This window comes from Oryzias latipes, chromosome 9 (assembly GCF_002234675.1).
Source record: "Oryzias latipes chromosome 9, ASM223467v1".
Lineage (NCBI taxonomy): Eukaryota > Metazoa > Chordata > Actinopteri > Beloniformes > Adrianichthyidae > Oryzias > Oryzias latipes.
Window position 1 is genome coordinate 1,148,035 of NC_019867.2, and position 565,565 is coordinate 1,713,599.

General features: G+C 44.8%; 22 protein-coding genes and 7 long non-coding RNA genes across 77 annotated transcripts; 17 read left to right on the forward strand and 12 right to left on the reverse strand.

The window, feature by feature from the left end:
• Nucleotides 1-7,179: 7,179 nt before the first annotated feature.
• LOC101163154 (doublesex- and mab-3-related transcription factor 2) lies at nt 7,180-15,627 on the reverse strand. The gene is given in 7 exon segments (XM_023958130.1): nt 7,180-7,428; nt 7,431-8,468; nt 8,544-8,643; nt 9,334-9,684; nt 9,977-10,157; nt 11,173-11,321; nt 15,288-15,627. Coding segments are annotated over 5 exon segments (1,572 nt in total). The 5' UTR covers nt 10,031-10,157; nt 11,173-11,321; nt 15,288-15,627; the 3' UTR covers nt 7,180-7,399.
• Nucleotides 15,628-25,280: 9,653 nt separating this feature from the next.
• Nucleotides 25,281-28,417, reverse strand: dmrt3 (doublesex and mab-3 related transcription factor 3). The gene is made up of 2 exons (XM_023958132.1): nt 27,659-28,417; nt 25,281-26,354 (listed from the first exon to the last, which is right to left on the reverse strand). Exons 1-2 carry the CDS (start codon nt 28,047-28,049, stop codon nt 25,417-25,419), a joined length of 1,329 nt encoding a protein of 442 aa, XP_023813900.1. The 5' UTR covers nt 28,050-28,417; the 3' UTR covers nt 25,281-25,416.
• Nucleotides 28,418-29,771: 1,354 nt separating this feature from the next.
• LOC101161472 (doublesex- and mab-3-related transcription factor 1) lies at nt 29,772-67,500 on the reverse strand. 3 transcript variants are annotated; one of them, XM_023958133.1, is made up of 6 exons: nt 67,327-67,500; nt 64,955-65,261; nt 63,825-63,996; nt 62,037-62,188; nt 51,656-51,812; nt 29,772-32,334 (listed from the first exon to the last, which is right to left on the reverse strand). In XM_023958133.1, exons 2-6 carry the CDS (start codon nt 65,159-65,161, stop codon nt 32,180-32,182), a joined length of 843 nt encoding a protein of 280 aa, XP_023813901.1. In that variant the 5' UTR covers nt 65,162-65,261; nt 67,327-67,500; the 3' UTR covers nt 29,772-32,179. The 3 variants fall into 3 exon arrangements, with proteins under 3 accessions (XP_023813901.1, XP_004086499.1, XP_020557353.1); XM_004086451.4 differs by having other exon boundaries at nt 51,656-51,809; nt 67,287-67,500; XM_020701694.2 differs by having other exon boundaries at nt 67,287-67,500.
• LOC110014729 lies at nt 45,662-51,255 on the forward strand. 2 transcript variants are annotated; one of them, XR_002289727.2, is made up of 3 exons: nt 45,662-47,358; nt 47,460-47,716; nt 49,806-51,255. It is a non-coding gene; the product is annotated as an uncharacterized LOC110014729 (long non-coding RNA). The 2 variants fall into 2 exon arrangements; XR_002289726.2 differs by having other exon boundaries at nt 45,662-47,716.
• LOC111947863 lies at nt 54,076-55,388 on the forward strand. Its single transcript, XR_002873811.1, has 3 exons — nt 54,076-54,115; nt 55,096-55,183; nt 55,345-55,388. It is a non-coding gene; the product is annotated as an uncharacterized LOC111947863 (long non-coding RNA).
• LOC110014618 lies at nt 55,743-58,224 on the forward strand. The gene is made up of 3 exons (XR_002873810.1): nt 55,743-56,027; nt 57,670-57,795; nt 58,089-58,224. It is a non-coding gene; the product is annotated as an uncharacterized LOC110014618 (long non-coding RNA).
• Nucleotides 65,804-69,383, forward strand: LOC110014730. The gene is made up of 2 exons (XR_002873812.1): nt 65,804-66,070; nt 68,575-69,383. It is a non-coding gene; the product is annotated as an uncharacterized LOC110014730 (long non-coding RNA).
• A 2,082-nt stretch (nt 69,384-71,465) lies between these two features.
• kank1 (KN motif and ankyrin repeat domains 1) lies at nt 71,466-111,739 on the reverse strand. 5 transcript variants are annotated; one of them, XR_908407.3, is made up of 13 exons: nt 111,480-111,739; nt 90,606-90,732; nt 80,129-82,588; nt 78,963-79,100; nt 78,539-78,647; nt 78,276-78,455; nt 76,964-77,051; nt 76,666-76,885; nt 74,771-74,913; nt 73,768-73,968; nt 73,584-73,682; nt 71,678-71,940; nt 71,466-71,597 (listed from the first exon to the last, which is right to left on the reverse strand). XR_908407.3 is itself a non-coding variant. In XM_011473092.3 (12 exons), the coding sequence occupies exons 2-12, from the start codon at nt 90,640-90,642 to the stop codon at nt 71,878-71,880; spliced, it is 3,738 nt and encodes a 1,245-aa protein (XP_011471394.1). In that variant the 5' UTR covers nt 90,643-90,732; nt 111,480-111,739; the 3' UTR covers nt 71,466-71,877. The 5 variants fall into 5 exon arrangements, 4 of the variants coding, with proteins under 4 accessions (XP_011471394.1, XP_011471397.1, XP_020557354.1 ...); XM_011473092.3 differs by having other exon boundaries at nt 71,466-71,940; XM_011473095.3 differs by lacking the exon at nt 111,480-111,739 and adding an exon at nt 105,790-105,869 and having other exon boundaries at nt 71,514-71,940.
• A 1,809-nt stretch (nt 111,740-113,548) lies between these two features.
• Nucleotides 113,549-120,550, forward strand: LOC101161040 (fructose-1,6-bisphosphatase 1). Its single transcript, XM_004086449.4, has 7 exons — nt 113,549-114,476; nt 115,597-115,759; nt 116,851-116,943; nt 117,097-117,237; nt 117,306-117,443; nt 117,514-117,633; nt 119,872-120,550. Exons 1-7 carry the CDS (start codon nt 114,307-114,309, stop codon nt 120,061-120,063), a joined length of 1,017 nt encoding a protein of 338 aa, XP_004086497.1. The 5' UTR covers nt 113,549-114,306; the 3' UTR covers nt 120,064-120,550.
• Nucleotides 120,551-120,795: 245 nt separating this feature from the next.
• On the forward strand, nt 120,796-128,254 carry LOC101160795 (fructose-1,6-bisphosphatase isozyme 2). The gene is made up of 8 exons (XM_004086448.3): nt 120,796-120,908; nt 121,025-121,281; nt 122,612-122,774; nt 123,335-123,427; nt 124,180-124,320; nt 125,112-125,249; nt 127,398-127,517; nt 127,742-128,254. The coding sequence occupies exons 2-8, from the start codon at nt 121,109-121,111 to the stop codon at nt 127,925-127,927; spliced, it is 1,014 nt and encodes a 337-aa protein (XP_004086496.1). The 5' UTR covers nt 120,796-120,908; nt 121,025-121,108; the 3' UTR covers nt 127,928-128,254.
• A 1,185-nt stretch (nt 128,255-129,439) lies between these two features.
• ctsl (cathepsin L) lies at nt 129,440-132,576 on the reverse strand. The gene is made up of 8 exons (NM_001104686.1): nt 132,566-132,576; nt 131,619-131,749; nt 131,425-131,547; nt 131,198-131,350; nt 130,374-130,598; nt 130,131-130,299; nt 129,943-130,060; nt 129,440-129,867 (listed from the first exon to the last, which is right to left on the reverse strand). Exons 2-8 carry the CDS (start codon nt 131,739-131,741, stop codon nt 129,768-129,770), a joined length of 1,011 nt encoding a protein of 336 aa, NP_001098156.1. The 5' UTR covers nt 131,742-131,749; nt 132,566-132,576; the 3' UTR covers nt 129,440-129,767.
• A 4,229-nt stretch (nt 132,577-136,805) lies between these two features.
• Nucleotides 136,806-190,783, reverse strand: dapk1 (death associated protein kinase 1). Of its 2 annotated transcripts, none has more exons than XM_023958134.1 (26): nt 190,573-190,783; nt 190,034-190,199; nt 162,657-162,878; nt 161,372-161,510; nt 160,039-160,168; nt 159,654-159,702; nt 159,546-159,572; nt 157,700-157,852; nt 156,117-156,162; nt 155,923-156,012; nt 155,346-155,438; nt 153,856-153,975; nt 152,700-152,798; nt 152,189-152,287; nt 151,507-151,605; nt 151,243-151,440; nt 147,946-148,143; nt 146,310-146,408; nt 145,081-145,158; nt 144,280-144,496; nt 143,265-143,450; nt 142,997-143,194; nt 142,779-142,917; nt 142,392-142,512; nt 139,731-139,919; nt 136,806-139,631 (listed from the first exon to the last, which is right to left on the reverse strand). In XM_023958134.1, exons 2-26 carry the CDS (start codon nt 190,093-190,095, stop codon nt 138,354-138,356), a joined length of 4,329 nt encoding a protein of 1,442 aa, XP_023813902.1. In that variant the 5' UTR covers nt 190,096-190,199; nt 190,573-190,783; the 3' UTR covers nt 136,806-138,353. The 2 variants fall into 2 exon arrangements, with proteins under 2 accessions (XP_023813902.1, XP_023813903.1); XM_023958135.1 differs by having other exon boundaries at nt 190,034-190,356.
• A 3,329-nt stretch (nt 190,784-194,112) lies between these two features.
• LOC101162197 (phospholipid-transporting ATPase ID) lies at nt 194,113-227,385 on the reverse strand. Of its 3 annotated transcripts, XM_023958139.1 has the most exons (30): nt 227,164-227,385; nt 224,606-225,465; nt 224,386-224,503; nt 219,589-219,676; nt 216,866-216,924; nt 215,073-215,186; nt 212,883-212,981; nt 210,729-210,790; nt 208,482-208,554; nt 208,254-208,324; nt 208,058-208,140; nt 207,014-207,172; nt 206,844-206,932; nt 205,807-206,000; nt 205,516-205,724; nt 205,399-205,436; nt 204,086-204,251; nt 203,790-203,978; nt 203,476-203,591; nt 202,601-202,765; nt 202,406-202,517; nt 201,041-201,146; nt 200,828-200,969; nt 200,569-200,752; nt 199,252-199,475; nt 197,881-197,964; nt 197,557-197,802; nt 197,349-197,487; nt 196,318-196,448; nt 194,113-196,240 (listed from the first exon to the last, which is right to left on the reverse strand). In XM_023958139.1, the coding sequence occupies exons 4-30, from the start codon at nt 219,629-219,631 to the stop codon at nt 195,911-195,913; spliced, it is 3,627 nt and encodes a 1,208-aa protein (XP_023813907.1). In that variant the 5' UTR covers nt 219,632-219,676; nt 224,386-224,503; nt 224,606-225,465; nt 227,164-227,385; the 3' UTR covers nt 194,113-195,910. The 3 variants fall into 3 exon arrangements, with proteins under 3 accessions (XP_023813907.1, XP_023813905.1, XP_023813906.1); XM_023958137.1 differs by having other exon boundaries at nt 224,386-225,465; XM_023958138.1 differs by lacking the exons at nt 224,386-224,503; nt 224,606-225,465.
• A 2,795-nt stretch (nt 227,386-230,180) lies between these two features.
• On the forward strand, nt 230,181-260,591 carry LOC105354685 (metal transporter CNNM4). Of its 3 annotated transcripts, XM_023958140.1 has the most exons (9): nt 230,181-231,624; nt 242,821-242,964; nt 243,767-243,901; nt 246,107-246,276; nt 254,965-255,061; nt 256,980-257,042; nt 258,060-258,116; nt 259,033-259,211; nt 259,555-260,591. In XM_023958140.1, exons 1-9 carry the CDS (start codon nt 230,226-230,228, stop codon nt 259,801-259,803), a joined length of 2,493 nt encoding a protein of 830 aa, XP_023813908.1. In that variant the 5' UTR covers nt 230,181-230,225; the 3' UTR covers nt 259,804-260,591. The 3 variants fall into 3 exon arrangements, with proteins under 3 accessions (XP_023813908.1, XP_023813910.1, XP_023813911.1); XM_023958142.1 differs by lacking the exon at nt 258,060-258,116 and having other exon boundaries at nt 230,187-231,624; nt 259,555-260,590; XM_023958143.1 differs by lacking the exons at nt 256,980-257,042; nt 258,060-258,116 and having other exon boundaries at nt 230,187-231,624; nt 259,555-260,590.
• Nucleotides 234,168-242,808, reverse strand: LOC111947864. The gene is made up of 3 exons (XR_002873813.1): nt 240,809-242,808; nt 234,470-234,539; nt 234,168-234,400 (listed from the first exon to the last, which is right to left on the reverse strand). It is a non-coding gene; the product is annotated as an uncharacterized LOC111947864 (long non-coding RNA).
• A 37-nt stretch (nt 260,592-260,628) lies between the features above and the next one.
• LOC105354668 lies at nt 260,629-268,129 on the forward strand. Of its 2 annotated transcripts, XR_909239.3 has the most exons (3): nt 260,629-263,804; nt 266,712-266,802; nt 266,978-268,129. It is a non-coding gene; the product is annotated as an uncharacterized LOC105354668 (long non-coding RNA). The 2 variants fall into 2 exon arrangements; XR_002290801.2 differs by having other exon boundaries at nt 266,712-268,129.
• A 2,061-nt stretch (nt 268,130-270,190) lies between these two features.
• LOC101169209 (interleukin-1 beta) lies at nt 270,191-271,749 on the forward strand. Its single transcript, XM_011478737.2, has 5 exons — nt 270,191-270,309; nt 270,398-270,639; nt 270,757-270,918; nt 271,006-271,139; nt 271,215-271,749. Exons 2-5 carry the CDS (start codon nt 270,432-270,434, stop codon nt 271,431-271,433), a joined length of 723 nt encoding a protein of 240 aa, XP_011477039.1. The 5' UTR covers nt 270,191-270,309; nt 270,398-270,431; the 3' UTR covers nt 271,434-271,749.
• Nucleotides 271,750-275,009: 3,260 nt separating this feature from the next.
• On the forward strand, nt 275,010-283,454 carry LOC101169460 (cytoskeleton-associated protein 2-like). 2 transcript variants are annotated; one of them, XM_020705638.2, is made up of 10 exons: nt 275,010-275,228; nt 277,064-277,123; nt 277,210-277,276; nt 277,353-277,398; nt 278,361-279,346; nt 280,359-280,554; nt 280,624-280,782; nt 281,088-281,148; nt 282,004-282,169; nt 282,547-283,454. In XM_020705638.2, exons 3-10 carry the CDS (start codon nt 277,230-277,232, stop codon nt 282,839-282,841), a joined length of 1,956 nt encoding a protein of 651 aa, XP_020561297.1. In that variant the 5' UTR covers nt 275,010-275,228; nt 277,064-277,123; nt 277,210-277,229; the 3' UTR covers nt 282,842-283,454. The 2 variants fall into 2 exon arrangements, with proteins under 2 accessions (XP_020561297.1, XP_004072134.1); XM_004072086.4 differs by lacking the exon at nt 277,064-277,123.
• A 67,669-nt stretch (nt 283,455-351,123) lies between these two features.
• On the reverse strand, nt 351,124-353,996 carry LOC101169999 (transcriptional activator protein Pur-beta). The gene has a single exon (XM_020700305.2). The coding sequence runs from the start codon at nt 353,956-353,958 to the stop codon at nt 352,867-352,869; it is 1,092 nt and encodes a 363-aa protein (XP_020555964.1). The 5' UTR covers nt 353,959-353,996; the 3' UTR covers nt 351,124-352,866.
• Nucleotides 353,997-354,413: 417 nt separating this feature from the next.
• LOC101170644 (histone H2A.V) lies at nt 354,414-357,007 on the forward strand. Its single transcript, XM_011493200.3, has 5 exons — nt 354,414-354,618; nt 355,576-355,653; nt 355,774-355,887; nt 355,956-356,085; nt 356,161-357,007. The coding sequence occupies exons 1-5, from the start codon at nt 354,616-354,618 to the stop codon at nt 356,220-356,222; spliced, it is 387 nt and encodes a 128-aa protein (XP_011491502.1). The 5' UTR covers nt 354,414-354,615; the 3' UTR covers nt 356,223-357,007.
• A 3,742-nt stretch (nt 357,008-360,749) lies between these two features.
• LOC101169760 (heparan sulfate glucosamine 3-O-sulfotransferase 1-like) lies at nt 360,750-384,855 on the reverse strand. Its single transcript, XM_023958144.1, has 3 exons — nt 384,278-384,855; nt 364,935-365,258; nt 360,750-363,538 (listed from the first exon to the last, which is right to left on the reverse strand). Exons 2-3 carry the CDS (start codon nt 365,175-365,177, stop codon nt 362,873-362,875), a joined length of 909 nt encoding a protein of 302 aa, XP_023813912.1. The 5' UTR covers nt 365,178-365,258; nt 384,278-384,855; the 3' UTR covers nt 360,750-362,872.
• LOC105358315 lies at nt 372,318-373,710 on the forward strand. The gene is made up of 3 exons (XR_002873814.1): nt 372,318-372,658; nt 372,737-372,800; nt 373,202-373,710. It is a non-coding gene; the product is annotated as an uncharacterized LOC105358315 (long non-coding RNA).
• A 7,241-nt stretch (nt 384,856-392,096) lies between the features above and the next one.
• Nucleotides 392,097-393,530, forward strand: LOC101170395 (nuclear factor 7, brain). Its single transcript, XM_004084874.3, has one exon. It carries the CDS (start codon nt 392,097-392,099, stop codon nt 393,528-393,530), a length of 1,434 nt encoding a protein of 477 aa, XP_004084922.1.
• A 4,336-nt stretch (nt 393,531-397,866) lies between these two features.
• On the forward strand, nt 397,867-409,467 carry LOC101169704. Of its 2 annotated transcripts, none has more exons than XM_011478740.2 (12): nt 397,867-397,952; nt 398,556-399,259; nt 399,337-399,416; nt 399,533-399,613; nt 399,694-399,741; nt 399,816-399,884; nt 399,970-400,044; nt 403,657-405,550; nt 407,008-407,130; nt 407,289-407,519; nt 407,592-407,705; nt 408,866-409,467. In XM_011478740.2, exons 2-12 carry the CDS (start codon nt 398,599-398,601, stop codon nt 409,150-409,152), a joined length of 3,663 nt encoding a protein of 1,220 aa, XP_011477042.1. In that variant the 5' UTR covers nt 397,867-397,952; nt 398,556-398,598; the 3' UTR covers nt 409,153-409,467. The 2 variants fall into 2 exon arrangements, with proteins under 2 accessions (XP_011477042.1, XP_020561298.1); XM_020705639.2 differs by having other exon boundaries at nt 397,887-398,003.
• A 5,661-nt stretch (nt 409,468-415,128) lies between these two features.
• Nucleotides 415,129-444,326, forward strand: LOC105358650 (protein transport protein Sec24C-like). Of its 4 annotated transcripts, XM_023958146.1 has the most exons (22): nt 415,149-415,345; nt 418,425-418,901; nt 419,079-419,134; nt 419,655-419,708; nt 426,049-426,160; nt 426,239-426,366; nt 426,578-426,713; nt 426,842-426,951; nt 427,043-427,152; nt 427,240-427,410; nt 428,395-428,491; nt 428,561-428,665; nt 440,518-440,685; nt 440,742-440,838; nt 440,906-441,054; nt 441,130-441,268; nt 441,700-441,821; nt 441,949-442,128; nt 442,373-442,564; nt 442,782-442,871; nt 443,177-443,324; nt 444,047-444,326. In XM_023958146.1, the coding sequence occupies exons 2-21, from the start codon at nt 418,451-418,453 to the stop codon at nt 443,315-443,317; spliced, it is 2,808 nt and encodes a 935-aa protein (XP_023813914.1). In that variant the 5' UTR covers nt 415,149-415,345; nt 418,425-418,450; the 3' UTR covers nt 443,318-443,324; nt 444,047-444,326. The 4 variants fall into 4 exon arrangements, with proteins under 4 accessions (XP_023813913.1, XP_023813914.1, XP_023813916.1 ...); XM_023958145.1 differs by having other exon boundaries at nt 415,129-415,339; nt 443,177-444,097; XM_023958148.1 differs by lacking the exon at nt 440,518-440,685 and having other exon boundaries at nt 443,177-444,097.
• A 2,889-nt stretch (nt 444,327-447,215) lies between these two features.
• Nucleotides 447,216-513,491, forward strand: LOC101170191 (calcium/calmodulin-dependent protein kinase type II subunit beta). 31 transcript variants are annotated; one of them, XM_023958149.1, is made up of 25 exons: nt 447,216-447,525; nt 451,543-451,637; nt 458,624-458,683; nt 458,882-458,936; nt 459,222-459,287; nt 472,820-472,892; nt 475,226-475,328; nt 475,821-475,904; nt 476,004-476,098; nt 478,314-478,436; nt 478,512-478,595; nt 479,940-479,982; nt 483,805-483,900; nt 487,886-487,920; nt 489,397-489,429; nt 491,855-491,923; nt 495,317-495,361; nt 498,240-498,288; nt 501,254-501,334; nt 502,204-502,338; nt 507,134-507,313; nt 507,615-507,690; nt 507,762-507,856; nt 510,177-510,410; nt 512,648-513,491. In XM_023958149.1, exons 1-24 carry the CDS (start codon nt 447,464-447,466, stop codon nt 510,407-510,409), a joined length of 2,070 nt encoding a protein of 689 aa, XP_023813917.1. In that variant the 5' UTR covers nt 447,216-447,463; the 3' UTR covers nt 510,410; nt 512,648-513,491. The 31 variants fall into 31 exon arrangements, with proteins under 31 accessions (XP_023813917.1, XP_023813921.1, XP_023813918.1 ...); XM_023958153.1 differs by lacking the exons at nt 472,820-472,892; nt 483,805-483,900 and adding an exon at nt 468,807-468,879 and having other exon boundaries at nt 487,883-487,920; XM_023958150.1 differs by lacking the exon at nt 489,397-489,429.
• Nucleotides 513,492-519,155: 5,664 nt separating this feature from the next.
• LOC101170436 (zinc-binding protein A33-like) lies at nt 519,156-521,157 on the reverse strand. Its single transcript, XM_004072090.3, has one exon. The coding sequence runs from the start codon at nt 520,757-520,759 to the stop codon at nt 519,335-519,337; it is 1,425 nt and encodes a 474-aa protein (XP_004072138.1). The 5' UTR covers nt 520,760-521,157; the 3' UTR covers nt 519,156-519,334.
• A 97-nt stretch (nt 521,158-521,254) lies between these two features.
• Nucleotides 521,255-522,945, reverse strand: LOC101157946 (retinol dehydrogenase 14). The gene is made up of 4 exons (XM_004072041.4): nt 522,730-522,945; nt 522,411-522,653; nt 521,885-522,187; nt 521,255-521,809 (listed from the first exon to the last, which is right to left on the reverse strand). The coding sequence occupies exons 1-4, from the start codon at nt 522,848-522,850 to the stop codon at nt 521,550-521,552; spliced, it is 927 nt and encodes a 308-aa protein (XP_004072089.1). The 5' UTR covers nt 522,851-522,945; the 3' UTR covers nt 521,255-521,549.
• On the forward strand, nt 522,196-544,625 carry LOC101170683 (sushi domain-containing protein 2). The gene is made up of 15 exons (XM_023958183.1): nt 522,196-522,392; nt 524,018-524,142; nt 524,218-524,416; nt 526,497-526,645; nt 527,271-527,619; nt 527,691-527,892; nt 528,787-528,872; nt 528,948-529,216; nt 529,296-529,433; nt 529,610-529,762; nt 529,958-530,191; nt 531,407-531,685; nt 533,321-533,497; nt 537,698-537,794; nt 542,977-544,625. The coding sequence occupies exons 2-15, from the start codon at nt 524,085-524,087 to the stop codon at nt 543,026-543,028; spliced, it is 2,442 nt and encodes an 813-aa protein (XP_023813951.1). The 5' UTR covers nt 522,196-522,392; nt 524,018-524,084; the 3' UTR covers nt 543,029-544,625.
• Nucleotides 544,626-565,565: the final 20,940 nt, after the last annotated feature.

Consider the following 565,565-nt stretch of genomic DNA (forward strand, 5'->3'; position numbering starts at 1 on the left):
TATCGCTCAAAGAAAAGTTCAGGGATTTTTTCCTTGCCTGACTTTCATCACTGATTTACATACATTTAAGTATTGTTTGAAACTGTGAAATTACGAAAGGTTACTACGGTAATCACTTGTTACTAAAAACTTTTTTTTATTCTAAATGTATGGTATTTTTTTACTATTTTTACTTAGTTGTACTGTCGTGACAGCGATGGTGCTGTCAGTTTACCTTCATGTTGCATCTTCAAAAGTGCAGAATAAAATATGACACTGAATTAGAAACAGCACATTGTAATTTCTGCATCTATTATTAAAGTATTTATTTGTAATACAGTGGAAATTAGTAGATTTGGTTAGAATGTTGATTTACGGTATGCGCCCCTAAATTTTCTGGTTGTGCCCCTAAAATTTTCAGTTAGGGGCCACTATGCTCCTAGTGAAAAAAGTTAGTCTGGAGCCCTGATACATAAAAGTGAATGATGTATTAAAAATAAATCTGACAATATAATATTTCTTTTTGCTTTTTTCCAAATACAGGATTGAGCTCCTCTGGTGTGATGTCTTCGTGAGTGTTACTGGTTTATATTACAACATCCTGCACTCTCCTGAGGACCAAGACTTTCTCAATATCAGTCACATCACGTATTCTGCTGCCATTACATTTTTCTACCACGCATTCAGGCCAGTTTGGATGTCTTTAGTGATGCGTGGGACAGCCATCCAATCAGGACGGAGCAAAGCATGACACCAAATCAGCTGTGGCAGTTGGGCTTGACCCAGAACCCTGTTTCTGATCCCCGGGTAAATGCTTTATTTAATCTCACTGTACTGGACAACTGATTTGTGTGCAGTTTGACTAAAGTGGAAAGTATCAAGAAGAGTATCATGAAATCATAATGACTACAGTGAATTTTCATCGAAAATGAATGAAAAGGATTATTGTTGTGTGGTGCAAACAATTTCCCTAAATTGTTTGTTTGTAGGAAGAATAGCACATCTGCAAGTTCAAAATGCATCACAATGCATGTCATTATGAGCCATCAGATGTACTAATGTCACTACTTTGTTAAGGTTCACTTATTTGCAAATTATAATCAGTTATGGAGATATGAGGTCTGCCTGCCAGCAACAATATAAGTTATTATTAGTCGGTCACTGTTCCTACATAATCTAAAACACAAAAAAAACAGTGCTGTTCATAAACAGTATCTTTTTTTTTTTTTTTTTTGTCAGGGTATGCTGGTTCCAGAGATTGAATGGGAGGAGAGTGGATCCATGACTGAACCTCATCCTGGGATCAATGTCCCGGTATTGGACAGTCCTCTTTTGGGTCCACAAATGTTGGAACTGCAAGACGACATCAATCCATTGTGGAATTCAGACCGTTTGGGAGTGGACCTACATCTTTACTGTCCAGTGTGTTTAGAACTTAATTTAGGCGACATAATTACACACAGAAGAAGAGAGACTGAGGGGAGTAAGACAAAGTTCAAATCAATACTGCTGTATTGTTCAAGGGACTTCATTGTATGTAAGGAAGTTATGAAAATTAGTTCCAGTTTAAATAAAATTCAAATCAGTAGAGATTCCACATTTGCTTAAATTTTGATGTTTTAATCTGTCCATGTTTTCTCTGAATTTTACTCTGCAATAAAGGGTGAATGTTTGCACTTTGTTGTTCTATGACCATCTTTTGTTGTTTAGTATTTAACCAGTTATAAAACCCAGAGAGATGAGGATCTTTTTTGCAAGGGTGACCTGGCCAAGAGGTGTATATGTATATGGTTACAATATAAAATCAATGACATTTGAGTTATTAAAAAAATAAAATTAAGGTCAAGCAAAGTGACTTCGGGCTGAGCAGGGGATGTGTATTGGGTATCTGTGATTGACAGTGAGATGAACTTGAGGTAATGTAGTCCCACTGCGTGGTACGGAGCAAAGTGATGCCAGTTTCTCCACAGAACCTACTGTGGAAGTTGCAGGTTTTTCTCCTCCACCTTCATATGATCAAAACCGTGTCTGAGTGTTGAAATGACGCTAGCATGAAAGCTAAGAGAATAACGTACAAACAATCCCGAGTGAAACATTCATTTTAAATCTCATGACCAGTACAGAGTTCGATGGATTCAATGTCAACTGCATTCAACCAATGTTGCCTTGCTTCCAGGTCCACTGAAAAGTTGCACAAGCCAGTAATTTTTGACAACCGAAGGCAAATAAACCGACAAGCCATGCTAAGGCTAACACGCTAACGACCGACTGGTACAGAATCAAATATGGGCGGGGCTTTTGCCACCTGCAGAAAGCGTAGAGAAAGTGTAAGGGGCCATACGATTGGCTAAAAGCGAACCCGCCTGCTTTCCCGATGAGTTTGATTGACAGATTCACTAGCCAATGGTGACATTAGTTGACCCGCTCCGTCAGATGAGTCTCAATATTCACCGTAGAAAAATCTCTCACACACACGGGGAGATTCACAAACGAGAACGGGATTTTGAATGCACAGTCTGCATTTCGAATGATCTGTGAGTTCACATCACATGTTTACCTAAAAATCATGTTTGTGAAGCACCTACTGTGTATTTCTGATACATTTATTGTGAATTTCTAAAATGTTTTTTGTGAAACACAGTGTGCACATTTGTGAGAAACACTTATTGTGCATTTGTAAAACATTTAGTGTGCATTTGTGAAACACAATCTGTGTGTTTGTGAAACACAGGGTGTGTATTTCCGAATTTATTTTTCACGTTTGCATAAAATGACATTTGTGAATCGGAGCGTGTGCATTTGTAAAACTGGTTGTGTGCATTTCTGATTATTGAGACTGAATTAACTCCATACACATACACCCTCAGACAAATATACAAACTCTACATGGTTACCCCGTCTCGCAATGCGAACCCCTCCCTCAAATAATGATGGACGGAGATTTCCTAAACGTTGACGGTGTTGAAAGAGAACAATAATGTTCCAATTAGCTGATTTTAACTCTGAAGACATTGTTCACAAACCTGAGGACAGACGAGAAAACCTGAAGGAAGTTATGATGAGAACTGTGGGGAAAAACAAATTCTTTTAAATAAAAAAAGGAAGAACAAAGTGAATTTAGAAATGAATTGTGATGAAATACATGAGTGAGATGTGCAGTTCTGTCGCTCAAACAGATGGACTTTAGAAACCTTTCTGTTTATGCAGATCAGCTGGTGACACTGGAGAAGCTCAGCACGCTGTTGATGAGATAAACCCATCATGATCGCTTCAGGTTCTTGATTGGTTGAGTAGAAGACGTGAACCCCGTCTGAGTAACATACAGCGAGTGACCCCCCCCGCTCTGAGGACACTTTCCCAGCCTTCTGGCTGTGTTTTCTTTTCCCATCGCCGCAGCGTGAAGGAAAGTCTCTGAGTGGCAAACGACACCTGTGCACCCCCAGCAGAATGCTACTGTTCAGACAGCAACTGTTGATAAGACGGGGCTGGGGGGTGAGTCAACAATGAAGTTCCCTCTGCGGTCATGTTGGGTTTCCCGCTTTGGGAAAGGAGGACTTCAGCTGATGCTTATCAGTGGCGGTTGGAGCGGACAAACACTGCTGCTCAGCAGAGAGAGCAGGAGCGCACGCACACATCCACGGCGCCGCCTCTGATGGCTTTCAACCACCTCCAATCCCAGCCTTTAACCCTTTAACGCCGGGCCTTTAGATCCAGTCTTCACATTCTTTAGGCTACCATATTACTCGCACTACAGGGCGCACCGGATTATGAGACGCACCGTGACAAACGGTCTATTTCTTATGACAAATAGAAGGCACACCGGACTAAAAGGTGCGTTTTAGTCAGAGAAAATTTCATCGGACTTATTAACTGCAGTCACAAAAACTTGTTTGCTACACGCTAGCCACGTTAGCAGCGTTAGCCACGTTAGCAGTGTTAGCCACGTTAGCAGCGTTAGCCACGTTAGCAGTGTTAGCCACGTTAGCAGTGTTAGCCACGTTACCAGCGTTAGCCACGTTAGCAGTGTTAGCCACGTTACCAGCGTTAGCCACGTTAGCAGTGTTAGCCACGTTACCAGCGTTAGCCACATTAGCAGTGTTAGTCATGTTAGCCATGTTAGCAGTATTAGCACGTTAGCAGCATTCACCACGTTAGCAGTTTTAGCGATTTTAGCAGTGTTAGCCACATTAGAAGTGTTAGCCCCGTTAAGTTATTCACAATACCTGCAACTCCCAACCTTGTTTGCAACATTTTTTTTAAACAGGCTGATAACGTAGTCCCAGTAAAGTCTGTTTCAGCGGTAACTCCCAACCTTCTTAGTATAACGTAAAAAAAACAGGAGCTCTCAGGAGAAGCAATGAAACGGACCGAACCACATGCAAGAGTCGGACAAGTCTAACAGGTTCATTTAGGGATGTCATTGTTTAAAAAAGTTCAGAACAGCAAAAAGAATAACAAGAAGGCAGCTGTAGAAAGCCACTTTGCATTCACACTGAAGTGAACTGCACCAGAGTTCGTCTGCAAGAGAACAGGGACCCTCATTCTGAAGGGGACCAGAGTTCTCGTGGTGAGTTTACACATCTACCAAACCAAGAGGACCACAGGAGAAAACCAAGACCAGGACCAGACCAAAACCAAGACCAGGACCAGACCAGGATAACAACTGGATCAGGTAAGGCCAGGGTGGTTGCGCTCTAACAAGTGGAATTGTTTGTCCCCCAGTGATGATGGAGATGATGTGCTTGGACGAGTCTGAATCTGGTGCAAATAAAATATTTAGTTTATTAAGCTAGCATAAGTGCAACTGGAAATGAAACGCAGCAGCGCAGAAGATCGAGGAACAGAATGGAAATACAGATAGAATAAAAATAGAACTGAAATACAGAGACTCCACTCAATAATTATAAGAAAATTAACACTGAGGGGGCTGGTTTGGATCTTTGACAGTATATGAGAACTAGATTGAGTAGCCCCTCCCCCTGGCGTTCCAAACAGGAAGTGGCCCCAAGAATCCAAAATCCCATAGAAGTCTATAGAGAAATAAACAGTCATTCTATTGGTCAGAAGAACCGTTCTGGATCTGATACCTTTCTGTAGTTCATGTTATTCAAGTCATAAACTGACCAATCAGATGCCTCAATAAAAGTAGGTGGAGCCTGCTGGCCTCCACATCCAGGGTTCAAAATGTTTGATTGACAGATTTATAGTATTCTGATTTCAAGTGGTAGGGGTGTGGCCTGCCAATAAGCTTACTCCTGATTGGCCAGAGTGGTGGTCATAGAAACATTGACTCAGACCGACTTGGATCAATCACTGCTCCCTGACAACGCCTCCAACATGGCGGCGTATTGTGTAAGAAAGAAAAAAAGAGACTGAATTGACTTAATTGAATAATTAATTGAATAATTCAAATCCATGTGTGAACTTGATTGTGGTGAAATAATCAAAGCTCTTTTAATTACAACCAATGAGTATTAATGTGTAATGTGCATTAATGATTACTGAAAGGTTTGAATTACAATCAATAACTATTGATTCTCTTTACTTGATCTGCAATGTGTAGCAATAATTACTGGTTTATTGTGATCATGTGTTCTAATGATAATCAATGATTATTACATAATGGATACCGTTTACTGAAATCATGAATGAATGTTTTCTGAAGATCATCAATCATTAATAGCCACCGGATTTTGTTACTTGAAGAGAATCTTATCGGATCAGAACCGGATTACAAACACTGTAAAACTATCAAATGAATGAACTCAGTAGGGGGGGGGATTATATGATCTCACTTCTTCCCGCTCCTTTTCAAGCAATAAATCAAACTCTACTTTACTTTAGTTAATGATGGCTGTATTTAATTAAGCAAAGTGATTTAAGTGATGTTTTTGTTTTGTTTTTTCTGTCTTTTTAATCTATGCATTTCATAATTTCTGTAATGAGTTTGATAAATATGTGTAAATTTTTTATTGCTTTGACTACAATGCTTGAAATAAATCAATAAATAAAAAAAAAATTGGGTTGAAGCTGGAATAAACGTGTGACATCACACTAAAGCAGCAGCTGGACGTGATTCTGTTAACGTTCTGTTATCATAAAAAAAGACTAAAACAGAGCAACAGTGGCAGAAATGTAAGACTACTAAACTAAATAAACTACTAAGAGTAATCACTAATAATCAGCTGAAACTATGCAAACGTAAAGCTGAGAAGCTGTCAGATCCCTCCATCCTCCTGTCACCATGCGTCTCCAGAGGGAAGCATGAGCTGCTCGTGCCTCTAACAGGCAGCATTCAGTGGTATCATGCCTTTCTGATGACATTAAATGTTATCGGGAGGCCAAATCCACTGAAAAAAAACTAAAAACACGAGGAGAAAGGATCCCATTTACAGAGGGAAGACATTTGGCTGCAGAGCTGTGAGATGAAACCTGAACGTCTGCAGCAGGAACCAGAGATCGGACGGTTCTTCTGACCTCCCGTCTCCCTCGTTCCTCTGCTGATCGGAGACGAAAAACCCGAGTTTGGAGCCGTCATTCAACAGCAGATTGCCCAAGTATGACATGTCAAATGAGATGAGCGGAGAGCTCTGCAAATGAGATGATTTATGGACGGATGCGGCATTTCAGGCGTCCAGCTTTTCATCCTGTTTTTATTTATGACTCTGAAAACCATCCATATGTTGCTGTGATCCCAGCATACCCTCCACGCCACAGCTTTAGGACTGACCACACTCTGGGAAATTCCTTTACCACTGTGATACGACGGTACGATAATCCTCCATATAACCCTTGTGCTATCTTAGATGACCCCCCCTTCTATTGAGGTGTTCTCCCTACCATGACAAAGGTGGATGAAGGTGGAAAGATTTCATGTAATCCATGGACACCAGTGAAAATCACAAATCATTGAAGAAAAAAGGTTCAGAGCACTGTCTAGTGGGTCTAGATGACCCAACTCCCAATGTTAAAGTGCCTAGGATAGAACAAGGGTTAAAGAAACGGAAGCTTCTCTAGAAATGTGTTATTCTGTGCTTTAGACGAGGAGGTGCTTCTCATTTTTTAAATCACAACCAAAAAAACAAAACCTTCAACATATTTAGGCGGGAAATATTTCCGTATTAAAAAGCGGATTTTTCTTAAGCCGTAAAATCAAAGGTGTTGATGTTGCAGCCGTCAATCAAAAGTGAGATGTGCTTCTAAAGTTCTGTTCTTTTAAAGTTTATTGACAGGTTGGAATAATGTTTAAATACTCTAAACAATAACATTAATAAACATGCACACGGAAACATGAGCCACTGTACATTCATTTTACACGAGGAGACATTTTCGGACGGATTTGTTCTGACCCAGTGCCTGTGTTTTTATGAGCCAGAACCGGATGAGAACCTGACGCTTTAGTGCAAGAAGGGGGGGGGGGTCAGTAGAAAGTTCGGCTCATAGAGGGGGGGGCCGCTTTAGAATGGCTTCTACGGAAAACGAGAGCCCCTCGCCGGGCGCCGCCTTGATCCCAACAGGCTTGCTGAGGAAGTCTTTGCCGTAGCGCTCGGAGGATTTGGCGTCCTTGCCGGCGCCCTCCCTGAACTTGCGGGCCGCCTCCTCCAGCAGCTCCTTGCAGAAGGGTGTTCGGCGCCCCGGCCCGGCCCCCCCGTCGCTCTTCTCGCTCAGCGAGTTCTGGATGAGGGAGTGAAAGGAGTTGAGTTTGACAGAAAGCCTCGGCCCGTCTTTGCTGGCCTTGTTTCGGACGGCGCCGGCGTTCTGGGAATGGAGGCTGCTGAGGAATGACTGTCCGACGCTCCTCTTCAGAGGAGAGAACGCCGACTCCTTTTGCCCCACCGGGGGTACACCGGGCGGTTTGGGGTCAGCCTGCTGAGGATCGACTGAGTCCTGTAGGGCAGCGACTCTGGACCCTTCCAGCTTGGCGGTAAGCTCCTGCTCCGGCGCCTGGCTCTCAGCCGGCATCTGTTTAGGTTCCCACACGGCGCCGGGCTTCATGTTCTGCACCGCCGTGGCGTTGAACAGACACTGCTGGTACAGCAGAGCGTCGCCCAGGTTGGCCGCCCCGCGGGGCCACATCATGAAGCTGCCGCGTGGCGGCTGCAGCGGGTAGTGGCGGTACGTGGTGACGTTGACGTTGGAGGAGATGAGCTCCACGTTGGCTGAGCCGGCAGGGTACTGCATGGAGAAATCCAGGCAGTTTGGACCCAGGAAACCGCACAGCTCTTTGGGCTGCGGCTCCACCGGAGCTGCCGGGGAGTACGCCGACTTGTAGGAGTTGTACTCAGCGGCGTGGTGGACCATGCCGCTGGGAAACAGCAGCGGGCCCGGCGGCGCCGCGTTGTTCTCCAGCAGCTCCCGCTCTTTGTACTCGCGCTCCAGCATAATGTTCTCCAGCTCCTTATCGGCGAAGGCCCGCCGCTTCCTCATGCGGTCGCTCAGGGGAGGGGGCAGGGACGGGCTGGCGGCCAAAAACGGGTCGGGACGATATCCTGCCACAAAAACGAGCGTTTGAACCAAAGGTACAGAGCAAAGGAGCACATTTAGCCTTCAGCTCCACCCTTTACCTTCCAGGATGCTTTTGGCCAGCATGGAGGACGGGCGAACGTGCCGCTGATAGATCCTCCTCTCCGCTGGAATCTCTTTCCCAGAAATCCCCTTCTTATCCTGACACAGAGATAAAAGAGGAGAACGTTCAGGAAAACACTCCATGCCGGGACGATAAACACATTTGTTTCAGTCTGTTTGGAACAAAGCGAGTCAGAGTTTTAAAGTTGGTCCTCTAAAGGTTTACGGTGTTACAGCTGGACGGTTTAAAGCCATAACGGAAACATTAAGAGAACATTCCCCTCACTTTTTAATGCGGTTTGACCACTAATAATAATAAAATGTCATTTTGACAAAAACTTGTGAAAAACTTAAAACATTTTACAGCCTTTATAAATAAATATAACACTCAATTACTTCTTTATATTTGTTTAAATTTACATTTATTATTAATCATTTTACTAATTCTACTTTTAAATACTTAATTTAAGTAGTCTGTTATTTGGAAAAAGATTTTTTAAATAATCTTAACATACGAGGAAACTTCTGCCATTTCTTTTAGTAAATTAGTGATTTAGTAAATTACATTTCAAATGTGTTTTAACAAAAAATACATTTTCTATGAGATCATCTAGTCTAAAGAAATATGTTTCATGAAAAAAAACCTGCTTTCTTTTAAAGATTAAATTTGACCAAAGCCGCTCTAAGGGGCCAATAAATGACGCCATTAGGTTTCGCTCTGACCGCCTCTTTTAAGGGTCATCCTGACCCTGACTGGATGAAGTGTGCGCGTGTCCTCCGGGCCTCTACCTCCGTGGCCTGCTGCCTCCTCAGCGCCACCTGCGCCGCCATCACCCGCTGCCGCTCCACCACCAGCAGGCAGTTGGCGCACTGGCAGTCCCGCCAGCGGCAGAAGCGCTTGTGGCCCTTCAGGCAGGACACCACGCCGTGGTTGCGGCAGCGGGCGCACTTGGGCGTGCGGCTCAGCTTCCGCTGGTCGCCGCCGGGGCCGGGCTTGCCGTCGTCCGCGGGCCCCCCGGGGCCCTCGGGCCGGCCGCAGGGCTCCGCCGGCTCGTCGCTCTCCGTCTCCAGACTCTCCACGTCGATCTCCAGCTCGCTGCCGCCGTTTTCGGGCATGACGGCTTCAGGCGCCGCTTCTGCCTGCAGGAAGCAGCGGCGGGTTAACGGCGTGAAGAACAGCAGCTGAAACTTACGTTTATTGAAATGTCAGCTTTCTGCTGCACTAAATATTATTACTATTACATATTAATTTCACTAAAAAGGATCTTGAATTATTTTAAATCCGTTAGAGCGATCCTAAAAACTAACACTTTATCACGTAAACAGTCCTAACTAGAACCTAGAAAAGACACAGAAATGAATAAACTAGAGTGTACACATTCATATAAAGGCATACATCAGGTGTCTATCCAGTCTAGGTTGTGATATTTACCTGTAGAGGTGCAGCAGAGCGGGGAGCGGGTCTGTCGGTTGGGGTGAAGGACATCCGCGCGCGCACGGTTCCGCGCGAGGTTTAATCGGCCCTCAGGACCTCAGCTGATCCCATCCGGACTTTGGGGGCCAGCCTCCGCGCGGGGCTCTATGAACCGGCGCTGCCGCTCTCTGATTGGCTGCTTCCGGAAGCCCGACAGCCAATGAGATCGCGAGGAATTATTCAGCGGGCGGAGTCAGCCGGGTAACTTCCCGGAGGAGTAATGGGATTACTCATCGTGTTTTAAATAAAAACGCAAAGAAAACCAATATTTTTAAGAATTTAATCACAGTTTTGTGTCACTCAAAAATAATGATTATAAATAAAGCTTATTTTATCTCTAAGCAAACTTATTTTTATGTTTAGGATTTTATTTGGAGAAAAGTATTTCTCTAAAATCTACTATTATTGAAATGTTTGGATGTTTTCAGGACAAACAGACATGTTGTTATTTCAATAAAAGGTTTTCGTTCCTGATCAGATTTTCTTTACATCAGTTTAATAAAATTTAGAAACTAAACGGAGACGTTCTCATTCGTCATGTGATGAAGATGAGCAGCTACACTTTTCAAAGAAGATTTGAAGACAAAGCTTTGAATGGTTCAGCCCCACATCCACCTTTGACCTCCTGACCCGGTACGAACAGCCGGACCCGTCTGCTCATCTGGATCCAGTTTCTATCGGTTCCTAAACATGGAGAAGCTGAAAATCTCCGTTTATTCAAATCCAGCAGCTGTTTTTATTCAAAAGTTTAGTTTAAACTAAATTCATTTGAATTTCTTTCAGTATTTATATTTCTATTAAATGTTTCTTTTCATATTTATGTACTTTTTTGTTTTTTTTTACAGGAAATGTGTTTTCTCTTTGTTTTAATGTGACATGAATTGATTTGGTTTTAGGGTAAAGCTCCTTTCTGGGGTCCTGACAAAGAGAACATGTTTAACGAGAACGTCTCTGATTACATGAAACACGGCGTTCAGGTAAACAGGTGACAAAGGTGCTGCAGGTGCAGATCTCAGTGTTTTCACAACAATCACACGTTTTTATGGAATCCAATGTGTCAGAATACACAGAAGAGCGACCAGATGAAGCCAAAAACAGAAACTAAATTCACATTTTCACTGAGGACAACAGCAGTCTGTGTTTTTAACCTTTACCTGTCGTCTTTGGAGTTCTTGCAGTGATGGAGCCGCTCGTGTTTGCTGCACATTGGACAGTCCGTCAGTCGGACGACGTCCTGCTGGGAGGCTGCAGGGGGGTCTGCGACCAGCCGGCTGCTTCTGGGATTCAAACCGTCTTCTCACGTCTGTATGATGGCATGACAAAAAATAACATTTGGGGTGTAAATACTGAAAATCCAGCAGAAAAGATCCAGAAGGATTTTTTTTTGTTTTTTTTTTTGCAGAAATCTTCATGAAGATGTGTCGTTTTTTCTGAAAGTGACTTTTTCAGGACCTCCAGCTTTGACCTCGTCCTCCAGATGAGGACCCGGACTCGGTGGTAAAGACCTGCAGGTGCAGCTTTATTCACCGCTTCTTCCTAATTTATCGCCAAGGTTACGAGCTGCCTCCCCCAGACTCGCACCCCAGGAATGCTTTGAAGTGAGAGCGGGCTGGATGAGAGGATCCAGGTGAAATGCCCTGTCGGTGTCCAGAAGCTCTCTTCGAGGTATTCCAAACATCCGTTATATGGGTCCATCTTTCAAAGAGTTAATGGAAGAAGTTCCAGTCGGGTCCGGGGGTCCCAAAGCTCATCCGTGCTGCTCTGTGGTCGGGGGTCCAACGAGGAGTTTCAGGATTGTTGCGAGCCGAGGTTTGAAAAGTCACGTTGGGAATTCTACAGATGATCAGAAATCTACAAAGATCTCATTTTTCTGGTCATTCCAACAAAAACATATCCGATGAGTTTGAAGGCCGTCCTTAGAGAGGAATCCAGGAATGTTTTTAGGAATGTTGGACCACCATTAATTCAAACTAGACACAGGAAAACCACGTTCCAAATGATCCCATCATAAAACCAGGTTTTCTGAGAGAATTCCTGGATTCAGAGACAGGATTCTGGATCTTAAATGGATTCCAGACTCCAGGGACGTGTTTCCAAAGGACCTTGAGCAGGGTCCATGGCTTCCACAGGGGTCCTGGAATCTCTGTTCAGAGTAGATTTGGAATCGATTGAAGGTGTTCCTTCCAGGTGGTTTTTGGCCATTCAATGCGCTGGAATAGCTTCGGTTTTTTAGAGCAAAAACTGTTTGCTGGGAACAAAGAGAGATTTGAACGACATCGGTCCAACGTTTGTTTGAAGACGTAAACCTTCATTATGAAAAGAGTGTTTTTGCCTGAAACCTGAAGCCTCCGGAGCACAGCGGTGTCTCCGTGTGAAGGAAGGTCTTCTTTGGCCGCTGTCATGTGGAACAAAGTGGACACAGACCCGCTGCAGCCTTTGTTTCTGCGCTCACACCTGGCTGCAGGCCGCTCTGGCACGCCGTCCACTCGGCCTTCGGGGCCTGATTGAAACAACAGCATGTGGCTGGAAGCGCCCCGCCGTGCGGGCCGTAAAGAGTAACAGGAGCGCCGCAGGGCCGGCAGCGGGATCACCGGGGATCCTGCTATGTCAATCAGCCTCTGATGGAGCCGCGACACATGCGGCTGAATGCAAAAGCAGGCGGGCGCACATTTGTCTCTGTCTGACACCCCGGCCTCGCCACTCCAACGTGCAACACGCAGGGGGGGCGGTGTGTCCTGCAGCTCAGGGAGAGCATCCACATTCAGATTCTGCAGAACTACCCCCGAGCAGCACACTGTGGGGGTTCTGAGGGGCTCTTCAGCAACAGGGACTTGGACCCACAATGCAGGAAGGGAGGAACCGGTCGATGACGTCCCACAGAGAAAAAGCTTTTTAGAATCGGACTGACCTTAACCAATAATTTCAGGAATTACTTTCTATTATTTTTTAAAATAAAACACTTTTTGTGCTGTCATTTGAAAATCAGAGCCTCTTGACATGCAGTCACTTTCTGTTGCTGACGTTCCACTGTTGTCCACTAGATGGCAGAAGATGAGCAGATCTGACAGACATTGTTGTTTTGTTTTTTTTTTTCTCCACTTTCTAGACATCTTTAAAATTTGAGAAAAACCTGAAAAACTTCATTTCTATATCGGGATTTTATCATCAAACAGAAATTACTCTAATGTTTGTTGGTTCTCAGGTTTGACCCCTCCTTCACAGCATCTCCAGTTTCACAGTGTTCCCTCTCTTTATCTCCTACATGGCCAGCAGGGGGCGCTCTTCTGATGGTCGTCCCAGAGAAATCACGTGAGGAGATTTCTGAACTGGATGAAAAACTGTCCATCCAGCAGCATCTTTCTGTGGAACAGGAAGACCCTGATGTCCTTCTAAACCCATCTTTCAGACATTTGTAGCTCAAACTCTGAACCAAACCCCAAATAAGCAACAGCAGACCTCCAACCACATGGCCAAAAACCCTTCTGTAAACGATGGCCGCTGTTTTCGGCTGCCACGGCTCCCTATAAATAAAATATACAGTAAACCCTTGTTTTTCGCAGGGGTTACGTTCCAAAAAGAACCCGTGATAGTCAAAATCCGTGAAGTAGAAACCTTTATTTTTTTTACAATTATTATACAATTAAATCCTCTATTCTACATTGAAAAGAAAGAACAAACCATTTTACAGTCTCAAGCATTTGTTTCACAAATAAAAGTACTTTAGAAACGTTTTTTTTTTCAACAAATAACTTCTGTACTGTACTGACAAAGAATAATTTTAATCATCAATGTGAACAGAAGGCTTCAAATTGCGGAGATTAGCCCCGCCCACCGCGACCCGAGTAATTGGATTAAACGGGAGAAAATTTAAAATGATTATTAAAAAAAATACACAGTACAGTGGGACAAATAGTGACTCAGGTGTATTTCACTGCTCTACAGACTGAGCCGCTGCATCCTGACTCCGCTCTGCAGTGTTTTCTTCTTTTGAAGCCCGGGTGCAGCTGTGTTTGTTCAGGAGAAGAACATAGTGATAGGCAGTTGTTGCTCTTTTTCTATGGGTTTTAGAGAAACTCGAAATTGCAAGAGAATTTGCACGAACGTAATGTAAATTTGGAAAGCTGATTTACGTACGTGTACATATTAAACTGCAACGTTACTGACACACAGGTAGAGAAAAAGCAGTGACTTTTTAGCCAATCAGAATGCAGAACACAATGCACGATGCAAATCCATGAAGTAGCGAAACCGTGAAAAGTAAACCGTGTTATAGCCATTTATTAAAATGATCCACTCTAAAAGATCCACGCCCACCACAGAAGAGCAGGAGTCCGCTGCTCCCGTCACTGTAGTCTGAGTTGAACTAAAATAAACGTCTGACCTTAAAAAAATGAGAACATTTGACAGAACACTTTTCCAAGTTCCACTCTGATCATCTTCTGATCTGGTTTTAAAGCGTTCCCGATGCTCTTTTGCAGTTTTTAGTCAAACTCTGAAAACCCGTGTTGTTTTCTAGGACAACGCTTCTGCAGAGCGGCAGGAGTACCTCCGAAATTCACTTCTGAGTTGTGGGCGGGACTGTTGGCGCAGAGCAACCCCGCCCCTCCATTCCCATCACCCATAACTAGAAGCTCTCTGTTTAAAAAATCGTGGATCTGTTTGTCGGCAGGTGGATGATCAGAAAGGGGCGGAGCTTGGAGACTGCAGCCCCGCCCAGAGGAATTTATACATCAAAAAATTGCATTTTTTTTTCAATATATTTTTTACAACAGTATAAATTTTAAGAAAAATACTCAAAAATACAATTCTTTGAGTAATTTTCCTAATAAATGTCTCCATCGTCAGAACATGTTAAAAAAAACCAAAAACATCATTTTCAGTGGAGTCTGTCTCAAGATCAGGATTTTAAAATACGAAATAAATTCATGAAAGTCAGAGAAAAGAGTGGGTTCATACAGAAACCAGGATCAGGTTGTCAACCTTTCTTTTCTCCATGATACACTATAACCTGCACTGTCACTGAGCTCATAAACTTCCTCATTTATTAACGGCTGTGGTTCAGCGTCTGCTCAGAGACTTAATTTATGTGAACTTTCATATCCAGTAAAAATGACTGAAACCGTTTCTGCTTTATGTGATTTCTGTTTTACTCATTAATTATCAGAATAATTAGTTGTTGAACTGGTTTTCATTTCTGATTTTGTGACTTCATTCATCACATTGTGACTTGTTTTTTATAAAACTCTGCTAAATCAATGTTAAAGCTTACCTGTATTTGTTAATAAAGCTCCTCCTCCTCCACGAAAATCCCTGTACTTTAGAAAAACAACTACTTTTCTTTACATTGTTCTGCTGCGACGCGTTTCTCAATCAATTGTAGCATTTAAGCTAACCTGAAGCTAACCGTTTGGCGCCGAGCAGCGCAGCCACCAGCACGTCTCAGCTCGCGAGCGCCCCCTGGCGGCGTGGCTGTCTGCCTTTCCTGCAGACATCTTTGTCCAAGTGACAAATGAAGACAATATTACAAAAAATGTCATTATATTTTTCCCCCCTAATGCTTAGAGTTGGGGATATATATATGCATTTATTTATATAGATTGTTGATCTTTTTTTAAATTATCAACAATCTGCATAAATAAATACATAAGAATATCCCTAACTCTAAAAATATAACATCTAATCATATCATTTAAGGGTATGTGGAAATTATATTAGTCCAGTTCAATTTAAAAGTTTCACAGCATTCTTATTTTTAATCATTTTAAGAGATTTACAAAAAAAGATTAAACTCGTTTTTATAAACATAAAAACTGGGACTCACTTTCAAAAATTGACATATGTGAATAAAACATTTACAAAAAATAACTAAGTTGTTGAACCAAAACTGAATCTTCTTTTCTATGTTAATACAACCGAACTGAATATTAGAGTACAGAAATGTCAGAAATGTATTTGTGGTTGAGAGCCGTCTGTGCAAGTCTCCCCAGAAATGGTTTACCAAATTACAATCATCTTGGTTCTTCTTGAGGTGGAGGAAATAGTTCAGAAGACAGGGATGCTCTTAAAGATGTATTCTTCCTGGGGAAATCTCACTGGATGGAGGTGATGTTCCACATTCTGACGGCTCCAACAGCATCCTGGGAAAACGCCACACATGCTCCTCCCCCAGAAGTATAGCTGCGTCTGATTCCTGAGAACTGAAATATAAAATGTAACAGAGTTGATGAACATTATTATTTACAGAATCCATCAGGCATCTGATTGGTCAGTTTATAACTTGAACTACAGAAAAACTGTCATGAAAAAATGAGGATTATCAAGAATATGATTTTAAAAAAAGTATCAGAGCAATAGAATGACTGAGAAACAGCTGTTTGTTTCTCTGTAGAAGTCGATAGGATTTTGGCTTCTTGGAGCCACTTCCTGTTTAGAACGGCAGGGGGAGGAGTCACTCTGTCCAGTTGTCATTTACAGTCAATGGACATACCGGAAGCAGCTTTCTCTGTACTCCATTTGATTATTTAATTAAAGTTGTATCAACCTCTAATGAAAATCACAACTATGACAGATTCAGAAGCGTATATGCTATAATATGTATTTATAGATATTTACCTTGATATTTCCTCCACTCTCTGCCATAACAGACTGGTATCCGTGCGCGTGCGCCTCCTGACTGTTGTTGTTCTCCATGTTTGTCTGTAAACATCCACCGTTTACATGTCTAACCGAGCTGAGGGGTATTCCAGAAGGCCCGTTTAAACTCCCCTGACTTTAAGCCTGAACTCTGGCTGAAATCCTCCTGAACTTGCTTACTCTGGGTATGTCGGTTTCAATAGACCGGATATGAGTTAACGTAATTACGCTCCACTTGGTAACCCTGGGTTAATGCACGTGCACAGCAGGTACATAAAGACATTCTCAATGGATCGCTGATTTCTGGAGTCACCATGGAAACACGTGGAGAACAAAAGAGAGTGCTATACTTCAGTGAGACGGAGTCTGAGATTTTAATGACGGCTATGAAGATAATACGACCATGAAAAAATTAACACGTGAGAGGGTGGCGTCAGGAAAGGCATCCGGCGTAAAACATTGCCAAGTTTACCATGAGACTCGTTCGCTGTGGCGACCCCTGATGGGAAAAGCCGAAAGGGAAACAACAACATATATAAATATATATATTAAAAAAAAAACTTGCCCCTTTCACCCTTTCGTGGGTGGTTTCTCACTCAAGCTCGGGTCCTCTACCAGAGGCCTGGGAACTTGAGGGTTCTGCGCAGTATCTTAGCTGTTCCTAGCACTGCGCTTTTCTGGATTGAGATGTCTGAGATATATATATATATATATATACATGTCATGCCGGCTCAGACGTCGCCCGGCCAAACAAGGTCTGCGTCAGGTGCTGGGGGACCAGAGCACTCTGATGGAAAGTGGGCTACTGGAACAAGATGGAAATGGACTAGGTGCGAAAACAAGGTTCTGTTAGAATGCTACTACTCAAGTAATCCCAACCAGCGTGGTTACATGCAGAGAATGTGGAATGAATGGATGCTTCGAAACTCACAATCAAGGCTAACTGCCAAACAACTGGTAGCCCAATGCTCGAACATCCACAAGCGGCAACTCCTATCACAACTAGAGATTGAAGCGATACAATACAATGGCAATACCCCGGGAGAGCCAGAACAACAGGTCAGAGAGCAGGCTATACTACACTCCCACCCTGAGATTGGGTACACAGCCCCAACAACCACAGTTACGCTGAGCGAGGCAGCAACTGACCTGAAAGACAAGATCATGTCTAGAATGAACACTTGGCAACCTCGACACCAGCTACAACGGTTAAGTGATGTACCGCCTGAAAGTCTACTGGAAACTGTGAATGAAGCATTGAGGGCAATTCCTACCACAACCATCACAGAAACCAATGAACTGGTTTACATCCTTGAGATGCTTGGCTATAAGAGTAACCATGGGAGAAAACAATACCCACCATGGAAGCAACGGTTAGAGGCCAAAATCAAGGCAACTCGGAAGGATGTGAGTAAGCTGACAGAGGCTCAAAGAGGTACAATGAGAAAGCAAGTACCTAAGAGATACAGCCAGATGCCCATACCTGAAGCACTGGAAACTGCCAAACAAAGGCTCCTAGCCTTGAGCAGCCGCCTAAAGAGGTACACAAGAGACAATGAAGCCAGACGGATAAACAGGCTGTTCGCAACTCAACCTGCGAAAGTGTACGCTCAGAAGCAGGGTCAAAACAGCCGAACAGACCCACCAAGGCTAGAAACTGAACAGTACTGGAAAAGTATATGGGAGAAAGAGACAGCACATAACAGCAATGCCCAGTGGCTGGTCTCTCTGAGAGAAGAACATAGCAACCTCCCTGAACAGAATCCAGTAACCATCACAGTGGCAGACATCCAAGAAAGAGTCTCAGGTATGAAGAACTGGACAGCACCGGGCCCTGACATGATACATGCCTACTGGCTAAAGAAGCTCACAGCACTCCACGAGCGCCTGGCAGCACAAATGAACCAGCTGCTAAGAGATGGGACTCATCCCGAATGGCTAACAGAAGGGCGAACGATCCTGATCCAGAAGGATCCCTCAAAGGGTGCAGTCCCATCCAACTACCGGCCAATAACCTGTCTCTCCACAACATGGAAGCTCATGTCAGGCATCATTGCAACCAAGATAAATAGGCACATGGATCAATTCATGAGTAACACACAGAAAGGCATTGGTAGAGACTCCAGAGGAGCCAAACACCAACTCCTGGTTGACAGAACAGTCGCTCAAGACTGCAAGTCACGACACACCAACCTGTGCACAGCCTGGATTGATTACAAGAAAGCCTATGACTCAATGCCACACACGTGGATCACTGAATGCTTGGAGCTGTACAACATAAACAGGACTCTAAGAGCCTTCATAGGAAACTCAATGAAGCTGTGGAAAACCACCCTTGAAGCCAATGGGAAGCCACTTGCACAAGTGTCCATCAAATGTGGGATATACCAAGGTGATGCTCTGTCCCCACTGCTGTTCTGCATAGGTCTGAACCCCCTCAGCCAAATAATCAACAAGACTGGCTATGGATACCGACTCAGAAATGGGGCCAACATCAGTCACCTCCTCTACATGGATGACATCAAGCTATATGCTAAGAGCCAACGTGACATTGACTCCCTGATCCACACCACCAGGATCTACAGTACTGACATTGGGATGTCATTCGGGCTCGAGAAATGCAGCCGGATGGTGACAAAGACAGGCAAGGTGGTCCACACAGAAGGGGTCTCACTCCCAGAAGGAACAATAGCAGACATCGAGGACAGTTACAAGTACCTCGGAATTCCACAGGCAAATGGCAACCTGGAGCAGGCAACAAGGAAAGCTGCAACAGCTAAATACCTCCAACGGGTAAGGCAAGTCCTGAGAAGCCAGCTCAATGGCAAGAATAAGACCCGGGCAATAAACAGCTACGCACTGCCAGTTATCAGATACCCTGCAGGAATAATAAGATGGCCAAAGGAAGAGATACAGACCACGGATGTTAAGACACGAAAGCTCCTCACCATGCATGGAGGGTTCCATCCCAAATCCAGCACCCTGAGACTGTATGCTAGCCGCAAGGAAGGAGGCCGAGGACTAGTGAGCGTAGAAGCCACTATCCAGGATGAAACATCCAAGATGCATGAGTACATCAAGCTCAAGGCCCCAACTGACAGTGTGCTCAGTGAATGTCTCAGGCAATGGAGAGCAGAGGATACAGTGCTGGAGGACAGATCCTCATGGGAGGACAAACCCCTGCATGGGATGTACCACCGGACCATAACTGAAGTGGCTGATATCAAGAAGTCCTACCAATGGCTAGAGAGGGCTGGCCTACAGGACAGCACTGAGGCACTCATCCTGGCAGCTCAGGAACAAGCCCTGAGCACCAGAGCCATAGAGGCTCAGATCTACCACACCAGACAAGACCCAAGGTGTAGGCTGTGCAAAGAGGCGCCTGAAACAATCCAGCACATAACTGCAGGGTGTAAGATGCTGGCAGGTAAAGCATACATGGAGCGCCACAATCAAGTGGCTGGAATAATATACAGGAACATGTGTGCAGAATATGGACTGGAAACCCCAAGGTCAAAATGGGAAACACCCCCGAAGGTGGTAGAGAATGAGAGGGCAAAAATCCTGTGGGACTTCCAGATCCAGACTGATAGGATGGTAATGGCGAACCAACCAGACATTGTAGTGGTGGATAAAGAACAGAGGAAAGCCGTTGTGGTGGATGTGGCAGTGCCAAGCGACGGGAACATCAGGAAGAAGGAACATGAGAAACTGGAGAAATACCAGGGACTCAGAGAAGAACTGGAGAAAGCATGGAAAATGAAGGTGACAGTGGTGCCTGTGGTAATTGGAGCACTCGGGGCAGTAACCCCCAAGCTGGAGGAATGGCTACAACAGATACCTGGAAAGACCTCAGACATCTCAATCCAGAAAAGCGCAGTGCTAGGAACAGCTAAGATACTGCGCAGAACCCTCAAGCTCCCAGGCCTCTGGTAGAGGACCCGAGCTTGAGTGAGAAACCACCCACGAAAGGGTGAAAGGGGCAAGTTTTTTTTTTTTATATATACATATATATAAAAACTGAGGTCATTATACTTGGTCCTAAAAACCTCAGAGATACTCTGTCTGCTCAGATAGTCTCCCTGGATGGTGTAAGTATAGCCCCCAATTCCACAGTTAGAAACCTTGGGGTTTTACTTTACCAGGATTTATCATTTAAGGCTCACATATCTCAGGCGTGTAGAACTGCCTTTTTTCACCTGCGGAATATTGCTAAGATCAGAAATCTACTTTCTAAGAGTGATGCTGAAAAACTCATCCATGCATTTGTTACGTCGAGGCTGGATTACTGTAACTCCTTGTTAGCAGCGTGTCCTAAGAGTTCCTTAAGAAGTCTCCAGCTTGTTCAGAACGCAGCAGCTAGATTGTTAGCAGGAACTAGCAGAAGAGATCACATCACTCCTGTGTTAGTTTCACTTCACTGGATCCCAGTTGATTCTAGAATCAAGTTCAAGATCCTCCTGTTAACCTATAAGGCCTTACATGGAATGGCCCCGTCCTATATTAAGGACCTCATAGTCCCTTACCATCCAATCAGAACACTTCGCTCGCAAAATGCAGGACTGCTTGTGGTTCCTAGAATTAGTAAAAGTACGGTTGGAGGTAGAGCGTCCAGCCACCAAGCCCCTGTTTTATGGAATAAACTCCCAGCTCATATAAGAGAGGCCGACTCAGTTTCTACATTCAAAGCTAGACTGAAAACATTCCTCTGTGGACAGGCTTATTGTCAGACTAGTTAGTATTCAGAGATTATTTAACTTAATGTTAATGTGTTTAAATTAAACTTAATAATAACTATTTCTTTTAAAAGGCTGCTAGAAGTTGAAGCTGGGGTAACTATGGTGCTCTGGGGTTCTGTCCTCTTTTCTCTTCTACTTCTACCCTTCCTCTCCTCTATTCTTGATCATTATTCATCATTTAGTTCTCCATGCCTCTGTTTGGTGCAGTGATTCATGTATTGTATCTCTTTCCCTCTTTCCCCTCCTGGGGAGTGGGAGTGCTTCCAGACCCCAGTTGGCTCATCCGTGCTCCAGTTCCTGACCGTTTACCTCGCCTTTGCTCCTGCTCCTACACCTGGCTGTGGTTCCTGTCTCCGGCTCGACTCGCACCGTTGACTGTCCCCCCAACTCCATCTGGATGAAGCTCGTCTGCTGGACTTTTATATATGTAGTTGTAGATTTAGATAAGTTAATTCTTCTCTAAGAGTTCTGGTAAATGGCCTGTCCGTCCTGGGGGAGGATCCCTCCTTCATGTGGACACCCCTGAGGTTTCTTCGTTTTTTCCGGAATCCAGTATTTTAGGAGTTTTTCCTCACCGCGAAAGGGGGGTCTAAGGGCAGGGATGCCAGTATAGCTTAGTCAGTTTTTTAGTTCATTTTAGTATTTTCCTATTGACCTCTATGTATTCATGATCCTTTTGAGTTTATGTTTCACTTTTTCAAATACAGATATGAAGCCCATTGAGACGACTGTTGTTATGAATTTGGGTTAAACAAATAAAATAGAATTAAATTGAATTGAATATATATATAAAAAATTAAAATATATATAAAATTAATCCAACTTAAATGAATTACTTCTATTGGTAACAAGTGATTGAGTAAAATGTATTCAACCTAATTTCTTACATCTATCCAACTAAATATTTTTTTTACAACTCAATTTTACATATTTATCTAACTAAATGTCATATTACTCCAATTCAATTAAATGTTCTTCCATCTTAATTTATTGTACTTCATGAACTCTCATATTTCTAAGTTTGAGCCTGCAGATATACTCATTTTTATAACAATGAAATGAATGAAACAAAATGGATTTGCACAGTGTGATGTCATAATTTATCATTCTTGAGACTTACATTTCACCCTCTTGCAGCAGCGGTGCTATATATCCTCATCATCCTCTCCCTCCCTCTCACTGATGGTGCAGAAAGAATTAACCCTTGGTCTATCCTAGGCACGTTACCATTGGGAGTTGGGTCATCTAGACCCACTAGACAGTGCTCTGAACCTTTCTTCTTCAATGATTTGTGATCTTCACTGGTGTCCATGGATTACATGAAATCTTTCCACCTTTATCCACCTTTGTCATGGTAGGGAGAACACCTCAATGGAAGGGGGGGGGGGTCATCTAAGATAGCACAAGGGTTACACATAACAGGACAAATAACTCGGCAAAACAAGTAAAACAGCTAAACAACAAAACACATTTGGTCAAAAACCCACACTTAAACCCAAATCCGTCCAGACAGGCAAAGGGAATGATATCCCACAATTTTTTGCGCTGCCGATCTAACAGCAGCACCAAAGTTACACCTACTTAATTGAATTAATTTGAATGAAAGTTAAATAATTGTCTGAAAACTACGTGTTATTTTTAAGCTGACTGAACTAAAAAAAATGATTTATCTTAACTGAAGCAAATAATGAAGTTAGATCAAAGTAAAATGTTTCTCTTTCCAACATCCATATGTGGTCTTATCACCCTCTCATGGTGGAAAAAGTATTATCTGAGCTTCTTCATCCACTAAATCATCTTCAAATGGACACGCCATGCTGCTTCACCTCTCTGAAAACAAACTATCCTTCAATTAAACCTGCTCCGGACCAGGTTATGTTCAGAGCATGAGTTGCTATGGCAACTTGACATACCCTGAAACATACTTCTGTTTTGGAACAGAAAGATGAGGTTATCAACTTCCTGGTAACTAGTATAACCTGCTTTCTGGAATATCCCTCAGATGTGGAGTCAGAAAGGTTCCCGGATTCTCCACTAGATGGCAGCAGATCACTGACATCAATCCGGCCGCTGACACGGATCCAGGCCCAAGTTGGATCAGAACTGGATTATAAAAAACTGTAAAACTATCAAATGAATGAATTGTGTGGGGGTGGGATTATATAAACCCGCTTCTTCCCGCTCCTTTTCAAGCAATAAATTAAGCTCTACTTATACTTTAGTTAGTGATCACTGTATTTAATTAAGCAAATGTTCTGTCTTTTTAATCTATGCATTTCAACATTTCTGTAATGAGTTTGATAAGTATGTGTACCCCACATTCTTTTTTGCTTTGACTACAGCGTGTGAAATCAATCAATAAATCAAACCAGAGTTTGTTTGTCGGTTTGATGAAACAAACAACAAAACAAAGAAAAGGCGGCAAAATATCTGAAGGTGTTGAAGGAATTTTAAACTGAACATTCATCAAGAAAGTCGCAGTAAACAGGAGTTCATGTGTCTATGTGTCTATGTAGTCTTGTTCCACTGACCCCCAGTGAATTGTGGGTAATCTCTGCATTCCTACTGCAAACATTTGCATCCGTTTCCTGTCCAACATGTGTTGTTGAGTTTAAACATCATTTATTTTTGTAGTATTTTGTTGTTGGCTAATACTGTTCATGGATCTTTTCTCAAACTGAACCAGAACTTGAGATTTGAACCGAGATTCATCTGTTAATGTCAGCTGTGTGTCCGCGGAGGACGGGGGGGGGGGGTTCGATACGGACTCTGGGATGGGGGGGGGGGACATCTGATTCTCACAGAAAGACAGAGATTGACCCCATATAGTCAGAACCCTCCAGCACCCCCACCTGTGCGCCTCTGAGGCTCTGCTTGGGATTTTGGATCCTTTCAAACACCTGGGGGCTCACCTGACCAGGAAACGCCCCCACCTCCGTCCGCTGAGGGTCATGGGGTTTCCAGGATGGTTCTGTTGGGCCTCGGCGGTTCTGTTAGCTGTGCGGGTCAGGCGGCAGGACGGACAGAAACCGGAAGAGACTCGGCCCTAACAGACCCGGTTCTGTCCTGAGCAGCACACTGGACCGCATGGAGGAGATGATTGACGGGAGGATGAACCTGACCTTCATCATGAGGTGGTCAGAGCTCCCGCCTCACTAAGAACTCCTCCGCGCATGCGCGGGTTGTCTGTAGGAACTCCGGCTTCCTTCAGTCCAACATCACGCTAAGGTTCGCTGGTGTCTCCTACTGCCCCCATGGGTGCGCGTGAGGCGGGACAACCCCCCCCCCAAAAAAGAAAAGGGATAAGCGGTCGAAGACATGAAGGCTTCCTTTCATTTTCTTTTAGCAAACCCTTTGATTATTGATTATTTGTGTTTTTAATTCCACATTTTGTTTTGTGTTTATTTATGTGCAGCTGCTGTAAACAATCTAAATTACGCTCGTGGGATAAACAAATGATCTCATCTATAAATAAATCATAAATGTACAGAATCAACATCACATGTTAATTTAAAAAAAAGAGAAAAATCCGATATGACTTTTTCTCACCTTGTTTTATAGAATTTAATAGTTGACCAGAAAACGCAGATTTTTATTAACTTTTTTCAATCAGCGATTTAAAACTATAATAATAATAAAATAATAATTATTATTATTATTCATCACAATTCGTTTTTATTTTTTTATGGTTCTGCAAATCAAACTTCCTGATTTTCTTTTTGTTTCTCATCGGTTAAAGACCATAAAATAATAAAGTGACTTGAATTTAAATCCTGATTTCTTTTTCTAACCTTCGATGAGATTTCCTGAATTTCTCAAAAATGGAAAACCGGATTTTCCATCATTTTCCGGGATGTCTGTGATGCGCAGTCAAGACAGAGGCGCGCGCGTTCGGACAAACACTCGGGTTTATTTAGCACATGAACATGCAGGTGATCCGAACCGAAGCCGAACCGGAACCGTCACAGCAGCGGCTCGGTTCTCACTGTTCCAACGGGACGAAGTTTTGCGCGCAGGCGCAGTTCTTCACGCGGAGTCGGAGCGCTCCTCGTACTCCTCCTCTGGGGAGAACAGGCCGGCTTTGGGCAGGGAGCAGCCCTCCTCCGGGCCGCCGATGCGGGGCTCCTCCGCGGGTCTGGGCGGGAGCAGCGGGGAGCCGCGGAACACCGGGGCTGCAGGGCCGAACGGGGCCCCGTAGTGCGCGGCGGGGCGCAGCTGGTACTGCTGCTGCAGGGCCACGGGGCCCCACAGGGCCACGTCGCTGTGCACGAACGGGCTCTGGCCGCGCGTGAGCGAGCTGCGCAGCATCAGCGGGTAGCGCGTGGGCTGCGGGAACGAGGAGTGCTGCAGCGGGAGCGCGCCGGAACCGGACTCGGAAGTGAAGCGGAGGGAGTCCGGGACCCGGAACGCGGAGCCCACTGACCATTTGGCGGGGGAAGGGTGGTACGAGCCCAGCGCGTGCTCGAACAGGTGTCCGTTCGACGGCAGCACCAGCGCGTCTGCGTGCGTGTCTGCGTGCGTGTGTGCGCCCCCGTCAGAGCTCCGGCTGGACAGCAGGACCTCGATGGCCCCTACCAGGTCCCCCCCGCAGCCCCGCAGGATCAGCTCCAGAACCGGCGGCTTGTGGGCGGGAAAGATCTTCTTCAGGACCTCCAGGGGGGGGCGGTTCGCGCGGAGGCTGAAGGGCAGACTGATGGAGCCCCCCAGGCCCTCGATCAGTACGCTCGGTTCCGGGCTGGGGGGGCGCTTCTGCGGGCTGCCGGCTTTGGCCTCCTTCTCGCCGGTCCTGGGGAGGCTGCAGCGGCCGTCCTCCGGGAGCGAGGGGGGGTCTGACGGCTCCGGTGTGTAGCAGGAGTTCGGTTTGGAGCCTTCGGGGGAGCTGGCGGGGTCCTGCTCCTTCTCACTGCACGAGCTGCCCCCGGTCTCCGCTCCTGACAGCTCCTCCGTGCCGTCCTCTGCCGGGTCTGCATGGGGGGAGAACCGGTATCAGACACCAGAACTCAGAACCACTGATCCAGAACCGCATGCAGACATCATCTTCTTCAAACGGCAAATAAATCTGCAGAAATATTTTATTTTCTTCAATACAGATTTTAAAGAGAAAAAGATTTTTTAAAGGTTCCTGCAGAGAAATTTAGTTTTTCTTTTATGCAGAAAAGAAAAAGAAAATAAAGTTTTTTTCTCAATTTTGTATCCAGATGATTAAATATATATATACTAATTTTAAATATTGCTGATGCACGTTAAAAAAAACAAATAAAGCAAAATATCAGGTTTTCGTTTGAACATTAGAATTTAAGAAACAGGAATATACGAGGAAAAAAAAGAATGAAAGTCTTTTTTAAGCCTCAAACTCCATTCATTTTTGTCCCTTTCTGGGGTCACGGGGCTGCTGGAGCCTATCCCGGCCCTTCGTGGGTAAAGGCATGGGACACCCTGGACAGGTCGCCAGTCTGTCGCTGGGCCACGGTCACACACACACACACACACACACACACACACACACACACACACACACACACACACACACACACACCTCGGGGCAATGCAGAGTAACCAATGGACCTATGAAGCATGTTGAGAACACACATGCACGGGGAGAACATGCAAACTCCACACAGAAAGGTCCCCCCACCGTTCAGGTCCCCCAGCCGGGACTTGAACCAGGGGCCTTCTGGCTGTGAGGCAAGAGGCTAACCACTGCCACCCTGAGCCTCAAACTCTGGTTTTTAATTTAAAGTATTGAAAATACTTTCTCAAAAACATTTGGGTATTAAAGTCTAATCGTGTTAATAAAAGTTATCTTAAATAATAAAGTCAGTTTATTTTGTTCAAATGGATCTTAAAGCACAAATTGCGTTAATTACTTATTGTTTGTGCCAGTTAAAAAAATTAAAAATCTTCAAATATGAAAATTCACGCGCTGCAGTTTTTCTGAAAAAACCCTGAAATTAAAGAAGTTTATCTTTTAATTTGTCTTCAAATCTATATAGTTTTGGTCAATAAATGAAGTTTTCCATGAAACACGTCACTAAAATGTTCTATTATCCAGTTGGGTTCCACTTTAAGTGACGTTTTAGAGCCAAGGCAACGTTTTGGGGCCCCATTTGGTCTCATTTAACCTGAGTTAAAATAACCCGGGAAAAAAGTCGGTCCCTATGAACTTGGGTTATTTTTAACTGTAGAGTTTATTTTTTTATTCAGATGATTTTATGATTGACGCGGACAAACAAACAGGTGAGTTTTTCTCAAAGAAGCAGAGCCTCACCTGAGCACGCCTGCGCTCCCGCGCGCGGCTCCGCGCCGCTCCACCGGAGCTCCTCGGTCCTCGGCGGCGCCCCGGGGCTCTCCTCCGCGGCCGCGCTCAGGCCGATGGCGGGCAGGGCCCTGAGGGCCTCCGGGATGAGGCTCTCCAGACTCTCGTTGGCCTGCTGGCGCCGCAGCGCCACCTGCGCCGCCATCACGCGCTGCCGCTCGATGATCAGGATGCACTTCTCGCACGTGCAGTCTTTGAAGCGGCAGTACCGTTTGTGTCCCTTCAGCCACGAGAGCACGCCGTGGTTCCGGCACCGCGCGCACTTGGGGGTCCGCTGCAGCGGGGCGCGCGGCTGCGACACCGGGGCCCCCATGTAGAGGTACGGAGAGCCGTAGCCGTTCATGGCGGGGCGCAGAGTTGGAGGCGCGCGGCGCGGTGGAGGTGTTAATCTGCGCGGGGGGAGTGTCCGCCTGTCCCGCGTTTCACGGCGCAGATAAGCATCACGCAGACACGCTCCTGTGGGCGCGAGTAACCAACTGCTGTCACGCGCGTCAGAAAACACTAGAGACGAAACGCGCGCAAAGGTCCCCCGTGGTCACGTGACGCTCATATTCAAGGGGTGGTTGGGGGTGGGGTGTAATAGTGGGCGATGAAACATAACCCGGGACGAGGTGGGTTATTTCTGACCGTAAAAACGGTTTATCCAAGCAAATAATAGACCCACGGAGGAAAAGCGAGCGCGCGCTACCCGGAGAGTCCGTCTGCGGGGCGATTAAGCTTTTAATTGGGGGGGGGGGGGGGGTGTTCAAGGTGAGCACCGGCTCTGCAGTCTGAACCCGTCCGACACCGATGTGGGAGTGAAAGTCTGAGCGGCCCATAAACTTATCCATCAGCGCAGCCGCACGCGCATTGGCGCGCGAGCGCATCGCCAAAGCAACTTCAAGGTTTTAGATATTTTATATTCATTTTTTTCATATCAAAATATCTATTTTTTATTTTGACATTTCTTCTTTTAAATTTCCACACAGAAAAAGAAAAGAACTGAGATTCAAAGCTTCTTTTTCTATGAATGAAGCAGAAACGACACTGAAAACCCAAACGTGATGGTCTCCTCCGTTCATTTGCTCTTATTGCAGCCACATTAATGCCTCCTTTTTAAAAAAAAAATCATTTACAGCATTTGGAAAAACGCACGAAGCCAAATTAGTGTTTGATGCTGCAGAAAACAGAAAGACGGTTTTCATAAATCTGTCATTTAAAAAATTCTTTTGAAATGTTTTGCAAAATTACAGAATTCAAATATTTGTGTTCTTGACGTTTATTTTAGTTTGTGTTCTATAAATTGTTGATTTCTGTGTGAAATAAATGTTCATTTCATTTGCTCATTTTTGGATTTAAAGCTCAGCTTGAATCTTGAACGGGTTCAGGAGCCGAAGCCGCCCGGCACCGCGGTCCTTCCGCGCTCTGGGCCCATCGTCCCTCATCCCTCCTTCAGAAAGACGTTCCTGCTGCTCCAGAGAACCGCAGAGATCCAAGATCAGGGAGGAAACCGAGCAGCAGAGGCCTCAGTGGAGCCAGCTCAGGTCAGAGGTCAAGGCCCAACGGTCAAAGAGGAACAAGAGGAACATCTGGACTGATGTTCTAATGAGACACAAGAGGAACGTCATGGAAGGAGAGCTTCCCAGAACATTTCTAATACTGTCATGGTGAGGCACGGAGGGGGGAGTGTGATGGTGAGGGGGGGGGGGGGGGGGGGTAGCTGGAGCCGTCAATGAGGTCCGACTTTCTCACTGTTTGACATTTTCACTTCCTGCACGGCGCCACCGTCAGTCACAGTGAGGCATCAACGCTTCATGTGTTTTAAATGAAAATGGTCACATGCTTAGAAGCCCCGCCCCCTTTGCTACTGACTCATTTCCTGCCATCGGGGGGGGGGGGGGGGGGGGGGTCTGACCTCCGCCAGAGCACACTATTAGCTGCTGATTGGGGGCTGAGCTCCTGTCAGAAATTGATTTAGCCCTCCCTGGGGAGGCGGCACGCTGAGCAAAAACATTTTATTTTGGAAAATTTAGGAAATTTATCTTGAAGTTTATTTAAGATCAAGAATTGTTGTTTGACACAAACATAATTTGAATATTACGTCATTTTTTTTTTAGATTTTGGCAGACAATTGGTGTCAAAACGGCCCAAGAGACACATTTATGCAAATCACCATCATTCATTTCATAAACATGTTTTTATTTTCTCTCTAATATAATTACATTTCATTAAGCTTTTCCCACCAATAAACTGTTAACATGAGTGTTGTTTAAATTTAATGTTAAAGTTTAGTTTGAAAAATTGACTTTAATGAGGAGCAAAAACTGATCTGGGGGGTTTTTGCGTCCCCCCCCCCCCCCCTGCGACCCTAAAGTGAGGGAGGAGGGGGGGCTGCAAACAGAGTGAAAACATTTTTCAGCAGGTAAAGGTACATTTCAGCACAAAACGCCACATTTCCATCAGCCTTCTGCGGCCTTCACAGGTGTGACACACCTGAGGGGAGTTTTCACCGACTTCCTGTCTGCGATGAGCCGCCGCCGCGCTGATTCATGGAGGCCGCCGAGGCTCAAGGAAAACAGGCCGGGGACGCTTTCTCCCCTGCAGCCGGTCGCCCCCGACAACCGTGATAAAACGGCCTTCCTTAACTAAACTCGTAAAGCACGGGGCGATAAAAGTCAATCTTCTGTAAAATCCAATTAAGTCATTATCTGACTGATTGTATCTTTAATTGAAAACAGAAGTGACAGTAAATTTCTGTGATATATCAGGATCAATCGATACGGCCGCAGCATCTCGTCTCAGGAGGTGATTTATAACGCCGGCGCTTATAGGTAACTCCACATTCTTCTCTCTAAAACCACTGGTGGATGAAATTAAGAGTAAGTGCGTTTCATAAAAAAACAAGATGGTCACGTTATTGATTACAACAGAAGGGGCAGAATCCAATGAATGATTCAGCCGAGCAGAGAAAAGAAAACAAGTAATTTTTCCCGGGAAGAGAGCGCCCGCCCTCCGTCACTGCCAACCTTTATTTCCCTAAAACTTGTAGCGACATAAACCTCGCCGCCACTTCTGCTGCCGTCTTCTGCAAACACAGCAGTTAAAGCGCACTTTCACACGCGCCGCACAGACTCACAATCTGAGTCGGGCTGGTTGGACACAAAAACGTTGAGGGGGAAATGATCTGTGCATCGACTTCTCCAGGAAACGTAGAGACCTTAGTTTAAAGGAACCGCAAAGAAGAGACTCCGCCTCTTCTCCAGAAAGTTGTAAAGAATAACCTCCAGCGCTGTCCTGCAGGGGTTAAATATACAATCCACATGCAAATGCGGTGGAACCAAGGACGCCATAAAGACGCGGCGCAGGAAAGCGTGATTCATGTGGGCGCGGCGCTAACCTCCACCTGCATGTGTGCGTCCATGTAGAGAACGCCCTGACCATGTGGAAACGCAGGTCTGCTAAGGAGCAGGAAGGTGTGTGTGTGGGGGGGGGGGGGGGTGTCCGGATCCCCGTGGAGATCCTCAGGAGTTTCTGATGCTTGAAGAACTGAAAACAGAGATGTTCAGAAAGCTGGAGACGGCTGAGGTCAGAGGTGACCGTCTCAGAGCAGCAGCGTGGCTGCACGGCAAAAACGGCCATCGGACATTTCCGAAGCGCTTCAGATCCACGCTGTGGCGGTTTGGTTTTTGTTCAGACTGAACTGAACCGTACCAGGGTTCATCTGCAGGAGAACAGAGACCCTCGCTCTCCTGTTTAGTTCAGGTGAACTTTCCCACCGGCAGAACCGGGAGGAGATGACCTCCTGCAAACAGTTCTGCCTCCCTGTGGGTTTCATGTGCAGCATCCAGATCAAAGACCAGAAAAACCGAAGACTGCGATGAAGACGGTCAGTTCAGCCCGCCTCCTTCTGAAGCACAGCTGGAGGCAGCAGATGAAGATGCTGAGGTTCTCTGAGGGACCAGGATGGATCAGGACTGGATCCATCAGAGGACCAGATCATGGGTGTTCTGGAGATCAAAGCAGAGAAGCAGATGGAGACGCAGCGATGATGATGATGATGATGGTGAAAAGATGAAGAGGCTACCAGGAATAAGGAAGAGGAGGTTGATGGATGCAGAGATGGAGGCAGATGATTCACTGACTCCAAAAGGAAAAGAAGGCCCACTTAGAACTTTAAGAATGTTTTTGAGATGATAAAACACTAATAAGACAAAGACCATCTCATTTTTTTATTCTTGGTTTTCACTTTCATCTCTAGAAAAAGAACTTTGTTTGTAACAGTTAAAAAAAGAGTTTTAAATTCAGCTTTTTGATCGTTGTGACCAACATTTACTGATTCTAAAGAAGTTTTTATTTGTCTGAATTTTCTGTCTACTTGTTCCAAAATAGGCTTTAATTTTAGTTTAACTACAAATAGACATAAAATGCGGTTCCAGAGTCAGAGACCTGCAGCAGACGTGAACCATCCAACGCCTGGCAGGCTCCAGCTTCTCCTCATTTGCTCTCGCTGCTCATGGAGTCGGCCGGGAAGACGGACGGCTGGCCGCCACTCTCAAACTCCGCCTTGACGCCAACGTTCACCAGTGAGCTGATGGAGCGGCAGGTCAGGGTGGAGTCATGGGTGGAGGTGAGGCTGCTGGGGGAGAACGCTGCAGACACAAAGTCCAGATCAGAGGAGTTTCTACCAAAGTGTGAAGAGATAACTGCGACCACGGATTCACCGAACATCTTCATTTGTTGTGGAAAAAGTACAAAAAGTTGTTGTGTTAGTGACACATTTCCATCTGCATATCCACACAACAATAAGTAAATGGTCGTTGGTCTTCAACCGAACCACCAGCGGTGACCATGAACGCATCACAGCATCTGAACGTAGAACTTCCTAAAAGCTGATGCTGATTGGAAACATCAGCAAACGGAGCAAACGAATGCTTTAGCTCAAAACCTGAACAGATTTCCTTTCACTCTATTTGACAGTCATTTCATGTAATAGCTTCAGTGTGATGTGTGTGTAATGTATGCATAAATGTACACATGTCCAGTTATGATTAGAAGGAATTAGGATGCACAGAAGAAAGCATCTGTTTCTTTTATGTTCTTCATCTTTTGAATCAACTTGTGAATTTATATTTTAAATTCACAAATTAATATTTAAAGTAATATATAAAAGAAATATTGTAATAATTCCTCACTTATGAAAGTTGCATATTTTCTGTAAAGTACTGCGAGACCACTCATGACGATAAAGTCCCACTCCCATGAAATGCTGGTTTTAACATGGCCATGTGGACATAAAAAAGATGAAAACTGAATTTCTGAGTACTTCTTTTTCAAATTGTTGTGAATCAGGAGCAGACAAAAAAAATTCCTTTAAAAAAGCTTCTGGGTGTGATGTAGAAGCTACAATCAACGGGCCGCAGTCTCCAAGCTCCGCCCCTTTCTGATCCTCCGCGATATTAGTGATCAATATTGCGATGAGGATAACAAAACCACCAAAAACATAATTTCTATTTCACTGCAACAATTTAATTTAAATACGAGTCAACCCTCTACATCTAACATAAAAGGCTCCACCCGATTGCGAAGGCATCCATCTGATTGGTCAAATAAAAAAGCGGTTTATTTGATTCGTTAAATACTTCAAGCTACCGTTAGTTACATTTAACGTAACTATTTGTTGCTATTTTTGCGATATGCGTTTTGCACAGCTTGATATCCCAATAACAATAAATTTGCGATCTATTGTGACGGCCTACAGTAGAGGATGTTCAGAGTGGGACTTGAACCTTTTTACCTCAAATCCAAAGTTGCACATTTATGACCATAAACTGATATTTGTTCTCACAGGACCATAACTCAATATTTGAACATTATTGTGAGGCAAAAGGCTGAAAAAATGGATTTCGCTTTGCAAAGTCATCCATTGGTAAGAAGCGTCAGGGACACTCTACCACTTCTTTCTCAGATACTCTTCAAAGTCATCAATATGATGAATTCCTGTGGTGTACTCATAAATTAACGCGCCTCCTTCCTGCTGGGGGGGTAAACAGAAAGAACACAGCAGAGTCCAATCATGTGATCCACAAAATACATCTTCTTCTCTGTCACCACCCGCATAAAGATGACTGCACCGCCACAACATTCACCTTTGGATTTACAGCTAATTAAATCTCTCAGCAGGAGGAGACGGGAGCTTCCATCAGCATCGTGTCTTCCTGGGTCAACACCAGCGGTAACGGCACTTCAACACAGCTGTTTGGTTACGGTCATCCAACCGGGTTTATCTGATGGTTGGGGGAATATTTGGATGGTTGAATGGTAAAATGGATGGATGAAAACATACCTGGTTAAATGGGTGGAAAAACTCAATGAATGATGGGATGGATGGATAAACAGATGAATGGTTGGATGAATGAATGGATGGAAACAGATACATAGTTGGATGTATAGTTGAACGGATACATTCCTGTTTTGATGGATGGATACATGATTAAAAAAATATTGTATTAGTTTTTGGATGGTTGAACGTATGATTGGATGGATGAATGGTTAAATGGATACATAGATCCATTTACATAGATCGTTGGATGAATAGGTTGGTAGTTGTTTGAATGAATGGATACATGGTTGGATGAATATACGTTGGATAGTCATATCAACTGTGTGACTGGAGGTATGATGGATATTAAATTGGTTGATGGTTGGATAAATGATTGGATGGACGGTTTGTTGGATGGATGTATAATCAAAACAAACCTTTTCTAAGAAGTTTTTTTTGGTGTTTGAATAACAGATTTTTTAAATATTCACAAAAAGAATCCAGATTAGAAGACCCATTTGAGGTAAATCTGAATAAAAACGATGTGTTTGTTCGTCAACACGAGGACGTCTCTCCTCTGAAACGAGTTCTTCAGGCGCATCGTCCTACAGATGACACGGGTCCACCGCAGTCATGTGACAAACCTTCCCATGTATCTGCACCTTAAAGGCCTTCCTCCCCGCCTCCTCTGATGGGATGGGGGGGGGCAGTCATTTCTCTCCTCATTAACTTCCTGATTGGTTTCGGACTCGGGTTTTAACCCGTCTGCAGTTTGTCACCGGTTCTGGACTGACAGCTCAATCGTTAATACTAATGTTAGCTAAGAGCTCGTCTGTCCAGCAGTAACAGCCAGTGGGGGGGGGCTGTGAATTAGCACGCTCACTGTTAATTCACCGCCTGTTCATCAGCAGGAAATCTACGATGTAATTAAAGGCTGAGCGGCCACGTTCAATCAGAACCTCTGTCCAACACGTGTTCTGCTCCTGACGGATCTGCTGCTCCTATCAGCGCCTCGTGTTCTCGTTAGCGGCGCGGCACCTGTGGACGTTTATGCCAGATGATCAGCAGGGATTCCCTCCAAAATTTTCAAGCCACCGGGATCTCCTGCTGATCCGAGTATCTGATGATGACTTCATTATCAAAGCAGAGTTCTTCAGAACCTGTGAGCCGGTCTCCATGACCCAAACCCTGCAGATCCAAAGCCCGCCTTGGATTCAACCTTTCTGGATTTCTGCACGGAAAAAAAGCAAAATGCAGAAGCAAAAACCCAGCAGTGAAATCTGACAATCCCCTCTCAGCAGTAAACGTCTTTAGGATTCTTCGCAGTGACAATAAAATAAAAACGTGTCTGTATCCATGGGCGACGGTGGCTTCTCTCCCCTCATCTGAGCTGGAACTTCCATTTTCTAAACATCCGTCTGAGCAGCTAAATGACAAAGTTCTTCTGTTGTGGTTCCAAAAACATGTCAAGAAAAGGAAGAAAGCGTTCCCTGATGTTTTTTCTTTTACGTTGATTATAAAGTGAGACACTTGTGGGTGAACCTCCTGAGACGCAAATGTTTGTGTTTCCGTTTGAAACCAGGTGAGCGGCGTCTAGAGCCGTTTTTTCCCGCCTCGGTGACCACGGACTCGTGGAAGCAGCACCTCGTTGAATCAAAGACAGAATGCAGAAAAACAAAGCGATCTGGTTTCTGATTGGCTGATTGATCAGCTGATTGAAAAGCAGTCACATGACAGCAGCAGAGTGGCGTGCTTTGAATTCTTTTTTTACAGAGTCTCTTCATTACGAGCTCTGTTCTCAGGCCTCATCCATCCATCAGCAGAAATAATGAAGGCTGAATCCTCCGTGCAGGCTGTGGGGGGGGGTCATGCATCACCGTGTTGTTAACAGGCTGCAGAAGAAAACAACAATGTATGTTCTGTTTGACCTCATGAATCACATTCACGCCACTTTAGCCTTCAGCGGAGTCCCACTCTAGACTGTAAATAATTATTTTTGAAGGCTTCATGAAGCTCCCAGCCGTCGCCCTGGATTTCATTTACTGAATGATGAGACTTGTTTAGTGGGGGGCACCTCGAAACCAGGAGCAGATCCGCCTAACCCCACCGTCATTACCAGAGATTAAAAGATCCGCTCTTGGCGGGCCTCTTGGCGATGGCGGCCGTGTCCCTTGGGTGCCGGCTCCCTGGGCCCGGCGGTGCTCTCTCCGCGCGGTGGGGGGGTTCATATTACACCTGAGCCGGGGGTGTTCGTGTCCCTGGGGGGTGGGTCCTGGTCCTTGCCCCTGGGCGCTGGGCCCCGCCAAACTTCCAACATGGCCGAGCCTGGTCGGGCCATATTTATAACATCCCTTATGGGCCGCCCTTTTTTCCCCGGGGTTCCCCCCTCCTGGGCGGGGGCGGCGGGCCCCTGCCTTGCTCCTACCTGGACCAACCGTGGGCCGGGTGGGTGGCTGCCTGGAGTGCGGAGCGGGTCTCCCTTGGGGGGTCCTGGCTCGTACCTGGGGTCGGGGCGGGGGGATGCCCGGAACTCCTGGGTGGTGGTGGGGTGCTCGTCTGGGGCTGTGGGCGTCCCTCTCCGGTGGGGCCCTGCGTTGGGCTCTTCCGGCGCGGCGGGGGGCTGCTTTCCTGGCTGGGCTGGGGCGGCGCTCTCTTTCCCTCTGCGCCTCCCTGCTCTCTGGCTCTGGGGGCCTCGCGGCGGTCCTGCTGGCCCTGGCCTGGGTGGCGGTCTTGGTCGCCCGGGGGGCGGTTGTTCCCTGCCTGTTCCCGTGTGGCGCTGGGGGAATTCCGGCTGCCGCTGCTGCTGCGGCGGGGGTATGGGTGTGGGGGTGGCTGGGCGCTCCTCCTCCTTCTTTTCACATTCCACCATCCATTTTAGAAGAACATAAACACTCACCTGAGCACAGGTGTTAGCTCACCTTTGCACTAATAGTTTGCATGATTGAATGAATGAAAGATTTCACACTAGTTGGTTTAAAGGCATAGGTATGCGTTCGTGAACACTATCTGTTTTGTGTGCATGTTGACATGTGGACATTTCTGCGGCTAGCAGGTGTGTTGATAATATTTGAGTGTGTGTGAACAGGCCCCGCCCTTTTTGTACTACATTTGAACCGTACCGTAACGATAAACAACCAGTAAACCTGTCTGCTCTATGCTGCTTCATGGTCTTACCCCCCTTCCCCTCCTATTATCACCCTCCTACCCCCCCCTCTCTCTAACGTCCCTCTCTCTTGTTCCCCTCTTTCCTTTTCCGTCCGGTCCAACACCAAAGATTTTCAAACATGATTGAAATTAATAAAGTTTGGCCTCAATTACAAAAGGGGTTTATTCAGACATACCTTTGGTTTGTCTGAAGATGAATAACCCCTCTTGTTAGAATAAAATATGTCCAACACAAGAGGCCCTCAGCTCTCATCTGTTTGCCTAGCTGTTGGACAGGACAAGTTAAAAAAGAAAAAAAAAAAAAAAAAAAAAAAAAAAAAAAAAAAAAGATCCGCTCTGATGGACAAAACTCACGCAGAGATATTTTTATAAAAAATCCTAAAAATGACCCCCCCCCCCCGCCTCTGGTTTAGACTGCTGTCACACACGCACACTGTTGCAGACACAGTACCAACAGCTTGTCATTTGGGGGCGCTATTATGTGACACGACCTCTGACCGGGACAGAAGAAGGAAAATTTATGCAGCTGCAGATATTTTACAGAGGATGAAGACAAACTTCACCTAAAAAAGTTAAGAGGTTCAAAAAATCGGACGCCCACTTCAGCCGTGAACAGACTGATGTGTGAAAATATTATCTGATATGAAACCGGTCGGTGGTCTGAAAAGGGTTGAACAAACGGACCTGAGAAGAAGCTCCTGCAGACCATCTCATGGAGTTATGAAGAGATTTCTGCTCCCGGTGGTCATCCTTGGTACTGCACAGAAACGAGCTGCCCTTCCATCACGCAGGAAGGGTTTTCTTTGTTAAGGCTCCAACACGCCGCCGGCGTCCGACATGTCGGAGCCAGACTTCAGCAGTGAGCAGTGGTTGCTCTGAGTTTCTATGCCAACCACTCTGGCCAATCAAGATTGAACTTGTTGGAAGACCACGTGGGGGCCAGCAGGCTCCACCTACTTTTATTGAGACGTGTGATTGGTCAGTTTATAACTTGAAAAACTGTTTAAAAAAAAGAACATCTTAAAAAAAGATCCAGAACGGTTCTTGTGTTGAACACAATAACCGAGGAACAGCGGTTTGTTTCTCTATAGACGTCTTTGGGATTTTGGCTTCCTGGAGCCACTTCCTGTTTGAAACACCAGGTGGGCGGGGCCACTCAGTCCATTTCTCTGACACACTCAATGAGGCCAACATTTCGATCTGCATTTAATGGAATTACACATAATTAATTAGCTTCAGTAAACCTACATGATCATAAAACGATCAAAAATATCAAGAGAGTGAAGATAAGATTAAACGTTATTCATCCCACAACGGGGAAATTCTTTTATCTCCAGCAGCAAAAAAAAGACATTCAGAAGTACAAACAGCAAACAACTAAGTAATTATGTGAAATCAGCATCGTGTTTCCTAAAAGGAGACCAACAACATCAACAGTATTAAGGCCTGTTCACACCGGGACGAATTTCGCCGGCGATTTTCGCCGACGTTTAACGCCTCGTGACTAAACAAAGGGCACCAACGAGAGTGTGCACACCGACGCGAAAAAACGCCAAGTGCCAAAGCGTCAAAAAAAAAAAAACGCCTCGGGTTCGTTTTTTTTTTCGACGCGTCGCGTCGAAATCTATTCGACCAATGAGAATGGCGCTTTTGCTCACGTGTCTGGAGCTTCTGAAGTTACAGTAAAACACAACTTGGGGGCGCTCAAACACAAAACTGCCTTGCTGAGCACACATACCAGCGAAGAAGATAGACGCCAAGTAGCGTCTACACAGCAGCGAAGAAATAATGACGGACATTCTAAAACATCCCCGAACCAAGCACCAGTTGGAGCTACTGATGCTTGAAATATTCATGTTTTCTTTGTATGATTCTGACAAGCGCGTAAATACTTGCTCTCTTCTTCTGAGTGAAAAGCGACTTTAAGAAGCGTAAAGTTGCGCAGCGCCACCTTGTGTACAGGAGTATTTCTGTTTACATTAAGCGCCATCTAATGTCAGGGAATGAAATTGCATGTTCGCTCGGCTCATCGTCAGCGAAAATCGCCTGGGTGTGAACACAAAAAACGTGGCGAAAAACGCTGGCGAATATTCGTCCCGGTGTGTACGGGCCTTTAGGAGGAAAAAAGAGTTCAAAAACATCAATTTTAGACTTTTGACCCAATAATTTCTTAATATTTATTTTCTAAAGCGTCATTTTCAGCAGCAGTGATGTTGGAACCATCGTCAGCTGGAGGAACGTTCTAAATATTCAAGTTCTGTCTGCCGTTTGGAAGCAGACAGACTTATCTGCTGCAGGAAAAGTTCACTCTCACCAGGAAACTCTGCCTTTTTCCGTCTCACTTGCTGCTCCATAAATGTCCAAACTATGAAACAGTCTTTGTGTGAAACGACAAAAGCCAAAGGTCTGAACCTCCCACTGCGTCTGCTGACAATGAGGAGCAGTGGATGAAGGTGCAATCACTTCTGCTGCAGCCAAACAGGGAAACAAAAGCCCAGATGTTAGAGGAGATGGTAATTCACTCTGATCCAGAGGATAAGCTCTCTGTGTGGGGGGGTCATGCTGGCAGATAATGCTTAAGTAAACACCCGCCGCTCAGTTATCCTGCTGACGGTGAACCTACTCTGTTTTTATCTTTTCATGTCATTCCCACAAAAACATTACAAAAACAAATCAGTTCGTCTTGTTTTTGTACAATGAAAGGGAAACAAAATAAAACTTTTTGCCCCTTTTACTTCTGCAAAATCTATTTTCTGAGCTTATAAGTGTTTTATAATTTTCATTCCTAATTAATCATGATTTTAATGTTAAAACAGTATTTTAATGCTTTTCTGAGTATCCCACTAAAAATCTGCTCTCTGAGCACCAGCCCCTCCCAATCCACCACAACCAGTGGGTTCTGACGAGCTGCCGTAGACCAGTGAGGACACGCCCCTTCCAGGAAGAATCTGAGCAACCAGCCCCGCCCCCAGACCAACACCCACTTTCTCCGATCAGCTAAAAGCTTTTCTTTTCTATGAACAATATGAACGTCCATCTTTGCAAAAGTTCAAATGTTTGTTTTCATGGGAGAAAGGCAGACACGCTGCCACGCCCACTCCAGGATGATGTCATGAAATGGGCGGCATCCACAAAGGGTGAAAGGCGGAGCCTCAGAGATCCAGTTGTCTTACTTCCGGGTTGGAAAATCCCCTCAGGAAAATAACTCATTAAAAAAAATCGTTACTTTGTGTGCCAAAGGTAATATATCTTCATATACATGTTTTTACTCTCTATAGCAGGGGTGTCAAACACACGGCCCGCGGGCCGTATCCGGCTCGCCAGGTAGTTTAGTCCAGCCCACACGTGAAGAGTAAAAATCATAAGGATGTTTTAAAAAGAAAGCAAGTTTCTAGTCCATTCCTGTGGCGAGTTATGATTTTTTAAAGAAATAACTGAAATGTGCAAATCCACTACTAGGGGGAGCAAAGGAAAAGCTTAACAGGTGAAACAACATAACTCTGCATGTGCCAAAAACGAAACCTAACAGCTCTGTGTCTGGGTAGGCAGTAGTTTGGTTCCCTGTGAGCCTCACCACTGAAGGATGATCAGTAGTGACTCCCTAATGACCAAAATGTTGTCAGAAAGAAAATAAAGGTTGAAGTGAAGTCCTGAGCTTTCCAGGAAAATGGAAAGCGTTTCATTTGTTCACGGAGCTAAATGCAAACCTGCAAGCTTGGTATGTCATCAACAGGTTCTCCAAGAACATAACATTCAGCACCACTATGAGACTCTGCACAAAGAAAAGTTTCACCATTTGCAGTTAAGAAAAAAAAGATTTAGCAACTATTAGCTGGACCGATAAACAACCATCTGGATTTACTGCAGCCGTGGCGTCAGTGATGGAGCAGTGAAAGCTAGCTACCTTATTGCAGACAAGTTGGAGCAAACATCCAAACCATTTTCTGATGGTGAACTTATTGAAAAATGCTGAAGGCTGCAGAAGTCTTGTTCCCAAAAAGCAGTCGACCTTAAACATGAGTCTGTCAAGAATTACGATCAGATCCAACATCTCTGAGGAAACATGGGCAGCCATATGAAGGAATCCAGCCATTTATTGTATTTTCAGGCACTATTGATGAAAGCACCAACATCACAGATATGTACAGCTGTGCATGTTTATTAAAGGTGATGAAGAGACGTCACAGTGGAGTTTCTGGAGTGGATGGACACAACAACAACTGATGACATAGTCAGCTCTCTAGTTACTGTGCTGGACGAGGTTGAAGTGAACTGGTCACATGAAGTAATTTTGGTCACTGATGGCGCTCCATCAAAGGTCAGGAAGAAGGCAGGTGTTGCCACAAAATTCAGGCAGAAACCAGGAAAAGATTCTTATAATAATGAATGATAATAATAATGGACATTTCATTGTGTTTTGCACACTTGAATGACGGTAAATGTGTTTCTGCACAGGATTTGAATCCTGATATTAACAATCTGGTGAAGTTTCAGGAGAGAAAAGAAGTTAACTCCAAACTCTTATGTTCACAAATGTTTGCAAGTTTAATTTAGTGTAATTTTGTCATCGTTTGGACGTTTACATTTTAGGAAGATGTTTCATATTTTTCTGTAGCCCCTCTTGAATTTATTATCAGGATTGCTTCAGTCTGTATAAAATTGAATAAACCAATATATTTAAAGTGAAATTAATTTCATTTAAGATCCATTGACCTCTGTGAATGAATGTGTAATAAGAAATGATTAGGCTACCATGTTGGTTGAGGCATGGTTTCCAATAAGGTAAAAAAACAAGAATAAAGTTGTTATTTTTCCTTTACATTACTGGTCCGGCCCACTTGAGATCAGACGGGTTGAATGTGGCCCCCGAACCAAAATGAGTTTGACACCCCTGATCTATAGTTATTCTGTTTTACAATATTTTACTGAATCTAAGAATTTTCATCTTTAATAAAACAATTATGGGTTTCTAGAGTTACTTTCCTGGGATTATTCTAATTACTTTTTCTTGTCAAATGAAAATTTAACTTAAATATAGTTTCTTTGTTTTTCCCATTGAATAATCAATGAGGGATATAATACAAACTGTGCATTACTATCTAAATAAAAAATACTTTATTTACAGATATCTATCAAAAATAGCTTTCAAAAGCTAACTAACCTACTTCATTAACCTTTAAAAGGTATAAAAAGCTATTTGTAAAATGAATGAGACCTATTACCCATGATTCCATAAAACCTTGAGTTAAGAGCCGCGTCTTCTAAACGGATCGTTTTGTTTAATGATAATATTACAGAAATCTTGTCTTTACTGTTAATATTGTTTTATTTTGAGAACAGAAAAAGTTGAATTCCTGAGATAATTCCATGAAAAGGTCTAAAAGCTCTGATCTCTAATAAAACTGTTGTCTTTACAAGATTAGGCTTTGACATTTTGGTTTCATGAATAGTCCTGAATAAAATACAACATTTTTAGATGTTTTAGGCCACTTGGCGGGGATTTAAAGAGTGTTTAAACCGCTATGTTACTATATTCCTGAAACCTTATTTAAACTGGGTTTTTGGCCTTTGATAGCAACAGCTTCAAAGTCTTGATTGCTTTCAGCAATCAGACGCAAATCTAGTTCTCAGTTCAGATCAAGAACGTGAGAAAAACTGTTGCACAACCTTAAATAACGGTGGAACCACTGATTTCTTCTCAACTGTTTTCTGGCAAAGTCCTCTGAAGTTTGTGCAGCAGAACCAGAACTCAGATCAGATGAGGTTCAGAAAAATAAAAGAAAACATCCCACTCATCATAGAAATAGATTTTAGTCCTTTTTCCCAAAACAAGTGGAGTCAGATCAGACTTAGAAAAGCTGCAGGACATGTGGAACAGTCCTCCATGTGACCAGGGTCACCAGAACTGACGAATGACGGGTTGCCTGTCACATGACAAGGCTGCCCTGGGATTAAACCCCTCCCATTAAAAGGATACGAGGTGTGTCTAAAAGAAATTGGCCCTGGACAGCTTGAGAGCGTCCCATGTCTGTCCAGCTGAGGACCAGCGTTGGAAGAAATAGAGGCGTCAACTGCCTCCCCCCCCCAGGAATGAGGTGGATGCTCATCATCCAAGCGGAGCAGCAGCAGGACTTAATGGTCCAGAAAACGCATTCAAAGAGGAGACAGGCAGGCGTGAAAGAGCCCAGAGAAGAAGAGGAGGAAGCTCAGCTGATCTTCACCCGGAAACATCTCAGCTCCGACGGCGAACCACGGACGGAAACACAACCGCTACAACAACCACAGCCAGAAAAACCGCAGGATTCCTGCAGAACAACAATCACCATGACTGCTTTAGGTGTCAATCAATGAGAAATGATACTTAGAATGTGAACAAAAAAAGCACAAAAGTCTTAGGTTGAAATTCACACTGCACCCTCAGGTCCAGGTCAGGCTGGTTTTTCAGTAGAACCAGATGTGGAAGCTCATCAGAACTCTGCTTTGGACCCAACAAGAGAATTCTGGTCCTTCTGAGATCAAGAACCTTCTGGTTCCATCAGGGACCACAAGGATCCAGACAAACTGTAGAGCAGAATAGAGAGGAGCTCACAGACAGAGGAGGAGCAGTGAGGAGGTGAAGGTCCTCCATGATTCCAACCATTAGATCACGAGCACGAGACTTTTCTTTCAGCTTTTGACTTGGTGGTCAGAGTCAGAAACAAGCAGCTGCTGAAGCAAAAAATGCCGCAGTTCCACAAATGACCACTGGAGGCAGGCTGCAAGGTGGAGCAATTATCCAGAGACTCCTTTGTTAAAAAGTCCCATTTTACATCCAAAAATGAATGTATTTCTGGATTCAAACGTCAAATAAATCGAAATCTGTTCATTAGAAATGTTTTTTGTTCCATTTTTTCTGCAGTTTTTTTGTCAACGGTCCATTTCAGAGTTCCCTGTTGCTCTGCAGCATCACCTCAGAGGTTTGATTCTGGTTGTAACTGAAGATGGTTTAAGCTCAAAACACCACGTGAAAGCAGAGGAAACGCGTCTGAAACCCGTTTCGGATTTAAAGACTTGACTTAAAGCGGCCTTTTATGTGAAATCCAAGCCAGAAAAAAATATACTTTGAAATAATGAACAACTAATGAAGGGTGGATAATTCTGACCAAACATGTCATCTAAACTGAATAACTATCACATTAAAGCTAAATTAGCCTCAGTCGCTGCACAGTTTTGTGCTTCTTAAACCGTTTTACTTTATGTTGGTTCAGTTTGGATGAATATTTTGTAAAACAACAGAAAATAAACTCATTTAAGCCTAAAGGACCTTTTATAAATAAAACATTTAAACAGAAACCAAAATAGCTCAAACATGTTGCAAACATGTACTAAAGTATATCAACATTTCTCAGGTTTATGTAGGAGGATAAAAAAATACAAATATTTCTAAATTCAGAAAGTTGTTTCTATTCATTTCCAAAGGTAAAAATGAAAAAAGGCCGAATCAGAGCAGAAAACGGCTTCAGTCCTCTTCAACCTTAATTTGGATCCCTGACAGGTTTGAACCAGCAGCATCTTTTCAATGACGGAGTGAAAAGCTCCTTTGGCTGAGCTCTGACGGTAAACCGGTGGCTCCGCCTGAGCTGCAACTAATTTAAAGCTACATCAAACACCAACATCAGCAAACGGCGGTCAATAAAAGCTCCTGCATCATCATGAATAAAAGCTGTTCTGGTTTGTTTGCTCAGTTAATTCCTCCGTTCAAACCAAGAGCCTCTCTGGAAGCTGTTAAACGCTCATTATTGGTTTGCAATAGAGCTGCTTTGAGCGCAGGCCCGACACGAGCTGACAGACGGCGCCAAGCCTAGAGGTCAAAGGCTAATTAAGCAGAGAGGAACCTCTGCTCCCGTATTGTTAACCGATCTGTCCTCAGCGGGGAGGCGGGATGCTAAATCTCCATTTCTGCTACTGTGCCCCATCAGCTCCCCAAATGGGCTGTCAGTCCATCTTCCTGACGTGATCCATGGAAGAGTTATAGATATGCAATACTGAGGCGGGGGGGCCGATCAATACCTGCTATCATTACATTTAAACTACACATTCATGGCACGCTGACGGGGTAAGAAGAATGCCAAAGGAAAGGACACAGAAAGGGGAAATAGATTGCTTTAGAAAGCAGGAAGCCTGGCTGTCTGCTGCGCTGAAGCTGCAAACAGCCGTTCAGAGACAGAACCGCCAGAGCCACGTCTGTCCACGCCACGTCTGTCCACGCCACGCCACGTCTGTCCACGCCACGTCTGTCCACGCCACGTCTGTCCACGCCACGTCTGTCCACGCCACGCCACGTCTGTCCACGCCACGTCTGTCCACGCCACGTCTGTCCACGCCACGTCTGTCCACGCCACGTCTGTCCACGCCACGCCTGTCCACGCCACGCCTGTCCACGCCACGTCTGTCCACGCCACGTCTGTCCACGCCACGCCTGTCCACGCCACGTCTGTCCACGCCACGTCTGTCCACGCCACGTCTGTCCACGCCACGTCTGTCCACGCCACGCCTGTCCACGCCACGTCTGTCCACGCCACGTCTGGAGACGCAGACGCTGAACTTATCCACAAAAATGTTTCATCTTCTACTTTATGAACATTCAATTATGGAGTTTAGGCCGAAGAAAGAAAAAGGAATCATTTATAATAGAAATAAAATGATCTGTTTATAGACGTTATCCATCTGTATCACTTTAAAATGTGAACTCAAATATCTAAAAACATATTGATATTTTTAGATCAAAAATAAATATACATAACTTGGATTGTTTGAATAATTCAAAAATGTTTTTTGTGATTGTTATTTCTATTTTAAATGAACTTTTGTGCTGGAATCTTTATTTTAGACAAACGGTCGTTTCAGAAGCACAGACTTCTTAGACTCCCATCTTCTTTAAAAGTGTTCAAACTCAAAGCTCCATCCCGTTTTTTTCTTCTTCACCTTCCTGTCTTGAAAGCGGAGGTTCGATTCCCACAGCGGCGGCCTCAGAGCGGCCAGACGCTGCAGAGCGGGAGCGGGAAGAGGAATCGCCGGAGAGCCTGAGAGGCCATAAAGCACGCAGCCCGGCCGGCCGTTTAATGTCTCCACAGCCCCGGGCCCGTCTTAATGGCGGTGTCGTACAGCACATTACCGCCGCGCTCGCGCCCGAGCAGACCATTACGCCGGTATTTAGTCTACAAACGCCGGGGGCCACGGAGCACTTAGCAGCCCGACGAGAGCGACCTGACAGGAAACGGTGTAATCACAGAGCAGACGGAGGGTTCTCATCCGAGGACGGCCTTAGTCCCACTTCACCACGGCCAGCGGAGCAGGTGTGGCATTCAGGTGGGATCAGGACCTGCACCTGAGGGACGGGAGACACCTGCTTGCTCAGAGAGGGGGGGTCCGCCTTGTCCGACCTGTCAGTGGACTGCAGCCCTTTTTAGAGCTCCTGTTTGAGGATGAGGGTAAAGTTCATCTTCATCCTCTTCATCTGCAGCTGCTTTAAACTTTGTTTACTGAATGTGGTGCAGGAACCATTAGAAAAAGATCAGAACCAGATTAAGAAAACGATGCAAAACTATATTTCATGAATCAAATGTGAATAAAGTGCGTCTTTGCTTTTGTTAGTTTTATTTTAAATTGAAGCATTTCATTGTTTCTGTGATGAGTTTGATAAATCGGTCATTTTTTCTGGTATCGTCTACAAATAATGCTTAAAATAAACCAATTGAATCAATCAATATAGATTTTCCCCAAACCCATAACCGTCAGGGTCGAAGATAAAAAATCCAAAGCCAACTTCAGTTTCCTCTGATGTTTCAGGATAAACAGCAGATAGAAACAGACCAAAAAAAGATGGTTCTAATTCTGGTATTTATAAATATAGTCAGAAATGTGAATCCACAACTTTATTAACAGCATCCTTGTAACATCAGACAAAAAGGTGTTGAATATTGTATTCTGGTCTGTCACAATAAATCCACATTTTGTTTATAAAATGCAGCCGTCTTTTATTTTGAAGGGGAAGGCTCTTTCTGCCAAAAGAAACTTTTCAAATGTGTTTGTTTGTTGGTAACTTGGAGGTTTCCGTTCAGCGGTTGGAGCAGCCGTTTTTAGAAAATAGCAGATGGATTTTCCAAACAGAGTCACTTCTTTCATTTCTGTTGGGATTCTGACTAAATAGGTCTGCTTTTCTTAGAAGCAACTTTTCCATGGACCGGTACCGGTCTGCAATGTGTAGTAAAATATTAGCGTTTCCAACATTAACTGCACTTTCTCCTCCAGAACTGAAATGTTATCAGAGTTTTTAGATCCTTCCTTCAACATCTGCAACTGAATCAACTGGAAATGCAAAAGACAAAAAACCTTCAACCCCGAAATCGAACCATCAGCTTGAGGTACGTGTGGCCCCCTGAAACGTCTCATTGAGGAACCGACCCAGAATCCAGAAGCTTCTGCTGTCCTCCTGAGATCTCCACGCCTCACGCTGGAGCAGGAGGACCTGCAGCCCGTCCTCATCCAGGTGATGGATCGGCACTCAGGTGAGGGACGTCCTGACGTGTCCCAGAATGAGGTCTGACCGCTACATGACACAAACAGCCGGGGGGGGGGGGGGGTCACCTCCCAGCTCCTTTCAGGTTTCATAAATCCAAAAGAGTTTTGGCATCTTGGAGATGGAAGAGGAAAAGTGATGAGGGAGCAGGAGAAAGTATTTCACGCGCGAAACAAAGAAGCTCAGTGAGGCCGACCCCCCCCAGGCCTATTTTTCAGAGGCGGGCAGCCTGAAACGACAGACTTTATACGCAGTAACTCACTGGACTGTACAGTAGAGTACAAGGCGAAGTGGGGAAATCAATAGAATATCATCTAGAAAGATAGTAATGGATTTCTAACATAATGGGCTCACGCGGGTCCATCGATTAGCAGGATTAACATCTGCAATCCCTCAACCTTCACATTTGCATTTAAATGACTCCACACTCTGCGCTGACACCGGGAGAACCAACCGGCGGCGGCCGCTCCACCACATCCATCTGCTCCTCAGACACAAAAGTTCAGAAACTTTCCTCCGTTATGAATTTAAAGTCCAGACAAGGACAAACGCCAACAGGACATAAACACAGTCAGACTGCAGCGGCGGCCCCCGCGGGCCCAAAGCTGCCATAAGTCTTCCATTGGAGCCCCCCCCAGGTCAGACCCTGGCGAGGTGTTTGTGGAGAAACGGGGCGAGTGTCTCTCTGTGTGTGGGGGGGGTTGATGGACTGCACTGTCACCTCCCGCGCAGCGATTTACAGCGGCGGGCTGCTGACGAGCGCGCGGCCGTAAAGCGGCCTGCCGCGGCGGGGGCGTATTTCACAGCGAGCTGGCTTTTATGAAGAACACCGGGACGGCGCTGCCCACAGCTCCGCCCGCCCCGCCGTGACGGATGGACAAAGACGCATGACAAGCTTCATCATTGTTTGTAAATCTTAACTGTTCCCGCTCACTAACTCCAGAAGGCAATTTTGCGGAGACAGCGGCCCTACGCTGGGGGGTGGGGGTGGGGGGGAGAGGAGGAGGAGGAGGGAAAGGGGAAAGGACAACATGGCTCTCCTGAAGGTTATTTGGATCTCTATATTTGGCCAAATGATTAGCCTTTTGCTGGGAGGGAGATAAATCTGACAGCGCCGTGTTTGGCGGGAAGGGGGGGGGGGGGGGGGGCGCTCACTGCCACTTCCTGTTCCCGGGCTGGAACAGCATCGCAGCTCTACTAATAATTCTGAAGGAACCTCTGGATGAACGGATGGTTAGAACATCCGATGTTCCGTTTGAAGAGCCGCTCTGAGGAAAACGGCGTTTTTGGCGTTTTTCTGATGATGGAGGACATTCATAAAGAAAATGAGTATTTCTTTATTTGCATCACTGTGAATCAGGAGCAGACACAAAAAAAGCAACGTTTGTGCACGGGGAGTAAGAGCTCTAAGAAAAAGGGAGGGGAATAGGGGATGGGGTTGCTCCTAGCCAGCAGTCCCGCCTACAACTTTAGAGGAGGATTTCTGCTAAACTCCTGCCGCTCTGCAGGAACTAGAAAACGACACAGGTTTTTAGGATGTGGGCTAAAAACGGCAGCATGATCATGAAAAGACCACATCTGACAGTAGATCAGGTCGGGGTGGGTTGTTAAGGAGCCCCCACCATGAGGATTCAGTCAGGGAGAAACAGCTCTGGAATCATCTCAAACACAAAAACTGGAGTGAAAGACGTTCAGTCAAACACTGTCTACGGTTGTCATGGAAACCACACAAATCCCTCCACTCATTCCTGATGAAGAATGAACTCTTTCAGGTAAAAAGACCCCAAGGTGCGTCTTTTTCCATGATATTTATACAAGTTATAAACTGACCAGTCAGATGCCTCCATTAAAAGTAGGCGGAGCCTGCTGGCCCCCACGTCCAACATTCAAAACTTTTGACAGATTTGGTGTACTCTGCTTTTAAGTGGTAGGGGCGTGGCTTCCAACAAGCTCATCCCTGATTGGCTGCCATAGAAAGGTCGACTCAGACCAATCACTGCTTAGGAATGACAGCACTCAGACACAGCAGGCTTGTGTTGGTGCTCATGGTGACCTTCAACCTTTCATATTTCCTCCAGCACATCCACTCATCTGCCCGCACTGATGACATCATGCTGACATCATCACGCACTCTGACAGAAACGGCCGATGTGTCCATCTGGGACTTTTAAAGCTGAAAAAAGAAATGGATGAGCAGCTTCTGCCTTTTTGGCTGCTGGAACGCCCCCCGGAGAACGGCCCCCAGAGAACGGCCCCCAGAGAACGGACCCCAGAGAACGGCCCCCAGAGAACGGCCCCCAGAGAACGGCCCCCAGAGAACGTCTCCCAGAGAACGGACCCCAGAGAACGGACCCCAGAGAACGGCCCCCAGAGAACGGCCCCCAGAGAACGTCTCCCAGAGAACATCCCCCGGAGAACGGTCCCCAGAGAACGTCCCCTGGAGAACGGCCCCCAGAGAACGTCCCCCGGAGAACGGCCCCCAGAGAACAGACCCCCGGAGAACGGCCCCCAGAGAACAGACCCCCGGAGAACGGCCCCCAGAGAACAGACCCCCGGAGAACGGCCCCCAGAGAACAGACCCCCAGAGAACGTCTCCAAACACTGAAAAATTCAAATTCTGTGTGATTGAAGGAAAAAAGCGGGAAACACAGAAGCCACGGGTGGAGTTTGTTTCTCAGGTGTGGGGGCCTGAGAGGAAACCTGACATGGGACCACCCGCCGACAGCATTGTCATCATGTAATGGAGCGTGTCAACTCACAGCAGGGGCGTGGGGGGGTCTGACGAGGGACCCTCACAGGGAAGGAACAGGTGAAAGTCATAAACAAACAGATGGGGGGGGGTGTTTCTGATGCAGGCGGTGTCAGAGGGAACCAAGAGTTTGATCATATTTCTAACATTGAGAGGAAAAACATCTGTTTGGGGCTTTTAGCATCAATACACGGATTTCTGTTGACCAATCAGTTGTGTTGTTGTCGTGACAACCGGACTTAACCCTGAAGAACCAATGGAGTCAATATTGGGCAATATTGCTTTTTCTAAAAAAAGTCTTATTTTCGTCATTTTTTTTAAAAGTTTGATTGTTTCTTTTTTTCACTGTGACTTTGTGTGTGTGTGTGTGTGTGCTTTTCCTGTGAATTGTTGGAACCCAAACTGAACGACCAAAACAGAAATGTCAAGATGACTGGGAAGGAAATGGTTCTTGGGTTCTGCAGGGTTTAGAGCTGGCAGAGGAGCGTCCGTGAGGTGGGGGGGGCTGTTCCACGCCTGCTTCCTACAGAGGATGAGTCAGCATTTCCTCCACCGTCAGGGACGTGTGCCGTCGCTTTCACTCTTTAGGGTGACGGACGCCACGCCGGCTGGGATTTGGTTCAGTGACAGCTCAGCACCGACCGACACAGAACTGCTGTCCGTCTGACTGCACTACCGCCTCGTGCTTCACATGTTTCTGCTACATAAAAACACACCTTTGGATGAAAACCTGTGTTTTCATACATTTTACATCTGTGGAATAAAAGCATCTAATGAGGCGCAGGTCATATTTATGACGCTGCGCACTGCCTCAGAGTTGGGAGGATCGTGTTTCCAGGAGGATTTGATCAGTTTCCCACATTATTAGGGAAGAATTTTTAGAGTAATCCTCCTAAAGTTTTTTCTTGTTTTCTTATTTTTAAAGCTTGAAACCTGAAACTGCATTTACAGTTTTGGCTGTTTTATATAAAGCACAGCTCAGCAGAAGAAGATCCCAGTCAGAGCTACATTCAAAGCACCGCATGTGCAATAAAGTTTGAATAAAAATGTATAATTAAAGTTTAAATGAAATTTTACGACACCCCAGCCTTAAGTGCCGTCCTCCCCTGGAGGCGGCGTGGAGAAAGTTGGGCTAAAACTTTATGGAGCCTGAGCAGAGTGAGTTTGAGTGCCGCTTACAGGCGGCGGCGCCGTCGTTGTCCTCCAGGCTGAAGTACGGCGGCACCGGCGAGCCCAGGCCCTGGGGCAGGTAGGCGGTCCCGGGGTAGAAGGAGTGCATGCGGTACTGAGAGGGCATGCTGTGGCCGGACAGGCGGCCGTCGGAGGGGGGCATCTGCTTCAGACAGAGAACACAAACACTTAGTATGCAAGGAGATTCAAAACGCATCCAGGATGTTTCTTAGGGATGACAGATTTATCCTGAGAGGAGAAACCAAAGCCCACACCTGTAGACAAAAGGTGGCAGCATCCGCCAGAACCGCAGAATGGAACGTGGGGGCCAGCAGGCCCCACCTACTTTGATTGAGGCGTCTGATTGGTCAGTTTAAAACTCAAACTACAGAAAAAATATCATGAAGAAATAAGGATTATCATCCGACCAATAGAACGACTGAGGAACAGCCGTTTGTTTCTCTATAGAAGTTGATGAGATTTTGGCTTCTTGGAGCCACTTCCTGTTTGGAAGGCCAGGGGGGAGGAGTCACTCCGTCCAGTTCCCATGTACAGTCAATGATTGAAACGGTAATGTTTCATTTTCAGGAAAGTTATCCAAACATGTTCATTGCTGCTTGACTTGGTGGTTGGTTCAAATCCTCGACCTGTTCTGCCAAACGTTTCTAACACGTTGGTTTCTGTGCACGTTTCTGTTCTGCAGCGTAGCATCGACGCCTGTCCGTCACATGTTAACACATGAACAGCTTAAACCAACAGGAGATCAGCTGTTTCTAACCACGCACCCATGATTTCCTCCAAACTGAGCCCGAGTCTGTCTCTGCAGCCCCCCTCCCTCAGTGAAACTCAAAGACAAGCCGTCTGCTCGGCAGCAAGGCCGCCTCGGCGAAGGTTTTCAATTTCATTTTTATGGAATTTGATTTCTGTCAGGCAGTAATCCGTCACCTGCACTGTCCACCCCATCGGCTCTGCGACAGCTTTATAAACTGTTATTTAAGCGACACTCGGCTGCAGCGTTAGGCTGTGAAAAATACCACAGAGATGGAGCCGCAGGTCTGACGCTACCAGAACCGTTCCAGCCCAAAGCACAGTCATGAAAACTGATAACACAGAAAACACCATTTTCCTGCAAACACAAGCGGCCAGAGAAGCTGCTGATGAGTCAGAGACGCCTTTATCTCCAGTTAGAAATGGTCAAAAGGTTCAAATAAGCTGCTTTACTTCAAGTCCTCGGTGAGAAACATCTGTCTGTCAGACACTGAAGGTTTGCATCCACAAAGAGTAGAGCACAAATGTGTTTTTGTCACAAAGATGAAGCTGAAGTGAGGAAAAAAGTGGCAGCAAACACGGAGACACTAAGGATGCTGAAGCATCAGACCTGAACCCCGGCTGCGGCTGCGCAGGAACTGGAGTCTGCGCTCCGCTTTCAACAGAATCAAAGGCGATGAATACATAAATACACGCATTAGGACCAATCACAGAGGAAGAGTTTCTTCTCACAGGCCCATGACAGGAACACCCAGGACCTGGTCTGTCTGGACTTCCTGTTCTCCATCCAGGCTCCTTAACATCTTCTAGACCTTACGGGTGGATACACTGTCAGAAAAAAGGGTACGGTTGGGGTACGTTTGTGAACACTTAGGGTACAAATTCCCCATTTGTACCCTAAGTGAGTCATAATTACACCTTAGGGTACTCATATGTACCATTTAAGGATAAAAAAGGTACAAATATGTTTCCAACCATCAGAGGGCCCATATTTGGACCCTTTATTCCACAAACAAAGGTACAATCACTTGTGTGACAAAAGTAATAATTCAAAGTGTATGAAACGTCACCCAAAATCATTTAATACGCTGTTGGTTATTTGGAAAAGATGCACAAAATAACCAAATATATTTAAGATACCACACATCTTTTATGACTAGTTCTGAACAGTACACAAGCACATTATATTTTATTGATTGTGCAGAGCATCAAGATAATAACTTTTAAACATGTATTAGTGTGAGCCTGTTTTTGTTTTACTTATATAAGAGCTGTTTTAAGTTTTGCCTTTAATTTAGAGCAAAAGCACAATGTAGACAAAATTATTTGATATTTTTAACCTTATATGGTGTACTTTAACTTGGCCTAAGTTCAATTTAAATTTCTAGTCTTTGAGCTGTAAATTTAAGTTATTTTTTTTCTAATCATACATTCTCATAAAAAAGTAAATTTATCTGTTACTACGTTACATTATGTGTACATATTAGTACCTTTTAGCTTTTGTACCTACACAGGAAAAATGAGAGAGTACTTTTTTCGGAGTTACCATCAGTAATTTTTATTTAAGTAGGTGTAAAAACGTAGAGGAAATATGTTGGAGTAAACCAGCGAGACCACGCCCACTCTACTTTCTTAAGTTTCGTTTCTTCCGCCATTTTGTTATCCCGCAGCGGCCGGAGGAAGATAGAGGCTGTGACTGAGGTAAGTCTGCTAATTGCTCAAAAATAAGTTGGAAACTTGTTTTAAGCGGGTTCGGTTATTTTATCTGTAAGGAATAACTTTTGTGTAGTGGAATGCTGCTATTCCACCGTGTATGTGCCTGTGAGGAGATTGAAAACTACGAGCAGGAGTTTACTAACGGTTAGCCTCAGCCGTTTGAAGTTCAGCTAAATGCAGCCATTAAATAAATTAAGCTGTTGTTTTTATTGGTGTTGTACCGCGTTCCGTTAAATACATTGAAATATATACATTTTTTTCACTAGATAATTCTGTGGCCGTTTTACCGATGTACGCTGGCGTTGATGCACCGGTTGTTTTTGCCTACCCCCCCCCCCCCTTTTTTTTCTTTCTTTCTGTGTTTCTTAGTAAGGAAGCCAGCTACTTTTGAAACGACCAGCTCCATAATTCCTACTGATATTTATTAGGTCCGTCGAATTCAATGCGTTAATCGTTTTAATCTGTAATGTGTAGGAGTCCAATAAGGTGTTTTTTTTTTTTACACCGCAGTGAGTATGGCAGTCCTTCCCATTTATATGTCAGCCTGCCGTAGCTGCTGTGCGCGCGCAGCCACCATTTCCCGAATGCAAGACAGTGACAGAGACTGTTTAGGTTGTCATGATCGCTCATTGTTGGTCAAGCGAAGTTAACACTGTGTATTGTTGATTTTGATCATTCTCCTGAAGAGATTATTTTTTTTAAATGGAGGTCCGTGATTCCAGATACTCCTCACGATTTCCCAAACCAAAAACTCATCTATAAACCAGGAAAAAACATTTTTTTTAAATGAACTTCCAAGAAATAAATCTGTAGGCCCTTAGAAGCCAGTATATTTCCCATTACTATTTTAAAATGTATTAATTTATTTGGAACAGGGCTTAGATCTGAAGAAATGCTGTGTTGGTACCTTTTGGTGTTGTAATGTTTTTTCTTTTTTGTAATATATTATTTTTTTTTCCCACCAGGAATGATGCAAGCTGTGCGTGAACATGTTGAACGCTAACAAAAAAAGTTTTGAATATCAGCTGACCTTCAAATCCTTTTGGGAATGTGGTGAGTGGAAACATCACAATTTCCAGCATTTTTCTTTACAGGAATCAGTCAACTTTGTGGATAAACTGTCAGCTGTGATGCAAACAGATTTTTTTAATTGCTTTTTAATTTAAAGATAATTTCTGTGCTGTATTCTAAACATAATTTTGCTGTGTTCACAGCTGCCAAAAAGTTCAACATCCCAACCTTGGACTTGAAAGTGTTTGATGACTCAAAGACAGAAGTTGATGAGCAGGTTTTTGATCTCGTGTTGAAAAACCCAAACTTTGGTGTGTTGGAAATTTGTCTGGCCGAAGATACAAATCCAGAAGGTGAAGTTTTTCTTTTAAATTGTAATTTATCTATTTTGTTTTGAATGGTTTTGGGTAAATTCCCCTTTGATGCCTTAATTTATTTCCAAGGGAAATAATCTGTGTTTTTGCTTTCAAGTACATGCTAAATTAAGAACATTTTTGAGCTGAAGAGTTTTGATTGTATATTTGCATCAATAGGAGTCTAATGGTCAATGATTTATTTGACAGGATAGTGTGGGGAACAAAACACGAGCAAATAAGTGAGTTTTATATCCTATTGCTGTCTTAGACAAGATAATAAATCTGCTAAACTGTTAATTCGGTCAGTATTTAAAAATCTTTGTTTTTACTTTTTTTGTTTTTGCTATCATACTTATTTAAATATTACAGTAACTGAAAGCTTTAATACTTTGACAGATCAGCCGAGTTGTCCTGCAAAGAGCTGCAATACCAGTTCAAGTGGAGATACTGAAGTGGACTCAGATGACACCATAATATTACAACACAGTCCTACAACAAGACGAAGAGTTGAAGACGCCTCTCTTGCCAAAGTAAGTAAATGATTTTTTCACAAAGTCATTTCAAGCATTCAAAGTCAGGCTGTCTTTCCAATTCAGTTAAGTTGTCAAATAGTGCAGTAAGGCAGATCATCCAAACTAGTTTAAAGTTTTCTAGGGAAACAGCAGATTGCACCGAGTAAGTCACAACACATTGAATACATTCTGGAATACTGTCCTTATCATACAAACATATAATTCTTCTGTATTTCCTTCAACAAAGCTCTGCATAATTAACAAGATATTGACTATACGGGCGACAGTGGCTCAGGTGGTTGAGCGGGTCGTCCAATGACCGAAGGGTTGGCGGTTCGATCCCCGCTCCCGCCAGCCAAAATGTCATTGTGTCCTTGGGCAAGACACTTCACCCTCCTTGCCTCCAGTGTTGCTCCACTGGTGTGTGAATGTGCATGAATGCTCCCGGTGATGGTCAGAGGGGCCGTAGGCACGAAATGGCAGCCACGCCTCTGTCCCAGGGCAGCTGTGGCTACAACCGTAGCTTACCATCACCAAGTATGAATGAGGAGTGAATGAATAATGGACACAATGTAAGCGCTTTGAGTGTCTTGAAAAGCGCAGATAAATCCAATCCATTATTATTATTATACAAAGACAGACATTGATTATGCAGTTTTTGAGGGGGAAAATGTTTTCTGGGACATGGTTTCTGCAGTTCAATTGGAATTCACCTTCAAGTTCTTGACAGGACTGTTTTGCAGAGTTAACCGGCCTTAATTTCCCATCATGCCATTGTTTACGCTCCCGTTACCTTACAGTCCCTCACAACCCCCAAGCAACAGAATTGGCGTGCAATATTGGAGCTATCCAGCCTTATAGATGTGAGCCAGATGCCAACTCAGACGAGGAGAATGAAGACAAGCGGAGCAGGGAGCTTGTGGCCTGCCAAATATAGCTTGTACGTAACCACAAGCTTTCTCAAATGACATCTTTTCATCTGCTCCTGATTCATCCCAATTTGAGAAAATAAATATTCAGAAACACAGTTTTATTCTTAAATCTTATAACAATATGTCATCATAAAAATGCTACATTTTAAAAAATAACTTTCATTGGAGTGGGTCCCCCATTTTTAACATGTCGCAGTATTTTTCTCATGATGGGCACGTTTAAAACTGCACATCTGAGTATTCACTCAAATTGGGATGAATCAGGAACAGACAAAATAAATGCAGTTTGAGGAAGGTCTCTATTGTGACGCACCACATGAAATGAAGTTGGTCCGAGTCCCTCTGCTCTGCCGTATTCTGATGCGTCCACTTGCAGACAAACGGATCCATTAACATCTTCATCATACTTGTCTGAGCTTGATCTAAACTATGGCCAGAAAGCTTCAATATTGCTCACCATTTTGGTTTTACCACTAATGTTAGTTTTAGGTTGGAAGGACTGTAAGCTAGAGGGAGAGGGCGTAAACAAAGGGATGATCGGACATCAGCGGAGGGTAACTACTGTGTCAATAGCCCCGCCTACAACTCAGAAGTTAATTTCTGATCAACTCCAAACCACTCTGCACAAACGGTCTTTAAACATCATCTCAAAGTGCTTTAACCCCAGTATCAGTGCTTGCAGTTGTATTTTTTATTATTAATATGGACTTTTAAATTTGATCCAATAGGTGGTTGCTGTCATTGGTGAGGATGCATCATCCGTTGAAGGTCACGTGAATGTCCTGCATATCCAGTACAGCAAGGTGCGAGAGGATATACTAAAGAAGTACCCTTTCTTGAAGACAACCTCACGGGTCAGTGACATTTTAAATCAGTTCTCAGCTTAAAATACATTTTGAATGTCAATATAAGCTGAGACATCTGCTAAAATGACCATTAACAGCTTTAACTCAATTGTAAAAACATTGTAATATTCCAAACCCATATATAAATATATAGTCATTCAAGCCAAGTAATATTTATACAATGAGATCACTAAAGGGAAATGGCAATGAAAGAGGCAACAAAGAATATTAGAATGTTTTATGTCTTTTGTTTGTTTTAGTTTAAGTGAATGATTAATTTTCTAATTTTTTTCAATTTTCAGTTGTTTGACGATGTTGACCGAATGCATCCATCACCTGTCAGTTTAAGCCAGCGCTTCAAGGACGGCGTTTACCAGTATTGTGCCAAAGGTGCTTGAGCTTGTTCAAAGAAAAGCTCCATTAGCCAAAGTCTCCAAAGAAGCAAGAGAAGAGATGCTTGCAGAGGATCTACTAGGTATTGACATAAACGTAATCCTTGGTTATCTTTAGTGTGTTTTATAGTTCTTCTTTTTAGAATTCGTATCAATATTATCTTATCACATTTATGCATTTTATTATTTAAATTATGCATTTAAACTTGGTTATAAGTTTACTTTTTTATTTATTTTTAGAAAATGTAGAATGCAGTAGAAAGATGTACTTAAAATGAGGTCTAGTGCTTCTTTTGTTAATGTCAAAAGCTTTATTTCATGGTTTAAAAATGGTAACTGAAGTGCTATGTGCTGTTTACAATTGATCAAATGTTAAGGTTATAGTTACAATGAATGCAATGTGAACTGAAGGAGAAATATAGATTTTTCATTATTGTAAAATTGCTAATAATTGTAAATATATGCATCCTGTTGTGACACTGTGAAGCTTAAAACATTCATACTGTAAAATGTCTGAATTGTAATTGTTTTGAATGTTTAATAAATGTGATAAACAGTATACTGGTCTTTTAATGTGCTGTATCTGGTACAAATTTGCCATCAAAGGGTACAAAAGGCTTGTCACTGGGGCAGTACCCTTAAAAGAACAAATTGGTACCTTTTTTAAAGGTACATTATGGTACCATAGCACTATAAGGTACAATTTAGTCCACAGAGGTACATATTTGCCTTTGAAAGGTACATACTGAAAGGGTACAGATACGTACCAATATGAAAGGGTACAACATTTGTACTCTTGAGGGTACTGCCCCAGTGACAAGCCATTGTACCTCTAAAGGTACAAATTTTGCACATTTTTTCTGACAGTGTACGGGCCGTCTGCAGGGGAAAAATGCTCAAACCTGGGCGGGGCACGCAGGTACACCTCAGGAAATATCAAGCTGGTAGACCGCTCAGTGAACGGTGAAAGGTTCAGGCTCGTGGTGAACACTTCTACAACACTTCAGGGGGAAGTATGTGAGACGCAGGCGTGTTGTTTCTTTTTTTTTCACCCCCCCAATCCTGCGGGCTGCACAAGGAGCCCATTGGTGCCGTTCACGTGATGCGTGCACGCTCCTTGCTGCAGCTGACTGTTAGAAATGACTCATGTAACTCATTAAAGTGTCGATTGATAGGACGACCTATGGGAGTCCTACTGGCACACCTGTACGTGCACACCTGTACGTGCACACCTGTACGTGCACACCTGTAAGTGCACACCTGTACGTGCACACCTGTACGTGCAGCATGTGTGCGGTCAGTGAGGAGCCCGGACTCATACCTTAATAACTAGTAGAGTGTGGTGTAAGGACGCCGTACGACAGCATCACCTGCACGCCAAAAGAGCGTGGACCTTCCATCATGTACTTCACCATACACTTCCCACACGCACAACCATTGAGGTGAACGTACGGGCCTGAAGGGAACAGAGACACACCTGAGCTCCTCTGAAGAGGCAGCCGCTGCTCTCTACGACCCCCAGGGACCGGACAACCCAGAACCCGTACGGGTCGACCCCCCTGTACAGGCGCGTGTCACTAAGGTTGTTCCTCACTGACAGGTACGTCTGATGCTTTCACTGAGACTTATTTAGGCGGTTGTCAGAGCTGAGCCTGCAGAGAAACCCTCAAAGACGCTGTCAGCTGTTAGAGAACCCCAATGTATCACTTATGCTCCTCTAGTGTCGCTAACGCTGGAAAAGAGGCGATTCCTCCCCCAACACAAAGCAAAAGGGGCATTCTGATGATCAACAAACCCCCCAAATCAGGTTTACCCCCAACTGGATCTGTAAGTCAGAAGGAAACACTGTACGCCGGCGTTTCCTTAGGAGGAAATCTAACACGCTCCAGCGGCACCAAGTCCCTGGAGGGGGGGGCTCCCGACTCCTTATCTGGCACCATCTCCTGTCTGGAAGCTTCAGCGCCATCATGCAATCATCCTCCACCTGCATGACAGCCAAGCAGCGCTGAGTGCAGAGCGCAGCAGGAAGATGGCGTTCCAGCGATAAGCAGCACATTGTTATGGAGGGATTCAGATCCCAGGCCAATAACAACTGCTGACGCTGGATTTCATCACAGATCATCTCCAGGAAACCTCCGCTCTCTGGAGAAAGCCGGTTTCTCAGCCGAAAAGCTGCTTTAGGAAGCAAAACAAGAGCAGCTTCCTCCCTGAGGCTGCAGGAGACGACAGCATGGCAGCGTTTAACGGCGTTACGCTTTGAGCTAACGCTCTAATGTATTCCCTTTTTCAAAGATACTTTGTTTGTGGAGCTCATCTTCAAATAATCACCTCCAAATATTCACAAATGTGCAGAAGTCAATTTCAGGAGGCGTGTTTCAGCCTGACACCTCCACGCAGAAAATCATAAATCACCACGGCGATGGCTAAATTATGCTAAAGAGAGCTAACTGATTAACATTAATGTGCTCACTTTCCTCCTGCAGCGCTCAGGCGTGGCGGCGCGCTCTTCTGTCAGACAGACAATACCATTAACCTTTGCAGTTGAGGCTCGGCGGCGTGCTGCAGCTCTGAGGCGCTGACCCCAAAACGAGATGTTACCAACCGGGGGGGTAGGGGGCAACAATCAAAAAGAGGCTGAGAGCTGCAGAGAGAGCAGGAATCTACAGCGGCGGGTTTCAGACCCGTCACTTCAACAACCGCAGACGGAGAGCGCCGAGGACGCATCGGCAAGTGGGACAAGCTGGGGGGGGGCTGCTGCATCTGCAGGTAGAACTGTCAGAGTTTACATGGGGGGGGGGGGTTCAACCTCTGTTCAATCTGCAGAAAGACACAAGAAACCCAAAGGTGAAATGCAGATTCTACGTGAGGCGCTTTATTCTGAAACTCCTTTCTCTTCCATGACTTCCTGTTCTGAAGTGTTTCACCACCAGAACCAAAATATAACATAACCCAAAAATGTATGAATGACCCAAGAACCGGGTTGAAGAAATAACCCGTGTGTGAGGAAAACCAAAAGTCTGAAGATAGAGAGACGGGGTTTGTTCAATGAAGCATCAGAGCAGGATTTTAGGTCAAATCTGACTTTATTTTTAAAAGATTCATTTATTTGATGCTGTTTTAGAACCAGTTTGCTAAAATCCTTTAAATGTATGAGAATCACAGATCTCACAGTAGATTCCTTATGATTTGAAAACTGCAGATCTATGGACTGATGTTCAAAAATACAAAGAATTAAATCGTCTACATTATGCAAAGATGAGAAGAATCTTTCAAATCTGAGATGAATTCAGACTGAAACTGGAATCATTTACGAATCAATGCAAGTTCAGAATGTTAACAGAAATGATCAAACAAAATGATCAATTCATTACAAGCACAGGAATTTGTTTGCAGAGTTTTAATCCGTGACGTTTCCTCCAAACACAGAGCCTCCGCTCATACAAAACCCTCTTTTATTTTTTAGTTAAACTTCTTTTTTAAAATAAAGACAACGTTTAAAAAAATATGCACTAAGTATTTTTAAAAGGTATCTTATTAAAACTAAAGAGCAAACACAAAAAAATGGTCTGGCCTGTTCTGAAAAGATGTTCAAAATGTTCAACATTTGGTGTAAAACAAAAACAGACTTAAAACGTGAATAACTCCTCTTTTCCTTCCTTTCTGTCAAACCAGGCGGTGGCCGTTCTAAACAGGAATGTTCTGGTTGAACTAACTGTGTGTTTATTTTTACAGGCCCAGAATTCCTTTTGCATCACTGAGAACATGTCTGAAACGATGAAGCTCATTTAATGTCGTTTAAAAAGCAGAAAGCAGAGACGCAAACCCCCCCCGAGGCACAAACACACCGGCAGACGTTACCTGGTACTGCTGGTACAGGTTTCCATAGTAGGAGGAGTATCTGGAAGGCTGGTAGAAGTTGTAGTAGGAGGTTTCCAGCAGCAGGTCAGACGCTTCCTCGCCGTAAACACGGGCCGCAGCCGATGGGCTGGACGATGACGCCGAGCAGCTCCCTGAAAACCAAACAGCTGATGAACGCGGCTGTTTGAGGAGCCAATTGGAATTTTTAGATTCATCAAAACATGAGAAGAATATTTTCCATGTTTTTTATTTTAGCTTAAAAACAAAATCTGACTTTATTAATAACTGACCAAGGTTCAGGTCAGCATCCAAGTCAAACCTGAGATTTGGTTTAAGGCCCAGCATCAGAAACCTGCAGATCTTTGCCCAACAGCGCCATCTGCAGGCCACAGACACACATAGCAGAAGGCAAACCGAGAGACTGTTCCATCCGGACGAACAAAGCAGAGAAACTATAATTACTCGCTATCTGCTGTTCTTTTCTTATCTGCAAGGCCACATTCTTCTCAGGCAGACACCGATCTCTTGGCTTCACATAATGAAGACATTGTGCACAAGCGCAGCCACAGATAATATCCTTTGCTGTATCTGCAGATGAGGCCTGTCATCAGTGTCAGACTCCTCGTTTCCCCCACAGTCTGCAGCCAGGCAAAAACCCAGAGTTCACACCTTTACACCAGTCGGAGCGGCACGACGGCGGCCTTGACCTTTGCTAAACGCTCGCTCCAACACGGGCTCTCATGCGGGGAAGGAACACCTTATCAGCGTCTGCCTGCAGCCTCCTCCAAAGAGACCGGCGTCTCCAACATCTCAGTTTGATCCGTCCCTAAAGGGAAGCTGGCGTCATCGCCGGCTCTCCTCATGAGGTCTGAAATGAAGAGCCTCTGGCTCTCTGAATAAATGCATCTGTGAATGACTGAATGGTCGTGTGTGGGAAAGATCAAAGCAGAAAACTCTTCAGAACTTTACAGAAATCCAAAGAAAAACAACAAATGTCTTCAAACAGAAGCCTAGTAAAATCAATAACAAGTGAGAGAGAGATTCCCATTTACTGGAGTCCTTGTGTTGTGTATTGTATGTATAAGTACACACATATCTATCATCATAACTTCTCATGGCATCATTTTATGCATGTGGATATATCTGCATGTATCTCATTTATTTCTGTTCTTTTCCAATCAAACAGACTTCAGTTTGACATCTCAATGTTTACCCCTTTTGTCTTTTGTCTCTAGTGCTTAAAACTAATTCATTCCCATTCCAAGCAGGTCAAATATGTTTTTGAAATCTTGGAAAAGTAGTTCAGATCACATTTTTGTTCCTCATCATTTCTCATCGTTTCTTCTGAACAAACGTTGGTTTTTCTTCACATCATGAAGCATTAAAGTCGGTGGTTCTCCAGCAGCTTTCATGTCGGTTTTCAACCTGCAGCAGCTTTCCCGCTTTTAGAAGAAGCGTTCACAGGAAAGGCTGCGTTACCATGGTGATTTCTTTAGTTAAACAGCTGTAATGCAGCTGTTCTTCAGAGAAACAGCCCAGAAAAAGGAATGCTTTTAGAAATCACTATTCAGTTATGATCAAAAGTGTTTTCATTTACTGAAAACCAAACACAAAGCTTCTCCAATGTTAGAATCAAGGTTTTTTTTAGTGTTAAAAGGAGATTTTACCATTAAAAAAAAATCTTTTTTATCTGAGCACAAAGTCTTTGGCTTTTGATGTTTCTGAGTGAATCTAAAGGTAAAGTTTGGGAAAAGTCCGATCAGAATGAACCCCAGTGAAAAGCTGTACCTGCGGCAGACAGAGGGTTGGGGGGGACGCCTGGCGTGCCGGATCGCCCCTCCATGGAGAAGAGACAGTCGGCTCCAGCTTCATTCTTCACCGTCACTTCAGGGCCGGACGAGGCCTCTGGACTACAAATCCCAAGCTCCTCCTCTTGAGCCTGCTGCCTCCTCAAGGCGACCTGAGCAGAGACACATCTGTACAAATGAGGTTTGGTTTGATGATTGATGATGGTTTGATTTTGACAGATATAGAGAAACACCTTCAAGGACAGTGGGACAAAATAGTTCTATCACAAAATTAATATAATTGTTTTTTCTATGTAATTTTTCCGGTTTACCTGTACCCTGACATAAATCCACCTCTCGGTTGCAATAACATATTACTAATATTTATTCTCTAGCAAAATTTAAATCCAATTTTACTTTGAGGGTTAACAAATGTGTAACTTTCATTTTCATGATGCTCAAACTGAAGAAGGCAGCGGGGAGCGATGGAAGAACGCTCTTTAAGAAAACAGAAACTAATTTTTGCTTTAAGTTTGTGCACGACGTCTAAACGAACTACGTTAGTTTAATTTCAAATTCTATGATAAAAGAATCTAACCAGAATAAGAGACTTTTACTTTGAAAACCCCTTTATCATTGAAATAAAATGGTATAAAACTGTTTCCTGTTTGATTTTAAACAATAAATTGGCCAAAATTCTGGCATCTTTGCAGTCAGCAGATGTTTAAAAAATTTAAACAATTACTTTATTCAAACAGAAAAAAATTCTATCAAAAACTTACAACTGTTATAACATTAATATTTTATCATTTCAGTTTTGACTTTTGCTCCTTTTCGGGTCGTTTTGTCACAAATATAAAGAAATAGCTTTTCTTTTAAAAATGATTTACTTTGAAAACGCGTCTAGGGGTTAAATATTTATGAGCTGTCGAAGAACTAAAGCGAACAGATCCGGAACCCAGTTCTGATCCAGAACCAGAACCATGCTAGCTCACGGTTTAATTGAGGCTAAAAGGTTAGCTTCGCTTAAATATTTTAGAAAAACGCAAACAAGTGGATAAAAGTTTGTGAATTTGAGTTCCGCATCGGCGGTGTTTTGTTTCGGTGAGAAATGGCGGGAAGGCGGCTGACCTGCGCCGCCATGACTCTCTGGCGCTCCGCGATCAGCTTGCATTTGGCGCAGCGGCAGTCCTTCCAGCGGCAGAAGCGCTTGTGGCCTTTCAGCGGAGACACGAAGCCGTGGTTCCGGCAGCGGGAGCACTTGGGCATCCGGGGGGACCGCTGTGGAGCCGGAGCCGGGCCCTCCGGAACCGGCCTGCCCTGCTTCTCCTTGCTCATGTCAGACCGGAGAGCTCAGCGGGTTTGGCCGCGGAGGGGGTCGGGTCAGGCGGGGTCACTTGTACAGGATCTGGTGGGCGGGATGGAGTCTTCCTCCCCCCTCACAGACATTAAAAAAAAAGTAAAATATGAGACAAAAAACTTCAAATCCAGATGTCTGAAGGTAAAAATGCTCTGCAGAAACTGTCACTGTTTTGCTGTTGTTTTAAAGTAACTGAGAAGTAATCCAGATGTAACTTATACCGAGACAGTAATCAAATAAAGTGATTACTCTTTAGGCGGACAGTTTGGATGCACGTTGCTGTTTTTTCTTTATCATGTCAATTCAAATGAAGACCGTCCGTTAAAGCTGCTGCTGCTGGTTAAAAGCGTAACCAGGATCAAATGAAACAGGCTACGTGATTTGACGAAAGTGCTCCTGTGGACCAAAGGTTTATGCACCTGCTGCGCTCTACAACCTCACAAAAACTCCTTAGGTTTTGTTGGGCTTCTCTATTTCAAAAGAACCAAATATCCTTTTGTGATGGATTTAACTTCAGTTATTTATTGGCAATTATGTTATTAAAAAACGTTTAAAATTCAAAATAAATATATGTATTAAGTTGATTATCTGTCCGCTTGTTTCTTGAAAAAAAAAACTCCTCTTTCCAAGGAGCCGCTGAAGGCGCCGTTGCCTAGCAACGCAAAGTTCTCCTAGTCCTCGTCGTCCGTTGAGAACTTTCGGTGACTTTTTTTAATCAATTAAAATGTCCAAAAAGAAGACAAATAAAATCGGCGAAATACATACAGAAAGCAATAAAACACCCAAGAAAGAGGGTCACGTGACTCCCGCCGTTCAAACCAAGCCTGCGGACAAAGAAAGGATTTATTTTTGCCTCAAATCACATTTCTGACCGATACCTTGGAGAGGTGAGGCGTTCGATGTCTGAGACACAAAATGAGGTTTAAAAAAGGTGAATCTAAAAACATGTTGAACTCGCTGTAAAGAGCTTACAGTCTGCTTATTAAAAGCTATCTTTTTAATTATTATTATTTTGTGTTCATTTTCGGACATTTTCTCGCATAATTCGTTAGACGATGCATGTTTAGCCTGTTTTAAACATTGTAACATCGATTCTTACACTGAATTCTAATGCAACATTCTTTTGGTGGATGAGATGAGATTTTTTTTCCATCACTATTGGAGCTTCAGCCTTTTTTTTCTTATATTTGATTTTTTAGAAGCATGATGTCCCGATTACAGATTCATCTATTAATGGGTAGAGGGGATTATAATGCGGACTTCTGTCAGCAATAAAGACTATTGACATTAATTTCTTGTTGGGAACAGAACTTTGAAGGTCAAAGGACATAGATTTTTTAGATTTAAGACTTTAATGACAAAGATACTACAGTAATCACGCTTTACAACCAAGTCCTAATGTTTTCCACGCCCCCAATATTAACACAACATTAAATGAAAGGACTTCCAAAATTAAATAATCAGGGATCTCCTTCTTTCTTTACTTTTTACTCTTTTATTTTTTGTGATTATTACCGCAATAGGTGTCACTGCGCATGCCATTTGCGCATGTTCGCTTCACCATTGAAGACATTGGTTTCCTCGTTGGAAAATCTTAAGTGTTCAAATGTGCGTCACGGGTTCAAACCCGAAATACAGCTTGATAAACTGCAGCCGGAGGACGTGAAGCATGTAATAACATTAAATGAACAAACTTCTAAAAATTATGAAAACCTTCAGAATCACTTTAACAATTGATGGTGTTTAAACCATCAGATAGAGAAGATGAGGAGAACAGGACCAGAAATCCTTCATGCATCTGCCTCTGATTCCCAAGTTTGCCCATATTTCTAGCTGCAAAACAAAGGCGACCAGCGAGACGTAAAATATTAATAACCTGTCAAAAAAGATGGGAGAAATGAACCAACAACATAACATAATAAGGACTTGGATAATGTCATAGAAAACCTATAGAGCCAATGCATATCTTATTCTTTTTTTTGCTTTGTAAATCTATTTTAACTGTTCCTGCTGCCTTTTCTGGTATGTTTCAACTATGTGTTTGAAAGGTAATAAAACTAAAGCAAAGTAAGAAAATAAAAAAGACATTTGTGGCTTATTTACCGGTTCAGAATTCGTATGACTTTCCGGTCAAAGCGAATACCTTCTGATAAGTTGCAGAAAGTTCCGGTAAATCCTCCAACGATGAGGCCAGACAGCCATCCGCTGAGCATCATCTACCGGAGAAGCGAGTCGCTCGGAAAGTTTGTTTATCCCCGCTGGGCTCAGGCTCCTCCCCTTTTGTGTCGTCATTAGCTGGAATCAGCCACACGCCTGAGAGACCGGAAGTCACCGGCAGGAAGTCTCTTGGCCGCCATATTTGTAGTCCACCTAATACATTATTATTTATTATTTACCATCATTTACATAAACGTAGTCTAAACACAAATACATACAAATCAAACTATTATAATGTGCTCATATGGTGACAAAAAATGAAATACTGGACCGTTACTGTCTATTATCCCAACAGCATCCTATTGGTTATGTGACAATGATTACATGACATGATAGGTTTGATCGGTAAAAGCTTTAATTAAGCAGACCGAGTCTGTCTGAGTTAATGTTTCTATAGCAACAATTCTCACCAATTAGGAGTGAGCTTGTTAAGCCACACCCCTACCACTTGAAAGCAGGCTAAACCAACTCTGTCAATTGTTTTAAACGTTGGTTGTGGGGGGCCACCAGGCTGCGCCTACTTATATTGAGGCCTCTGATTGGTCAGTTTATAACTTTAACTTGAACTACAGAGAAAACATCCTGAAAAAACAGAATTATCAGGACGATGGTATCAGATCCAGAACGGTTCTCCTGAACGACTGAGGAACAGCTGTAGTTTCTCTATAGAAGATGAGACGTCTGTGGGATTTTGGCGTTTTGGAACCACTTCCTGTTTGGAGCGCCGGGGGGAGGAGTCACTCAGTCCAGTTCTCACATACAGTCAATGGTTGGCCCCCACTTCCAACCTTCAAAGTGTTTGACAGATTTGGTATAGCCCACTTTCAAGAGGTAGGGGTGTGGGCTTCCAATAAGCTCACCCCTGATTGGCCAAAGTGGTTGCCATAGAAACGTCAACTCCAACTAACTCATAGCTAATTCAAGAGGTCTGGCCCCAACATGGCAACGTCTGTATCTGAAAGCAATTTCAACTGAATTGACTTCATTTGGTTGAAGGCAGAAGAAACCATTGGAGGACGTCACTCAGTCCAGTTCTTAGATACAGTCAATGGAACAGACTGTGACTTTTTAATGAGTTATTCTTTTCCCTTTTTTTTAGTTTAACATATCAATGTAAAGAAACCTAAATGTTACGTATATATTCAGACATGTTTTTTTTAACATCCTCCTACAGATTTCAGCTGAAATATGATCGACTGGAGAAGGACAAGAACTACATCATTGAGCATCTGAAGCGCTCCCTGCTGGAGGAGAAGGAGCAGGTGAAGGCGCTGTCGGAGCGGGTGGAGCTTCAGCAGGAGGCTGCAGGTCGCGACAGACGCTCAGCAGCAGCAGCTGCTGCTGCTGAGAAACTCTGCTGAGAAACTCCTCCTGTGCGTCAGAGGAAGCTGATGGGACTGAAAGGAGAAGCAAACCGTCTACTGAATCTGCCATGAGAACAGCTGGGCTTCTGTTAAGAGCCATCACCTCCTGAGGAACCCTGAGGGCCTCACAACAGTCTCCTGTTAGAGGAGGTTCTGGTCCAAATCTGTCAGAAGAGGCAGGGCAGAGTATCCAGACTAAAGTACCACAGCAGAGATCAGGTGTGATCTTTGAGCCCTCTACTACTTTCTAAAAATCAACTCCATCCATCCATCCATCCATCCCCAGACCCCACGAACCCCCGTCGGGGTCACAGGGTTGCTGGAGCCTATCCCAGCTACTGTGTTGGGTGAAGGCAGGGTCCGGCCTGAGCAGATGTCCAGACTGTTGCAGGGACACACACTCACATGCACACCTGGAGACAATGGAGAGCCATCAGTGAACCTCTGAAGAACGTTTTGGGACTGTGGGAGGAAACTCACGCATGCACAAACCCAGCTGGGATTCAAACCAGGTCCTTCCAGCTGTGAGGCTGGGGTTGCAACCACTATACCACCATGCACAACTAAAAGTCTACTATTTTGATGTTTTACTGCTTCACAATAAAATAATTGTAATTTCGTTCACTCTCGGTTTGATCCAGCAGTTGGACGTAAACGGCGGCCCAGAACCCGGGTTCTGTCCAGAACCCAGGTTCTGTCCAGAACCCAGGGTCAGCCCAGAACCCAGGGTCGGTCCAGGTGAGACGCTGAAGGTCAGAGCCCGGTTTGCAGATTTGGTTCCTGGTCTGGGTTTCAAACCTCTTCAGGTTTTAGGGCCTCACTCCCTTAGAGATGTTCCACTACTCGCCTTGCTCGAGGGCTCCTGGCAGTGTTTATTGAACCTCCATCCTCCAGGTGCAGTTTGGCCTCCATGTCAAGTGAAGCAGAAAGGTTCTGGTCTCTTTCTGCCTGACCTTGAGGAAACGTTTCTGGGACGTCCTCTTCTGGGAAAATCTCAGTTTTTCTCTGATAATTCGTGTGAAAAATGTCCACGAAATTGTTACAAATATTTTATTGTCTTATCAAGACGAAGAGCAACATTTGCTATCAGAGAAAACGCTCCTGCCTTTAATGAGCCCGAACTCGTGTTGGAACTGCGAGCTGCGGCTGCGCGTCAGCTCAGCGTGGACGTCCAGCTGCATCCAAAAGAAGGTGAGAACACCTGCAGGAGATATTTGGGAATTCTGCTCGTCTCGGTTCTGTTCAGCTGGGTCTCCTTCAGGCGGCTGATCAGCTAGCGGAGAAGTGTCAGCAGCGGGGGGCGGAGCCGAAAGACCACAAGCAGCGAATCAAAGAGCTTCAGTCTGAGCGCAAACGGGTCTTAACGGACCTGCAGGTTCAGAGGTCAGAGTCTGTCTGCTCCTGCCGAAACAACCGGACCGGTACCAAAAAGTTTTTACACCCCCCTCCGGGTTATATCCCTGTCAGGGTTGCTGGAGCCTATCCCAATGGCTGTTGGCATAGAGAGAAAACATACAAATAAACGATTGAAACCGCTTTGTGTTCACAGCGTCATGAACAGGTGGATCCACCCCCGACCGTCCCGGAGGCGGCGCCGGAACGCCGGGCGCAGAGCTGATCAATAGGTCATTCATTTCAGACAGGAGCGGGTCTGCCTGTCAGACCAGAACCAGAAACTCCGAGCCCAGATGGGCCACCTGGAGGCGGAGCTGAGGGAGGAAAGGAGGCGGCGGCAGAGGAGGAGCGGCGTGGAGCAGGCAGCCACCGGTCTCAAACCCACTCTGAAGGTTGAAGGCTGACTCAGCAGAAAACTGCTGCTGGTTCTGTCCCTGCAGGATCTGGACTCTGAACGGGACTCAGAGGTCCAACAGAAGCTGCTCTCACAGACCCACGTTCCTCTTTTACAGGATGGGAACCAAACCTCCAGATTCCAGATGTCCGGTCTCAGGGTGAAGAACCAGACTAAACTGCAGGTTCTGATCCAGTTTCTTCTCACCAAGTTCCTGCAGAAGAGCAGTAATGCAGCCAGCGTGCGGCGCTCGCTCCGTCGTGCGGCGCTCGCTCCGTCGTGCGGCGCTCGCTCCGTCGTGCGGCGCTCGCTCCGTCGTGCGGCGCTCGCTCCGTCGTGCGGCGCTCGCTCCGTCGTGCGGCGCTCGCTCCGTCGTGCGGCGCTCGCTCCGTCGTGCGGAGGAGCAGCGAAGGTTCAGAGGAGGTGAACTCCTGAGGAGAACGTATCCAGAACCCTCAGAAAAGGCTGAGGAGATCCTCTACCAAGAGGAGAAGAGAGTCTGAGCGTCTCGCATTAAAGTGAATGGCGTTTCCATAGCAACCTCAAACAGACCTTGGGAGGGACTCCAGTGGGAGTTTGGCTGTTCGGGTACACCTGCAGGGCGTTCTGATGATGTTCAGACAGGATTTGGACTCGCGGCACCGTGAGCTTCAGCAGGAACCGGGTTCCTGTAACTGCCATCAGTTCAGAGCTTCTGTGTTCACTGAACATCTGGTTTTTCTGCTCAGAATTTCAGCTTGAAGCTGACTTCAGCTGATATTCTGAGGTGAATGACCTGATTTTTAGTTTCTAACCGAAGCTGAACAAAGACGGGACGCGTTTGCACTGTTCTAAATGTTGACCTTCAAAGATCTTACGCTGCTCTAAAGTTTTCCTTTGCTCCTTACTGACGGATCGGAACCACCACCAGCGCACGGGTTTACACTTTAATAGAAGTTTATTGTCACAATACAAAGTGAAGGCACTTCAGACGAACAGCAGAACCTTCTAGAACCTCAGAGGACAGACGCCGTATATTACAGAGCAGCAGACCGAGAGCAGCATCTGTACAAAGAAAGGATCTCTGCATTAAAACTAGACTCTGATAAATATTCAAAATACTGAGATTCTCTTTAAATACGAACGGAGGACTTCTGTGGAGACGGTCTGAGGGCCGATCCAACACTGGGTCAGAAAACTCCTGATTGGTCAACAGAGAACAGCAGAAAACAGTACAAAAGGAGGATCTGAAGGACACTTTGGGCTCCTCATGGAGGCAAACATTTGTAGAAATCTCATTGGTGGTTTGAGGCCAAAGCAGCACCTCAAGGTGGAATGGGGGGGGCTAATCAAAGACGCTTCTGCGGGTGGGGCTGGGCGACGCCTTCCTGCTGAGCCGAGGCGTTCCCTGCAAAACACACACATGAGGATGAAGATCTGGTTATTTAGAATCCTTTTCCTATTCTGTGTCTTCCTGCTGCCTCCTCTAGGGGGCGCCACATCCTCCTCCCCCATCCATGAACCTCCTCTGTGGTCTCTCCTCAGAATCCTGACCGCATCCTCATCCCTGTTCCTCCATCTGCTTCCCTGCTCTGATCTCCAACACATCCACCATGATCTGATCCTCTGATGGACTCCTTCCTGATCCCAACCAGAACCTCATCATCTCCATCATCTTAATCATCTTCATCATCTCAGGATCTTCATCATCTCCATCATCTTCATCATCTCAGGATCTTCATCATCTCATCATCTCCATCATCTCAGCATCTTCATCATCTCAGCATCTTCATCATCTCAGCATCTTCATCATCTCATCATCATCATCTTCATCTTCATCATCTCCATCATCATCATCTTCATCATCTCATCATCTTCATCATCATCATCATCTCATCATCTCCATCATCATCATCATCTTCATCATCATCTTCATCATCTCAGGATCTTCATCATCTCCATCATCTTCATCATCTCAGGATCTTCATCATCTCATCATCTCCATCATCTCAGCATCTTCATCATCATCATCATCTCAGCATCTTCATCATCTCATCATCTCCATCATCATCATCTCATCATCTTCATCATCATCATCTCATCATCTCATCATCTTCATCATCTCATCATCTTCATCTTCATCATCTTAGCATCTTCATCATCTCAGCATCTTCATCATCTCATCATCTTAATCATCTTCATCTCAGCATCTTCATCATCATCATCATCTCATCATCTTCATCTCATCTTCATCATCTTCATCATCATCTTCATCATCTCTGCCTCTTCATCATCATCATCATCTCATCTTCATCATCTCAGCATCTTCATCATCTTCATCATCTCAGCATCTTCATCATCTTCATCATCTCCATCATCTTCATCATCTCAGCATCTTCATCATCTCAGCATCTTCATCATCATCTCAGCATCTTCATCATCTCATCATCTCCATCATCTCATCATCTTCATCATCTCAGCATCTTCATCATCATCATCATCTCAGCATCTTCATCATCTCATCATCTCCATCATCATCATCTCATCATCTTCATCATCATCATCTCATCATCTCATCATCTTCATCATCTCATCATCTTCATCTTCATCATCTTAGCATCTTCATCATCTCAGCATCTTCATCATCTCATCATCTTAATCATCTTCATCTCAGCATCTTCATCATCATCATCATCTCATCATCTTCATCTCATCTTCATCATCTTCATCATCATCTTCATCATCTCTGCCTCTTCATCATCATCATCATCTCATCTTCATCATCTCAGCATCTTCATCATCTTCATCATCTCCATCATGTCCATCATCTTCATCATCTCCATCATCTTCATCATCTCAGCATCTTCATCATCTCAGCATCTTCATCATCATCTCAGCATCTTCATCATCTCATCATCTCCATCATCTCATCATCTTCATCATCTCAGCATCTTCATCATCTTCATCATCTTCATCTCTGCCTCTTCATCATCATCATCATCATCTCTGCCTCTGAACCACCATCTCTGATTCGTCTACAGTGAATCTTACCGGGGACTGAGCTTTGGAGAAGTTGACGTGTGCATAAAGCAGCACGGCGATGTCCTTATGCCCCGCCTCCAGAGCGATGGACAGAGCGCTGCTGCCGTCCTGAAACCACAGAACCGGAGATCAACATCTGCTGGACTCGGAGGATCAAACCTTCGGCGGGGGAGCCACGCCCCCTTAGACTCACGCCGTCGCTGAGCGTGGCGTCGCAGCCGGGCTGAGCCAGCAGCAGCTTCACGATCTCCACGTGTCCGTGCTCGCTGGCGCACATCAGCGCCGTGGAACCCTCGTCGTCCTGGACGTTGACGTCGGCGCCGTGGGCCAGCAGCGCACGGACCATGTCCATCCTGCCGTGACTGACCGCCAGCATGAGCCCCGTCTGACCCGCCTGCGCAGAGAGGAGGGGCGTTCAAACAGGAAGTGACTCAGAGGATTCAAACCCGCGAGTGTTGAGGTGAAAGTGGAGGTTTGGTCAGGAACTAAAGGAACCGGAGGAGCAAAGCTTCTCCTTCCAGGAGGTTTTGGTGACATTAACAGCTTTGATGTGACGTCCAGCTGCAGCATGAAAGGTTAGAAACCCGCCTGTCTGATCTGGGAAAGTCCAGTCCAATCAGCAGTTTTTAGGAATAATCTAAAAAAATATTTCAATTTTTGACGAGACTAATTGATCCTGAATGAGGCCCAGTACCAGAACCCGGCAAACTGGTACCAGTACAGATGCATTCAGTACCACCAGTACCGTATAAAACAACGATCACTGAGCTTCATTCATCCTCGTTTGTTTCCTGTTCAGTTTTGCTTCAGTTATTGATTGTGGGCGACTCATAAGAATGGGTGGGGCCTTGATGGTGGGCGGAGCTTTAGTGACAACACTGAAGCGAAAGTTCTGCAGAACTTCACAGCAGAAGGTTCTGATGGATCCGAGCACCGCATAGATGAAAAAAGGCTCTCCTTCACGCTGCTTCAGCACACTTTCATGTTTACAGGAAAAAGTGAAGCGTTTCACCGATGCGGGCGCCGTTCAGGCGCCAAAACCATTTCCAAAGGACCGGTTCAGCACCGGCACCGGCTGAAATCCAAACGGTACCCGTCCCAAACCTCACCTACAGTGGTTCACATGGATTACCTGACCACCAGGTGGTGCTAAAATGTCAACGTGCTTTGTGTTCTGCTGAGCTTCGGCGTCTCACCTGGCTGGCTCGGGCGTTCACGTCTCCCTTTCCGAAAAGCTCCTCCACCACGCTCATGTCTTTGGGCGTCTCCACGGCTGCCAGCGCGGCGAGCATGATGGGCGTGTAGCCCGCCTTGTTCTGCTGGTTGACGTTACACACGTCTGAAAGACAAACACACACATGTATGCATGCATGTGTGTTTGCACAGCAGCCAGGCTGACACACACGCAGCTGCAGATATTCCGCAGAACCGGACGTTTCTGTGGACACCAGGAGAATTTCATGTTTTTCACATTAAAAGACTTTTCTACTGAAATATTTGAGACTTTGAATTCCATTTAATCTTTGAATTTAAAAATGTAATATTTAGCACCAAAAAGTTGAACTGCATCCAGTATTAATCAGTTATGATGGCAAAATGGCGCCCCCGTGTGGATAATTCAGGTTAAAACCGTCTTAAGGCGCGTACACACCGGGACGAATATTCGCCAGCCGTTATTCACCAGCGTTTTTCGCCATGTTTTTTGTGTTCACACCCAGGCGATTTTTGCTGACGATGAGCCGAGTGAACATGCAATTTCATTCCCTGACATTAGATGGCGCTTAATGTAAACAGAATACTCCTGTACACAAGGTGGCGCTGCGCAACTTTACGCTTCTTAAAGTCGCTTTTCACTCAGAAGAAGAGAGCAAGTATTTACGCGCTTGTCAGAATCAAACAAAGAAAACATGAATATTTCAAGCACCAGTAGCTCCAGTTCCAGAGATGAAGAAATTATTGTTCTGTTGATGATGAAAGACGCCGGAAAAGACGCCGATTTTGGGTACATCCCATAGTTACGAGAAGAGAAGAACATGGGGAGTTTTATCGACTGGTACAAGAGCTGAAAATGGATCATGAGCGTTTTCGGGATATTTTAGAATGTCCGTCAGTGAGTGCTTCTTCTTCGTCTTATTTCTTCGCGGCAGTGTTGACGCTACTTGGCGTCTATCTTCTTCGCTGGTATGTGTGCTCAGCAAGGCAGTTTTGTGTTTGAGCGCCCCCAAGTTGTGTTTTACTGTAACTTCAGAAGCTCCAGACACGTGTGCAAAAGCGCCATTCTCATTGGTCGAATGACTTTTGACGCGGTGCGGCAAACCAAAAAAACGAACCCGAGGCAACTAGAAGGAGCAGCACTTCCAGAAGAAAATACAGGGTTGATGCTGTACTGCTGAATGAAGATGAAACTTAAAGGAGAATAATTGGAAAAAATTATCAAAGTTGACCATAAATAAAATGAAAACAGCACAATAACAAAAAAGATGTTTGTAGATATGTTCATTTTAGTATTTTTCTATTGAACTCTTTGTATTCGTGATCCTTTTGATTTCATGTTTTACTTCGAAGCCCATCGAGACGACTGTTGTTGTGATTTTGGGCTATACAAATAAAATTGAATTGAATTGAATTTGTGTAAAATGCCAGCGAGCTTCTGCAACAAGGATTCCCCATGGATTTAAATGGAGGCAGAAATCCTGGAATATCTGGAAAAGTTCAAGGATTTGAAGAACCAAAAGTCAAAGTTGGAAAAAGCTGAAAGAGCTGAACATTTGAATAGTTGAATGGTTGAAATAGGTGAAAAACTGTAGGAGGAGTTCAGCGGCAAAAAATGGTGGAAGATTCTAGAATAAAGAAAGAGAAACAGGAAAACGATGGGATGAATGATTTATAGCATCAACCATAAAAACAAAGACAACAAAAAGATTCACCAAAGCAGGAAAGGAGACAAAACCATCGCGTCAGAGAGAAAAAGACTGAAACGTTTTGTTTTCTGGATTCAGACACGTCTGCTCTGTGATGCATTCAGGCGTCCAGCGTTCTGTTGGACACTACAACGCTCAGCAGAAACTAACCAGAAACATCCGCTCCTCACCTGCGTCCAGCAGCGTCTTCACCACCTGGAAGTTGGAGTGAGACACGCTGTAGTGCAGCGCCGTGTTGCCGTTGCCGTCCGCCATGTTGACGATGTACCGCAGCACGGCCGGCGAGACGGCCTCAAACCGCCTCAGGTAGTCGTCCACCATGGCGGCCAGCGCCGCCTTCTGGCTGGAGACGCGGAACCACTCGTGCTGCAGCGTGTTGATGCAGGCTCTCTGATGGGGGAGGGGAGGGGAGGGGTCAGGCGTGAAACCAGGAGACCAAAAACCTTCAGGGGGGGGGGCGCTCCTCACCAGGTCTTTACCGCTCACGGCGTTGGGGTCGTCCAGGTGGGCCTTGAGCACGCCGCACGCCACCGCCATCTTCTCACTGAGCTCATAGCTGAAACACAAACGGGAACGCCGCAGTTAAAAGAAAGAACGTCCCGCCAGCAGGAACGCCACGGAGACGGAAAAAGAGGCTGGAAGATTCATAAATGAATGATTTGAGGGGAAAGCCTCCGTCTCTGGATGTTTATTCAGAAAAACATGTCAATCATCGTGAACAGCAAGATACTCAGGTCAATGTTCGGTCAGAGATCGCAGATTCACGATCTTTATCGATATAGGAGAGCATAGAAGACAAAAAACACTTCAGGAACTTCAATCATCGCTCTGAACTTCAGAATGATAATAAAGCAAAAACTAAACAAACGGAACGCACTGCTGACACAGGAAGGTAATAAACCTTCAAAGTAAAGTATCAGTGAAGGTCGTCGTTTTCAAAGTAAAAGTGTTTGTTGTGGATGAAAAAAAATAAAGGTCAGTTTACTGAAAAAATATATATATTCAACAACTGAAATAGAAAAGTACTGATATAAAATCTGGTAATTCACTAGCTGTGTTTCCATCACACACACATGCGCAAAACTTGATCCAAATTCTAGAAATTTTGAGAAAAAAAAACACAATTTCACTGTTTCTATTAAATCCTAATGATGCAAATAACCACAAACCAACAAAGTCATTCAGAAACAACCAACACTTTGATTGACAGCAGGTCCAGTCAAGTTTCTGCCCCGCCTCTCACGTCATCATCATCTATCAAAGGAGACGTCGGCGTCTTCTTCAAGCCGTGGAGCGGCGAGCTACTTCCACGTGGGTGGGGCTACGGATGAAACCATTCTGGGAAATGGTGGTTGGTGATTTTCCAGACGAGCTGTGGATCCAACAATTCCACACGACACGCTCAACTTCTGATGAGCCGTGTGACGCTGTGGGACCTCTGGTGGCGCCGCCGTGCAGCGCCCAAGGCCGCCAGTTCCTACCAAGATGCTCATCGCCGTCCGGTTGTTGGTCATGTGACTCATTTTAACAGAAATAATGTTTCGCTGCAGTTTTGGGAAATCTGTCTTTTGGGAAACCACCTCCTCCAAGCGCCAACACCTTTTTTGGGATAAATGCACATTTTTTCCCTAAAATCGTCGTGTTTCCATTAACAGAATTCATCACAAATCCAATTTGCACAATTTCATAGTCTATGGAAACGCAGCTACTGACGTGATGTCATGTGACTGCAGACAAATCATACCAGAACACGCCTGTCTCAGCTCTGAAGATGACCCACCTCTCCCTTTTCTTCTCACAGCTTTCCTCTTCCTCCTCCTTATCCTCATCCTCTCCTCCCTCGGTGTGGAATTCCTCCCCCTTTCCTCCAGCTTTCTCCTCCTCCTCCTCCTCTTCGTCGTCAGAACCGGAGGAGCTGCTGTCCTCCGAGCTGGACTCGTCACTCGACGTAGTTTCATACCTGAACCAGAAGAGGGCAGCAGATTCAGGAAACTCAGGAGAGGCTGCAGCAGGTCAAAACACCCAGCATGTTCTGGACCTCACCCTCCGTTCACGCCCACAAACTGCAGGTTCTTCTTGGTTCCGTTGGACTCGGGTCGGCCGTCTTTCTTCTTCATAATAGATTTGAGCGTGCTCTGATCAGACGGCTGTCCTGCAAACACAGAGAGCATCATGAAGCAGACAAACGGACCTCAGCCGTGACAGAGAGGTCCACTCAGAACCGGCGCTGGGCGGGGCTCAGTTCTGCAGTCTGACTGGAAAACGGGTTTCATTTTTATACAAATTTTGGTAGGTTTTAAATGTGTGAAATTTTTTACATTTTCTTCCCGTCATCTTCAATAAATTGAGGTTTAATGTTGTCCCCCAAGACAGGGGGGGCGGGGTCAACAAACGGGCCACTCAGTCCAGTTCCATAAAAATGAGCAGAACAGTGGAATCAAACCCGCAGCAACTTTGCTTTCTGTACCGTGCAGCGCCGTGGACATCTGCAGGTCCATGCACCTCTTCTGCTCAGCAGCACTAATCTGCTGCTGTGGTGAAGCGTCCGCCGCCGTTTGGACCGCCGATGGATCCGTCTGAAGGGCGGACAGGAGCAGAGCGCCCTCTAGAGGAGGAAAGGCAGAGGACAGACGGTTGAACCTCATTTTGGGTCGTTTGCTTTGATGTTTGAGTCTAAAAACGCCTGAAAAACAGATTCTGATCTTTTGATTTCATCAAGTTAATGCTAACCTGCTTTAGGAAACCCCCAGCCCCCCCTCCCCCAGCCCTAAAGGACATTTTCACGATTCGTCTTACTGCACCTCTGAGGGGAAATTTGACCCCTGACACGAACTCAAAAACCCACCAAAAGGTACAAACACCCATCAGCCGGGGCAAAGGCCTGTTGGTTCTAACAGCGTTAGCGTGATGACCTCACAAAGTGGCGTTAACCTGTTGCTAGCACATGTTTTACTGAAATGATGTCAGGATCTGGACCTCCCAGAACCGTCAGGAACTCTTAACGTCACGTTTAGAAGCAGGAGGCCCGTTGTTCTGCTCAGTCGTCTCCGTCTCTCTGCGGTTTTCTGCTGGAAGCTTCGCTCTCAGACTCTGGCTTAGAGGAACGCCAGCAGATTTAGGAGGAGCCGTTTTTTACTCTCACGCCGTCCCGAGCGTTCCCTCCAACCCCCTCATGCCAGACGTCCCACTGTGTCCACAACAGGACAGTGTTGTGACAGACAACAGGCGCGGTTTCAAACCAGCACTGATCCCACAAAGGAGAGGAGGGCTGGACGCTCCACATTCATTCCCCTGAAGGCCTCTTATGCAGCAGCAGCAGGTAGATGTTCATGCAGACCAGAGGCTGCTGGTGCAACGCCTCCAAACACAAATGAGCTTAGTGCTGGTTCCTGCGCAGACGGGGTCAGAGATTATCCATGAAGCTCCGCCCTCAACCACGAAGAGCATCACAGCAGGACGTTGCACACATGAGCGGAGGGACTCAAACACGACGCACGCCCATTTTTTCATGCTAAAAGATGAAGTAACCACCAGTTTTTAGTACTTTTCTTCTACAACTATCATCATTTTTTTCAGTTTTCACGTTGGGTCTCGGTTCTCATGAGGTTCCTGGAGAACAGGACGTTGCCTCACCTGGTGTGGGATCCGCCTGCAGCTTCCGGATGTCCTCGGCGCTGCCGTACTTCATGACAGAGTTGATGGAGGACAGCGTGCTGACCAGCTGGCTGTTCAGAGACCCGAGCTGCGACTGCGGCTGCCCGAAGGCGTCCGCCAGCTCGCTGTAGTTCTCCGCCAGCAGCATCTGCTGCTCCTGCAGCAGCTTCTGCACCCTTTCTATGTAATGGTCCAGCCCCACGGCGGCAGCGAGCGGCGCCGCGGCCTCGCTCTGCGACAGCTCCACGGAGGAGGCGGGGCCACACGCGATGCTCCTGGTCTTCAAACCGATCAGGAAGTTGTCCCTGACGCTCAGCGGCCCCACCCCACACTCTTTGGTTTTAGCAGAGGCGGGTTTTGCCGGAGCGTCTGTGATGGTTCCCACGGCGACTGAGCGCATTTTGGCGCCGCTGAGAGCGTCTTTGACGAGTCCCTCCCCCACAGCTACAGTCCTGGTCTCGGTCGGGGGGGTGTTGGTGTGTCTGTTGCAGGTGGACAGGTGCATGTGCGTGGAGGAGTCCGTCAGAGCCGGCGTGTTGGTGTTGGTGGACTTGGCGGCCACCTGGGTCTCTGTGTTGGTCTGCTGAGTCGCTGACAGCGGGGCGGCCATGACGGCGGAGTCCGTCCTCCTGACGGCATCGGCCTCAGTTCCTCGCGACACAAACGTCTTCGCAGGAACCTCCACTGAACCGTCCCCACAGCCCACGGAGCGGGACTCCGCCCAAGTTCTGCCCCCTGGGTCCGCCTCTGTGTTCACTCCCACCTCACAGACACTTTGCTCCGCCCCCACCAGCTGGTGGCAGGTCTCCACCTCCCTCCCTACGCACTTGTCATGGACCGGTGGCCGTCGACGCACCACCCACTGGTCCATGGGGGTCTCCGGACCTGCAGAAACCGTCTGCATGCTGGGCAGACAGGCCCCGCCCACAGCTCGGGGATCTGGATCTCTGGCGGGCTCCAGGTCGCCTCCCACTCCTCGGCTGTGCAGCTGGACTTTGGCCTCCACGCTGACGCTGTACACCTCCGGCCGGACCATCAAGCCTTTGTCGGCTCTCTTCTTGGTGGAGCCTCCGGCGGCTTGGAGCTCCAGCTTCAGCTTGGCCATCTCCGTCTGGTGGGTGGTCTCCTTCAGCTGCACCTCCAGACGGTAGATCTTGTCTTTCAGCGCGTCGATGGTTTGCTGCTGGAGCTCGATCTCCTTCTCCGCCTCGCTGGTCACGCCCAGCATGGCCTCGGTCACCCCGACGGACAGACTCTGCGTCTGCAGCCGCTCTGTCGACACCCCCACATCCCGAAAAGTCGACTGAGGTGTGTCAGGCAGGTCTTTGGCGCTTTTATCTGTAGCCACTCCCACAGCCCCCTGCTGGCTGCGAGGGGGCGTGCCGTCAGTCCAGCGGTTGTTCTTGGTGGTCTTCTCCAGAGCTTGGACCTCAGCGGTCAGACGCCTCAGCTCCTCCAGCTGCTGAGCACTCTGCTCCTGGGCTTCGGGCTCCATGATGTGCAGCTCCGCCTCCTTGTAGGCGGCGGGGTTCTCCATCTGAGCGGCACTGCCCACGCTGAAGGAGCGCTTGCGGAAGCCAGCGGGACCGGGACTTTTGGACTGAGCCGCCAGCTGGCGCTTCTCCTCCTGCAGAACGGCGATCTTCACCTGCAGGACGGGGATGGTCTTCACCTGCTCCTCCAGCTCCTTCAGCCTCCTCAGGGCCACGACCATCTGCTCCCGGATCTGCTGCAGGTGTAACGGGCTGACGTTGGTGATGGGCGTGGCCACACCAGAGCTCAGGGGGCTGTGGCGGATGGAGCTGCCCACAGACGGCGGGAAGTAGGTGCCGTAGTCCCCGTTGGGCAGGTGTCCGTTGGTGGGCAGAGGGTGGTGGGCGCTGGGGGAAACCTGACTGGGACCGACCGAGCCCGAATACGACGACAGCGAGCTGCTGGAGCCCACGCCGCCAAAGCTGGCGAGGCGGCGGCGGGGCATCAGAACCTCCGTGTGCGGCTGCAGGAGCAGACGCTCCTGCTCCAAACGACGGCGAGTTTCCATGAGGGTCTTCTCCACCTGGGGGTTGTGGCGAGGAGCAAACCTGGGCGAAGGGGGTGGGAGGAGCCTCTGCTCTGTGGCACCTGATGGGAGCTGCTGGACAGGAGCTTCACAGGTCAGAGGGGCGGCGTCCTGCGGCCTGGGAGGGAAGGGAATCGGGGACTGCTTGTCATCGCTGTTGGAGGAGGACAGGGAGTCAGTGGAGGTCCATTCCGCCTGGGCGCTGGCCCGGGGGGCTGGGGGCGTTCTGGCCACTTTGGGCTTCCTCTGGATACTCAGCTTCTTGATGGTGTTGCCCCTTTCGATGTCCTCCACATATTTGAGGAAGTCAAGGTCCAGCTGATAACCATAAGGAGTTTCCACATAGTAGGAGTCCTTTTCCTCGCCGCCGCCGACCGTTCCTGGAAGAGAAAACAGCAAAAGTCAACGTTCAAATACAGAAGATTGATGAAGAAGAGAAGAGGAATTCTGTCCCTGAAGACCCTGACAGGTATGTGGTGCAGCTCTGAGCGCAAGAACCATAATTTACCGGCGAGTTCAAACACGCCTCAGAACCTCTGAAGAACCTCGCTGGCGCCCCGACTGAACCAAAACCAGTCAGGAGTCTGAGCTGCAGAGCAGCTGCTGTCTGACGTTCAAACAGCGTCCAGGTCCAAAATCCAACCTTTTGCTTCTGCCGACTGAGCCGCCAGAAACAACCCCCCCCCCCCAGACGGGTCCGGACCGCCCAAAGTCCAAACTCTAAGCAGTGCCGCGGCCTCTGGAGCCGGCCGCTGGCTAAATACAGCGCTGTGTTCTGGTACGGTCGGACCTCTCAGCACCTAAAGCAAACGCAGCCCTGAAATAAACAGCAGCCCCCCCCCTCCCAGAGTGCCTCCCGTCAACATGGAGGAGGAGGAGCCAAAGAAAGCTGTGAAAGCCTCCCTCCCCAACAGCCCAGCTCGCTGCTCTGCTGCCCCCAAACCCCCCCGGTCCCGTCTGCCTGCGACCCCCCCCTCAGCAGCAGTTCTGTTCAGGCGCCCCATTGGACAGCTGCTGCTCGCCCCGTGGGCCGGCCCCTCCCCTGTTGCTCGCCACAATAACAGTCTTGTGTCAAACGTTATGTTCTGAACGGAAACCAGACCCGCCTGCGGGGGCGTGGCCAGAGACCCGCCTCCGCTCGAAGAGTTTTCCTTCTCTGAAACTTTTCCAACAAGAGACAGTTTCAAACTATTGACCCCCTCCACCAATCATTAAATAATCAATAATCACAATCTTATGGGACAGCTGTGTTGATTCTAAAAAGGGTTGTGTTTTTCTGACAGTAAACAGAAATGATTTACTTGTTTTTAGTGAAACAAAGCTGGTTGATTTCCCAGCAGCCCCGTTTGTTTGCAGAAACAGACTTCTGCTCACTTCACAGAGTTCATGGAACAAAGATCATCTGTCGGTGAGAGGACTGCTCACTCCTCCCCGATAAACATGATCAGGGAGCGTGTGGAGCGTCTCTATCAACACACAATCTTTGTTCTGGTAGTGACAACAGCTTAGTTGTGTTCAGATTCCCTCACTACTTCCTCTGTAGTTCTCTATTTAGGGCCTTCCAATCTACAATTCCAAAACCTGAAAAATTTCCCAGAAGTCACTGGGAAAATCTAGTGTGCACCGATGCTCGCTGGATATAGACCACAATGCATTGTGGTCTAAATTTACCCATGAAGGCTTCATCTGAATATGACATCGCCGATTTCACGAAGCGAAAATCTAACCGATAACTGAGGAGAGCACCAAGAACTGAAGGAATTCAGACAAACTAGCAGGAAAGGGCGACTCAGATGTTCCCCAAACGATGGAAAACACACTAAAGGTCCATCACGCCACATTCTTCACCATCTAAAGACATTTTTAAAAGTTATTATCTAGATCTGCGTAAATAAGACAGGAACCAGGATGAAACAAAAGTGATAAAAACTTATCGTTTCTGCCTTTAAGATCAAATACGCCGCAGAATAACCTTAAAAAAGGTCACTTCCTTCAGCTTTTTAGCTTTTGGGGCAGTTCAAACAGCCCACATCATCAGCTCTCCACTGCCGTGCAGCAGAGTGGGCATGAGATCTGAGGCCTGTGGAGTCTGAGACGACTTTCTCTGGGTTTAGTTTAATGAAACTGAAGTGAACTACGTGACGCCGCCGCTGCTGGTCGTGTTTTCCTCTTTGAGGTTATCAGACGGACTTTAAGGTCAAAGACCAGAAAATCTGCTTTAGTGAACTTTTTCTGATCAATAAATTGTTTTGTTCTCTTCACAGAAGCATTTTGCTGATGCTTCATCCTTTACATTTGCTAAACATTTAGACTTTGGTTTGTTAGGTGGGTAAACTTTGATGAATTAGCAGCTTAATAAATAAATATTTAAAAAATCTGGTCAGTATAATCAAAACTTTTCAGAATAAAAGCAGTGGGAACTTTGTTTCTCCTCAATTTCATTTTAAGACAAAGAGTTTCTGTCTTTTCTGTTTTAAATGAAGAAATAAATAGGCGTCATGTTTTCCTGACCCCCCACCCCCCCGGCACGAGCAGTGACAGGCGGTCTGAGGAACCGGAGGATCCCGAGCAGCTGATGGAGACGGCAGCCAGAGAGTCTGCAGAGACTGACGGAGAATAAACACAGGAGCTGGAAAACAACCCCCCCCATTATTTTAACGAGCTGATCCTGTGGACCCCCTCCCCCCTCCACACCCCCACTCGAAAAATGAACCATTTGCACAACGAGGGGCTTTTATTGTTGAAGGCTGTATTTCTTAGTCTGCGCTGCCTCCCCATGACTCAGCCCTCTGAGCATTTCAGGAACTCAAACAGCATACCCCCCCCCCATTACAAAGAGAATGTTTACATTTGGAAACTGTTCACCGCGTTCTCTACCAAACCCTGTTCGTGGTTCCTGCAGAAAACAGGAAGTTGTGTTTCTGCTTCCACGACTTTCTAAACTTTAATCGCAGCAGAAACTAGAAGGAGCTGCATGTCCAGAAACTGATGCTATATTGCTGAATGAAAATGAAACTTGAAGCATAATACCATAAATAAAGTGAAAACAGCACAATAACAAAAAAGATATGTTTGTGAAGAATGACCAGAGCCGGGTATCGAACCAGCGAGCTTCTGCACCAAGGATTCCCCATGGATTTCAATGGAGGCAGAAATCCTGGAATATCTGGAAAAGTTCAAGGACCAAAAGTCACAGCTGGAAAAATCTGAAAGAGCTGAACATTTGAATAGTTGAATGGTTGAAGTAGATGAAAAATTGGAGGAGTTAAGCGGAAAAACATGGTGGAAGACACTAGAATAAAGAAAGAGAAACAGGAAAACAATGAAGGATTTTTCAGAATAAAAGCAGAGAATCATTCCAACAAAAGCCTGCTGCTCTGCTCAGATCTTCCAGCATCAAACCTCCCGCTGAAGCGCTCAAGTGATCGGCACGATGGACGTTCTGTCAAAAACCGCCAGCGCCATGACGCACAAAAACGTGACCGACCTTCACTTTTACGGGAACACCCACGTCTTCCTCACATCCTCCGAGCAGACAGACACTCTGAAAGCTCCACGGCGCCCTCAGAGGCCGATCAAATCAGAGCGCTCGCCGTTTGTCTTCGGGTTTTAAACTGCTCCTCCAATCTGTTGGTCCCAAACACTTCCTCTGAGGGCGGGGCTTAATATGGAAAAGGTTTTATGGAGGACAAATAAACACAAAAGTAAAGCCGCAGGTTCATTACTGCGGTGACTTTTAAAGAAAACAGTTGAATTTAAAGCTCTGAAGGTAGATGGAAGTTTGCCTTTAATGAGATGAGAGCAGAACGTCTTCAGAGCCTCAAACCTCATTTAAAGCATAAAAATCACTGTTAAAGTATTTAAAATCCTAATAATTTCAGGTATATTTTTTTAGCTAAAAATCAGAGAGAGCCAACTGTTTTGCCTCCATGCGATAGACTGAGCCGGCTCCACCAGGCTCTTCTGTTTGAACAAGCCAGGACAGACAGAGGTCACAGGCCTGGATCCAGCAGGTCGGCAAAGTCTGCATGTTTGGAAAAAAAAGGAGCGTTCCTTCATGCAGGTCATCCCAGCTGCACTCAGAGCTTCATCCACAACGTCTGATCAGAGGAACCTTTAGCGTGCAAACCACAGCCCGCTCCAAAAGACCCTACATGCCCCCCCACCGCCCTGACATGAGCACACGAGGGGCGGAGCTTCAGAACCAGAGCTGCTCCGCTGGGTTTCCTCTTTCAGAGAGAAGCTGCTTCATGCTCTGAGGTGTCACACCTCCCAGATCTTTCCCTCCAGAAACCTGCTGAGGCCAGGAGGAGGAGCCATGGTCAAACTGAGCATGCTCAGTGCTGCTGTGCAGCAGGCGCTGGTCTCAGAACCAGAATAAGATGCTACGAGCAGAACTTTGGCGCCATTTCCCGTCAGCCAGTTAATGGAACCAAAGGTGCAGACATGAAAGTCCAAAGAGGTGCACGCCAGCCCAGAGTGTCCTGCTTGGCACCGCCACGCCCACTGGTCCGTCACCTACCACATGACCCCCCTACGAGAGCCCGTCTAACCTGGAGACGACCTCAAGGCAAACCTCGCACCCGATGGCGAGATACCACGGCTTTCCAAACAACTGTGGAGCTGACGGCGAAGGAGAAAGCTGCTCCACCTGGTGGGCTCGCCACATGGGGGCCGAGATGACGATGATGAAGATGACAGAAACACATTACACCCGACTGTCAGGCGTTCATGGTTCTGTAGCAGACCGTCTGGTGTGAGTCGCCACCTTCAACCGTCATGTGACCCAGAGATACCGATCGTTTGGGCTAAAAGTCCGCCTGCAACGTCACAGAGTCTCAGAACTTTCCGTCAGCATGAAGTGGATTTGTCCACATCGGTGCTGAAGCAGAGAAATGAACAAATCTGAACAAATCTCTGCTTTCAAACCAAAGTCCAAACCGTCATGAGAACAGGACTCTGTTCTAAGCCGTAAATGTAGTCGGTCCTCACCGACGGTTAAGTGTTCAGAGCTTCGAGACATTTTTTAAGCCTCTCAGAGGACTGACCTGCTGAAATCCCGTCAGGAAGCGGAGTCAAAGTCGCTCCTCAGAAACCAAACGTTCCTGAAAACTCAAAGGCTGGTTCTGCGGCTCCTGCAAGCATCTGCTCTGCATGCTGCGCATTCCTGAGGGGATTTGGGAAGAGGCTTCACGCCCTGCTGTTGGGAGTCTTAGGAATGCGATCCAGCTGCAGGTGTGAGTGAAGAGGAGCGCCTTGACGGACGGCGACTTGGAGGATCGAGCACACCAGCTCACATCAGAACAGGAGGAGGACTCGGACGGATGTGATGACATTTGAGTTTAAAGCTGCAGCAATTACCTCAGCTGTTCTACATGAGAAGCTGCACTCATCCCACAACGTTTCTTCATCAGAAATCTGACGTTTGGTTCTGAAGTGGAGCGTCCCGGATCAAGTAGGGTTCAAAAAGGTCAAATTAAAGTTTTCATTGAAAATGTTCCTTCATTGAGAGCAGATTAGAAGCTACAGAGAGATTTATTTTCACATTTTAAGCTAAATAAAGTTGAAAACAATGTTTGGATGAAAAGAAAAAAAAATTAACTTTAAATTATTTGATTTAAACTCAACCGGTTAGTTAATTTAAGATTCTTTTACATTTCCACAAAAGGTTACAAACAACATAAACAAACATGAACATAACTAAATATAAAATGTTTACATTTAATTCATGAATGAAGTCTCTGATGCTAATCTACATTTTTATGCTGATGACACAGTCATTTACTGTTATGGATCATCTCTTGCTCAGGCCATTGAAACCCTGCAGAAAGCTTTTGTTGTTGTACAGCATTTACTTATTCAGTTAAAATTGGTTTTCAATGCTGACAAGACAAAACTAATGTTGTTTTCAGACTCAAAGAAGGTCGTCGATACAATTCCAATGGTGTCCACCTTAGACGTTAACGTCATAGAGTTGGTTCACGAGTACAAGTACCTTGGAGTCTGGATTGATGACTCTCACCTTTAAACCTCACATAGAAAAACTTGTAAAAAACTCAAACTTAAACTTGGCTTTTTCTTCAGTAATAAGTTGTTTTTCTTTAGAAGTAAGAAGCGTCTCGTCGCAGCAACATTTCTATCTGTGCTGGATTATGGTGAAATTCTGTATATGAATGCCTTATCTTCATGTCTCCAAAAGGTTGACACCATGAATCATGCTTCCCTGAGGATCACTACCAACTGTAGATTCATGACGCATCATTGGCTACGTTCACACTGCAGGGCTTAATGCTCAATTCAGATTTTTTGAAAGAATCCCATTTTTCTGCAAGGCCGTTCACATTTCCAATTAAATGTGAACTTTTATGATCTCCTGTGTGACCGTGGAATGACCCAGAAGTGACCCGCATGCGCAAAACTCAACGGTGAACGACGTCACTGTTGTTTATGAACATAGCTAACGTTAGCATGGATGTCAACAACAGTGTTGTCAACAGCTGAGCTCTTTTTAATACATTTATTTTCACAAAGGAGCAGCAAAGTTACAATCTTCTCATTTTAAGAAGGCATTGGAGCCAGGGTCATCTGGACCCACTGTAGTGGAATGGGGATCTGTGTGTGTGTGTGTGTGTGTGTGTGTGTGTGTGTGTGTGTGTGTGTAAGAGACAGGAGAAGAGCGCTGGAGGGAGTGAGGGGGGCAGCGGGGGCGCACATTCATGTTGTGTGTTAGGACGAAGGAGAACGGTGATAAAAGAAGGTTTCCCCCAGAATAAATGCGATGGACTCTTTATTAACCCGTTCTGGAGAATCTGAGGGTCCGAACGGGGAAGTGAGCCCGGAGGAGGATCCGCCTTCTGTCCCCCGTCCTTCTGACCACGATCGGAAAGGGGGAAAAGTCATGGCGGGGAAGGTTCAAACCAAGCTCGGCCATTTAGCTGGAAATGTTCGGTCTGAAGTTTGGCCTGAATACAGCTGTCACTCCAAATATGAATCAATGGGTGACCTCACTTCCCTTCCACTGACTGGTCTCAGCAGCATCGTCCACCATGGTTGATGTTTATGTTCTCGTCTTCGTCTACTTCAACGCAGAATGATGACGTTTGTAGCGTATCGATGACGTACGGGTCGGATTCATGTGGCCTGGCCGTTCAGACGGAGGTCGCATTTTAAAGGATCGGATACGCAACGGATTCAGGACCACATACCCAAGTGGCCTGGGGCGCATTTGAATAGATCGGATCTGTGTTGTTCAGACTGAAGAGATCAGATGCAGGTCGCATAGGGGCAAAAAAATCTGAATTGGGTCGTTTAGGCCTGCAGTGTGAACGTAGCTAAAGTGACTTGTATTCCAGAGTGCAATGGTCATCTCTGGCCACTAGGAGGCAGGACATTGGTACACTTAGATTATCAAGGCCTTGCTTGGATTAATTCCTCCCTACATTTGTTCTTTAATCACAAGGAGAAGTGTGGAATCTCACTCCTTAAGATCTAAAGAGCAGATGTTGCTTTCTGTTCCATTTGCTGCTGGAAAAAAGCCTTTGTCCACTCGGCTCCTTTTGCTTGGAATATGCTGCAGAAAGACTGGAAACTAACTGAACGGGTAACTTTAACTGTTTTTAAGAACAAGCTGAAAGCATCAGAGACTGAAACAATGATGTGCAACTGCTTTTTATGATGTATGTGCTTTTAATTCTCTTTGTTTTTATGTATTGAAATGTGCTGCCTCTGGGCCAGGACTCCCTTGGAAAAGAGGTTTTTTTTATCTCAATGGGACTTTCCTGGTTAAATAAAAGTTAAATTTAAAAAAAAAAAAAGGTATTTTGAGTCGCAGAAACTTTATGAATCCATAGAAATCCTTAAAAAGCTTAAACCTGCTTTAGTCAGACTACATATTCTGTTTTTATTTCATTAACTCTCCGGTGTGTGTGCATCATTAGGGAGGAGTTTCTCCCACCTCAATGTCCATTTTTGGAGGCAAAAATATAAAAAAACTGAAAACAATTTCAACCAGATGACTAATGTAAAATGGCGCCGCTTTGGTCACATTTAAAAAAACAAACCAGCTGCATGAGTTTCTCCTCATATGTTCTCCAATGAATCTTTTTTTCATTGGTTTGAATCACCTGCAGTGATTCTGGTGAAGACTCGACTCTTCAGGAGACGGAAACGATCATCAGCTCAGACGCTCGGATGATCGTAAACGTTCCTCGTACGTCTGGTCTGTCCAGAAAAATCCAGAGCGACACTTTCTGAAAATGAGCCTTCATTAAATAGAACTGAAACTGGACTCCTGATGTGGCTTCACTCCATTGTATTTCTGTCCAAGTCAGTTTTATTTAGCTGGGGGGAGGCAGGGAGGGGGTGCTGAAATGTTCAACCCGGAAAGGCGAGTCTCACCTGGGCTGCTGCCTTTCACCTGCGCGGCCTGAGCCATGGCTGCGGCTGCGCGTGCTCGCTCCCTGCAGACTCTGCGCAGTCATGCAGCTGCCATGCGTCAAGTCCGGATCCGCATGCGACCTGCAAACTGAGACAGCAACAGTCAGAACCGTCCCTGAAAAGAGAAACGCCGTCCTCGGAAAGAGGCGGGGCATTTTTGATGTCATAAAGGAATAAATCGTTTGTTTTCGGGTTAAAAGAGAAGGTGGAGCAGGTCTGCATCACGAACCCTTTAAAGGTCTTCATCAGAATAAAAAAAATTACAGAAATTACAAATCCAATCACAGAGCAGAGTCTTCGGGCAAACACAAACAGTCTGGGTTTGGTTTTCCAGCTCGTAATCCTGGATTGACGTCACGCGTTTCAGCAAACACCTTCTGATCTTCTGATCGATTTCTAAAGCATTCTCAGTCGTCGTTTAATGACCATGATGCCGTTTTCAGCCAAAATAAAACAACCCGTGTCGTTTTCTAGGAGTTCATTAGAAATTCACCTCTGAGTTGTGGGCGCGACTGTTGATGCAGAGAAACCCCGCCCCTCTTCCCGCAATCCATCTGCTTACACTCTCTCCCACTAGCTTACAGCCCCTCACACCCCCATCCTAACATTAGCGCTGGAACAAAAATGTTAGCAACATCAGATCCAGCCGTACAGTTTAGATCCAGATTCCAGGAAAACAAAGACGTTCTTGGATCCATTTGTCTGCAGGTGGATGATCAGAAAGGGGCGGAGCTGGAAAACTGCGGCGTATGTAGCTTCTATGTCACAAATATGACCTTTTTTCTTCATCTGCTCCCAATTTACAACAATTTGAATCAAAAAACGCTCAGAAATGCCGTTTTAATCTTAACATTCTCCATAAATGTCCTCCAACATCAGAAAAAGGCTACGAGGAGAACGCGTTACAAACACATCGGAGTGGGTCTTTAACGACAGACGCAGCATTCAAGGCTGAAGCTAAACGTCCAACTGTTGGCAAAACCCAACGAGCCGCCGACCCAAAGAGACCGGTTCCTTAGGAAAACCTGCAGGACGTCTACACTGCTGCACGCACTCATGCCCTCCTCTGAGCCAATCAGCCGCGCTCTTACCTGCCGCTCTCATTCTAAGTGCAGAATAAAAGGTGGCAAAGCCAACGGCGTCCTCCCAGAGCCGGCCTGCTCCCGCCGGAGACGCGGATCCCTTTCACCGCTAAGATTAGACGACTTCCTCAGATGACAGCCAAACGATCCCAGTCCTATAAGAGGAAACTGGACTTCAGGGCTGTTTGGGTCCCACCTGCCCCCTCCCCGGGCCTCCAGGTGACGCGCCGGCAGCTCTGCAGCCGTGGGGGCGTGACGGACCTGCCGAACGTGCTGGACGCTCACACATCTACCTGCACAGCCGCGCTGAAGCTGAACGAGCGGCGAGGAAAATTCTCCGCACAGGAAATCTGGGCAACGGCTCAGAAACACGGACTAAAACAGTCTTTAACTTCAAAATGCTGTTCCGGTGTTCTCAACCACCAAATAGTATTATGGGATGTTGAATAAGTAAGGGACAATTCCCTACAAGGTGTCCATTATCAGCGACATGGAGGTGCCGTCCGTTCATTCCTGATAACCGTCAGTCATTTTCCGCTCATTCCACCCATAAAAGAAATATTCCATCAATTATTAGTACTTTAGTTACTTATAACCTTCAAAGAGTCTTTCACGAGAAGCAGACTTCTTGATAGGCAGTGAGGCGTTGTCATGGTAACTGCTACTACTGACCTCACTCTGCAGCCGTAGAGGAAAGTGGTCTATTTGCTAAACGTCACGGTCGGTGACCCAAAGAGTCAGTTCACCGTCATTTCTGTCCACATGTCCGCTTTTTAAAAGAGATCCTGCAGCCAATCAGAATCCAGGATTCACCCAGACTGTGGTACAATACGAGATTAAACTCCGCCTGCTTTCCCATTTAAAATGCAGCAGTGACCAAAAAATCCAACATTTGACGAGGACGCTCAAACTCAACGGGTTTTCCTCCAGAACAAACGTCCGGACAGAACTCCAGTGATTAGAACTCCAGGCAGAAACTGGAGGAACCCGTTTGGGTTCAGCTGACAAACATGAAGCACATCTAAAGGCCTCAGCTGAAGCAGAACCACTCCTGAATCACAGTTTGGACCAATTCAAAAGCCCACGATTACTACAGAGGAAGAGGAAGAGCAGAGGAAGACGCAGCAGAGATACAGCGCCGCACCAGAACCGACAAGAACCAAAACGAGTCTGAAGAGAACCGGGTCAGTGAGCAGAAGGTTCTGGTTCTGACAGTGAAGTTTTGATGGTATAACAGCAGCTACTGCAGCCTGGGGGGGGGGGGGGTAACTGGAAAACCTTAAATAACAGAAGAACTCAGAAAGTTGCTGCAGCACTGGAAGCTGGTGGCGTCAGATCTGCATCTGGCCTTCATCAGGACCCGCCTTTGAAGCTGCTGGGCCGACCATGGCAGCAGATGGGTGGGTGAGGGGTGGGGGTGGGGGGGGGGAGCCCGATCCTGACCTGCAGGTTCTGACCTCCAAAGCTTCCTTAAGCCTTGAAGCTCCAGCTTGAGGAGGAGACTCTATCTTCCCCGCATGAGGCCAGAAATGCACCAAAAAAATTAAAGGACAGCTGTTGTTCTGCGGCTTTTCCCAGAATGCAACGAGTCAGAGGAAAAACACCCCCCCATAAAAATTAAAACCTTTCCTGACGCAGAATGCAAACACAGGATCTATGGAGGGATATTTACGCCAACACAAAACATTCTAAGTTACAAATGTAAATATTTACTTTCAAAAAATAGTTTTGTGTTTACAACACAAATGTTTTCGCATGCGTTGTGTCTCATGTCTGTCACTTTTTTCCTATCTTTGATTTTGCCCTCCTAAGTTTCAGTTCAGTGTGACATTTCTGCCATCAAACAGCTGCTGATTGGTCTGCTCTAAATCTCTCTCTCTCTCTTTTGTTTTTTCAAACAGATCTTAAAGAAAATCAAACTTTTTTCTAATATTTTGCTCCAGAAGTTTTACAGATCACACACAGGCCTGCTGATTTAATGTCAGCAGAGAAACTTTACAGTTTATTTCACAGTTTCAGGAGATCCTCTGCCTTAAATTCACAAATCTGACTAAATAAATATTAATCAATGCTAAAAAAATATATAAAAAAAGTATGAATTATTGTTAAATGATTAAAAATTAAATTTTCTTCAGCCAAAGAGAAACTTGAGGGTACAAAGATCCTGCTTCTGTTAGATAAGGGGCGGCAGTGGCTCAGGCGGTTGAGCAGGTCTTCCAAAGATCGAAGGGTCGGCGGTTCGATCCCCACTCCCCCCAGCCAAATGTCGTTGTGTCCTTGGGCAAGACACTTCACCCTCCTTGCCTCCAGTGTGGCTCCACTGGTGTGTGAATGTGTGTGAATGCTCCCGGTGATGGTCAGAGGGGCCGTAGGCGCAAACTGGCAGCCACGCCTCTGTCAGTCTGCCCCAGGGCAGCTGTGGCTACAACCGTAGCTACCATCACCAAGTATGAATGAGGAGTGAATGAATAATGGACACAATGTAAGCGCTTTGGGTGTCTTGAAAAGCGCAGAGAAATCTAATCCTTTATTATATTATTATTTAGATAATTACAGCGATTTGATTGGTTAGAATCTGGACCAATTACCAGCTGTTTGATGGTGTCGGTACCACAACCATTCGGCCTGCAACAACTGTTCGGGGTCTTTTGGGGTCCTGGGACTACTGCTGATGTCACATGATGTGATTGTCTGTCCGTTGGTCTGATGACGTGTCAGACAGTGATTGGTCTGTAAATGACCATAGAAGAAGATATTAGGCGGTTCGTTGTAAACAAGCAGAGCTCTGACATGGAGCGAGATGATCTTCTAAACGTGCTTTTATTATTGTAAATGGTAAATGGCGTATACTTATAGAGCGCCTTTCTTCCTACAAGGACAAAGTGCTTTACAGTCACAGACCCATTCACCCAGTCACACACTGGTGGCCGCTCCGCTGCCAAACACAGGCGCCTACCTACCACCAGAGGCAAGGTGGGGGTCAGTGTCTTGCCCAAGGACACTTCGACTCATGGGCGTGCAAGGCGGGAATCGAACCTGCAATCTTACGATCATGGGTCGACCGCCCTACCGCTGCACCACGGCCGCCCCTTGCAATTGTAATTATTAAGTGCATTGCAGCTGAACGGACTGCAGTCAGAACCCTCCTCTGGACCGCACACTGTAACAAAGCAGCGTCCCCGCCTGCAAACACGAAGCTACGAGACTCCAGCTGCTCAGAGACACGGTTCTCTGTGGAGCAGCAGGTTCATTCTAACAGCCACAGATCTTTACTGAGTGGGTTGTGGATAAATCTCTATAAACACACAGACACAACTTATGAGGGAAAAGAACTTTAGGTTACAAAAGAAAACGTGAAATGAAAATATGTAGAGCCCGAGCAGATGCGGACGCTATGTAGTTTGTCCAAGTGGGGCCACCGTAGTGTGACGTTATCCTCAGTGGAAAGGACCCTGAACGGTTATTGCAGGTCGAATGGTTACGGTACCTACAATGGCAGCTACGTCACGCTAAACTGAAACTTATGAACACAAAATCAAAGATAGGAAAAAACCAAGATGAGACACAGATGAAAACATTTGTAATGTAAACGCAAAAATATTTTTTGCAAGCAAAACAAAACCAAAAATTAAAGCCAAAAAAAGTTATAATAAAAAAGATTTTAGGCCAAAAAAATTTAATGCAAAGAAAAAAATATATAAATGGAAATATTTAATATTTTTATTTGCAACTTAGAATGTTTTGTGTGCAACATGGTGGCATAAATATCACTCCATACGTAACTGAAGTTTAAGGAGAAATGTCCTAAATCTAGACAGCCACTCATGCAGGAGGGGGGGGGGGGGGGGGGTAGAAAAACCAACAATGATTCAGCCTAAGGCCTAATTTACAAAGCGGCAGTAAACATGCAACAGTAAGTCATACTAATCAGAAGGTCAACTGCAAAAATAAACAAAAAAACTGGCCGTAAAAATAAAACACTTTCCTTCCCTTTTCTATATTTCTTCATCATGCTATACTAAAATGAAGGAGACCTTCAGAAAGATACAAATGCATTATTTCACATCTATATCTGACGGTGGAACTCTTTCCAGCCCATAATAAGCAATCGACTCTTATTTTGAAGGTCGGTTTCCTCCTCATCGTCTGAAGAACGTTGCAGCGACGTGCTAAACAGGAACTTCTGTTTCCTTCAACAAAACAAACAAATCTCTGAGAAATTCCTGAGTGAAACTCCGACAAAGTCGCCCACTGCAGATTTTACAGAGGCCTTCCCGCCTGGAGCAGCCACAGCTCCTCCCAGACGCCAGACGCAACAAATCTGCCTGCCTGTACCGCCCCCTGGAGGAGAAGGGAGGTATGACCAGACCAAAGCTGAGGGGTCCTCAACAATTAACCCTTGTGCTATCTTAGGCACTTTGGGAGTTGGGTCATCTAGACCCACTAGACAGTGCTCTGAACCTTTCTTCTTCAATGATTTGTGATCTTCACTGGTGTCCATGGATTACATGAAATCTTTCCACCTTTATCCACCTTTGTCATGGTAGGGAGAACACGTCAATGGAAGGGGGGGGGGGTCATCTAAGATAGCACAAGGGTTAGATGTGCTGAAAAACAGTCAGTCAGACGTTTGAGAGGGAAAACAGGGTTATAAAGCTATTTTTAATCTTATTTAATCTACTTCCTCCTTGGTGTTTCACTGCTCTCAGGTACACCCCCCCCCCTCGGCACACTCTTGACCACAGACAGGATGGAGCCTTCAGACCCCCCCCCCCAGACGGCCATGAACCATTAATGGAGATAGTCTCCTCAGCCTTGTTACTTGTTGCGTAAGTCCTACTTTTGAATAAATGTTTGACTTTTATTATCCAGACCCGTAAACACAAATGGCAGCAGCCTGGAAGCTTCAGTCCTGATGATGCGTTTCTCGTTTCCCTCCCCAGGAAGTCGCCGTCACCCCCAAACCAAGCTGTCAGCCCCCCTCAAAGAGGCATTGTGGGACACATTCCCCGTCTTAAGTGCTTCCATGTTTGCTTTTGTGCCCACCGAGTCCGCTCGGCGACCTTTAGACGGCGGACCGATGGGAGCCCCCACCGCCCTCCGGTCTGACAGCGAACACACAAAGAGGGCCCGGCTAATTAAAGGGATGGCAACGTGGAGGACAGGAAACGGCCCGGCGATGCTGAAGTGAGTCTGAGGGGAATGGCGTCCGACGGCGGTCACCACGACCTCCAGCTGGTAGAGCAGAAAACCTCAGGAATGTTTTCAGGGACTCTGCAATCACTTCAGTTTCAGGGTTCATGAGCTGTGGGGCGCTGGACCTCGGCCAGGGGAAGACCTGGACATTGGGGGGGCTCCTTTAAGGTCGCAGAGGCAGAAGTTCCTGAAGGGTTTTCAACAAACTGTAAGCTCCACTCACAAACCTCTTCAATCAAAGTCATTTCCAAATCTTTGGATTAAATAAGTCCGTGTTTGTCCTCCAAACACTAAAGTGAAAGAACTTGAAAGAGACAAAAGTGGCATCAGGTCAGATAAAACAAGAACCAGCACAGCTGCAGGTCCGAACGTCTTCCCTCCTGGTTCTTCTGCCTGTGGAGAACCATCGAACCCAAACAACCACCTCAAACCTGCGTCTGGGACAACGCCGTCTTTCACCACAAACCTGCAGCTTTAATGAGGCCTGCCCCCACAAATCAGTCGCTGCTTGTTGAAGAGGCACTTCCCATCTGCAGCTCTGCTCCAGGTCCTGGGAACAAAGGCCTGGGGGGTGGGGGGTGTCCTCAGCTGCAGGAACAGCCTTCAGACCAAATCCAGGTTCTGTGTCTGACAGCAGCCGGGCCTTTGCTCTGATAGAATCTCATCAATAAGCCCCAACATGAATGAAACCCAAAGGTTGGCTAACTAAATGTCACAACAAAAACTTTATCCAATGGTTCTGTTTTTACTGGAGGTCAGGGATGGAGGCATCCGCCATGTTCCTCGCCTCAGACAAAAGCAAAGGGATGCCTTTTCTCTGCCACGGCAGAGAAGAGGCGCTGAGAACGCCGGTGTTTGCTGGTCAGACGCCACAGAAGCTGCGGCTCACCGCACAGCCGTCTAGTGAGATGCTAATGCGACGGACGCCCAGGACTGCAGCCAACCTGGATCCAGACATGCCGCCATGTTGGCGGTAAACACTTGTAAACATTGCCTTCACGGGACGCTAGCCATGTGCAAAAGACCAGAAACGCACAAGAAGCCAAGGGGGGAACGACGACAAAACTGAACAGAAACAGGACGAATTATAGAGAGCGACTTCCTTTTTATATTTTATTTATCTTATATTGTCTTATTTCGCAGTTTTCATTTTTTATTTTAATTTGACTTTTTTATTATTCCACGGAAAAATTGCACTGTAATTTTGTTGTACATGTACAATGACAATAAAGATATTTCTATTTCAAAAGAAAAAGGAAGTTACTTGAGTACAATTACATTAACGGATGGAGAAGAACCATTTCAAATAAACCTACGCTGTTGTCTGACGGGGGGGGTCCATCAGTTTGTTAATCAACTTCTTTGTTGAGTCAGAAGTTCTATAGACCTGTAGATATTAATACAGAATCCAGTCAAACAATAATGACTGAGATCGTTATTATCAATCAAAAGTGATGGTTTTACTGCGTCAGCACTGATTACCAGGCGACGCTCGCCATCAGGCCTGATCTGAGGAGCGTCCTCTCTGGGCGAGATGATAAGGCAGCGACCCACCAGAACGAAGACGAGGGAAGCAGAAACCAACAAAAGACGCCAAATCCTCCATTTAGCTCTCATGAATTCTGTTTGCCCTCCTCAAGCCGTTTTCATTGAAACCAATCGCTCGTGTTTTTGCAGAAACTCAAGAATGAAGTCGAGAAAGAAAGGAGACGAGCGAGGAGGTCGGGGGGTTTAGGGAGGATTAATCCCATTAGCTGAAGGATTCGTTCCCCTGAGAGGAGGAGATAAAAGGTGAAGCCAGGAGAAAAGAGGAGCACAACCCCCCCAAAGGAAACCCCTTTCCCTTGTAGGGACTTAAAGCCCTCCAGTTGTTTCCAGACTCAGAACCTCAGTTCTTGTTAAAGTATTTCCTGATGATTCTCTGAAAACAAACAGAGGCTGTTCCAGATCAGCTGAAGATTCACTCTGATGAAGAATAAACATTTAAAAAGTGCCAACAAACCAAAACACTCGGGTCACGTATGTTTTAAAAGGCCGGAATTAGGACAAGATGCAGAAATCTAAAGTGGAAGTGTGTCCCAATGAACACCGCCGCCATGGTGGAGCAGAGTCCGACAACGTTTCTATGGCAACCACTCTCACCAATCAGGAGTTGGCTTGTTGGAAGGCCACACCCCTTCCAGTTGAAAAATTTCAAAAAAATCTAAACAGCTATGAAAAGCACTGAGATTCACTCTGAAGCACATGGGGAGCCAAACCAGCCTTAATTAAAAAAACTGTTCAATATGAGGGAATCGGACAAGATAATTGAACTCACCCATGCCTACACAATTCCCAGCATGCAGTGGGGTTCAATTCCTGGAATTCCGTGCTTTTGCTGGTTGAAAGCAGAACATAACTGGGAGTAAGGAGTAACTTCTGTGCTCCTGGTTATCTGGGCCTGCAGTCAGGGGGTCACAGGCTGTGGAAACAGTGGCATGCCTTCACAGATATAACAACACGCTGTGATGACAGGCTGGGGGGGGGGGGGGGGGTCCTTGCTTCTGGGAGTCATCCCAGTTAACAATAGCGGCAACATTCCAGTGGAAACACTGCAGCATTATGGCTGCCTTGTTTTCCAGGAGCATCTCCATTTCCCACCAAAACTCCCACAGTGTCCCTGGTATTTTTAATGGCAAACTTGGGGGGGGGGGGATTCACACAGCTGGAACGCCGTCCATTGGAAGTCATGTTTCAAACTAGGTCCCAAATGGAGATCCAGAACGGACAGCAGAGCGGATTATTCTGGGTTTTTCTAGTTTTCTGAAAACGGTTTAAACTCAAATTCTGAGTTCCGTGCACAGCGCCCGGAGCTCGGCCCGCTCCGTGCACAGCGCCCCGAGCTCGGCCCGCTCCGTGCACAGCGCCCGGAGCTCGGCCCGCTCCGTGCACAGCGCCCGGAGCTCGGCCCGCTCCGTGCCCAGCGCCCGGAGCTCGGCCCGCTCCGTGCCCAGCGCCCGGAGCTCGGCCCGCTCCGTGCACAGCGCCCGGAGCTCGGCCCGCTCCGTGCACAGCGCCCGGAGCTCGGCCCGCTCCGTGCACAGCGCCCCGAGCTCGGCCCGCTCGGCCCGCTCCGTGCACAGCCCGCTGTGTTTGTCCTGTGCCAAGCAGGACGGCCCGTCCATGAACAAATATTGACTGGAGCGCATCGTTTCATCTCCAATGGAGGCAGATGTCAGTGAATATGCTTATCGGGCAGGAAAGAAGGGCCGCTAAATCAACTGAAAACAAAAAGGCTTTGTGTGCCGATGGAGTAAAACTACCATCACAACGTGATCATTATGACAGGAACCCATTAAACTCCTCCCATTCAGTTTGGAATAAAGTGAAAAACTCAGTGGATGTTGAGGCTGTTTTATTCCACTTCAGATTTTGGGGATCGGCAGGTGATAGTATTGTGGTGACAGAAACACATCATGTTGTGTTTTTTTCCCTTATGATCGTCTCTCTGTGTTCAGCGTTTCTGACTTATTGGAAACGAAACCAAAAAGTTCTAACAGAAAAACTTTTTCTCTTCAGTTTCAACATTCTGTGGGTCTAAAAAGCTGATTCAGTCATCAAGTCAACAGCCATGAACACGGCGCCGCTGGACGGACGAGCAGCTCCACCTGGCCATGGCGCCTTCAGGCTGGTCGGAGTGGAGCCAAAACCATGACTACTGTCCATCTGCTGGACCATAAGAATCAGTGAGGAAACAGATTTATTCAACTCAAGAATGAAAATCAGTCCAAACTGCAATTAAAACTAGATATTTGGAGAGGAAAATTCTGAAAAAGTAGCTGTAGTGCAAGCGGGTCTTCAGAACCTCCCTCTGAAGAGGTCCAGTTTCCTTTCAATGTCCTCATGCTTACAATAAAACCATGTTGACTCACAGAAAGACTTATTTATAAACCAGTGCTGATGAAGGACGATGTGCTCCACGTCTCACTCAAACACCTCTTTAGTGCTTTTTCTGTTTATATTTCCTCACTGAAAATACTATTGCTGCATAAATGTAAGACTTTAATCTCATAAATTCTCAATAATGCATTAGATTAAAACCATTATTGTTAAATATTGACTCTTACTATTCTACAAGCTTCATGTAAAATTATGACTTTATTCTCATGAATTTGACTTTTTCCTCCTAAATTTACATAATTCTTGTTTTCCTTATTTTCTCTTACAACTCTTTTCTATTATTTTATGACTTAATTTTCTTAATTTTTTATGGTGGCCCTTATACCCCAAGTTAAAATCACGTTTTGTAAAAAAAAGTTTTTCCTTGAAATCAGAAAAAAATGTTTTGACGGACACTTAGTTTACCGTACATCTCATATGAAGCTCTATATTCTAGATGCCTCTCTAATTATTGTTATAAATAAAAAGGAAGGTTTAAGGAGGTCATGAATCACAGCTCTTCTCTACAACACTAAAGAAAACCATCCTTGTGTTTTGAACTGGAATCGTTGCAGGAACGTCCCGCTTTGCATGCTGGGAACCTCCACGCAACAGCAATGAGATTACACCATCAAGGCAGCTTAAACATTCACCTTTGTGATGACTAAAGTAAATGTAAGCAGACCGTAACGATGGCCTGGAAAAAGGCTGAACTGATGCAACGACAGAAAAACTCAAGCATCAGACTGAACTGCCTTCTCAGAAACTCTGAACTCCACTTGTCTTTATAAACACAAACTCATTTACTGGAACTAGTTAATGATAATCACAGTGAACCCTCCTCCTCCGACGACGACGACGACAAACCGTACCAGAGTTCATCTGCAGGACAGCAGAGACCTGCGTCCACACCAGCGTTGCAGTCAGCTTTCACACCTCCAGAACCAGGAAGGCCATTACAGGAAACCTGGATCAGACCAGAACCAAGCAGTGTCCAGCGCTGCAGCCCTGGCAGTAGAAACATCCAAGTCATGCTTCCATAGCCTAAGGCAGTGTTTTAAAGGAGGCACACTTTCTTCTTGACAAAAACCCAGCGGCTCACCAGCATCCAAAAATTAAAAGAGGAGAAACTCATAGTCCGTATTGATGTACAGTCCCTCTGCAATGTTTGTTCTAAAAGATGTAATAAAAGTTAAAATAGTTTTCAGTAATAATTTTTATCTAAATTATTTGACATTTTACCCTAGCAGTTGTTTTTCCCCTCCAGTTTATTAACATGCAATTTTATGTAACCTCACAAAAAAACAAATATATTCTAAATATTAATTATTTTTTTTATATTTTTTCAATGTTGGTGCAAAGGCAACTGTAATTTTTAAACAACTATATGACCACAATATGTTTGATAAAAAAGCAAAAAAAAAACTAACATTTGTTTTCTGTAGTTACACAAAAAGTGAACATGTTGAAGTTTTTAGTTTTTCTGTTGTCTTAATCAAAAATAAAGTCTTTAAAAACTTTAACAAAAATGTTTATTTGATGATTAACTTGTTTCAATTTAGTTTAATTGTGTCTGTTTCACCTTCATCCTGTTTTCTTAAATGTTGTTATTAATTTTTCTTAAGTTTAACATCTAAAATAATCCAGACGTTATAGAAAAGTATTTAAGTTAGAAAGACGACTTGGACCAAACTCTGGGATGTTTGGCTGTTAAGAAACTCAAACCTGGAAGGAGAACTAAACTGTTGACCTCTGACCTCTGATTTCATCAAGAAGATTTATAAACTGGTTGATGTGTGTTCGTTGTGGTTTTATGACGTTTAACAGGGAAGACTCATTGTAGCGCAGAGATGCTGTCACTTTATCACAATGCATCCTGGGAGATGTAGTGATGTCAGACAGACTCTCTTCTCTGAGCTTCATGGTTTTGTTCACTTGTTCCACGGTCTGACACCGGATTCTGTGGAAAGCTCCACCGCTAAAGACGAGCTTTAGCTGGTGTTTTTGTTGGAACTGAGAGACTTTATGAGCAGAATCAGAACAAGGAAGTGAAGACTTTAACCACTTCTGATTGGTCAGACTGATGACGTGTGATTAGGCCTCCAAGAATCGTTGGTGAAGGCAGTTAAAGGGGCGGGACTTTCCAAAAACAGCTGAAGCTGCAGCTAAATCGCGGTACCGTCATTCTTATCAAAATGTCTTTAATAGAATCAAAAAACACAAATAAAAAAGTATTTTCTGATCTTTCATATTCCTAACTACTCAGTGTTTTATCAGGGCCTGTTTGGATGAACACAGAGCTGAAATCCTGGAGATGGGAAATGTTTTTAGATCAGTAAAAATGGGTCGTTTCCCACGGCACACCGTTCGAAAAACACTGGCCTAAGTGGATAGAAACCTATGAAAACTGCGTCGGCGTTTCATGCCGACATTCATCCCACTGAAACCAGTCTGAAGGTCCTGGACCGTGTCCTCCCCGCTCTCCGGGTCGTTCCAGCAGTGACCCGCATTTCACCTCTGGCAACCGCAGAGGAAATGAGAGAGGTCAAGAAAATTATCCCCTCAAAAGGCCTTTCTTCTTGGAAAACATTCCTGATGTCAAAACCCGCTTCCTGCTGCGCTTCGGTTTAATTATCACAAACGTTCATTGTAGGCGATTAAACATCAGAATCATTTTCTTTCCGTGGTGTGGTCAGGGAGTCCATCTGTAAACCAAACACTGGAATGCAGAACAAGAGTTCCAAAGAAGACCAACCAGAGCTCACACAGAACAAGACTTTCCTAAACCTGAGCGAACTCATCATTTAACCCTCTGTGATCAACGCCTGTGAAGGTTTCAGCCGCTGCCTGGAGCGTGGGATGGGTCAGGGACCTGTGGACAGCGTTACCATGGTGACGCTTCCCTCTGTTTGTGAAACTGAAACCTGAGAGGATGGCAGATCGTCAGCCGTTCACAGAAGACCTTCAAACTTACTCAGAGAAATCAATGTAAAGCCTCCTGGTTCTGCTGCCAGAGCACATAAGATCCGTGGCGTGGTTGGGGAGTCCGTCTGTAAACCAAACTCCACAGGAGCAAATCGTTTCCTGCTGCTCTGTACAGTTCCTGAGGAACGCCCCCTCCTGCAGCCGCAGGCCGCCTTCATCAAAGCGGCTTCCAACCTGCAGACCTCTTCAGAGGCCGCCTGCGCTCACCTGAGCCCAACAACCCCCCATGAGTCACGTCAGCAGGGGTCCCTGAAAGAGGGGACCGCGCTCTGGCCCCCCCCCGTCAACGAGAGGGAAACCACCAGAGGCTCTCAGCGCGATAAGATGGTGATCTGTGGATGTGACCTGCTGCAGCAGAACTGATGTTAATCTGGAACGATTACAGAGCCAGTCTGCGGTTATTTCAGCTGTGATCTGTGGAAACTCCACAAGCATTCAGCTAATTACTGCCATCAGCTTGAAAACCTTTGTGGCAGCCAACAGTTGAGCTAAAGCAGCAGAGGAAAAACTTTAATACACTTAGAAATATTCAAGAAAAATGTAATTAAAAAATGTGAGCATTGAAGCTTTCAATTTCTAACATTTACTAAAATCCTAATCAATCTGAAAACAAGAGAACGTTTGGTTCTAAAACAAACTTTGTGTGAAGCAGTTCAAGCTCCAGATAAAGGGAAAAACATATCAGCAAAATTTAACTTTTAGCTTCTCGGGTCCAAACACCTGAATCCAGTCCGGATTTTAGCGCCACGGTGATCCGATGTGGGTCGACTTTAAAAGGTTGGCTGGGATTTCCCTTCAGATGCAGAATGTGGACATGACGCCAGGATCTATTAGAACAGAACCACACCGACAGGTGGGTCAAAACCAAAAAAACAGAACCTTTTTTGTTGTAGGCGCGCTGATGCGCTCATGGGCATCGTAGCTGTTTAGTAACAGCAGAACCACATGATGGAAATGGTGTTTTTAACAAGTTCTTGTTCTGCTGACGGAGGACAAAAGAAAAGTCCAATCAAAATGACATTTCTGAGTATTTCTGTATTCAAATCGTGAATCAGGATTCCGATGCGTCCACCTGCAGACAAATAGATCAATGAACGTCTTTGTACGGCTGGATGGATCTGACATTGCTGCTTTTTTGTTGCACCGCTAATGCTAGGTTGGGGGTGTGAGGGGCTGTAAGCTAGCACAGGGATGAGGAGGGGTTGCTCCACGCCAACAGGCCCGCCCACAACTCGGATGACTTTCTACTGAACTCCTGCTGCTCTGCAGAAACTATGTCCTAGAAAACTGCGTCGTTTGTTGGAGAAACATAATGAAGAGACCCCTGGGAACGCTTTGGAAACAGATCAGAGGACGAGCAGAGTGGGACTTTAAAGAAAAAGCTGAAAGTGTCTGGAATAAAACTGGGTTTAAAGATTTAAAGATTACGTTTGGAGCACTAAACCCTCCTGATCACGTCTGATGCTCCAATTCTGAACCTTTCAAAACCGTAACTAAAGAGGAGTCCTGCCTTTTTCAAGCTTCTTTCACAAATGAAGGTCCAAAAGGTTTCATTGCTTCAGAGTTTGAGCAGACAGCCATAGAAAAGGTCCGACTCCCTGTGAGGAAGACCTCGGAGCAGAAGGAAGCCACAGCACCAACCTGAACTTTCAAAGAACCACAGAATGATCCAGATCAACAAGGAAGGACTACATGAACACAATCGGATTCAAAAACCATAGGATGGCGCCACAACCAACAGGTTTTCAACCAGCATGACCCTTTACTGACTATTATTCTGCATTTCTGTGCTAAACCAACGTTTAGACTTCAACTCTTTCCAATATTCTGCATCAGAAATGCTTCTGGGATTCTAGCCCGTGACTAAAGACGCACCCGGCGTATTTCTCTGCACCTGCGGCCTAAAGTGCACCTTGAACAAACACCAACATAAAAGCCTGAAGCTGAGAAGGTGTTGCACTCACCTCCCCCCTCAAAGGCACGTTGGGCCCAGCTGAAGCCCAGACAGCGAGAACTTCAAACAGCGTCCCACGGCGAAATGAGGGATTATTATGGAGTCACTCAGCGCCGTGTGACACGCCAGAGCTGCGCCCAATCACAACACGGCGCGCGCACACACAGTAACCCGACAATGGCAGAGAGGGAGGCTGTAACATGAGCAGCGCGGTGACCGGCGGCGCTCAGCTCCTCTCCGCCGTGCACGTCTCTGAAAAGACAAAACGGGCAGGAGATTCTCTGCAGCAAAACGTTCAAAAACGCTGCAAAACGCTGGACAAACATTTTCAGAGCATCGGGTCATTTGAACAGGAAACAGGAAGTGTTTGCTGAAATGAGCGCATAAAAAAAAACACAAAAACTCTACATGAGAATGATTAACTTTCAGAAGTTAAAAGATTTTTGTTTTGAGTTTTCTAAAAACGACTGAAGACTTTCATCATCCTTGAAGGGAAAAAAAAAGTATGTTTGCAAATCATGTCCTTTTTGTTGAACAGCTGAGTAAACAGATCAGAGCTGAAAGCGTCTATAGCGTTGGACAGATGTTAGTGTCACAGTAGAGGGTTATACAACTTCAGACACATGAGGTATACATTTGTATAAACCCCTTTTGTACGTGAGGCTAAATTCTATGGAACTTTTTGAAAATGAGATGTCAAATCCCATTTCCTTCATCGTTTTAATTAATTGACCGAATGAACGGAGTGGAAGAAGAAAAGGAAAAAGCAGTTTGAAGGAATACTTTTCCATTTTAATTATGAGTCAACAAATGCAGCTTTATTTTGAAAATGAAAAAGCATTTTGGTAGTGATTTTATTCTTAATTGTGCTACACAAATGCTTCCATATTCATCAGTTCTTAATCATGTCAAGCATTCATACCATCGAGATTCTCGTGTCACTTTCCAGATGTTTTTCACCGATCTGACTCATCAAAAATGTTCTACTCTTTTCAGAGATTTGTGCTCGAACGTTTCAACTTCATTACTCAACTTCCTAAATTATCCAACCAAAACTGTATTTTTTCAACTCCATTGAAAATGAACAGCTGGACCTTCAAATTGCTCTAGTTCAATGTTTCTCAATCGGTGTGCCGGGAGAAATGACCCATTCACTGATCTAAAAACATTTCCATCTCCAGGATATCAGCTCTGTGTTCATCCAAACAGACGCTGATAAAACACTGAGTAGTTAGGAATATGAAAAATATATTAAATACTTTTTTCTTTGTGTTTATTTGATTCTATTAAAGACACTTTGATAAGAATGACGGTACCATGATTTAGCCGCAGCTACAGCTCTGTTTTCTGAAAAGTCCCGCCCCTTTAACTGTCTCCACCAATCATTCTTGAAGGCTTAATCACACGTCATCAGTCTGACCAATCAGAAGTGGTTCAAGTCTTCACTTCCTTGTTCTGATTCTGCTCATAAAGTCTCTCAGTTCCAACAAAAATACCAGCTAAAGCTCGTCTTTAGCGGTGTAGCTTTCCACAGAATCCGGTGTCAGACCGTGGAACAAGTGAACAAAACAATGAAGCTCAGAGAAGAGAGTCTGTCTGACATCACTACATCTCCCATGATGCAGTGATGGCAACTAAAACCAGCAGTCTGGACCCCAATTATGGATTCCTTGTGACAGACCATAATAATAAAGTTTTTCAAAAGGTGGATTCATGTTTGATTACATTTTGAAAATACCAGTTTTATTAAGGTTTAAGGTTTCAAGTCAGATGAGGCGGAAGTTGGCGTCTGATTGTGAAGCTTCCACTTGACAGTTATGGGTTAAAATCCAGATCACCTTTTTCTGGTTGCTAAAGGAAACCAGCTGCAGATATTTTACAGAGGATGAAGATGAACTTTATTCTCAGAAGTTAAAGGGAAACTGGAAGCTTAAAAAAATAAATAAATAATAGTAAAAATATTAGACCGCCACTTCAGCCTCGGAGAGGTCGGTCTACGAAAAAATAATGTGTGACATTAAACGGGTCTGCGGTTGGAGACCACTGCTGCAGCAAACATGGGGGGGCTCCATCCTACAGCAGCCCCGATAACACAGAGGAAGCTGATGCTTTGGTAGATAATCAGCTGGCAGGAGCTCCCCTCCACACAAACGTCCACCTCTTCGGCTCAACAGCAGACGGAAGAGCTTTGGTTTGAAATGAAAACGGATTTCTGCCTGCGAGCGGCTCTGCAGACAGAACTGTGACAAAAATGTAACTGTCAAAACTGCCTGGATGTGGCCTGTTTCAGCCTGACAGGAGGAGTCCGAGCACGCCTGCATAGCTGGAGGATTATCGGAGTTTCTCTTTGCAGCCGCCCTGCGCCGCCCTGCGCCTCCCTGCGCCTCCCTGCGCGCCCTGCGCCTCCCTGCGCCTCCCTGCGCCGCCCTGCGCCTCCCTGCACCGCCCTGCACCGCCCTGCGCCTCCCTGCACCGCCCTGCGCCTCCCTGCGCCTCCCTGCACCTCCCTGCACCTCCCTGCACCTCCCTGCACCTCCCTGCGCGCCCTGCGCCTCCCTGCGCCTCCCTGCGCGCCCTGCACCTCCCTGCGCCTCCCTTCGCCGCCCTGCGCCTCCCTGCGCCTCCCTGCACCTCCCTGCACCTCCCTGCACCTCCAGGAGCAAAGGGAGGACTTTCCCCATCCGTGCTTTCAGCAGCAGGTCTGAAAAACGGTCATCATGCAAACTGGGAAGGTCAAATGTTGGGATTCTACCCCGTGGAGAAAATTTTCCCGCCATGAATGTCCACCTTAACATTGTGTGTGTGTGTGGGGGGGGGGGGGGGGGGGGGTTGAGAGTGATGCAGGGGCTCTGCTGTTTGAAGCAACTGCTCCTGTGAAGTCGGTCCAAGGGGACCCGAGACCGCTCCAAACGCTGGGGTCCGACGTCCCCGTGGCCCCACCCTGAATCCAGGCATTGCAGTGGGGGGGTGGGGGCTGTCCCAGGCCTCCTCTTGGCCCACCAGCAGCAGCAACAGGTCCGTGATCTGGGTAGATGCCCTGGCAGCCAAATCCAGTTGGAGGAAAATGTCATAATTCCTTTTTTGGCCTCAGTGTCAAAGTGGAGGGTGAAAAACTCTCCTTCACAGCAGACAGCAAACGCCTCGTTCTGCCTCGTTCCAAAATGTCTGTTTTTGTTGGATCACACTGAGCGGGTCTTTGGATTTTCTTTCTGGGTCAGAATCATCCAAAAACAGGAGAAGGATTTGTGTGATTCAAAGGCGTGGAGTCCAAATACAGAAACGAGTTTGGACCCAGAGAGCAGACGCAGGACCGACTCTTCAATGTTATCTGGACGACGGAAATGCTGCCCCCATACCATCACACTGCCACCACCACCAGACGCTATTCAGCACCCTTTGAGCCTGTGACCCCTAAACTTAAAGACGCTAGCGTCTGTTAAAACCAAGCCAAGTCCAGAACCAGAGAATGAACCAGAGGAGGAGAACTCTGGACCCCAACAGACAGAGAGGAGAAAAAAAATGGAGTTTTAAATCTTCCCCTGAACCTTTCGTGAGGTTTAATCAGTGCAGCGCTGAGCCCCCAGACCCACAAAGACCAGATTTGAAGGGATTTCTGCTTTGATCCTCAGTAATGCCCCGCCCCTGCAAACGGGGGGGGCAGCGTGGAATCGGTTCCTGAGATTCAGGCTCTGAAGGGAACACAGATGTGATGTAATAACAGGACAGTGCAGCGCCGGCTGGTGCTCTTATTCTCACTCCAACACCCCCACCCCAAAAAAAACTGGTTACAGGACAAAAAATGGAGGAATACGGACAAATCTTAAACCCACATTAAAATGCCCCCCAGAACAAAACACAAACAAAAGACTAGACAGAAGGTCCACTGCAGCCATCTGCTTTGGGTGGGGGGGCCAGGCATGAGGTCACAGGGAGGTGCCGGCGGGGGTGTCGCATCAGCACTTTGATGTGGTGAACAGGAGGTGGGAGGGGCTGTCTCACCGAGGTGAGACCCCTGTCTGGCTGGGGGAGCGTCTGCCGTTTATGACGTGGGGTTTGGACTTTTCCCCTGCAGAACATCCCTTCACAACCAGAACATCCAAGAACCTCCAGCCATCTTTAAACCAGCCGTTCAGACGGGTTCGGACCTTTGTTCTGCTGCGGGTCCTTAAGTTCTGCAGCTGTTTCAGTTTGCGCTCAAGAACAAATGTTTCTGATGGGGTCACATGGGTTGCTGGAGCCTATCCCTGGTGCTGTCAGGGAAGGCGGAGCTTTCACCGGCGAGGTCGACAGCTGATCACACCAAACACACATATTCAGACCTGAAGGACAATTTAAAGTCCTGCTCTGCAAGGCACCAACATGGAGGCTGGAGAAAACCTGAACATGAACCAGGAGAACATGCAGACTCCAAACACAAAGAACCCAGCTGGGATTTGAACCAGGACCTTCTCTCTGTGAGATCAGAGTGCCGACCACTACACCACTGTGCAGCCTTATGATGCAATTGCGATTTATAAAAAAAAAAAATCCATTCATATAAATGCGGAAACTGAACAAACAGGCTTCGGGACAGACAATGGTACAACTTAAATTGTTATACAAATATTTAAGAATTAAACACAAAATATTGAATTTGAAGGGAGACCTTCAGGATAAGACCTCATGGTCACGGAAAAAAACGGTTTCCAGATTCTGGGAGAAATTCTTTAAAAGAAAGAAAAACAAAAACATATTTAATACTTTGAATCCATCGTTGGATTCTGTTACCGGGTCACGTGGAGACCAGAAGATGTCCTGCATTTGCTGCTCACCTGCAGCTGAAATCTTCAACCTTTACATAGAACGCCATCTCCTCAGAATCTAATATTTCAGATTAAATCTGTTCTTCAGGAGAATAAGGCTCTAAACGTTGAGCTTCATTCTGAAAGACATCTTTGTTCCTCCTCCACACCTGCTCTCACGTGGGGAAAACTGGACTCAGGTAAACGAATTTCTCCCACAAAGCTCACATTCTTCTCTTTGTCAGATCGATTTTCTGCTTCATCTCTGAAGAGGAGCAGAGCAGCCTGGAATCAGGAGGTGGAGGAGCCCTCGGTTTGACCCGGGCTCTTCCCCGCCACAAAGGCTGCGCGCGCCGGAGTGAGGGAGGAGACAGCCTTGTTTAGCAGGAAACACCTGAGACAGCAGGACATCAAAGAGGCCGCCTCCAGCGAGCAGGCCGAGCGCGGGAACATGAACGCATCCCGAGGAACATCCATGCACGCGTGATTTCAAAAGTCTGTGGAGGTCCTCGCGCCCCCACAGCCACAGGACTGTCCTCGCGCCCCTAAACCACACAGGTCAGGACTGTCCTCGCGCCCCTAGTACAACCACACAGGACAGGACTGTCCTCGCGCCCCTAAACCACACAGGTCAGGACTGTCCTCGCGCCCCTACAACCACACAGGTCAGGACTGTCCTCGCGCCCCTACAACCACACAGGTCAGGACTGTCCTCGCGCCTGCAGCTCAAAGATCCGAAGAGCTCCCGTGAAGCGCAGTTGCAGCGGCCGCCATATGACTTTACACATAATCCAGATTAGGCAGCAGCGCTTCATGGGATTGTACAGTCTGGACCCCCCCACCTTGAGCATACCGAGGAGAACTCAATCGAGGCGCGCGCGTGCGCGCTCCACGCGACAAGAACTTGGCGTGAACTCACCCGGACGCCGACTGTCCCGGCCTCTCCGCGGACTTCCGTTCCGCTCCGGTGGACGTTTCCCTCCGGGACCGAAACTCCTCTTAAAACCGGGAGGGTGATGCGTTCACGGCCCGCCAACGTCGACGAGCACCAACTTTTGTGGGATTCCGGCAACGAGCCGCATGCGGCGTCTGTCCTGAACGCAGGCGCTTTAACACCGCCGCAGGGACACCAAGCAGCCGTCCTGCTCATGCGCAGTGCAGCCCGCCCCGCGCGGATTCTTTTAGGAAGGTCCAATCCACAGGTGTAGTTTACCTGCGCGGCCTACTTTCATTAAACCGTCTGTAAACAGCCGCACTATATTATTTATTCACTCTGTCAGTTAAATCATTCCGCGAAGACTTAACGAGTGCGAGTTACAAAAAACTGTTAAACTGTCTTCAAATACTTTATTATTTGGAGAAATGTGACAAATATCAACAATCCCTTAGAAAAACCCAAACAATGACGCAGAAAAGCGGACTTCTGCAACACTTATGAAGTATTGTTTGACACAACACGCAAAGGGCATATGTCCATCCGCGGGACAAAGTAGTTCCTTGCATATAGATAATATAGGTCTTTTTGATCTTTTTCTTACCAGCGGCGCATTGATATCAAGAAAGTTGTCCGGCTGGCTAAAGAACTTATTGTCTTTAATTTGATGGATTTTTAAAACATTTTAAACCAATATCTTAGTTATTCTCGTGTTAACTTCAGCGTAAATTCACATGGTAAATATTTTAAAACGGACTTTATATAATAAATTAAAAAGGTAAATCAGATTTTAATGGTAATGGTGGTTTGGAACGAGCAGAAAAATGCTAAAGCCAGCGCGACATCTAGTGGCAGCTTGTAGTTACTGCCAATCAAGGTTTGGAAACTGCGAACGAAGAAAAGTTAAATTAACGATGTTTAATTGAAATAAAAGCAATTGATATCTTTGTTTTTATTCTCAGACGGTGACGTTTTTCATTTTTACACTTTGAGTAAAACTCAAAACCTCTACTTACAAAACTAAATGTGCAGGGAAGTTTCACAAAGTTATTAAAATTCCAAAACCGAAATATTTAATCCAAACATTTTCTTGTCCACATGTTTCATTTTCGTGGGACTTTCTTCTTAGCACGTCTTTGACAATCTGACTAAATCTTGCCAGCTGATGGACTAAAATCACTTCTGAAAACATTTTTAAGTAGACAGAGAAACTGAACTGTGGAGTTTCAAATGTGTTCCCAAGAGTGGAGTTAGTTGGTTGAACACCAACTCTTCAGGATAGTAAGTTAAACGACGAGGTATGGTGGTGGTAGGATCATAGTGGGTGGGGGATTCGTAGCAGTGAGATCAGATTTTTATTTTAAAGGCAAAACAACAGAAATCTCTGGAAAAGTTCTCAAGCAAGACTGCAGGAAAAAGTGATGATGGTGTGAAACCATGTTTAGATTTTTCTTCCCAGCATATTTACCTCACTCCAATGATCAAATACCCTTAATGAAAGTCTAAAAAGTAATTGTCTATAATGTCAAACTTCTCATGGAAGCATATTTATTTGATAAAAAAAGATGTGTTTGTTCTCATTTTTGTGTTTTTCTTTTAGAACTGAGAAAGCAAAGACCTGCAAACAGGCTGGGCTCTAACTTCATGTGCTCATGAAAACAGACAAATGTCCATGTTTTGTTTATGTGCTGATCATGAGATCCTCAGTCTGTTTTGTTCTTCCTGCTAACTTTAGCCTCAAGCATTACAGAGCAGTGGTGTAGTGGTTAGCACTCTCAATCTGGGCTCTGGTTCAAATCCCAGCTTGGACCTTTCTATGTTCTCCTCATGCATGTTCTCCGTTTCCATCCACAGACTTGGTTAACTGGCGGTTCTTAAATTGCCGCGGCGTGACTGCAGCCCTGCAACAACCTGTTCAAGGTCTTCTTCACCTTCACCCAACAGGTCGGCTCCAGCAGACCCCCAAAGGTATTCAGGTGGTTCCGAATGTGGGTGGATGAATGTTTTTTTGATGTAGCAACCGTTGTCATGGTCGTCATGGAAACGGTTTGGGGTTTTGTAGGAATCTGCACAGTCTGTGGACCGGTGCTGCAGGTGGACATCAGAACCAGTTTTAGTCAGCCTTCTGGACCAATAAGAAATGGGAAAGAATTGATGAAAAGCCAGAAGAGAGGAATAAGTCCACGACTATCCAGAAAGTCTGGGGTTGGATCTAAACAAACTAAAGACTTTGAGTGGCCTGATAAAGTCTGAAGATCTTCGGTTAGAACCTCAAATGGAGGAAAAACGGACTTTTGTTTGGGTTTTTTGCCGATAATGACAACGTTTTGTGGGGATCAGAGTCGTTTTTGTGAAACAACCTCTTCTCTCTTCAGGACCGCAGTGACCCGCAGCAGCCCCCAGACTAGAGCCGAGGGTTTGATTCCCGCTGAAGGACAAAAAGGAAAGCCAGGCGTGAAAGCTCCGAGTGCGCGTGTTTGAACTGTGCGTGACAGCTCGTGTGGAGCACAATAGCGGCTGCCTCTCTCCTCCTACCGCAGTCAAAGCCGCTGGAAAGTGCGCGACCTTTTCTTGCGCAAAGCCAGACCGAGTCCAGCTTCCATTGTTCGGGTCACATTCCCGCTTTGGAGACTTTATCACTTCATCGCCGCGCGGTCCTGTTTGAGCGGGCGCGCGGGGGGGCCTCACGGCCACGCCTCCCCCGCTCCCCTGGATTGGCCCCTCCGTCTTCTGTCACTGCCACGAGTTTCCGCGTTTCTGCGCATTTAAGTCCCGCAGCGCGTCCCGCAGCCTCCACTCCCAGACAGCAAGCATGTCCGACCGCGGGACGTTCGACACCAACGTGGTCACCGTGACCCGCTTCGTGATGGAGGAGGGACGGAGGGCCAAGGGCACCGGGGAGCTGACCACGCTGCTCAACGCGCTGTGCACGGCGGTGAAGGCCATCTCCAGCGCCGTGCGCAAAGCTGGGATCGCGCACCTGTGAGAGACACGCGCACACTCTCGAACATGCATACCTTTAAAAAACATCCGTGACATGGGTGGATGTCACCTGCGCGGCGTAAACTGGAGGTTCAGGTTGACTCAGAATACCTGACAGACCACGCCCACTGGCAGGTTTAACCTGGGAGCCGAGATCCCGTTTCCTTTCACCTGTGATGACGTAGGGCCTTCTTCAGGTTCGGCGACCAGGTTAGGTTTTGGAGGCGAGCCGTGTGTGACCACAAACGGTTCCGTTTGAGGGTCAAAGCCACGCGCTAGTTTCGTTTCTGGACAAAAATCTGCGTCCAGATTGAGACACGTGAACACAACTGGTTAGTGGCAGGAAAGGGAATCAAACCAACAACTAGCAGAAAAGTTTAGGTTAACTACAAGTAAACCTAAAAGTGAGGCAATACTCGAAGTTTACTTTTAATACACTATTGTAAACTTAAAATGTTCCAATTTAGTGTGAAGAAGTGTTCAGTTAGTATACTTCCTATGGTACAAGTACATGGCCTGTAGCATACTTGCTATACTTGTACTCAAATACAAAGTACACTTCAAGTGTAGTACTGTTTGCTGAGGGAAACTTTAATTTAGTCACTTTTTAGAAGTAAAACATTTCAGTTGATTTTTTTTGAGTTAAAGTAAAAATAAAGTAGCTGGGTGAGTCTGGCAGCGCCGTGACCCCGAAAGGCTTCAAGAGGTTTAAGAAGATGGATGGATGGAATAAATAAATACAAAGTGTTTGTATTGTAACTGTACTATGCTGTTATATTCGTGATGATGTCACTGAATGGCATTTTGATTCAGATCTCATTTTTGTGTAGAATATACTGAACAAAAGCACATTTATTAATAACATTGTAACTCTGAAGTTTAACCGTTTTTCTTTTTTTTTTTTTCAAATTAGCTCAGGTAAAGTAAAATGTCAAAGTAGTTTTCAAAAAGTTTTTGAGCTAATTGTAACCTAAATAACTCAACGTTCATCTCCAAACCAAGTTATTTATTTTGTGCATCTGTTTAAAAAATGACTGGTTTTGGTTAAACAAAGAAAAATAAAAACATGTTGCTGTTTGTTGGATGTTTGTTTTAAAGACATTTTCCATTTTCCTGTCAGTTACGGCATCGCCGGCAGCACCAACGTGACGGGCGACCAGGTGAAGAAGCTGGACATTCTGTCCAATGACATGGTCATCAACGTCATCAAGTCCTCCTTTACTTCCTGCGTTCTGGTGTCTGAGGAAAACGAGAAGGCCATCATCGTGGAGCCGGATAAACGGGTACGTGTCAGAGCGGCGGCGCAGACGGGGGTCAAACCGACGAGCCGCGACGCTCAGGTTTCACCAAGAAAAGACTTATTGCAAAAACTGTTTGGCAATTTGAAGCAGAAAGTTCCTGTTTTTCTGAAGGAACCCGTTTTATTTATTTTTTTGTCTGTGGCTCAATCTTGACACCCCCCCCCCCCACCCACCCACCCACACACACACACACAGCCTTTGATCAAAGTCAGTCTGAAAACTCCAGGCCTTCAGAGCCGCTGGCACCACTTTCAGACATTCCTGCCTCCGCTCCACCGTTCTGTCAGGCGTGTTCATCATCATAGTGGGACGCTATGAGGGCAGTTGGAGAAACCCATGCCGCCCTCCCCCACCCCTGACTTGACACCCAAAGTTAATTTCTACAACTTCCTGCTTGAAACTGCTTTTTATTGTGAAAGGAGCCAGATCAGTTCATCGGGTAACCACTAGAGGGGGCGTTTCCACAAGATGGAGCGTCCACGTTAATGTCAAAGTGGTGCAGATGCCTGTAACAAATGAGCATTTGATGCCCCTGGGACCTGGATGGATGGATGGATGATGGATGGATGGATGGATGGATGGATGAAAGCCTTGGCCTTTAGACGGACTGTAGAGACATTTAAACCACTTTTATCTGCTAGAAATGTGAAGAGCTCTGGCCAAATAGAAACTTTTTTACCAAGAAGAACAAAAGACTAAATAACTAAAATAAAAGTTAAAATACAAAGGAACAAGTTATTAATTATTGAACAAAGTTAGAATAAGGTTTATGCTGCTGTTTAAGGACTTGGAGTTATGAAGTAATGTTCCTACAGGTCCTATTTTCTGAAGTTCAAAGTTTACAGAAGGAAAAATATCCGAACTGGATGAATCAACATGTCATGATGTCACTCCGGTTTTTACTGGATGTACATTTCACTCATATTTTGATAGTTTTAATAGTCTTTCATTGTGACAGGAGTCTCCCCTTAAACATGAAGAACAATTATGTTCTTTATGAAGCAGCAGAACTGAGCTAAACCTGGACGTTGAAGTCAAATCCTCTGAATTTCAGCTGGAACTTTATTTTTCAGGGTAAATACATCGTCTGCTTCGATCCTCTGGATGGCTCCTCCAACATCGACTGTCTGGTGTCGATTGGAACGATCTTCAGCATTTACAGGAAGGTAGGACTCTGGATGGAAAGGTCTGGTCTCTGTGGAGGAAGCTTCACTTCAACCGTACCAGACGGCAGACTCATCATTTGGAGTTGACTGGGACACCAAACGTCCTTCCAGGAGGATCTTCGGTAATCAGACGTTTCCCGCTCTGTTCTGCAGACCACAGACGACGAGCCGTGTGAGAAAGACGCTCTGCAGCCGGGCAGGAACCTGGTGGCGGCGGGTTACGCCCTGTACGGCAGCGCCACCATGATCGTTCTCTCCACCGGCCAGGGAGTCAACTGCTTCATGCTGGACCCGGTCAGTGCGCTCCGTCCCGGTCTGCTGCAGGGTTTCCATCTTCTCATTTTGTTTGATCTCAACGTCAGGCGATCGGCGAGTTCATCCTGGTGGAGCGCGACGTGAGGATCAAAAAGCGGGGCAACATTTACAGCCTGAATGAAGGCTACGCCAGGGACTTTGAGCCGGCCGTCACCGAGTACCTACAGAGGAAGAAGTTCCCTGAGGTGACCGGCATTCACACCACCCAGCACCTCCAAAAACCTCCCTCACGTTGTCGTTCTTGAACCTCTGCAGGACGGCAGCGAGCCGTACGGATCGCGCTACATCGGCTCCATGGTGGCGGACGTCCACCGGACGCTCATGTACGGAGGAATCTTTCTGTACCCAGGAAATGCCAAGAACCCAAAGGGGAAGGTGAGCTCCCACTGCAAACCCCTCACCTCGCCTTCATCCCTCACAGATTTGAACCTGTGACACGGTGTCAAACCACATTCAGGAGGGCTTTATTTTGAACATGATAAGCCAGCTGTGCGGATGCCGCAGTCTGAGCTTTTATTGTGAAAGTTTATTCAGTGAAACCTTCAACAGCAGGTTTACCTCAAATGAGCTTTGAACTCTGTTTTCCTGTTTCCTAAAATGTTTGACCATGATCTATTATGTTTATTGGGCTGAATATATGAGGTGAAACTGGAGAATCCCGTATAATCATAGCCCCACCTCTTTGCTTAACAGTTTAGCTTCATCTGGTCTTCAGATGTTGAAGCAGCAGTCCCGTGGTTTGTTCACATGCCGTTTTGTGAGCCTCATTCATGCTTTTTTTTTTTTTTTTCTTTCGGTGCTCATCAAACAAACACTGTTTTTCATGAACTTCAACTTTAAAAGGCTCCGTTCAGCCTCGGGGTCCAACCATCGGAGTCCGACCATGGGGGTCCTTCGTGGTCTGACTTTGGAGTAAATGTGTTAGGATGTGAACCGAAGAAGATTCTGATCTGATCCAAACGTCTTTGAGTCGTGAAAATGGCTTCTTTGTGTGGTGTGGTGTTTTTATGGAGCTCCACATCACTTCACATTGGCTATTTTCCACAACAGTTCTGTTTTCCTTCTACAGTCGGAGTCTGATTTAGTTTTACTCCCATGGGTCACCAGCTTTTGTGGCACTTTATTCTCCGTGAAGGTTAATGTTTTTTTTCTTGATCAAATCAACTTACACCAAACTTTATTTGCCAGCTTTTTCATCCACAGGATTCAGTTATGGTTGAACTGGTATTTATAGATATGTAGTTATACATAAACAAATACAAAGTATAATATAACTAAAAAGTTAGACAGAAAAGAGAAAAAAGGTTCCCTCCGTCCCACCCGAGGCTCTTAAATGAGATGAAGGAACACTAAATAGAAAGAATGATTGATAACAGTCTCAATTTCTCACATCAAACTCCAAAGGTAAATACTTTCACATATGCAATAAGGGGTTCCATGTCACCGAACATTTTTGTTGGGTTGATCGGTGCCTGAGCTTTTTCCAAAGGCAGGAAGGAAAGTAACTCTTTGAACCATTGGGAGACGGAAGGAGATCAGATCAGATGGAATAAGATCCGTCTACGTGTGAGTAGCAGGCAAATGCGATGGCATTTTCTTGGGTTTTGTTTGCTTCATGTTGAGGTGTCATAATTCCAGAAATACCGAACTGGAAGTCAAATCTTTACCATAGATGCGGGATAGGACCTGAAAGAGATTCCCCCAGTAATTATGGGGGTTGGGGCAGGACCAAACCATGTGGCCCTCAGTCCAAACCTGATTTTTAAAGTAGTTTTTCTACAGACGTGACTCTGTGGTGAAGCTCAGAGTTTCCAAACGTTCTTTCCTCACATCCGTGAGTCTCAGCTGATGGAGACAAAACCTCCTGTTACCCAAACGACAGGATTGAATCACCGTGTTCTGTTTTGGCGGGGGGCGGGGGGTTAGGCAAGAGTCTTTTTTGATTGAAACATCTGTATATGTCAGTGCAGCAGAGGACGAGGAAGGAGAACCTCCACCCACTGTTTTAGTCTAAGTCTGATGACGCCGTTTTTAGCCAAACCCTAAAAATGTGTCGTTTTCTAGAACATAGTTTCTGCAGAGCGGCAGAAGTTCATTAGAAATTCCCCTCTGAGTTGGTGCAAAGGGTCTGTCTGTCTCACTGTTGCTGAGAGCTCTCTGTTTACACTCTCTCTAGCTAGCTTACGGCCCCTCACCCCCTCCCACCAACCAAACGTTAGCGGTTCAACAGAAACAGCAGCAACATCAGATCCATCCATCCGTCCAGTTCTGATCCAGATTCCAGCTCAGACCAGGAAAACAAAGACGTTCATGGATCTGTTGGTCTACAGGTGGAGGATCAGAAAGGGGCGGAGCTTGGAGACTGTGGCCCCGCCCAGAGTATTTTCTATGTCATTCTCAACTCCAATTCATCTGCTACTGATTCACAATTTCAATAAAAATACTTAGAAATACAGTTTTATTTTAAGCCTAATTTTCTTTATAAATGACTTCCATCAGAAAAATGCTACAAATACCCCCCCCCCCCCTCACTGGAGTGAGGCTTCAATTTAGGTATTTTTTGATGAGGTGCAATGTGGAGGAATTGACCTCTGACCTTCTTCTTCTTTGAAGCTGCGACTCCTGTACGAGGGCAAGCCTATGGCGTTCATCATGGAGCAGGCGGGGGGCATGGCCTCCACCGGCTTCGAGAACATCCTGGACATCCAGCCGGAGAGCATCCACCAGCGCGCCCCGGTGGCGATGGGCTCCCCCGAGGACGTCCTGGAGTACATCGCCATCTGCCAGAAGCACGCCAAGAAGTGAAGCCAGACGGTTTCCTCCACGTTGTTTTATTCTGAAAAAGATTTTTGTTATGAATGAAAGAAAGCTCAAATGTGTGAAAAGCTCCAAAGGTTAAAGGACGAGCTGCAGCCGTGTCTTCAGGAAACGACCAGATAAAGTGTCTGAATGAACCTCCATGGTTCCTGAACCTGCTGTTTCAGAGGAAAAGTCACAATAAACTGCAGGACAACCTTTCTGCACCCATGACCCTCTTTTAACATGAAGACATTTGGATTAAACACCTATTTTATTTGTTTCAAACATCCTAAAAGCAGGTTTCATTTGACAGAAAAACAATGGGTTTAAAAAGAAAGTCAAATATATTTTAAAAGAAGCAGGATATTTTCATCAGTCCGGTCCCCATTTCTCATTGTTTTATCCATTTGAACACTTTGTTTACCGTAATCAGTGGAAAAACAGAAACTTTCACTACAATTTAAGGAACGAATAAACGATTTTCCACCATAAATCTGCTGAATGCTGCTTTTTTTGTTTTATGACAATATTTCCGAACTTGACTTTTCGTTGTGTTTTTGTCTTCATTCCTGCCTGTTTGTCACAAACACGTCATTTAAATGAAATCTAATAAGATTTTGCTTCTATTCCCCTTTTGACACCCAAACTAAATAAAGACTCCGCTTCTTTCCCACAATCCTCCTGTTTTTGTTTGAGATGGAAGTGACAGAGGGGGGGGGGGGTTGACCCTCAGAGTGAAGGTCAGGTGACATTTAAAGCTCCGGCTCGTGTCGATCTGCTTCCACTCAAGATTTTACTCATCTTGATTTTAATGTGGCTCAAATCTGCAGTAATCAGATTACTTTGGTTCAGTGAGTATTCAATCGTTTTCGCGTCGCCTTTGTTGTGAACCCCTCTTTCTTGTGCAGCCGACCGGGTAGACACCCGACACCCCCGTCTCTAAATACCCCCTCACTCTCACAAATAGCCCCCCAGCTCTGAGGAGGAAACCCGCGTGCTTCACTTGAAGACTCCACACGCAACAGGAAGCCCAGGGGAGTCGAACCGCAGCATGTCGGACCAGTCCCAGTTTGACCCAGACGTGTGGACCCTGACCCGGTTCATCATCGAGACGGGCCGGCAGGCCAAGGGGGCCACGGGGGAGCTGACCCAGCTGATCAACGCCATGCTGACGGCCATCAAAGCCATCTCCTCTGCCGTACGCAAAGCCGGCCTGGCCCACCTGTGAGTGGAAATGACGGTTCAGCGTCCGTGAAGAGTGAAGGTCAAGACATTTACTGCTGCAAGGCGATCTGTCTGTGACCCCCCACGCATGCACACGGGGAGAGGTCAGCCTGCAGGACGGCCTGAGTTCGGACTCCTGCAGGACGGCCTGAGTTCAGACTCCTGCAGGACGGCCTGAGTTTAGACTCCTGCAGGACGGCCTGAGTTCAGACTCCTGCAGGACGGCCTGAGTTCAGACTCCTGCAGGACGGCCTGAGTTTAGACTCCTGCAGGACGGCCTGAGTTTAGACTCCTGCAGGACCGCCTGAGTTCAGACTCCTGCAGGACGGCCTGAGTTCAGACTCCTGCAGGACGGCCTGAGTTTAGACTCCTGCAGGACGGCCTGAGTTTAGACTCCTGCAGGACGGCCTGAGTTCAGACTCCAGCAGGACGGCCTGAGTTCAAACTCCTGCAGGACGGCCTGAGTTTAGACTCCTGCAGGACCGCCTGAGTTCAGACTCCAGCAGGACGGCCTGAGTTCAAACTCCTGCAGGACGGCCTGAGTTCAGACTCCTGCAGGACGGCCTGAGTTCAGACTCCTGCAGGACGGCCTGAGTTCAGACTCCTGCAGGACGGCTTGAGTTCAGACTCCTGCAGGACGGCCTGAGTTTAGACTCCTGCAGGACGGCCTGAGTTTAGACTCCTGCAGGACGGCCTGAGTTCAGACTCCTGCAGGACGGCCTGAGTTCAGACTCCTGCAGGACCGCCTGAGTTCAGACTCCTGCAGGACGGCCTGAGTTCAGACTCCTGCAGGACGGCCTGAGTTTAGACTCCTGCAGGACGGCCTGAGTTTAGACTCCTGCAGGACCGCCTGAGTTCAGACTCCAGCAGGACGGCCTGAGTTCAAACTCCTGCAGGACGGCCTGAGTTCAGACTCCTGCAGGACGGCCTGAGTTCAGACTCCTGCAGGACGGCCTGAGTTCAGACTCCTGCAGGACGGCTTGAGTTCAGACTCCTGCAGGACGGCCTGAGTTCAGACTCCTGCAGGACGGCCTGAGTTTAGACTCCTGCTGGTTACTGCTGGATTCTCTGAACACAGAATCAGCATCACAGTCTTTCTTTCACTGAACATGTTCCAGATCTTCTTTTCCAGAATTTTTGAGCTACTTTTGTCACAAATGAAACTGAGTTTGAGCAACTTGTTGACACGCAGCTTTATGTTTGCGGAGCAGAACCTGCAGAAAAGAGGATTTTTTAAAACAAACTCCATTAGCGGAGGTCAGCTGAGCTTTCTGCACTCAGCTCACCAAACAGAACGAAGATAAAGCTTTTCTGCTGCTGTTGCTTGCAGGCAGGGCTTGGCGGGGGCAGTGAACGTGACGGGGGACGACGTGAAGAAGCTGGACGTGCTGTCCAACGACCTGGTCATCAACATGCTGCGGGCGTCCTACAGCACCTGCTGCTTGGTGTCCGAGGAGAACAAGGAGATCATCATCACTCCTAAAGACAAGCGGGTGAAAATCTGTTCCCCCTCTATGACTTCAAGCTTCTCTGTCCTGGGGAGATGGTGGGGGTCAGTTACCAGCAAACTGGAGTCTGACAAAATATTTGTGAGATGGAGAAGGAAGACCAAACCAATGTTTCCCCCTTTGTTCTTTTCAAAATAAGACTTTAAATTTTCTCATGTAAATGTGAGGACTTTATGACTTCCGTTGTAAAAACCTCTTCAGGGCAGTTTATCTCCTCAGATACAGGTGAGTGCAGGTGAGCAGGGGGGTTATCAAACCTTTCCTTCAGGCGTCACTAATAAACAAATTAAAAAACATGCAAAACTGTAAAACTACTGCGAAGCACGGGGGTGGCAGCAGCATGGTGTGGGACTTTTCTGTAACTGCAATTGTGTAGCAGTTTTGACAAAAAAAAAAATTGACACAAAAGTGGTGCAGAAATATTAAATCGGTTCAGTCTGAAAGTGGAACCGGAGGCTGTGTTTGTGTAAATAAAGAAGCGTCATGTTTGTTGCCATGACGCTCATGATGTGTCGTCACTCCACGTGGTTTGGTGTTGTTTTCAGGGGAAGTACGTGGTCTGCTTCGACCCTCTGGACGGCTCAAGTAACATCGACTGTTTGGCCTCAATCGGCACCATATTTGCCATCTACAAGCGGGTGAGTCTGAAGGCTGCAAACCAGCAGCAAAAGCCACCGAAAGTTAGATTTGTCATTCACTGAATCATTTCTAACACCAATATTCATTTTGCTCTAAACATGTGGGAAAATCAGCAAAAATGTTGGTTTCTTTTCTTTCAAATGCATCTCATGACAAACTAGCAGAGGGGACAGGATTTCTAATCCACTTCCAGCCATGAACCACTGCAGCCACTAGAGGGCGCTGCTGTCCGGTTATTTATCTTCAGTTTGTTTCCAGCTGACAGACTCGAAGCTGCTTCACTTCAGGGTTCACTCCGTTTCTGATTGACATGTAATAAAGTAAATGGTTGTGTCGTTCATGCTGAGAACACAGATGAGTTGGGGGGGGGGGGGGGGGGGGGGGACTTTGTTGCCACAACGTCCAGCTCATGGCCTCTGAGATGAGGGAGTTGGTGATTGGTTTTTTAAACTTGTCCTGTCCAACAGCTGAGAGCTGAAAGCCTCTTGTGTTGGACAGATTTTAATGTTACAACATGGGCTATGAATCTTCGGACACACCAGAGGTATATTTGAATAAACCCCTTTTATAATTTAGGCTAAACGTTATTCATCTTAATTATATTTGTAACAGTTTTTTGTTACAGAGGAACAGGCTCCTCTGTGCGTCCAGGACCAACAGACTCCTCCCTGAGAGGAATGCGGTCTCAGGAGCTGCTGGATCCTGAAGGATTTCCGCATTTAGCCTAAATTTCTGATCTTCCTGACCTCAGGTTTCCGACGGGGAGCCAACGGAGCAGGACGCTCTGCAGCCGGGACGCAGCATGGTGTGTGCGGGTTACGCCCTGTATGGCAGCGCCACGCTGGTGGCCCTCAGCACCGGAGCCGGCCTCAACTTCTTCATGCTGGACCCTGTGAGTCCCTAGACCCCCCCATGTGGTTCCAGGTCGTGGGTTTTGTCTCTTCTTTCCCCCACAGCTGTCCTGGACTGAAGGTCCAGGTTGTTGGCACAATTCTTCTTTCTGCACCTTTGAGCAAAAACCTGACTCACAAATGAAAACATTTGCACACGCCTGGTTCCTGGTGAAAACGAATTTTAGTCATAACAACCCCCCCCCCCCCACACCCATTTTATACATGTGCCACCAGGTTAAGTCTACAGTCAAGTTTCTTTGACCTTTGACCCTGGAAAGAGCCCGCCATCTTGAATTGTACCTAAAAAAATCCTCTTTAGCAGCAGATTCAAATTTAAACTCTTTCCAGGGACTTTAATTGATCGCGTTCTAAACTCTGCGAGCATCGCTGGGAAGCTTCTTGGGTAAAAACTTGAAGTAGGAATTCTAGATTATAAACGGCGTTTTAACGGCGTTAAAAGCTGAGAGTTTGATCCAAACGTGACGTTTCCCGGTTGTTTGCACATTTTTCACCAGAATGTTTTGAAAATTTAACACAGGAATCGTTGGCTTAAGCTGAACGAAACAACATGGAAAAACTACACGACCATGTTAGGAATGTGGGCGTGGTCAACAAAAAACCTCCACTGCCAAGGAAATCCAAAAGTTCCCTTTTTCCGATTCTTCTAAAAATTGCGTAGATCTGTTCGTCATCCCCAGGAGATAGAAAAATAAAATGGTTGCTATGGAGATAAAACCAACAGAAATGAATTTGTCACATGCAGCTGAAACTTCCTGTTGTTTTCTGTCAGGCGATCGGCGAGTTCATCCTCATCGAGAGGAACGTGAGGATCAAGCAGAAGGGAAAGATCTACAGCCTGAACGAGGGCTACGCCAAGTTCTTCCATCCTTCCGTCAACGAGTATCTCAGACACAAGAAGGACCCAGAGGTTAGCGCCCCCCCACCACCTTCCTGTCTGTCCCGGCAGAACCGGCCCCCGGACCGGGACGGGCACTGATGTTCTGCTGGAAGCGTTTGGGTCAAACCAACGTTGATCCTCCAGAGAGGAGCTTAGTTTCCACAGACGGACGTCAGGAAACGTTGTCCTTTGTCGTCGCTGTGAGGTTAAAGTTGAAAGAGAACCTCCTTCTTCATCTGAAAATGAGAGTGAAGCTGGGGGGCGTCACGGGACCGCTGGTTCCTGGAGACGACAGGAAGCTGCTGAGCTGCAGAAAATGCTGCAGGACGCTCAGCGGCTTTTCAGCCTGGTCACACGCCGGACGCCGCTCATCGTAGCCACGCCTCCCCTCCTTCAGCACTGAGTCACCTGATCCTGAGTCTCAGACACAGAGGTCAAATGGCTTGACGGCCCCCCCAACATGCATTTCATCACCAACAAAGGGTTAAAAGTCACTGGTTACCTGTTCAGTTCGGCAGTCCTGCAGACGGACTCGGGCAGCAAAATGGAACCAGGGAGGTTAGAAAAAAACGCCAAAAAGGCCAGGGCACGTGGGGGGGGGGGGGGGGGCGCTGTTTGTTTTACTTAGAGTCTGAATATTTAAGGTAAAAATGTCCACAAATTCTGTCTGTGGACAAAAACAATCTGAACTAGTTTTGCTTCAGTGGGTCAGGCTCAGGAAATCCTTCTATTTGCCCCCCCAGCGAGCGCATGGCCCCCGTCACACTGAACCTGTAGCCTCACAGCGCATGACTCCTGTTCTTAACCACCGCTGCAGGTTTGAATCCGGAGCTCAAAGGTTGAGTTCAGGTTCAGCTTGTGAGCTCCGTCACTGTTTGTTTGTTCCAGCTGCTGCGGTGGACTCTGCCCCCCCCGACACACATGTGCTGGGTCAGCAAAACCAGGTCACGTCTCGGATCCTTTAGGACAGGGGTGTCAGACTTCAGCCTTGGAGGGCCGACCTCCTGCTGGTTTTCCAGAAAAGCTGCCTCACCTGCTGCAGATTACCTGGATCAGGTGTGTTCAGCCAATGAGGAGCTTCAACGGCTTCAATGGTTGGAAACCATGTTGGGTCCCTCGAGGCCTGGACCCCCTACCTTTAGGACCAGCAGGTCTTTACATCAGATCCTTGCCAGGCTCTCCCAGGAAAACTGAAATGATCAAAAAAACAGATTTAACGTCCTATTCAGCGACTGAAGGTCAAAACTTTCAGTCAAGCTGGAAACCGAAGGACGTTCTGTCCCGATTCACTAATTTCCTGTCGTGAACCAGGAAATCCCTTTGGCCTTTCAGGATGTGAACCTAAACACGTCAGTCTGGACTTCTGCAAAAACAGAAACTCTGCTTTTACTGCTGACTGAAAAAGTACTGGGCTTTCATCCATCCTAATCCAGGGGTTCGAGTCCCAGGGCAGCAGCCTTGACTGGAGGCATGACGCTCTTCCTGTTAAAGTTGTGAACAGAATCATGAAGAAATTCCAACCTGGAGGTGTCCCCACTTCTCCCTGGAGTCGTTTCTCCTTCGTTCGGTTGTTACCTTCAGCTGCGCCTCCTGCTGAGGGTTCTGGAAGTGTCCCTCCTGCTGAGGGTTCTGGAAGTGTCCCTCCTGCTGACGGTTCTGGAAGTGTTCGTCCTGCTGACGGTTCTGGAAGTGTCCCTCCTGCTGACGGTTCTGGAAGTGTCCCTCCTGCTGAGGGTTCTGCAGAACTGCAGCTCAGACTAAACCTAACAAACTGAAAAAGAGACCCTGGAACCTCAGCCCCGCCCCCTTTTTCACAGCCAGGAGCCGCCAGGTCCTGGTGAAACCAGGGTGGACCTGCTCCATCCAGAACGTCTAGTCAGAACCGCACTGTCTGATGAGGTCTTTGTGTTCAGAGAAACTGGGTTTGGATCAGAACCTTGACTTAGTTCTGGTGTGGGTCACATCAGTCACGTGGACTGAAGGTTTACCTCCAGTTTTCTGAAGAACAACCAGAACCACAGAAGTTCTGAGTCTGAATGTTCTGCAGATTCTGACCCAGGTCAACTCTGTAAAACGTTTCATCTTCAGTCTGTGTTTTTTTTTAACCTTTCTTCAGCTTCAGAAATGATGAAGCAAACTGGCGTCCGTTCACTTTGAACCCCCCTCCCTCCCCTACAGGATGGCAGCGCCCCCTACGGCGCTCGGTATGTGGGCTCCATGGTGTCCGACGTGCACCGCACCATCGCCTACGGGGGCATCTTCATGTATCCAGCCAACGAGAAGAGTCCCAAAGGAAAGGTGAGCGGAACAACCAGAACCAACATGGAGGAGCTTCTCCTCGGAACCAGAACCCACCTGCAGAAACATTTCGTGTCCATGAGTGAGGGGGCTGCTGGGAAAGGCCTTTTTGTTTAAAAATACTCCATAACAGCCGAGAGTTTGATCCAAACCTCAACAGTGTCTGGACAGAAGAGTTTGTCCCTGCAGAAGTCCTTCATTGGGTTTGTGATGTTCTTCTGCAGCTGCGACTCCTGTACGAGTGCAACCCCATCGCCTTCCTGGTCGAGCAGGCGGGGGGCCTCGCCACCACCGGGACCCAGAGGGTCCTGGACGTCCAGCCGGAGACCATCCACCAGCGTGTGCCCTTCGTGGTCGGCTCACCTGACGACGTAAACGAGTACCTGTCCTTCGTCCAGAGGTTCTCCTAAAACGCCTCCAGTCCAGGAAACGTCGATGTTTCCTCTAAAAACACTTCAGATTCTGTAGTTTTGGTTCTGAAAATGCTGGATGGTTTCAGCTTGAATCCCAAACGTTTTAGAGATTTGTAAAGTTTTTGTTTTGTTAGTTTGTTCACAATAGGATGTGTCGACAATAAAAAACACAAAAAACTAGAAGGAGCTGCTTGTCCAGAAGAAAATAGAGGGTTGATGCTTTACTGCTGAATGAAACTTCAAGGGGAATATTTGGCAAAAAGAAAAGAAAGAAATGATCAAAGTTGACCATTAATAAAGTGAAAACAGCACAATAACAAAAAAGTAAGAGACTTTTTTGTAGAACAAAAAAGGAGTATCGAACCAGCGAGCTTCTGCACCAAGGATTCCCCGTTTATTTCAATGGAGGCAGAAATCCTGGAAAATCTGGAAAAGTTCAAGATTTGAAGGACCAAAAGATGAAAGAGATGAACATTTGAATAGTTGAATGGTTGAAATAGATGAAAAATTGCAGGAGGAGTTTAAGCAGCAAAAAATGGAGGAAGATACTAGAATAAAGAAACAGAAGCAGGAAAACGATGGGATGAATGATTTATAGTATTTAACCAAATATAAGATCAGTATTTCCTTACATACAAGGCAAGCAGACCCTTCAACTATCTAACATAACATCTGAAAGTCTCACCCCTTTTCTCCCAAACTCACTTCTCCAGCAACACAAGATGCTAACCATCCATCCATCCTCTGCCCCTCCATGACCGGGTCCCGGGGGCAGCAGTCTAAGCAAAGATGCCCAGACTTCCCTCTCCCCAGCCACTTCCTCCTGCTCCTGTGGGGGGACCCCAGGCCAGCAGAGAGACAGTCTCTCCAGCGTGTCCTGGCTCATTACCAGGGCCTCCACCCAGTGGCACATGCCCGGAACACCTCCCCAGGGAGGCATCAGGAGTAGATGCCCGGGTCACCTGAACTGGATGGGGAGGAGAAGCGGTTCTACTCAGAGCTCCTCACTCTCTCCAGCCACTTCAGGCTGATCGGCTCCATCTGGAGAGACGGCAGGAAGGACTCTGCTCAGAAAACAAATCAGCCAGGATTTCAGAGTTTATGGTTTCCCTAAAGGTCAGATAACCCCCAGAATCCTGTGAGGATCTGGACTTTTATGTTCAAACAGATGATGAATCACTGGTGAACATTTTTCCTGCTCCAGTCCGATTCCTCCACATCGTCTCATGAAGCTCAAACCAAACCAAACCTCCAGAGCTGAGCTCTGACCGACTCATCTAGCATCTTTCAGACGGTCCGTCGTTCCAACGGGAGGCTTTGGCCGCGGCCCGCTGAGCTTCCCGCCTCACCATCTTCAGGTTCCTTTGGACCGTCTGACCAGGACGGCTTCTGTCTCCTGCTTCCATTCAGGACCGTCTCCCTCAGTAAACTCTCCGTTTCTGCCTCCATCTCTCAGTTTCCGTCACAGAAACATTTGGATGTGAATGTTTGTAAAAAAAGCCACATTTCTTTGTTAAAGTGATTTTATTTGCTGGGTCCACATTGTAAACTTTGTCCAGTCTTTGTGCGACTCTGAACGCCCAACTAGTGTTTTCACAACTTTAATTGATCACAGTAAAAGTAGAAAAAAAAGAAAAAAAGTCATTTACAATGACCAGAGCGAGTGTGACGGACACACTCACCGAGCAGCACACACACATATTTACAGAGAATAAAACGCACAACTAAAATCTGAAACTTTAGGTTTGTCAAACCGGCCAGAACAACGTGGCGTCATTTCCCTAAAAATCGAGCGTTTCTCTGCGTGAAGAAACTCTTCCCGCGGTCCTCCTGAGCTTCAGACCAGAGGGTAGCTGGCCGCCGTGGCGATCCCGCAGTGGTTGTGTCGGTCTTTGGCCATGTAGATGAAACCTTTGTCGCCCCACTTCTCACTCCAGCTGCACAGAAACAAGCAGCCGTTTAGGGAGGATTTGACATTTTCAGCCGCTGACGTCGTTCGACACCCGACCGACCTGTTCTTGACGATCCAGTATTTCTTCCCGTCGACGTCTTCGCCCTCAAAGCCGTAACCCACCACCAGCACGCCGTGGTCCAGCTCGTCGCTGCTGCACTCCTTCTCAAAGTAGATTCCTGGAAAAAAAGCAGGACATTTCACATGACGTCCAGAGGAGGCGCCGCTGGGACGAGGCGATCTCCTGACCTGACTGGTAGAACTGGAAGGACTCGTGGCCGGCGTCGATGGCCACGGAGACCGGCCCCACAGAGGCCACCGCCTTCATCAGAGCCCGCTCTTTGCCGCTGGGGATGTCCACAAAGCCGGTGTCGTTGACGGCGCTGTACTGGGCGTTGTACTGACACGGCTGGTCGTCCTGGAAACCATTGACAGATGAGAACCCCCCCGACCTTAAGGATGTCTGAAGGTTGAGCCCCCAGCAATGCGTACCGTCCCCTTGTAGGGGTAGAAGTCCTCAGAGTCCAGACCCTGGTTGTCCTTGACGTACTGGAAGGCCTGGTCCATCAGGCCGCCGTTGCAGCCCTCGTTGCCCTCGGGACGGGAACAGTCCACCAGGTTCTGCTCGCTGAGCGACACCAGTTTACCCGTCTTCCTGAACTGTTGACCCTCCAGAGCGCCGGTGGTGCTGAAGGCCCAGCAGGAGCCGCACTGACCCTGAGGAGGAGGAGGAGGTCAAACCAGGAAGTTCTAAAAACTCTACTCATCTATCGTCACAGCGTTCCCAGTGATCTCATCATTATGATTATGTTGGTTTTAACCAAAATCTGAAACCCGTGTCGTTTTTTTAGAACAGCTTCTGCCGTGGAGCTGGTGGCCCCGCCCATTGTGTTTTCTATGAAAACTTATACGACCTTCTTCCAAAGCATTTAGTCTTCTGCTCCTGAAATACTCAGAAACGTGCAGAGAGAAACACCAACAACACCGTTTATCAGATTTGGTCTTTAAAGTTTTCCTCGTCTCCACGGAAACGTGGAGTTCGGCTCCAGGAGATTCCTGCTCCGTTTCCCTTCATATCTAAATGTCCTCATTCTGTAGCACCTTGCCTGCGAGGGGGGGGTGGCAGTGTTAATGTATGTGCGTGGGAGGGGGTGGGGGTGTGCAGCACAGAGATAAAGGCCTTCAGTGCGGCGGCGGCCTTATCGGTGTTTGGGAAGAACGCGTGCTGGAGTTCATGTTCAGAGATGAGGATTACAACAGCTGACTCCACGTCAGTCCTGCTGGGGGTTCTGAGGTTCTGGAAGGCCCGGACTCACCTGGTCCTTGACGGGGGTGACGTAGCCCTTGTCCCTCCAGTCCACGGCGCGAGGGGCCTCCAGGAAGTTGGGCTCCATGAACAGGGAGCCGCTGTACTTCCTCTGCTCTCTGCGCTTGTAGCCGTTCATGATCTGCCTGAACTCCTCGTGGGTCTGTGGAGACAATCGGTTCTTCTGTCCGTTCTCGCCAGAAACAAAACGGCTGCGGGCGGCGCCGGCGTCCTTACCATGTCCCCGAAGTGGTTCATGCCCAGGCGGTACGAGTGTTTGCCCATGGAGTGCTCCAGGTTGTGCAGCTCGATCTTCCGCAGGTTCTTCTCCCACACCAGCCGCCTCCAGCCCTCCTCCTTCTGTGAACGACAGGCGGTCAGGTCTCTGCAGGAGGCGCCGCTCCGGCAGGAGGCGGCGGGACGGCGCTCACCTCGTGGTAGTTCTTGCTGTGCCAGCCTTTCCACAGCTGCCAGTGCTGGTCCAGCTGCGGGTCCAGGGTGGGGGCGGAGAGGGCCGCGCACGCGCACACAGCCAGCAGAGCTAAAGGCAGCATGGTGGCTCCTGGAGAGGATCATCATCATCATCATCATCATCATCATCATCATCATCATCAGTTCAGCTCCCAAACAACAAACATGCCCCCCCCCCCCCTTTTCTGCAGTTCTTTACTGACAGCACTGAGTGAGTCTCGGGCCGCAGGACTCGTTCCTCACACGCAGATTCCTCCGCCCGGAACACCGTCGTTGGTTAGGCCCAACCAGCAACGCGAACCGGGAGGATTTCCGCTGCGGTTCGGCGGTCAGTGGCCGTTAAGGAAAGCCCTGACGGGCGGCTTATTTTTAAATTTCTTCCAGGAAGTTAACCGTATTTGCTGAGAGTTGGGAACCGGAAACCTGGCGCCGTTCCAACCGTCCCTGTTTTTCTGCTCGGTCACGGGACTCGCTGCTTGGCTCGGAGCCAAAGAACACCGAAACTAAAACGGGAAAAACCAAAAGAAAACCAAAACTTTTCCCGGTAAAACGCCAAACGGGGCGGACGCTACCACTGGGCCCGCCGCCGGGGACGTCACCGGCTTTTTGCACCGAATGGTTTCAAACCGGAGCAGATTGAACAACAATGGATCATTGGCTGCTGCCGGAGCAAAAACGGTGGAAAATAGAATCTACGGAATCTTTGAAGATCTTTGGGGATAAAAGAGTAAAGAGGAATGAAATAATATATTTAAACCAACACATCTAAAAAATAATGGTAAACAATAAAACGAAGCTCCACGTCTATTTAGTAACTGCTATAATCTCCTGAAGGAATAATTTGTGTTTAACATAAAATTTACCTCAATTTAAAAACAAACAAAAAATATAATAGTTGAAAACTCACCGAACAATCCTGTCTGAGGGTGAAAATATAAACCTTCAGCGGAGAAACACAAAGTTTATAAAGGCCGAAAGGATCCCTGGGTTACGTCCCACCGCGCTCTCTGATTGGCTCCCATCTTGTTTGTTACAGCAAAGTCCCGCCCCGTACATGACGTCATTGAGAAGCACGTGATGTTCCCTTATGGAATGATCAAAACAAGTTAGAATTGTTTTTTTTTACCTAACTTTAAAAACAGAAATAATTAATGAAATAAATAATTCCAATCTCTGGAAAAAAACAGTTTAATTCACACATTTATTTGTCCAAAAAATATTTAAAAATCTGTCTACATTCCTACATTGTCTGACATAAAGCCCCTTTGCAACATCAGTAAAGATAAAAACTTTAACTTTTACGTTTGGAGTTTTTTTTAAATTGCTATTTCATTTGAATAACAGAAAGAAAAACGTGCTAAACATTGTCCCCAAATTGAAATGTGTTTCAGTTTAAACATGCAAACAACACAAACGGTGCAGTCAGCAATAATCTATGTTGATCAGCCCTGAAGACGCATCAGAGCAAAACTTCCCAGAACTGCTGGTAAATCAGAGCCAGAGTTAATCAATGCTGACGCTCATGTGACCGATTGAGAAACAGCCGAGGCCGTTTCAGTCCAGATTAGGCGTCATGTTTTATGATAATCTGTGCTGCTGACTCTGTGTGAGTTTTGTCTTTTGGAGAAATCCAGGTTCTGCCTCACAAATACAGAAAACACTGTAAGTAATAAAATGAAACAAACATGTTACACATCAGAAAGCATTTATATGACAATTAAGAAGATTTATTTCTGCACTTAAAAATAATTTGGAATTATTTCAGGATCATTTACAGGAAAAATTGCTTTTCATGTCATAACGGTCATCAGAGCAATATATGGCTCTTCAGTTAAAAAAATAACCTAAAAAAATTATATGAATATATAATTACTTTTAACAAAAAACAAGTGAATCTAATTAGGAAGTTTTCCTTGAGTCTGTAATTTGATTGTAATTGTGTTTGCTGCTAAATACTTGTGCCTTACTATTATCTTTATAGTGGTTTTCTTACTGCTTACTTATAATGAAATAGTTGGAAATAAAAAGGAAAATATTTAGAAATGTTGCTTTGGATTTGTTCAGCGTTTGTTCGGGGTCAGAAACCCTCCAAACACCCCTGGATATGCGGCACAAAGGTGGACGGGACCTTTTTCTTTGGGTGGCTTTTTTAATTTCAAGCAAAGCTGAAAACATTTTCCTTTTTTAGTGAAACACGAGTTCCCTGCCGGCTCGTCTTACCTACACAGCCGTTTTTGTCACTTAAGTGCATTTTGCAGCGCTCAGATGTTCAGCCGGATGATGGGACATGACTCAGCACCCCGGTCATCCACAAAGTCACGCACAAAACACAACGTTTCCAGAATCACGCCAGCGTGCTGAAGTTGGCATGATTTCTTACTTTCCAGCCGACTTAAAAATACTGCAGGAAGAGCTGATGTGCAACATGACAGAGTTGCTCAAGCAGTGTGACTGCATTGATTCAGGAGTATTTTCTGACCAGCTGGTCACCGAATCGTCCTTTGGAAGAGTCTGAAAACAAGATAAACCTGAAGAGAACGTTATCAGAGGAGCTCCAAAAAAATGTTATCAGGAAAAGTCAATCATGCACGCTGATGCTGCAGAATAGTCCTGAAGAATGTTACGTCAGTCTTTTTACATTTCAGCCAGAGTTTAAAAAAAGAATCTTTTTAACAGAGGCTAAATTTAACAGCAGGAACTTTTTCTCTTTTCTGAGACACGTTATGTGATCTGTTCTAGTAACAGAACAGATTTAAGGTAAAATGACCGACGGCGCTCCTGCCGAACACTGGCGCCGACTTATGACCACTTACAACCACCCTGAAGGCAGGGCGGGAACCGAACCCGAGACCCTCCCATCAGAGGTTGACCGCTCTACCTATGCGCCACGGCCGCCCCTGTGTGTGTGTCAGGGCAGAGTCATGAAGTTATTTTAATTAGTGAATTAAAATGAACAAATAATCCAAACTTTTCTTACAATTTAATGTTAACAATTTTAACACTTTAATGTCTTATATATCCATGTTTTTAATGACTTATGCTTTAGTCGTAAATTTTACTGCATCAAACTGTTTTAATGTGTAATAAGCAAAGAGCGTTTTAAAAATCCGTCCGTCCGTCGAAAAATGTTGTGATCAAAAAAGAAGTTTGACTTTTTTATTCTTTACAAGAAAATAAGAAAAGAACGGAAACAAGTCAAAGTTTTCTGGAGAACTGGACCGTTAATGGCAGAAACAGGAAGAAAGGAATCAAAGTTACAGAAAAACCTCAGATTATCTGAAAACATCAAGAATATTTTTATTATTTTTATCTTTTTGCCGGTTCATAAGCGCTGATATAAATAGAGATTCTTGTTGGTTTTCAGGAAACCAAAGTTAATTTTAGACTGAGGACAAAGATCCTCAAAACCTGCAGACTAAAAAAACCAAAAACCACGTCAGACCAGCAACCGTCTCGTGGCTGCTGTGTCACGCTCAGGTGCGTGACACAGCAGCTCAGGCAGGCTGAGACAAACCTGCAGCCGCAGGCGCAGACGCAGTCATGTGAGCCGGGGGCGGCTGCAGGCTGACGTCTGCAGCCCAGGAGAAGCATCAGGATCCTTCAGAGGAAACCTGCAGCCGCCACCTTTTCTCCTAAAGCCACATTCACGTAAGACACAACGCATGCTGACGGCTCAGGTTTGTAAGGGAAAAGTCAGCAAAAGCACAGAACTCTGAGGTAAAGGTCAAAGGTCAAAACCTCCAGACGTTCCACCTCAGTACCTTCTGTGCAGCACCTCTGCAGAAGAGACATTAGTCTTATGGATCATTTCTGGCCTGGCAGAGCTCCATCAGGGACGTCTTGTGTGTTTTTTTGAATCCATTCTACCTTCATTCCATAAAAGCGATGTACACGTTTTCTGTTTTGGAGCAGGAAGTCTCTGCTTTTGGAAGATCAGCTGATTTCTTAACCACAAATGTATTTAATGAATTTACCACATTTAGCTCTGACTTGCTTTAATTGTGGCTTCCAGCTTATAATTACTCCTGACCTGTTGATTATCGGTGGCATTTATTTCAGTTTATTTCTAAATCTGCAGGAATTTGGCGATTTCCAAAAATCCTGAATGGATGAGTGAGATGCTAGAAGCCAGTGAAATCTATTTCCTGGCGTGATCTATGAGTGTAAGTCATGTCATGGTCACACGCTAAATTGAACCCCCCCCCCAGCATATTTCTGTGGTGTGCAGGTGATGCATCTCCGTCTGTTTGAGTGACACACAGCTGCTGGATAAATGACACAAAGGGAGGCAGGAAAGTTCCTGAAATCTGATTGAGATGAGATTATTATGGTTCTTTAGGGGGCAACCATTAACTGTACACGAGAACTGGACTGAGTGGCCCCTCCCCCCTGGCGTTCCAAACAGGAAGTACCTGCCGGTTGACAGAGTTGGTGTAGCTGCTTTCAAGTGGTAGGGGTGTAGTCTTCCAACAAGCTGATTGGCGGTTGCCATAGAAACGACTCAGAAACTCAAACCAGTCACTGCCAACTGTCGTCTGGCTCCAACATGGCGGCGTCCGTATTATGAAAAAATGGTGACTTATAAAAACAACTAATAAACATGAACATTTTATGAAGAATGACTGTTCTTATGATGAAAACCTGGAAAATTATGAAAAATAAATGTAGATGCAGTTTTTCTTTTGGACAAAGAAATCGTTCAAATGCAATGCATTGTGGTCTATACTCGCCAATCTAGTGAGCAGTGATGCACACTGTGACCCATACCCACTGGGCACGAACCAGAACCGGGCTGAAGAATCTGAGCAAACAGAACCAGTAGCCCGGATTGGGTGGGGTGAACCCGCTCGTCTGTGATTGGCTGATTAGGAGGCTCATCTCTAAAAGAACTAACAATTTCAAATAAAAAAGATTTATAATAGGATCCAAATTAAAAATATATTTTGTAGCTAAAGCAAAGTAAGAACAACAAAACACATTTAGCATCTAAGATGTTAATACTTTAAACATCAAATATTTCTGATGCAGTTCAGGACATTTTAGGTTTGACTTTTTTTCTTTGGCTCTCATTCTAGTGACACAAATATTAGTTTGTCTAAACATTGTTTTCATTCTGGAACAAGAATAAAGTCGAGGAGAAACAGACGGCAGCAACGAGTCAAGAATTTATTATAAAACGTATTCCACTATAAAGTGTCATATGTACTAAGAACATGGCATTCGCACACATGCTGAAGGAATGTAACATAAATAGCCACAGAAAGATTTGTGCAATTAGCTTCAAGACTGTGAAGCAGAAAGGGTTCGATTCTCCTCATCCAACAGAAAAAACTGCAGCTGGATGAGGAGCGTCCAGCCGAGACACGGAGCCGTGGAGCGGCGTGTTCCCGCCACAACGCCAACACAACGTCGACACGAGACTCAGAAAAGCACAGGAGCAAAAAGCCTCGTTTAGAGTTCGTGACACGCCGTCAACTGGGATTTTCTCTTTTCCATATATTACATTCTTTCTGCCAAACAAATTTGGGGCACGGAGGAGGAGGAGGAAGAGGAGGAAGAGGAGGAGGAGGAAGAGGCCGTATGTACATCACAGCTACATGGTTGCTGTGCAGATTGGCCGAGTCAGGCTGGGAAAAGCAGCCGTTCACGCCCCCCTGAACAGGCGCTAACACTGGAGGAGCCGGTGGGAATACTGCGCTCGGGCGCGGGAAAAGCTGGAAAACACTTTTGTTTCTTGATCCTCGTGTGGCGCAGACGTAGCGTGAAACACGCAGCTTTGGCCTCTGAGCTCAGCAGAATGAAACGGATCTGCGTCTGCGGCTTCATAATGAAAGGGACGCCACGCCGCGCTGACGGGAGGAGCTCAGGTTTAGCTTAACAGAAGCGGCGCCGATGCCAAATGTGCAAAGAGCCGACCGTGAAGGCGGGGCTCGAACCAGCGTCACGCCGTTTCCCGGCGACTAGCTGCTCACAGCAGCTGCAGAAAGAAGCAGAGAAAAACCTTCAACCCCCCACCCCCCCATCCTCAGGGCTGCAGCGACACCTGAAGGCACAAACGTAAAACCGCAGCCCGGCCCCCCACCCTACAAGGAGAACCGCCACTGTGCTGGCTGGTGGTTACCATGGAAACCAGGTGACTCTGCGGTCAGATGATCCTGCAGTGATTAAAGAAGGATTTGTGTAAACATCACGTATGAAACTTCAGGAAAGCCCAAAGGTCCGACAGACGGCACGACGTCACCGACACACCGGATTCTTCAGGGTTGAGTTCTGACGGTAAACGGACCGGAAACCCGCTTCACTTTGCTTTAAAACCTTAAAGAGAGAAATGGAAAATTCTGAAAAAAACGTTTTCTTTTGCTCCGCCTCGACAGAAACTTTGGGGTTTGTCAAGAATCTGAATTCGCCGTTTTGATGTTGGCGTCTAAAAGGCACGGATCCTCGCGGTTCTGGACCGAACTGCCACCGGCGCCAGGAGCTGTTGTGCTTTTAGGGAGGTAGAAGGCCACAGAGGGGCGGGGCCATCTCAACCACAAACACTCTGATGTTCAGATTGGGGTTGGAAATATTGTGGCGAGGAACACCTGGTTCAGGTGCGCTCTGCTACCACATCACACAGGGGGGCGGAGCTTCGTTCACGAGGCAATATACTGTAATTAACTACTGAAAGCAGGGGGCGGGGTTACGTCACTCCCTCAGCGGGAAATGACGGAGCTTATCGAGTTGTAGGATGTCCCTCCGTTGCAGGTGGGCAGGTAGCCGTTCTGGGCCCCGCCCACCGCCTCCACGTTGACCTTAAAAACGGGGGAGGCCTTCAGGAGGAAGTCGGCGGCATCCCTGCGGCCCAGCTCCCTCAGTTTGGTCATGAGCACCCCCACCGTGCTCTCCCTGTGCCGGCTCCACTCCTGCAGCAGCGCCGCCGTGGGGCTGGGCTGCAGTTCCGGGGCCTCCGGGTGGGGGGCGCCGTTCGGAGTCGCACTGCTGTATTTGGCAACTAATTCGGTGAGGCCGAGGTTCATAGCCAGAAGGCACCAGTCCTTCCCCAGGGCGTCGGGGGGGTCCAGCATGCGGCACAGTTTCCGGCGAGCCAGCAGCGGCAGCTCTGAGACGGGGACTCCGGTTCCCAGAATCCCCTGCTGGTAGATTTCGGCGCAGCCAAAGGCCAGGATGCTGCTGAAGCTCTCGCGGTAGCCCCCCATGGTGTTGGTGAGGGAGCTCTCGCGCTGCACCTGAGCGCGGATGAAGTCTTTTGGTTGGTAGATCATGATGGGGGCGTGGTGCTCGCGCAGCTGCTGGGGGCTCAGGTAGTACCTGGCGGTGAGCAGGCCGGGGAGGGTGGAGGCCAGCAGGCTCTCTGTGATGCTGCAGATGGTGTCCAGCAGCGTGTAGCTCTTGGCGCGGTCAGAGTCGTGTCCGCGTACCCGGATCTCCACGCCCTGCCCGTGGTTGACCAGCAGCACCATGGCCTCCACCCCCGACTGGCTGACTTTGGCTCCGTTGGTCCACAGGTGGATGTCTCCATCCGAATCCTCGCCGCCGGCCTCCTCGGGCCTCTGCTGGTGGCTCCAGCGGCACAGGTTGACCTGCAGCTTGTGGAAAAGGCCGCAGGGGAAGGCAGTGAGGTGCTCGACAGGAACCAGCCGGACCCCCCCGTAGATCAGGGAGTCCTCGTCCTCGTCTTCGGTCCAGGAGCGGTGAAGCCCGTTGGTCTTGATGAGGGCGGGGACGTCCACCATGGTCGGGTTGGTGGCGTCGCGGGAGCAGATGTCCATGGCGTCCAGGATCTGCAGCAGCTCCTCCACGTCGCTCTCAGGAGCCAGAGCCTGCACCTCCTCCAGACGGTAGCGCCCCCGGTAGTGGTGGATGGCTTTGGGGGCCTCCACAGAGAGCAGCTTCCCCAGGACGCTGGTGCACAGCCAGCGCGGCTCCAGCAGGAGGATGTCCTGCACCGTTTCGCTCTGCATGATGCTGATCTGTGGAAGCAGGAAGGAGACGCTGAGAATGTCGCGGTCTGCTGCCGGTGCAGCGGCGCCCCCTGCTGGGGGGTCTGCTGAACTGGGGATCGGACCCACCTCCCCCATGCTGTGCAGCTGCTGGGCCACCGAGCGGAGGTGGTCCTGGCTGACCAGTGGGTTGATGTTGTCCTGGACGTCGCTGACGAACTGCTGCAGCGACATGAGCTGGTTGGGTCCGTTCAGCTTCCTCCAGGCCGGCAGGGCGGCGAGCAGACGCTCCGAGAGCGGCGTCACCGGACTGCACCTCTGTAGCAACAGAAGACGTCGCAGAGGCAGAGAAATCTCACTTTCATGTATTTAAACTTTTATGATTTGATCCATCTCATTTGCATTTTGCTGCAAAAACATTTCTGCTCAAACATCTTCAACGTTAAAGTGAATCTGAAAGAAAAATACATTAAATTTTTAAGGACTGCAGGAAATCTGAGCTGTTACAGGGCTCCAGACTAACTTTTTTCACTAGGAGCACAGTGGCCCCTAACTGAAAATTTTAGGGGCACAACCAGAAAATTTAGGGCAGCATACTGTTAATCAACATGCTAACCAGATCTACTAATTTCCACTGTATTACTAATAAATACTTTAATAATAGATGCAGAAATTACAATGTGCTGTTTCTAATTCAGTGTCACATTTTATTCTGCACTTTTGAAGATGCAACAACAGGTAAACTGACAAAAGCATCGCTGTCAGGACAGTACAAATAAGTAAAGAAAACGGATGGGAATTTATCTTTGTGACACCAAATAAGTGCAGCCAAGATGCACAATAAGCATGTTTGAGATCCCCCAGGTGAACTCAACGCTGCGCAGATCACCTGGTGTGAGATGTATATTTTTGTTTTTGCTCCAACATCAACTGTCAATCATCACAAAAATATCGCGAGAAAGGGGTGGGAGCAAGGGGCAAACCTACCCGGACACAGCTGGAAACTGAACTGACTGAAAGCTGCCCTACAGACTACAAAACAATGCATTATGGGACATGTTACCTGATGGTTTTTGTAGTGGAGTGATTAATTAAAATAATTTAGAATACCAAAAAAAGGCTACATACATCACAAAACATTAAAATAATCATAAAATATATAATAACACAGATCACACTAAGGGGGAGAAGAATATTAAAACTAAATTGAATGTTAAGGACAACTCCAACTTCCTGTTCTCTTTCAGTCTTGCTGCAGATTCGCCTTCATCTCAAAGCCCCCCCCCCCCGCCTCGTCTCCCCAATGATCCAGGCGAGGTGCCGGTTCATCTCAAACACGTCTATCGTTGCATTTTCCCCACGTATTTTCAGTGTGTCTAAAACTAATGTTGTTTTTGCCCGCACGTGTTTAAAGTTCAAGCCCCGTTAGCTGTCACGCATGTAGGTGTGGGACATTTATTCTCCTCAGCTGACCCGACTCCCGTGGGAGCGGTGTGCTGCCGTAACGGCATAAACGCTTTGATGCGCCGCTGTAACCGTAACCAAAACCTAAACCTTCCTCCGGTTCTGTGCGGCCCAGAGAAAAGTTCAGCACGGGCTGCATGTATTTAGAAAATTACGAGCGAATAAATACGTTCTAAAGGAAAGTAAGGAACTCCTTAATGTGGTCCGGGGAGGGAGGGGGCTGTCAGGTTTCCTGCTTTCAAACCCTGTCATTGTCACGCCCCCAAGAGTCATTTACCCCACTGTGATTGGTTGGTCTGCTCCGCGCACGACAATGAGAAAGTGTCATTCATACAAACTGGCGGGCTGCAGTAACATTAAACCTTCATATTAAGGCGGGAACCGCAAAATATCATCTTGGGGGCCGCAAATAGCCTGCGGGCCGCGAGTTTGAGACCCCTGCTGTACACTCTGGCACTGGTACACTAGCCGCAGGTGGGAAGAACGAATCAATAGTTCACTTGCCCATAGCTCAGACGCACATATCAGTTTGTGATGATATTTGTCTCTCCGTTTCCTTCCCACAGATGTTTACGCGCACTCGATTATCTCTAGGCCCCTCCCCCTCCACGCATTTTAGCCACTCACAGTGGCTTTCCCTATTCTTCTCTCACGCAGTGGCCGCCTCACAGACAGGTATCACGCGAGTGTGTACGTGCTCGCGTTTCATGAGTATGTGCGCGAGTGTGTATGTGTCTGCCTGCGTCCGTGTGGGCTTGCGTCTCATTGATTATTTCATTGATCATTGACGTGCCCCTTCCACGTTTAATGTATAAAAAATACGTAGGGTGGGGGAAGCAAATTTACTGGTAGTACATGTGCGACTGGATGTAAAATTCAGTCGCACACTCTCAAATTTTGGTCGCAAAATGCGACCAATTGCTCGCAGTCTGGAGCCCTGTGTTAGTGGTATGTATGTGTGGCAGGATGGATGAAGGATGGATGAAGGATGGATGGATGGATGGATGGATGGATGGATAGATGGATGGATGGATAGATGGATGGATGAATGGATGCTGCATTTTACTCAAAAGAAATTCACTTTTTTAACTTTTGTCAAAAGTTGAATTCTAATGTTAAAATAAGATTAACAGAATGAGGATCAAAAGAACAGAAATAAAATAATGACTACTTTGTGATCAAAGTCTTTTTTAGCCTTTTGTTCGTTTGTTTGATATCTTTCAGTTTTTATAGCTTTTAGACAAACAAAGATCCGTTTTCTACTTCAGTCGGTTTTTCACACGTTTCAGATGAAACAGCGTTCCCGAGCGGCGTGCGTGAGCTCACAGAGATGACGGCGGCGCGGAGCTCCTGCAGGTGACTCCTCAGCAGCTTCACGTCTCTGGAGTTGGAGGCGCCGGCGTCCATCACAAACAGCCTGTCACTGATCTGCAGGTCGTTCCCGAACCTGCAGGAGCAGAAGATGAAGATGAGGGTGAAGATGAAGAGATTTGGTGCAACTATTTCTGAGGAAGGAAGTTTCTTAAAAAAAAAATAAATAAAGAAAATGAAGAAATCCTGAGATTGACTTTATTTATTTATTTATTGATGGATGAAGCTTTAGAATGAATCTGAACAGAAACTGAGGAAGACTTCTTTGTGATCAATCAGCTGATCAGATCCACTAATAGTTCAGAAATAGATGGGACAGGTGAACCTGGCTTTGGATCCCACCTGTTCCTGACTTCCTTCAGCAGCGCCCGCTCCTTGTCGTAGCTGAACTCTCCGGAGAAAGCCCTGGGAACGCCGGCGAGGTCCGCATGCGTCGCCACCAGGACGGCGGCCAGCGGCTGCGGGATCCGTCCTCCGAAGACTGAAAGACAACAGAGACGTCACCCTCACCGCCGGGAAGAGCGGTCCGACACTTTACGAGCGGCTTCTCTGGGACGCACCGATGCTGTCCTGTGGCGGCGTCAGCGCCTTCAGCTGGTTCAGCCAGTACGTGATGTGGCCCAGCTGCGTCTCGTACGGCTCCTCCAGGCTGAACAGGACCAGGTGGATCGCCGTGATGTCATCAGCGGCGAAGTAGTCGTAGGAGCAGTGGTACACGGGGTTTCCCGAAAACTCCCAAACGCTGAAATCCCCCACGCCTGCAGAGGTCAGGCCGCAGTTTAACACGCGTGGAGGCAGATGGACGGGAGCGGCCCGTCGGCGCCTCACCGTGAATGTTGGCGTGCTGGATGTCGATGGCTTTGGTGGCCTGTTCGTCGGCCGTGGACAGGCCGCTGTGGACGGGAGAGAAGACCTCCAGGACGCCTTTGGTCAGGCTGGGCTCAAACATCATGCTGCGACTGCGGACGCTCACGTTCTCGCAGCCCGGATACAAGTTGGAGATGCTCACCGACACTTCAGACAGGGGAGGAAGGCAGGCCGGTCAGAGCGGGTTCTAGAAACCAAACAATCCTGAAAAAAAGCTCCATCTGCTGCTGTTTCAAACTAAAACCAAGAAAAGCTGAGAACTGGAATTAAAACACCAAAGTGTGTGTGCACATGCAGTACATGCATGTCCACTCTGCACATGCGTGCTAATGCAGTGTCTGTATGAGTGTGCATGCATGTGCACAGTGTGCATGCACGTGTGCATAAATCTCCCTGTGTGTTCAAGCAGGTGCACACACATGGAGTGGATTCCTGCTAGTATGCGTGTGTGTTTGTGCGTACTTGTGGGTATGTGTGCAAGCGTGTGCACATGCATAGAATGCATGAGTGTGCGTATGCTTGTATGTGCACTAATGCTTGCATATCCACGGTGTTTGGGTGTGCACGTGTTTGAACAGAGACTGAAGGTTCTATTAGAACTTTCTTCATTTCATTGCAGAATCAGGAAGTTAAAGGTCATTGGTGGGAGGAGTCTGTCTTCTAATGAAGCTGCTTAACATAACATAAATAAAAGTCCCCCGTGCGACTGAAACACAGAGGACTTTTAAAGTCAAGTTGATGATTTTTCAGCTTTTCTGAATGAACCTTCATGTTCGCTGTGGTGCTTTTCCTCATACTTCCACTAGGGGGAACCAGAGTGTTAGCCTTTAAAAAATGTGACAGATGCCATGTTTGTGAGCAGAAAGAGGCATTTCTCTGCACATTTGTCATAAAAGAGGATTTCGGTTCAGATCCAAGTTTCTGTGAAGTTCCTGCTGTACCTCCAGAGGAGGGGCATCAGAGGAGCGTCTGGTACCTGCAGGCTTGGAGCTGACGGGGGAGTTGGGGTGGCGGGTTGTGCTGTTCCCGCGCGGTCGCCTCCTCCTGAAGAAGCTGCGCAGGATGCCGCATTTCAGAGACTCCAGCAGCGTGCTCTTCCCGGCCCCCGAGTGCCCGAACAGCTTCAGTTTGATTCTGGGCTGGACGCTCTGGGTGGGCCGCAGCTGCTGGATGAAGCTCAGCTTGAGGTTGTCCTGGCCCAGAAGGAGAGGAAACATCAGAAAGCAAAAAGAGACGTCTTTCTGCTGTGGACTCTCCATCGTTTCTACTTCTCCCGTCTGCCAAATGAGTCATCGCCACCTCTGACACGGAGCGTTTGAGTGGGAGGAAAAGCTCCTCAAACCAAAGCTGCTCTCAAAAAATGCATCTTCTAATCATTCTGGAACTGAGGTGAAGCAGAATTCTCTGTTTCTGTTTGAAAGTAGAAGATTCTGGTTCCTACAATAGCTGACCGTATTGAACGTATGCAGAAGACGACAGTTTTCGCTGCTCCTGCTCGCGGCTTTTCACGCTCGCCTTTATGTCTCGGCGGGTTTCCTGATCAAACCGCGGCGACGTCGGCTCCTGTACCGTCTGAGCTCGAGGCGGCTGAAGCCTGGAAGCCCCAAAGCTTCATGGAAGACGCTCCAAAACATAACATTTGAAGCTAAAAGCTTCACGTGTGATCGAGTGTGGCTGTAGAAAGGCGACCAAAGAGCAGCCGTGTGGCGTCATCATCTGCAGTGAAGCCCTCAGAAATGCAACAGAAAAGACTTTTGGGACGTTTCTGCTTCTTTACCTTCTTAAGCTTTGACAGCAGGGAAACGATGGGCTCGTGTCGATCAGCTGAGGCCAAATCCTCGGCCGTCTTTCCGTCCTGAAAGGAAGAAAAGAGGAAATCTCTACAGGCAGAAGTGACTCTGACAGCCAGATGGTGCAGCAGCGGAGCAACGTTTGGCTTTGGAAGCTGCTGTGACTCTGTTCATGACTCCTAAAAACCTGAGGAACATCAGTGGCGTTCGTGCAGATTTTGGCTGCAGTGTTTTCCTGTGACGTGTTGGTCATTTGTCCAACAGAATCCAAACCCCAGCTCCTGAAAATCTGCCTTTTATTTCATGTAAATGGAGGAAACGGCTGCCTGAAGAACTGCTGAGGCTCATCGCTGTCCTCAGCAGGTGAGCCTGAAGACGCCTGGACGTGAATCATAGATCAGCTGTCATTCAATATTAGCCTCTGGAGAAAAAGGGGCGAGGAGTGACGCTCGTTCGTCTGAAGACTCAGAACCACAGCTAAACCAGTTCCCCATCACTTTAAAGCCAACAGACCACCGTCCAGGCAAACTGCAGCTGTTCTCCTCCAAAAAGGATCAATTCAGACTTTTTTTACCATCGTCATCCGTGCACGCCGTCTAAGACGCAGCGCCGAGCCAGAGGATGTTCCAGTGACCCCAACGAAACAGAAAGACAAAAAGCTGCTCGAATACAGGTCGGTGATGCAAACGCAAAATTATTTGGAAGCATGAAAACTCTTTCAAAACGCCGCCCCATGTGAGGTATTTAACCACAAAACCAGGAAGAAGACGTTTCAGTTTCAGCAGGAAGAACAATGAAGGTTAAATGAGGTTAAGGTTTGTTTTTTACCTGTAAAAACATGACATTGAAGCATTTTAGAGCCTTTTCAGCAGAAAACTGTGATCTTTCATTTCAGAGCCTGAAGGCTTCAGCAGCAGAGATTTGCCTAAACGTTCTGGAGGAACCGTTCTCACAGCGCAGAACCTGAAGGGACGGGTCTGCGAGCTGAACCGAGCTGAACCAAAGCTATCAAGCAGTGCAACCAAACACCACAACCATCCAGAAAAGATGAAGACAAACAAAGATGTCAAAGAAAACCAGCATTGTCTCTGATGAAAGGCTCGGTTTGGATCAGAACCGGGTTGTTCCGTCAGGACTAGAAGCTCAAACTAACAACCTTGAGGTGGTTTTTCATAGACGGTTTGGAACCACGGACCGTTTCTGCAGAACCGCTTACGTTGGTGACGGCGTCGATGTTGGCGCCGGCCAGGCAGAGATGCCGGACCACCTCCAGGCTCCCGTTTTTAGCCGCCAGGTGGAGAGGAGTCCTGCCGTGCTGCACAGGACACACAACACAACAACAACACAACCGTTCAGACTAGGGGTGTGTATCTGCAAGAGTCTGGCGATACGACACGCATCCCGATATAGTACCAGAACACATTTTCTTTCTTTCTTTTTTATATATGACTTAGAACATTCCAACTTTAATAAAATGGTTAAAATCAGTTTAATTAATGATCACAATGTTAAGCTGCATCTGTATTTCATACACAAGTTGCTTTTACCCAAAAAATTCATAGTGCTTTTATTTTGGTGACTTCAAATATAGAAAGGTAAGAGTCAACGTTTGATTTGACACCAAAATATATTTCAGTACAAGAAAAAACATTGAATGAATGTGGTTCTAAAGTATGATTGATGAAATAAGTGCCGTTTATTTTCAATGTTGCTAACTGTAGCTTCTCCAGTACTTTCATACGGAGCGTGAAACAGGAGCCTGAAAGGTACTTCAGAGAAAAAAACACAATAAACACTAAAGTACAATAAAGTGTGATGATGATGCAGCAGCCTGACAGGATGAAGGATATGCTTTAACGTGGCAAAGATGCTTTGTTTACGTATCAGTCTGCTCTGCAGCTGCAGCCTCGCCTTCTCTCACGCGGAAGTAAACTAGTAACGCTGATCGCTACGATGTCGGCCTGTTTCCAGAGCGTTGTACACATCCATCTGGTCGACCAGGCCGCTAAACTAAAATCTATTGCTGGGAGGTTCTGCAGAACTTTGACCCGCTTTGCCGATAGCATTTTGGTTGATGCTCCGTGCATTAGCCGCTGTGCTTCACTCATTCTTATCTGAGCCGCTAAAAAACACAACAATCTGCGTTTTTATACGTTACTGACAGCAACATGACAGAGTTTCTGTTCAGTAAAATCTAAGAAGTTCATGTCTCTTAACAACGAAACAAGCTGCCTCTGGCTGAGGTCTTCCTGCAGTTTTGAGCAGAGCTGCTCAAAGACCGCTGCTCTGCTGCCAACTAGTGGTCGGAGGGTGAAGTGGAAAACAAGAGTCAGACACTGAAGGACGCTCAGAAATAATTCAATAGAAATCGTCCTGAGAGCATTTTGAACCCATGCATGTATCGCCAAATGAACTATCGCGATATTTTACTAAATCGATTTTTTCTGCTCCAGGAAGGGACCGGTTGTTTTTCTAAAAGGTTCTGAAGATCCGGGTCTGGAAAAGCGGCTGAACTGATTCCAACAGAATGGACAGAGAAAGTGGAACCATGAAGGCTGCAGGAGAAGATCAACCACAGCCAGCCTCCATCAGGCTCAAATCCTTTCATATAACGTTTCTTCAGTAGAAACACGCTGAGGGGTTTTCCTAAGCAGAGATCTCTGTCCTGTTTGCAGAACTGTTCTGTCCCGGCTTTAGGAGCCGGAGCAGAGATTCTGATTATCGCAGGATTCTGCTGGAACTACAACTGGATCTAGAGGATGTTTCCTTCAAAGCCCTTCTGCCTTACAAAATCTTTTTTCTTTAAATTTGACATTTCAGTTGCTAGAGAAGGTGGGAGTGGTCAAACTCACCTTGTTGGGCAGGTCGAGGTTGGCCTTGGCGCCGCATATCGCTATGACGATGGGCAGATTGCCATCTTTGCAGGCGATGTGTAGCGCAGTGTTTCCATGGCGATCCTGCTGGTCCTGCTGGCAGTTGTGTTTGAGGAGGCATCGGACGACATCCACCTGACATCTGCGGACAGCCAGGTGCAGAGCGGTGTGGCCATCCTGAAGAGAAGGGCCTGAAGGTGAAGCTATGGAGGGCAGCGAATGCAGGTGTACAGCTGTCAAACTCCGCCTACGGGGAGAATAGCGGTCAGACTCCGCTTATGGGGCGTACAGCGGTCAGACTCCGCCTACGGGGCGTACAGCGGTCAGACTCCGCCCACGGGGCGTAAAGGGATCAGACTCCGCCTACGGGGCGTACAGCAGTCAGACTCCGCCCACGGGGCGTACAGAGATCAGACTCCGCCTACGGGGCGTACAGCGGTCAGACTCCGCCCACGGGGCGTAAAGGGATCAGACTCCGCCTACGGGGCGTACAGCAGTCAGACTCCGCCCACGGGGCGTACAGAGATCAGACTCCGCCTACGGGGCGTACAGCGGTCAGACTCCGCCCACGGGGCGTAAAGGGATCAGACTCCGCCTACGGGGCGTACAGCGGTCAGACTCCGCCTACGGGGCGTACAGCGGTCAGACTCCGCCTACGGGGCGTACAGCGGTCAGACTCCGCCTACGGGGCGTACAGCAGTCAGACTCCGCCTACGGGGCGTACAGCAGTCAGACTCCGCCTACGGGGCGTACAGCAGTCAGACTCCGCCCACGGGGCGTACAGAGATCAGACTCCGCCTAAGGGGCGTACAGCAGTCAGACTCCGCCCACGGGGCGTACAGAGATCAGACTCCGCCTAAGGGGCGTACAGCAGTCAGACTCCGCCCAAAGGGCGTATTCCCTGGAAAAGGCACTGATGGAACGTTTGCTCCTCCTGTGCTGAACATTACATTCCAGTCTGTTCTCTAGAACTCATCAAACTGGTTTGATTTTTCTTTCATCTTCCTCTTCACTGCCGGGAAGTCTGACATTTGGAAAGAAAGCAGTTGGGAACGCCGCAGACACAGACGACGATCTCTGGAGACCACAAACAGCTGAAGGTTTCTGACAACGATGAAGAAACCGTCCTAAATGTTCTGTTTCCAACTGTAGGACTGAAAGTTTTACATCCTTCCAGGTGGATCCGGCCTGTCTGCAGGTGAAAATGGTCACGGGACGTACGCAGGTGTTCGACAGCTCAGTCAACCCATCAAAAGGAAATGTTCATGTACGCTTTCTCTTTGTGATAAGTGCGTTTCTATTCATGCGGTCAGAAAGGAGTCAGTACTCCCACCTCACTAACGACTAGGGCGTGGCGTAAGGACGCCGTACGACGGCATAGCAAGGACGCCATAAGTGCGTGGAACATCCGTTATCATCTGCACCTGCATCTCTAACTTTTTGCATTTGCTTAGCAACCAAGGCTTTAATGTTCTCAGCGTTGCTATGGCAACACAGGATGGAACACCGCAGGGTAGCTTGGTGACTGTGGGTGAACGCACCGGTAGTCATGTTTTTAACTCAGGGGTCGGGAACCTATGGCTCGCGAGCCATATATGGCTCTTTTGATGGTCACATGTGGCTCGCAGACAAATCTTTAATTCAAATTTTTTTTCTTCATTAGACCAGTCCTTCTCGTGCGCGATGCGATGGCAGAGGCGCGCAGTAGTAGCGGTGCTTAGAGAGACAAATCTGCGCCAGCACTAGTATAAGTTTAAAATTGTCTATTAATTCACAGAGTTTGTACCAGCCGGAAACCTGTGAATTGCCGTGCCTAAAACTGCGCGCTCCCGTCTCTGAGAAAGAGCGCGCAGTTGCGGGGACGGGATGTGTGAGGGAGAAAGCAGAGGGTGGGGCTGAGGTGTTGTGGGGACCGGCAGCAGGTGAATCGCGCAGGGATTGTAAATAGGTAAAACCCACTGCCTGTCACTCACTGCAGCGTGTGAATGTGTGTTTGGCTCCAGGTCTGCATGTGAGCAGTCTGTCTCACATCTACAAAACATTCATACCAACCTAAGATCACGTTTAAAGTCTCAACGTCTGCATGAAGCAGAAACTCACCACGTAAACCAGACTAGACCATCAGCAAAACTACCACGAGAAATACTCATCATTTATTAGAAACAGCATAACAATGTTATTAAAAAGAATCCACAGACTTATTGTACTTTAAAAATGTTGAAATTACATCAAATGCACACATTCACTTGTATTTTAGTTTTAAACATATTGTCGCGGACTGAGTTGGGTGGCTGTTGGGCCGCTTTAAAAGTTCTGGAGTTCATGGAACGCATCGATCATGCAGAGATCTGATTGGCTCTCAGTTCTGTCGCTCAGCCTGTTGTTAGGTAGTTTGGACCAATGGGGTTCAGCTATGGGCCAAATAAGGGAAAGGGGAGGGCTGCAGCGGGAGCAGGGGAATATAAAGTTGGGAGACGCGCTCTCGTCTCGTCTCGGCGGGAGAGATTCAGGAGCTGCTGAATTAATTGTTCGGCGTTTGTTGTGGTCTACAGTCACCAGAATTAAGAACCTTAAAAGAGGTTAAGTCTCCGTGCCTCAGTGTGGGAAAGGGACACTACATTAATGTATGGCTCTTTCGAAATTACATTTCAAAATATGTGGCGTTTATGGCTCTCTTGGCCAAAAAGGTTCCCGACCCCTGTTTTAACTGCTTTCTGATTTGACAGTGATGACATCATGCAATGGGCGGAGTCTTGTGTTGGGTTTTACTGGCAGGTGGTGTGATGCTAACCAGGCCCCCCACCTTCTAATTTGATGCAGTTCCTTCAAAGTCCACTGGGGGGCAGGAGAGAGCAGATCTCCACTGACTCCCATAGAACGGTCAGGGTGCACAAACATTCGGGTTCGGAACGCTTTTTCATGTTAGTCATCACACAGGTGTGTGTGGGTCTTGATTTTTATTAAAGTCCATTATTAACGTGTTTTTTGAATAGGTGGGCAGATAAGGTTGTTGTAGTGGGCGGGGCAAACCCCAGCCCACCACAGGCTTTATGCACAGGTCAGAGTCTGATGCTACAGATCCGTCCAGAGTCGATTCATCTCAAGAGTTTGGTTTTATTCTGTTGTTCTGCAGAAGAACGTAGGAAAAATCTGCCACAAACATTTAGCAGCCGAGGATTAGCATCTAAAACAGCTGATAGAGGCTCCAGACACGGATGAAAGCGCCGCTTCGGTACATCTGTTAGGAAAACACTGCAGCATTGACAGAGTGAAGACCTTGTCGGTTGCCTGTAGGTCGGCTCGGTGCTCCACCAAACACTCCACGATGTCCACGAAGCCCCGAGCAGATGCAGTCAGCAGCGGGCTCTCTCCTTCGCGGTTGGTGGCGTTCACGTCGCAGCCTGCCTGGCAGAGGGCCCTGGCCACGGCGGAGTAACCGTGCCAGGCGGCGCAGTGCAGAGGAATCTCCTGCTCCTGCAGACAGGAAGGTTCTGGTAAAAGAGACTTCACGCTCGTGTCGGCACCGACGGGGACACTCACTCTGTCGGCCAGGTTTGGGTCTGCCTGGATGGTGCACAGGTAGCTAACCACGTCCACGTTTCCATAGCGAGCGGCCACGTGGAGCGCGGTCTCCCCCGACTGCAAGGAAGCAGACGAGGAGTTACAGAAACCCAGTCAAGGTGAAGAAAACTCAAACATCTAACATCTCTCCATCCGCTCAGACCTGGAGATCCTGAATCTCCTCCCACCTCCAGGAGCTGCAGGTTTCGGTTGTTGAAACCAAAGGCATGTAATGATCAGAGACTCCCGGAGCCAAACTCCGCCTTCATTTGTCTGCTCCCAGAATGAATTTATTCCACTTCTTTCACACGAACCTCCCGCTGCGCGATAACCAATAACAACGGTGAGCTCCGTCTGCATGGATGGTCATCATCACGGAGCAGTAGATCCCTGAAGGTTTGCTTCACAGCCAGAGGCCAAAGGCGGAAGATTTGGGGGGGATTTGCTGTGTCTGCTCCGTGATGAGGACCACAAACGCCACTCATCCTTCCTAGAGCGAGCCGTTGCTATAGCAACAGGAAATAAGCCGATGAAGCGGCTCGGCACCTGCTCTGCTCCTCAGGTGTGAGGTGTGAATGTGTTTCTGCTCGTCGCCAAAGCTCCCGTGGAGGCGCCTGCAGACGGATGTGTGTTTCTGCGAGGGAGGGGGACCCGCATTCACCTTGTCTTGGACGTTCAGGGGGCATTTCTTCTCGTGCAGGAATCTCAGGGTCTCCACGTGGCCGTGCCTCGCCGCATAGTAGACGGCGTTGGCTCCGCTCTGAAGGTCCCAGAGAGAAGAACATTCCAGGTTCAGCCCCGATTCTCACATGTTTCTGCAGCTACATGACAACCCCCCCTCCAAAAAAACCCAACTCCAGAACACGCACTGACCTGCAGGGGGCGACGCCATCAACTGGACCTTAGAAATCTGAACTATTTGGTTGGTTTGTGCAAAATGTCATAGAAGTCCAAAAAATCAAACAGAAAAATGTTGCTGAAAAAACATAAATCTGATCAAAGATCAATAAATATCTAAAGAAAGCTGCTACCAATCAGAAAACAGCGATAAAAAGATCAATATTTTGGATTTAACAAACTAAATCTGGTTGGTTGGTTGTTTTCTGCAGCTGAAACTCGTTAACCAGCGGCTGGATGTGAGGCCCGTTTCCATGACGACAGGCGGTCCTTACCTTGTCGTTAGCCTGGATTTCCGCGCCTTTCCTCATCAGCACCTCGATGATCTGGATGTTGCCGCATCCGGCGGCGATCAGAAGGGGCGGGGTCCCGTGCTGCACAGACACACGTGTTAGCGGCTGCGTGTTTGTGTCCAACGTGGCGGGAGGGAACGGCAACGTTGTCGCCGACAGCAGCGCCGGCCCCCCCTCTTCCACGAGTGCCACAAACATTCACCGGGAAAATTTTCGCCCTATCTCACTGTGGCTTAAAAAAAAAAAAAGCAGACATTTTCCACCGAGAGTTCCTCCGGGACGCCGCGGCTGCTGGTCCGCCCTGACCAGAACGCACGATTTGGCGTTTACCAAATGTTTAAAAAACATTTAAGAACATTTAATCCTCCTGGTTTTTAGGATTCTCATGTTTCCTCAAAGTTCATGACTCTGCTTCCTTTAACTGTAAAGAACATTAATAAAAGGTAAAGAAGATGAAGCTTTAAAGGTTTAGGTCTTTTTATTTGATAAACATTTATTTCCTAACACGGATTTTCCTCTTTCAGTCTCTAGTTTGCTGCGTTTTTGATGCTAAGCGGCGTTTCCGTTCAGCTCATCGTGAACCGTGAGGACCGACCCTGAACGGTGACCTTCGTGGAGGTTCACGTCCTCCATGCGGCGGAAAACAGAGCTGTTGACATTTTTGTCTCGCTGAAGGTCCGGGTTCTGTTTCAGAGCGCCGCTCTCAGTCCTCCGTGTTCTCCTGATGTAACGCCACACATTCTGATGTTCAGGCTCCTCAAACGTTCCCGCTTCAAACTAAAGCTGACTGTGAACGAGGGATTTTTACGGCTGAGGCTTCTCCCAGAACTTCCAGACGGCCTCAGACTCTGTCTCACATTTAAAGACTCAAATGTGGAACCAAGTCTCCTACAGAACCAGGTCGGAAATCAGGAACACCCGATGAGCTTCACAGGAAATGAGATCCAAAACTCAAAGGCGGAACCGGTTCTGATCTCACTGTTAATGTGGACCTGGTCCAATCCAAACTAATCTAAACTGTTCCGATCGGAAATTTAAGGCGGACTGTTCGGATCAGAAAGTTAAGGCGGACTGTTCGGATCAGAAAGTTAAGGCGGACTGTTTGGATCATGACGTGAAGGCGTGTGGCATCAGAAACCTTGTTGGGTTGGTTGATGTCGTAGCTGTTTAATGAGCCGAGCAGATGCTGCAGGCCGGGCACGTTGTCATCGTTGATGGCATGGATGATGGCCTTCATCACAAAGGAGTCCTCCTCATCCTGGTTTTGTGGACACAGAAAAATGTCAGTTTTTTGTTGAACAAAGGTTTTGTGTTTCCATCACGGTTCTCAGACGGAACCACGTTAAAGGTGTTCAGTCCATGCAGCTCGATGCGATGCACAAAGAGACGAAGAGGAGCCGACGGAGGAAGACCCAGCTGACAGGTGATGCTCCGGCTCCAAATCCAGCCCAGAACTTCTCACAAACGACCCAAAACAGCAACAAACGTTCTGCCGGCGTTCACTGCACTAAAACTCAGAAGTGACCGAAGAGCCGCATCTTTGTGCCGAAGCTGACGGACGGATCTTTGTAGGAAATAGAAATACTTGGATTGAAAACTTTCAGGTTTTTTAAAATGTATGATGCAGATATTTACTTATAGTATGACATCAAAGCAAAGACATCAAACGTCAACATTTCATCAAACAAAAAATGTTTAACAAACTAAAAGGATTAGTAAGAACTTTTCATTTTTTTATGTACATTTACTTTAAATTCTTATAAAAATATTTTTCATTATATTTATTTTATTAGAAATTAGTTTATAAAATCCAGTTTTCCCTTCCTTTATTAAAATAAAGGCATTGATCCACAAATCAAGTCAATCAAGGAAACCATTGATTAGCTGCGTTTCTTCACGGAAAATCTTTACATTTTTAACGCATCAGACAAGCTAAACACTGTAAACAAGACGAACTTTAAAAACGATTAACTTCTACAAAAACAGAAGTATTTGACGTTTTTTCTGCAGACGGGAGCTTCAATAAAAAAATCAAAACTCAGCTGGTTTCATGAGTGAAGCCTTTTTTTTCCTCTCTAACCCAGACCTGCGGGGGTCGAGGCCGCAGACCCGCGGGGGTCGAGGCCGCAGACCCGCGGGGGTCGAGGCCGCAGACCCGCGGGGGTCGAGGCCGCAGACCCGCGGGGGTCGAGGCCGCAGACCCGCGGGGGTCGAGGCCGCAGACCCGCGGGGGTCGAGGCCGCAGACCCGCGGGGGTCGAGGCCGCAGACCCGCGGGGGTCGAGGTCGCAGACCCGCGGGGGTCGAGGCCGCAGGAGGCCAGTTTGTTCCGCCTGCATCCTCGGCAGAGACAGCAGGAAGTTGCTCTGCTTCAGCCTTGTTTTGTTAACGATTAGGCAACATTCAAAGGCTGCGGCGTTTGTTTCTGCAACAGTTCCTGCTTCACAAACAGTCGCGGTTTACACGTCCTGACAGCTGAATCTGCTTCTGAGGAAGCCGTGGAGGAAAACTCCTACAGTCGGATCAGAACCCAGTCAAACTCCAGAAACAATGACTCCACCCTTCATCTGCTGCAGATCGGGCAGGAAGTGAGGTCGTGTGATGCAGACGGAAGATGCAGAGGTCTTACCAGCGTGTCGTCGCTGCGCGCCACGCTCATGTTGCTTCTGGACAGGAAGGAGCGGGACAGGCGGTTACATAAGGAGATGAGTCGGACGGATTGCTGGAAAAGGAAGGATGCAGAGTCACAGTTAGACAAAACGGAGAGCCACTTCACGCCAAGTCGTGTTAGGGTTCTGTCAGTCTGCAGCCGCGTGAGGGCCACAGCAATTTTCTGCTCTATTTGAGTCGCCGTCTTCAGCCGACTGTCCTTCCTCGCCGCAGAACGGCTCTGAACTCAGGAAACACAACCGTTCTGCTTCACCTGCCAGCGTTTGCTGCTACGGTTCCTCATGGGAACCTGCATCAGCGCTTAGCTGTGGTGGAGCGGTTCCCCCTTGTGATGCTGCATTTGGCTGTCTATGATGTTTTTTCTATGCTACAAATACGATATTTTTCAAACTGCATTGTTTTGTCTTCCCAATCCAAACACTTTCTTGAAATAATCTGAATGATATGAATATAACTGCTGTTTTTTCTGTTCTGATCTTTAGGTTCTTTGTGAATAAACTGAACTGGAAGTTGATTGAAATCTGTAAAGATCTTACCTTCCACTTTCTTCGTGCTGCAAACTTCTTGAACTTCTCCATGTTGACGGCCGACTCCTTCCTGCTCAGCGCCTGCTGCGTGTCTTTTGGCTGATTTTTTTTTTAACAGAGCAGTTAAGAAAACATGTATTCATCCATTTTTGCCAGAGGAGCAGCTGAAACTGGACAGAAGGTGAAGCGTTTTCCAGCCCGACCTTGATCCAGGGGTGCTGGAGGCTGTCCTGGATCGTCATCCTCTTCCTGCGGACCAAAAGAAAGAAAGATGAAGAAAGAGACGGAACAGATCATCGCTTCAGAAACCTTCAACACAGATTGGTTTAAATGCAAACCAATTTTCAGTAAAATAGTTTTATTTCGGGGGGGTTAACTTTGATTCTCTCGCTCTTTTCCCACTAAACAACAAAGCAGATTCTGCTTCGGTCCAGAGAATCTCTTCCTGCCGCTAAATTCTTTAAGTTCCTCTTCATTAAACTTCCTGGTTCTGTCTGAGTGGATCCGCTCCAGACGTGGATCAATAACTTGGCGTTCCATGAAGACGCTCTCTCTCAGTCTGGATTTCTAAAAGCCTCATCAGAGTCTTTTATCCTTTGTCCTTCACTCAAAACCTTTTCGGAGCCCAAAAACAATCTCCATCGTTACAGTCAACAAAACCAGGGAGTAATCAGATTACTGCATTATTCAGAGGCACTTTAAAACATCTGATCATAAAAAACACCCAGCTTACCGGCTGGATCCCATAATCATTTTTTTCATCATTTTGTGAGAAAATATCTGAGCGGTGATGGTCGGGAAAAGCAAACACCAGAAGTTCTGCCTCTTCCTCATCCCCGGTTCTGGGATGGAGGAGGACTAAAAATAATAAAATCGTAAAACCAGACTACCTGCAGGAAAAATGGGATTATTGAAGGCGTCTAAACGAACAGAAAACGGTCATTTCTGAAGAAGGACATGGAGTTTTCCTGTCAGCAGGAGAACTCAGGTTTGAATGGCAGCGAGGAGCGTCGCTCGTGTTTCTGAAGTCAAACATGAGCTGAGATGAGTTTTATCCTGTCCAACTCTCAGGTATCCGGGAGTGAATCAGTTAAGATGTGGCGGGTTAAAGTTCAAACCCATTGTGGCGTATCTGAAGGACGTCTTTTAAACCTTTTAGTCATAAATCAGCCATTAAACTAGAAGGAGCTGCGTCTCCAGAAGAGACTGCAGGTTGATGCTGTATTGCTGAATGAAAATGAAACTTGAAGGAGAATAATTGGCATAAAATAGAAAGAGAAATGATCAAAGTTGACCATAAATAAAGTGAAAACAGCACAATAACAAAAAAGATATGTTTGTGAAAAATGCCAGAGCCGGGTATCGAACCAGCGAGCTTCTGCACCAAGGATTCCCCATTTATTTCAATGGAGGCAGAAATCCTGGAAAATCTGGAAAAGTTCAAGGATTTGAAGAAGCAAAAGTCATTGCTGGAAAAAGATGAAAGAGCTGAACATTTGAATAGTTGAACGGATAAAATAGCTGAGAAATTGGAGAAGGAGTTAAGCGGCAAAAATGGTGGAAGATCCTAGAATAAAGAAACAGGAAAACAATGGTGGAAGGATTTATAGCATTAAACCCATTAAATAAAAAAAAGTTTACATCAGAAAGATTTTTTAAAGAGTTTTTGGAGTATTTTATGTTCAAATATTTCTCTTCCAGCCAAAGGAAAAAAAAAAAAAAAGATTTTCAGTCTCAGCGTCTTTGCAGCAGAAATAAAAAACACAGACATGAGACTGAGGCTCACTTTGGATCTTTGACCAGAAGTCTGGAGATGAAGTCTTTGGCCAGCGCGCTGGTGCTGCTGAAGAACTCCTCGTCGAAGGTGAAGTCCACCGCCGACACGTTGCCCAGCGTCTCCTGCTTGTTGTCGCCCAGAAACGGAGAAGCGCCACTGAGCCTGAGGGCGGGAGAGAGGGCTTTTGTCATGCAGGAGAAGCTGCAGAGAGGTGCAGGAGGGCAGCTGCTGCAGGGCAGGGGCAGGATTTGAACCTATGCACCTGCTTTTGGAACACTACAAAGGTGGGGAGCTCGCAGGCAAACCAAGGGAGGCCTCAGACGCTGCTCGACTCTTCATCAGAGCTTCTCCACTCGACAACGTCTAATTACCGACCAGCTGGGAGACGCATGGAGGGGGGCTATGGTAATTAGAGCCAGTTTTCACAGGGCTGGGGGGTGAAGTCAGCTGTTTCTGCTCAGGTACAAAACACACAACAGATGTGGGAAAATATGAACTGGGCATATTCTGGGATGTTTGCGGTTCCAGCTGGAGGCTAGCGAGTGACTGTCAGCCCAAAACAAATCTGACCCTGAATTCTGCTCCCGTTTCCAGAAACCTCTTCAGACTCTGAACACCTGATTCTTCAGAAACGGAGCAGATTTCAAAAAACAAACATCCTGATAACTTCAGATTCTGGAACTTTATTTAAATTGATCCTAACTTACAACATTGGGATATAAATGGATCAAACTGAAAGAATGAATTTATTTTTCTTCTTTGTTGTCATTCAAAGCTGTGTACCACAGGTTTGAACTTTAGCTCCGCCTTTTATGTTTGCTGATGACACGTGCGCTTCATTAAGTCTTATTCTGTTCAGAGAAAACTCTGATTTTCTGATCACATGAAAGAACATTTCAGTTGATTTCATGTCAGAATAATTCTGCCTTTTGCTGCCGCATCTAATCTAGAAAAGCGGAATTTTCTCTGGATCTGTTGTTTTTCTATTTATTCAAGATGCTCCAGAATCAACGGTTAACCTGCGTATTATATACTCTTGAAGATCAGGCCAGCTGTCAGAGAGACTAATGTCGGAAATCGAGAAACGGGAAAAGTCGTTTCACTAAACTACTTTTCTGTTTTATTCTGTTCTCGTTTCTCTGCAGGATCGGTTTCTATGTTTTTCCTTCAAAGTCTCAGACAGAGCTGAGCTCCACAAAAACCCGTCATCCTCATGAAGCTCCTGAAAACGTTAAAGAGAAAAGAAATGGTTTCAATGAAATTAACTTCCTGAAAATCATTGTCAAACCAGTTCTCTTCACAAACCCCCCCCCCCCCCCCACCCCAGTCCAAGCTTTCTGCAGGGTCTAAAGCGCTTACAGATAAAGAAAGAATCCCCAAAAACAAAACAAAACAAAAAAAATAAAATAAATAAATAAATAAAATAAAAATCGAGGTTTCTGCATTCATCTGGGTTATTATGGTCTGTCCTGTGTGAAGCTGCAGTCTGAGCTTCACGGATTTTTCCGGACTATAAATTAACTTTGTGGTCAGAGAAACTCAAATCTGAGCTTTCATTGATGTTTCATGAAGAGTAAGAAACCATCGACTGTACATGAGAACTGGACTGAGTGGCCCCGCCCACTTTACATTCCAAACAGGAAAAAAAGAAGCCAAAATCCCATAGGCTTCTCTAGAGAACCAAACAGCTGTTCCTCAGTCGTTCTATTGGTCAGAAGAACCATTTTAACATCTTCCTGAAAATCCTAATTTTTTTCAGGATATTATTTTCTGTAGTTTAGGTTATAAACTATAGGATGCCTCCATAAAAGTAGGTGGAGCCTGCTGGCCCCCAGGGACCCCTGCAGATACTTACAGGATGTATGTTATCACGCCGACACTCCTGAGGAGCAGAAAGGAGAAAGGAGGTCAGCATGCAGACGTGCAGCAGCTGCAGGTTTGAAACCAGCGCTCATGCTCTCACCACATGTCTGCCTCCAGGCCCAAAGGCTCGTAGTTCACCACTTCTGGAGCTGCAAAGACAAACAAAAGTGTCAGAACTCAGCTAAATATGACAGTTTCCCATTTGAAATTACAATCCTCATTTACAGAAACCTGGGATTTATGATCATTAGGATTAACTAAACCATGGCTGTTAAAGCATCAAACCAACAGTAAAGTCTGCAGTCAGTGGTGGGCGTTTGCTCAGGTGACGTCAGATCGTCCAATCAGCAGTAAAGACTGAATTCATTTCATCGTTTCCCGGGCCTGAGCGCTGGTGGAGAGCACCGCGGCGGGCCGGGGCGGTTCTGACCGTCTCCACTCTGTGTGTGTGCACGTGCAACCACACGTGCACACGGGATACTGACCGACAAACTCCGGAGTTCCAAAGATGTTTTTAAAATCGTTGCCAAAGTCGATTTTGTGGGCCAATCCGAAGTCGATGATCTTGATGCGCGGGTGAGGCGCCGAGCGGTTCAGCAGCATGATGTTCTCCGGCTGCAGCACAACAACAACAACACAAACATCAACAACGCTCCACAGCACCAAGAAAGGAAGGTTCAGAGAACGAAACATCTGAGAATCACCTGAAACACCGATCATGTTCTCATCAGATGACATTATTCGTTTTTAACTATTTATCTTAAATCAACTTCCTTTAATAACCCAAAAAATGTGACAGGAATGAAACAAGTAAATATACTTTATAAGGATTAAACTAAAGAGGAATCGACTCAAACCCAGCTTTTCAGGACAAAAGCATCAATGTGATGCACAGAGGTGGTAGTGTGATGATGTGGGACCGCTGTGGTAGAAGCAGTGGGAGCTGAATAGTTTCATGGCAGCAAAGGGGACAAAATGGATTTAGACATAAAGATAGAAGAGATAAAACTGTCGATCACTAAAAATAAACAGCAGCAACATCTGAACTGATCAATAAAAGCTCATTGATGAGGAACGACGGGACTCCTGCAGGTCTGAATGCTCTGATCGTTTTCTCTGTAAACACTGATCAATAACCATGTTTATGATTGGATGTGAAGCTTTTACAACAAAAAGAATCCAAACTAAACCAAACCTTCAGCTTTCAGGCCAACAACCCACTTTTTATGTCAGGAACATTTCAGGAATTTCTCCCGGCAAAATGAAATCTGGCAAAATTATTGATCCATTTTCCTCCTTTCATTCAAAAAGAAGCTAATGAAACGAAAAAAAAGACTTTCAAAACAATCTTTTTTTAAATGATTGTTTTTTTGTAAACAAATTTATAAACTTATATTTATATTTCTCATTTTTGCTTCATCAAGCTCCAAAGATTCATTTATATTTTCCCATTTTAGTCAAAACTGACCTAAAACAAAAGATAACGAAGAAAGATGCTGTAAACTAAAGTTCTTGTTGGAGTACAGGAAGCTGCCGCAGAGAAACAAAGTGACCAAACAAAAATAGAATAAAGAAAGTCAATTAAAGCTTCAAAAATGCTCATTTTGATTCTTTTTTCTATTTTTTATAGCAAAAATTTATGAGGTTTTAGTTGCATAAATTCATATTTTTCGTATTGAAAGTTTTTTGTTTGTTCTGTCTACTTCACTATTTCTCTAAAACTGTTGTTTATAACTTAAAGTTGAATTTTTTAAAGGGAAACTTGATGACTGCATTGACATCCCATCATGAAGCCATGGATCACATGCGTGTCGGTACCTTCAGGTCGAAGTGAGCGATCTGTTTGGAGTGGAGGTACAGGACTCCATCCAGGATCTGCTTCAGGAACTGAGTGGCCTCCTCCTCGCTCAGCGACTCCTTCTCTGCCAGGAAGTCAAAGAGCTCCCCGCCGGCGACGCTGGAGGAGGACAGACAAGGAGACGGCGTGAGCCGGAGCAAAGTCCACATTCACGGAGCTGAACATCCTCAGCCGAAGAGGAGCAGAGACACGTTACCGCAGTCATAAAAAAATCTCTAAAGGTCCTTTTCTGACCACGATGACACAATTCTGAAAGGAATGAATGAAGAAAAGACTAGAAATGTGAAAATTCACCTCACGGTTTCTGATGAGAACAACACTGACATCATCTGATCGGAAAGTTCTGATGTGATTTTTGATTTGAAATGGTTTATTCCAAGCAATCAAAGCAAGAATAAAGAACAAAACAATACAATCAGCAGTTATCCAGACGTATCACACTAAGGATAATTAGACATTCAATCAAAGATTGCTTGAAATGGAGTGGAGTGTTCTACCGTAACCATTTTATAACATGATTTATCATTTCCGGTTCCTAACTTTTATCAGATCTCTATGCTTTACCAACACAGTTTCATTAGGAATATTTAAGTATCAATAAATCACATGACAAAGATGAATGAAGTCTGTCTAGATCTGAGTTTAGCATCACATAAAGCAACAACATCCGTGGGTGGAGGAGCTGCAGGAGCCTCGACGGGCCTCCTACCACCGGTGGCTGTTTGAGGCTCTGAGCCAACCCCCCCCTCTCTAATCAGCCTAAACCAGGACTCCACAAAGTCTCTGAAGTTTGACGCGGGCTGGTTTTACTGGTCTGACTGGTCGCTGCTGTTTACAGACAACACCTGCAGCAGCTGAAGCAGGTTCGCCTGCTCTGATCTAGAGCAGGAAAACAACCAACTGGTAGCTTCTGCTTCCAAGTTCTTCTCACGTCATCCTGAACGTCTCCTTGAACAAATGAAAAACAGTCGAGGCATTTCCCGTGAGAGGCGATGCTGCAGCCTCATCTGAGCAGGAAGAGGCATTTCTGAGTCCAGACAGAGGTCACTTTGAGCCTCCAGACAAAAACTTGTTTTTCACTTCTGCTCCTCAGCAACAGCAGAACAAACGTCCAGCCGGAGTCAGACTGCCCGTCAGAAGATCCGAGGAATCCTCTGCCTCCTTCCTCATGCAGTCAGAGGTCTGACCTTTCAGTGAGAAGAAGCAGGTTTCACGGAGAACAGCTGAAGATGAAGGCGGACTCACAGCTCCAGGATCAAGATGACCTCCGCCTTGTTCTCGAAGACCTCCTGCAGGGTGATGATGTTGGGGTGCTGGATCTCTTTCAGGATGTTCACCTCCCGCTCGATGTCCTCCCGGCTCACCCCGCGCCGACTCGACTTGCTGCGCCGCTTCTTGATGAACTTGGCGGCGTAATCGGCCCCGGAGCTCCTGTGTCGGCATCGTCTGACCACGGCGAACTGACCACTGCGGGCGGGAAACGAGGCAGGAGTGAGTGAATGTTACAAACATAGAAAACCGCTCAGACAATTGGAGCAGGTGGACAAACTGATGAAGGAAAAACCAGCAGCAGATCTCATGAACCGTCTGCTGCAGGCCAGACGCTGGCCTCAGAGGAACCGGGTCCCGTCAGCCGAACGGCGCTGGAGGGGATCAGAAACGGCTACAGCGCCGGACGCCTGAAGATGCTGCCGAGGCGACAAACGCCTCCATCAAGAGGATTCAGACATCTAAGCGCTTCTAGTTCACAGCGACATCAGGAATCTAAGGTTTCACAGAGGAAGCATCAGGGTTCTCCAATGACCACGCTCGTCTGCAGCGTGCAGACGGCTGAAACTGCATCTGCAGAGGCATAAAGGTGGATTCTATGGAGTTCAGTCAGGCTCAATAATCAGAAATGCACACAACCTGTTTCACAAACACACACCGAGTGTTTCTCACAAATGTGCACGCTGTGTTTCACAAATTCACAATAAATGTATCAGAAATGCACAATAGATGCTTCACAAACATCATTTGAGGTACACCTGTAATATGAACTCACAGATCGTTGAAATGTTAGAATGTGCATTCACAAACCCGCTCTCATTCGTGAATTTCCCCACATTTGTGAGAGATTTCTCTGCGGTGAATATTGAGACTCCCTTCATGCTGCAGGTCAACCATGTCACCATTGGCTAATTAATCTGTCAATCAAACTCATCAGCAAAGCAGGCGTGCTCGCCCACACTGTCACAGCTCTACTCCAGAGCGGTTTAATGAAGAATCAATCTTCTGGGGAAACCTTTTATTACTGTTCTCCTTCACTCCTAACAACAAACATGAACACGCACCGCCAACACACGCAGCGCGCTGACACACACACACACACACTCATTCTACAACACCTATATAGATAGTCAGTAGTTAGTCGTTAATGTTATCTGTTAATTGAGAATACTGCGTTGTAATTATTTTTTTGCTCTTTTCCCGCCGTGTTTCCATGGGGTCAAATCCGGATCAGCTTCAAGACCCGCTCGGATGAAAACAGTGTTTTTAACGTGTTCTGGTGGCATTTTTCTGGTGATGGATGACATAGATAAAGAAAATGTAACTGTTACCAAATAAAAAAAGGTTTTAGGATCAGCTGCTGTTTTGAATTTTTTACTTTTATTTGTTATTTCTCTGGCTCTTTGCTTTCAGTTTACATCCTCAGTTCAGGCTTCTCATTTTTGTGGGGGTGGGGCTTTGAGCCCATTGGCTGCTGGAACATGATTGACATCAGGAGTTGGTGCCGCCTGTGTCGTCCCTCCTCTGATGTGGGTTACAGTCGTAGATGTACTCTCCCAAAGTTTTGTACGTCAGACGTCCCCGATGTCAATCATGTCATAATAGCCAATGGGCTCAAAGGCCCGCCTCCTTGTAAATAAAAAATATGGGTTAAATGAGAACCAGAAGTCTGAAGAGAAACTGTAAATGGAGACCAGAAGTAAAATGGGAAACAAAATGACTAAAAGCGGCTGTTACCAACAAACCGTTTTACGTTTAAAGTTTTCAGAATTTCTTTAAATTCTATTTTTTTCCAGAATGATTGTAGTGTTTTTCAGTTGAAAACTTCAATCTGACCCCGATTTGACCCTGTCTGCTTTTCCTAATATCGGATCAATAAAGATTTTGTTGTTCAAAAGCGTCCCAGCCTGCGGGGTAACAGATGTTTTGGTGGTTTCAGGTGTCTTTAGCGTCCTTCACAGCAGGCGTCTGTCTGCGGCGCATTCACTCAGCTGTCTCCACCTGCTCAGGTGTCCGCCGCGCTGCCCGGATGCAGAGCTGCTCATGCGGAAAAGCAAACGGCCCGCGGACGCGGAGCACATGGCTGATGTAAAAACCGATCGCTGCGACGGAGAACAACAGGTGATCCACCGCCGCCGCTCCCAGAAAACCAACTGTGGAGGTGAAAACACTCGGCTGAGGGCAGCTGATGCCTCCTCATGCCCCCCCCCCAGCAATCATGAAGCACTGAGGGTGCCAGACGACCACAGATGGAGGCAGAGGAGTGTGATGGCGTGACCGGAGCCTCGCCGTTCTCATCCAGAACATCTCGCTCAATTTCTGCAGGGTTCCTTCTGCGCCACAACAAGGGCTGGTTTCAAAACATACGTGACTGGAGCCGGGTCAGTTACACAGGTTACAGGGTGGCTCTTTGAGCTTTAAGGTCAGAACCGTTTAATCTGATTCAAAAACAAAAAGAAGAAGCAGACAATCAGAGGAACACGGGACAATTAAAGGAACACGGGACAATCAGAGAAACACGGGACTATCAGAGGAACACGGGACAATTAAAGGAACACGGGACAATTAAAGGAACACGGGACAATCAGAGGAACACGGGACAATTAAAGGAACACGGAACAATTAAAGGAACACGGGACTATCAGAGAAACACGGGACTATCAGAGGATCCCGGGACTATCAAGAGGAACCCGGGACAATCAGAGGAACACTGGACAATTAGAGGAACACGGGACAATTAAAAGAACACGAGACAATAAGAGGAAAACGGGACAATCAGAGGAACACGGGACAATCAGAGGAACACGGGACAATTAGAGGAAAACGGGACAATCAGAGGAACACGGGACAATCAGAGGAACACGGGACAATTAAAGGAACACGGGACAATCAGAGGAACACGGGACAATTAAAGGAACACGGGACAATTAAAGGAACACAGAACAATTAAAGGAACACGGGACAATTAAAGGAACACGGGACAATTAAAGGAACACGGGACAATTAAAGGAACACGGGACAATTAAAGGAACACGGAACAATTAAAGGAACACGGGACTATCAGAGGAACCCGGGACTATCAGCGGAACCCGGGACAATTAAAGGAACACGGGACAATCAGAGAAACACGGGACTATCAGAGGAACCCGGGACTATCAAGAGGAACCCGGGACAATCAGAGGAACACGGGACAATTAAAGGAACATGGGACTATCAGAGGAACCCGGGACAATCAGAGGAACACGGGACAATTAAAAGAACACGAGACAATAAGAGGAACACGGGACAATCAGAGGAACCCGGGACTATCAGAGGAACATGGGACAATTAAAGGAACACGGGAATATCAGAGGAACACGGGAATATTAGAGGAACACGGGACAATCAGAGGAACATGGGACAATCACAGGAACACAGGACTATCAGAGGAACCCGGGACAATCAGAGGAACACGGGACAATCAGAGGAACATGGTTCAATTAAAGGAACACGGGACAATCAGAGGAACACGGGACAATTAAAGGAACACGGGACAATCAGAGCAACACGGGACAATTAAAGGAACACGGGACAATCAGAGGAACACGGGACTATCAGAGGAACACGGGACAATTAAAGGAACACGGTACTATCAGAGGAACCCGGGACAATCAGAGGAACCCCAGACAATCAGAGGAACACGGGACAATCAGAGGAACCCCAGACAATCAGAGGAACACGGGACAATCAGAGGAACTCTGTTCGCCAAAATTCCAGAATGTTCCACAGCAAAAGCCAAACTCGCGTCATCTTATTCAACTTTAAAAAAGAAAATTCCAAACGTTCCTCTCCCTGTTCTCTGAACATCACGGTGATTTTTCAAACAGAAGATTATCTGATTATAGGAAACCATAAATCAATAAATTTAAACCATTAGCCTGAAAGTTGATCAAGATCCACCAGTGAACATGAGATCTGAAGATCTGTTTAGAAAAAAACCACATGAATCTGCTGTGAGCTGCCCCCCCCCCTCCCCTCCGCTGATCATTTGGATTAAAGGTGACCCGAAAGGACGACTGGCCGTTTGAGGAAGTGACTGAACCACAGACGCTGAAGAGGCTGCAGAAGCCTTTCTCATGCTAATCACACCTCCACCCACGCTCAGTCTGCCTCCAACCATTGTTGGTCCAGAACTTCATCCACTGCTTCAGGAGAACCCGAGCAGGAAGCAAAGCTGCTCACATGTGAACACACACACACATGCACATATACATTCATACACACACACTTACACAGAGTTCAAAGTGCATGAACAGGAACTACAGACGTTTGTGTCAAAATGCTCTTTAAAATCCTTTTATGAATCTGGTGGATTGCCATCATCCTCATCCTCATCATCATCAGACGTCTCCTCTTTTTCTCTGGTCATTCAGAGGTCGAACGCTTGATCTGCTCGATCACAGAAAACATCTTTATTCAGAGATGTACATGGATTCAGGAGATCTGACAGAAATGTTACCAACTAAACCGACCGTCTGCGTTTTCAAAGGCGTCTTGATGCTAATTAACAACCAATCCACAAATGTCGCTTCGTCTTCGAACTGGAACTAATTCCCATCATCATTGACCTCATGAACAGTAGAATTATGTGGCACATTGATAATGTAAATGATAGAAACATGATGTTAGCATCATTTCTATTAAATGGGCCTCTTACTTCATTTATTCATCACCTCCTCTACCTGCAGACTTTCATTGGGCTCCTCCAACAGCTATGTGTGTGTGTGTGTGTGTGTGTGTGTGGGGGGGGGGGGGGTTCTCGTCTCACTTCTGGTAAACACGTTCAAAATCTAACTAGAAAGCTGAATCCATACCTGTATTTTTATAGAAAGATCTGACACATTTGACATGTCTCCTCTGTCATACTGTCTGCTGGGGCTCCACGATATGCAGAAAACCCGATTTGCGATATTAGTGATCAAAATAGCAACGACAATATAACTTGCGATGCATGAACAAATAGCAAAACAACTAAATACTTCAAGCTGCCATTAGATTGTTTTAGCCCATTTGAGGTAACCATTGACCGCAATTTTCGCCATCTTTTGCGATATGCGTATTGCACAGCTAGATATGGTGATAACGACAAATTTGCTCTTTATTGTGCAGGCCTACTGTCTGCCTGTCTGGTCATTCCCATCACAACCCTTGACCCTATAGCCCACATGTGTCAAACGCAAGGCCCGCGGGCCAAATGTGGCCCCCATGTCATGTTATGTGGCCCGCGAAAGCAAGTTTTTCATTTCTTTAAACAAAAAATAAAAATGTGTGTGTATTTATTCATATCTAGGGGAAATCTGATTTGAAATATCGGACTGGACATCTTTACATTAGGACTTAAACACAGTCCATATAACCTAACCTGACAGAATCAAATGTAAAAGGATTTATGCTAAAGTAACAAGCAAACAAATGTTTCTATGCATCTGTAATTGTCACTTTAAAAAGTTATAATAAATAAATGATGACTTATTTATCATTAAGGAGTAGTTACATTTATTTTTCATTACATTTAGTTACATGTATAAGTTACATTTATAAGTTACATTTGGCCCTTTGAGGACAGACACTATGCTGATGTGGCCCTCAGAGAAAATGGGTCTGACCCTCCTACTACAGCCTATAGGATCCATACCAGGCTGCCAGGCTTGACTCACTATGGCTCCGTATCGTCATGGTCTCATGCTCTGCCATCCAGAACAAGGCCTCGGAATTTAACTATTTCACTACTTCAACAACACTTTCTGTGCTAAAAAGCAGTTTAAGTTCTGAACTAGCTACCAGACCTGCCACTAAAGGACTTTTGCCATCAGGAAATCCTACGGACACACATCCTTCCTTCATGTAAGGAAAAACAGATTACGGAAAAAAAGAAGACCCCTCGGGGTTTTTCCTCACAAGACATCAGGGCTGTAACCTCATTAGGTCTATTCATCCTTCACCTAACGGACGGTTAAAGTGCAAACACTGATCTGACTTCCCAGGTTCCCCTCATGCTGCTTCTCTTTGAACCCTAACAATTGTAGAATCGCTCGGTTTGTCTGGTCATGTGTGTTGGACGTCTGAGTTACATGTTCTGCAGACCAGGACTAGTTTTAAAATGAATCGGCTTAGATTGTTTTTTAATCTTTTCCAGTTTGAAACATTAAATAAATAAATACATGTAAATGTAAGGGAACCATCTTATTGTCACCAACACAGACGGAAAACCTCAGCTCCATTGACCCCATGACCTCTGATCCTTTCAGGAACCTAATGTCAATGTGGAGATGTTTTTACAAAATAGGAAGGTTTTTCTGATCTTCAGGCTTGTCGCTGTTGCTCTAGTTCAGTGTTTCTTAACCGGTGTGCCGTGGGAAATTGCCCATTCAGCTCTGTTTTAGGAAAAGTCCCGCCCCTTTAACTGTCTCCACCAATCATTCTAGGAGGCTTAATCACACATCATCAGTCTGACCAATCAGAAGTGGTTAAAGTCTTCACTTCCTTGTTCTGATTCTGCTCATAAAGTCTCTCAGTTCCAACAGAAATAGCAGCTAAAGCTCGTCTTTAGCGGTGCAGCTTTCCACAGAATCCGGTGTCAGACCGTGGAACAAGTGATTAAAACAATGAAGCTCAGAGAAGAGAGACTGTCTGACATCACTATATCTCCCAGGATGCATTGTGGTAGAGTGACAGCATCTCTGCGCTACAATGAGTCTTCCCTGTTAAACGTCTGAAACCACAACAAACACACATCAACCAGTTTATAAATCTTCTTGATGAAATCAGAGGTCAGAGGTCAACAGTTTAGTTCTCCTTCCAGGTTTGAGTTTCTTAACAGCCAAACAAAAGAAAAGCTAATAAAACTTCAACATGTTCACTTTTTCTGTAACTACAGAAAACAAATATGTTAGTTTTGTTGTTTAAATTTTATCAAACATATTGTTATCATATAATTGTTTAAAAATTACAGTTGCCTTTGCACCAACATTGAAAAATATATAAAATAAATAAATCACTATTTAGAATGAATATTTGTTTTTTTTTTAGGTTACGTAAAATTACATGTTAATAAACTGGAGGATAAAACAACCACCAGGGTAAAATGTCAAATAATTTAGTTGAAAATTATTACTGAAAACTAACTCAACTTTAATTACAACTTTTAGAAAAAATAGCTGCAGCTTCCAGCTTTTCTGCCACAATTATCACAAAAATGCACGTGAGATCATGGAGGGACTGTAGATCAATACAGACCATCGAGTTTCTGCTTTTTCAATTTTTGGATGCTGGTGTGGATTTTTGTCAAGGATAAAGTCTGCCTTGGCTCAGAAAAGGTTGAAAAACACTGATCTAGAAGAACTGAGTTCTTCCTTAAATTCAGCTCAGATCATCTTCTGATCCATTTTCAAAGTGTTCCCGGTGATCTTTTCATTCTGATGATGCTGTTTTAGCCAAAATCCTGTGCCGTCTAGGACATAATTTCTGCAGGGGGGCAGGAGTCATCAGAAATTCACCTCTGAGAAAAAGTCACTCCTCACATAATTGACTTTGATCAAACTGGATTCATCAAAGGCAGACACTCGGATGACAATGTCCGCAGACTCGTTAACATAATAGACTTTGCCACCATCAAAAACCAGGAAATGACTATACTATCACTGGATGCTGAAAAAGCCTTTGATAGAGTAAATTGGAAGTTCCTCATTGCTGCCCTCCATAAGTTTGGGTTTGGAGAATCATTCATCAATTGGATCAAAATATTCTATCACAACCCCAATGCATCAGTTAGAACTAATAAACAGACTTCAAACAGGTTTTTTCTTGGAAGAGGAACTAGACAGGGTTGCCCACTCTCCCCCTCTCTTTTTGCAATATTTATCGAGCCTCTAGCTGCAGCAATAAGACAGAATGAGAGTATTAAAGGAATTAAAACCAAACACAGCCATCATAAAATTAGTCTCTATGCAGATGACATATTACTGTTTTTAAGTAATATACATTCTGTAAATGAAACGGCAACAATCATTAATGAATTCTCTTCTATATCAGACTATTCCATTAATTGGAATAAATCTGTTTTATTACCACTGAACAGTAATGCGGAGCAAGGACTCACAATACCAGTTAAATCAGGCAATATAAAATATCTAGGTATTTATTTTTCCCCCAAAATATCAGAACTGGTGCAGCTAAACTACACCCCATTACTGAAAAACATACAGGACGATCTAACACGCTGGACCAACCTGCCTCTGTCCCTTATGGGCAAGGTAGCCACGGTTAAAATGAAAATCTTACCCAAAGTTAATTATCTCTTCTCAATGATTCCCACACAACCGCCATTAAAATGGTTCAAAACATTAGACTCATCCATATCAAGCCTTCTATGGAACAATAAACCTGCAAAAATTAGTCTAAAAACTTTAAAATCTGCAAAAAGCTGTGGAGGATTAGAATTACCTAACTTCCACAATTACTTTCTTTCAAATAGATTACAATACATCTTAAAATGGTTAAAAAATAATCCAGAAACCAACTCATGGTTAGACTTGGAACAGGCGTTATGTGGAAAGATCAACCTGTCAGATCTTCCATTTATTAGTCAAATAGTTAAAAAACAGGATTGTTTCAAAAGTATTAATATAAATGCCGCTTTAACAGCCTGGTGGGAATTTCTCAAAATATCAAAATCATCAATTCAACCGTGCAAAATGACACCCATCTGGAACAACCCAGACATCCTCATAAACAAAAAAATTATCCACTTCCCAGCTTGGCAAGCAGGGGGCATAAAACAACTAGAGCACATAATTATTGATAGAAGATTCATAACTCCCCAGGAACTTCAAGACAAACATGGAATATATAACTTCTTGGAATATCAGCAACTTAAATCAATTATTACTAAAAAGTTTAAATACAGAGACAACGATTTAAAGCTACCAGATGTAGTTACCACTCTGATCAATTTCTCAATGAATAAAACTCTCTCCAAAATATACAAACTTTTATGTAATTTAGATAACAATATTTCACTTCCGACAACAAAATGGGATGCGGATTTGAGCATCAGCACAGATGAAAGTTTTTGGTCAGAACTTTGTCTAAACACCTTTAAAATGACAAAAAATCCAAATCTGCAGCTAATCCATCTCAAAACTCTTCACAGAATTTACTACACTGGACAGAGGATGTTCAAGATGGGTCTCAGTAACTCAGACATTTGTCAGCACTGTGACAGTAATCTACCCGACAATTACATGCATGCACTATGGTTCTGCACGCCTGTCCAGGCTCTCTGGCAGCAGGTATGTGCCGATCTATCAGTCTGGCTTAAGGTTTCTATCACAGCTTCACCGTCACTTTGTGTGCTTGGTGACATGAGTGCCATCAATGTAGAAGGAGGATTAGGCTCTATCATTTTCATAACTCTTTGCATTGCTAAAAAAACTATTTTAATAAATTGGAAAAGCAAAAAAAATATAAATATAAGTCAACACAGAAATCTGCTGCTTGATCATATCAGCTTGGAAAAAATGTCAGCCCAAAGTTCAAGTAACTTTGAAAGAATTCGGTCTCTCTGGTCTCCCATAGCCTCCGGTGCCTGGCCGGGGGTGGTGGGGGCTCCGTTGGTCGGGGGGTCGGGTCCGGCGCCTGGGTGGGGCGGCCTGGGGCGCTGCGTGGTCCTCTGGGCTTGGGTGTGGGGGGGCGTGGTGGGGGGTGAGGTGGTGGTCTGGCTTGGCTTGGGGGGGTGGTCCCTTTGCCTGTGCTGGGGGGGTTGGCGGGGGGCGCTGCTCGGGGGGGGGCCCAGCGGCGCTGGATGGGCTTCCCGTCTACACCTGGGGCTGGGATCGGCCCTTCCCTGGCCCTGGGGCGGGACGGGACAACCCTCTTGGGGCCCCCGGTCGCTCTGGGTGTCATCCGCTTCGGCTGCGGGGTCTGGGGGTGGGGTGGAGTGGGGGTCTTGTCGGCCCTGTCCTGTGGGGGGGCATTCTGGGGGAGGGGGGGGGGGCACTATTGGTACGGGGCAGGGGGGGTTGACGGGTCGGGGTCTCCGCTGAGGCCATCGGCGGTTTCCCCGGCCGGTTGGCTGCCTCGGTCCCGTCGAGGCCTGACCAGAGCTCTTCTAGGGCCGGCGTTTGGGGGTGGGGGCCTGGGCTTGCTCCGGGGGGGCCGGCGCTTTCTGGCTCCCCTCTCTCTGTGTGGGGGTGGTGGTGCTGGGCCTGGGGTGTCTGCGTCTCCGGGGGTGGGGCCCCGGGGCTGGGTGGGCCTGGCCCCCTTGCTGGGGGGGGGCGGGGGACGGCTGTTTGACCACCGGGGGACAGTCTATCATCTGTCCCCAACTTACCCCTTTCCTCATATAACCTCATAATAGGGTGAGGGGGTGGGGGGCTTAGCCTGCGATGAGCCTTGGGGGGGGTTTACTAGGCAGTGGCCCCCCTCCTGTGGTTGCCGTATGGAGTGGGCCCCCCCTCTTTCGGTTTTATTTGCACCTTAGACATGTAGGGCCCTTGGTAGGGGGGTGCTTGGACATCACTGCCAGCAAGCAGCGGATGTCCTCCTAGCACCCTACCCACCAATTTTAACCGCACCTTAGACATTTAGGGCCCCTTGTGGGGAGGGTGAGGGGACGTCACTGTGAGTAATCAGGAGATGTCCCCTTAGTGCCCTACCCGCCAATTTTAACCGCACCCCCCTTAGTACACACACCCCTCCCCCCTCAATATATACATCCCAACATAAACACACACACATGCACACACACACTCTCTCAAACACACATACACGCACACACATTTTGCAAGGAAGGTGGGACCTAGGACCATCTGTCCCCTGCCTCTTCCCTGGTGGGGGGTACGGGCTCCTTTGCAACGGTGGCTGTGTCCCCGGGGTGCCGGCTTCCTGGGCCCGGCGGTGCTCTCTCCGCGCGGTGGGGGGGTTCACATTACATCTGAGCCGGGGGTGTTCGTGTCCCTGGGGGGTGGGTTCTGGTCCTTGCTCCTGAGTGCTGGGCCCCGCCAAATTTCCAACTGTGGCCGAGCCTGGTCGGGCCATATTTACAACACCCCTTGTGGGCCCTCTTTTTTCCCCGGGGTTCCCCCCTCCTGGGCGGGGGCGGCGGGCCCCTGCCTCGCTCCTCCCTGGACCAACCGTGGGCCGGGCGGATGGCTGCCTGGAGTGCGGAGTGGGTCTCCCTTGGGGGGTCCTGGCTCGTACCTGGGGTTGGGGCGGGGGGATGCCCGGAACTCCTGGGTGGTGGTGGGGTGCTCGTCTGGGGCTGTGGGCGTCCTTCTCCGGTGGGGCCCTGCGCTGGGTTCTCCCGGCGCGGCGGGGGGGCTGCTCTCCTGGTTGGGCTGGGGCGGCGCCCTCTTTCCCTCCGTGCCTCCCTGCTCTCTGGCTCTGGGGGCCTTGCGGCGGCCCTGCTGGCCCTGGCCTGGGTGGCGGGCTTGGTCGCCCGGGCGGCGGTTGTTCCCTGCCGGTTCCCGTGTGGCGTTGGGGGGATTCCGGCTGCCGCTGCTGGTGCGGTGGGGGTCTTGGGGTGGGGATGGCTGGGCACTCTCCCTCCTTCTTTTCACGTTCCACCATCCATTTTAGAAGAACATTAACACTCACCTGAGCACAGGTGTTAGCTCAACAGACTGAATGACTGAAATATTTCACACTAGTTGGTTTTAAGGCATAAGTATGCGTGTGAACATTATCTGTTTTGTGTACATGTCGACAGGTGGACATTTTTGCAACTAACAGGTGTGTTTATAACATTTGAGTGTGTGTGTGGACAGGCTCCGCACTTTTTTTTGTTTTTTTTTTACATTTAAACCTTACCATAATGATTAACAACCAGTAAACTTGTTGCTTTATGCTGCTTCATGGTCTTACCCCCCTTCCCCTCCTATTATCACCTCCTACCCCCCCCTCTCTCTATCGTCCCTCTCTCTTCTTCCCTTCTTTCCTTTTCCGTCCGGTCCAACACCAAAGATTTTCAGACATGTTTGAAATTAATAAAGTTTGGCCCCAATTACAAAAGGGGTTTATTCAGACATACCTTTGGCTTGTCTGAAGATTAATAACCCCTCTTGTTAAAGTAAAATATGTCCAACCCAAGAGGCCCTCAGCTCTCATCTGTCTGCCTAGCTGTTGGACAGGACAAGTTAAAAAAAAAAAAGAAATTCACCTCTGAGTTTTGGACGGTGCAGAAGTAAGCCTCCACTTACTTCCCATCATCCCTTTGTTTACACTTTACTGTTATGAACCTGAACGTAGAGAAGGCCTCAAAGCTGTTCTAGAAACCCTTTTAGAGCCGATTTAATAGACAAAAACATCAAACCGAATGGATGGAAACCGAAGCAGCAGTTTGGAACACATTCCTGATGCTTTTCATCACGGCGGCGATTGCTTCATGATGGGCGGCTGCTCAGCGGTTGCCACACATTTTGCCTGCGTTGCCCCGCAGAGGAGCCGCATTGCAACAGTTTCAGGCAGCTTAAGAGCTACAGGTAAACATCCACAAAAACAAGAGGCTGTTCAGGAGCCGAGCACCCCCCCCCCGCCCCCTCAAAAAATAGTTTAAGCTAGGAGCAATTATTCCTGAGTCACCTTTAGACCGCAGCACGCCAACAGGAAACAAAAACCGCCCGACTCAGAATGCTGTTTACCCCCCCGTTAGCGCAGAGGGAGGGGAAGGCGAGCCCCCCCTTTATTTACAACACCAGCTGAACACACAAACATGCAAAATGGCAGCAGTTCAAGCAGGGAGGGGGGAAGAGCGTCCTGCACAGGAAAACTGGAGTTTTCCCAGCGTGGAGATTCCTGTCCTCCTCCTGAGGGGGGGGGCTGAATGAGACAGAAATAATGAGAGGCTGTTTTTCACGGCGGAGCTCCCATGGTCCCAAGGATCAGGTTGCTCCGCTCTTTTTGTTGTGCTGGAAGCACAGAGCAGGCCTCCAACTTTCTGCCTCCTCGTCCTCCTGAAGCCCAGAGGAGCTGGGAGGCGAGGGGCAGTTTGTTTGCGTCTGCGCGCTCTGCGGGCGGCGCTCCGAATGACTTCATCCTGTGAAGAGGGGATGTGTGGAAAGCTGGCGTGGTTGCAAACAGACGTGGCCACACATCTGTCCTGAAGGCAGCAGATCCACAGAGCAGCGCAGGAGCTGACGTCAGGAGCGGCGTGGGTCCGTGGACACAGATAGAAGATAACCGCTGCTGCTGCTTCGCCAACAGATGCGCCCAGTCGCACGGCCAGAGTCCAGGCCGGGACGGCAGCTCTGCAGAAACCTGATTTCAGCGCTCTTCATCCACTGCAGCTTGTCTGACAGGTCCAGAAAAAGGGAGATTTTATGAAGGAAACCATGAAGTTTAGAAAACTGTGAAGTTAGAGTCTAAACGTTAAATAATCAGCTCCTCCTCCATGGTTATGATGGATGAGAAACTGAACAAGTGTGACAGCTTTTAACTGGCTGATGTTTCAGAAAGAGCTCCCCTCTGAAGGTCTGCTGTGGACGGCGGTGATGGGCAGCAGAAGCTCAAGAAGAGCACAAACATTAGAAGATAAGCAAAGAACCGGACAAGAGGGGTGGGAAACGGTTATTTCAATAGTCCAGAAAGTCCATGAAGACCTTCCATCACCTCACACTGACTAAACAGGGACTGCAGTTAAAGCTGAAGGTTGTTGTGCATCCTAATGCACATTTGTTCAGAATATCAGCCATTTTCCTCAATCAAAACGGGTTCCTGACACCTTCCTTCAGCGTGGAGCATGAGGAGGACATGAATGACAGAAACCTGAGTTTAGTGTAGTGATGTCACACTGGCGAGGAGACTTAAGGCTCTTATAGAGCTAAGGAGAAGGTCTTCACACGCAAGAAGGTTCTGGAAAATCTCCTGCTTCGTTTCTATGACTTTCTGACATGAACTTTTTCTGGCTTTGGTGACTTAAGGGCTTTATTTAATACACAAGGTCATTCAGGACAAGATCTGAATATCGGCGTGCACGTTTTAAGATAATTGGTTTCATAAGAGATAACGCCTGGCGAATATTCGTCCTGGTGTGTACGGGCCTTTACTAGCCTCAATGAGCTGCCATAACTACAGACGAGCCGTATTCAAAAAGAGCAAAAAGTCCAGTGAAGTCATCATCATCATCATCATCATCCAATCACCAGTAGATACTTCTATACCTAAACCCTTAATATTCGTCTAAAACAGGATATACAGTCCTCACACCTGAAGCTCCAATGTTTTGGGGTAGGCAGAGGCCGGGTGACCACAAAAACCTAAAGGCTGCGTATAAATAAATGTAAACCATCATCAGAACTCCACAGCAGGCAGTGAAGTGGTCCATCCGACACCAGGTATCACCTCGCTCACGCTGCTCTGACTCAGCTATCGATCAGCTCTCCGTTCCACTACAGTGAAACCGGAGAGCCGCTGCCCCACAGCAGGGAGGCATGCAGTGCTGCAGGAACACTAAGCTGCTCTGAAACATTCGATCTTTTATGAAACCTTATTCAATATGATATTTTTCACAAAAGGAAAAACAGAAAGTCATCAGAGCTCATTTGACTCCAATGTGTGAATGATTTGGTTGCTGTTGTTGCTCTGGTTTGGTTCTGAGAGACGCTCCACGGCAGCATTTCCTGCACCAGAACACAGTTTGGTTCAGCTGCAGTGCAAAATGTGCCAGAGGGTCACTGTGCCAATGACTGGTTCTGTAAATAGACTGAACAGAGAAAGAGACCAATCAGGTTGAGACAAATACCTTCCAAAGTAACAACAGCCCTGAGAGTCTGTCGCCATGACAACGCAGAAGCTGCTCATAAAATTGTTCAACAATGAATCCAAAACACGGCAACGTGGTGGAGTAAGGGTCAGGACTGTCACCTCACAGTAAGAAGGTCATGGTTCGAATCCAAGCTGGGTTCTTTCTGTGTGGAGTTTGCATGTTCTCCTGGTACATGTCTGAGTTTTCTCCCTTCAGACCAAAAACATGCTTCATAGCTTCATTTGTGTGCGTGTGAAAGTCTCTGGTTGTGTTCTGCAATGAACTGCAGCCTTCTTGAACTTTGGATAGGCTCCAGCATCCCTGTGACCATGCCAGGACCTCAGCAGGTTCAGAGAGTGGATGGAGGGAGGGAGGGAGGGAGGGAGGGGTGGATGGATGGATGGATGATGGATGCAAGGATGATGGTGGGATGGATGGAAGATGGAGGGAGGGATGGATGGAAATCAATTCAGGCATTAAGGGGTTAAAGTGACACCCTGCCATTTTTGTAACAAACTAAAAATGAAAAACTGAGGAGTGTCTTTGTTGCAACACGACTTGGAGAAGGTACCAGAACAATCTCAGGCTTCATTCTAACTAGATTTGCCCAAATATCGAACCATTTTAACAGATGGACAAGTCTCAAAGCTCTGATCCGTCTAACCCTAACCCTAACCCCCATCTGACGGCACATGTCTGAATCCCACCTACGACATTCTGCCCTCCAGAGGGGGCTACTTCTAGACAGAGTCATGTTTAAGGCAGGAAAGTTAGTCCAAACGTCACCAGTGGTTCAGGAGAAATTCCTCCAATAAAAACTTTGTAGATGTTGGTCACCTGTCTGCATATCACCAAAAAGGTCGCTGCACAGGTGGTTTGGCAGAGACTTTTACACCAGATGCCCTTGGTGAAACAACCCTACGTTTGGCTTGGCTACAAGGACCCACACTGGATTAATTATTCAGTGCGCCCCTTGGGAATCAAACCGGATTTCCCATGTGCCAGTCCTGCACTTCACCAGCTAAGCTATCAAGTCAATAAAGCACAGTAGAATGCCAATCAAAACCAACACTCATTCACATAATGTTCTTGTGTTTTTGTGTCCAACAACATACTTCTGTGTGGAAAAACAGATGACAGTAAGTAAATGCACCATAACAAAATGAGACAAACCCTTTTAAACATGTCTTCAAACCCATTTTTACAGCCAAGCATTCGACCCTGCATGACATCCGGATCTTTTTTTCCTCATTTTGTGTAATTGCTTTCATTTCTAAAGGTTTTCATGTTTTTAATCTATATATTAATCTATATATCTTTTGAACTGTTTTTTCTTTTACTCTACGGCACCTTTGTTAAATGATGTCAACTGTTTTGCTTCAGTCGGCACAGAAGGTTTATGTCACTGAACGCATTGATTGACAAAGTCAGCAGCCAATCAGGACACAGAATGAACAAAAAGACAAAGAAATAGAAATTTGATTCCAGGAACGTTTCAAAATTTTAAAAAATCTTAAAATTTTGAAATTTGTCCTTTTTGTGGTGACAGCAGGGGGTGAAATGAACCGGTACAGGTTTCACGGTGTTTAAGGGCACGTCTTCTTCACTGACCGTTGGACAGAGCCATGGAGGAACTCAGGACTTTGGACTTTACTTTGTCCCGCCCAACTGTCATATTTGAAGAGATGGTCATCAAGCCCCTCCCACTTTAGGACTGACTTTTGCAAAGCAGAATCTACTGGGTGACATCACATGTCCTCCGCCCAGTTGTGTAGTTCTATGGTTAGCATCAATGACAACATTCTAAAACTTCCATTTGTCCAACCATTAAGTCCCACACTGGATGTTCCTCACAGAGCAGAGACTGAAGGGACAATAAGAAGCAAAAGCAACAAGGTAAAAGCTAGACCCACCTCAGAACTCATTTTTCCTTCAAAGGTTTATCACTTTACATAGACACAACCATCCTTTCCCAGACATGACACCATAATGAACATTTTGGCCGTCTCTGTTAGCACAGGGACGTGTTTGGTCTTTGTTTGGCGTGTGACGGGTCTCTGGAAGCGGCCGGTCACTTCGGTTCCACTCCTCTGAGCGCAGCGCCGTGGTTTCTATCACATTCTCCACATCGCTCTTTTGCTGCGCTGTAGTTGAGGCAGCTGCAAGCGGTTCCTCCACATTGTTTGTGCTGAAGGAAGCGACTGGTTTAGATGACAGAGCCGATAAAAACAGAACAGAAACTACTTACTGCTGACGAACCAAAAACATCCTCACTGAGCCTCAAAACCGGCTTCATGCTTTTTGCCTCAACTGCAGTTTACAACCAATCGACAAACGCCATTATTGCACATCAACGTGAGCGCAGCCAAAATAAAGGAGGGCTGTGGCCCTCATTACAGATCAATGGAATATTAAGCTGTGCATTTATTATTTATAATGTTTCTCAAACTCTGCACCAGTCAGTTCTTGGAGATGTTAAACTGAAGGCAGAAAAGAACAGAATCAACCTTTTGTTTCTCTGTACACAGCAATGTTCCAAATGGTCTTTACGTCACATGACGTCACACTCGACCACCAAAGCCAAAGTCGATAGCAAGACATCCGGCTAAGACGGTGTAGCCGACATCCTCATGAACTGCAGCTAAATTCATCCATGTATGTTTGCTGTTCTTGGTTGTGTTGGGATTTCTTCTCACCGAAACAGTCCCACCCACTCAGGACTTACAGTCCCCCTCTGATCATTGTTGTAAAAGTGTTCCCAGCGGTCTTTGAATTACGATTTGGATGTTTTTAGCAAAATTCTAAAAACCTGTGTCATTTACCAGGACATAGTTTCTGTAGAGCAGCAGGAGTTAGCCTCCACTTATTTCCCATCATCCCTGTGTTTACACTCTTTCCTGCTAGCCTACACACCTCCAAGCTAACATTCCCACAAATATGGCAGCAATATTGGAGCTATCCAGCCGTACTGTTTTGAGTCAGACGCCGGGACCAAACCTAGTTCAGGCCAGGACCAGAACCTGCCAGAGTACATGATATGTTCGTAGCCTAATGTTCTCCAAAAAGCCACATCACCTTGTTGATGTTATAATAAAATGTGGAACCACTTATTTTGTGTTTAGCCTTAAAACTGTGAGGTTCTGTTTTTCCATACAACCTGTTTTCTTTTGATCCTGGAACCTGAAAGTCTGTTTAGGAGCCCAGACCTGTGGGTTTCTGGAGGCCTGAGTGTTTGAAGCAGAAGAACCAGATGATCTCTCAGAATCCCCGCTGAGCCCAGCTTTTCATTAGCGTGGAGCGGAGTGTGGGAGGCCGGTTTGGAGTACTCTCTGCCCACTCAGCGGTAGCGTGGGCCACAAGCTGCACTGGCAGAAAAGCATTACGCAACCGCCACTGCCATTGTGTACAGTCAAACAGTTTCCATGGCAACGAGAGCCGCAGACAGAAACGGAGGCACCGGAGCTCGTCGGAGGAAGTGAGAGTGTGGTAAACGCTCCTGAGTGGGCGTACGCCGCACGGTGAGGGTTTATGTACATACGTCGATTTAATTAGGATGTCCTGCATTAATGACACGACACCTACGTACCTGCCAGACACGGAACGGCCTACTGATGGACGGCCGCAGACCAGAGATGGAGCTGGAACTGCGTTTCATCATATGAAGACACGCCCACTTCTTTATGACATGTCCCCTAATGAACTATTGGCTCTGAAAAACAAATCAAATCCATAAACGTGCATTCAGAGGTTTTCTAGTCCAAATGAAAGCAAACTGCTTTTATTTAATAAAACGAGGTGTTGTGCTGTAGATGTGTAGGGTTCACACCATAATGCACTTCAGCGCTGTAGACTTTTTTACATCAGATCAGAAGTGAGTCAGCGTTACACAAGCAATCAGCTGTGACTCAGGAGGAAAGCTTCATAAAGAGAAGCAATAAGCAGCACTGATGAGCAGATTAACGACAGGAACTGACGGGGGGGGGCAGCAAAGGTGAGCCTCGCGGGTTAGCGGCTGTAAAACCTGCTGCAGGAATGTCACCCCCCCACCAACACCTGTGCATCCAGGTGTGACAAACTGTGAGTGTTTTGTGCAGAAGGGCACGGCTTCGTTTACGACCTCTGCAGATAAAGTGAAGCAGCCAACAGACCCAGCGGTGATGGCCGGCGAGGGTTTTCCATGTGACCCGTCCGGACTGCGCTATCATTTCTATGATTTAAATTCATATTTTCCTTTGTTTTCGTGTCTGCTGTCAATCACTCTCCAACATTCAACTCTTGGTAAATTGTCCGTCGTCAGTTTAAATAAAGTTTTAATTCAGACGCAGCTACACAAACGACAAACAAAAGCTCACAGATGAAGACGAAAAAGGACGACTTCCTGTCGTCTCCTGCGCGTTTGACGTGAACCGGTGCCACGCGGCGCGTGGTGCTGATGGATGCAGGTGGCTGGATTTTCAGCGAAGGGGAAGCCCCCCATGGGGGGGTTAGAGAGGCAGGGGGGTAACTAATCAATGAGGGGTGGGGGAGTGAAGCTGTGGATCGGGATGGGGGGATGAGATGATTGATGCTGAGCAGATGGAAATATGCTGACTGGGGGAAATTATTGATGTGAAAGTGGAAAGATAAAGAGCCGAGCAGGTCGACACCCACACTCCTTATCTGGGGGAGGGGGGCTGGAAAACAGAGGACTTTGCGCTAACCATAAAGATTTGCATTTTGCCGTTTTATTTGAAGGAATCCGAGGTAAACTGCCTCAGACTTCAGGAAGACAAATAACATGAGGGGGGGTCACATTGGTGGGGCTGGGGGGTTATCCATGATTTAAAGGAAATTCCTGTCCGTTTCTATATTGTGATACAGGAAAATGCCAAAAGAAGGGGGGGTAGATAATACAGACAAAAGGCCCCGGGACAGAGCCCCGGGGCAAACTAAAGGTAACAGCCCCACTCTGATGAAAACGGTGTTTTCTGTGTTTTTAACATGTGGACAAAGATAAAGAAAATTAAACTTAAAATTGCATTTCTGAATATCTTTCAATCGTCGTGAATCAGGAGCAGACAAAACAATGCAGTGCTGGGCGGGGCCAAAAGCTTCCGGCTCCGCCCCTTTCTAATGCATCCAAACAGATCCAAGAACGTCTTTGTTTTCCTGGTCTGAGCTGGAACTGGACGCCTGGATGGCTCTGATACTGCTGCCATCTTTGTTGGGTTGGGGGTGTGAGGGGCTGTTAGCTAGTGGGAGGGTTCAACCGGAGAGCTAAAGGGGGGTGTGGTGGTGGAGGGCAGGAGGCCTGTACTGGAATGCTTTAATGTAAATATTGGGAGCTATAGGAGGATGAGATGCGTAGTTAATGTTACTTTATCGTTTGAAAATTAAAGGAAGGTTTAGGGAAAATTGATTTAGCTATGAGCTAAAGCAGATTTGTTTTCAGTGCCAAGTGGAAGAACAATTCAATAATCAGTAGAAATGAATATGACTGCGAACATATTTAAATATTATTATCGCTAGTTTAAACATTTTCTCTGCATTTGTAAATGTAATCTTCTTCTTTCTCTTTCAGCTTTTCCCATCAGGGGGGCCACAGCGAAACAACCTCTCCTTCGAGGATGAGTCACATGGGTAACTTGGCAATGTTTTACGCCGGATGCCCTTCCTGACGCAACCCTCTCAATTTATCTGGGCTTGGGACCGGCATAGAATTTGCATTTGTAAATGTAATAATACTACAAAAAGATGTACATTTTTGAATAGCTTTTCATGTTTACATTTTATTTGACAGCCTTGAAAACAATCCTTGTTTGTTTTCAGGCCGGTCGTCTGGTTATTGACCGGTGTTGGGTTTCGGCGGTACACACGAGCTCCGCCATGACGTGTAAAGATAAGATGGATGTGTGAAGTTAGTCATGTGGTTCCTGGTGTCACAACAGCTTCTACTCTGCATCGGTTTCATCAGAACTGAATCAACATGATGGATCTGCCATGAAGAGCTGGCACCTCTGATGGCGTGTTCCACGCCCAAACAGACGATGCGGACAGATGATCCATGACGCCGCGCAGACACTGAATGGTCAATCGGACATGAAACTTCCGCCCTCCAAGAAAAACGTTTGGAAGAAGAAAAAAAACAACCAAATCCACAAAAGTGACCTTCAAGTAGAAACCACAGATCACAGCTGAGTCTTAAGCAGACGTTTATTAGCTCCCGAGTCCTAACTTTATTGTTCCGTTTCTCTGGACGATGACGTGCTCGGTGTGTTAAAAAAGCAGGGGGAACAAAAGGCGAAGGAATACGCCCGACGTGTCGCCGGCGGTGAATACAAATGGAGGGGAGTGCATGGGGTGGGACGGGGGTCGCTGAAGCTCCTCCATCCATCGTCTCCGCTCCCTTTTCTGCTTGTATTTCCACCCGCCGCCGCATGACCAGGGAAACTGACATTCAGCAAGTTTCCAGTGGGTAATTGTCATGACTCAGGAAAAGTGGGCACGAGTGCAGCCCTGGTTGATGCGTGCTGATGCGAACCGCTGGCATGAGACGACTTCTCTAATGTCGCAGAAGGCTGCAGACGGCATTGAAGTGATCAAACTGCAGTTTTCCAGCCTCCACACTCAAAGACAAGGAAACCAAAGATGGTTGACTGCAGGGACAGCTTCCCCGGCAAAGGTCCACCTGGAGGCAAGAAGCTGACGGAGACCCGATAGGAGGCGCCACTGAGTTCCCCTGATATCTGCATATTATGTTTGCATGTTTAGTTTCATAAAGTGTAAATAGTCTGTTTCTACAGCAGACAGGAGATCAACAGCTTTAGAAAACACATGCAAATAGAGAAAAAACACCTGACTACTTGACCCGCAAAATGAGCTCCAGAAAGCACTGAAGCAGGGGGTCCACATATCCAGGCCTTGAGGGACGGTGTCCTACATGTTTTCCAACTGATTGACCATTCAAGCTCCTTATTGGCTAAACACACCAGCAAATAAGGCAGGCTTTCTGGAAAACCAGGCCCCTGTTTTTAAGCGTTTGTCTCCGTATCCTCCATCCTTCAAATCTGACGGAGTACGGAGATGCTTCACACCGTCTTCACTCCACCACAATGGTGACTCTACTCCAGGAAAGTCCAGCAGAGTCCTGTGGAAGCCCGACATTCTCAGCACTAAGGTTGTTTTCTTTATCCGTTTGCTGAGAACCTTCACAGCCAAATTTAGTCTGATCTGTTTCTAAAGCAGTTCTGACCCCTAAAGTCCTCCAACTCTCTAATCACAGCAATAGCTTTGATTGATTCAAACTAAATGGATTCCAATGGGAGCTCTTCTCCCTCCAAACCCTCTTTGCTCCATAGTCTGTTTAGTTTGAAACGTATGCTACGAACACGCTAAACCGAAATTCTTAAACACGCTTTTAGCATGCAGAGTTCACACTGCACTGTTGCGACATGACACTAGCGCATGTACCGACATGCGTGTAAATCTGGTGAATGTAGCTCCAGAGTTTTTCTTTCACAGCTCTATTCTGATACATGAAAGACTTGGTGTCGTAGAATTCCAGCTCCACAAAAACAGAAATGAATTATTCTCCTTCATGGTCAATTATCATGATAAAACGTTTGGTACTTGTATGATTAAAAAGGATGCTACTCATACATCAGAACCAAATCCAGGTCTCTGATTGGTCAGAGTTTCACTGGCTTAGGTATCGGCACGTTCAATCGCGGCCCACGTAGAACCTGAAAACCCCCTTAAAAAATGCATAGCGACACGTGAACGCAAGAGTTTTGAACACGGAAGCCCGAAACGCCCATGTACACGTGTTTAGATAAACTTTTGATTGAAAATGCACGTTTACGAGCGTGAACGTAGCAGTACGTGCTGTACCAGTGTTCACCTGTATAAGGTGCATGAACACTTTCACTGAGGTCTCTACCACCTTGATGTTTTGTGCGGGACACCCAGGTGACCCGCACAGGTTTGACCATTTTTGGCCTGTAAGGACAGCTGGGACTGTGGCTCTCTGGTCTGTTTGATCGCCTGTGCATTCACACTTTAGTGAACTGTACCAGAGTTCACTTGCAGGCAGACCGGATCCTTATTTACCAGGTAGACTAGAAAAGATCAGATCGGGTTTAAACCTTTAACCCCGGAGCTTCAGCTGCAGTGTTGACGTTCTTTGAACTACTAAGACTCGCGTTCAGTCGAGTCCTTCCCCTCCAGTCAGACCGATTTATGACTTTGTGTCAAATTTAAACAAAATATTTCAATAAATTATCCAATAAACCTTCTTTTAAAATAAATAATAGAAATGTTTATGTAATAAAATAAACATTAAAGCCTTAAAGACAAAAGACTAAATATAAAGTTAATCCTAGAAACTCGTAAAGGGAAGTGAGAACTTCAGGGCGTGCACACGAACGTGCACTTTGACTCCAGAGTACAGAAGGTTACAGGAGTACACAAACAAAACTACAAAACTTTAAAAAGAATCTTTTTAAATAAAAGTCAGACGTTTTGAACTGCATGTATGGTTATTACGGTGAAAGTCTTTCTATGGTTTGTGACACCAGATCTTCACGTCTTTTGTGTTTTTGTGTTTAGTTGTGAGTCTGAAGTCGTTGTGTTAAGTCTGGCTTGACTGAACCAGAATGGAGGCAGATTACCCAGCAGTGTTTGCAGTGGAAACACTTTAGATCCGGAGGATGCTCTCTTACTGACACCCCAGGCCTGTGTGTGTGCGCGCTCCCGTGCATGACGGAGAACGCATGCGCGGCGGCGGCGTGCTGTTGTTTTAGCAGCGCGCCGTCCTGCGTGGGTTTCCTGCTGTTGAAAAACTCACATCGATTCTGTGATGACACGACACAGAGCTGCACGACAACCCCACACCTTTCAGAGAGCCATGGACCCCCACAGCGGTGGGAGGGCACAGGTTTGAACCCCGTCAGACTGCTCTGTGATAGCGGCTGGCTCCAGTCCAGAGGGCTTCTCTAATGACCCTCATTTGGCTTGGCGTTAAACTTTATGACAGACATGACAGTTACGACTGATCCTGCTCCAAAGAACATTCATCCGGCCGACAAGCCGTTACTTTACCGAGTTTATCAGACGTTTTCCACCGTTAGAGCCAACGTTTAGTACAGAACAGCCCCAGAGAGCAGGCGTCCCAAACCGTACCACACAGATGTTACGTAACCATCCTATCTTATCCGGTAACGGCAGACGGAGAATCCCAGCATTCCTTTGGGCCATAAACCGCTCAGGTGTGAGCGGTAATCAGGCTGATTACAAGATGTTCAGCCTCTGCAGGAGAGCTGAGGGTTTCCAGCAGGAGGACGGACGCCGGCAGCAGAAGCACATGACCGACCGCGGCCTCTGCTTCAACGGCAGCGCACGCCAGCTAGTTTGCAGAAATTCAAATGAGCTCCTTTAGCTGCAAATAGCAGCCCAGACATCCGTCTGAGCTGCTCGTTGGTGGAGTAAGACTGCAGCATCGCCCCAAAAACCCCACGGACCGCTGAGGAGGTCAGCCGAACCTCACGACCACGACGACTCTGAAAGCGTCGGCGCCTGAAACTAACGTGGCAGCTGCTGCAGAAGGCTTCAGAAAGAAGCTTCAGGCGAGACGGCCTTCATCTGCAGGTCTGATCGTCTGAATATAATCTGTGATGCAAACGACTCATTCTTCACAGATAGTTTGAGGAACTTCAGCTCCGCTGGTTTTTGCTTCATTCTGCCAAAAAAGGTTAATGTTAAATGATTGTTTTCATTGTTGAATAATCCATCCATCCTTCTATGACCAAGGACTTCTTGTATCTGTTTTTCTCCAACCAGACGCAGCAGAAAGGGTCTTAAATCAAACTGAATTCAAACAAACAGTTTCAGAGCAGTTTCTCCTCCTGGAACGGTGTTTCCATGGAGACAACATCTGGATCTCAGTCAAAACTCCACATCTTTTCTTGGTTTCTTTTGCTTTTAATCCATAGTTGCTGAAACACGGTCTTCCTCTCCAGACTGATCCTCTTAATCTGCTCTTCCTCACCTGCCGACTGTTTTCATTTCAGTGTCGCACCTTCCTCCATCCAGCGACTGACCGCCTGTAGCGTCAATAGTCCAGGTGAATCTGCTGCCCATTAACCTGAAACTGAATCTGCAGTTTGACTTTTCCACGAGATTCCAACATTTTGGTTTCTTCTAAAAGGTTTTTTGGCAGCGGGGGGGTGGGGGGTCTGCATATTTAGGTTTGTTTTTAATCACTGTCTCCTTGAATAAAGACTCTTCTTCTTTTTCGTCTGATTGTCTTCTTGGGGGATCAAACCAATCAAATGTCAGGAAAAACCTCTGACTTTACACTGGACTTTGTTAGGATCTAAAATAAAAGCTAAAAAGGAGAAGATTTTATCAAAGATTCAGAAAATAAAGGACTTTCACACATTAGAGTCAAGCTGTATCATTTTAAATCAATGAATCGTTGACTGTTTTTGACCACGGACTGCTCGAAATGTGTCAAATGTTCTTAACATCGGATGTGGAGGCCAGCAGGCTCCACCTACTTTTATGGAGGCATTTGATTGGTCAGTTTATAACTTGAACTTTGAGCAATAGAAAGAATGAAACCAGAGAACAAAGCAGAAGAAAAATGAACTTATGTTGTTAGTTTTTGTATAAAACAATGTATTTCGATGCATCGATAATGAAACTGTGTCACATTTTCGTGTCCAGATTGTCGACGGTGACGAGGAATCGCTCCAAGATCTGCTGATGTTTCTGTCTGGTTGTTAATCGACGGAAGACTTTCGCGGTTCCTTCCACTCTGGACTGGAACCATCCGAACCAGGAGGTCACCAGGACCAGGATCAGAGAAGGCTGAAGTCCAGGAGGCCTCGATGGAGGAGACGCGCGGCGGCTGTGCGGCACAGCAGCTGCTCCCACTGGTCCGGGGGTGGAGCGGGCTGTGTGGAGCGACAGCCCTCAAAGGGGGGCTTCTCCCGACACCCAGACTTCCTACAACTAATGAGGGAGAGGGCAAATGTAGGTCAGGGGCGGGGCACTGTCTGCCTGCCGGACCCTCCATGGTGGTCCCGCTCTGCTGAGACTCCAGAAGCTGCAGATGTTTGTTTCTTCAGGAGAACTTCTCCTGCTGTGGTATCCCGCAAGGAATTGTGGGATACCATTCCCTTTGCCTGTCTGGACGGATTTGGATTTAAGTGTGGGTTTTTGACAAAATGTGTTTAGTTGTTTAGCTGTTTTACTGTGTTTTGCTGAGTTATTTGAACTGAGTTATGTTTAATTATTCTGCACCATGAGTGAGAGGGAGGGATAGGATGATGAAGTAATTTAGCACCATTAGTGATGCTGAATGTGGCAAGAACTGCAGTTACAGTCAGACTCGTGGGATCTGGATGCATTAAATATATAAATATTGTAAATGCACTGCATTTACAATGAGAATATCTGCAAGCTCAAACTTAGACATTCAATAGTTCAAGAATTACAATAAATTAAAATGGAAAAACATTTAATTGAATTGGAGGAATATGACATTTAGTTAGATAAATATGTACATTTGAGTTGTAAAAACAATTATTGAGTTGGATAGATGTACGAAATTAGGTTGAATAAATTTAACTTAAGTTGGATATTATATATATATATATATATATATATATATATATATATATATATATATATATGTGTCACAATGAAAATAGAAATGAAATAGAAACTCGTATATAGAAACTTTGTCCGTTCTTTTTCTCCAAGCAGAAACTCTTTCTTTTGCTGATGATGCAGCCGTGTTACTTTTTTGATGGACTTATAATCTTCATAGCCGTCATTAAAATCTCAGACTCCGTCTCACTGAAGTATAGCTATGGAGAGAAATTAGACTCAGTCGGATTTGTGCGTGCGTAATTCTTGATTTGTGCGTAAATTAGGATTTGTGTTTGCATATATAGCGCTCTCTTTTTTTCTCCACACGTTTCCATGGTGACTCCAGAAATCGGCGATCCATTGAGAATGTCTTTATGTATTTGCTGTGCACGTGCATTAACCCAGGGTTACCAAGTGGAGCGTAATTACGTTAACTCATATCCGGTCTTTTGGAACCGACATACCCAGAGTAAGCAAGTTCAGGAGGATTTCAGCCAGAGTTCAGGCTTAAAGTCAGGGGAGTTTAAACGGGCCTTCTGGAATACCCCCCTGCCCTGACAGCAGTTCAGAGGAGAACTTCCTCCACCAAACATCTTCTGACAAACAGCAGCCAAAGTAATCCCACCTTCTGTCCACTTTTCTGGACAGTCACCAAACCAAAAACCACAGGCTCACCTGCACAGGTAAGTCAGGTTCTCAAACTAAGAGCTCACCTCTCTGCCTCCAACCTCCTACCTTCCTCTCAAGGAGAAACCTTCCAAACAAATCATGGTAGCTCAGGTGTTGTCCACACACGCGCACGCGCACACACACACTTCTGATGGAGCCGCAGAAACATCAGATGCATTCTTCAACCATAAAAACATCAACCCCCCCTCCATAAAAAGTCTGTAAACCCCCCCCCCTCCCCCGGGAAGCAGAAGTTGTCTCGGGAACTCACCTCCCGAGCTCCTCTCCGATTTCATAGAATTCCTCCACATTCTCCGGGTTGAAGACGGTCATGTTGTCCGGGCGCGTGCTCCTCCGGACCCCGCGCGGCGCCTCCTGCTCCTCCCTACCAGCAGCAGCCTCGGCTCTGGGGAGGGTCCCGGTGCGTCCTCATGCTCCTGCCCCACGGGGGGGTGGGAATCAAGGAGGAGAGGTTCAGCAACAAAGAATCCCGGGCGGCCGCTCCCCCCGCCGTAACCGGGCTCCACGACGCCCCCCGCCCCCGATCTCACGCTGAAGCTTGGCGTTTCCCTGGGAGACACGGCGCCCCCCCTCCTGCAGGGAAAGTCATCGTTAGCTCGACTTCATGACCCGCACGGCGCGGCACGACCCGCCTTCCACCTGACAACGGAGCGCGCGTGAGCTGCGAGGAAGCGCGAGCGGCCGCTGTCAGCTTTTCCGCCAACACTCACGTTCTCTCGTTTGCTTTGAGGACCGACTCCTTACGGACAGAAAACTGACTAAAAGGGGAAAAACGTTAAAGCGTCTTACGGTAAGCCGCTGGGTGTCTCGGTGCTGAGCGGAGTCCCGGTTTGGAGCGCAGTGAGGGACGCTGGGGCTCCGGTTCGCCTCTCCGAGGACAAAATGCTGGCTTGAACGGGAGAAATCAACGTTAACAATGTAAGGCAGTCTGGCAACGGTGGTGCCTTCAAGGGCTGTTGTAATTTTAGAAATAGATGGTCAACCGAAGTTAAAAACATTTCCAGTTATCTTAAGAAAAAAATAAAACATATAAAACATTCATTCCGTGTATGTATTTTTCACAGAAAACTTCAATGCTCAATAATTTTACAAAAAACCGAGTTCCCTAAAAGAGATTGAAACAAACGATTTTCTGTATTTGCTCTTGAACGCAACGGGGGTGTACTGGTTGCAGGAGCTGCTGTGTCCACAAGAGGGCGTCAAAACTTTTAACGGTAATTTCGTTACGGTCATTTTTATTGAAAATGTGTTTTTTTTTACTGATTGTTTTATTTTAAGCAATATAATTTTCATAGATTTATCTAATCTGTTTAAGGCATCAATTCGTGTATATATTAGAACATAAACACAAGGAAATTACGCTCTCTTCTTGACATAATTGCTTCTAATCATAGACACATTTGCATGTATACATACAGCACACACACATCATCAAATATAACGATTGTTAAGTAGTTTGATTAATCATATAAAGTTATTTGCTTGAAAGATGAATTGCAAAATCAAATTTACATAATCCCACCCCTATTGTTAAAACCAAAAACAGATGAAAGGGTATGTCAGTAATAAACCATCTCTGCAAAATTCAATATTCTCATTTCTACACATTTTTAAAATATATATAATTCCTATCAGTTTGCCTGTCGGGCCCATTGAAAGCTGATGGAGGATCTTCATGCTGAAGCTTCTGACATTTTGAGGTGAACCTGCACGTTTGTGGATGAATTTGTTTGTCAGTGCAGTGAACGATCCATCAGAGGTTCATATCTCCTCGCTCGCTCATGCATGTGGAGAGATGGTGTCCCTTTGGTCCATCCATCAACCTCTTTAGAATCCCTACCAGTGTTTCAATCTATTTTAAATACTTACCTTTATAGGGGCGCTTTTAATGACTTTATTGATTCTTAAATTCAAACTTATGATATTACTAATTTGTGTCGATTGATTTTAAGCGCCATCACTGTTTTGTGTGGGAGTTGTTTTATTTTGTCGTACCGTCAGACACCTCAATACTGTTTTTTTGTCTTATTGTACAGCACTTTGTAATATTGATTTTGAAAATGCTGTTTAAATAAAGTTTCTTATAATTATTATTAAATGTAAGCAGAACGTTCCTTAAAGACCTCAGAAAACACAGAAATGAAGACGCTGATTTAAATGATGAACCTCGTTTCTAACTTTTCTCTTTGCAATCAAGCAAGAACTGAAAAAAATTCATTTCTTCTAAACAGATTACAGTCCAGTTCCATCATTTAAAGTCCAAAATGTTGATAACAGAATAAACAGAGTAGGATCACGGTTAGAAGTCTTAACATTTTTTTATTGCAGTAAAAACATCTTAAAGTATAAAAGGATATGAAACAGTGATAAAAGTTGTGCTAAATATGGATGAAGTGATTAAAATTCCCTCCTATTCTGATGGAAACATTCAAATCAGATCCATACATAGTTTCTGCAGAACAGCCACACATGAAGATCCTTCCTTCAACGCGTTTTATCCGGATCACAGCAAACGTCTCATCTATTAAAAAGACGTTTTCATCTTCAGCATCTGGGACGTCCAGCATAGAGAAACACCTTCTAAGAAGACACACTTCAGAGGTCAACACTCCTCTTCCTCCTCAGAGGTGGAGGGAATGCTCCTCTTCCTCCTCAGAGGTGGAAGGAACGCTCCTCTTCCTCCTCAGAGGTGGAAGGAACGCTCCTCTTCCTCCTCAGAGGTGGAAGGAACGCTCCTCTTCCTCCTCAGAGGTGGAAGGAACGCTCCTCTTCCTCCTCAGAGGTGGAGGGAATGCTCCTCTTCCTCCTCAGAGGTGGAAGGAACGCTCCTCTTCCTCCTCAGAGGTGGAAGGAACGCTCCTCTTCCTCCTCAGAGGTGGAGGGAACGCTCCTCTTCCTCCTCAGAGGTGGAAGGAACGCTCCTCTTCCTCCTCAGAGGTGGAAGGAACGCTCCTCTTCCTCCTCAGAGGTGGAGGGAACGCTCCTCTTCCTCCTCAGAGGTGGAGGGAACGCTCCTCTTCCTCCTCAGAGGTGGAAGGAACGCTCCTCTTCCTCCTCAGAGGTGGAGGGAACGCTCCTCTTCCTCCTCAGAGGTGGAAGGAACGCTCCTCTTCCTCCTCAGAGGTGGAAGGAACGCTCCTCTTCCTCCTCAGAGGTGGAGGGAACGCTCCTCTTCCTCCTCAGAGGTGGAGGGAATGCTCCTCTTCCTCCTCAGAGGTGGAAGGAACGCTCCTCTTCCTCCTCAGAAGTGGAGGGAACGCTCCTCTTCCTCCTCAGAAGTGGAGGGAACGCTCCTCTTCCTCCTCAGAGGTGGAAGGAATGCTCCTCTTCCTCCTCAGAGGTGGAAGGAATGCTCCTCTTCCTCCTCAGAGGTGGAAGGAACGCTCCTCTTCCTCCTCAGAGGTGGAAGGAACGCTCCTCTTCCTCCTCAGAGGTGGAGGGAACGCTCCTCTTCCTCCTCAGAGGTGGAAGGAACGCTCCTCTTCCTCCTCAGAGGTGGAAGGAATGCTCCTCTTCCTCCTCAGAGGTGGAGGGAACGCTCCTCTTCCTCCTCAGAGGTGGAAGGAACGCTCCTCTTCCTCCTCAGAAGTGGAGGGAACGCTCCTCTTCCTCCTCAGAGGTGGAAGGAATGCTCCTCTTCCTCCTCAGAGGTGGAGGGAACGCTCCTCTTCCTCCTCAGAGGTGGAAGGAATGCTCCTCTTCCTCCTCAGAGGTGGAGGGAACGCTCCTCTTCCTCCTCAGAGGTGGAAGGAATGCTCCTCTTCCTCCTCAGAGGTGGAGGGAACGCTCCTCTTCCTCCTCAGAGGTGGAGGGAACTCGACATTCAATCTTTCAGAAGCAAACAAAGACAAAAACAAGAAACTATTGATGAAACACCATTAAAGGATCAATAATCAAATATGAAATATTATATCTGAAATTTCTGGGATCCTCCTCACTTTTCTGGGGCACAAAAAATGATTTTTTGTCAAACGAAGAACAAAAGAGGAAAGCTTTTTCCTATGAATCCGATAAAGTGTATTTTACTGACCGTCATCCTTAGAAAACAAACTGCTGGCTGAAAGCAGAAGGATCGTTTCCATGGTAACCCAGCTGCTGCACATCTATGGTCCGTGTAGAACCTGGACCGATGCGGTTCTGCTGCTCAGAACTTTGGCTCTGAAGCCACAACTGGACTTTAACGCAAAAGTAAACCTTTGGTCCACCAGGACTTTTCCTTTGGGTCAAAGGTCATTTTAAAACGACCACTTCTTATATTAAATTCTTCTTTTCATTCTCCTAACGAAGCAAAGATGGATAAATCATTCTAGAATATATTAAAATATTTTCTTTTTTGGATTTGTTTTACAAATTTAGACATAAAAGCTGAAGTTTAATTAAAGGAAATACAGAAGCGTTCTTTTAATGGCTTTTTCCCTTTCTGTAAAGTAAAAAACAATAAAAACAAGAACAAAGAGGATCTGGAAAATGTTATAAATTAAACGACTTATCCTTGAAAAAATATGATCTAAACTAAATTCACTTACAATCAATGGATCATTTGTACTGAGAAAAAAGGACTGAAAATAAAGGAAAGTCTGATGAAAACATCAAATTCAAAGTGAAAACAGCAGCAGCAGGAAATTTTAGTTTTTAGTTCCACCTTCTCCTCTAAAGAAGCCCAGAGATCAGAAACGGAACCGGTTCTGTTCTAAAGCGTCCGTCTCGGTTCCTTTGGCTGATCAAAATATTGATCTTAGATACATTCACCACTCTGCTAAACAGAGACTTCAGTTCAGTGATGAAGACTCCGGATGATGAAGAGGTTCAACCTTCCCTTTGATTCTCTGTAAAACCAACGGTTTCCTCTGAAAGGTTCCTTTGGTGTCAATAAAGTTTGATTTGAATGTTCTTCCCTCTGAGTGACTAAAACTGAAGTGTCAGGAAAAAAAACTAAAGCCACACATGGAAAAATGGGCGGAGCTACAAAAGAGGGGAAACATGTGGATGCAAAAAGTGGGCGTGGTTTCCTTTCCACAGGTAAAAACATCTTTTGCCATGTTGAGAGTGACAGATATGATTGTTCTGAAATGACAATAGTGGGCGTGGCTTCCTTTCTATTGGTCAGAAGAACCATTTCTTCTTGATAATCCTCTTTTTGCAGTTCAAGTTATAAACTGACCAATCAGAGGCCTTAACAAAGGTAGGTGGAGCCTGCTGGCCCCCATGTTGACAGACGTGGTGCAGCCCGCTTTCAAGTATTAGGGGTGTGGCCTTCCAACAAGCCCACTCCTGAGTGGTGAGAGTGGTTGCCATAGAAACTCAGACCGACTTACTGCTGACGTCTTTCTCCAACATGGCGGTCTTTGTGTCGTAAAGAATTGGGACAGAATCAACGTTTGGTTGGAGCCGGAATAAACCATTTTCTGTGGATGACATCACACACAGTCAGTCCAGTTCTGTGATCCGGTTAACGGTTCCGACACAAACAGATCTTTAGCTTCTCGTCACCATTTGGTCTGCTCGTGATTCAACATCTTTCTTTTCTCCTGCTACCTTTGCAGATTTTTCCTTAATTGTCCAGAGCACCTGATTGGTCGAGGATCTGCATTCCCCCCCCCCCCCTCCCCCGTGGGCAGCCTCAGAGTGGACATTTCCTCTGTTTTCTGGTAACTTTTGGTAATTTTGGTAAATAATTAACGGATGACTTTCATGGGGTCATGGTCATGGGGGGGGGGGGGGGGGGGGGGGGATGGTGTTCATCTTTTAGACGAAGCTGCTTTTGAAGATGACGATGTTTTCTCTCCTTCCTCCTGTCGTCGCGTGACGGCCGCTCGCGTCTGCGGTCCGCTTAAACTCAACCCCAGAAGAGAATTTTATTAGAAGCCTCATAGGTTGGTTTGTAAGGGGGGGCAGGTTGTCCCCCCCGTCACTGTAGGGGGGCTTTAGGATAGGCAGCTGGAGGCACAAAAGGTAGAAAATGAGAATCTCTGTAGCAAAACTGTGTAAACATGATGACCCGGGTCCGCCCTCTGTCACGGAGGCCCCCCTCCACTGGTTCCATACTGGGCGGGGCTTTACCTCTGACCTGCCCTCCTCCTGGAAAATCAAAGTCTGTTGCTGCAGCAGCAGAAAAAAATGGCGCCGTTCAGAGGGCGGGTTCTTGGATCGTCCTGTACATCTGCAGCGACGTCACCTCCACGTTCTGCGCCTTAGCGTTCTGGGGCCGCCCCGTGGGGCTGTACCCGGCAGACCGTCCCATTGGGCTGAAGCCCGTGGTGGCGCGACCCATGTTGGCGAAGCCTGAGGGGCGTGGCACAGCCGGGCGCCGCAGGTATCGACCCGACGTCACCAAGTCGCCGTAGCCCTGCGCGTGCGAGAAGGCGTATCCGGAGCGGCGGGAGCTGGTACGGCGGATGCGAGTGCGCTGCGAAGGAGGTGGGGGCGTGGCTTTGGCCTGCCTCGCCTTGAACATCACCTGAGAGAGACATTCTTTCAATGACTTCATTTGATCGGCCAGAAAACCCTGGAAGCTTCCTTCAGAGGTTCCTCTACCTTATCGTTGATGGAGGGGCAGAGCTGAGTCAGCAGGAAGCGGTAGGTGACCACCGGCAGGACGCACAGGATGGAGGTGAGAAGAACGGTCAGCCAGACGCTGGGCTGGCTCAGAGAGTTCCGGCCCGTTCCTGGATGGACCGGACGTTGGATCAGCAGCAGAACTTTGACACAAACGCCACGTCGCTCAGTCTGACGGATGTAGCGTGTCGCTCTAATCTATCTATCCATCCATCCCTCCCTCCCTCCCTCCCTCCCTCCATCCATCTATCCATCCATCCATCAACTTATCCACCCATCCATCCATCCATCCATCTTTCCGTCCGTCCATCCCTCCCTCCCTCCCTCCATCCTTCCATCCATCTATCCATCCATCCATCAACTTATCCATCCATCCATCCATCCATCTATCATCCCTCCCTCCCTCCATCCGTCATCCATCTATCCATCCATCCATCAACTTATCCATCCATCCCTCCCTCCATCCCTCCCTCCATCCATCAACTTATCCACCCATCCATCCATCCATCATCCCTCCCTCACTCCCTCCCTCCCTCCCTCCCTCCCTCCATCCATTTATCCATCCATCTATCAACTTATCCATCCATCCATCAACTTATCCATCCATCCATCATCCATCCATCCATCCATCCATCCATCAACTTATCCATCCATCATCCATCCATCCCTCCCTCCCTCCCTCCCTCCCTCGCTCCCTCCCTCCATCCATCCATCCATCCATCAACTTATCCATCCATCCCTCCATCCATCCATCAACTTATCCATCCATCCATCCCTCCCTCCCTCCCTCCATCCATCTATCCATCCATCCATCAACTTATCCACCCATCCATCCATCATCCCTCCCTCCCTCCCTCCCTCCCTCCCTCCCTCCCTCCCTCCATCCATCCATCAACTTATTCATCCATCCATCCAACCATCTTTCCGTCCGTCCATCCATCCATTAGTGTCTCCTTCAGAACATGGAACCGTCTCAGAACCACGGATCTTCTGGAACGATCTTCACTCACCTAAGAAGGGAAAAGCCGCCGGCAGGATGAGGAACATGCCGTTGCTGTACAGCGTGAACGTGACGGCAAAGTACATGGCCAGACTGCCCAAAACGAAGAAGGTGTTCACCGCCGTCCAGTAGGACATCTCCAGCCCCAGCTGTGTGCGAGCAGAAACAGCGTGACCCCCCAGCAGCTTTGGCTCCGTGTGACGGACGTTCCCTCATACCTGGATGCTCACTGCAAACATCAGACACGTCTGCGTGAGCAGCGCGAAGGACTGGTAGTCGGCCACGTCTTTGCCATCGTCCCTCACGGTGTCCTGCAGGGCGGCGTAGGGGATGAAGAAGAGCAGCAGCGAGCTGTAGCAGCTGTGGAGAGCACACTTGAAGAAGGCCCTCTTGCTGAAGTACAGGTTCCTCTGACCCGGAACGTAGAGCTGCGGGTACTGGAAGCTCCAGCTGCTGCTCACATCCTAACAGCACAGGAGGAGCAAGACGGGTTTTAGGTTCTGACCCGGCTCCCTGGACAGCAGAGACAACGTGACGGTCACCTGATCGAACAGACCCATCCCCAGAACAGGAAGTGCCGTGTACATCAGGTTGTAGAGCGTGATGAACCACTCGTCGTACACCGTCTGAGGAAGAGGAGGAGGAAGACGCCATCTATGTGTGTTTATGTGAAATGATACAGGAGTACACAACAGTCTGTGCAGAATACACACATGCAAACAACAAAAACAGGTTCAGTGAAGAAAGTTAAAAAGTCTAAAGACTACAAAATACAGACACACAAACAAACACACACCAACACACAAACACACTAAAAAAACACAAACAAACACTAAACACAAATACACAAACACACAAACACACAAAAACACACTAAAAACACACAAACACAATAAAACACACAAACAAACACACTAAAAACACACAAACAAACACCTAAACACACAAACAAATACACTAAAAACACAAAAAACAAACACTAAACACAAATACACAAACACACAAATACACTAAAAACACACAAACAAACACTAAACACAAATACACAAACACACAAATACACTAAAAACACACAAACAAACACACAAACACACCTAAACACACAAACAAACACACAAAAACACACTAAAAACACACAAACACAATAAAACACACAAACAAACACACTAAAAACACACAAACAAACACCTAAACACACAAACAAATACACTAAAAACACACAAAAAACACTAAACACAAATACACAAACACACTAAAAACACACAAACAAACACACAAACACACCTAAACCCACAAACAAATACACTAAAAACACACTAAAAACACACAAACACACTAAAGACCAACAAAACACACTAAAAACACACAAACAAACACACAAACACACCTAAACGCACAAACAAATACACTAAAAACACACTAAAAACACAAACACTAAAAACACACAAACACACTCACTAAAATCACAAACACACACACTAAAAACACAAAAAAAACACGCAAAAAACTAAAGCCACATACAGACAAAATCACACAGAAACATAAGAACACACAAATAGAAATGACAAAAACAGCTTCAGTGTTCAGAGTTATAAGTTATTACGTCTAACTACACAAACTAAAACTACAAACTGTTAAACTACACAAACATGCACACTCGCAAACATACAGTATAGATGTAGATTTATGTTTATCTTCTAAATGTGGATCGTGGGTAAACTGTTTTAAAGCTTTCAATGGATAAAAAAATGTTAATAAAAACTTTTAAGAGAAGAGATTAAAAGTAAGAAGTTGAATAAAATGATGGAGAAGCTTCAGATTGATAAGGTCAGAGGGGTCAAAAGTCTAAAAAGATTAATTTGAACTGCTTCACTTTAAATGTTTGTGTTTATAAAATGAAGTTTCTGACTCACCTGGGCAGAAAAGCCGCAGAAGAAGGCGAACCAGAAGTGGACGAAGGTGAAGGTGAAGTTCTTGTAGAAGAAGTAGCGCAGGAACTTGCACATCCGCAGGTAGGACCAGCGGCCGTGCACCAGCAGGAGGCGCTGCAGGAAGCGGAACTGGGCGAAGGAGTAATCGCTGGACAGCACGGCCTGCATGCCCTCCTGGCCCGAGATCCCCACGCCGATGTGAGCCGCTGGGCGACACAGAGGACGGTTTGGTCATGTGACATGATGCTATGATGCTAACCCTTCAGCAGCCGAGCTGACGGCCCCTGAATCACCGTCAACCTCGTTTAGTCCAGTGGAGAAGAAAAGCTTTTCTCTGCTCCAGAAAGTGGAAACATCTCCACAAACTCCAGACTGTGAACTCGTAGATTCTGCATGATGACCTCTACTGTGGAGGTTCAGTGGAAGTCAGGGTGAAGTCGGTGAAATGCAGGAGACTTTCTCAAAGCTGACCACACGCACAACAGTGGTACGTTCCATTGGCATAACGTGGCCGTAGGAGCTTCAAGCGAACTAAAAGACACACCTGAGCTCACCTTCAGATGCAGACCCTCCACGGACATGGACAGCCCCAAAAGCTGTTGGACCCATACGGGTCCATGTGACCAAGGCTTAACAGTAGAACTGTACCGAAAACCTTGAACAGGTTTGATGGGGTTTTTGAAATACGGGGGCTTCCTTAACCTTTTGTTTTTAACCTGTCAACAAACTGGAATAGAGGCGTTTCTGTTCAGCTGCTGTCATCCACTCCACCACAGACACGCTGCAGCTGTTGGCCAGTAGGTGGCAGCAAAGCATCAAAAAAATGAAAAATCCTCTTTTTTGTTTCTTCAGAATAAAGAGATTGACAGTAAAAGAATGAAAATGAAGCCGTTTCCTCGCTTTTTAAAAGTTAAGAAGCATTTCAGAGGTTCTCCTCTCATTAAAGCTGATTTTTTTGAGTCTATGGTTGTGTCAAAATTCCCGCCCTAACCCCTAACTACTAAAAAAACTATATAGTGCGGCACTATGTAGAGCACTGAAATGTGATGATTATTTATGAGTCCACTGTGTTCTGAAGACAACGTTGATGGTTTAGTAAAAAAATACATTTAAATACATTTTTTGGGCAAAAATTGTTCAAACGCAATGCATTGTGGTCTATATTCGCCAATCTAGTGAGCATCGATGCACACAGATTTTTCCCAGACAGCACTAGAAAATGGTGAACGCACTAAATAGTGAGCAGGGAAGGAATTCAGACACAACCTTAGACGTGTCAGTCACGGTCTCTGCCGGTACCTTTAATCATGCTAACGTCGTTGGCTCCATCTCCGATGGCCAGGGTGACCGCCCGCTTGTACTTCTTGACCAGCTCCACCACCTGCGCCTTCTGCAGAGGAGTCACCCTGCAGCAGATCACCGCCTTGCACAAACACGCCGTCCTCAGGAAGTCCAGCTCCATGCTGTGCTCCAGGGCGTACGCCTGACACACGACGCCACGTTAGGGCTTCCCAAAAACCCCTCCTGCAGTGACGGAGGCAGAGGTGCCGCCACGTACCAGACTGTGTCCGTTGATGACTAAGCCGTAGTCCCCGCTAACCGCCTCGTCTTCGGCCGCCTCCGCTCCTTTGCCCGTAGCGGCCTCTGACAGAAACACGGAGTCCTCTGCCGTTTCTGGTTTCATGGCGTTCAGAGCGGTTCTGTTAAAGAAGACGGGTCAAACAAATGCAAACCTCTTGACCTGTAGGAAAACAGGGTTTTTGAAAGCAACCTCAGCTCCTGGTGGACTTCATCCACCGAGTGTCCAGAGATGACGAAGACCTCGGTCATCTCCTCACGCAGCAAGTTGCAGGAGTAGCCGATGTTTTCTGCAGTTTCTGCAGGGCAAACCACCAAAGGCAGTGAGAACGAACAAGTCACAAACAAGCTTCACTTTAGGAGTCTGTTCGTTCCATTTACTAAAACGTCTTTTCAGCTTTTTTGAACACTTGTGTCATTTCAGGTGTTTCAGGTCTGGAGCTTTAAGCCTCTATAGTCTGTTACAAGAAGCGTGTTCGAACAGGATGGAGCGGGTGGAGGAAGGTTTCAGGTGTGACCACAGGAAAGATGGAGCAGACGGGGGTGAGAGCAGCCAGAGGCGGGAAGCTGAGATGAAGATGCTGAGGTTCTGGATCGGATCAGGACTGAACCCATCAGAGGATCAGATGATAGATGTTCTGGAGATCAGAGCGGGAAAGCAGGGAGGAGGATGAGGAACAGGGAGGAGGATGCTGAGGGTGGAGCTACAGGAAAGGAGGAGGATGCAGCGGAGAGATGGAGGCAGATGCTGTGGCGCCCCCTAAAGGGAGCAGCAGGAAGACATGAAGTTGGATTTACAGGTTTCAGCATCTCTGAATAGGACTAAGAGGTTATAGGAAACGGTTGAGAAACGGTTGAAAAGTTGATGGTTTGAAGAGTTTTGTCTTCAAAATGAGAAAAAAAAAGTGTTTTTCTAGAACAACAAAAGAAACTGGAATCGACTCATCAACTTGTGCTTTTTCCAAACAGGCAAATATTGCAGTTTTGAAACTCATCTGAGATCCGTTTGATCTTCCAAACAAATCTGAAGTCGTGTCAGCAGCTTTCTCTTCAGATGTGTGTTCAGGAAAAAGAAACCAAAAGAGAAAATATCAAGACAGGAAGTAGCAACGTAAAGCAAAAATGCCCACAGCCTTCTTCCTGATGAAGTCTGCATCTCAGTCTCATTAAAAGCTGTTTCTTTGATTTCTTTATTCAGCAGAGAGTCGAATGTTTCCTGCTACATAGCAAAACAAAGATCTCTCACATCCCACTCTTTGAGGCAACATGTTATCCGGCTTATATCGACATTAAGGCCTGGAGAAAATGAAACGATGGGAAAACAAATGTAAACATGTCTGCATTTTGGTATTTTCTGAGCTCAGAAATGTCAAACTGCACTTAGATGACGGCTGCTAACACATTCATAAATATTTTTAAGGCCTTTGACTTGGCTATGTTTAAATAAAGGTGTTTTGGTATCAAAGTTCTGCAAACACCACGAAAAGCTGAAATAAAAGAGTCTGTATGTCCAGTTTAGCCTCAGCCTCTCAGACGGAGGTGGACTTTTTCACCGTACCCTGTTTGTCTCCCGTCAAAACCCAAACTTTGATGTCGGCTTTGGCCAACTGCTCAATGGTCTGAGGAACGCCGTCCTGTAGTTTGTCTTCTATGGCGGTGGCTCCAAGCAGCTGCAGACACCACAAGAACTTCAACGTCTACACAAACACACAGACACACAACCATACTTGACGTCAGACTAAATCTCTTTTACCAGCAGGTCCTTCTCGATCTCCTCGTACAGCAGGTCCAGCTGGCCCTCTCTGTCGTCCAGGGAGGTGCTGGCCTCATGGTGGCGCCGTTTCCACTGATCGAAATACTCCTCGTCCAAGTCCTTGTAGGCGAGCGCCAGAGTCCGCAAACCCTCCCCGGCGAACTCCTGCAGATCAGGGTGAACATGCTCTTCTGTCTGAAGACTGAACATTCATGGAGGTGAAGATGGAGGAAATAAAAACACAGACGAGGAAGAAGAGAACGATACAGGAAAGGAAAAGAGACGAGACGTTCCAACTCCACTTCACTCCATCTATTTAAAGCTACCTGCTGGATGTGCTCAGCCTGTGTGTCTGTGTATGTACGTGCACGCGTCTGCGGATGAGTGCATACGTTTGAGCTTACTTGTGTGTGTTTTTGCATGTGTGGGTATGCATGTGTGTGTGTGTGTGTGTGTCCACATATGCATGGGTGTTTGTGTGTGGGTGCATATCTGTGTGTGTGCGTGTGTGTGTGAGCGCTTGTGTTTGCATGTGTGTCTGTGTGCATGTGTCCACATATGCATATCTGTGTGTGTGTCCACATATGCATGGGTCTGTGTTTGCATGTGTAAGTGTGTGCATACGTGTGTGTGTGCATGCAGGTTTGCGTGCGTGTGTGTAGACACATGTAGTGATTGTCTAAAGTGGCTCTTCAGTGTTCGATGACAGAAAACTCAGTTCCTGCTATAGAAGTTTTGGAACGCAATTAGGGTGATTTCAGGAAACACAAAAAAATTGGCAACACCTTTGTTATGTCACCAACAAAATTAGCGAAAGAAACACACACACACAAAATACAGACACACACACACACACACACAGGTTGATGACTGACGTTCAGGTGCTCTGTAGTGAGGTCCATCAGTTTGCTGCAGGACGGATGCAGCTTCTCATAGATGAGTGTGTCTGCTCCTTTACAGTAGAGGGACAGCTTCCCCTCTGGACTCCGCACTGTAAGAAACACAGGCATGAGTGCACACACACACACACACACACACACACACACACATGCAAACACAAGCACGCACGCACACACAGACCAGAATGCATCTGTGTTTCATTTCCAGAGTGGAAAATGACCCGGGGGTGTTCATGAGAACCCCTAAAACAGAAACATGTGTGTGTTCTGTCAGCGGCGGGGTTTCGTACCGATGACCGACATTCTCTTCCGCACGTTGTTGAAATCCAGGATTGCCAGGAGTTCATAGCTGAGCTGATTTCCCATTTCCACGATGGAGATGCTGCCCGGTGTGCGCGAGCGGAAGACGAAGCCGAAGTTTCTGGCCGCGGTCACCAACGCTCCCTCATCTGGAGACTGGGCCTGATAGGAGAGCTCACCTGGGGGAGCAGAGAGACGCCTTTTCACCACAGGAAGACATTCACTTCATCAGAATGTTTTCTGCGTCAGCAGGACAAGTGAAAGAACTTTGCTCCATTTGATTCACCTTCTGTCTTCTCCTCAGCCATGACGGTGTGGCAGAGCGCCAGCAGCCGGAAGAAGGTGTGAACCTCTGGGCTCTCCAGCTTGACCGCCTCCACCAGGGAATGGTCGTGGAAAACAAAGCGGGGATCGGCGAGCGGATTGAAGGAAAAATCCACCGCGTTTTTGGACTGTGGAGGAAGGAGAGGAAATAAAAGACACAGCGGAGAAATACGCAGGTCTCAGACTCTTCTACACTTTGACATTAAAAGTATTCTGGAAATACTGAAAGTCCCACATGGGGGGGTTTTGGGTTGTCCGTGGAGGTCGTAGAGAGGAGCGGATGTATCGTCAGGGTGGTGCAGATGTCTCCTGTACCTTCTTTGAGGCTTGTCGACAATGGAACGTACTGTTGTCGTGCGTGTGGTAAGTGCGTCGTGAAGTATTTTGTGAGTTCCACACGCTTATTACATACAGATGAAGCCGTCGTACGGTGTCCTCACGCCACACTCTAGTCCTTAGTAAGGCATTGGTCACGTCTGCCCTTATGGCTACATAGGAGGTGTCTGGGGTCAAAAAGTGGGCAAACGCCACGAGCGCGCACTTATCACGTGAGCAGCAGTTACAGGACCCTGGTTCGAAACCCTTACCGCCTGTCGCCCGCAGCATGAACATTTTCTCTCCACAGGTTCACTGAGCGATCATGACATAAGCTTTATTCTAAATATACATTGGACTGCGATTGCTGGTAAATGTCTGTTTTGTTTTGTTTCACTCCGACACAACTTTGGTAGGAAAATGAAGGTTAGCTTAAAAAAACCAACACCAGCTGCCTGAGCTGCGTTTACCTGGAACCGCAAGTGGTGAACAAACCCAAACCAACCAAGTGGGAGTTAGAGGCCAAAAGGTCGAACCCGTCCACATGTGACCACTCTGCTCTGATTGGTCGGCTCCATTGGCCTCACACGACCTCGTGCAACGTTTATAAACTTCAAACCGACGATTGCAGAAAGAATTATTGATCATTTTAGGCATCAATAGGTTTGCTATAATGTAAAGTAACCTAAGGATTTTTTTATGAATCTGCTTTCTTACAGCATATTTACAATTTTATATTCAATTGTGTTAATTTCAATTTTCCAAACAAACTCGATTCGTTTATTTACAAATTCTAGAAAAGAAGTTAAAAAGTTATGCCATGAAAAATGAACTTATTTAATAAAGTTGGTTTGAAGCAGCTGCTGAAAGTAGATTTGGATTTTTTGGTGCAAAGAAAAAATGCTGCTCCTGTTGACGTAAAGTGATGAATGTTGTATTTACAGATTTGAATCTACTCACCTTAAAAATCTCTGGTCTCTGGTCGTCGCCAACATAACCTGCAAAACATTTGAGGAGAAAACCGTCGTTGATGGTACGATCCAAACAGTGGTGGAGGGAGTTCAGTCGTCGACGTACCGTAGGATTTGCCGTTGATGGAGCACTTGTTGAAGACCATGATGTTCTGGGTTAGTGTTCCTGTTTTGTCGCTGAAGACGTACTTGATCTGACCGAGCTCCTCGTTCAGGGTGGTGGTGCGGGCCTCGGCGGGGGTGTCGCTGTTGGCGTGGTACATCTTCCTGTCCCAGTCGATGTAGAAGCTGTTCCCCAGACGGATGATCTCCACGCTGAGGAAGGATCGGCACCGTTCAGAGAACTCATCTTTGCGTGAGCTCCACCCCCAGGTCTGAAGGTGAAAACCCGACAAACCTGACGTAAAGGGAGATGGGCACCACGGTGTTGAGGATGATGATGTACGACCAGAAGGTGAGGAAGGTGGAGAAACCAGCGCTGACGCCGTCTTCCCTCGGCAGGAAGACGGTGAACCCGGACCCTTCGTTGGTTTCCCAGATGTAGTTTCCAATGGCCAGAACGAAGCACATGAAGGCCAGGAAGCCAAAGATCTGCAGGGGGAGAACACGGGAGCTGTCTGAGCTTCGTCATGCTCCTGAACTCAGGCAGCAGCTCCAGCAGGAGGCCTGTTACTTCAAAGTGCTCCAGTCCAGGTAAAAAGCAGTTCCCAAGTTAGTTACTCAGAGAAAAACTCCTCAAGGTCTGAACCTAAACCTACTGTTTACATCCAGAACAGCTAATGAAAAGCAGGGAAGTTTTTGGCATTTTTCTGAAAACTGTCACTAATAAAGCAGATACACAAACAGTGAAAAATGTCAAAGTTCAAAGAATTTATTCCAAATAAATGTCACCAATTAGCAGCGACATTCATTCCTAAACTCAATAGTTTTTTATTGTAGTTTATTTAAACCCATCAGTGTATTCTAAGTGAAAAACTGTCTTTTCTGTTACTTTTTAAAGCAATAATTATGGGTTAAAGCCTTCCATTTCTGAATTTATTTGAAATTAAATTTAAAAATCATTCCTCAGTCAGAGGCGACATGAAGGGAGGTCCTGGATTTGAAGCTAAAGTTGTGAGCTACTGGCATGAAGGGGTTAACAAAAAAAGTTGAATTAAGTCCGTTTTTCATAAACAGTTATGACTTTTGGATGGAAATCTGAAGCAAAAGAACAATTGAATGTGTTCTGTACAGGAGATACGACATTGATTGACAAGGTCTACAGCCAATCAGTCATCAGAACAGTGAGACCACCAAAGGTGAACCATGAGTGAGGGAACGCTGGAAAGGCTTTGTTGCATTTTGCCTCGTCCCTTCTGGTCAATGATGCATTTATTAAAGGAGTAAAGAGTTTCATAGCATCTGGACCGAACCCGAATACCATCCATCACTCACACAGAGAACCAGGATGTTCATGAGGCGGTCTATGCTGGTCCGCTTGAACATGCTCTTCCCACAGTTTTGCATCAGCTTGGTCTCTGGACCTGACCAGGAGGAACACAAGCATGAAGGAGCTGGGAGGATCTGCTGACGGGACGAAAGCCGATCCTCTCCGAGTCTCTGACCTGCGAACAGCACCAGTCCAAAGCACCACTCGGTGTTCCTCAGGGTGCAGCCGCGCAGCAGGATCTTCTCATTGTCCAGAGAATACTTCTGCCCGGCGAAGGTCAGCGTCCCCGTGAAGCGGTCAAGGCGGTTGTTGGGGGGTTCGCATCGCACCTCACCTGAGGAGGAGACCAGAGAAGCTTCAGGATCTAAGACTTTCTGAGATAACTTTTGAAACCAGCCTGGTCCCGGACCAGAATCCGCTCGGGTGTGTTCAGACTGAATACTTGTTCTGACTTAAAGTGAACAACCAAATGTGTCCAGTCGGAATTGGTAGAAGTAGCCAAAGGGGACTTTTTTTGTTTTGTTTTGGTAAAATCAAGATGGCAGTTAGTCCCTGAGGTCAAAGGTCAACGAAACTTTGGTTTCGTTTTTCCCTTATTTTGTACAATAAGTTTTCCCTTATTGTACGAAAATGTTAAGATTCCCAAATTTCACACTTTGCGACACAACAGCTGTGAAGCTGTAGGACGCGTGGCCATCCCATAATAATCTCAAAACCTCCTTTTGACATCCCCACCAGGGGCGTTTTGGTTTTGGTTTTTTTGAGCCCCATAAGAGATTTTGGCCCCATTCATGTTTTTGCTGTTGTGATGTCATCATTTCTTGGACGGGGGAGGGGGGGGGGGTCACTATATGCAAAATTCATTTTCAGCGGGTCCTGGGTGTGTGCACATTTTGTTGAGTTTTTGGGTATGTGGCATGGGTCTATTTTTTGCTCAAAGGCACAGGAAGGCAGAAGAATGACGTCCAGCTGCAGCGGCAGACGGCAAATGAGTTTCAATGAGGCGGTCTGGTTTCTATGAAGGTTCTGTTTAAAGATCTACTAGTAGGAATGAAAACTATTTTCCTGTTTGCTGGCAGAAAGCTCCCCTTCCTGCCTGACGGTACAGTTTGTTCTTGACGACACGGTTGAGTTCTTCTTTCGTGACTCGCTGAGCGTCCTGTATGTTTGTGTGTGTGTGTGTGTTTGTGTTCCAGTTCCTGCTCTGCTCCGGTCCTACCGTTAAAGTCCGCCAGCTTTCCGATGTCCTCTCCCAGCTCCCCGGTCACCGGCAGGGCCTGTCGCACCTTCAAGTTGGTCTCCCTGAGGAGGAGACGGGGAGGAACACAGCAGATGTGGGATGAGCGGGGTGTGTCGGCTCCTTTTTAAGGCTTCCAAACACAAAGTAGCTGTTTTTGAGCTAAAGTTCCACAAACCCGTCCAGTTCTGCCGTTTCCACGTAAACGAGGTTGAGCGGCTCACTGCTGGAGAGCAGCAGGAGGTCCGCCTGAAAGCCCAAAGAGAAAGTATGGAAGAGATGGATGGTCAAACATGATAGCGTCTGTCTGCAGAATGATGGTAGAACTGAGGACTCGGTCCAACACCATGTTTAAACATAGAACAGGGGAAAAAAGCGAGTGTTTGTAGAATCTGTGGTTACTCACGGTGACAAACTGGTTGTTTTCCAGCTTGATGATGTCTCCCACCTGGACGTTCATCCATGTCTCGCTGCAGAGCCTGGGAACAGGAATCCAGACAGTTAGCATGAGAAAGCTGATGCCGTCAGAGCTCGGCTGGTCTGGAGGAGAGGCCGGCGGTGACAGAGCGGCAGGTTTATCTCACTGTTTAACTTCATTAGTTGCTGCTGCTGCTGCTGCTTTAATCCTTCTGGCCTTCCTGCTGCTAAAGACACGGTTTGGCATCATAACAACAAGAATGGAATAATGCTAGAAATAGGATCTGTTTTCATTTCAGGAAGCACCTTCTGCGATGGCAGGAGTCCATGTGCCGCTTTTTGACCCGATTTTTGTCTCAAATCAGCTTTTGGAACGTTCCTCAGCGTGGAAGTGGGTCCCCTTCATCTCTAGATGGGTTCAGTTTTACACGTTCCCTTCATAAATGTTGACATCATCTGGTTTCAGTTATTCACATTGACTGTATAAGAGAACTGGACTGAGTGACTCCTCCCCCCTGGCATTCCAAACAGGAATTGTCTCCAAGAAGCCAAAATCCCACAGACCTCATTCTTGATCTCATACCTTTTTTTAAAAACATTTTTTACTTTTTTCTGTAGTCCAAGTTTTAAAATGACCAATCAGATGTCTCAATAAAAAAGTAGGTGGAGCCTACTGGCCCCCCATGGCCAACGTTCAAAAGGTTTGACAGATTTTGTGTAGCCCACTTTCAAGTGGTAGGGGTGTGGCCTTCCAACAAGCTCACTCGTGATTGGTGAGAGTGCTAGCTGTAGAAACTCGGACCGACTCGGACCAATCACTGCTTACAAACCTCGTGAGTCGCAAAAAAATGGCAACTGAATTGACTTGATTTGGTTGGAGCTGGAATAAACCATTTTTATGGATGACGTCACACTGATCCGGCCCAGCTCTCTGATGCAGTCAACGGTTAGTTCTCCGGGAATCTTTTTTTCAGAAGAATGACCGCCATCAAACTTCTTTAAGACTTTTAATGGCTGCTGTGACTTTTTCTTGGTCCTCTGTCGTTGCATTTAGTCTGGCGTAGTTGGTGTGAAGATAATAAGAAAACATTCCAGGTTTCCTGAATACATAGTTCCCTCTGTTTTTCCCTTGTGCTATCTGGTGGGGTCCAGATGACCCAACTCCCAATGATAAAGTGCCTCTGAGGCACTTTATCATTGGGAGTTGGGTCATCTAGACCCAACTTTGGGAGTTGGGTCATCTAGACCCACTAGACAGTGCTCTGAACCTTTGTTCTTCAATGATTTGTGATCTTCACTGGTGTCCATGGATTACATGAAATCTTTCCACCTTTATCCACCTTTGTCATGGTAGGGAGAACACCTCAATGGAAGGGGGGGTCATCTGGACCCCACAAGATAGCACAATGGATGTCAGGGTCCACCACTCACGGTCTCCCTGTTTTGCAGAAGTTTGTGCAATTTTAAATGCTTTTTTAAAAAAATGTTTAAACAACGCACTATGTTCTGTGTCCTGATTGGCTGTAGACGTCGCCAATTAATCTCCTCCATGTCACGTCTCCTGTACAGAATGCAATCATATCTTCATTTAGTAATCCTGGACGTATTTTCCCATGAATGCTTCAAAGTTTGAGAGTTTAAAGAAGAGAGAAAAGTTTGAAAAGTTTCATGTCTGACTAAGAAAAGTGTAGAAAGTGTGTAGTGAAGAGTTGTGCAGCCTTAAAACTCCTGAATTATAGCATAAATTGTATGAATTGTAGCATAAAAATGACTACTTTTCGGATTTCGACCATGGCGGGTCGACTATGGAAGAGTTTACATTCCACCCAAACAGGCTCAGTGTTCATGAGAGGCTTTCAGAGCGAATGGAGGCAGAATCTTGTAGAAAAAGTCGACTTTCTGAATGGATCACAAGATGAGAAGAAATGTTGGTTCCCAAACTAACAGGCAGAATCTCTTCTATTTATGAGTTTGTCTTAGAACGTTGGAGACGCTCTGAGGTTTCATAGGATCTTTATGTCCGTCCAGAGCTGCAGATGTTATGGATCATCTTGACATGATGGGGGGCATCAACAGTCTTTGGGGGTCACAAACGATTTAAACAGATACAAATGAACCCTATTTGGTTTTTGTGGAAAATTCCTGAGGGGGCTTCCCTGAGGAACGCCTATCGGTGAGGAAAGCCACCTAAAGACAGTAACAACAAACTTAGAAAGCATAAAAAAACCAAACGTACTTTCGGTCAATAAGGACTTGAACTTTTCGGTTGTTGACTCGGTTGTCGCTCCTGTGGCGATTCTGGAAAAGAGATGAACAAGAAAACAAGGACAGCTCTGAGTCAGAGGAAGAACAGAGTCAAGGTTCTTCACCTGTACTTTATCTTCTCTGGAATAAAAACCTTCATTTTATCTGAAACAGTAAACATAACACATTCTAAAGATGGTGTCTCTTCTCAGGCCCTTTTTGTCAAACACAGCTTAAAAAGATGGAGGAGATTTCCTTTCACCAGAAAAGAAAACATCCCCAGTTATATCTAAAGCAGAGTTAATGTTCTACTTTATCTGCTTGTTTTAAAACAGAGATGTGGGAGTTCTGTTTGATGCAAAATTACTGATTAACGGGTCAAACTAACCAGCAGAAGGTTTCTGGTGAAACCTGGGAAGGAAAGAAACCGGATGGAGAATCCCTGAAGCCCAGGAGGTCAAAGAGTCTTTGTTAAAAAACTCCTTCTGGGCTCTTTGCCGAATTCAAACCAAACATTTTCCGCCAGTAATTCACTTCTCTCCATAATTGATGCTCACTGTCTAATCTAAGGGATTATCCTTGTCATGCCTATAAACTGTGACCGTCGTCATGACACAGAAACACATGCAGCTTTGTTGAATCATGCTGCAGGTCCATCAAAGTCAAACAGTTTTGTAAAACTCCACAGGAAACATTTGAAGCTGTAGAAACGCGTTTAACTCTCTGGTTAACTGTAATATTCTGATCTAAAATACTCAGCAACAATAAGATGGTCTGTTCCAGGAGTTTGGTTCTATAATGCTATGTTCACACCAAACATGCGATGCGTGTTCTTGAATGCGCCAAACGCAGATTCTTTCATACTGGACAAACAGGGAGGGGCTTCTCCTTCTTCTCTGTTTGCTACTGTTGACTAGGGCGTGTCCACCACCTACAGTTGGAAGTGGAGCAAATCTGGCTTTTTCCAAAATGATTCTGAGGTCGTGTCAGAATTCCCTCATTACTGCAGGAATACCCAGGATCTTATTGCAATTCAAAAGAATCCTCACTACTTTTCCTTTTTTATAAACACCAAATAATGACATCACCGGCAATTTTTTCATGACATCACAATTCCTGGGGGCTCCATCACAGGGTGGTAGGGTGTGGTTGCGCCGGTAGGTGGTGGTCTTCTCTGGGACCAATGACAGGTCAACATGGTATCCAGGAGACAAACTGGGTCTGAGGCCCCTCCCCTTTGTAGATGTATTTGCTTCTCTGAACCCCCCCCTTTTCCAACCGTCTGTCTTCTCTTTCAAGTATCTATACATTATTGTCTTTAGATGAGCGTGAAGTGACGTTGAACCAACACGGAGGGGCATCGCCTCAGGAGGAGCTTCCATCACAACCAGACCCGCAGAACGACTCGTTTCTGTTCTCTGACCCGAGGTTCTACTCCAGACAGTTTGACCGGAAATCCATTCAGCGGTAGCAGAAGTAAAAAGTCACTTCCTCCTCTTGGTCTGAAGGGAATTCCGTTCTCTTTCAGCTTCCCAAAAGCGACGGATGGACAGAAATCCCTGAACTTCTGCTCGGGTCATCATGAGTTTAGTGAGAAAAGAAAAGGCGACTTTGTGATTTCTTAGTTTTAACCCCAAAGAACAGGGTCTGAAAAAAAAGAGGGACTAAGATAATCCAATAAAGACCATAGATGAGACTGAGGTAAAAGATATTTACAGAAATGCACCAAAAGTCATTCTTTCATGGTAAAAAGCCACAGTAAGATCCGCGATCACACGCTGTGACGGCAGACGGTTCTGCTAAATGAGGATTGAAGAGACCAGAATAAATAATGATTACAGCAAAGGCCAGATAAGACGAGAAACATTCCGTCTGTGCGGCGGCCAGATGAATAAACAGCAGATTATGCATAAAAATCATCCGTCCCTCATGAGTGGAAACCTAACTAAAAGCTACGAGACTGTGTTAACACTTATTTGTATTTTTTGACTCACAAAGAATACATTTAACTGGATGGATAAACTAAAATGTTAGAAAACTGGACAAACATCATTTATTCTTTGTCACATTATTTCAATTATCTAGTGTTAGTTTTCTATGCAAACCGCATGTGCGTGGGAGGTGGTGACAGAGTGAATGTGCTTACGATGTCATCGATGGCGTCTTTGGCGGCGGTGACCGACAGCACCAGGATCAGAGGAACCACCGTGGTGAACCAGGACAGGGAGGAGATCTGTGGAATCACCTGAGCGACACAAAGACAACCTTCAGATGTGACTGACGGATGAGAGACAACAAAAGAATAAAACTTTTTCTATCAAAGAAGTTAAATCAAGTGCAAAAAAAGGATTTCACTTTAGAGAAAGTAATATTCCCTTTGTGTTGTCAAACTGTGGGTAATTTATGTGCGGAAACCATTGACTGTATATGAGAACTGGACTGAGCCAGTGTGATGTCATCCATGGAAATCGGGTTAGGGTCAGTTCAGTCGCCATTTTTTTTGTGATACGAAGGCCGCGCTGTCAAAGCCAGATGTCAGTAAGCAGTGATTGATCAGAGTCGGTCTGGGTCACTGTTTCTATGGCAACCACTCTCACCAATCAGGAGTGAGCTTGACGGAAGGCCACACCCCTGCCACTTGAAAGCGGGCTACATGAAATCAGTCAGACGTTTTGAATATTGGATGTGGGGGGCAACAGGCTCCACCTACTTTTTTCATTGAGGCATCTGATTGGTCAGTTGGTAAAGAAAAAATATTCCGAAAAAACTATCAAATGAAATTGTCAAAAAGAAGTTATAAAAAAAAAGGAATCAGACCCAGAATGAACTAATAGAACGATAGAATAACAGCTGTTTGTTTCTCTACAGACGTCTATGGGATTTTGTTTCTTGGAACCACTTCCTGTTTGAAACGCCAGGTGGGCGGGGCCACTTAGTATCTTTGTCAGCTTAAACCATTGACTGTATCAAACAGTGAACTATATTTCCTTCTTTTTTGACGTGTGTCTGTCGCCGTGGCAACAACTGTTGGCTACGGTGCAACGTGCTGGTTTCACACTCAGTGAGGTAATTTCCGGCACTGGATAAGAAACGTCCTTATTCCTGCGCACACATCACTCAACGGTTTCCTGTTTGGCTGCAAACGGTGTCATCGTGACAGGGGTGGACGTGATGCTGTGGTCGTTGAAATGTCGGACAGCAGACGATCAACAGATGACTCAGAAAACGCTCTTCATGTGCTGAGAGGAGTAATGTTTTCATCAGCAAAGCAAAGGAATTGAACCAGCAAAGCCTGATGGGACGGCACCAGCCTCCATCAAGCAAACGGACGCATCCGTCCAGCGAACCTGTTTTTAGGGGGAACTCTACGTCCACAAAGGAACAAAACAAAAGATGAAGTCATTTTAGGTATTTTCCTTTGACAAACCAAACACAAAAAACTGTTTCTGGAAAAACTCTGGAAAGAAAATTCATTTATTTAAAGGCAAAACGTTGTTTTTCTCCCTCCTTAAACTGTGTTTTGTAATTTGTGTAATTAGTATTTTGATGAGCCCCTTAAAGCCGGAGAACTCACAGAGTCACATTTGGCAGCTTTTTTTGTTTTAAAATTTTCAAATTGTGTTTATTTTAATAAATAAATAAATGAAGTTGTTCTCCACCCGTTCGTCTGTGAAGACTTCATCTGTCTGTCATCTCTATCTTGGAGAAAAAAACGTATTTTGAATTATTAGAGAAACCACAAAGAAATGATCTCACAAGTTTTGACTAAATTTATCCCTTTAGTTGTTTTGTCACCTTTTTTTTCTTTCTTTAAGTTATTTTTAATAAACAAAGACGTCAAATGTTTTTTAAGAGTCCTGAGGGAAATAGTTTCTAGTTCTTCAGGCTTAAATCTGAAAACAAAAGAACAAAAATAAACTAATTCCTGCTGGTTTGAATTGAAAAATCTGTGATCCTGTTAGGATTTAGATTTCTGGAATAAACTCAATACTTAAAGTTCCTGTGTAAGCAGAATTCCTCAAGTAAAATTCATTTTTCCAGTGGAAAAATAGCCAAAAACAGGTAAAGTTACAAGATACTAATGTTACCAGAAATAAAAACTATCATCTGCCAAATTCAACGTTGTAGAAACAGTGACGCTGTCAACAAATTCACATTTTCTGAAATGAACGACAATTAAAACCCTTCAACAACTGTTAAAAATAACCTGATTATTTTAGGTGAAAGGCTCCAAAAATTATGTCTTTAGGGCTACCTTTACTTTCCCAGATGTTTTACTGAAATCTTTTTGATCGTGGAGTTTTTGAAAACGTCCGGCCTTTTCCTCCGAACTCACCTGAAGCACCAGCAGAACCAGGAAGTAGGCGTTAGCGATCCTCTGGAACTGTTCAAACAGGTTCAGGGGTAGGAAGGTGAAGACGTTGTACTTGGAGGTCTTGATGGCATTTGTCTAGAAAAAAGGGAACAAGAACAACAATATTATGTTTTTGACCATTTAAAGATGGTTTCTTTCACATCCAAATAACATTTGCAAAGACAGAAAGATGCCCCAATAAACTGCATTTGCCCCAGTAAACTTCTGAATGAAAAATTCCCATAAGCCCCTCCTGACTGCTGTTTTAGTCTCTTCTCCTCAGACGTGACGGGTATCTCTAACATCTTCATAGACGGCGTTACTGTAAATCTAAAATGTTACTGGCGGTCCTCAGGGCTCCTTCCTGACACCGCTTCTTTTCTTTCATGCTAGCATGTCTTCATCCTCCCTCATTCCTCACTTAACATGAATAAAAAACACATTTCTTTTCAAAAATTCTAAAGCAGTTTCCCTATCGTTCATTAAATCATTAAAATTATTTTACTCATCGCATAAGTCTTTGTCCTTTAAGTGCCTAAACACTTAAAGGGGTAAATTTCACACCGACAACAAACCAGTCGGAGCCACAAAGTCTGACTTCACCCATTAGAAATCGAAGACTTCCTTTCAAAATAAAAGACACCCTGTGTCACAAAGGATCACGTCAGTGCAGTAAATGTAGTAGTAGCAGGAATTCTGATGTCAGAAGTAAAGTTCTTTTTACCATTTGTGGTGCATCTCAAACAGAAATTCATAAATCTAACAAAGTCAAAGTAAATCTGAGCTAATTAAGAGATCCCACCATATTGTTGAAGCATAACAAATCTCTGAATTTGTTCAAAAATAAAAATCTGGTCCAACTTCTGGTGAAATCAATTCTTTTGTTGATTTTTGGTGGTAAAAGTCAGTCAAAACGTTTTAGTTCGACTTTGATAAACCACGAAAGTTGTTTGTTGTTGTTAGATTGTTGGAGGATTATGGGTAGTGTAGTCAGGAGCCTGGTGGAGTGATCATGTTCTTCAACTCAACGACTTGAATAAAGTTAGGATTTACCTTACTTCTTGAGTTACAGTCCCTTTTTTAAAGTAAACACCTTTTTCTTAACCACAGACACACGGTGGAGGAGGAGCTTGTGGAAATAAAAGCTCTCAGCTTTTTGCCTTTCCTGCACGCTGAGATCATGGCGGGTCTGGTATCAGGGGGATCTCGCAGTGAAGCCAAAAGCTCTGCTGGTCCCCCAGACTGGAACTGAACGCCATGTTATCACTGATCTGTTCGTTAACAACACCGCCCACACCGGCATTTTTGTTCTCCCTGCAAAAGCCTGAATAGGGACAGGAAAGTGAGTGTTTACACCACGACGGCGGCGCTGGACCTTTGTTTCCACTGCATGACGAAAAGCATCTTTTTTTCCCCCACAGGTTCATTTGAATGTTTCTAGAATCATTTTCTTCTTGCTGTGACACCTTTGGTGACCATGTTCTTGCTTTCTACGGTCTTTGTTTTCTGTTTGACGTGTTTCTAAGAGCTCCTAAATCAGAGTAAAAACTATTTTTAGCAGAAGTTTGAGTTTGTGGAGCAGCAGCTCCTTCAGTTCGGCTGACTTCCTGTCTCCTGATTACAGCCACATTCACCAGACGAGGCCCGGCCCAGGAGAGCTTCTCTTCTGTAAATAAGAGCTCAGAAAGGCCCGGGTGTTTCGTCCCAACAGCCTGTGTGCTCGACGTTAAATGATGTGCAGAAAGCAGTGGAAGCCGAGGGCGACGAGCGCTTACCGCGTATCTGAAGGACAGGTTGAACTCGCGGTCGTTGGCTTGCAGTTTCCTCTCCAGCTCTGATTCAAAGAGACATTAAAGTCAGAGGTGAAAGTCTTCAGGGTTAGGAGGCAGCTCAGTGGCTGCAGCCAGACATCCCAGGACTCTTTATTAGGTTCACTTTACACAGTAGCACATTTTAAAACAATAAAAGCACACATTTCTTAGATGCCTTATTTTGAAAAACGGCTATTTTTCTTCAGGCAAAGCAAAATCATGGCAAGAAAAGCTGAAGTGAAGGAACAGAAGAGGAAGTCTGAGGGAGGACGATCAGAGCCAGTGAAAGGTCACGTCAGGGGTTAACCGGGGTCACGTCAGGGTCTCAAACCTGTGAGATCAACGTTTAGACTTTCACACGCACATGGAGAACCCCCACACAGAAAAGACAGCCCGGTTTGAACCAGTACCTCCCTGCTGTAGGGCTGTAGAGCAAGCCAGAGACACCCCCCATCAGCCCACAAGACTCAGTATCGCTGAACTCAATCTGCTGCCTGCAGCTTTTCTGACTTGCCACATACTTTGTGTTGTTGTGATTTTTTTGGGGGGTTTTATTCCGTAAAACTTAGTTTGAGTTGAAGCATTATCATTAATTTATACATTTTTGGTTTTCACTTTTGAGTCTCTGCCTGTCAGAGCCGAATGACACACCAGCTACAGCTACAACAAACCTGGGCCCCAAAACGCTAGCGCTGCCGTTGGGTTTGTGGTGTGGGGGGTTTCTGAGAACATCTCCGTTTTCCTCACAGTTTGACTTTCTTTTGTGATACCAGTGAACCACGTGACCAGAACCACATCAGAGCAACGCCAAACCATTTGCAGGGCCAATGAGGGCTCAGTACTCGCACCTTAAAGACTAGAATGTGGCGTAAGGACGCCGTATGACATCATACGAACGTTGAACTTCCATTATCCTTACCAATACTTCACGATACACTTGCCGAACGCACGACAATGGTACTCTCCATTTTCAGGAATTCCCTTGAGGTGGTCATATGAGCCTGAAGGAAACTGTGAGGCACACCTGTGCTCCACCTAAGGTCCTCTATGACCCTCCAAGGACACAGATGACCCGAAAACCTCAGTGGGTGGAGTTTGCATGTTTTACTCATTCATGTGTGGGTTTTCTCCGGCTTCCTTCCACGACCCTAAAAGGGATTCAGTGGGTTCTGAATATGATGGATGGATGGATGAATAGACTTTATACAGTGTTGGTCCTTGTCCTGTCAGAAATATGAGTCTTTCTTTTCTAGTTTTTATTCTAATAAGCTGCATAAACAGGCGTCTAAGAAATAAAATGTTTACCTCATTAGCAGATTTTCTTGAAATAAACCAAAAAAATCTGCTAATGGGGAAAGAAAATTGGTCTCATCATGATTTCTTACTTTTGGAGAAAGATTCTCGTCACAAAGACGTGTTTTCTCAAACTAAAATGGTTTTTCCCGCTAACCCTTCTCTTTCCAAACCGAAGGCTTTATTTACTTTCTAAAGGCTCAGTTTTTGCTTAGTAAAGGCGCGTACACACCGGGACGAATTTTGGCGTACGTTATTCACCAGCGTTTTTCGCTACGTTTTTTGTGTTCACACCCAGGCGATTTTTGCTGACGATGAGCCGAGCGAACATGCAATTTCATTCCCTGACATTAGATGGCGCTTAATGTAAACAGAAATACTCCTGTACACAAGGTGGCGCTGCGCAACTTTACGCTTCTTAAAGTCGCTTTTCACTCAGAAGAAGAGAGCAAGTATTTACGCGCTTGTCAGAATCAAACAAAGAAAACATGAATATTTCAAGCACCAGTAGCTCCAGTTCCAGAGATGAAGAAATTATTGTTCTGTTGATGATGAAAGACGCCGGAAAAGACGCCGATTTTGGGTACATCCCATAGTTACGATAAGAGAAGAACATGGGGAGTTTTATCGACTGGTACAAGAGCTGAAAATGGATCATGAGCGTTTTCGGGATATTTTAGAATGTCCGTCAGTGAGTGCATCTTCTTCGTCTTATTTATTCACGGCAGTGTAGACGCTACTTGGCGTCTATCTTCTTCGCTGTGACGTATGTGTGCTCAGCAAGACAGTTTTGTGTTTGAGCGCCCCCAAGTTGTGTTTTACTGTATTTTCAGAAGCTCCAGACACGTGTGCAAAAGCGTCATTCTCATTGGTCGAATGACTTTTGACGCGGTGCGGCAAACCAAAAGAACGAACCCGAGGCATTTTTAAAAAAATGACGCTTTTACGCGTGACGCGTCGGTGTGCACACTCACATTGGTGCCCTTTGTTTAGTCACGAGGCGTTAAACGTCGGCGAATATCGCGCGCGAAATTCGTCCCGGTGTGAACAGGCCTTAAAGGTGAGAAGCTGGAGCGCGGCGCTCCGGTTCCAGCCTGGAGCGTCTCTTCTGGGACGCTCCACACTGGGATCAGTGGGACGGCTCTGACCGGTTTCATTTGGAACGACTGGATTCAGCGCTCAGCCGGAAGTTAGTGAAAGTTTGCAGCTGAATTGTTGGACTAACCAGACAATCGTTTCATCTTCACCCTCTTCTCGAGTGAAATCCTGTTAAATGACTGGAATTTTTGGAAAACTTTCACGTAAAAACTTTTCTTCAGCATTCCAGCTTTTCCAGAACTTTACGCAGATCTGACAATAACAGGGACGTTTGGAAGCGGGCGCCGCACGCCTACCTGGTTCTCTCTTCCTCACACAGTCCAGGCCGAAGAACGACATCTTGTCCTCCTCTGCGTCCCTCTGCTATCTGTCCATCACACTCATCTGTGGAGAGGAGGCAGTGGTTGTGAGGGGAAAACCCGTCAGACTGCAGGAAGCAGCAGATGACGAGAGGACCACCGAAAAAAAATTCTAGTTAGAATGACCTCATGTTTGTGAGAAAGCAAACCCCCCCCCCACCACCACCTGGGTGCAGGGCTCCTTACTGCACCTTATGTTCTCCCATGGGAGGGGGGTGACTCAGAGGGAGGCTCCCTCCTTCTCCTCCCAGAGAGGAACAAGTTCTGAGTCTGATCCTCCTATACAGACTGACGGTGATACACTAAGGGGAGTGTGTGTGTGTGTGTGGGGGGGGGTCTTCTGACACCTCCAGGAAGAGGCTGTGTAATCACCTGTTCAGTTTCAAAATCTGCATTTAGATCTACAGGAAGTGATGAAAGCTGGTGAGAAGCAGCCGCCTTGGATGAAGCAAAAAGCAGAAGAGCAGAAACAGGAAGGGTTCGTTCAACGAAAGGCTTCCAAACAGAAATCTGGAATAAAACCTGAAGTGAAGGGCAACAAAAGGAGAAGTTCACCCCCAACAACAACAGGAGACCAGGAACCTCCATGAACACACCAGCAGGCGTCAGAAGACCTGCTTGAAGCTAAAGCCTCATGTGACCAGAAGCAGAAAACAAAACACATGATGATGAGGATGAGTTTCTGCTAATAAAGCGGTTGGATCAGCTCAGTCCATCCTCGGTTCTGGTCCGTTCCTCCCTTCAGGATCAACCATCGCACGAGCTGAAGGCAGTTTCTCCACCAGGAGCGTCGAGTCATGATGAGGCGGTGAAAACGGAGGACCTGCCCCTCCAACAGGAAGCTGAAGTCATGTCGACTCTAAAAATATCTGCACACGGGTCGTTTTCACAGGAATGCCAGAGAGCGGGAAAACCCTCCCAGAGTGACGAGTGTGGAGCACATGTGCAGAACGCCACCACGGACGGAAAACTCTCTTTCCTCCCCTAAACCTTTTACTGAAGCCCCACTCTGATGAAAGTGGCGTTTTTGGCGTTTTGAGCGTGTCCTTGTGGCGTTTTTCTGATGATGGAGGACATCAATTAGAAAAGTGAGCCTGAAAATTGCATTTCTGAGTATTTATTCATTCAAATCTTTGTAAATCAAAAGCAAATGAAAAAGTGCTGTCGCAAAAAGATCGCATTTGTAATGTAGAAAATACTCTGGGCGGGGCCGAAGTCTTCATGCTCCGCCTCTTTCTGATCATCCACCTGCAGACAAACAGATCCATGAACGTCTTTGTTTTCCTCCTTGCTCGCCCTTTTTGTTGCACCCCTAATATTAGGTTGGGGTCGTTCAGAGTGTGTGCAAACATTGTTTACACCAATGTTTCCCATCATGCATTTGCACGTACACGAGGAAATGAGCGCCGTCTTACGCCAGTGGTCACAATCATAATGGAAAGATTCCTGGGATCGGAGTGGGACTTTAAGGACTAACGTTTTAACGGAAGGAGCAGAACCAAACACCAACAGAACCCAAAGTCCTGGAAGAGTCCGGACCCACCGAGGGATGCTTTGGTTTCACTTCAGAGTCAGATTTTCTACAGAAGCTTCAGATCAGCCTCCACAGTCAGCCGCGTCCGCACAGTAACCCAGCTTTACCCCCCCCTCCCGACTGTTTGATCCCTACAGTTCAGTTAACTATTACAAGCGTGACTGTTATTTCATGGAAACAAAGTAGGTAAGAGTATCTGGGAGTCAGATCACCTTCGGCGGGTCAGGGGTCGCACACATGAATTGCTTTCTTGTCCCACCAGTGGTTTCTGGTTTCAGACCAGAACACTGGTCCATTATCAGAGCTCAAAGAAAGCTTCTCCTCCCCGCCGCTGGGAGCGTCCTGAAACCACTGAGGAGGCTTTATGTGTGTACAGTCAGGAGAAAAAGTAAGTGAACCCCCTCTCTATAATGATCTCTCACTGTTCTCCACTGACCATCCAAGGCAAACACGCCCAACCGCCCTCACAGGTGAATACGGGCTGTCTGCAGGTAAAAATGGTCAGACCTGTACGGGGCACGCCGGACGCGTCAAGGTCAGTGAACCCGTAGAGAGAACATTTTCATTTTTTCCACGTTCATGCTGCGGCGACAGGCCGTATGAACACTGATACAACACGTAAGGGTGGGGTAGGTGTCTACCTGTGACCTGGGCCTAAAGGACCTGATCTCATTATCACCCTGGACCCTAAGGGTCTCGCTGATTACAGAGTACAGATGACAATGAGATGATGGGTTAGGCCCTAACCCAACACTACTTAGAACCAATAAGAGGCTTCTGTTGTCCTTTTGGCTTCATTGGTGGTTCCAGTTGGTTCAAATGTTGGTTTTTAACCAGAAAAAAACCTGCTTCCTGCTGATTTGCTGCTTCAAATGAAATTATCTTGATGATGATGAAGCACCAACGGATGATTTTCACAGCAAAAGCCGCGACAACTGTGAGGATGTAGGGCTTAGTTAGTTTCTTTGGTGATGTTTTGGGTCGTGTTCTGTCTCCAGGTCCTACTTCATGATCGTCCACATCTCTTTTCTTTTCTCTGCATTGTCCTCAGACTATTTAAGCGTCCGGTTTTCAGTTGGTCTTTGTCAGGTCATCTGCTCTGCTTCGCCACCGTTTGGGTCTTGTTTAAGTTCATTATACGTTTACGTTTTTGCCACTGAGCTGCATTTTTGGGGTTCTGCACCACCAGTTCCAAACAACGACCGTGAAAACACGCAGGAGGAGGAGCTGCTAAATGATGGATTAGCGTCTTCAATGAGAATACAGATCTTAAAAATAAACAACGTTGAATAAAAACACAATAAAAGAAGCAACGTTTGTGATTAATGCTCAGAAAAGAGAAGAATCAAGAAGACCGTAAAGGATGAAGTTACAAATCCCTTTACACGTGTCATGTAGTTTCCAGAACCACGTGTGACTTGAACAGTTTGTCCAAAAAGCCACACGGCACATCAGCTACACCTTTGAAGCCAAACGGCCCAGTGCAGTAGCTACGTTTGTCCACATGGACTAAAGTGCTGATTACCTGGACCAGGTCACGTTTTGTCATTCTGATGAATAAAGTTCAAGTCTCAATAGCGGTCGCACACCTGGATGCATACACTTGTTCTCCACTTTTCACGCCTCCCCCGGGCGAGCGGTGAGCCGTGCTCAGGAACCATTTGGTGGCTTAACCCCCAAACCAACCCTTCACGCTGAGCGTCAAACAGGAAGGCTTTGGTCTCAGGGCAGACACTCTACCACAGGGCCACTGAGTCGATGTAAATCTGCAGGAGTCAACGCTTAGGAATTGTGAAAACGAGTCCTGATTTAAATAATTTCGAACAACATACCGGTACTCCTCCCACTGCCAGGCATGGTGGTGGAAGGGGAGTGATGTGGGCTTGTTCTGCAGATTGACCAAAGGAACAAATCCCAAACGCTGCCTGTTAAAACCATCCCTTTACAATCATTCAGAGTCATTACAGTGACGTGAAACCGAGGTGGGGGGGGGGGGTAAGGAAAAACTTCTGTTTGAGGAAAAACCAAAGAAGACAGAAGGATTCTGTCTCTCTGGGTTGCTGGAGCCTATCCCAGCTATACTGGCAGGGTTCACAGGTCATCGAGATCATTTAGAAAATCATCAATCAACCTATGAAGCCTGTTTTTGACTGTGGGGGGGACCTGGATGAGGAGGACACGGCCGGGATTTGAACCAGGCCCTCCTCACTGCTAACCACTCCACCCCCATGCAATCCTGTCTGCAAAGCTTTCCCTCTCTCTCTTATGATCCCAGTGGAGCTTTACATTTTCTAAGCAACATTTGCTCTTTCTCTCCTGTAAAACACGAGTTCTTTTTCCAAAACGTCAAGTTTCTTTTAGGTTTAAATGAAATAAAAATGAAGCTCTTTGCTTTTCATGTCTCCAGCGGTCTGGAAACCATTTTCTGGTTTGTTTCTATCAACAGGCTCGCGTCTTATCAGCGGCGCTGCTGCTAATAATAAACCGCATCCTTGCTCCGGAGCATCAGTCATCCCAAAACCTCACCGATGATTCCTTCTGTTGATTACGGAGACGGGAATCTGCTCTGACCGTCATGTGACGTCATGTGCTCTTCTGACCAATGGGAACTGAGCAAACAAACCGCCCCGTCAGTGACAACTGCCCCTGCAACACCTGCAAACGCAAACAGCCAGAGGTGGCGGTCACCTTGTTTGAACAAACCCGCCGGCGGTGGTGGTGGTGGCGGCGGCGGCGGTTCGTGAAGAGCAACAATTGGGAACAGACTTTACTGTTTAAACCGCCTGTTCTCTGAAAACTCAATCCACTTTTCTCTGAACTGTTTTTACATTCTTAAATTAAAGAGTAACTAAATATTTTTGGCTCATGAAGGTCGAATGTTATGTGTTTTTATGGAAAAAGGATCAAAATCAAGCTTTATTTTGACATTTTTTAATCAAATTTTGTTCTTTGTCTGCTACATGAAGATCAACTTCTGCATCTTTTAGCAGAACGGCATTTCAGGAGGAACAACGTTTGACGGCAATAAAGTCAAATCCAAACAGGGGAAGGTGAAAGTGTTTCAGTTCAGATGAACGGAGGCTTTTCTGTGGCGTAAGAACGACAGGATGCTGGTTTGGCCTCCTGAAGTCTCTGCAGGAAGCAGACGTTCTTTTTAGCTAACCGTCACACAGGCGATGCAGAAATGAGTAAACCTTTACCTGCAGGTCGCTCCGGATTTCACTGAACCGCAATTCAGCCGCAGAAAGAATCAGTGTTGCTCGTCTGAATCCCCGGGGCAAATCACAGGGGGTGGGACGTGACAGACACAGATGTCAACTCCAGAAGACGCAGAAGTTCAGCCAAAAGAGAAAAGATCGATGAAATGTAACCGACGAGGCTGAACAAACAGAAAGCAGGCGGGCGGCTTTGTTTGCTTACGCCTTGACTCTTTTTTGAGGTTTCTGGGGTTTTTGAAGGAAACTCCCGTTTGACCTAACTGTCCAGAAATGAATCAGAAGTCGGTGGGAAACCAGCAGTGACAGAACCCGGACTCAGAGTTCTGGGGTCAGGACCCATCCGGATCCAGACCCAGACCCGCTGAAGAAGAGCGCCAAGCGTCAGGATGAAGCTCTGATAGGACGCGGTGAAGTCCATCCAAACGACCAGTCAGATCCGGCTCCGGCGTTTTGGGCGGCGAGCTGTTATCTTTGGCCTTGGGGGGAGCGTGCCGCCGGTGTGTGGTGGGGGTGGGGGGCTCTCATGACATAAACACATAATACTGCATCTGCACTTTGAATTCTGAGCGCTTCAGCACACAATCAAGCTCTGAATTATTCACCTGACCCCTCAGGCCACAAAGCCACGCCTCCTCTCATCTTACCTGACATTTTGACAAACCTTTCCAGCCTCACAACCCTCCGATAGCTCTGAACTCTCAGGTTCATGATGCTTTCAGGCGAGGGGAGAGTAGAGGACATCAACTCCTGTCCGGACTCCTCCTACCAACCAGAGCTGGACCCAAAACGACGAGACCCCGTTAGCTCCAGAGTCCTGACCTCTAACGGGCACCGTTGGTTGAAGACAGCCCCTGGTCCCATCCAGTGGGGGCTCGGACACACAATTTAGCTTTTTAATAGACGAATAGTCTCTGATATGGAGCTTAAAGAACTGGAAGATGAAAAGAGGAGGTGAAGACGGAGGAGATTCATGGCTGCAGTCAGAGTTCTGATGAAAACCCCTGAAATTAGTGACGTTTCTCCATTTCAACCCTTTGAAAGTGTTGACTTGACTTCTTCTCCCTAAAATCACAAAACATCGAAAATGAAAGAGCTCCAAAAAAACCAGCACACGGTGGAGCCTGCTGCAGTTTTAGACCAAAACCTTTTCTTTTTAACACAAATGGAAGGTGAGAGGAGCTTATATAAACCCCCAGCCATCTGTACCCAACCATGCTAGGTCTCAGTTGTTCTCCTTGTCTGACCCAACCTCCAAAGGGCCACAAAGATCCGGAGCACAGTTGTTCTTTGGTTATACAGCAGGACACACTCTTCTCCTCGTTTTACCATCCAACGAGAAATGAAAAGAACGTTCGCAAGTGTGTGGAAGAAAAGAAGTCTGACAGAACTCAGCTTTTACATTTGGGAACCGACCAAGCCTCCAAACGGGGCCTGAGCTAAGAATGGAACGGTCCCAGACCAACCAACCAGACAACAAATGTACTCAAGTACGGTACAGATGACCTGTGTACTAGAACGGTCGTTTGGTCCAGGTGAAGGTCAAATTCTTTGTCTGCCTGATGCTCGCCTAACACGCCACAAATGTTCAAGGCATTTACATGCGTGACTTATGCGTCACGCTCTCTGGACAGACCAAACGAGTCATCACCACTGACTGAGGACTGGACCGAGTGTGATGTCATCCATAGAAAATGGTTTATTCCGGCTCCAACCAAATGCTCAATTCCGTCACCTTTATTTTTATTTTTTTTGTGATGGGGATGCTGCCATGTTGGAGGCAGACGTTGACAGATTTTGACTTCTTTGAGCCACTTCCTGTTTGGAACACCAAGGGGGCGGGGCCACTCAGTCCAGTTCTCTCATACAGTCAGTGATCACCACCCTGTGCAGCGTCTCTGGACTTGAAGTTTCCTCCTCATCCTCTTAAATTCCAACCGAAGACAGTCGTTCTTCCTGGTTTTTCCTGGAAGTGGAGTCTTTTCTCCCCGCTGTCACCCACAGCGTGAACGCGTGCAGCAAAGAACTTCAACTGGATTTAACTTAATAAAAATAATGAGGGATTGGCTTTTTCTGTGAGTGAATCCATTATTCATTCATGCTGTGCGCCTACGGCCCCTCGGCGGTGGAGGCTGAGGTGTCTTGCCCCGTGGTCGAACCGCCAACCCTTTGATCATTGGCCGACCTGCTCAGCCTCTGCCGCCCTGACTTGTTGGGATGCACTCTTTGGAACCATCTCCATGTGTCTCCAGCCGTCTCCTACATCACTGAAAAGGGGGACGTTCCAAAGAAAACGGCCCAGAAAGCATCCAGATGTTGCGTCAGACCTGCAGTGTGTTTGGTGACTGTTCATCTGAAGAATTTTGGCTCTTTTCCTAAACAGGAGAGCAGGACAGGTTTGAACGTGTTCTCTGTGGAAGAGACAGGCGGCTTATGGGATGTTTGGTTCTCAAACTACTTCCTGCTGCTCCACACACTTCTCTCCAGCATTCAGGAGATGCTGCTCCATAGAGGACTCATCTCCGCTCGGCAGCAGATCATTTCTGCGTCTATCTTCATCACAGATTTAACTCGCGTGATGGTTTCTCCTCCAGATCTTCTCTGAAGCTGCAGATCAACTTTTTTCCTTCCAGCTGATTCTTTTCTCCCTGTAGGGCGGAGAAAGGGAGGTACCCCCCCCCCCCCCCCTGTTCTTTCTAATCCATCCCAGACCCGGGACCCCCTCCCTGCCTCACCTTGACCGTGTGACGCGCGTTCTCTTACCGTGGGTCGGGTGGAGCCGCGCGTGGCCTGCGTCTCTTTCCACGTCTGTGGGAGAACAAAGTTTCCCCGCCGCCAGACTAAAGTTCGTCCTCCTGCTGCCCCGCTCCGTCTGACGCGCTTCTCCTCCTCTTCCTCCTCTTCTCCTCCTCCCTCCTCCTCCTCCGCATCGCTTTCTTCTGTCGGACGGCGGAACTGTCGTGAAAGCTGAAGGTGAAAACAAGAAAAGTTCTCGTGGAGGAGAAGTAACGGGGCGGGACCGTTACGCGGGTTTCTGGACCAACGCTGCCCTCTAGCGGCTGAGGAAGAAACCACGCTTCAAACATTCAAGCAGAATTTAATGTTGTACAATTTAGATTCATTTACGATCATTGATGCTATAGAATGAATACAAACATTTAAATTTTAAAAATAATCATTATATATATTAGAATCACTTTCTAAAAAAATAATCTGCACATATTCTAGATATTTTAGAATTTTATTTTTAAAATAGTGTCTATTTTTACATAATAATTAACTAATTCATCTTTGTCATGTGATTATTGATACTTAAAGATTCTTAATTCTGTCTGAGAAACAGTTATGAACCGGATAAAGATAGTTAATGTAATCAAATGGTTACGGTAGAACAGGGTGGGATTATATAAATTCACTTCCTTCCACTCCTTTTAAAGCAATCTTAGATTTAATGTTTAATGATCCTAAGGTTACTACGTCTTTGTACAAATGTATAACTGCTGATTGTATTGTTTTGTGCATTATTCTTGCTTTAATTGCTTGAAATAAACCATTTCGAATCAAAAATCTAATTTAAAAAAATCATAAATTCAAATATTTTATCCATCTAAATTAAAAAAGAGAGAATTTTCATTTAACGGAAAACGAAATTTGATGCTTTTGTTCTGCAAAAATAGACACTTAGCTTGTAGATTATAATGATTTACCATATTTTATACTACTAAAGTACACAAAAAAAACAATAACTTCTTAAATAAAACATAACTGATCATCTTTCATGGTCCTGCTTCCTGACTCTGATCTCTTGCATATTACAACGTCTGCAGAAGGTGTCATCAACCTCCGTTCCCTTCCCCGTGTTCCTCTCTTTTCTAGAAAATGTTGTCTCCACTGATGTTTCTATCCTTTTAGCAAAGTCCACCACCGTCTGTTCTTCTGCACTCCTGTCCAGAACACCAAAGTTCTCCATCACTTCCTCATTTCCTCTGTTTCCTTCACCCCCCCAGGCCTGTGTTATAGTCAATCACCAGTCTCTCCTCTCTGGAGGTAACCTGGACCTCCTCATCCATCTACCTCCAGTATAAACCCGTTTCCTCCAGCTCACATCCTGCCTGGAGGGCAAAACTTCCAACAACATTTACTACTACATTTCCAACTTTCAGAATCAGACTGCGATTGATGAGCGATCCGGTTTTGTTTTCTGATTCTCGTGATCGACTTCCCTTCGGTTTCATGTTGGATGGCCTTCCTGTCTGCCGCAACTGACACATTTATCAGGATTTAAGGCATGAAAGTGCAGGACTGTGGTCTTTTTGAGAAGCTAATGCAAAGAAAAACATGTTTAGCCTCAACACAGACGGCTCATTCAGAAGTTATTTTGTGTTCTTTGTGTTTAAGTGAAATTGTCTTTAAACATTTAACTGAACTTTTTCAGTTTGTTTGACGGGATAACTGTCAACATTAAACCATTTTTCACTTTTTTACAACAGCCATAACTATTTAAATGCTACAGAACAGTGAAGGCTTGGAAGACCCCGTTGGAGTGACCTTTGTCATTTTTATTTCATACCTATTGCCTAAAGAAACATATTAAAAAATAATTTTCTAAAAAGCATTTTAGCTTTAAGTGAATGAAAATGTCAAGTTCGAAGTAACACAGAATGTAGCTCTTGAGCTTTTTGGGTTTCCATGAAAAATCATCTGACACTGCAGTTCATCGCTTTTCCACAGGACGGCGCTGTCTCCATTCAACAATTTTGGTCTGCTGTAAATATAAAAAAGAAGCTTTTTTAAACAGTATTGTTGCAGAATGAGCGTTACAATATCAGTTGATAATTTGGTATAAATATAAAAGTTTTTTGATGTTTTTTTGTTTTATCTTTTAATTCTAATTTACTTTCTGTATATGTCCATCAATTATTTTTCTAAAATTGAGTTTTTATTGTTGGAAGTCATTATTTTTTAAGAGAAAATCTTTTCTTTTCCTTAGAAAAACTCCACTTCCAGTTTTCCATCAACAGGTTCTGATCCGCAGACCTCAGTGCACGAGATGAGTTTGCTACTAAACATTAATAGTGATTTAAGCTTTAAAGAACGAAAAAGTTCCTTTTGAGAAAGTAAATTTAAAAATGGAGGTTTTAGGAGGACAAACTCTGATCATAATGCACTGATTCATGAGAACAGTAAGAGGAAGAATGAATGCGTGTGTGTGTGTGTGATTGTGTTTGTGTGTTTGTGTGTGATTGTGTTTGTGTGTGATTGTGTGTGTGTGATTGTGTGTGATTGTGTGTGTGTGTGATTGTGTTTGTGTGTTTGTGTGTGATTGTGTGTGTGTGTGATTGTGTGTGTGTGATTGTGTGTGATTGTGTGTGTGTGTGATTGTGTGTGTGTGATTGTGTGTGTGATTGTGTGTGATTGTGTGTGTGTGTGGGGGGGGTGCAAATGAATGACTTCAAGAACGTTTGAATGTTGATTCAATGGACTAAGACAGAAGGAACACAAACTGAACAAAGAGGCTTTTTCTACTAACATTTTTCTACCAACAGAGGAAAATTGTTGATTAACAATTTAAGTTTTTTAAGGAAAAAACGCTAAAATAAGAAGCGATGGTAAATGTCTTTTATCTTCTGATTCTAGGTCCACCTTAAGGAGGACACAAACAAAAAGACCACCTTAAAAACTTGAGGGCAAAGGGGGCTCGGTCCGAGAATCCCTGTGACGTTCTCCTTTCTGATTGGTTGAGTTCCGTTTCAGCGCTGAGTGGGCGGGGCTTCAGAAATGAGTACTTCACGTCAGTTCCCCTATTGGCAGAGGAGGAAACAAACATGGCGACAGAGTGCTGCACACCGGGACGGACTCTGGCTTTATTCGTGTTTCTGTGGATCTGTTCGGGCCGGGAGGCCGAAGCCGCCGCGTCACAACCGGCGGACGAAACCCGGATACTCGGCATGAGGCTGGAGAGGAGCGACAGGCCCGCCGAGACCACCGACACGGGGGACATTCAGGTGACCGAGGGCAGCCAGATCTCCCTCCGCTTCTACGGGCTCCACTTGTTGCCGAACAGCTCCGAGCTCATTAAGTTCGGCGAACTGGACGAAGAGGACGAAAGTCCCGACACGGCCTCGGCGCCGTTCAATAGGACTTGTCCCGAACACACGAAGGATATCAAGGTGAGCGGGCCCATGCAGGTAAGCAGCCTGAACACGTCCGGGGTTCTGGCCGTCACAATCAAGCAGCTCCGGAAGAGCGAGGCGGTGAAGATGTTCGGCCTGTGCGTCCTGGACGCGCGGCAGCAGAGGTGGCTCCTGCTGGACCGGCAGGACGGGCGCCTGCGCGTGGTGGAGGAGGCCAAGTCCCTGCTGCCCATCTGGCTGCAGGTCATCCTCATCTCCCTGCTGCTGGTGCTGTCCGGCATGTTCAGCGGGCTGAACCTGGGCCTGATGGCGCTGGACCCCATGGAGCTGCGCATCGTCCAGAGCTGCGGCACCGACAAGGAGAAGCGGTACGCGCGCAAGATCGAGCCCATCCGCAGCAAAGGCAACTACCTGCTGTGCTCGCTGCTGCTGGGGAACGTGCTGGTCAACACCACCCTCACCATCCTCCTGGACGACCTGATCGGCTCCGGCCTGGGCGCCGTGGTCGCCTCCACCGTCGGCATCGTCATCTTTGGGGAGATCGTCCCCCAGGCGCTGTGCTCCCGCCACGGGCTGGCCGTGGGGGCCAACACCATCATGCTCACCAAGCTGTTCATGCTGCTCACCTTCCCGCTGTCCTGGCCCATCAGCAAGCTGCTGGACTGCGTCCTGGGCCAGGAGATCGGAACCGTCTACAACCGGGAGAAGCTGGTGGGGATGCTGAAGGTGACGGAGCCCTACAACGACCTGGTCAAGGAGGAGCTCAACATGATCCAGGGGGCGCTGGAGCTCCGGACCAAGACCGTGGAGGACGTCATGACCCCGCTCAACGACTGCTTCATGATCCACAGCGACGCCGTGCTGGACTTCAACACCATGTCCGAGATCATGGAGAGCGGCTACACCAGGATCCCGGTGTACGAGGGCGAGCGCTCCAACATCATGGACATCCTCTACGTCAAAGACCTGGCCTTTGTGGACCCGGACGACTGCACCACCCTGAAGACCATCACCAAGTTCTACAACCACCCGGTGCACTTTGTCTTCCACGACACCAAGCTGGACTCCATGCTGGAGGAGTTCAAGAAAGGTCAGTTGCAGCATTTTCCCCTCGTTTGTCTCCTCAAGTGAAAACCGGTTGTTAATTGTAGAAGAAAGCGTTTTTCATTTGCTTCAAGCGTCTTGTTTTTCTTGTCTCTCCTGAGCGACGCTGCTTAGGTCTGAGCTCTGCTGTCACGGTTAGGTGAACACAGCAAAGACCTTTCCCGTTCCTTTAGTTGGATTTAGGATGTCTTCTTACGGAGAGTTGAAGTCAGCTCTTGGAGCTCAGGATTTGGAATACATTGATTAGAGGGAGGGCTTTATGTCAGGATGACAACAGAGCAATAGTCAAGCATGGTGGTGGTAGTATGATGTGTGGCTGTGTCAGAGCTGCAGGATTTTGGTATAAAAAAGTCCTACTCAGTGAAAAATAAATGTATTCACCTTCTATTTACAGTTAACTGTAAAGGTAGAAAAAAGGCTAATGAGTCAATTGGTAAAGCCATAGTCTCATGCTCTGGTACAGACCTGTGCGGGTTTTTGGGTCGTCCGGGCCCACGGAGGGTCGTAGAGAGGAGCAGCTGCATCTCCAGGTGGATCTCACAGTTCTCTTCAGCCTCGTACGGCCAACTCAAGGGTTGTCATGGTAATGGAGCGTGCCATTGTCCTGCGTGTGCTAAGCGTGTCGTGATATATTTGACAGGATAATGGAGGTTTCACACACCTATGGCGTGCGGGTGACGCTGGCGTACGGCGTCTTTACGCCACACTCTAGTCCTTAGTAAGGTGGGAGTACCGGCTCCATTCTGAGCGCACAAATGCTGCACGTCCAAGTGTGCACGTGACACGCAAGCGCATGTAGGACGCCTGTAGGATGTCCACACAAACTACACTCTCTTTAGTAAAAGACATACTTTTTAAAACTTTTTGTTTGAAAGGAGCAGAATATGTTCTGAGTCAATGAGGATTTTTAAGGTAAAGTTTTTTTTTTTTAATGAGTAATAAAAAACTAAAAATGCTTTTCGTGTCTGTTGACCTGCAGGAACTTCTCCTGGCTGTCGTTGAATCCAATCAGATAAACGACATGGAGTGAAATTGGTCTCTTTTTTGTGTTTTATGAAAACTAGCTTGATGGCCCGACTAAATGTGACAAACGTCTGGAGTCGTTTCTGAAGGGCTTTTGGGGCTCGGCTGGCGAGACGGGAGTCTCATGGACTAAACATGGTTAACGTGTGCATGAAAAGAACATGGAAGTATAGAGTAATGCTGCAGATCTTTCACTGTAAGTGGGGGTCAGAAGAAAATCGTATTTTATCAGAAGACAAGTTTAATGTCTTTCTATACAGTTGCGCCGTTGCATTAATGACAACTTTTGTTAAACGATTTCAAATCAACATTTTGCAGTCATTTTCAATTCTTTTTCATTTATTTTAGCATCGTTTTAGGTTTATTTTTGCCTTATTTAGGCATTATATCCAGCGTAACTTTTTTTTAGTTAATTTTTTTAGTATAGTTTAATTTTTAAAAATGTACCAATATATTTTTAGAGAAATTAGCCTTTACTGTAGCAGCTATCTGCTCAAAGAATTATTCTGAATAAATTAATGTTTGAAGCTGATTAAACAGCTTCAGTTTGGTTATTAATATGGTTTAAGGAAATAATTATCTTTTATTCCACTATAGTATTTTCATATTTGTTTTCAATTATATTTTCAGATACAAACAGAATAAATACTCAATGTTTTCTTTTTGGAAAACTTTAATAATCCCTTTATTCAAAGCTACATTTGTTATGCAAAACTGCCTCCACGCCCTGTAATTTTTAAACTAAATACACAATGATTGTGCGTGTTGGTAGTCATAGACACACAACTGTGATAATCTCACTTGAGGCTGCAGAGCAGAAGCAGAGTGAAGGAACGTCCTGTGAGGTCAGATTTTTTCACTTTCAGTCATCCGATGATTGCTTTAGAGAGCTCTGAAATCTTTGTTTCTACGCCGATGACACCGTCATGAACAGCAGCTGGCGCACTGATCAGGTCTTTCAGGATTTCCTGTTTCAGTGTTTTAGAAGAACAGCTTTTAAATGGTCAAAGTGCGCAGAAACCCTAATCTGCTCCATCTGAGGCTATCTTGACAAGGAATGACTAAACTGAGCATGCTCAGTCTGTCACAAAACAGCAACTGGAAGTGGCTCTTATTCTGAAGGAGTTCAAATTAGTCATGTATGACTTATTTGTAAATGTTATTCCACAATAATACAAGGATGGTATAACAGAATAAAACAAAACACAAAAACAGATCAAAACCAATCATTACCAAATATTAGGAAAAATATACAGTTTTTGTGTCTACTTTGAATATTGTTTATTTAATCTACAGTTTATATTTCATGTAACTTTGCTGCTTTGGTCCTGACCAGGTCTCTCTTGGGAACCAAACTGGCTAAATGGAGGCTAAATGAAAACCATCTGAAAAGGTCGTCCCTCTTCTGTCTCATGCCGTCCTAAAGCTTCTGCTTTCCCACATCGGCTGAGACGGTCGGGTTTCAGCGAGTCGCCTCCAAGCGACCCCCCCCCCCCCCCCCCCCCCCCCCCCCGCCTCAGCCCTGACCCGACTCCCCGCCTGGATCCAGAGTTCCTCTGGCTGGCTGCTTGGCATCGGTTGCCACGGCGACGGCATCCAGCAGCATCGCTGTCGGTGCTCTGAGGAAATCTGCAGTTAGTTTCGGCGTTGCTGCCTCTGCAGATGTCCCCCCCCCCACATCTGACCTTTCAGTCAGACACTGAGGAGGATCCTCCCAGATGGATAAATAATGAATGATGCTGGAAATAACAAGGATAAGATTAGCTGTGAAAGATTAGCCATTCAGCAGTTTAAAGTTCTGGACCAACCGTGGGCTGGGTGGGAAGGTGGCTGTCTGGAGCGTGGGGCTGGTCTCCCTTGGGGGGCCCTGGCTCATGCCTGGGGTTGGGGTGGGGGGGATGGTTATTTTGGTTTGTAGTGTACAAAGTTACAACGTTTGTAGTTCAAAAAAATACTTTAAAAATTTGCAGAAAAGTTTTCTTCTAGGAAACGCTTTCCAGGAAAGCCGAATGACGATCTTCAACTTTTAATTTTTAGTGGGGGGGGGGGGCGTCAGGTCTAGACGCCTCCTACAGACGGTCCCTGAGAACCACATTCAAAGCGTTCCCAGTGTTTTTAATGAGAATGCTGCTGTTTTTAGCAACAAAACCAAAAACCTGTGTTGCTCTCTAGGAAATCGTTTCTGCAGAGCGGCAGGAGTTCTTTAGAAATTCACCTCCTAGTTGTGGGCGGGACCGAGCAGGGGGCTTGGGGCCCCGCCCAACATACTACCTATGTCACAGATACGATATTTTTCAAACAGCTTTTTTTTTTCTGCTTCTGATTCACAACGATTAAAAAAAAAGAAGACTCAGAAATGCAGTTTTAAGCTGAATTTTCTTTATTTATGTCCTCCATCATCAGAAAAATGCCACAAGAACATGTTAGAAACACCAAAAACAGCATTTTGTCAGGGGGGGTCGTTGGTTTGTAGTGTACAAACCAACGCCTTGTTCCTCAAGGCGTTGCTTGAGGAACATCTCTGTGGAAGATCACCGAAGACGAGTTTCAGGGGGAATTTTATCTCCAAATGCAAATATTTATCAGGAGAAAAGAAATGAATTCAAAGCTTCGGGGAGGAAACAGATTAATCTGATTATACTTCCAGGATAACCTTCTGGTAATCTCTTTAGTTTTGACTATTTGTAGAGTTAAAAGGCAAGCTTTGAGCATCTGCAGATGTGTGAACGCTCTGCTCTACATGGCGCTGGCGTCGGTTGCTGCACGCCTCCTCTCACGTTCTGCAGATCCACGGCTGAAACCTGAAAATCCTCCCTGGTCGTCTGTGGACAAAGCGTGTCGTCATGAGGCACAGCGCCGTTTGTCTGCAGGCTCTTTTCTGTCAGCCATGACTGTTCAGATGTGTTCAGAGCGCTGGGCGCGCTCCACATACCGAGCTTTTGTCTGCCTACCGGCAGCAGCGTGGTTTTGTTCCGACTGCCCTTCATGTTTGGACGACAGTGACGGGTTGGGTTTAGAATGTGTTTGGCATTCCTCCCCCATGAAAACCCTCCGTGGTTTTGCCACCGATGTTTTGTGTCAACAGAGCCAGAGAACGCAGAACCAACAGGCACTTAAAATACAACTTTATTAAGAAGTTTAAATTCATGTCTAAAAGGCTCGACGGTTTGCTTTAAATGTTGTGGAAGTGGCTCACAGATTGAAAAAAGATGCTATTTTCTGAAAAGCTTTGCTGTCGTGACAACGGTCAATCTGTTCTTGGTTCCTGTTTTTCTGATGGTTCCTCTTCTGCTTTTTTTTCTTTTTCTTTTGGAGGATCCAGGATTTTCTACACACAGGCCATCATCAGTGTTGCAACCAAGCTTTATACTCGTCCTTAATAGAAACATGAGCAGGAAAACAAGTGCGGGCCCAAACAGCGCCCTGTGGAACTCCATACGTGATCGTAGTGTGGCGGTGTGAGATTTGATCCCATGATGCCGTGAGGCAAACCGTCATGTGTCCTGAACGTCTGCGCAGATGCTGCAGACACGGGCGAATGAGCGGCCTGTGTTGGACGATGCTCCTCTGGAGTCTGAAAAGATCTATGGACCTCTTAGTGACTGGGGGGGGGGCATTGACTCTGCACAGCAGGAAAAGGTCTCACTCACTTTTCCATAAACCTCTTCCTGTTTCTGGGAATGTCTTCCCTCCTTAAGAGCACAGCTGACAGAATCCCATCCATCCCTTATGGATCTTCAGGACCCTCTCAGTTCAGAATCAGTTTTTAAAGACGTCTTAATCATCATTGTAATTAAAAACCCTAAATTGACTTTAAAAAAAAAATTACCGGTAAGATGTTATTTTGATGAAATCCACAAAAATGTTTGCAATATAATATTTTTTTCATGAGATAGAGATCATATCAGTTATGATCCGTTGGGCTGTTTGGTCCACTTTTGTTCACGATAATGTTAGTTGAAGATGCAGAAATATTGACATGAGCTTTCAGGAAAAAAGCACCTTATTTACCCACCGTCTCAAATTTGATCACCATATTAAAATGTGTGGATTTGGTTGTTTTGCTAATTGTTTATATACCGCAAATTATATCGTTATCGCAATATTAATCACTGATATCGCATATCGCGAGTTTTCTTCATATCGTGCAGCCCTACACTGGATATAACATGTTTTCTGCTCTGTAGTTCATCATCCTTCCACTAGGGGCAGTAGTAAATTTGCAATATTTGTACCTTTGAGATTTCATGGAAGCAGGAAAGGTTCTTCTACTGCCCCTAGTGGAAGGATGATGAACTACAGAGCAGAAAACATGTTATATCCAGTGTAGGGCTGCACGATATGAAGAAAACTCGCGATATGCGATATCAGTGATTAATATTGCGATAACGATATAATTTGCGGTATATAAACAATTAGCAAAACAACCAAAAATATTATTCCCATTCCATTACAACAGCTTAAAAATTATACTACAAATGATCCTTGTTGACGTAGGAGGCGAACATACAACATAATAGGGCGCCATCCGATTAGTTAACAACGTGGGGTCCATCTGATTGGTCAAATGCAGAAAGGGATTCTTTCAATCCATTAAACACTTCAAGCTGCCATAAGATTGTTTGGCCACATCTACGGTAACCATTTATTGCAAATTTGCTGTCTTTTGCGATATGCATATTGCACAGCTTGATATTGCGATAACGATAAATTTGCGGTATATTGTGCAGGCCTAATCCAGTGGAAAGTTTGGATCATGCTACTGAGATTTAGAAATATGTGTATGTAATCTGATACAAATGGTTAGAAAGGGGTAATCTGTCTCGCCTGGATGAATGCCTAAGTAAAAATTAATTTTATTCATAATTCAACTAACTAATAACTCAAACAGGAAAGTTTCAAAAACTGGTTCAAATCTTCTCTGGTAAGAAGCGTCCCGTTTCTCCATTTGACCATCGCTGAAACAGCTTTAGTTTTATCGTCCTCGTTTGTTCCACCTGTTTACCTGTTTTTGATCAGATGGCTTCAAATCAAACCAAAGCACTTTAGAAATCGTTTGAAATTGTTATACTGTAAAAATATGAAGCTAAGCTCAAAGGAGCAGCAAAAACCAACCATCCTTTTTGTACTTGTGAAGTTCTGAGTTTATCTCCACCTCATGGTGTAATTCTATGCATCTGAGTAAAATCTTGCTGATTCAGGTACAAACACCGGCTTTACATCAGGTAGAGAAAGGGAGAAATGGGGATTTATGTCTGTTTTCAGAACTGATTAGTTCCTGACTTTGTTCTTGTAAGAAAAACTTTTGTTGGTTGTGGTTCCTGGCAAATGCTGTTAACTGAAAATCACCTTTTGGTGGTTTTTCACTGAGTTTGTGCCTCATTATAAACCTAATTGGAAAATATTTCTGGTTTTATACCAGATTTTGAAAGACTTTAGTGTTTAAACCATTCCCTTCTAGTTTTCCCTTTGTTTCTGTTTAAATGGACTTTGGTGGAAAACTGAAGCCTTTAAGGTATTTTACTGATGTGTATTGGATTACAGAGAATCCTCTGTGTCTACGACGTGGATAAAAAACTCTCACAATACTTGCCGTGGCGCGGCCACCTCCCCACGCCGCCACTTCAGGCTGGAAAGCCGTCCTGGCGGGAACAGGGTTCCTCAAAGTTTCTAAAGTCTATTTTTGGGATGAAACCCGGCGGAGGTCAAGGCTGGAAATGTGTTGAGTGTGTTTCAGCCCCCCCCCACACACACACACACACAGTTGGTTTCACTTAGCCAGGACACAAATCCAGACATCAAGGACAAGCAGACATCCTTTGGTCCTCACAGAACTGCTGGTCATATGAGCTCTTTGTAAATCCCGTTGATCTGCAGCTTTTATTTTGGAAACAGAGACAGGTGCTGAACCTTTTGTGGTCCCGGCCGTCTCTTTGTGTCTCGTCTGTTTGTCCTGCCTTCCGTCTCAACTCCATATCTGGATTTGAAAGCCTTTTTGGGACATCTTGTTTTAGTTGTATTCCTAATTTGCGGGGCAGATGTTTGCTGTAACCACGAGTGTTTTCAGGTTCAGTAAATGATCCACCGGGGGGCCGCCCCCTCCCACAGGCTCCGGCGCGTCTCTCAACTGTTGTCTTTAATAATTCAGAGAGCTGCCGGGCTGGAGCGCCACGGCGTCCGTCTGGAGTGGAAAAGGTTGGAGCGCGGGGTGAGCATCTCTGCTCTGGGGCGGGTCTTCCTGCACCGCTCAGACGCCGAAGACCAAAGGTCCAACCCGTCAACCATAACCGGCGATCATTAACAGGACGTTTGTAGAGCCAGACGAGGGGGGGGGGGGCACATGTTGGAACCAAATAGCATCAATTATTTCAGCTTCATTCATGAATACTGCTGTCAGTTTGAATATTTCTGGATCTGCTCTGATAGGTGACCAATCATCACCTGTCACTCCAAAAATCTACCAAAAAAGCCTCAGGATTCCCATAGTTATGCATTCCAAAAGCAATTTTCTCCTGGGCTTTTTTTCATGTCATCAAGATTCTTTGGTCACAATCGTGATGTGAGAACAGGAGACGACCTGCAGCATCAAGCAACAAGCGTTGACCGAAGTCTGTTTAGCGTTTTACTTAAAGATTGCCAATGCCGGCGTTGTGCTGGTTCTGCTCTGTGCCGTGGAGATCACGCTGCCAAACCGTGCCATTCCTGCCAAAGCGAATTCCTTAAAGACTCCTGGAAAAACGTTCTCGCTCCCATGAGGTTGTAGAGCTGGGTTTTCCTGTTGCTGGAGATTGCAACAAATCCACAGAGTTTTTGGAACAGATATTTTCTCACACAGACATTCCAGTTGTGTCAAAGCTGTCTCGCACACATTTGGCTCTCATTTTAGATTAGTTTCTGTTCCAGGGGCCTGTCAAATTCAGAACTGGAGACAAAACCCAAAGAACAACCACAGGCTCACTAATTTATAAAGGAGAGTTACTGAGAAAGTAACCAGGTCAGTTCAACAGCTAACCAGTAGAGGGCTTGTTGCACAAACACAATCCTCTTTCACACCCGACTTTAACACTTAAAGCAAACATGTCGGGGCGGCTGTTGTGCAGAAGTAGGGTGGTCAACCTCTGACCTTTATAGATTCTGTTTTGTTAGATTAATTTTAAAGGGAAACCACAGGCTACGTTTTAACAAACCTCACGCATGACAATGGTATGTTCCATTTATATGACGTCCCATGAGATAACCACTTCCCTTAAAGGGCCTTTGTCATGCAATATGAACTTTTTTGAGCTTTTAAGTGTTTTCTAATGTTCCTTCCTCACTAAAAACAACCCTAAAGTGGTATTTTGATTCGTTCACGCATTTCTGAGCATTCCTCTAAAACCCTGCTCTCTGAGCACAAGCTCCTCCCAATCCATGAAAACGAGTGGATTTCCACATTGTGACATCACACAGTAAGGAACAGCCCCTTCCAGGAAGAGTCTGCTACAAGTCCCGCCCCCAGGCTAACGCACACACCCACTTTTTTTCCGTGGAGCTAGCGGTGATAGGCTAAACATTTTCATTTTCTACACAAAATGAACGTCCATCTTTCCGTTCCATCTTTTCCGTTCCGATGTTGTTTTGTTTTGGTGGGGGAAACGCAGACACGCTGCCAAGGCCGAGTCCAGGATGACGTCATGAAATGGGCGGTACCCACAAGGAGCGAAAGGCGGAGCCTCAGAGATGGAGTCGTCTTACTTCCGGGTTGGAAAATGAGCTCAGGGAAAATGACTATTTAAAAAAAAAAAAGCTTTCTGTAAAGTGTTAAAAGTAATATACGATCATGATCACATATGTGGATATAGTTCACTCTGACAGGCTGAGAAAAGCAGGATATACTGTTGGTTTGAGATGCAGCCGCTCCTCTCTACGAAGCTCCACGGACAGCCCAAAAGCCCGCAGAACCCGTACGGGTCAATGTCAACAAAGATCACAGCTCCAAAAACCTGAATATGACCAAACGTTATTGTCCGTCTTTCATTAAAATCCCCTTTTTTTTAGATGCTCTGAACCCCTTCAGTGCTACCATCACCTGATCTCACGGTGAGAAACGGTTCATGTCTGTTCCTGTGCTTCGGTTGGGTCATGCCGGCTGTAGTCTGAATACCAACCTCGACGTTGACGGACTGGACCTGCTTTGACCTTCGCTGCCTTTCACAGTGGATTCTTTCTCCATGATGATCCTCACTCCGTGGTGTTTATTGTTTTACAGCGTACATTAGCCTGCTGTTTCATGTGCTCACACGGCCCTGGGAGCGCAAAGTTCGTGTTTATTCTTTGCTTTACTTGCACACGTGACCTGAGGACGACATAAAGCCTAAAATAAACCTGCTGACATGACTAACTAGCATCACTGGGAGGGAGAACTCAGCTCTTCTCTCTCCGCTGCATGGTTCATTTCTAATCGGCTTCTGTAATGTTTTATTTTGAAACAGGAGGCAGAAAAAAGCAGATGAGTCTCCCAGAACAGGCGGTTGAGACCACAGCATGCTGTATCTCATCCTTCCTGGTTTCTCACTTTGTACTTTCCTCTCCAAGCTTAGGTTCAGACTCTTCTGCTTTGATTCGTGAACAAAGTCCAGCCACCCTTCTGGATCTTTATCTGTAGACCGAAGAAACAAACGCCAAAGAGTGGCGCTAAGTCACAGAGGCGCCAGCAAACTGTTAAACTTTGACTGTGAGCCAGAACTAACAGACGCACTTCCTCAGGCTGTAACTCTGTCAGTATGTGTAACCAGATCACTAAACCAGGATTACTAAGACCACTGTGAACAACCCATCTGACTGTGCTGACTCATGTTTTGTATCTGGACTGGAATAGATCTGATTTGATGAGTCAACATTTTTTTTTCTAAGTAAAGATATTCAGTTTTATCAAGTTATTTTAAACTCAACCATAGCCATGACTTTTCAATTCCTACTTAACCAAACAGTAGATCTGCAGGGTAGGTTAATAACATTGAGATCTTTTCAGTAAGAAGAGCCATTAGGAGCAAGATTTCTGTACAGAAAATGAGAAGGAAATGGATCCATAATCTTTGCTGGGTAGGCCTTGGACCAAGGGGTCTTGTGTGCCTGGGAGGATGACCCCAGAGCCTAGACCCTGCAGTTAAGGACCAGACCAACCCATTCTCCAGCTGGAGAACGATGTGTAGGAAAACCAGCAAACCATTTACAATGCAGGAATACAAGCCAAGATATTAATAATATGATTTGTGATTGACTGAGTAGAAGAGTGGCTATTTAGCTATTGGTTCAAAGGCAGGCCCGACTGGTGATGGCGTGGAGGTGATGTAACAACTCTGCATACCTGGAAGTGAAGTAGATCTTATTAAAAGTCCGCCAAAGCTTCACAAACAACTGCACATGTACACTCTACTGTTGCTGTAACCATGGTTACAGACTGCTGATGGATTCCAGAAGAGCCCAGATTTAGAACTAACTACAATACGCAGACATTTGCATTCCAACTAATGGATCATTCCAATGGTTCCAATGGTTTTAATGTTTCTAGTGGTCCAATGGTTTTAATGGTTCCAATGGTTCTAATGTTTCTAGTGGTCCAATGGTTTTAATGGTTCTAGTGGTCCAATGGTTTTAATGGTTCCAATGGTTCTAATGTTTCTAGTGGTCCAATGGTTTTAATGGTTCTAGTGGTCCAATGGTTTTAATGGTTCTAGTGGTCCAATGGTTTTAATGGTTCCAATGGTTCTAATGTTTCTAGTGGTCCAATGGTTTTAATGGTTCTAGTGGTCCAATATTCCTTATGGTTCTATTGGCTTTTCATGGCTTCAGTTCAGTTTATTCATCAAGGCTGAGGCTGTCTCAAGGTGCAGCACTATTAAATTAAGCAAAAATGCAAATGACCCCAAATGTTGGAATCTCGTTAAGTTCAGATCCCTCAGACGTGGACAAAATGGTTTCTTTATTTTATAACTGGTCTACAGATGTGACCAACGCGTTATTCTGAAGAATTTTAGTGATTCATTAACCCCTTTAGTGCCTATAAGAGCTCTTGTTTGTCTGTCACAGTTCTCCTTGGCTGTATTTGTGCTGTTTTTGTTCGTTTGATTGAAATTTCAGGTCAATATGTTGAAAACTGACGGGTGTCTTTGTCTCTCAGGAAAGTCTCACCTGGCCATTGTCCAGAAGGTGAACAACGAGGGGGAAGGAGATCCGTTCTACGAAGTGCTGGGGTTGGTTACCCTTGAAGACGTCATTGAGGAGATCATTAAATCTGAGATTCTGGATGAATCTGACCTCTACAGTAAGTTTTGGTTGCAGATGGTCTCATGAAGCTTCGAGTCCTGAAACTGTCTTTCTCCTTAAATAGTTTGACTGCATTCTGTTGCTTTTCATTTTTTCTCTCTCTGTAATCTTGTCATTTAGTCAAAGTTTGAACCATTTTCTGAATCCTGTAAATGGTCCCAAATAGCTTTATTACTGTTCGCTTTAGACTTTGAAGACTACAGAAACAAAAGTCCGGATTTCTGAGCAGAAGCGCTTGGTTGAGTGAAGAGGCTCAAACTGGAGTCCGAACCATTTTGGTTCGGTTTGAGACTTTTTACAGACCTTTAGAACATCTGGCATCACTTTTAGACGGGACAATTTAAAGATGTATTACAGAGACGAACTCACTGCCTTAAAAATGTTTTTATGATAGAACCTGATGCTAAAATAATTCCACCCGTTCTAGGTATATGGAACGGTCCAAAGTTTTCAGGATAATCTAAACAATCTCGGTCTGAACAGATTTTAGGCAAATATTTCCACGTTTTTGAAAAATGTTAGGAACCTCTTGACAAAGTTTAGTATCATCAGCTTCAAATGGGATTCAATCTGGATCAATAATGTTATGTAATAAAAGCTTAAATAGATAATAAAAAAATGGGTCCAAGTACGGAACCCTGTGGTTCTCCACAAAGGGGTTTTTTCATGTTAGGAATTTCCCTCCTCCACACAAACTACCCATTTCTGACCTGCAACAGAATGCAGTTTCATCTTGCAGGGTGTTCCAGAGATCCCATCGTCTTTGTGGTTTTGAAGAAACGTTTGTCTTCTCTTTCTAGCCGATAACCGCAGCAGGAAAAAAGTGGCGCCCAATAAAAACAAGAGAGACTTTTCTGCCTTCAAACACGAGAGCGAGTCCAAGGTGAAGATCTCCCCTCAGCTGCTGCTGGCTGCTCATCGCTTCCTGGCTACAGGTGAGGCGGGACGCTGTTTCCCAGGCAGCTGATCAGGAAGGACAGGTGTTGTCTTGCACCTGTCTTCAGACTGAAACCTGGAGTCTGTGGCTACAGGGAGGATCTGTGTCCACGGCATTCATCTGGTTCAGTTGTTAAGTCAGTCTGGTTAGCATGTTTGTTAGCTGATACTGCATGAAGAAGCTCCTCCTCTACTGTTTCAGCCTGTAGAAGCAGGAACCTCCTGACCCGGTTCCAGGTTGTTTTCCGTAAGGAAGCAGCTTTTATATTTAGTTTTTATGATAAGTTGCTAAAGTTAAGTAACTTTACTTTTTGTTTTTTGATGCCACATTGGTGCAACACTTTGGTTAAACACAGGTACTCGTGTAAACGCAGAGAAACGCACAGAAGCCAGGATCTTTTTTAAATTAGTTTGAATGTTTTTCTGCAGGTTGGTGATATAAAAACGTTAACTGTTTTTTAGATGTTGAAGTCCCACCCCCTATCATCTGCTGATCTATTCAATCGTTTCAATTATGAGGATGAAGACTTTCCCCAAAAATCCAAAAACTGTCGTTTACTTGGATAAAGTTTCTGCAGAGCGGCAGGAGTTCATTAGAAATTAAAAAAATAAAAAAATTAATTCACTTCTGAGTTGTAGAGCAACCCCTCCCCCTTCCCCTCCCCGTTGCGGAGCAGGGAGCTTGTGGCCCCGCCCACCGTATTTTCTATGTCACAAATACAATTTTTTTCTAACAACATTTTTCCGTCTGCTCCTGATTCACTGTGATTTGAATAATGATATGTCAGAAATGTAATGTTAAGCTTAACTTTCTTTAGAAATGACCTCCATCCTCAGAAAAATGGCACAGAATGTGTTGGAAACACCATTTTCCAAAGAGTGGGTCTTGAAACGGTTTGTGCTCATGGAAAATAACCGGATAGACTTTCTGCTCTTTTAGAGTTCAGAACCTCAGAGAATCCAGCAGACTTCTGACATTCAGCAGCTCTTTTTGTGAATTACAGTCAGCTACTCAGACACCTAACCCAGGATGATGTCAAAATAGTCTATTTATCTTCTTTTTCATATCATTTTTAATCATAAATGATATTTTAAATGACTTTAACTGCATGTCTGTTGTTTATTTCCAACAGTTTCAGACTTGTTTTTGTACATTTCCATGTTTTCATTTAAAGTAGTTACTTTTTCATTTAACATCAGGTTTTTGGGTTATTTATCAAAGTCAAAGTAAACTTTATTGTCAATATCTATAATGTTTTCACATACATAGAAATTGAAATTCCATTTCTCTCAAGCTCCAGTCTAAACAGGGAATCTAACTTCAAATTACAACAAAAAATAAAGTGACTTTAAAAAGAAGAATGATGTTTCTGTTCTGTAATTCAGTTGAAGTTAGTGGTTTTTTGGAGCCTCAGCAGTTTGAATCTCCGTCTCCTCAGTCGTCTGCGGGCCTTTTTTTTTTCTAGTTTTCTGTTGGTTTTTTGTTTCGGGATGGGTGGGGGAAGCATCATATCACCCTCGCCGTGTAACGGGGGCGGAGCTTCCCTGGGGGCTCACCTGTGTTACCTGCTGTGACGTCAACAGCGCAGCAGTTTCCAACAGCAGAAGGTCTCTGATGGGTGTTGGGAGGGAAAAGGTGTTTTTCTGTTTTTTGGTGGTGGTGGTGGGAGGGGGGGGGGGGGGGGCATTGATTGCAACAGTCCGTCTGTTGAATCTAAAGCAGAAGCAGTTACACAGTTTCTGCTTTTGCATCAGGATAAGTCACGTATGAACTCACATCTGTCCTGGGGGGTTCCTGACTGGAGTGGATACCAGTCCTATAGTTTTATTTATTTCTTTATCTGTTTATTTGTTTTTTGGAAAACACTGATCGTTCTTCATCTTGTCCTTTATTTAAATGTTGGATACGCTCATTTTTTTTTCCAATAAAATGAAAATAAAATAAATGCAAATAAGAAAAGGAAAAGATTTCTGCTTGAGCCGCACAGATTTTTCATGATAACGTTTTTATTTAGTGTTGAAGCTGTGAGTTCAGTTTCTTCCTCCAGAGTTTGTGATCACTAAAGTCATCCGTGTTTTTATGAGGAGATGATGAAGAGAGAAAGCGTATTTAATAATCTCATAAAAGTTGGATGTCAGACATTATTTTATTTTGAAGGTACGGCTTTGTAACGAACAGAGATTTGGTTTTTGTCGTCCTGCAGAGGTCAGCGTGTTCCTCCAGAATCAGATCTCTGACAAAGTGCTGCTGCGAATCCTGCGCCACCCCGATGTGGTCCAGGAGATCAAGTTCAACGAAAACGACAAGCGGTCGCTCCATCACTACATCTACCAGAAGGGCAAACCCGTCGACTACTTCATCCTCATCCTGCAGGTAACACCCCAACCCCCCCCCCCCCCCCCCCCCCCCCCGTGTTCTCCCTGCTGGATTCAGATTTGGAGAAATGGGATCTTTAGATTTCCATTTGTCGTCTTAAATCCTCCCAGATGAATAAATGAGAAGGAAACTCTGAGCTGCTGTGCAGAGATGCAGATGAGGATTGGTGTTACAGGTTTAAGAGGAGCAGAGGAGGTTACAGTTAAATGTTTCATGAAGGCCTAAAAAGGCCGAGGAGGAATGCCTCCTTCAGAATGCCGACGTTCTTCTCTGCAGACCTCCTCATGCAAAAGCACAGATCTACAGGGATGCTGGGAATCCAACACTGTTTGGTATTAAAAGATCCTGTCTGCAGTAGTTTAAACACTTTCTGGTGAAGTCAACGCACACATTCCTTCACCCAGCGTAAACAGAAATCATCAGAAGAGCTTTCCTTTCTGCTCTCGTATCCCACACGGTGGGAAAACAATCCCTGTAATCCGGCGCCGTCACAAACAGTCATTATCCCGGTCTGAGACGCTCCTCTCCTCTGTGGGATCTTCTCGCTGGGAGGCCGGGTGCAGCCGAGGACCCCACATGTGGACAGATCCACTGAAACGGAACAGCAGAGGATGAATTCAGAGTCAGCCGGTGGGGTCTTACTTCGTTTTTTAGTGTTCATGGAAGATGAGTCTGTAGACTCCAGGCTGCTCTGAAATCTTCCTCCTGGAAGACCTGCATCCCCCCCACACCACAGGAACGTCCTGGTGAATCCTGTTTGGAGACTACATTTGTTTGACAAGCTCCTCAGCTGCAGAGTTGCACTGTGGGAAATGTAGTTTTTACGGAATCCTCAATTTAAGTCAGTTTTAAAATTTAAACCCAACTACGTTTTTATATCAGTTCCACTAATAAATAATAATAATCTTACTGATAATTTAAGTTTCATTAAAAATATATGGAAATCCCTCAACATTTGATGATCAGGCGATTTAAGGAGTATTTTCTGGTCACACTGGATAAAATCGTTGCGGTATTATTGACGGTACAGACGGTTCACTGACATTATGGTGAAGTATTTGTGATGATCCCCTTCAGAAACCCGATCACATGAGATCAATCCTGATCCCAGGTCATAAGACGTCCTGTTCTTGCTCTGCGGGAACATGTGGGTTCATACACGTGTGATGCCACCCGGTCAAATCACAAGAACTAAAGCCAGCGTCCTGGTTTCCCTCCTTTTTTAGACCCTTTGTGTTTGTGATCATCAGACCAGAGTTCATCATGTTTGAATGGTTCTTCATAACAGTTGTTCTTTCTTAGACAGTCACATTTCTGCGTCATGGTATTTCGTTCCTCTTGAACTTCATTTATGAGACGACAGAAGAAAATCAGCAGGAAATGCAACGGCGTTCATATCATGGTCCAAAACCAGGATTCAATGGTCCAGGTCATCATTGTTAATGGGATTTGGTTCGCAATTTACTCACCTGTTTTTGTGTTTTTGCATCTGGTGTTATGTTCAACATTTTAAAAAAAGCCAGGTTCGTTTTACACTTAGAGCTATTATCATTTATCGATGATGATAAAGTAAAACCTCCAATTTGTCCATGTTGAGCTGTAAGACATTCTCTGCCGTCCCTTTATGTCTAAAATGGGTAAAGCGCCGTTCACTGAGACAGTGATGTAAAGTTGTGTGTCATCAGCATAGCTATAAACGCAGTGCCCCCTGATGACTCCTCCTTGTCGCAACATATATAAATTAAAAAGTAGGGGGCCTGAAATTGATCCTTGAGGAACCCCGCAATTGATTTCATTGACTTTTTAGCAGCATGCGCCCGTATAATCTCTGGAATAGAACCAGTTCAGAACAGAACCAGAGAGCCCCAAATAATAAGAGTCAAATAAAATATTGTGATCTACTGTTTCAAGGTTCCATGATCGCCAGGACTGTTTTTGTTGTTTCCATTTAGCCAATCCAGCACTAGTTGTGTAATATCATATTTATAACTTTTATTTTGGAAGAGCTTCTTTTCATTTATCAGCTTTTATTCTGAAATTCTTAGCTTTTCTAAGCTTCTTAAAGGCTCTTTTAAATATTTTTTATTAAATGTAGCATTTAGCATGTTAGCATTGAGTAGTATTATTGAGTTTTCTTGTTAATTCAGATCATTTTAGCTAAAGATGACGTAATCTACATTCAGCAGTTTTTTGGGCTTTTTCAGCCAAGTCATCATTATATTTCTTCATTCAATTTTTTCTGCAGTTTTTGTTTCTCCCTTTACTTTTAGCTACTTACATGACCGTTTCGCTGCGCATTTTTGCCTTTTTGCCATCAGGCTTTTTCTCTGAGCGTGGCTTTCTGCATTTCCGTGTTTACATTATTATTACTCAGAATTTCTAAATTTAATTTGTACTTTCTTCATGTGTTTATTTATTCATTTGCCACAAAACATTGACAAAAACAAAGCAGTCTTTCATAAAAACTTGTTTTTTTTTGTCAAAATGAAAGAGGAACACAAACAAAAAGAAGAAAACTTCATATTTCTGCGCCTTTTACTACATTAATGAAGCCATAGTTTCATTATCAGCTTCTGTTTGTTAAAATCTCTAGTCAGTTTTATTTTTTTTTTGCGTTGAGCTTATTATAAACACTTGCATTCCTGCTCAGTGACATCAGCGCATCACTCCAGAGGAGCTCTTCCTGTTGTGAACCAGAGCTGAGAAAATGGGATCCTGTGAGGAGAGCAGAGACTCCTTAAAAGGAGGCAGCTTCAGTTTGTGCGCTTGTGACCCGACACCAAAATCTCTTCACAGTCTTGTTTGCTGATTCACCCTCGCAGTGAAAACCGCGGGTTTGAGTTCAGCGTCACGTGTTTGTTTTTGTGACTCACGCTGACACAATGCTGAACACTGGAGGCTGACGCACACAGCCGGGCGAACGCCAGGCCACAGCTTCCCTCAGATGCTCGCGGTGTGGCGGCGGCGGCGGCTTCCTCAATCCGCTCGCAGCTCCGTGCGACTGCCAGGACTCACCTTGACCTTTACGTCTCCCTCGGGACGGCCTCCCAGCGGTTCTCATACGACGGCTCCTTGTTTGCTGCTACGTCTGTCGCTTCTCGTTTCTCCTGAATTCAGCCAACTAGAACCTCATCCCAGTCAAAGTCCCAGTCCGACCGTCTTCCGATCGATTTTCAAAGCGTTCCCAGTAGGTCTGCACAATATACCGCAAATTTACCGTTATCGCAATATCCAGCTCTGCAATATGCATATCGCAAAAGACGGCAAAAATCGCAATAAATCGTAACCTTAAATGTGCTAAAACAATCTTATGGCAGCTTGAAGTATTTAACGAATCAAATAAATGCCTTTTATGCATTTGACCAATCGGATGGACGCCTATTATGTTAGATGTTTGTCACCTATGTCGACGAGGGTCATTTGGAGTATAATTATAACTGTTGCAATGAAATGTGAATGATGTTTTTGTTTATTTTGCTATTTGTTTAGATACCGCAAATGATTTTGTTATCGCAATATTAATCTCTAATATCGCATATGGCGAGTTTTCTTCATATCGTGCAGCCCTAGTTCCCAGTGATCTTCTCATTACGATGATGGCGTTTTTATCAAAAGTCCAAAAACCGGTGTCATTTTTAGGACATAGTTTCTTCAGAGCGGCAAATTCACCTCTGATGTGTGGGCGGCACAACCGAAAGCATTTTCGAACCCAACCCCCCCATTGCCGAGAGCTCTCTATTTACACTCCCACTACCTTACAGCCCCTCACAACCCCAAACCTAACAACCGGTGCAGCAAAAACAGCAGCAACATCAGATCCATCCGTCCGGTTCTGATCCAGATCCCAGCTCAGACCAGGAAAACACAGACGTTCATGGATCTGTGGGTCTGCAGGTGGATGATAAGAAAGGGGCGGAGCTGGAAGACCGTGGCCCCGCCCAGAGTATTTTCTACGTCACAAACACGATCTTTTTCCAACTGCATTTTTTCGTCTGCTCCTGATTCACAACGATTTTTAAGAAATACTAAAAAAATGCAGTTTTAAGCTTAATTTTCTTTATATATATTATCAGAAAATTCTCTACAGACCATCTTGAAAAAACCATTTTCATCAGGGGGGATTTCTAAAGTATCATTGTTTATCCTTCCGTTTCCTTTGGAAAGTTATTCTCCAAAGCTTCTGTGTTTCTCACATACTTGTATCCAGTAATCAGGTTTGTGAATCACGTGGTTTAGTTTGACTCACTGAGAACATTTGACCTATATTTGGCTGAAATGACACATTTGAATTTATAACGTAAGAAAAGACAAAAACCTCTTCACTCTCACAGCTGAAATCCAAACTATTTTCACTCTTTCTGATTCTCCAATACAGCATTATGTACTTGATTTGTACAACTTTTATTTTGAAAAGTAAATTCTATGGCTGCTTGGACGGCTCATCTCATGAATGTGAGTTATTTTGGTCATTCTGATGCCCCGAATGCCTTTGGAAAACGTAATGGAAAAAAAAATCATTAAAATAGAATTAACTTCCCACGATCGCCGCACTGCTCTCCCGCTGCTGTACTTTCCTAGGCTCCTCCCCTTTCCCGCTCTTTCATCTGTCCACCTTTCTGACTTCAGTGTTGCTGCTGGAGTGAAAACCTCCCCAGAGGGGGGGGGGGCAAAAGCTGCAGGGCACCAGCGGCTTCTGCTGGTCCTCGGGAACAGAGTTTTCACTCCTGTTGTTTGAGTCTTAACGACCAAATCTGGACTTTGGCCAAGCCCCGCCCACTCCCCCGCTGAACTCCCAGCTGATAAAGATAACATTGTCCCGTACAGAGGACAGAGTGGTTTATCGTGTGGTCACCAGATAAGGAGCAGAGGTGTACATTAAATTAGCGTGTGTCAGACAGGAAGGTCTCCTGACGTCCAGCTCAGGAGCGGTTCCTCCCACAAGGCCGAGTGTTGCAGGTACGAAGACTTCTTAAGGCTGGTGTGTTCAGGAGCAAACTGCAGGACTGACCTTTAACCCCTCGTGGTTCTGAAAATGACAGAGGGGAAATCTTTGGTTCATAACCAGATTTTTCAGCTGCTCATCGTTTACGATCGGCCCACCGATCAGACCACAATGCATTGCGTCGGAACAATTTTTGCCAAAAACTTATTTAATTGTATTTAATTGTATTTCTTTAATAAACCATCAACGCTTTTATCTTCAGAAGACAGTGGCCAAATGTGAAATGTTGCTGTTCCTGAAATGACCACTGGAGGCAGTGCTTTCCTGTTCACTCGTGTTCAAAAGCTCCAAAACATAAAATGTGTCGTTCGGATTTGGTCAAAAGATGAATTCATTCGTTAACCTTGTTAAGGTGGGCGGAGCAAACTCCAACCGCTGTGGCCGACCCACTTCAGGCCTCAGAGAACCCCTGAGGACAAACGAACCCCTGAGGGAGACGGGAAGTCAAAGTGTGAAGGTCCTGCTTGTTAGCTGGGTTACAGAGACGGAGATCCTGCATAGAGGGGTAAAAACTGCTTTGGAGTTCAGCTCTGTCAGAACCCGGTTCTTGGGTTTTTCTGGTTCTCCGGCTTTCTGCAGGTGAAGGGTCTGAGTGTTAGCGGCCTGAACTTTGAGCACAGATCAGGGAGAACCGGTCTGACTGGACCAACTACAGCTGTATCCTTATTTTCTATTGTTTTCCTTTAGAGCAAATGAACATACAGCTTAGCTTAGCATGAAATATTGACATGTCATTCACATCTGTGTGATGACATGGAAAAGACAAATAGTCTATACAGTAAATAACCTCTTTTTTGAAGAGTAATTATCATTTGCTTTGCAAGGAGAAATGGAGAGAAATACAGGAAGAAATAAAATGAATTTGGTTAATCAGAGAATAAATAAAAGCAAATATTAAAAAAAGTAAGTAAAAAAGTGTAATAAAAAAAGCAGACTGGACCACCTTTGGTGTCCCCCCCCCCCCCGTCCCCTCCCTCCTCATTGACTCCCTGGAATGAAAACATTCAGACTCCTGCAGAAATGGGAGTCACCTTGAGGCATGTTGGGAGGCGAGCTGAGCTGCAGCGTGCACGTGCTCGTGCACATGCAGTAAATCTGCAGCCGCTTTGGTTCCCCGGAGGAACCGGTGGACGGACGCAGGTTTGACATGAAGGCACGGCGCCGGGAACGTCAGCATTTTCATCCAGACGGCGGAGCTCCGCCCACATCCAGGTCTGCTGCCAGCCTGCAGAGGCCAAAGGCATGACGGCGCACATTTTTACCTGAGCGCACGCAGACAGCCCTCAACCTCCCAGACATCCCAGCAGTCACGGCTCAGTAGCTGCTCTGGACTCGCATTTCTCTCCGTTTATCAGTTAGTTTGGGTTTTTTCACTGTCTGGATGTGTGTGAAGAAAAAAAAAGTCTGAAAACTTAGAAAGACATTCCTGAAACACCACAGAGGAATAATAGATGCAGGTTTAAAGACACATTTAACCAAAAAGGCGGATTTTTAAACATTTAAAACGGTTTTTGCCTTTGGAAATCAGAAAATGTCAAGAAAACTGATGTGGAGGCAAAAAAAAAGAAGACTTTCTTACTTTCTATTTAAGTTTGAAGGGTTTTAATGATTAAGGGAACATTTTTACATCCTAAATAACCCTAAAGCACTACAGCTGACATGTCTCACTGCCATGGAGAAAATCTGTCAGGAATCATCACAAATAGGTGAAAGACTGAAAGATTCGATGTTTTAAAATGATGTTTTTGTGTTTTTATCATGTTCTTCTGGCCTTTTTCTGAAGATGGAGGACATAGATATAAAGAGAATTCAGATCAAATCTGCATTTCTGAGTATTTCTTTAGTCAAATCGCTGAGAAGAAAAAGATCGTATTTATGACGTAGAAAATACTCTGGGCGGGGCTACAGTCTCCATGCTCCGCCCCCTTCTGATGCAGACCAACAGATCCATGAACGTCTTTGTTTTCCTGGTCTGAGCCGGAATCTGGATCAGAACTGGACGGCTAACGTTTGCATGGGGCTGTAAGCTAGCAGGAGAGGATGCATGATGATGGGAAGTGGGGCTGGGGTTTCTCCACGCCCACAGTCCCAACCACAGCTCAGAGGTGAACTCGTGATGAACTCCTGCCGCTCTAAAGACACTATGTCAGAGAAAATGAGACAGGATTTGGGTCTTCCTGTTGCTCGCGTTTGTGTTCTAGGAGCTTCGAAGAATCTGTTTCTGGTTCCATCTCATCGTTCACAGAAAGACTCACTTTTCATCTGCAGCGTTTAGGATTTCATCCCAAAGTTTCCAGGATTTGATTTGGTTTGATTTAGGACAAAATAATGTAAAGAAGTATCTGATTTTTCCAGCAAGCTGCCAGTGAAACCCAATAAAAATACCATCGATCCTTTAAAGAGTCAACGCCATTTGTTTTTTTTTTTGTTTTTTTTTGAGTTTTGGGGGAGAAGTTCTGTTTCCTGTGTGTGAAAAAGCGATCAGAACCGTAGAACTTTCTGTTGGACCTCTGTGTGTTTGTGTCTCCATGTTGGCACGCCGCCTGTGTGGAGGAGAGGCGGCGTGGATTAACTGTGCCGTTGTTGATGCAGTTCACACATTCCTGCAGGCCGAGCGGGGGGGGGGGGGGGGGGGGGGGGCAGACACGGGGGGGGGCTCCTTACTGCCCCTCTACCCCGACTTTGCCCTCATATTGGTTTAATGAAGAAGCTCCTGTAGGTTTTTATTCCTTTTTCAAACCCGGTTCCTCACAGAAATGATGCTTCTCTGCAGGGTGTCCGAGTATTTCTGCTTCCTCTGAGGTTGTAGCTCCCTCTAGAGGCCGACACGTGTAAGTTCAGGCATTGTTTTAAAAAAAGACTTGGAATTAAAGATTTTTATTTCTAAAGTTTGAGGACATTTTAGAAGATCAATAAAATATGTCATTAAAATAACCCTAAAGATAATAATCTAGTAATAATATACATTATCTGTTTGAACAAATATGCATTTTACTAATTGAAATAAGTTTCATTTGAATAAATATTTGCTTTGTTTTAAGGTTTTCTTTTAAAACGTATTCTTTGTGTTGAAATAAAAATGTATTTCTCCAGAGTTTAAATAAAGTTCTAAAATGTCTTAAAACGGGTCAAAAAATAATTTGTTTGCTTGAATTTAAGATATTGAAAGGAAAAATTCATTTATATCATCAAGGTGTGGATCTAAAATTTTAATGTAACTATTGTTATGTTCAGAAATTACTAGAGAGAAAGCGTGTCAGATTTTATGTTTATTAAGATATTTAATCTACACGTAACAGGAAAACATCAGAAGATATTTAGGTTTTTTCTAACTATAAATTCATTTTTACATCAAGACTTTGACTAAAAAACTTAAAAACTGAAAATCTGTGAACATTTTTAAATAAAGACAGATGAGGAAAAGACAAAGCTTTATGTGGCAGCCGTGGTGCAGAGGTAGAGCGGTCGACTTGTGATGGGAAGATGACAGGTTCGGTTCCCGCCCATGTGTTGAAGTGTCCTTGAGCAAATATGTGGCATTTACCCTTTTTTCCTTCAAGGTCTCCGTTGAGGTTTCAGAGAAAACCTGTGCTGTGTTCAGGTGTTTGTTGTAGTTTTTGTCACATCTGTAGTGAAAATCTGTGTGTGTGTGTTTGTGTGTGTGTGCACGTGAAATCCATCAGGGTCGGGTGGAGGTGGAGGCCGGAAACGAGAACATGAAGTTTGAGACGGGACCGTTTTCTTATTATGGCGTGATGGCGCTCAGCGCTCCCACACTGGGTGAGTCTAAGCCCCGCCCCCATCCATCCATCCATCCATCCATCCATGTGGCTCCACCCACACTCCACCCATCACCCAGTCAGCTTCCTCCAGCTTCATTCTCACATCTATACGTTTACGTTTCTGCCATCTGGTGGCTTTTAGTTCAACAAAAAAAAAGGATTTTTTTAAACTGTTTCCTTTATTTCACATAGATTTCTTGTTATTTATTAATAATGTTATTGATCTATTTGTTATAACCATCAAATCAAAAAAAAAGTTCCAGAACATTCACTTATTTCTTAAATTAAAGTTTGGTGAGCTTCCTTCATTGTTTCAATGTTTCAGAATTTTAACTTCCTGTTGTTAACATTTCTACAGATTTGTTGCTGTTTTAAACCAAAGAAATCGTATTCAAGTCGTCAGAAAGAAACTTTGAAACCAGAAACATTTCGTTAAAAAAGGAATGAATGAGAACATCTAGAGGTGTAACATCTGAACATGTGGAAGCATCTCTGCAGCCAAACGGCGTCTGATGCCTTTGAGGCGTCACCACACACACATGCACAACCACCCACACACACACACGCACACACACACACGCACACACACACACACGCACAACCACCCACACACGCACACACACACACACACACACGCACACACACACACGCACAACCACCCACACACGCACACACACACACGCACACACACACACGCACAACCACCCACACACGCACACACACACACACGCACACACACACACGCACACACACACACGCACAACCACCCACACACACACACACACACACACCCAACAGGAACATCCACGACGTCTTCCTTTCTTCACCAGTTTGAAGGAAAACTCCATTTTTGTCGGACAGAAAGGTGACGGTGGAATGGAAACGTTGTCTCCCTGTTAAAAACAGAAGAACTTCAAAATAAAATGCTAAGAATTTCCAGTTCCAGACATTGAAGAAAAAAAACCCAAAATAAAAAACAGGATACTGGATAGCAGTTAGTGACTGGATGGCAGTGAGCATCCGGCCGTTTGTGCAGTTACCAGGCAGTTACCTGGAAGTAGCATCACGTGAGCCAATTAAGTTGTACTTTGCTTTTGGACTCGTCTACACAGAGACTGCAGCTTCGCTTTCTCACCGTCACAATGTCATCGTCTCTGAACGGCGTCTTTAGCGAGCTCTAAAGTCATGTGGGTTGTTTCGGCGCGGGGGTTCCACCAGTTTAGATCAGGTTACCACTTTAATTCAGGAAGAATTAGGACCATGCGGTGAACTTCACGGATGTTGGATGATGCGTGTTGAAAAGGGGCTGCAGGTGAGGACAGAACATGTCCGTCTCCTTCTACCAGAACGTGTAGAAGACAAAAACTCTGAACAGACAGACGTCTGCATCGCCGCAGTTACTTTGCAGAGTGTCCGAATGAAATTTGGGATATGGATTCTTATGACAAACTGAAGTATTAATGGATGTTAGTAACTGATGCACCAGTTAGTTAGTGTTTCCTTCTTCAGTTTCACTTTAGGGACTCTGTAAATTAAAATGCTACAAGAAATGTAAAAATCTCAAAATATGAGCCGATTCTTATTCTTTTTATATTTTACAGATGACAAAGATTCAATGAAACAAAGCTGTTGATTTGTAAATAATTCCATAAAAGCGGCATTGCAGTTTTTTTCCTAGATTACTATTTTAATGCTGAGAAAAACCAACCACACGTCTCTGATCGTCGTTCAGGACAAACAGATTTTCTGCGTTTCTCAGGACCTTCGTAAAAACGTTTGGTGACTTTGTGTTTGGCATCATTGATCAAACCGGTGCAGAGGTCAAAGGTTGCGTCCAGTGAAGCGGTTTGAGGCGTGGTCGTCCTTCCTCCTGTCCCCCTTCACCTCCTCCTCCTCCTTTTCTCCTGTCCTCTCAGTGGCTGCTCCTCGCCCTCGCCTCCTCTCCTTTAAGAGGTTTTCTCTGTTCTCTCGGCTGCCAGGTAAACGCCGGCATGTCTGGGTCTCCTAACACGTGGGATGGGCGGGGCTAATGTTGGGTGGGTGGAGCTAAAGATGGAAAATGGCTTAGATTAGGGTTCTGTAGCAGCACTTCTACATTTTCCGCTCATCTGGTTAACTCTTTCACGCCGTCTGCCTTCTTCATGTCATTGTGAGGAAGACGTCTGGAGCTGATGCAGCCAGACGTTCAGGCGTCACGCGACGAACACGCCTGAACCAGGTCACCTGACCCAGTTGACCTGGTTCAGGTGATCTGGTTGAGATGTAACGAGATCCATTTCTGCCGATTCTTGAAAGGATCTTTGGTGACGTCAAATTTGCAGAAACTCAAAGAAATCTAGGAGTTTGTTGCTGATCTACCACAGATGAGAGGGCGTGAGGAGGCGGAGCTCCTGCGTCCCCAGCGGCGTCTCCTGAAACACTCACGCCCTGCAGATGTTCCCTGAAAAACCTCCACCGCAGACGTCCAGTCGGTGACTTCTCCCTGAGACAAAGAATCTGCCGCCGCAGGGCGCCGGCCGCGTTTCATCACATATTTGTTTTTAGTCCGAACTCGTGTCCGGACACTAAAAGGGAATCATGGGAAAGTCTGCGATTCAGCTGCTTGATCATAATCTCAGTTTAACCTCATCTTTAGTTCTAACAGCAGCATTAAGCTTTGGTTTCAGTCCGTTTGTTAATAGTTCACTTTTAATGGCTGCAATTATATCAATTATTCCACACAAATAAATTGAATAAGAATTTAGGGTAGATTTCCTCTTTGTGTTATCTTTGTAATCTTAAAGGGAGAAGAATCAAATTTCCGTTTTCCAAGTGATGCTGTAAAAACATCAAACGTTTCTTTAAATCCTTTGAACTTCCTTTTGACAGAATAGTGGTTCTCTGGACGTAGAAGCTCTAACATCCCTCTAGTGGTTTCTAACTCTCTGCTCGCTGTAGTTTAGCTGGAATGAGCTGTTCACTGATTACCTGACCGCTAACAGTTACCTGCCGTGCAGGTAAAACTATTTCCTATGACTCACTGAGGCCCCCTGCTGGACGACTCACACCAACCGGTAATAATGAAGCATGTGGCGTGTGATTCAGGACACGAGGTTGTGCGTCTGTGTGTGTGACTCATGATTAAAGAAGGTTGCGTGTGTGTGATCCGTTATTACAAAAGGTTGCGTATTTGTGTGTGACTTATTAAACAAGGTTGTGGGTTTGTGTGTGTGTGAGGAACCTGTGTGGGTCTGCCGTTTCACGGTTGATGGAAAAAAAAAAACAAAAGATATTTTTAGGACGAATGACGGAAACAAAGTTTAGAAACTTAGGAAAGTCAAAACTTTAGTAAATTAATGTGAAATACATTAAAATCATTAAAGGATTTGTTTAATTTATGGTTTTATAAATAAAAATGAACTTTTGAAAGACCTTGTTTATGTGTGTGTTTGTTTTGTGTCTTGCTTGTTGATGGTTTCCTTCTCTGTGAGTGTGTGTGTTTGTACTGGTGTGTGCTTGTTGTTTTTTGTATGTGCCTGTGTTATTGTGTGTTTGTTTTTATGTGTTCCTGTGTGTTTGTCAGTTTGTGTGTGCTTGTGTTAAGTTGTGTGTGTGGGAAAAAATTTTTTTTGTATTTTGGTAGGTCTGTGAGTTTTTAAAATAAGTGGTTTTGTCTGTGTGTGTGTTTGTTGTGTGTGTGTTTTCTGTCTGTGTGTGTTTTCTGTCTGTGGGTGTGTGTTGTGCGTGTGTTTGTTGTGTGTGTTTGTTGTGTGTGTGTTTTCCATGTGTGTGTGTTTTCTGTCTGTGGGTGTGTGTTTTGTGTGTGTTTGTTGTGTGTGTGTTTGTTGTGTCCGTAAATGTTGTGTGTGTGTTTTCAGTCTGTGTGTCTGTTTTCCGTCTGTGTTTGTTGTGTTTGTGTTTGTGTGACATCATCTCCTTCCTGACCTCCTCCTGACCTCCTCCTGACCTTTCTCTGGTTCCCCCACGCAGAGTTCCGGTCTCCGTCTCACCTCAGCGGGCTGAACCGGACCTCCTCTCTGAGCGGCGCCGATCGGTCCGAGTGTCTGTCCGTCAGCGGCAGCAACAGTCAGCTGAACAACAGCCTGCCGCTGCAGCAGTACACCCCCGACTTCAACGTCCGGGCGCTCTCAGACCTGCAGTTTGTTAAGGTGTGTAGACCGGACCGGACCGGACCAGACCGGGTCGCCTCTTTGAAGCTCCTGCAGGTCCGTTCAGGTCCTCACAGGTCAGGGTTGGCACGTCTACGCGTCGTCACGCTTCTCAGACTGTAGAAGAACACACACCTGGAAAGAACCAAACAGAACCAAGAACCGGGTTTCTGGTTCTGTGACTGATGCTCACTGGATTGGGGAATATAGACCACAATGCATTGCGCTTGAACGATTTTTCATTAGAAGAAAAAGTATGTAAATGTAATCAGGCTTTTATTTTGAAAAATGGGTCATATTTAGCGCACTGAGCAGAACCTCATTGTTCTGTCTGGTTCCTCAGATCACGCGGGCTCAGTACCAGAACGGCCTGATGGCGTCTCTTTTGGACAGCTCGCCTCAGTCCCCGGAGAACGACCACAACGCCACTCGGCTGGAGCAGACCACTCCCCCCGGCACCCCCGCCATCACAGACCTGGTGGGAGACTCGGGCCCAGTGGAGAACGGGCCGGACGAGACCACGCTGCTCCTCCTGAACGAGCAGAAGCCGCCGCACGCGGCGAATCACCACAACCAGCTGGAAAGTATCTGACCCGGGGGCCGCCACGGCCCTCGCTGCTCCCGCACGTGTGCCCTACGGCGCCCCCATGTGCGCTAAGGAGGAGGGCGGTGCGTAACGCCCGCCACGGATGAGCCAAAACATGGCAAAGATCAGCTGATCCGCCGAGCTTTATTTTGAAAGGGAGCTCAGATGCAGCAAAGATCCTCTATGGTTTTCAGAAAACATTAACATCACTCTGAACATTTCTGTTTCCTGCTTCTGTCGTTAAAACCACAGATCTGCTGTTTGTTCAGACACAGTTCTATCTGTCATTACTCTACGCTACAAAATGGTTCTATCCTTCAAAGTTCTGTTTTATTAATTCTATCAGTCAGAATTCTATCGTTTATAATTCTATCATTGACAGTTGAATATTTTATAATTCTATCCGTCCTAGTTCTATCCTTAATAGTTCTATCCTTCATGATTCTATCCTTCATAGTTCTGTCGTTCCAAATTCTATATAAATAATTCTATTATTCAGAATTCTATCCTTCGTGATTCCATCCCTCAGAGTTCTATATATTTTGTAGTTCTATCCCTCCTAGTTCTGTCCTTCATCAGCTGACATCATTTCATGTTTTGGCTCATCTCTATACCCCCCATGAAGAATTCTGCACCCCTCACTGTTAACCCCCCCATAGACCCTCCCTCCATGTTGCTTCCATCTCAGAGACTCAGGGACGACCCCCACCCCCCCACCCCTTATGGTGCACTCCCACCCCGTAAACCAAACCCACGGCACGTGTGTAGCAACCCCCCCCCCCCCCCCTCCTCCAGAGCTGAGCGGTGCGGGAGCTGTCAGCTGATGGGAACGGTGCCCCCCCCCCCCCCCCCCCCCCCACATTTCACAGAGGAGGATGACGATGATGAAGAGTTTGTTTGCATTCGTGACCAAAAGCTGCCGCCGCTCCACGGCGGGGAAACCAAAGCCGAGCAGGGGGGGGGGGAGAAACAATCGTGACTTTATTTATTCATTTTAATATTTGTAAATATTTTTATAGATGGGAAGGGGGGCAGGAGGCGTGATTTCCCTCCTTTGTAATTCTCTTTTTTTTGTGCAATGCCGTCGCCAAAAACGCCACGCTTCGTCACTTTTGTGGGAAAAATCGGGAGTCTGTTGACGCTCACTCCTGGGGAGGGAATTTTTAATGAATTCTGGCCTGTCAGACGTTCACTTTCACCGTAGACTGCGAATAAGAACGACCACACTACGTTTCCCAGAATGCAAAGCTCCATCCGTCATGTGTTTTCACAGTTCAGATCAATCAAGTCGTCTGAACGATCAGCTGAAAGCGAAACTGAAGGCAGATCTTTGAGTCAGCTGCTCCGACCAAAGCGGGACGCCACCCGCCCCGAAAAGAGGAACCGCCGAGCTCATCCAGCCTGATCAGAGGACGCCGCCGCCGCGTTTCCATTTTCAGAGCGGTGGAAATGTCAGCGCAGGAGAGCAGGGATTTTCTCTGGTTGTTGGTTTGAGTCTGATGACATCATCCGCAGATGAAAACACTGAGCCGCCCGCCTTCAGGCTCCTCCCTCTTTCCTTTGCTTTTGTTGGACAAACCTTTTCTGAGTGTGGATCTTCAGGGCGGGAACCTGGCCGTCTCTGCTCATCAGCAGCAGCATCTGCTCTGCACTTTGGCCTCTGAATCATAAAGTGGCTTTTATTTCCTACTTTTTTGTTCTGCAGCTGCTCGCCAAAGAAAAACGCCGTCAATCGTGTCTTCCTGTTGCCTCCAAGCTTCTTCATTTCACTGTTGCATCAAACTCCACGTGGTTTTATTTTACACTGAGAACGCATCAAAGTGAGCTCTCTTGCAGTTTCTCCTATCTGTGGTGTTTCGTCTGCACTGTGGACGGTTCTGGAGCCTTTGCATCGGGAGCTGCAGGACGGTTCTCCGCAGGTTCCTGCAGGTTTTGGTGGAACTTTGGGTTTATTTTCTGGGAATCTCAGACTTGACCTTGAGTGAACCCTGGTGGAACGTTCCGGTGAACAGGAGCTCTCACTCCTCTTCATACTTCAGAGGCACTTCAGCGAAGGAGCGCCGTTTTTTCCCCCCAGAAGCAGAAGTTGGTCAAAGTTGGCGGCTCGGAGTCCGACCAGGATTTCCAAACGCTCCTTAACGTGACGCTGCAGCTTTCTGCGGCTCACACCCGTGGTGCCTTCACTGCCTGTAAATCCCAGTTCTGCTTTCTTCACGGTTCATTCCTGCATTTTTTAATCGGCGTTTGTGACGAGGCCTCCGTTTTCGCTCCTCTTTGGCGTGAATTTGGGAACGTTGGGAGAAACTTATGTCCTCCTTTGATGCTTTATTTAAGAGAAGACAGACAAAGGCTGTAAATATTGTTTTATAATTTCTGTCTGAATGAATTTTGAAATGAAGAAAGTTGTTAATAAAGTTGAGATATTTTCTCTACGATGCTTTTGTTCAATCTTTGTGGTTGAAATCTGAAGTCTGTCAGGGATCCAGGATTTAAACTTTAATTAAAAATAGAAATCAATAAATCTGTAAATAAAATGAGATCACATGATTTCAAACCCTCATAGCCTTAAGGTTAGCAACTCCCTCAGTAACAAATCCTCTTGAATATGTAAAAATGATTGAACAATGTCACTTGATACACTTTAGGCTCATAGCCCTGACTTCCTTGTCGCCATGGCAACCAAAACTGCAAAAAGTCGACTTTCTCCTCCGCACACTGTAAAAAAACATAAAAATAATGGTAAATTATTGGTACCAAAAATTATTCAAGGGGTTTTCTGTTTCCTTAAAACAATTTCACCAATTTTGTAGATCTGAACATTTCTGCTAGGTGTTGTCCGATTGGCTCACTGCTTGGAGGCGGGACCCAGAAAACACAGATGTGACACGGGACGGACTATTCCAGGTGTTTGAGGTCCTAACTCTCCTACCTGGGGGGGAGAATTTTGTTCCCCACATTTAACCCAACCCCCCCAACCTTTTAATACTGAGTTAAGCAGGGAAGCGGCACCGGATCCTATTTTTAGAGTCTGTGGGATGACCCAACCCACAACCTCCAAGTTTCAGGGCAGACGCTCTACCACGAGGCCACCAATGCGGTTTAGTACAAAACATGAGGATTTTTTCGTCAAACCTCCGAAGCTTAGAAAACTAAAAACCACCAATCGTATCAGAGAGCTGTAGTGGTGTCCCCCATAGAAAATGGTTTCTTCCGGCTCCAAGCAAATCGAGTCAATCCGGACGCCATTTCTTTGACACGGGCACCGCCATGTTTGAGCCGGACAGACCATGTCAGTAAGCAGTGATTGATCCGAGTCTGTGTTTCTATGGCAACCGCTCTCTCCAATCACCACTTCGTACGTTAGATTTGGGGGCCAGTAAGCCCCACCTACTTTTATGAGGCATCTGGTCAGTTTATAGCTTGAGCTACAGAAAAAATATAAAATAAAAGATGTTTAAAAAAATTATCAGATCCAGAACGGTCCTCTGACCAATAGAGAGACGGAGTATCAGCTGTTTGTTTCTCTACAGACGTCTGTGGGATTATGGCTTCCTGGAGTCTGCCGGAACGCCAGGGGGCGGGGCCACTCACTCCGATTCTCACACACAGTCGATAAGAAAAGCCCAAAAAAGGAAGGCGAGGAGGAGGAGTGGAAGTTCCAGAGCGGAGGAAGCAGAAATCATTTATGATCTGTAGTCAGCTGACTAATGTGTGTGTGGGGGAGGGGGGTCTTCTTTTACTACTTTAAACTCTGTCAGCAGTTTTTTCTTCTAGATTTGCTTTTCTATCTGCTTGTAGTTTTTCCTCATTTCTGAATGTGTTCTCCATCTTTGAATCTTCCTTTGTCCTAACAAAATTCTCTGAGGGCCTGAAAATAAAACCCAGTTGGAACTAAAAGCCACCATGATGACACTCCCACCGCCTGCACCGGAACAGGGAGCGACACGCTGAAAGGCCGGGAGCAGAGCCGGAAGTGAGCCGCTTTTGTCTCGGGTTCAATTCCAAAGGTGAGAAATTCCACAGCAGCCCCTCCCAGACGCACCGGGGACTTTTCTGGCTGAAACGGATCGGGGAGGGAATCAGGGCGTGTGCTGCTCAGAGGCCGATGCTCACCTGCACAGCTTTTCCTGACGGCTCCGTTCCAGGAATTCTGGCTGAGGGGGAAACTCTGCTCCGAGTCGGAGTTTCACCGGAAGAGTTACGCTGTGACGTGACCCTGAGGTCAAACCGCTGTGGGGGCCTCCATGATCCTGCTGAGACCAGATCTGGAAGAAGTGTGAACAGCCGGGCGTTAAATAAAGTTTATGAACCAAACTGCAAAAACTGGACTGAACAATAGATTTTTGTTGTTTATATAAGTCAAACAATTTTGTCTGCTGTTGTCTTATTTTGGTTTTCTACATTTGTTTTCACTTTTCCAAAATAGATTTCGACAAAAAGGACAACGCTGCAGACTTTTGTTTTCTTCTGAAATGTTCTTGATTATAAAGTTTTTTTCCTGGAAAATGATCCTTATTTCAGACTCCACCCGCCTTCATTACACTGCAAGGTTCATTTATTCAGTTCCAAACAGGAACGTTTCAAAGGTTCTGGTCACATCCTGGCTCCTTAGACATTTCTGAACAGATTCAAGGATCTTTAATTGTTGGGGTGAAACTAAACGAGTCCCTCTGGTTCTGGGCCGGCCAATCACAGAGCAAATAAAAATATGATTAAAAAAACGGAGCTAGATGCCATAAAAGAGTAGAAAAGCAACACTATAAATATAAACGGGTGTGTTGGTCCGTGGTTGTGGGTAAAGGGGGGTGAGGGGGTCAGCAGTCTTACAGCTTCCGGGTTGAAGCTGCTCCTTTAAGGTGGTGGTCCTGCTCTCTCTGGAGCATCGCTCTGATTGGTTAAAGTATTTGATCATTTTCACTGAGTCAGACGCGTCATTGCGCTTTTGCTGAGTCATGGAAATGGAAAAGTTTCTCATTTCTCTTCCTGTTTTGTGGCTTTACTAGGTTTGGATTTTTAGATGACCTCTTTGGGTTTTTTCTGAGATCAGATCCATTTTGCTGCCGTTACAATGAAGATTTATTTTGATTTCTACATTAAACTGATGAGGACCTGGACTTTGGTTCTGACTCGGTCTTTGGCCACTTTCACACTGGAATATTTGGTCCAGTTTGAAAGGGAATGCTGAGCTTTTGCCTCTTCCTGGTTGAAGAAAGTGTCTTTCTTCTCATGTTCTCGTCTTTGTAGAAGACTGTCTTTGTCTTTTTCCGGGACAGGAGTGTCTATTTGATCCTTTGTTCTTAGGCCTCTGCATGTTGGAGTCTAGAGCCGTGGCTTCAGAGGTTTTTATTTTCCTCCTCCAGGAGAATAGAGGAAGCTTTTGTCTCCTCGGCGTGGGCCTGCACGGACCTGCCTCGTCCAACCTGAATGTCCTGCAGCTGATCTCAACAGGATCATTTTGTCTTAGAAAAACTGGGGCGGAGATTTAGCGACGGATGTTTTTCATTCAGCTGTTGAAACCGTTTGTTCCTTTAAACACAGTTTACGAGGTTTCATCCTGGAAGCGTCCTTACAAAAAAAACAGGGACTTCTACAAGAAAAAGTCCAAGAGCAAAATCCAGATGACTTGTCCATTCGTGCAGGAAGTGAAGTACTGAACCATTAATGAATGTTTTCTGAAGATAATCATTTTGTTATTAAAAAGAATCTATCGGATCAGAACCGGATACAAAAACTTTAAAACTGTAATATGAATTAGGGGGTGAGATTATATAAATTCACTTCTTCCCGCTCCTTTTCAAGCAATAAATCAAACTTTACTAGATTTTAGTTACTGATCACTGTTTTTAATTAAGCAAAATGTGATTTAAGTGACTTTTGTTTGTTAAACTATGCATTTCAACATTTCTGTAATGAGTTTGATAAATATGTGTAAATTCTTTATTGCTTTGACTACAATGCTTGAGATAAATCAATAAATCAAATCAATCAATCAATCACTGCGCAGCACAGACAGAGTGGCGTGTAAATTCAGTCGCGTCTCTTCGTCACAGGACTTCCTCCTCCGCCCTGAAGCACGATGCAGATGCGAAAGTGTCCCTCCGGCGCTCAAATCAGCTGCAGATTGAAGCCGACAGGAAGTGCGGTATTAGTCAGGAGCAATTAAAACCTCAGGAATTCATGCAAACGCCATGAGGCTCAAACACGCCCTGGTCATGGAGGTCAAACACGATCAGACGGTGGAAGTCTGGGTGTGAAACACGTTTATGAGAGAAAACAGGGCAGCTGTGACAAAGAAGAAGAAAAAACAGAAAATAAGCAGGACTGCTGTCCAGCAGGCCTTTGAGGATGCACAGGTACAAACTCGCACAGGTGTGGTGGGAAATTCCTGAGTGGCAGTTCTGTGTTTGACCCAGATTAAAGGAAACAGTTTTCTAAAATCCTCTCATCAAACGTCTGACTGAAGCTGTGAAAGGAAAGAAAAGCTTTAAAACCTCAGGAACACCCCCCCCCCCCCCCCCTCACAAAAACCAGAAGTTTATTTAGTAAAGTACACTTGAGTATAAGTATGGCAAGTATATACAGACCAAGTAAACAAACTGAATACTTCTTCAGACTGGAACGTTTCAGTTTGACTGCTTTCTGCTGCCTTCATATCGTGACTTTATTGTTGTTTCCATCATTCTGAACCTCACGGAGGAACAAGCTGAAACCAGAAAAACATGACAAAAGTGACACTTTTACTTCTTTTTTTTGGTTTTTCTCTCTTTCAAAATACAAATGTGCAGTTTTTGTCTTCCTGTTTCCCACAATTCAGAAGAATAAATCTGAAACCAAATGAACCTGAGACTTGTTTGTCCTTTTTTTTGGATGAAAACGTTTAACTTTTGCGTCTTTTGTTGTGTTTCTGTTTGCAGTCATGAAGCCAGTCGCCCCGATGTGTGAATGTTTGTTTTATGGTCCTATCAGTGCTTCATTTGGATCTTCTGAGGATCAACAAGTGAAAAGGTTGTTGATCTGAATCTTTCTAAAATGTCGACTTCTCCAGCTTGTGGTCGACTGGAGCAGCTGAAGATCCGGTTCATGGAACTGAAAGTTAAAGTTGGACATTTTGAACTCAAAATAAATCAAAGGGTTAACTCTGTATTTTCCGTGTTGTTCCCCCTCCCTGTTGTTGACTCAGATGAGCATCTCTTGTGTGATCATCGCTCTGAGGACTTTCATCAGTGACGTGCTTTGACTTCCTGAACAGATCCAGCCGTTTGGACCAGACCGGGTCTCTGCTGCTGACGCAGTTCTCCTTCGTCGCACACTAACGAGGATGTGAGGAAATCTGAGATTCAGCCGCTGTTGTGCAACAAACAAGCTTTTGAAGACTTGTGAAAACTTTTCTCACAACAAAAGAACCACAAAACTCCATAGGGTTAACCAAAGAGATGAGAAAAGTTTGGAAATAACAGAAGAAAAAGTCTCATTTCTTTAGGTGAGCATTTCCAAATTCACTGCAAGACGTGTTTTCAGATGATCTGGAGTGTTTTTTTTTTTACACGCAATAGTAATGGAAAGGGTTTCTTTCAATCGATCAGAACAAAAAACATCTTTTTGATCAACACAGAAACTAATTTAAAGAATCCTTCGGCTTTTCATCAGTAAAATAACTGCAATGACAGATTTACTCAAAGTCTTGATGCTGAGCTTTAGTTCTACAGCTGGATCAACAAATATCCCTAAAAAAACATTTGACAAACTTTTATTTCCTTTAGACCAAATGGATCATCTCACTAAATGTGAATATATGTTAAAAAAAAAATTTTTTATTGACGACAAGAGATGGAAAAAAAAGTTGTCCACTACAATTCCCAGAATCCCGTACTTTAACATTTGGAGTCTTGAAAAGCCCCAAATGTCCTCTGCAGAAACCAAAAGGAGTCCATTCAATAATCTGCGGTGGTTGGAGATGTTCAGGTGTGGAAATGTCCTCTACAGGGGACACATTTGTGGTAGGCAGGAGGTAAAAGAACTTTAAGACGTGCCCCAGGATACCAATCAAATCCAGAATGCTCTTTTTTTATCTTTAGAAAGAGTTTGCTATTAGCTCCATACATTTTTCTGCACTGGAAACCCTCCATCCCGTTGTTCCATTTGTGTCTCTCAAATATTCTGGAATAAGTGCTGCTGGAGGCACCCACGAACGATTGCATCGATCAGGTCATATGGCGTGCAAACACCTGCACCACAGACCATGCAGAAAGGTTTTCATTAGCATGAGCTGCAAAAGGCAAGAAAGTGTTCATGCAAATGTCAAATGTGATCCAAAATAAAGGCTGTTGCAGAATCCTGTTTTTGACTTTCCTTTTTCTAGATTCAAACCTTTTTCTCCCTTTACTGTTAAAGTTCCAATAATGGGATGACATCCCCAATCAAACTCTGAAATACCACTAAATAAAGTCTTGAAAGATTGAACAGTTTAAATTCTCCTGATCACCAGAGAAATAGCGCGGTGGTGGCAGCATCATGCTGTGTGTGTAGTTTGTTCATATTTAAACGAGTTTATGCATGTTGACAGTCTCCTGAAGTTTTGGGTCCCCCTTCACCGATACCTGACGACGCCTTGGTGTCGTTTAGGCAACATTTCCACCAGAAGATTGGTTTCTTCCTTAAAGTCCCACTCCGATCATCTTCTGATCTCTTCCCAAACCGGTCCCAGTCGTCTTTTCACGATGATGATGCCGCTGTTTTTAGCCAAAATTAAAGAAAAAAGGTGTTTTTTAGGACATAGTTTCTGCAGAGCGGCAGGAGTTTATCAGAAATTCACCTCTGAGTTGTGAACAGGACTGTTCCGCCCCTCTTTCCATCACCTATCTGCATAAACTTTCACCCACTAGCTTACAGCCCCTCAGAACCCCAAGCTAGCATTAGCGGTGCAGCAAAAATGGCTGCAATATCAGATCCATCCATCCGTCCGTCCGTCCAGTTCTGATCCAGATTCCAGCTCAGACGAGGAAAACAAAGACGATCATGGATCTGTTGGTCTGCAGGTGGAGGATCAGAAAGGGCGGAGCAGGGAGACTTTAGCCCCGCCCAGAGTATTTCCTACGATCTTTTTCAAACTGCATTATTTTCGTCTGCTCCTGGTTCACAGCGATTTGATTTGATTTGATTGATCTTTTTCAAGCATTGTAGTCAAAGCAATAAAGAATATACACATATTTATCAAACTCATTACAGAAATGATGAAATGCATAGATTAAAAAGAAAGAAAGAAAAAAACAAAACAAAAACATCACTTAAATCACTTTGCTTAATTAAATACAGCCATAATTAACTAAAGTAAAGTAGAGTTTGATTTATTGCTTGAAAAGGAGCGGGAAGAAGTGAGATTATATAATCCCCCCCCCCGACTGCATTCATTCATTTGATAGTTTTACAGTGTTTTAAATCCGGTTCTGATCCGATTCTCTTCAAGTAACAAAATCCGGTGGCTATTAATGATTGATGATCTTCAGAAAACATTCTTTCATGATTTCAGTAAACGGTAACCATTATGTAATGATCATTGATTATCATTAGAACACATGATCACAATAAACCAGTAATTATTGCTACACATTGCAGATCAAGAAAAGAGAATCAATAGTTATTGGTTGTAATTCAAACCTTTCAGTAATCATTAATGCACATTACACATTAATACTCATTGGTTGTAATTACAACAGCTTTGATTATTTCACCACAATCAAGTTCACACATGGATTTGAATTATTCAAACACCTGTTGATCCTTAAATCTTCTTATCTTCATATCCTGAAATCAGAGTTTCTTTCTACATTTTCTTGAATATTTGAATATTGTTTGAGCTCATTACTTAGACCGTTTAAAGAAGAAATACTCAGACATGCAGATTTTAAGCTGAATTTTCTTCATACATGTCCTCCGTCATCAGAAAAATGCTACAAGAATGTGTTAGAAACCCCAAAAACACTGTTTCCAACAGAGTGGAGCTTTAGGGAGGACTGGAGGACGTATCCAGGACATAATTCCAGGAAGGTCTTTTTTAGTTCAAACATCGTAAAAGATTGTTTTTCCAGGTTAAAGGAGAAATGTGACCAACGGTAAATTATAATCAACCATAAAAGAGTCATAACAGAGTTCACTGCTCTTTTAAAGGGTCTGAATTTTCAGTTTCTCTGCTTTGTTGACAGTGAAACCTTCCTCTCCTGACAGTTTATTGGGAATCATTTGTGATGATTCTCTGTTAACGTCTGTCCCAAAGAACTGACTGAAAGTGGTTCAAAGCCGGATCTTCTAATCCATGAAACCTGTCTGCAGTAAAAAAGCGTGAGTGTGAAGCTGCCTGCAGTGAAGCAACATGTGCAATTACAGCATTTCATCATCGCAGCGAGAGCGGCTGGTAGCCCGTCCCCGTCTGCGGATATAAAAGGCTGCAGGTCAGCACAGGCAGGCAGAACCGCAGCACAGCTCACAGCAAGCACACAGCAACACAGGATCTGACAGGTAACGGGACCTCTCTGCCTTCATCTGCAGGTTTGAGTCCGCAAAGAAGGTTGCTGTTGAAACTAAGAATGTCTCTGTTTGCCGGCAGGTCTTTCTTTTCTCTGAACACCACGGAATCTGAGATGGCGTGCCACAAGAGCGACACGTACAGAATGAAGATGTCCCACGGCCTGCATTTGGAGATCTCGCATCATCCTCACTCGATGAGGAGCGTTGTCAATCTCATCATTGCCATTGACCGCCTGAAGGCCGGCAGGATGGAGGAGGTGATGGGTACTGACTTCAGGGACGAGCACCTTCTCAGCGTCATGCTGGAGAGCATTTTGGAAGGTACTCACGGCTTCTGAGGACGTTTTTTTGTCGACCCAAATCAAAAGTAGATGTGAGCCGGGAGAAACGGCAGCGACGACGACGACGACTAATCAGTTTGGTTTCTTCTCCTTTCAGAGCGACATGTTGCTGAGAGGTCTTCTGCTCCCAGCCAGTTCAGCAGAACCGGGGAGTATCAGTGCAGCGTGACGGACAAGCAGAAGAGGAGCTTGGTTCTGGTCAAGAACAGCATGAAGCTGCTCGCCGTGATGCTGCAGGGAGGCAGCGACAGCCGCAAAGGTAAAAACCAACCTTCCTGCCTGAGATCTTTGGTTTCTCTGACCGCCGATGCTGGTCACGAACATTAACCCTCAAATCTCTCCTCAGTCCAGCTGAACATGTCTACTTACCTTCACCGGGACCGCACGCCTGAGGCCAGGCCGGTGGCTCTGGGCATCAAGGACACCAAACTCTACCTGTCCTGCCACCAAGAAGGAGACAAACCAACTCTGTTTCTGGAGGTAAAGTTGTGGCTTCATATACGTCAACTCTGCGGTTTCCTTTACGACTCTAACGCTGACGTTTTCGCTCCTCAGGAGGTGGAGGACAACAGCACCCTTTCCACAATTGGCCAGGAGAGCGAGAATGTGCGCTTCCTCTTCTACAAACAGGACACGGGTGGAAACCTCAGCACCCTGGCGTCCGCCCGCTTCCCCGGCTGGTACATCAGCACGGCGGCGATCGACAGTGAACCCGTGGAGATGTGCCAGGAGAGCGACAGCCGCTTCAGGACCTTCCACATCCGCCAGAGCTAAAGCCGCGGACGTCCTTCTGAGGCCGACGTTCGGCCATCTTCAGAATAAAAGTTTCTACTCCAGAACAAGCACAACCACTGTCTGTTGAAAAGACACGTGCACGTGCTTCCTGTATGTACCAAGTACAGAGAGAGGAAGGGTCCACGTGTTGACGTGGGCACATTTCACCACAAGGTGGTGTCAATGTACTGTCTTTGTCACTGACATGTTTTTGCTTTAAATTATTTATTTATGTATTTATGAGAAATGTCTGTACTTTGTACTTGAATCTTGATCTTTCATTTTAATTTAAATAAAATATTATTATTGTTCCCAATTTTCCAAGTCCTTATTTTGGAATCAGGACGCCTGAACAGAAACGAAGAAACTGCTCCGTTCAGTCCCACGTTCATCATTTCTGGCTTTGCCAAACAACCAGAGGATTTCTGTTTGGAAATCTTGATGGAAGACTTTTGCATTTTCTCCCTGAACCTGTGTGAGCACGGCTCTCCCGAAACCAAGTGAATTATGGGAAAGCACGAAATGGTTTTGCTGTCCTTGTTGCAGCTGTCCGGTCAAGGAAAACCCAGGTGCAGGAAGGAGTCGGCGACTCCAGAGGGTCAAAAGATTTACTTAAAAAAACACTCTAAGTGTGGCAAAAGGTCAAATAACATAAACTCAGCATGATACCAGAAGGAAATCACAAAAACCCAAGATGCATTGGTGCAGTGGGCGGAGCAGACACCTCCTTATGTCGAAGTCTTAATGAAAATATTCCAGGAAGCTGTGACCATCTCCAGGAGAACCCAGGAGAAGGCGGGGCATCCAGGAGAGGTCACAGCTTACCTGAACGAAACAACGACAATAACAAAATAACTCTGAAACTAAAACCTCCAGACCGGATCCATAAATGGTGTCTACAGCACTTTACTACCTGCTTTGAAGGCCCAAAGCGCTTCACAGTCACCCATGAACACACTGATGGCAAACACTGGCGCCAACCTGTAACCACCAGGAGCAATGTGGGGTTCAGTGTTTTGCCCAAGGACACGTCAACACATGGGCACACCAGGGCAGGAACCAAACCGGACATCATCCGACCAGCCACTCTACCCCTGCACCACGGCCGCCACAGCTTTGCTTTCTGCCAAGACCAGTTATACAGTTATTAAACTCACTAAACTTTTAGACACTAATAAATAACACACCTGTAACAGTCCCACAGGGCTTGATGTTGGGTCTCCTCTTATTGAGCGGCAGTAGCTCAGGTGGTTGAGCAGGCCGGCATCCGACCTTTCCAGCAACTGCCATTGTGTCCTTGGGCAAGACTCCAGCGTGGCCCCACTGGTGTGTGAATGTGTATGAATGTCCGGGTGGCGGGCAGCCACACCTCAGTCCGTCTGCCACAGCTGCCCTGGGGCAGACGGACTGAGCAGAGCAGCTGTGGCTAAGAGGAGCGACTGAACCATGAACATGACAGAGACTGTCAGATTCTGCTGCTGCTACTGGCTGTCTTAACACCTACAGATGTTAATTCAATGTTATTTATCAAATCTCACTTTTACCATTTATCTGGAGATTAAAGGGTTTTGTCGTCACGAAATATTTAGACTTTGAAAAATTCATTAAAAAAATAATATAAAATACTTCTTCATCACAGAAAACCTTTTTCCTTTTTGTACATTTTAGAATCTAAAGAACATTAATGTGTTACTGTTTTGCTTTTTAATTATTATTAATGTTTAATGTGAGTATTATACAATAGTTTTGGAGCTGCTTTCTTTCCCCTGAAACTTGCAATAATTAAATATACAAGTAGATATGAACATTCTCGGTGATGAACAGTTGCAAATATCCAAATTCACATCCAGATTCAATACAACAGCAGGGGGGTATTCCAGAAGGCGTTTAAACTCCCCTGACTTTAACCCTGAACTCTGGCTGAAATCCGCCTGAACTTGCTTACTCTGGGTATGTCGGTTCCAAAAGACCGGATATGAGTTAACGTAATTACGCTCCACTTGGTAACCCTGGGTTAATGCACGTGCACAGCAGATACATAAAGACATTCTCAATGGATCGCAGATTTCTGGAGTCACCATGGAAACACGTGGAGAAAAAAAGAGAGGCTATACTTCAGTGAGACGGAGTCTGAGATTTTAATGATGGCGTATGAAGATTATACGACCATCAAAAAAGTGACACGGCTGCATCATCAGCAAAAGAAAGAGTTTCTGCTTGGAGAAAAATAACGGACAAAGTAAACGCACGAGTTTCTGATCTTATTTCCAATTATATTATGATTCCAACTTAAATAAATTACTTCAATTGGTAACATGTAATTGAGTTGAATGTATTAATTTCTTTCGTCTATCCAACTCAATATTTCTTTACAACTCAAATTTACATATTTATCTAACTAAATGTAATATTACTCCAATTCAATTAAATGTTTTTCCATCTTAATTTATTGTACTTCATGAACTCTCATATGTCTAAGTTTGAGGCTCAGATATTCTAATTTTTATAACATTAAAATAAATCATACAGTATGAAGTTACAACACACATCATGCACTCAGGTATTGTTACTCTGACTTGAGTTCTAGCAACAGTGTGCAGCACTAGTGGTGTTATATAAACTCATCATCTTCTCCCTCCCTCTCACTCATGGTGCAGAAAAAAATTAAACATAACAGGACAAAATAACTACAAAACACAGTAAAACAGCTAAACAACTAAATTGGTCAAAAAGCCACATTTAAACCCAAATCCGTCCAAACAGGCAAAGGGAATGGTATCCCACAATTCCTTGCGCTGCCGATCCAACAGCAGCACCGAAGTTAAATCTACTTAATTTAATTAATTTGAATGAAAGTAAAATAACTGTCTGATAACTACGTGTTATTTTTAAGTTGACTGAACTAAAAAATTGATTTATCTTAACTGAAGCAAATAATTAAGTTAGATCAAAGTAAAAAGTTTTTCTTTCCAACATCCATATGTGGTCTTATCACCCTCTCATGGTGGAAAAAGTATTATCTGAGCTTCTTCATCCACTAAATCATCTTCAAATGGACACGCCATGCTGCTTCACCTCTCTGAAAACAAACTAACCTTCAACTAAACCTGCTCCAGACCAGGTTATGTTCAGAGCATGAGTTGCTATGGCAACTTGACATACCCTGAAACATACCTCCATCTCTGGAACAGAAATCTGAGGTTATCAACTTCCTTAGCCTCAAATTTACCGTGGGAGCTAGCATAACCTGCTGTCTGGAATACCCCCCATGCCTACACAATTCACAGAGGAAAACAACCAAAATAAATAAAAGTTTCAATGTTTTTTCTCCGTTTTACCCGCCACATTACTGATCGCGTGATCAGGAGGCGGTGCCAGTTAATCTTTAGAACGTCAATCTCTTTCTTTTAAAAATGTGGTCGTTTTTCATTGAATTTGTGGATTTATTCCGACTATTTTGTAAAAATGTTTTCTAAATGAAGCCATGTTTTCTCTTTTTCAGCCCCTCCCATGGCTCCTCCTCCTCCTCGTCCCAAAGATTGTTTATTTTTTTCAAACTTTGAAATCGTCCAATCAGAGAGGGCCGTCGGTTTCCTCCCGGCACTTTCAAACCCCAAACCCGGATGTTCGTATGTTGGATCGGTTGTGAAAGGAGTTGATCGTTAACGTTAAACAGCGCCGCCGCCTCTGGCCGCCTTTACCGTGAGATACTTTTCTGTGGATGATCGTTGAGGAGAAGGCTGAATTTAACCAAGATGGAGGCGGAAGAACCCGTCGCCGAACTTTCTAGAAAAGGTTAGCGAGTCTTCGGCTAAAGCTAGCTAGGTGCTAACAACAGCAAAAACGCTGGGGCTAATTCACGTTAAACGGAAATGTGCGTTATTATAACGATGATATCTGCCGATGTTAACCGCCTTGATTGTTAAGTTTTTAAAGTTAATAAACAGAAAAATAAACATGAATAAATGGATTCAATGATTCGTAACGGCGCTCTAGAGGCGTCTTACTTAGGCAAGATAAATAAGTGGAGTAGAGTTATTAAGCTCAAACTACTTTTAGATCATTAATCAGTCTTAGTAAAATAAGTAAAATAAAATAAAACTTATTCATTTTCTAGTTTGAAATAAATTGATTTATAATCATATAGTATTTCTTTTTTGGATCATCCTGAGGACGGAAAAATCATAAATTATCTTCAGGATATATTGAGGATATATTCAGGATAAATTATCTTCAGGACATATTGAGCGAGTAATGTCGTTTTTTTCATGTCATATTTATCAGCATGAAGCTTCTGTGGCTGAAACTCTGTCCTACAGATTACAGCAAAGGAAATGAACTGTAACTGTTCTAAGTTGGGAATTCTAAAGTAAAAGCATCAATGAAATGTGTCATTGATGCATCAGCTTCTGCCTGCAGGCTCCTCTGCTCTGCTGCAGCTTTGTTCTAATCTGATGAAATGTTCTCATCTTCAGAGCAAAACTAGGTTGAAGTGATGCCTTCAGCTTCATTGGCCTGTTGCCACGGTGATGTTTAAATCTCTGCTGATGATGTGTCTGTGTGTGATAAAGTCCGACTCGTCCCAGTCAGAGTAGATCAAACATGGATGTTGTTGGTGTTTTCCAGCCACAGTTTGTCAGCAAGATGCGGTTAAAAAATAAACTCCTGGTTGCTTAAAGACCCACTGATGAACATTTCTTTTGCATGTTTTTGAGACATTTGACTCATGATGGAGGACATTTATCAGGAAAACTATGAAAACAACTGTTTCTCAGTATTTCTTTATTTAAATCATTGTGAATCAGGAGTAGATGAAAGCGCAGTTAGTAAACAATCGTATTTGTGACTAAAGCAAGCCACAAACTCCCGGCTCCGCCCCTTTTCTGATCACCCACCTGCAGACCAACAGATCCATGAACGTCTCTGTTTTCCTCTTCTGAGCTGGAATCTGGATCAGAACTGGACGGATGGATCACCAGGACATTACTCTGCATTTCTGTTACAACAGCGACTAGTTAGTGCGAGAAAGTGTAAACAAAGGAATGATGGGAAATCAGTGCAGGCGTACTCCGTGCCAACGGTCCCAACCATAACTCTGAGGTGCATGAACTCCTGCCGCTCTGCAGAAACTATGTCTTAGAAAACAACACTGGATTTTGGCTAAAAGACCACTGGGAACAGTCTGAATATAGATCAGAAGATGATCAGAGTGGGGCTTTAAACCTGATTACTCTCAATCTGAGTCAATATTCCAAACTTTTATTCTGAAAAACAACTTCCAAACCAAACGGTGTTCATTTATTTTACCAGTCCTTTACCAGACCACCTCATTATCACAGCATGTGCACAGTCGTCCAACATCAGTGGACCTCTAGAGCCTCTGTCCTGCTGTGTCAGTGCTGTTCCACTAGGGGGCAGCAGTTCCCCTGCCTCATCACACACAGCTGAATCAGCTGACAGACTCAGTTTCCCGGCAGAAGGAAAAGTTTCCAGATCCGGCCTTCCTTTGGATTAAATAATTAATAATCAAAACTCCAGAAGATTGTTGTTGGATCTATAGACCTTCTGTGACTTTCCTGTGAATTTTAGAATCAGAAAAAGATGTTAACGGTCGATATCTTCCCTTTCAGGTTTCTGAAGCAGGGCATTTTTCCCTAAACAACAACAACTCTGCATGGAATAAAAGCTTTGTAATATTTCTGAAAACAAACACTGAATTTGAGTTTCTGTTGTGATGAAGCAACATTTTATCAGCAGATTTACTTTTGTGTTTCAGAGTTGCGTAAACTAAAGCTGATGGAATATTTGGCTGCGAAGGGAAAGCGGAGACCCCCCGAGGCCAAGTATGCATGCGTTTGGGAAGTGATGTTGGAGGTGAACTGGTTTTGTGACTGATTTAGCCGGCGTTTGTTTTCCCAGGGCACACCTCCAGCAGCAGAAGCCGGCTTCAACGCATCCACCCAAGGTAGGGTGTGAGTGGGACTGAGGACCGTTACTGAGGTGGTGACCCGGCTTCATTCACGGACTCAGAACAACAATTCACACATTTAACTGTGATATTATATTTGAATGGTGGCTATATGTTTGTTTTTTACTGAATATATTAAATAAGGATAAAATTTTTTTAATCAACATCGCTTATATCTTTATTTAAAACAGGAGAATCAACAAAACAAATAAAAACACAAAGATTTACAAAGAAAGAAATTATTTTTATCACTCTAAAGTTTTTCCATCAACTTCCTGGTTAACTCCAGTGGGAAACAAAACATATTATCTCTGTTATTTTGGATAATTTAACATCAAATCCTGAAAATATTCTCCACAGTTTCCCATCCTCAAAGTTTAGCCGACTACAGTTCCAGCAGATCGATTTGTTATATTTTTTCGTTCAAATTGTCGACTATATTTCAAACCAAATGTTTTTTCAGAACTTATTTTGGCAAACTGATCTTTCCGTCTCTTTTCTTTTTTTTTATCTATGAAAAACACACTCGAGACTTTTACTTTGAAAATCCGCGTCTTCATCGACAATTTAATTTTGAAGGTTTCTACTATTCTCTACCATATTTCTAAAGAAATATTTGTACTCTGTTTTTCTGGAACAGAATATCTGAGTACTGTATTCAGATACCTGTTACATATACTGATCTGAGCTTCACACGCGATCAGTTTGACGTCTGGAGGTGGATGTTTGCTTCAGCAGGACTTTCCTTCCACTTGTTGTTAGGATGACTGTGGAGTTCATCAAAGTCCTGAATCTTTAACTAAATATGGATTTCCTAAAATCCATCAAGACATCTCGAAGTCGGAATGCTTTATTGTTTAGGTTGAAGAGATTTGGGCGACTTTATTCTTGTGTTTCTACTGTTTATGATCAGTTTGGAGGAACTTCTGTGGTTTGGATCACTGCTTTTGTTTCCTCAGGTTGTTGTGGGAAAAGAAAACAAAGTTCCAGCTGCCGGAATCAAGCCTGTGGCGCCGAAAACATGGACCACTCAGTCCAGTCAAAACCCCCCCAGAAAGAGCACGCTGATCGACCTGCAGCCTGCCGGCCGCGCTGCCGCTCCCCCCAACAAACGGACCTCTGTTCTCACCCGGACGTACACGGTGGTGTCGTCCAAGGTCGGCGCCGCTGCAGGCGGGTCGATCAGAACGCAGACAGGCGGGAAAAAAGCCACAAATCTGGCGCCATCCTCCTCCAAATCCAGCCTGTGTTCAGTGGCTGCAGCCCCATCGTGTCCCAGCGCGAGGATGAGCGTGGGCCCATGTGTCAAAACCAGAACCGGACTCATTCCTGCTGTGCTGCAACCAAAGAGCACCAACCCGAACCCAACGCCCGTCTACGCAAAAGCGCCTAAAACGGCGATGCGATCCACCGCTGTGCTGCCCCGTTCCGTTTCCCATAAATCTGCTGCCTCTTTCCCTCCAACTGTGCAGAACGGCATCAAGTCCAGCGTTAAAGCAGTCCTGCTCAAAAGCACTCCGGCAGCCTGTAAAAGCAGACTGACGGGAACGTCCTCATCCTCCACCAACAAACCTGAACTGTTGAAGCCCAAAGGCGTACCTGCCACCAAAAGACCCCCAAACCCACCCACAAAGGCGAGACCTGCAGCCAAAGAAGAGAGAAGGAACCCACCAGACAAGGTCGCTCCCCAAACATCCTCAAAGAGCAGCAGGTTCTCGTCCAGACCTGAACCAGTAAGAACCAGTAAAGACAGGAATCCAACCAAAACTCCCACACAAGCTCGCAGCAAACACGCCGGGGCTTCTGGGATTTCACAGACCGCTCCACAGCCCTCCAGGAACATCACCTTCACAGGCCGAGCAGACGGCAAGATGCCAAAGGTCACGGTCAAGGCCGGCCCCCAGACTGAGGGAAAGAAGCCCAGCACTGCTCAGGAGGAACGACTGTAAGTACAGCTCCTGTCAGGAGTGAAGTCATCACGTATGCAGATGACTCTCTGCTTGGTTCATCAGAGATGTGTTGAGGGAAAAGCGTGTCAAAGCACCGGTACCGAGCCGCAAAGAGATATTATTTTTACTTATCTGATGCTGAACGAAGTTTTTCTCCTTAAAAGCTCCAGATTCTCGCCGCCACGCCAACTATCGTGGCGCCTGTGAGGTCGCTCGCCACGCTCACGTGTCCTAAATAGCTTTGATGTGTTCTTAAAGCTGCCGCTTGATCGAATTCCCCAAACAACTGCAACCAGCTCTACAATGTCAGAAGATGTTGCTAATAAAGTCGCATACTCTGGATTTATGTTATTTATTATAATTTTCATCATTAGTTTGTATTTTTATTCAGCTTTAAGTGACGGATGAAGCTGAACTTTGCATCCACTTTCAGCCGTTTAGGGAAAATCTACGTCGATTTGAAATCTAGAGACCAAAGAAAGTTTGAACGGATGTTTAACCATGAATGAAGATTCAATGAAAGGAATTTTCTTACAGCAAAGTTTAAAAACAGATCAAAGAAAAAAAATGACTGATGAATTTTTCCCAAATGCAAATTGACTTTTACAAATCAACTTTGTTTTATTGAACCTTCATCTTCTATAAAACAGATAGACTTTTTAAAACGATCTTTTTGGACTAGACTTCGTTGGAATGTGTTTTCCAGAACCAGAACCGTAGAGGATCGGATGGTAAAGGCCGGTCCGGGAAAATATCACCGATATGAAAGCGGTCAGGGGCGGGGGCGGGGCCTCTGCTGTAGACATACATCGATCTATTCCTTTGGATGTGTACGTTAAACCATCACAACATTTTTGACCCCACGCCGCTGACGGAGAGCTGGACTGGCGTTTCAGACAGGAAGTACCTGCTGGCTCCAAGAAACCAAAGTCCCGTAGATTCTGTCCATCCATTGGCGTGAAGCCGTCTGCCGCTCTGGTCCAGAAATGACCTTTTTTCCGTCTGCAGGCGGAAGCTGCAGGAATGGCGGGAGGCGAAGGGGATTTCCTACAAGCGTCCCCCGATGCAGGTGAAGACTCCGGCGAGGCGGCCGCCGCCCACGCCGCCGCTGTTCTGGCCGTCCATGCAGGCTGAAGACGAGGCGCACTCCCTGATCTGCGCCGTGGACCAGTCCCTGGCGGACTGCATCAAGCTGCTGGCGGAGGTGAGAACCGCTCAGAGGCGTCTGTTGAGTGAAGTCACCTGCCCCCGCCTGACTGTGCCGCCTCCTCAGGGCTGCCCCGCTGACCAGGTGAGGGGCGTGCTCTCCCGCCTGCCTCCCGTCTCTCAGAAATTTGCCAAGTACTGGATCTGCCGGGCCCGGCTGATGGAACAGGAGGGGAACCCGGACGTCCTGCCGCTGTTCCAGGAGGCGGTGCGCGTCGTTCTGGAGGTGAGGAGCTTCGTGGGGGCGGGGCTTTGAACCAGCAACCCTAAAAAGAAAAATGTTCTTCTGGGATTAACGGATCTGGATTCTGTTCATCCGGCTTGACAAAAACCAAAGGAGAGACGATCAGTTTGAGTTTGATCCCTATTTTAATCATAGGGTCATTTCAGGATCGTCACGGAAAGACGGGCCGTGCTCGCCTAGAATCACTAACAAACACGCCATCCCATAATTCAAGGCAATTTTTCCAAACTAATCAGAGCTGTGATCCGTGCAGCATAGAAGGTCCCATCTTCCCGCTCTTTCTGCAGCCCGTGGACGAGCTGAGGACCGTGGTGTTCGACATCCTGAAGAAGAAGGACGAGCTGCGAGGTAAGAGCAGACCGGCTCAGGGGAACCCAGATGGTTTCTGGGAAAAGGGTTGATCAGAGGTTCTGCAGGTTTAAAGCTGGTTCCCTTTAACAGAACCGGAACCAGCAGCATTCCTCCTTCATGTTGGGACCTTCAGCTCATCTGTTCTGATGGTTTTAGATTTTCTGTTGTTTCTGCGTCTGAAACCCACGAAGAACAATCGTTTCTGCCCCAAATGGAAGAACCGCTTTCCTGGAATCCATCAGTTCTTTGGGATGATTCTGGAGAGAGGCGGCGTTCGAATCGACCTGTTCATCTCATCTTTTCTTCCATTCCATTCCAGGCTTTTAGCAGAACCTGAATGACTGTTAGTACTGCAGAACACAGAGTTCCTCCATCTGTTTACTTTTCTTCTCTTCTTTCTTAAATGATTTGCACTTTGGGACTTTGGAGGATTGTAGGCTCCAAAGGTCAGGGTCAGCCACCTCCAGGTCACTGACAGGTTTGAGACTCGTTGCCGTTTCTGTGTCTCGGCTGTGCCGGCGACTCCAGACGGAGAGCTTTGATCTAAATCCTCCTCCAGGGTCCTGTACCATCACACTCCCACCACCATGCCCAGCTCAGATTTCAGCAGGCCTGTAGTTCAGCCTGGATAATCAGTTTCCCAAATTTACCTGATAGAAGGCGAAACCAAATCCTTTAGAACAATAGAAGTAATGATGATATTTGGCTCAAATACGTATTCATTCATGAGTTTAAATGAACCAAAACAACAATTTATTCCATTTCTGAAAGCCAGCGTCTGAATTCAGTTCACTGCACATTTGGTCACATGACCTGTGGATCTGAGGCTGTCTAACATGCTGTCTTAACCAGTGCTGGAGGAAGAGGAGGAAGAGGAGGCGGAGTCTGGTCCCACAGCAGCGGAGCCTCTGGAGAACCACCACAACCCCACGGTGACGCCAAAACCCGTCCGGGCGCTCATCAACGAGGAGCAGGGGGGCTCGTCCGTGGTCAAGTACAAGATCACCGCCACTCCGGGGTACGTATGGATTCATCCACGCCGGCCCCGCCTCCAACGGTCCAAACCTCTGATTGACAGATTTGGTGTAGCCCGCTTTTCAAGGTGTAGGGGTGTGGCCTTTCAACAAGCTCACTCCTGATTAGTGAGAGTGGTTGCCATAGAAACGGTAACTCGAACCAAACGCTGCTTACCGACGTCATGTGGCTTCACCATAACGGCGTCTGTATCACCAGAAATGGCGACCAAATCTACTCCGCCCCCTTCCGCAGCGATGTTCAGATTTTTACCCCTTTTTTAAGAAATCCTGAAGGTTTTGTGTGAAATCCTGTTTTTTCTCTCTGGGAGGAAATTCAACCGCAGCCGAATTATGATCTCTTTGTCGTCTCCGCCCCCAGGGGCCCCCCCAGCCAGCGCCGGGAGTCGGTGAAGGTCAACGGGCAGGAGGTCCGCTTCTTCACGCCGGTGCGGCGGTCGGTGAGAATCGAGCGCGCATCGCTGCAGCATCCGGCCGCCCTCCACGACCACGACCTCTGCGTCACCTCCTACCGCCATCTGATGTCCGAGGAGGACGCCGCCGAGGGAGAGAGCCCCCCCGCCACCCCCGTGTACATCTACAGAGAGAACGAGGCGCTGAAGGACAAAGTCTTCATCCAGCTGATCTGTGACGAAGACCCCGAGCCGCGTCTGTAGACGCAAACGGTCCGACCTCTGGATCTGCAGAAGGAAACAGGAAGTTCTGCTTCTGTGACTTCCTGTAGTCAGGACATACGTTTCTGTTTTTAGTTTAGATTCGTCGCTGAAGTGAGTTTTCAAGACCAGAAGGTTCCAAACCGCCGGAACCATTCTGTCATGACGGAGCGCCAGGATCTCCAGACCCGGACCTCTCTGATGAGCCGGCGGCTTTCATTCACGCCTGACCGCGACTCGGTCATGTGACCCAACCGTCCCCCGAAGAGGATCCGGTGATTCGTGAAGGAAGGATTCTCCGGGAGCTTTGCCTCTTCGCCAACAGAAGGTTCTGACCAGAAGGTCGGACCAGAACCACGACGTTCCCCGCCAGCCCTCAGAGGAAAGGGGACGACCACACCCCCGTCAGCAGGAGGGCCTGAAAACCCAACAGAACCAAAGCAGCAGAATTATTCAGCCCTTTGTTCCTCACCTGGGAACGTTGGGCAGATGGCTCCTCCCCCTTCACCTGGCTGCTGCACACGGATCGCCTCTTTGGGCCCCCCAGCTCCAGGAGCAGAACCTGCAGCGACACAAAAATGTTCAGAAAAAACACGAAATTCATGTTTATTAAACCTCAAACTTTATTGATTTGCTCCTTTCATTCTGGTTAAAAAGACAAAACACTGAACATAAAAGCAGATAAAATATGAAAATGATTTAAAACTGAAAACACAGGACAATCACACACAGATGGGACCCCTCCCTCACCAGATTCCTCCCTCCACCCACCCTCATTCCCCCAGTAGAGCCCTGAACAAAAACAAAGAACTGCAGCATAAAGAAGTTCTGGCTCGGTTCTGCTGTGAGGAAACGGTACCGTGGGGATCCATTCATTCCAAGGCCCAGCCGGACCACAGGGCGCATTACCACAGAGCAACAACAATATTCAAAATAATCTAGGATATATCAATGTTAGGAATTCCAAAAATAAATAAAATGATATAATAATAAAGAGGTAAAAATCATAATAATAGTCCTTATACAATAAAAAAAATGAATTGAGTAGAGAAAATAGATAAATCAATAACTAGATAATGAGTGAAATAATGAAGCATTTACCAAAGTCGTGTAAAAGCCAGACTATGAAGCTTCTTCCTCAAACCTCTACAGTCTCTGCAGCCCTGAGGTTCTCCAGCAGACCGTTCCACAGGCGAGAACCGTGATGAACCGTGTGTTTTGGTCCTCACCCTAGGAACCACCAAGAGGCCCGTGTCAGAGGACCTCAGGGTCCACGGGGGCTCATACTTCAAAAGAATATCATTTAAATACGAAGGCCCAACACCATAAAAACACTTATAAACCACTAAAAGAATTTTAAAGTCAATCCTGAAACGCACAGGGAGCCAATGCAGCCATTTTCAACCCGGTGTCATGTTCCTCTGGTCCTCGTCAGAACTGGTGCCGCTGAGTTCTACAATGGTTGCAGATTTGAAATAGACTTTTTGGTAAACCAGAGAGCAGAGCATTACAATAATCTAAACCACTAAAAATAAAAGCATCAAGCTGCAAGAGAGAGGAACGGCGGACTCTGGAAATGTATTTAGATGATAAAATCCTGATTCACGACGATTCTGATGTGAGGAATAAAACAAAATGAACAACCAGGTTTCTCACACACTGAGGTTTAATATTGAGAGTCTGAATGGGGGGGGGGGGGGGGGGGGGAGCACACCCGCCAACAGGAAGCAGAGCGCCACAAAAACCAACAACTCAGAGGAGAAGCCGAACCACTTTGATGAGAAACGGTTCTGGTTCTGACTAAAAACTGGATCTTTTTGGAAGAGAAATGACATTTGGATTCATTTTAAATACATTTCTACAGTTTAGAAAAATGTGGACATAATTTGTCCTTTAAGCCAAAAAACACCAAATATTTATGTTACAAAAACCGAATTTACAGGAACATCTGAGTCAACTTTAAGGTTTGATTTGATTCATTATTTCCAGTTCATTTTTATTTAAGAGCCAAACGTTTAGATTTCAACAAACTTTCATCATAAAATGTTACATTAAAATAAAAACCGTTTTGGTTTGAAAAATATCATTTAAACCTGTTTTAAGGAAAAATCCCTTCATGAATTTAACAAATCTGCTCCTATAGAGAAAAGATCAACTTTTTATTTAACTACTTTAATGGTGAAAGAAGAAAACGTCACTAATGCAAAGCTGTTTGGTGTGAAATCCAGAATAATAAACTTGAGATCATTTCAGCTTTAAAGGTTTTTTTTCAGTCATTGAAGAAGAAAATGTCTTTTACTGTTAAACTTCATAAACACTTTTGTGTTCAGCTTCTGCTAACAAGTTAGAGAAACGGGAAAAAGTCCAAAAGAGATGAAAAGAAAAAGACGAGGGAAATAATGAATGTTGAATGTTTGCATCTTTACCTCCTAATTTGACTTAAAAAGCTCAACTTGTCATCTGATTGGAGTTTTGTGTTAAATTGTCGTTTACTTTTATTTTTTTTGCTGTCTTGGTTTGGAAAGAGTCCTCTGCTTCCAGAAGTTTGCTCCTTTTACGTTTTATGGTTTCTGTAGAAGTTGGTGTCAGACGTTCTGATGAATTCTGTGAACTTGGGAGTTCCTGAAATCCTGTCGTTTCTTGACTTCCCGTTTTCTGGATTCCGTTTTCTGGGATCGTTTTCCTGCTTTCTGGCTCCTTCACCCGATCCGACCTGCTCACACACCTTCATCACACTTTCTGGAAGATCGTCTGAACGCCATGACCTTTCCGGTCCTCCTCCCACACCTGCCACTCCCACCTGTCCTGCTGAAACTGGAGGAGACGCAGCTAAGTTTGGAAAACCGACCTGCCAATCACCTCATCCCATCATTTCCTCACCTTTAATCTTTTAGGAAATCAAAGCGATTGATGAGAGAAGCAATCCGCTGCAGGTTTCATAAATGAATCAAGAAAATCAAAGATTCCTGAAACCGGATGAATCCTCCTTTTTTTTCTGCTTCATCTGACTTTTTAATGGGGAGGGGTCCATTTTAACTTGAACCTGTGCTTTTTGGTGGAATTGCAACCGAGGGTGGATCCAGTGAATTCTTAAGGCCTTATTGAATAAATTACTGTCTTAGGCAACAAAAATAAAACTTTCCATCCCTACAAAAACTTTTCTAAAGGATGAAAATATGTTTGCATTTCTGACATCCGGATAAAACCCAGAAGATGTTCCATCGTCTTCCTGCACTTCTCAGAATGGCCGCTAGGGGGAGATCTTGAAGTGTGGCGCGGACAGGTCAATGATTGACCCCAAAGTCCGCTTGATTTGTTCCCTACGGTGGCCCTGAAGTCCAAATCAAAAATCTTCAAGATCACAAAAATAACTAAAAAAAACAAAGCATTTAATAAAAAAAAAACCGACATCATATTTTAGAAATTAAAACAAAATCCACAAGCAAAAACATAATCTCACAATAAATGAAAACGAATACAAATGAAAAGTTTCAAAAAACAGTAAATTCCGGAAATGAAGCCCAATGAAAAGGTGGAACATTTCTGATTGGATGATGATGATGTTTGTCCATTATTTCAACCGAAAGTTATTTTTGATCTTCATCCAATCATTATTCATGGCATATATGTGACGTGCCTTTATGTAAAGGATTGAAATCCTAACTAATAGGGGTACAAATATTAAGCTTGCTCTGGTCGACTAACAGTATTGCAGGTCCCTGCCCACACCTGTCAGTCCCTTTAACTCCTGTGCCTTCGTTTGGAAGGTGTGTGTTCTGTCACCCTGGCCTAACTCTAAAACCTTTTGGTAGTGAATGGGTGTAGTAAGACAGGCTTCAGAACTTGATCCTTGTCAGTCAGCTGAAGCGTCGTTCTGCAATGCACTTGAAGCTCACTTGCACAGATCCTGCCTTTACAACAACCAGCCAGAGTGATGGAGTGCCCCTAACCCAGAACAATCTTCAAAAATTAAAACCTAGACCTCTGTAACTGGCTCAATGAAAACAGCAAACATTTATTTGAACAAGGATTAATCTGTGTTACCTCTCTAAAGTAGTAAAAGAAATATTACTTTCTACTTTGTATGTTCAAAAGAAAACAGATTTGGATGTAAAACACCAGGTGAATTATTTGACAGTCCGGAAACAAAAAAAAACTTGAAAGTCAATAAACCACACAATAAATAAATAAATAGATCCAATATAAAATGGTGATCAAACAAATGAACAAATAGAAATGAATAAATCAAGACAGTAGAGCTCTCGACTTCCTCCGATTAACTAACTCCAGACGTTGATAACAGTTTTCTTCCAGAATGGGCGCGAGATGCCCGAACGGCGTAACAGTCAGTTAACGGTTTTGACAGTTAGCTTCAGACGGTTCTTTTCCGCGGGGAAATCGGACTGGTCGCTAATCCCGAATGGTCTTCAAAAACGTAAATGTTCAAAGACAGTGGTGCCCGCCTCCTTGGCCTCAGATGTTTTCCCGGCTTGAACTGAATTCTCAGCTTCAAAAGATAAAATAAAACAGTACCTTCTCTCCAGACCAGTAGAATGGTGTACAGTTGGTGAATTACCACAGTGAATCACTGGGATGTTAGCTGTATGGCAGGGGAATACTCTTTCAGAAACTGCTCAGCAATACGGCCGCTCTGCGGGAACTCCTCTTCTCCGCTGACGGAGCTGTCACAGACACCGCGCTCCGCCTCCGTGCCCTGCCTCCGGGCCCCGCCTCCGAAATCCCGATGCTTGCGGCCTGGGGAACTCCTCCTTACGTGCTGGCTGTCTTCCTGCACTGCTCACGTAACGAGCGAGATACTGCCGTCTCAAAATCACTGTCGAACCTGCTCCAGGTTATTTTCTTCAAAACAATTTTTTAAGAAGCCGAGACATCCCATCCGACCAGTCTCTCTCCCCGTCCAACCGTTCTTTTTTGTTTTGTTTTCCAACGTCTGTCCCCTCGCGCCTTCGTCTGCCTCTGACGTCATGTCAGGCCCGCTCATCACTTTCTGTCACCGTTACACTCCCCCCTGCTAAACCCTGCCATAGCAGCTACAGCTCCAGTGAAGCACCATTTACAAGTTAATCACAACACATTTAATACAACATTTTGACATGGCATAAACATAACATGTGTGCATTTCACATTAATCCATGACATAGTCACTTCTGTACCTCATAGGCAGTAAACCCCTGTTTTGTCTGTGCGGGTTTCTATGTTGGAGAAATCCCTCACTGCCCCGTCGTGTATCCCTACTTTCTTCCCCTGAGTATTCTACACCATCTGACAGTGCATCTGAGTCTCTACTAACATGGACCTGTTCTTGCATCTTTGTCAGTGCTTCTGTAGTCATGGGGTCATCTACAGCCATAACACGGTCCTCCTCCCGAGCGTCAGAGTGTTGACTAACCAATAAAGGGAAGCTAACTGTGGTGACGTCACTGTCTGACTCTGTTTCTTCTTGAAGTGAGGGAATATTTATTTGCTTCCTGCTTGGTACCTGAAAAGTGCACAATTTAAGATGATCTCTATGAACCACCTTGTGAGGGCCCCCCTTCTCTGATTGAATAGTGAACACTGGGATATCAGGGTGGTTCTGTCTGAGTATGATATATGGCTGAGACTCCCACTTGTCCTGAATCTTGTTCCGACCCCTAGGCTTGTGATTACGGATCAGCACTCTGTCACCTGACCTAAGCAAGGCACTGCATGAACTACGATCGTATATTCGTTTCTGTCTCCGGGAAGCTCCTTGTGCTGACAACCCTGCGACCTCTACTGCTAACTTCAGTGGCTCATGGTGTGCCTTCACCCAGTCATCCAAGTTGTCAATGTCAACTTCAGCCAAGTCTTTCCCCCCAAGAAGGTCAAGAGGCATCCTTGCGTCTCTCCCAAACATAAGGTAAAAGGGTGAGTATCCAGTTGAGGAATGCACCCGATTGTTGTAAGCCATGGCTAATTCGGGGAGGTATGCCTTCCAGTCCCTTTTCTTTTCAGGGGGCAAAGTTCTTAGCATGTCGTGCATTGTCCTATTGAACCGTTCGCATTGAGCATTCCCCTGAGGGTGATAAGGACTAGTACGACTTTTAGCTATTCCATAAATCTTGCACAGCTCTTTTATTACGCTAGCTTCAAAACTTCGCCCTTGATCTGAGTGAAGTCGAGCTGGGCACCCATAATAGGCAAACCAGTGCTTCACCAGGGCTTTCGCTGTGGTGTCTGCTGTCTGATTTTTTGTAGGAACAGCCACTGTGAATCTGGTGAACATGTCTGTAAGAACGAGAACATTTTCATAACCCCCAACAGACCGCTCAAGCAATGTATAATCCATTGCCACAACCTCCAAGGGCGCAGTAACATTGCTGCAGGTCATAGGGGCCCTAGTCTTTGGGAAAACGTCTTTGGCTAGAGCACATCGTTTGCACTGCTGAACCCAACTTTGAACATCTTGCCCCATAGTAGGCCAATAATAGCTCCTTCTCAGGAGACTTAGAGTGCTTTGTCCCCCAAAGTGCCCACCATGTTCATGTACACTTAAAAACACTTTGAACTGCAAAGACTCTGGAACAACGAGTTGCTTGATCTCCACACCATCACGTGGATCTTGAACATGTCGGTAGAGAACACCTCTACAAAACTTGAGTCGAGGGAGCTGTCTATAGAGCTTTTTAACAATAGGCGATCCTGTCCGTAGATCAGCATAGCTCACTTTAGCCTTCCCCTGTACCATTTGATAAATTAGCCCAACAGCCAAGTCCGTCTTTTGTGCCTGTTCAATCTCATCCCAAGTCTGGCCACTAATCACTTTTCCTGTAACAGAATGTACACTGACTGGACAGGTCATCGGATCTGACTTGTCCTGTCCAGTTGACCACAAACATGCACGAACTTCATCAGAATTAATTCTGATAAAATCTTTGCCCCCATCTTCTCTCTCAGGCTCCTCCTCCTTAGGGATTCTAGACAAAACATCTGCATTAATATTCTGTCGTCCCGGCTTGTAGCAGACCTCAAAGTTATATTCAGCCAATTGGGCCACCCATCGCTGTTCTACCGCCCCTAAGTTTGCTGTCCCTAAGTAGCGCAGGGGGTTGTGATCCGTAACTACAGTGAACTTGGAAAACATCAGGTAGTCCCTGAACTTCTCCGTGATAGCCCATTTAAGGGCCAATAGTTCCAACTTAAAAGCACTGTAGTATTTGTCATTCTTTTCTGAACCACGAAGCCCGCGGGATGCATAAGCTACCACCCTTTCAACCCCGTCTTGCTTTTGGCTAAGTACTGCCCCAAGTCCGTGTGAACTCCCATCTGTAGTCAAAATGAAAGGGGTTTGGAAATCAGGATATGCCAGGACTGGTGGGGAGGTGAGACATTGTTTGAGCTCATCCAGCGCAGTTTGGCAGTCAGCTGTCCAAACAAATGGCTGATTCTCATTAACTTTGCCCCTTTTTCCCAGTAAACCATGTAGGGGTTTTGCCATGTGAGCAAAGTTAGGCACAAATCGCCTGTAGTAACTCATAAATCCTACTACCTGCCTAACTTCTTTGACACTCCTAGGAGTTGGCCAGGAAGTCAGGGCGCTGACCTTTTCCATGTCAACTTTGATGCCCTGGGCAGAGATTAAATGACCTAGAAACTTGACCTCAGGGCGTAAAAGAAAGCATTTGGATGGCTTCAATTTCAACCCATGCTGTCGGAGTCGTTGAAACACCAGCCCCAGCCTTTCACAATGGCTCTCAAAATCTCGCGAGTAGACAAGGATATCATCCAAGTAAACCAACAGGATGTCAAAGCTCAGGTCACCTAAGACAAGCCCCATTAACCGCTGGAATGTGGCTGGAGCATTGCATAAACCAAATGGCATTCTTGTCCACTCAAAAAGACCAAAGGGTGTGGTAACTGCAGTCTTCCCCTGGTCTTCTTCATTCATTGCTACTTGAAAGTAGCCAGCTGTCAGGTCTAGAGTCGAAAATAAATGTGCATCACCGAGTGCATCCAGAGCTTCCTCGACCCTTGGGAGTGGGTAAGCATCTTTACATGTCACTTGGTTCAGTCGCCTGTAGTCGCAGCAAAATCGAACACTCCCATCTTTCTTTATGACTATAACTGCTGGTGATGCCCAGGGACTGGTGCTCTCTTTAAGAATGCCCTGGCTAACAAGCTCATGCACATGTTTTTTGAATTCCTGGAAGACCTGCGGGGGAACTCTACGGTGCCTCTGCTTGATGGGAGGGGCATCCCCGGTAGAGATACAATGGGTTACAGATGTAGTGTACCCATAGTCATTCTCATTTTGGGAGAAAACGTCTTGGTGGGTGGCTAGTAGACTTACAAGTTGTTGGTACTGAGATTCAGTCAGACCCTCCGTATTTGCTTGGACTGGAACGGGTAGCCGTTCAGCCTCATTTTCCAACTGCGTAACCTCTATACCATCTAGGTGTTTGACAACTAGACCTCCCTCCTTCTCCACCACCTGCACCACTTCTTTCAAAAGTATCTCCTGTGGTTTGCTCACGGTTGCTACTCTAGCCCGTGGCATAAGTTTTATGACTTTCTCGCTGGTGTTCATGACCCTTACGGGGACCCTTCCACTGGTAGCTTTAGCCAAGATATTTGCCACTACAAGCCCCTTTGGAAGGCCTGACCTTTGTGCCGTTTCAACAAGCACTGGGCAGTCTACTTTGGATGTAACTTCACAATGGCCCTCTACCACCATCTCACTCATCGGGGGTATCATGACCGGTTCTCGGCCTGCCACTTTCACAAACCCCATCTTTCCATCTGGAGTTATGCGCTGAGATTCCTTCCTCACTTTAGCAACCAACCTACGAATGTTGGCCTCACCCTCTTTGAGATTATCCATCCCCATGTAACCACCGTTATCTGCAAAAATGGCCTCAAGTTCTTCTATTACATTCATGCCCACAATTCCAGGGAGCCCATTTGACTTTTCTACATGGGGATGGGTGTCAGTTAGTACAAAAATGCACTTTCTGCCCACTGTCCTGCCAACACACTCCACCTCAACTTCTAGGCACCCTAATACTGGGATATCCAGCCCATTTGCGGCAGTAAGTTCGATCCAGTTGGCAGACAACATTCCCTGTTTCCCAAAATGTTTGCGGAAGTGGGACTCTGTGATAGCAGTGACGTTAGAGCCTGTATCCCACAGGCAGGTTGTCTCTATTCCTCCAATCTTTAGACTGACAGTCCTACACTTCCCAAAAGCACTCCTCCGGAGATCATTATCTACCTCCGCGAGGATACACTCAGCCATCTGGGTCCCTATGACGGAAGTACTGGGGTTCTCCTTAGACCCATTTCGATTACTTGATCTGACATCTGGATTTGGGACCTCGAGTGGGGCTTGACTTGTCTCTTTGCCTACTTTCCTCAAACAGTGCTTGCTAACATGGCCAGGCTCTCCACAGTTATAGCAGATATACCTCCCTTCACTATCTCGTAGGGCTACCCTCCTGGGGGCTGCAGCTCGCTGTCCTCCCTCCTCCCCTTTTCTCTGCAGAGCATGGTACAACTCTTCTTGACGAGCAGATATTCGTTTTATTTCCTCATGCAGCATCTCCATTGTCAGAGATGATGGTTTCTCCTCCATTGCCACAGCAGCATTTACACCCCCCCTTATTTTGGGTCTACTCGAGGTAACTGGGTCAGATGGCATCTCTTCTTCTTCTGACCAATCAATTGCAGCCTGTAACAGCTCGACAAAAGTGAGGCTCCTCATTTCGTGAACCTTCCTCTTCAATTCCCTCCTCAAAAAGTCCTCTTTCAGTCCTAAGACCAACTGTTCCTTTAATACAACATCGGGGTCTGGGACACGCTTTGGTTCTCTTCTTAAAACATGTTCTAGCCTGTCCTGTAAATCATAGGCATAAGACCGAATGGTCTCCCCGGGCATCTGTTTTCTTTCATAGAATTCTTTTAACCTTGTGCCAATTGGGATCTTATCTCCATAGGTCTGAATAAGAATGTCAAATATTTCTTCGACACTGTCTATCGGCTCCGTCAGCATAAATTTAACTGTTGCCTTTGCTTCACCCTTCAGGTGTTGCTTAACCAGCTCAACTTTATCGTCATGGGGTGTTTTCATCACTCGAAAAGCTGACTTCATTTCGGCAATCCATTCCTCAACAGATTCATCGCCGCCTCTTACTGATCCACCCCCAAAGTCTGGCAGTTTACGGTCCCTATGGATGACGACCGCAGCTGGTGCTCTCAATGCTGTAGCCTGCTGATCAATAACTGCCTTGGCAAGGGAGAGAGCTTCTCTTTGTTCATTCCTAGCCTGTTCCAAGGCACCTGCCTGCTCTACGAGCCTCCTTTGTAAATCAGCAAAATCCTTCTTTAAACCCTCCAACTCCGACATGTTGAAGCTATGACTACGAATCAATATTCCTGCACTTAATCTGGGTTTCCAATGTAATGTAGATCCTGTTCGTGACGCCAAATGTAAAGGATTGAAATCCTAACTAATAGGGGTACAAATATTAAGCTTGCTCTGGTCGACTAACAGTATTGCAGGTCCCTGCCCACACCTGTCAGTCCCTTTAACTCCTGTGCCTTCGTTTGGAAGGTGTGTGTTCTGTCACCCTGGCCTAACTCTAAAACCTTTTGGTAGTGAATGGGTGTAGTAAGACAGGCTTCAGAACTTGATCCTTGTCAGTCAGCTGAAGCGTCGTTCTGCAATGCACTTGAAGCTCACTTGCACAGATCCTGCCTTTACAACAACCAGCCAGAGTGATGGAGTGCCCCTAACCCAGAACAATCTTCAAAAATTAAAACCTAGACCTCTGTAACTGGCTCAATGAAAACAGCAAACATTTATTTGAACAAGGATTAATCTGTGTTACCTCTCTAAAGTAGTAAAAGAAATATTACTTTCTACTTTGTATGTTCAAAAGAAAACAGATTTGGATGTAAAACACCAGGTGAATTATTTGACAGTCCGGAAACAAAAAAAAACTTGAAAGTCAATAAACCACACAATAAATAAATAAATAGATCCAATATAAAATGGTGATCAAACAAATGAACAAATAGAAATGAATAAATCAAGACAGTAGAGCTCTCGACTTCCTCCGATTAACTAACTCCAGACGTTGATAACAGTTTTCTTCCAGAATGGGCGCGAGATGCCCGAACGGCGTAACAGTCAGTTAACGGTTTTGACAGTTAGCTTCAGACGGTTCTTTTCCGCGGGGAAATCGGACTGGTCGCTAATCCCGAATGGTCTTCAAAAACGTAAATGTTCAAAGACAGTGGTGCCCGCCTCCTTGGCCTCAGATGTTTTCCCGGCTTGAACTGAATTCTCAGCTTCAAAAGATAAAATAAAACAGTACCTTCTCTCCAGACCAGTAGAATGGTGTACAGCTGGTGAATTACCACAGTGAATCACTGGGATGTTAGCTGTATGGCAGGGGAATACTCTTTCAGAAACTGCTCAGCAATACGGCCGCTCTGCGGGAACTCCTCTTCTCCGCTGACGGAGCTGTCACAGACACCGCGCTCCGCCTCCGTGCCCTGCCTCCGGGCCCCGCCTCCGAAATCCCGATGCTTGCGGCCTGGGGAACTCCTCCTTACGTGCTGGCTGTCTTCCTGCACTGCTCACGTAACGAGCGAGATACTGCCGTCTCAAAATCACTGTCGAACCTGCTCCAGGTTATTTTCTTCAAAACAATTTTTTAAGAAGCCGAGACATCCCATCCGACCAGTCTCTCTCCCCGTCCAACCGTTCTTTTTTGTTTTGTTTTCCAACGTCTGTCCCCTCGCGCCTTCGTCTGCCTCTGACGTCATGTCAGGCCCGCTCATCACTTTCTGTCACCGTTACATTTACTTTATGCAATCAAGTTGTAAAAAAAAAAAAATGCCTTTACCTGTTTGCTTTTCACATTTATTTCATTCTGCTTTACTGAAACCGGAAACATTCAGCCTTGGTTCTGATCAAGTCACACCTGCTGAGATAATGCGACACATTCCCCGCGTGGCCGTCTGTTTCTCAACTGAGCACCCCGTCCATTCGGCGCGTGTTGCGCATGCGTCAGCTCGGGCCGCTCCGCTCTTTAAATGAGCCCTGCAGCCGCAAACCTGCAGCCTTCCGCAGAGTCCAAGTGTCGGTGCGACTGTTGTTGTGAATTTGGGCTATAAAAATAAACTTGAATTGAATTGAATTTTTTCAAACGTCTCTGCACTGAAACTCAAAGCTGTGAGAGTCTAAAGCTTTCCAGGAGAAGAGGAGAACCTCAGGAGAACCTCAGGAGAACCCGTCTGGTTCCAGCGGATCCTCCATCTCTACAGGTCCACCTATTCCCTCCAAACTTCCCGCCTGACACCAGAGGATCCAGCAGAAATCGGAGGTTCTGTAGGAAGCTGCAGGTCAGACTCCGTCTCTAAGCTCTGAGGGTTCGTCGGTTCTGTCCAGCCTGAGGAACCTTCAGAGAACCTTAGTGTGGGGGGTTCAGGGTAAAGGGAGGATGTGGAGGTCAGATACGGATTCTGGATGCTTCATCAGAAGATCTGCTGCTCCACAGACGCTGCTGTTCTGTAGAGTTCAGACCGGATTATTGTGTTGGTTCTGAAGGGTTCTTCGTTGACTCTTCTTGGATGTGGGCTGAAAGAAGCTGGGAAGATCTGCAGATACTGCTTCCTGTCAGGAGCTTCTTCTGCTTCCTGTTCATGTTTTTTTCTCTCTTTGACAGCAGTGCCGTTCGGTCCGTTGGGTTCCTCCAGCTGAAGGTCTTTCCCCCCGTCTGCCGTTAAAAAAACGACATGGACCGCAGGAAGTGGGTCCTGACCATAGAGGAGGGGCAGAACGTCCAGGTGAAGAAGGTCAACCAATCCCTGGAGCTGTACCTGGACGACACGCATCAGCCGAGTAAGAAGCTGACCTCCAAAGAGGTCTCAGACGTGAAGAGAACGTCCTGTTTGTACCTGTGAGGGTGTGGCGTTGCTTCATTCTTCGTTCCCTCCCTCCTCCCCCACAGCACACTGGATCATCCGAAAGCAGAAGAAGCGTCTGGTGCTTTTCTACGAGTATGAAGGCAGTCTTTACGTCCTGACGTTCGTCAAAGACTCCAGGAAGGTAAACCAAACTTCTGCTGATGTTTCTGGGGTTCTGTTTTTTTTGCCTGATCTTTACATTCTGCAGCGCTGAACCAATGTTTATTTCATATTCAAGATTCAAGATATATCAAGTCAGATTGACTTTGTTGAAAAAGTTGCAGCGGCTGCAGGTTCAATGCCCAAGGAAATGCCGAAAACCCCCATGTGGCCTCCAAGAGCTGAACCTCCAACACATGTCCGTTATCTGAGTCTCTTCAGGTCACGGATGTTAAAAAGTGTGCAGATGAATCACCTGCAAAGGCATCAGATCCTGATCTAATCCTAATTTAATCCGGTGTCACAAACCAAAAATCCAGAGTTGTGTCATTGAAATAGCAACGAGAAAACACGGTGGTGGGAGTGTGATGGTGTGGAGGAAAAGAACCCACATGATCCAGCAAGTCTGACTGAGTGACCGCAACGACCGGATGAAGGTTCTGGGAAAGTCTTGACCAGGTTCTGCTGATGCCATGAAGTCTGTCTCACAGCCGTCGAGCCAAAGATCCGCCTCAGCCCTCCGGATGCCCCGCCCACACACCTCTGTTCACACCAGGGGGGGTGGGACCAAGCGCCCACCTGCTGCAGAAGACAGAACCACGGCTGCTTTCCGCGGATGCTCCGTAGCCTCATGTTAAAATAGAAGAATGTTGACAAAATAAACCGTGTAAAGTTTGTTTTTAGGGGTCTGTGTGAGATTTGCACACATTTAAACTGTCAACAATAGTTGTTTGTTAGTTTCGTCTCTGAAGCTTAAAGCATTTTATTTTGAAAGTTATTTTATGAAGACGTGATCTAATATCCTTTTTTTATCTCCAAACATTCACATTTTGGTTTTAAACTTGTCTCCTATGGACTCACACAAAGCTAATTTAGCAGAAAGTCAAAGACGTCCGCAAGCTCCGCCGAGGTGGGCGGAGCTTCTCTTGAGTCCATCCACCTGTCAATCAATAAGACCCACAAATGTAACAAATCTGAACTTTATTGGTTGAATGCTGTAAAGCATTCAACCCTTTGTTTTCCTGTTTCTTTTTATATATTATTATTATTATTGGTTGAATGCTGTAAAGCATTCAACCCTTTGTTTTCCTGTTTCTCTTTATATATTATTATTATTATTGGTTGAATGCTGTAAAGCATTCAACCCTTTGTTTTCCTGTTTCTCTTTATTTATTATTGGTTGAATGCTGTAAAGCATTCAACCCTTTGTTTTCCTGTTTCTCTTTATTTATTATTGGTTGAATGCTGTAAAGCATTCAACCCTTTGTTTTCCTGTTTCTCTTTATTTATTATTATTTATACTATCTTCCGCCGTTTTTTGACACTTAACTCCTTCTACAGTTTTTAACCGATTTTTACCATTCAACTTTTAAAATGTTCAGCTCTTTCAGCTCATTATTGCTATGACTTTTGGTACTTCTAATCGTTGTACTTTTTAAGATATTCCAGTTTTTCCGGGAATTTTTGCCCTATTAAAATGCATTGGGAAGTTATGGTACATGGGGTTCCGGGTTCGACACTCGGTTCGGACCCTTAAAATTTTCTTCTAACCAACTTTTAAAATGTTCAACTCTTTCAACTTATTACAGTTATTACTTTTGGTCATTCAAATCATAGAACTTTTTAAGATATTCCAGGATTTTCCAGGATTTTATGCTCCATTAAAATACATAGAGAATCCTTGTGCTTAGCCCCTTTTACAGGTTTTTACTTACTTTAACCATTGTATGAAACAGTTCAGTTCATTCCTTTCCTTCAAATCTTCAAATTTTCATTAATTCAGCCATTTTTTCAACTATTTCGGTCCTTGTTTAACTCCTTCTACAATTTTTTTACCTCCACAATTTTTTTACCATCAATTTTGGTCATTCAAATCCTTCGACTTTTGAAAAGGGAAAACTTTCGTTCGTTTTTCGACGTAAAATACGAACTGTGGCATGAAATCGTTTCAACTCGGCTTCGCCCACTAGACCGGTACACGACAAGCCTTATTTATTTATACCGGCTGCATTGTATTGTAACTAGAGTGTTAGCTCAGTGGCTAAGGTGGATGGTTTATCATACTGAGGTTCTGAGTTCAATTCCAGCATTCAACTTTTTCTTTATGGTTTTTTACCTTGCCTTTCTTGATAAAATTCAGTTCCACTCACTTAAATATATTTCGTTTCATGGAAGAATTTTCTTTCAGGTGGTGTTACTCATAAGTTTTGACTTTTTATCCTTTAACTTTTAGGGATTTTCCAGGATTTTCCAGGACAGTTCAGCCATTTCATCAGCAAGTTCAGCTTTCATTAAGCAGTACAGCATTCAATCTTTGACAACCTTTGATTCTTCCAACCCTTACAACTTCCACACAATTTTAGCTAGAGACACCATTCAAACGTTAAAATGATCAGAGCAGCTTAAAGCACACACACAAACACAACAAACGTCAGGACCCTGGCCTTAGCCCCGCCCACGGCCGCTAAGGCTCATGGGAAGTGTTAATTCCCACACCATGAGTTAGGCGGCTGTTACGAGAAGTGACTATCATGTTGTTACTCCACATATGTTACTGGTAAAATGGCAATATAATGCTGTGTCATTCAGCTAGCTAGCTGATGATCAATATATCTTTCCACTATACATGGATGACTGTGCTGTGATTGATGATACATGCACAGTTGGGAAATTTAATCATGTGACACAGTATTGTACATGGTGCCCCCTACTGGATGAGATTACTGTATGTCTACTGTAGTTTTAAATGATCAATGCATTAGACTGTACCATCAAGGTTTGAAATCATTAAGAGATAGGGAGGGTTTGGCAGCCATTTTGTGTTTTCAAATTTGATACCTTTGTTGCTTTTAACTCTCCTACCTTTGACATGCCTTTAGCTAGAAACACCGTTCAAACATTAAACTGCTCATAAGACTTTGTATTTCAATATAAGTTTTGAAATTATTATGGGATGGCAACACCAACTACGGTTTTGCGGCCATTTTGTGCCTAAATGTGAGGCGATTTTAAACTGTTTTTTTAAACCTATTTTAACCATTTTACTGTTGCTATGTTAAGATCTTTCAGCCTAATCCTTTCAGCTATTAATTTTGGTCTTTCAAACCCTTGAACCTTTCAAGATATTCCAGGATTTTCCAAGATTTTTCCTCCATTTAAATACATTGAGAATCCTTGAAAACCTTTGGTTCTTTCAACCATCATAACTTCAACATGCCTTTAGCTACAGACACTGTTCAAACATTAAATTGATCACAAGGCTTTGGACAATAAAATACGTTTATAAATCATTATGGGATGTCGACACAACCTACTGTTTGGTGGCCATTTTATTACAAAATCTGAAGCAAATATTGCAATAAACTTCATCCATGGCTAGAACTGAACATATTGAAATTCACTGGATCTGAAACTCCTCGTAGCTGGAAGCTGCAGTTCAAACATTTTTGAACTGCAAAAATGTTTGAACTTTTAGCCATTTTAGCAACATCTTCAAATTTTCAACAGTTCAGCTATTTTTTGAACAATTTCAGCTTTCATGCTTAAGTCCTACAAATTTTGACCTATTTCAGGCATTCTACTATTACAATGTTCAACTTTGTCAGCTTATTCCCCCTATGACTTTTTTCCCCCAAATCTTTGAACTTTTAAAGATATTCGAGGATTTTTGCTTCATTAAAATACATGGGAAATCTTATAGCTTAACTTCTTATACAGTTTTTTACCCACTTTGACCATTCTACGTTTAAAATGTTGAGCTCTTCCAGCTCTGTTCAGCCATTTCTGTAGCAAATTCAGCTTTCATTCAGCAATACAGCATTCAACCCTGCATTTTCTTCTGGAAATGCAGCCCCTTCTAGTTGGTTGAATGCTGTATAGCATTCAACCCTTTGTTTTCCTCTTACGCTATCTTCCGCCGTTTTTCGGCACTTAACTCCTTCTACAATTTTCAACCTATTTTAACCATTCAACTATTAAACTGTTCAGCTCTTTCAGCTTATTACTGCTATGACTTTTGGTTTTTCAAATCCTTGAACTTTTTAAGATATTCCAGGATTTTCCATGATTTTTTCTCCATTGAAATACATGGAGAAATTTTCGTGCAGAAGTTCACAGTTAAACTTCTTCTACAATTTTTCACCTATTTTAACCATTCAACTATTAAAATGTTCAGCTCTTTCATCTTATTCTAGCTATGACATTTTGTCCTTCAAATCCTTGAACTTTTCCAGATAGTCCCGGTTATTCCCGGATTTTCCAATATTTTTGCTCCATTGGCCACACCTTTGCTTCTTTAAACAATTGTAACTTTAACATTCTTTTGGCTAGAGACACCGTTCAAACATTGAAATGTTCACAAGGTTTTGGACTTCAATATAAGGCTCAAAATTATTATGGGATGGCAACACCACCTACAGTTTGGCGGCCATTTTGTGCCAAAATGTGAGGCAATTTTAAACTTCTTCAAACTTTCACCTATTTCAATCATTCTACTATTTCAATGTTCAACTCCTTCAGCTTATTCCTTTCAGCTATTACTTTTGGTCCTTCAAATCTTTGAACTTTTCAAGATATTCCAGGATTTTCCAGGATTTTCCAAGATTTTCGCTCCATTTAAATACATTGAGAATCCTTGAAAACCTTTGGTTCTTTCAACCATTGTAACTTCAACATGCCTTTAGCTAGAGATACCGTTCAAACGTTAAATTGATCACAAAGCTTTGGACTATAAAATAGGTTTAGAAATCATTATGGGATGTCGACACAACCTACTGTTGGTGGCCATTTTTTGACCAAATCTGAAGCAAATATTGCATTTAACTTCATCCATGGCTGGAACTGAACATATTGAAATTCACTGGATCTGGACATATAAGGAATGTGGGCGTGGTTAGCAAACAAACTTCGTTGCTATGGACGTCCAAAGGTTTACTTTTTCTGATTTTTCTGAAACTGACGTCAATTGGTTCGTCATCCCCAGGCGACCCAAACATAAAATGGTTGCTATGGAGATAGAATTAATAGAAAAGCCGCCATTTTGAAAAAAGTGGATTTTCTATCAACTTAGACATGTAGCTTTTACCAATATGATACTCTCAAACAATGTGTTTTTTTGAGTCGGGTGATGATGCTGATTCCAATGCTAGCACTTTTAGCCATTTTAGCAACATCTTCAAATTTTCAACAGTTCAGCCATTTTTTCAACAATTTCAGCTTTAATGCTTAACTCCTTCTACAAATTATGACCTATTTTAGACATTCTACTATTACAATGTTCACCTTTTTCAGCTTATTCCTACTAGGACTTTTGATCATTTAACTTTTCAAGGTTTTTCCAGTACAGTTCAGACATTTCTTCAGCAAATTTAGCTTTCATTCAGCAGTACAGCATTCAACCCTGCATTTTCTTCTGGAAATGCAGCTCCTTCTAGTTATTATAGTATCTTCCGCCGTTTTTTGGCGTTTAACTACTTCTACAATTTTTAACCTATTTTAACCATTCTACTTTTAAAATGTTCATCTCTTTCATCTTATTTCTGCTATGACTTTTGGTTTTTCAAATCCTTTTACTTTTTAAGATATTCCAGGTTTTCCGGGAATTTTTGCTCCATTGAAATACATGGAGAATTTTTCGTTCAGAAGTTCACAGTTAAACTCCTTCTACAATTTTTCACCTATTTTAACCGTTCAACTATGAAAATGTTCAGCTCTTTCATCTTATTCTAGCTATGACATTTTGGTCCTTCAAATCTTTGAACTTTTCCAGATATTCCCGGATATTCCCAGATTTTCCAATCTTTTTGCTCCATTGGCCACACCTTTGCTTCTTTAAACAATTGTAACTTTAACATTCTTTTGGCTAGAGACACCGTTCTAATATTGAAATGTTCACAAGGTTTTGGACTTCAACATAAGGTTCAAAATTATTATGGGATGGCAACACCACCTACAGTTTGGCGGCCATTTTGTGCCAAAATGTGAGGCAATTTTAAACTTCTTCAAACTTTCACCTATTTTTACCATTCTACTATTACAATGTTCAACCCTTTCAGCTTATTCCTTTCAGCTATGACATTTGGTCCTTCAAATCTTTGAACTTTTCCAGATATTCCCGGATATTCCCAGATTTTCCAATGTTTTTGCTCCATTGGCCACACCTTTGCTTTTTTAAACAATTGTAACTTTAACATTCTTTTGGCTAGAGACACCGTTCAAATATTGAAATGTTCACAAGGTTTTGGACTTCAACATAAGGTTCAAAATTATTATGGGATGGCAACACCACCTACAGTTTGGCGGCCATTTTGTGCCAAAATGTGAGGCAATTTTAAACTTCTTCAAACTTTCACCTATTTTAATCCTTCTACTATTACAATGTTCAACCCTTTCAGCTTATTCCTTTCAGCTACGACTTTTAGTCTTTCAAATCTTTGAACTTTTCAAGATATTCCAAGATTTTCCAGGATTTTCCAAGATTTTTGCTTCATTTAAATACATGGAGAATCCTTGAAAACCTTTGTTGCTTTCAAGCATTATAACTTTAACAATCTTTCAGCTAGAGGCACCGTTCAAACATTGAAATGCTCACAAGGCTTTGGACTTCAACATACGTTTTGAAATTATTATGGGATTGCAACACAACCTACTGTTTGGTGGGCATTTTTTGACAAAATCTGAAGCAAATGTTGCAATAATCTTCATCCATGGCTGGAACTGAATATATTGAAATTCACTGGATCTGGACATATAAGGAATGTGGGCGTGGTTAGCAAACAAAGCTCGTTGCTAAGGACGTCCAAAAATTTACTTTTTCCGATTCATCTGAAACCGACGTTGATTTGTTCCTCATCTCCAGGCGACCCAAACATAAAATGGTTGCTATGGAGATAAAATCAATAGAAAAGCCGCCATTTTGAAAAGAGTGGATTTTCTATCAACTTAGAACATGTAGCTTTTACCAATATAATACTCTCAAACAACGTGTTTTTTGGAGTCAGTTGATGATGCTGATTCCAATGCTAGTACTTTTAGCCATTTTAGCAACAACTTCAAATTTTCAACAATTCAGCCATTTCTTCAACAATTTCAGCTTTCATGCTGAAGTCCTACAAATTTTGACCTATTTCAGCCATTCTACTATTACAATGTTCAACTTTTTCAGCTTATTCCTGCTAGGACTTTTGCACCTTTAACTTTTCATGGTTCTTCCAGTACAGTTCAGCCATTTCTTCAGCTAATTCAGCTTTCATTCAGCAGTACAGCATTCAACCCTGCATTTTCTTCTGGAAATGCAGCTCCTTCTAGTTATTATTATTATAGTATCTTCCGCCGTTTTTTGGCGTTTAACTACTTCTACAATTTTTAACCTATTTTAACCATTCTACTTTTAAAATGTTCATCTCTTTCATCTTATTTCTGCTATGACTTTTGGTTTTTCAAATCCTTTTACTTTTTAAGATATTCCAGGTTTTCCGGGAATTTTTGCTCCATTGAAATACATGGAGAATTTTTTGTTCAGAAGTTCACAGTTAAACTCCTTCTACAATTTTTCACCTTTTTTTAACCGTTCGACTATGAAAATGTTCAGCTCTTTCATCTTATTCTAGCTATGACATTTTGGTCCTTCAAATCTTTGAACTTTTCCAGATATTCCCGGATATTCCCAGATTTTCCAATGTTTTTGCTCCATTGGCCACACCTTTGCTTCTTTAAACAATTGTAACTTTAACATTCTTTTGGCTAGAGACACCGTTCAAATATTGAAATGTTCACAAGGTTTTGGACTTCAACATAAAGTTCAAAATTATTATGGGATGGCAACACCACCTACAGTTTGGCGGCCATTTTGTGCCAAAATGTGAGGCAGTTTTAAACTTCTTCAAACTTTCACATATTTTAATCCTTCTACTATTACAATGTTCAACCCTTTCAGCTTATTCCTTTCAGCTACGACTTTTAGTCTTTCAAATCTTTGAACTTTTCAAGATATTCCAAGATTTTCCAGGATTTTCCAAGATTTTTGCTTCATTTAAATACATGGAGAATCCTTGAAAACCTTTGTTGCTTTCAAGCATCATAACTTTAACAAGCTTTCAGCTAGAGACACCGTTCAAACATTGAAATGCTCACAAGGCTTTGGACTTCAACATACGTTTTGAAATTATTATGGGATGGCAACACAACCTACTGTTTGGTGGGCATTTTTTGACAAAATCTGAAGCAAATGTTGCAATAAACTTCATCCATGGCTGGAACTGAACATATTGAAATTCACTGGATCTGGACATATAAGGAATGTGGGCGTGGTTAGCAAACAAAGCTCGTTGCTAAGGACGTCCAAAAGTTTACTTTTTCCGATACATCTGAAACCGACGTTGATTTGTTCCTCATCTCCAGGCGAACCAAACATAAAATGGTTGCTATGGAGATAAAATCAATAGAAAAGCCGCCATTTTGAAAAAAGTGGATTTTCTGTCAACTTAGAACATGTAGCTTTTACCAACATGACACTCTTAAACAATGTGATTTTTTGAGTCAGTTGATGATGCTGATGCTAGCACTTTTAGCCATTTTAGCATCATCTTTAAATTTTCAACCGTACATCCATTTTTTCAACAATTTCAACTTTCATGCTTAACTCTGTCTACAAATTTTGACCTGTTTTGGTCATTCTACTTTTACAATGACCTTTGAATTTTGGTGCTTTAATTTTTCAAAATATTCCAGGAAATTTCAGCCATTTTTTCAACAATTACAGCTTTCATGCTTAACTCCTTCTACAATGTTTGACCTATTTTAGACATTCTACTTTTACAATGTTCAGCTTTTTCATCATATTTCTGCTTTCATTCAGCAATACAGCATTCAACCCTGCATTTTCTTCTGGAAATGCAGCTCCTTCTAGTTATTATAGTATCTTCCGCCGTTTTTTGGCGTTTAACTACTTCTACAATTTTTAACCTATTTTAACCATTCTACTTTTAAAATGTTCATCTCTTTCATCTTATTTCTGCTATGACTTTTGGTTTTTCAAATCCTTTTACTTTTTAAGATATTCCAGGTTTTCCGGGAATTTTTGCTCCATTGAAATACATGGAGAATTTTTCGTTCAGAAGTTCACAGTTAAACTCCTTCTACAATTTTTCACCTATTTTAACCGTTCGACTATGAAAATGTTCAGCTCTTTCATCTTATTCTAGCTATGATATTTTGGTCCTTCAAATCTTTGAACTTTTCCATTTATTCCCGGATATTCCCAGATTTTCCAATGTTTTTGTTCCATTGGCCACACCTTTGCTTCTTTAAACAATTGTAACTTTAACATTCTTTTGGCTAGAGACACCGTTCAAATATTGAAATGTTCACAAGGTTTTGGACTTCAACATAAGGTTCAAAATTATTATGGGATGGCAACACCACCTACAGTTTGGCGGCCATTTTGTGCCAAAATTAAGCAATTTTAAACTTCTTCAAACTTTCACCTATTTTTACCATTCTACTATTACAATGTTCAACCCTTTCAGCTTATTCCTTTCAGCTATGACTTTTGGTCCTTCAAATCCTTGATTTTTTCCAGATATTCCCGGATATTCCCAGATTTTCCAATGTTTTTGCTCCATTGGCCACACCTTTGCTTCTTTAAACAATTGTAACTTTAACATTCTTTTGGCTAGAGACACCGTTCAAATATTGAAATGTTCACAAGGTTTTGGACTTCAACATAAAGTTCAAAATTATTATGGGATGGCAACACCACCTACAGTTTGGCGGCCATTTTGTGCCAAAATTAAGCAATTTTAAACTTCTTCAAACTTTCACCTATTTTTACCATTCTACTATTACAATGTTCAACCCTTTCATCTTATTCCTTTCAGCTATGACTTTTGGTCCTTCAAATCCTTGAACTTTTCCAGATATTCCCGGATATTCCCAGATTTTCCAATGTTTTTGCTCCATTGGCCACACCTTTGCTTCTTTAAACAATTGTAACTTTAACATTCTTTTGGCTAGAGACACCGTTCAAATATTGAAATGTTCACAAGGTTTTGGACTTCAACATAAGGTTCAAAATTATTATGGGATGGTAACACCACCTACAGTTTGGCGGCCATTTTGTGCCAAAATGTGAGGCAATTTTAAACTTCTTCAAACTTTCACCTATTTTTACCATTCTACTATTACAATGTTCAACCCTTTCATCTTATTCCTTTCAGCTATGACTTTTGGTCCTTCAAATCTTAGAACTTTTCCAGATATTCCCGGATATTCCCAGATTTTCCAATCTTTTTGCTCCATTGGCCACACCTTTGCTTTTTTAAACAATTGTAACTTTAACATTCTTTTGGCTAGAGACACCGTTCAAATATTGAAATGTTCACAAGGTTTTGGACTTCAACATAAGGTTCAAAATTATTATGGGATGGTAACACCACCTACAGTTTGGCGGCCATTTTGTGCCAAAATGTGAGGCAATTTTAAACTTCTTCAAACTTTCACCTATTTTTACCATTCTACTATTACAATGTTCAACCCTTTCAGCTTATTCCTTTCAGCTATGACTTTTGGTCCTTCAAATCCTTGAACTTTTCCAGATATTCCCGGATATTCCCAGATTTTCCAATCTTTTTGCTCCATTGGCCACACCTTTGCTTCTTTAAACAATTGTAACTTTAACATTCTTTTGGCTAGAGACACCGTTCAAATATGCAAATGTTCACAAGGTTTTGGACTTCAACATAAGGTTCAAAATTATTATGGGATGGCAACACCACCTACAGTTTGGCGGCCATTTTGTGCCAAAATTAAGCAATTTTAAACTTCTTCAAACTTTCACCTATTTTTACCATTCTACTATTACAATGTTCAACCCTTTCAGCTTATTCCTTTCAGCTATGACTTTTGGTCCTTCAAATCCTTGAACTTTTCCAGATATTCCCGGATATTCCCAGATTTTCCAATGTTTTTGCTCCATTGGCCACACCTTTGCTTCTTTAAACAATTGTAACTTTAACATTCTTTTGGCTAGAGACACCGTTCAAATATTGAAATGTTCACAAGGTTTTGGACTTCAACATAAGGTTTAAAAATTATTATGGGATGGTAACACCACCTACAGTTTGGCGGCCATTTTGTGCCAAAATGTGAGGCAATTTTAAACTTCTTCAAACTTTCACCTATTTTTACCATTCTACTATTACAATGTTCAACCCTTTCATCTTATTCCTTTCAGCTATGACTTTTGGTCCTTCAAATCTTAGAACTTTTCCAGATATTCCCGGATATTCCCAGATTTTCCAATCTTTTTGCTCCATTGGCCACACCTTTGCTTTTTTAAACAATTGTAACTTTAACATTCTTTTGGCTAGAGACACCGTTCAAATATTGAAATGTTCACAAGGTTTTGGACTTCAACATAAGGTTCAAAATTATTATGGGATGGCAACACCACCTACAGTTTGGCGGCCATTTTGTGCCAAAATGTGAGGCAATTTTAAACTTCTTCAAACTTTCACCTATTTTTACCATTCTACTATTACAATGTTCAACCCTTTCATCTTATTCCTTTCAGCTATGACTTTTGGTCCTTCAAATCTTAGAACTTTTCCAGATATTCCCGGATATTCCCAGATTTTCCAATCTTTTTGCTCCATTGGCCACACCTTTGCTTTTTTAAACAATTGTAACTTTAACATTCTTTTGGCTAGAGACACCGTTCAAATATGCAAATGTTCACAAGGTTTTGGACTTCAACATAAGGCTCAAAATTATTATGGGATGGCAACACCACCTACAGTTTGGCGGCCATTTTGTGCCAAAATGTGAGGCAATTTTAAACTTCTTCAAAATTTCACCTATTTTAATCCTTCTACTATTACAATCTTCAACTCTTTCAGCTTATTCCTTTCAGCTACGACTTTTAGTCTTTCAAATCTTTGAACTTTTCAAGATATTCCAAGATTTTCCAAGATTTTTGCTTCATTTAAATACATGGAGAATCCTTGAAAACCTTTGTTGCTTTCAAGCATTATAACTTTAAAATGCTTTCAACTAGAGGCACCGTTCAAACATTGAAATGCTCACAAGGCTTTGGACTTCAACATACGTTTTAAAATTATTATGGGATGGCAACACAACCTACTGTTTGCTGGGCATTTTTTGACAAAATCTGAAGCAAATGTTGCAATAAACTTCATCCATGGCTGGAACGGAACATATTGAAATTCACTGGATCTGGACATATAAGGAATGTGGGCGTGGTTAGCAAACAAAGCTCGTTGCTAAGGACGTCCAAAAGTTTACTTTTTCCGATTCATCTGAAACCGACGTTGATTTGTTCCTCATCTCCAGGCGACCCAAACATAAAATGGTTGCTATGGAGATAAAATCAATAGAAAAACCGCCATTTTGGAAAGAGTGGATTTTCTCTCAACTTAGAACATGTAGCTTTTACCAATATAATACTCTCAAACAACGTGTTTTTTGGAGTCAGTTGATGATGCTGATTCCAATGCTAGTACTTTTAGCCATTTTAGCAACATTTTCAAATTTTCAACAATTCAGCCATTTTTTCAACAATTTCAGCTTTCATGCTTAAGTCCTACAAATTTTGACCTATTTCAGCCATTCTACTATTACAATGTTCAACTTTTTCAGCTTATTCCTGCTAGGACTTTTGCACCTTTAACTTTTCATGGTTCTTCCAGTACAGTTCAGCCATTTCTTCAGCTAATTCAGCTTTCATTCAGCAGTACAGCATTCAACCCTGCATTTTCTTCTGGAAATGCAGCTCCTTCTAGTTACAACTAAAATCTGTTAACATAAATGAAAAAAATCAACAACAAAAATCCTTAAACTTCAATCTGAACAAACTGCAAAACAAAACGTTTTTATTTCTGGATTTCTTTGTTTCTGCGTTTGACCGCTTGGCAAATCTTTACCTGATGTTATGTAATCTGGATAAATATTGTGGGTCTGTCACAAGAACAGGCAGACGGCTGGATCCAGATCAGCAGGTTTATCAGCTCAGCTAAAAGTCCACAAAGCTGAATCAGGGTCAGGCAGGCGGGAGGCGATAACAGGCACAAGAGCATCAGAGGAGAGACGGGGTAGTCAGAGTTCAGCCGAGGGCGGGGCAGGCGGCGGGCAAACGGACTCAGAAACAGAAGATCAGGTCTAGATGTGACTCTCAGTACTGAAGGCAGAGTGGCACAAGCAATACTTCACACTGAGTGAGGCTCAGTGCAGAGCTTAAGTAGACTGTGGTTGATGGAGTGAATGAGAGTCAGGAAGTGTGTGCTGGGGTTGCTGGGAGATGTAGTGTGCTAATACTCTGGGGACGGCTCCTGTCCCTAGAAGTTCTGACTTCTGGCAGAGTCTGAATGAATTATTTCTGTATCATTACATATTTTTATGATGAATTCTCCGTTCTTTTCCAGGAGGATGTCTCCTCCAGCGGATCCAGATCTCTTAAACGTGAAGAAAAAACGGTCCAGAGGAAAAAAAAGATGCAGTTTGGGGAGAAGTTGTGTTTTTTTCGGGTTCTGCCAGAGTCTCTCTGACGGTTTTGCTCCAAATGTGAATCTAAACTGTTTCCTCCAGATTTTGGATTTAGAGAAGAACTTTCCCTTCAACTGAATGAAGTGTGATGTACTTCTCTACTGATATGCTGTAACTCTCTGTCTTTGCTCCGCCGCTTCCAGCCGGTTCCAAATTCAGATTTTACGCTCTCTTTGTAAGATTTTACTTCTGCCTTTTAAATGTTTTAATAATGATAAATAAATAAATAAACAAATAAACAAATGAATACAGGGGAGTCGCACATTAAAGTTGAGCTTCAGGCGGACAGGTAAAAAACCGCGTGGAGGTTTGGATTCACTACCGGATGTAGTTGTATCCACTGACTGGGTGACCAAAGTTCAGTGTGTGTGTTTGGGGGGGGGGGGGGGGGGGGGGGGGGGGGGGGTGTCAAAAAGAGCAGCTCGAACAAGAATTCCAACATCTGCACAAATGAAATGAAGTGAAATGTTTGTTCTGGAGGTTCAGCATCCAGATCCAAAGCAGAAGCTCCAGAAATGCTTTTTCACTGTAAAATAATCTGCTGCACGTTCAAGCGTGTGATCCGGTTCAGGATGATGTCAGAGTGAAGATATTTCTCTCAGTGGTTGCTTGAAGGTTTTCCAGATGGGAAGACAAGCTTGATGAACAAAATCCAATTTCTGCCCTGAAGGCTCAGAGGTTCTCCTCTGCTCCTCCACAGTCTGCCCGGTTTCTAGTTGAATGGATAAAATAGATAATATTAATAGTAATATTAATAATAATAATAGGAAGAACTGGAGTTGAGTGGCAAAAAATTGTGGAAGATGCTAGAATAAAAAAAGAGAAACAGGAAAAAAATGGTTGGTTGAATACTTTATAGCTTGTAAATAAAAACATGAAAAAGTGTTGCTGCAGAAACCGCAAAAAAAGTGATGAGGTCCTCCTGTGGAGAACCAGACTTGTGTATGGTTGTTCCGGCGTGATAGACAGCTTGAAGACAGACATTTGTGGAGGTTTTTAGGAAGCAAAGAAACTTTTTGCTCCAAAGTTTGGCTCGTGTTGGTGATGAAATGTGTTCGTCTGCCCTGCAGTTCACCGTCATTCCACCGGAGGCAGTAGAGGAGCTTTTCCTGCTCGTCTCAAAAAAGTCCCGGCAGGAAAATTGAGCTCATTTAGAAAGCTTTACTATCGACACATGTTTCTTAATGACTAGCTGTTGTAATGAAATCATTCATTCTTCACGATACAGTTACTCCATGTTCAAATGTGTGGTTAGACTTAGAGACAATTATTTGTCACATTACTGAAATTTGATTCACTTCCCAACAAAACTGTATTGATTATGGAAATGATCTAAACGTAGATGGAAATGTGATCTTAAAAACGTTTTGGGTATTCTCATAACAGTTTGTCTCTTTTAGATCTAAAAAAACTAAAGAAGAAGAGAAAAAGAAAGTTCTTTCAAACTATCAGTCTGAGACAGGATGGTGATTGAAGCGACACAGGTTGGGAGTCAGACGAAGATGAGGATGAGGAAGGGACTCATCAGGCCGGCCATGGTAGGAGTGATGACAAAGGTCACGGTGTAGCCTGGACATGGACCAGTCTGACCTTTTACAGAGGTCATGACTGAAGGACGACGCAGGAAGAAAGTGATGCTTTGGTGCAGTTTCCGTGAGGAAGATCTACCTCACTTCCAGGCACATCACTTTCCATGTCTCCACGCCATCATCATTCCGGCCCGCACACACCGTGAATTCGGTTTTAAGCCGTTCAGAATTTTTGGTCGGCAGAGAATTAAGCAGTTCGTGCGTATTTTACGTAGTTTATACATAAATATTACGTAAATCTTAATATGCATGTGCAAGTTTGTGTCTTTCCACGTATGTCTAACAGAATTTTCACGCATGAACCACCGATGTAGAACGTTTCTGTCACGTCTACGGCGCACAGATCAAGTTAAAATTACGTCATTGACGCACGAATCACACCAACACGATTCACACCAACACGTATCACACCAACACGATTCACACCAACATGTATCACACCAACACGATTCACACCAAAACGTATCACACCAACACGATTCACACCAACACATATCACACCAACACGATTTACACCAACACGTATCACACCAACACGTATCACACCAACACGATTCACACCAACATGTATCACACCAACACGTATCACACCAACACGATTCACACCAAAACGTATCAAACCAACACGTATCACACCAACACGATTCACACCAACACGTATCACACCAACCCGATTCACACCAACACGTATCACACCAACACGTATCATACCAACGTGTATCACACCAACACGATTCACACCAACACGTATCATACCAACATGTATCACACCAACACATATCACACAAACACGATTCACACCAAAACGTATCAAACCAACACGTATCACACCAACACGATTCACACCAACACGTATCACACCAACACGTATCATACCAACGTGTATCACACCAACACGTATCACACCAACACGTATCACACCAACACGATTCACACCAACACGTATCATACCAACATGTATCACACCAACACGTATCACACCAACACATATCACACCAACACGATTCACACCAACATGTATCACACCAACACGTATCACACCAACACGATTCACACCAACACGTATCATACCAACATGTATCACACCAACACGTATCACACCAACACATATCACACCAACACGATTCACACCAACATGTATCACACCAACACGTATCACACCAACACGATTCACACCAACACGTATCACACCAACACGATTCACACCAACACGTATCACACCAACAGGTATCACACCAACATGTATCACACCAACACGATTCACACCAACATGTATCACACCAACACGTATCACACCAACACGTATCACACCAACACGATTCACACCAACACGTATCATACCAACATGTATCACACCAACACGTATCACACCAACACATATCACACCAACACGATTCACACCAACACGTATCACACCAACACGATTAACACCAACACGATTCACACCAACATGTATCACACCAACACTTAACACACCAACACGATTCACACCAACATGTATCACACCAACACGTATCACACCAACACGATTCACACCAAAACGTATCAAACCAACACGTATCACACCAACACGATTCACACCAACACGTATCACACCAACCCGATTCACACCAACACGTATCACACCAACACGTATCATACCAACGTGTATCACACCAACACGATTCACACCAACACGTATCATACCAACATGTATCACACCAACACATATCACACAAACACGATTCACACCAAAACGTATCAAACCAACACGTATCACACCAACACGATTCACACCAACACGTATCACACCAACACGTATCATACCAACGTGTATCACACCAACACGTATCACACCAACACGTATCACACCAACACGATTCACACCAACACGTATCATACCAACATGTATCACACCAACACGTATCACACCAACACATATCACACCAACACGATTCACACCAACATGTATCACACCAACACGTATCACACCAACACGATTCACACCAACACGTATCATACCAACATGTATCACACCAACACGTATCACACCAACACATATCACACCAACACGATTCACACCAACATGTATCACACCAACACGTATCACACCAACACGATTCACACCAACACGTATCACACCAACACGATTCACACCAACACGTATCACACCAACAGGTATCACACCAACATGTATCACACCAACACGATTCACACCAACATGTATCACACCAACACGTATCACACCAACACGTATCACACCAACACGATTCACACCAACACGTATCATACCAACATGTATCACACCAACACGTATCACACCAACACATATCACACCAACACGATTCACACCAACACGTATCACACCAACACGATTAACACCAACACGATTCACACCAACATGTATCACACCAACACTTAACACACCAATAGGTATTACACCAACACGTATCACACCAACACGATTCACACCAACACGTATCACACCAACATGATTCACACCAACACTTATCACACCAACACGATTCACACAAACACGTATCACACCAATAGGTATCACACCAACACGATTCACACCAATAGGTATCACACCAAAACGTATCAAACCAACATGTATCACACCAACATGATTCACACCAACACATATCTCACCAACACGTGTCACACCAACACGTATCAAACCAACACGTATCACACCAACACGTATCACACCAAAACGTATCAAACCAACACGTATCACACCAACACGATTCACACCAACACGATTCACACCAACATGTATCACACCAACACTTAACACACCAATAGGTATTACACCAACACGTATCACACCAACACGATTCACACCAACACGTATCACACCAACATGATTCACACCAACACTTATCACACCAACACGATTCACACGAACACGTATCACACCAATAGGTATCACACCAACACGATTCACACCAATAGGTATCACACCAAAACGTATCAAACCAACATGTATCACACCAACATGATTCACACCAACACATATCTCACCAACACGTATCACACCAACAAGTATCACACCAACACGTATTACACCATCACGATTCACACCAACACGATTCACACCAACACTTATCATATTTTTAAATGGTTTTTAACGTGGTTCATTCCTGACACATCTGTGAAAATTTCACTTAAAGACTACAACTTTTCTCCCTTTTTCCGCGTAGATTCACGTCTGGCCAATTTTCATCTGTGCTATGTGGGTAAAATGTAAATAGTGGCTGTGGGACACGCCCTTAAATAGCCCACCTTTCCTCTCAGCCAATCACATTTTAAAGAGGTGAATGGTGGTCTCATTGTATTGTAGATGCTTTGCTTGGCGCTCCTCCACCCTGCTCTCCTGTGTCTTATCCGGCCTCCAACCACCAAGACGTCATCGACCCAGAGCCGAACCACCGCAGAGTATGGACTTGAGTCGTGGCGGTTTTTCTTTTTCCTGAACAAATCTTTCCTCACATTCCTAACATCTCTCTTTATGTCAAACTCCATCTGTCAGTTTCAGTCGTGTGGTCTGTGTATTTCAGATGGTTGGTCTCTGAAATAATGAAATTGATGTGGAAAAAAACAACAAAAAAAGAAGCAGCAAACCTGTTCAGAGGTCAAAAAGAGGTCAAAGAGTCGGAGCTGTTTAGTGCCAAACACCAATCAGACGTAGAGGTTCAAATGAGTTTCCTCCGTATTATCCTTCTGCCTCAATTCATAAAGGAGTGTCTGTGTAAAAGTATGATAGAATGTGTAAATAAATATGGTAGTATCTATGTTGGAGTATAGTAGTACTTTATCAAATGTGTACTATAGCAGTACTTGTGTCAAACTAAAGCTGAAGCCTCTCATAGAGTCGTCTTTGCTTTGCTTAATTTTATTTGAGTTTAGAAATCTGATTCAAATGTGGTAAACTGTTTAAAAACAGGTGAGATTCCGGTTTGCTTAAAGTATCTGAGCTTTAACTTTTAAACGAATCTGAAAAAACCTTTTGATGGAAACTAAATGAAGAAGATATTTGGAGCACAAAGGAGACTGCAGGACGTCTGCGGATGGTTTCAGACTGCAATAAGATTCTGTTTTGTAGAGCAGATTCATGTCGATGGGGAGAACCCGCTACTCCACCGGACCGGGCCGAGGATCTCTGCTGCAGTCGTGTGGCATCAGGGCGGTACTGCCGTCACCGTCCTGAGATAAAATGTGAAGCTTTGGAGGTGTTTCAGGAAAAAAAAGATCTACCTCATCCTCAGGGCCGCCGGGGCTGCTGAGTCATCACTTCAAACTCTGAGCCAATAGCTGAAGAGCTAGCTTTCCTCACAGCCAATCAGAATCTGATTCCTGCCTTGAAACTCATTAGGGCCCATGATGCTCTAAAGATTTCATGAAAACAGCCACAGTGGAGCAGCGCAAGCAGTTAGTTTGTTGGTGCCAGAGTTAAACCTCTCCAAGCTTTGATAAGACTACAGTTTTATGATCGTCTTAACATTTCAATTAAAAGTACTTTTAACTCTCACCAATGTAAGGTGCAGCACTTTTAGATACCACCCCCCCTATTTGAATGCTTTGGTACGGTCGCCTTTTTAAACTTTTACGTTTTTTAAGAGTATGATACTTGGTTATTTTATTGTTTTTATACATTATATATTATTGTTTCTATACTTGTATGAGTGTTTTATTTTTATCCTTAAGTCTTTTATTTATTTAAAAGACCGTTGATTATTTGTTTAGTGTTTATTGTGGCCAATAAGCCTTGATTCTGTAATAAAGCTTCTTGGATAAAATCCGTTTGTCTGCATTCCAGACATTTTGCCGGCCGCCTCCGCCCCGTTCTCCTCCTGGCTCTCTGATTGGGCCTAAACCACCATCGACGTAGTTATTGTGTTGTTTTTTGAGTTATTGTGTCGTGTTGTGAGTTATTGTTTGTTGATGTATTGTGTTGTCAGTTGTTGTGTTGTTTTGTGAGTTATTGTTATGTGGGTCATTGTGTTGTGTTGTGATTTATTGTGTTGTGAGTTATTGTGTTATGTTGTGAGTTATTGTGTTGTGTTGTGAGTTATTGTGTTATGTTGTGAGTTATTGTATTGTCTTGTGAGTTATTGGTTGAATGCTGTAAAGCATTCAACCCTTTGTTTTCCTGTTTCTCTTTATTTATTGGTTGAATGCTGTAAAGCATTCAACCCTTTGTTTTCCTGTTTCTCTTTATTTATTGGTTGAATGCTGTAAAGCATTCAACCCTTTGTTTTCCTGTTTCTCTTTATTGGTTGAATGCTGTAAAGCATTCAACCCTTTGTTTTTCTGTTTCTCTTTATTGGTTGAATGCTGTAAAGCATTCAACCCTTTGTTTTCCTCTTATGCTATCTTCCGCTGTTTTTCGGCACTTAACTCCTTCTACAATTTTCAACCTATTTTAACCATTCAACTATTAAACTGTTCAGCTCTTTCAGCTTATTACTGCTATGACTTTTGGTTTTTCAAATCCTTGAACTTTTTAAGATATTCCAGGATTTTCCAGGATTTTTTCTCCATTGAAATACATGGAGAATTTTTCGTGCAGAAGTTCACAGTTAAACTCCTTCTACAATTTTTCACCTATTTTAACCGTTCGACTATTAAAATGTTCAGCTCTTTCATCTTATTCCAGCTATTACATTTTGTCCTTCAAATCCTTGAACTTTTCCAGATATTCCCGGATATTCCCAGATTTTCCAAAATTTTTGCTCCATTGGCCACACCTTTGCTTCTTTAAACAATTGTAACTTTAACATTCTTTTGGCTACAGACACTATTCAAACATTGAAATGTTCACAAGGCTTTGGACTTTAATATAAGGCTCAAAATTATTATGGGATGGCAACACCACCTACAGTTTGGCGGCCATTTTGTGCCAAAATGTGAGGCAATTTTAAACTTCTTCAAACTTTCACCTATTTTAACCATTCTACTATTACAATGTTCAACCCTTTCAGCTTATTCCTTTCAACTACGACTTTTGGTCTTTCAAATCTTTGAACTTTTCAAGATATTCCAAGATTTTCCAGGATTTTCCAAGATTTTTGCTTCATTTAAATACAAGGATAATCCTTGAAAACCTTTGTTTCTTTTAACCATTGTAACTTCAACATGCTTTCAGCTAGAGGCACCGTTCAAACATTGAAATGCTCACAAGGCTTTGGACTTCAACATACGTTTTGAAATTATTATGGGATGGCAACACAACCTACTGTTTGGTGGCCATTTTATGACAAAATCTGAAGCAAATATTGCAATAAACTTCATCCATGGCTGGAACTGAACATATTGAAATTTACTGGATCTGGACATATAAGGAATGTGGGCGTGGTTAGCAAACAAACTTCGTTGCTAAGGACGTCCAAAGGTTTACTTTTTCCGATTTGTCTGCAACTGACGTCGATTTGTTCGTCATGCCCAGGCAACCCACACGTAAAATGGTTGCTATGGAGATAAAATTAATAGAAAGCCGCCATTTTGAAAAAAATGGATTTTCTATCAAATTAGAACATGTAGGTTTTACCAATATGATACTCTCAAACAATGTGTTTTTTGGATTCAGTTGATGATGCTGATTCCAATGCTAGCACTTTTAGCCATTTTAGCAACTTCTTCAAATTTTCAACACTTCAGCCATTTTTTCAACAATTTCAGCTTTAATGCTTAACTCCTTCTACAAACTTTGACCTATTTCAGCCATTCTACTATTACAATGTTCAACTTTTTCATCTTATTCCTGCTAAGACTTTTGCACATTTAACTTTTCAAGGTTTTCCCATTACAGTTCAGCCATTTCTTCAGCTAATTCAGCTTTCATTCAGCAGTACAGCATTCAACCCTGCATTTTCTTTTGGAAATGCAGCTCCTTCTACTTGGTTGAATGCTGTAAAGCATTCAACCCTTTGTTTTCCTGTTTCTCTTTATTTCTTTATTATTATTTATACTATCTTCCGCCGTTTTTTGACACTTAACTACTTCTACAATTTTTAACCTATTTTTACCATTCAACTTTTAAAATGTTCAGCTCTTTCAGCTTATTATTGCTATGACTTTTGGTACTTCTAATCCTTGTACTTTTTAAGATATTCCAGTTTTTCCGGGAATTTTTGCCCTATTAAAATGCATTGGAAAGTTATGGTGCAAGAGGTTCCCGGATCGACACCCGGTTCGGACACTTGAAATTTTTCTACCATTCACCTTTTTAAATGTTCAACTCTTTCAACTTATTACAGATATTACTTTTGGTCATTCAAATCATTAAAATTTTTAAGATATTCCAAGATTTTGCAGGATTTTTGCTCCTTTAAATACATAGGGAATTCTTGTGCTTAACCTTTTTTACAGGTTTTCACCTTTTTTAACCATTTTACTTTTAAAATGTTGAGCTCTTTCAGCTCAGTTCAGCCATTTCTTTTACAAATTAAGCTTTCTTTCAGCAATACAGCATTCAACCCTGCATTTTCTTCTGGAAATGCAGCTCCTTCTAGTTGGTTGAATGCTGTATAGCATTCAACCCTTTGTTTTCCTCTCACGCTATCTTCCGCCGTTTTTCGGCACTTAACTCCTTCAACAATTTTCAACCTATTTTAACCATTCAGCTATTAAACTGTTCAGCTCTTTCAGCTTATTACTGCTATGACTTTTGGTTTTTCAAATCCTTGAACTTTTTAAGATATTCCAGGATTTTCCAGGATTTTTTCTCCATTGAAATACATGGAGAATTTTTCGTGCAGAAGTTCACAGTTAAACTTCTTCTACAATTTTTAACCTATTTTAACCATTCAACTATTAAAATGTTCAGCTCTTTCATCTTATTCCAGCTATGACATTTTGTCTTTCAAATCCTTGAACTTTTCCAGATATTCCCGGATATTCCCGGATTTTCCAAGATTTTTGCTCCATTGGCCAAACCTTTGCTTCTTTAAACAATTGTAACTTTAACATTCTTTTGGCTAGAGACACCGTTCAAACATTGAAATGTTCACAAGGCTTTTGACTTCAATATAAGGCTCAAAATTATTATGGTATGGCAACACCACCTACAGTTTGGTGGCCATTTTGTCCCAAAATGTGAGGCAATTTTAAACTTCTCCAACTTTCACCTATTTTAAACATTCCACTATTAAAATGTTCAACCCTTTCAGCTTATTCCTTTCAGCTACGACTTTTAGTCTTTCAAATCTTTGAACTTTTCAAGATATTCCAGGATTTTCCAGGATTTTCCAAGATTTTCGCTCCATTTAAATACATTGAGAATCCTTGAAAACCTTTGGTTCTTTCAACCATTGTAACTTCAACATGCCTTTAGCTAGAGACACCGTTCAAACGTTTAATTGATCACAAGGCTTTGGACTATAAAATAGGTTTAGAAATCATTATGGGATGTCGACACAACCTACTGTTTGGTAGCCATTTTTTGACCAAATCTGAAGCAAATATTGCAATAAACTTCATCCATGGCTGGAACTGAACATATTGAAATTCAATGGATCTGGACATATAAGGAATGTGGGCGTGGTTAGCAAACAAACTTTGTTGCTAAGGACGTCCAAAGGTTTACTTTTTCCGATTTGTCTGAAACTGACGTCGATTTGTTCGTCATCCCCAGGCGACCCAAACATAAAATGGTTGCTATGGAGATAAAATTAATAGAAAAGCCGCCATTTTGAAAAAAAGTGGATTTTCTATCAACTTAGAACATGTAGCTTTTACCAATATGATACTCTCAAACAATGTGTTTTTTTGAGTCATTTGATGATGCTGATTCCAATGCTAGCACTTTTAGCCAATTTAGCAGCATCTTCAAATTTTCAACAGTTCAGGCATTTTTTCAACAATTTCAGCTTTAATGCTTAACTCCTTCTACAAATTTTGACCTATTTTAGCTATTCTACTATTACAATTTTCCACCTTTTCAGCTTATTCCTACTAGGACTTTTGATCATTTAACTTTTCAAGGTTTTTCCAGTACAGTTCAGCCATTTCTTCAGCAAATTTAGCTTTCATTCAGCAGTACAGCATTCAACCCTGCATTTTCTTCTGGAAATGCAGCTCTTTCTAGTTATTATTATAGTATCTTCCGCCGTTTTTTGGCGTTTAACTACTTCTACAATTTTTAACCTATTTTAACCATTCTACTATTAAAATGTTCATCTCTTTCATCTTATTTCTGCTATGACTTTTGGTTTTTCAAATCCTTTTACTTTTTAAGATATTCCAGGTTTTCCGGGAATTTTTGCTCCATTGAAATACATGGAGAATTTTTCGTTCAGAAGTTCACAGTTAAACTCCTTCTACAATTTTTCACCTATTTTAACCGTTCGACTATGAAAATGTTCAGCTCTTTCATCTTATTCTAGCTATGACATTTTGGTCCTTCAAATCTTTGAACTTTTCCAGATATTCCCGGATATTCCCAGATTTTCCAATGTTTTTGCTCCATTGGCCACACCTTTGCTTCTTTAAACAATTGTAACTTTAACATTCTTTTGGCTAGAGACACCGTTCTAATATTGAAATGTTCACAAGGTTTTGGACTTCAACATAAGGTTCAAAATTATTATGGGATGGCAACACCACCTACAGTTTGGCGGCAATTTTGTGCCAAAATGTGAGGCAATTTTAAACTTCTTCAAACTTTCACGTATTTTAATCCTTCTACTATTACAATGTTCAACCCTTTCATCTTATTCCTTTCAGCTATGACTTTTGTCCTTCAAATCTTTGAACTTTTCAAGATATTCCAAGATTTTCCAGGATTTTTGCTCCATTAAAATGCAAAGGGAATTCTTGTGCTTAACCTCTTTTACAGGTTTTTACTTTTTTTAACCATTTTACTTTTAAAATGTTGATCTCTTTCAGCTCAGTTCAGCCATTTATTTTACACATTAAGCTTTCTTTCAGCAATACAGCATTCAACCCTGCATTTTCTTCTGGAAATGCAGCTCCTTCTAGTTGGTTGAATGCTGTAAAGCATTCAACCCTTTGTTTTCCTGTTTCTCTTTATTTATTATTATCGTATCTTATAGTATCTTCCGCCGTTTTTTGGCGCTTAACTCCTTCTACAATTTTTAACCCATTTTAACCATTCAACTTTTAAAATGTTCAGCTCTTTCAGCTTATTCCTGCTATGACTTTTGGTTTTTCAAATCCTTTTACTTTTTAAGATATTCCAGTTTTTCCGGGAATTTTTGCCCTATTAAAATACATTGGGAAGTTACGGTGCATGAGGTTCCAGGTTCGACACCCGGTTCGGACGCTTCAAAATTTTCTTCCAACCAACTTTTAAAATGTTCAACTCTTTCAACTTATTACAGTTATTACTTTTGGTCATTCAAATCATTGAACTTTTTAAGATATTCCAGGATTTACCAGGAATTTTGCTCCATTAAATTACATAGGGAATTCTTGTGCTTAACCTCTTTTACAGGTTTTCACCTATATTAACCATTTTACTTTTAAAATGTTGAGCTCTTTCAGCTCAATTCAGCCATTTCTTTTACAAATTAAGCTTTCTTTCAGCAATACAGCATTCAACCCTGCATTTTCTTCTGGAAATGCAGCTCCTTCTAGTTTATTATAGTATCTTCCGCCGTTTTTTGGCGTTTAACTACTTCTACAATTTTTAACTTATCTTAACCATTCTACTATTAAAATGTTCATCTCTTTCATCTTATTTCTGCTATGACTTTTGGTTTTTCAAATCCTTTTACTTTTTAAGATATTCCAGGTTTTCCGGGAATTTTTGCTCCATTGAAATACATGGAGAATTTTTCGTTTAGAAGTTCACAGTTAAACTCCTTCTACAATTTTTCACCTATTTTAACCGTTCGACTATGAAAATGTTCAGCTCTTTCATTTTATTCTAGCTATGACATTTTGGTCCTTCAAATCTTTGAACTTTTCCAGATATTCCCGGATATTCCCAGATTTTCCAATCTTTTTGCTCCATTGGCCACACCTTTGCTTCTTTAAACAATTGTAACTTTAAGATTCTTTTGGCTAGAGACACCGTTCAAATATTGAAATGTTCACAAGGTTTTGGACTTCAACATAAGGTTTAAAAATTATTATGGGATGGCAACACCACCTACAGTTTGGCGGCCATTTTGTGCCAAAATGTGAGGCAATTTTAAACTTCTTCAAACTTTCACCTATTTTTACCATTCTACTATTACAATGTTCAACCCTTTCAGCTTATTCCTTTCAGCTATGACTTTTGGTCCTTCAAATCTTTGAACTTTTCCAGATATTCCCGGATATTCCCAGATTTTCCAATGTTTTTGCTCCATTGGCCACACCTTTGCTTCTTTAAACAATTGTAACTTTAACATTCTTTTGGCTAGAGACACCGTTCAAATATTGAAATGTTCACAAGGTTTTGGACTTCAACATAAGGTTCAAAATTATTATGGGATGGCAACACCACCTACAGTTTGGCGGCCATTTTGTGCCAAAATGTGAGGCAATTTTAAACTTCTTCAAACTTTCACGTATTTTAATCCTTCTACTATTACAATGTTCAACCCTTTCAGCTTATTCCTTTCAGCTACGACTTTTAGTCTTTCAAATCTTTGAACTTTTCAAGATATTCCAAGATTTTCCAGGATTTTCCAAGATTTTTGCTTCATTTAAATACATGATGAATCCTTGAAAACCTTTGTTGCTTTCAAGCATTATAACTTTAACAAGCTTTCAGCTAGAGGCACCGTTCAAACATTGAAATGCTCACAAGGCTTTGGACTTCAACATACGTTTTGAAATTATTATGGGATGGCAACACAACCTACTGTTTGGTGGGCATTTTTTGACAAAATCTGAAGCAAATGTTGCAATAAACTTCATCCATGGCTGGAACTGAACATATTGAAATTCACTGGAACTGGACATATAAGGAATGTGGGCGTGGTTAGCAAACAAAGCTCGTTGCTAAGGACGTCCAAAAATTTACTTTTTCCGATTCATCTGAAACCGACATTGATTTGTTCCTCATCTCCAGGCGACCCAAACATAAAATGGTTGCTATGGAGATAAAATCAATAGAAAAGCCGCCATTTTGAAAAGAGTGGATTTTCTATCAACTTAGAACATGTAGCTTTTACTAATATGATACTCTCAAACAATGTGTTTTTTGGAGTCAGTTGATGATGCTGATTCCAGTGCTAGTACTTTTAGCCATTTTAGCAACATCTTCAAATTTTCAACAATTCAGCCATTTTTTCAACAATTTCAGCTTTAATGCTTAAGTCCTACAAATTTTGACCTATTTCAGCCATTCTACTATTACAATGTTCAACTTTTTCAGCTTATTCCTGCTAGGACTTTTGCACCTTTAACTTTTCATGGTTCTTCCAGTACAGTTGAGCCATTTCTTCAGCTAATTCAGCTTTCATTCAGCAGTACAGCATTCAACCCTGCATTTTCTTCTGGAAATGCAGCTCCTTCTAGTTGGTTGAATGCTGTAAAGCATTCAACCCTTTGTTTTCCTGTTTCTCTTTATTTATTGGTTGAATGCTGTAAAGCATTCAACCCTTTGTTTTCCTGTTTCTCTTTATTGGTTGAATGCTGTAAAGCATTCAACCCTTTGTTTTCCTGTTTCTCTTTATTTATTATTCTTTACGCCTATCTTCCGCCGTTTTTCGCCGCTTAACTCCTTCTACAATTTTTAACCGATTGTAACCATTCAACTTTTAAAATGTTCAGCTCTTTCTGCTTATTTGTGCTATGACTTTTGGTTTTTCAAATCCTTTTACTTTTTAAGATATTCCCGGTTTTCCGGGAATTTTTGCTCCATTGAAATACATGGAGAATTTTTCGTGCAGAAGTTCACAGTTAAACTCCTTCTACAATTTTTCACCTATTTTAACCGTTCGACTATGGAAATGTTCAGCTCTTTCATCTTATTCTAGCTATGACATTTTGTTCTTCAAATCCTTGGACTTTTCCAGATATTCCCGGATATTCCCGGATTTTCCAATTATTTTGCTCCATTGACCACACCTTTGCTTTTTTAAACAATTGTAACTTTAACATTCTTTTGGCTAGAGACACCGTTCAAATATTGAAATATTCACAAGGCTTTGGACTTCAACATAAGGCTCAAAATTATTATGGGATGGCAACACCACCTACAGTTTGGCGGCCATTTTGTGCCAAAATGTGAGGCAATTTTAAACTTCTTCAAACTTTCACCTATTTTAACCATTCTACTATTACAATGTTCAACCCTTTCAGCTTATTCCATTCAGCTACGACTTTTAGTCTTTCAAATCTTTGAACTTTTCAAGATATTCCAAGATTTTCCAGGATTTTCCAAGATTTTTGCTTCATTTAAATACATGGAGAATCCTTGAAAACCTTTGTTGCTTTCAAGCATTATAACTTTAACATGCTTTCAGCTAGAGGCACCGTTCAATCATTGAAATGCTCACAAGGCTTTGGACTTCAACATACGTTTTGAAATTATTATGGGATGGCAACACTACCTACTGTTTGGTGGGCATTTTTTGACAAAATCTGAAGAAAATATTGCAATAAACTTCATCCATGGCTGGAACTGAACATATTGAAATTCACTGGATCTGGACATATAAGGAATGTGGGCGTGGTTAGCAAACAAAGTTCGTTGCTAAGGACGTCCAAAAGTTTACTTTTTCCGATTCATCTGAAACCGACGTTGATTTGTTCCTCATCTCCAGGCGACCCAAACATAAAATGGTTGCTATGGAGATAAAATCAATAGAAAAGCTGCCATTTTGAAAAGACTGGATTTTCTATCAACTTAGAACATGTAGCTTTGACCAATATGATACTCTCAAACAATGTGTTTTTTGGGGTCAGTTGATGATGCTGATTCCAATGCTAGCACTTTTGGCCATTTTAGCAACATCTTCAAATTTTCAAAAGTTCAGCCATTTTTTCAACAATTTCAGCTTTCATGCTTAACTCCTTCTACAAACTTTGACCTATTTTAGCCATTCTACTATTACAATGTTCAACTTTTTTAGCTTATTCCTGCTATGACTTTTTTTCTCAAATCTTTGAACTTTTAAATATATTCGAGGATTTTTGCTTCATTAAAATACATGGGAAATCTTATAGCTTAACTTCTTATACAGTTTTTTACCCACTTTGACCATTTTACGTTTAAAATGTTGAGCTCTTCCAGCTCTGTTCAGCTGTTTCTTTAGCAAATTCAGCTTTCATTCAGCAATACAGCATTCAACCCTGCATTTTCTTCTGGAAATGCAGCCCCTTCTAGTTTATTATTCTTTACGCCTATCTTCCGCCGTTTTTCGCCGCTTAACTCGTTCTACAATTTTTGACCGATTGTAACCATTCAAATTTTAAAATGTTCAGCTCTTTCTGCTTATTTGTGCTATGACTTTTGGTTTTTCAAATCCTTTTACTTTTTAAGATATTCCAGGTTTTCCGGGAATTTTTGCTCCATTGAAATACATGGAGAATTTTTCGTGCAGAAGTTCACAGCTAAACTCCTTCTACAATTTTTCACCTATTTTAACCGTTTGACTATGAAAATGTTCAGCTCTTTCATCTTATTCTAGCTATGACATTTTGTCCTTCAAATCCTTGAACTTTTCCAGATATTCCCAGATATTCCCGGATTTTCCAATTATTTTGCTCCATTTGCCACACCTTTGCTTCATTAAACAATTGTAACTTTAACATTCTTTTGGCTAGAGACACCGTTCAAATATTGAAATGTTCACAAGGTTTTGGACTTCAACATAAGGTTCAAAATTATTATGGGATGGCAACACCACCTTCAGTTTGGCGGCCATTTTGTGCCAAAATGTGAGGCAATTTTAAACTTCTTCAAACTTTCACCTATTTTTACCATTCTACTATTACAATGTTCAACCCTTTCATCTTATTCCTTTCAGCTATGACTTTTGGTCCTTGAAATCTTTGAACTTTTCCAGATATTCCCGGATATTCCCAGATTTTCCAATGTTTTTGCTCCATTGGCCACACCTTTGCTTCTTTAAACAATTGTAACTTTGACATTATTTTGGCTAGAGACACCGTTCAAATATTGAAATGTTCACAAGGTTTTGGACTTCAACATAAGGTTCAAGATTATTATGGGATGGCAACACCACCTACAGTTTGGCGGCCATTTTGTGCCAAAATGTGAGGCAATTTTAAACTTCTTCAAACTTTCACGTAGTTTAATCCTTCTACTATTACAATGTTCAACCCTTTCAGCTTATTCCTTTCAGCTACGACTTTTAGTCTTTCAAATCTTTGAACTTTTCAAGATATTCCAAGATTTTCCAGGATTTTCCAAGATTTTTGCTTCATTTAAATACATGGAGAATCCTTGAAAACCTTTGTTGCTTTCAAGCATTATAACTTTAACATGCTTTCAGCTAGAGGCACCGTTCAATCATTGAAATGCTCACAAGGCTTTGGACTTCAACATACGTTTTGAAATTATTATGGGATGGCAACACTACCTACTGTTTGGTGGGCATTTTTTGACAAAATCTGAAGAAAATATTGCAATAAACTTCATCCATGGCTGGAACTGAACATATTGAAATTCACTGGATCTGGACATATAAGGAATGTGGGCGTGGTTAGCAAACAAAGTTCGTTGCTAAGGACGTCCAAAAGTTTACTTTTTCCGATTCATCTGAAACCGACGTTGATTTGTTCCTCATCTCCAGGCGACCCAAACATAAAATGGTTGCTATGGAGATAAAATCAATAGAAAAGCTGCCATTTTGAAAAGACTGGATTTTCTATCAACTTAGAACATGTAGCTTTGACCAATATGATACTCTCAAACAATGTGTTTTTTGGGGTCAGTTGATGATGCTGATTCCAATGCTAGCACTTTTGGCCATTTTAGCAACATCTTCAAATTTTCAAAAGTTCAGCCATTTTTTCAACAATTACAGCTTTCATGCTTAACTCCTTCTACAATGTTTGACCTATTTTAGACATTCTACTTTTACAATGTTCAGCTTTTTCATCATATTTCTGCTTTCATTCAGCAATACAGCATTCAACCCTGCATTTTCTTCTGGAAATGCAGCCCCTTCTAGTTATTCTTTACGCCTATCTTCCGCCGTTTTTCGCCGCTTAACTCGTTCTACAATTTTTAACCGATTTTAACCATTCAACTTTTAAAATGTTCAGCTCTTTCTGCTTATTTGTGCTATGACTTTTGGTTTTTCAAATCCTTTTACTTTTTAAGATATTCCAGGTTTTCCGGGAATTTTTGCTCCATTGAAATACATGGAGAATTTTTCGTGCAGAAGTTCACAGCTAAACTCCTTCTACAATTTTTCACCTATTTTAACCGTTTGACTATGACAATGTTCAGCTCTTTCATCTTATTCTAGCTATGACTTTTGGTCCTTCAAATCCTTGAACTTTTCCAGATATTCCCGGATATTCCCGGATTTTCCAATTATTTTGCTCCATTTGCCACACCTTTGCTTCATTAAACAATTGTAACTTTAACATTCTTTCGGCTAGAGACACCGTTCAAATATTGAAATGTTCACAAGGATTTGGACTTCAACATAAGGTTCAAAATTATTATGGGATGGCAACACCACCTACAGTTTGGCGGCCATTTTGTGCCAAAATGTGAGGCAATTTTAAACTTCTTCAAACTTTCACCTATTTTTACCATTCTACTATTACAATGTTCAACCCTTTCTTCTTATTCCTTTCAGCTATGACTTTTGGTCCTTCACATCTTTGAACTTTTCCAGATATTCCCGGATATTCCCAGATTTTCCAATGTTTTTGCTCCATTGGCCACACCTTTGCTTCTTTAAACAATTGTAACTTTAACATTCTTTTGGCTAGAGACACCGTTCAAATATTGAAATGTTCACAAGGTTTTGGACTTCAACATAAGGCTCAAAATTATTATGGGATGGCAACACCACCTACAGTTTGGCAGCCATTTTGTGCCAAAATGTGAGGCAATTTTAAACTTCTTCAAACTTTCACCTATTTTTACCATTCTACTATTACAATGTTCAACCCTTTCAGCTTATTCCTTTCAGCTATGACTTTTGGTCCTTCAAATCCTTGAACTTTTCCAGATATTCCCGGATATTGCCAGATTTTCCAATCTTTTTGCTCCATTGGCCACACCTTTGCTTCTTTAAACAATTGTAACTTTAACATTCTTTTGGCTAGAGAAACCGTTCAAATATTGAAATGTTCACAAGGTTTTGGACTTCAACATAAGGTTCAAGATTATTATGGGATGGCAACACCACCTACAGTTTGGCGGCCATTTTGTGCCAAAATGTGAGGCAATTTTAAACTTCTTCAAACTTTCACGTAGTTTAATCCTTCTACTATTACAATGTTCAACCCTTTCAGCTTATTCCTTTCAGCTACGACTTTTAGTCTTTCAAATCTTTGAACTTTTCAAGATATTCCAAGATTTTCCAGGATTTTTGCTCCATTAAAATGCATAGGGAATTCTTGTGCTTAACCTCTTTTACAGGTTTTTACTTTTTTTAACCATTTTACTTTTAAAATGTTGATCTCTTTCAGCTCAGTTCAGCCATTTATTTTACACATTAAGCTTTCTTTCAGCAATACAGCATTCAACCCTGCATTTTCTTCTGGAAATGCAGCTCCTTCTAGTGTTACATTTGTTTTCCTCTTATGCTGTCTTCCGCCGTTTTTCGGCACTTAACTCCTTCTACATTTTTTAACCGATTTTAACCATTCAACTTTTAAAATGTTCAGGTCTTTCTGCTTATTCGTGCTATGACTTTTGGTTTTTCAAATCCTTCAACTTTTTAAGATATTCCAGGTTTTCCGGAAATTTTTGCCCTATTAAAATACATTGGAAAGTTATGGTACAAAAGGTTGCCGGTTCGACACCCGGTTCGGACACTTTTTCATCCATTCAACTTTTTAAATTTTTTACCCTTTCAACTTATTCCAGCTATGACTTTTGGCCCTTCAAATCCTTCAACTGTTCAAGATATTCCCGGATTTTCCAGGATTTTCCAAGATTTTTGCTCCATTAAAATACATGGAGAATCCTTGAAACATTTGTTTCTTTCAACCAATGTAACTTCAACATGCGTTTGGCTAGAAACACTGTTCAAACATTAAACTGCTCATAAGACTTTTTATTTCAATATAAATTTTGAAATTATTATGGGATGGCAACACCAACTACGGTTTTGCGGCCATTTTGTGCCTAAATGTGAGGCGATTTTAAACTTCAGTTTTTACCTATTTTAACCATTTTACTGTTGCAATGTTAAGATCTTTCAGCTTAATCCTTTCAGCTATTACTTTTGGTCTTTCAAATCCTTGAACCTTTCAAGATATTCCAGGATTTTCCAAGATTTTTGCTCCATTTAAATACATTGAGAATCCTTGAAAACCTTTGGTTCTTTCAACCATTGTAACTTCAACATGCCTTTAGCTACAGACACCGTTCAAACATTAAATTGATCACAAGGCTTTGCACTATAAAATACGTTTATAAATCATTATGGGATGTCAACACAACCTACTGTTTGGTGGCCATTTTATGACAAAATCTGAAACAAATATTGCAATAAACTTCATCCATGCCTGGAACTAAACAAATTGAAATTTACTGGATCTGGACATATAAGGAATGTGGGCGTGGTTAACAAACAAACTTCGTTGCTAAAGACGTCCAAATGTTTACTTTTTCCGATCCGTCTGAAACTGACGTCGTTTTGTTCGTCATCCCATGCCGACCCAAACGTAAAATAGTTGCTATGGAGATAAAATTAATAGAACAGCCACGATTTTGAAAAAAGTGGATTTTCTATCAACTTAGAACATGTAGCTTTGACCTATATGATACTCTTAAACACTGTGTTTTTTTGAGTCAGTTGATGATGCTGATGCTAGCACTTTTAGCCATTTTAGCAACATCTTCAAATTTTCAACAGTACATCCATTTTTTCCACAATTTCAGCTTCCATGTTTAACTCCGTCTACAAATTTTGACCTATTTTAGCCATTCTACTATTACAATGTTCAACTTTTTCGGATTATTCCTGCTATGATTTTTTTTTCAAATCTTTTAACTTTTAAAGATATTCCAGGATTTTTGCTGCATTAAAATACATAGGAAATCTTATCGCTTAACTTCTTTTACATTTTTTACCCACTTTGACCATTCTACTTTTAAAATGTTGAGCTCTTTCAGCTCTGTTCAGCCATTTCTTTAGCAAATTCAGCTTTCATTCAGCAATACAGCATTCAACCCTGCATTTTCTTCTGGAAATGCAGCTCCTTCTAGTGTTACATTTGTTTTCTTCTTATGCTATCTTCCGCCGTTTTTCGGCACTTAACTCCTCCTTCAATTTTTAACCTATTTGAACCGTTCAACTTTTAAAATGTTCAGCTCTTTCATCTTATTACTGCTATGACTTTTGGTTTTTCAAATCCTTGTACTTTTTAAGATATTTTAGGATATTTCAGGATTTTTTGCTTCATTGAAATACATTGAAAAAAAAATCCTTGCAAACCTTTGTTTCTTTCAACCATTATAACTTCAACATACTTGTAGCTAGAGACACCGTTCAAACATTAAAATGATCACAAGGCTTTGGACTATGAAATACGTTTAGAAATCATTATGGGATGTCGACACAAACTACTGTTTGGTGGCCATTTTATGACAAAATCTGAAGCAAATATTGCAATAAACTTCATCCATGGCTGGAACTGAACATATTGAAATTCACTGGATCTGGACATATATGGAATGTGGGCGTGGTTAGCAAACAAACTTTGTTGCTAAGGACGTCCAAAGGTTTACTTTTTCCGATTTGTCTGAAACTGACGTCAATCTGTTCGTCATCCCCAGGCGACCCAAACATAAAATGGTTGCTATGGAGATAAAATCAATAGAAAAGCCGCCATTTTGAAAAAAGTGGATTTTCTGTCAACTTAGAACATGTAGCTTTTACCAACATGACACTCTTAAACAATGTGGTTTTTTGAGTCAGTTGATGATGCTGATGCTAGCACTTTTAGCCATTTTAGCATCATCTTCAAATTTTCAACAGTACATCCATTTTTTCAACAATTTCAACTTTCATGCTTAACTCTGTCTACAAATTTTGACCTGTTTTGGTCATTCTACTTTTACAATGTTCAGCTTTTTCATCATATTTCTGCTTTCATTCAGCAATACAGCATTCAACCCTGCATTTTCTTCTGGAAATGCAGCTCCTTCTAGTTGGTTGAATGCTGTAAAGCATTCAACCCTTTGTTTTCCTGTTTCTCTTTATTTATTGGTTGAATGCTGTAAAGCATTCAACCCTTTGTTTTCCTGTTTCTCTTTATTTATTATTCTTTACGCCTATCTTCCGCCGTTTTTCGCCGCTTAACTCCTTCTACAATTTTTAACCGATTGTAACCATTCAACTTTTAAAATGTTCAGCTCTTTCTGCTTATTTGTGCTATGACTTTTGGTTTTTCAAATCCTTTTACTTTTTAAGATATTCCCGGTTTTCCGGGAATTTTTGCTCCATTGAAATACATGGAGAATTTTTCGTGCAGAAGTTCACAGTTAAACTCCTTCTACAATTTTTCACCTATTTTAACCGTTCGACTATGGAAATGTTCAGCTCTTTCAACTTATTTTAGCTATGACATTTTGTTCTTCACATCCTTGGACTTTTCCAGATATTCCCGGATATTCCCGGATTTTCCAATTATTTTGCTCCATTGACCACACCTTTGCTTTTTTAAACAATTGTAACTTTAACATTCTTTTGGCTAGAGACACCGTTCAAATATTGAAATGTTCACAAGGTTTTGGACTTCAACATAAGGCTCAAAATTATTATGGGATGGCAACACCACCTACAGTTTGGCGGCCATTTTGTGCCAAAATGTGAGGCAATTTTAAACTTCTTCAAACTTTCACCTATTTTTACCATTCTACTATTACAATGTTCAACCCTTTCAGCTTATTCCATTCAGCTACGACTTTTAGTCTTTCAAATCTTTGAACTTTTCAAGATATTCCAAGATTTTCCAGGATTTTCCAAGATTTTTGCTTCATTTAAATACATGGAGAATCCTTGAAAACCTTTGTTGCTTTCAAGCATTATAACTTTAACATGCTTTCAGCTAGAGGCACCGTTCAAACATTGAAATGCTCACAAGGCTTTGGACTTCAACATACGTTTTGAAATTATTATGGGATGGCAACACTACCTACTGTTTGGTGGGCATTTTTTGACAAAATCTGAAGAAAATATTGCAATAAACTTCATCCATGGCTGGAACTGAACATATTGAAATTCACTGGATCTGGACATATAAGGAATGTGGGCGTGGTTAGCAAACAAAGTTCGTTGCTAAGGACGTCCAAAAGTTTACTTTTTCCGATTCATCTGAAACCGACGTTGATTTGTTCCTCATCTCCAGGCGACCCAAACATAAAATGGTTGCTATGGAGATAAAATCAATAGAAAAGCTGCCATTTTGAAAAGACTGGATTTTCTTTCAACTTAGAACATGTAGCTTTGACCAATATGATACTCTCAAACAATGTGTTTTTTGGAGTCAGTTGATGATGCTGATTCCAATGCTAGCACTTTTGGCCATTTTAGCAACATCTTCAAATTTTCAAAAGTTCAGCCATTTTTTCAACAATTTCAGCTTTCATGCTTAACTCCTTCTACAAACTTTGACCTATTTTAGCCATTCTACTATTACAATGTTCAACTTTTTTAGCTTATTCCTGCTATGACTTTTTTTCTCAAATCTTTGAACTTTTAAATATATTCGAGGATTTTTGCTTCATTAAAATACATGGGAAATCTTATAGCTTAACTTCTTATACAGTTTTTTACCCACTTTGACCATTCTACGTTTAAAATGTTGAGCTCTTCCAGCTCTGTTCAGCCATTTCTGTAGCAAATTCAGCTTTCATTCAGCAATACAGCATTCAACCCTGCATTTTCTTCTGGAAATGCAGCCCCTTCTAGTTATTCTTTACGCCTATCTTCCGCCGTTTTTCGCCGCTTAACTCCTTCTACAATTTTTAACTTATTTTAATCGTTCAACTTTTAAAATGTTCAACTCTTTCATCTTATTACTGCTATGACTTTTGGCTTTTCAAATCCTTGTACTTTTTAAGATATTTTAGGATATTTCAGGATTTTTTGCTTCATTGAAACACATTGAAAATCCTAGCCCCGCCCACGGCCTATACGGCTCATGGGAAGTGTTGATTCCCACACCATGAGTTAGGTGGCTGTTACGAGAAGTGACTATCATGTTGTTACACCATACGTGTTGGTGGTTATAAGACAAAAATAATGCTGTGTCATTCATCTAGCTATGCATATGATCCATATATCACATTCATTATATGTGGATGACTGTGCTTACAATGATGGCACATGCATTGTTGAGAGAACTAATGTTGAGGCTCAGCATTTGCCAGAATGTCCCCTGCTGCTGGATGTGACTCCACTTTTACTGTCAAATGATCAGTGCTTTGGATTACAACATCAAAGTTTGAAGTCATTATGGGATGGAGACTGTTTGGCAGCCATTTTGTGTTTTTCAAATCAGAAGCATTTGTTTCTTTAAACGAATATAACTTCAACATACTTGTAGCTAGAGACACCGTTCAAACATTAAAATGATCACAAGGCTTTGGACTATAAAATACGTTTAGAAATCATTATGGGATGTCGACACAACCTATTGTTGGTGGCCTTGTTATGACAAAATCTGAAGCAAATATTGCAGTAAACTTCATCCATGGCTGGAACTGAACATATTGAAATTCACTGGATCTGGACATATAAGGAATGTGGGCGTGGTTAGCAAACAAACTTCATTGCTAAGGACGTCCAAAGGTTTACTTTTTCTGATTTGTCTGAAACTGACGTCGATTTGTTCGTCATCCCCAGGCGACCCAAACATAAAATGGTTGCTATGGAGATAAAATTTATAGAAAAGCCGCCATTTTGAAAAAAGTGGATTTTCTGTCAACTAAGATCATGTTGCTTTTACCAATATGATACTCTTAAACAATGTGGTTTTTTGAGTCAGTTGATGATGCTGATGCTAGCACTTTTAGCCATTTTAGCATCATCTTCAAATTTTCAACAGTACATCCATTTTTTCCACAATTTCAACTTTCATGCTTAACTCCGTCTACAAATTTTGACCTGTTTTGGTCATTCTACTTTTACAATGTTCACCTTTGACTTTTGGTACTTTAATTTTTCAAAATATTCCAGGATTTTCCAGGACATTTCAGCCATTTTTTCAACATTTTTTTAGCTTTCATGCTTAACTCCTTCTACAATGTTTGACCTATTTTAGACATTCTACTTTTACAATGTTCAGCTTTTTCATCATATTTCTGCTTTCATTCAGCAATACAGCATTCAACCCTGCATTTTCTTCTGGAAATGCAGCTCCTTTCTAGTTGGTTGAATGCTGTAAAGCATTCAACCCTTTGTTTTCCTGTTTCTCTTTATTTATTATTCTTTACGCCTATCTTCCGCCGTTTTTCGCCGCTTAACTCCTTCTACAATTTTTAACCGATTGTAACCATTCAACTTTTAAAATGTTCAGCTCTTTCTGCTTATTTGTGCTATGACTTTTGGTTTTTCAAATCCTTTTACTTTTTAAGATATTCCCGGTTTTCCGGGAATTTTTGCTCCATTGAAATACATGGAGAATTTTTCGTGCAGAAGTTCACAGTTAAACTCCTTCTACAATTTTTCACCTATTTTAACCGTTCGACTATGAAAATGTTCAGCTCTTTCATCTTATTCTAGCTATGACATTTTGGTCCTTCAAATCTTTGAACTTTTCCAGATATTCCCGGATATTCCCAGATTTTCCAATCTTTTTGCTCCATTGGCCACACCTTTGCATCTTTAAACAATTGTAACTTTAACATTCTTTTGGCTATAGACACCGTTCAAATATTGAAATGTTCACAAGGTTTTGGACTTCAACATAAGGTTCAAAATTATTATGGGATGGCAACACCACCTACAGTTTGGCGGCCATTTTGTGCCAAAATGTGAGGCAATTTTAAACTTCTTCAAACTTTGACCTATTTTTACCATTCTACTATTACAATGTTCAACCCTTTTCAGCTTATTCCTTTCAGCTATGACTTTTGGTCCTTCAAATCCTTGAACTTTTCCAGATATTCCCGGATATTCCCAGATTTTCCAATGTTTTTGCTCCATTGGCCACACCTTTGCTTTTTTAAACAATTGTAACTTTAACATTCTTTTGGCTAAAGACACCGTTCAAATATTGAAATGTTCACAAGGTTTTGGACTTCAACATAAGGTTCAAAATTATTATGGGATGGCAACACCACCTACAGTTTGGCGGCCATTTTGTGCCAAAATGTGAGGCAATTTTAAACTTCTTCAAACTTTCACGTATTTTAATCCTTCTACTATTACAATGTTCAACCCTTTCAGCTTATTCCTTTCAGCTACGACTTTTAGTCTTTCAAATCTTTGAACTTTTCAAGATATTCCAAGATTTTCCAGGATTTTCCAAGATTTTTGCTTCATTTAAATACATGGAGAATCCTTGAAAACCTTTGTTGCTTTCAAGCATTATAACTTTAACATGCTTTCAGCTAGAGGCACCGTTCAAACATTGAAATGCTCACAAGGCTTTGGACTTCAACATACGTTTTGAAATTATTATGGGATGGCGACACAACCTACTGTTTGCTGGGCATTTTTTGACAAAATCTGAAGCAAATATTGCAATAAACTTCATCCATGGCTGGAACTGAACATATTGAAATTCACTGGATCTGGACATATAAGGAATGTGGGCGTGGTTAGCAAACAAAGCTCGTTGCTAAGGACGTCCAAAAGTTTACTTTTTCCGATTCATCTGAAACCGACGTTGATTTGTTCCTCATCTCCAGGCGACCCAAACATAAAATGGTTGCTATGGAGATAAAATCAATAGAAAAGCCGCCATTTTGAAAAGAGTGGATTTTCTATCAACTTAGAACATGTAGCTTTTACCAATATAATACTCTCAAACAACGTGTTTTTTGGAGTCAGTTGATGATGCTGATTCCAATGCTAGTACTTTTAGCCATTTTAGCAACATCTTCAAATTTTCAACAGTTCAGCCATTTTTTCAACAATTTCAGCTTGCATGCTTAAGTCCTACAAATTTTGACCTATTTCAGCCATTCTACTATTACAATGGTCAACTTTTTCAGCTTATTCCCGCTACGACTTTTGCACCTTTAACTTTTCATGGTTCTTCCAGTACAGTTCAGCCATTTTTTCAGCTAATTCAGCTTTCATTCAGCAGTACAGCATTCAACCCTGCATTTTCTTCTGGAAATGCAGCTCCTTCTAGTTATTCTTTACGCCTATCTTCCGCCGTTTTTCGCCGCTTAACTCCTTCTACAATTTTTAACCGATTGTAACCATTCAACTTTTAAAATGTTCAGCTCTTTCTGCTTATTTGTGCTATGACTTTTGGTTTTTCAAATCCTTTTACTTTTTAAGATATTCCCGGTTTTCCGGGAATTTTTGCTCCATTGAAATACATGGAGAATTTTTCGTGCAGAAGTTCACAGTTAAACTCCTTCTACAATTTTTCACCTATTTTAACCGTTCGACTATGGAAATGTTCAGCTCTTTCATCTTATTCTAGCTATGACATTTTGTTCTTCAAATCCTTGGACTTTTCCAGATATTCCCGGATATTCCCGGATTTTCCAATTATTTTGCTCCATTGACCACACCTTTGCTTTTTTAAACAATTGTAACTTTAACATTCTTTTGGCTAGAGACACCGTTCAAATATTGAAATATTCACAAGGCTTTGGACTTCAACATAAGGCTCAAAATTATTATGGGATGGCAACACCACCTACAGTTTGGCGGCCATTTTGTGCCAAAATGTGAGGCAATTTTAAACTTCTTCAAACTTTCACCTATTTTTACCATTCTACTATTACAATGTTCAACCCTTTCAGCTTATTCCATTCAGCTACGACTTTTAGTCTTTCAAATCTTTGAACTTTTCAAGATATTCCAAGATTTTCCAGGATTTTCCAAGATTTTTGCTTCATTTAAATACATGGAGAATCCTTGAAAACCTTTGTTGCTTTCAAGCATTATAACTTTAACATGCTTTCAGCTAGAGGCACCGTTCAAACATTGAAATGCTCACAAGGCTTTGGACTTCAACATACGTTTTGAAATTATTATGGGATGGCAACACTACCTACTGTTTGGTGGGCATTTTTTGACAAAATCTGAAGAAAATATTGCAATAAACTTCATCCATGGCTGGAACTGAACATATTGAAATTCACTGGATCTGGACATATAAGGAATGTGGGCGTGGTTAGCAAACAAAGTTCGTTGCTAAGGACGTCCAAAAGTTTACTTTTTCCGATTCATCTGAAACCGACGTTGATTTGTTCCTCATCTCCAGGCGACCCAAACATAAAATGGTTGCTATGGAGATAAAATCAATAGAAAAGCTGCCATTTTGAAAAGACTGGATTTTCTATCAACTTAGAACATGTAGCTTTGACCAATATGATACTCTCAAACAATGTGTTTTTTGGAGTCAGTTGATGATGCTGATTCCAATGCTAGCACTTTTGGCCATTTTAGCAACATCTTCAAATTTTCAAAAGTTCAGCCATTTTTTCAACAATTTCAGCTTTCATGCTTAACTCCTTCTACAAACTTTGACATATTTTAGCCATTCTATTACAATGTTCAACTTTTTTAGCTTATTCCTGCTATGACTTTTTTTCTCAAATCTTTGAACTTTTAAATATATTCGAGGATTTTTGCTTCATTAAAATACATGGGAAATCTTATAGCTTAACTTCTTATACAGTTTTTTACCCACTTTGACCATTCTACGTTTAAAATGTTGAGCTCTTCCAGCTCTGTTCAGCCATTTCTTTAGCAAATTCAGCTTTCATTCAGCAATACAGCATTCAACCCTGCATTTTCTTCTGGAAATGCAGCCCCTTCTAGTTATTCTTTACGCCTATCTTCCGCCGTTTTTCGCCGCTTAACTCCTTCTACAATTTTTAACCGATTGTAACCATTCAACTTTTAAAATGTTCAGCTCTTTTTGCTTACTTGTGCTATGACTTTTGGTTTTTCAAATCCTTTTACTTTTTAAGATATTCCAGGTTTTCCGGGAATTTTTGCTCCATTGAAATACATGGAGAATTTTTCGTTCAGAAGTTCACAGTTAAACTCCTTCTACAATTTTTCACCTATTTTAACTGTTCGACTATGAAAATGTTCAGCTCTTTCATCTTATTCTAGCTATGACATTTTGGTCCTTCAAATCTTTGAACTTTTCCAGATATTCCCGGATATTCCCAGGTTTTCCAATGTTTTTGCTCCATTGGCCACACCTTTGCTTCTTTAAACAATTGTAACTTTAACATTCTTTTGGCTAGAGACACCGTTCAAATATTGAAATTTTCACAAGGTTTTGGACTTCAACATAAGGTTTAAAAATTATTATGGGATGGCAACACCACCTACAGTTTGGCGGCCATTTTGTGCCAAAATGTGAGGCAATTTTAAACTTCTTCAAACTTTCACCTATTTTTACCATTCTACTATTACAATGTTCAACCCTTTCATCTTATTCCTTTCAGCTATGACTTTTGGTCCTTCAAATCTTAGAACTTTTCCAGATATTCCCGGATATTCCCAGATTTTCCAATGTTTTTGCTCCATTGGCCACACCTTTGCTTTTTTAAACAATTGTAACTTTAACATTCTTTTGGCTAAAGACACCGTTCAAATATTGAAATGTTCACAAGGTTTTGGACTTCAACATAAGGTTCAAAATTATTATGGGATGGCAACACCACCTACAGTTTGGCGGCCATTTTGTGCCAAAATGTGAGGCAATTTTAAACTTCTTCAAACTTTCACGTATTTTAATCCTTCTACTATTACAATGTTCAACCCTTTCAGCTTATTCCTTTCAGCTACGACTTTTAGTCTTTCAAATCTTTGAACTTTTCAAGATATTCCAAGATTTTCCAGGATTTTCCAAGATTTTTGCTTCATTTAAATACATGGAGAATCCTTGAAAACCTTTGTTGCTTTCAAGCATTATAACTTTAACATGCTTTCAGCTAGAGGCACCGTTCAAACATTGAAATGCTCACAAGGCTTTGGACTTCAACATACGTTTTGAAATTATTATGGGATGGCAACACAACCTACTGTTTGGTGGGCATTTTTTGACAAAATCTGAAGCAAATGTTGCAATAAACTTCATCCATGGCTGGAACTGAACATATTGAAATTCACTGGATCTGGACATATAAGGAATGTGGGCGTGGTTAGCAAACAAAGCTCGTTGCTAAGGACGTCCAAAAATTTACTTTTTCCGATTCATCTGAAACCGACGTTGATTTGTTCCTCATCTCCAGGCGACCCAAACATAAAATGGTTGCTATGGAGATAAAATCAATAGAAAAGCCGCCATTTTGAAAAGAGTGGATTTTCTATCAACTTAGAACATGTAGCTTTTACCAATATAATACTCTCAAACAACGTGTTTTTTGGAGTCAGTTGATGATGCTGATTCCAATGCTAGTACTTTTAGCCATTTTAGCAACATCTTCAAATTTTCAACAATTCAGCCATTTCTTCAACAATTTCAGCTTTCATGCTTAAGTCCTACAAATTTTGACCTATTTCAGCCATTCTACTATTACAATGTTCAACTTTTTCAGCTTATTCCTGCTAGGACTTTTGCACCTTTAACTTTTCATGGTTCTTCCAGTACAGTTCAGCCATTTCTTCAGCTAATTCAGCTTTCATTCAGCAGTACAGCATTCAACCCTGCATTTTCTTCTGGAAATGCAGCTCCTTCTAGTGTTACATTTGTTTTCCTCTTATGCTATCTTCCGCCGTTTTTCGGCACTTAACTCCTCCTACAATTTTTAACCTATTTGAACCGTTCAACTTTTAAAATGTTCAGCTCTTTCATCTTATTACTGCTATGACTTTTGGTTTTTCAAATCCTTGTACTTTTTAAGATATTTTAGGATATTTCAGGATTTTTTGCTTCATTGAAATACATTGAAAAAAAATCCTTGCAGACCTTTGTTTCTTTCAACCATTATAACTTCAACATACTTGTAGCTAGAGACACCGTTCAAACATTAAAATGATCACAAGGCTTTGGACTATAAAATAAGTTTAGAAATCATTATGGGATGTCGACACAAACTACTGTTTGGTGGCCATTTTATGACAAAATCTGAAGCAAATATTGCAATAAACTTCATCCATGGCTGGAACTGAACATATTGAAATTCACTGGATCTGGACATATATGGAATGTGGGCGTGGTTAGCAAACAAACTTCGTTGCTAAGGACGTCCAAAGGTTTACTTTTTCCGATTTGTCTGAAACTGACGTCAATCTGTTCGTCATCCCCAGGCGACCCAAACATAAAATGGTTGCTATGGAGATAAAATTAATAGAAAAGCCGCCATTTTGAAAAAAGTGGATTTTTCCGTCAACTTAGAACATGTAGCTTTTACCAACATAACACTGTTAAACAATGTGGTTTTTTGAGTCAGTTGATGATGCTGATGCTAGCACTTTTAGCCATTTTAGCATCATCTTCAAATTTTCAACAGTACATCCATTTTTTCAACAATTTCAGCTTTCACGCTTAACTCCTTCTACAATGTTTGACCTATTTTAGACATTATACTTTTACAATGTTCAGCTTTTTCATCATATTTCTGCTTTCATTCAGCAATACAGCATTCAACCCTGCATTTTCTTCTGGAAATGCAGCTCCTTCTAGTGTTACATTTGTTTTCCTCTTATGCTATCTTCCGCCGTTTTTCGGCACTTAACTCCTCCTACAATTTTTAACCTATTTGAACCGTTCAACTTTTAAAATGTTCAGCTCTTTCATCTTATTACTGCTATGACTTTTGGTTTTTCAAATCCTTGTACTTTTTAAGATATTTTAGGATATTTCAGGATTTTTTGCTTCATTGAAATACATTGAAAAAAAATCCTTGCAGACCTTTGTTTCTTTCAACCATTATAACTTCAACATACTTGTAGCTAGAGACACCGTTCAAACATTAAAATGATCACAAGGCTTTGGACTATAAAATAAGTTTAGAAATCATTATGGGATGTCGACACAAACTACTGTTTGGTGGCCATTTTATGACAAAATCTGAAGCAAATATTGCAATAAACTTCATCCATGGCTGGAACTGAACATATTGAAATTCACTGGATCTGGACATATATGGAATGTGGGCGTGGTTAGCAAACAAACTTCGTTGCTAAGGACGTCCAAAGGTTTACTTTTTCCGATTTGTCTGAAACTGACGTCAATCTCTTCGTCATCCCCAGGCGACCCAAACATAAAATGGTTGCTATGGAGATAAAATTAATAGAAAAGCCGCCATTTTGAAAAAAGTGAATTTTTCCGTCAACTTAGAACATGTAGCTTTTACCAACATAACACTGTTAAACAATGTGGTTTTTTGAGTCAGTTGATGATGCTGATGCTAGCACTTTTAGCCAATTTAGCATCATCTTTAAATTTTCAACAGTACATCCATTTTTTCAACAATTTCAGCTTTCACGCTTAACTCCTTCTACAATGTTTGACCTATTTTAGACATTATACTTTTACAATGTTCAGCTTTTTCATCATATTTCTGCTTTCATTCAGCAATACAGCATTCAACCCTGCATTTTCTTCTGGAAATGCAGCTCCTTCTAGTTGGTTGAATGCTGTAAAGCATTCAACCCTTTGTTTTCCTGTTTCTCTTTATTTATTATTCTTTACGCCTATCTTCCGCCGTTTTTCGCCGCTTAACTCCTTCTACAATTTTTAACCGATTGTAACCATTCAACTTTTAAAATGTTCAGCTCTTTCTGCTTATTTGTGCTATGACTTTTGTTTTTTCAAATCCTTTTACTTTTTAAGATATTCCCGGTTTTCCGGGAATTTTTGCTCCATTGAAATACATGGAGAATTTTTCGTGCAGAAGTTCACAGTTAAACTCCTTCTACAATTTTTCACCTATTTTAACCGTTCGACTATGGAAATGTTCAGCTCTTTCATCTTATTCTAGCTATGACATTTTGTTTTTCAAATCCTTGGACTTTTCCAGATATTCCCGGATATTCCCGGATTTTCCAATTATTTTGCTCCATTGACCACACCTTTGCTTTTTTAAACAATTGTAACTTTAACATTCTTTTGGCTAGAGACACCGTTCAAATATTGAAATATTCACAAGGCTTTGGACTTCAACATAAGGCTCAAAATTATTATGGGATGGCAACACCACCTACAGTTTGGCGGCCATTTTGTGCCAAAATGTGAGGCAATTTTAAACTTCTTCAAACTTTCACCTATTTTTACCATTCTACTATTACAATGTTCAACCCTTTCAGCTTATTCCATTCAGCTACGACTTTTAGTCTTTCAAATCTTTGAACTTTTCAAGATATTCCAAGATTTTCCAGGATTTTCCAAGATTTTTGCTTCATTTAAATACATGGAGAATCCTTGAAAACCTTTGTTGCTTTCAAGCATTATAACTTTAACATGCTTTCAGCTAGAGGCACCGTTCAAACATTGAAATGCTCACAAGGCTTTGGACTTCAACATACGTTTTGAAATTATTATGGGATGGCAACACTACCTACTGTTTGGTGGGCATTTTTTGACAAAATCTGAAGAAAATATTGCAATAAACTTCATCCATGGCTGGAACTGAACATATTGAAATTCACTGGATCTGGACATATAAGGAATGTGGGCGTGGTTAGCAAACAAAGTTCGTTGCTAAGGACGTCCAAAAGTTTACTTTTTCCGATTCATCTGAAACCGACGTTGATTTGTTCCTCATCTCCAGGCGACCCAAACATAAAATGGTTGCTATGGAGATAAAATCAATAGAAAAGCTGCCATTTTGAAAAGAGTGGATTTTCTATCAACTTAGAACATGTAGCTTTGACCAATATGATACTCTCAAACAATGTGTTTTTTGGAGTCAGTTGATGATGCTGATTCCAATGCTAGTACTTTTAGCCATTTTAGCAACATCTTCAAATTTTCAAAAGTTCAGCCATTTTTTCAACAATTTCAGCTTTCATGCTTAACTCCTTCTACAAACTTTGACCTATTTTAGCCATTCTACTATTACAATGTTCAACTTTTTTAGCTTATTCCTGCTATGACTTTTTTTCTCAAATCTTTGAACTTTTAAATATATTCGAGGATTTTTGCTTCATTAAAATACATGGGAAATCTTATAGCTTAACTTCTTATACAGTTTTTTACCCACTTTGACCATTCTACGTTTAAAATGTTGAGCTCTTCCAGCTCTGTTCAGCCATTTCTTTAGCAAATTCAGCTTTCATTCAGCAATACAGCATTCAACCCTGCATTTTCTTCTGGAAATGCAGCCCCTTCTAGTTGGTTGAATGCTGTAAAGCATTCAACCCTTTGTTTTCCTGTTTCTCTTTATTTATTATTATTATTATAGTATCTTCCGCCGTTTTTTGGCGTTTAACTACTTTTACAATTTTTAACCTATTTTAACCATTCTACTATTAAAATGTTCATCTCTTTCATCTTATTTCTGCTATGACTTTTGGTTTTTCAAATCCTTTTACTTTTTAAGATATTCCAGGTTTTCCGGGAATTTTTGCTCCATTGAAATACATGGAGAATTTTTCGTTCAGAAGTTCACAGTTAAACTCCTTCTACAATTTTTCACCTATTTTAACCGTTCGACTATGAAAATGTTCAGCTCTTTCATCTTATTCTAGCTATGACATTTTGGTCCTTCAAATCCCTGAACTTTTCCATTTATTCCCGGATATTCCTGAATTTTCCAATCTTTTTGCTCCATTGGCCACACCTTTGCTTCTTTAAACAATTGTAACTTTAACATTCTTTTGGCTAGAGACACCGTTCAAATATTGAAATGTTCACAAGGTTTTGGACTTCAACATAAGGTTTAAAAATTATTATGGGATGGCAACACCACCTACAGTTTGGCGGCCATTTTGTGCCAAAATGTGAGGCAATTTTAAACTTCTTCAAACTTTCACCTATTTTTACCATTCTACTATTACAATGTTCAACTTTTTCATCTTATTCCTGCTAGGACTTTTGCACCTTTAACCTTTCAAAAGGTTTTTCCAGTACAGTTCAGCCATTTCTTCAGCTAATTCAGCTTTCATTCAGCACTACAGCATTCAACCCTGCATTTTCTTCTGGAAATGCAGCTCCTTCTAGTTATTCTTTACGCCTATCTTCCGCCGTTTTTCGCCGCTTAACTCCTTCTACAATTTTTAACCGATTGTAACCATTCAACTTTTAAAATGTTCAGCTCTTTCTGCTTATTTCTGCTATGACTTTTGGTTTTTCAAATCCTTTTACTTTTTAAGATATTCCAGGTTTTCCGGGAATTTTTGCTCCATTGAAATACATGGAGAATTTTTCGTGCAGAAGTTCACAGCTAAACTCCTTCTACAATTTTTCACCTATTTTAACCGTTTGACTATGAAAATGTTCAGCTCTTTCATCTTATTCTAGCTATGACATTTTGTCCTTCAAATCCTTGAACTTTTCCAGATATTCCCGGATATTCCCGGATTTTCCAATTATTTTGCTCCATTGGCCACACCTTTGCTTCATTAAACAACTGTAACTTTAACATTCTTTTGGCTAGAGACACCGTTCAAATATTGAAATGTTCACAAGGTTTTGGAATTCAACATAAGGTTCAAAATTATTATGGGATGGCAACACCACCTACAGTTTGGCGGCCATTTTGTGCCAAAATGTGAGGCAATTTTAAACTTCTTCAAACTTTCACGTATTTTAATCCTTCTACTATTACAATGTTCAACCCTTTCATCTTATTCCTTTCAGCTACGACTTTTAGTCTTTCAAATCTTTGAACTTTTCAAGATATTCCAAGATTTTCCAGGATTTTTGCCCCATTAAAATGCATAGGGAATTCTTGTGCTTAACCTCTTTTACAGGTTTTTACTTTTTTTAACCATTTTACTTTTAAAATGTTGAGCTCTTTCAGCTCAGTTCAGCCATTTATTTTACACATTAAGCTTTCTTTCAGCAATACAGCATTCAACCCTGCATTTTCTTCTGGAAATGCAGCTCCTTCTAGTTGGTTGAATGCTGTAAAGCATTCAACCCTTTGTTTTCCTGTTTCTCTTTATTTATTATTCTTTACGCCTATCTTCCGCCGTTTTTCGCCGCTTAACTCCTTCTACAATTTTTAACCGATTGTAACCATTCAACTTTTAAAATGTTCAGCTCTTTCTGCTTATTTGTGCTATGACTTTTGGTTTTTCAAATCCTTTTACTTTTTAAGATATTCCCGGTTTTCCGGGAATTTTTGCTCCATTGAAATACATGGAGAATTTTTCGTGCAGAAGTTCACAGTTAAACTCCTTCTACAATTTTTCACCTATTTTAACCGTTCGACTATGAAAATGTTCAGCTCTTTCATCTTATTCTAGCTATGACATTTTGGTCCTTCAAATCTTTGAACTTTTCCAGATATTCCCGGATATTCCCAGATTTTCCAATCTTTTTGCTCCATTGGCCACACCTTTGCATCTTTAAACAATTGTAACTTTAACATTCTTTTGGCTATAGACACCGTTCAAATATTGAAATGTTCACAAGGTTTTGGACTTCAACATAAGGTTCAAAATTATTATGGGATGGCAACACCACCTACAGTTTGGCGGCCATTTTGTGCCAAAATGTGAGGCAATTTTAAACTTCTTCAAACTTTGACCTATTTTTACCATTCTACTATTACAATGTTCAACCCTTTTCAGCTTATTCCTTTCAGCTATGACTTTTGGTCCTTCAAATCCTTGAACTTTTCCAGATATTCCCGGATATTCCCAGATTTTCCAATGTTTTTGCTCCATTGGCCACACCTTTGCTTTTTTAAACAATTGTAACTTTAACATTCTTTTGGCTAAAGACACCGTTCAAATATTGAAATGTTCACAAGGTTTTGGACTTCAACATAAGGTTCAAAATTATTATGGGATGGCAACACCACCTACAGTTTGGCGGCCATTTTGTGCCAAAATGTGAGGCAATTTTAAACTTCTTCAAACTTTCACGTATTTTAATCCTTCTACTATTACAATGTTCAACCCTTTCAGCTTATTCCTTTCAGCTACGACTTTTAGTCTTTCAAATCTTTGAACTTTTCAAGATATTCCAAGATTTTCCAGGATTTTCCAAGATTTTTGCTTCATTTAAATACATGGAGAATCCTTGAAAACCTTTGTTGCTTTCAAGCATTATAACTTTAACATGCTTTCAGCTAGAGGCACCGTTCAAACATTGAAATGCTCACAAGGCTTTGGACTTCAACATACGTTTTGAAATTATTATGGGATGGCAACACTACCTACTGTTTGGTGGGCATTTTTTGACAAAATCTGAAGAAAATATTGCAATAAACTTCATCCATGGCTGGAACTGAACATATTGAAATTCACTGGATCTGGACATATAAGGAATGTGGGCGTGGTTAGCAAACAAAGTTCGTTGCTAAGGACGTCCAAAAGTTTACTTTTTCCGATTCATCTGAAACCGACGTTGATTTGTTCCTCATCTCCAGGCGACCCAAACATAAAATGGTTGCTATGGAGATAAAATCAATAGAAAAGCTGCCATTTTGAAAAGACTGGATTTTCTATCAACTTAGAACATGTAGCTTTGACCAATATGATACTCTCAAACAATGTGTTTTTTGGAGTCAGTTGATGATGCTGATTCCAATGCTAGCACTTTTGGCCATTTTAGCAACATCTTCAAATTTTCAAAAGTTCAGCCATTTTTTCAACAATTTCAGCTTTCATGCTTAACTCCTTCTACAAACTTTGACCTATTTTAGCCATTCTATTACAATGTTCAACTTTTTTAGCTTATTCCTGCTATGACTTTTTTTCTCAAATCTTTGAACTTTTAAATATATTCGAGGATTTTTGCTTCATTAAAATACATGGGAAATCTTATAGCTTAACTTCTTATACAGTTTTTTACCCACTTTGACCATTCTACGTTTAAAATGTTGAGCTCTTCCAGCTCTGTTCAGCCATTTCTTTAGCAAATTCAGCTTTCATTCAGCAATACAGCATTCAACCCTGCATTTTCTTCTGGAAATGCAGCCCCTTCTAGTTGTGTTATGTTGTGAGGTATTGCGTTGTTTTGTCAGTTATTGTTATGTGGGTCATTGTGTTGTGTTGTAATTTATTGTGTTGTGTTGTGAGTTATTGTTTTTTGAGTTATTTTTATGTAGGTCATTGTGTTTTGTTGTGATTTATTGTTTTGTGATTTATTGTGTTGTGAATTATTGTGTTGTTTTGTGAGTTATTGTTTTGTGAATTATTGTGTTGTATTATGAGTTATTCTGTTATGTTGTGAGTTATTGTATTGTGTTGTGAGTTATTGTGTTATGTTGTGAGTTATTGTATTGTGTTGTGAGTTATTGTGTTATGTTGTGAGTTATTGTATTGTGTTGTGAGTTATTGTGTTATGTTGTGAGTTATTGTGTTGTTTTGTGAGTTATTGTTATGTGGGTCATTGTGTTGTGTTGTAATTTATTGTGTTGTGTTGTGAGTTATTGTTTTTTGAGTTATTTTTATGTAGGTCATTGTGTTTTGTTGTGATTTATTGTTTTGTGATTTTTTGTGTTGTGAATTATTGTGTTGTTTTGTGAGTTATTGTTTTGTGAATTATTGTGTTGTATTATGAGTTATTCTGTTATGTTGTGAGTTATTGTATTGTGTTGTGAGTTATTGTGTTATGTTGTGAGTTATTGTTTTGTTTTGTGAGTTATTGTTATGTGGGTCATTGTGTTGTGTTGTAATTTATTGTGTTGTGTTGTGAGTTATTGTTTTTTGAGTTATTTTTATGTAGGTCATTGTGTTTTGTTGTGATTTATTGTTTTGTGATTTATTGTTTTGTGAGTTATTGTGTTGTTTTGTGAGTTATTATGTAATGAGTTATTTTTTGTGAGTTATTGTGTTATGTTGTGAGTTATTCTGTTATGTTGTGAGTTATTGTGTTGTGAGTTATTGTTTTGTGAGTTATTGTGTTGTGAGTTATTGTGTTATGTTGTGAGTTAATTGTTTCGAGTTGTGACAAATTGTAGTGTGTTATTTTGTGTTGCGATATCTAAAGTATTGTGTTGTGACCCTTCTGGGCCACCATAAAGTACACCCCTGAATGCCTCAGGGGCAACTGAGGATCCCTGACAGCAGCGGATTTAATGCACCAAAAGGCAGTGAAGTTGTGACTCTGCAGCGTAAATGTTCGTGCACAAAGCCATCGTTTCCTCGTCTGCAGATGAAGTCATCAGGTAACAGAATGATCCCCTTTCATGAATGTCCATCTGAAAAACAGAAGCTCCTGTGACTAAAAGCTGAAGTGAAGGCTCAGATTACACTGAGCTGGAGTCCCAGGATGACCTGGTGATCAGGTTCTTGCACTGCAGCCAGTTTATGTGGTGAAAGTGTAACAATAGAAGCTGCAAATGTCTCACATCATTTGTCAAATCTGCACGTGCATGGATGTAGTCAGCTGAGACAGCAGGGGGGCGGGGCCACGGGCAGCAGGTGTGGTGCAGCCGCCGCCCTCGTGGGCCCCGCCCCCTGCTTGATGGATGGACAGCTTAGCTTGTATTTTTGGAGCCCTGTGACATAATCCCCTCTGGCAGAGCGTGGCGTGCCCTTGAGCCGCTCTGCCTTGGATGCGTCGGTGCTCCTGCCAGGGACGTCGGGGAGCGGGTTTCAGGGAGAAGCGGCGAGTTTTGCTTCAGCCTGAAGGTCAACTGGAGGTCATGCAGATGTGTCCTCGTTTTCCCTGATGATGCTACATGTTCAGTCCGTCAGAATTCCAGCTGCTCTTTCCTCGCCGTTCCAGGAGGTGATGGTGAATCTTTGAAACGCAGGGATTCTGCCGACAGCAGCTTCTAAAGAGCGCCGCGTTGCAAAACAGCCTCAGTTCTTTGCATTTCTCCACAAGGTCAGCCGTCCTCTGCCCCCCTGCTGCTGCATGAGCGTCTGGCGGCCTCCTCCCAGACCGCCAGCTCTGCTGGAAACCCAGGAAACGCCGTCTTCACAGCCTGGCGTCCATATTTAGATCTCCTAAAGCCGTCTTAGCTTTTTGCAAAGACGTAAAACGGTCGTTCCGGTGACCCAGACGTCTGTGTCAGCGGTGAGGAGTCCGGTCGGGTTCAGGAACTTGTGGGAACAGGTTGTGATCTGAGACTCACATGAAAGCCAAACGTCAGCATCTTCTGAGGGAGGAGGGGTCCCGCTGAGGAGCTCATGGGCCCATGAAGGGACTGGCAACTCCTGAGAGATCAACAGAAAACTCTGGAAACGTCATGGGCGGGGCTAATGTGGTCAAACTTTGAATAAAACACACAACGTTCCATCTTCATGGCGTTGTTGGGGTGGCCGTACGAGCCTGGAGGGAACTGCAAGACGCACCTGCCCCCCTCCACGGACCCAGACAACCCACAAACCCGCAGAACCCGAACGGGTCGACCCCGTGCATCATGTGACGATGGCGTAACCCTTGTGCTATCCTAGGCACTTTAACATTGGGAGTGGGGTCATCTAGACCCACTAGACAGTGCTCTGAACCTTTTTTCTTCAATGATTTGTGATCTTCACTGGTGTCCATGGATTACATGAAATCTTTCCACCTTTATCCACCTTTGTCATGGTAGGGAGAACACCTCAATGGAAGGGGGGGGGGGGGGGGGTCACAGGATGGCACAAGGGTTACAGGTGTTTGGAGGATTTACAGCAGAAACAAAACCTCTTCAGTCCAGACACCCAGAACCTTCATTCAGTTCCTTTCATGCGGTCAGAACTGGACTTGCTGACCTTTGGACCTCTGCTCTCTGGAGCTCGTCCGCTGCTTATTTGACGGAATCATACTTCCATCAGAAATGATCCTGAGCTCTGACCTGAACCTCCGGTGTTGTCGGTCTTTCTTCCCGTCCTCTTTCAGGTCCTCCTCGACTCTTTTTGGTGGCTGGTTCCTGTGGAGGTTCTCTCTGTGGTTCTCTGGAGTCCAGGAGCTGCAGGGACGTCGGTGAGTCTTCCAGACGGAACCAAGACAGAGAATTTGATCATTTTCATCTGTTAGAAATGTTTTAGTGACCTTCATGGATGATGATGGTCCATGGGAGTGTTCAGGTCTGTCATCTACATTCCTTAGATGTGTCATTTGTCATCTGCTTCTCTTAAAAAAAGCAGATTTTTTCAAATTAAAATGTATTTGATTTTATAATAAAGACATTTATACTGTATATATTTAGACAACTTCTAATTAGTGGTCAATAATTCAAACAATAATGGAAGTTTCTTTAATAAAGCTGATAAAAATCTGTTTCCTGCAGCATCGTTAGCATCATGAGGAAAATATAATAAAAAACAAGTTTATATAGAAACTTTTTATTTTCCAATACCTTTCTGTGAATTTCTAACTATTATCCATGCAATCAAACTTTGACAATTTACAGAAACTATTTTTACAATTTAAAAACTCAAATTTATATATCTATAGAAATGTGCAACCAAAGAAATTAGAAATCCAGATTCTTGTTGGGATTAGTTGTTCTTGAGTAAAAAGACATTTTCATTGACTGCATATTTTTATTTACTGAAGCGCTTTTCGAAAATAGCTCTGAATGTTTTCACTTTATTGAATTTTATCTCTTAAATAAACAATCATTATCAGCGGGAAGAGCATAGATTTATCATTTTTAAATCACATTTTCAGAATAAAAGCATCGATGTCCTGCTTGTCGAAGCGCTTGGGGGGGGGGGGGGGGGGGGGGGGGGGGGGGGGGGGGCTCCAGGGAAATAAGAAGTTCCACACGTGTCCTGAGCAAAAACCTTTTTGTTTTATTTCTCGTTGAAAGTAGAATATTACAGCAGAACACACACGACTGAAACAGCTGCCATTTCACGTAACACAGTACAGGAAGGAGGATGTCGTTCCATCGCATGTGGAATATGATAGAAAACTTCTGAAAAACTATTGCTCCCGGTTGGAGTTTTTCCTCCACATGGCGTTTCGTCTGCTGTGTCAAAGCGAGTTTCAACGAGAGGGACGATGACAGCGACGTTTCCCCCAGAGCGCCGGAACGTTGTGGCTCTTTTTTTCTGAGAAGTAAACTTTATGTCTATTGCAGAAAGAAAACTTGAAACCGCTATTAAAAAGAAAAACTGGATAAATATCAGCGTACAGCAACCAGAAAAGAACACAAAGGCAGCTCCGCATGCAAAAAAACCAAAAAGAGAATCTTATGGTTGAGGAGCGCAGGACGCCGTGATGTCATCACAAACCATGGAGCCAAATGAAAGAAGGTGAAGGTGGGGAGCCGGACGCCGGACCAGAGGATGCTCTAACGACAAGCGCAGTCGTCTTTCCAAACTGCTCAACCAGATTCGTTTAACTCTTTCCTCTAAAGGATAAAAGAACGGTTAAGGAAAAGAAACAAAGCGGTTCTGAAATACCAGCTGCATCCGAGTTTAGTGTTTTAAATAAACCACTTCAGGCAGCGCTCTCTAATAAATGTCTCATATTTCCAAGACATATATATCTCTTTTGAAAAATAATTCTATCTATACGTATGATTTTAGTTAGTAAATCTCTTTCAGTATACATGGATATTTATATATATTTAGTTACAACCCCCCCATTGTGGGGGTTCTTTTCCAAAAGCACCTAATTTTCGGTTACAATCAGACTGAACGTTGCTTCAGTCATTCCTGGTCTGAGTTCAAGGTTAGAGGATCCAAATGATGCACCCTAAGAACGGGGAGACCCCCAAAGAGCAAAGGCCCAGCGCGGCCATGCCGGGCTTTCCTCCGAGAGGAATGGGATTTCTCAGCCCTGAGACAAGCCACGAGCGGGCGAGGCCTCACCGAACCTCAGCTCTCAGAGCACCTGAGGGGTGGGGGTGGGGGGTGGACTTATTCAGACTGTGCGGTGAATCCAAATGAGTCGTCTGCTAGCGACAGATCACCGGCAAGCGAAGCCCGGACGGCGACTCTGGAGCACTCGGGGGGCTTGTCCGGGACAAGCCGTCCCACATCAAGACGAGACAAAAACACGCGCGCGGCCCAGGTGAGCGGTGCTCGAGTTCGGCACCTGCTGGTTTCAGTAACGTTCCTCACATCGGACTACAGGTCAGCGCTGGACGAGCTCTTACCATTGGATAGAAACCAGGAAGTGGTCGGGTACTGTTAGGTCTCTGACAAACTCATTGGGCTACAGGTGAGGTTAAACAAATGACAATCAATATATATATATATCTATCTATCTGAATAGATATACATGTGTAAATATATATATATATATATATGCTTTTAAAATCAATGGGGAATCTCATAGAAGAGCTGACTAATGCAGTCTGCATCATTTATCTAGAACATCCACCTAAACTTTATAATTCTCTTACATAGACAGACATTTCTCAGTCAAATATAGGTTTATTCGTCTCCGTGGTATCATAGTTGGGTTGGTCATCATGCAGGTTCCTCGCTCGGCGTCCATCTCCAGCGTTGACAGCTCGGTCAGTCGGTCGGTCAGAAGAAGAAGCCTCCGGTCGCCTGGCCATCAGTCGTCGTCCACGTCGTCCCCCTCCGACTCGTCCGCGGTTCTCCGCTCGTACATCTTGTCCCGGTGCCGCTCCTGGATCTCTTTCATTTCCTCGGCGTAGCGGCTGAACGCGCCCCCGAACTTGCTCCACGCCTTGAACGGGATCGTGATCGAGTTTCTGTAGCTGGGCTTCACCTCACTCACCCGCAGGAAAACGCCGTACTTGTTGGAGCCCACGTCGAAGAAGAAGCGCTTGGAGTCCACCATGATCGAGGTCCCCTCCGGGAGCTCGCTGTACGCCCCGGCCCCGCCGCCGCCGCCGGCCAGGTCCTCGTCGTCTCCGCCGTAGTCGTCGATCAGTTTGGCCAGGGCGTCGCGGAACTCTATCAAGCCCTGAGCCGGGAGGGCGATGGTCTGTCCGGCCTGCAGGCCGGCGCCGGGGATGCCGCCCACCCCGACGCCGAAACCGGGGCCTCGGTTGACGGTCTGCCGGATCCGGAGAAAGCGGCCCCGCTGGTTCTCCTTCAGGTCGAGGTAGTATTTACGGTTCTCCCGCACCAGAAACTCGCTCTTCAAGGCCCGCCTAGGCCCGGTGTCATCGCCGCCGGATGACTGAGCAATCTGCTCCGGGGTGCTAGGCCCGAGCTGGGCGTAGTGCTCTATGAAGTCTCCCAGGTAGTCGCGGAACTCCGCCGCGACTGACATGGAGAGGGTCAGCCGACTTTTGGAGCCTCCGGCTCCGACCTCGGCGATTTTGATGAACCGGCCTTTGGCGTTCTGCTTCACGTCCAGGTAGAAGCGTTTGTTCTGAATGTCCAGCCGCTTAGAGGCCAACTCCTGAGTCTCCGGCTCCCGCTGGTAGTGCTGGAACCCACTGCCTCCCCCGCCGCCGCCGCCGCTGCTGCCTCCGCGCTCACTGCCACTGTCCCCATCCGCCATCTTCGCCACCAGCAGCCCGTTTCTCTGCGTATCTTTGACCCCCAGCCCCTCCCCTCCTCGCCTTTCCTCTCCCCTTGATTGCCGCGGTAGCAGAAGAACGACCGCTTGACGTCGAGCTCTGATTGGCCATTGGAGCTGTCGATCAAAAAACCAGGCAGCAAACTCGAACATTCATTGGTCCTTTCTCTTGTCTGTCAACAGAACGCGACCACCTTCTAGTAGACGTTCCTGAGGATTTTATTTACACTCAATATCATCCACCCTCGATCATTTAAAACACATTTTAAAGATGAAATTTAAAATTTTGCTTTGTCTGTCTGTTAATTCTCCGCACAGTTTTCACGGTGAACTTTGTGTAAAACGACGCACATGCGCAAGTTTTGTTGTCATTTTTACGATAAAAAGTTTGATCCGCAAAATTGTGATCATTTTTTTGACGGATGTCCCTGAAAGGACATTCCACACACACACACACACACACACACACACACACACACACACACACACACACACACACACACACACACACACACACACACACACACACACACACACACACACACACTGGTCCCGCCTACTTGTTGGTTTCGTGCGCAAAGACAGGCACGATGGTCTAAATGTGGGGGATGGGTACATTCTCTACAAGCTGTTTGATGATTGGCTGACGCCGGGATTCGAAGCAACAATAAACAGCCTGATTGGCTGTCCAGCCTCCCATGAGGGGTTGCTTCCGAAAGATTTGCAAAAGGGTTTATTGTTTCTTTGCTTTCGGGAGCTGAAATTGTTTGCCTTTCACTCAGTTCTACAATCAAATAACGAGGCGAAAAAATGGTACGTGAGCCCAAGTTACCGTTAAATGTAACGTTCGCGGTGTCGGTACGTCTGTGCTGCCTCGAAGGTGCACTAAGGAGAGTGCTCTTTTTGAATGTGAGCTGAGAAAAATCGACCGGAGGAGTGTTTGTCGAAAGGCTAACTGACAGCTAGTGCGTTAATAGCACGACGCCCAACTTCACCGGGAGGATTCGGGACGTGTGCGGCCGTTGGTTCGCTGTTGCGTCTCGTTTCGGTTGCTCCGGTGATTCGTCGCAGGCTGCTCTCTGGTCGGAGTCGATAGCGTTGAAAGTGGCCCGTTGTTAAAGTAACCGAAGTCTGCGTTAGCATGCTAACGCTAGCCAGCGGTTAACGGTTGCTTTGCTGTGTTCATTACTAAAGCTGCTTATTCCTTGTTTCTCAGACCGAAAAAATAAAGGAAAACCGAATTTATATCCGTTTCTGGATTCTCGGTGTCGTAGATTTCCATGAGAAACTTTTATTTGAGCAACTTGGCGAAGAGTTGAGCGCTGTTTTTGTCTGTCTGCTTGACGCGGGAGCGTTTCGCTAAAAATCACAATCTTTGTCATTTTATCCCTTGTTTTGGGTGTAGATGATTCCTAAGATTTTAAATGTGGTTTAAGTCATATTGTTTCCGGTGGCGGCTCATATTGCCGCGTCTGATTTGTTTTTAATTTTTGATTGGCGGGAAACCAACATGAGTCTGAGTCTCCCGGCTTCTGTAACGTTACACCCCACCGGGTTGGCCTTTTATTTTGAAGTCCATCTTCACATTTAATAAATGCCTGACTAGCATTTTACTTTGTAAATTAGTTTTTCTTTCATATCAGGTGATTGCAAAATGTCAACAAAAATGTTTTTAACTTTCTTTGCTTTGAAGTTGAGAATTGGCGCCTCCCATGTCCCTATTTTAAGCCCCACATGTTGTTTTGTTTTATTTTTTTCTGATTCCTGCAGGCTGGAGGAAAGGCAGGAAAAGACAGCGGGAAGGCCAAGGCAAAGGCGGTTTCTCGCTCGCAGAGGGCTGGGCTGCAGGTAAACCTCAGCGAATGTGTCGGTTTGTGGCTTTGCAGCAGGTGTTGATCGCATCTCTGCCTAATCAGTGAGACTCTGCTGCTTGGCTTTGCTCTGTAACACTCTGTCTGGTTCTGGCAGTTCCCGGTGGGTCGTATCCACAGGCACTTGAAGACCCGCACAACCAGCCACGGTCGCGTTGGAGCCACAGCAGCCGTGTACAGCGCTGCCATCCTGGAGTACCTCACCGCCGAGGTAATCCTTCAGAATGATGCCTTTAATTACTGCTCTGGGCTCATTTATAGACTATTTACTTTAAACAGGTACTAGAGTTGGCAGGAAACGCCTCCAAAGACTTGAAGGTGAAGCGTATCACTCCCCGGCATTTGCAGCTGGCAATTCGTGGTGATGAAGAGTTGGACTCTCTTATCAAGGCAACAATTGCCGGTGGAGGTGAGGTTTTTCTTCTTCTTCTGAAAAGCTTTATTTGTGAAACGTGTAATGGAACGTGGTCTGGTCTGCCTGCAGGTGTCATTCCCCACATCCACAAATCCCTCATCGGGAAGAAGGGCCAGCAGAAGACTGCATAGACGCCACGTTGACCAGAAATTTTTGGACTTGGGTTTTCTTTTTCGGACCAGGAGTTCACATTTGTTTTGTTTTTTATTATTAATATTATAGCAAACAAAGAGTGATTGTTAGGCTTTGTGTTCTATTTTTCCCATCGTTAGAAAAAGTTCAAACATCCCTAACAGAACCCTTTGTATTTTATTGTAGAACGTTTGACTGGGAATTCACAATTTAAACTGTTGATGATGAATTTGTTTGATTGGCTCCACAATCTGTAATGTTTTATACTGAAAAATGTTAAAAACCGTTTTTTATATAAAGAGGTCTTGTTTTGTGGTTATTTTTCCTGAAGTGAAAACATTTGCTAAAAGAGCTTTTTATGGAGTCGCTTGTTTCAGACGGTGAAGTGGGTATGAGCAGCTAAATGTTCCCAGGTGCTTTTTTGTTCTTAAACTGCACAAGAACGTTGATGTGTGAGACGTTTTGCTTTTACTTCCATCAGAACTTCACCCAACTGTGACCGTTTTCTGCAGTGTTTCTGTCTGAATGTTTACAGCATTTTGTTAAACTTGAATCCGCTGACGGTGCGGTCAGACTCAACGTGCCGCGCGGTCACTGTGGAAAAACGCCATTCACTTTCCATCAGAACCTGGTACCGCTGGGACCAGATGCTGGGGGGGCGGAGCTTCAAACATTTACCTGCAATACCCAACTGAACTGTCGTGTTTTTTGAAGAGCAGACGTCAAAGCCTTTTTTAAAATCGCTGCGTCTTTTATCTTTGAATAAAAACCATTGGCATGTTGACCTGGCGTGGTTTGACACTTCTGAATCAGGGTTTTACTCATTACTTTTGCAAAATACTCTACTTACACATGAAACAAACTGGCTTCACTTTTTAGATCTTTAAGTTTTTATTCCCACAGCAGAAACATGAAGCTGAGATCTCTGTTGGAGTAACACTCCAGGCCCAGCAGGGGGCGCCAAAGAACCAGATTCCTGTTTTAAACCACACCTAATAAATATATTTATATTAATGAATCACAAGACCAGTTTTGACAAAGTCTGAAAGTATATGTAGTGCACTTAAGATTTCTCAGATGTGGCTTTTGTTTCAAAAAAGCTTCACTTAAATGGAAGAAATGTGCAAAACTACCGTTTGCTAAAAATTTTAGATCTTCAGGAACCAGACAGTAAAAATACAATTAATTTCTTTGACCTAAAACTACACAAAGAAGCATTGAACAAATAGATCATAAACATTTTTAAATTAACACACCCCTTAACTGTGGGTTTTATGCTCAGAAGAGTTAAAAAAAAATTGAAAAGTTATTTTGTAGTGTGACCCTGCATTATTTAAGTGAGCTGGTCCAGATGAAAAGAAAAAGTTTTTTAAAGTTTTCTGTCAACTATAACTGACATGTAGAGATTATTTATTCCTGTAAATGTCACTCATGACTGTAAATCAGTGGGAAGATGCTTGGTGACCTAAAAGGTGTTTTTCTGATGCTGAAGGGTGACTGATGTCAGCAGCGAACCGTCAGCTCCCAGCTTCCTGTCAGGTTTTCTTCAGCTCAAACGGAGATGATGCGTCTTCCTCTCGCCGCCCAATCCTAACAATGAGCTCATCAGTGCTTCGCTGACAGGGCTGACCTTTCACGAGGCCCTGAGGCTCAGCGGCTCCTTTTTTCAACCTCAAACACCTGAAGCATCAGGTGCGACTCCAACCGACGGCAAACAGCAGTTCAGTCCAATTAGGAGAGGAGAGGGGGTCCTCCCCCCACAGGCAGACTGGGACTTTAACCATCAACCTCAATGCTCAAAAGGCAGAATCCCTTTAAAATAATAATAATAAAAGCACCAAAATCCCTTCTGGAGCTCCTTCTGTTATCTTGAATCCTCAAATATTGTTGGAACACTGTGAACCTGGGGAGGTGGTGACGATTTGACTGTCACCTGTCATTCCAGAGACCACGCCCCCATTTCCACAACGCATTAAAGTCCCACTCAGATCATCTTCTGATCCATTTTCAAAGTGTTCCCAGTGGTCTTTTAACTATGATTATGACATCTTTAGCCAAAATCCATGAACCTGATGTCGTTTTCTAGTGTCTGCAGAGCGGCAGGACTTCATTAGAAATTCACCTCTAAGTTGTGGGCGGAACCTTTGGCGTGGAGTAAACCTTTGCTGATTCCCCATCATCCCCCTCTATGGCCCCTCACCACCCCATTCTAACATTAGCGGGGCATCAAAAACAGCAGCAACATCAGATCCATCCATCCGTCCAGTTCTGAACCAGATTCCAGCTCCGACCAGGAAAACAAAGACGTTCATGGATCTGTTGGACGATCAGAAAGGGGCGGAGAAGGGAGCCTGTGGCCCCGCCCAGCATATTTTCTATGTCACAAATAGGATCATTTTTTTCATCTGCTCCTGATTCACAACAATTTGAATAAAGAAAACCTCAGAAATGTCATTTTCAGTCGTACTTTTTTCATTTCTGTCCTCCGTCATCAGAAAAATGCTATTAGAACATGTCAAAAAGAGCATTTTCAGTGAACCAAACGTAAACTAGAACTCTTGTCTGACCACACTGGAACTGTTTTTGTTTCTATTGTAAAACGTGAATGCAATACACGGTGAATAGATGGTGGCTGTCTTTGGGATCCACAGTAAAGCATTGGAAAAGTGTTGTTGCTTCAGGAACTCACCTGCCTGTGGATTTTTGTTCCTAAGATCTGTGACCTTCATTCAGGCTGCATGCGCGCACGTGAACTCATCAGAGTGTGCACGTGAGCCTGTCAGAGCCCAGTTTCTCATGAGTTTTCCGGATGAAAACCTTTTTTTTATGACGTTTTCTTTCATTTGAAGCCAAAGTAAATAGTGTTTTCATAAATTTAACTTTATTTCATCCAACTTTTATCGGGAAGAAAAGGATTTTCCCTGTTTTGTTCAGAAAGAAGCTGGAAGAAGATAAAGCTTCTTAGTTTTTCTTCAGCTCCATGTCTCCCACAGCAGCAGATGTTCCTGCTTCCTCTGGACCGTGGCGCTCCTGTGACGGACCCACAGAACCCTGTGCTGCTCTCATGCATTTGTTCTTGCCTCGCGGCAGGACGTCGGGTCGTTTGCTGCTCTGAGGCTGTGGAAACGTTTCTTTACAGCTTTGTTTCACTGAACAGCAGATGCTGCTTTGGTTCTTTAAAGGTCGGGTTGGGTTTTTTCTCCCTCAGTGACATTTGGAGAACAAAAGTGAGTCGTGACATTCTTCCCTGGTGACAGTCACCGTGGTCTTCCTCATGCTGCTGGACTCGTCACCGTGGTCTTCCTCAGGACCTGCTGGACTGGTCGCCATGTTCCTCTTGTAGTTTAGAGTTTCTGTTTGCTGCCTTGGAAAGCGTCTCAGCGTCCAGCTCCTCTTCTGGTTGCTCTCCTGCAGAAACTTTGCTTTTTCATTTTTTTTCCCCTATCAATTCATGACTTCTATATATACGTATTTTTTTTTTGTTTGTCTTAGTTTTTGTTTTGATTTCTTGAAAGAAACCAATTTTCTTGTTTATTTTTTCACCTTCATTTTTTCCATTTTCTGTGAAATGTTTTGTCTTTTCCTTTGCAGCTTTTCAGATTAAAAGCTTTTCCGTTATGGTGGTTTTTGGCAGCTGTGGTTCAGTTTGTTCCCCGTTCTCAGCCTGCTGAGGGCCGTGGTTTGGGGTTCTACGTATCTACCTCATAATTTATATTTTGTTGTTGTTGAATGGTTAGGCCTTTGTGGTTTCTGTTGGTTTGTGCTGCACTTCAGTCCAACTGCAGGATTATTCCACATTCAGAAGTGTGCATTGTAACATCTGCAGAACTAAAAATGTCTCCAATAAGACATGAACTTCTTTGTTTCTGCTATTCTCTTCTGTTAGCAACATGTCGAACAGATGTGTGGCTGTGTGCATTTCCGTGGTAACACACATGGAAGAGCTGGAAAACCAAAAGTTCTCTTTTTCAGATCTGAAGCTGTTGGCCTGAAGGAAAAAATGCTGCTGCGTTCGAGAACCGCAGGGATTTCATGACTTTCTCTAAATGACATGAGGAGCACAAGACTGTCCGGGAGAGGTCTCACCTGTCAACTGTACCTCAATCCAAGATCGATTTAACTCTAAAAGATCTTTTAAATATTTTAGGTCAAGTCAACTAAAACCTTTTCTCAGACAGAAAGATTTTAACAATCAATCAATCAATCAATCAATCAATCAATCAATCAATCAATCAATCAATCGTTACAGCCATGTTCATGAGCAACCAACACATAAAGGAGAACTCAGTCATGCTGAGACTGAAAAAAACAATTCTTAATTTCTTCTTTTATGATTTCCAAATTAAATATTGGTGACGTTTTCCCCCACAAAATCTTTAAAATATTTTCTTGAGTGAAGATTATTTTATATTTTGTAAAACTTTATTTACAGGATTTTTCTTACAACTTCCAGAAAATTTATTCAACTGTTTGCTTTCACAGTTTTTCACTTCTCCTTCACTGAGGTGTAAATAAAAACGTTCATCTTTCCCCATCGTTACCTTGAACTTTATTGTCTGACTGTCACATTTTATTGGTGTTACATGTATGAATTGAATCTATCTCGTGAAATAAAACAAATATTTCTTAGTAAAACAACTGTTTTCGACTTTACTTTCATCGACTTTGGCCAGTTTTTCAATCTACTCTTTAACGTTTAATGTTTCATTTTAACCCTAAAAAACTCTAAAAACAATTTTCTTCTGGGGTTTTAAAGTTAATCAGACTGTTTTGTTGGGTTGCAGCAATTAGGCCAAAAAAAGCAGAACAAAAAAACCGAATGTATTGTTAAATTAAATCTAACTGTAGATTTCTGACTGTTCTTCAGATGAACTTCCTGTCTGATCCCAGCATTTTGCTTTTAAAAGAGTTTCTTTCATCAACTTAGGACGAAGGTTTTCCTCCTTAAAGTAGTTCCTGAGTTTCAGGTGAATCAAAGCTGCAGATGAAGCCATAAAAAGCAGCTGATTAATAGTGGCAGGGGGGGGGGTTGACCACGCCATGAGGCTCTCTGAGGGAAGGCGTGAAAGGCGGCGCCGCCTCACATCTTCAAAGAGCAGAATCGGCCGTCTGCTCCCACATGTCCTGCGTTCATCAGAGGGAAGAGCGGCGAGGCGAGCGGCGGTCAGCTTTCAGATCTCATTGCAGCTCTGAGATGATCCTGAAGGTCCTACAGGCACTTCAAACCCGTCTGCTCTGCACTCCTGAGATCCCTGCTCTTCACTGCTTTTGTCTTGTTTTTTAGTTAAAGATCTTTAGAGGAAAGTTTATGAAGCTCTCCTCCTCCACCAGCCTTCAATCCTGACTAATATTTCTCCTTCCCTCCCTCTGGTTCAGCAGCAGCAAGTTCTTTTCATAAACGTTCAGATGTTTGTGACGCGGAAAAGCTTTTCACGAGCAGGAGAGGCCCAAAAGAGTCGGAAATCACCAGGAGGACTCATCCAGGAGGCTCTGAGAGAATCCGGAGGCCTGCAGGCCTCACTGGACTCAGTCCAGGTCAAAGGTCATGATCCAACCGTCAGAAGGAGCCTTCTGGACAAACGTGCATCCATGGATAGTTGAAGGAGAAAGACACTGCTGAGCAGACACGGAGGCGGGGGCATGATAGTGAGGGACTGGTTTTTGGCTTTTAGATGGAAGAAAACTGTGAATTCTGACCTCTGCTGGACAATCCTGCTTATCTCAAAAGGTCAGGCAGGTTTTTTTTATCATCACTAAATCCTCATAAAAACAGTTTTTGTGTTTTTATCATTTTGTTTGTTTTTCTGAATCCTTGGAGGAGACGAAAAAGCCAAAACGTTGATGCTGAATCAGATTCAGCTTTTTGGTGGATCACCTGTTTTTGAGGTTTCAAATATAATCTGAATGTCTGGACTGGTGTCTCCTCAGAGTTCTGCTGGAGGTTCTGGTCTGGAGGTTCTGGTCTGGAGGTTCTGGTCTGGAGGTTCTGGTCTGGAGGTTCTGGTCTGGAGGTTCTGGTTCGTGTTCCACAGCTGAAGACCTGGACAGATGTTTGTTGGCTGAAGACTCCGAGCATCAGAAGTGGTTCTGACAGCATGAAGGCAACATTTGCGGTGAACGGCATTTTCCTGGGCCCCTCCTGTGGGGTGGGGGGTGGGAGGGGGGGCGTCTGGGTGCTTTCAAGTCTTTGAACTGTCGGATCTGAGCGTGAAGCCCCTCCGCTGACCTCCAGGTGCGTTCGTCTGAGCGTGATCCCTCCACAGGAGAGAGGCAGCGCTGGCACGGATCACGGCGCCTTTGATCCTCGGCGTGATGAAGACGTGGGCCGGACGCTGACAGGGAGCCCCTCCCCGTCTTTGTTTCTGTGCCCGTCAGCTGAATCTCCTCAGAGCTGCACAACTCCAGAGCTTTTATTTTCGACGCCTCGTTGGCATTCAGAGATTTAAAAAAAACTCTGATGAAATAAGAAAAAGGGTAAAAACTGAAAACTACACAAACACACAAACAAGCTCTTCCTGTCTTTTTACAATGATTGACTTTTTCTGCTTTTAGTGCAAGAACGGAGGTCAGAGGTCACGTCTGCAGGTCTGTGTTTGTCCAGGACCTCTCTGCCTCTGCAGGGTCCGGAGGGCCTCACAGAGTTCCCGGATCAGCACCAGGAAAAGGACCGGCCCACCATCTCAAAGAACAGCTTGTTGGGCTTCCTGAAGAAGCGGCAGAGCTGCTTCAGGGCGGGAGCGCTGAGCGGCGCGTGCGGCCGGCCTTTGGACTCGTCCAGGCACTTGTCGTGTCCGGCAGACAGGAGGCAGTAGAAGCCCTTGGTGTCGTTGAAGTAGAAGTTGCTGGGGCTTATCCTGGGGGGCAGGTCCAGGAACGTCTCGGCCTTCCTCAGCTCAGGGAACGGATCCCGAATGAGGGCATCGCCGTCGACCACGTGGATCTGATCCCTGGGAAAGACCTCCAGCCAGCGGGCCAGGTGCTGGTGGTATAAGCTCCTCTGCAGCGCCTTGTAGGCCGGGTTGATGCGGCCTCCGTGGAGCAGCAGCGCCTCCAGAGGCGGGTAGGACTTGTGCTGCGTCAGCCGGTTGTGGAGGACCTGGGTGTAGTCCGACACCAGCCTCTCTGCCGGGTCGCGGACGATGAGCAGCAGGCGGACGGCCGGGTTCGTGTCCCAAACCCGCGCAGGAACCGGAGGAGACGCAAAATACCCGGGGGTCTTCTCCAGGGTCAGCTGACCGGGGAGGGTGAAGGGCATCTGGGCTCGGTACCAGTCCAGACCGCGGCGGTAGTGCTCCTCCACGTTGAAGAAGTGTACCTTTCAAAGACAGAAAGGGAAAAGGATCTCTTCAGAGGCCGTCTTTGTGAAACCCTTCAACCCGAAAATGATGAGGAACTCATGTTGGATTATTAAAGTATCTATCTATCTATCTATCTATCTATCTATCTATCTATCTATCTATCTATCTATCTATCTATCTATCTATCTATCTATCTATCTATCTATCTATCTATCTATCTATCTATCTATCTATCTATCTATCTATCTATCTATCTATCTATCTATCTATCCGTCCGTCCGTCCGTCCGTCCGTCCGTCCGTCCGTCCGTCCGTCCGTCCGTCCGTCCGTCCATCTGCCCATTTATACTGCATCTGTCCGTCTATCTATCTATCTATCTATCTATCTATCTATCTATCTATCTATCTATCTATCTATCTATCTATCTATCTATCTGTCTGTCTGTCTGTCTGTCTGTCTGTCCGTCCGTCCGTCCGTCCGTCCGTCCGTCCGTCCGTCCGTCCGTCCGTCCGTCCGTCCATCTGCCCATTTATACTGCATCTGTCCGTCTATCTATCTATCTATCTATCTATCTATCTATCTATCTATCTATCTATCTATCTATCTATCTATCTATCTATCTATCTATCTATCTATCTATCTATCTATCTATCTATCTATCTATCTATCTATCTATCTATCTATCTATCTATCTATCTATCTATCTATCTATCTATCTATCTATCTATCTATCTATCTATCTATCTATCTATCTATCTATCTGCCTGTCTGTCTGTCTGTCTGTCTGTCTGCCTGTCTTTCATCAGAGTGGGTCTCACAGGGTTGTGTTGGTTTTGGTTGCTTGGTTTTCTGTTTCTGATGTGTGGTTTTGTGGTTGAACTCACAGGAAGTGACATGTGCGAGTTTGTTCATCGAAAGTGGAATATAGAAAGAATGGACGTTAGACTTTGGCTTATTTCTGGTTTCATTGGAGGACATGAACAAGTCAAAGGTCAGCACAAAACGCTGCCTTGCTGAGGGTTAAGGCAGCAGTTATTTACACCTGACAACTTATGTCCAGGGATGACAGTCCTGCTTACAAGCATGGTCCCTTTCTGATTTTAAGTTGAACTGGCTGTTGCCGGGACAACACAATTTACTTTAATGTATTATTTGAAGAAGTAGCTCCGACATGTGGAAGGACCCATGAAGATCAGCTCAGGTCTTTGTTTGTCTGCTTTTTGGTTATCGTGTTGCACCAACATATTTACATTTAGATCGTCCAATGAAAACCTCTATTGCTAAATGAACACGTTGGATTTGGGGGTAAATTCTTCCCGTCACTTCATGTTCACTCAACAAGTGATTGTTTTTCTTCTCCTCCGCCTCAGATGAAGATCAGGGCAGGAGGCAGAGTGATGGCTCCTGTCTTACCTCGGCCTTTGCCACCTCCACATGTGGGTGCAGGTTCAGCATCTCCAGCAGCGCCCTGGTGCCGCCCTTCCGTGCTCCGATGATGATGGCTCCAGGGAGGCGCTGCTGGGTGGCGTTGTGGGAGGAGGAGGAGGACTCCAGAGGGGAGCCGAAGCTCCTGGAGCTCAGGTCCCTCAAGCACACGGAGAGCTGAGCCTGCAGCAGCAGGAGCAGCAGCAAGGCGAGCAGCAGCGTCCACAGCATGGCGCCGCCCACACGTGTGCGTCGGGCGCACGCCCCTCTAGGCAGCAGGAGGCCTCAGGCAGGAGACCAGCCGATGACAACCTGAGGGGAATGACAAAAGAGAAGGAGGTCACGGTCCCTTCAGCGCCCCCTAGAGTCACCATGAAGAACAATGACAAAGTTCTGTTTTCAGGTAGAAATCTGGAGCTAAAGTCAAACATAACTTTAATTTTTTAAACTGTTTTATTTACTTTTTTCACTGAAACAAGTCAAAAACAAACTTTCATAACTTATTTTAACTTTAGTTTTTTTTTCAACATTTTTTATTCTTATTTTTATTTGAGTGCGATGTTTGTGAGATTATTGTTTCTGTTCCACATCATCATCATCATCATCATCATCATCATCATCAGCAGCTGAATTTTTGAAAAAGTGAACGACCCTACAAAAAAACGATGACATCACAGCAAGAGAAACCTTCAAAAATTGAATGGTGCCAAAATCTCTTTTGGGGCTCAAAAAAAAGAAAAACAACGTTAAATATCTAAACGAATTTGGAACTTATTATTGGATGGCAACACGCCCTACGGCCAAGTGGGAAATTTGGAGATTTTCCCATAAAATAGAAAAAAACTAAACGTTTGTTTGAATGATCCTCATGAAATGTCACACACACGCCACCAGGTTAAGTCTTCAAACAGAGTCAAAGTTTTGTTGACCTTTGACCTCAGGAAGAGACTCAAAAATTCCCTTTGGTTCCTTCTGCATCCTCCTAGGGATGTCGATCTGTCACCTCCTAACTCTTCTTATCTTTGTTTTAAACCTCCATGTGATGAAAACTACATGGGGGGGGGGGGGGTGTCTGCCCCTCCCAGATTACTGTAGTGTCTTTTCATCTGCAGCCTCTCTTCTTGGGATGGACGGATGACCCTCCTCTGATCCCTCGCCTCACGCTTTGCAGGCTTGGCAGCAGAAAGCGACGACGTCCAGAAGAAGCTGAAATATTAATGCCAGGCAGAAAATCAAAGGAGTTCAGGAGGTTCTGGGTGACGTGGAGGAGCCGGATCTGCACGCTCCGAGTGTAGTGATGATCCAGCAAATCACGGAGGAGGGAGGGGAACGGCTGGAGGTGAACTTCTTAGGATCACTGTCCCCCCAACAGTGAGGGGCAGTAGAAGGAAAAGCTCCTCAAAGTTTGGCATCCTTCCACGACTGACCTCCACGCAGGCGGAGCTTCATGATGAAGGTGATCTAACTGTCAGGGCAGGAATCTTCTGATGAAGAAAGCTGCAGGAGGACTTTCCAGACCCTTCAAGGGCGGTGTTGAACCTTCAGATCTGAGCACCGGTTCTGTTTGGGGGGTGGATCGGCGCTCTGGCTCCACTGAGAAACACTGGAAAGGACACCTGAAGCTCAGCGGACTTCTGGACGTTTCACGTCTTTCTATGATGGACCGCGGTCCTGTTTGATCAAGTCTGAGCTTCCCATTTAAAAATCTCCCCACAGTTTGTTCTTTTTTAAAGATTCTTCTAACAAAACAAAAAAAGAAAAGGATGAAGATGAAGGAGAGGTGGTCACATGACCCTCTGCTCACTGACCTCCCCATAACAGAGGACTGAAGGTCACCGCGGAGCCTGAAGGTTTCAGTGGGGAGCATGCAGTAAAACAAAAAGCACAAGTCCGTGTTGAGTTTTCATGGGAAGAAGGGAACGCATCGTCATCAGATGCTCCAACGCGGACTGGCAGCAACCAGGAAGCATGTTCTTACAGCTTTGAAGAGTCCTTGAACCAGAATCCTGGATCCGCTCAGACGTTCCCCTGTGGATCAAAAGCTATCGTCCAACGTTCCTCCAGCTGTCTGATGTCCCATCAGGATCTCTCACGGCTCCAGCTCAAGATTGGATTTGGCAAACCTTCACATATTTGTGCACAAACCCGCCTTAATGCCCCTCCTTTGCTTTCAGAATCACCTCTGTGTGTCTGGCTGTGTGTCAGCGGGCCGCCAGCCGCTCATCACAGCCAGGTCTGACTTCCAGCACAGATGGAAGGCGTCTATGTCGGAGCTCCAGCTGCTGGCAGAGCCGCCATCATCAACAGGGGAGAGCGTCCTGTTCATGTGGACCCACAGGAAGTCCAGTCCAAGGGTTTGAACCCATGCAGATTCTGCTCAGGTTCTCCCGAGTGCCAGAAAAGGAGGGAAAGTGAGGCACAGAATCCTGCCGGATAAAAATGACTTTTTGTTCTCGCTTTTTCCTTTATGTTGATTTATATTTTAGCGTTTAGTTAATTTGATTAGTTTTGAAAATCAGGTCAACGAATCACCTGTCGCAAAAACATTAAAAAACAACGTTTTAGAAATCAAATTTTTTTTTAATGAAACAAAACAAAAAGGAAGTATTTTGGATTTTAAAATAAAATGTTAAAAAATGAAACAAAATAAGAAATCAGAACAGGTAGATTTTATGGGATGTCTGACTGGATGATGATTTTTGGTGAGCGCTTCTGGCCACGCCCACTGCAAACGTTCAGCGATCAATCAATCATCTCGTTACCGCGGTTCATGTTAAACATCCCTCTTCTTCAAGACAGATGTCTTCATCCAATCAGCGATATCCCATAATAATTTTACCACTTTCTTATTGTTTCGTATTTGAACATTTCATTTGGATTTCTGGATTTTACTTTTGTTATTATTTTAAGGTTTAGTTTCTGGAACTGTTTTTTAACTTGTCCTGTCCAACAGCTGGGCAGACAGATGAGGACTGAAGGCCTCTTGTGTTGGACATATTTTACTTTAACAACAGGGGTTATTGATCTACTGACACACCACAGGTATGTCTGAATAAACCCCTTTTGGAATCCAGGCCAAACTTTATTAATTTCAATCATATTTGAAACTCTTTTGTGTTGGACCGGACGGAAAAGGAAAGAAGGGAAGAAGAGAGAGGGATGTTAGAAAAGGGGGGGTAGGAAGGTGATTATAGAGGGGGGGGGGGGGGGGGTAAAACCATGAAGCAGCATAAAGCAACAAATTTCTGGATGGTTATACTCATTACATTCATGTTCAGTTGTAATACAAGTCTGTAAGGGTGGTATAATATTAATATTCATTATAATAATCATTTCTGTTTTTGTGATTTTATTGATCCTCCATCCAACAGATGAATCTTACAAACATATCGATAATAATGAGATTACTGTCTGATAACAGACTAAAACAACCGTGAAACATTTCCTCACAGAAATCCGCAACATTTCCAAACTATCGTCTCTGTTCTCTGGAGGACGACTCGTGTTTCTGCGTCACGCGCTCCTTCATTTAAGGACAGATTTTTTTCCTGGAATAGAAAATTCTTTCAGTTAAAGAAAACCGGCTTCGCCCCGCGTGTCCCGCCGTGCGCGTCCCGCCGCGCATGCGCACCGCTCATTGAGCCTGAATGAAACAAGGGTCGTCCCGCCTGCGCTCCTCGTGCCTCACATTAATTATCTGTGAAAGGCAGATGCCTCCATCTGCATTTTGGGACAGTCCCTGGTGTCTGCATGCCTGTGTCTTTGTCTGAAGGTACGGGGGGATTATCCTGCACAGGGAGGGGGGCATGGAGGCTGCGTTAGCTTTGCCTCTGCGGGGGGGCAGATGTATGTACCACAGCAAGAAGATTGTCTGGTGGTGGGGGGTCACCACGGCGATGCGCTGAGGACTGCCAAACCCGCCAAATCTGCAGGCCTGTGGAGGTCTGATAAAAGCCGCTCCATCCTTCACCGCCTCCTCTGCCCCCACCCACCTGCCCGGTCTGAACCCCTCCCTCTCTGACAGAAGCCGCAGCAGAAACTCCTGACAGCTCACCTGTTGGAGTTCCCTTTGAAAACGGAATTCCATTTTTTCTGACGACTGCAAACCATCAGCTGCAGAAACCTGCATCTCCACGGCAACAGAAGAGACGCAATGATGAGAATTTTCTCTCTGCGTTCAAAAAGTACAAAACCATTTGACCTTTGACCTTTTAATTAGGATAAATATTTTATGAATTTCACTTTAGAAAACCACAGATTCACATCTTGACTGTCACTAAAACATCCTCAAGTTAAGCAAAGAACACAACTTTTTTATCATTTCAGGAATCTAACCAGCATCCGTCACCAACTGAGATTCTGCCGGTGTAGGTACCACAACCATGCGGCCTGCAACAACCGTTCGGGGTCTTTTGGGGTCCTGGGACTACTGCTGATGTCACATGATGTGATTGTCTGTCCGTTGGTCTGATGACGTGTCAGACAGTGATTGGTCTGTAAATGACCATAGAAGAAGATATTGTGCGGTTCGTTGTAAACAAGCAGAGCTCTGACATGGAGCGAGATGATCTTCTAAACGTGCTTTTATTATTGTAAATGGTAAATGGCGTATACTTATAGAGCGCCTTTCTTCCTACAAGGACAAAGTGCTTTACAGTCACACACACATTCACCCAGTCACACACAGTCACACACATTCACACTCTGGTGCCTGCCTACCACCAGAGGCAAGGTGGGGGTCAGTGTCTTGCCCAAGGACACTTCGACTCATGGGCGTGCAAGGCGGGAATCGAACCTGCAATCTTACGATCATGGGTCGACCGCCCTACCGCTGCACCACGGCCGCCCCTTGCAATTGTAATTATTAAGTGCATTGCAGCTGAACGGACTGCAGTCAGAACCCTCCTCTGGACCGCACACTGTAACAAAGCAGCGTCCCCGCCTGCAAACACGAAGCTACGAGACTGCAGCTGCTCAGAGACACGGTTCTCTGTGGAGCAGCAGGTTCATTCTAACAGCCACAGATCTTTACTGAGTGGGTTGTGGATAAATCTCTATAAACACACAGACACAACTTATGAGGGAAAAGAACTTTAGGTTACAAAAGAAAACGTGAAATGAAAATATGTAGAGCCCGAGCAGATGCGGACGCTATGTAGTTTGTCCAAGTGGGGCCACCGTAGTGTGACGTTATCCTCAGTGGAGAGTTTTCCTCTTCTTCTATCGTAAGCTGTAGAAAACATTTACACATTTTAAGTGTTGTGCTGTGAAAACTTTCTACTAATTTGTAAATATTGTTTAATGTTAATAATGTTTTGCAGCAATTTTAAATATAGGAATTGCATTTATTAATTCATTTGAAAAGATGTTTCCACCTGTGATGCTCTCAGGTGTGGACCCCCACCGGTCGTGCAGGTGGAGGGGGGGGGACACCAATCAAACCAAACAATGTTCAGTCATTTCTGTCCAAACCAGCAGGAAATCCTGAAGGAAACAGTTGTTCCTGCATAAACAGACCTCAAACCTCTTTGTTTGATCAAACTCCAGCTTCTCCTGCTGCTCCTCCATAGTTTTTCTGTTTTTCAGACACAAAACGTTGAATTTCTTTTGCAGCTTTGAAGTGAATCTGCTGCTGAAACAACTGAACTGGTTTGATTTCATTTAGCTGGCTGTGTCTTCCAGACTCTCACCTTCATCGCCTCTTTTTTTCACATCGTCATCATCATCAGCCCCCCCACTGCTTTTCAAATTAGGCTCTTAAGAAAGCACCCCCCCCCCATCCGTGAAGCTCCAAGGAGCAGACACCCGCCACGCTTTCACTCTCTCATCAACTTATTCATTCACACATGCATAACACGCAGATGCCCCCCCACACGCACACACACACCCACCTGACCCCCCCCCCCCCCCGCTCTTCTCGACGCTCCCAGATCTGGGTCAGGCTTATCACATGCTGTACTTGTCCTCCTCTTTTTTTTTTTTTGGGGGGGGGGGGGGGTTCAGAGATGATATGGGGGTGCACAAGGGGTGTTGGGGGGCAGGAAATGCACGTTTTCAAAGGCATCTGGGGGGGGAGGAGCACGTCTGAGGGGGCGCCGCTGACTTGGATTTACTCTGATGAGGAAACGTGGAGGCTGTGTGTCCGGAACCTGCAGCTGCAACACACCTGTGTGTGTGCGGGTCAAACCTCCTGGCTCCGCCCACAGCGTGACATTTGCGTTCTTTCAGGGGGGGCGGGCAGAGAAAGAGATGCTTTGTTTCCGTTTCTGTCACAGATTTAAAGCTGGAACTTTGTTAATTCGTCTCAGAAATCTTCCTCCGCCGAGTGGAGAAGTTCATCAGCTCCTCTGATGGAGCTGCAGAGAAAACACACACAGCCTCTCTGCCCCCCCTCCTGACCCCCCCACGCACACGCTCAGTTGTGGTCGCCCCGACAGCTTGGCCTGACTGTGAGGAGCCTAACCTGTCAGGGTGGATTTAACCCAACTGTCCCGCACGGGGGGGGGGGGGGGGGTGTCTTGAATGTCTGCTATTTAAAAAGGGAAAGGGGGGGTGTGTACGTGTTGACAAGCTTGGGGGTACCAGACTAGTGGTTCCCCGTGAGCTCCGACACAAATGCGAGTCTGGAAAGGGGGCGAGCTGACAGATGGGGGTGGGCAAATTGTGTATGGTCCATATCATCACGGGCCACTGAGCCCCCCCACCATATTACTGAACTGTTTTAGCTTTTTTGGGGGGGGGGGGCACAGCACAAGCAGAAGGACAGCAGAGCAGAAGAGGAGGAGAGCAGATGGTGTTTACAGGACGAAGAGCGAAAGGAGGAGATCAGATGAAGAACCTCGACGAGGAGCCCCGCTGGCAGCTCACCATGGCAACCGCTGTTTACATGCCCCTCACCTGGGCAGGACACCTCAGGGACTGGGAGGAAAGATGTGTGCAGGGATGGAAAAGAGATGAGGGGGGGGTGCAGATGATGTCACAGTTGGTGGGGAGTTACAGCCAAACGGCGCCATGCGGCGACAGTAATAAACCGAGCCGGCTGCTGTAGAGGTTTGTTGTCCAAAAACCCCGCCGGCGTCACGCGGTTCCGTCTGAACCGACGGCTCCTGTTTCAGACCCAACTAATGTCTCAATCTGCAGCTCGGTCCCTGAGAGCCTCCATGCTGATTACCTGGATCAGGTGTGTTCAGCCAATCAGAGCAGGAAACCACCCGTTCAGCAGGAGGAAGAGCAGAGGGAGCTGGAAAAACAGACAGTCAACAAATAGTTTTGTTGTCTTTGCTTATGCCTCCTCTGCATCCTCAGGGGAGCTCAGGTGTGTCTCACATTCCCCTTGAGGCTCGCACGGCCTCCTCAACAACATCATGAAAACGGAACGTACCATTGTGGCAGGTGTACGGTGAAGTTTGGGTAAGGAAAACGCTCAACGCACTCATGACGTACAGGTGATGCTGTCGTACGGCGTCCTCACGCCACACTCCACACTCCACAAGGTGCGAGTACCAGCTCCTAACTGACTGCACATGTAACACGGTTGCCAACTCAGGCCATTGTATTTTTTCCTTTTTTTTTTCCTTTCCTTCCTCACCTGTTACGTGTGTACGACGTGCCTTGGGTCATGTGACCCGACTACCCAATCAGTAAACTTTATAAGCCGCTACCCCGGAAGCTATCACATTCCATGACAGGAGAGCTGGATTGAGACGCTACGGGTATGTTTAGTTTCGGTTTCACTTTTTAACGTCGTTCGGTTATGTTCTAATCTTTGGATATGATCAATTGATTTGTAGGAGCCAACTGCCAGTATAACACGCCGCGAATAAGCAGCATATTTGGTGCACTTAGTCGCAATCGGTGAGTTTATACTCCTTTTAGTTGTTTGTTGGTTAGCATTTGCCTCCCTCAATGAATGAGGTGAACTGATTAGCAGCTGCTATCGATGCCAAAGTTCTGTTTTGTTTTTTGTTAACATAACCACACTGATTATTAATCAGCGTGGGGGCTCTTTTGTTATTGTTTTTCTTTATTTTTCTTTGGTGTATCATGCAATTAAATGCACTTTAGAGTGAAATTCATGAATTGACGTATGATGATGAACTGTATTATGAATTGTAAGATGTTGGTACTTTAAAATGAGATTCATTTACCAAACTGCAATACAATTATGGTTCTATTGATATTTTGGTATTTAACTTGGAGTTTGTGTGTACACACAGTTTAATGTTAGAACCCTATGGGTCATGTTCTTTATCCAGGCCATAGGGATTGATGGCGAGCTAAGCCCGAACCTGATCAAGCGCTGGAGCTCTCTGAAGGAATCACCTCCTCCCTGTCGTTCAGCCCAGGCTGGTAGGAGGCTCCTGTAGCCTAATGACTCATTTAATCAATGCAACTGCATTTCGTCCTACAACCCAGAGACACAAAGACTTTCAATCACTTCCCATCACTGAACACTAACCTCCGGATTCAACTATTTCTGTCTGGGTTGCATGGACAATACATGAGCTGATGATATTGAGTCGGATACGACGGATCACTCACTGAACCGTCCATCTGTACATAATCTTTGTAAAGGATATCCTGGAATAATTTGAAATATTCTTTTGTAATATTGGTGTATGGTGTATGTTTATGTGTGTGTCAAAAAATACATGGTACCATTCATAGCAAACCTACAGTCTCCAGTCTCTGCCTCCTCTCTCCCTGAGCCGTCCCTGTTCTTCTGACTCTAGTCCACGATAGATATGCTACACACACACACGCACGGGGTGTGCACGTGATACACAAGTGCACACACTAAACAATTATGTAGACAGGAGCGGGAAAAGCGGTACAACACGCCTGCGTCTCACCTGCTTCCCTCTTACTTTATGCTGTAGAAGTGTTCACTACGACCCGTCGCCCTCAGCGTGCCCATTTTTTAGGGGAAAAGATGCATTTTTTCATTATTAAGGCGCCGAAATGCAGCGCCGTTTCAGTACCAGAACCATTTTAAAGGCACCGGATTGGATCCAGACAGTCCCCACCCCCTGGCAAGCAGTCTACCACCGTCATACTTCGTACGTATCCACCTTCTGCGACTGAGGCTCTATGGGTCCGTTACGGTTCTGGTTCTGCTGTCAGGCTGCCTCTGGTTCCCTTGACTAAATCATGAGGATCTATCAAACATGAACAGAAACCAGGGTGACACACTAAGTTCTGCCAAAACACAAGACAACTGATTTCTTACATTGATTTATTACTGTTTTTGATGTGGACATTATAAATACATGAAACAGTCCACAAGCATTTCTTAGCAAGGTAACCCTTAATACTGGACGTGACGCCAACATTACTGTGCAAATTAATAGTCTTGCACCTCCTTACATTAGAGGCAAAAATAGGTCAAAGGTCAGCAGTTTGAACTGTGAGGATGAAGGAGGTCCATGTCTGATCCAAAGATGTCTGGTCTGCATCAGAACTGCAAACCAGCCCTGATCAAACATCAGAAGAACCAGCGTGTCCATGAAGGAACGACGAAAAAGTCCAACCGCTGGACAAAGAGGCAGCAAACTAAAACACAAGACCGGAGAAGCAAATCAACGGACCAAAGACTGCAGAGCATTGAACTCATGAGACCAGAAGAAAAACCAAATCTGTTGAGGCTTCACTGTCGTCTTCTCTTCCTCCTTCTGAACCTCATTCATTCCAGATTCATGCTCTTTTCTTTCATGTCTGGTTCTAAATGACTCTCAATACACTTTTGCTAGTTCAAAGTGGTAGTTTCAGATGTCAGCTGCAGCTTGGAGGTCAACATAGACTGAAACCGCAGCTTCGTCTCTGTGTTTAATGAGAAGCACAGCAAAGTAAATGACCGCCTCATTCTGAGCCAGACGCCGGGCTCTGCGAGGTTCTGACAAAACGAGCTTCTTGGAAACCCGGTTCACCAGAAAGACCAGCGTGGAGCAGCAGGTGGGTGTGAGGGAGGACGTTCAGGACCCTGAGACATGGACTAAACGCTGATGCTGCACCAGGAGGACTATGGAAGCACTTCTAGTGTTGACTTTTAGTTTAAATTCTGCTACAGAAATGCTTCCATGGAGGACGAGCTTCTGTCCTGAAACTTTGAGTCGTTTCTGAGAAGCAAAGACGATTATAGACGTTCAGGGCAAACGAGAGTTTGAAGACAAAGCGATGCAGAGGGAGTCTGCAGGCCGTAAATGGGGAGGCAGTCCTGCTCCGGCTGAAGCAGGAAATGTTTTTGGCAGGCGGGGGGGACGGGTGCAAATGCATGCGCATGAATTTTCACCTCCACAGACAAATTGTGCTCAAATCGCTGCGTCTGCGGCGTTTTCTCTGAGCTCCTCCGGTGGCGCCTCCTTTCCTTCTCGCTATGAGTCCCACAGATTGGGCTCTCTGAGCCCCTCCCATTAATACATGCTGACACACTTGGATGCATCAACCCCCCCAAAGAAAAAAACCCTGCAATACACACTTCCAGCAGGAGAGTCGCACACACCAGAGGACATGAGGCGCCCAGCAGGAGCTCTGGATTGACCAAACACTTTATGACTCTTAAATGGTTTGTTATTTTCCCTACTTAAACCCCCCCCCCCCCACACACACACACACCCACCCACCCCCTCGACAAGCGAACATCGCTCATCCCTGTCGCTGAGCAACAGACAGACGAGGACACAGTCCTGGGGGGGGACTGTACCACTGGAAACTAATGAGAGCCATCACCATCCGGGCACAAACTCATGTTTTTGCAGCCCAGAATTGAACCCCCCACCACCCGACCAACCCCCCCAGCTGTCTGTGAAGGTCACTGCACAAATGTGAAGAGCTGCAGTTTGTCTCTCCGTCCTTCATGACTTTGCTTTGACTTCTGTTTTGATGCATTGATTGCAGCGGCCCTGCAGAACATTTGATGCACTGAAGTGCAGCCGATGGATTTTCTGACAGCGGGACACTGAAGCCTGAAAGGGTTTCGCTCCGATTCGTCCAACAGAAAGTTGGAACAGAATCTGAGGATCGGGGTTGAAGACCAGCAATCACAATCATGTCCTCCACTCAATCATTTTTGGGGTACCACAGGGCTCCGTACTGGCATCCTTACTTTTGCTTTCATTCAAAAATCAGAGCACACAAAGTTTGACTTTAGATCTTAACCCCGGAGAAGCCCACAACAATTTTCTTTTGGGTTTATAAACTTGATTTGAGCTTTTTTTTGGTTTTGTTTAGCAGCAATGAACAGCAGGCAAGAAATACAATTAAAAAGTAGAAAAATATAAAAAATTTGACCTCAATTATTTTTCTTAGCAAACATTTTTTCACATCTGTAGCCACAAAACTCTTCACACATCCTGATAATCCAGAAGAGTTTGGATGAAGGAGAAATAATCCATGAACTCTGTCAGATCCTCGTGTGTCTGGATTTGAAATGATTCAAATCCATCGGGTCCATTTTCATGGTCTTGTCTCGCTCTGAGGGAGAGCTGGGTGAGAAAATGGGAATGTAGTTTTTGAGTCTGCCATGTTTCTTCTGTCCTCTTCGACGCTCTTTCTCTGCTTAACCCTTGTGCTATCTTAGATGACCCCCCCCCCTTCCATTGGCGTGTTCTCCCTACCATGACAAAGGTGGATAAAGGTGGAAAGATTTCATGTAATCCATGGACACCAGTGAAGATCACAAATCATTGAAGAAAAAAGGTTCAGAGCACTGTCTAGTGGGTCTAGATGACCCAACTGTCTAGTGGGTCTAGATCAGTGTTTTTCAACCAGTGTGCCGCGGCACACTGCCGTGGGAGATGGTCAAGTGTGCCGTGGGAAATTGTCCTCATTAACTGATCTAAAAACATTTCCCATCTCCAGTATTGTTCATCCAAACAGTCATCCAGTGTTCATCCAAACAGGCCCTGATAAAACACTGAGTAGTTAGGAATATAAAAGATGTAAAATACATTTTCTTTGCGTTTATTTTATTTTATTAAAGACATTTTGATAAGAATGACGGTACAGTACTGCGAATCAGCTACACCTTCGGCTGTATTTTGGAAAAGTCCCGTCCCTTTAACTGTCTCCACCAATCATTCTTGGGGAGCTTAATCACATGTCAGCAGTCTGACCAATCAGAAGTGGTTAAAGTCTTCACTTCCTTGTCCCGATTTAGCTCGTAAAGTCGCTCAGTTCTAACAAAAATGCCAGCTAAAGCTCGTCTTTAGCGGTGTAGCTTTCCACAGAATCCGGTATCAGACCGTGGAACAAGTGAACAAAACAATGAAGCTCCGAAAACCGATCTCCAGCCGTTTTATGCACTACATCTCCCATGATGCATTGGGTCATGAGATTGACAGCACACAAGGAGATCTGTTGTTAAACGTCTTGAAACAACGAACACACATCAATCTGTTTTTAAATCTTCTAACTTAACTTTTATTGCATTTTTTAGAAAAAAAAAACAGCTGCAGTTTCCAGCTTTTTCTGACACAATTATCTCAAAAATGCACGTGAGATTGTGGAGGGACTGTAGATCAATACAGACTTTGAGTTTCTCTTTTTCTTTTTTTTTGGATGCTGGTGTGCCGCGGGATTTTTTTTAAGGTTAAAGTGTGCCGTGGCTCAGAAAAGGTTGAAAAACACTGATCTAGATGACCCAACGTTAAAGTGCCTAGGATAGCACAAGGGTTACACAGGAGTCTTCCTCCCCACCGTCGCCTCATGCGTGCTCAGAAACGCACATTTCATTCACATTTCAAGCATCACAAACAAAAAACTGTGGAAAAAGTTTGGTTCACTTTGGTAAAACTATTTAAAAAGATCAACATCTTTGGTCTGAACTGGAAAAAACTGGATTGCAATAATCTGAGAAGGATCTTTGGTTTGCTTTGATCAGTGAACCATTTCAATGAGCTTTGGGATTTTCCGTGTGTTGCTGTGGTTTGGTGAGATGGAGGAGTTATGGTCTGTAAGTCTTTCCGCTGTTCTTCTCCTTCTGACTCGTTTGAGTTCGCATCAGCATTCCTCGCAGCCGAAGCGGCGGGTCAGAGGGCCGATCCTCCTTCAGGCTGCCATCTTTGGCTTGTTGACAGACAGTTCATCCTGCTGATGTGCCCTGGAGCAAGGAACTGCCTGGCCCGCAGAGACTGCTCTGTGCATGACCCCTGAGTCTCGCTGGCGTGGAGGAGGACAGGCAGAGAAAAGACACGCCCACCGACCAATGAGGCTCTGAAAGACACGGCAGAGGTGGCGTGTGCGGAGCGTGCCGCCAATCCGGTCTGACGACCTCAGAGTTCGCATTCATTTCTGTGCTCAGCAGATAAAACCATCACGTCAACAGAGCTGCTCTGAAGCGGTGGCCTTTCATTCACAGCCAACATCTTGTTTTGCATCTTTCTTTTCCAGCGGACAGAAAAACAAAAGCGAGCCCTTCTGCTTCCTCTCCGCCGCCGTTCATCTATGGAAGCATCTCTTTAGCATAACTATAAATAAAAGTCACTGCCAGAAATGCTTTTTCGTGTTCATAATGAAGCTGCATTCGTGCACTCCATGCATTGTAAGTGAGATAAACACAGACACTGCTCCATGTAGCGATCAGGCTTAAAACATTAGCTGGTAGCTCCTCCCACACACGACCCAGTGCGTTCACGGAGCTCCAGTACATAGGAGCTTAGCGGAACTCCAACAGCACCCAGACTAAACTAAAACCCACCAAACTGCCCCTAAAACCGCCCAAATGATGGCTACCCGCCCAGTGCCAATCTAGAACCAAAACCGCCCAATCTGGCAACACTGTTTGCCGGTCGGGCTAACAGCGCAGTAGAAGGGTGAGCACTGACCTCATCGCCCCGCCTCCCTCCTGAATGTGCTGACTGGATTTGAATTATGCAACAAATAATTCCATTTTATTTTATGCGTAAAATAAAAAAGCATTTTGAAGGATTGATTTTTAATTTTATTTTTGAGTCATTTGACACAGTTCCATAATGAAAATGAAAACATTTCTGTTCATCCATTTTAATTGTCAAATTAGATATTTCTAATTGAATTTTGCTACACATTTACTAGAGAACTTTTTTAAAATAATGAAATGTCAAATTCCATTTTACTGATACTTGACATGATACTTCAGGATTCTGAATTCTGTCTGATAACAGTTATGAACCGGATAATAATCAATCATGTAATCAAATGGTTGCAGTAGAACAGGTAGGATTTTTTAGCAATCTTTAATTTTATGTCTAATTATCCTACGTTTTGTTGCTTAACATAGAATTACGTGAATTACTGCTGATTGTAATGTTTTTTGTGTGTCCTTCTTATTTGATTGCTTCAAAAAATCAAATTTTCTTTATTATTTTAATTAAGTCACAGAATGAGGAGTGTTTTTTTTATGCTACAGAAACGCTTCCATATTCACCAGAGTCAGAGATCAAACCAAAACCCGGCCCGCTGCAGGCGTGTGGTCTCACTGGCATCCTCCATCCGTCCGTCTGCCACCAGGACGTCCCGTGGCTGAAGGTCAGGGATGTGCGGCCGTTTACCGAGCGCCACGTCTGGCTTCTGCAGGAGGATCTTCCCGCTGAGCTGCAGTCGCTGTGAACCTTCACCCGGACGGAGGGGGCCGCCAGGTTGATGAGATCCCACCACACGGCTCAGCAAATCCAGCTAACATTGACCCCTGTGGAGCCCCCCCCCCCCCCCCCCCCCCCCCCCCCAGGCTCTTTGAAGCCTAACTGGGAAATAATGCCAATAATGCAGCACAAGCCTCCTGAGCCGTTCAGTCTCAGCTTTTATAGATTGTTTCTGGTGCCGAAGGTTTTCCAAAAACAATGAAAATAGTTTTATCGAATCAGTTATTATTCATCTGGAGAATTTTAACAAAAAGTCATAAACATATGAAACCAGTAACAAATAACAAATATAATATTTTTGACTATAATTTTTGAAGAACTGTAAGAAAACAAAAAAAAACCTTTTTCTCTTTTTTATGTTTAGCATCTAAAAATAAAGATTCACTCAAATTTTTGGTTTCAATTGGTTTAAAAAATAAAATAACGTGTAAAAATAATAAAAATAAAGGAGATGTGTCATATTTTCTTAAAGAAAGACAACTGATCTCATCTTAACGGTCCTTTTTCATTCATTAGACATGGTGGTGGGAGTGTTATGGTTTGTCTGTCAAACCCACAGGGTCAAGTTTGCTGCTGTTTTTTTTAATTGCCTGTAATTAATTCCTGCTGCCAAAAATCAACAACGAACTGAAGATTTCACATATTTACTTTAAAAGCCCAGAAGAAAATTGTCTTAAAAGTAGATGAAATAAGTAGATTACATTATTTTTCTTTTTTAATTTTGTTTGTATGATAAAAGAACTATAAAGTTCCGCTCTGATCATCTTCATCTTTTTTCAAAGCGTCACCATTCGTCTTTTCATTATAATCATGTCATTTTTAGCCAAAATTAAGAAACCTATATCATTTTATAGGACATCCTGTCTGCAGGATTTAGTTAGAAATACACCTCTAAGTTCTGGGCGGGACCATTGGCAGGGAGCAACCCCGCCCCCTTTCCCCTCCTCTTTGCAAAGAAAGCGATGCAGGAAGTTTGTGTCCCGCCCAGTGTTAAAAAAATAACTAAAAACATAATTTTCACTGGAGCGGGTCTTTAAAGGCCCTTTTCCAATTCTGAAACATGGGGGTGGGAGTGTCACGATTTGTCTTAACCCTGGAGAACCCATGGGGTCAAATTGTTTTTTATTTTCTTGTTCTTCTTTTCTGGCTGTGGGTAATTGCTGCTGCCATGTGTTAATGTTAAATCAACTTTCAGGTTTAATCGTTCTTGGGTTCCTTAACTTCACTTTTAGCCTCAGAAACCTTCAAATCGGACGCAATAAGAAGATTCAAGTATTTCTGTAAAATTTGGTTTGTAGGACAAATTCAAGCGGCAGCTCTTTTTCTATCACGTGACCTTAAACGCAGGCCTGTGGTTGGTTCCCTGAAAGTCCTGTCGGATCAGATCTCACTGTGGATCAGAATCGGTATCAAACAGATCTGGTAGAAAACCTGGAGGAGCCAATCATGACCGTGGAAGTGGGTGTGGCCTCAACGGGCTGAGTGGATTTAGACCCGAGGATCCTCCATATAACCACAGGAGCGTCTGCTGCAGCCTCACAGACCAAATGGGGGGGGGGGGGGGGGTCATAGGTCACACACAGTCATCATACACACCCGGGTGGGGTGGGGTGGGGGTGCTAATTATCGGAGACGTGCCTCAGATTTACAGCTCAGATGTGTTTGGATGAGGTCCTCTGGAGTCCAGAAGGTTTGTCTGAGCGACATTTTCTCTACACAAAAAAGCCAGGCATCATTCAGGGGACGCTGCCCCAGCTAATGCCCCAGCTAATGCCCCAGGTAATACCCCACATGCCCAAAGAGGTGGCAGAGACCCCCCTCACATGGACGTATGCCCTGCTGCCTCCCAACCCGAACTCTGTCGGTGGACTTCTCTATAGACTCTGATCTGCTGAACGTTCCTCAGTTTGTTTCCCATCATCCTCCCCGCTTTCTGCTTTTACGCCCCCCCCAATACAGGCCGGCCCCGTCCCTGTGGGAGTCAGCTTTCAGAGGAATCAGCACTGAGGACGGGATTAGCAGTTAAGATCCTGACTTCATAATCTGCATCAGTTTTGTCTCTGTTGGGAAAAGTGACGCCAGCAGAACCCGTTAAAAACGGGCCGGCAGAACCATCCAGCGGTTCTCAGACGGAGCGTTTATAGCTGCTGCTGCTGCGTTTTATCGGCGCTGCTTTATGGTCTAATTACTTTTTAACTGATTTGCCTGTTTAGCGTCTTTGGTTCTAATTGGTTTGGAGGTTTGTGATCCTCTTTTATTTGGCTCTTTGTGAGCCGCTTTAACTTTTCTGGGACGTAAAATAACTCAAGTTTAAAACTGATATGAGTCATAAAGGTGCTGGGGGGTGGGGGGCGCTCAGCAAACTCAACCATTGTGGTCACATCAGTGTTTTACTCTGGAGACAGTTTAAAATTCTGTTCTAGTTTCTATCAGACATTAGATTTTACAAAAGTTTTACTTTGTAAAACCCAGAGAAGCAACAGAATAATTTTATTTTGGGTTTATAAACTTGTTTTGACCTTTTTTGGGTTTTGTTTATTTTAGCAGCAATGAACAGCAGCCAAAAAATAAAATAGTAAAGTAGAAAAAAAAGATATAAGGAAAAAATAAAGTAAAATTTGACCTAAATATGACCGAAATCTGACATTAAGTTGACCTAAATTTAACCTAAATTTGACCTAAATCTGACATAAAAATGACCTAAATTTAAACCAATTTCTTAAATAAAGTTCTACTGGGTTAAAAGAAAGCCATAACAGTGAAAAGGAACATTTTCCACCATCTTTTCCTTTTTTCACATTATGTAAGAAATAACGTCAGACGAGGTGTCCACCATCAGAAATGAACACCGGAGTTTGAACTTTCATGAAGTCCATTGATTTCTGATGAAGAGCATCATCCTGCTCATCGTCACTCACAAACGCTATTCTGCAGACAGAAAAACACAAACTGTTTCACGTTTAATAAGTTTCACCTTTGTCCAGACTTACTGAGTTCTCAGTTAAATCCCTGTGTTCTGTTTATTTAATGATCATTATTTGGTTTTGTCATCTGGGTTGTTTCTGAATTCCCTCTCCACCTCCTGACCCCTAAAGGTCAACATCCGGATTTTAACAGAATTTGGACATACGGTAACTTTTCCCTATTTTCCTCTGTGTATCTTCTCTTGTGTTTAATTGGCCCAACTTCCTGTTTTATTTTGAAGGCTTTTCAGTTTCGCTTGACTTCCTGTGATGGAGTTGCACTGTCTTTGCCCTCTCTGGTGTTCCTGTTCTTCATCTCATTCTCTTCCTTATCAGTCGTTAAATGATCCACGTCTTTAATCTGTCTCTTTAATCTTGTAATCTGGTCCAAACCACGTCTTCCTCCACGTCGGCTCCGGCCGGACTAACCTGGCCTGTCTCTGCTGTGTGAACTGCAGTCGTGACATCTGCACATTTTTGTGCGTTTGGGGCCTAAAGAAGGAAAAATCGTGTTTGTGCGACTCCATCAGCTGACTGCACAATGAAACCCTCATGTCTCTGCTCAGTCTGCTGGATTATTAGAAAACTCTGACTTTTCCCTCTATTAGATTTATTCCTTCCTAAAGGGGAACTGCAACCAGCTGCTAGGAATCATGGGAGCAAACAAAGCCAATAAAGGAGGTTTAGTTGTTTATTTTGGGAACGTTAACAGCTCTTTGCTCTCAGAGCGACAATAAAACCAGTGAATTCCCCCTTTTTACTGTCATGTCAGGATGGCTTTACGGCTCGGGTTTAATCGCTCTGGAACCGCCACAGGTAAAGATGCGTTTTACCGCCATGGCGGCTTTATCGCTGCGTTTATTCATCCGAGCTTTGGTTTGTCCGTTTTTTCAGGGGGTTTCCTGACTGCTGTTCATGAAGCTTCGTGCCGATAAACAGATGAAATCCTGTATTTGTGTTTTACCCAGAAGCCTCATAAAAACTCTCTAAACTCACATTTCTTCCAAGTGACTTCCTGGTTGAAGCTCAGTGACACATAGTGGTTTACCATTACCCTCCCGTGTGTCACCGATTGCTCACAGTTTTTTTTTGGACACACAAAGCACTCCCCCTTCCTTTAACGCACACGCACAAAGCAGACAATAAGTGACAATAAGTCCATTCATCCCTGAGCTTTCGCTCTCCTTGGAGCGTACTCCTCTGCTCTCCCTGTTCTCTGACCCGATCTGCTCTCATTTCTCTCCCCACAGTCTGCTTTGTTTTTCCTGGAGCCACTTTACCAATGAGCCCGGTGGGAGAAGCTGGTGCCGCGTCCTCCTTTCAGCCAATCACGCCGTCCGGTGCGTTCAGGGTGACGGCAGAAACACCTGCGCGTTTGCTCCGACTGCCTCCTGTTTCCTCACCTGGAGCATCCTCTGAAACCTGAGCTGATGGTTGCCCGTCTGCGCACAGAGCGCCACCACCAAATGCAACGCCGTCACCTCAGACTCAGAAAGACAAACTCTTCCCCTCCTGACTTTACGGTTTCACTTCCTTCATCACTAATTCAGTTGACTATTTTTATGTTTTTGGGAGATTTTTAACAACTTTCTTCATCCTGCAAGCAGAAAACCCAACAGGATGGAGTCTCTTTTGAACTCCATGATACCAGATTCAAACCCCCGGATGGATGGAGGTGTTTCTGCAGGACTTCTGCTCCGTGCAGCGGTTTCTGCTCTCAGAGTGGAGGTGAAAGGAGGAGGAGTGGTCCTACCTGCTCCTTCCAGACGTCCCGTCTTCCCTGACCTCCTCTTCTTCCTCTGGCCGGTTGTGCCTCACTGAGCGTGTGCGTGTGCGCTGAGGTGTGCACGAGCCGCCAGCACAGCCTCTTTGTGCTGCCGTCCTCCAGCAGAGTGTTGATCCGACTGACGGAGCCACTGAGCAGAGAGGGTGTGTTTGTGTGTCTGGGTGTGTGTTTGTGTGCGACAGAGATGACTTCACACACACACACATCTCTACCAGCAGGGAACCCCCCCCACACACACACCCACCCCACTTCTCTTCTTCTTCTTCCAGGTCCGTTCTTTCATCTGATCTCATGATGGAGCCAAAGCGCTTCTCCTCCTTAGCTCCTGTTTCACTCAATCCTCCTGCTTCATTTATATATTTTTATTCATTTATTTATTCTTTGTCTGATTTTGCGTGGAGAACCCCCCCACCCCCCCACCTCCCCAGCTTCATTAATAAGTTACATGGAGCTGGTTCAACACAAACAAAGCAGGCAAATATCTGGGATGAGCTTCTCCCTTGTCAGCATTTCCGCACCCATCATATTAACAAAACAATTCTCTGTCTCTTGTTGTCGTTCCACCTGTTCAAACCCATCCAGCCCCCCCCCCCCCCCCCAAAAAAAAGAAAAACAGGAAGGAAATCCTGCAAGTTTTCTACCTAAAACACGTTTATAGGTCAGAAAGGATGAAAAAACTCCATTTGCACCGACCGCCGTCACCATAACCTTCAGGAGACCCCCCCCCCCCCCTCTGTTTTGTCTAAGCCCATCACAGCCAAAACAGAATGAAGCCTTATCCTGCTAATCTGCTCTAGATCCACATTAAACTGCTCCCCAGGAGGCAGAGCGGCGAAGGGGGGGGTCCAGTGGGCCGGCATGAAGCGCGACCGCCTCAAGTGTTTGCTCCTTTTCTTTCAGCTCGGCGCTCCGACACTTTTCCCTTTAGAGCCAACAATGGGAATGAGGTCAGACTTCCAGCTTTAATTCCAGGACGGATTCATTCACATCTGGGGGCGGGGGGGGGGGGGGGGGGGGGGGGGGGTTGGTGGTGGGGTGGTGGGACTCATTTAAAGGCCCCCCCCCAAGGCTAACCAAGTGCTGCAACTCCCACAGTTCTGTAAATGTGGATCCAGTCGACCCCGTTTCCGGCTTCAAATATTCAATATTCTTCCATGCAACCCCCCCCCCAACTATTTAGTCCAGCAAATGCTGCCATGATTACATTTTTATGTCAGCATAACAGGACAAACATTCATATTTATGGATGTGCCAGTAGTTGGAGGTTTCCTTCATTATCTGCAGCTCTCCAGGCTCAGTCAGACATTTGGGGGGAAGAATAAAGACGCCCCCCCCAGCCCCCCACCACCAGTCACTTCCACTGGAAGAAAATTAGCCTCACTCTTCCTGTAAACTGGCAGCTTGGATCGGTCTGGAAAGGCGGTAGTGAATAAGTAAAAACTACAGTTTTGATTATTATTGTTTATTGTTTGTGTTTTCTCGTTTCGATTATTATTGTTTATTGGCTCATCTCTGGCTCGTCTCTGCTCTGTACCTGACCGAGTACCTCGTCTCTGCTCCTGCTCCTACACCTGGCTGTGGTTCCTGTCTCCGGCTCGACTCGCGCCTTTGACTGTCCCCACAACCACGGCTGGATGAAGCTCGTCTGCTGGACTTTTATATATGTAGTTGTAGATTTAGATAAGTTAATTCTTCTCTAAGATTTCTGGTAAATCGCCTGTCCGTCCTGGGGGAGGATCCCTCCTTCATGTGGGCACCCCTGAGGTTTCTTCGTTTTTTCCGGAATCCGTTTTTTTGGGGAGTTTTTCCTTACCGCGAAGGGGGGTCTAAGGGCAGGGATGCCAGTATAGCTTAGTCAGTTTGTTAGTTCATTTTAGTATTTTTCTATTGAACTCTTTGTATTCGTGATCCTTTTGATTTCATGTTTTACTTCGAAGCCCATCGAGACGACTGTTGTTGTGATTTTGGGCTATACAAATAAAATTGAATTGAATTGAATTGAATTATTGTTTGTTTTCTAGGTTTGATTATTATTGTTTATTGTTTGTGTTTTCTAGTTTTGATTATTATTGTTTATTGTTTGTGTTTTCTAGTTTTGATTATTATTGTTTATTGTTTGTGTTTTCTAGTTTTGATTATTATTGTTTATTGTTTGTGTTTTCTAATTTTGATTCTTATTGTTTATTGTTTGTGTTTTCTAGTTTTGATTATTATTGTTTATTGTTTGTGTTTTCTAGTTTTGATTATTATTGTTTATTGTTTGTGTTTTCTAGTTTTGATTATTATTGTTTATTGTTTGTGTTTTCTAGTTTTGATTATTATTGTTTATTGTTTGTGTTTTCTAGTTTTGATTATTATTGTTTATTGTTTGTGTTTTCTAGTTTTGATTATTATTGTTTATTGTTTGTGTTTTCTAGTTTTGATTATTATTTTTTATTGTTTGTGTTTTCTAGTTTTGATTATTATTTTTTATTGTTTGTGTTTTCTAGGTTTGATTATTATTGTTTATTGTTTGTGTTTTCTAGTTTTGATTATTATTGTTTATTGTTTGTGTTTTCTAGTTTTGATTATTATTGTTTATTGTTTGTGTTTTCTAGTTTTGATTATTATTGTTTATTGTTTGTGTTTTCTAGTTTTGATTATTATTGTTTATTGTTTGTGTTTTCTAGTTTTGATTATTATTGTTTATTGTTTGTGTTTTCTAGTTTTGATTATTATTGTTTATTGTTTGTGTTTTCTAATTTTGATTCTTATTGTTTATTGTTTGTGTTTTCTAGTTTTGATTATTATTGTTTATTGTTTGTGTTTTCTAGTTTTGATTATTATTGTTTATTGTTTGAGTTTTCTAGTTTTGATTATTATTGTTTATTGTTTGTGTTTTCTAGTTTTGATTATTATTGTTTATTGTTTGTGTTTTCTAGTTTTGATTATTATTTTTTATTGTTTGTGTTTTCTAGTTTTGATTATTATTTTTTATTGTTTGTGTTTTCTAGGTTTGATTATTATTGTTTATTGTTTGTGTTTTCTAGTTTTGATTATTATTGTTTATTGTTTGTGTTTTCTAGTTTTGATTATTATTTTTTATTGTTTGTGTTTTCTAGTTTTGATTATTATTGTTTATTGTTTGTGTTTTCTAGGTTTGATTATTATTGTTTATTGTTTGTGTTTTCTAGTTTTGATTATTATTGTTTATTGTTTGTGTTTTCTAGGTTTGATTATTATTGTTTATTGTTTGTGTTTTCTAGTTTTGATTATTATTGTTTATTGTTTGTGTTTTCTAGTTTTGATTATTATTGTTTATTTTTTTTTTTTCTAGTTTTGATTATTATTGTTTATTGTTTGTGTTTTCTAGGTTTGATTATTATTGTTTATTGTTTGTGTTTTCTAGTTTTGATTATTATTGTTTATTGTTTGTGTTTTCTAGTTTTGATTATTATTTTTTATTGTTTGTGTTTTCTAGTTTTGATTATTATTGTTTATTGTTTGTGTTTTCTAGGTTTGATTATTATTGTTTATTGTTTGTGTTTTCTAGGTTTGATGTAAGCTGTTCTTACGCAGAACGGACTGACTGCTGGAGTTTTTCTCATCAAACATTCGGTCAGAAATGATCCCAAATTGATCGAATATAAGAAAAAAATGAAAAAACAAAGTCTAAATGTGAGTCAAGTTTTCATTTACTGAAGTTTTTGTTTGTTTGCTTGTTTGTTACGGGGGGGGGGGGGGGGGGTAATCTCTGAACAAAGATGAACCTGCGGCTTGTTGTGTGGAAGTGGGTGGGGGGTTGAGAAGCTCCCTTGCCCTCTTCAGATGCCCCCCTCCCATTGAGCTTCTCTGTCGGGGGGTGAACTTGTATGTCCATGTCAGACCCCATGGGAAACGCTCCAGGCATCTACCCCCCGATCTTCTTCTCTTCCTCTCATCTTCCTCTCATCTTCCTCTCATCTTCCTCTCATCTTCCTCTCATCTTCCTCTCATCTTCCTCTCATCTTTCTCTCATCTTTGTCTCATCTTCCTCTCATCTTCCTCTCATCTTCCTCTCATCTTTCTCTCATCTTTGTCTACTCTTCCTCTCATCTTTGTCTCATCTTCCTCTCATCTTCCTCTCATCTTCCTCTCATCTTCCTCTCATCTTCCCTTCATCTTCCTCCTTGTCTCGGCTCATCTCCTCTGGAGCTTCTCACTAACTTTGAATGATTTACGTTCTCTCGGTCCTGGAAGGACACCCGGGGGGGTGAGGCTAGCTGCTCTATGAAGCAGCATCTCTGGATAATTAAGCATGGCTAATTGCCCCCCCCCCCCGTCCAGTTTATAGAGTGGAGATAAAGACACAATGAAGGGGTGGGAGATGCTATATAGGCTGAAGTGTTCTCTCTCTGGGTGACGGATGGCGTCTCTGCTTCAGAGCCGATGATCTTCATCACATCAGCGTCGGAACACAACCGCCTCGTTTGAGGAAGTAATAAGGCGCCGGTTCTGGCCGAACTAAGGACGTTTTCCGGGGTTGTTCACGCAGAACCAACAGCTCAGTTTGCCCGGCCCTGATGAGGATTCAAACCCTCGTTGGCGTTCCCCTCAAGACGACGTGAGCACAGGAATCCTGCAGGTTTCAGCGTTGCTGCTCATTTTCTGTCACTCCTCCGCTGCAGCTGAGAGCTCCGGGTCAACTGTCAGCATCAATACGGCAGGACAGCAAAGCTCTGCAGATCCATCCACCACATCTGCCAGCAGAGCAAACCTGAGAGACATGACCCCCCCTTAACCTAAATCCTCATTCAAGCGTGGATGTTCCTCCTGAAATGCTTCGTTCTGCGGGCGGATAGTGTTTCCTCAGCCTCCGAGACGGAACATCCTTCAGCATCTGAAGGAGCAGAGGTCAGAGGTCATCTCAGGAACTCGTCCGGTCCTCAGATCTTCCGATCCTCTTCCTGCATGAACACCCACCTTCTTCGGATCCTTTTCTTCACAACCAAAAACTGCTTAGAAGGATTTTGCGTTTCTATTCAGGAAAAAGGCATTTTCCAGCCCTGTAAATTATTCAATAAAGCTGATCTTTGTAAAAGAGCAGGTTAAGGATTTGTTCAAATATTGTCTAATAAAAAACTATTTTCCGCTTTGGTCCAAATTCACTTCTTTTTAAAGCACTCAGAACAACTTTTTCTTCTGGATTCCAAAAACGTGTTAAACTTTTCCTCCAGCGTGGGAAGTGTTGAAATTCTGCCTGTGGAAAAGGTGAGCGTGCCGTCTCCTCTTCATCACCCAGAGAAAACCTTTGATGCTGTTAGAAACCTCAAGAGTAGTTGTTTTCGTTTCTGTTGGTCTGGTTCTGACCAGTCCGGTTCTGTTGGTTCCAACAGCAGATGGAGTCACAGAGTGAATCCAGGTTCCATCATCCCGACAGAGAAACCAGACTCTGCTGGTTCTCTGATTGATTTGAACGAGTTTTAGTCAGAAAATGTTGTTTCTGGGCTCTCCAAAAACAATAATATTCTTTTTTTGAAGATCAGCCAAAGCTCTCAGGTTGAGACCTCGTCTGATGTGATCGTGTGTGAACGACTACCTTTAAACACAAGGCCCAGGTAAAGTGTCACAGCCGGGTGTTATCGTGCACATCACTGAATGTGTGAGGAAGTCTGGAAAACGAAAATGATCAACAAACCAAACGATTGAAAGCTGATGAAGCAGCAGAGAAAAAGGTCCACATCTGTGGATCAGGCTCCTATTTAGAGCAGCAGGTGATCAAAAACATTCCCAGATGACAGGAACTTTGCTTTGACATCATTTAACACCTTTATGTGAGCTCTGCAAGAGCCATTCCTGCAGCTTGTTTGTTCTTCATCGCTTTTCTTTCCCAAAGTAGCACAGGGTTTGTCTTCTTCATTTACACGGCACTCGAGGGAAGTTTCTGTCCTGTTTAAGTTCACGAAGCCTTTAAGCGTCTTTCTGTTTTTTAACCCTGACAGTTTGAGTTTTTAGGGTCGGACTTGTGTCTTCAAGACAAAAAAAGCCGTAAAGACAACTCTGACGTCTGTCTCGTGTCTTCAGTCTGGTCCGGAGCAGGTCCTGAACCTTCAACAAAATCCCCAAAGCCAAACTTTTAAGTGCAGCAGCCTCTTACTTTTTCTTATTTTTACTACTTTTTACCTTTTTTTTTAGACAATTTTGCCATTTTTGCACATTTTTTTGCTTTTCAATTGAATGCTGATTAGGTTTTATATATCTCTGCGTCTTTTCAGATGCTGCTGATGCAACAGTTGGACTTCCCCTCATCTTTACTTAGAGACGTTGCTGCATGCACACATGCTCCTGTCTTGGAGGACAGTCAAACGTTCAGAGTTCATTCCTCCTTTTTGTTCCAACAGCAGAGGAGCCGATGAAGCGCCTAATGAGTTCCGCCGCTGTTTTTGTTCCTCGTGTTGTTCGGTGTTAATCTTCCCACCTGACTCGGTCCCAACAGGGAGACCCGGGTGTGAGGAGTCTGCAGGAGCTCCATGATGACGCTCCTCTGAGCCTCTGCGGTCAGACGGGAGGGAAAACGGAGGAGGAGGAGGAGAATCCCAGAAGATGAAGATGCTCGTAAGAACGACGAGACAAAGGAAACAATTGGAGTGAAAACAAGAGGAACAGAGGAGGTCGTGAGGGCTCAGGAAAACAACAAAGACACACAAAAAAGCAACAAAACAGCACAACTGGAACAAAAGCATCAATGAAAAACCAGGAGGGGTCAGAGCTGTGTTGTCTCTGTAGCAAAAAATATGCTTAAAGTCAAATGAAAAATGAGAGAAAGTTGTGAAAAGTGTTCTTGTTTAGTTCGTTTCAGATTTCCTTCTTGTTCTTCACAGCAGCTTGAAGGTAAAACAGATCTACAATCTTCATCCTTTTAGTACATTTAAGTGTCTGATTTTTGGTTTAGTTGAGTAAACTTATTTCAATATTTCAAAAATCAAATAAAATCACTAAATAATATGACAATAAACAATAACAACAAAACAATAAATTAACAAATTAACAAGCTGACCCACTAGATCCGCTCACTGGAGTTAAAAGCCTGAGTAAAAAGACGAGTTTTAAAAATCACTGACGGTTCTGCAGACGTCACAGAGAAGGGGAGAACGTTCCAGAGTTCAGGAGCTGCAGCTGAAAAGGTTCCTTCTCCCCGAGTCCCAATCCGAGTCCTGGGACCTGTTAGAAGGTCTTCAGGTCTCAGGGTTCAGCGTGGACGATTCAAATGTAAAAGCTCAGAAAGATGCTGAGCTGCCAGACCCTTCAGACATTTAAAAACCAGAAGTAAAATCTTAAAAATGATTCTCAAAGACACAGGCAGCCAGTAAAGAGAGCATAATATTGGAGTCATACGCTCACACCGTCTGATCCCCCAGGCGGGACGCTGAATTTGGAACCAGCTGGTCATCTGCTGTTTTGTTTCCATTTTGTTTTGTAGTTTTTTGTGTGTTTTGAGTTTATTTATTCAAGATATGAAGTTCTAATCAATCACTAGCCCCACCAGGGTCACTCCTCTTCATGTTTCTTGACCCTGAGGAGGGTCGCCTGAATCCACCCCTCATCGTGTTCCCTGTTTCTCTGGAGCGTAGCTGGAACAGCTGTTGTTTAGGTTTTCTTACCATGAGAACGGTCAATGGGACCGCCTCTCCTCTCGTTCCTGAGGAGGGTTGCCAGACCAGTCCAGGTGTTCAAGCCTTTGCTCAAAAAAACACAAGATTTTGAGGAATATTCAATCCTGAAGTCAAAGAGTAAAGCCGGTGAGTCCTGACACTGAAAGGCTGGAAGCATGGCTGCAAAAGCTGCTCTTTTAAAACGTTTTTTAAACTGTCACGTCTGCTCCGAGCCTTTCAGCGATCCCGTATCTCTGAGCTGCAACCATAGCTTCTGCTCGAGCTGCCTGCAGAAGTTCTGGGAACAAACTCAGAGCAGGAACTGTCCCATCTGTAAGAGAAAATCCTCCAAAGATCACCTCGGTGTGAATTTTGGTCTGAAGGAACTTGCCGACAAGTTTGCTGGACGACCGGGGTCTGGATGGTCTGAGACAGAAACAGAAGAGCAGGAGGTGGTGGAGGTCTGTGGGAAACATCCAGGAGAACCCAAAGTGTTCTGCAAAGATGATCAGAGAGCTCTGTGTTCTGTCTGTGACATTTCTCAGCACCAGAGTCACACAGTGGTTCCTGTGGAAGTGGTGATCAAGGAGCTGAAGGAGGAGCTGAAATCAGACAAAAAGTATCTGATGGACAGGAAGAACCAATGCAGACGAGTGGAGGAGACGCTCAATCAGATGATTCAGCACTCCAAGAAGCAGCTGCTGTCCACCGAGAGACAGATCAGAGCCCAGTTCAACAAGCTCCACCAGTTCCTGAAGGAGGAAGAGGAGTCCAGGGTGGCAGCTCTGAGGGAGGAAGAGGAGCAGAAGAGGAAGACCATGATGGGAGAGATGAAGAGGATCCAGGAGCAGATGTCCTCTCTGTCAGAAAGTATCAGTGCTGTTGAAGCAGAGCTGCAGAAAGACAAGGAGGCCTTCCTCAGCAGCTATAAAGCCGCTCAGAGCAGAGCCAGAGTCCAGAGCTCGCTGCCAGAACCTCAGCCGCCCTCAGGAGCTCTGCTAGACGTGGCCAAACATGTGGGCAACCTGTCCTTCAGAGTCTGGGAGAAGATGAAGGAGAAGGTCCACTTCAGCCCGGTCCTGCTGGACCCAAACACCGCACACGGAAAGCTTTTTCTGTCCGCTGATCTGACCGCTGTGAGATTTGGGGAAACTCATCAGCAGCTTCCAGACAATCCAGAGAGAAACACCAGGTTTTACAACGTCTTCGGCTCCGGGGGTTTCAGCTCAGGAAGACACAGCTGGGACGTGGAGGTGGGAGACCACCCCCGCTGGAACATCGGCGTGGCCAACGAGTCCTCTGAGGGGAAGGGAGACAGACAGGCATCTCCACCATATGGAATCTGGTGTTTATTGTACGATCACGGAAAATTAGTGGCTGGAGATGGAAGGATCGTGAAACCTGACAAAACCCCCCAGAAAATCCGAGTGGAGCTGGATTATGAGGGTGGCGAGGTGTCCTTCTATGACCCTGACGACATGACTCACATCTACACTCTGCAGGACATGTTCACCGACAAGCTCTTCCCATACTTCTGTGTTTGTTCCTCTGAAGATGCTGAAACCCCCGGAAATAAGATGTGTTTAAGGGATTTCACATCCCAATCATGAGATCCAGCAGGATGTTCAGGGAAGTAGAGCTGGAAATATTAAAACGGTGGACTAAGGAGAATGAAGCCTCTTCTGCTTCGTCACTCGGTTTGACTTTGGCGTTCTCTTAAACACAGCTTTCACGGAGTCATCTCTCCTTTATGACTTCAGTCCTGAGATCTTCTGTCATTTGGGAAAATGTCCACAATTTGTTTTGTTTTGTCCATAAAGTTAATAAGTTACCTTTTGGTGTCATTCTTCTTTCTCTTTCGGCTTTTCCCATCAGGGGTCGCCACAGCGAATCATCCTTTTCCACCTCACTCTATCATGAACATCTTCTACCCTAACATTAGCCAACTTCATGTCCTCTGTTAAGACATCCATATATCTCCTCTTTGGCCGTCCTCTTGCCCTCCTGCCAGGCAGCTCCATCTCCAACATCCTTCTACCAATATATCCACTATCCCTCCTCTGAACATGTCCAAACCATCTCAGTCTGGCTTCTCTGACTTTGTCGCTAACACAGGCAACATGAGCCGTCCCTCTGATGTACTCGTTCCTTATCCTGTCTAACCTGGTCACTCCTAAGGAGAACCTCAACATCTTCATCTCCGCTACCTCCATCTCAGCCTCTTGTCTCTGTCTCACTGCTACCGTCTCTAACCCATAGAGCAGAGCTGGTCTCACCACTGTCTTGTACACCTTTCCTTTGAGTCTTGCTGGCACTCTTCTGTCACACAACACTCCTGACACTTTCCTCCACCCGCTCCAACCTGCCTGCACTCGCCTCTTCACCTCTTTTCCACAATCCCCATCACACTGAACTGTTGACCCCAAGTACTTAAACTCCTGCACCTTCTTCACCTCAGTCCCCTGTAACCTAACGCTTCTACCTTGATCCCTCTCGTTCAGACACATGTATTCTGTCTTACTACGACTGACCTTCATGCCTCTTCTTTCCAGAGCAAACCTCCACCTCTCTAGCTGTTCCTCCACCTGCTCTCTACTCTCACTGCAAATTACAATGTCATCCGCAAACATCATTGTCCAGGGAGATTCCTGTCTTACCTCGTCTGTCAGCCTGTCCATCAGCATAGCAAACAAAAAAGGACTCAAAGCTGATCCTTGGTGTAGTCCCACCTCCACCTTGAACTCCTCTGTCTGACCTACAGCACATCTCACTACCGTCATACTTCTCTCATACATGTCCTGAACTACTCTGACATACTTCTCTGCCACTCCAGACGACCTCATACAGTACCACAGCTCCTCCCTCGGCACCCTGTCATACGCCTTCTCTAAATCTACGAACACACAATGCAGCTCCTTCTGACCTTCTCTGTACTTTTCCATCAACATTCTCAAAGCAAAAATGGCATCAGTGGTGCTCTTACGGGGCATGAAACCATACTGCTGCTCACAAATCTCCACCTTCTTCCTAAGCCTGGCTCCCACTACTCTTTCCCACAGCTTCATTGTGTGGCTCATCAACTTTATTCCTCTATAGTTGCTGCAGTTCTGCGTGTCACCCTTGTTCTTAAAGATCGGAACCAGAACGCTTCTCCTCCATTCCTCAGGCATCTTCTCACTCTCTAAAATCCTATTGAACAACCTTGTTAGAAATTCCACTGCTGTCTCTCCTAGGCACTTCCATACCTCCACAGGTACGTCATCAGGACCAACGGCCTTTCCGCTCTTCATCCTTTTCAGAGCCTTCCTAACCTCATCCTTTCCAATCTCTGCTACTTCCTGCTCCACAACAACCACATCTTCCTCCCTTCTTTCCCTGTCATTTTCCTCGTTCATCAGCTCCTCAAAATACTCCTTCCATCTTTTCTGTACACTCTCTTGGGTTGTTAGCACCTTTCCATCTCTGTCCTTAATCACCCTTATCTGTTGCACGTCCTTCCCATCTCTGTCTCTCTGTCTGGCTAGCCTGTACAAGTCCTTCTCTCCTTCCTTTGTGTCTAACCTGTCATATAGCTCATCGTAAGCTTTCTGTTTGGCCTTTGCCACCTCTCTCTTCACTCTACGCTGCGCTTCCTTGTACTCCTGTCTACCTTCCTCAGTCCTTTCTACATCCCACTTCCTTTTAGCCAACCTCTTCCTCTGGACGCATTCCTGTACTTCCTCATTCCACCACCAAGTCTCTTTACCGTCTTTCCTCTTTCCAGATGACACACCTAGCACCTTCCTACCTGTTTCCCTGATAATCTCTGCTGTAGTTTCCCAGTCCTCTGGAAGCTCATCCTGACCACCCAGGACCTGTCTCAACTTCTGCCTAAATTCCTCACAAGTTTCTTCATTCTGTAGCTTCCACCACTTGGTCTTCTTTTCTGTTTTCCCTCTCTTCTTCTTCCTGACCTCCAGAGTCATTTTACACACCACCATGCGGTGCTGTCTGGCTACACTCTCTCCTACCACCACTTTGCAGTCATTAACCTCTCTCAAATGACCTCGTCTACATAGGATGTAGTCCACCTGAGTACTCCTACCTCCACTTCTGTATGTCACTCTATGTTCCTCTCTCTTCTGGAAGTAAGTGTTGACTACAGCCATTTCCATCATCTTCGCAAAGTCCACCACCATCTGTCCCTCCAGATTCCTTTCCTTCACACCAAACCTGCCCATCACCTCCTCATCACCTCTGTTGCCCTCACCAACATGCCCATTAAAGTCTGCTCCAATAACAACTCTCTCTCCTCTGGGGATACTCTCTATGACCTCATCCAACTCACTCCAGAATCTCTCCTTCACTTCTAACTCACCGCCAACCTGTGGCGCATACCCACTGACTACATTCACCATCACCCCTTCAATTTCTAACTTTAGGCTCATCATCCTGTCTGAGACTCTTTTCACCTCTAGAACACTGTTTACAAACTCCCCCTTCAGAATCACTCCTACCCCGTTTCTCTTCCTATCAACACCATGATAGAACAGTTTGTATCCTCCTCCAATAGTACGTGCCTTGCTGCCCTTCCACCTTGTCTCCTGCACACACAGTACATCTACCTTCCTTCTCTCCATCATGTCTGCCAGCTCTCTGCCTTTCCCTGTCATTGTGCCAACGTTAAGAGTCCCTATTCTCAAACCTATGTTCCTGCCTTTTCCCTTCTCTCTCTGGCCACGGACCCTTCTGCCTCCCCTCTTTCTTCCACCAACAGTAGTCAAATTTCCACCGACACCCTGTAGGTTAACAGCATCGGTGGCGGTCGTTGTTAACCCGGGCCTCGACCGATCCGGTATGTCTAAATCTTTCTCGTGGATGATTCGCATGGTTATTTTGGCAATTTTTACGCCGGATGCCCTTCCTGACGCAACCCTCTCTATTTATCCGGGCTTGGGACCGGCACAGAAGTTACTGGCTTGCAACCCCTGTGGCTAGATTACCTTTTGGTGTCATTAAACTTTGTAAAAGTCCTTTGTCAGCACTTTTGACAGCAACAGATGTATGTTGATGCATTTCTTCACACTTTTGTTCTTCATTGTTTTGTTTTTTTTTACCTTAAATTGAATCAAAATCATGCATTAATGTTTTTTATCTCATCTTATTTTATTAATTTTGATGCTGTTCTTTCTGTTTCTGCTGTGTCCTTATACTTGACTAAATAAAACACATAAACCAGTCATTTGATATCTATCATTCAAATTGTTGAACAAAGAACTATTGGTTGCTTAGTTTCTCTTATTTTCATGATTTTTGTTTTTAAATTCCGTCTTTCATTTATCTTTTTCTTTTAAAAGTATGACATAAAAACATGTATTCTAATTTAAGATTTTTTTGCAGAAAAAACAAATGTTTCATAAATGTGAATTTAAAACATCCAAATAGAAATTGTTTCTATGCTGTCCCTCACTGTCAGAAGTCTGAAGTCTGTCTCCCCCTCTGGTGACTGGCGGGAATCTCCCAGCAACCCCAGCGCACACTTCCTGGATGCTGCACACCTGACTGTCACTCAGTCAGCCATAGCATATTTAAGCACTGCACTGTGTGAAGTATTGTTTGCGCCACTCTACCTTCCTTACCAAGTGTTTTATTTGGACAGGATTTTTACTGCCCCTGTCTCTGTTTGCCTGCCCCGACAGTCTCTTCGCTGATGCTCTCATGCTTTGTGGACTTTTAGCAGAGCTAATAAACCTGCTGCATTTGGAACCAGCCGTTTGGTTCCAAATAGAAACAATTTAAGTAAAAAATAAATAGTTATTTGAACTTTCTATTTAAAGTTTTGAATCATAATTGTTTAAGTTTTCATGTAAAATCGAATCACTTCTGTATTTAGGAGATTACCCGTCCTTTCCATTAAAGTTCTGATTAAAAATATTTATCAAAAAAAATTGTGACTTCTTGAGACCACTTTTATTGTGAAAAGGCTAGCGGAAAGACTGTATTTTCCGTATCCGGGGAAAAGGTGAAACTCTAAGGGGCAGTGATCTCCCCAGGTGTGTTTTGCTTCTTTGAAACAGTAAACATATTTTATTCGGGATTTAAAGGTGAGGCGATTTTAATTGAGCAGCTTTTAAACTTTGGAGTCGCTGTTTGAGAACCGATCGATTCCAGGCTGTTTAAGCTAGCATGCTAAAGGCTAGCCGATGCTAACGGTGGAGGAAACATGAGGGAGTCTCTGGTGGACATTTGTCCAAAGATTGCAGTGATTTATGCTCTCAAGAGCAGCTCAGACTGTAGACTTTGGGCTTTGGAGCATCTCGTTACATTTGCCCCAAAATTTCCACAAGTTTCATTCGCTATTTTTTGTGGCTTTAATTTAAGTCTGTACCTATAAAATAAGATTTGAACGGATATTATTTCCGGTAATGTGAAGATCAGGGGTATTATGTGTTGTTGTTTAAACGAGACCAATATTTAGTCAGTTTAAGGGTTTCTACTGGGTTGCTGGGAAAACATCAGCCAGAGTTTTGTTCTTATCTGAACAGGTTTCCTTAAATAAGTTCAGCATGATTTCACCCATAAATAATGTATTTTTATTTTTGCTTTAAGATCAACCGAAGCACAAACGAGCAAAAGTGTTTTGTTTTTGTTCTTAGGAGACACTTTCAATGTGTTGAGAGGCGTCAAGCGTTTCGGAGGATGATGGAGAACCCCGTCGTGGATAAGAACCACATGTCCTGTCAGACATGGGTCGGCGGGAACGGCTGGTCCACGCCTTCGCCTCAGGGACCCCCCCTCATCGACCCACACGGCGGCCCCCAGCACCTCGGCCAGGGCTCCTCTGATCCGGGCTCTTTGTTCGGTCACCTGCAAGGCTCCGGTCCGAGCTGCATGGGTGACGTGAGCGCGCTGGCGAGCGCTCATCACGCTGCTCTGAAGCCCCTCCACATGAGCAACGTTTCGTCCCCCAACTCGCTGTTTGACAACATGACAAACCAGGGAGTTTCCCACCTGCTGTCCTTTGCTCAGCACATGCCGGATCCCTCGTCTATGCTGGCGACCGCAAACCAGGTGAAGACTCTCCCCCAACCAAACCGAGAGCTGCCCCCCTGCAGGCCCCAGCATTTGGCTACGGTTCCGTCCTCGGACCCCCACAAAGCATTTCACACGCCGTTAGGCGGACATGCTTTAGCTAACGGGCATCACGCCGTCAGCTTTTCGGCGTGTGGGCAGCACGCCGTCTCTGCTCCCTTTGGAGGGCAGGGTATGGAACCAGGGGGGGTCTCTGGGTTTACCCACAGCTATGGGACGTCTGCAGCTCAGGAGCAGCATCAGTGGCCGTCTTCGCTGCACAGCCGAGGCAAGGAGACGTTTGGACCTCCTCCTGTGCTGTTTGAGGAACTGATTTGCAGTCAACGTCTGTTTTTCCTTTTTAAGGAGTTTTGAACGAGTCCGTCCCAAATGCACGAGTCTGTCCGGACACAAACCCGATACCAGAGGAGGCCGCCGTTCCCGCGGTGAGGAGATCGTTTCGTTTTCGTCCAAGTCTCTTCCTCGACCTCCTCGCCGTTTTTCACGCAGACGTCGCAGGTTTCAGACTCACTGCGCTGACATTGAAACCGTTTCTTTTCAGGCTGGCGGGGACCAAAGCCGCTCAGGCCTTTTACGGCAGCGCGAACAGCTCCTCAAGCAGCTGGAAAACATGAACCGACTTGTAAGTAAGTGTTTTTCACGTCATCGCCTCACAGAACGGAATCTGCTCCCGTGGCTCACTCCTGTTTCCCTCCCGGTCAGCTGGAGTCGCTGCCTCCTGAGGATGAGGATGGCGAGCAGCCGCTTCACGTAAGATTCCTCTTTTCACGTGTTTGATAGATGCATAAAAACTAAAAAGAATCACAACCTTTTTCTGCCAACAGGAAGATTCATCCTCGAGGGAGAAGACTGAACCCAGCAGTGAAGTTCTGCATTTCTCCCAGGAGGCAAAGGTCCAACAGTAGCTTTCATGTCGTCGCTGCGTCTCTGAAGCGCCGCGCCGTCCAACTCACCTCTGTCCTTATCTTGTGTTTGAAGCTGCGACCTTCAGAAGATTTTCCACCTTCACTCGAAGAAAGCGGAGCTTGTGACGTTTCACCGCATCCGTTTGAGGCAAGCATGCAGATTTATTCATGTTTAAAATCCATTTTCCCCTGATTTTAGCATCATTATTCTCAGCAAAGGGCTGCCTACGCAAATGTTCAGTCAGGATAAACACAAGCTGGGTTTTGAAAATCTGTCCATTTTTTTGTGTTAAACACAGGGCTCCAGACTGCGACCAATTGGTCGCATTTTGAGACCGAAATTTGAGAGTGTGCGACAAAATTTTACATCCAGTCGCACATGTACTACCAGTAAATTTGCCTCCCTCATCCTTCGTATTTTTAATACATCAAACGTGGAAGGGGCACGTCAATGATCAATGAAATAATCAATGAGAGGCGAGCCACACGCACGCAGGCAGACACACACACTCGCGCACATACTCATCAAACGCGAGCACACACTCGCGTGATGCCTGTGTGTGAGGCGGCCACTGCGTGTGAGAAGAATAGGGAAAGCCACTGTGAGTGGCTAAAATGCGTGGAGGGGGAGGGGCCTAGAGATAATCGAGTGCGCGTAAACATCTGTGGGAAGGAAACGGAGACAAATATCATCACAAACTGATATGTGCGTCTGAGCTATGGGTAAGCGAACTATTGATTCGTTCTTCAGACCTGCAGCTAGTGTACCAGGGCCAGAGTGTACAGCAGGGGTCTCAAACTCGCGGCCCCCAAGATGATATTTTGCGGTCCCCGCCTTAATATGAAGGTTTAATGTTACTGCAGCCCGCCAGTTTGTATGAAAGACACTTTTTCATTGTCGTGCGCTGAGCTGACCAACCAATCACAGTGGGGTATATGACTCTTGGGGGGCGTGACAATGACAGGGTTTGAAAGCAGGAAACCTGACAGCCCCCTCCCTCCCCGGACCACATTAAGGAGTTCCTTACTTTCCTTTAGAACGTATTTATTCGCTCGTAATTGTCTAAATACATGCAGTCCGTGCTGAACTTTTCTCTGGGTCGCACAGAACCGGAGGAAGGTTTAGGGTTTTGGTTAAGCTCGCGGCGGCGTGTCACCCCCGACCACAAACGGTTTATGCACGGCTGTTAGGGCAGCTCACCGCTCCCGTGGGAGTCGGGTCAGCTGAGGAGAATAAATGTCCCTCACGTACATGCGTGACAGCTAACGGGGCTTGAACTTTAAATATGCGGGGGGTGAAGGCAAAGGAAGGAGAACAGGAAGTTGGAGTTGTCCTTACCATTCAATTTAGTTTTAATGTTCCTCTCTCCCTCAGTATGATCTGTTATTATATATTTTATGCTTATTTGAATGTTTTGTAATGTATGTAGCCTTTTTTTAATCAATTGGTATTTTAAATTATTTTGATTGATCATTGAACTACAAAAACCATCAGGACACATGTCCCATAATGCATTGTTTTGTAGTCATTAGGGCAGCTTTCAGTCAGTGCAGTACTAAATTTTCAGCTGCGTTCGCTCAGGTTGGGGCCTTGCTCCCACCCCTTTCTCGTGATATTTTTGTTTTGATTGACAGTTGATGTTGGAGCAAAAACAAAAATATACATCTCAAACCAGGTGATGTGTGCAGCGTTGAGTTCACCTGGGTGATCTCAAACATGCTTTTGGTGTCACCAACATACATTTCCATCTGTTTTCTTTACTTATTTGTACTGTCATGACAGCGATGCTTTTGTCAGTTTACCTTCATGTTGCATCTTCAAAAGTGCAGAATAAAATGTGACACTGAATTTGAAACAGCACATTGTAATCTCTGCATCTATTATTAAAGTATTTATTAGTAATACAGTGGAAATTAGTAGATTTGGTTAGAATGTTGATTCACGGTATGCGCCCCTAAATTTTCTGGTTGTGCCCCTAAAATTTTCAGTTGGGGGCCACTGTGCTCCTAGTGAAAAAAGTTAGTCTGGAGCCCTGGTTAAACAGGAATTTTGTAAACCAGAACCAACCAGAAACTGAAATAAATAATCAAAGAATCTTTATTTCTTTCAGGAAATCATGTATACGCTTTAAACAACTACAGATAAATGTATTTAAAATTATTCTTAGGAGCTTATGTTGTTTATATTTTATGCAATTAGTCTGAAAAGATTCAGGTTTTAGTGAAGAATTAATTTTAGTTTTTCCATGGAGTTGCAATACTCCTTTCCTCCACTGGGGGGCGCACACAGTTTTCTTTCACTCATGGATATTTGATCATCTCTGAGCAAAAATCACTTTTTGTTATTAAAATATAAACGTTTATGTGTTCTTCTCTCTTAACGCAAACAGTGCTGCCACACACACACACAAACACACACAATAACAATGATGACATCACGGCGGGAGGAACCATTAAAAATGCATGGGGCTGAAATCTCTTAGGGAGTTTCAAATAATAATTTAAAAAAAGAAATCCACTAACAAAACCAAAACACACATTTCGGGGATATCTAAAGGAGGTTTTAAAATTATTATGGGATGGCCACAAAGTGTGAAATTTGGCAGTTTTCACATTTTCCCCTTAATATGTGAACAAAACATGAGTTTGAACGATCGGCAATAGATTTCACGCACACGAATGTTGACCTCTGACCTCACAATTGAAAGTGTGGCACGCTCACTCGTGGCGTTGCCCTGCTGCTTGCACATTTTTTATGGGACTATTGTTGAATTTTATTTTAATTAAAGTTGTGCTGGGCAAACAGATGAGAGCTGAAGGCCTCTTGTGTTGGACATATTTTTACTAACAATAGTGTTTATTACTGTTACTGTTGTTGAATTTTAACACACAAACCGTTGGCTCAAGCTGAACGAAACAATGTGACGTATGACACGGATGTATTAGGAATGTGGGCGTGGTTAACAAAAAACTTGTGTTGCCACGGAAATCCCAACGTTTACTTTGGCCGATTCTTCCATAAAGGACACAGACCTGTTTGTCATCTCCAGGGGACCAAAAAATTGAATGGTTGCTATGGAGATGAAACCAACAGAAAAGCTGCCAATTTGAACAAAAGGTTTTTTTTTCATTCATTCGTCGGGTGCAGCTCTGACCGGGGGGGGGCATAGGGGGAGGAGTCAGTGAGTCTTCTAAGAGGCATCAATCACACGTACCATCACATGCTTGGAAAGTAAGGGGGCGGGGCATACAACGCTGCTTGTGGCTTTAATTGTTTGAATGCTATAAATCCTTCAACCATCGTTTTCCTGTTTCTGTTTCTTTAATCTAGCATCTTCCTCCATTTTTTGCCGCTTATCTCCTTCTACAGTTTTTCATCTATTTCAACCATCCAAATATTCAAATGTTCAGCTCTTTCAGCTTTTTCCAGCTGTGACTTTTGGTCCTTCAAATCCTTGAACTTTTCCAGATTTTCCAGGATTTCTGCCTCCATTGAAATCCATGGAGAATCCTTGGAATCTCTGAGCTAAACAAAGTGTCTTGATGTCTATTAAGTTTCATTTTCATACAGCATCAACCTGCAGTTTCTTCTGGAAACGCAGCTCCTTCTAGTTGACAGTTTGTATCCACTGAAGGTTATTTCTGAGGATTTGAATCCCTGTAACAGGAAAAGCTCTGGCAGGAACAGCGGTGACATCTCCAGAGGAAAACTTTGGGTTCTGACGTTTAAAAATCTTCTCTTTTCTCTCACTGTTTCCAGGAAAAGGAGGACAAGCGCGTGAAGTCCGATGATGACTGTGACGATGACTACATACCCAGCGCAGATAACAGCTTCTCAGATAGCTGGTCTGAGGATGAAGATGCGGCCCCCCCTGCTCCAGACAGCCCACGCAGAGCCTGCGGCCCCGCGGTCGAACAGTCGACTCTCAAACAGGAAGAAAGCGCTAAATCTGAGGAGTCTTCGTCTGAGGAGAGCAGCTGCCCCCCTCCTCTGAAGAAGCAGAAAACCCCTCAGAAGGGGAGCTTGGAGACCATGGTGCTTCCAGCGGCGAGCACCAAAGCGCGGCGAGTTTACGACAAGAGGAACTACTGCCTGTTCTGCTCCAAACCCGTGCTCAAAGTGGCGCGGCATCTCATGAACGTCCACAGCGACAAGGCCGAAGTGGGGGCGGCCTTCCAGTACCCCCCCCATTCCAAAGAGAGGAGCAGGATTTGGAAAAAACTGACCAACGAGGGGAACTTCCTTCACAACAAGAAGGTTCTGAGCTCGCGCCAGGGCCAGCTGGCCGTGAAGAAGAGGCCCAGCCGGCCCACGAAGGCCGTGGAGTACGCCCACTGCATGCACTGTCACGGCCTGTTCAGAACCAAGGCGCTCTCCAGGCACATGAGGAACTGTCCGGACAAAGTCAAGACGGAGGAGGAGCCGCAGGCGCGGGGGAAGCGCATCAGGTCGCAGTGCGCGCTGCTGGCGGTGAACTTCCAAGAGCTCGGCGTCGGCGAGAGCGTGAAGGCCATCATCAGCGAGATGGTGTACGATGAAGTGACGCGCGCCGTCATAGAGGACCGCACCATCTTGCAGTTCGCAGAGCAGATGCTGAGCGAGTACAGCGCCGACGAGAACAAGTTCAACTGCGCCAGACAGAACCTCCGGCAGATCGCCAGGCTCCTCCTGGAGGCCAAGAAGACCACGCCGCTGGAGAGCCTGGAGGACTTCTTCCACCCCGCCAACTTCTACCACGTGCTCTCCGCCGTGAAGGTCGTGTCGGGCTACGACCCCGAGAAGAAAAGGTTCAGCTGTCCCTCGCTGGCCATCAAGCTGGGCTACAACCTGCAGAAGATCTGCGGCATCGTTGAGGCGAATGCGGCGAAGGCAGAAGACGCCGAGAGGGCGGAGTCTGCCAAGAGGTTCCTGTCCGTTTACAGGAAGAAATGGAGGAAGCTCATCTCATTGGGGGCTTTGAGGAACCTCCGAGAACTAAAACGGAAAAAGGAGGCCGACGTTCCTTTAGCCGAGGACGTCAAGCTGCTGCAGTTTCACGTGGAGAAGGTCCACCAGCTCGCCGAGAAGAAGCTCCGAGAGAGCCGGTGTGTGGAGAACTACGCCGCCCTGACCAGGGTGCTGCTCGCTCGGACCATCCTGTTCAACCGCAGGAAAACCGAGGAGGTCTCGAAGATCCCCGTGACAAAGTTCCTGTCGCGGAGGAGGTCCGATGAGCTGGACGACATGGATGCGTCCGTGTCCGACTTGGAGCGGACGCTCTGCCGGTTCTTCACCAGGATCGACGTCAGAGGCAGCAGCGGCAGGATGGTTCCGGTTCTGCTCCAACCCTCTCTGGAATCATCTCTGGAGCTTCTCATGGCGGCTCGCCAAGAATGCGGAGTCCCCAAAAACAACGCCTTCCTGTTCGCGCGGCCGTCCGTGCGGTCGCCCTATAAGGGCTCCGAGTGCGTCCAGAGGTTCGTTCGGGAGTGCCGGGCGCAGCGGCCCGCGGCGCTCACGGCGCTGCAGATCCGGAAGCACTTTGCAGCGATGCTCCAGCTGATCAACCTGAACGAGGAGGAGGCGCGGCTCGTCCTGGGGCCGGACAATCCCGTCCGGACGCTGCGGGAGGACGGCGGCGCCGTGTGCGACGACGCCTTCATGGAGACCGGAGGTACGTGTGAAAATGGATCAATCAGAAGTTTCTCTGTCAACTTCCTGGTTAACTCCAGCAGGAAACCAAACATAAAGTCTCTGTTTTGGATCATTTAACATCAAATCCTGAAAATGTTTTTCCGTCCTCAAAGTAGGGCTGGGATCGTTTTCAAGCATGAAACCCAGCTCAGCATGTCTTTAGTTAGTGATCCTCACATTTAATGTTTGTTTTTGATTATCTATGCTTTTCCATCATTTTTGTGATGACTTTGATCAATCTGTGGGATTTGTTTTATTGTATTGAGGTCAATGCTTGAAATACATCAATCGATTAAAGGTGAAGCTGATTACAACTCCAGTAGATCGATGACGTAAAGACAATAAATGAAGACGCAGCAACGCCTCAATAGAAATAGAACAACTAGAAAAAACTTTCATTTAGACTCACGATCAGCTTTATTAGAAAAAGAAAAACTTGTAAAACTTTAGATGAATATTTTACCGACTTCTCCACCATGCTAGCAGAGGTCACATGACGTCACGTCATTGATTTTTGTCATCTTTGTAATTAAATATTATTTATAGTTTTTATTCAATTTGTTCCAAACAAAATCTTTTTTTCAGAACTTATTTCAGGAAACTGAACTCACTTCTATCTTCATTAAAAAAAAACAAAAAAACAATGAATAGTTTTACCAACACTAATATTTTAATATTATATTTAATATTAATTTAATATTATAACAATATTTAGTGTTTTTTGGAAAAGTATCCGAGTATTCAGATACGCGTTCCAGCCCTACATAACACACTCCAGTTTCATTCTCGTCACGTTTGCTAGAATTGGTTTCAGTCCATGGACTGTATCACAGAACTGGACTGAGTCGGTCAGTCCTGTTTGGCTGTAGAGCAGCTGTGTGTTAATAGAAATTCACCTTTGAACAGTCAGCTGTTGTTGCCGTTAGCGACGAGAACCAGGAATGCTAATTGAAGGTTTTCCCAGCAGCCTCTGCAGAACCTGACCTTTTTTTTTTTACAGTCATCTTAGATCCTATGGAGATGTTTACGTCACATCGCTGCACACAAAACCTGCTAATGTGCAAATTTTAGCTTTTCAATTTTATTTTTCCTTCAAACTTTTTATTTTTGCTTTCAAAAATACATTTGCGACACAACTGTTTTTGTAGACGTTGTGTCTCATCTCGCCTTTTTTCCTATCTTTGATTTTGCTCTCACATGTTTCCTTTTAGCGTGACAAATCTAAAAAATTCAACAACAACAAATGTTGAAGGCAAAATTAAAACTTTCATTTGAAACTGAGAAAGTTTTGTGTGCAGCGGGGGGGCAGACACATCCCTCCAGAGGATCCCAGTCTGGATCCAGAACCCAAACCCGTCCTGCAGACCCGTCAGAACCTTTCATCCACAGCAGCCTCTGCCTCCTGACGTTTCCACACCGACTCCGTTTCTGTTGCAGTCCGATCACAAACATCAGGAAGTCCTGCAGATCGACGGCGTAACGGAGCGCCGGGTCCAGGCGGGGGTTCTGCTGAACGGCGAGGACGTGGGGAGGCGGGGCGCGGCGAACCCAGGAGACGAGGTCCTCCTTCTGTTGTGTTTTTCTCAAATCTGCATGTGATCTGGTCTCTCTGAAAGTTGCGTGTTTGAGGATCCGCTTGCATGTGCCGGGGGGAGGGGTGGTGGTAATCTGTTACACAAATGAAGCAGCTTTTGTGTTGTTGTGTTTTTGTGTCACAGCGTCCCACAAAGCCTCAAAGTCCAAATGGGCCGAGGCGGAGGTCCAGGCGGTGGAGAAGCACCTGATGGACTTCATCAGGAGGCACCGAGTGCCTCAGAAATACGACTGCATCCAATGTCTGGACGCGGAGCCCCGTGCGCTGAGGGCGCGCTCGTGGAAGGGCGTGAAGGATTACGTGAGGAACAGGATCACCACGCTGCGCAGACAGAGCGGCGGCGTGGGATCTGCAGGTGAAGCGGCTGCAGGGCCAAAGATGGAGGAGACGTTTAAGAGGATCTGAGCTCTTCTCCTTTCTGCTGCAGGAAACCCGCCAGAAGTCCGAGCGGCGTCCTCCACTCGATGCTCAGGCGTCTCCAGAGTCGGCGGCGGGCCAACAAACCGCCACACCGCTGCCCCCCCCAGAGCTAACCCATCAGGTGGTTGTTCAGACAGGAAGTAGTTTGATTACAGTGTTTGTAAGGGGCTGTAACCCCCCCAATACTCGGATATCCACCATCGTTTCCAGAAAAATCCAGTACAAATATTTATGACGTCGAAGGTCGTGTAGTAAAAATACCCCGTAAAACAATGTATCGATGTAAACATGGTTTCAAAATGCAGAATAAGGTCAGATTTTACAAATATAAAGAAAATGAAGACGCCATTGTGGAGATGTCCCACCAGGTTTGTTTGTCCTGATCCGATACTTTATAAGGCATTTAAAAAGTGAACACATTTAACAAACGGATCCGATCATTTCTGATCATGGATCGTTTAAACGAAGCACTTCTGTCAAGTCGCTTCTACAATTAAAAACAAAATAGTGGAACTATTGACTAGAACAGCTGATAATTAGTCCTGTGAGAAGGTTTGGAAAGTAAAAGCTTTAGGATCTTCAGGTGGGATTTAAATGAAATTAGAATTATTTTTGTTCCATAAACATGATGATAAATGTTCACCACTAGCTATCAGTTTAAACATTTATGTGTTCTGATTTATTTTTTTAATCTTTTTTTCCCCAGAGTTGAACTTTGTAGACGGTCCCTTGGCAACTGTCTCTGTTTCCTTCTCATTATACAGAATACAAAAATATTCCTTATTTTCTGACGCCTTTATAGGTCTTTATTTGTGTAAACACAAACCAGTAGAGACTCTCGCTGTCAGCTTTAAATGTTTATTAAAAGATCTCAGAAGTCTGTTTTTCTGCGCCTCCTGCTCAAACTAGGTCTGAATTCCTTCCCTCCTCCCTCTACAGCGCGTTCTCCATGTTCTAGTTTGTCTGAATCTACAATCCAACATCCAGAGCCCTAGAGATTTCCCAGAAGTCTCTGCGATAAACCAATGTGCATCGATGCATCGAACAACCATTCTAACATGTGTTGAATAGGAAGACTTTTGGATTTGGAATCGAACCTCTACCTAAGTAACGATCCACTCCACCAGAGCTCCTCCCCCACGTCTGCGCGTAGACTGTAGTGACACATCTAAAGGCTTTCTCCAGCATCAGACGCAGATCTGTTTCATGAAAAGCTGCAGGATGATCTGATAGAGCTGCTGGTCCAAACCCTCATTCAGATGTAAATCTGCCCCCCCCCAGGCTCCAGAGTGAAGTGGGACGAGGCGGAGGTCGGCGCCGTGGAGAGGCACATGATGCGCTTCATCAACGAGCACAGGGTGCCCCAGAAGAAGGACTGCGTCCTGTGTCTGGAGGCGGAGCCACAGGTGCTGCGGGCGCGCTCCTGGAAAGGCGTGAAGGACTACGTCAGGAACAGAATCACCACGCTGCAGAGGCAGAGCGGCTCCTCCAAGAGTTCCCGGAGAAAAGCCGCCGCCGCCGCCGCCACCACCGCCTCTCAGCACAGAACGGTCCTGCAGCAGCTGTAGCTGAAAACCGTTCTGATCAGGAAAACCTCAACGTTCAGTTGAACGTTTGAACATCACAGTTTCACCTTTATAGAAATGTTCTTTTTGTTTTAAAGAACTTTTTATTAAACAAACCGACTGTTTTCAAATCAGAAAATTTAATTTTTCTAGATTTAGCTGGAGGTTGTAATTCACATTTAGAGACTGAAGTCAAGTTAGAATTCATTTTTTTATTTTTACTTTGAATGTTGAATAATGAATGCTGAAGCATTTTGTTCCAAAAACAGAGGATTCCTCCAAGGAACGGATGTAAAATAAACATTTTCATCAAGTGTTTGTATCCTGCTGCGTGTCATATTTCAAAATAAAAAGTTTTTTTGGTAGAAATAATCCTCGTTTGAAGGGGGACAGGATGCCTGTCTGTCACAGGGCTCTTGATTTCTAAATGGTGTAGACTTATTTAGCGCTTTTCTACCTAAAAGGCCCAAAGTGCTTTACAGTCACACACACAGTCACACACACATTCACACACACAGTCACACACTGGTGGCGGCTCTGCTGCCAAACACTGGCGCCAACCTCCCACCAGAGGTAAGGTGGGGTTCAGTGTCTTGCCCAAGGACACATCAACTCATGGGCGTGCAAGGCGGGAATCGAACCTGCAATTTTACATGGGTCGACCACTGCTGCACGGGCACCCCTTAAACACAGTTTAAGAAAAGAAAAAGTAGATTTCGTTCAGTAAGAAAGCTGTAAAAAGTTTTTGTCAGAAAAAGGAAGAAGCAAAAGTAATAAAACTCCCTGAACATTTTTTTAACCACCGTACCTGTTGTCTACATTGCATGTTGAGGTCACGTGGTCCACCATGGACAGCTCCTGACCGGAAGACGGAAACGTTTAAACCGGAAACCTGCAGCAGGTGGGGAATGTGGAGGGAAGCTGCAGAAAATCCACACATTTACAGGAGAAACGTGCAAACTTTTCATTCTCAAGGGTAAATATGCTAACAAAAAAACTGTATTTATGGTTTTCAGAAAGAAATGGTTCTGTATGTAAATAGGATTAAATCCTGCACTAACTGTTAGGAACAGTCTCCTTTGAAACTTTAACAGATTACTTTGCCTTTATCATTTTTTGCTTTATTTTTTTTAACTTAATTTATATTGCTATTATTATGGCTTTTTGAAATTTTTGTTTCTTTTTTATTGGCAAATGTGAAAATGTTGTCCAAATGTTGGGGAGAGTTTGTTTTGTATTTTGTATGTGCAATATTTGTTAATAAAGTTTATATATTTCAACGTGCAAACTACAGGCAGCTGGGATTTAAACCTTCTTGTTTGTGATGTGACAGAGCTGGCGAACTGAAGATGAATCCAGAACCGGACCTTAGACCTAGTCCAACAGACTTTTATTTTCCTAACTTTGACCGGAAACACTTCCTTTTGACCGGCGTTGACGGGATGCTAACGTTACCGTAAACATCTGGTTTCAGCACCTGAGTGGAGGCGTTTCTGCGGACCTTTTGCGTTGGACATTGTAGTGTATTGGAGTTGTTATACACTTTGTGTCCACAGGTGTCGCTGTGAGATTTGTGTTGTACTGTTGTGGTGCAGTAAAAGACAGCTAAATAAACAGACGGTAAAACTGAACACTTGACTCCGTTCACGTCGTATATTACATGGTGTCAGAAGTGAAGAAACTTAGCAGGAAAGAGGGAGAAAATGGAGCAGATGAAACCACCGACTTCACTAAGTCTAGAAGGAAATCTAGCGGAAAATTGGAGGGTCTGGATCCAGAGATTAGAACTTTTCCTTGTCGCCAGCGGAATCGATGAAAAGTCCGACGCGGTGAAAAGAGCCACATTCCTGCACGTGGCTGGGGACGAAGCAATTAAAGTATTCAACACCTTTTGACTTTGATGAAGATGTCGATGACTACGATGTGATGAAAGAGATGTTCAGGCGACATTGTGAGCCAAGAAAAAATGTGACGTATTTGAGACACCTGTTCTTCACACGCCTGCAAGGAAAATCAGAAACTGTGGATGCGTATGTGACTGATTTAAAAAATAAAGCAAGAGACTGAGTTTGAGCATCTCCCTGACTCAATGATACGGGATAGAGTCGTTTGTGGGATAATGGATGATCAAGTTAGAGGACGACTATTACGAGAACCTGACCTCACGCTACAAAAAGCAATAGACATTTGTAGAGCCAGTGAGTTAAGCCGGCTCAAAAGTCTGCATGAGGAGGTTGAAATTCCTGTGCATAAAGTCACCAAGCAAAAACAACATGAGAGAAAGAAAGAGGATGGATTAAAGTCACAGAGCATAAAGATGAGAAATCAAGGAAACTGCACTAGATGTGGCTACAAGCATGAGCCAAGAAAATGTCCTGCTTATTGACAAGTGTGCAAAGCCTGCTACAGAAAAAATCATTATGCAAAAATGTGTAATTCACGAAGACAACAAGATAACCACAAAGTGCAACAAATAAACAAGGCTGAGGCAGGTGATCAAGAATCTTTCATTGGCTCCATACAAGCAGAAAAACAAGAACACTCAGTCTCACAGATGAATGCTGAAGGAGCAAAGAAAGAAAAGTGGCATGAAAGTCTGATCGTCAATGAGAAAGTGTTGAGAGTCAGGCTGGATACTGGAGCTGACTGTAATGTCATTTCAATGAAAGATCTCAGAAAACTGAGAGTAGACAAAAAGGTGAGCAGATCTTACTCCAAGCTTGTTGCTTATTTAGGTCAAAAAATTCAAACTAAAGGAAAAATCATGTTGAAATGTCAATACAAAGATAAGAACTATGATATAGAGTTTGAAGTCATAAAGAACAAGGCACCTGCGATTCTGGGAGGAGAGTCATGTGAGGAAATGGGTATTGTCAAAAGACTACATGTGCTTGAAACGGAGAGTGACATTCTTAATGAATATGAGGATCTCTTCACTGGATTAGGCTGTTTACCTGGACTATATCACATCAAGACAGATCCAGATGTCTGTCCAGTCATCCATGCACCCAGAAAAGTGCCTGTTGCTCTCAAAGACAAAATTGAAACAGAGTTGAAAAGAATGGAAAGCTTGGGAGTAATAACCAAACAAACAGAACCCACAGAGTGGGTAAATAGTATGGTGACTGTAACAAAACCTAACAAAGTTCGTATCTGCATTGACCCACAAGACCTGAATGCTGCCATTAAAAGAGAACATTATCCACTGAGAACAATTGAGGAAGTCGTAGCTGAGATGCCAAATGCCAAATATTTTTCTGTTTTGGATGCAAACCATGGATTTTGGCAAATCCAACTGGATGAAGAAAGCTCTCACCTGTGTACATTCAACACCCCATTTGGCAGATACCGATTTAAAAGACTTCCATTCGGCATTTCCTCAGCGCCGGAAGTGTTCCAAAGATGCATAGCCAGACACCTAGAAGGGTTAGAGGGTGTGGTCAATGTAATAGATGACATCCTAGTTTGGGGAGAGAACATTGAGCAGCATGACCGTCGACTGAGGCAACTGCTGGACCGCATTCGGAAAATAAATCTGAAACTGAATAAAAGTAAGTGTAAGATAAGAATGACAGAAATCACCTACATTGGACATGTGCTCAGTGAGCAGGGACTCAAGCCAGATCCAGAAAAGGTCCAAGCCATTCAAAACATGCCTGCACCAGAGGATAAAGCTGCACTCCAGAGGTTCACAGGGTTATTGCAATACCTCTCTAAATTCATCCCTAACCTTTCGGACATTAGTGCTCCTCTGAGGAAGTTGGAAGGAAGCGTGGAATGGCATTGGGAAACAGAGCAGCAACAGAGTTTTGAGAAACTAAAAACACTAGTCAGCCAAGCACCAGTACTGAAGTACTATGATGTGAACAAACCAGTTACATTGTCTGTGGATGCAAGTTCAGAGGGTTTGGGAGCGGTGCTACTTCAGGAAGGTCAGCCGGTAGCTTATGGCTCCAGGGCACTTACTGACTGTCAAAAACGTTATGCACAAATTGAGAAAGAGTTGCTGGCTATAGTTTTTGGCTGTGAGAAGTTTCATCAATACCTATATGGAAGACACGTCCATGTAGAAAGTGATCATAAGCCATTGGAAGTGATTCAAAGTCACTCCTCAGTGCTCCAGCTAGACTGCAAAGAATGCTCATGAGGCTGCAAAAGTATAGTCTGGAGGTTAAATACAAACCAGGAAAGGAGATGCATGTTGCAGATGCACTAAGCAGAGCGTGTCTAAATGAACACAAAGAAATACTTATAGATGAAGAGATGGAAGTTAACTGCATCAGCCATCAACTCCCGGTGTCAGAGGAAAAGTTGTGGGACTTTAGAAATGCAACAGCAGAAGATCCTGAACTGAGACTGGTGGCAAAGGCAATTCAGAGTGGGTGGCCAGAAAAGCAGAGACAACTTCCAGACAATATCAAGCAATACTGGACCTTTAGAGAAGAACTGTCTTATGAGGATGGACTCATATTCAAGAACTCAAGGTTGATAGTACCACACACAATGAGAAGTGAAATGCTCAGAAAAGTCCATGAATCACACTTGGGGATAGTTAAATGTAAGGAAAGAGCCCGAGATGTACTGTTCTGGCCAGGTATGGCTAAGCAGATAGAGGAAGTTGTGGCTCATTGTGCTGTATGTAACACACACAGACACAATAATCCCAAAGAGCCACTTATGCCACATCCAGTTCCTGAAAGAGCATGGGAAAAAGTAGGTGTAGATTTGTTTCACTTCAATGATTCTGAGTTCTTACTGTGTGTGGATTATTTTTCAAAGTTCCCAGAGGTCGTCAAACTGAGTGGAACCACAAGCAAACACATCATCATTGCACTCAAGTCCATTTTTGCAAGACTTGGGGTGCCTGATGAGTTATTTTCAGACAATGGCAGACAGCTGGTGAGCCAAGAGATGGAGGATTTCAGCACTGCATGGGATTTCAAACACACCACCTCCAGTCCCACTTTCCCACAATCAAATGGACAGGCTGAGAGGGCGGTCCAGACAGTAAAACACCTGTTGAAGAAAGCACAAGACAGTGGTGGTGATCCATACTTAGCCTTGCTGGAATACCGGAATACGCCACTAGATGGGGTTGGCCTTTCACCGGCACAATTACTCCTTGGGAGACGACTCAAGTCAAAACTGCCTGTGTCAAAGGCATTGTTACAACCTGCTCTTCATGAAAATGCCAGGAGTGACCTTGTAAGGAGACAGGAAAGACAGAAACAATCCTTTGATCAGAGAACCAGGACACTGCCTGAACTCCAAGATGGGGAAAATGTGAGGATTAGGCAAGGCAGCAAGTGGGAACCAGCCACTGTGATAAATAAACACAATCTGCCAAGATCCTACATAGTCAAAACCCCAAGTGGACAAGTGTACAGGCGGAACCGCAGACACTTGCTTCAAACCAAAGAGACTTCATTTCCAAGGACATCACAGGATACTTTGTCAGAGAACACCTGTGAGGTGGAATCAGAGACAGTTCCAAGTGTTGACTCACCCTGCTCAACTCAAGATGATTTCACTGGACCACAGAGGCAAGAAACAATGACTGACAACACTGAATGTGTCAACAGCCCTTTGAAAACAACACGCTGTGGTAGGCCAATAAGAATGCCGCAGCGTTATCGGGACTAAAAAAAAAGCATATGTTAAGAGGTTGTGTACCAAGAGATCTTATATTTCAGTGATGTTGTAAGGTTACAGGTATTTGATTTTGTTTAAAGTGAGTTTAGTCTTTTGAGTTTGATTAGTAATACTAATTAGCATGTGATCAGTTAGTTGAGTCTATTCAGGACTATGGTAACTTTCTGTGTCTTGTTGAGAGACATAAGTAAAGATAGTGCGTCACCTGTGTTGGTTTTTTTGTGTGAATGTTGACCACAATTTCTTCAAAAAAAAAAAAAAAAAAAAAAAAAAAAAGAAGGGAGATGTAGTGTATTGGAGTTGTTATACACTTTGTGTCCACAGGTGTCGCTGTGAGATTTGTGTTGTACTGTTGTGGTGCAGTAAAAGACAGCTAAATAAACAGACGGTAAAACTGAACATTTGACTCCGTTCACGTCGTATATTACAGACATGTTGATCTTTGCTACGCTCAGATTTCTGTTTTCCTACAAGAAGCGCAACGTTAAGTTTATGTCGCTGTGGAGGTGAAAACGAAGACGAGCGGCTGCTGTTTCCGGTAAAGGTCAGACTGTCTCACTCACCGAGAAAAACGAGCTTTTTTATTTTATTTTATTTTTTAGCTGCAGATTTAATCTGGACCGGTTCCGTGTGTGTGATTCATGTCAGAACCGAAGACTGTCTGCAGCATCAGCGGATCGTCAGACGGACATCATGTTATCTTAAAAAGATGACAAAATAAAAGACCTTTCCTAGAAAACCGCCAAAACCACCACGGCGATTATTACTGGATTATCTGGGGGGGGGGGGAACAAGATGTTCTGTTTTTTTAATTAAGAAAATTCTAAATTATACAGCATTGTTTTTCCATTTGGAACACTCAAATCCAAACACATGGAAACAAATGGAAAACGTGAACAAAGTCTAAGCAGCAGATGAAATGTATATAAAATAGAGTAATAAAATACTAAACTAAGAGTAGCAATAAACAAAAATTAAGAGAAACAAAGGGCATTAATCCAGATAAACAGTTCAAGAGTTTTATAGCTTTATATTTTTGTATTATTTTGGAAGAGATTCATTAAAAAGCAGATCATTTTTTAAATAAATTGGTCTTCTCTTTCGTAAAATGACATTTATGAATAAAAAAAATTACCTAAAAGAAAAGTTGTTTAAAATAAACGGAATAATTTTTTCTTTTTTGATACACCCAAACTGAATGTTAAAGTATGAAAATGTTGGGATTCAGTGTTTTGTTGAAAGCCACATTTATGAATCATTCCAGAACATTTGAACCAAATTACAATCATTAAAAGAGCTGCTTTTGAGTTTCTATATCTTTTGTACACATGGGCCAACTGACTTCCATGCTATTGCATGGGCAGGTGGGAGCAATTCCCTTGTTATGTCATTATGAGTGAAGCAGATAAAAGGCCTGGAGGTGATTAGAGGACTCGTGCTGCATTTGGAAGATTCTGCTGTGAACAGAAAACATGCGGTCAAAGGAGCTCTCCATGCAGGTGAAAGGAGCCATCATTAAGCTGAGAAAACAGAGACAGACTGTCTGCGCAGATCCAGGTGAATGCAGCCCTGTCTGCGCAGATCCAGGTGAATGCAGCCCTGTCTGCACAGATCCAGGTGAATGCAGCCCTGTCTGCGCAGATCCAGGTGAATCCAGCCCTGTCTGCGCAGATCCAGGTGAATCCAGCCCTGTCTGCGCAGATCCAGGTGAATGCAGCCCTGTCTGCGCAGATCCAGGTGAATGCAGCCCTGTCTGCACAGATCCAGGTGAATGCAGCCCTGTCTGCGCAGATCCAGGTGAATACAGCCCTGTCTGCGCAGATCCAGGTCAATGCAGCCAAACTGATTGGACGGTGTTTCATAATGAAGATGGACAACGACCCAAAACATACAGCCAAAGTAACTCAGGAGTTTATTAAAGCAAAGAAGTTGAATCTTCTTGAATGGCCAAGTCAGTCACCTGATCTGAACCCAACTGAGCAGCATTTCACTTGTTGAAGACTAAACTTCAGACACAAAGGCCCACAAACAAACAGCAACTGTTTGCCGCTGCAGTAAAGGCCTGGCAGAGCATTCAGAAGGAGAAAACCAGCATCTGGTGATGTCCATGAGTTCAAGACTTTAGGCTGTCATCGCCAACAAAGGCTTTTCAACCAAATATTAGGAATGAACATTTGGTTTTCAGTTATTTCATTTGTCCAATTACTTAGGAGCCCATGAAATGTAGGGATTGTGTTTAAAAATGCTTTAGTTTTTCACATTTTTATACAATCTTTGTGTTCAACCCATGGAATAAAAGCCGAAAGTCTGCACTTCAATGGCATCTGAGTGGTTTTATTTCAAATTCACTGTGGTAATGTACAGAAACTAAATTAGAAAGAATGCGTCTCTGTCCAAAGATTTATGGTCCTGACTGTAGATCTCACACGTAAAGATTCCTTACATGGATAGATGTCTTTAATTGTTTTAAAGTGGAAAAAGAAAACCTGATCTAATGTTTTTGAAAAAGTTTACGACAGAATTTTTCCTTTTAACAGGAAGGGAAAATAATTTAGCTGTTAAGGAGGCTCTGAAGACTTTGTTATATTGTTTTATCTGTAAAAGATTCATTATCAAATAACAGTTTTGGAAGTCGAGGTAAAATCGATGAATTCTGTACACTTGTTCTGATTTAATGTAACTCTGTGGAAATTGCTTTGATAACTCTTAAATGTGAAATCCAAATAGTTCTTTATATCTGTATCTTTGGGTGAAGTCCCGTCACCGTCCAGCATGTGACTGCGGCCCAAACGCCTTTGTCCGTGCACCTTCTGAAAAACCTGGATTTTTTGTGCATAGTAAATCTATTGTTGAAGTGTGACGACTGAAGTTGAGGGTGAAACAAGACGTTAAACTCAAATGCAGGAAAGTAGAGATGAGATGTTGTCAGAGTTCATTTTTAGATGGTTTTGTACACATCAAAGAGCTGATTTAACAATATTTTCATGTAATAAAATGGTTTTTATGGCACATATATGAACAACATTTTAAAACACGACTTTTTTGCGGTTGAATTCAGTCTCCAAAAGAACTACTTTCTTAAATGACAAATGTTTTGAAAAATAAAGGACTTTGGGAAAATTTAACACTTTAATAGAAACATTAAAGCAAGAAAAAACATTTTTCTCTTAAAAACCCTTTTTTCCCCCTGATTCTACAAATATAACATGAAGATGAGATTTGATCCTACCAAAATAAAAGACTCAAAACAGAAGTGATTCACTTTCATTTTATTATTCAGTATTTCAGTGGTTTTCAGTAACCGCCTCCTCCTCCTCTTCCAATCTTCAGGAAAAACTGTTGGAAAATGAAGAAATGGATGGAAAGACGAGTTCTAATTGATTTTATTTATTTTTTATAAAACAGGAAGTGCAATGTTTTCAGTTGAACTGGTTTTTGTTGGAATCAGTGAGGGAAACGTGTGAGTTTGTGTGTTTTTGTCTCTTCAGCTCCAAAGGATTGTTTGTGTAAATGAGTTTCAACACGTTTAACCTTTTTAAAAAAGGAACTTCCCCGGCTGTGGGAGTGAAACACTGGGACATGTGGGGGTTATGAAAATGCTGAACGTTCTCTGGTGTCTGCAGGTTGTTCCTGTTGGTGATGGAGACGGATGGATGTCCCCAAAAACAACCAAAACCAGCCTCCCGCTCAGACATGGGGGGCGCAGAGCGGCTGGCCCACTGTTTACCACCCTTTGCCCAGTTTTCATCATCTCGGCCGGGGCCCTCCTCCTGCCCCGCAGACCCCGCAGGCATGGGGCAGTAGCCCCCAGAGCGGGCGGGACACCAGCGCTTCAGACCAGCACCAACTCGGCCCTGAAGCTCCGCCTTCAGCCACTAGTCTGCCTGAAAACGGAGGGGGAAGCGCGCCTCCATGTCATCCCCCTGTTCTGAAGCTTCACCCCCCCCCGCAGGTTTGTCCTTACCCCCCCCACAATTCTTCTTGGTCGGCAGCGTCCTGCTTCCACCCAAACCAGCCGCCTGGAAACGCAGCATCAGGACCAGGAGCAAATCTGAGGGATGGATCTGACCCCCCCTCTGCTCCTGCTCAACGTCCAGCAGGTACGTCTGTAGATTTGACATGAACCCTTGTGCTGGGTCCAGATGACCCCACTTCCATCTGGACCCAGCACAAGGGTTAAAATCCACAGAAACGTGTCCAGCATCCATGACTTTTTATTTTTTTAAACCAAACAGATGTCTGGATCAAAAAAAGGTTTTTCATGAATTTCTCCACAGGAAACACAAATTTTATTCCCACGGAAGCTGAAGAGGACAGACGTGTACCACAGCAGGTATTTAGGATTTTAATTTATTCAAGAATATTAGAAAAAATAACGTTTCCACTCCCCCGTTTTAATTCCTCCACAGTTTAACTTAAGGTTTCAAAACTAAACTGTTAAATAAAAGGATTCCCTTTAACAAAAAGAAGTGGTATTGAGTTTAAACTGAATGTAAACATGAGACGGTGCAGGTCTACCGCAGATCAGATCAGCTGGGAGAAGAACCGACCTGACTTGGTGGGGGGAAAACCATTTATTATATATAGTTTGTCACTCGAGTAACCCTTTCCAAAAAGACCAAACTGGAGTCTGAAGTTCTGTGGAGAACGAGACGTTCTTGTCCAACCAGAAGCCTGAGAAAAGATGAGACATTAAAAAAAAAACGACTATCCCCATCGTGGGACAAATAAAGTCTTGTCTTGTCAGGAATCGAGGAAAGCTCAAATAAAAACGATAAAAAGGAAAAACTGGTAGAAAGAGCTGAGCTCATGTATGAACTGTTTTGATGACTCGGCATCTTTCCCGTCTCCAGCTCTCCCCCTCTGCTTCTCGCTATGGTCTGGATCCGGATTCGCTGCCGAGCGCCGTGAGTTCTTTCAGCTGATTCCAGGTGTGCTCACACCTGTCATGCTGACCGGAGGACACACCTGAGTTTTATGGCCCCTCCATTGTGGCTCTTTTACCCCTTCGTTGTGTTTTTTTTTTTATTCTTTTGTTGTGGCTCTTTTACCCCTCCATTATGGCTCTTTTACCCCTCCATTGTGGCTCTTTTACCCCTCCATTATGGCTCTTTTACCCCTCCATTGTGGCTCTTTTACCCCTCCATTGTGGCTCTTTTACCCCTCCATTATGGCTCTTTTACCCCTCCATTGTGGCTCTTTTACCCCTTCATTGTGGCTGTTTTACCCCGTCGTGGCTCTTTTACCCCTTTGTTGTGTTTTTATTATTACCCCTCCATTGTGGCTCTTTTACCCCTCCATTGTGGCTCTTTTACCCCGTCATTGTGGCTGTTTTACCCCGTCGTGGCTCTTTTACCCCTTTGTTGTGTTTTTTTTCCCTTTCGTTGTGGCTCTTTTACCCCTGCATTATGGCTGTTTTGCCCCGTCGTTCCTTTTTTTTTCCCCTTTCATTGTGGCTCTTTTACCCCTCCATTGTGGCTCTTTTACCCCTCCATTGTGGCCCTATAACCCTCCATTATGGCTCTTTTACCCCTCCATTGTGGCTCTTTTACCCCTCCATTGTGGCTCTTTTACCCATCCATTATGGCTCTTTTACCCCGTCATTGTGGCTGTTTTACCCCGTAATTGTGGCTGTTTTATCCCGTCGTGGCTCTTTTACCCCTTTGTTGTGTTTTTTTTTAATCCTTTTGTTGTGGCTCTTTTACCCCTCCATTGTGGCTCTTTTACCCCTTCGTTGTGTTTTTTTTTTATTCTTTTGTTGTGGCTCTTTTACCCCTCCATTATGGCTCTTTTACCCCTCCATTGTGGCTCTTTTACCCCTCCATTATGGCTCTTTTACCCCTCCATTGTGGCTCTTTTACCCCGTCATTGTGGCTGTTTTACCCCGTCGTGGCTCTTTTACCCCTTTGTTGTATTTTTTTTTATCCTTTTGTTGTGGCTCTTTTACCCCTCCATTGTGGCTCTTTTACCCCTCCATTATGGCTCTTTTACCCCTCCATTGTGGCTCTTTTACCCCTCCATTGTGGCTCTTTTACCCCTCCATTATGGCTCTTTTACCCCTCCATTGTGGCTCTTTTACCCCTTCATTGTGGCTGTTTTACCCCGTCGTGGCTCTTTTACTCCTTTGTTGTGTTTTTATTATTACCCCTCCATTGTGGCTCTTTTACCCCTCCATTGTGGCTCTTTTACCCCGTCATTGTGGCTGTTTTACCCCGTCGTGGCTCTTTTACCCCTTTGTTGTGTTTTTTTTCCCTTTCGTTGTGGCTCTTTTACCCCTGCATTATGGCTGTTTTGCCCCGTCGTTCCTTTTTTTTTTCCCTTTCATTGTGGCTCTTTTACCCCTCCATTGTGGCTCTTTTACCCCTCCATTGTGGCCCTATAACCCTCCATTATGGCTCTTTTACCCCTCCATTGTGGCTCTTTTACCCCTCCATTGTGGCTCTTTTACCCATCCATTATGGCTCTTTTACCCCGTCATTGTGGCTGTTTTACCCCGTAATTGTGGCTGTTTTATCCCGTCGTGGCTCTTTTACCCCTTTGTTGTGTTTTTTTTTAATCCTTTTGTTGTGGCTCTTTTACCCCTCCATTGTGGCTCTTTTACCCCTCCATTGTGGCCCTATAACCCTCCATTATGGCTCTTTTACCCCTCCATTGTGGCTCTTTTACCCCGTCATTGTGGCTGTTTTACCCCGTCATTGTGGCTGTTTTACCCCGTCGTGGCTCTTTTACCCCTTTGTTGTGTTTTTTTTTTATCCTTTTGTTGTGGCTCTTTTACCCCTCCATTGTGGCTCTTTTACCCCTTCATTGTGGCTGTTTTACCCCGTCGTGGCTCTTTTACCCCTTTGTTGTGTTTTTATTATTACCCCTCCATTGTGGCTCTTTTACCCCTCCATTGTGGCTCTTTTACCCCTCCATTGTGGCTCTTTTACCCCGTCATTGTGGCTGTTTTACCCCGTCGTGGCTCTTTTACCCCTTTGTTGTGTTTTTTTTCCCTTTCGTTGTGGCTCTTTTACCCCTGCATTATGGCTGTTTTGCCCCGTCGTTCCTTTTTTTTCCCCCTTTCATTGTGGCTCTTTTACCCCTCCATTGTGGCCCTATAACCCTCCATTATGGCTCTTTTACCCCTCCATTGTGGCTCTTTTACCCCTCCATTGTGGCTCTTTTACCCATCCATTATGGCTCTTTTACCCCGTCATTGTGGCTGTTTTACCCCGTAATTGTGGCTGTTTTATCCCGTCGTGGCTCTTTTACCCCTTTGTTGTGTTTTTTTTTAATCCTTTTGTTGTGGCTCTTTTACCCCTCCATTGTGGCTCTTTTACCCCTTCGTTGTGTTTTTTTTTTATTCTTTTGTTGTGGCTCTTTTACCCCTCCATTGTGGCTCTTTTACCCCTCCATTGTGGCTCTTTTACCCCTCCATTGTGGCTCTTTTACCCCGTCATTGTGGCTGTTTTACCCCGTCGTGGCTCTTTTACCCCTTTGTTGTATTTTTTTTTTATCCTTTTGTTGTGGCTCTTTTACCCCTCCATTGTGGCTCTTTTACCCCTCCATTATGGCTCTTTTACCCCTCCATTGTGGCTCTTTTACCCCTCCATTGTGGCTCTTTTACCCCTCCATTATGGCTCTTTTACCCCTCCATTGTGGCTCTTTTACCCCTTCATTGTGGCTGTTTTACCCCGTCGTGGCTCTTTTACCCCTTTGTTGTGTTTTTATTATTACCCCTCCATTGTGGCTCTTTTACCCCTCCATTGTGGCTCTTTTACCCCGTCATTGTGGCTGTTTTACCCCGTCGTGGCTCTTTTACCCCTTTGTTGTGTTTTTTTTCCCTTTCGTTGTGGCTCTTTTACCCCTGCATTATGGCTGTTTTGCCCCGTCGTTCCTTTTTTTTTTCCCTTTCATTGTGGCTCTTTTACCCCTCCATTGTGGCTCTTTTACCCCTCCATTGTGGCCCTATAACCCTCCATTATGGCTCTTTTACCCCTCCATTGTGGCTCTTTTACCCCTCCATTGTGGCTCTTTTACCCATCCATTATGGCTCTTTTACCCCGTCATTGTGGCTGTTTTACCCCGTAATTGTGGCTGTTTTATCCCGTCGTGGCTCTTTTACCCCTTTGTTGTGTTTTTTTTTAATCCTTTTGTTGTGGCTCTTTTACCCCTCCATTGTGGCTCTTTTACCCCTCCATTGTGGCCCTATAACCCTCCATTATGGCTCTTTTACCCCTCCATTGTGGCTCTTTTACCCCGTCATTGTGGCTGTTTTACCCCGTCGTGGCTCTTTTACCCCTTTGTTGTGTTTTTATTATTACCCCTCCATTGTGGCTCTTTTACCCCTCCATTGTGGCTCTTTTACCCCTCCATTGTGGCTGTTTTACCCCGTCATTGTGGCTGTTTTACCCCGTCGTGGCTCTTTTACCCCTTTGTTGTGTTTTTTTTTTATCCTTTTGTTGTGGCTCTTTTACCCCTCCATTGTGGCTCTTTTACCCCTCCATTGTGGCTCTTTTACCCCGTCATTGTGGCTGTTTTACCCCGTCGTGGCTCTTTTACCCCTTTGTTGTGTGTTTTTTTTCCCTTTCGTTGTGGCTCTTTTACCCCTGCATTATGGCTGTTTTGCCCCGTCGTTGTTTTTTTTTTATCCTTTCGTTGTGGCTCTTTTACCCCTCCATTGTGGCTCTTTTATCCCTCCATTGTGGCCCTATAACCCTCCATTATGGCTCTTTTACCCCTCCATTGTGGCTCTTTTACCCCTCCATTGTGGCTCTTTTACCCCTCCATTATGGCTCTTTTACCCCTCCATTGTGGCTCTTTTACCCCTTCATTGTGGCTGTTTTACCCCGTCGTGGCTCTTTTACCTCTTTGTTGTGTTTTTATTTTTACCCCTCCATTGTGGCTCTTTTACCCCTCCATTGTGGCTCTTTTACCCCTCCATTGTGGCTCTTTTACCCCGTCATTGTGGCTGTTTTACCCCGTCGTGGCTCTTTTACCCCTTTGTTGTGTTTTTTTTCCCTTTCGTTGTGGCTCTTTTACCCCTGCATTATGGCTGTTTTGCCCCGTCGTTCCTTTTTTTTTCCCTTTCATTGTGGCTCTTTTACCCCTCCATTGTGGCTCTTTTACCCCTCCATTGTGGCCCTATAACCCTCCATTATGGCTCTTTTACCCCTCCATTATGGCTCTTTTACCCCTCCATTGTGGCTCTTTTACCCCGTCATTGTGGCTGTTTTACCCCGTCGTGGCTCTTTTACGCCTTTGTTGTGTTTTTTTTTTTATCCTTTTGTTGTGGCTCTTTTACCCCTCCATTGTGGCTCTTTTACCCCTCCATTATGGCTCTTTTACCCCTCCATTGTGGCTCTTTTACCCCTCCATTGTGGCTCTTTTACCCCTCCATTATGGCTCTTTTACCCCTCCATTGTGGCTCTTTTACCCCGTCATTGTGGCTGTTTTACCCCGTCGTGGCTCTTTTACCCCTGCATTATGGCTGTTTTGCCCCGTCGTTGTTTTTTTTTTAATCCTTTCGTTGTGGCTCTTTTACCCCTCCATTGTGGCTCTTTTACCCCTCCATTGTGGCCCTATAACCCTCCATTATGGCTCTTTTACCCCTCCATTGTGGCTCTTTTACCCCTCCATTGTGGCTCTTTTACCCATCCATTATGGCTCTTTTACCCCGTCATTGTGGCTGTTTTACCCCGTAATTGTGGCTGTTTTATCCCGTCGTGGCTCTTTTACCCCTTTGTTGTGTTTTTTTTTAATCCTTTTGTTGTGGCTCTTTTACCCCTCCATTGTGGCTCTTTTACCCCTCCATTGTGGCTCTTCTACCCCGTCATTGTGGCTGTTTTACCCCGTCGTGGCTCTTTTACCCCTGCATTATGGCTGTTTTGCCCCGTCGTTGTTTTTTTTTTTTATCCTTTCCTTGTGGCTCTTTTACCCCTCCATTGTGGCTCTTTTACCCCTCCATTGTGGCCCTATAACCCTCCATTATGGCTCTTTTACCCCTCCATTGTGGCTCTTTTACCCCGTCGTGGCTCTTTTACCCCTTTGTTGTGGTTTTTTTTTCCCTTTTCGTCGTGGCTCTTTTACCCCTGCATTATGGCTCTTTTACCCCTCCATTGTGGCCCTATAACCCTCCATTATGGCTCTTTTACCCCTCCATTGTGGCTCTTTTACCCCTCCATTGTGGCTCTTTTACCCCTCCATTGTGGCCCTATAACCCTCCATTATGGCTCTTTTACCCCTCCATTATGGCTCTTTTACCCCTCCATTGTGGCTCTTTTACCCCTCCATTGTGGCCCTATAACCCTCCATTATGGCTCTTTTACCCCTCCATTGTGGCTCTTTTACCCCTCCATTGTGGCCCTATAACCCTCCATTGTGGCTCTTTTACCCCTCCATTGTGGCTCTTTTACCCCTCCATTGTGGCTCTTTTACCCCTCCATTATGGCTCTTTTACCCCTCCATTATGGCTCTTTTACCCCTCCAAGTTTTATATTTTTGGACAAAAAGCTGCATTATGTGAAACAAAACAATCCGATACGTTAAACTTTATTTAACTCACTCACCAACAGAACGTATCACTCCGCCATTCTCCTGACTACAGTACCCATAATGCTCCAACAATTCATCAGCTTCATGTTTCCGTTCGGTTCTGAAACGTTCTGTCGATTTAAAAACATAGATGAAAGATTTAAGGCCGTCTTACGGTTTGCTAATACGGGAAAGGTCACTTCTGCAGGTACATTTTATTTTTGTCACTGCTGACATCACAATACCTACGACTGATCTGCTGCTGGGATCTAATGTGGCGCAGTGAGTATTTTATTTTGAAAGGAAGTAATAGGAACCTTATAAACTGTTGCATATTAAAAAAAGAAATCCTTTTAGGTTTTATAAATCCCCTAAAACATTAATATAAATGAACTAATCATCATAGTAAGAAGAATATAAATATAAGTTAAGGGCGTAAAAAGACTGCGGCTGCTTTTCATTGGTGAGAAATTTCCCTGAACGTAACAATAATAATAATTGATACTTTATTTATCCCTCAATGGGGAAATTCTTCTCTGTATTTTGACCCATCCCCATGGGGGAGCGGTGAGCTGCAGACTAGCCGCGCTCGGTGGACGACCGACCTGCTCTGCCGCCTGAGCTAAACTGCCGAACGTCCATCAAAGTCAGGAAGGTTGCTCCTTTAACGGCTTTTTGCTCCTGACGAAACACCTGAATCCCACTGTGGGACGTTCCCTCCTCTCTGTGTGACAGGTGAAGGTCATGCTGGAGGACAGGGCGGAGTGGGAGGGCAGGACCTTCCTCTCAGAGCCCCTTTCTCCTCTTCCTCCTCTGCCCACCACTTCCTGTGTGATGAAGGATGGAGGTAAACACGTCTGTGCTGCTTCATCGGCACATCGGCTTCTTTCCGTTTGACTCCGCCTCTTTTCAATGTGTTTGGCAGGTAATGCGAGTCCCTCTGTGATCCGCTCCAACTCCTACTGTTTACCCTGTGAGGCTCAGGTGGGGCTGCTCAGCCGCCTGCCTCTGGGGGCTCTGATCACCCCCCTGGGGGGGCTGAACGCCGGAGAGGTTCATAAAGTTTTCCCATTTTTTAAAAATCTCTTCTCTCCGTTCTGCCCCTTTCCTCCTTATTATATTCTATTGTATTCTATTGTTGTGTTTTGTTTTATTCTATTCACGTTGCCAATATATTACCGGATTATTTCAGTTTGGGATTTTTTAATAATAATGAGAAGGATTTCTTTAGGGAATTTTCCCACAATCCTTTGCTCTTCTGCAGGGACATCCTCCCCTCTGCAAGGACTCGGAGCGTGTGGATGGCTGCGGCTCCTGTGGGGCCTCCATGTGCCCCCCCATGAGCTGGCAGGACTGTGGGCAAAGGTTTTATTGCCCCTTTTGTGGGAAACTCAACGAGGGTAAAATCCAAATCCAGGTTTTTGGGGTTTTTTAGGCAAATCCTCTTCATCCTGAATGATCTGCTGACTCGTCGCTTGCTCCCTCCCCACTCGGCACTTCTTCTTTTTTGCCTCCTTTCTGGTCTCAGTGGCGTGGAAACACTACCAGCCCACCAAAGGGGTGAATGGCGTCCGGGTGGATGCTGACCACAGACCTGAACTCAGCCTGGGGTCGTATGAGGTCATCGGCTCGCAGCAGGTGGACCTCCGTCTTCTTCTCAGCTGCTTTTGCCTAATTCTAGATCCTTAAACCTTCAGCTCTCTTATTTTGAAATGTTTACGGTTCGTAGGAACCGGCTGCTCTGCTGCTCGCCGTCGACGTCTCTGCCTCAGCGCAGAGAGGAGGACACTTGGAGTTCATGACTCAGCAAATCCAGGCAGTTCTGTCCTCCTTGAGCAGGTGAAGCCTCGCTCACCTGCAGGCGCCTCCTCCTCCACACCTGTTTGGGAGCAAAAGCATCAGCAGATTTCTCCCTGTCTGTCACAGGGAGGTTCCCGTCGGTTTGATGTCGTACGACAGCAGGATCCACCTGTACGACCTCAGCCCGGAGCTGTCCCGCCCCCACATGCTGGTCATCGCCGACACGGAGGAGCTGCAGCTTCCTGTGAGGGAGGGGCTCCTCGTGCCCCTCAGAGACTGCATGGAGAGTGTCCTCAGGTAGCAGAAAGCTCTGGTTCATGTTTGCCCGGGCGTCTCATTTCTCACCACCACCTGTGGAAAACATTTTTGTCCTCACCTGTTGAAGGTGTTATGATGCAGCTGAACCTGCAGGGGGCTCTGTCCCCACAGTCTGCTTCTCCTCTGCAGGAGTCGGAAGGAAAATTACAAACTTAAGCGACACATTGTAAACTTAAAAAAAACATTAAACATTTAAAAAGTAAATATTTTACATTTGAAGAAAATCCAGAAAAACTGAATAAGTTTTGACTACTTATTCAAATTTAAGGATTATTTCCGGATTATTTCCGGTTCCGGGTCATGTGCTTTATCGATATCTTATGATCTTTAATTCTGTCTGATAAAAACTGCGAACCAGATATTGATAAATTATGTAATAAAATGGTTACAGTATAACGGGGTGGGATTATATAAGTTCGCTTCCTCCCACTCCTTTTCAAGCAATATTTATTAATATGTCTAATTATCCTAAGTTCGATTAGTTACTGTATGCATGTATAACTGATGTTTATATTGCTGTTGTGTATTATTTCTAATTGCTTGAAATAAACCATTTCAAATCAAAAAATCAAAAACTACTTATTCAAATTTACAAAATTTTTGTTCAAATTTACAGCGTTCCCCAAATTTTCATTATTTCAAATAGTTTTCAATTTACAGTTTTTTTCATATACAGCTGGTTTTTATCTTCCTTTGAAGCTGATCCTGATTTGATCGTCTTTTCAAACTAAAAGAACATTTCAAACATGGATTAATACTGAGAAAGAGGAGGCTTCCCTGAGGAGATTCATCTTCTTAGGTCTGAAGGTCCAAAACAACAAAAACTAATTCTACTGGTTTAATAAAATCACTCTACTGTTGTTACTCATATATTTGAAGTACTGTAGTTTTATCTGACTACATTCAGAAAGTACTTGGCTGTTGTTCTTGGATCAGTTTTTCCTGCTGTTCTTCGTCCTGCAGCATTCTGCAGGTTCTTCCTCACATCAGTGGAGATCATGAAGGTTGCGGTGGAGCTCCTGTAGAGCTGCCGATTCAAGCGGCGCTCGCAGTGCTTCAGGTACTCTGAGCTTTCTGTTCACAGATCTCCATGAAACCCTTTTAGGGAATCTTTCTGCGACGTTTTTAGGGCCTGAAGAGTCCGGGAAAACTGCTGATCTTCCATTCTGCTGATCTGATGGAGACGGGAGACACAAACTCCTCCTCAGGACTCTTTGGTTCCAACAAACCAAAGGTAACTTCTGTCTGAGAACTGGAGTGAGTGGCGTCGTCCACAGAAAAGGGTTTTGAAGTGTACAAAGGGTTCGATGAAGCCTCAAGGTTCCTGAGGCTTCGCTTGCTCTGTCAGTCAGGCTGCAACACTCACATGTTTTGGTTCTCCCACTGAGAGTGAGCCAGAACCTGTTGATTCTTTTAAATCGCAGTAAATGATAAAAAGAATCATAAAAAGTAGATACTTCAATTTAGGATCTGAAATATTTTAAAGTGGTGAACTTAGCTGGATATATTTATCTGTCTATGAAGAAGAAATCTTCCTTTTCCTGTCTGGTCCATGTTAAGAAAACTAAGACTGGTCTCATAAGCTCATTGTTTCATGGTCATACAGTCTCATGGTCTCTTGGTCACATGTTCACATGTTCTCATGGTCACACAGTTTCATTGTCACATGTCTCATGTTGTCATGGTCTCATGTTCTCATGGTCACATGGTCACACAGTTTCATAGTCACACAGTTTCATGGTCACATGTACTCATGTTGTCATGGTCACACAGTTTCATGGTCTCATGTTCTCATGGTCACACAGTTTCATTGTCACACAGTTTCATGGTCACATGTTCTCATGGTGTTATGTTCTCATGGTCACACAGTCTCATGGTCACATGTTCTCATGGTGTTATGTTCTCATGGTCACACAGTCTCATGGTCACATGTTATCATGTTCTCATGGTCACACAGTCTCATGGTCACATGTTCTCATGTTCTCATGGTCACATGGTCACACAGTTTCATAGTCACACAGTTTCATGGTCACATGTACTCATGTTGTCATGGTCACACAGTTTCATGGTCTCATGTTCTCATGTTCTCATGTTCACACAGTCTCATGGTCACACAGTCTCATGGTCACATGTTCTCATGTTCTCATGGTCACACAGTTTCATTATCACAGTTTCATAGTCACACAGTGTCATGGTCACATGTTCTCATTGTCACACAGTTTCATGGTCACATGTTCTCATGGTCACACAGTTTCATGGTCAAACAGTCTCATGGTCACATGTTCTCATGTTGTCATGGTCACACAGTCTCATGGTCACATGTTCTCATGTTCTCATGGTCACACAGTCTCATGGTCACACAGTCTCATGGTCACATGTTCTCATGTTCTCATGGTCACACAGTTTCATTATCACAGTTTCATAGTCACACAGTGTCATGGTCACATGTTCTCATTGTCACACAGTCTCATGGTCACATGTTCTCATGGTCACACAGTTTCATTGTCACACAGTTTCATGGTCACATGTTCTCATGGTGTTATGTTCTCATGGTCACACAGTCTCATGGTCACATGTTCTCATGGTCACACAGTTTCATTGTCACACAGTTTCATGGTCACACAGTCTCATGGTCACATGTTCTCATGGTCACACAGTTTCATTGTCACACAGTTTCATGGTCAAACAGTCTCATGGTCACATGTTCTCATGGTCACACAGTTTCATGGTCGCACAGTTTCATGGTCACATGTTCTCATGGTCACACAGTTTCATTGTCACACAGTTTCATGGTCACATGTTCTCATGGTGTTATGTTCTCATGGTCACACAGTCTCATGGTCACATGTTCTCATGGTCACACAGTTTCATTGTCACACAGTTTCACTGTCACACAGTCTAATGTTCACATGTTCTCATGGTCACACAGTTTCATTGTCACACAGTTTCATGGTCACACAGTCTCATGGTCACATGTTCTCATGGTCACACAGTTTCATTGTCACACAGTTTCATGGTCACACAGTCTCATTGTCACATGTTCTCATGGTCACACAGTTTCATTGTCACACAGTTTCATGGTCAAACAGTCTCATGGTCACATGTTCTCATGTTGTCATGGTCACACAGTCTCATGGTCACATGTTCTCATGGTCACACAGTTTCATTGTCACACAGTTTCATGGTCACATGTTCTCATGGTGTTATGTTCTCATGGTCACACAGTCTCATGGTCACATGTTCTCATGGTGTTATGTTCTCATGGTCACACAGACTCATGGTCACATGTTCTCATGGTCACACAGTTTCATTGTCACACAGTTTCATTGTCACACAGTTTCACTGTCACACAGTCTCATGTTCACATGTTCTCATGGTCACACAGTCTCATGTTCACATGTTCTCATGGTCACACAGTCTCATGTTCACATGTTCTCATGGTCACATGTTCTCATGGTCACACAGTTTCATTGTCACACAGTTTCATGGTCACACAGTCTCATGGTCACATGTTCTCATGGTCACACAGTTTCATTGTCACACAGTCTCATGTTCACATGTTCTCATGGTCACACAGTTTCATTGTCACACAGTTTCATGGTCACACAGTCTCATGGTCACATGTTCTCATGGTCACACAGTTTCATTGTCACACAGTTTCATGGTCACATGTTCTCATGGTGTTATGTTCTCATGGTCACACAGTCTCATGGTCACATGTTCTCATGGTGTTATGTTCTCATGGTCACACAGTCTCATGGTCACATGTTCTCATGTTCTCATGGTCACATGTTCTCATGGTCACACAGTTTCATGGTCACATGTTCTCATGGTGTTATGTTCTCATGGTCACACAGTCTCATGGTCACATGTTCTCATGGTCACACAGTTTCATGGTCTCATGTTCTCATGGTCACACAGTTTCATAGTCACACAGTTTCATGGTCACATGTTCTCATGGTGTTATGTTCTCATGGTCACACAGTCTCATGGTCACATGTTCTCATGGTGTTATGTTCTCATGGTCACACAGTCTCATGGTCACATGTTCTCATGGTCACACAGTCTCATGGTCACATGTTCTCATGTTCTCATGGTCACATGGTCACACAGTTTCATAGTCACACAGTTTCATGGTCACATGTTCTCATTGTCACACAGTTTCATGGTCACATGTTCTCATGGTGTTATGTTCTCATGGTCACACAGTCTCATGGTCACATGTTCTCATGGTGTTATGTTCTCATGGTCACACAGTCTCATGGTCACATGTTCTCATGTTCTCATGGTCACACAGTCTCATGGTCACATGTTCTCATGTTCTCATGGTCACATGGTCACACAGTTTCATAGTCACACAGTCTCATGGTCACATGTTCTCATGTTCTCATGGTCACATGGTCACATGGTCACACAGTTTCATAGTCACACAGTTTCATGGTCACATGTACTCATGTTGTCATGGTCACACAGTTTCATGGTCTCACGTTCTCATGGTCACACAGTTTCATTGTCACACAGTTTCATGGTCACATGTTCTCATGGTGTTATGTTCTCATGGTCACACAGTCTCATGGTCACATGTTCTCATGGTGTTATGTTCTCATGGTCACACAGTCTCATGGTCACATGTTCTCATGTTCTCATGGTCACACAGTCTCATCGTCACACAGTCTCATGGTCACATGTTCTCATGTTCTCATGGTCACACAGTTTCATTATCACAGTTTCATAGTCACACAGTGTCATGGTCACATGTTCTCATTGTCACACAGTTTCATGGTCACACAGTTTCATGGTCACACAGTCTCATGGTCACATGTTCTCATGTTCTCATGGTCACACAGTCTCATGGTCACACAGTCTCATGGTCACATGTTCTCATGGTCACACAGTTTCATTGTCACACAGTTTCATGGTCACATGTTCTCATGGTGTTATGTTCTCATGGTCACACAGTCTCATGGTCACATGTTCTCATGGTCACACAGTTTCATTGTCACACAGTTTCACTGTCACACAGTCTCATGTTCACATGTTCTCATGGTCACACAGTTTCATTGTCACACAGTTTCATGGTCACACAGTCTCATGGTCACATGTTCTCATGGTCACACAGTTTCATTGTCACACAGTTTCATGGTCACACAGTCTCATGGTCACATGTTCTCATGGTCACACAGTTTCATTGTCACACAGTTTCATGGTCAAACAGTCTCATGGTCACATGTTCTCATGGTCACACAGTTTCATGGTCGCACAGTTTCATGGTCACATGTTCTCATGGTCACACAGTTTCATTGTCACACAGTTTCATGGTCACATGTTCTCATGGTGTTATGTTCTCATGGTCACACAGTCTCATGGTCACATGTTCTCATGGTCACACAGTTTCACTGTCACACAGTCTAATGTTCACATGTTCTCATGGTCACACAGTTTCATTGTCACACAGTTTCATGGTCACACAGTCTCATGGTCACATGTTCTCATGGTCACACAGTTTCATTGTCACACAGTTTCATGGTCACACAGTCTCATTGTCACATGTTCTCATGGTCACACAGTTTCATTGTCACACAGTTTCATGGTCAAACAGTCTCATGGTCACATGTTCTCATGTTGTCATGGTCACACAGTCTCATTGTCACATGTTCTCATGGTCACACAGTTTCATTGTCACACAGTTTCATGGTCACATGTTCTCATGGTGTTATGTTCTCATGGTCACACAGTCTCATGGTCACATGTTCTCATGGTGTTATGTTCTCATGGTCACACAGTCTCATGGTCACATGTTCTCATGGTCACACAGTTTCATTGTCACACAGTTTCACTGTCACACAGTCTCATGTTCACATGTTCTCATGGTCACACAGTCTCATGTTCACATGTTCTCATGGTCACACAGTCTCATGTTCACATGTTCTCATGGTCACACAGTTTCATTGTCACACAGTTTCATGGTCACACAGTCTCATGGTCACATGTTCTCATGGTCACACAGTTTCATTGTCACACAGTTTCACTGTCACACAGTCTCATGGTCACATGTTCTCATGGTCACACAGTTTCATTGTCACACAGTTTCATGGTCACACAGTCTCATGGTCACATGTTCTCATGGTCACACAGTTTCATTGTCACACAGTTTCATGGTCACACAGTCTCATGGTCACATGTTCTCATGGTCACACAGTTTCATTGTCACACAGTCTCATGTTCACATGTTCTCATGGTCACACAGTTTCATTGTCACACAGTTTCATGGTCACACAGTCTCATGGTCACATGTTCTCATGGTCACACAGTTTCATTGTCACACAGTTTCATGGTCACACAGTCTCATGGTCACATGTTCTCATGGTCACACAGTTTCATTGTCACACAGTTTCATGGTCACACAGTCTCATGGTCACATGTTCTCATGGTCACACAGTTTCATGGTCGCACAGTTTCATGGTCACATGTTCTCATGGTCACACAGTTTCATGGTCACACAGTCTCATGGTCACATGTTCTCATGGTTACACAGTTTCACTGTCACACAGTTTCATGGTCACATGTTCTCATGGTCACACAGTTTCATGGTCACACAGTCTCATGGTCACACAGTTTCATGGTCACATGTTCTCATGGTCACACAGTTTCATGGTCACACAGTCTCATGGTCACACAGTCTCATGGTCACATGTTCTCATGGTCACACAGTTTCATTGTCACACAGTTTCATGGTCACACAGTCTCATGGTCACATGTTCTAATGGTCACACAGTTTCATTGTCACACAGTTTCATGGTCACACAGTCTCATGGTCACATGTTCTCATGGTCACACAGTTTCATTGTCACACAGTCTCATGTTCACATGTTCTCATGGTCACACAGTTTCATTGTCACACAGTTTCATGGTCACACAGTCTCATGGTCACATGTTCTCATGGTCACACAGTTTCATTGTCACACAGTTTCATGGTCACACAGTCTCATGGTCACATATTCTCATGGTCACACAGTTTCATTGTCACACAGTTTCATGGTCACACAGTCTCATGGTCACATGTTCTCATGGTCACACAGTTTCATGGTCGCACAGTTTCATGGTCACATGTTCTCATGGTCACACAGTTTCATGGTCACACAGTCTCATGGTCACATGTTCTCATGGTTACACAGTTTCACTGTCACACAGTTTCATGGTCACATGTTCTCATGGTCACACAGTTTCATGGTCACACAGTCTCATGGTCACACAGTTTCATGGTCACATGTTCTCATGGTCACACAGTTTCATGGTCACACAGTCTCATGGTCACATGTTCTCATGGTTACACAGTTTCACTGTCACACAGTTTCATGGTCACATGTTCTCATTGTCACACAGTTTCATGGTCACACAGTCTCATGGTCACATGTTCTCATGGTCACACAGTTTCACTGTCACACAGTCTCATGGTCACATGTTCTCATGGTCACACAGTTTCATTGTCACACAGTTTCATGGTCACACAGTCTCATGGTCACATGTTCTCATGGTCACACAGTTTCATTGTCACACAGTTTCATGGTCACACAGTCTCATGGTCACATGTTCTCATGGTCACACAGTTTCATTGTCACACAGTTTCATGGTCACACAGTTTCATGGTCACACAGTTTCATGGTCACACAGTCTCATGGTCACATGTTCTCATGGTCATACAGTTTCATTGTCACACAGTCTCATGTTCACATGTTCTCATGGTCACACAGTTTCATTGTCACACAGTTTCGTGGTCACACAGTCTCATGGTCACATGTTCTCATGGTCACACAGTCTCATGTTCACATGTTCTCATGGTCACACAGTCTCATGTTCACATGTTCTCATGGTCACACAGTCTCATGTTCACATGTTCTCATGGTCACACAGTCTCATGTTCACATGTTCTCATGGTCACACAGTTTCATTGTCACACAGTTTCATGGTCACACAGTCTCATGGTCACATGTTCTCATGGTCACACAGTTTCATTGTCACACAGTTTCACTGTCACACAGTCTCATGGTCACATGTTCTCATGGTCACACAGTTTCATTGTCACACAGTTTCATGGTCACACAGTCTCATGGTCACATGTTCTCATGGTCACACAGTTTCATTGTCACACAGTTTCATGGTCACACAGTCTCATGGTCACATGTTCTCATGGTCACACAGTTTCATTGTCACACAGTCTCATGTTCACATGTTCTCATGGTCACACAGTTTCATTGTCACACAGTTTCATGGTCACACAGTCTCATGGTCACATGTTCTCATGGTCACACAGTTTCATGGTCACACAGTCTCATGGTCACACAGTCTCATGGTCACATGTTCTCATTGTCACACAGTTTCATGGTCACACAGTCTCATGGTCACATGTTCTCATGGTCACACAGTTTCATTGTCACACAGTTTCATGGTCACACAGTCTCATGGTCACATGTTCTCATGGTCACACAGTTTCATTGTCACACAGTCTCATGTTCACATGTTCTCATGGTCACACAGTTTCATTGTCACACAGTTTCATGGTCACACAGTCTCATGGTCACATGTTCTCATGGTCACACAGTTTCATTGTCACACAGTCTCATGTTCACATGTTCTCATGGTCACACAGTTTCATGGTCACACAGTCTCATGGTCACATGTTCTCATTGTCACACAGTTTCATGGTCACACAGTCTCATGGTCACATGTTCTCATGGTCACACAGTTTCATTGTCACACAGTTTCATGGTCACACAGTCTCATGGTCACATGTTCTCATGGTCACACAGTTTCATGGTCGCACAGTTTCATGGTCACATGTTCTCATGGTCACACAGTTTCATGGTCACACAGTCTCATGGTCACATGTTCTCATGGTCACACAGTTTCATTGTCACACAGTTTCATGGTCACACAGTCTCATGTTCACATGTTCTCATGGTCACACAGTTTCATTGTCACACAGTTTCATGGTCACACAGTCTCATGGTCACATGTTCTCATGGTCACACAGTTTCATTGTCACACAGTCTCATGTTCACATGTTCTCATGGTCACACAGTTTCATTGTCACACAGTTTCATGGTCACACAGTCTCATGGTCACATGTTCTCATTGTCACACAGTTTCATGGTCACACAGTCTCATGGTCACATGTTCTCATGGTCACACAGTTTCATTGTCACACAGTTTCATGGTCACACAGTCTCATGGTCACATGTTCTCATGGTCACACAGTTTCATGGTCGCACAGTTTCATGGTCACATGTTCTCATGGTCACACAGTTTCATGGTCACACAGTCTCATGGTCACATGTTCTCATGGTTACACAGTTTCACTGTCACACAGTTTCATGGTCACATGTTCTCATGGTCACACAGTTTCATGGTCACACAGTCTCATGGTCACACAGTTTCATGGTCACATGTTCTCATGGTCACACAGTTTCATGGTCACACAGTCTCATGGTCACACAGTCTCATGGTCACATGTTCTCATGGTCACACAGTTTCATTGTCACACAGTTTCATGGTCACACAGTCTCATGGTCACATGTTCTAATGGTCACACAGTTTCATTGTCACACAGTTTCATGGTCACACAGTCTCATGGTCACATGTTCTCATTGTCACACAGTTTCATGGTCACACAGTCTCATGGTCACATGTTCTCATGGTCACACAGTTTCATTGTCACACAGTTTCATGGTCACACAGTCTCATGTTCACATGTTCTCATGGTCACACAGTTTCATTGTCACACAGTTTCATGGTCACACAGTCTCATGGTCACATGTTCTCATGGTCACACAGTTTCATTGTCACACAGTCTCATGTTCACATGTTCTCATGGTCACACAGTTTCATTGTCACACAGTTTCATGGTCACACAGTCTCATGGTCACATGTTCTCATTGTCACACAGTTTCATGGTCACACAGTCTCATGGTCACATGTTCTCATGGTCACACAGTTTCATTGTCACACAGTTTCATGGTCACACAGTCTCATGGTCACATGTTCTCATGGTCACACAGTTTCATGGTCGCACAGTTTCATGGTCACATGTTCTCATGGTCACACAGTTTCATGGTCACACAGTCTCATGGTCACATGTTCTCATGGTTACACAGTTTCACTGTCACACAGTTTCATGGTCACATGTTCTCATGGTCACACAGTTTCATGGTCACACAGTCTCATGGTCACACAGTTTCATGGTCACATGTTCTCATGGTCACACAGTTTCATGGTCACACAGTCTCATGGTCACACAGTCTCATGGTCACATGTTCTCATGGTCACACAGTTTCATTGTCACACAGTTTCATGGTCACACAGTCTCATGGTCACATGTTCTAATGGTCACACAGTTTCATGGTCACACAGTCTCATGGTCACATGTTCTCATGGTCACACAGTTTCATTGTCACACAGTTTCATGGTCACACAGTCTCATGGTCACATGTTCTCATGGTCACACAGTTTCATTGTCACACAGTCTCATGTTCACATGTTCTCATGGTCACACAGTTTCATTGTCACACAGTTTCATGGTCACACAGTCTCATGGTCACATGTTCTCATGGTCACACAGTTTCATTGTCACACAGTCTCATGTTCACATGTTCTCATGGTCACACAGTTTCATTGTCACACAGTTTCATGGTCACACAGTCTCATGGTCACATGTTCTCATTGTCACACAGTTTCATGGTCACACAGTCTCATGGTCACATGTTCTCATGGTCACACAGTTTCATTGTCACACAGTTTCATGGTCACACAGTCTCATGGTCACATGTTCTCATGGTCACACAGTTTCATGGTCACACCAGTTTCATGGTCACATGTTCTCATGGTCACACAGTTTCATGGTCACACAGTCTCATGTCACATGTTCTCATGGTCACACAGTTTCATTGTCACACAGTTTCATGGTCACACAGTCTCATGTTCACATGTTCTCATGGTCACACAGTTTCATTGTCACACAGTTTCATGGTCACACAGTCTCATGGTCACATGTTCTCATGGTCACACAGTTTCATTGTCACACAGTCTCATGTTCACATGTTCTCATGGTCACACAGTTTCATTGTCACACAGTTTCATGGTCACACAGTCTCATGGTCACATGTTCTCATTGTCACACAGTTTCATGGTCACACAGTCTCATGGTCACATGTTCTCATGGTCACACAGTTTCATTGTCACACAGTTTCATGGTCACACAGTCTCATGGTCACATGTTCTCATGGTCACACAGTTTCATGGTCGCACAGTTTCATGGTCACATGTTCTCATGGTCACACAGTTTCATGGTCACACAGTCTCATGGTCACATGTTCTCATGGTTACACAGTTTCACTGTCACACAGTTTCATGGTCACATGTTCTCATGGTCACACAGTTTCATGGTCACACAGTCTCATGGTCACACAGTTTCATGGTCACATGTTCTCATGGTCACACAGTTTCATGGTCACACAGTCTCATGGTCACACAGTCTCATGGTCACATGTTCTCATGGTCACACAGTTTCATTGTCACACAGTTTCATGGTCACACAGTCTCATGGTCACATGTTCTAATGGTCACACAGTTTCATTGTCACACAGTTTCATGGTCACACAGTCTCATGGTCACATGTTCTCATTGTCACACAGTTTCATGGTCACACAGTCTCATGGTCACATGTTCTCATGGTCACACAGTTTCATTGTCACACAGTTTCATGGTCACACAGTCTCATGTTCACATGTTCTCATGGTCACACAGTTTCATTGTCACACAGTTTCATGGTCACACAGTCTCATGGTCACATGTTCTCATGGTCACACAGTTTCATTGTCACACAGTCTCATGTTCACATGTTCTCATGGTCACACAGTTTCATTGTCACACAGTTTCATGGTCACACAGTCTCATGGTCACATGTTCTCATGGTCACACAGTTTCATTGTCACACAGTTTCATGGTCACACAGTCTCATGGTCACATATTCTCATGGTCACACAGTTTCATTGTCACACAGTTTCATGGTCACACAGTCTCATGGTCACATGTTCTCATGGTCACACAGTTTCATGGTCGCACAGTTTCATGGTCACATGTTCTCATGGTCACACAGTTTCATGGTCACACAGTCTCATGGTCACATGTTCTCATGGTTACACAGTTTCACTGTCACACAGTTTCATGGTCACATGTTCTCATGGTCACACAGTTTCATGGTCACACAGTCTCATGGTCACACAGTTTCATGGTCACATGTTCTCATGGTCACACAGTTTCATGGTCACACAGTCTCATGGTCACATGTTCTCATGGTTACACAGTTTCACTGTCACACAGTTTCATGGTCACATGTTCTCATTGTCACACAGTTTCATGGTCACACAGTCTCATGGTCACATGTTCTCATGGTCACACAGTTTCACTGTCACACAGTCTCATGGTCACATGTTCTCATGGTCACACAGTTTCATTGTCACACAGTTTCATGGTCACACAGTCTCATGGTCACATGTTCTCATGGTCACACAGTTTCATTGTCACACAGTTTCATGGTCACACAGTCTCATGGTCACATGTTCTCATGGTCACACAGTTTCATTGTCACACAGTTTCATGGTCACACAGTTTCATGGTCACACAGTTTCATGGTCACACAGTCTCATGGTCACATGTTCTCATGGTCACACAGTTTCATGGTCACATGTTCTCGTGGTCACACAGTTTCACTGTCACACAGTCTCATGGTCACATGTTCTCATGGTCATACAGTTTCATTGTCACACAGTTTCATGGTCACACAGTCTCATGGTCACATGTTCTCATGGTCACACAGTTTCATTGTCACACAGTCTCATGTTCACATGTTCTCATGGTCACACAGTTTCATTGTCACACAGTTTCGTGGTCACACCGTCTCGTGGTCACTTGGTCTGATGGTCACATGGGTCATCCCTACAGCCAGGTTTCAGATGCCTTTGGCTCAGTTTATTAGCGGTGTCAGGTGTTTTTTTCCGGATTACCTGACAGAAGCCCCTCCTCTTCTTTCAGTCAGTCTTTCAGCCGTCGGAGCAGTCCATCTCCCTGGCCAAAGAGTGCGTAAGCCAGGGCTGCGGTGTGCATATGTTTGTCCTTTCGCAGCAGGATGTGGGCGGAGCCTGGCCAGGCCACATCCCACACCTGACGGGAGGAGCTCTGCACAGCTATGCCCACCTGCAGGTGCGTTCTTGGGCGACCTGTCCTGAAGCAGCTGTCTGACGCGGCTTTCACTGCAGGGCAAGCTGGACCGGGACCGCTTCAGCCGGGATCTGAGGAGAACCGTGGAGACGGACTTTGCTTTCCGGGCCGAGCTCAGGATCTTCGTCTCCAAAGGTGAGGATGACTCCTGCAGTTGGTTTTTCTCAACAATCCGTTGACATTTTCTGTGTGTTTGCAATAGATTTGCGCGTGTCTGGATGTTATGGGATGTTCGTCCCTGGCCCTAACCCGGCACATGTCACCATGGCAACCCTGGACAGGAGGACCACACTGGCTGTGGAGCTGGCTCACACTAGAGCTCTGGACGAGGCCAGAGGAGCAGCCATACAGGCAGGTTACCGTATCAGCTGTAATTTCACCCTCACTTCCTGTTTGTAAACCCCGCCCCCTCCCCCGATGTCGTAGACCGTTCTGTCCTACAGCCTCCAGACCGGAGAGACGAGGACGCGGGTCCACACGCTGACTCTGAGATGCTCGCGCCACCTTCAGGACGCCTTCAGGAACTTTCAGGCCCAAACGCTTCTCAGCTTCTACTGCAAAAAAAGTGAGACGTTTCTTCTGATCCCGCCTCTGCTCTTTACTGTGTTTTTATTGTTTCAGTAGAAACAAATGTGAGGAACTTTCATTCAATTTCTCCCCCCTCGGTTGTCTACAAATAGAAGAAACATGAAAAGGTTCAGAGGATGAAAATGTGAAGTTTGGACACAAACACATCCATACACAAACACACGTGCACACGCATCCACAAATGCGCAGAAACACATACAGACATGCATGCACGCAGAGGAACACACACACAGACACTTTCCGCTGCAGAAATGCCTTTGAGGTCAAATGGAATGAAAGCTGCATGCGGAATAATCCCAATCTGGGATTACGTCTGTTTCCTCTTCTGCCGGATCGCCAACAGTCAGGCGGCTTTGCTCTGACAGAGAATGGATTCTTGTTTCCTGAAGCCTCCTGTCTCGTGTGCAGTGTACTGCTCGGTGCTGGAGCGCCCCCTGCAGGAGCTGAGGGAGGAGCTGCAGACGGACACGACCGAGGCGCTGGCGTCTTACCGCAAACACTGCAGCACGTCCTGCGTGTCTGCGGGGCAGGTGGGCCGCCACTCAGACTCTGAGCCAAAAACATTCCCATCTTTTGCAGATTCGTTTTAGGTTTTGTGGTTCCGGTGTGGGCCGGCACCTGCAGAACCTTCATTCTGGTTGTGCTGTGCGTCTGCAGCTGGTCCTTCCTCGGTTCCTGCGGGCTCTTCCCGTCTTCCTCAACAGCCTGAGGAAGAGCGAGGTTCTGCTGCCGGGTCTGAGGAGCTCCATCCACCAGAGGCTGCAGCTGCGCTGCTGCGTGCTCGCCATGGACCCCCGCAACACGGTGGAGCACTTCTACCCCCCCCTGCTGCCGCTGGTCAGTGCGCCGACACACCCGTGCAGCGGCGGTTCTCGAACTGTGGGGCTCGCCTTCCAGGGGGGGGCACGAGTGGGATAAGGCTGCGATGTTTGATGTTTGAACATTGGAATTGTTTTCACGCCGGAACATAAACAAACCCCGCTTCGGGACGGCAGATCCGCATGTCTTACATCAGAGGAACCACCGGCCTGGAAGATGCTGCTTTTCCAATAATATCTCTGTTTTCTTTCCTCGCCTGCAGCTGCTGTCAGATGGCGGCGGTTTGAGTCCAGGCGAGCCGCTGCGCTGCACGGCCGCCAGCCTGCAGCCCACGGGCCTTTACCTGCTGCACCCTCCCCTCATCCTGCTGCTGTGGGTGGGAAGCCAGGTCCCAGCATGCACTCTGGCCCAGCTCTTCAGCGCGGGCTGTTTCTCGTCCCTGGCGTCCGGAGAGGTGCGAACAGCGACATCATCCTATCATTTAAAGAAAGGGAAAATATTCTGTCGTTCATCGAAAGAAAAACTATTCATCCGCTGATGTTTTCACTTAAAGAGTCCTTTCTGAGTTTCGCTAAGAGAAGATGCTCTTCGGTTCCAAATGTTCCGTTCGTCTGAGCTGAGGGGAGCCTTCAATCTGCTCTTTTTTTCTGGTTTCATTCGCGTTTCACCAGATCAAGCTGCCGGTTTTGGACACTCCTCTGTCTGTCTACGTTCGATCTCTGATCGACGACCTGAGCGAGCGGACGCTACACAGCCAGAAGGTGAGCCGCAGGTTTCTTTCCACAGCAGCCTCTGTGCACAGAGTCCACTGCAGACGCACGCCTTCCTGCTTTTATTCTGAAAGGCTCCAGTCCTAATCTCTTTTGGATAGGAGATTACAAACAGTTTAGCTGGAATTGATCCACCAAAATGCAAATCAGGAAATCGAACACAGTTTTCTCCAACATGTCTTTGTGGGTCACGTATGTTTCAGAAGGTGATCGCTGTGGCAACTGCATGTATGAGTTTTCCCGCTCTCAGATGCCGTTTGGCGTGTTTGTCTTCTGACGTCACGTTTCTGTTTCAGCTGTTGGTGGTGAAGCAGGGAGACGCGTGTGAGGAGGAGCTGCAGCGCCTCCTGGTGGAGGACAAGAGTCCAAACGGAGGAGCGTCGTACGCCGACTACCTGTACCACCTGCACTTCAACTCTGTCCGACTCCTGCAGTGACACACATGTACACATCTGCACACAGAACATATGCACATATATGCACACACACACACACACATAAGGCACACGGACACATCTATGTATATATATGTACATACATGTCTGCATGCACACAAACACACATATAGGCTCATGTAGGTATGCATTCATGCACACAGTTCTTCCAATGTGTCCATCATTCATTCATACTTGGTGATGGTCACTACTGATGTACCACAGCGGCCCTGGGGCAGACGGCGTGGCTGCCAGTTCACGCCTACGGCCCCTCTGACCATCACCGGGACATTCATACGCATTCATACAGCAGTGGAGCCACACTGGAGGCAAGGAGGGTGAAGTGTCTCACCCAAGGACACGACGACAGTTGGCTGGGGGATCGGGGATCGAACCGCCGACCGTTCAATTCATTAGACCACCTGCTCAACCGTCTGCGCCACTGCCGTCCACGTATATGTGCACGTGTGTGTGCACATATACGCACACGCACAAACACACTCACATTTGCACACACACACACATGTCCTCATGTACGTTTCCAGTCATGCACACACACACACACACACAGACACACAGACTCCTCATGTTCACATTGATCTGAAGATCTGTTTTTATCATGAAAATGTTTGTCTGTATTTAATGATTTGTGTGAATACACGTTTTCATTTCCTGAATGTCAATGATGTTAATTCATTGCAGTTTAACCCCCACCCCCCCTCCACCCCCCAGGTGCTCTGTCCCTGCAGTCAAACGGTTAAACTGAATAAAGAGAAGCCTTCAGTTGGCCTGGCTGCTTTCACCTTTGTAGCGTCCTCCAGCTTCCTCTGGGTTGGCGGAGGAACCGGAGAACGGAGGAGGACTGTCCAACGCTAACGATCTGCAGTTATGCTGCTGCAATGATGAGGAGGGGCGGGGCAGGATGAAGAGGCCTCAGGAGGCCTGTCAGGAGGTTGTAGAACTTTAAATGTTCCAACATCATGCAGTCAAATAAACTGCAGCTGCAAAGAGATCATTAGTGAATCATGAAACTGATTTCATTTAGCAGAGAGAAGTGTTTCCAAACGGGATGTTTTTATGATTTAACTGAAGCGAAAAGTTCAAAGAATGAAGCGGATCACACCTGATCAAAGTCCAAACTTTAAACTGGGCTCAAACCTTTGACACACAAAGAGCTTCTGCTGCAACAGAAGGAAGAGACCAGAACCAAAGTCTCTGGCCCGTTGGAGCCGTTCCTGAAGCCTCCGGAGAACCTCAGAGATCCGTCATCCCCTCATGGAGAAAACTGAACAGGTTAAACCCAACGTGAGTCCTAGAACCCAAAAGAGGACTCATCCAGGAGAGCCCCAAGGATGCAGAAGAAGATGGAGGGAAGTTCAGGCCTCGCTGGACTCAGTTCAGTGGGACCAACGTGGATCCATGGAGCGGTCACTGCTGAGCAACAACAATCCAAAAACATCTGGACTCATGCGACACGAGAGAAACTTTCTGGAAGGAGAGCTAAAAGACGATCCCTGTGACGGACTGGAGAACTGACCGGATAGGCTCCAGCAACCCCGGGAGCCTGAACGGGAATACAGCAAGCTTAGAAAACGGATGAAGACAAATGTGGTGAATCCTGAGCTCTTCTGGGGCAAAAGTTCCTGATCCCAACCTCAGGAGCTTTTGGGTTCCACTGTGGAACAGATCCAAACCAGCAACCCCACCTCTGAACCAAGAGAACGTTTCAGAGTGCAGAACTTTCATTTATAGATCCGTATGCTTCAAACACAACAAGCAACTTTCCTTCATTCTCTCCTGCTGCCTCATCATCATCACACTTTATTGTTTCTGGAGGCAATCAGTGTGCCCCCCCCCCCCCCCTTTATTTTTGAAGCACCATTCAAGCTCCTGAACCGTTTAAAAATAATGCAGAAGCTCCATTAAGCAATGTTGAAGATAAACAGCATTTTATTTCCCCAATAGAAACTTAATGGTTAAGGAACATTCATTCTTTGTTTTTTCTTATACTGAAATGTATTTTGTTGTGGAAATCAGACAATGTTGACTGTTCCCTTTCCATATTTTAACTTACCAAAATAAAACCACCATGAATTTGCTTTGGTAAACGCAACTTATATATGAGATACAGTTGCAGTGCTTAACAGTATGATAATTTAATTAACTGAATTTGACCATTTTATTACAGTGGAAGACATTACAAAGCCGGTAGAAATTTTTCAAAGTCATCTCTAAAAAAAAAAAAGAAAGAAAATATGTTTTGGTAAAATATCGGGTTACGTATCGTATCGCCAGACTCTTGCCAACACACACCCCTAGTTTCTAAGATTGTCAACATGTTGTGTTTTCTGAACTTCCAGAAAGTAAAATTGATGCGTCAAAAAACACAAAATTGCATCTTTTCACTGAAATCTCAGCTTCAGATTTGTCTTGATTTGGAAATCCGGCGTCGAGTCTCTGCTACGTCCACCAGGAGGCGCCAAAGAAATCCTGCCACTGATTGCAGCCAGGTGAAGGATGGAGAATGTTTGTGTTCTCTTCAAAATAAAAGTCTAAAGTGGTCAAATTTACTAAATTGAATAAGGCTGTCGGGTGTGTGTGTGTGATAGACCTCAGTGCAGCCTTTGACACTATCGACCACAGTATTTTACTCCGTAGATTAGAGCAGGACATAGGGATCAGATGATCTGCCCTCCAGTGGTTTAGGTATCAGTGGACATGGACATTCCTCTCACTGCACTCGAGTTAACTATGGAGTCCCACAGGGCTCAGTCTTGGGACCGATCCTGTTTACGCTTTATATGCTACCCCTAGGAAACATAATCAGGGAAACACAGCATTAATTTTCATTGTTATGCAGATGATACGCTGATATATTTATCCATGAAACCTGACCAGAATGACCAAATAGAGAAACTGAACGCCTGCATCAGTGACATCAAGACCTGGATGACAATCAATTACCTCCTCCTGAACTCATGAAAAAACTGAGGTCATTATACTTGGTCCTCAAAACCTCAGAGATGCTCTGTCTGATCAGATAGTCTCCCTGGATGGCATAAGTATAGCCCCCAATTCCACAGTTAGAAACCTTGGGGTTTTATTTGACCAGGATTTATCATTTAAGGCTCACATATCTCAGGCGTGTAGAACTGCCTTTTTTCACCTGCGGAATATTGCTAAGATCAGAAATATACTTTCTAAGAGTGATGCTGAAAAACTCATCCATGCATTTGTTACGTCTATTCTGGATTACTGTAACTCCTTGTTAGCAGCGTGTCCTAAGAGTTCCTTAAGAAGTCTCCAGCTTGTTCAGAACGCAGCTGCTAGATTGTTAGCTGGAACTAGCAGAAGAGATCACATCACTCCTGTGTTGGTTTCACTTCACTGGATCCCAGTTGATGCTAGAATCAAGTTCAAGATCCTCCTGTTAACCTATAAAGGCCTTACATGGAATGGCCCCGTCCTATATTAAGGACCTCATAGTCCCCTACCATCCAATCAGAACACTTCACTCACTAAATGCAGGACTGCTTGTGGTCTTTCAGCTGCTTCCTTAAGGGGTCACCACATTCACCTCCACAAAACATCAGAGTTAAAGTAAAAAGAAAATGACAGGAAATATGAAACAATGGAAACACGACTTTTTACATTAAAAATTAAAACTTAAGTACAAATGTACATTTTTTGGTTGTAAAAATATTCGTGTTTTTTGTGTTTTTCAAAACAAATTTTTTTAAGCTTTCAGTTTGTTTTATGGCTTTTTTGAAAATTTTGCTTTTGACCAAAAAAACAAAACAAAAACAGCCATAAAGTTCAAAGTAACAATTTTTCTTGTGAGCGTTTTATTTTGAAGGCCTGGGCAGGAAGTGGCGTAGATGGCTCAGCTAGCTTGTTGGTTGTCGCTCGCGCGCGGTAGCTGTCAGACAGGGGAGCCGGAGAGGAGAGCGCACTCGCGGGCAGCTTCGTCCTCACACCCTCCGTCACTCGGCGCCTGCTTTGAGGCTTTTTGTTCCCGCTCCAACAGCCGTTCAGCTGCCCGGCGGAACCCGCATTTTCACCGCAGCTCCCGCCTCCCCGTTACTCACAGTAGCGGCAATTCTTCGGAGTTTACACCGGGAGAAGAAGCGCGAGAGACCGGGGAGCGACATGGCTACGACGACGTGCACGCGCTTCACGGACGAATACCAGCTGTACGAGGAGCTGGGAAAGTGAGTATATGCTGGCCACGTGTTCGCGCGGAGTGTGTGCGGTGCGGTGCGGGCAAACGGCGGGGCAGCGATGCGGCGTCTTTTCGGGGGCAAACTGTCAGCAAAACGGCGCGCCCCCTTCGGCGGCGCTGTTTGATCCGAGGAAAGATGGAAACGGCGGGAAAGGAGAGCAGAAAGTGTCCACGGAAGAGGAGGAGGAGGAGGAAGGCGGCGGGGATGGAGACGTTTGTGTCCAAAAAGGAGAAACTAGAACGGCGCTTTCTGCTTTGCGCGTTTGCGCTCAAACAGGCGCGTGCACGACGCGACCCAGGCTGTGCACTTGTCAACTTCTGATCAGATGAAGTTCATGAAGGGAATCGAACCCTCTTCTGTCTGCTTACATAAAAACATTTTTTTTTTTATTTAAAACGGTTTATTTTAAATAAAGATTTTTTAATTATTTAACGATCAAACGCCTGATAGAGGAACAGTTACTGGAAATATCCTATAATTTATTAACATTATGAGCAGAAAAACATCTTTAAATAAAACCTTTATGTTTTATTAAAGCACATTAACTTTGAGGGAAACATCTACTTCTTTATTTATTGATTTCTTTGAGAAGCAAAACCTAAAAAAATAGAGAAAAATAGACATAAGGACATGCAATGATTCGCTTAAGTTTCAGGATACAGTTTCAGTTCAAACCTAAATTTCTTTTGTGTCACGATTTCGTTTCGGTTTAATCTAAATAGGATTCGTGTTTTATGAAACAATACAAATGTAAACACACAAAACTCATTTTTAAAAGAGTTGTAGTTTATGGAGTCGTCCATGAGTCAATGCGCATCTCTATACGTGGTCCATGAATCAACAAAGAAAAGATTTGTGACGGTACGATACAGCATTTGATTGACCTAAATGGAAAAATTCATTTCCATTTAAAGACGGTTTGAAAAAGGTGTTTTTATAAAGAAAATTAAGATTGAAATTGCATTTTTGACTGTTTCTTTATTCAAATCAGTGTGAATAAGGAGCAGATGAAAACATGCCGTTTAAAAAAGATCGTATTTGTGACATAGAAAATACGCGGGGCGGGGCCAAATTCTCCAAGCTCCGCCCCTTTCTGATGCATCCACCTGCAGACCAACAGATCCATGAATGTCTTTGTTTTCCTCGTCTGAGCTGGAATCTGGATCAGAACCGGACAGATGGACAAATATGATTCTGACCATCATTTTGTTTTTCTGCTTATGTCAGGGGCTGTAAGCATGAAAAAAAAGGATCATAAAAATAATACATTTTATTTAAAAGGCGCCTCTCTAGGCACACAAGGTGGCCGCACAGCATGTATGCAGTACAAGAAATACAATAAACAGTTAAAACAACAACAATTTAAATACATACACAATTAAGTCAAATGTATATAATAACATGAAAAGGTTACTGTTACAGTGAAGAGGCCATTTGGAAAAGATGAGTGTTTAGCTTTGATTTGAAATGTGGGAGTGTGTCAGTGTTGTGGGGGTCAGGGGGGGAGAGAGTTCCAAAGCCGGGGAGCAGAGCAACTGAACGCCCGGCTCCCCATGGTGACAAGACGGGCAGAAGGGACAGAAAACTGGATAGAAGAGGAGCGGAGGGAGCGAGAAGGTGTGGAGATATGAAGGAGGTCAGAGAGATGTGGAGGTGCAAGGCTGTGAAAGGCTTTGAATGTGTAGAGATAGATTCAGTATTGAATGCGGAATGGGATGGGGAGCCAGTGAAGCTGTTGAAGAATAGCTGTGATATGGTTGATGGAGGGAGTGCGTGTGATGATACCAGCTGCTGAATTTTGAACCAGTTGAAGTTTATGGAGGTTTTCTTTGTGGGAGACCAAACAGAAGTGAGTTACAGTTGTCCAGGCGGGAATTAACAAGACTGTGTACGAGTACAGCAGTGGAGTGAGGAGTGAGGGAGGGAGGAGACGTTGGATGTTGCGTAGATGGAAGTAGGCTGATCGGTGACGCTGTTTATGTGAGAAGAGAAAGAGAGACTACTGTCGAGGATGACACCCAAACTCTTTACCTGAGGGGAGGGAGAGATGGTGGAGCCGTCAATGGAAAGAGAGAGAAATGGTTGGTCTGGTTCAGGGTGGATTTGGTGCCTCTCAGAAGAAGTTCAGTTTTATTGCTATTGAGCTTTAAAAGGTTTGAGGTGAACCATGATTTGACTTCATTGATGCAGTCAACCAGCGCTAATGGAGGCCGTGTGGAGTTGGGTTGTCTGGAAAGATAGAGCTGGGTGTCATCCGCATAGCAATGGAAATGGATGTGGTGTTTTTGGAAAATATGACCAAGCGGGAGAAGGTAGATAATAAAGAGGAGTGGACCGAGCACAGAACCCTGAGGGACACCAGTTGTGATCTGCAGCACCGACGGCTTGAAGAAGGGAAGCATTTCATTCAGTCTAGCTTCAGCTTTGTTTAATGATCGTGTCTGAGGTCCAGTTGAAGTCCTGACACAGAACCTCCTTTTCCTGAACCCTCTTTGCTCTTTTTGAGCGTTGAGGAGCTGCTTTCGTTGGTGGAAGCTGCTCTGACGTTTCCGTTGTTCAACTCGCCTCTGTGGCCTGAAAATGCTCCTTCAGTGAAGGATTTTTGTCTTTCTGTGAGCGACACAAATGACCAGAATGCCTGATCATTTTTGGAACTTGGAGTACAGAAAAGCTTGACAAGAAAGAAGTCACTTTAGGTATTTAGCTGGTTAAAGTCGGAAAGATCAAAGAGACGTTCAACGTCTTTGAAGAGATCATCAAACGTGAGGGGAAAGGAAGTGCAGTCATTGTAATACTTTCAAAGTAAAATTGATTTCTTTTATAAGCTGAATCATCATTTGCTACTATCTATTGCTATAGTTAAAAAAGCAGAAGCCCCGCCCACTCAGCTGAGCTCAGACGTCTGGTAAAAAACAGACTGCAGTTATTCCCTTTTGTTTGAGCGTGTTTTAATATTTTTTAGTCTTAATCCAAAGATTAAAGATCAATCCAGGCTTTTTGTTATCAGAGTCGATCCTAATTTCATGTGTGCACGCTGGGCGGGGCAGATCAGGGAGCTTCTGCACGCCGGACGGGGCAGATCAGGGAGTTTGTGCAATGCGCATGCACTACAGGGCCGTTGCGACATCACAACAGCTCATTAGTTCAAACCGAGTGTCTTTGCGAAAGTTTGATTGACAGCAGTTTTAATGGGGGAAGTACTCTGAAATTCAAAATGAGTTTTTATTACTTTTGTCCTCTTTCATAAGACAAATACCACAGGTATATGTCAAAAACATGATTTCTATTAAGTGTTGTGAATAAATATTGTATTTTTTTGTTAGTGAACATTTTGGAAAACGCTTTTGTTTTGGTCCAGATCTGAAAAACACCATGGAGCCTCTAACATTTGAGTGTCTGTTGGTTTTTCCCTCCTGGTGATGTTCACGTCCGTCACGGTTCCTCTTCATCACCAGATAGTCTCAAGACTCTAATGAGACTAGAAGTTTCCCGTAATCCACTGATGAAACATGGTGAAACTAGTTTCAGTCCCTTATACTTAGTGTAAACGTGTTAAACCTGAAAACTGATCATTTGGTTCTGGGTCTTTAGTGGATTCGTGTTCTTCTCAGGTCCAGCTCAGCAGTTTGGTTGGGCTTGGAGGGAACCTGAGGCTTCATATTCCTTCACAGACCAGAACCAGATCAGTGAGGAAGGACATAGATCAGAGGTTTGGTTTCACCGGCGGCAGGACCGTGGCCTCTAACTGAGCCCGTCTACCTCTGACCCAGACCTGGTTGGGTGTCTGTCTGAGCGTAGAAGCAGAACCAGCGTTGACTGACAGCTCTCAGACTGAAGCTGTGAGGAAGACGTCTTCTTCACGCCTGGATGGAGATCTGAAGCTGCTTCTGAAGATTCTGAACTTCGTTTCCGTTTTGTTTTCATTTACAGGTTTCGTTTTTTAGAAACAGATTGAAAGTCCTGAATGTGGATGTAGTGTAAAGGATTCTGTGTCTGTGTTTGCAGGGGAGCTTTTTCGGTGGTGCGCAGGTGTGTGAAGCTGTCCACAGGACAGGAGTACGCCGCCAAAATAATCAACACCAAGAAGTTATCAGCCAGAGGTAAGCCCCGCCCATCACACACCTGTGTCTGACTCTAAGGGGTTGGAGACCATCTTGGCTCCAAAAGGGATCCAAACCGGAGAAAAAAATGGCAGTTCCTGCAGCAGAGGGGCAGTTCCTGCAGCACAGGGGCAGTTCCTGCAGCAGAGGGGCAGTTCCTGCAGCAGAGGGGCAGTTCCTGCAGCAGAGGGGCAGTTCCTGCAGCAGAGGGGCAGTTCCTGCAGCACAGGGGCAGTTCCTGCAGCAGAGGGGCAGTTCCTGCAGCACAGGGGCAGTTCCTGCAGCAGAGGGGCAGTTCCTGCAGCAGAGGGGCAGTTCCTGCAGCAGAGGGGCAGTTCCTGCAGCAGAGGGGCAGTTCCTGCAGCACAGGGTCAGTTCCTGCAGCAGAGGGGCAGTTCCTGCAGCAGAGGGGCAGTTGTTGCAGCAGAGGGGCAGTTGTTGCAGCAGAGGGGCAGTTCCTGCAGCAGAGGGGCAGTTCCTGCAGCACAGGGGCAGTTCCTGCAGCAGAGGGGCAGTTCCTGCAGCAGAGGGGCAGTTCCTGCAGCACAGGGGCAGTTCCTGCAGCAGAGGGGCAGTTCCTGCAGCAGAGGGGCAGTTCCTGCAGCACAGGGGCAGTTCCTGCAGGAGAGGGGCAGTTCTTACAGCAAAGGGGCAGTTCCTACAGCATAGGGGCAGTTCTTACAGCATAGGGGCAGTTCCTGCAGCAGAGGGGCAGTTCCTGCAGCAGAGGGGCAGTTCCTACAGCAGAGGGGCAGTTCTTACAGCACAGGGGCAGTTCCTGCAGCAGAGGGGCAGTTCTTACAGCATAGGGGCAGTTCCTACAGCATAGGGGCAGTTCTTACAGCATAGGGGCAGTTCCTGCAGCATAGGGGCAGTTCCTGCAGCAGAGGGGCAGTTCCTGCAGCAGAGGGGCAGTTCCTACAGCAGAGGGGCAGTTCTTACAGCATAGGGGCAGTTCCTACAGCATAGGGGCAGTTCCTACAGCATAGGGGCAGTTCCTGCAGCAGAGGGGCAGTTCCTGCAGCAGAGGGGCAGTTGTTGCAGCAGAGGGGCAGTTGTTGCAGCAGAGGGGCAGTTCCTGCAGGAGAGGGGCAGTTCCTGCAGCAGAGGGGCAGTTCCTACAGCAGAGGGGCAGTTCCTACAGCAGAGGGGCAGTTCTTACAGCATAGGGGCAGTTCCTACAGCATAGGGGCAGTTCCTGCAGCATAGGGGCAGTTCCTGCAGCAGAGGGGCAGTTCCTGCAGCAGAGGGGCAGTTCCTGCAGCAGAGGGGCAGTTCCTGCAGCATAGGGGCAGTTCCTACAGCATAGGGGCAGTTCCTACAGCAGAGGGGCAGTTCCTGCAGCAGAGGGGCAGTTCCTGCAGCAGAGGGGCAATTCCTGCAGCAGAGGGGCAGTTCCTACAGCAGAGGGGCAGTTCTTACAGCATAGGGGCAGTTCCTACAGCATAGGGGCAGTTCCTGCAGCAGAGGGGCAGTTCCTGCAGCAGAGGGGCAGTTCCTGCAGCAGAGGGGCAGTTCCTGCAGCAGAGGGGCAGTTCTTGCAGCAGAGGGGCAGTTCCTGCAGCAGAGGGGCAGTTCCTGCAGCAGAGGGGCAGTTCCTGCAGCAGAGGGGCAGTTCCTGCAGCAGAGGGGCAGTTCCTGCAGCACAGGGGCAGTTCCTGCAGCACAGGGGCAGTTCCTGCAGCAGAGGGGCAGTTCCTGCAGCAGAGGGGCAGTTCCTGCAGCAGAGGGGCAGTTCCTGCAGCAGAGGGGCAGTTCCTGCAGCAGAGGGGCAGTTTCTGCAGCAGAGGGGCAGTTTCTGCAGCAGAGGGGCAGATCCTGCAGCAGAGGGGCAGTTTCTGCAGCAGAGGGGCAGTTTCTGCAGCAGAGGGGCAGATCCTGCAGCAGAGGGGCAGATCCTGCAGCAGAGGGGCAATTCCTGCAGCAGAGGGGCAGTTACTGCAGCAGAGGGGCAGTTACTGCAGCAGAGGGGCAGTTACTGCAGCGGGCCAGGCAAACATTACTGCTCCTGTTCAGATGTTTTTGTCGCTATGATTCATGGGAATTGTGGTTTTCATCCTGCAGTCAGCAGCTGTTTATTAAACGTCAGAAGATGATCTGCGTCCGTCGCTAAGCCCGGACGACCCCTTAAACCGCCCCGCGTGGTTTTGCCGCAGCCCCCCGCCGTTCTGTAACTGGAGACCTGCTGGTCCCAAAGCCCGCCCTCACGGAGGCTCGTGCGCGCCCTCACGGAGGCTCATGCGCGCCCTCACGGAGGCTCGTGCGCGCCCTCACGGGCACTTTAATGAGCGTTATTAGTCAGGAAGGAGCGCCCATATGTGCTTGTGTCCGTCAGTAAAACCTTCAGGGCGACGGTTCGATTTCTGGGGCAGCAGTTGTTCAGCTGTTGGGACAAGTGTTTCCTGGCGGGGGGGCAGTGATCTCACACGACGGAGGAAATATTCTTCAGGATCAAACCAAAACAAAACTCCTTGAGATCAAAGGTTTTGGTTTTTCTGCTTTTTCGAAGGTTTATAGCAGTTTTTGACCCACAGCAGATTCATATAGTCAGGATGTGGTGAAATCATTTAAAAATCTGGATTCTGGGTGTTACTTTCAGACTTTGGCAGGTAAATAACAGACCCCCCTGGATTTATCCATTGTTCACAGTTTCAGTGTTTGTGGAAGGGGTGGAAACTGACACGCGTTTAAAAAAATGTTGAAAAATCTCAATCCAGAAACCCTTTTGGTGGGAAGTTGTCACTTTTGCTTCACTTTAGTGTCACTGCTGAGAGTCGGTAATCAGATTAAATCCATCCTGGATTATCCTGCTTTTATTAGCAGGAAGCTAATGGCTCATTCCAGGAAAAAAAGCCTGCAGGTGCAGAACTCACCTGTGACTCTGCGCCTGTGGAGGTCCGACCCGACTTGGTGTTTTGCTCTTTATTAATGGATGAGTTCTTCAGAACCACAGAGCTGCTGCTCCACTGCAGCCCTATTTATAGATCCATGACCTATCTGACACCGGCTGCTGCAGCCATGGAGACTCTATGCACGCACACGTGCACAGATGTACACAAACATGCGCAACGCAAATGCATGCACAAACCCATGCCCCCACAGAGTTATACTTGTACACACATGCACGCATGTGCAGACTTATGTACATACGTGTGCACGCACGCACACACACACAGGAAGATTCACGAACAAATATACGCACACACAAAAACACGACAAATATACACACAGACAAGCAGGACACAAACCGTGATGCTGTCTGTTGTGCGTTTGTGGAATGAAGGGTTTTTAGCTCCACCCCTTTTCTGTTCTCTACAGGATCTAAAACAGTGTTTTTCAACCGGTGTGCCGTGGGAAATGACCCATTCACTGATCTAAAAACATTTCCCCATATCAGCTCTGTGTTCATCCAAACATCCTGACAAAACACTGAGTAGTTAGGAATATGAAAGATCATAAAATACTTTTTTCTTTGTGTTTATTTGATTCTATAAAAGACACTTTGATAAGAATGACGGTACCGCGATTTAGCTGCAGCTTCAGCTGTTTTCTGAAAAGTCCCGCCCCTTTAACTGTCTCCACCAATCATTCTTGGAGGCATAATCACACGTCATCAGTCTGACCAATCAGAAGTGGTTCAAGTCTTCAATTCCTTGTTCTGATTCTGCTCATAAAGTCTCTCAGTTCCAACAGAAATAGCATCTAAAGCTCGTCTTTAGCGGTGTAGCTTTCCACAGAATCCGGTGTCAGACCGTGGAACAAGTGAACAAAACAATGAAGCTCAGAGAAGAGAGTCTGTCTGACATCAATACATCTCCCAGGATGCATTGTGGTAAAGTGACAGCATCTCAGCGCCACAATCAGTCTTCCCTGTTGAACCACAACGAACACACATCAACCAGTTTTTAAATCTTCTAACTTAACTTTTATTACATCTGTTAGAAAAAACAGCTGCAGCTTCCAGCTTTTTCTGCCACAATTGTCACAAAAATGCATGTGAGATCACGGAGGGACTGTAGATCAATACAGACTGAGTTTCTCCTTTTTTTTATTTTCTATTTTTGGATGCTGGTGTGCCGTGGGATCTTTGTCCTGGTTAAAGTGTGCCGTGGCTCGAAACAGGTTGAAAAACACGGATGTAAACAGCCCTTTTGTAGCCCCTCCCCCTGTAACAGCCCTCAAACTCCTCGTCAGTTCAGTTCATGTCAACAGAAGTATAGGGCGGCTCTGATCCGATCACAGCGCCGGTGGACTGGAGGATGACGGATGTTTGATCCGGATGCAGGAGCTGCGTTTGTGTACGTGTGTGTGTGCGTACGTACGTGTGTGTGAAAAGGTGTGCGATGCATCTGCAGCGATTTGACCCGCTTCTGATCAGCTGGCTTCGGGCCAGCGGTGTGGAATTACCGCGGCGGGCGCCGTCGGCGCTCCATGGCTTGAAGGGTCATATGTGGCCAAAGCACCAGCAGGCATTCCGGCTGTTTCATGACCCTTTGATGTCTGCTTGCGTGTTGTGAGGAACACGCCGCAGCCAGCGCTCGGCCCGCGTGTCGGCGTCCGGGTTCTGCGTGGTATTTCAGTGAACAGAGGAGATCTCACGCCCGCATTTCCCAGCTGGAGGGAGTGTGATGTTATATCTGGCCGTCTTTGTGGAGGTCGTTTTCCTCTCCTGAGAGTCGTCTCTGCTGATGATTAACCCAAATAGAAGTCCTCACACATTCCCTCAGACCGAGCGCTGTCCTTGGGCTACGCTGTTCCTGCTCCTTTTCATTTCTTTTTGACTCGTTTGCATGACGAGCTCGGGCGACAGAGCGGCTAAAATGACCTCTGACGCAGTTTGACCCCCCCACAGCAAAAATAAATGAGTTTTTTACAGTCTGCCACGCAGAGGAGTTTTAGATTGTTTTAAATAAAAGAAAACATTTCCTTCTGTTTCTCCTGAACTGATCCGGCGTTCCCGGTGGTCTTTTCAAGAGGATGACGCCGTTTTCTGTGTGCCTAAATCCTAAAAAAACCTGTGTCGTTGTCAGGGGTTAATTATAAATTCACCTCGGAGTATGGAGTAAGCCTCCACTAATTTCCCAGCATCCTTTTTGTGTACACATTCTCCAGCTAGCTTACAGCCCCTCATACCCCAACCCTAACACTAGCGGTGCGACAAAAATGGCGGCAGCATCGGCGCCATCCAGCCGTACCGTTTGGATCCAGATGTGAATTGATGACTGACTGTTGCTTACGATCATCCGTCCTCTGACATCCTCTACTTTCCAGGTTAAAACTCTTTTTTTAGTGTTTTATTTTTCAAAAAATCATTTAAATTCTAATTTATGTGTAAAGCACTTTTGTGCCTCCCATAAGAAAATAGATTTTAGGAAGATAAAAAATAGTGGTTAAAATAGAAAACGTAGTAAAAATTCTTCTTTCTCTTTCGGCTTTTCCCATCAGGGGTCGCCACAGCGAATCATCCTTTTCCACCTCACTGTATCATGAACATCTTCTACCCTAACGTTAGCCAACTTCATGTCCTCTGTTAAGACATCCATGTATCTCCTCTTTGGCCGTCCTCTTGCCCTCCTGCCAGGCAGCTCCATCTCCAACATCCAACAATATATCCACTATCCCTCCTCTGAACATGTCCAAACCATCTCAGTCTGGCTTCTCTGACTTTGTCGGAGAAAACGTAGTAAAAATAATACTACTAAAAATAAAAATAAATAAAAACACACAAAAACCCGACACATACGCATCCCACCAGCAATCAAAATAAATCAAATGAATGGTTAATAAGATTTATAAAATCAAATGAAAACGTGGACGAGTAAAAACTACGTAAAAGCTTTACTAAAAAGATGCGTTTTACGTTTTTTCTTAAAAACCTCCACAGTGGATGAAGCCCCCACGTCCTCAGGCGGTTCCACAGGCGAGGCCCACGGCGCTGAGATGAGGCCTCGCCGTGGGGTTTAGTTCTGACCTTTGGGTCCGCCGGCGGGCTCCAGGAGGTTCATAAAAATGAGGGGCCAGTTCCATTTAAACTTTTCCAAACTAATAAAAGGTCCTGAAAATCGACCCTAAAGCTGACTGGGATCATGTGCCCCTCCTTTCTGGTTCTGGTTAAAAGTCGTTCAGCCGAGTTTTGTACAAGCTGTAAGCAGTGATTGCTCTGAGTCGACGTTTCTATGGCAACCACTCTCACCAATCGGGAGGCAAAGGACCTGGTTGCAGACGAGGTGGCACCAGAACCGGAGGTTTCACGTCTCGTTCCTCGTGGTTCTGGTGTTCAGTCAGTGGTTGTCTGACCTGCAGACCGGTTCCGGGACTTTGGTTGTGAAAACAAACCCGGACCGGTGCGAGGGTCCATCCAGGTGTCACGGTTCACGTCCTCGCTCCCCCTCTGGTGGACTGTAAGAGAGATTGGGTGGATTTTCTGTGGAATCGTGCTCTCTTCAGGCGCCGGTGGGGAGGAAGACTTCTGTTGTCAGTCTGTGCTTCATCGCCCTTAAACTTTCTGTTTTCACTTTATTTATGGTCAGCTTTGATCATTTCTCTATTTTTTTTTTTTTTTTTTTTTACCAATTCTTCCTCTTTAAGTTTCATTCTTATTCAGCAACATAGTATTTATTAGTATTCAATCCTGCATTTTCTTGTGGAAACGCAGCTCCTTCTAGATCAATGTGCGTAAACAGAGAGCTCTCAGCAATGGGAGGGGAAGGGGGTGGGGTTGCTTAGCCTCAACGGTCCCGCCCACAACTCAGAGGGGAATTTCTAATGAACTCCTGCCGCTCTGCAGAAACTATGTCCTAAAAAAAACGAGAGGTTTTTTGGATTTTGCCTAAACCCGACATTATCATCAATAAAAAAACACTTTTGGAAGAGATCAGAGGAGGGTGACTGTATGGTTTGATCCTCATCTTCTTATTTGATCTTCTGAGTTGGTCTGAGTTGCATCGGATTCCAGATATTCCAGTTTTTCCTCTTTTTGCTTTCAGATCATCAGAAGTTGGAGAGAGAAGCTCGGATTTGCCGCCTGTTGAAACATCCCAACATCGGTACGTTTCCGTCTTCCACGTAATGTTCAAAGCCTAGATGTACACAAATGAAACCATCTACTATGTGTGGATCTACGTGCTGTATAGGGAAATAATCGATGAGTGGCTCCAGCTGCTCCTCCTGCAGGAGGAGGAGGAGCTGCGGCTCTGAAACCCGTAGCAGGGTAGAGTAGTGACGTCCGCTCTCCTGTCTTTCAGTGCGTCTTCATGACAGCATATCAGAGGAGGGCTTCCACTACCTCCTGTTTGACCTGTAAGTTCTCCTCCTCCTCGCCCCCCTTCCTGCCCCCCCCCCCCCCCCCCCCTGCATCCCTGTCATTACATAACTGTTTTTTATATATTTGCCCCTCCACCGTCATCCGCCCACGCCCTCCACATCACTCCTCAGCGGTTCCCCTCTAGTTTCCATGGTAACGATAAAAGAGGTTGGGATGTTTTGGCCCGCATCCCTGCTGTGCCCCCCCCCTCCCCCTTCCGGAAAGCAGTTCAAGTGAATCCATAAATTAGATCTTTTTTGTTTTGTTCTTTTGTTGCTCAGAGTGACCGGAGGCGAACTTTTCGAGGACATCGTCGCCAGAGAGTATTACAGCGAGGCCGACGCCAGGTAAGAGCCCCGCCCCCAGCCCCCCCTCCCCACCGCCTCTCCTGTCTTTGTGTTGATTTGTAAGTCTCCTGTCTGACTCTTGTGGCCTTACTCTCCTCCTCCTCCTCCTCCTCCTCCTCCTCCTCCTCCTCTGCTTTTGGAGGTTTTCAGGCTCTGGTCTTTGCTCTGACATGCTTTCTCTCTCTCTTTTTTTTTTTACCTCTTTTTCATTGTTGTACTTGTTTTCTCCCTTTTTTTTGTCTCACAAATCCTCTTCTTCCTTTCTCTTCTTCATCAGTTCCCCAATACTCTTCGTCGCATTCTGATGCGCGAGCATCAGGAGGCCCCCCCCCCCGTTCGCAGGGCTAAAGGTTTGATGTCACAAAAATGTTAAAAACTCTTATTTCACGGCTTTAACGGAAATTTTTATCAGAAATCCAGAAAATTACAGAAATCCTCAAGATTACAAAAGAATCTCCCAAAATCACATGGAAAACATTTTTTGTCTCTTTTGCTTTTTTTCTTTTGTTTTCTAAACAAAGTTGCGGAAATTTTTGACAAAAATGTAGGAAAAATTAAAGAATTGAACTGATGCCGTCACAATAAATCCACCTATGCTTAATCTGGCCTATTGTGTGCTAAAATATCCCACAGGTTTTTCTGTTTGGCTTCAATACAGAGAGAATCAGAGTGAAGCAGCTCCTGCCAGGGAATATTTGTACTGAAACTGGAAGTCAAAGTTTGAGGAGTTTGGTTTCAGCGTCAACCTTTAAGGTCAGATGATGCCATTTAGAGAAGAAAACCCAGAGAAGTTCACGCTTCGGCCTAGTTTCTCCTGAACGAAGCACCTTCAGGCTTCTCAGAACATCGGGGAGGAACGCTCGACCTTGGTCGGACCCCTCCCTCCTGACCTTTATGTTACTCAACAGAACGTGAAGAACTGATTTGGACCTGGCAGGTACCAAATGACTTTTGTGGGGGGTTTCTCACTCAGGTCTTGTGGTTTGTTGTCTATGAATTTTTGCCTGCAATAGGCTCCGTGCACGTAACTAAGGAGTTCTACTTCCGCCGCCTTGAGTGTGAGGCCACCATTTCCGGTTTGCGACTTCTGTAGCAGCGACACGGCAGATTTTGATTGCGAAAGATGGCATATATCACCCGTTGTCTACAAGGTCTCCCGAAAATTGACGTGAACGACATATACAGGGTTGTCGACCAGTGCGTGGTTACATGGGCAAAATGTCGTGTCGAAAATACCGGAAGGGAAATGTGTCCCGTTGTAAACAAACCTTTGCTGTCAGCGTGTCACATATATTATGCAGCAGCTCGGTAATATACGAGGCGATCTTCCAAACGTGCTTTTATTAATGTTAGGAATATTATGTAGTGCCGGTCCGCTCATCATTTTATATTTAATCCGTGTGGTCAGTGCTTTTTTTGTGGAAGACGTACGGAGCTGGAAGAAGAACCCAGTGTTGGGAGAGGCTAACAAAACGGGCCAACAACATTAGCCTTTTGATGGACACAAAATCCAGGACCATGCGGGAAACGCTGCAATCTGGATCCTGGCTGCACGTAATTGTCTGGGAATAACATCAGCCTTTATTTTGTCGGGGCACAACTAGAAACACAATTCCATGTGATTTTTTTTTAACAGTTTTTAATAGGCCTGCACAATATACCGCAAATTTATCGTTATCGCAACATCAAGCTGTGCAATATGCATACCGCAAAATATGTCAAAAATCGCAATAAATGGTTACCTTAAATGTGCTAAAACAAACTCATGGCAGCTTGAAATATTGATCAAATGAAATAAATCCCTTTATGCATTTAACCAATCAGAAGGACCCGTTTACGTTGTTGATCAATCAGATGAGCCCTTTTATGTTTGATGTTTGCCTCCTACGTCGACAAGGGTCATTTGGAGTATAATTTTTAAACTGTTGCAGTGAAATGGAAATTATGTTTTTGGTTGTTTTTGCTATTTGTTTATATACCACAAATTATATCGTTATCGCAATATTAATCACCAACATCGCATATCGCAAGTTTTCCTCATATCGTGCAGCCCTAGTTTTTAAGGACTGAGCGGCATTTCTGCTCTAAGCTCACACACACTGTGTGCTCTGCTCTGCCCTCACGAGTCCGGCCGCCGCTAACCCAGAGCGGCGGTTCGGCTCGCAGTCTGAATTCTCACACATAACAAAACAACAAAACGCACACGTAACAAAGCACCTTCCCCTCAAACACATTAATAAATCCGGCTGCTGTGCTCAGAGAGGTTCACTCGGCCCACTGGCACCGGAGCCCGAACGCAGAGCTCGGTTGATGCCTGGTCCGGACGTCAGTGGACACGCATCCCTCTGCATCTCCCTCATAAGGGGTGAAAGAGAGGGGAGAGCCAGCGGGGCGAGAGCAGAGCGGCACTTTACGGGTGGCGTCCGCAGAGCAGCTGATCGGTCCCGTATGAGCTCCAATGCTTTCTCTCAGCGAAATACCATCTATGCATGACGTAACCCAGAGCAGTAGTGACACACGATCGGAATGAACCGTTTACATGCTCCACGATCGGATAAACGATCCGTATAACCCACCTATCTCGATCGGAAAGAAATTTTGATCCGAACGACTCGAGTCTGACCGGAGCAAAGTATTCCGAACGGCGTGTTTATGACGCATTTTCTTTCCGATTGCTGCAAATACGAAACACGACTCGTCTTGCTTGGGCTGAAGTCCTCCCGCCGTGTTCACCATCCATTCGGCTCTCACCGACACATTATACTGGAAAGCTATGAAAGCTTTTAGTACTGTTGTACTTTGACAAATCGCACACGGGTACACAACAATGTTGTGATGTCTTTGTCACGCGTTGAAACAACAAACGCCTTTCTTTTACCCGAAATCCGCTCCTATTTACTCAAAACTAGCAACTCAACAAAACTCCCCACAACAATAACACGACCAACAGGAAGTTGTCGGCCTTACACTCGAAACACGGAAGTTAACCGGAAGTTCTATCGTGCACGTAGGCTATTGTCTGAGATGTAGATTTTTATTTTCACAATAAGGTGTCAGTAAACGCCGTCTGTGACGGATTTCTCTGCAGTGGTACATACCGGCGAACTCGTGTGGTCCTGTTGTGTTTTGGGGGGAAAGTTAGTTTTTTGTTCTTTTTCTGTGGTTCTGATCCAGATTTTGGAACCTTTGCTGGGATCTGCATGTAAATCTTTCATAGACTATAGACTTCTAGAGACATTTTCTTTCCGATCAAAACACAAATTCATGGAACGTTTCATGTGCGTAAAAATAAAACCAGTTTGGCTTTCAGCTAAAAAAACAGGTTTGACCGTTAAAGAAACCCCGATGCCATCACACATATGTGCAAAACTCAAATCAACGTTCTAGAAATGTCAAAAGACACAATTACACTGTTTCCATTTAATCACAACTGTGCGAATGAACACAAACAAACCCAGGAGATAAGTTCTTCACTGCACAGGGAGTCCGTTAGTGCTGCTCACGGGATTCATGCACGCTCCTTTTCTGTGCAGCCTGACTGTTAGAAATGAGGAAGTTAGCATCCTACGGGCACTTACGCATCACATGCGCACCCCGTGCAAGCAGCATTTGCAGTCCCCGTCGTGCAGTCAGTAAGGAGTTGGTGCTCACGCCTTACTAACGACTAGAACGTGGCGTTAGGGCGCCGTGACACAGCATCACCCGTACGTCATGAGTGCCTGGAACCTTACGAATACTTTATGATACACTTACCACACGCACGGCTATGGTACGTTCCGTTTTCATGATGTCCCTTGAGGTGGTCGTACGATCTTCAACTGAACTGCAAGACACACCTGTGCTCAACCCAAAACCAGCAGAAATGGCATTGCTGAATCCCGTGTATGTGTGCTTTGACTACAGCTTAAGGTGGAGTCACTACACACTTGGACAGAATGTGTGTTTGGTGTGTTTTCCTGTGATAGAATGGGAGGATGTTGTCTTTTACCCTTCGCTCTAAGATCTCAAATCTGACCTTTTCTTGTATTGTGGAGTGGTTCCGCCTTGAACTCGGGTGGAACCACTACACCTGTAGCGACACATGTAGCTACATCTGTAAGTTTAGCTACATGTGTTGCTGTACCTGTCAATACACCTGTAGCGACAGGTGTCACTACAGATTTACAGGCAGCAGGTGTACAGGTGTTGCGACACATGTAGCTACACCTACACCTGTAGCGACACATACATGTGTCGCTGGACCTACACCTGTTGCTACACCTGTAGTTACACGTACAGGTGTAGCAACAGGTGTACAGGCTACAGGTGTACAGGCTACAGGTGTAGCTAAAGGGGTAGCTACAGGTGTAACTACACCTACAGTCGTCGCTACAGGTTGAGCACAGACAATAGATTTGTTTTTCTCTATGCACAAGCTTTGAAAGATTTTCTTAAATGGAGTATATCTGTTTTCTATTTAGGAAAATAGTTGCGTCTGACTAAAGTCCTGAAGGTTTTCTTCACTCGCGATAAATCCTAATATTTATCTGGAGCTATTTTTCCCTTCAGTATCATTTTTTTTTATTTGAATTTTTTGATTTGAAATGGTTTATTTCAAGCAATTAAGTAGAAATAATACACAACAGCAATATAATCATCAGTTATACATTCATACAGTAACTAATCAAACTTAGGATAATTAGACTTATTAACGAATATTGCTTGAAAGGGAGTGGAAGGAAGCGAACTTATATAATCCCACCCCGTTATACTGTAACAATTTTATTACATGATTTATCAATATCCGGTTCCTAGCTTTTATCAGACAGAAGTAAGAATCATAAGATATCGATAAAGCACATGATAAAGATGAATTACTTAAGTATTACGTCAGTAATAACTATTTTAGAAATCAACATGGCAAATGCAGATCAGTCATCTGAAATATATGCAGATTATGTTACTTATAAAAGCCATTCATATTAATAAAACATAATACTATATCAGTAAAGTAGACACAACACTGTTTCAGGAATTTTCATAGCAAAATTTCATCAATTATCAAAAGTTAAAAACGTGCAAAATTATGCTACATTAGAAAAGATTTTTGAATCAATTTATCTTTTTTTTTTTTTTTTTTATAATGAAGTAATGCTGTAGGGGAAAAATAAAAAGGGTCGATTGTCCAAGGTTGGTATTTCTTCTTTTACTGATAACAGCTGTTCTTCTGGGTTCAAAACAGTTAATAGTTCTCTTCGATGTTATGTCTGCAGACATTAGATTCAGGTCCATATCCTTCTTCAGCTGATATCAGCGACGGTGAAAGTTGAGGTCAAGTTGTCTGCAGGTCAGAACTCTGCTGTTATTCAGGTTACGTCAGACATACAGAGAAAGTGATGATTCCTGGTGTCATATTTCTTGAAATTATTTGGCTCTTTGGTTTATTACTCCATGTTGTTTCAGACGACCGTGATTAAACACTTTTCAAAGTCTTTCATGGTGTTCACAACCACAACCTTGGCCCGGTCCTCTGGACCGAGCGGTTTGACGTAAATCCTGCAGCCTTTAACCCAAGTGTTCTCAATCTGCTCACGCTTCCTGAGAAGCCGTGCATGCTTTGAGATTTCAGCATTCCTTCTGGTCAGATGGTCGTTTAGATAAGCAGCCGAACCTTTCAGTTGTTTCCTTTGGGTCATCAAGGCTAGCTTGTGTTTGTGATTCACAAACCTGATGAGGATCGCTGGTTTATCCGTCTCCTTTCTCCTGGGGAGCAGGTGGCAGGTCTCGATGGTATTGAGATCGAGGGAAATCCCTTTAGATGTGAGAAATTAATGTATTTGCTGTTCCAAAGACACTGCACCGATCTCCGTATTAGCACTGCTAGCTATGCTAGCGCTAGCATTAGCAGTGCTGGCTCCTGCTGCATTCAGCTTCGCTCGAGACTTGATTGGGACTCCAGTGAGAATGACATTATTCATCCTTACTTGCTGTTCCACATCGTACAGTCTTTTCTCCAGAATCTCGACCCGGTTTTCTCGCTGCTCGTTTTGAGCCCGAAATCTTCGGAACTCTTCCATCATTTCCCAAAGTGGCGTTAGCTTAGCGGACACTTGTTCCATAAAACTTTTCAGCGTTTCTTGAATAATGTCAAAAGTCTTTTTGAGGTCTTCGTATTCCTGGGGTTTCTTCTGGGGCATGGTCAGCTCTCTTTTTTGGGGAAAATCAACCTTTTAAGTAATTTGAAGATAGTAGTATTCGCAGAGAGGCACGCCACGCGTTCTGCTGTGTAACCCGGAACCGGAAGTCACATGCTCTCCTAGTGTGTAGAATGGAAACTGGGCAGCCTTTATCAAAGCTGACGATGACCGCTGTCAGTCATGTAGACCTCCTGAACGTCTCTGATCCAGGGCGGCACCCCCTCCCGTCCTTGTGGTGCACTCCCTGGCCCTGGCTTCCTCAGAGACCGGTGAGAAGTGGGGCTTTAATTAGCTTGGATAATTAGTGTCACACAGACTCCTGGCGCTGCAGCATCTTGTCAGTCAGAGCCAGAGCTGGTATCAGGTTTGATCGAGGCCGTTCAACTGTTGATGTGTTCAAAGAAAAGGAGGTCAGTCCAGCCACAGCTGGGAGGACATTAACTCTTTGTTTTGTTATAAACACATAATTGTATCTGCGACTTATATAAGGAAACAAATTGCATCAAGTGGTAAACTTCCCCTCTGGAATGATGCTTTGGATCCCTGACTGACGCTCAGCATAGAAACCGCTTTCCTCCGCTGGTTAGTCCTCAGACAGCAGCTGCAGTGGAGCGAGAGGCAGATTCTGTTGCCGTTACTATCAAATAGTCCATTTCTTCTTACGTTTTAAACCTAAAAAATAACTAGATGGAAATTCTAATAAGTGAGTGACGGTGGTATGATGCCCATAATGGATACCTCAAAGGGCATTATCTAGATTGAACGCTCTGCAACTCTTTATTGTTGTGTCATTGCTTAAAGACTTCAGTCTTGTGTTTGGGATTGTTTGTCCTTTTTTTGCTCAGAAAAGTGACTTTCCAGACAGACACACAGATGGCTTTGGCGTTCAGTTTTTCTGACAAGAAAACAGGAAATCGGCGCTGAATGTTTGGCCTTTTTCACTTTTTGCCCATCATGAATTTAAAGATGATGACGAGAGGGTATAATTTCAAAATTAAAGCCCCAAGCAGTGTTGTATGGCCCACAGGCCCCACCCACCCACTGACCCTTATGCTGGGCTCACACTGCATCCAGTCCAGCTCCAGTGCGGCTGCCGGAGTCTTGTTGTGGAAAAGTGCGACAGGCAGTCACGCGGCGCCAAGTCCGATCCGGCCTCTCCAGCTATCCGAATCCGTTTCGTTGGCTTCAAATTAAGGCCGGACGTTGGGAACAAATTAAACGACTTAAACCGGCAATCGTGCGATGGAGTGTAAAGTGCATCCAGTACATTTTTCAAAATAAAACCCACTTTCTGCTGTACTTGTTGTGTTTTCACCGTGGTGTAAACGTCATTTCTGCTGACACGGGGGCCCCAAAGGGGGAGGTAGAGTGCCATATCGGTCATTTAACACCGCGGATGACGAGAGGCTGATCAGAGGTCCGCGGATGACGAGAGGCTGATCAGAGGTCCAGCACCCCCCCCCCCCCCCCCCCCCCCCCCCGTCCTTCATGATCCTGCAAATGCTTTTTCTAAGGAGAACATCCAAAAGGACAGAGCCTGAGCTGCAGCAGGACTGCAGCAAACTGTAGCTAATGTGAGTCATCTGGTGTAGCTGCACCGCTCCAGAGCCAGACTGGATGCATTTTTCAAAATGGCAGCTTTTCTGTTGGTTTTATCTCCATAGCAACCATTTTAGGTTTTGGTCGCCTGGTGGTGACAAACAGGTCTATGTAATTTTGAGAAAAATCTGCAAAAGTAATTTTTTGGATTTCCTTGGCAACTTTGTTGCCATATAAACATTCCAAAAATGTTTATATGGTATGTCATATTGTTGCATTCAGCTTGAGCCAGGGATTAAATGATTACAATATTCTGGTAAAAAATGTGCGTGCAACTGGGAGAAACCACCTTTTCGGAGCTCGCCATGCAAACGTTAAAAACCTACACACTTTAAAACCAAGATTTGTTTTTCCAAGTAGCTTCTCAACGATGCTTGAGGGGTTAAGATATGGATTTAAATACGTAGGAGGAGTTCAAATTTGTAGAAGCTACTAGAAGGGATTCAAGATGGCAGCCTCTCCCAGAGGTCAAAGGTTTTTGCTAACCACAGGTGGATTTTTTGCTAACCACAGGTGGTGTTTTTGTTAACCACAGGTGGTGTTTTTGTTAACCACAGGTGGTGTTTTTGTTAACCACAGGTCAGGTTTTTGTTAACCACAGGTCAGGTTTTTGCTAACCACAGGTCAGGTTTTTGTTAACCACAGGTCAGGTTTTTGTTAACCACAGGTCAGGTTTTTGCTAACCACAGGTCAGGTTTTTGTTAACCACAGGTGGTGTTTTTGCTAACCACAGGTCAGGTTTTTGTTAACCACAGGTGGTGTTTTTGTTAACCACAGGTCAGGTTTTTGCTAACCACAGGTCAGGTTTTTGCTAACCACAGGTGGTGTTTTTGTTAACCACAGGTCAGGTTTTTGCTAACAACAGGTCCGGTTTTTGCAAACCACGGGTGGCTGTGGTGCAGTGTTAGGGCGGTCGACCTCCGATTGGAAAATTGGGGGTTTGATTCCCGTCTTGCCCTCCCATGTGTCGAAGTGTCCTTGGGCAAAACACTGAACCCCACCTTGCCTCTGGTGGAAGGTTGGCGCCAGTGGCTATTCACCAGTGTGCGAATAGGTGAATGGGTCTGTGACTGTAAAGCCCTTTGGGCCTCCGAAGAAAGTAGAAAACCGCTATATAAGTATACGCCATTTACCATTTGCAAACCACAGGTCAGGTTCCTGCTAAGAGGTCAGGTTTCTGCTGGTGTGTTTGTGACACATTCATCATTTGACCATCTTCCTTCTCACTGGATCCTTCTATTACTCACACATTCTCCTCATCTGGCTGAGCCCACATGCACACACATTTGAGTGCACGGAAAACGCAGTGGAGTGGGGGTATTTTGCGATGCTTCCCATTTTTAGTGATGGCGAGGCAGCCTAACATCAGCCCACCAGGGCGCCGTGATTCACCGCCACTCTCCACCGCCACTCTCCACCGCCTCTTTCATGTATTATTATCCGCCTTTTTACCGCTGAAGGTGCTTATCTTCTCCTCCACCGTCTGTCAACCGTGCTTCTCTCCCCCATCGGCGCTGTTGTGCGTTTTGTCTGACGGGTTTGCCGCTCTCAGCGTATTCAGAATAGCAGAAACGTTTCCGCCCCCATCACCTCACCTGCCCCCTCTAACCCGACCTTTTCTCCTCTGATGTTCTCACCGTTTCTGTCAAAGGTACCCGTCGTCCTCTTCCCTTTTTGTCTCTTTTCACTCTCCTCCTCCTCTCCCACCATCCCTCCTCCTCCTCTCTCTGTTTTGTCTTCACAGTCACTGTATCCATCAGATTCTAGAAAGTGTCCATCACATTCACCAACATGACATAGTGCACAGGGACCTGAAGGTTAGTATCGAATCAGAGAAGCTCCTGCATCCCTCCTAACTCCTCCCCCTCACAGCCTCTGCTCGCCTCCTTCACCTTCATTTGTTCCTCCCCTCCTAAGCCCCTCCCACCTCTCTGACCTCGTCAGTTTGGCGTCTGTCCGTCTCGTCTGTCTGAGGTTTTCTTATTTCCTGTGTTCTTTCTATTTTAACTTACACTAGGGGACTCTGGCCTCTAAGCCCCACCCACACCCGAAAGCTTGTTTCAGCACCCCCCCCCCTCCCCCACACACACACATCAACCATTCAACGACAGCAAACGCTCCTGCAGCACTGATTTGAATTAAATGATCACATGACGTTACTGTTGGTGCGACAACCATCTGTTCAAAAATGGACATTTAACAGTCAGATTCTCCTCATTTCTGTCGTCCCGCCTCCACATCTCCTCTGGCTCTGATTGGCCGTTTTTCTATTTATTGTTCAGACAGCCTTGTTTACCTTCTTATCCTTATATATGTTAATATGTTTTTCAACAAATAATTTCTATAAATGTACAAACACAGAGGCAGAAAAAAAATTAGAAGGAAGGTTGGTTTTTTTTAAACTATATACCTATTTTCTTGTTGCACCTTCTAGTCTGTGCGTTTTTATTAATGTGTTCTCATCATTGAAAGGTAATAAGTCTAGTATTTCTCATTCTACAGGTTTTATTTATCAATAATTATAGCTCTTAAGTCAACCGTTTCTGTGGTTGTACCTTGACCTGCTAACATGTTAGCCTTGACCTGCTAACATGAGCACTTTAACAGTAATATGTTAGCACGTAAATGCTAATATGTTCACACCTTAACATTAACCTATTATTACACGTCAATACTTACCTGTTAGCACCTTAATGCTAACATTAACATCTCAATGCTGATGTGTTAGCACCTCAATGCTAAAATATTGACATGTTAATGCTTATCTCTTGGCACCCAAATGCTAACATTAGCATAGCAATGCGTACATGTTAGAACCTTAACGCTAAAATGTTAACTCTTTAACACTGCTTAACATGTAAGTGCACCACGTTACGATAGCCATGCTACTGTGTTCCGCTAATCTGTCCGCTAATCTATCAGCCCCTACGTCAATGCTAGCATGCTATCACAATGCTAGCTGCATTTAATTTGAGTTTTAACTGCCTTTCTAATGCTCTGCAAATCAAGCCTCGAATGCAGGACATTGTTGTCATAAGATTTTAACACGTATATATTTTCTTAAGAAAATCCGTAAAAGATGGACGCATTTACCCATCATCTAAAACTATTTCACGATTCAACCAAATTAATGAAAACACATTAATTCTGAACTTTAAAGTATAAACATTTTTATCTGAACAATTTACAAAGATTTGTTTAAAAACCCAAACCAGAAGTCCTCTTATTGAAATGTTTAAACGGATGTGTTTAGCTGAAAGCAGCAACTCCAATCAAGAAATAGTGAATAAATTAGCCAACATGACAAAAGTTCTGTTCATTTGGAAGTTCAATGATGAGCTTCACTGCTGCGTTTGATATCAACCCTTAGATTTTATGTAAAGAATTAACATTTTCTCTGAAATAAGACAAATTTGCATGTGTTCACCTGAGCAAGGCCACTGCGGTTTGACGTAAACTGTTGATTTATGGGGAGAAAAAACCCCAAAATGTTGATGGTTATCATTAATGTAAAGCTTCAAGGGGGAAATTTTCCTGCTTTCCTTAAAGGCTTCAGAGGTGACTTTGGATCTTACGGTGTGATGATGATGATGATGATGATGATGATGATGATGATGATGATGAGACAGAAATGAGGGTCAAAAACTTGCCTTAAATTCTGTAAATAACTATCAGTGGTGAAACATAAAGACGGAGAAAATCCTGAAGCAGCAACTAGAAAAGGTGTTTTCAGAATAATAAATATTCAGTAAGTGAAGTAAGTAACTACGGCTGCTCTGCAGCTGCTCTGCAACTGCTTTGCAACTGAAACTTGGCTGCTCTAGCTGCTCTGACTGGTTTGCAGCTGCCATTTGTCTGCTCTGCGACTGCTTTGCAGCTGGCTGCTCTGCTACTGCTCTGCAGCTGCCGTTTGGCTGCTCTGCTACTGCTTTGCAGCTGGCTGCTCTGCTACTGCTTTGCAGCTGCCGTTTGGCTGGTCTGTAGCTGCTCTGCCGTTTGGCTGCTCTCCAGCTGCTCTGTGACTGCTTTTCAGTTGCCACTTGGCCGCTGTGTAGCTGCTCTGCCACTGCTTTGCAGCTGTCGTTTGGCTGGTCTGTGGCTGCTCCGCGACTGCTCTGCATCTGCCGTTTGGCTGCTCTGTAGCTGCTCTCCAGCTGCTCTGCTACTGCTTTGCAGCTGCCGTTTGGCTGGTCTGTAGCTGCTCTCCAGCTGCTCTGCTACTACTTTGCAGCTGCTGTTTGGCTGCTCTGTAGCTGCTCTCCAGCTGCTCTGCTACTACTTTGCAGCTGCTGTTTGGCTGCTCTCCAGCTGATCTGCTACTGCTTTGCATCTGCCGTTTGGCTGCTCTGTAGCTGCTCTCCAGCTGCTCTGCTACTACTTTGCAGCTGCTGTTTGGCTGCTCTGTAGCTGCTCTCCAGCTGCTCTGCTACTACTTTGCAGCTGCTGTTTGGCTGCTCTCCAGCTGATCTGCGACTGCTTTGCAGTTGCCACTTGGCCGCTGTGTAGCTGCTCTACCACTGCTTTGCAGCTGCCGTTTGGCTGGTCTGTGGCTGCTCTGCGACTGCTCTGTATCTGCTGCTTGGCTGCTTTGTAGCTGCTCAGCGGCGTGTTCAAGTTCCCACAGAGCTGAAAGCAGGCTTTACATGAAACTTTACATTTACCCAGAAGGAAGTTTTCCATCCCACTACGGCTCCAGACAACATGCATGTCATGCAGACATGGTTGGGGCTGGGCTCCAATGGTTTTCTTCATTTAAAACATTGATTTAGATTAACTAGATTAACGTTTCTTGTTTTTTTATGCAAAAAATAAAAAGCTTTCTCTGTTTGATAAAAAAAAAGTCTTTCTTTTGCTCAGTGTAAATCATATCAAGTGTTTGTTTTCATTTCCAAATCAATTTATTTTGATTAGACACTTTCAAAATAAATCAAAACTTTATTGAATCACTTCAAATTGTGAACTTGTCAATCACAAGTTGTTATGGCAGTGATACCCAGCCCTACACGTGACTCTTGTTCATCATAAATCCTGGTGCTGAGGCTCCTCTTTACATCACTTGACGACAAACTTGGTTCCAGGCAGATCTTTGAAATCCTCCTAATTACACCGTGACTCACTCGTTCCTTCATAGAAGGAAGTCTGACAGCTCCTTCATTTATCAACACGGCAGTGTTTCCCTCTTTATTGGTGGGTCTAATAATGGAGGCGGCCTGAAATCTATTTGTTTTAGCAGATTGGACTGGAAGGACTCTCCTGTTGCTCCTCCATCGGCAAGAACATTCCTGGAACCGTCTCAGTGAAGCTTCAATGAAAGCGGGACTCTGCAAGTGTTCTTTTAATAAAGGAAAGAAAAGTCTGTTAATGTGAGATTCAGAGACAAAGTGGAGACAATGGTTTCAGACTCAGAAACAAACTCTGATCATATGCAAATTATTAATTCTAACTGAAACATCTTCTTTTGGTGTTTTGAGGCATTTCACCTTCTATCTGAGTAGTTTTTATGCCTTTTGAGAAGAACCAGAAAGACTCGTCTGAGGCCTTCAATCTGCAGATCCCTTTCAAACCCTGGATTAGGGTTTAGCTCGCATGAAGCCAAACGAAAGGTCAAAACCAGATGCCGGGCAACAGAAGAGGCTTTTCCAGTCCACCTCTATCCTTCAGACCCCGCCCTCTTTTCCCATGTTCCCTCTTGGCCTGAGCACGGGTTTGTAGCGCTGCTAAGACTAACATGCACCCCTCCTTGGTGTTTGCATGCAGTCATTGCATCCAGCAGATCCTGGAGGCGGTGCTTCACTGCCATCAAATGGGCGTGGTGCACCGAGACCTGAAGGTGAGTGGTGGGGACCGCCTCTCTGTCCCGTCACCTGTCTGGGGGTGGGGGTATGTGGCTGTGCTACTCGTGTGTCCATGTCTCAGGTCCAACAAACTGTCTGTCCAACTCTTCAGAAAGGTGGGAAGCTGAGGAACACCTGAATGCTTGTCAGATCCGTTTCGGATCCGGTTTGGACGTTGAAAGCGGTTTAATGCAAACGCATGATATCGCATGCAGCAGCCGCTGTTTGCAGGCCAGAGCTGAAAGTCGGTGTAAAACCTACGTTCCGACTACACTAACAGGTGGATGCGAGCTCCAGACACGCAGGTGACCCGTCGTTAGTTTGCAGACCGTAGAGGGAAAATGTTTGTGCACATTTCTTTCTATGGGCACGCTGCAGGCAGGCCACAGGTCGTAGTGAACACTTGTACAACATGTAAGGGAAGTAGGTGGGAGGCAGGCGTGTCGTACGGGTTATATATTTTTTTTATTCTACATTTTTTGGGAAGACTTTTTACGACATTTGTGTAATTTTCAATAGTTTCAAAGAAAAGCCTTATGTTACCTGTTTTTAAGTAGAAACCAATTTTTCTAAATCATTAATTTCCCAGACTCATTTTTTTTAAGTGAAATAATTGATCTACAGTTATGAACCATGCCTTAATACTTTCTGCTTTAAAAATGTAAAATTTTCAGCTTTTTTCTCTGCTGTCTCAACTTTTTCTGAAGCCTGCTTCCTGTCCCGTTGTCCCGTTCTGAAGCCTGCTTCCTGTCCCGTTGCAGCGCGGCGCTGAGGATGCCGCCTGTGCATGCGCGTGTAGCCATGCACAGGCGGCATCCTCGCATGCATGCGCGTGCAGCGCCGTCTCCTGCATGATGCACTTTGTCAAGTGGAGCTCAACGCAAATGTCAGTCCCAGCATTCCGGCCAAGGCGTGTTGTGTCCATCAGAGTGTTGTGGCGGTCTATTTTTAGGTCGCGCCTCTCTGGTTTCCCTCCGGGGCGCGGCGTCGGAGGGTTTCCAGCAATAGGTCACCGTATGACGAGATCCGTCAAGTCGGGCTCCGAAACGCAGCGAATCAGAACATTTCTGCTCCGGAACTGCTTTTAAACCTCATGAATGAGAACGTGTTGAAGAACCTCCCCTCAAAGGAGGGATCCTCTTCTGATCCCGTCAGAGCGGAGAATTCTGTTGCTGGAAGCAGATTCAGTTCAAACACCCACTCAGGTCCTGCTTTTCTGTATAACCCCACCCCCCCCTCCCAGTTTCTGCCTATCATTGTGTTTTTTTGCCAGAAAGCTGGCATCGCACAGCAGTAACAGCGGTTCGGACCGTCTGGACCTTCGTTCTGCCGCTTCGCCACTTTGGGGCCTCGTTTTTCATGGAAGCCGCTTATTCATCCTGAATTCCACCCACGCCCGTTTACACAGATTATCCTGCTGCTGCTGCGTTGGCGGGTTCAAACGCCCGGGTTAAAAAAAAAAAACCCTGAGGAAAGACTTTCTCTACCTTCACCTATCGAATTCTCTGATTTTATGTTCTTTATGATGTCATGTTTGTGATACAAATACCGGTATGAAGACCCATTGAGACGACCACTGTTGTCATATTGGGCGATATAAATACAATTGAATGGATTTGAAAGTCAGGTGAGCCGGCACATGTGAGGACAGGAGCCAGAAATAGTAACCCAACTTCCTCCCTGTGAGCTCAAAGGCCGTGGAAGCCCGCGGTGTTGTGTCCGGGTGAGCCTGAATGTGATGTCCTCAGGTCAACCGCATCCCCCGAAAGACCAGAGAACACATTTGGAAGCGTTGGCTGAAAGGTCACATCGTTGGTTCAGCAGAAACATAAGTGAAAGGGTTAGCGGCCCGGCTGTTGCTTTGACAGAGGCCGTGGTTTTGAGCGACGGAGCCGTAAACCTGTGGGGATCACAGCCCATTATTAGAGCTCTGATGGAGAATAATCAGGCTAGCTGCTGTATCTGGGCCACAGAGCTGCAGCCTGCAGAGCCTTCGCACCACCAGGAGTGAGAACGACTGACGACGGGGGGGTCTGCTGGGCTGCGTTTGGATCCAGCTCGCCCTGCGGTGTCCAAGCATTCTGCAGAGGATATGAGAACGTTCTCCGAGAGCAACGGTCTCAGAGGCCCACCCTTCGATGTTTCAAACATTTTTTTCCTACGTTTGGCCTCCAGTCAGATCCAGCTCGACGTCGCGTTGTGTGTTTCCAGCCCGTCTGTCTGCAGCGTCTGTAGAGATGTTTGCATGCCTGCTGCTCTGTCACAACTCTCTGTGGAACCACCTTCCTGGCGTCTGAATGTTTAACGACCTTCTCCTCTTCCTCGTCAGCCGGAAAACCTGCTCCTCGCAAGCAAATGTAAGAACGCTGCAGTGAAGCTGGCAGACTTCGGCTTGGCCATAGAAGTGCAGGGAGACCAGCAGGCCTGGTTCGGTGAGTTCAGCTGCAGATGGAACCAGAAACCCCAGATGTTTTTGTGGGGAGACGACAGAGATGCTGAAAGGAGGAGACGGAACAGCTGTTTAAAAGAACCTTTTCAATCCAGTAGAATTTCTTTCTAGGCATAAAAACCAGAGTTTATGCGATATAGAAGTACGTGAAAAGTCAGTGGAAAGCCACAAATTTGTGTACGCATCTCGCCAAAATCAGTCCTGCACAATTGCATAAGGTTTACGTAATAATTGCATATAAACTACGTGATATAACAGCGTAATTCTCAACCGACCAAAAATTGTGAACGGCTCCAAACCAAATAAAGACGCGTCGGCTGAAACCCTCGACGGACATCGACGAATGTGGCTGTGTGACACGGCCCTTCGACCTCGCTATGAAGCCCCTCCCAGTCGGGGCCTCCGGTTCGGTTCTGTTCCTGCCGGTCTACAGACAGGAAGTCCGCCGACAGTCACCACTGTTGTTTGGCTGCAGGGTTTGCCGGGACGCCGGGGTACTTGTCCCCCGAGGTTCTGAGGAAGGAGGCCTACGGCAAACCCGTGGACATCTGGGCCTGCGGTGAGTGCTGCGGACGCCGAAGATCTTTCCACAACGACACCCCCAAAACAAACAGGAAGGTGGGTGCTTCCTAACGGTGACCCGTCTTTGTGCCCCCAGGCGTGATCCTCTACATCCTCCTGGTGGGGTACCCTCCCTTCTGGGACGAGGACCAGCACAAGCTGTACCAGCAGATCAAGGCCGGGGCGTATGATGTGAGTTACCCCCCCTCTGCTGTAATGCCCCCCAACTGCCCTGAATCCTTTTTAGCGGGTGTTGCATAACTCGGTCGCCTCATTCATATTTCTGGGTGCAGCCAAGGAAGTCTTCATGCCAAATAAAGAGCCTGACCTGCTGTGCTGGCAGCGTTTGTGGGACTCATACCTCAGTGTTTATGCCCGAACACGACACCCGACGGAGGCGGGGGCTCGGCACATCACCGGGGGCTCCTTTTCACATCTTTCTTATGCAACTCGAGGAGCAAATCACCTCTTGTTTTCCTCCATGTTTTCTATCGGAAACGAAGGTTTTATCTGTAACTCAGAGACCTTTTAGCTGCTGCTGCTTATTTTAGGGTTTTAAAAGTTATTATTAGTTATTATCAAATGAAATGACATTTAAGCTTTAAATTAGAAAGGAATAAAACTTATCATCTTTGTGAAAACACAAAAAAGTACTTAAAATATCAGAAATGAAAAAACTTTGAATGATTAATTTTTTATATTTTTTTCAGTTTTAACTTAATTTTTTTTTAATTTAATGTTTTACCTAAAATGTTTGATCTTCTGAACACAAATTTTCCTGATTTTGAAATATTTTATCCTTTTTTTGTTGTAAATTTTGTTGCAAAAAACTATAAGTTGGCTATAAAAGCTAAATAAGAATGAAAATCTAAAAAAAAAAAAGAATCCAAACTTAAATTATTTCTGTAAAGTGGATGATGATAATAAATTATTAATTTAGTTAATTTCCTGTAACAAAGCAGAAAACTTTTAAAAACTAAAGATGTTGTTTGATGATCAGAAAAACTATAGATACATCTAGATATTGATGGTTAAAAAGTAACTTCAGCTCTGCATTTGATCAAACATAATCAAATCAAATAAAGAATAGAGCATAAAAGTGTGGAATCTCAGCATGAAGGCTTCAGAAACTGTTCAGGGAGGAGGTCGTGACCCCCTCCTTCCTGCTAACGGCTCGCAAACACCACAGGCATTTTAGGCTTATTGGCCTGATGAAAGCTGGTCATACGTGAAGAAGCGTGGAGGAAGTGGTAGTCTGTGCGTGAACTTCTCACAGAGGAATTACGCACCAATCCCCCTAAAACCACAGAAGTACGGATAAACCACGCAAAGAAACACACAAGTCAACGTAGAACATGGACATGTGTGATCATTGTGCTGTTTACACGCAATTAATTAGTGATTCATGCGTCAATTACGTCATTTTAATGTGATATGTGCGGCGTATGAGCCATCTAAAATCCTTGCGAATGCATCTCGCATAAATAATTGCGTAAGATTTACGCAAAAAGCGACGTAATTTTCAACCAACTCGAAATTTTGAACAACTCGAAACCAAATTCATGTAAAGACCCGTCGGCCGAAACTCTCGACGGACGACAAACGCAGGAAACACTTTAAGTAGACCCCGCATGAATCACGAAAAGACCGACATTTAATGCGCGTAGTAGTGTCTGTGTGACACGGATGTCAGAGGCTCCTAGATTATTGTACCGGCGAAACGGTCTGTTGGGTTTGTGCTCCGTTTAAACTAAGGACATATAATCAGAGGTGGAAATTACTGCATGAAGATTTGAAATGTATATTTGGTGAAACCAAAGAACGCTCTAAAGCCTGACTCCCCCCATCACCCGAAAACCACAGGTGCACAGACACCTGTGTGCTTTTATACACCTTATCTACCATTGGTGGCTAATGGAAATATAGGTAATAAAACAGAAATACACACAAACCAACCCAAACCAAGTTCTGATCCAGATCAAGAACAAGATTAGCTCCAATGGGACGGACTTTCACCGCCTGTGTATATAAGCAGCCTTAGTTCTGTTCAAAATGCAAAATTATTTATAAATAAAACATCTGTCATGTTCCGCTTGTGCCAATAAAGCTTTATTTAGCCAAACAAGCAGGATCGGATTTTCTAAAGTTATTAAAAAATGACTCTTTGGGTTTTTTTTTAAGGCGGACTGAAAGTTACAAAAACCAGACGTTGATCCACATTTTCTAATATTGGAATAAATGTCAGAGCTTACAGGGTTGATGTCAAACGTATGAAGAGAAAACCCAGAATCCACATGGGAATACATCATATTCTTTTGTTTCTTCTTCCTGGAAAACCTGAGGAAGATGAGGAGGGACGAAGATGTTTGGACTGGTGGTTTTCACCTTCACCTCTTTGCCCCTTCAGTTCCCTTCCCCGGAGTGGGACACGGTCACCCCAGAAGCCAAAAACCTGATCAACCAGATGCTGACCATCAATCCGGTGAAGAGGATCACGGCTCAGGAGGCCCTCAAGCACCCGTGGGTCTGCGTAAGTATGTCCTCCAGAGGACGCCGTCTGTTTTTGTCCATCTCTGACCTGCTCTGCTCATCCTTCTCTCCTCAGCAACGCTCCACAGTGGCATCCATGATGCACCGACAGGAGACCGTGGAGTGTCTGAAGAAGTTCAACGCCAGAAGGAAACTCAAGGTCCGTTTGATTTCCCCACCTCTCCTGTCTTCTCTGTTGTTTCTGAGTACTCCTCAGACGTGTGTCATTGGTGTGGAGCGGTTCTAGGGCAGGTTCTAGGGTAGAAGTGAGGGACCTTTCCTTCTAAAGCTGGTTTCTGGTTTTCTGGATGAAAGGGTTGATCTTTAAATCGTCCTCAGCTGCTTCCAGCCTACGGGGTTGAATCCAGATCAGCTTGACGTGAAGGAAAAACCAGATTGTAAATTTAAAATAAAAAGACATTTTGAAAACTGTTAAACTCGAAAGAAATATTGAAAAATTGAAGAATCGTAACTTCAATTAAAAACTATTATATAAATCTAAAGCACTTACCAAAGAACAAAACAGCTGCTGTTTTGTGTGTTCAGGTTTTATTTATCTTCTTTTTCTCCCCTTTTCTTTTTTCTGAGCTGATCCTGATTTTATGTGGAGGCGGAGCTTTCAGCCCATTGGCTACCAGGAAATGATTGACATTGGGGGAGAGAAGTAACAGTGACGTCATTTCCACTCCAAAATCAGTGTCTGTTTTCATTGTTGATGCCCGACCCCTCCTGGCTACGGCCATAAACTCCATCACCAGATGTCAATCATGTCCAGTAGCCAATGAGCTCAAAGCCCCGCCCCCACCTAGATTAGGATCGACTCCACAAACGACGAGTCTAAATTGAAACTGTAAATTGAAAAAAAAAAAAATAGAAAACACAAAGAAGCAGCAGTTACTAATGAACGTTATTGTTCATTTAGTAAAAAGTTGTCTTTTTTCAAACTAAAATATGTTTTTAATTTTTATTATTCCCTCCCAGTTTGCAATCTGGTTTTTCTTTCCCTATAAACTGATCCTGTGTGGCCATCCGCGATCAGTCAAATCCCAGAGCGAGGTCCGCTCTGGACGGACGCGGCGCCGTTCTCCAGCCCCGACAAACCGTCAGATTTTCACCGTTCAGGCCGACTCAACATCCTGAAAGCAGAGGAACGTTTTTAGATCACAGGAAGCGACCGGCAGCTTCTGCTTCCCAGCTCTGCTCTCTTTGCTTTTTTATTATATTTTTTAAACATTAAAAGTTCAGAGCTCTTTGCTGTCGGCTTCTGTTTTTCTGCTTTTCGTCTGCATCTGTCAGTCAAACTGCATCGATGGGACATTTCAAACAGTCCTTTTTTTATTTGGCCTCGACCTGCTGTGAGTCAGAAGCTTTAAGCGACCAATTATCGTCGTCACGTCTCAGTTTGGACGCCTGTGTTTGCTTGATTTGAGTGGAAAGTTGCACATATTGTGCAAACATAAATGTCAAACGTGATTTTGGTTCAGAAAGTCTCACTTCTCCCCAGGGGGCCATCCTTACCACCATGCTGGTTTCTCGAAATTTCTCAGGTAAGTGTTTGCTGCGCTCTTAATCTGAAAGGTTGAGTGGAAACGTGGCGCCGTTTCAGCGGCGAGAAAATGTTTGAGTGAGCGTCCCGTTGTTCCTTTGACACATCGTGCTGGAGGAATAAAGACTTCACCTGAAACCCCATGAATGGAGGTTTTCAGCAGAGAGCAGCCTCTTCTTATTTATTTTTTATTCCTCCAAAGTGATGTCACACAGGAAGTGGCGGCAGACGCCAAGACGGAGGCATTTTCCTCAGCTGAAAGTTGTTGTAATAAAAAAAAAAAATCATCAACATCTTTATGAAAAATCTCATTCTCATTTCATCTCTGCACATTTTCAGTGTTTCCCTTCAAGGTTTTAGCAGTTTTGTTACCGTGGCAACAACAGATGATCCTTTTTTTGATGCAAAAGCAGCTATAAAGCGGGTCACGTCTAACGGGTTCAACAAAGGTTTCAGGTCGAAAACACTAACCTGCCTCTGCATTCCTGGATGGGAGACATTCAGATTGTGGTTTTGGGGTTACGGCTACGAAGCTGGTGGGCGTGGCTTCACTGGCAGAACCCGCCACAGTCGTAGGAGTTCAAAAACAGATTTAAACATGTTTGCTTGAGTGACAGATTCTGCAAACACGGATGCTCAGAAAAATTAGTTTTACAATCAAGAAAACTCCCCTTCATGGTGAGCTGGGCTGGGCTGGGCCAAGTGGGTGTTTGGTTGGCCGACCTGGTGGGGGTCCCCCCCTCTGGGGGTCAATCAGGATCAGACCCACGCCGCCGAAAATAATTTCGTTTTTGGTGTTTTTAACATATTCTGGTGGCCTTTTTATGAGGATGGAGCGGATAAGTGTAAATAAAATTAAGTGTAACATTGCCTTCCTGGGGCTTGTAAACCAGTAGGAGAGCCTGGAAACAGAAAGCTCTCAGTGACAGGAAGGGGGGCTGGGGTTGCTCCACTCCAACTCAGAGGTGGATTTTAGTGAACTCCTGCCTTTATGTTCTAAACGACAGGTTTTTGGATATTTTGGCTAAAATCAGCGATACACTAACCTCCCTCTGAAAAAAGTACTTTATTATTCCCACGAGAGGAAATGGGGAGAATAGGGTGTAGCAACCCTAATGACCTGAATACAAAGACGTAGAGCGAGGACTGAAGACCCGGACGGGTCAGATGAGCCCAGAGCAACCTTTAAAACATCCTTTTGTTTTCTTAACTCCATTGGTTTGTTTTTTTATGTTCTCGTTTTCTGCCAGGTCATCATTGTGAATGAGAAACTGTTTGGTAAAATAAAGGTTTGATGGAAAAAACAAACAAAAAGTTAGACAAACCTCGCCGTCATCATCTTCTGCTCCAAACTGGAGGAATGTGGGGAAACACTGACTGTGAAGCTTCTGATGCGTCTGTCTTCTGGTCTTTGTCTGCGTATCTCTGTGAGGGGGGCCTGCAGGCTAAAGATGTCCCACAGTTATAGCCAGAATCATCCGATCCAAAGCTCTGGAGCATCTGCAGCTCTGTTGTGGTCAGTGAAACGAGAACTCAACCTGTTTCTGAGGGAAAGCGGCTCCAACGTTGAGATCCTTATCCAGCGAATCGTCTCACCAACTAACATGCAGATATTTTAGCTTTACTTACAGTTTGAGGATCACTCAGACGAGGCAGATCACAAATTCAGGATCTCAGAAAATGATGACACGAGTGAGGAACATTAGAAACTCTGGAAACAGAAATGTTGGAACGTACAGTAGAATCCTGAACACAACCCAATGCTTGGCTCTGCTCAGGTATCTCTGACAGCAGCTCCGTCTTCTGGGATCTGCCATCATTTCATTTCCCTCCACACGTCCTCCTTCAAGTCGGTATGTCTGCTGGTCAGTGGACCACAGGAACCTCCAGGTCTACAAACCTGGACCTGGTCCTTCTGGGACTGGAAGCTGGAGTAAAGTCCTGATGAAATCAGGAGGAAAACTTCCGCTCTGGACCAACACCAGCAGAAGACAGATCTTCAAACAGACAAAAATAAAAGGAGGAGGATGTTGGATTCTTCACTTTTCTTTGCCCAGACTCCTTAAATTTATTTGGACCACGTTTCTCCAGAGTGAAACAAACTTCTTTGTGACTCTGCTCCAGATTCCTGACTGGGCTTCATTTCCACATCCTCTCAGGATCTTCTCAGTTCACAGTTTTTGCATCAGTTTGCTCTGCATCAGTGGGCTTGAATGCAGCACTCTGTGAACAACCAGGTCCGAGTCCGACTGTGTCTGCAGAGGCGAAGCGTTCACAGGTTCTGAGATTCTGAATTTTGACTCAACCATTAAAACATCAGAGAGCAAACTGTGGCTTATTCATCTGAGTTTTTAGCTGGTTTACTGAAGAAACAATGTTTCTACTAAAATTCTAATTGACTGAGATTTACTGTAGTGCTATAAAATAAAAAAACCTTCATCTAAACTTCATTAACCTTCATGTGTGGATGTGTGTGCGCTAACGCAACCACGCTGCTCACAGCATTCATGCATCTTCGTTTGAACTGCCCTCAATAAGGGGGCGGAGCTACAAAAAAGGCGTATGGGAGGGGACTGGGCCGAGGAAACGACCATAAACAGTGAGAACAAGAACCGGGCCTTCTGTGTTTGTGACAATTTGCATCCAACAGAACCTTCGGGGTTTTAGCAAAAGTTTTCCAGATTTTTCTGGAACTTCTCACTCAGTAAAAAGTCAGATGGATGACATTAATGATTTATTATTAACTTAATGACTGCTGCCGATTAGAAAAGCGTCGGCCTCTATTATTGACAGTTTCTGAGCTCTGGACTGAGTGAGCGTGACGTCATACACAGAAAATGGTTTATTCCGGCTCCAACCAAATGAAGTCAATTCAGTCGCCATTTTGTCATGGTTCGGACGTCGACGCGTTCAGATGTCATCAGTCAGCACTGATTGGTCCGAGTCGCTCTGAGTCATTGCTTCTGTGGCCACAACTCTCACCAATCAAGTTTGTGCTTGTTGGAAGGCCACACCCCCTACCCCTTTTAATGAGGCGTCTGATTGGCCAGTTTATAATTTAAATAACTGGAACTACTGAAAACAAATTGGATTATCAAGTAGATGTTAATACCAATAGACCAATAGAACGACTGAATACCAGCTGTTTAAGTCTGTAAATTTCTATACAAAAATTGTTCAGATGCAATGCATTGTGGTCTATATTCGGCAGTCTAGTAATCATCGATGCTCACTGGTTTTTCGCAGAGAATTCTGGGAAATTTCTAGGGCTCTGGATTTTGGAATTGTAGATTTGGACGGCACTAAAAAAGGACAATCGCACTATAGAGAGCACTATGACGTGAAGGAATTCGGACACGGCCTATGAGATTTGGCTTCTAAGAGCCACTTCCTGTTTGGATTGCCGGGGGGGAGGGGCCACTCAGTCCAGATCTCTTATACAGTCTTCATATCGAGTTATGTCACAATAAAAATAAATTCATAATCAGTGCAGGTCTGATCAGATGCTAACCTGTTCTGAATTCTGCAGCATCTCCATCTTCATCATGTTCCCAGCTAGAAGTTCTGTAGAGGTCATAAGGTCACACGGCTTTGTGTCTTTATCTCTGGTGATTCCTCTGTCTGATCCGTGTCGGATTCGTGTCTGAAGCAAAGATCTAGTCCCTCTTTTCTCCACTGACGAGTCCCGTCTGCTTTCCCATCGATGTCCTCCACCCCCCCCCTCTGAACATCCCTCCACCTGGCCTCTGTCCTCCTCCTCTTCCTCCCTCCTCTTGTCGCTTCGTAACTTTCTCTCCGTGTGTGGCTGCGTGTCGTTTAACAGTTGGCAGCCGGCAGACCGCCGCTCCAGCCTCTGTGACGGCGGCCGCCGCAGCCGCGGCTGCAGCCGCCGGCACCACCGCAGGGCTGGTGGAACAAGGTGACACGGCGGCCCGCCTCTGCTCTGTCCTCACCTTGAAACTGGCTCCTCCCCCTACCCTGTGTGGCTCCTCCTCCCTGAGCACGGGGGTTCAGAGCATGCCGGCGAACCGCGTTTCCCATCATCCCCTGGCTGCCACCTTCACAGTCCTCCATTTTCTCGTGCAGGAGTAAAAACTTTTTTTCGTGCTTTTCCCTGACATCCTACGTTTTTGCTAAGTCTGGAGTCACTTCAGTGTTTATTTATGTTCCACTAAAGATCTTCTCATCTCACCTGTTGGCCCGACGGTGTCCTGTTTCCTCCCTGATCATCAGCTTCTGCCCACACAGACCCGCTGTCCGTCATCTGTCTTCAGCCGTCCCACATTTCCTCCCATCACCTCTCTGCGTCCCATCAGTGCCAGTTTCACGTTCCTTCTACACGTTTCCCCTCACTCCTCTTTTCTCTGTCGGACAATGACACTGGAAAGCACCCCCCCGCCCCACACTTCAAGGATGGGACTGCCCGGTTGGTGAATGCTGCATGGGGGGGGGCCACTGGACTGGTGCATGCACTGCCTCTGGGAGGGGTTTGGGTGCACGATGGACACTGGGATTGGTTTGGTGCAGAGCCTGTTCCCATGAACTGAGTTCCACATGTGCAGCCGTGATGGAGCATTAAAGCTGGAGGCAACAACAGGATTCCTTAATTAACCAGTAATAAGACATTAGTAAGACCTCTACAAACGCTAATGAATGTCTTATTTATGTCTTGTAAACACATTACTGATGCCTGTTAATGTCTTTTAACTTGTTTAAGGAGCCCAACTATGAAAAGTTAAATTCACTTTACTAGGAAAAACTTTTCCAAGACTCTGAAGTAGACGTCTTAACTTAAAGTGTCCAATAAGAACTCTTCAAGGTTCGTCTTTTATTGATGACTAGTGGGAAAGCTGAGCTCTGTAGAGACGTGTGTCTTACAGCACATTGACCATCTTCATGCAGGTTTAAATCCATTGTTGTAAATTAAACCTTTTACATCCAAAAATAACTTTTTCGTACACTCAGGTTTGGAGACTGAACCCTTTAAAGTCTCTGCACTAACCACAGCTAAACCCTAATACTGGGTTCAATACCAGTTAAACTAAAGGAAAATGGAGACAAGCGATACCGATAGCTTTTGGTTTTTTTTACTTCTGGAGTTGTGGTGGATCCCTAAAGGACAGATGACGACTTCTAGGGTCGACCCTGATGCTCCAGTCTAACCTTTAGATTCAGGAAAGTTTAAAGACCAAAGGAATCCAGTAAATAACCTGACATGATCCAGTCAGTCCCGTCCATTGGCTGGATCTGAGAACTGGGCTTAGATAGTGTGATGTCACACGACGGTTTCCTTGTTGGAGCCTGAAGGATAAAAATTGTTGGGATTTAAGCTTCTTGGAACCAGCGGGTACTTCCTGTCTGGAACTCCAGGGGAGGGGGGGGGGGGGGGGGTCACTTGGTTCAGTTCTCATAAACAGTCATTGGTCTCCACTCTCTTTAATGTAAAGCAGACCCTGTTTACTGTATATTGTAACATTCTGTTCCACTTTACTGAACTTTAGTGAAGCTCATTGAACTCTGCTAACTCAGGGTTACACCTGTGAGGCTAATTTATGTCACCTGATGGCTCATTTGCATAAAGGTCACCTGATGGACCATCCTGCCAGCAAAACAACCATCATGGATCTGAAAAACTGCCCCAAAACAAACCGACTGAACTGCTTTGATCGGTAGTCAAATTCTCCTCCGTTCGTCTGATTTCCAGCCCCACATCCAAACACCAGTCCCATCAGCGTCCAGCAGGACGTCAGTCATCATTCAGGGGAGGCAGCAGAGCTCTGATCTTCTCCCTCGTATCCTCCAAACACCTCTCAACCACTAGCTCTCCATGTGAATCCATGCTCGTGCTTGCTTTTCTCTCGCAGTGATGCATCTTGGGTGATTTAGTCGATACGTAATAGTTTTGTTTAATGTCTTCTTCCTCTCTCTTCTTGCTTCATGTGTAATTTGTGCCAAGGTAAGGAGCGCTTCCAGCTTCCCAACCTTCGGTTTCAAATAACTCTGCATTGATTTCCAGGTTTCTGGTTAAAAAAAAGGCAGCCGCTCCTCTTAATCTGTTCCTCCTCCTCCTCCTCATCCTCGGTTAAACTGTCAGAGGAAGCAGGAGAACCCGACTCTCTGCTGACCCCATTTCTGCTCCTCTGTAACCTGCAGCCCTCAGAAGGAGACTGGGGAGGAGCAGTCAATGAATAAGTGCTGCTTATTAATCACTTCTCTGGACTGCTGGCCTTCATCCTGACATATTTAATCCCTGAGGCTGGAACAGAAGCCCCCCCTTACCTCAGATTATGTCTGGGATATGCAAGGAAGCATTCTGAATTCGACTCTCTGAGCTCGCTTCTGCGTGGATAAACCTCAGATCGCTCGTCAAATCACTGCCCCGTTAAAAGTTTCATGGCCTTCCTGCTTCTTTTCACTTAATGCGGCCGGCTGGGAGTTTGACGGTGGAAGCGAAGGAGCATCTATGGGCAGGATGGAGGAAAGGAAGGAGGGAAGGAAAGAAAGGGAAGAAGAGAACCCCAGAGTGCCGGAAAGTGCGTTTTTTTACGTCTGGATGCTGATGTGATCCGATCAGACTAGAAACTGCTCTCATGCTCTCACTAAGGTCTGGATGTGAGGGAGAGTCTGTCAGGTCGTGTTTTATTGGCCGTCTTCCTTTAGAAACGACCTGTTCGGTTGAAACGGGGAACTTTTTCACGTTCTGTCTCCTGTTCCAAGGGCTTTCTGCCATTTACTGAGGAAAGAACCCTCAAATCTAATCAAGACACGTTGACTGTATCAGAGAGCTGGACTGAGCCTGCGTCACGTCATCCATAGAAAGTTATTTACTTCCGGCTCCAACCAATGAAGTCGGTCGCATTTTTCCCTGTTGGATGTCAGGAAGTATGGATTGGACCGAGTTTTTATGGCAACCACTTTCACCAATCAGGCGTGAGCTTGTTGGAAGGCCACACCCCTACCACTTGAAAGTGGGCTACATGAAACATGCCTAACATTTTGAGTGTTGGACGTGGGGACCAGGAGGCCTCTGATTGGTCCGTTTATATCTTATATAACTGGATCTACAGAAAAATGAGGATTATCAAGAAGATGTTGTTAAAGGTATCAGAACCAGGACCAACAGAACGACTGAGGAACAGCTGCTTATGTCTCTATAGACGTCTGTGGGAGTTTGGCTTCTTGGCGCCAGCGGGTACTTCCTGTTCCTGCCACGTTTTGTCCTTCCATTGGACTTTCCGTTGGACTCAGCGCTCTGTGGACAGCCAGTCTTTTGACTTGTTATCTAGTCTGAGGTCTTTCCCAGACTGTACCAACTTAATGACGTGGGGGGTGGGGGTGCTTTGATTAGTTTGAGAAACTCCGTTTAAAACATTCCTGGTCTGCAGAATTTTGGCAGATTTCTCCAGTGTTCATATTATTTTTTGAAATTTTGTGGATCTTATGAGCTAGAAACCCAATTTATGTAAAAATAAACATATAATTACTTGAAATCCATTCAAGGGTGGAAATCTAGATTCTTTGAAAGTTTTACTTTTAATTAAATTATGGAAATTATTACCAGGATATTCAAATGTTTAGGAAAGGATTAAGTTGACTGAGTGTTTTTATTTCACTGACAACAGAAACATCAGCAGGTTTCAATATGAAGTCAAACTCGTTTGGACTCCATCAACCTCAGATTTCTGTTTAAACCCCCCAAAGCCGTATTCTGATGTGCCAAAGGTGAAATAAGATCCTACATATGGATAGTTTGCTCTGAAAGGCTGACAAAAGCAGGATACAGGCCCTTTAATCCTGATTTTCCCCACACTCCTGTTAAAACCGTCATATTATGGGATGTCATCAAACATCAAACATGGAGCCTCTGGTAACCCTTGTGTGTTTTTTTTCTGCCACTGCAGCAGCCAAGACCCTCCTCAACAAAAAGGCCGACGTGAAGGTAAGCCCCCCCTCCCAGCATGTTTCCCCCACACCTCCGGTTTGGATTTCCCGAAGCCCCCCCCCCCCTGTGTTCTGTCTGGATTTGCTCTCTCTTTTCTGTTTTTGTCGTAGTTTGGTGTTTTCTGGTTTGTTTGCAGATTGTTTTTCAGACATTGGCTGCAGGCCGTTGTGCCACAAAAAGCTGTTTTTAGGCAGGTTTAGGCCAAAAGCAGCAGCAGCAGCCTTTCTCTGGATGAAGCGTCAGAACATGCGTGTGCATGCGTGTGTGCGTGTGCATGCGTGTGCGTGCATTTCCTCGGCATGAGACCTCCTCTAGTTTGTTCTGTCATCATTCAGCTCATCCCCGTGATCCATCTGTCAGCTGTTCTTCTTCTCATCCCTCCATCCCACTCCGCTCCTCTTTTCCTTTAGTGCTTCCTTTTTCCTCCACCCCCCCATCTGGTCTTTAACCCCCCCCTCTCCTCACAATCCTGCTCGTCCTTTTAATGAAGATCTCCCAGCGTCCCCCGCTCACAAACGCGCCGCAGTAACACTTCCCACGCGCAGCTTCCACGGCGAGAGTGCGACAAAGCGCGGAACGCCGTGTTCAGAGGAAACGCACTCGTAGATGGAGGAGTGAGTGTCGGCGCGGCTGCAGACGGAGGGCTGCGTGTGTGTGCGTGGCGTGCAGCTGCGTGTGCGGCGGCCCCGCCCCTTCCTCCCTGCTCCCTCAGTTCAGCAGGGAATGTGACTCCAGCTCCAGGAATAGCTGCCGGTCTGGACCCTGGAAACCCGTGCGACAGAAATAGACGCTCTCTTCCAGCGCGCGGCGCTCTCGTCGCCTAGCAACAGGCTCCCCGCGCGCTCGCCCCAAACCGTCTCTAAAACTGTCTTCTTCGTCGCTCCCTTCCTGTCTTTATGCCCCCAGAGCGATCCCTTCTCCTCATCCTCTCCTCTTCCTCTTTGCTAGTTCATCAAGGTGTGATGTCACCTGATGCTTTTTCAAGCAGGTGCTCCCTCAGGCTCCTCCCACCTTTCGCCACCCGTTTGTACCCAGACGATCAGCTGGATCACCAAAAGGATAATGAGGTAGTCAGGTCATCCCCCCAAAAAACATTAAAGTTATTTTGAAAAAAAGGAGGATTTACTGATTTAAAATGATCGTGTGACCAGTCTTTCTTTGACTTTCTGTCACGGCGCCACTTTCCTCTTGTCGCGTTCTCAGAGGGGGTTTCTGGGCTCTTTTCCCCTCTAAATGTTCCCTGACGACCTTGGCTGTGACATCACCGCTCCTCTTTTCTGGCCTGCAGTAATTTTGAAGTCCCGTTGGATTAAACTCAAATCCCCAAGAACCCTTCTGTTCACGGGGAAGGTGTGGACTTCTGCTTTGGAGCCGCTTCTGTTGGAACATAAGTTGGTGATTTTTATTTTTCACACACCCTCCTTCTTCTGCTATCCGCTCATCCATCCATCCATCCATCCATCCTGACGACAGAAACGCAAGTCCAGCTCTACTGTCCAGTATTTGGTGAGAATGCATTTACCGTCTCTCCTTTGTTCAAATTCTATTCCCTCTAATGCTACGTTCACACCGGGCGCGTGTCGAGCTGAATGCAGGTTTTTGAACGCCTTTGGCGTTCGGCGTTCACACTGGACTGTCACCATACCCGACACGAGCGGATGCACCTACAGCTGGAAATGGTTCAAAGCTCCAGGTTTTTTCTTCCATAACTCTATTCCGATACTTATTGCCATACGATTGTTCTATATGTCGCCACCAAATCTGAGTCCCTGATTGGTCAAAGTTCCACTGGCTTCCCGTTCAACATGCGTTCAATGGCTGGGTGTACACAGACCTGTGTAGTACGTCATGAATACGCATTTACATCGACTTTTCATAGAAAGTGGTTGCTTGAACGCGCGTTGCAGAGGGCGGTGTGAACGTAGCGTCAGGCTTCCCCTCGTTTTTAGTTCAGTGTTAGAAATCAAGTCGGTAGTCTTCATTTCACCGTCAGTCACAACAAACTCACAGCAGTAAGAAAGCATTTCTGGAATTAAATGTTTAGCTTTATAAAGTTCAAAAACACCAGTAGCACAAAAAGTAGATTTGATCAAAAACCGTCCAAAATAAAAATGTTTATTTTCTCTGATAGGAAATGTGACGAAACATTTCCGTTCCTCTCTGAGGGTTCAAGCTTCCTTTAGTTGTAATTCTCAGCTTGGGCACTAAGTGGAGCTAAAGTCGGATCAGTGTGAGTTTTCTGCTAAAATCTGGCCCCTTGGGCAAAAACAGACGTAAAGTTTTACTAAACGCATTTTTTACCTTTTAAAGTTTTCTTTACAAGTTTGCATCGACACTAAAAAACGGAGAAATATTTGACCAAAAAGTCGTCTTTGGTCTGAAGAAGTTTCATAAAATGCAGCAAGAACTACCAGAAAAGCATTTTTTTGCTCGATCTTTGCCGCTCCACTGAGATGTTTTTAGTGTAGTCTGGAATATTTGCTCTTTATTCTTTAATGACCCCCCCCCCCTGATTTCCTGTTAACCATCACGTCATCCATCCTCTCCAAACACGGCGGGTGGATGATTTCTGACGAGTGGCAGTGTGTGCACGTACGTGCATGTGCATGCTTTTTCTTTTGCTTTTGAGTGTTTTTCTGCCTCTTTTCCTCATGAAGTCATCAAGTCTCCTAAAGAATTCATCCACATCCACGAGCATTTAAAGTGTTTCTGCTCATGTTCTGGTGTTTAAATCGTTCTGTTCTCCGTCTTGATCGGGTTTTATCGTCGGGTAGATCTCCTCTGAAGTGACAAACGTCTCCTCATCTGTTCTGATCCAACAGCAAAACCACAAATGGAGCCGCTTTTTCGTTTTTTCCTCGTGTTTTCGCTCTAAATTCTGACCGAACTTTCTTCGCTTGATCTCAGGTGGAATCTTCTCGCGTTGAGTCTTTTTCTGGACTTCCTCGGTTTACGGCGTTTTCTGTGAAAGTCCCACAGATTAGGATTTAAGTCCCGTTAGTGACGGAGCTGCTGGTTCCACGCCGCTCATCCAGCACTCAGTGACAGATTATTCTGATCACATGAAGCTACAAAGGACTTTCTGCTCTTTGATGTTTGTTTTCCAGACTCATGGAGGTGAGTCATTGTGTGGGACGGGCTGCTATGATGTGGGGGGGTCAAATCTATCTGCTCTGTAATTGATCTACAGCAGCTTTTACCCACATTTGTAGTGAGCAGATTCAAGTGAAAAGTTGAGTTTTCGTTTAAAATTAATTTTCTTTTTTACTTTATTAATCTGGCAGTGGAGAAATCCGACTGGTCACCAACCAATGAAGGACCTGGTTTTTGGAACATTTTGTTAAACAACAATGAACTGCGAAAAATAAAAACAAAAAATAAAAATAACAGCGGCCAAATTTGACCCTAAGGGATCAGAACTCAAGCTGAACAAAACGACATCTCATACACACGAGCATATCATGAATGTGGGCGTGGTTACTAAAAAAAACCTCTGTTGCCAAGGTAATCCAAACATTGACTTTTGCCGATTGTTCTAAAAATGACGTAGAACTGTTTGTCGCCCTCAGGCGACTAAAAAATAAAATGGTTGCTATGGAGATAAAACCTACAGAAAAGCCGCCATTTTGAAAATCAGTGCTTTCCGGGGGTGGGGGGTTAGGGGCGTGCAGCAACCGCTTAGCCAGTGAGGGGGGGGTCAAAAGGGGGGCGGGTGGCGACCATTTTTGTTTTTTTAAATGTTGTGGTGATGCTTATTGTGTGGAGTAATTTGTTGATGTGATTTGACCTTCAGGGCCACCGTTGTATGCCGTGCAGACGCACACACACACACACACACACACACACACACACACACACACACACACACACACACACACACACACACACCTGCTGTTGTTAACACTGTGTGTCTCCTTCCTCTCCTGCACAGCCGCAGACAAACAGCACCAAAAACAGCATAGTCACCAGCCCCAAAGGGAACCTCCCTTCACCTGCTCTGGTATTTACCTCCTACCCCCCCTCACCTGTTTGTCTGCGTGTCCATCCTCCTGATGCATGCCCCCCACCCCCATCACAACCTCGTCCGTCTGTCCCGTTGATCCGAGCAGCGTTGACGGCCTCGGCGGGTCGGTCTGGTCGGGTCGGGCCCAGCAGGTGCCGTCACGTCCCTCCTTGCCTGGGGGAGGGGGGCAGGTGTGTACAGACGGGTTGTTCTTCGCTGCCCTTTTCTCGGTTGCTGTTGATTCTTCAAAAAGGAGCTGACAGAACCTGCTGGGTCCGTCAGGCCGGGTTAGACCTCTGCCGGCGTTTCTGGATCCGGGGAACCGCTGGCCTTAACCGCACAGCAGGAAGACGACGCACAATTATCACAACGAAGACAAAAACCGGTCGGGTCTGAAAGAACTTCAGCTTATGTTCAAAACCAGATCTGTATAATATTAACAAAATCATCAAATGTTAATTTATTCAATCATCTTTGCTGTAATTACAGCTTTCAGGAAAAACTCATCATTAAAAAAAAATCATTATTTTAAAAGATAAATCAATAATATTGATTGTTTCATTTGTAATTTATTTGTAGTTTTTCCTTTAAATTAAAAAAGAAAATCAATTTAAAATCAAATCCAGCTTGAATTTCTCATAAAAGCACACTTAATGCTTTTTTCCAAACCTTCTGTGAGTAAAGAAAAAAAAAATCTATCCTTTATTTATGTTACGAAGAAAAAAAAGCATCATTTGTACTTCTGCTTTGTTCTGCTGTTGCACTTCTGACAACAGTTCAAAATCTGACAGCATTTGAACGCTTCAGCGTTTTGCAGCAAAAACATTAAAAAAAAGAAAAGAAACTAACGTTAATGAAAGATATGTTAATGTAATGCATTTCTGAGGAAATCATCATACATTTTTCTTTCTGGGCAAAATATTTGATGAGGAAGATCTTCTGTCGTACTTTATAAAGAAATGTTTTTCAAAAATAAAGGCGTGATTGTTTCAGGAGATCACGTGGGTTTTTGTAGTTTCATGTGATCCTGAGGAAACTGCAGCCGTCTGAGTTGTGAGGCTTTTATTGAAACTTACTGGAATAAAAAACAAAACAACAAAGATGTTGCTGCTAAACTTGGTCTTTTATTTACTAAAAAAACACAATAAAAACACTTGTAGACAGATTGACAGAGGAGTTGATGTGGTTGGAGTTGTCAGCCTACTTTCCTGCCATTTTTATTTTCCCAGCAGCCTCTGCGCTGCGCTCCAGATGTCACCCTCAGGGTCGGCTGCGCAGAAGTGAGTGTTGATCTGCCACATTCCTGCAGCCGACCCGCATGATCTGTCATGACGTGATCTGTCCTTCGCTGCAGCCACGCTGTATGCGAGCAGGACGCGTGCGAGCGAGCGTGCACGGTCCATCCGTCTGAAGGAAAACATTCAGTCGGAGTAGAAGGCAGGTATACGAAAGCCGGTACTCCGTCCTCGCGCATCCTCTCCTCCCTGGCTGACACCGGTGTCTGTTGCCCAGGAGACGGTTGTCTTGACGGCGTGACGAACATCATCAGGGGGAGACAGCTGATGATTGGTCATCACAGAGGTGTCACTTCCCTCGGAGAGAGGAGGGCTGTAAGAAATATGTGATGGGCTCCGAGTGACTTTCAGAGACAAGAGTCCCAGAAATCTGTGAAAACAGAGAGTCCTCCCCCAGATGGCGACCAGAAAAACACCCAAAAACATCGGGAAGGAAACCGTTTGACAACAATGGAAGGTTTCACAGAAAAGCGAACGCGAGTTAAAAAAAGGGTTGTTTAGTGATGGCCGCTCAGTCAGATGAATGGAGGTCTGCATCATCTCTGGTCTTTGAAGGAGGATCCAGAAATGCTGCCAGCATCTGCCCAGCACTCAGACAGAACAGCACGGCCTGGTTTCATGTCGGGGGTGTCGAGGCTCCCTCCCACTTCTTCATTTAGCGTCCAAAGAGGGTTTTTTCAAGCAGAACTGTGGATAAATTTGGGGTTTTGGAGAGAATCTTCAGCAGCTCTCTGATGCATCTCTTCTCAGAGTTTTTTTCCTTCTGTCTCTGTGAGCTTCTGTTTAATAATAAAATGGATGCTGGGGGGGGGGGGTCTGTTTCCAGTGAAGCTGTTTGACGGGTTAGGGTTAAAAAACGGTTAGTGAAATGATCGTTTTTATGTTTGGAACAGAATGGGCTAAAAGTTATGGCAAGCAGAAGATATCATAAAACAGCAGGAAGACTGTCTGCATAATCAGAAATGCAGGTTTTTTAGGCACATTTTAGAAGTGAGCACAGGCAGAAGTGCGGCGTTTTTGCATCTTCCAACTGTCCTTAGGGGTGGATGGGGGCTGTCTGTACGGGGCACGCAGGTTACCCGCACAAAATATCAAGGTTGTAGGCGGCTCAATGAACCTCTAGAGAGAAAATCCTGCCGTTTCGTGGCTGCCACTAATTGAACGAGCGCAAAGATAACCGAGCGACCCCGCATTTTACAATCCTAACTGAGCGGCGCTGCTGCCCGCTCACTGGGTTTGGGAGCAGTGTTCAGGGGTTATGTTTGTCATCTGGGGGCGGTAACCTTTCTGGTTGATCTGATTGGACGAAATTTGTGCGTCAGATCCGGCGAGGCAGCGGGGCGGGACTTTCATTTCTTGTAACGTGGATTAAAACGTTAACAAACGGCCATGGACAAGGTAAGAAAGTGCAGCGAGGTTTTTTGTGCTGTAATATACACGTACACTTTAGCAAACCCGAGACAGAACTACTACACTACTCAAAGTACAGGAGGCATGTGTTAGCATGTGGCTAACAAGATCGCTGCCCATTCTCTGGATTTAAACATTCAACTCCTGCATTAAGAGAAAACCTGACGCTGTTAACTTCTAGACTCGCTACTATTTTATGTCAAATTGACGCTATTTATTCAAATGAAACCGTGTTTTCGACCATTTGTGATGCAATAAAACAGCACTCTGGACACGTGTTCTAGGAAGGAAACTTTACGCCGTTCCATACGCCCGTCTTGGGACAACATTTTGATGCCTTTATGTGACGGAGTTTTAGGACCACGGTGAGAAAAAATTCTGGAGGAGAATCTTTCTTTTTCTTTTTTTGGTGGCCCTTAAACTCTGTTGTAATTATCCCGTCTCTTGTGATGATTATTTTCCTGGTGTTTTATGATATCTTTTGCTTGCCATACATTTCTAGCTGTCGCAGCACATCACCTGCGACATCACCTGAGGGTTCAGGACCATCTCGCATTTAAAGACACTTTATTTGCATTCATGAATTTCCCTTTCTTCTTTTTTTTCTCATTTCTTTCTGCATTTATGTCCAATCATTTTCTCACTGAACTTTCATCTTCGTCCACCTCCCTTCCTCTTCCTCCAGGAGCCTCAGACAACTGTCATCCATAATCCAGTGGACGGGACAAAGGTACACCCTCCCGAAAACATCCCTCAGTCCTGACCCGCTCTTCATCCATCCTTGTCGTGCTCTTTCTCCTCCTCTTCCTTTACCTTCTCCTGTCTTTGCATCCATCAGTGTGAACGCTCCTCTGTGGTTTTTGTGTTTGATCAATATTATCCACCGCTTGGATCTATTGGGGGGGGGATCATGGCTCTTTCACCCCTCTTTTGTGGCTCTTTTACCCCTCTGTTGTGGCGCTTTTACCCCTCTGTTGTGGCTCTTTCACCCCTCTTTTGTGGCTCTTTTACCCCTCTGTTGTGGCTCTTTCACCCCTCTTTTGTGGCTCTTTTACCCCTCTGTTGTGGCTCTTTTACCCCTCTGTTGTGGCTCTTTTACCCCTTTGTTGTGGCTCTTTCACCCCTCTGTGGTGGCTCTTTTACCCCTCTGTTGTGGCTCCTTTACCCCTTTGTTGTGGCTCTTTCACCCCTCTGTTGTGGCTCTTTTACCCCTCTGTTGCGGCTCTTTTACCCCTCAGCTGTGGCTCTTTTACCCCTCTGTTGTTGCTCTTTTACCCCTCTGTTGTGGCTCTTTTACCCTTCTGTTGTGGCTCTTTTACCCCTCAGCTGTGGCTCTTTTACCCCTGCACATGTGGCTCTAGTAGCCTCTTAAGGCAGAAAGGGATGTTTTGGGTTTAGAAAAGGCATTTCTGTTTCAAACAGATCAACAGTCTGTATTTAGCATAAGACGTTTCAAACACCAAGCACGGGTGAAACGGCGCCTCCTGCTGGTCATAGAGAAAACCATCCAAACGGCTCCTCAGGTGTTGAAGGTGGCAGACTCCTGCTTTAGATTTCCATTGCTAGATCCCGCCCTCTTACCCCCCCTTAAATAGTTACTGTGAGCCCCTGGGGGTGGTGCATGAGTCTGCATGTGTTTTTGGTTTTGCCCCCCGTCATGAGCGCTAATGGCGGTGTGTTCTCCTAAGTTGCTCCTGATGGCGTGTTTGCTGCTGGAAATGGAAGCGGTGCGTTGATTTCAGAGCTGCAGGACACCAGCTCTGATTCAAACCCTGGAAGTGTTGATGGGGGTTATTTATATCAGAAACGGCTTAAGTGGCACACTCCACCCCCTGGGGGGGAAACGCAGAGGTTCAGTGCATTTGGGGGGTTGAAAAAGATTTTTCTTTTTTTCTTTTTTTTTTAGAAAGCTAAAGACTTCGGTAAAAAAAACCTCTGATCTGTGACGGAAACTGAAGGTTGATCCCTTCAAGATGTTTCCATCTGCAGGTCACCAGCTGCTCTTCAAACCGCTCTGAGACCGCTCCCATCAGCTGAGCGTGGCGCTCTCCTCCTAATGAGGTTGCAGAGTCTCTCAGCGCCCCGGTACATGCTGGGGAATTTTAGGCCCATTAAAGCTGCTAATTGAAACTCTTCTGCAAAGAGGAGGACCGGCTGGGAGACGGTGAAGACCTGTCTGCCGTCTGTGAGAAAGATCTGAACTTAAACTTACACTTGAACCTCCCTGGTTCCGACGGAGTCGTTCTCTCTGTGTGATGTCGCTCACAGACATGAGAGCAGAACCAGGTTGGCCCGGATTAACGGATTGATACAGTCAAATATAACAACACAGTCGTCTGAACGACTGTATAGAACCTATAATCACTTATAAAATACAACTAAACCGACTAAGCTGCCCTTAGACTCTCCTTCTCTGTAGGGAAAAACTCCTAAAAGAACCGGATTCCAGACAACCAGAAGAAACCCTAGGGGAGTCCACATGAAGGAGGGACCCCCCCCCAGGATGGACAGGCGATGTACCAGAACTCTTAGAGAAGAATTAGCTTATCTGACACTACATGTTTGAATAGTCCAGCAGATGGACTTCAACCAGACGAGGTCCACGGCCAAGAACAACTGATTATTAATCAATTATGATCAATAATCTGGCTCATTTGCTAATAAACAGGCGTCCCCTCACAGTCACCTGTACGCAGGGCGTAAAGTTTGCTGACATCTACGTAAAATCATCCGACAATGGCGATGATGCTCCTCCCGGTTCTGCAGGTGTGAACGTTCACCTGGACTCGACAGGAGAGCTCTGCTCCTCTCTGTTCTCCTGCAGATGAACTCTGGTGCGGTTCACTTCAGTGTGAACGCAGACGGCCTGTCCAAAGGGAGGAGGTGCTGCAAGAAGTAGCAGCCTCAAGCTGAGGAAGCAGGAACCATGAAGACATCTGGAAGTGCATGCTGGGTAACGCAGGAGCAGTGAGGAAGCTGCAGAGAACTGGAGGGTCAAACCACTTCTGATCCCCCCCCGGTCAGAGCTTGTTTAGACAACAGCGCCCCCTAGTGAGCAGATGTTGGAACTTTGATTGGTTGAGTCTTTGATTTATCAGCATTCCTGCAGGATTGATCCAGAGGAGACGTGAAGGTTTTGTAGAAAGAGTACAGTGAAACCTGTTCTGTCATGTGTGACGTAGACGTGAAGCAGCTCGTCACGCCTCTACCGTGAGAACGTGCACGGCAGCATTTATGACGATGAATTTAAGGCAAATTAACCTCGACACATGAATGTCCGTTTATTTGAATCCCGTTGAATCAAATCGGATTGTTGACGTGAGATGAAACCCAAACTGCCTGACAACAACAAAACCGTTTGTTTCTCATGTCTACAAGCCGACGAGGCGTTTGAGTCAAAGAAAGAAAATCGTTCAGGTTTTCCTACAGCTTCAGGTCTGAAAAGCTTTGCAGTAAAACAGACGATTTGTAATCTGGGATGTTTTTCTGGACATGTGATGCAGCACCAACCTGTCTGTTGGGGGTGAGAGCACCCCCCCCCTGTTGTAACAGGGGGGTGTTTGCAGAGTCCTGCTGGGCTCCGCTGACTGTCTCCGTCTGCTCTGCAGGAATCATCCGACAGCAGCAACACCACCGTGGAGGATGAAGATGTGAAAGGTGAGATGTGTTCCAGCCATGCGGGAGCCTCCAGGTAAAAAGCGTGTTTCTCCGAGGACAGAACGTCTTGAAGGACGTCCGCGGTCCTCGGCTGGGCGATGGTAGATTTCCGGGGTTCCTCCGTGTGATGTCATGAGCAGAAATGCGCTTTGATGCCACCCATCGTCCTCACAAGCCTTTTGGCTCCGCCCCACTCACGTTTAGGGGGACCGTCCACACAGCTGATCGTCTGACAGCTAGCCCCGCCCCCTGACCTCTCTGGGAGCCCCCCTCTTCAGGAGGTGAGCGGGGGCTGTGGGAGGAGTCAGCGCAGAAGATGCGGCTGGTTTCTGTGACATCACACCTCTGCGTGAGGTCCGTGTGGAGGATATTTCCCCACCGCTCTTGACACGCCATCACGCCGTGGTTAAACTAGGTCATGAATGCATTATTACTGTGCCAAGCATACAGAACAGAGCGTGCTCTTCCTCCTCCTCATCCTCCTTCTTATTTAGCTTTTATTTCTTTCCTAAAGTCCTCAGCAGCAGGAGGAAGCTGGAAGGCCAGAGGACGGAAATTTGACTTTTTTTTTTTTCATTTCAAGAAACTTGAATGTCATAATTTATCTCTGAATCGTCCTTCAATGGAAGGAAACATTAAAAAGAGTCATTTTCATGATTAATTTAAACATTTCAGGAGGTAAAGTCCTGTTTTTCCTAAATCCTTCATTGCGCCTCACTAACGACTAGAGCGTGGTGTAAGGACGGCGTACGGCGGCATCATCCGTACGTCTTAAGTGCGGGTAACTTCCATCATCCGTACCAATACATTACGATACACTAAAATGGTACGCTCCATTTTCAAGACGTCCCTTAAGGTGGCCATACGAGCTTCACCTGTGCTACCCTGAAGATGCAGCCGCTCCCCCCTCTATGGAAGCATTTCTGTGGCATAAATAAAAATAAAGGTCAATACTAGAAGTGCCTTTACTGACTTTGTAATTATGCTACAGAAATGCTTCTCAAGTTTAGGCGTTGAAACAAACCACAAAGGATCCCATCGTTCGACACGCGCAGACACTTCTGATGGGGGTAAAACACGAAACTCTTTTTATTCCCAGTCTGCTGCTGGCTAAGACCACGCCAAACATCAATTCCTGTTAACAAGCTGCTGTCTGGTAGCATCTTTTTAAAAGTCGTCATTTTAAAAAGCTGTGAATTTTTTTTATGCCATAGTCCGGGTGAATACTCGACTCTGATTGGCTGCTGTGTTCCTCACCCTAAAGTAGTTCCAGTTCACATAAACCAGATGTTCTTTATCACTACGCTGGCCGAAACGCCACTTGATACTGCAATTAACGCCACTTGTAACGAATGATCAGACTCTTTATGAGCTGCTGTAATAATTCAAGCTTTTACTTTGAAAGTTTCCACTCTTTAAACTCGTAAAGGAGGGTTTCCTCCCTTATGAGTTCTTGTAATCTCTTAATCCAGAGTTTTCTAAGGAGGTGGGAATCTGCTCTGCAGGGATTAGATCAGAGGGGGCAATCTTTTGACTTGTGGGCAACAACGGGTTGTTACATTTGACGAAAGTGGCAGGGGCAGATGGAACAGTATGGAATTTGAGCCAAAACAAACTTTAAGTTGGATTCAAAATAAATGGACATATTTTAAAACGGAACATTTTAGAGTTTTTTTATTTCAAAACATTGACTTTTCTTCTCATTTTCATGCTAATTTCACCAGTGGGTCGATGTCCCTCATAGAAAAACGCAAAACTAGAGAAATGCTGCATTCAAATGGAGTTGGAGAAATCGGAAAAATCACCGTCCGGCTCTGAAAAACACGCATGAACGCCAGAAAAAAACCCACAAATCTTCCAAAAGCTCACGAATGCAGAGTCACTAAAGTGTTTCTGTGGAATTACAGGGAAAATGAAACAAATAAATAGCTTAACGGGCCACATGCGGCCCCCGGGCCGCAGTTTGCCCCCCCCCCCCCCCCCCCGGATTAGATCACGTTTTTGTGTGTGAAAAGTATTTGCTCTTTTTTCTGGTTTTATCAGATTCAGGCAAAGAAAATTTTCAAATATGACCCGTCGGATATGTTTTTGGAGGATTTAAAGAAGATTTGAGCTTACTTTGGATTTAGGAATTAATTAATAAAAAAAAAGCTACCTCCACCCCCCCCAGAGCCCCCACCCTGAGTGAGGAGTGGACAGGGCTGGGATTCTGGGCTGAAGGGGGTGTGGGGGTTAAATTTAGCCCTGCTGTCAGAAAAAAAACAGTCTTCTGATTGGTAGTTTAGCTGCTGCAGCCCCCCCCCCCCCTCCCCCCAGATGGTATGAAATCAACGCCGCTGTTTTTACGACTTCAGACACAAACTGAAGGGCCCGGGGGGCATCAGGTGAGTGCCGGAGGAAATGGGGGGTGGGGGGGGGTGTTTGGTGGGAACAGGGCATGTTGTGCTGCCCTCGTTGAAGGGGGGGTCCGGTCAGGCCGGTTCTGGACAGCTGGTTTGTAAGACGACACCAGTTTGGAGCATCTGTGAACTTCAGGATTGGTTTTGTTCTGGTTTAGCCGCCGTCGCTCACGTTCCGCCTCCTGTTCCCTCAAATCTTTGTCTGACTGGAAGCATCAGAGTCAACTTCATGGAGGATCATGAAGGTTCATCTCCTCCTCCTGGGTTTGGTAGAAGTCTGTTTACTCACCTGGGTCTGACCTCACCTGCAGCGTCAGAAACGATGGTCCGGGTTCTGCTGTTCTCCACGCTGCTGATGTTCCTCTGTCCTCGCCGTCACGTCTTCTCATGAATTATTGCTCGCCGTGGCGTTTCTGCAGAGCTGCTGATGTGTTTCCTTTTTCTGTCATTTCATGAACCGCTTGTTTGGTTTCATCCTCTGTGTGCGTGGATGTGTGTGCGTGGATGTGTGTGTGTGCGTGGATGCGTGTGCGTGGATGTGTGTGTGTGTGCGTGCACTATGGCAGGGAAGAGTTTAGACAGCAGCTCACTTAAGGCTCAGTCCAGCTCCATCTCCCAGCCTGACAGCTGCACTGCTGCTGCTCACTGTAAGTCTGCAAGCTGCACTGCATGCAGCCTGAAGCACACGCATGCAGACTAGAATATGAATGGATGCAGACTGTAACACACTCATGCAGCCAGCGACACGTATGCATACAGACTGCGACTTGCACACAAGCGGCCTGCATTGCATTCATGGAGCCTAGAATATCTGTGTAGGGGGGGGGGGACAGCACATGCTTGCAGCAACAAACAGCGTAGAATGAAGCAGAGACCCACTGGTTGTTGTTGTCTTCATTCATCTCTGCATTTCCCTGCATTCACTGGCATGAAACATTTTACACATAAACGGCGTCTTGAGGTGGGAAGTAACTATTCATATGTGTTCTCAGTTACATTTTGTAAAAGTTTTACCCCTACAAGTACTTCTACTACCACTGTTGCACTATTCTTTTGTGTACTTGAGGTCTTTTTTTTACTTTTCCAGAATTTTTTTTAATGTATATGAAAGGTTCTTTTTCATAAAAAAGAAAAGGGATCCTCGTCTTTATTTAGTGAAGTTTTAGGTTTATTTCAAATGTTTCTCTAAATGTTGAAGTTTACACAGGATTTAAGTGGGACTAACCACAAAACTGAAACGTAATACTACTTATTTTTCAATTACTACTCAAGTAAACCTTTGGATGAGTACTTTTTACTCTTCATCAGGAATGTTATTTGTAGGTAGAACTTAGTTTTACTTGAGAACAAGTTTTCTCCACCCGCCTCTGCTCACACTTCACTTTATTTTGGCATTTTCTGACATTTTCAAGCATGCCCCCCCTCCCCCCGTGTTCACTCTGTGCTGCAGAGCTGCGATGTTGCATCCGGCCCCGCTTTCATCGCAGTGCTTCCTCCTCATCTTCACCTCTTTCAGCCGCCGCGAAGCTCGCGGATCTACTGAGCTCCGTACGGCGGGGCTCAGGGCCCGCTTCCGACCGGGAAGGGAGACCCAGCAGCCCACCCCCCGCTGCCCCCTCCCCTCCACAAACCCCCGCCATCCCCATGCAGAGTAAGTAGGAAGGAAGGGGGAGCTCTAGTTGGTGATGATGTCCTCAGATCTTCATCACACAGATGTGATGAAGACGTTAGGATGTGATTTTAAAACATGACAGAAAGAAGAGAGCCCCAATTTACTAGATTCAGCTGGAAAATGGTCGATATTTGAGCAAGAACGCGGTCCAGAGAGAAAAAGACGGAAAAACACAAAATGAGATGTGACGAGCGCAAAGAGACAAAAACACTGGAAAACCCGGAATATGATCAGAAAAGAACTGATGTTGATGTGGAAATGCAAAGGATTATGGGACTTATTGGAAAATATCTTTACAGTGAAGACAGGAAAATGAAGAATTTTACATATGAAGATGGACAAAAACGAAAACAGACTTGATGTTGTGTCTGTTTCCTTTGAGCTCAGCTTGAGTCAAAATGTAGAAAAGGTGAAAAATGAAGAGTTAAATGTGAAAGCGTCTGCTATGGCGGGAAATAGGAAATGTAGACTCCAAACAGGCAGCAAGAGGACGTAAACAGGCCACAAAGACCACATAAACAGGCTACAAAGACCACGTAAACAGGCTGCAAAGACCACGTAAACAGGCTGCAAAGACCACGTAAACAGGCTGCAAAGACCACGTAAACAGGCTGCAAAGACCACGTAAACAGGCTGCAAAGACGGCGTAAACAGGCTGCAAAGACCACATAAACAGGCTGCAAAGACCGCGTAAACAGGCTGCAAAGACCACGTAAACAGGCTGCAAAGACCACGTAAACAGGCTGCAAAGACCACGTAAACAGGCTGCAAAGACAGCGTAAACAGGCTGCAAAGACCACATAAACAGGCTGCAAAGACCGCGTAAACAGGCTGCAAAGACGGCGTAAACAGGCTGCAAAGACCACGTAAACAGGCTGCAAAGACGGCGTAAACAGGCTGCAAAGACGGCGTAAACAGGCTGCAAAAACCACGTAAACAGGCTGCAAAAACCACGTAAACAGGCTGCAAAGACCACGTAAACAGGCTGCAAAGACGGCGTAAACAGGCTGCAAAAACCACGTAAACAGGCTGCAAAGACCACGTAAACAGGCTGCAAAGACCACGTAAACAGGCTGCAAAGACCACGTAAACAGGCTGCAAAGACCACGTAAACAGGCTACAAAGACCACGTAAACAAGCTGCAAAGACCACGTAAACAGGCTGCAAAGACGGCGTAAACAGGCTGCAAAGACGGCGTAAACAGGCTGCAAAGACGGCGTAAACAGGCTGCAAAGACGGCGTAGACAGGCTGCAAAGACCACGTAAACAGGCTGCAAAGACGGCGTAAACAGGCTGCAAATACGGCGTAAACAGGCTGCAAAAACCACGTAAACAGGCTGCAAAAACCACGTAAACAGGCTGCAAAGACCACGTAAACAGGCTTCAAAGACCACGTAAACAAGCTGCAAAGACCACGTAAACAGGCTGGAAAGACGGCGAAAACAGGCTGCAAAGACGGCGTAAACAGGCTGCAAAGACGGCGTAAACAGGCTGCAAAGACAGCGTAAACAGGCTGCAAAGACGGCGTAAACAGGCTGCAAAGACCACGTAAACAGGCTGCAAAGACGGCGTAAACAGGCTGCAAAGACGGCGTAAACAGGCTGCAAAGACCACGTAAACAGGCTGCAAAGACAACGTAAACAGGCTGCAAAGACCACGTAAACAGGCTGCAAAGACCACGTAAACAGGCTACAAAGACGGCGTAAACAGGCTGCAAAGACGGCGTAAACAGGCTGCAAAGACGGCGTAAACAGGCTGCAAAGACGGTGTAAACAGGCTACAAAGACCACGTAAACAGGCTGCAAAGACGGCGTAAACAGGCTGCAAAAACCATGTAAACAGGCTACAAAAACCACGTAAACAGGCACGTAAACAGGCTGCAAAGACCACGTAAACAGGCTTCAAAAACGGCGAAAACAGGCTGCAAAGACGGCGTAAACAGGCTGCAAAGACGGCGTAAACAGGCTGCAAAGACGGCGTAAACAGGCTGCAAAGACGGCGTAAACAGGCTGCAAAAACCACGTAAACAGGCTGCAAAAACCACGTAAACAGGCTGCAAAGACCACGTAAACAGGCTGCAAAGACCACGTAAACAGGCTGCAAAGACCACGTAAACAGGCTGCAAAGACGGCGTAAACAGGCTGCAAAGACCACGTAAACAGGCTGCAAAGACGGCGTAAACAGGCTGCAAAGACGGCGTAAACAGGCTGCAAAGACCACGTAAACAGGCTGCAAAGACCACGTAAACAGGCTGCAAAGACCACGTAAACAGGCTGCAAAGACCACGTAAACAGGCTGCAAAGACGGCGTAAACAGGCTGCAAAGACGGCGTAAACAGGCTACAAAGACGGTGTAAACAGGCTGCAAAGACCACGTAAACAGGCTGCAAAGACGGCGTAAACAGGCTGCAAAGACGGCGTAAACAGGCTGCAAAAACCACGTAAACAGGCTGCAAAAACCACGTAAACAGGCTGCAAAGACCACGTAAACAGGCTGCAAAGACGGCGTAAACAGGCTGCAAAAACCACGTAAACAGGCTGCAAAGACCACGTAAACAGGCTGCAAAGACCACGTAAACAGGCTGCAAAGACCACGTAAACAGGCTGCAAAGACCACGTAAACAGGCTACAAAGACCACGTAAACAAGCTGCAAAGACCACGTAAACAGGCTGCAAAGACGGCGTAAACAGGCTGCAAAGACGGCGTAAACAGGCTGCAAAGACGGCGTAAACAGGCTGCAAAGACGGCGTAGACAGGCTGCAAAGACCACGTAAACAGGCTGCAAAGACGGCGTAAACAGGCTGCAAATACGGCGTAAACAGGCTGCAAAAACCACGTAAACAGGCTGCAAAAACCACGTAAACAGGCTGCAAAGACCACGTAAACAGGCTTCAAAGACCACGTAAACAAGCTGCAAAGACCACGTAAACAGGCTGGAAAGACGGCGAAAACAGGCTGCAAAGACGGCGTAAACAGGCTGCAAAGACGGCGTAAACAGGCTGCAAAGACAGCGTAAACAGGCTGCAAAGACGGCGTAAACAGGCTGCAAAGACCACGTAAACAGGCTGCAAAGACGGCGTAAACAGGCTGCAAAGACGGCGTAAACAGGCTGCAAAGACCACGTAAACAGGCTGCAAAGACAACGTAAACAGGCTGCAAAGACCACGTAAACAGGCTGCAAAGACCACGTAAACAGGCTACAAAGACGGCGTAAACAGGCTGCAAAGACGGCGTAAACAGGCTGCAAAGACGGCGTAAACAGGCTGCAAAGACGGTGTAAACAGGCTACAAAGACCACGTAAACAGGCTGCAAAGACGGCGTAAACAGGCTGCAAAAACCATGTAAACAGGCTACAAAAACCACGTAAACAGGCACGTAAACAGGCTGCAAAGACCACGTAAACAGGCTTCAAAAACGGCGAAAACAGGCTGCAAAGACGGCGTAAACAGGCTGCAAAGACGGCGTAAACAGGCTGCAAAGACGGCGTAAACAGGCTGCAAAGACGGCGTAAACAGGGTGCAAAAACCACGTAAACAGGCTGCAAAAACCACGTAAACAGGCTGCAAAGACCACGTAAACAGGCTGCAAAGACCACGTAAACAGGCTGCAAAGACCACGTAAACAGGCTGCAAAGACGGCGTAAACAGGCTGCAAAGACCACGTAAACAGGCTGCAAAGACGGCGTAAACAGGCTGCAAAGACGGCGTAAACAGGCTGCAAAGACGGCGTAAACAGGCTGCAAAGACCACGTAAACAGGCTGCAAAGACCACGTAAACAGGCTGCAAAGACCACGTAAACAGGCTGCAAAGACGGCGTAAACAGGCTGCAAAGACGGCGTAAACAGGCTACAAAGACGGTGTAAACAGGCTGCAAAGACCACGCAAACAGGCTGCAAAGACCACGTAAACAGGCTGCAAAGACGGCGTAAACAGGCTGCAAAGACGGCGTAAACAGGCTGCAAAGACCACGTAAACAGGCTACAAAGACGGCGTAAACAGGCTGCAAAGACGGCGTAAACAGGCTGCAAAGACGGCGTAAACAGGCTGCAAAGACGGTGTAAACAGGCTACAAAGACCACGTAAACAGGCTGCAAAGACGGCGTAAACAGGCTGCAAAAACCATGTAAACAGGCTACAAAAACCACGTAAACAGGCACGTAAACAGGCTGCAAAGACCACGTAAACAGGCTGCAAAGACCACGTAAACAGGCTACAAAGACCACGTAAACAGGCTGCAAAGACGGCGTAAACAGGATGCAAAGACCACGTAAACAGGCTGCAAAGACCACGTAAACAGGCTACAAAGACCACGTAAACTGGCTGCAAAGACGGCGTAAACAGGCTGCAAAAACCACGTAAACAGGCTGCAAAGACGGCGTAAACAGGCTGCAAAAACCACGTAAACAGGCTACAAAAACCACGTAAACAGGCATGTAAACAGGCTGCAAAGACCACGTAAACAGGCTACAAAGACCACGTAAACAGGCTGCAAAGACGGCGTAAACAGGCTTCAAAGACCACATAAACAGGCTACAAAGACCACGTAAACAGGCAGCAAATACAATATAAACAGGCAGCAAAAAGGCACCAAGCAGGCAGTAAACAGGCGATGCTGTCTCCAGTTAATAATCTGAAGCTTCCCCGTCAGAAAAGTGATTGTTTCTCACGATAATCATGAAGTGATGAAATCTACTGAGATTTCAAAGATTCAGACAAAACTTTTTTCTTCCTTGTTTCTAACTTGTGCCCCCCCGCCCCCCCTCTCCCGGTCAGTGTCTCGGCTCACGGACCTGGTCAGCAGCGTTCGCAAGGCGCAGCCGGCCCCTGCTCCCGAGAGCAACTCTGTGCCGGCGTCGGCCCCATCCTCCAAGCCCGCCCCACCGCCTGCACACACCACCCCCTCACCTCCCCCTCAGCCCCCCTCCAGCCCCCCCCTGCCTTCCTTCCCCCAGAGTGAGTACAGAGGTTTGAAGGCATCAGTGGATGGAGTTGGTCTGTGCTCGGTTTGTGTCATAAACTGGGGGGGGTCGTTTGGGGCTCTAACCTGCTGGCGGTGATGCCACGCCTCCGGGTTGAGCAGTTGTTCAGGATGAACCGTGGCGTCGTTAAGACTCTGCATGAGGTTTGGCTTGGAAGTTCGCCCGAACGCTCAAATGTTGGTGTTTTTCTGCGGCGCTTGAGTTAACATCATTAGAGCTAACCGCCCGTCACCGTCTGCCATCCCGCCGAATGACACCCCCCCTCCCCTCTGCAGCGCGCAAACAGGAAATCATCAAGATCACCGAGCAGCTGATAGAGGCCATCAACAACGGGGACTTCGACGCGTACGCGTGAGTCTGGCGTCTGCTGCCGTTCGCTGAACCTTTGTTCTCCGCAAACCAACCGCTGCTTCTGCTTTCAGGAAGATCTGCGACCCGGGACTGACGTCCTTCGAGCCTGAAGCTCTGGGGAACCTGGTGGAGGGAATGGACTTCCACAGATTCTACTTCGAGAACCGTAAGGAACGACGAAAGGAGCAAACCCAACCGTGCTCATGATCTCCAAATGCCCCACAATCTGACAAATCAGTGTTAAGAATGGAACTGGCCCCTTCCTAGACTGCAAAAGGACTCCGCCCACATGTTATGTCACCATGGCAACTGCGAAAGTAGGAGGTTAATGAAATTGTGACAATAATAGACGTTGGAGGCTTTCATCACACAGGAGGTGGAATTCTGTCGTCTCCGGCGTCCTTGGAGCCTCCAGACTTTGGTGCAACTGATGTTCATGAAACACTGAAGATCAGAAAAACGTGATTTAAATTTATACATTTTCTTAAACTGAAATATGGAGTTTGCATATTTCAGATCGTCGGATAATAAATTCCACATGTTGACCCCCTGAACAAAAATACTATTCCTTAGTGCATTAGTTCTGACCACTTTATTTTTAAACATATCTTTACTCCGAAAATCAAAATTATTAACTTTTATTTCAAACAAACTCAGTATTTTGGCAGGTACACATTGTTTTTTAACTTTAAACATAAAAATTCCAGTACTAAGATCTACTAAATCCAAAAATTTAAGTGCCCTTAATTTAGGAAATATTTGTTTTGTGGATTGATTGTATGAAGAGTGATTTACAATTATAATTGCTTTTTTTGCAGAATAAAAATAGGTTTTGTTTGACTTGTAACTCTGCCCCCAGATTTCTAAACAATAAGTCAAATAAGGAATTATGAAGGAACAATATAGAATATACAATGTAGCTGTGTTTAAAAAATATTTGACTTTATGTAGGATGGCTAATGATTTGGACAATTTAGAGAGAACATAAGTTATGTGTGGTTTCCATGATAATGTATGATTCAAAATGACTCCAAGAAATTTTATTTCATTTACTCTTTCAAGAACAACATCTTAAATTTTTTACTCAGAAATATTTTCCAGTTTTCTATATCCAAATATAATGTACTTGGTTTTATTTTTATTTAAAGATAGTTTGTTTGAATCAAACCATTGTTTGATTATGGATAATTCTTATGTTATGTCTGAAAGAAGCTTTTCCAGATTATCTCCTGATAAATACAAAGTAGTGTCGTCAGCATATAAAACACAATTTAACAAATCAGAAACTTTACAAATGTCGTTTATGTATAAAATAAGTAATATCGGACCCAATAGAGACCCCTGAGGTACGTTACAGCACACATCAGATTTTTCGTTATTGAAATAAACATACTGACATCTGTTAGTAAGATAACTTTCTAACCAGGAATATGCTATTCCTCTAAAACCATATTTCTGTAACCTACTAAGTAACATAGTGTGATTTAATGTATCAAATGCTTTTTGAAGATCAACAGAAACGCCTACAGTAAATTTCTTCTTCTCTATGGAGGAAGAATTATGATCAACCAGCTGCATTAATCATTGAAGTAGATCTGCCAGCCCTAAAACCATATTGATCCTCATGCAATAAGTTAAACTTTCCAATAAAATTATTCATTCTTTTAACAAAAAGTTTTTCTAATATCTTGGAGAATTGGGATAATAATGAAATTGGTCTGTAATTTGTAAATATATGGCGATCTCCATTTTTAAAAATGGGAATATTTTTTGCTATTTTCATGTTATTTGGAAAAATGCCCTCCCTAAAAGACATGTTAAATATATGAGTTAGTGGTTCAAAAATGAACTCAACTGTGTTTTTAATTAATGACATATCAATGTCATTCCAATCTTTAGATCTTTTATTTTGAAATTTTCTTACAATTTCTAGTATTTCATTTGAACTAACCTCAGACAGAAACATTGAGAACTTGTTTGATTGGAAACTAAGTTCTTTCAACTTCTTTATTGGCTCTTTTATTTCCATTGCAAGTTTATTTCCAACATTAGCAAAGTATTTATTTAATTCATTTGCAATAAGCATTGCAGTTCAGAACATGATAGAAACACCCAAAACGTTGCTGAAGTGGGTCTTTAAGAGTTTCAGTTCTTTTTCAGGATCAAAATAATTTTTACAAAATTGTTTTAAATCAAATTATGGATATTTTCTATGGTTAAAATGTGTCATTTATGAAAACTTCTAATCAGTTTCTGTTTAAAAGCAACAAACAGATTTAGTCTCAAAGTGTAAAAAAAACAGCAACTTTAAAATTATTCTAATCCAGATCGTTCCAATAGAAGAAGATTACATGGAAGTGTAATCCTCAAACTGAACAATAAAGGTGTAAAAGAAACCAAACATAAAATAAAAGAAGGATCCAAACCGAATCGGATCAGAACCCAGAGTTTGAGCGTTGACTGAACCGTCCGTCTCCTCTTTTCAGTTTTGGCCAAGAACAACAAGCCCATCCACACCACCATCCTGAACCCCCACGTGCATCTGATCGGCGAGGACGCCGCCTGCATCGCCTACATCCGTCTGACCCAGTTTGTGGACAACCAGGGTCGACCGCGGTCCAGCCAATCGGAGGAGACGCGCGTGTGGCACCGCAGGGACAGCAAGTGGCAGAACATCCACTTCCACTGCTCGGGCGCCCCCGCCGCGCCGCTCCAGTGAGGTACGGCGCCGAACCGGCTTCTTTAAGGTTTACATCTCATCTGTCGGCATTTTACGTTATGACCTTAAAGGCGGCGGAGGCTAAAGGCGTCTTCAACAGGAAATCAAAACGCCGTTTTCCTCCATGAAGGAAGTCCTCCGAAGAGAACATTCCGGACCTTCTCAGATCCCTTTCATGGCGTTTTTTTGGGATTGAGGCAGGATTTTATGACGACCACAGAGGAATCCGCCTGGACTCATCCTGAGACCCCCCCCCTCTACAGGTGGGAGGTGTGCTCAGGATCAGTCTGGTGACTCCGTTCTTCCTCCTCCTGACCTGCACTCCTGAATTCTTGCTGCCATAAAACCTGGAAGCTGCTGCTGGTCCAAATCCTCCAGAACCTTCTGGTTGTGCTGCGTGACGGTCCAGGAGCCCGTGATCCCAACCGGATCTGCTCCTTAGAGAGCTTAGATGCTCTTTCCCCTCGTTTCCTTCAGGGAAGATCTAAGGAAGTTTGAAATGTCTGTTTGGATCATTTCTGTGCTAAGCAGCCGTCCTGGACCATAGGACCAAATCACCCCCCCCCCCCCCCCCCCCCAACACATCTGCTTCCCGCTGAAAACGGAGTGAACGACCCCTCCCCCTCCCAAAAAAAGACAAAATGATGACATCACAGTGGGACAAACCATCTAGAAAGGAAAATATACCAAAACACGTGACGGAGACGCCCAAAGGAATTATTATGGGATGGCCACAGCACCTACAGCTTTGTGGCAAAGCCTCAAATTTGGTGATTTCACACACAAGGCCACCAAGGTCAAGTCTACAACCACAACTGACCTTTTATTGACCTTTGACCTCTGCAAGAGGCGGCCATCTTGAATTTTCCCATCCAAAAAACAAAACCACTTTTGTAGGGGTGCTCCGATCAGGATTTTTGGGGCCGATCACCGATCCCCGATTGCTGGAAGCTGTATCACCCGATACCGATACCGATCACCGATTACAGGGTCTATTTGAAGCCTTCTATTTATCATGTAGCATAATTTTTTAAACAATATTTAACAGCAATGCACATTAAGTATTACAATTAAGAGAAGACAACGCATCATGAATTGACAACTGTGTATTTATTTGGAAGCAACATTTCCAACAAATTAACTTAGCAGCATGTGTTTGGTTATTAGGAACAACTTAGGACTTGACTAATACAACTTTCCTGGAGAATATATAAATAAAATAAGATAAGACATAACATCTGAGTCTTTAAATTTAGCTTTAGGCTACTTTTAAAACTGCAACAAAAAAGGCTATAGCCAAAATATTGTTTTAAGTCAGTCAGACATTGGTTATTGAAATATTTACGCCTTGGCAGAGTGTAACGTGAATCTAAATAGGACATGAGTCGCTGGAACCCTTCGTCTTCCACAACAGACAGAGGCTGGTGATCTAGGCAAATGAATTCCATTATTTTGTCTGATATCTCTTTATGCTTCTTACTGTCCCTGCTGTAGGGTTGCTTTCTTTGAAATGTCTCTGTTACTGACAGCTGAGTGAGTGGCGCTTGAGTTGCTGAACTGTCTCGCTCTGTCTTTGCGCTAGCTAACTTTGAAAACTGCTCATATTCCTTTACGTGACTAACCTTCAAATGTCTGATGAGGTTGGTGGTGTTAAAATGTTTTGCGTGCTTTCCGCCTCGTGGGATTTGCTTGGTACACACGTTGCAGATTGCTAATGTATTATCTTTTTCGCACACCACGTAGAATTGCCAGACCGGTGAAGCCATTTTTAGCAGCGCGTAAAAAAATCGTCTCGCGAGTTTTGCGTCATCTGATCGGCTTTTCTGGATCGGCCTTTATAGAGACGGCCGATCAAACATCCCAAAGCTATAATCGGCCGATTATGATCGGCGACCGATCAATCGGAGCACCCTTACACTTTTGGTTACTTCTACAGATTTAAACTGTGGCCCCCGACTCCTGGAGTTTCATTGTCCATTTGGAACGGCGTTCATTGTGAACATCTGATGCGTGAATCTTTGGCTCAAACTAAATGAAACGATGCACGATATGGTAGGAATGTGGGCGTGGCTATTAAAAAAAAACCTCTGTTGCCAAGAAAATCCCAAAATTTGGTTTTGCCGATTCTTATAAAAATGACATCGACCTGTTCGTCCCCCCCCCCAGGAGACCAACACATAAAATGGTTGCTATGGAGACAAAACCACAAAACTTTCTTTGTGTCTGTTTTCCTTTAAGGTCTGGATCAGGAAGTCTGGCCTGTTGGGGGCGCTGTGCTGGGGAGCAGGAGGTGAAGGAACACGTGGGGGGGGGGGGGGGGGGGGCAGGGCCCCTCCAGGGAAACCCCTCCATCACCGGAATCCTGCCTCAAGCCCCCAGCATGCATCTCTCCTTTCACCGCCCGCCGTGTCTCCATCAGCCGCTCCAGCTTCGTCACTCCGCCTCCACCCTGCGGGGGGGTGTCCACCCCCCCAACACAATTTTTGTGACTCGGCCCCTTTGTGCTCCTGTGAACCCACACGTGTGCGACATAAACACTGCACTGAAGTTTGTAAAGTTTGTAGTGTAGATGATCATCGCTCTATTCTGATTAATATCACTGATGTTACCATGACGACACGACTGCAGTTGTATTTGTAATTTGTATAATGGAGGATTTCTGATGCCTGTGGTTTTTAAGGCGGAAACCTCTCTCTTTTTAAGGAAGCATGTTTTTCCCTCACATTCGCTGTTTTTTATCGTGGCTCTTAAGTGGAAAAAAGGATAACGGCAGATTATTTTGTCCTTCGCCGGGTTCATGTTCGCTTTGCTTCAACGCCAGAATTCCTAGTGAACATGTTTGTTTGTCTTTTGGGTGGGGGTTACAGAGGCATTTTAAACCGGCTGCATCAAAGCAGACAGCTCGCAAGAACCGCCGAGTCATGCTTACAGGAACCGCCAAGTCATGCTCAGGAGAACCGCTGAGTCATGCTGATTAGAAAACCTGCTTAACATAAGGTCTGATGGTAAAAGTCATAATTCATCAACCTGATGGATTCATCATAAGCTTCAATACTAAGCGTCAATAAAACGAATCATTTCACTTTGAGCTTTTTGGATTATCTGCGTGAAACGGAGGCGTCGATAAAAATGCGATTCACGGCAGGACGTCTAAATCTTTAACGGAGAAGAAACGGAGGGAATCTTCCGGTTTGTCTTCCGTTAACTTGGAGTTTTGATCCCAGCTGGATGCCGCCTCTGCCGCCCCCTGCTGGTGGCCCAATGCGTCCGTGGTGATGTCAGGAAAGGGGCGGGGCTTAAGCTGGACCTAGATGGAAATAATCAGAAATATATTTATCTTTATATATTAGAAGCGGGCGGGGGGGCCTCAGAGATGCTACTATGATTGAAACATCACCTTTCATCCTGCGGGGGGGGGGGGGCTGTCTTTAGCCAGAATGTGCAATATCTGTGTCTGTGAGCTCATACATTTATGCTGACGGAGTTCAGGCTGGGGGGGGGCGTTTCTGGATTTTCATTCTTTTTTTGTTTTTGTGAGTTGCTTTGTATGGGGGGGGGTAAGACAGCGCAGACACCCTCCCAGACCCGAGCCAGCCACTTTGTCCCACCGATTTGGTGGTTATTGTCTATTTATTGCAGTGATGTTTTTATGGATCTTCTTTGTTCTCATGCCTTCCTCCTGTGATGATGATGATGATGATGATGATGCTCCCCCCCCCCCTGCTGCTGTTCTTCATGTCTTTTTCTAACATGGTTGAGCTGCAGCTTCACCTCCCCCACATGGGTTTAGGGTGGAGAAGTTTAGAGTAGACCTTCCTCTGAAGGGTAAACCTCCCCCCCCCCCTCCTCAAAAAGCGGTGTGTACAGTACAGAGGCGTTCTTCGGCTGTTGCTCGCCTCAGTCGGCGTGTTTGTTCTTGGGGGGGTTGCAGGGGGTGCGCGTGTCGTTTGCATGAAGCGCTTTGGTTTTTCTGTGCTTTTCTTTCCTGCTAGTAAACTAAGTTCTCGGCTTTTTAACGCGTAAAACTTCTGTCTGGATGATGAGTGAAGACGATTCTCAGGTGAGCGACTCTGAGGATGAAGATGTGATGGTCCTGCATGCTTTTTCTATGCGCGGCGACACAGAGGAGCTCTGGGAGGTTGTCCAGCAGGAGGCGCAGACGGGCGGAGGCTGCAGCGACGGACTCCTCCCACAGACGGTGAGCTCCGCCTCCTGCAGACGGTGAGCTCCGCCTCCCGCAGACGGTGAGCTCCGCCTACCGCAGACGGTGAGCTCCGCCTCCCGCCGCCGTTTCTCACCTTCTGGATGTCAGTTTCTGCTGTAAATGGACCGTCTGGTTCTTGATCTCTTATCTTTACGTGTTTCTGGATCTTCATGAAGATGTTAAGATGTTATCAATAAAACCAAGATTTCAATAGAAAGTCTCCTCGCTGTTTTGACGTCTGATTTAGACAAACTGCAGGAATGTTTCATCGATTTATAGATTTTAAAGCAAATAATGAGGTTTTCAGGATCTTATTAAAATAGTTTAATTTAGAAAATAATATGATTTAAACAGAACAAAAACAACATGATTAATAATATTTTAAATAAAAAGTCTGTTTTAATCAAGTACAGTTTATTGTTTTACATGAACAGTGAGCAGCAAAGGTTACCTAAGTGTAAAGCTTTTGATGGGGGGGGGGGGGGGGGGGGGAATTATTAATAATTTAGATTTATTGCACCAGATGGAAGTAAAGCGGCTGTAATTTCCCCCAAACTGTGTCTCCGTCGTGTGTTGGAGGACGTTTAACACCAACTATGCTGGAAGTTACTATGAAGTACACAAAAGTCGGATTCAGACCCGCAACACAGTAAAGACTATAAACTGGAAAAACTTCAATACACACCTGATGACCAACAACAAGGACCCAAAGGTCCCTCAGTCCAGTTCTCAGGTACAGTCAGAGGCTCCAGATATGGTTGTCTTCATGGTGGGTGAAAGAACTGCCTAGTCACACAGGAACTGCCGAAGTCATGCTCACGATAACCACCGAGTCGTTCTGACAAAAACTGCTGAGTCGTGCTGACTAGAAAACCCGCTTAGCGTAAAGTAGAGCTGCACGATATGAGGAAAACTTGCAATATGCGATATTAGTGATCAATATTGCAATATATAAACAAATAGCAAAAAAACCAAAAACATAATTTCCATTTCACTGCAGTTTAATTTAAATAAGAGTCAACATAACTTAAATTATATTCCAAATGAAACTATTCTACATGGGAGGTGAACATCCAACAAGAAGGGCTCCATCCATTTGGTCAAATGCATAAAAGGTTTTTTTGATTCACTTAATACTTGGGGCGGCCGTGGTGCAGCGGTAGGGCGGTCGACCCATGATCGTAAGGTTGCAGGTTCGATTCCCGCCTTGCACACCCATGAGTCGAAGTGTCCTTGGGCAAGACACTGAACCCCACCTTGCCTCTGGTGGTGGGCGGGCGCCTGTGTTTGGCAGCGGAGCCGCCACCAGTGTCTGAATGTGTGTGTGACTGGGTGAATGGGTCTGTGACTGTAAAGCGCTTTGTCCTTGTAGGAAGAAAGGCGCTATATAAGTATACGCCATTTACTTAAAGAAAACATAAGATTGTTTTAGCACATTTTAAGGAACCATTTATTGCGATTTTCGCCGTCTTTTGCGATATACCTATTGCACAGGTTGATATCCTGATAACGATAAATTTGCGATTTATTGTGCAGGCCTAGCATAAAGTCTAATGATAACAGTCATGACTCTGGACTTGGTTCTTAGGTTGGAGACGTTTGTCCTCTTGGATTAGAGTTCGTGTACGAAACGGCAGACTGTGGTTAAACATTAAATCTGCTGCTTCACTTTCTGTTCTGTATTTCCTGTCTGGTTGCTGTTGTGCAGTAAGTGGGATCAGTGACTCCTTTGAGTCCAAAGTTGGTTCCATTTCATTTCATTTTTATTTCTACAGCCCATATTTACAACAACAGTCGTTTCAATGGGCTTTATATTGGTAACTGCGTAATAAACATGAATCATAAAGTCATAGAATTCAGTAAGTGATTGCTAAACTAAACCATTTCTGCCCTTAGACCCTCCTTCCCTGTTAAGACAAACTCCTAAAAATAAACGGATTCTGGAAAAAAAGCAGAAACCTCAGGGGGGGTGTCCACATGAAGGAGGGATCCTCCCCCAGGACGGACAGGAACTCTTAGAGAGAATTAGATTATCTAACCCTAAAACTACATGTTTAAATAGTCCCTCCACAGGATACCACGGGGGACGCGGTCGAACGCCTCCAAATCCACAAAACACATATGGACTGGATGAGGAAACTCCCTTCCGGGACCCTGAAGAGGGCGTAGAGCTGGTCCCCTGTTCCACGACCAGGTCGGAAACCGCACTGTTGTTCCTGGATCTGAGGGGAACCACCACCCGTCTGCCAGTGCAGTGGTACAGTTCCCAACTGCCACATGATGCTGCAGAGACGTGTCAGCCAAGACACTCCCACAGCATCCAGAGACTTGAGGTACTCAGGGCGGACTTCATCCACTCCTTGCTACTGAGGAGCTCATTGACTTCCTCAGTGACTTCAGCTTGGGTGATAAACGGCCTCACCCCAAAGTCCTCATTCTCTGCCTCCTCCACCGGAGTTTGCCAGAATCTCTTTGAGGCCAACCGATAGTCCTTCTCCATGGCCTCACCGAACTCCTCCCAGGACCGAGTTAGGAAAGAACAGTAATAAAAAAAAAGGTTTCCTCTAAAAAAACGGAGACTGGTTCTTTTTATGAACCCGCTCTGGAGGCTCTGAGGGTCCGAACGGGGCGTTAACGTGCCCGCGCCTTAACACCCGGTGCCCCTTTTGTATGTGTCAAAGACTGAATACTCCCCCATAACTGAGACCCCGCCCAATGACCCAGTGGGGCCCTATGGTCGTGAAAATAGTGGTATTTATTGGAGAAACCGTTAGCTTGTGTTGCTTCGTATTAATTACATCCCACAGTATTTTCAATATTTGCTTTGCTGACTCAATATCATGATATATCATAAGCAATACTTTTAGGAACATCCATTAGATGAGAGAGAATGAACAACCTCGTTTCTAGAAAACCTATTGCTACATTTGAACTTTTCAATGTTTTGTGTAATTTGACTTTTTTTCAAATGAGACTTGCAAATGTTTTCTGTCAAACTTGTAGGATTACTTTTGCTCATCAAAGTTTTATATTACACATTTCTTCTAAAAAATAATGTATGTGGAACTACTATCATATCATTTTCTTATATATTGCCAAACCATACAAGTTTCACATTTTCCAATTTTACCAAAGATCTTATCAGTGGTTTGACTGTCTTATGCTGAACTTACAAGTTTCAGATAAAAGAGACAAAAATCTTAGAAGATTCATTTATATCATTTCTGGACGGGTTCTTAAGGAACTCTTAGGACACGCTGCTAACAAGGAGTTACAGTAATCCAGTCTAGATGGAACAAATGCATGGATGAGTTTTACAGCATCACTCTCAGAAAGTATATTTCTGATCACTTTTATAAATATCCTTAACAATGTTTAAACAGCTACATTTTTTTTTCGTATACTTTATTTATCCCTCAATGGGGAAATTCTTCTCCGCATTTGACCCATCCCCTGGGGGAGCGGTGAGCTGCAACTGAACTGCGCTCGGGAGGCGGTAGTGTTAAGGGCCTTGCCTAAGGACCCTCACTGAGTGATGTTAACTGCTCGTCATTGATATGGTGTACAGTACCATTGTTTCTTCCCCTCCGGGAATTGAACCCTGGATTCCTGCATGGTAGCTGCTCACCTTACCAACCGAGCTACTCAGCCGCGGATCAGAACTTCAAGTTTTAAAGGATGAAGTTCATTTGAAAACAACGACTTTTAAGACAGATTCCAACAGAACTCAGAAAGGAGTTGATCATCTGCATAGATGAAGATCCTTCATGCTTCTGACCTTTTACAACAATTGGTGGTTAGTTTCTAAACCTACAGGACTGCACCTCACGTGGGTTTGGAACCACAGCGGAAAACCAGCTTGACTGAAGTGGTTCTGGTTTTGGTGTTTGCAGAAAGGACCGCCCCCTTTGGAAGAATACCCTCCTATTGCAAACAATGCTCAATAATAAACTAACCCCTTTTTCTGGGAAACATTTCCCCAATGACTAGGAATATGCAGTGTGGAAAAAAGTATTCAGTCGGCCACCAATAGTCCAAGTTCTCCACCTTCAAAAGATGAGAGAACTTTAAAAATCATCACAGATAAACCTCAACAATGAGAGACAAAATCCAGAAATGGCACTGTCTGATTTTTAAAGTATTTATTTGTAATAAGCATCAAATAGAAAATAGAAGTGAAAGTTAGTTTTTCTAAGCTCCGTTTCAGGAACCTGAGAGCTTTTGGAGGGGGGGGGGGGGGGGGGGGGGGCAGACCTCTTTTCAACACCACAGAGGCTGTTCAAGAAAAAGAAACTGAGAAAATCTGCTTTTCTGAGCCATCATAATAAATAGGAATGATGAATTCATTTGCAATGATTTTGGAAGAACGTAAAAACCTAAATGATGCTTTTCTGCTTCATTCTGGTCCTCAGAGAAGCTAAAACCCTGAAGAACATATGAGGTCAAATTTAGTTGCTGTTTTTTATTGTATTTTATTTAGTTTTTCATGTTTTTATTCATGTTTTGTTCATTAATTTATTTGTTTATTCGCCCAAAATGATCAAATGAACCTTTATAAATAAAATGTTCTTGCGTCTTCAGGGTTAATATAATTTTTGTTCTACATTTATTTTACTACACATATTTATACTGAAACCCATTTTATTCCTCAGTCCTTTGCAGGAATGTCAGAACAGACGTCGGAGGTGCAGACGCTCCAGAAACCTGCACTTACTGTGACATCACTGAGGAATCGGCGTCGGACAGATCTGGAGTTTAGACGTTTTCGCAGCTCCAGATTTTCCAACAAAGAAATACGGGAAAAGTTTCTCGGTGAACGTGTCTCTGTGAGTGTAGACGTCCGCCATGTCTTCAGCGTTGGAGAAGGTCACTTTTCCTTTTTCGTAGTTCAGCTGGACTCTGACCCTCCGGAGACTCTTCTTGGTGGTCACGGTCTTACCGTCGCCGCTGGTGTATTTTCCATTCCGGTGGGACAAACACCAGATCCCATATTCCGGTGAGGCGAATAACTTTCCCTTCCTGTTGACGGACTCTTTGGCCACACCGATAATCCAGTCCGGGTGGTCTCCCACCTCCACCTCCCAGCCGTGTCTGCCGGAGGTGAAGCCTTTGGAGCCGAAGACGTCGGGATATTCGGTGCGTCTCTCTGGATTGTCTGGAAGCTGCTGAGGAGTTTCCCCAAATCTCACAGCGGTCAGATCAGCAGACAGAAAAAGCTTTCCGTGTGCGGTGTTTGGGTCCAGCAGGACCGGGCTGAAGTGGACCTTCTCCTTCATCTTCTCCCAGACTCTGAAGGACAGGTTGCCCACATGTTTGGCCACGTCTAGCAGAGCTCCTGAGGGCGGCTGAGGTTCTGGCAGCGAGCTCTGGACTCTGGCTCTGCTCTGAGCGGCTTTATAGCTGCTGAGGAAGGCCTCCTTGTCTTTCTGCAGCTCTGCTTCAACAGCACTGATACTTTCTGACAGAGAGGACATCTGCTCCTGGATCCTCTTCATCTCTCCCATCATGGTCTTCCTCTTCTGCTCCTCTTCCTCCCTCAGAGCTGCCACCCTGGACTCCTCTTCCTCCTCCAGGAACTGGTGGAGCTTGTTGAACTGGGCTCTGATCTGCGTCTCCGTGGACAGCAGCTGCTTCTCAAAGTGCCGCATCACACGTTGGAACGTCTCCTCCACTCGTCTGCATTGGTCCTTCCTGTCCGTCAGAGACTTCATGTCTGATTCCAGCTCCTCCTTCAGCGCTCGGACTGCTTCCTCCACAGGAACCACTGTGTGACTCTGGTGCAGAGAAAACTCACAGACGGGACACACAGCTCTCTGCTCGTCTTTGCAGAACAGTTTGGGTTCTTCTTGGTGTTTCTCACAGACCACCAGGACCTTCTGCTCTTCTGCCCCTGATGAGGATCCAGATTTCCGTCTTCCAGCAAACGAGTCAGCAAGTTCCTTCAGGCTAAAGTTCACAGGTGGATGAGCTTTGGAGGATTTTCTCTTACAGATGGGACAGTTTTTTCTCTGAGCTTGTTCCCAGAACTTCTGCAGGCAGCTCGAGCAGAAGTTGTGGTTGCAGCTCAGAGTTACGGGATCTTTAAAAGTCTCTGAACAGATGTGACAGCTCAGGTAATGTTCAACAAGAGCTGCTCTCTCAGCCATTTTCTGCGATCGTTTGATTGGATGGTGAAACTCACCAGTTCTGTCCTTCTGACTGAGATTTCAGTTCGTCTAACAGGGTTTTTGTCCACGTCTTCCTCCTTCTGATGGCGTCTGAGTTCTGTTCAGAGGTGACAAAATGACCTTTGCCTTTTACCTGCTTTTTTTTTTATTGTCATAGAGCAAGCAACAATTCCCACCTTTACCAGCAGAGGGCAGCAGTTTCTTAATAAACTGACTTTCCTAATCGACGGTCCTCACCTATGGAAGCATTTCTGTCTCATAATTAAAAATAAAAGTCAATACTCGAAATGCTTTCTTCATTTTTACAATGAAGCTGCATTTGTTGAGTCAAACTTAAGTCTGTCCTCCAAAATGTTTTTTTCATTTCCTACTTCAATGTGAGCAGGGGGCGGAATGTTTTCCTGTTTTGGGTCTAAATTCTGTTCCTTCCTGGAAATGCAGAACATTTCTCCTCCAAAATAAACTTTCCTTACATTAACCTTTAAACTTTATTAACTTTATTTTAAAGTCATTTCCACAACTTGAACTAATGGACATGAAACTTCTTCTTTTTTTATAAATAAAGTTTAATAAATAAAACAGAAACCAAACAATGAAACATAAAAGTCTTTTTTCTCCTTTCATGCATTTCTTTAGATTCATCACATCACAAAACTATCATTTTCTGGTAATAATTCTTTTGGACATTTCAGACAATTTACTTCTTGAAAAACTTGTAAAGAAGATAAAACATTAAATTAGATATGTACATCCAAAAGTTGGCGTGGAGTCACGCCAGTTTAACCAGTCTCTCACTCGCCTCCCACAGTTTTTTGGCCACGCCTTCGTCTCTGGCGAAAGGACGTAGAACGGCGGGTCTGCAGTCCACAAAGTAACCCCCGTTGTGTTTGGCGGCTTCGTCCGACACGGCGCAGTAGACGACGGTCTGGGCGCCGATCTCGGTTGACACAAAGAACATCCACATGACGACCTGCATCAGCATCCGGAACAGGAAGGAGTAGTGGGACGTCCAGCCGCTCTGCACGAAACCTGCGGGAGAAGTGCTGCAGTCAGGAGTGGAAAACAGGAAATCAAACCCCCGACCCTGCTGCTTTCCGCTCTCACCAGGGTGCACAGCAAACGAGCTCACTCCCTTCCCTTCGGTGAGGCGCGCCAGCTCCTGACTGAAGTAGATGTTGGCCAGTTTGCTGCGGCAGTAGGTGAAGAAGGGCAGCAGGTTGTAGTTCAGGTCCTGGAAGTCCAGCTTCTGGTATTTGTAGCTGGAGCATGTGAGCGTTATCACCCTGCTGGGGGCGCTCTCCTTCAGGCGGGGCAGAAGCAGGTTAGTCAGCAGGAAGTGACCCAAGTGGTTGACCCCAAAACACATGCTGAAGCCGTCGTCCGTCCAGTCCAGGACGCTGGGCATCCCTGTGGAGACGAGCAGCAGTGAGAATGTTGAAGGAGGCGCTGGATGCAGAGAACCCGATAGACCTGCACAGTCCTCCAGAGTCTTCTAGAGTCCTGCACAGTCCTCTGGAGTCCTCCAAAGTTGCTAAAGTCCTGCACAGTCTTCTAGAGACCTGTGGAGCCCTCTGGAGGACATATGAAGTCATCTTCCTATCACAGCATCCAGGTGAGGAGGCGGGCTCACCTGCACAGTTGATCAGGATGTCCAGCCTCTTCTCCTTCTGGAGGAAGTCCTTGCAGAAACCCCTGACGGAGCTGAGGTTGGCCAGATCCAGGTCCATGTGGCAGACGTTCAGACTGCGGCTCTGCAGCCTGATCTCCGTCACAGCCCTGCGGGCCTTTTCCGGGTCTCGGCAGGCCACGATGATACGAGCGCCCCTCGTTGCCAAGGCAACCGCGGTCTCTTTCCCCACCCCGGAATTCCCACCTTAAAACAAAAATCGCCGAACATCAATTCTCCTGTTCTTGTTTTCTTGTCACTCGTGCTAAAAACACCGCATTACCTGTGATTAGAACCGTTTTCCCGTCGAGTCTTTTCACGTCCGTGACGTACCTCCTCCGTTTCATCCACTTTAAAACCAAAAACAAAACCAAAGACGCGATAATTGTGCAGAGAAAATACATTTCCCCTAAATAAGAGGTAAAAACAGAGAACGACGCTAGCTGACTAGCTAAAGGGTTACCCGGAAGTGACGCATTATCTCCGTCGGTCCGTCATTCTACTTCCTGTGGCTGAGCGGTCACATTAAAATACAACAAAAATATTATCCGAAATGTATTAAATTTGATTGATTTCAATGAGTTTAGTAATAAACTCAAGATAATATGGATTAAGAAATATTTTAATAACCCCACATCTTTCTGGAACTTTCTTCCACATTTTGTACTTTCAAAGTTAGGAGGCCTGAACTTCCTGCTGTAACTAACATAAATCCAAAGATCCCTTTGAAACTTTCAAACTTCCATCAACAGGTTGGGCATTGATTTACAAACACAATCTTTCTCAATAGAATTGTATTATTTGGAATAAACATAATATTGTTTATAAAAACAAGACAGTTTTTAATTAACTGGTTTAATAATGGCATAATTTTCCTCAGTCAACTATTCAAATTATGCATGTAATATTCCAATAACCCCGAAAGCATTGGCGTGTTTGAAGCCGTACCGTTTGGACATGTTTTCCAGCGCTTTCTGCAGATCTCCTCCTTTGACTCTAAATCCTCCTGATGCGTTCAAATCCCCTCTGGGTATTTTCTGCTTCACCTCCACTAAACAGTTGAACTCTAAAATCAGATCTTTGTTCCAAGATAACTTGGTTTCTGTTCCATCAGCTACTTTTTATTGGGCTAATTTTATATTTAACATTGAATGGAAATTCTCCAATCCAGAGAATTGATTTTTAATTTTATCTTTAAGTCTTTGTGAAAATGGAAAATCATTTCTGTCCCATTTTAATTGTCAAATCAGATATTTCTAATTGAATTTTGCTACACATTTAATAAAGAACTTTTAGAAAATGAAATGTCAAATACCATTTCTTTATCATTTTACTTAAGTGACAGAATGAGCTGTGTTGAAAATGTTGTTTTGAAAATGAAAAAGCATTTTGGGAATTGATTTTTATGTTTAATTATGCTACAGATTTCAAATTTTAAATAATTTTTTAGGGTCATTTTTATGTAAATTTATTTTTAAAAAAAAGAAAAGAAAATGGTGTTGTTGTTTTGTGTCACAGAAAGTTGAACCTGTGAGCAGACTTTTCTCTGCGACCTTTGTCCCTGTTTACAGCTCCACGTCACAGGAATCCGACTTTCTTCTGACCTTTGCCTCAATCCCACCAAACAAGACGAGAAGCATGAGAGCTCTTTTGTTTGTTTGGGGACTTTGGTTTATTTCTTCCACTGAAACAGCCGGTAAGTGACAGATCTGTGAGAATCAGCTGATCTGATCCCACAGATCCTCTGGGGTCACAGATGTTTCTGCCGTAGGTCCGACATGCAGAGGGAGGTGCGGGACCGTCCTTCAGGAATGCTCCTGCCGTGCATCATGCGTGTCTCTGGAGAGCTGCTGCGCAGACTTCCAGCGGTCCTGCTTCCAGGTGTCTCCGTACTCCAGCTCCATGCTGGGAGGAAGACTCCTCAGGATCCAGGACTTGGACCTCAACCCTGGAGGGAACCTTTTCTGCAGGTCTGAGCGGTCCGGTTCTGCTGCACTTTCCCCTCATCAAAGACGCTGATTCAGGACCAACATGTTGTCAAGCCAAAGTCCAGGTTTCAGTTTGGTTGGTAGCCGCGTGAGAGCTTTAACCCTTGTGCAATCTTGAGGGGTCAAAATGACCCCCCACTTCCATTGAGGTGTTCTCCCTACCATGACAAAGGTGGATAAAGGTGGAAAGATTTCATGTAATCCATGGACACCAGTGAAGATCACAAATCATTGAAGAAAAAAGGTTCAGAGCACTGTCTAGTGGGTCTAGATGACCCAACTCCCAATGTTAAAGTACCTAGGATAGCACAAGGGTTAAAAAAAAAAAACAGCGGATACAAAACATGACGGACTGAACTGATAAACGGTCGTTTTGTGGTCATGAGAAACGACTGAGCTTTAAAATGTTTTGCTCTGTGTCGTTCCTCTGGTTAATGATCACGTCCATGGAGAGCTTTCAAAGTCACCGTTGCCTTCCTGAGCTGTTTTAAGGTCACTGGTGATTGTGTGTGTGTGTGTGTGTGTGTTTGATGTTATTGTACAGTCTCAAAGAGAATTGTGTACGTCTGTTACTGAGAAGTCACAAAGAAAAACAGCATTTGTCCGTCCTCTTCCTCCACTTTGAGGAGAAAGTGGTTTGTTGCTTCAGTCTCTTAAGTACGGAGCCCCTGACCTGACACGGGTGAAAAAATAATTCATTTGTGGGAACGAATCAATAATTCGTAATAAACATGGATGTGAGCAATACTTGGATTCACAGCAGATACCTTCACATTTCCGTCTGCGTGTTTCTTATTACAATGCATGGAAGACATGGAGGATGTTGAGAGATCAGATTTATGTATTTCAAAAAGCTCTACAGAACCATTGTGATCTTGTCTCCACGTCTGGCTCATTCACATCCCGGGACGGTCTCCGTCCTGCCGCTAAAGCCGCTTTCTGCCTCGACGTCTGTCTCTGTGACCCACATTCATTCAAGAGGGGAAACAAGAATCAAACTAAAGGATCTATTTATTATTGTGTCTGTGAAAATAAGAGAAATATCATAGGATTTGGGATGCCCGACCCGAGCTGGATGCTTCCCCGTACCGCAGCGGCGCTCCGTCTGCCGGCACGCCAGCCGCCTGGCGTAGGGATCACCTCGTTATAGTCAATGGAAACATAAGTGATGCAATAACAAAATATGTTTTAATATTGCTTTAAACCAGTTATCTTGTTTACAAAATAACATGTAACCATGAGAATTCAAGTTTATTACAGTTGAAAATACGGGGGTGTCAAACACAACAATTATTTCATTGGAATGAATTAGAATTATTTTTTTAGCCATGTCTATGGAGTAATATTTATGCTACCATGTTGCAAACAAAATGTTCTTAGTTGCAAATAAAATATTAAATATTTGCTTTCAAATACTTTTTCTTTGCTTCCAATTTTTTTTTTTACTTTAAAAAATATTTTTTGAAAGCAAAGAAAAAATGTGAAAAACATTTTGGGAAAATGAAAGCAAAAATGTGAAAGCAAATATTTAATATTTTCATTTGCAACTTAGAAAGTCTTGTGTTTAACGTGGTGGCATAAATATTACTCCATACATGTTAAGTGCTGAGCGTTCTTTAGTTCTCCGGTTCTCCCGATTGGTCCAAAACTTTGATTCTTCTCTCTTTCAGTCAGGCTGGCGTCGACATTTAGAGACTTCCTGTCCTGTGGTTGATACAGACGCGGCGCCGTATGCGTCTCTTTGTTATTTTCTTTACTTCACAACAAGAATCTGAATTCTGCACAGCAACAGACCAGTTAAAGGTCCGCTTTATAGATGTCTGCACATCCCATAATGATCTGCTGTTGAAGCACCAAGCTAGAAATGAGTTGGATGACAGTAACAGTAAAGAAATTCCACTTCTCTGTTTTTCTGCTTTACTGATTTAACAATATGATGGTTTTAAAAATATCTGAGCTGGATCAAGTTTTTCTGCACGGTTTATGAAAAATCAAAAGGTTTCTAATCTCAAGTTGTGGCATAAACGCAGGACGGGACGTTCATCTTTCCATTTGTCTGCAGGTTCAAAGGGGAAATGCAGCGAAGAGGCTTTCTGGAGGGAAAACTGGGCGCCTTCTGCGTCTCTCCGCTGCTGTTTGAGACGGGCTGGATCCCGTTTGACGTCTCAACGGACGGAGTGGATTTTAACAGATCAGGAGAGTTTTTATCAGGTCTGATTTCCTGTTTCATACCTGAACCTGTCAGAGTCCTGCTTTCATTTTCAAGATTTAAAGGTTTAGATTGTTGATCTGTTTTTGTTTGTTCATTTTGAACCGCAGCAATTAACCAAATCAATAAAAAAGGATTAAATTAAAATGAATTTTCTACGTTATAATTGACTCTGTTCATTTAACTACAAACTGTTTTTAGTACAACCCCAGCTCCTTATTTTATGAACCTGAAACAAAATTCAGAGGAGCGAATTTTGTCATTTTTGCTACAAAAATTGAGATCAAGCAGTTTTTATGCTTTTTAACAAAGTCTAGAGACAAAATCTCTATACTTGATGAATGAATCCAAAAACCAAGTAGCAAAGTAAAAGTGTGTTAAAAAACCAGGAGAGATTCTTTTATCCACCAAAAATGTGTCGTAGATGTGGGAATGTCTGTTTGAAACCAAAACCTCAAGGCTAAACTCTCCGTGGAACCTTCATGCTAAACCACACCAACGCGGTTGTCGGTGCCATTCCTCCGGTTAACATTCGGGTTTGGACCTCTGAGGCGTCCCTGGGCTCTTGTCAGGATCTCCTGCTTCCAGACTGACCTTCCGGTTTCCTCTGTCTCTTCTCGGTGTCAGTCCATCCCAGCAGAGCCGACCCGGCGCTCCAGGTCACGCTGGTGGATCCAGAACGGTGGCAGAACTACGGCGTGACCGGAGAGGCGGGGCCGCTCAGGACGACGTGGAACCGCTCGCTTATCCAAACGGAAAAGGTCAACGTAGAGCTGTGGGGTTACAGGGAGGTCAACCGGACCTCAGGGGCAGTAACCTCCTCCCCCCAGGCCGAGCTCCGCTACCTGTACTCTCTGGGCAGAAATGTCCCAAACTCTGGGGACTTCGGGTTCGACCCCCAGCCCAGAGCAGAGTTTTCCAGCTGGGAGCTGGGGAACATCCGCATCACGGCCAGCTTTCAGTCAGAGGGGGAGAGGTGAGCAGCATCAGCACCACAGAGACACTTCCTCAGCACGGTTCAAATCCCCCGGGTAATTTCATCCCCAGGGATGTGGAGGGGCTCTGGAGTCCGGGTCACGTGCTGGCCTGGCACCTGGAGCAGGCCTTCAGGGACGACCCCGCCGGCTGGGCTTGGGACAGGTGTCTGCGGTGGGACCGCCACGAGAAGACGCTGCCGGACGTCCTGGATGAGCTGGAGGACTGTCCGTGCACGCTGGCTCAGGCACGGGCCGACACGGGCCGGTTTCACGTGAGTCATGGGGCGGTGGTACTAACGGTAGTAGTAGTTGTAACGTTAGAAGTTATGTGGTAACAGTAGTAAGAGAAGTGGTAATGGTAATAGTAGAAATAGTAGTAGTAGTGGTAATGGTAGAAGTAGTAACGGTAATTGTATTATTATTATTTTTGTTGTTATTAGTTGTAGTACTTGTAGTAGTGGTGGTGGTAATGGTAGTAGTAGTAATGGTAGTAGTGGTCATCGTAGTATGGTAGTAGTGGTCATGGTAGTAGTAGCAGTAGTAGTAGTAGTAGTAATGGTAGTAGTATTAGTATTAGTAGTAGTAGTAGTAGTAGTAGTAGTAGTAGTAGTAGTAGTAGTAGTAGTAGTAGTAGTAGTATCCAGGTGGAGACGTGTCTGGTCTCAAGCATGGCCTGTTCCAGTACAGACAGACAGAAGAACCACAAAACAGCTGGACGACGGCGGCGACGGTTTCAGGGGTCGATCCACCTGACCTGCTGGGGTGGGGGGCTGCACCCAAAGGTCAGACGGCAAGAATCTTTTTCATGATGGTTTTATAGATGAACAGAAACAACGATGGAGTGTAGAGAAGGCCGTCCCCCCCCCCGCCCCCCCAGTTTAGAGCGGTCATGGCGATGGGCGTGACCAGGGAGAAAAGACAAGTGAGGAACCAGAGCGATGAAGAACGATAAAACCGTAGACATTTTGAGGAAGGGGCTTCTGGCTTCACAGGTGACGGTGAGGCGGATCCAAACTGGTCTGAAGAGTCATTGGGGGGGGGGTCCAGATTGTTGGACTTTAAAATGTCCAGGAGTCCTCTGACGTTCAGGACCGGAGCTTCGTTTACCCGCTTCCAGGTGCAGCAGCAGCTGCTGCACGTCTTTCACGACCACTTTGTCCTTTCAGACCGATTACAGCTGTAACCTGGACAGCGGCAGCGCGTGCACGTACCACCCTGGAAGCGTCCACTGCGTCAGAGGCATCCGGGCCGGGTAGGGCTGATGACGGGCCGAGCGCCGCTTCTTCTGGGACCTGAAATGAAGGTGTCTCTCTTTTTCCGTGAGCAGGCCCGCCTCCGGCTCGGGGCAGCAGTGCTGCTACGACGGCTCCGGCTCTCTGCTGCTGACCGGGGACTCCGCTGGGGGCAGCACCCCAGACAGAGCCCACGACTGGGGCTCGCCGCCGTACCAGAAGCCCCCTCGGGTTCCGGGTTATTCCCACTGGCTCTACGACGTTGTGAGTTTCTACCACTGCTGCCTGTGGTCGGATGGCTGCCACGTCTACTTCAACCATCGACCGTCCAGCGGATGCAGCAGATACCAGCCGCCCACAGCAGGTCGGGAAAAGTCTCAGTGGGTTTGGAGGAACCGCCGCAGACAGACCCAGGCTCAGTGGAGTTTCTCCGTGCTTTGCAGGTCTGGTTTTCGGGAATCTACATTTCATAACGTTTGACGGCTTCAGCTACACTTTCAGCGGGAAAGGAGAGTATCAGCTTCTGTCCTCCGGGGAGCTGAGCCTCCAGGCCAGAACGGAACGGGCCAAACTCCCCAACGGTGAGTCCACGGTCCAGATTCTTCCTGTCACGTCTCCTGATGAGTTGCCTTCTCGTGTCGAAGACCTTCCTCCTCGTCTTTGGATGTTGGATGTAGACAACAGCTCACATGTCCTGAGAGTTTCTGAGGAGCAAACGTCTCCGCCTGTATTTAACCTAAAGGATTCTGTCATAAAGGCTCTCTGGCGGACGCCACGCAGCTGTCCGCCGTGGCGATGAGGGAGAACTCCTCGGACGTGTTGGAGGTCCGTCTGGCGGGCGGCCGTCTGCAGGTTCTACGGAACCAGAAGGTTCTGCCCTTCTCAGAGAACAAATGGATGGACCTGCGAGGTCAGGACTTCCGCTTTCTCCTGTGTTTCAGACATGGCAGCCTTTGCTCCCATGATGCACTGCAAATAGATTTACCTCTCATTTAAGCTAGAACTCCTCATTGGTTTGTTCTGTTGCAATAATCTGCTAAACGTCCAGATGGAATTACACATGAATGACCTTAGAGATGCTTGAGAATCTTCTTCTCCCCCCTAGGCGCTTTCGTGTTTGGCCCCGCCCCCAATCACGTCTCGGTGATGTTTTCCTCTGGTGTTGGCGTGGAGGTTCACCTGAACGGGGGGGCACTGGCAGCCACCGTCTTGCTTCCCGCAGAATTCTCCAACCACAGCCAGGGTCTCCTTGCACTGAAGGCCGCTGACCAATCACGTGGCCCCCCTCAGTTTGGGCGGGGCGCCTACATGGAGGACATGTTTGTTATTGGAGCATCATGTGAGGAAGTTTTCCCCTTCATCCTAATTCAGATTCTGATTTCTTAAGGGTTGTTATTCGTGCGCGGCCTTGAAGATGAACCGCCGAGCAAAGTCACGCAGCTGCCGCCACAACGAGGCAGCGAATAAACATCAAAAGCATTAGGAAGACAAAGGCAGGTCAAAACCAGGAAAGTTAAAGATTAGTTAGAGCTGTGAGCGGCCTACCTGGCCTCGCTGCACCCCCATTACCCCCTTTGGACACGCCCCTCACCCTCCCCTCCCGCTGCCGCCTTGGTCAGAGCTGCACTTAACAAATTCTTTCAAAAAAGGCGGCTTTCCTATAGGTCTGTCTCCATAGCAACCATTTATTGTTTTGGTGTCCTGGGGGTGACGGACAGGTCGGTGTCATCATCATAAGAATCGCCAAAAGTAAATAATTGGATCTCCTTGACAACAGAGGTTTTTTGTTACCGACGCCCACATTCCTAATTTGTTCATATTGTTCATTAAATCATTTTTTTTTAAGTTGAGCCAACGTTTGATTTAGTACATTTTCCCAATGTTTCAGAAAGAAATGTGCGAACAACAAGGAAAACGCCACGTTCGTGAGCTAATGGCGTTCTACTAACGTAAACACCAAAGTAGCTTCCCCATGAGGCTCGAGGAGTTAGGAGGCGATAAATGGAAATCCCTAGAAGGAGGATAACTCTGTTGAAGGAACCAAAGCTGTTTTTCTGTGGGGAAAATTCAGGATGGCGGCCCCTTTCAGAGGTCAAAGGTCAGCAAAACGTTGGTGGTTTCAGCATTTGTAGGAATTGTCCCGAAAATCGCTCAGACAAAAGTCCCCCCCCCAAACTGTAGGAAAATATGAAAAACGCCAAATTTCACATTTTATCATAAAATGGCCTCCGACCTGTAAGTCTTGTCGGCCTCCCATAATAATCCTAAAACTTCCTTTGCACGTGTGTTTTGGTTTCATTCGTGGATTTAACGGTTTCTCCAGCTGGGATTTCTTTTTCTTTCTTTTATGCGGTGGGGGTCAGATTTTTGCTCAAAGGCACAGGAAGAAGAAAGAATCGAGTAAACAATCTGCTCCTTCAGTCCAGACTGTGGGACAGAAAAACAGCAGCAGAAAAAGGAGATTTTGAGCTGAAGAAGGCGTGGAAGGGACAGCACAGGTGGACAGAGGTGAAGACCAGGAAATGAATGTTGGATTTTGGTTTTTCTTCTTCAGGGAACATTTCAAAGACGTCCTCGCTCTTCACCTACGACTCAGACGACCTTCTGGATTCCTACTATTTCCCTCCGAGTCACGACTCCACTTTCGTTCCCGCCTTCACTCCACCCGAGACGCCCGGCGACCCCTTGGTGGCCGACATGAGGGCGGCGTGTGTGGGAGAAGGGGCGGAGTTCTGTGAACACGACACTCTGGTCACTCGCAGCCTTGAGAAGGGAAACGCCTCGTTGGGGGCTTACCGCGGTCATCGGACCCTCAGGCGTGCGCTGGAACCAGGTACCGCACCTTTTGGGCGGCGTTTATTACCTTCTGAGGAGAAAAGACGGCGTCCGACTCCTTCAGGACGTCCAATCACACGATTTAGTCCTTCAACTGTTCAGCTGCATTGAAAAAATCTCTGCACACGTTTCTGATCGGAACAATTGCAGGAACGAGGTTCCACCAACACGCCTCAAGCAAAAGCACAAGGAAGAAGGGTCTCAGACTTTCAGTTTGGGGCGTCGCACCTTCACCCTCGTGAGTCTGGGTCAGAGGATGGAGAGGTGTCTCCGCCCCCTGAAAGCTCCTCCTGTGGAGGTCTAACAAAGATGGCCGCCTCGTAAACGCGACTTTCACCAGAACGAGTCTCCGAGTTGCACACGTGTTCATGTCGTCTTGAGGCTTCGTCATGCGACGACGGCTCAAGAACCCGCTAAAAGCCCAATGTGTAATGTGCGTCCAGCTGTCCACGTTAAACCAGAACCGTGTAGTATTTTGGGTTCTGCTGAGAGAGAAACGGGCCAGAATGGTGGAAGACTGACCGAACAGAACCGACACAAAGTCCAGGACTGCGTCCTTCCCGGTCGACGTTGGTCGTGTCCTTCGTTGAGCGGGTGGGTCGAATGTGAACGGCTGGGAATTTGGACGAGTCTAGCCTTTAGGTCAGAGGTGGGCACCGAGGGCCGCATTCCTGCATGTTTTCCAGCATACCCTGCTCTGGCATGTTCTGATTGGCTGGACACACCTGAACCAGGTAATCAGCCATGAGTAGGGCAAGACTATCTGGAAATCATGCAGACACACCGGCCCTCGAGGCCTGGAATTGCCCACCCCTGCTTTAGGTAATTCCAGCCGTGGCCTCGGTGAATGTCCTGTCGCCTAGCAACCGTGAGTCCCGAACAGAGAGGAGTAGTGAACCGGGTTGGAGCTCAGAATGTTCCTGGCTTATTTGATCCAACTGTTAATCTTGGAGGTGTCATTATAAAAATGTGTAATTACCTCCAACTCCGGGTCCCGCTTCACAGTCCGCCATTGTCGTCAGAAAATCTCCGGGTTTGGCCACAATGCATCCTGGGATATGGCCAGCATAGAAGGATACGCCAGACCAATCCGTAAAATCTGGAAAAAGAAGGCCGTATTTGCTGGCCGCATTTGAAGGAGTAGTTGAATTTGGACAGCGATCGTCACGGCGCCGTGACGTAAGCGGCCCAGGAAGAACGCCGCCCTCCAATTTGGACCCAGCCACGTCTGCTCCAAGCGCCGTCAATGCCAGGCAAAGACATTTGATTGGATGGAATCTAGACCAATCAGCACCAACCGTCTGGTCTGTGACAGTTGAGACTGTAAAATCAAAGACAGAGAGGAAGTGACCTTCAAGAGAACGCCTCTGAAAACACAACCTTTTTAGGAACAAACATGAAATGTTATTTTTATTTGCTGCTTAGAAAAGTTTGTCTTTCAAAACTTAAACATTTTGTTTGCAGTTGAAGACACTTTGATTTCAAATTTTGGACACGGTTTTGTCACTTCGTGAACGTCAAATGAAGGCACATTTAGGCCCGTTTACACACACAGAACCTGCTGGTTCTGACTGAAATCGTTCAGCTGCTTCCCCTCCACCATGCTGGTTCTGACCGTGACCTTGTGCTGCAGTGGTCTCCTGCGGTTTCCTCCCGGCCCCCACCAACGGGAAGAAGAACGGCACTCGGTACCTGCAGGGCGACACCGTCCGCTTCTCCTGCGATGACGGCTTCCTGCTGTTCGGGTCAGAAGAACGCAGGTGTCTGGATGACGGCTCGTGGTCAGGAGAGCGGACGCACTGCGTCAGAGGTCGGTGCTCAGACCCAACTAAACTGTTCTGATCCGGGTTTAGGCAGGAGAAGATCTAAAGTTCTCATCAGAAAAACCTGCACACCTGTGTGTGGACAGGCCCCGCCCATTTTTGATTTTTCATGCATCTTAACCTGACAGTTGTGATCACACCCTCTACCCCCCCCCCCCCCTATCTGTCATCCCTCTCCCTTCTTCCCTCCTTTTCTTTTCCGTTCGGTCCAACAAAAAAAATATTTATAAATATAATTAACATGAAGGAGGTTTAGCTGAAATTACAAAAGGGGTTTATTTAAATATACATTTGGTGTATCATAAGATTCATAAACCCTGTTGTAACAGTAAAATATGTTCAACACAAAAGGCTTTCAGCTCTCATCTGTTTGCCCAGCTGTTGGACAGGACAAGTTAAAAAAATAAAATAAAGATAACACCTGCAGGTTCCTCAGAGGAAATATCAGCTGTTGCCAGCAGGTGGCAGCATTTCCCCACTGCAAACTGGGTTTCCAGTGCAGTTTTTTGTGTCTCAGCAAAGAATGACAGGATTTTTCTGTCCTTTAAGCTGTGATCTCCATCTTTTACCCTGAAGGCTCAACATTTGGCCATTATTTATTCGTATTTTTAATTTAAACTATTTTTATCTTTAATTCTTATTTTTGGCTGTTATTTGTTGCAACAACAACAAAAAAGTCAAATTGGGTTTAAAAGCCCAAACTGTTCTTAGGTTCTCTTTGGTTTTAGGGCTTTAGTTGGACAGTCAGAGTGAAGTTCTGGTTTCTTTGGATCAAGCAGCTTTGAAATCATTTTTTATATAGATTTGTCACAGCTCGTCCTTCCACGCTCGTGACCTTAAACACGTTGAAGGCGTGTGAGCGAGGCGTGATGCTGCATCCTCATGTCACGGATCGGTGTGAACACCTCCTCCGTTCAGACGATGAGCTGAGCGACAGCGGCTCCCCTCTCCTTCAGCAGGACGTGGAGGTCCAGCTGTCGGGCTGTCCAAACCAGAACCTGGAGCGGTGGCCGTCACCGTCCTGAGACCACGGGGGGCCTGCTCGTGTGTCGGATAAGCTACAGAGTTACATGTCTGAGTTTAATGGCGTCTCAGAACAAAAGACAGGAAAGACAGAACAGGGAGGGTGACAGCTGCCACAGAGGAAACGGTGACAAAGCTTCTCCAGTTTCTGCCGGGTTCTCCTCTCCGGTTCCCCTGAGAGAACAGCTGAGGGAGGAGCAGAGGAGCTTTGCTCCCCTTCTGAGACCTCTCTCCTCCTTTGTAACGCCGTCTCCTGACGGGGCTTGGACTTTAAAAGTCCACAAAGCACCATTTCTGAGCAGATTTATCACTGTCATTTCATCCTAATGTTCTTTATTGTAGACATTTAGAGACTTTATATTTATTCTGCTTTTCTTGTTTCGACTCTGTTGGATCAATAAAGTTTATTGTGACGTTTTTGGAGCTCTAACCTCAAACTCCAGCAGTTTTTCTGGGTGTTATTTTTATGCTGTGGGTTCTGCAGCTTATTAAAGGACATTTATGGTTTTCCTTCTGTTTGTCTTTTAGTTCCTTAAAACTTTTTTATCCTTTTTTTGTTTTTTCTTTTGCGCTGGCGCTGAAGGTCAAACCCCTCAACAGAAAAACACAAAAACTAGGGGTTTAGGGGGAGATCGATTCCTGACAAACTCCATGTTTACTGAAGAATTAACTGCAGCTAAATTGGAATGTTGAACCTTTTCATACGGAAAAAAACTGTAGTTTTGCTTAAACACAGATTCTGGAACAACCAAAGCTTGATGTTTAAATAGATAAAGTATGTCTCTGCTTGTATCCTTTCAAGTTCAACAACAATAGAACCAAAAATAATTTCATTCAATAAAATCCAACATTTCAACCAATAAAAGGCCAGGCCTTGAAGAAAAAACAGAGAAATTCAAGCTCAGTTTACTGTACTCTGATGTACTCTGACTTCCTCTGATGTACTCTGATTTACTCTGATTGCCTGACTCTGGTTGGCAGCCCCGCCAGCTGAGCCTCCTTGAGCAGAACCAAGACCACCAGATCTCGTGAGAATCCGATCGTGTTAAATGCTAAATGTTCAGTCATCCTCATGGTTGTTATCGTTATGCACCACTCAGTTTCTGCTTAGGATGGGAAACAAACCGTAACTTGCCGGTTCAATAGAAAAACCCGGATAGTGGTGCTTTGTAGCGGCCTCCAGATGTTTAACTCCCGACACTTGAGATGCATCGCCATACGGATCGTACCGCGATACGCGATGCACATCGTAGGGACATACGATGTGCATCATAGGCTCACATCGCGGTACGGATCGCATCGCCAGACTCCTGCTGATACACACCCCTAAAAATCAGAATCAGAATTCTTCTTGTCATTGTACATGCGGATACAATGACATTGCAGCAGCCTTGGAGTGATGAAGTTAAATAAAATAAAATAGAATAGAAATAGAAATACTGTATTTACATCTCTTAACACAAATGAACAATATGTACAGAACCATGTTAAATCTTAAACATGTTACAAAACAGAATGGAATGAGATGAGTTGCTGTGAGCACAGCATAATAAATATTGACTTATTGCACAGAAGTCAAGATATTGCACACATCTGTAGTGGTCAGTGATTTAGTATTTGTAAAAAGTCAGAGTGAGGTGTGGTTGGAGGAGGTATGTGTGAGGCAGCGTGACTGGTATATGTCCTTCAGTGAGGGGAGGGGGCAGCCGATGATCCTCTGCGCTGTCTTTACCACTCAGGATCACCAGGTTCTGGTGTGTGCTGGTGCTGGTGTACTTTTCACCGGTTCAGTGGTGGAGCGTCTTTCCGCCCTGACACAGGGGGACAGACGCGGTTCAAATCCTTGGTCAAGTATAACCAAAGAGAAGCTTGATCGCGCTGACAGAAGACTTTTGAGCAAAGTTCTGATTCCTATTATCAGCTGTAAGAGTTCAGTCATCAGTCCAGCGGGTTCAGAACCGGATCAGAATTACTGGAGGATGGATTCAGTCCCGCAGAAGTAAAACGTTTTTGCTCTGTTCAGTTTGGAGTCATTTGAGGTATTTTCTGCATCCATCAACACGTTTGATTGATCTGCTCATGAGTTCTAGTTTGACTTCACTCTGCAGCTGCAGACGGAGTTGATTAGAACCAGAACCAGAATAAGGCCGCAGAGTTACAGGAGAACATCGATCATCTCAATAGGATGTCATGTTCTGGTGGATCGACAGCACCCGCTGACGGTACCGGACTACTGGGCAGGTGGTTTCCATCCAGCGGGTCGTCTGTTCACATTAAAGGGAACTTGTTATTTTTTTCAGGGGTGGGGGGGTATTTGAGTCAGAACTGGTCCTCCTCTGGTTCCTCTGAACGCTTTAAAGCTTCAGCTCTTTCAGTTTTTCAGGGATCAAATCTCCTTCAAGACTTTTATTTTTATTTCACTTTTAGAGTTTTCAGATATTTCATGGATATTTAAAACACTTTTTTGATCTTTAGTGATCCCAAAGAATGAAGACATTTAGCAAACTTTTATTCTGACTTTTTATTATTTTATGACGTGAAATCTTTTAGCTTAAATGTGGATTCTAGATTTTGAAATTAGTTTATTTCAAACACTTAAAATAAGAATTTCAAGAATTGCTTGAAAAGAAGTGAGAGGAAGTGAACTAAAGTAATCCCAACCCAAGTAGGATTTACTTAACTACTTTTATCTGTTCTTTCTACTTAGGGATCATACTTTGAAAACAGGTTATAGTTTTTATTTTTTGCACTCTAATTGAATCATTGTATTTAGTTTATCAAACATATTGTTCACACATCACCATCCTAAACCTGACATGATCAGAATCTTCTTTTGCTCATTTAACAAATAACCTGACAGGTTAGCAAAGCCCGTCTGCCTCTTCAGGGATCAGCTGTTAATGTAATGAAAATGTTCAGTAAATGTTCTGGATTCATATGTTTCAGCTTCAAAGGCAAAATGTAAAGTCTGGATGTCTTTTGCAAATATTCCTTTTTCTGATTTGAAAGAACTTAATTCTCCAAAACGTCTCCATCTGCAGGTGTGAGGATGAAGCTGACTGACGGATTTTCTCTTTAAGGATTTTCTCTTTATTTTGTCCTCAAACACAAACGAGAGTTTAAAAGAAAAAAACCCAACCAACCTGTTGTGTGATTTTTCTCAGAGGAAAACGTGAGCTTCATCCTGGGCACAATCGGCTCCATCTGTGCCGTGGTCACCATGGCAATAATGATCAGACTTCAAACCAGGAAACAAAGCAGGTGAGGAACGCATTCATACACATTTTAATGTTTTTTTTTGTTTTTTTTTTTAACTTGTCCTGTCCAACAGCTGGGCAGGCAGATGAGAGCTGAGGGCCTCTTGTGTTGGACATATTTTACTTTAACAAGAGGGGTTATTAATCTTCAGACAAACCAAAGGTATGTCTGAATAAACCCCTTTTGTAATTGAGGCCAAACTTTATTAATTTCAACCATGATTGAAAATCTTTGGTGTTGGACCGGACGGAAAAGGAAAGAAGGGAAGAAGAGAGAGGGATGTTAGAGAGAGGCGGGGGGTGATAGTGAGGGGGGGGGGATAAGACCATGAAGCAGCATAGAGCAGACAGGTTTACTGGTTGTTTATCATTACGGCAAGGCTCAAAAAAAAAAAAAAGGGTGGGGCCTGTCCACACACACACTGAAATGTCATCAACACACCTGCTAGCTGTGAAAATGTCCACATGTTAACATGTACACAAAACAGATAGTGTTCACACACGCATACCTATGCCTTTAAACCAACTAGTGTGAAATATTTCATTCATTCAATCATGCAAACTATAAGTGCAAAGGTGAGCTAACACCTGTGCTCAGGTGAGTGTTTATGTTCTTCTAAAATGGATGGTGGAATGTGAAAAGAAGGAGGAGGAGCGCCCAGCCACCCCCACACCCAGACCCCCGCCGCAGCAGCAGCGGCAGCCGGAATCCCCCCAACGCCACACGGGAACAGGCAGGGAACAACCGCCCCCCGGGCGACCAAATCCGCCACCCAGGCCAGGACCAGCAGGACCGCCGCGAGGCCCCCAGAGCCAGAGAGCAGGGAAGCACGGGGGAAAGAGAGCGGTGCCCCAGCCCAACCAGGAGAACAACCCCACCCGCCGCAACGGAAGAGCCCATCGCAGGGCCCCACACGAGAAGGGCACCCACAGCCCCAGACAAGCACCACCCAGGAGTTCCGGGCATCCCCCCGCCCCAACCCCAGGTACGAGTCAGGACCCCCCAAGGGAGACCCGCTCCGCGCTCCAGGCAGCCACCCAGCCGGCCCACGATTGGTCCAGGGAGGAGCAAGGCAGGGGCCAGCCACCCCCACCCCGGAGGGGAGCACCCCGGGGAAAAAGGGGGGCCCACAAGGGGTGTTGTAAATATGGCCCGACCAGGCTCGGCCACTGTTGGAAGTTTGGCGGGGCCCAGCGCCCAGGGGCTAAGGACCTGAACCCACCCCCAGGGACACGGACACCCCCGGCTCAGGTGTAATGTGAACCCCCCCCCCCCCTCGAGCGGAGAGAGCACCGCCGGGCCCAGGAGACTGGCACCCAGGGGACACGGCAGCCGCCGCCAAGGGACCCGTTCCCCCCACCAGAGAAGGGGTAGGGGACAGATGGTCCTAGGTCCCACCGTCCTTGCAAAATGTGTGTGTGCGTGTATGTGTGTTTGTGGGGGTGTGTGTGTGTTATGTGTGTATATTTTGAGGGGGAAGGGGTGTGTGTACTAAGGGGGGTGCAGTTAAAATTGGCGGGTAGGGCACTGAGTAGGGTAGGCAATTCATACACATTTCAAACATCCTTTCTCAAAGTGTGGGAATACTCTGAAGTCCTGAGGTCAGCTTCAACCCATGTAAGAAAAAATGGATCATTCCAAAGAAGGAACAAACCAACAAATGTGTTCAAACTTTCCTGTAGACGTTCCTGAGGAGCAAACATGTTCTTCCACTTTTGTTCTTCGTTTCCCTCTGACGGCTGGCTCGAACCAACACCGCCCCACTTCCCGCCACCAAAAACTGGGAGCTCTCTGTTTACACCCTCTCCTGCTAGCTTACAGCCCCTCCCATCCCCAAGCTAACGTTAGCGATGCAACAAAAACAGTGATCAATATCGTAGCTATCCAGCTGTCCAGTTCTGATCCAGATTCCAGCTCAGACCAGGAAAACAGAGACGTTCGTGGATCTGTTGGTCTGCAGGTGGATGATCAGAAAGCAGGGAGACTGTGGCCCCGCCCAGAGTATTTTCTATGTCACAAATACCATCTTTTTTTAAACAGCATTTTTTTCACCTGCTACTGATGTACAACGAAAGAAATACTCAGAAATGTAATTTTACTCTTAATTTTCTTTCAAGAAAACAATAAAAACACAAAAACACCATCAGAGCGGGTGTTTAACCAGAGATCCACAACGGAGGGATGAAAGGAACTGACAGTCCTTCATCTTTACTGGAGACAACTCTAAAGACAGAAAAACAATTGCTTTCTGAAAAAATAGGAATCAAAGACCCACTCCCATAAAAGTTGTGTTTTTGTGTCATTTTTCTGATGATGGAGGACATTTATAAAGAAAACTACGTTTTTTATATTTCCATGTTTTTCTTTATTTAAATTGTTGTAATTGTTTCAAAAACGCTCTTTGAGATAGATCGTCTTTGTGTCGAAGAAAATACACAAGCGGGAGAGCATGTAAACGGAGAGCTCTCAGCAACAGAGAGGGGAAGGGGGGGGGGTCTACGCCAGCAGTCAGAACTCCGAGGTGAATTTCTGATGAGCTCCTGCCGCTTTGCAGAAATGATGTTCCATAAAATGAAAATGAAACGGGCTTTTCGGTTTTGGCTCAGAACGGCGTCCCCACTGGGGACACTTGGACAATAGAGGGGTCAAAGAGCCACATGTGGCTCCGCAGCCTTAGGTTACAGCCCCCTGAACCAATCTGTGTGAGTGTGCTGCTGAATTCATGCAGGTTATTACGTCTCAGGCGGCATTTTTAACGGCACCAAACTCCTGAAGCGTCCTTTGATAGAGCCGTTTGATGCAGCGACGTTCAGGCCTCCACAGGCCAACCTCTGTTGGTTCCAGTGAAATCCTCCTTCACGTTTCTCATCTGCATCCTGACACATTACGTGGAATAAATCAGCCGTTTCTGTTTGGATGGGAAAAGCTCCAGGTCTTTCCTCCCATTTCCTTCCAAGTTGCATGTTGCACAAACACACGGACGCCCACCTGCTCCTTGAAGATCCACCACGGCCCGACCTTCTGACAGGGACTCGTAAATTTGCTCTCTGATCTGATCGTAGCAGAAACCCTGCGGGACCCGAGTCGTGACTGCAGTCCAGACAAACACAGGGCTAATAAAAGCTAAAGAGGGGCCTGTTTTATGAGCTCCCAGCCTTCACCTGGGCTTTCCCTCTGTCTTTACGCTGGCTGGGGTTAAGAGCCTCTCGCTTCCAGCGGCTCCCGGATCAGAGATCTGATGGAGCTGCAGTCCTCGGGTCACAGGGACTCGAGAGCGAGCACACCTGCCCTCTTTTGAAGTCTCCACCAGGTGTGGAGCGGCGTCGGTGTGAGGGGGGGGCATCAAACCCACACAACATGCTGGCGCACAAGCTCGCATCAAAGTCAGCCAGGAAACGGGAACGGGAGCCGTACAAAGTACGAGGAGATATCTGATCCTCCAGAGAGGGAGCTGAACGGCAAACAAGTGCAAACATTGGGCCCCGCTGACAAGTGCAGACACATTGATGCAACGGCGCAACATCAGAGGCAGGATGGGAGTCTTACAGTGTTTCAGATCTTGTCTGGAGGAAAGCGGCGCTGATGCTACAGGGCTGTTTGCATGGCAGTCGGGCCCCCCCGCACCGCCAGATTTGTCGGGGTACTTTCCACATCTAGGGTTACTGAGCAGGTTTTAACAGGCCGACGGAGCAAAGTCATGACTCCATGAAGTGAGGAGACTGTTGTGTGTGTGCACGCACCATCACCATCCACCCCCAGTACAGGGTAGATCAAAGGAAAGACGGGGGCTTTCATGGAGAAAGAAGCTTAAAACATCACGATATTCAGAACTTTTAGCACAGATTAGCTCTAAATTATTGAATGATTCCTAGAAATGTTAAAGTTAACAAAATAAATGCAAAGGGAACAGAGCAGCCCTTTGGATGTATGGAGAAAGCAGTTTACAATGCTGTCAAAGTGCTTTAGGATAAAATACATGAAAGATTAAAACGCAAGTAAAAGAAGAAAGCCACGAGTAGTGTTGTATGTCCCTCAGGCACTACCTGCCCCAGCTTCTGCCCTCGCAACCCCCTTTTGGCTGAGCAGCTGCCACGCATCTCTTAAACCTCTGCCACCCTGAACATAGCTGCATGTGATTGGTTTTATCTCCATAGCAACCATTTTATATTTTGGTCGCCCAGGAGTGACAAAAACGTCTGTTTAATTTTTATAAGAATCGGCCAAAGTAAATGTTTGGATTTAGACTTAGCAACTGAAGTTTTTTGTTAACCACGCCCACCTTCCTAATATGGTCATATCATATGTTATATAGTTTTGTTCAGGTTGACTCAACAATTCATGTAATATACTCTCACAGTATTGTAGTAAAAAATGTGCGAGCAACAGAAGAACGCCACATTTAAGATGCCACCAAGCCATAAGTCCCATCCCATAATAATTTCAAAACTTCATTTGGACATCCAAGACAAGTTATGTTTGGTTAGTGGTTTTTGAAATATTTTTTTGTCATCATCCCTAAGCTAACATGTTAGCATGACACAGCTAATGTATTAGCATCACTAAGGTAACATGTTAGCAAGGTATGACATGTAACCATTACACTGATAACATGTTAGCAAGGAAAAGGCAACATGTTAGCAGCACGAAGCTAACATATTAGTATGCCATGGCTAATGTGTTAGCATTACACAGCTAACATATTGGTATGATGTAAATACCATGTTAACACAACACTTTATAATAATTTTTATAAGAGAAGAGAAAAACGGGTTTGAAGAACATGAGCAGGAAGGGATGTTTTGCTGCTTTGTGTGTGTTTTTTACAGTCAGGGTTATTGACACACTTATACAATTAGGTATGGATTGGCGCACCCTACAGGGTGTTTCCAGCCTTCGCCTTACAGTGGCTGGGATAGGCTCCAGCAACCTCGTGACCCTAACGGGGCCAAAACAGATCCCGATAATGGGTGGGTGGATTTGGGCCCCTTAATAGGAAAAGTGAGACATTTTTTAGTTGTTAGTTAAGACATTGAACTGTCACATCCCCAGAAGAGACGTCCTGACATCAAACACAGTGAGGAGCGAGGAAAATTCACCACTAATTATTCCCCACGCCATACCGACCGGTTGTTTTCTATTTCTTACCTATGTTACTCATTAAAGTTTTTTATATTTGTGTTTTCAGGAAGAAAAAAAGCGGAGCAATGGAGATGGTGACCCAAGTTCAGACTTGTTAAATCCTCCGAGCCCTGCTGGTGGTGGAGCCTGCGTCAGACCCGAGTCAGCGAATCTGTTCTAACCTGAGCGTTTGGAAATCCCACGCACTCAGCTGCCCACTTGGATGACCTTCTCTCTCATGACCTGAAAACTTTATCGGGAAATTTCAGTCATCAAGCTTCGGTTGTTTGGCCTCATGTTTTTCCACTTGTTTAGTCTGGAAAAGCTCCAGTTTGTGGTAAATGGCGCATGGTGTGACGACTGAGGCAACCAGGGTGAAGGAAACATGCAACAATTTGTTTTCACGCCGCCGTTCAGCGTGACTGAGCGCCTGATCTTCACTAGAAAGAGAACTGTGTAAATACTACAGGCAGACATCGCCATCGCAATCAACACGTCTCTCTGCCTTTTATTGCAAACCGGGACCAGATGTGTTCCTGCTCATGTCGGACGGGACGTGAACCCGATCGCTTCTCGCTTGAGAAACCCTGAACTCCTGCTCCGCTTTTGTGTGGCCTTCAGTCAAACGGAGGGTGCTGCTGAGTGACGGCGCCGTACTGAAGCGGGGCGTCGGGGTCACTCCTGCTGCTCCACACACCTGCCTGTAGCTTTAAATGACTTCCAGGTGAATTCGTTTGGCCAGAATGGTCTGGGGAATCAGAAAAAGGGTCACGCATGTTCTGCTCTGCCCTGCCGCCCCTCTATGCTGTTCAGTGCTTGAACCTACTCCAACCCTGCAGGCCCGCTCTGCTGGCTCCGGCCCAGCGCAGACACCGTCAGCTCCGGTTTCTGCTTTGAACCTGACTCACTCCTCCCAGACAAAGCCTTTTTGGGGGTGGGAGGCTCCAGAGTGACGGGGCCCCTTCAGGCTAACCTCTGTCAGAGAGGGGGGTGGGCGTCCAGGAGAAGAGAGTTAAGAACTAAATGAAGGGATTTGCTCATCCAAACCGCAGAACCGGGTCAGTTTCTTCCCCGTTTTTGCCTCACCAGGATGGAAGCCTGTGGTCCAGGGCAGGTTTGAGTCCCGCCGCTCCGTCCCTTAAGTGGTCGGACGCTCTGCGGCTTGCTCTCATGTGCTGGCAGTGCTGCAGGTTCTTCCCTGCTCAGCCAGATGCTGATTAATTGCACGTTGATGAAAGTGGAGGTATTTTTTTCATCTCTGCGGGGGCCTGATGTAACCCCCAGTGTTTGTGCTGGCAGTTCAGTCCTTTTCAAACAGGAGTTACTGCTAATGCGCCGGGTAGAGGCCCGGCCCGCCGCTTTCACGTGGGACTTTTCCCACTCCTCAGATCTGCTGAGCGCCCCTGGATTATGGAGAAATCTTTCTGAAGTGGCTTTTGTTCGGGGCGTGTGTTCATGTTTCATGTCAGGTGTGCTTCGTCCTCTACCTGCTGACTCCCCGTCAGCCGCCGCCCCCATCTGGTGTCGGCTCCTCCTTTAATGGCACTGCTGTAAATAGATCCTGGAAGGGGGGGGGCAGCTCATCAAAGGAGGTGACAGCGTTTTTATTTAGTCCCAACTCCAGACAAGTTTATGTTAAGAATTTGTCACATTTTTCCTGCAAAGCTCCTAATACATTTGTAAACCTAAAGTAAAAATAAATTGCAGAAGTCTAAATGTTTGTATTTGTAATTTTAGGATTTATAGTCCAACTTTGATCATCTTCCGATCAGTTTCCTGCTGGTCTTTTCTCTACGATGATGCCAGTTTTGTTTTTATTTTTTTATTTTGCCAAAACCTAAAAGTTTTATGGGACATAGTTTCTGCAGAGCGGCAGGAGCTCATCAGAAATTCACCTCTGAGTTGTGGGCGGGACTGCTGGCGTAGAGCAACCCCACCCACCCCTTCCCCTCCCTGTTGCTGAGAGCTCTCCGTTTACATGCTTGTGTATTTTCTTCATCACAAAGACGATCTTCTTCAAAGAGCCTTTTAGAAACAATTTAAATAAATATAAACTTAGAAATGTAATTTTTTAAGCTTAATTTTCTTTGCAAATGTCCTCCATCATCAGAAAAATGCCACAAAACACAACTTTTATGGGTGTGGGTCTTTGATTCCTATTTTTCCAGAACACAATCGTTTTTCTGTCTTTACTGTTGTCTCCAGTAAACATGAAGGACTCACATGTCAGACAGTTTCTTCAGGATTTGGATCATTATTTGCTCAGTTTCATAGTTTTGCTCCGATTTTCCTTCGGACTCTGAAACTCGTCTCCTGTCACATCATCAACAAACACTAATGACTCCACGCCAGTCGGTGCCGCACATGTCTACGCCGTCACACACGTGTTTGACAGACCAGCTTGTTGAATCTTGATCCGCTCCAAGTCTCTTTATTTGTTTTTACTAAACCCTGGAAAGAAATGAAAGCTGCCTGCAGTCCTCACAACTGCAGACCATGTTCTCCCAGTTCCACCCAAAAGCGTAACCACTGAAGACGAGAAAAGAGAAGATGAGATAAGATAAGGTAAATCCAGCAGCAGTCCTTCACCGTGTTATTGCATAGTCTGACTGCTTTTGGGATGAAGGACCTCCGGTATCGTTCCTTTTTGCACTGGGGGTCCAGCAGTCTCTGGCTGAACGAGCTCCTCATAGTCCTAACCGTCACATACAGGGGGTGGGAGGGGTTGTTCCGGATGCTGGACAGCTTGGTCAGCATCCTCCTCTCACCTACTGAGTCCAGGGGACAGCCCAGGACAGAGTTAGCCCTCTAGACCAGCTTGTCCAGCTTCTTTTTGTCCCTTTCATTCATTCCTCCACACCAGCAGACCACAGCATCGAAAGTTGCTGAGGCAACAACAGTCTCATAGAAGGTCCTGAGTAGTGGCCTACACACACCAAAGAACCTCAGTCTCCTCAGGAGGTGGAGGCAACTCTGACCCTTCTTGTGCAGGACCTTTATGTTGTCTGACCGGTCCAGTTCATTGTTGATGTAAACACCCAGGTTCCTGTACACCTCCACCGTCTCAATGTCCAGTCCCTCAACGACCACTGGGGGAGACTGAGAAGCCTTTTTCCCGAAGTCCACCACCATCTCCTTGGTTTTGGTGACATTGGTGTGAAGGTGATTGAGTTCACAGCAGTCAACAAACTCCTTGATCCCCTTTTTATATTCCAGATGGTTTCCCTCTGCCACGCGTCCAACGATGGCTGTGTCATGTGTAGAGTGTGAAAAGCAAAGGAGAGAGCACAGTCCCCAGTGGAGCCCCCGTGCTGCAGACCACCTGAGCAGACATACAGTCTTGGAGCCTCACACACTGTGGTCTGTTGGTGATGTGATCAATAATCCATGCGGTCAGCTGGTTGTCAGCCCCAGCTCCTTTCGGCTTTCCCCGGAGCAGTGATGGTTGAATGGTGTTGAAGGCGCTGAAGAAGTCGAAGAACGTGACTCTGACAGTATTTCCAGGTTCCTCCAGGTGTAGCAGAGTTCTGTGCATCAAGTAGATGACAGCGTCATCCGCTCCAATGGCCGGTTGGTACGCAAACTGCAGGGGGTCAAGCACTGGGCTCACTAGGGGCTGGAGGTGATTCAGGATCAGCCATCTCTAGGGTCTTCATTAGGTGAGACGTTAGAGCCACAGGTCTGAAGTTGTTGGGTTCCTTTGCCTGTGCGGTCTTTGGCAGTGGGACCACGCAGGAGGTTTTCCACAGCACAGGGACCCTCCTCGTGTTGAGGCTCAGGTTGAACATGTAGGCTACAACCTGGCAGAGCTGGTCTGCGCGGTCCCTAAGCAGTCTGGAACAGATGAACTGGGTCCATAGTGACCTGTACGGGTTCTGTGGGTCGTCCGGACCCATGGAGGGTTGTAGAGAGGAGCGGCTGCATCTTCAGGGGAGCGCAGGTGTGTCTTTCAGTTCCCCTGAGCCTCGTTCGGCCACCTTAAGGGACATCATGAAAATGGAACGTACCATTGTCGTGCACATCTCACCTACTTCCCCTGACGTGTTGTAGAAGTGTTCACTACGATCTGTCAACTGCAGCATGGACGTAGAAAAAACATTTTCTCTCTACGGGTCTGCAGAGCGGTCTACCACCTTGATATTAGGTGTGGGTACCCTGTGTCCCCCCTACAGGTTTGATCCTTTTCACCCACAGGCAGCCCGTATCCACCAATATTATAAAATTTGAGGATGTGTTGATGGCTGACGGACTCCTGGCCGCCATGTTTTTCTGGACTTAGGCTTTAGAAATTTGCACATCTACTTTCATGGTCCACACCTAACGAATTCATGCCATTTTATCTAGCAACCAATTTTTGGTTAAAGTATAACCCAGTGTTTTGCTGTTTCTCTTTCTTTATTCTAGTTTCTTCCCTCATTTTTTTGGTGCTTAACTCCTCCTACAGTTTTTCATCTATTTTATCCATTCAACTATTCAAATGTTCAGCTCTTTCAGTTTTTTCCAGCTATGACTTTTGGTCCTTCAAATCCTTGAAGTTTTTAAGATTTTACAGGATTTCCAGGATTTCTGCCTCCATCGAAATCCATGGGGAATCCTTGTTGCAGAAGCTCGCTGGTTTGGCATTTTTCAAAGACACATCATTTTTGTTTTTGTGCTATTTTCACTTTATTTATGGTCAACTTTGATCATTTCTTTCTTTCTTTCTTTATTTTTGTGTTAATTATTCCCTTTAAGTTTCATTTTCATTCATCAATACAGCATCAACCTGCAGTTTCCTCTGGAACTGCGGCTCCTTCTGGGTACAGTTGCCATGGAAATGACAAACATGTTCGTTAAACTTAAACCATCGTCCCGGAAAGACTGCTATGATGGAAAAACCCATCCATCAATTAATTTCTAAACTTTTCAGGGCCCTTTGAGGGTCATTGGGTTGCTGGAGCCTATCCCAGCTACTGTTAGGCAAAGGTGGGATAGACTCTGAACAGGTCGCCAGTCTGCTGCAGGGACACACTGTAGAAGGAAACCGGAGCAAACCCCCTCAGGAAGGAGGAGAACATACACACTCCACACAGAAATAACCCCACCGGGATTCGAACATGGGCTTCCTTGCTTTGAGGCCAGAGTGCTAACCACTGTCCCACCATGCAGCCTGATTGGAAACCAAAGCGTCTCTGTTTAGTTTCTGTTTTTGTGAAAAGCTGTTGAAAAGTGTTCTGACATCCACGTGTGCACCAGTTTCTATGTTTGTATTACAGCTTAAAAACTTGAAGGTTTTGGATTTTGTGAATCTTTTTTCTTTTAAAAATGTATTTCAGTCAAATGGGCCGCATGCCAAGGAGTTTTTTCCCCAAAAAAGTTTCATTTTCTGCTCTTACTTCATCTTTCTGTGCCACCCTTTTGGTCCTGCACCCTGCTCCCCGGAGCTGCAGCGGCGCTCGGCACCGGAGCCGCACTTTTCGCTGCAGTCATTTCTTTTTATAACGAAGCTCGTCATCCTCCGGGCAGCCGAAAAGGCAGATACCTCACTTAAGTCCACCGCAGAAGAGCGCGGCCTCACCGATGTGCGTCGCAGGCCGTGCCCAGGAAGCATTAAAGAGCAAATCAATCAGCCCTGGCGGTGGAAACTGGGGGTGGGGGGGTGGAGAAGGCTTGTGGAAGGGCTCACTGCCAACCCAGTGAGATGCACTGCAGCTCCAACCAAATCTAAATTCATTGCAGGCTCTTGGAAACTGGTGTTTTTATAAACACTGGGACTGGGTGGAAGAGATTTCCTGATTTGGAGAAATTCAGATGCTAAAGCGTTGAGGCCTTTTGCAAAACAAGCATCCAGATGATGAAATGAAGAAACACTGACGCTTTCCTTTGGTTTGTCTTGAGGGGAAAACCTCATTTTCATGCAAAGGAGTGTGCGCGTGTCAGAACTGAACAGGTGAACTCATGATAAACCCTTGGGTGTTTGTTTGAAATGTATTTACTTAATAAAGGGACACAAAAAACTGTGTTTAGGGCTCTAAGAATAGAGAAACTGTACATAAACAGGATTGTAGCCTTAGCTCATTTCTGACCACAGCCAGCCAACAACAGACAGTAGATAAAATGAAATAAAAAAAGTACAATACTACAACCCCCCCCCGTTTTTTATTTTGACTTTTGTTTAAGAAACTGTTTTATGGCGTTTTCCCAGGTGTTGCTTGTGAGTGCCGTTTGGTTTTCCAGCAGCCGTGATCTTCATTGTTTCCCGGTTTCCTGACTGTGACCAGATTCCCAGATTTCCGTTCTCTTGAGGTCGATGCTGATGAGGAAGATCTGCTGCTGGAGTGTGAGCCTGCTGCTTCACTGTTGTGTTGTTGTTTGTGGTTACTCCACAATGCAAACACTTCCTGCAGAGCCGCTGCAGCTTTTTAACGGCAGTCGCCAAACAGGCCTGGAGTTTGACGCTCAGAACAGCAGCGACGGTCACTCTAAGACAGACGAATTTGCACTCTCCCGGTTAGAACAGCTATGAACAGTCTTAACATCGTTAGCTGGAATGTGCACGGACTTGGTTCTGGGCCAAAGAGATTGAAAGTGTTAAATCACCTGAATGATCTTAAAGCAGATATAGCTCTGCTGCAGGAGACCCATTTATCTTTATCAGCTGGTCATCTCCTGTGCTGTTCCCAGTATCCAGCTATGTATTCTGCCAGTTTCAACTCCAAACAAAGAGGGGTTGCAGTTTTTATTAATAAAAATGTTACATTTACTCATAAGGATACAGTTACTGACCCAGAAGGCAGATTTGTAATCATTAATATATCCATTCAGAATAAGGACTTTTGTATAGTGAGTATTTATGGTCCCAATGTTGACGACTCTTCCTTCTTTCACAGATTCTTCACCTCACTCTCAGTTCACTCTGACTCCACCATCATTATAGGAGGAGACGTCAACCTTGTTTTGGACCCTGAACTTGACAGACTCAGCACAGCAGCAAACCAGCGTACATGGCAGTCTGCAAGTATTCTAAAGCAGTACATGAATGATCTGGGTCTCTGCGACGCTTGGCGCTCATGTCATCCAAGCACTAAGGGGTTCACCTTTTTTTCTCCAGTTCACCGCTCACAATCTCGTTTAGATTATTTATTAGTCAGTAACTCCCTTTTGAAAGAAATTAAAAGTTCCAACATTCATCCAATTATTATCAGTGACCATGCACCAGTTTCTGTTACTATTTCAAGGGAAGTACCCAGACCCTCGGGTTCAACCTGGAGGTTTAATACGTCTCTGTTAAAAGACCAGGAATTTATTGAATTCTTTAAAAAAGAGTGGGCAACCTTCTTAGAATTCAACGATACTTCTGAAATATCACAAAGTATTCTTTGGGAAGCAGCAAAAGCAGTCATGAGAGGGAAAATCATCTCTTATTCAACGCATAAAAAACGCAAGGAGAAAGCAGATTTATTAGAATTAGGAAATAAAATAAAAACTCTGGAGACTGCTTATGCTGCTTCTGCACAGGAACACATACTGGGGGACCTGAAAAATTTAAAGCTGCAGTTAAATGACATCATCAATAAACAAACACAATTCCAGATACAAAGGCTTCGACTGGAAAGATATGAAAACTCAAATAAATCGGGCAAATTTCTAGCTAATCAGCTTAAAATTAATAAAGAAAAATCAACAATCACTTCTATTATGGACCAAACAGGGAATGTCACCCATGACCCGGTAAAAATTAATAATGCGTTTAAAGACTTTTATCAAAACTTATACACTCCACAGATCAATCCATCAGAACAAAGCATCAACTCATTTCTCAACAATATAAACCTGCCCAAGTTAAACGAAGATCAAATCACAAATTTAGACTCTCCGCTCTTGTTGTCTGAGCTTCATGAAGCTCTGTTACTTATGCCTAATGGTAAAGCACCAGGGCCTGACGGCTTTCCTGCAGAGTTTTATAAGGAATTCTGGGAACAACTGGCACCAACGTTTTATAAAACGGTAAAATTTATCAATGAAAGCCAATCTCTACCACCTAACATGAACTCTGCCAACATTATCCTTCTTCTAAAACCAGACAAAGACCCCACGAGTCCTTCAAGCTATCGCCCCATTTCTTTAATTAATGCAGATGTAAAAATTATCTGCAAAGCACTAGCACAGAGAATAGAAAAAGTCACTCCTCACATAATTGACTTTGATCAAACTGGATTCATCAAAGGCAGACACTCGGATGACAATGTCCGCAGACTCGTTAACATAATAGACTTTGCCACCATCAAAAACCAGGAAATGACTATACTATCACTGGATGCTGAAAAAGCCTTTGATAGAGTAAATTGGAAGTTCCTCATTGCTGCCCTCCATAATTTTGGGTTTGGAGAATCATTCATCAATTGGATCAAAATATTATATCACAACCCCAATGCATCAGTTAGAACTAATAAACAGACTTCCAACAGGTTTTTTCTTGGAAGAGGAACTAGACCGGGTTGCCCACTCTCCTCCTCTCTTTTTGCAATATTTATCGAGCCTCTAGCTGCAGCAATAAGACAGAATGAGAGTATTAAAGGAATTAAAACCAAACACAGCCATCATAAAATCAGTCTCTATGCAGATGACATATTACTGTTTTTAAGTAATATACATTCTGTAAATGAAACGGCAACAATCATTAATGAATTCTCTTCTATATCAGACTATTCCATTAATTGGAATAAATCTGTTTTATTACCACTGAACAGTAATGCGGAGCAAGGACTCACAATACCAGTTAAATCAGGCAATATAAAATGTCTAGGTATTTATTTTTCCCCCAAAATATCAGAACTGGTGCAGCTAAACTACACCCCATTACTGAAAAACATACAGGACGATCTAACACGCTGGACCAACCTGCCTTTGTCCCTTATGGGCAAGGTAGCCACGGTTAAAATGAAAATCTTACCCAAAGTTAATTATCTCTTCTCAATGATTCCCACACAACCGCCATTAAAATGGTTCAAAACATTAGACTCATCCATATCAAGCTTTCTATGGAACAATAAACCTGCAAGAATTAGTCTAAAAACTTTAAAATCTGCAAAAAGCTGTGGAGGATTAGAACTACCTAATTTCCACAAATACTTTCTTGCAAATAGATTACAATACATCTTAAAATGGTTAAAAAATAATCCAGAAACCAACTCATGGTTAGACTTGGAACAGGCGTTATGTGGAAAGATCAACCTGTCAGATCTTTCATTTATTAGTCAAGTAGTTAAAAAACAGGATTGTTTCAAAAGTATTAATATAAATGCCACTTTAACAGCCTGGTGGGAATTTCTCAAAATATCAAAATCATCAATTCAACCGTGCAAAATGACACCCATCTGGAACAACCCAGACATCCTCATAAACAAAAAAATTATCCACTTCCCAGCTTGGCAAGCAGGGGGCATAAAACAACTAGAGCACATAATTATTATTAGAAGATTCATAACTCCCCAGGAACTTCAAGACAAACATGGAATATATAACTTCTTGGAATATCAGCAACTTAAATCAATTATTACTAAAAAGTTTAAATACAGAGACAACGATTTAAAGCTACCAGATGTAGTTACCACTCTGATCAATTTCTCAATGAATAAAACTCTCTCCAAAATATACAAACTTTTATGCAATTTAGATAACAATATTTCACTTCCGACAACAAAATGGGATGCGGATTTAAGCATCAGCACAGATGAAAGTTTTTGGTCAGAACTTTGTCTAAACACCTTTAAAATGACAAAAAGTCCAAATCTGCAGCTAATCCATTTCAAAACTCTTCACAGAATTTACTACACTGGACAGAGGATGTTCAAGATGGGTCTCAGTAACTCAGACACTTGTCAGCACTGTGACAGTAATCTACCCGACAATTACATGCATGCACTATGGTTCTGCACGCCTGTCCAGGCTCTCTGGCAGCAGGTATGTGCCGATCTATCAGTCTGGCTTAAGGTTTCAATCACAGCTTCACCGTCACTTTGTGTGCTTGGTGACATGAGTGCCATCGATGTAGAAGGAGGATTAGGCTTTATCATTTTCATAACTCTTTGCATTGCTAAAAAAACTATTTTAATAAATTGGAAAAGCAAAAAAAATATAAATATAAGTCAACACAGAAATCTGCTGCTTGATCATATCAGCTTGGAAAAAATGTCAGCCCAAAGTTCAAGTAACTTTGAAAGAATTCGGTCTCTCTGGTCTCCCATAGCTAACTCCGTGACTTAGGGGGTGGGGGGGGGCATGGTCGTCGCTGCTCCTTGCCCTTCTGCCGTGGGCCGGGGTGGGGGTCGGGGCCTCCGGTGCCTGGCCGGGGGTGGTGGGGGCTCCGTTGGTCGGGGGGTCGGGTCCGGCGCCTGGGTGGGGCGGCCTGGGGCGCTGCGTGGTCCTCTGGGCTTGGGTGTGGGGGTGCGTGGTGGGGGGGTGGGGTGGTGGTCTGGCTTGGCTTGGGGGGGTGGTCCCTTTGCCTGTGCTGGGGGGGGTTGGCGGGGGGCGCTGCTCGGGGGGGGGGCCCAGCGGCGCTGGATGGGCTTCCCGTCTACACCTGGGGCTGGGATCGGCCCTTCCCTGGCTCTGGGGCGGGACGGGACAACCCTCTTGGGGGCCCCGGTCACTGATTTCTTTATCAGAGCGGGACTTCTGTGTTTTGTGGATCTTTGTTTGTATGTCTGATTATTTGCAGGTGTGGTGCATGAAGGTGTGGCCTCAATTTGGACAAGCTGGTGGAGGCAGCTTTAAAAGCACCATTTGGACATCCAGTCGGGGGGAAGGGAGCCTTGCTGCAACAGTCTCCACTGCAGCTTGGCCCTCTTCTCCATTTTGGTTTTGATTTTGATTTCACCTCTTGTTTAGTTGTGTGTTGCACTTTTGTATTTTGTATTCGTAGTCCTTCGTAGTTTTGTCTGTGCCCACTCTGATTAATCTTTTGGTTTATAGTTATGTTAGGTGAAGCTGTAGGGGTGAACCGCCATTTTCTTTAGTACATGTTTTCTCCTGTTTTTTGTTAGGTTAAGGAGGTTAGTGTTTGTCTTTATTTTTCCTTTTCCTTTGTACAGGTATGATTACATGTTTCGGTTAGTTGGGGTTTTGTTTGTTATTTTGGCCTGGGTTCACCCTGAAGCCTTTTAGCTTCACTTTTAGTTCTTGTTGGTTGTTTATTTGTAAATAAATTTGACATATTTTTATGGAGACATTTGTTTGGTGTTTTGTTACAGTTAAATTATTAGCCAAAACTTTACTTTTTTTATGTTATGCCGCCTCGGTGCCCCTAGACACAATGGGGGCGTAACACTGACTAAAGAACCTTTGAAGCATGTTTTTGGACCATCTTTGCCCCAAGGAAAGAGCGCCAACCACTACACCACCGTGCGGCCCAGTAAAAGGCTTTTGGTAAATAGTCAAATATCAGTCTGATATTTGACTATTTACCAAAAGGCTTTTACTGGGCCGCACCACCGTGTTTTGCAGGTCGATCCCTCATAACGACGCGTCACAGCCAGACACCTGAGCGCAGGCGTCCGACCGAGCCAGAGCCTGCACTCTTCAGAAGTAAGCTCTGAAAAACAGAAGTCTATCCCCGCGTCCCTCAGCTTTCTGTCTGTAAACCTGAGTCATTAACTCCCTGACGTTAGATTGATGGTAGCACCTGTCTGTTAGCACAGATCAAACCGTTTCAGAGTAAACTGTTCCAGCAGGCACGGGAATTCCCACCAAATCCAGCCCCAGAATCCCCCGGATCATCAGGAACTTTTGTTCCCGCCCAGCAATCGTTCCTCGCCGTGATCTGCTTAAGCAGCAGCGTTCAGACTTCAAAAGGCGCATTTCCCTCCATGCTTGCTTTGTGCCCCCCCCCCCTGTTTAGCTCCATCAAGCACTTTGGAGCTTCTGCAATGGCGATGATGAAGAACTAAAGCTCTCCGGGGTGGGGGTGGGGGGCAGCCTGGGGCAGCTCTGACATCGTTCTGATGAAGCCACATCTTCAAGCCTGGACACGCTCACCTCGTCCTTTTTAGTATCTTCATCCTCTCCATTTATGACAAGGACTTGTTGATGCGGTCGACCTTTGGGCTGAATGTTTTCTATCTGGTTTGCCCACATTCCTTGCCCCCCCCCCAGGGGCAGATACTGTTTACTGTCTAGACGGTGTTGCTGGTGGTGTGTCTGCATGTTCCTCTGATTAATATCAGCACAGCTTTAAAGCTGCTGCTCCCGCTGTCTCTCCAGGATTTCTGGGATCTGGGATTCATGGCGGTCACCGCTCCGCCTGAATGCCTCACGAGTATTCGTGACCTCACGCCGCCCGGCGGTAACTGAGGCGGTACCCAGAGCATGAAGTGAATCTGTCCGTGTTTGGGTTCACAGAGGAGGAGGAGTGAAGTTCAGCCAAGAGGTTGCAGGACTTCTATGGGACCGGGACCGTTTCATCCTGTCACCAGGTGGATTCTGCAGCGTCGCTGTGCTGGAGGAGATGAACGAGTTTGCTGCAAGGTTCAGCCTTTTAAATAAAGTTTATCAATCCACTGAATTTTTTTCTTGCAGGCTAAACAATAAGCCTACTTCAGAAAAACCTAAAAAGTCTAGTTGAGCGACAGTGACACTTGGAATAGCATGAATTGGTTTTGTACAAAAGTTAGGCTCCCTCCCTCACTATGACACAGTTTCACAGATTATTTTTAAGTCCAATTTTGCGTGTTTTAATTACAGCAAAGAGTGTTCTGCATCCTGGTTGGCTGTAGTTCCTCTCTGCCGTGTTTCCTGTACAGTATGCGTTCGGTTTTCCAAATCCACCTCGGATCTTCATTTTCCTCCTGGACGCATTTTTTCTGGACAGCATTGCCCGGACGTCATAAGTGGGTGGAACTTCCATTATCCGTACGAGTACGTCACGATACATTCACGTCGCGCGCGACAATGGTACGTTCCATTTCCATGAGGCTCGTACGACCACCTCAAGACAACTGAGACACGCTCCCCTCAAAGTCCCACTCTGATCTGTTTCCAGTGGTTTCGTTTTGTAGGACATAGTTTCTGTGGCGCTACGACTGTAACATTGTTTTGTCTGTCCTTTTGGAGCGTTTTTCTGTTTTCTTTGGTTTTCTGCTGCAGTGGGAGGTTCTGTCTTTTCTTTTCTTCTCCTCCAATAGTCGTCTGCAGATTGGAGCCCGAATTGTCCGGAGCACCTGATTGGCTGTGGACGTCCAGCTCGGGTTTAAATACGGCCACATCATCTTTGATTGAAATGGTTAGAGGCTTTGGTCCTTGTATTCTGGTTTTGTTGGTTTTTGTTTCGTTTTTTTGAGTCTTTCCCAGGTAAATTAATTCCCAGCCTAATTTCAGCCGGGGTGTTGGTGAGAGTTTTTGAGTCGTGATCGTATTTAGTTTAGGTGAATTTCTAATGCAGGAGGTCATTAGAAATTCACCTCTGAGTTGTGGGCGGGACCGTTGGCATGGCGCCCCCCATTGCTGAGACTTTAGAGCAGGCGGCCCCGCCCGGCGTTTCTTCTACGTCACAAATACGATCTTTTTCCATCTGCTCCAGATTCACAACAATTTGAATAAAGAAATCCTCAGAAATGCAGTCTAGAGCTTCATTTTCTTTCTGTCTGTCTTCCTTTGTGACAAAAATGCCACAGGAACGTGTTAGAAACACAAAAAACACCAGTTTCATCAGAGTGGCTCTTCACACGCTTCTCTAGTCGGTCGTGTCCAGCCTCCGTCGCCATCTTTGCTCCAGACATGGAAGCAGCATTTGGATCCCTAAAATGTTGTGTAAATTCTCAGCTTCTTTCTTTTTCTGGAAATCTAAATGGCGGGTCGTCTGTGGTCTGCACAACACGCAATGATCCAGGAGGCTGAAGAGGCATTTTTGAAGGAACTGGTGGAATCAAACAGGACCTCCATGCTGCCGTTCAGGTGATCGTCAGGACTAGAAGAGCTGGGATGCTTTTATACCTCCAAACAGGCAAATTTTCTCCTAACTTTACGAAACCACAGGCGTGTTTGCATCAGTGTTCAACATCTGAGCTGAAACGTTCCTTCTTCTCTTGGGTTTGGGGCTGGATTGTCGTGCTGTGCAGATTAATCCGGACCAGATTGTGTTAGAAGCACAGATTCCTCTGATTAGTTTGAAGCTGGAGCGGCGTTGCTGAGAGGCGCCAAACGAGGGCTCGTTCTCTGACGGTTCCTTTGTTTTTGGCTCAGAAGCTTGTGTTTAGAGGTTCTGCGCTGCAGCAGAAATGCGAGGACTTTCTGTCCACGGCGTGGAGTCTCCTCTCATCTTCTTGTAAACAGCGTCGCCCTCTGCGCTCTCAGCTGATGTTTCTCATCAGCGGTTTACAGAGGCAGATCATTGTTCTGACATGGAGGAAACCAGAGGTGACACCCATCGGAGGATGTTTGCCGTCCTGTCACTCCACATGAAAAGAGGCGCAGTGCAAAAACGGGGCTGGCCTCGGTGCACCCCCACACAGATGAGAGCCGGGGGTTGTTTGTGCACAAACAGAAGGTTTGAACTGAGCTTTATTGAGCGTGACAATCCACAGTCCTTTGAGGAGGCAGAGGCACGGAACGCGGTTTCTTTGAAGCATTTTGGCAAATGTGAGTGAGAGAAACAATCGCAACAAAGATCCAACTGGAGGTGATTCCCGGGACCGAACTGTAACCTTCAATGTCTCCACTGAAAAGTAGGATCTGCAGGAAATGAGGAAAACCTGTGATGTGCCATTTTATACTATGGTCCAGGTGAATTCTCGATTCTGATTGGCTGCTGGGTGTGCATTAAAAAGATATGTATCCTGCGCTGGCTTCTTCAAAACAAACTCTATGTTCATCATCTGGACAAAAACAAGCGGTAAGAGGAGAACTTTCTCTCTGATCTGATGCTTTATTTAACACATCCTGATCATCAGCATAGATGTTGATTTCCTTTGGAGCTGCAGTTGAGGTCTGAGCCGCACAACGTAACAAATAGTCTGTGTTTTGTGATAAAATGATCCAAACAGGAAAAATAACAAGAATAAAGTACCAGTACTAAAAACTGGTTGAATATTTATTTATTTTGTAATAGACCATGGTATAAGCGAGATAATGGCCGACGAAGTGTGGATTATCAGAAATTCATTTCTGAGAATCCACACTTCACCATTCATTACTTTGTGATCAATAAGGCTGATGTTATTCGCACGTATTTCTGTGCGACTTAAGGTTAAAGTCCCATAATGTGTCCTTCCCCTGGAGGAGCGGTGAAACAGCCGCGTTCAGGAACTGCTTGATGGTTGAACCCTAACCGTAGCCGCATCCTAACCTTTGCCCGTCCTTTGTGCGTCCAGAGCTGAACCTTTTTGTTGGCCGCACGGATTTGGAAAATTACGTGGGAACAGACACTTTTGATCAACAACGCGACGTCGACATGATTTGTGGTGCGTGAACAAATGGCAAAACAAGAATCAACGGCCGTGTTTTCTGCACCGTGGGGAACTAGATTATAAGGCGACTCAAGGCTGACTTCCACTGATCCGGTTGGGATGCGTGTCCATTGCGTCGACACCAAGAAAAACCCAGAATGTTCATTAATCAATTTTTTATCAACGCCCAATTACATCCCTTCCGTCATTTCGGCAACATGTCTGAAGTACAAAAACATCACGTATGACGGAAAACGTGCATTTTATAACGACTCAGCGAGGAAGGAACGGACATGGGGCTTGATTGGTTACGTTTTGGATGCGCGGGACGAGTGGGGGGGCAGCAGGACAAACCTCTCCCGGGGGGGAACTGAAACCTGAATTTTTCTTATTTGTGGCTTGTATCTTTGTTGGATTGCTCCTAAAATGATCAGAATCCAGAAGGAGCAGATTCGTGTCTCCATGTCTGGTTTGGGATGATTTCATGTCTCAAAGTGAGTTTTCACCGAAACCACAGAGGGACTGAAGTCAGATCAGGTCAGGTTCTGCTCCGTCTGAGCTCTTCTGTCAGAAGTTTCCAGAAAAGCTGGAGGCGTCAGAAACCAGGAGAGGATAATGACAGAGAAGATGTTCCTCTTCATCTCTGTGTTTCTGCTGAGGCAGATGACGCTGAGCGATGCTTCCATAAACCTTCAGAGGCGTCTAATTAGAGGCTTCAGAGGAAGACGGATGAGCCTGTCAGTGACGGCAGGTGGATGTGGGGAGGGGGGCCCCCGCTGCAGTGGCTGCTGGGTAAACGCAGGTGCTGGATGTCTGCTTTCATCTGGGCTTTGAACGGGCCCCAGCTCCGGGGCCGGCCCAGGTGCGCAGCGGCTCAGAGCTGGGAGGGGGTCCGTGTGGGTAGAGGGGCCCGGAGGTGGCGGTTTTCCTCTGGGGAGGGGCGGGGCTCCGCCAGGGTTGTGCAAGGGACACACACTGATGCTTTGCTTGAGTAATGACCCCATGACACCCCCCACTTGTCCTCAAGCGGGGGTGGGGTTGGTGGCGGGGGGGTGCCATTAGATGGTTTTGGCTGAGAGGAAAACGGCAGAACGTCATGACTCAGAGTGGAAGTCAAAGTCCTTTTATCGACCAGAACGAACCGCCATGTTTGACGGTGAAGGACGGCGTTTCCTGTCCTTTACACGTGGGAGCCCTGCTCAAGATACACCGCATCAAACCAAAACCAGAACTTCACTCGTGCCAGAAAAATTCAGGTCAAGATCCAAATCCGTCAGATTTCCTCCAGACCGAGTGACGCTTTCAAACCTGTGAGCCTTCGTGGTTTTTTTTCTGCATTTCTTGTCTTCAGCTGTGAACAAAATTCAGCATCAAACAGATCCGAACACAGGATTGGGTCACGGAAGGACAGGAGCCGTTCATGGAGGGGGGTTGAACTCCTCCCTCCAGAAAATCAATTCAGTCCCCATTTTTCCGCAATATGGACTCTGCCATTTTGGAGCCAGACGTCAGCAGTAAACAATGGGTCAGTCTGAGTCATCGTTTCTATGGCAACCACTCACCAATCATGAGTGAGCTTGGTGAAAGGCATTACCCCTGAAAGCAGGAAACAGAAAATCTGCCAAAATGTTTTGAACGTTGGACGTGGGGGCCAGCAAGCTCCTCCTCCTTTTATTGAGGCATCTGATTGGTCAGTTTACAACTTGAACAACAGAAAAAATATCTTGAAAACAAAAGGATTATCAAGAAGATGTTAACCCTTTTGCTATCCTATGACCCCCCCCCCCTACATGGACGTGTTCCCCCTACCATGACAAAGGTGGATAAAGGTGGAAAGATTTCATGTAATCCATGGACACCAGTGAAGATCACAAATCATTGAAGAAAAAAGGTTCAGAGCTCTGTCTAGGTCAGGGGTCGGCAACCCAAAATGTTGAAAGAGGCAAATTGGACGAAAAAAACAAACGTGTCTATGGCCTATTTAATGAAGGCAACACATGCAATGTGTATCTATATTATCTATATTAGCCTGCTATCAAAATGACTAAGTTGCTACAAATACATAATGAGCATAATTAACGATTAAATGTTTATTTGCCCTGCAGTGCATTCTGGGAGAATGACGCGTCACGTGACTGCTCTGTTGTGCAAGTTTACCTTCATTATAATATCAATGAATTATGTTTCATTTCTTTGATAAAATTAAAGAAATGTAACAAAGAAATCCGATTTTTGATGTCATTTTTATTTTGAGGATTCAAACACAAAACAATAAAGTGGAACGTGCGTGACGACGTGCCCCATAACAGTCAGCTTGCGCTGGAATGACAGAACAGCTTCAAGCATTTGCGGCGCCTGCAGACTTTCATTCAGCTCGATTAGATGGCTTGTCACAGTCACATCCACCAAACGTGCAGCTTTTTGGGCCACAGTATCTTTCAGTTGCAGGAAGTTCAGGGGCCTCATTTATAAAACTTTGCGTAGGATTTGCGTCAGAAGTGGCGTACGGATGAAACATAGGACGTGCGTACGCACAGAAATATTCGGATTTATAAACCGTGCGCACGCACATCCTACGCATCTTTCCCTTAATAAATCACAACCAATTCTAAATGCAGCGCAGCTTTTGCGGCCTCATGACACGCCCATAGTTGCCCATAAATAGTCCGTGAAACGCCCACCAATGAATATTCATTCATTGGGAAACCATGGCAAACACGGAGAGGAAATGAAAGAAACGTAACTTCACTCAATGTGAAGTAGAAGTTATCGTTGGCGAGGTGGAAAAGATGAGAAAAGTGTTGTTTGGAGGGCACAGTGTGGGCGTTACTAATGCCGAAAAGGCACTTGAGTGGCAGACGGTGGCAGACGCCGTAAATGCTGTAGCCTCACAACCTCGGACCGTGGCCGAATAAAAAAGAAATGGTCGGACATCAAAGTCGAGGCGAAAAAACTTCTAGCGCTCCATCGGGGGGGGGGGGGGGGGGGGTGCACCGGAGCGCCAGATGCACCGGGTGACACGCGTAGTTCCTCCGAGTGCTCCTCTGTAACGCCGGGCCCAAAAACCCGCAGAGGTCCAATAGGACGGCTCGAGGAAGTCGGAACCGGCTCATAAGCCACTCGTCCTCGTTTGCCAGCAAGTCTTCTTGCTGTCTAAAGATGCGTTCACTCTGAATTCTTCCATTTGCCACATCTTCTAAGATCAGCCATTGTGCGTCATTACGCATTGTGATGGGGCATTTTATTTCCCTCCATTTAATTACATCTGACAAGCTACAGATGTCGGTAATAATCCACGTGGAAATGGGAAATTGATCAGCAAATGTAATTTCTTGTTGCTTTCTGAATGGTTGAGACATACGCCATACATTGTTTTATCAAAAATAAAACAAACTAAAGGCATATGCATGAATACCATAATTCCATAGCTTATGTAGAAATGTTTTACTATGAAAACAACTTTCCCCAGTGGACAATTAATACGTCCGTCCGTCCGTCCACACGCCCGCACCTATATCTGCTCCGCCAGACGGACACATTGACGAGAATATCAGTTTTGTACATTATTTCGTTCTGTTAACTATATTATTTATGAGGATGAATTGCACAACATGCCAATATTACAGAACATATTTCACTTTTCTTTCTGCAAATATGTGTTCATTTGAATTTCTGTTGTAATTTTCGTTTGATTTTTTTGTTTGTTTCACTGCTGATCAATCAAACGGGTGTTGGTGTAGCTGTTAATTGTCAGACTTGCTTTGTGAAGTCTTCATGTTATTTCTGAGAGGCAGTATTGTCATTTTCACTTTCACGTGTTTCTTCCATCTGCCGACGGTGTCGCCGTTTCTCATTTCACCCGTTTTTGTGCGTACGCCTGGGTCAGAGCGTGAAGGACCGCACATTTTCCCGTCAAGTTTGCTTTTTATAAATCTCAACTATTGCGTAGAGAGTGGCGTACGCCTTCTTTTGTGCGTACGCAACCTTTAGAAATGAGGCCCCAGGTCTTTGCTTTTCAGGAATATTTTCACGTGTTTGAAACAGACGACAAAGTGACGCAAAACGTCACCCCTGGACAGCCATCAGACTGTGTTGTGTAGCAGGAGATCAGAATATTCACTTTCAACTTCATGAAGCAATGCACAGAACTGACGGTGGTTCGATTTCCATCAGCCACCTGCTTAGCGGTCCGCTAAAAGCTACCTCCTCTCTGAGACTGTTTGGAGTCGTGCGGTGTTTGGGACACGGACAGTTCTTCAGCGCTGCCAGTTGATTGACAGCTCAACTTTTTGACAGCGTGCTGAGCGTTCCAATTTATTAATAAATAAATATTCGTATTTATTCTACACATTCTTACAGCATTGGAAAATGTAAAGAATGTTTGTGTCTTGTTTTTCCTCCTACAGAAACCATATTAAAACATAAAATATATATTCTCTCCCCCATCTTTTTACATTTTCAAACATTTTTGAAAATGCTCCAGGGAGCCACTAGCACAGCGCTAAAGAGCCGCATGCGGCTCCTTAGCGGCGGGTTGCCGACCCCCGGTCTAGTGGGTCCAGATGACCTCACTCTCAATGTTAAAGTGCCTGGGATAGCACAAGGGTTACAAAAAGGAATCAGATCCAGAACGGTTCTTCTGACCAATAGAACGACAGAGCAACAGCTGTTTGCTTCTCCATAGAAATCTATGGGATTTTGGCTTCTAGGAGCCACTTCCTGTTTGGAACGCCAGGGGGGCGGGGCCACTCAGTCCAGTTCTCACATATTAACTCCCTATTTCCTAACTATTTATGACTTTTCTTTGTTCTGAAGATGAAAACTCAGATCATTTATAAAAATCAAATTAAAATAGCACTTTTTCTACATGAAAAATCTTTCAAACACAATGCATTGTGGTCTATATTTAGCAAGCCAGTTCAGTGCACAATGGTTTTTCCTAGAGACTTCTGTCAAAATTTCAATGGCATTGTATTTAGGAATTGTAGATATAAAATGGCAAACGTAAGCTTAAAACTCAGCTCCACCCCTTCCACCCCCACCCCTCTAACAGTGAAATGAATGTGCGCTGTAGAAAGTGAATATTGTTGTGTTAAATTAACAAAGTAAAAATAAAACAACAAATAGTGTGTTTGCATTAATGTGGCTAAGGTAACTGTAACTGAAAAGAATGCAGAGAGTGGGAGGGGCTTAATTCTATTGGGTGGCGGTGGATGCTGCGTCACAAGTCTCTCTGTGCTTTCAGCTGTCATGGTTTTCATTCAGTCCTCTCTCTTTTTCTAGGGGGTGGGGGGTCCTGAGGATGACATTAGTGGTTTTGGCTTCAAACAAAGATTTTTTTTTTTAATGCAGTTCCAGATTTCCTGTGTTCACCTAAATGACTCATTGACTTTATCATTAAAGACTCTAACATCATGTTGGAGTTGAAACTGTGAATTTCATAGGATCACAGCTGCACAGTTTGTATAATTCATGTGAAAAATCCTATTTGAGGAAACGATTCATTATGTTTTTAACTAACTAAAGACAGAGAGTTTTGTTGGAAAATGTTCTGCAGAAGAGGAAGATTGTTCTCCAACAGGTTATTGTTTTTCCAGAATGTAGGGCATGTAGTCAGGGGTGCTGCTCTACAAACACGGACAGCAGGCTCCTCTGCAGCAAACGGGACCAAACTGTCCACAAACGGAACCACAAGAAGCTTCCATTATTCCCCCAAAAGCAAAACAATCAAACCGTCAAAGCACAAATATCCTGGCGGAAGATGGCAAGTTTCATCTGGAGAGGAAAACCAAGGAAGAGAAACTCTGTGATTCCAGCAGGCCACAAGGAATGCGGCCATACAGCATGAACAGACAAGCCCAGCATGTGATCGCTCACTCACACTCCCAAAGAAGACAAAGGAAGCTTATGAACGGCTGGGCATCACAGCAGGACCCCAAACCGGATTCATTTTTGACGGGAACGCAGTCAGGAGGACACAGTCTGCTCTGTGTGAGGAAATGCCCGCTCTGCCACACACTCCATCACTGTCATGGCTACAGAATGAGCTGGAAACGTCATCCTCTGGTTTGAAACCCGACTCACACTGAGGTGCTGCTCCGGGGCTGAGCCGGGACCTTTCAGTCGCTGCAGGATTGAACCGGGAAGCTGTGAAAACCGACGGATGGAGAGGAAAAGTGTCTGAAAAACTCCAATAAACACCTTTGAGCCTCAAAATTGTGATGGTTGTGTTCTGTTCCTCCACCGAGTTGATGCTCCTCAGGTTTGGTCTCATTCAGCTGAACTGATGGATGAAGATTTGTGGGACAGAATATAAAACATGAATTATTGAAATGCTGGAAACACAGGGATCAGAAACAAAAACATCAGAAACAACATAAAAATGAACCGGGAGATATCCGGCACATCGAGGAATGAGTGTATTTATATATTTAGAGTTTCATTTGTGAGGAAAACAAAAATGATTAAAAAGTTCTGTGAGGGAAAAATGAAGATGGAAAAAAATGATATTCAAATAGATATGTGAAAATGAGACTTTGATCTACACTCCAGACCAGTAGGTGGCAGACATGCCCCTAAAGAAGAAGAAGAAGAAGAATTCCTCCTGATTTCCTTAAAAAAATACTAAATTTAGCAATAAAACTCCTCATTTCTTTGAATTAATCGCTCAAATCATACATTATTTACACACCATTTCTCCCAGTTCCAACAAAAGAAAAGAAAACAATTAAAACCAAACATCTGACTTTACAGAAGAACATAAAATCACTTTTTTTTTTTACTTTTGTAAATCTAACTTCATGTACAGTTTATTGTTCTTTGTTCTTTTACTGTACGTCATGTAAATGTTTTAAATAAACGTAAACATTTTTTTGAAGAAGAATATTTAAACATTAGTTTAATCAGGAATCTACGGAGCCCCTAAAGGGCCATTGATGAAAAAAAAAATTGAAGTAAAAAAAAAAATTTTGAAGTAAAAAATAAAAAATAACTGGTGCGCAACAGTTAGTTTCAGGTATTCAGGACCTCGTCATTTGGGTCATGACCCATTGCTCATGACCACAGGTGAGAATTGGAACGGGGATCGACCGGTAAGTTGAGCGCTTTGCTTTCCCAATTCTCTCTTCACAACAGACCGACAGTGACTGCATAACTACGGACGCCGCTCCGATCCGCCTGTCAGTCTCACGCTCCGGTCTTCCTTTGCTCGTGAACGAGACCCCTCCATCTGGGGCAG

Excerpts from the sequence above, each read along its gene's own strand:
- dmrt3 (XM_023958132.1), bottom strand. The coding sequence starts at position 28,049 with ATGAACGGCTACGGCTCTCCGTACCTCTACATGGGGGCCCCGGTGTCG. Across the intron at positions 26,355-27,658 it reads GGGAGCGCAGGCGTGCTCAG|ACCCGGCAGAGGACGGCACG; the intron begins GTGAGGCTCTGC and ends CCCCCCATGCAG.
- LOC101161472 (XM_023958133.1), bottom strand. The coding sequence starts at position 65,161 with ATGAGCAAGGAGAAGCAGGGCAGGCCGGTTCCGGAGGGCCCGGCTCCG. Across the intron at positions 62,189-63,824 it reads CAACCCTCTGTCTGCCGCAG|GGAGCTGCTCGGCGTCATCG; the intron begins GTACAGCTTTTC and ends TTTGGTTTTCAG. Across the intron at positions 51,813-62,036 it reads ACCTGTACCAGCAGTACCAG|CAGATGCCCCCCTCCGACGG; the intron begins GTAACGTCTGCC and ends CTCTGTCTGAAG.
- kank1 (XM_011473092.3), bottom strand. The coding sequence starts at position 90,642 with ATGGCTCAGGCCGCGCAGGTGAAAGGCAGCAGCCCAG. Across the intron at positions 76,886-76,963 it reads CCGTGAGCGGTAAAGACCTG|AGAGCCTGCATCAACACGCT; the intron begins GTGAGGAGCGCC and ends CTCCCCCATCAG. Across the intron at positions 71,941-73,583 it reads TCTCCAAAGCTCAGTCCCCG|GGAACGCCTCGGCTCAGCAG; the intron begins GTAAGATTCACT and ends TGTGTTTTGCAG.
- LOC101161040 (XM_004086449.4), top strand. The coding sequence starts at position 114,307 with ATGTCCGACCGCGGGACGTTCGACACCAACGTGGTCACCGTGACCCGC. Across the intron at positions 114,477-115,596 it reads AAAGCTGGGATCGCGCACCT|TTACGGCATCGCCGGCAGCA; the intron begins GTGAGAGACACG and ends TTTTCCTGTCAG. Across the intron at positions 115,760-116,850 it reads TCGTGGAGCCGGATAAACGG|GGTAAATACATCGTCTGCTT; the intron begins GTACGTGTCAGA and ends TTTATTTTTCAG.
- LOC101160795 (XM_004086448.3), top strand. The coding sequence starts at position 121,109 with ATGTCGGACCAGTCCCAGTTTGACCCAGACGTGTGGACCCTGACCCGG. Across the intron at positions 122,775-123,334 it reads TCACTCCTAAAGACAAGCGG|GGGAAGTACGTGGTCTGCTT; the intron begins GTGAAAATCTGT and ends TGTTGTTTTCAG. Across the intron at positions 125,250-127,397 it reads GACACAAGAAGGACCCAGAG|GATGGCAGCGCCCCCTACGG; the intron begins GTTAGCGCCCCC and ends CCTCCCCTACAG.
- ctsl (NM_001104686.1), bottom strand. The coding sequence starts at position 131,741 with ATGCTGCCTTTAGCTCTGCTGGCTGTGTGCGCGTGCGCGGCCCTCTCC. Across the intron at positions 131,548-131,618 it reads ACAGCAAGAACTACCACGAG|AAGGAGGAGGGCTGGAGGCG; the intron begins GTGAGCGCCGTC and ends TGTCGTTCACAG. Across the intron at positions 130,599-131,197 it reads TCACCCCCGTCAAGGACCAG|GGTCAGTGCGGCTCCTGCTG; the intron begins GTGAGTCCGGGC and ends CCTCCTCCTCAG.
- dapk1 (XM_023958134.1), bottom strand. The coding sequence starts at position 190,095 with ATGACCGTCTTCAACCCGGAGAATGTGGAGGAATTCTATGAAATCGGA. Across the intron at positions 146,409-147,945 it reads ACCTCGACCTGCCCAACAAG|CACGGCAGGACTCCTCTCCA; the intron begins GTGAGTTTGACC and ends TGTCCTGTGCAG. Across the intron at positions 142,513-142,778 it reads CTGAAGGAAGTCAGGAACAG|GTTCGGGAACGACCTGCAGA; the intron begins GTGGGATCCAAA and ends CTGCTCCTGCAG.
- LOC101162197 (XM_023958138.1), bottom strand. The coding sequence starts at position 219,631 with ATGTCGTTCTTCGGCCTGGACTGTGTGAGGAAGAGAGAACCAG. Across the intron at positions 207,173-208,057 it reads AAAGCTGGCGGACTTTAACG|GTGAGGTGCGATGCGAACCC; the intron begins GTAGGACCGGAG and ends TCTCCTCCTCAG. Across the intron at positions 205,725-205,806 it reads CCCATCTCCCTTTACGTCAG|CGTGGAGATCATCCGTCTGG; the intron begins GTTTGTCGGGTT and ends ATCCTTCCTCAG.
- LOC105354685 (XM_023958140.1), top strand. The coding sequence starts at position 230,226 with ATGGCGACAGAGTGCTGCACACCGGGACGGACTCTGGCTTTATTCGTG. Across the intron at positions 231,625-242,820 it reads GCTGGAGGAGTTCAAGAAAG|GAAAGTCTCACCTGGCCATT; the intron begins GTCAGTTGCAGC and ends TTTGTCTCTCAG. Across the intron at positions 246,277-254,964 it reads ACTTCATCCTCATCCTGCAG|GGTCGGGTGGAGGTGGAGGC; the intron begins GTAACACCCCAA and ends GAAATCCATCAG.
- LOC101169209 (XM_011478737.2), top strand. The coding sequence starts at position 270,432 with ATGGCGTGCCACAAGAGCGACACGTACAGAATGAAGATGTCCCACGGC. Across the intron at positions 270,919-271,005 it reads AGGCAGCGACAGCCGCAAAG|TCCAGCTGAACATGTCTACT; the intron begins GTAAAAACCAAC and ends ATCTCTCCTCAG. Across the intron at positions 271,140-271,214 it reads AACCAACTCTGTTTCTGGAG|GAGGTGGAGGACAACAGCAC; the intron begins GTAAAGTTGTGG and ends TTCGCTCCTCAG.
- LOC101169460 (XM_004072086.4), top strand. The coding sequence starts at position 275,189 with ATGGAGGCGGAAGAACCCGTCGCCGAACTTTCTAGAAAAG. Across the intron at positions 275,229-277,209 it reads CGCCGAACTTTCTAGAAAAG|AGTTGCGTAAACTAAAGCTG; the intron begins GTTAGCGAGTCT and ends TTTGTGTTTCAG. Across the intron at positions 277,277-277,352 it reads CGGAGACCCCCCGAGGCCAA|GGCACACCTCCAGCAGCAGA; the intron begins GTATGCATGCGT and ends TTGTTTTCCCAG.
- LOC101169999 (XM_020700305.2), bottom strand. The coding sequence starts at position 353,958 with ATGTTCGAGTTTGCTGCCTGGTTTTTTGATCGACAGCTCCAATGGCCA.
- LOC101170644 (XM_011493200.3), top strand. Across the intron at positions 355,654-355,773 it reads CGCAGAGGGCTGGGCTGCAG|TTCCCGGTGGGTCGTATCCA; the intron begins GTAAACCTCAGC and ends TGGTTCTGGCAG. Across the intron at positions 356,086-356,160 it reads GGCAACAATTGCCGGTGGAG|GTGTCATTCCCCACATCCAC; the intron begins GTGAGGTTTTTC and ends GTCTGCCTGCAG.
- LOC101169760 (XM_023958144.1), bottom strand. The coding sequence starts at position 365,177 with ATGCTGTGGACGCTGCTGCTCGCCTTGCTGCTGCTCCTGCTGCTGCAG. Across the intron at positions 363,539-364,934 it reads TGGAGGTGGCAAAGGCCGAG|GTACACTTCTTCAACGTGGA; the intron begins GTAAGACAGGAG and ends TGTCTTTGAAAG.
- LOC101170395 (XM_004084874.3), top strand. The coding sequence starts at position 392,097 with ATGGCTGCAAAAGCTGCTCTTTTAAAACGTTTTTTAAACTGTCACGTC.
- LOC101169704 (XM_011478740.2), top strand. The coding sequence starts at position 398,599 with ATGATGGAGAACCCCGTCGTGGATAAGAACCACATGTCCTGTCAGACA. Across the intron at positions 399,417-399,532 it reads AGGAGGCCGCCGTTCCCGCG|GCTGGCGGGGACCAAAGCCG; the intron begins GTGAGGAGATCG and ends GTTTCTTTTCAG. Across the intron at positions 400,045-403,656 it reads TTTCACCGCATCCGTTTGAG|GAAAAGGAGGACAAGCGCGT; the intron begins GCAAGCATGCAG and ends CACTGTTTCCAG.
- LOC105358650 (XM_023958145.1), top strand. The coding sequence starts at position 418,451 with ATGGATGTCCCCAAAAACAACCAAAACCAGCCTCCCGCTCAGACATGG. Across the intron at positions 426,952-427,042 it reads AGGTCATCGGCTCGCAGCAG|GAACCGGCTGCTCTGCTGCT; the intron begins GTGGACCTCCGT and ends TACGGTTCGTAG. Across the intron at positions 427,153-427,239 it reads GTTCTGTCCTCCTTGAGCAG|GGAGGTTCCCGTCGGTTTGA; the intron begins GTGAAGCCTCGC and ends TGTCTGTCACAG.
- LOC101170191 (XM_023958149.1), top strand. The coding sequence starts at position 447,464 with ATGGCTACGACGACGTGCACGCGCTTCACGGACGAATACCAGCTGTAC. Across the intron at positions 475,905-476,003 it reads CGTGGACATCTGGGCCTGCG|GCGTGATCCTCTACATCCTC; the intron begins GTGAGTGCTGCG and ends TTGTGCCCCCAG. Across the intron at positions 507,857-510,176 it reads CAGATTCTACTTCGAGAACC|TTTTGGCCAAGAACAACAAG; the intron begins GTAAGGAACGAC and ends TCCTCTTTTCAG.
- LOC101170436 (XM_004072090.3), bottom strand. The coding sequence starts at position 520,759 with ATGGCTGAGAGAGCAGCTCTTGTTGAACATTACCTGAGCTGTCACATC.
- LOC101157946 (XM_004072041.4), bottom strand. The coding sequence starts at position 522,850 with ATGTATTTTCTCTGCACAATTATCGCGTCTTTGGTTTTGTTTTTGGTT. Across the intron at positions 522,654-522,729 it reads GAAAACGGTTCTAATCACAG|GTGGGAATTCCGGGGTGGGG; the intron begins GTAATGCGGTGT and ends TTTTGTTTTAAG. Across the intron at positions 521,810-521,884 it reads CTCGTTTGCTGTGCACCCTG|GTTTCGTGCAGAGCGGCTGG; the intron begins GTGAGAGCGGAA and ends CTTCTCCCGCAG.
- LOC101170683 (XM_023958183.1), top strand. The coding sequence starts at position 524,085 with ATGAGAGCTCTTTTGTTTGTTTGGGGACTTTGGTTTATTTCTTCCACT. Across the intron at positions 524,417-526,496 it reads GGAGGGAACCTTTTCTGCAG|GTTCAAAGGGGAAATGCAGC; the intron begins GTCTGAGCGGTC and ends ATTTGTCTGCAG. Across the intron at positions 528,873-528,947 it reads GTCAGAGGCATCCGGGCCGG|GCCCGCCTCCGGCTCGGGGC; the intron begins GTAGGGCTGATG and ends TTCCGTGAGCAG.